The sequence below is a fragment of the Thermobia domestica genome, chromosome 10, assembly GCF_964235325.1.
Source record: "Thermobia domestica chromosome 10, izTheDome1.hap1.1, whole genome shotgun sequence".
Taxonomy (NCBI): domain Eukaryota; kingdom Metazoa; phylum Arthropoda; class Insecta; order Zygentoma; family Lepismatidae; genus Thermobia; species Thermobia domestica.
Genome location: NC_137463.1, coordinates 266,652,401 through 267,112,400, shown reverse-complemented (window position 1 = coordinate 267,112,400; position 460,000 = coordinate 266,652,401). Strand labels below are relative to the sequence as shown.

At 35.2% G+C, this 460,000-nt stretch overlaps 2 protein-coding genes and 2 long non-coding RNA genes across 7 annotated transcripts in view; 1 reads left to right on the top strand and 3 right to left on the bottom strand.

The window, feature by feature from the left end:
• Window positions 1-78,056, top strand: part of ndl (serine protease nudel) — a 123,796-nt gene extending 45,740 nt beyond the window's left edge. The window contains exons 11-23 of the mRNA XM_081729538.1: window positions 3,119-3,249; window positions 5,900-7,133; window positions 10,201-10,370; window positions 22,081-22,194; window positions 24,059-24,230; window positions 27,073-27,393; window positions 29,552-29,737; window positions 34,382-34,529; window positions 37,749-37,917; window positions 39,418-39,594; window positions 40,064-40,301; window positions 46,732-46,839; window positions 77,734-78,056. Of these exons, the coding sequence (XP_081585664.1) occupies window positions 3,119-3,249; window positions 5,900-7,133; window positions 10,201-10,370; window positions 22,081-22,194; window positions 24,059-24,230; window positions 27,073-27,393; window positions 29,552-29,737; window positions 34,382-34,529; window positions 37,749-37,917; window positions 39,418-39,594; window positions 40,064-40,301; window positions 46,732-46,839; window positions 77,734-78,010 (3,445 nt within the window). The 3' untranslated portion in view covers window positions 78,011-78,056. The remainder of the gene's footprint in view (window positions 1-3,118; window positions 3,250-5,899; window positions 7,134-10,200; window positions 10,371-22,080; window positions 22,195-24,058; window positions 24,231-27,072; window positions 27,394-29,551; window positions 29,738-34,381; window positions 34,530-37,748; window positions 37,918-39,417; window positions 39,595-40,063; window positions 40,302-46,731; window positions 46,840-77,733) is intronic.
• Window positions 78,057-86,493: 8,437 nt separating this feature from the next.
• On the bottom strand, window positions 86,494-417,307 carry uif (sushi, von Willebrand factor type A, EGF and pentraxin domain-containing protein uif). 4 transcript variants are annotated; one of them, XM_081729535.1, is made up of 67 exons: window positions 416,920-417,304; window positions 328,578-328,654; window positions 301,913-301,943; window positions 237,938-238,019; window positions 207,292-207,473; window positions 204,929-205,069; window positions 203,277-203,506; window positions 202,081-202,274; window positions 199,465-199,624; window positions 198,589-198,793; window positions 196,077-196,246; window positions 194,437-194,605; window positions 193,352-193,531; window positions 192,898-193,080; window positions 191,145-191,327; window positions 190,405-190,581; window positions 189,646-189,848; window positions 188,029-188,196; window positions 185,414-185,557; window positions 184,008-184,126; window positions 182,102-182,294; window positions 181,177-181,300; window positions 178,182-178,363; window positions 176,878-177,068; window positions 175,850-175,961; window positions 175,524-175,681; window positions 173,414-173,525; window positions 173,030-173,231; window positions 170,917-171,027; window positions 168,816-169,067; window positions 166,076-166,314; window positions 164,211-164,332; window positions 163,227-163,318; window positions 161,948-162,165; window positions 160,308-160,560; window positions 158,504-158,638; window positions 155,985-156,182; window positions 154,287-154,502; window positions 152,974-153,117; window positions 152,110-152,258; window positions 151,257-151,383; window positions 150,055-150,255; window positions 147,783-148,010; window positions 145,769-145,902; window positions 143,263-143,456; window positions 142,530-142,777; window positions 142,102-142,233; window positions 139,437-139,602; window positions 137,579-137,827; window positions 135,789-135,921; window positions 133,543-133,713; window positions 131,207-131,444; window positions 129,162-129,374; window positions 127,088-127,243; window positions 124,362-124,482; window positions 122,478-122,543; window positions 120,579-120,769; window positions 118,860-119,033; window positions 116,519-116,670; window positions 115,856-116,042; window positions 113,844-113,968; window positions 109,902-110,052; window positions 109,003-109,201; window positions 105,156-105,358; window positions 100,404-100,517; window positions 92,812-92,870; window positions 86,494-90,797 (listed from the first exon to the last, which is right to left on the bottom strand). In XM_081729535.1, exons 2-66 carry the CDS (start codon window positions 328,641-328,643, stop codon window positions 92,845-92,847), a joined length of 10,689 nt encoding a protein of 3,562 aa, XP_081585661.1. In that variant the 5' UTR covers window positions 328,644-328,654; window positions 416,920-417,304; the 3' UTR covers window positions 86,494-90,797; window positions 92,812-92,844. The 4 variants fall into 4 exon arrangements, with proteins under 4 accessions (XP_081585661.1, XP_081585660.1, XP_081585663.1 ...); XM_081729534.1 differs by lacking the exon at window positions 92,812-92,870 and having other exon boundaries at window positions 416,920-417,303; XM_081729537.1 differs by lacking the exons at window positions 92,812-92,870; window positions 100,404-100,517 and having other exon boundaries at window positions 416,920-417,307.
• On the bottom strand, window positions 95,777-100,396 carry LOC145663196 (uncharacterized). Its single transcript, XR_014127161.1, has 2 exons — window positions 97,469-100,396; window positions 95,777-95,841 (listed from the first exon to the last, which is right to left on the bottom strand). It is a non-coding gene; the product is annotated as an uncharacterized LOC145663196 (long non-coding RNA).
• Window positions 371,732-378,249, bottom strand: LOC145663194 (uncharacterized). Its single transcript, XR_014127160.1, has 2 exons — window positions 373,966-378,249; window positions 371,732-373,933 (listed from the first exon to the last, which is right to left on the bottom strand). It is a non-coding gene; the product is annotated as an uncharacterized LOC145663194 (long non-coding RNA).
• Window positions 417,308-460,000: the final 42,693 nt, after the last annotated feature.

The window sequence follows — 460,000 nt, the reverse complement described above, 5'->3', positions numbered from 1 at the left end:
GGTGGAAAGACTACAAGGTGGATGCAATGCAGTGCTACATTCTTGTCGCTCTGGCGCATGACGTCATCTCGGTCGCAGACGTGGCCAGCGAGAGTCAGATGAACTTTTTAACAAGCGCTTGCTCGCTGGTATCTTACACGCAAACTTCTCTTCTATTTATAGTGATCTTAAACAAAGTAGATATTTTAGTACAAAGAATCATTCTATAAACGTAATGTAATCAATGCTTAAGCTAAGTGAATTCAAAGGAAGATATTTACAATAGCAAAAGAAACAGCAATATCAGTTCATATTAAACAACTTTGAAGCTTGAACAAGCCAATATTACTCACTACATTTTCTGCTTTTTCTTTCTTTTCTTTTCTTTCTTTCTTTCTTTCTTTTCTTTTTTAAATATCTGAAGTAATACATTCGAGTACAAGGATCTTATAAAATAGAGGATCTATCCTTACAACAAAATCTTGAAGCCATGCCTCACAGTTTCGCCACCCCTACTCTGCCCACTTCGTCCAATAGGATCGCAATGTTTTGAGCCAACAATCATGGCGGAAACGAAAGTAGCTAATCAGACGATGGTAGAAACGAGAGTAGCCAATCAGACGTGCCGATGCTCGGTTGCTTTCTGTCTTCACCGATTTAATAGGATGAAGATACATATGGGCAGATCCTCTATTTATAACATCCTTGCTCGAGTATGTATAGGCCTGAATAATCTATAACACAGATATTTTTATAAAAAGGCCTTGTGTCCATCTTAAACACAAATTAAACATAACTTTCTTACAAGGCTGTCTATATTCTTTATTATAAATTAACGAGAAATGTAACAGTTTCGGAAGTATATCACTTCCTTCTTCAGACTACTACTCCAACTGAAATCATAGATAACTTTTAGCAAGCGCTTGTTAAAAGTTATAGTGATCTATGATTTCAGTTGGAGTAGTAGTCTGAAGAAGGAAGTGATATACTTCCGAAACTGTAACATTTATCGTTAATTTATAATAAAGAATATAGACAGCCTTGTAAGAAAGTTATGTTTAATTTGTGTCTATAACACAGTGTGTCGTTAATGCATTTTATAATATATATATTTATGTATGTTCAAGTATATTTTCGTAACACATTGATCGGTTTTGATTTACTATTATTATTATTTTGCTTGAAAGAGAATTCTTTACTGATGACCCCATATAAATTTTGAGAATATCTCAAGGGAGAATTCATGGTTTTCATAAACAGAAATGCACGTACGTATATTTTCGTTATGCTTGGACAGTTTCTTTTTAAGACGTTGCTCCCACGTAAGTTTCGTCAGAATCTCAGGGGAGGTTAAAAACTTTATTGAGCAGGGACGCACGTATTTAATATTTTAAACATCGTTTTTATTTTTGATTTATATAAAAATCATCTTATTGAAACCGCTGATCGCTTATTTATAGAATTTGTATTTGAACAAAAGGTTTGGTGAAACTGACAGTTCTCTGAATATTAGTGTCAAAATTTATGTCATAACAAACTGTATTATTAAACATTTGTACGAAATAAAACGTTACATATACTATTGTGTTCTAAAATATATAGAAATAAATATGTATATACAAAGCACCTCAAACAAAGAAATTGCAATTTTACTATTTCAAGCAAGAAACAAAGTACTAGACGTCAGTGAAGACGATGTAGGGGTGTAACAGCTAGACTAGAAAACACATAAACCATAAAATTACACAATTTTCTTAATTTCCTTGATAAGTTTTCTCTTTTCTGTCCCGTGGACTAAAGAAGACAAAAGATAAATGCAAGTGAATGATTATGTGGAATTTGGTGGAATGAGAATGCGGGAGTACCCCGAGAAACTCACGATGTTGTCCACCAGAAACTCACTTGACCGAGAAGCGGGCAGTATCCCTTGCACCAGAGGTGAGCCTTCTGCCACTGAGCCACCGTGCTTTCTTGATTGGTTGAGAATCTACCATATTTTTAAATTTACTGCAGTCATTCTTAATTTTATAATTCTGGAGGGGGGCCCTAAATATGTATATGTAATTATCCAAAGTTATGATTAAAATGAACAAAAATTTCAAAATTTGAGTGTAAAAATGTCCCGACAATGTCGCCCTGACATGGTAGGTGGATACTTTATTCTCTTGATCAAATATATTGTTATATGATCTTTGTAACCGTTAATCGTTATTACGAACCTTCCATTCGTTAGTTAATTTGAAGCCCAATGTCCCGTTTTAGCATCGAGGCTACAGGGAAGCAGACCTCCAGAATGAAATGGGACCTAAACTACTGTAACGCGTTCAATGCTCTCCATATGCGTAACTCGAGGGAGGTAAGCCTCCTAGATCATCGTGCCTCCCTTCTCGAGTTCCATGCCTGTCTCTGTGGGGAAAATTTTGTCTCAATAGCTTATGTATAAGGAAATGATGATAGAAATGATCACCTCTGTCGGTTCCCCTCCCTCATGATTTCGAATCCGGGTCTTACCTCAAAGTTCGTCTTTTTAAATCATACTGTTGGATTTTTGTATGCAGAATCAACACAAGCTACTGTAGCCCTATATACTATTATTACATACTATTAATACTAAAAAGAAAGTACGTAAATAAATCGCTTTTTTATAATTTCATTTGCCATTGCATTTATTTATTACTTTTATGTAAAATTACCATATTTTAGGTTTATTTTGTCCTGTCGCCTGCAAGCTAAAATCCATTTCTGGAGACATTCCCCCTCTTTTTGAGGAAATCTAAAGTATTTTATATTAGTTCCCTTAGTTTTTCTGTAATAATTACTACAGCCGTACATTGCACAATTAGGCATTCTCGATATCATTTAAAAGACACAAAGTAACAAAGAATTTCCACTTGTCACTTAAAGCCGCGCCGTTTCCCGTTGTCTCTTACAAACTAGATGACGTCACAGCCACGACAGCGCTCCAGGCGACATGCGCATGCAACCACCTTGTAGTCTTTCCACCATGCTGTCAACTATGAATGTAGAAAAAATCATTTTTTAAAAAAATATTTCGTGTTTAAATTCATTTCAATAGAAAAGTATGTATTATGTACTGCACTGAGTTTCATTTCCATAATGAAATCTATCTATCTTTCAGGAGTGCAGTTGATTCCGATCGTTGGTATGTTGGTGGTATTGTTAGCCATGGCGAAGGTTGTGGACGAGTAGATGAACCTGGAGTCTACACTAAAGTTAGCCTTTTCATCCACTGGATTGAAGAAAACACAGGTTGTCTTTTAATTCTAGTATAAATTTGCAGTACACAATGTAATTTTGTTAGGATTGCCATTGGTCACGGAATCGAGATTGCGCCCCGGCGCACAGTAGTCGGAAACTTGGAAAAAACGGACAAAAATAATTTATTCAGAAGCAACGGAAGTTAACGGATGTGTCTCTATCGTTCTATACGTAATTGTCCTTTCTAAATCGATTGCAACTACTGCGAAAGTGATTCGAAGAACCCGTACTGCAATAAGTGCAGTTACATATATATACAGGGTGGTCCAAAAGTGGGAAACCTCTCGCATAAATGTCAAATACTGCAAAATATAACCAAAGGAACAATACACGGGATTAATAAAGGTGAGGAGAAATTGGGGAGGACATAGAACAATCAAAGCCGCCATCTTGAAATCCTACATACAGTTTATAAATTGAAAACATAACATGTTGACGCCTTATGTGAATAGGACATCGCTAGCTAGTACGGAGTTATAACAGCGTTAATATGCATCCAAGAAGCAGTTACAGGTTCAATGTGCTCTCCCTCTAATTGTATATGCAGCTAATAAAAAGACGGTGTAAAACAAATATGTTTTTGGCCTTAGGATACAAAATTAAAGTTTGCAGTTTTGCACTCGCACCATCTTCGAAGAAATACTAATGCTTACTGGTATGTAATTTAGTTTAGGATCAAGTTGTTTCGGTAAGATTTAAAAGATTCAGTACAGTATTTTGATGGTCAGCATGCGATCGTCATATGTTCGAGAGTAGTTCAGAGAGGACAAATGGCGGAGTTACGAGAGAGCCAAAGTTTGTGTTGCCCTTGATGCTTCTTGTGTTCCATAGAGGATTCTTGTAATAATTTTCTTTATAGCATATATTACGTTAAATATATTAAACTTCATCCACTGCTATCTTTCACTGCATTAACCACGCTCTGCTACCCAAAATGGTGTAAAAGTAATATACAGCAGCTCCTCATGACTGATAATTTATCACTGCAAAATGTATGAGGCTTTCACTACAACTTTGATTCAGGGACGAAGAACAATCCAAATTACGCAAAGATAATATGCCTTTTTTCCTTCGTAGAGCTCAGATAGCGGACCTCGATTGCTACCACAACATTACTCATCACGCATTTCCAGTTAGATGGGGCTGAGTCCTTCAGCTGCACTTGGCTGCAGCTATGTCCAATGCTTAACCTATGTACTACTCCTGGTCAACTCAATACATCTTATTTTGCAGATCAGCAAGGATAAGCTTAGACTGCAGAGCTACTAACATCAGCGCATATGCAACTTTTCGGTAACACTAACAAAGCTATCATATAAATGTCATGACAATGGATAACAAATAAAACTCTTCACTAAACACACAGTATTTGAGTCCAATGTACTATTCAACCGCTTTCATCGACCTCAAAAACGATATAAATGGTTAAAACATATCGTATTGTTTGGTTCATTTTTTACTGATTTTTCGGCATTTTATTTGTTCAGGTTTACATGCATTTTATGGACAGCGAAAATATTCCTATGTCCTCAAACTCCAGGTTTGGAAGCAGGAGAGATACTTATAATCAAATATCAATACTGATTTCATAGGCGGTGAAGTTGACAAAGTCAACTTTTGACCGCTTTTTCCCAGTTTCCGACCACTGTGCGGCGTCCCGAAAATATTTCTCTGGATGTTTAAATGTCCCGGATTTCAGCGAAGAAGAAATGAAGGGAATATTATAGTTCGCTCTTTCACAGGATTAGGTCTATAGTTATTCTCTTCTAAGTATGGCAATTGTAAAGTTGGAAAAAAAAAACTTGAATACATAAAACATGGATTTAATTAAGTTTGTATTTAACTACTTTGACATTAAACAAAGCATTCATTTCATCGAGCCAGGGACAAAAAGTTTCACTGCTCAGTCTTAGTTACCTTCAGTACTCTCTTTCAATCGGCATAATCCCTGACCGATATTTTTGGTAATTTTCCGCTGACCATTCAAGAAGAGTTATTGAGTTGTTAGTTTGTTAAAAAATAATATAAATAAAGTAAAAATTCAACGAAACAAGTTCTGTGAAGATAACAAACGCTACCAGAACATATTGCCAATGAATTAACCATTCTAGAAAACAAGGATACAACAACACGAACAGATAAAATGTGTGAAAGGAAACATCATACTTTGAATGAGCTAAAACACTCTGAAAGCCACGAAACATAACAGATTCTGAGAAATTAAAAAAAAAAAAAAAAACTGGGGGGAGGGGGTAAATCATCTGCTTACGTTTGCTTAACTAATGAGGAGAAGGTCTACTAAAATAACTAAAAATGTAATTATGTAATAAAACGACTCTATCTAATGGAAAAAAAGTAAATTAGTATATAACATTTCTTTTCATTTTAAGCAGTTCAAAGGTTCTCGTAATTTAGTAGCGTCCCGGATTTTCAATTTTGAAATGTGGTAACCCTAAATTTTATATAAAACCTCTTCATCTCCTCTTCTAGCCAAGTCGGCATAACCGTGGTACGTAAAACTTAATTTCATTTCACTTAATTTATCGTATTTTCAAAATCTTCACGAAAGAATTTTTGACAAATCATTTATAGAATGCATTTCAATTTGAAGTAGTAAATCTATTGTTTTTTCTCTTCGCAGATGATTCGAAGCTGAACGCCAGGATGCAGCCTCAACTTAAATGTCCAGGAGTAGAATGTGTGATGAGCGGAGGTCGATGTGTAGCCAAGAAACATGTCTGTGATGGTGTGGTACATTGTCTACATGCAGAGGACGAAATTGAGTGTTCAACGTCTTCTCACAATACACACAAAGGTTCTCACCACGGTCGAAGCTTCCATCCACATTCCTTCTTAGACTCTTTTGAAGTCTTCCATCCAAGCCAGTTACAAGATGATGATGTGATAGTCGAGAAAAAAATAATACACCATCATAAGCATGTAGATTTGTTTCACCACGCTCACAATGCGCACCAATTCTTCAGAAGCCATGATGAAAGTGAAGTGACTAATCATAGCAACATCGCAGATCCTAAAGGAAATGCTTCTTCTTCTCAAACAAATGTCCAGACAGAAACACGCAGAGACTACGAGATGGTAGCACTGGTACCTTTGGTGGTAGACGTCAGTGAAATAGATTATCACAACAGTACAAGCGGTGGCTCCAGCACAACACACATTCCTAATGATAGTCCACACACCCACGGGACGCAAACCACTACGTTTGGACCTCTAAATGATGCTCAGGCTTTGCCAGAAAACAAGACCGACGTAGAAAATAAACCATTACCTGTAAAGAACACAACTATACCTGGAACTGTTGTGCACGATAAAGGTAAGCCATTACCTGGAAAGAACACGTCTATACCTGAAACTGTTGTGAATGATGAAGGTAAACCATCACCTGTGAAGAATACATCCATAACTGAAACCACCCTTCCAGATAAACCATTACCTTCACATGAGATAACTATAGATAAAAAATCAAATAAGACCTTTGTCCTTGATAATCCACGACAAGGAAACCAATCAGTAAATGAACAAAAGCCTGTGGAAAAACTCCCAACAATTGAACTTCATGACAAACTAACGAAAAATATCTCATCAGAGGCAAGCGAATCTACTTCTTCGCCGGAAGACCGTGTAGATAAGGGTTCAAAAGTCATCACTAGCCACAAGCAGGCACCGTTGAAGCAATCTTCCAGTGATTTACACTCCTCGGGAACAGCCAATCAACCTACACACAGCAAAGGAATTTCTGAAGATCATTCCAATGAAATAGAATGTCCTTTAGGGAGAGCTGCCGCCAGCACCAACGATTCCAAGCATCCAATGCACCATACGAATAGTACAAGAGGAAAATTTGTTTGTACTTGGTAAGTTTCTGAACTTCCAAACTATCTTTTTTTATCTTTGTGCCGATAGATACTAGAGTAAAAATTATAAATATATCGAAAAAATATTTCTTGTGTAGACTGTGTCCCAACATTCTACCCATATTATTAAGTATTCTGCCTTTCGACATGTCCTAGGACCATTGAAGGTTTATTATTTATTTATTTAGTTAGTTAGTTAATTAATTTTAGATTTAGGCCTGGAAATATTTCTTCCATTTTTCTCAATCTTCAGTTTCCTCTTTTAACTCCCAATATTTTCTTCTATTTTTCAAATCATCGATCGGTTGTGTTCTTCCTGTTCCTTGCTTTTCTTCCATCTTTCCTTCTATGGTGGTATGAAAAAGACAACTTCGTAAAATGTGTCCAATCTAATTGGCCTTCGAAGGAAGGATGGTGGCTAGAAGTGTCCTCTTTTCTCCTATCCGTTTTAAAATGTCTTAGTTTGTTATTCTTTCTGTCCATTTTATCTTCTCCATCTTTCTCCAACACCACATTTCAAAGCTGTCTAGATATTTCTTGTCTACGATCCGTAATGTTCAAATCTCTGAACCATACAGTCCAATACTCTATACCCAATAGGTATGTAGCCTTGACCAAGTTCTTCCTTAGTCCAGTATTAAGTCAAGTTAGCTTCATACGTATCTAACACTCATTAAAATAAAATAAAACCAGTGCCACATTTCCCATTAGGCCAACTTGGCCCGTGTCTAGAGCGCAAAATTTAAAAATTAAATAATACCTTTTGGATTTTCTAATGTGAAAAAAATAAAAAAAAAAAAAAAAAAAAGAGCAAATAGAAAATTTCTATATTCGATAGAAACGCCGTGCACTTCGAATCTATGCAGAAATAAATACGTAATAGTATAAGAAATCTAAAAATAATTCAGAGCATATTTCCCATTTGTTACTTTTTGTTACGTATTGTAGCCGTAGCATCTAGTGAGTGGTATTTAACTGTAATAAATTGTTAATTCACTAATTAAGTAATATTTAGTTAAGTTTTATTTTTAAGTTAGAGATGAAGGGGTAGAGAAACACGTAATCATTAGGGGTGTCGAGATCCTAAATGCGACACTGAATAAAACTGTAATCAAAAATGTCTTTCTTGTTTATGAAGGAATAATTACAATCCTTTCATGTTGTGTACTATAAAATGTTGATTTGTATTGTTTTTAGTCTTTATAGATAATTTAAAGCGAAGTCTATGTTTGTACTTTTGTGTAAGCGATTAAGAATGTCTTCATTAATTACTAATTGCAGAAGGAAAGTAAGTTGAATGTTGAAAGCGTCGGATGTGTTATAAAAGCTTGTTAATTGTGCAAATAAGTATGTGACTGAAATACATTCTAAATCTATATTATAATTGAAAGTGTCTATGTTTGTGACTTAACTCTTGAACCACCCAACCGATCTCGATCCAATTTTCAACAGAGATGAAATTCGGGCCTGGGATGGGTTTTATCATTTCACTTTGACGGTGCAACTTAAAAGAGGGGACGGGGGAAGATATATATATAAAAATGATCGAAAATTACCAATATAAGTGTTGAATCCATAGTTTTCGAGGTCGCTGAGATGAACAATGACACTTCTGATACCGTTCCCCGCAACATAGGGGAAGAGGGAAATATATTTTAAAAATATCGAAAATGGCCGATATTAATGCCAAATCCATAGTTTTTGGGATCGCTGTAATGACCAGTGACATTTCCTATGCCATTTAAATCCAAATTCAATCACGGAACATGAGAAAGAGGAGGAAGAGAAATATAAAAATGATCGAAAATGGCCGATACCCAAGAGCGCTTTAGTAATAGTAAAAAAGTGACTAACGGAACACATTGTTATTTATTGTTAATTTAACCTAACAAAGCGGGCAATTAACGCTTGTCTGCTATAAATTTCAATTAAAATTAATTTGTACTATTCATTATAGATAATAAATGGAAAAAAAACATTTTCTCACACTAATTTTTCTGTATATACGAATTCAATGATATACAAAGTGAGAAAAATCACCAGACAGAGTCGAACCCAGATCTCCAGCTCACCGTGCCAATGTCTTAACCATTAAGCTATCTAGTTTGCTCTCTGAAGTAAATTTTTGTTTACGTCCCATGATTAAAGAAGAATGTAGGAGCAAATGGGAGAACTCAAAGGAAACTCAAGGGTACGATATTGGCCACTACAAACTCACATGGTCTTGAATCGAACCAGGGACCCCTTGCGCTTGAGGTAAGCGATTACGACTGAGCCACAGTACTCTCTTTGCTACTTTAACTCACATACATTGTCGATTCTGATCCATCCGTGCATTTTTCACTTTTTGTATTATATATACCTAGTGTTTAGTATCATTAAATAATTTGCATCTTTAAGAAAAGGTTTCCTATTGAATTATAAAATTAGACCGTTCGGTTCAACTTGAACAAAAAGATTTATTAACAGCTAACAGATTTCTATTTTACAAAGATTTAACAAGTTTTATATAGTATTATAAAATATCCCCTCCTGGGATACCAATTTCTCTACCGTATTCACAGCTCAAACGAATACCGTGTGGAAAAGATAGAATTTGGAACAAACTTACTTCTTTCTTCTTCCAGGAGAACTGCTCCTGTAGTTCCAGAGTACGTTCCGCAAGATGTTTGACAATGATGATTGAATGAATAATTGCCCCTGCTGCTTCTACCCACCTTATTTATTTAAAAGTTTATCTTCCGTTTCAAATTTTATTTTTATGGTCAATTACCAAAGATTAAGTGTTAGCATGCAGGGTTATGATTGGTTCTGTTTGGTTTTGTTCTAGTTTTTTATCATTATACTTTAATGTTTTCTTTAAACACATTCTGCAAGATATAGATTCATAAACTCATTTTAATTAGCAGAGTTCCTGCTATTAGTAAAAATGTTTCTTAATTTATTACTTTAACAACAAACTACTTCGTTTTTGTTTTTTGTTTTTTCTGACGTGTTTCTAACACTAGGTATAGTATATATTACTTTCGTGCTTATCTTTAATAATTTTCTCTCGTATGCGTTGAAGGTTAGTGCAAGAAATTCCTGCTCATCGTCGCTGTGATCGAGTAGTGGACTGTGAGGATGCTTCAGATGAGTCCAATTGCACATGTCGAGACTATTTACTCAGCTCCGACCCAAAAGCTGTCTGCGATGGCCATGTTGACTGTGCTGACCGCAGTGACGAAAAAGATTGCAGTAAGTTTTTTTTTTTTTTCTTTTTTCACCTAGTTCATTTTGATTGACTTAAAATTGTGTTTCCAAGAATTTGTTGCTTCACAGTATTGGACACTAAGGTCTCTGGATTTGCATTGCCTATTTCGTCTTAGTTGTGTTATTTTTGCTGTAGAGTTCTCCTATATTTGTGCTACTGTAGTGCCCTTTTGTAACACTGAATAAATATGTAGCATTGTAATTTCTCGTTTAACATGTAGATTTGAAATATTTAATAAGCTGACTTAATACTATGTGGAAAACTATAACTTTGGGTTGGGTTGACAACACTGTTAATCTGGTGGTATTGAGTATTGCAGGGTATATCAATATCCTTCTGTAGATATTTGCATGGTACGAAATTTCAGTAGTTTTTATCTATTAGTTTAAAAGTTCTAACCCTTCAGATAAATTATTCACCCTGTATATACTATATTTCTTAGGAAGAAATTGCTTATTCTCCTTAAAATGATGTATTTATGATTTATTTTAAATTATCGTTGTTTTCCTTTATTTTTGTAACATGACGGAAATAGTTTGTGGTAGTTGTAATTACAAGTTATTACCAGAATTACAAGATTTTAAGCAGTGTTGGAAACTTAAATATATTTATCATATCTCCGGAACGGTTTGAGATACCAAACTGCTGGAAACTGAATTATGATCTGTAAATAAATTGAAAATCCTCTACATTATTGGATGTGATGCTTATTTAAGCAGTTGTGTGAAATAAAACCTTTTGAAAAAGTAAGATTTTTCAATCTTGTAACTTCGTTTCATTTTTTTTATTTCTATTTTTCACGAGCATTTTTGTTTTATATATATAAACATAAAAATGGTCGTAAAATAGATAAAAAAATTGAAACGAAGTTACAAGATATAATGTAATTTCACATTTCGTAACTATTTTCCAAGGTAGTGGAATGATAATGATAGTGAACGAAATAATGTAATGAGGAAAGTGGGAGAAAACATGAGAACTCTGAGAGAACCCACGTACACTATTTGCCCACCACAAAGCTCAATTGGCGCGAGCTGAGATCGAATCGGGGACCCTATATATCAGATGTGAGCTCTCTTTTACAAAGCTGCCAGGGTCCGGAGGCCAATGTATTCAAAAATGTCAAATCATGATCGCAGTATTGGATCCCAAACTAGGTATCTTGCTTCGTCTCATTTGGATTATTACTCTGTTAGTTTGTAAGACAATTACGAATGTAGTATTAAAAGTTTTCGTTTAACATGTATATTAGAAATCTATATTATAAAATTGAAAATAACTATGTTTGTGACTCTTAATCTCTTGAACCACCCGACCGATTTTGGATCCAACTTTTAACGTAGACGGGGTTCTGGCCTGGGAGTGTTTTTATCTATTCATTTTGACGGTAGAACTTAAGGGAATGGGAGGGGAGGGATATATAATATAAAACGTAAGAGCTCTTGAACCACCCAATGGATCTCGATCAAATTTTCAACATAAATAGGGTTCGGGTCGGGGATGGTTTTTATAATTTCACTTTAACAGTGCAATGTAGAGGAGGGAGAGACATTTAAAAATGATCGAAAATGACTGATATTAGTGTTGAATCTATAGTTTTCGGGGTCACTGAGACGAACAGTGATACTTCGGATGCCGTTTAAATCCATGCCACTGAAAACGTAACTAGCATATTTCACAGATACCAAACACATGAGATAGGGAATTGTGCATTTAATGTATTATTATTATTATTATTATTATTATTATTATTATTATTATTATTATTATTATTATTATTTTAACCCAGTGAAGCTGGTAATAGATGCTAGGATGTAATAATGAGAAATAATGGTATTTTAATAAATACAACTTTATATTGGGCTGGCTTCACTGTTAGTCTTGTGGCATTGCTGAGTATAGCAAAGAATCTCCCCCTGTCGATACTTGCATTGTATCGTCATCCGCAAAAAAAAGTTCGCATATACTGTAACTTCCACATTTTCATTAATAACTCGCTCTTCTGACTATATTATCGCTTCTTTGTGCTTTCCTTAACAAAGCAGTGTAATAATGTATAATTATTTATTATTTTAGAGAAAAAATAAAGCAAAATAAGAAAATTATAAGCAAAAAACCTTTAATCTTATGAAACCTTAGTGTGTCAAATAATTACACGAAGAATATCCCGTGGGAAAAAAGAGGGAAAATGACACAGGTATTAGGAAACACTCACTAACATGTGAAGCTATTGAACAGAAACATGAACTGAAGAGTCAACTACGTATTTCTGCGTTTAATATGCAATTCACACTTCATGCACAGTTCCAATATGCAAAATCAGTCAATATCTTCAGTTGAAATTACTGATATAGGGAGAAAATGACTATTTAAAACTTCAGGTGTGAACGTGCGCTTGGAGCGATATATGAGCATTATTACAACATATTTTTTCATGAATTGTCTCGGTGGTCAAGCGCGTTTAGTAGTGTTCTTGAAAGTCTAGCATCGGAGGGCGGCAGTTCGAATCTGTCTCCCGGCAGTTTTGATTTTTTTCAACATATGGAAACATTTCTTGAAATATAAAGTTCTGCTTTGAAGTGCTTGAAAAAAAAAAAAAAAATCAGATGAACTATCACGTTTCAAAGCCTGTTACATTTGTTCACCCTGTCATCATTTATATACGAAGACGCTAAAATGAGGAACGTTAACATTGTTATAATGGGAACAACTTTCTGATTTGAATACCAACCTTAAATCACACGTCCAAAATGAAAATTATTCATGTTCTGATACCTATTGTAATATACAGGTGTGTATATATAGAGAAAGAAAGAGAGAGAGAGAAAGTATAAGAGAGAGATAGAAAACAATATATGCTGTTATTTTAATTACAACGTAAAAAGTTATTGCAATTCATAATCTGGATTTTTACAAAGCGATTTCAACGCTTGAAGCGACTTAATATTCATAAAGCATCTTTTTCTTGAAGTGTCGCAAATAGTCCGATGCTTTGTGCCAAAGAAATAAATGCATGTTTTTAACAGGATAGTATCGTCTACCTTTTGCTTCAATTGATGGTATAAAATAATGTTGAGTTGATTTTAACATCCCTTTCAGCATCGAGGCTATATGAGACGTTTACCTACTGATTAGCGTGAAATCCGAACCACATGAGCTCACACCGGGAATCGAACCGGGTCTCTTACGTCAAAGGTGCGTATGCTAACCGCTTAGCTACGAAGGAACTCGGTATGAAACTAGAATAGCACACATTACCCCATATTATTTCACCGAAAGATTTCTGTTTTATGATCAGTTAAAATAGTATTTCTGGACACCGTAGCGAAAAATGTATTTGCTTTTTCAAGTAGTGTACGAAAAATATAAAGGATAAACACAGTAGAAACGAAACCAAGAAATGAATTCAAAGTAAAGTGCTTTGCCTCTCTCGAATAAATCACTCAATGTATTACAAGTGCATATCTCGTGCATTTCCAGTATAATTATTAAAACGCGCTGGCTTTATAACTTGGCTGTGTGGTCTAGTGGCTGGCATGTGTGTCTGTGGTGTACAGGGTACTGGGTTTGATTCCCGGTGGGAGAACTTTTGGAATTTTAAATGTTCTCGACGTGTCTGTGTTTGTATTCCTATCATTCAAGGTTACTGTAAAACGTGTATAACCGAGTAGGAAATATACAGAAATTACTGATAAGGGGAAAGTAGACTTTGGTAAGTGAACTTCGGGGCCGCCTTTCGCGACGTAAATTAAGAAGAAATTAAGTGGGTTTAGCGAGGCGCTTGAAATTACAGTAATGATTGACGGTTCGGTTCCCAGTCCGGTTTTCTTTCAATATAAGGATATTTTATTTTTTCTAAATACAACGCTACATTTTTAACATTTGAATTAGTTATAAAAACAAAATCAGATAAACTGTCAGCTTTCAAACCTCTGTCACTTTTATTCACCATCTGTTTGTATACGAAGATGACGCTATGGAAATGCTAGCACTACCAAAGTTCAAATAGATTTTTAAGTTAATATCAAATTGAAAACACACTCCCAAAATGAGAATATATGTTTCTGCTTTATATGTATAGTTCAATTATACCAAACAAAATCCGCTATCCCCATTCCCTTTGGCGGTAGGGGTAACTTTAAAATTTTAAAGTAGGACCCCCATTTCTTATTGGACATTTCGATTCTCCAGAGAAAACTGACTGATTTCACCCAGAATTGAAAACAATTCCTTCACGGATGGCACTTTAATCGATACGGGAAAAGGAGGGGCAGCAAAACGTTATGAAAATTTTTTTGTCAGATCCGTGCTCTGTGGTCATACAGTTAGCATACTGGACTGCACAGTCAGAGATCCTGATTTCAATTCCTAGTAACCCTAGGGGAACACCAAATGAGTACATAACAAGTAGTGACTATTTTCATGAATATATGCATCATATAAAAATCGCTTAAAGTTTGATACTAAGATATTATTATTATTATTATTATTATTATTATTATTATTATTATTATTATTATTATTATTATTATTATTATTATTATTATTATTATTATGTTACATATTACTTGAGCTTATAATTAGGAAGACCTAGGCGCAGATGGGAGGACAATATTAAGATGGATCTAGCAGAAATAGGAATACAAAGTAGAAACTGGATCCAGTTAGCTAAGGATAGAAGTCAGTGGAGAGCTTTTGTGAATGCGGCATTGAACCTCCGGGCTCCATAGGCCATAGAATTAGTTAGTTAGTTAGGAGGCCAATTACTTGAGATGCAAACTATAGTTGCAATTTTTTGAAGGAATGTTGCCTAACTGGAAAGTAGAACTTTACATATTGTTTTGTCTGTGAAACATATGCTTGTTTAGCTTTATTTGAAAGTGTTAATTTTGCCAAAAATATTGAACGTTGGAAAACCGCAATAGCATTTCCTTATACGGGCCAAAAAAAAAGAGAGCTGATATTTCTAATGGAGGCAATCGTAATAAAAACGGATAGGAGATAAACATAAATCGAAAATGTTATGTTGAAAACATTTTCATTGATTTTGTCTTCTGCCTCAGGCACTGACAAGGTCAGACAAATATTGTCTATTACGTTTAAAGGAAAGTTGAACAGAATACCACAGATCTTATCACTCAGTAATCAGTTGTGAAGTGCTCCCTTGTAGTCAAACAAGCATGTCCAGAAGGCTCCAGGCAGTCATCGATGTAGAAGGTCATTGGACCTCCTATTAGACATTTATATATAAACAGCCCTTTTCAGGGCTACGTATTCCCTTCCATTCTTTTTATTTTTTTTAAATGCCAATGAAAATGTATCTACGTCACTTTCACCGTCACTTTCAATGAAAATGAAAAAAAAAACATAATAGCAATGGACAAGACTCGATCGTGCGAACTTGTGTGTTGTAATCTCTCACTTATCCCCTGAGCTACGAAGTAACACGTAGATTTTTTTTTTGAAAAATATATTAGTAGTTCATAACAACACACTCTCTTTTTATGTAATTCATGTGCCCCTTGCTGCTATCGATGGCGTGAAAACAAAATGCTACACATTACCCCATATCATTTCACCAGTAGATTGCTGTTTTCTGATCAGTTAAAACAGGATTCCTGGATATCTAAGCGAAAAATGTATTTCTTTTTCATGTATTCTACGAAAAACCTAAAGAGTAAACAAAATCGAGACAAGCAACTTTCTCGAACAAACCACTCAATGTATCAGTGTCATTGCAAACAACGTCTCGCTGAGGTAATGAATAACAACATGTAGTAAAGATCATGGGGTCTTCAGATCAAATACAGCTTGTCATATGGTTTTGTTTTCTTCAGCACAATAGAATTTTTAAAAAAATTATCCAGTCATGTGAGAAAAACAAATTTTGCAGAAATATAACATTTCGTTTTGAGAGGCGTATTAGCACGAAGAAATAGTTTTATTTCTTGCAATCCAAACCGTGAAGAATGAGCTAATGAATTGCGTTTATGGGTCTTTCGATAAGCACCATCCAGTGTGTTGTCGTCGGCAACGTTACGTTTTTTTCTCGTTTTCGCGCATCACATTCTGTTTTTCAATGACTTCTAATGCTAAATTTTAATCCGCTGTTACTTCGTTCGTCGTTTTCACTTCCACCTACAATATTAGATTTAGGCATAGCTGACTATCCTCTAATTTGTATCGAAGTTTTGTCAAGTTTCTAGTGAACGTCAGCTAACCATTTTCTTCCAAGTACTAAATGTATTCAAATATTTATATCAAACGGCTGATTTGATTTCCCGTGATGATCGGACAGACAAACACGACGTCACTTTTACATATTGACCGCCTTATTTGGAACTTGCCCCATTTCCCCCTCAAAAGTGGATTTTTAAGGACAACGGAAGATGGGCTCACATATTTTAAAATAAGGTGTTTATATCCATCTGTTCCTCTTACGACATATGTGTTAATGAATCCGACTGGACAAATGCTAAATACCGTATATTTAAAAGATAATTTCAAGTGCTTCATCCGTTTTGCTGTGAAGACCAGACAATCTCGATGTCATCATTCTTAAATATTGAGCAAAACCGATACAAATTGCCCCTCTTCTCCATTTAGTACCGAAATTTCTAAACACGGTCGGACACGTGCACACTCGTTTTAAATAAGGAATTTATGTATCATATTTCATCTCACAAACGTGAGAGATTCTATTTTTGGCATACATTTTAACCCCCTCTCTTCTGTTTGGATACGCATTTCAATAAAAATGGCGTGACAACAACCCAGTCCGAGGTAGGTGTTAACTATGTTAATAAAATTCATTTCAAACGGTTCAGCCATTTTTCGTTATGATAATACGATAATTCATTTCGTTATGATAATACACAATTCATATAACGTGTTTTTAATTTATATACTATGCAAATATAGGTTAATAGTATTGTTCTGTCTTGTTATTTATTTATTTAAGTTATTTATTGATATAAAATTGAGGTGTTACGTTTAATGTTTAACAATACCTAGCATTTACCATGTTATCAACCGTGAAGTAGCGAATTTTGTGTCTAATACTTATATTATATTCAATTTAATGTGTCACGCTAGTAGCAAATTACGCATAAATGCGAAAACATTGTTCACTTTCAGTTCTCAAGAGAATTTCTTTCCTGTCTTTCTATTATTTTGTCAATAGCTTACAAAACACTGGCATCAGACTTTTGCAATTATATTTTTTAACGTTTTTCCCACAAACTCCCCTGAAAATTTAACCTGAATCGACCCTTACGGGGAATCGAACCCGAGACTACAAGAACCAAAAACACTCGCGCTAGCCACTAGACTTTTTTATTTTTATTCCACGTTAATTAGTAAGCCCACGTTTCATATAGCCTCGCTGTTGAAAGTGTTACGTGAATATAGACTAGACAAAAATTAATTATTGGTGTCCATTTCAGGATCACTCAGTATTATGTTTTTAAGTGTTAGAGTGTTACAAAATCCAACACTTTTCAGTGCCTTATTAAACAACTTATTTTAAAAAAAAGTCTTGAATGTGTATTCACGGATAAAATAAGAATAAAAATCACTATTAGAAACAAACTTTTGCAGTAAAAGGAAAAGCAGAAACTATTTGTGTAATGAAAATGTATATCTTTGTCAAAATATTTGTGACTTGGTGTAATCTATATTCACGTAACATTCCTCCACTAAAAACATGCTACCGAGTGATCCTGAAATGGACACCAGTAAAAAATTTTGGTCTAGTCTATATTCACATAACAAAAGGAACAAGAAACTAAAAATCAACTCAACACTACTTTTATACCACCAATAGCAGCAAGGGGCAGACGATACTATTCCGAAAAAATGCATTTATTCCTTTGACCCGCATTGCAAAGCATCGGACAATTTGCAACATCAATTACAAAAGCTTGAAGAGAAAGAATCTTTATGGACAATAAGTTTCTTACATACAATATTCAATTATAAAATGCCTACTACTTATCTTTCTTATTTAATTTATGGGGCGCGATGGTTCACTGGTAGAGCGCTTACCTTTGGCGCATGCGGTCTCTGGTTTTATTCCGTCCAAGTAAGCTTGTGGTGGACAACATTATGTCCGTGACTTTTCTCACAGCATTTCCTTTTCCTTCCACTTTCTCATTCCACCAATTCTTATATCATTTTTCTTACTTTAATTATCTTCTCCCTTAGCCTAAAATAGCAGGATTCTAGAACACTGGTCCGTATACCAATTGAGTGGGGATGAAGAAAGCAATCAACCTGGTTAACCTGCCTTCACTCGCTATCGCTTGCTCGACATTACTATATGAATTGTGTATTGAGATTTGATAAAGGAAAGAACCAAACTGGTTACTAATCCAAATTCTCCTCTATGTGAGGACCAGCAATCTAGAACCTTCCCGCCTAAAGGGCGTAATAGTGGGATGTTAAATATTTCATTTCATTTTATAATTTAATTTAGCTCTTCCACATAATATTTTATCTAATATAATAACAAAATATTATCAAGTGCTCGCAAAGCTGGGAGCGATCTCGGACTCTACCGTAATGTGCGGTAATCTTATTAAATATGTTTCACTACTAGATCAGTTGTTGAATGTTTCATAATGCTATATTAAATTCCATAAACATTCAAGCGAAATAAGTAAAATTGATGAGATTGACAATTTAAACCGCACAGTATTGCAAAGCTGGCGGTGTAAATATTTACTCCATTACGCAAACTCTGTTTCAAATACAACCATTATTATACAGTTCATTTTCATAAACTTGTTCTTATAGCAACTATATCATTTCCTATTTAAATTCAATTTATAGATAATTTTGTGTTACATATCAGCTGATACTCATGCTATAAACTATACAATAAGTTAACATTCGATGTAAATAAATAAGAAATGTATAATGTTACAGATTCTGGAATTGCAATTTAATTCATTTTTAAACTGTATACATTTTATATATGATTGTTTAATTTACTTTATAAAAATCCAGATTATGATTTACACTAACTGTTTTAATTAAAAATACAAGCTTATACAGGGTGCGGGGAGAGTCCCGGAACGGTCCAATATCTCGCGAAATATACAGATCAGCAAAACAAAAATAACACGTGTTAAACAGTTTTGAAAAATCTATCCAATGATACCAAACGCAACCCTCCATTCCCACACGTGGGGTAACTTTAAAATTTTAAATGGAAATCCCCATATTTTGTTGCACATTTGGATTCTTGAGAATAAGTAACAGTGATTTGACCCAAAATTGAAAACAGTGCCTTCACGGATAGCACTTGAATCGACACATAAAAAATGGAGGCGGCAAATCTTTATGAAAATGTGGCCTCTCAGTGTCGAGCTCTGGGCCATGCGGTTAGCGTACGGGACTGCGGCACGAAAGGACGTGAGTTCGATTCCCACGCAGAGTAAAATTTTTATGTGATTTTTTTACCCACATAACGAATTCATACATTTTAACTTCCATAAAATAATGCATTTGTCCATATTTATTAATTTGCAAGAAAATACAAATGGTGACAAAAATGGCTTATTTTTGTTGTAAATAACCCTACTACTAAGAACTACTTCATAAAGCTACTTTGCAAAACAATTATCGATATTGTGTTCCATGTAACTTCATCTTCGCACACACTGTTTTCACTTCCATAAAATAATGCATTTGTCCATATTTATTAATTTGCAAGAAAATACAAATGGTGACAAAAATGGCTTATTTTTGTTGTAAATAACCCTACTACTAAGAACTACTTCATAAAGCTACTTTGCAAAACAATTATCGATATTGTATTCCATGTAACTTCATCTTCGCACACACTGTTTTCAATTTTTGATCAAATCACTATCACTTTTTCTGGAGAATCCACATATGAAATAAGAAATAGGGGTTCCCATTTAAAATTTTAAAGTTATCCCCCGTAGTCCCCAAGGAGGTAGGGATAGGTGATTGCGTTTTCTGTCATTGGATAGCTTCTTTAAAACTATTTAACATGTGTTATTTTTGTTTTGGTGATATTTATACTTCGCGAGATATTGGACCGTTCCGGGAATTTTTCCGCACCCTGTATACAGTATTTTATCTCTCTCTTTCGCACTCTCACTCTCTATATTACAACTGAGTGTTGCAATAGGTATCAAGAACATGAATAATTTTCATTTTGGACGTATGGTTTAAGGTTGGTATTCAGATCACAAATCTGTTCTCATTATAACGGATGTGGTATTAACGTTAATAAGGATCGTTAACGTTCCACATTTTAGTGTCTTCGTATATAGCCTAATTGATGAACATAGTGAATAAATGTGACTGAGCTTTGAAAAGTGATTGTTCATCTGGTCTTGTGTTTTTAAGCACTTCAAACTAGACATTTATATTTTAAAAAATATTTCACTATATTGAAAAAAAAAAAGCGTTCCGCACTCAGGCTCGAACTGCCAACCTTCGGTTCTAGAATTTCAACAGCATTGCTAAACCCGCTTGGCCACGCAGACATGTTATGAAATAACGCGTTCTGATATTAGAAATAGACTCGCTCCAAGCGCAGGTTTACACTTGGAGTTTTAAGTAGCCATTTTCTGTTTTTTTTCAGTAATTTCAACTGAAGATATTGATTGATTTCCCATATTGGAACTTCACGTCAAGTGTGAATTGTATGTTCATCTCAAAAATACATCATTTTCTGTTCCTTCAATTTTACGTATTTGTGAGTGCTCCTAATACCTGTGCACTGTATGGAGTGAATTTCCCTCGGGATATTCTTCGCGTAATATCTGACAGACTAAAGTTTCATAACAATCACAGTTTTTTGCTTATAATTTTCTTATTTTGCTTTATTTTTTCACAAAAATCATAAATAATTATTCATTACTACACTGCTTTGTTAAGGAAAGCACAAAGAAGCGATAATATATTAAGAAAACTGAGCTATTAATGAAAATGTGGAAGTTACAGTATATGCGAACTTTTTTTTGCGGATGACGATACAGGCCGCAGCACAAAACCTGCAACATGAGCATGTAAGTTTATTGTGAAACGACGAAGTCTTTTGCTCATAAATAAGTGTGAAGGGGAGGACCCGGAGGTTTCTTCTGGCGTGATTTGTGCCACTTAGACGTTATGCTGATTTCCTGGGCTGTTAGGCGTAGTTTCACAATAAACTTACATGCTCATGTTGCAGGTTTTTTGCTACGGGCTGTACAAAATTTGACATACATTAGTTGAATAGTTACAAGAGATTTTCAACATAAATTGTCCACCCAATATATATATATCATATTAGCGTGGGATCTTACAATTCAACATTTTAATCAAATTACATCTGTTTGAATGCATTTTATAAAACCTCATTGTAAATTGTCACTTTCTCTTATAATGAAGCACATACAGTACGTACCTGAGCTACATTTTCTGTAGTCATCAAATACTTGAAAAGGTATTTCACAATCTCACTTGGATACGAAACACTCATTAAATCTTTACCTAGCCATTGTCGAAGTAGCAATACTTCGTTTGTTTGATATAACTGGAAATGATAGAAAAATCCAATTAGATGGCCGACACGATCGATTGCAAATCCTCTCATTTCTAACGAGTATGTCTAAAATATCCTTCACTTTATGATCAATGATGATTTTGTTTTAAGAGATACTGTTGTATTTTCAGGGATATGTGCGTCGAACGAATTCTACTGTCGCCTAAGTAAACAATGTATTCCAGGATGGAAGAAGTGTAACCACGAAGTTGATTGTTTGCTGAGAGAAGACGAAAGCAACTGTTGTAAGTAATTGTTTCTGCGATTTCAGTAACATAAGAACATACACGCACATTGAAAATGTTCTGGGATAAATAAATAAACACTTGTTTGTAAAATTGTGATAATCTATTAAGTTAACTTTTATTAATTTCTTAGTAATTCCTTTATAAACATTTCATCTATACTACAAAGCATACATTATCGTGCAGGAAATAATATTTAAATATACAGTGTGTTTCAAAACAACACCGACAACGTTTGGAAGGTGATTCCTGACAAAGATAAGACAAAAAGAATAGAACAAACTGGGTACACAGATGCTTCCTTCCGGAGTTATAGGCTACCAAAAACATGAAAAACTGAAATGAACTTTAAAGGTCCATAGCGCCAAAATTATGGAACCTACCGTAGTCGGGTCAAGACTTCACGTAGGAACTTATATGTGTTCTATCCAAATAATAATAATAATAATAATAATAATAATAATAATAATAATAATAATAATAATAATAATAATAATAATAATAATAATAATAATAATAATAAATGTTTCGGAATCCTGCGATACTCACGCAATAATTTTTATAGAGGGAGTTTGGCTACGGGCATATAATTTAAAGTACTTACCGACTACCTCTATAAAAATTGTTGTGTGAGTACCTTAGAATTCTGAACATGTATTTTTGGACAGTGCATATATTAGTTTCTAAGTGAAGGCTTGACCCGACTACGGTAAGTCCCATAGTATTGAAGTATGGATCTTCAAAGTTAAGTTTTTATATTTTCGGCAGCGTATAACTCCGAAAGGAAGCATTTGTGCACCCAGTTTGTTCTATACTTTTTGTATTATCTTGGTGTCAGGAATCACCTCTCAAACGTTGTCAGTGTTGTTTTGAAACACCCTGTATGAAAGTGTATAGATATATATTTTACTGAAAATGTTTGAAAATTATTTAAACAAAAGCTAACATTAAAAATCGTGAAACTAAAACCTAACTTTCAGATGATTAAGTTAATGACAATTTTATTTCTTTCAGTAAATAAAGGGTATTGATTATCAATTGCTATAATAAGAAAGTTTATTGTCAAAATTTTAGATGATTTCATATTACTTAAAAAGCATTTAATGCCTTATCACGTAACATGCGTAGTTTGTTACTCGTAAAGGAGTAACCTTGTGGCATTAAATTTTCTCCGTGTATTAGTCTGAGTGGTTGAACAACTAAGGAGAGTAATAAATTTTAGTCAAAGAGCCTATCCAGTTTGCCATAAGGACCAAACCGTGGCACGTGATCAGGTCAAAAATCACGTTCCGTGCTAAATTGAGTCTGCAGATTCGAAATCCAGATGTAATATATTTCAACCACTTAACCTCCTCGTCGGGAGCCCCAGGTAATTCGCAGAAGAAACATATACTTTATTATTATTGATTTTATTCAAACAGCTTGACATTTCACAATGTTGTATCCATGTTTATCTTACGTGCTATCTATCGTTTTTAAGCTTTCATTATGCCTTTGCAATAAGCTTTCAATTAGCCATCTCCTTATTATAGTTTTTCGGATATCTGGACGACTTCATTCTTTTCATTAATTTTCCATTGACTTTAACGTTCATGTTTCGTGCTCTTTTTGACTGTTTCATCCATTTTAGGACAATTTGCTTTTGGAATATAGAATCTACATAGTCTCTTCGACATTTCAGCTTAATTTCAACCAAAGTCTGTTCATATCATTGCAACCGGATAGGCTCTTAGATATTGATGTACGTATTAGGCTGGAAATACTGACGTGTGCGGAAAATAAACTTTCTGTAAAATATATCTTTAAAACTAATAATTCTGTTCTGTGAGATTTACAATAACTTGTGGAATACTATGTTTCTTAGATGCTCTAACTGATGGCAAAGTGCTGAAGCTGGATGCCGAAGGAAATCCAGAAATCCGTACGAAAGGTATTGTCACTTTTAACAGTGATGGCGACTGGAGACCTTTGTGTGGACTGCATGAAAGCAGAGGACCTAAAATAGCAACTGATGTATGCAAGTATCTAGGTTTCAGGTAAGTCGTCTGATAATTAGAAGTAAATTGACGCATTTTTATTAAAACTGAAAAAAAAAAAAATAAGTATTTAAAATCAGTAAAAATGAAATTGTGTGCTCGCCACGAGAAGCTTTTCCTGAATTGTTCCGACGGTTTTCGCTACTGTGTTTATCAACAGGATTAGGTCTCACATGAGCTCTTTGATTTACTTCTTTCAAAAGAAATCGTACACTTTAGTGATATGCTTCTGGTCACAGAAGCGTAGACTGCCTTCCAAAAATTAAGTTCGAGAAAATGACCCCAGGTCCTTACTAATTCCCGTTAAAATCTGGCTGTTTTTCTACATTTTTGTTACAGTTAGGTGTGGAAATTGAATGAGAATATTATTGTATACTTATGATAATTTTGTTGAAAAAACAATTTTCTTTAAACTCAAATTTGATACATTACTTATATCATTACTTCTCCTTGTCGAATCTTAGGTCAAAATCTATGTTTTCCATTACAAATATTTAAGAGAGAGCAAGTAACGCAAACGTTTTATTTGTTAGTGTCTGATGAAGATAACTTAAAGTTGTCGAAAGAGTTTTACACTGTAATTCAGTTTTAATAAATAAGTGTGTATGTATTCTGGTCAGAAGTGCTAATTATTCCTTTAGTGAGTTCCAGAGTCGTGATGGGTAGAGTTACCTCTAATCCTATATTATTTCCTCTTTTCCTTTAGTCTATTTTCGTAAGCCTCTGCTCCTATATTATCCATCCTTTCATTTCCCTTTTCTTTTAAGTCTTTAATCCTTTGTTGTTTATATATATATATATATAGATAGATAGATAGATAGATAGATAGATAAAATATAATATACTTCATTCTCAGCTCAACTGTTTCCAACCCTATGCTTTATGTGGTTACTGCTTGTTGCTCTCATTCTCCGTAAACCATATGAACAGACAATAAGCAGATGAATTCGTAGTAACATGAGACCAAAAACATAGATCGTGGAGTCGATGGTTTTGTAGATAAACCACTTGTGGGTCTATGGCTATTCGCACTCTACCAAAACCTCTCTGCCTGCTCACCTTTGTTCTTCCTGTTCCTATATGTCACTGCTCTTAAGTCTAAAAGTTTACTCCGACGTTATACATTAATCAATTGAAAATGGCAGTCTTATGTTTTAAACCTAGAATTGCTCGATTCTCTTACGCATTTATTAAACCTACGAAAGGGTCATACTTTTTTCTAAATTCATTCGTACCACGCTAATTTCAGAAGTGGGGACTCTGGATAAAAGTTAGCTGAGCATCATAGACTTATATATACCAAAAATTCTCAGTTAAAAGAATGGACTTCAAAATGAAGCATTAATATCCAAAAATATTAGTTCAAAAACATCACAGAGTAGTGAATAACAAGTATTATTTTGAATATACAACTATTTAAAAATAGCAGTTTGTTGTAAGACATTTATTACTATATACTTTTGTCGCTTATTTTGTTTACCCTCTAGATCAGTGATATTCAACCATTTTTTTCGCCGCGTACTCTAACGATACTTTTCCATTCAAGCGTGTAGTTCAAGATTTAAGCAACCCTTAATTCAAATTGTACGTAACTATAGCAAAACTAAATTATAGGCTGTATTAGATATTAATTACATAATTCAGTTTTACTACGGAAAGGAAAATCGTACTACAAATTTAATAGAGCTATGTTATAATTGGTATGAAATAAATATGTTAGGAACTCAGATGTTTCTGAATTAGTGAGATGAATGAGCTTGTTTCTTCCACACTAACTCATCGACTTGTAGTAGAACGTAGCCTATTTTAACTCTTTCGCTGCGAAAGTAGACTTTAGTTGATCTGAGAATTTTTGCCTTTCTCTGCGGAAGTCGACTTTAGTCCACCACATCTATTTTTGTTCATACTTCGCTTCGACAGCTGGTTTCAGTCGCTCATTGTATATGAAACATGTGATAGTCATAATGCGTATGATTGTGCTGCCAACTGGCGGCAATTTCTTGGAAATCTTTAGTTAAACACGAATGAATATAAAAGCTTTGCGTCATTCTATTGTGATATCTTTGAGGCTATCTCAGTACAGCAGAAAAAATGCCGGATAACAGTAAGACAATTAGTGACAATCAGATCGTTTTTCCTAGATTCTGACTTGCAAACGAAACGTTTTAGCGCTAATGTTACACCACAATATTGTATAATTTTGCACTTTGTCAATTTCAGACATACACAACATGTTATTTTCTTATGTGTCATGTAATATAAATCATTTATTAGAAAATAAAATGAATAAATTTGACATGTTTAGCCGTTTATATAATTTATGTATTTGTAATAGATATTTTGGTGCCTTTAAGCCATATTTCACGATCTTTTTTTTTTTTTTTTTGTGTGTGTGTGTGTGTGTGTGTGTGTGTGTGTGTGTGTGTGTGTGTGTGTGTGTGTGTGTGTGTGTGTGTGTGTGTGTGTGCGCGCTTAATTGTCCCTTTTCCAGGGAACATCCCAAAATTTAATTCCGCAGCGAAAGGGTTAGATTTTATGAACCCCTAAGAATTCGTAGCGTACGCTTGGGGGAACGTATTGTAGATTGAATACTATTGCTCTAGATTATTTATTCTCTTTAGCACATTTCGTTTCTCAATGTACCAAGTGTACAACTTGATGACAATACAAGAAACAAGTAACTTTTGAAACCAAATTTAGAGATCTTAAACATATAAAAAGTTTTAAATTGTTCATTATTTTAGGTAAATACACATAATACTAATATAATCGTAAGGTATCACTGTTTCTGTTGTAATATGATAGTGCAAAAACATGTCTACATCAAATTTCCTAATTTCAGTGGCTATGACAACTTCACCCAAGTGGACATTCCTGATGAAAGTGTTCGTGTGCTGAAGCCTCATCAGACGTTAAATGAGAGCAACGAGGTATCGTCTCGGGAAATTCGTGGCTGCAGTGCGATGCGTGTTCAGTGTTCGTCCTCTCATTTGAGCTCCCGAGCAGCCGAAGAGATTGACTTTGGAACCAAGGATATGGCTGTGCGTCACACACTTTGGCCGTGGCACGGTACACTCTACAGCAATGGCAAATTTTTATGTGACGTTGCTCTGTTAACCGAGAAGTGGTGCTTGGCGCCCGCTAAATGCCTAAGTAATTCCAGGTAGGTAGTTCATGTTCAAAATTAAAAATTAAGATAATGGCATAAAGTGGTAGCTAATTGTTAACTAAGGTAGGCACCTTAGTTACGTACGCTTACCAGGCCCGCAGCTAAGTTCTAAATTAATTGAAAATAATTTTAATGACCTTGTCCATATATATAAATTACAGTTTTTAGTTCGTTATTTTTTTAACCGCCAAAATTAATTTCAAAAACAATTTTGGATGGAATCTGTTGCTTTAATAAAAATAGTCTTGCTTCAAATTGTTTTAATTTCCAATATTAACAATTTTAAGACATTTACTTGAATTTATATCAAATGTGTAGTGAAAACAAAGGAATCGTGATGGATTGGAAAATGAATCACCAGAAAATAGCTAAAAGATAATCACATATACTATAAAGTACACTGTAAGTACTTTCGCTAAAAATTTCATCAGATAAGGAGAAAAATAGTAAAGAGAAAAGAAAATGTCAGAGAAAACGCTTTGAACCTTTCAGTTCGGCGCCATAGAATATTCCATCCTCTCCATTTGATGAAGCAATTTATCGAAAGACTTTATGGTCCAGTTTCTTAATTGTGTGATAATCTTTTCAATATTTTGTGGCAAGTAATTAATTGTGCCTAAAACATTACGTAAAACTAGACGTATGCGTCTACCGCCCGGACAGAAGTAGTGGACTCTCTACAACACCCTGTATCATTCTGCATCATGTCGGAACGATTGATATCAGCTATTGTAGATTGCAAGTACATCATCCCCTGTGCAGGTTGCCATCAATACCAGTGCATAAAAGACAGCGTGTGGAGTGGTGTTGCACTCGGGCAGCATTGAACCCTCATGAATGATAACGAATCTTGTTCGGTGACGAGTCTCGATTTTGTATTAGAACAGATGACCATTGTATGTGGATGCGCCGGGGCCAGAGGTCACATTCAGTCAATATTATGGAATGGCACATTGGCGTTACTCCTGGTATCAACATATGGGAAGCCAACGCGTATAACTTCAAGCATCTGCATCCCCATGTGTCACCCCCTTCTGCCAGAGCACGGTTTTAGAATCTTTCAACAAAACAACACTCGGCCATACACGGCATGTGTATCTATGGACCATCTATGTCATGTTAAGGTTTTTTAAACCAGCTCGAACGTTAACTCCGCGCCATTGCCGATGTGCAAGATTTTGAGGAGCAACTATGAATTGACTTGCTTCACGCAATCATACGATGACTTTACGATTCACTTCTAAGCCACATCAACTCATGTATCTATACTCGAGGGGTGCTGCAACATACTAATATGTAACATGTATTACGTTTATACAACCAAGCCCGTTGTCAGATTGATCTGATATTGTAATCATTACAATAAAATTGTATGGACTTGCAAACACGAGAAGTTTCATTTCATTTTCTCCATTTCTTGATTTATTTTATTTATTTATTTTTTTATTTTATTTTATTTATTTATTTTTTTTGTCAGTAAATTATATTATATATATATATATATATATATATATATATGCATATTAGCTCTAGGAACACCAAAGTATTTTGGCTTCCATTAAAAACTAATGGCTGTAGGTTTCAGAGGTCCCCGCTTGGTGTTTCTAGGGTTAATAATATATATATGCGACGATCCTCCCGCGTTGTGGTTTATCATGATCGACCGGAGCCGTTTTGTTGTGCATTGGTCCCTTCACTTATCCACTGGCTCTAATATTGGGCTACATGACATCGGAATGTCCCACATGTCTGGCAATTGCATGAAATGCCAGCCGGTTCACGATGCGGCTCCTTTCGAACGCCGTCAAATGCTGGTACTGACGAAGCGTTGTCTGTGCCCATTTTTTCTCTGGTTGACTAAAGGTATTAGGTGTTTTCTATTTTGCTCTATTTTCTCTTATTAGATTAGATTAGTTAAGCAAAACCCTCAGTTTATCGTATTAGTGTTTTTGTGTGAATAGATCTCAATAAAACTAAGTAAACATATTATTTTACTATAATTATAATAGATAAAATCTTTTTGTTTTAAATATGTCAAATAGTGGAAGCATAACATATATTGTTAGAGCAATTGAAGTAGCATCTTACAACAATAGTTGAGTAATTATGAAAAATTTGCTTGTCTTTTGATAATTTCCGATATTTTCTCCAGTCTCTCGAATACCTACCTAACGGTGTTACTAGGAACATCGAGAACTGATGTGATTAATACTGCTTTCGAACAACGCCTGCGTGTTGATTCCATAGTACCACTACCCAAAACGTCAGCAGTTGTTCTTCATTTGGAGAGAAGTGTGAATGTCAGTCAACATGTTAGGCCCCTGGGCATTCCATTTGGGTAAGTGATGTTATATTGATTGTTCTGCAATTATAGTTAGTTTGACGAAGATTTGTGTTATTTTGGTAAATTGTTGGTATTTCTGGCTAAAATACAACATAAATATTTCGCTTATCACGAGAGTCAATAGTCATAAAAGTCTCGAAGTTATTTTTGATATTAAACTAGCCTTTACTGAACATATAAACGCTATCACTAAACAATCGATGCGTCTTCTAAGACTTTCTATAGATTAACAGAGATACGGAACCTCTTTTTTTAACGTTCTACAAGGCAATAATTTCTCCTAAAATGGAATATTGTTCATCTATCTGGACAATGCCAGCTTCTACAAATCTATCCCGGCTAAATTCAGTTCTAAATATCTTGGCAATAGTACGTTTAAGAGCACCTCACATCTGTGCGATGACAAAGCACGAACTGTTACTTACACTAAATATTCAACTACCTGACACTCGTCATAAAATCTCATCTCAAATGACTCTACGAACTCGCACATGGCCAGTTCAGATCCGAAATATTACTCTCAGAATTGTATTTCCGAATTCCATTCAAACAAACACGTAACACATATCATTTTCATATAGTACGACCTAGACTGTCAATACTTCAACCTCTTTGTTCTACAGGCTTCCTAAGTTATACAATGATATATATATATAACATACACCCGTAGATTTATTTAATTCTGAAAGTGCATATAATTCTGCACTACGACGTCATTTTAATGGATAAATTCGATTTACCTATTCTCAACCTTTTTTTGCTATTACTTATATGTATTTCTTCTTCTTCTTCTTGTTCTTCTTGGCATTGGAGACGCGGGTTCGATTCCCGGCGGGAGCTCATGTGGTTCGGATTCCACGTTAATTAATCAGTAGATCCACGTCTCATATAGCCTCGCTGGTGAAAGGGACGTTAAAACTCAATCAACTCAACTTCTTCTTCTTCTTCTTCTTCTTCTTCTTCTTCTTATTATTATTATTATTATTATTATTATTATTATTATTATTATTATTATTATTATTATTATTATTATTATTATTATTATCTCGTAGATTTGCTAGATATTCCAGTGGAAATTTGCGTTGAGCTATATCTGAAGTAATGTTCATAAATAAACATTTTAAATAAATAAATAAATGGTAAGCAGCTAAATCTTTTTGTATTTCTTTTTTCTTTTCTTTTTTTTTCATTATAAGTATTGTTAATAGAACATTGATGTTGGTGGTGATGTATTACTGTTCTCAATTAATCTGTTAATTATGGCGTAAGAATTGCACACTTTAATACCATTTATTAATCATAATCTTTTCCTCCCTCTTTACTTTCCACTATACTTATATCACCTTCCTAATAAGAAATTTCCTTTTAAAGTAATCCTCTAACCATTTTTTTTATTATCTTCTTTTAAACAATTTCTAATATTGCTTGTCTTTTATTAATATTTCCTCGTTGGATTTTGATTCAAATCAGTCAATTTTTTAATTCTTCTCTATATTCGAATAATTGTATTCTTTTAATGATTGAATGTATGAATAAGATTATTGAGTATGAAGTATTTATTATTTGATCGTTCTCGCTGCATAAACAATACAAAGTAAAAGACCCGGTATCGTCACATAAAATACAAAATATGATATAATGACTTACCTATGTCTGCAGAACTAACTGGCTCTGTAGAATACACTGAAGGTTTCTTCCTTCTTGACCTAACACTCGTCAAAACACACCATTAAGTCCATAAATACTAAATATAAAAGGCCTTATGCAGAATCGTTCTGCTACGTGATTAGTGCCATGCTAAAGAGTTCGGTTAACATGTTTTCTGCAGTAGTTAGCCCTTTTAGTATGACGTTAATCATACGTCAAAACGACTCTGCATAAGGCCCAAAATATTTTAGCTTAAAGAACGGGACTACCGCTCCACGACCACACTAGACAACAGACAGTCTCTTGGCGTGTTTATTATCCTCCACTTAAAAAAAAAAAAAAAAAAAAAAAAAAAAAAAAAACAGAATATTGCGTTTATGAAAAAATTTATGGTGAAATTTACAATTCTGCAAATTAACTGATTACATAATTTAAAATAAGAATATATACAAAGGCCATATATCTGTGACATTCGATTTTGCTTCTTATTTCTCATTGCTCTTCTGCAATATCAACGTTTCTTTTCGTACAGTATAAGATTCCAGACAAAATCTTTGATTATTCTTTATTTAATGCCCACAAAATACTATTTTCCTCTTCATACATTCTTCTTTCGTCATTTTTATTCCTGGTTCAATTTTCTATCATTTTAGATGTACAACCTCATAGATGTATAGTTAGTGGATTTGCCTTCAGCAAGGGCCAACCTGGTTCAATTCTCGATGGAAGTTCATATGATTTGGGTCCACGAGAGAGAGCGAGAGAGAGAGAGAGAGAGAGAGAGAGAGAGAGAGAGAGAGAGAGAGAGAGAGAGAGAGAATTAGTTGCTAAACAGCAAATCAACCAAAGAATATTTTAGATCTTCACTAATAATGCTAAAACGAGTCAGTTTTCAACTCGTTTTCCATCTAACTAAATATTGGATAGTTCCTTTCTCTTTACTCAATTTCTGTTGTTACTAAAACAATGAATCAAAAGTATACTCATTATTATGGAATCACACAACTTTGACTTTACAGAAAGTTTCACTGAGTTTAAGGCTTACAGAAACAGGAATACACAATTCTTGCTATATTTTAGCTCTATAACGGTGCCACCTTAAAATCCCAGATATTTTTTTTTTTTGCTGTTGTTGTTTGTTTTTTCTTCAATACCATTAGGAAATTCTTTCGATGTTTTTTTTTTTTTTATTTGTACCATAGTTTTTCACGTCGGATTGCCTGTTTGCTTTTTCTTGCCTTTGCTTCTCATTTCGCTCTCTTCCAGTTTCTCTCATTTCATCAATATTACTCCTCATTCCTAGCTTATGCTTAATCTTTCATTTCAATTCATTGTTAATTCTTTCATTTATTTTGTTTTCTGGTTATTTCAATTCATTGTTAATTCTTTCATTTATTTTGTTTTCTGGTTATTTCATTTCCCCACCTGCGTCTTTAACTTTCTTCTTTTAGTATTTTCTACCCTTTCATGTTGTTGTGCATTCAATCTCTTTATGGGGTTTGCCTTTGACAAATACTAGGTACAAAGATACAACATAATGTTTTATTGTTTCTCTGACTTTTAATTTTTCAGGGCTTAGAAGATATTAGCGATGTGGGGTATTTATAAAAAAAATAATTTGTAAGTATTAGCGTTAATATTAACTACATTAAAGCGGAAATGTCTCTTCTTTATCCTTAAGAAGCATAATATGACAACAAGTCTTATGATTTCTACCGTGGTCAAATGAAATCTAACCATGTTAGAGAGACATTTTAATGTAAAACTTCATACAAACAGGAACTCGCTATATTTTCTACAAGATAATAGCATCTCAACATAAGATCAACTTCATAAGGGGAGACAATTATGAACCTATTGATGACATATGTACTCACTTCATAAAACTAGGTTTACCTTGTGAACAGTATTTAAACATAATATCAATTTGAATATATAAAATTAATTACTAATATGTGTTATTTTCCCTCCTTGTTATCTAAACCAATAATACAATTACGTATTGCAAGGTTGTCGATTCGTAATTGTAGCAACTCAAATTCCAATTTTTATCAAATGAAGTTTTTGTGCTAATATTTCTCAAAGACATGATGATTAATCGAAGAAGTCTTTGTTCATAAACCTTGTCACCAATTTGCACTATCGCTGTAAAAACTTTAGGCATTGTTTGAACTTATTTTCTAGTTATAAGCGGACAACGAAATTTAAAGTTGAATTCATAACTGCTGATTTATATTATTCGTCCGGACGTAGCATTCTTGAAGACTACGACAGTCAACTAAGCAAGTGTTGCTCTCCGTGATGAACACGCTACATGTTTCAACAGAGAAGTTGCGCTAAGTATAGATAGTTGCACTTAAACACAATATTTTCTCTGATATTTTACGTGTCTGAACGAATAATATAAAGGAAACCTATGAGTTTCTCTTAGCGGACTTCCCTCTTTCTTATCTCTGTCTTTCTTTTTCTTCTTTTGTTTTCTTTTTTCCTCTTTCTTTCTCTCGCTCACTGTACGTATGTATGTATGTATGTATGTAAAACAAAGGCAGAACGTTTACTTAATAATAATGTTTTCCATTTTACTTGTGATGGCATAGTGATTCAGCGCGATGCTAATAATATTCACTTATTTTCTCGGAGTTTCTATATTTTCTTCCCGAAGTTTAACATTTCAGTTCACCCATAATCACTTTTTGATCATCTTTTCCCCTTAGTGTACATATGTCCGTGTGGCTTTATACTAAAGATTACATTTTCATTAAATATAAACTACTTATTTGCTGAGCAAAACTATATATTTTCATTAAAATTCAACACGTGTTACAGTTTCACCAACTAACTCTTTGGCTTCATCAGACACTATATGTGTTGAATTTTAATGAAAATATATAGTTTTGCTCAGCAAATAATTAGTTTATATTTAATTATAACAAAGCAAAGCTTCTACTTATGGAAAACTTACATTTCCATGTTTTTATGTTTTCCTTGTAGATCTGAAACGTTCAATAAGGAATCAATGTGCATGACAATGAGAAGAAACAACGACAGCAAATACGTACCTATAAAATTAGATTTACTTGGTTCTTGCAAACCTGGGAAACTTTACTTTGAAAGGACAGATCGTGTTCCAGACTGTAAGGTAAGTTTTTTTTTCTACATTTTATGTAAATTACATGTAGAAATTGAAATTTTATAATCATAAAAACAACTGTTTTACATTGATACAAACCCTTAAAAATAAATCGCTAGAAAAGCGTAAACTCTTGGTTTCAAAATTATCAAACTCTTTTAGTAAATTGAAGTGGTTATCTATAAAGTAGTAATCATTTAATCCACTCATCTCCAACGGACTGTTCTTGACGTCATGGCTTGTTTCCTTCTTTCTCAATAAATCCTGCATTCAGTATACAGAGCAGACAGAGCAATTTGACTTGCCGAAGCAGTGGTGCTACGCACACAATAACTTCAATGGTGGAGTCGATTGTCTAGAACGTACACCACTCGTGTATAATGATTAACGCTCGGATTTCTGTGACATGTCATATTTTTATCCTGGCATCTTTTAGCATATCTAATTAAATGGAAACACATTTCTGAGTTTTGTGAACACGAAAATCTCCTTTTTGTTAGTCACATAAAGGCATATTGGAAGAAAATTATATTTTTAGTTCATATTTGGATCCGAAGTGATATAAAGACATACTAAGTTATCCACCTTGCTTCTATGAATATTGTGCAACTTATACAGGGTGGCCCAAAAGTAGGTATACAGTCCCGTCAAGTATTTTATATCATTTCTTATTGTTATCAAACGAATAGACCTAGTTTCTTTATTATTTGTTATTAATGTCTTTATACTTATAACTTAAGCCCGGAACAGTCGAAGCAAATAAATCCATAAACTAGAATCGATGTAGGGGTGTACACCTACTTTTGGGCCACCCTGTACATGTATCGAGCTTAGAGTAATGATAGCACAGTTTCATAAATGTATTAATCAGGTGAGTAACATTTTATTCTATATTAAAATAGAAAATAAATTGGCGTAAATATGTGACGTAATTATTAGTGCCGAATATAGTACGATATATATATATATATATATATATATATATATATATATATATATATATATATATAATATGAAAACAGCTCGTAAAAATCTTGCTTCCAGTCGAGCCCTTTACACTTAAAAACTAAGTTTATTTTATACTATGTAAGATTCTACTACCTGTAGCACTCTCATGCGACCGTCCTGTGTCGTTGTGATTCATTAATGTCAAAAGCATACCGGGTAGTGGCGGCGATTAGAAGGGGGCATTTGTCCCTACTTTTTTACCTTGACGCCATTACTTAACCACATGCTCCCTTATTAATGGTTTTTTTTTTTAATTTTCCTATCAATTTTAATTAATTTATTTTTAATTTTTTTAAAAAAGGCGAATGTTCTTCTAAATAGGTGATTTTCAATGTAAAATGGTGGATTTTTTCCAATCGCACGAGCTGTTTAGGCTCCGCATTGGTAAGGCACCCTTTGTTAAGTAGAAAAGCAATGTTTCTAGTTCAGCATACTGTTTGAACGGAACCTAAGACCACGGATAAGTGACTCTGTGAACATGCCCACTGTTTTGTGAGAACCTGGAACACCTTGAATTTTGTTTCCCAACAATGTTGTATTGTTGATATAGTGAGTGTCCAAGCAAACAGCCTGCTGAACTGGCAACATTGCTTTTTCATTTAACATAGAGTTCCTTACCAGTGTGAAGTCCAAACGGCTGGTGCGATCGGAAAACTTTCACTATTTTAGATTGAAAACTACTTTCTTCCAACAATCTTTCTCTTCCCATTTTTCATACCTTTATTAATAACAGAGTTGGCCTATGATCCTGAACTTTTCATACATGCAGTATAGGAAATATGTGATGGTAACGAGTGATGCTAGACTGAAGCTTGATTTTTTTTTTAATTTGGTAAGTTCTCCATTATATTGTATTTTCATAGTATGTGTATAAAACTTGAGATAGTATTACACACTGAGTGCACACTGAATTGCGACCACCCTTCTACACAAAAAGTTGTGACTAGTGGCCGAGCTGATAACATGGCGAGTTCGACTGGAAGTATTGAAGAGAAAGGACGCCCTAGACTACATATTGGCAGACAGCACACTGTTATAATGGGAGGTTGGCAGGATTTATCTGCATTCCAAACCGGCATGATTGTGGGTCAATAATCCAGACAGCAACACTTGTCGGATTTGCCGGTTCCAGTGTAGTGAAGGTGTACAAAGAATGGCAAGAACATGAGGTAATGGCCTCCAAGAAACGGGACTGCAGGGACATACGGAAGGTGACACTGCGAGCGTCGCGTCAAACGGCTCATGACAAACAAACTATCAGTGTCCGGGACTTACGTAACCAATACAATAGTGAATGAACAACACCCATATCCCACCCAACTATACGGCGTATACTGACACGTATGAAGTTCCACAGCAGACGACCCACTTATCATCCACTCCTCACAACTCGTCACGCTTGGGCACAGGAGCATGCTAATTGGACCGCGGATGATCGGAAAAGAATGTATTGGTCCGATGAATCAGTCTGTGCTACACAACTCGGACGGGCGCGTGCGTGTTTTTCGCCAAGCTATGAATCCTCGTGAATGGTGCGTACTGTACAGACAGGTGCGGGGTGGCTGTATCGTTTGGGGATGCGCCTGTTAGCATGGTCTGGAACCGTTGGTGTGCATGAACCACAATGTGATATCGGTTGTGTATCTACAGGTTTTACGAGATCACGGACACCCTACAGTGCAACACTTCTACCCACACGGAAACGGAATTTTCTAGGACGACAATGCACGGTGGCACCAAGCCAGGATTGTACTTGCTTGGGTTGAGGACCATTCCACGGAGCTGTAGCATATGAATTGGTCTCGTAACTCACCAGATCTTAGTCCTTTAGGATGGGATGTTGTTGAACGAGCTCTTCGAACCATGACTGACACCTGTGGGCTCATTATGTGTGCCATTAGGAATATATGGTGTCCGATCCTCGTGGAAACATATCAGCAACTTTCAGAATCTATGCCTTGCCTTGTGGAGGCCATCCTTCGAGCAAAAGGTGGACCAACCAAGTATTAGATAGGTGGTTGTAATTCAGTGAACACTCAGTGTATTTAGCCAATACAGTGTTTGTTCCTGAACTACCATGACACACAGTTCTGTATGAGAGAACACAATTATTATTATTATTATTATTATTATTATTATTATTATTATTATTATTATTATTATTATTATTATTATTATTATTATTATTATTATTATTATTATTTGCGTCTGTTTATTTAGGACTCGGAATCCCAGTCTGTCTGGCAAGGAGTTGTGGTTTGCGATTTTAAGCGCTCGTGGATTCCTGTGGCAACATTCCAAGAACCTCGAGGATATGAATGCGGCTTCAACGATGCTGTCAAATGCCAAACTCTTGTCAACTCATTTAGCAGCATGAAAAGTATATTAGGTAAAGTAGTGTAGTTTATAGGTATATAGTCATATAAATATTTGTTATTTATTTATTTATTTATTCACAAAGTTTCATACAGCACTAGGCCAATTAACTGAAACTGTACAACATAAAGACAAAAAGAAAAACAACAACAACAAAAACATAAAAGAATAAAATATAGAGAAAAGGTTCAACTCTCAATATGCAAAGTTCTCATCAATTGAGTTCTAAAGTTTCTCTTAGAGGTAACGTTACATCCTGTTGACAATGTATTATAATCGTGCTCTAGCCTGTAAAACAAGGAGCGCTTTACAATCGATAACCTAGGTGTCTCGTAAGTAAGCAAGTTGAGAGTGCGAGTTTGCTGCTGAGGAACACGGAAGTTAATCTGCGATAGTAAGAATTCATAATCAATTTTGCCGTTGATGATCTTATACAAGTAAAGTAAATCAACTCCGCAGCGTCGTTTGTCAGGGGAACGTAAGATCATTGAAGACATTAGTTCTTGTTTCGAATAATTACGTAACTCGAGAATTCTAAATCTAACTATTGCAAAAAAGAAGTTTAATACAGAGTCAATGCGAGATAGATTGCCAGGTACTGCCATATTCCATACAGGTAAACAATATCAATGATCGGGGGAAAAAAAAAGAGCCTTATAAAACATTGTAAGGGCAGGAAGACTTTATATTTCCGAAGATCTATAGAGTAGACCAAGTAGTTTCATAGCTCTGAATGAGATCCAACTGATATGATCCGCAAATGCATATATATATATATATATATATATATATATATATATATATATATATATATATATATATATATATATATATATATATATATGTCGAAGCACATTCTTTAAGGAAATAGAGATTGTAGTACATTTATTGGGATTTAGACAGATTCCAGGTAGAGCACCAATTACATAACATATCTATGTCAGCTTGTAGTGAAGCGTAGTCTACAGTGTTAACAACTCTGAAGAGTTTACACTCATAAGCGAAAAGCAATATATTTCAAGAAGAGGTCGAGAAGATGCTAGGTAAATCGTCCATATATAACAAAAGCGGACCCAGCACGCTCCCTTGAGGCACTCCGGATAAGACGGGACTAAACGGAGACACAGATCCAGGCGGAGTGACAAGTTGTTCTCTCCCTGAGAAATAACAATCTAGGAAAGAGATGAACGTACCATGAATGTTATATCTATTAAGAGTGTTTGTAAAGAAGCAACTTGGTATTTATGGTGTCAAATGCCTTTGATATGTCAAAAGTTATAGTCTAGTTAAGACTAAAAAGAAATTTTATCATGTGTGTAATAATCATTTTCATTGTTTTAGGATAGTCCAATGAGTAAACTGTCAAAAACTAGGTGGCGTAATTGGACAGATCTATATTAAAGAAACAACTGCAGTGTTAAATTATTTCCTGTTTGTCAAGTTTTCTGTCCTTATAATTATGGTTTCTTCTTAATGCTCCGTAACATCATCTTCTATTACTGTGTTTTGATAGACCGGCCAGTAGAAGCTGTTCCTGCTCCACCATGTAAAGGCCACCGCTGCCCTCTTGGACGCTGTTTAGACCAGAAGTCTTTGTGCGACGGGGTTCAGGATTGCAAAGACGGAAGTGACGAACCGCTTGAATGTCATGAAAGAACCACGTGCCAAGTTGCTGGCGATAAATCCTGTGGTAAGAAAGTTATTTACTAGTGAGTTATTGTTTCAAGGGAAAATAGACATGGGAAGATTATTTATTTTCTAAAAGGTATAATTTTACTAATAAAAGTATAGAACTGTTTTACAAGTGCACATACAAATTACAAATATCAGTACTTATAAGTCCTATTGCATGAGTGTTGTTTTAATATTCTTTTTTGACTTATAGAAAGCCTTTGACAGATAATCTAAATATGCGAAACTATCAACTATAGGAACTGAAGTGTCCGTCTGTCTCACTATCGACATGTATCAGTGCGAAAATGGTAAGAAATAATGGGAAAATATTTTGATGGAGATTCAGCTTCCCTAGAGTAAATTCCATCTCTGCTGGTTTCAGTAGTGACTCTCCATAATTTGCAAGTCGATCATGGTTTCATAATGTAAAAGAAACGTCACTTGATCTTAAGTCTACACTATTAATCTCTGATTTCTTGTTTCAGTGTGTAGTAAATCTCAACTGACTTGTAAGAACAAGCAATGTGTGCCTCTGACATCCTTTTGCGATGGGAAAGACGATTGTGGTGACGGAACGGATGAACCCAAGAACTGTAGTTGCGTGGCCTATTTGCAGTTGACGTCACCGCATCGTGTCTGTGATAGAAACAGAAACTGCTTTGATAAATCGGATGAGAGTTCCGGCCTCTGCGGTTGCAAAGACACAGACTTCAAATGTTCTCGGTAAATAAGATCTTAATATATTTATTTTGGTTTCTTTTCTTTGTGATATAAACATTCTTATTTTCTGTTTAAGATATTGAAATAGGCGTTGCATGCTGGTGGAGTCAGTACCTACTTTTTTTCTTTCTCTTTCTACAAATATGTCGCTTAGTAATTGAATTAATTCACTCATACTTCTGACATTGCTTGTGATTCTTCTTTTCTCTTGCATATGAATAATATAAATTCTAAGGTTTTGTTGTTGTTTAGTGGTAGGTGTGTTAAATGAACAGTCTTTCCTTGTATCACGATTTTTTAAAATCAATTAGACTGTTTCAATGTTAGGTGGCACTTTTATCGAAGCCATCTAAAAGTTTCTAAACTGGAAGCAATATGTTAAGGTTCTTTCCCTCTTGTAAAATTTTCTGACAGAAAAATAGATAACCTAGTGCTTCACTCAGATAGTTTCAGTGTTCTATGGCACTTTTATCGCAGACATTTAAAAATTGCTAAACTGAACACTATGTCCAGGTTTCTTCCTTCTTTCCTGTAAAACCCTGAGAGAAAAATAGATGACCTCACTTCTCAAACTTATTTTTTAAAAAAATGCTTCTTGGCAAATGTGTTTTGCGCAATTGATAGGATTATAACTAATTTTAATTGTTTGTCCTTGCTCTGAGAGAATGAAATGTAGTTCCAGATAATTTTGACACCTTCTATAACCGGTAGGGTTCGGTTCTCTTAATTGTATCTGTTCAGGGAGCCATCTCTATAACAGTAAGGTTCATTTCTCTTAATTCTCCCAGTTCAGCCGCCATTTTATATAACAGTCCTAGGTTAGTTCCGGTTCGGAGAGCTACTTTATATAACCGAAACAGATATTTCGATTATATAAAATAGTACTCTGAACCGGAACGAATCTAGAACTGTTATACTTCTTGAAGATATGATGCACAGTTTAAATGCTAAGCACTGAATTTAGATATCTGTCCATCCTGTGCGTGGAAATGGGAATGAATTTCTAAATAACTGTAATTTACTTTTTTTGCTAGTTATAGCTAGTATTTTAAACATGACAACGACATGAAATTTATGTTTTACAGATGTAATCGATAAAAGTGTCAGCAAATACTGAGACTGTTTGATTGAAGCGCAAAAACTCGTGATAAAAGTTCGTGTACTGTGACTGTTTATATTTGAGTTACGTATCATGTAGCAATAATTAGGTGTACTATAGCTTTTACTTTAGGTTATTTTTGAGTCATTTGATAGTTACGCCTTTGGCTTAAGAACCTGGAACACTAAAAATAATACAAATTTTACCATTTTTCTTTTGCTTGTTTTTCATAAATGAAAGGAGGCAATGAAATGCAACTTATTAAATCATAGATAATGCTATTCTACAACAGAAAATATGAACCTGAAGAATTTTCAGTGCTGCTATCCATATAAATTACAGTTGAGACAATCCAAATGAAATCGACCAATTTCCAGATCAAAGGTTGCTGACAATTTATATATATATACACCTTAGATTGTACCACATTCAAGGAGTTGAAAACGGGTATTCATTTATTTTTTGGCTGCGCAGGTTCTGTCATAGCGGCCATTTTGTATAGGCGCCGGAGCGTATCTTGAACTTTTCAGAGGCTTTTAAACGTTGTAACTTTTTAGGTTTTAAAGATAATGAGTTCAAACCAAAACCATATGAAAGATAATGGAATGGACATTATTTTGTGTTCTGTGCACATTTAGACGTACTTTAGAACGTTGAAAAAAAAGCTCTGAACCTTGAGGTTGGAAACCTAGAAATATCAATTTTGGAACGTACAGTTTGAAACGAAATAAACGAGACTCACCTTCAATTTTTTTTCTACGTAGAAACTAGATAATAGACAACGTCCCAAACAAGTTTCAGATCTGAGAACCATATACTTGATTTTCTGGAAATTTTTAAACATTGCGAATTTTAAAAAATTGCGTATTTTCACCATCAAATATCTCAGGAAGGACGCAAGTGAAAAATCTCAAATTTGCACAAATTAGACAATAGGTTTTCAGTAACATGTGGGTAAAATTCCATCACTAAGACTTGAGTAGTTTCTGAGTTATAAGTTGTTGCAATAATGTGAAATTCGCGATTTCAACAGCTAAAGAGATGTACAGGTTTAGTGTTGATAGTATCTCAGGCATACAATTTATCTATGTTTCATCAGAAGAAGTAAAGTCAAACAGCAAGAAATTGGAGATTTGCTACTTGTAAAAGAATTATTAATACCGGATCATATCATAGATTTGTACCTCTGACGAAAGCACAGATCAGATGTTATGAATACTTACAATCAGATGAATTTACTGATTCAGTACTTCAGTACATAGCATGTTGTCATTTGCACCTAATGATACCGTAGCCTGTATTTACGACGAGAAATGGTGGATTGGAAGAATTGAAGATATCAGCCAGGAAAATAATAATCTTTTCGTTCACTTTTTCCATCCCCATGGCCCAAGAACCTTTTCTAAACTATCTACAAATGACAAGGTGTGGGTGCCAATCACTAAGGTTCTCCGGAAACTCACACCCACAGAGTTTACGACTCCTACAGGTCATACTTTCAATATCAGTGCCAAAATCTGTACACAAATTAGTCAACTGTTTACTTCACTGATGTCTTAACAGCAGCAATATAGGCAGAAAAGAAATAGCAGACGCGTTTTGTTATTTTGTACAAAATATGATTCATAAATTGTGCACACTTTACCCATTTAACATTACTGTCGTGTTATTTTGACTTTTGTTACAAAGTTTATATCCACTCCTAATGGCGCTTTATGATATTAAGTCCCAGTGAAGAAGAAACTTAGAAACTACTCAAGCAACTACTCTGTGATGCAATTTTACCCGCTTATTTCTGGACAACTATTGTCTATTTGCAAATTTCAGATTTTTCATTTGTGTCCTTCCTGAGATATTTGATGGTGAAAATACACGATTTTTGAATATTTGCAATGTTTAAAAATTTCCAAAAAATGAAGTATATGGTTCTCAGATCTGAAACTTGTTTGGGACGTTGTCTATTACCTAGTCTCTATGTGTACAAAAAATGAAGGTAAGTCTCATTTATTTCGTTTCAAAATGTACATCAGGGTGGTTCAGTTTTCCAGAAGTATTTATTCTAATTAAAACACATCTTCAATTTGTGCCACTTCCTAAAAAGAGTTCACATACTAAATTTTGTCTTCCTAGTCCAAAATTTAGGGGTCCTCCAAAAAATTATTTTCTTCAAAGTAATTTTGAAACGTCTTATATGCAGATATACAACACTTTAATACGAAACAAATAACTACATGAGTACAACTTTCTACGTTATCTGGATACATCCATTTGTTTCCTCCAATTTTAAGGGAAATAATTATGCCCGTACAAAAATAGAAATGCAAAAATCTATATTAAATGAGTCTGCAATGCAGATAGCATCTAAGGATAAGCATGTCGCATTTGTAACATTTCACTTCAAACAAACAGAACAGATGACATATCTTTACGATACTTTGCAACCAACTTTAGAAGGTACTGTTTCTTGGATTTATCCTTTGTTAGGCAATTGTTAGCATTAATAGCAAGAGCCATCGCACGCTCAGGAATGTCGTTGACAATTGCCATGCCCTTGAGAGCTTTCTTAAATTCCTGGTCTATGTAGCATCATCGTACCATGTTGACGAGTCTATCGCGAGAAAAATAATACATTTCTCTTGGCTATTTGAAAGCATCGCATTGATGATCCTTCTCGTTTTCTCGGTGGTGCATTCGTGGAAGATTGTCAGGTTCTTCCTCTCCAACTATTGAATCCTTTCCCTTCTCGTGTGTCCAACTTATTCACCATCTTCCTTTTGTCCTGGTAAGAGACTCATTCGTCAAGAAAGGTAAGTCCCACTAACTCCTCCGAGAGATGTCTCTGAAGAGCATTTAAAGCCACTTTGTCAGTGACTCGATTTGGAAGACCAGCTTCAAGGTTCTTCATGAAGTCAAAATCATTTTCGGAGCGTGAGCAGTGATTGGTACTAGATGCTAGTATAAACAATACAAACGATTGACGAAGAAACTGACGTTTGTAACTGCCTTAAGTTCATTCGCAGCTAGTGTCAGCTGCTTCCGGAAGAGAAAAATCATTATCACATAAATAACCTTTGCCATTCACCTGGCATGATGGAAAGCGTAAGGGGTATTAATGCGAACTCCCCCTTCAGGCTATTCACCCAAGAAGGCATACGAAAAAACCAGAAATCATTTGTAATCGTCACGCGGATGTGCAGATGCTCGGGATTTCAGTTCTGTTAGGTCCCCTGATTCCGATAATCTTTCCCCCAGATCCGGATCATCGATTGCAGAACTCCAATAACCGTGGTCCAAAGAGTGTCATTGCTCCTTGAACCGAGTAAACATGGAGATATTCCGCCCTGCCGAAGGACCATATTTGAACTTGAAGACGTCGAACAGAATGGCTTCGACGACAGGCCATCCATAGGAGCTCCTTATCCAACATCTGCTGAATTTGATGCTAGTATTCGATGCTGTTGCGTCGAAGAAAAGTCTTTTAATCTGATCCTACTAGCTACATTTTAGGATTGCCGATCTACAGGCTTCGGCTTCAACTATACCTGTGCTGTTAAGGATTTGCGGCATACCAATCAGAACTTCTATGCCGTTTCCAGTTACAACCGAAGCAAACCTACGGACACTGCTACAATGGTGAGGATCAATGTGTGGCAGTATCTTTGTATCCCAGTGAAGTAGAAGTGTAATAGCCGGAGCTGTGGCAGCACCAGGTATTACAGACAAAGCCCTCTTTCCTACTTCTCATCTGCTCTTCCTTCGGTGGCGTCGAATGGAACTTGAGAGAGTCTTTCCTCCAATGTTTAGAGCTGTCGATTTTGCCACAGTTCCAATAGTTAACCATTGCCTTACTGTCGGATGTATTAAAGCAATTTAGTACTGAAGTTATTTCCGGGGTCAAAAGTGTATGAGGAGAATTTCCATGTGTATTTCTTCTTTTTGTCTGACTTGGAACCACATATTGAGGATCATCAGGATCTTCTGTATCCGACGACGAAGAAGAAAGATCAACCTTTGTAGAATCCAGAACGCTACATATCTTCTCACTTTCCCTCTGACCATATATTTCATGAAATATACATAATACTTTCAAAGATCAACTAAAGTAAACGTTTTGGGGAAGTTCTAAATTATGCTTATTCCAGTTTATATTTGGCACACATGTTCTCAATATCAAATGGAAGTAAGGCACAGTGTGTCTCGTTATGTACCTGTAACTTTTTTAAAACCCATTGATGATGAACCACCCTAATGTACAATCCAAAATGGCCATTTCTAGGTTTCCAATCTCAATATTCAGAGCTTTTTGTTTCCGACGTTCTAAAGTACGTCTAAATGTGCACAGAACACAAAATGTTGTCCATTCCATTATCTTTCATTTGGTTTTGGTTTGAACTCATTATCTTTAAAATCTAAAATGTCACAGCGTTTAGTGGAAGCCTCTGAAAAGTTCAAGATACGCTCAGGCGCCTATACAAAATGGCCTCTACGACAAAACTTGTGCGGCTAAAAAAAATAAATGAATACCAGTTTTCAACTCCCTGAATGTGATACAAACTTCAGTAAAAAATTAATAAAAAACTAAATTTTGTCAGCAACCATCATTGGTCGATTTAATTTTGATTACCCCTTGCTAGAATAACATTTCCCCCCAAAATCTAAGTTAAGGCAGCGATTAGAGTGACAAGCTCAACTGTATTTGATTACGTATTATGTTGTTCTGGTATCCTGTGAACTACTTTTTGAATAACATTATTATTTAATTTTAATAATTGTATGTTAAAACTATTTTGTTTATTACAAACTAAATACAACTATTATTTAAAAGGTAGTTCACAGGATTCCTAATCAAATGCAGTTGAGTTAGTTCCTTTAGTCGCTGACTTAACTTTAGATACGTGTTTTCTGTTGTAAAATAACATTATCTATGATTGTGGTAAGTTACATTTCATTATCTCCTTTCACTTATGAAAAACAAGCAAAAGAAAAATGGTAAATACTATTTCTCTTAAACTATTTCAACGAAATTAGCAGACAGCCTACATAGGTCACCCAATATCTTCAGGGCAATTTGAATCCAATCGGTCACTCACGGATTAACCCTGTGGTGTAAGGTTATAATGGTACACGGTGAGAGCTACTTCTAATGGAATTTAGGACACTGAGTTAAAAAGTGTTACTACAGAAATAAGTATTAATTGTACTTGCGTCATTAGAGGCAGCAATAAAGTATTAATTGTTACTGCTTTGAATAAGAAAAAGTAAACTATTTGTAGCCATGTGGTTAAAATATCGGTCATAGATATTTTATTGCATAAAATGTATTGATGATTTCAGGTCAGGTCACTGTCTTCCAATGGATTTTGTTTGTGATGGTGATAAAGATTGTCCTGATGGCGAGGACGAAGAGCAATGTGTTGCGCTTAGCAGCCACGGAAATCCAAAGTAAGTTCATAGTTTGCATGTAAACGTTTCCGTTTTTGACACCATTCTTAGAATATCTCTACTTACGAAGTCATGTCTCACTTTTTTTCCCCACGTAAGTATTTCCATGATCAGCGTATGGACTTGATTTCTGAATGAATGTTATATCTACAAATTAAGGGGTTTCACAAACTTCACGCGGATACTTGAACTCAGGGGCGTAAATAAGGCCCCGCAGACCCCGCATTGCGGGGGGCCAAGCCATCACGATGGGGGTCCCCAAATCGTGATGTAGGGCGTAGAGGAGGGGCCCCATTCCACGTTGTCTGCGGGGTGGCCCCCAAGCTCTTAGTTACGCCACTGCTTGAACTGTTGTCACTCACTGAATACGAAATACGACAATATTGGAAAATAAAAACCTTGTTACATACACACTACTTGAACCTAATATTATAAAATTTTGTTAGTTATTAGGTAGCATTTCATTTTGAAATACTCCTGTCCACATTTCACTTGGGCTTTTTTAAAGAACTTTTTTGTTCTTTCGTTTTATTCTGCTTTGTATTTTCAATGATCTAAGTAAAATGTTCTCAAACTTGTACGCAATAGATCATAGAAAGCGTTATAAATATATTAGTAACGGTGGGAAACCACCTTTCGTACAGTTTGAACAATGTATAAATGTTAGAATTAGGCCACAGGCTTCAATGACAGACGAGAGGGCATGGTGGCTCAATGGTAGAGTGCTTCCTTTTGGTGCGTAAAGTCCCTCGTTCGATCCTTAGCCAAGTAAGTTTGTGGTGGACAACATGTGCTCGTGGGTTTTCTCGGTGTTCTTGTCTCCTTCCACTTTCTCATTCCACCAATTCTTCTATCACTCATTCACTTGCATTAATCATTGTCTCCCTTATCCTAAAGGACATAATTGTGGTACGTTAAACTCAAAGATTTAATTTTACTTAATTTCATTTTCAATGGCAGACGAAATACTTGGTTCAATCCCAGTGGAAACCGCTATCAAATGGCATTATTTCCAATACCTCTATCGTACGGCAACTATTGACAAATTGCGTTCCTTGGAGATCGAAGAAATAGGTGTTCCTCCGGACAGTAACTTAGCATCATCGCTTCCCAATTATTACAAAATCGCTTATCCAAGAACAATATGATTCAAAATATATTTTTCGTTCCACTTATCTCTCATTAGCTTTAATGCTATTATTTACTTGCATTAGGTGGTAACACTGAATATTTTCAGAATTATTCTTTACTTGATTTTACTTATTGACATGGAGCTTGTTCCGTCTCAGAGGAAGATAATTTTGGGGTTTTACAACAGTCATTAGAAGGGTAATTTGGGATGCTATTAGCCACAGCAACTACCACTTTATTTCAATGTTTTTGTCTATCGCGCTTTTCTTTTGTTTACCCTCTCTTTTCCAGTCCTTGACTCCTAGAACATTGCCGTAAAACTGAGAACTCACTTCCAGAACTTATATATCACTCTTCCAAGGCTTCGGAACGGTCCTTCTTGCATATGGTTGTAACGAATGTATAGTTTGCGTTCAAACAAAACAATCTTTTTCTCCTTGAAGATCAAAATCTACGGATGACTTTATCTAAAAGAACAGTTCAATTTATTTCAATCTCCTGGAAACTGTGGCTCTCTGTCCTTTTGGAACTGTTGATTTGTTGGCAGCCTATGTAGTCGTAATGCCCTTTTCACAGTATTACTGCTGATAAGAAAAATTATTTTAATTTATAATTGTATCCTAATAAATAGTAATCCAAAGCTGGGATGTCTGGGGAGTATAGAAGATGCATTAATATTCACTGTTCATCAGTCTGGACAAGTAGTTATAAACTGGAACAGTGATAAAGTTCAAAGTTAATGTGGATATATAATAATCCATCACTTGAGTATTTATGAGAACATAAATGGTACTAGGAGTAATACTGCAGAATTTTCGAAACATCCAGTAGCGTATTTAGAGTTATTTTTAGAAGCGGAGCAGTGAGGGAGAGGGGGATTCATGTTTAACAATTTGACACCCGCACCCCACACACGGTATATAGATAGATAGATAGATAGATAGATAGTTGTGTATAGGATGTGTATAGGTATATATAATTAATTCTGGTTGAGGATTTCCTAAGGTATGCAGCTTCATATATAGTCAGTTTTCTTTCTTTCTTGAAGTGTAAAATCTGATATGATCGTTGGCTTTTAATTCATTTAAACAAACTGAAAATACTTTTCAGCAGAAAAAGAAAATTATATATAATACTTTTGACAAAGTGAATAGTCTCAAATATTTCGGATCAATATTAACAGACCAAAATCATATCCAAGACGAAATTAAATGTCGACTAAACGCAAGAAATTCGTGTTATTAAGTTCAAAATCTTTTGTTGTCGCGAATTCAGTCGAGGAATTTGAAGCTTAAAATATATAAAACGATAACTATGCCTGTTGTGTTGTGTGGCTGCGAAACATGGTCGCTTACTCTGAGGGATAAACGCCGACTGAAAGTATTTGAGAATAAAATCCTGAAACGAATATTCGGGCCCAAGAGGAAGGAGAATGGAGAATGGCGGACGAAGAGCTGCATTATTTATACGGTTTACCAAACATTGATAGTCATCAAGTCTAGAAGGCTCAGGTAGGCAGATCATGTAGCTCAGAATGGAAGAAAGTAGGAACGCTAAAACTGAAAAAAGGGCCCGTTGCCATAGGAACAAACGTTTCCATAACAACGAATCCCGTCACGGCTCGTCAATCTAAAACTGATTGAGGAAAAAAAAAGAATTTGCAACAAATGTGATGCATGGAATAAGTCGTGAGTGGGAACCCTTCACCCCTGGTGGGGATATTCATGAAGCTATCAGCTTATGTCTAATTATATTGGAATATATTACCCATTTCTTAATTTCGAACATACTAGGTTCGATCGAAACGAGAAAACTTTTTATCGGACTTCTAAAGAAAAATAAAATAAAATAAGTAAATACATGACCGTGTTTATTACATATAGAATTCCCAATCACGACCCCCTTTTCAGTTTTATTAAAAATAGAAGAAGAAGATGAAGAAAGGAAAAGGAAGATAGAAGAGAAAAGAGGTAAAGTAAGAAGGTGATAAAGAGGAAACTGTTACTGGATATTTTGAGAAATATGGTAAAGGGAAAGTGAATAATTATCGAATTGGGATCATTTCCAATAGCTATTGGGTGAATGTTTGGTATTAAGGTGATCAAAGGTAGACACATGTTAACCCATACATCCCCGACCTAGATCCATTTAACCCCAACTACCGAATTATCCCAATCTAGCTCTGAGATAGATGAGAAAGTTTAATTTTACCGTTTATTCAATATTTCCAGAAGTTCTAGACTAATATCCAATATTTGAAAAATGAACGACGAAGTTGATGGCATGTTAGAATCGACCACAGAGGAAAAAAAAAAATCAGAGTATCACATATTTGTCGAAGATTTTGACTTTCACAGTTCTCCCATGATGATCATTCGTTCAGGCTACTTCGGTCCTTTTTACTTCCTTCATAGAGCCAACTTAAATTAAGTTAGTATTGACATTCAATGACTTTAATTGCCAACTACCATTAATTATAATAAGTCACACATATATGTCAAAATAATTGGTGCACTTAATACTAAACCTACATTTCACTCACACACACATTCATACAGGACAATGTATACTTCGGGTTGTATTTACTTGAATTAAACTAACCTAACTACATTTCTATAGACATTTATTACATTTCAATAAAAGAAAACTTAGTTTGACATAACAGGAAAAATTTTATACATGAAAAGAATGTTTCATAAGCATGCACAGAAATCCACTACTTTCAACAAGATCAAATAACACATTTCTCTTTCTAGATATATTAAAAGTTGGATTACATGAAAAAAAATTCGACAAAAGACGAAAGACAAAAATAAAGAAAAAAAATTCAAAGGTCAATATATTTAAGATTCAGTGCAATGAATACATATCATTGCGGGAAAAAGAAAGAAAAAAAATATAATTGGTTAATCATTCTTTAAAAAAAAAAAACACTTTAGTAACATTTTATTGAGTCTCTGTCCCAAGAGGAGACATTTCGACAATTTTATGAGTCTTTGTTCTCACGTCGATAATAACTCCTTTTTTTTTTTAACTCTCTTTACGCACTGTGATTTGTGTCCATGAGAGTATTTAATCGTTTTTGTTTTAACTATAGACAAATAGTTGCTTCATATCACATATATATTTAAATTTCTCATTTCGTCACTTGACGCACTTGATATAAAATTTCAAAGTTTATCAAGATTTAAAATATCGAGTCCAGTCCCAAACATTGGGAACATATTTCCATATTCCTGTATTCACATTAAATTATTAACCAAATTTCAGTTCATTGAATTTAAGATCACTAATTTTTTCCTAGTATAGATCGTGTAGTCAAAAGATTCTAGTCTCTGTATAGTTAGGTTTCCGATCGTAGAGGAAGGATTTGTTTCATGGTTTACTGATAGAAGGATTCGTTGGTGGGGCACACTGTTTCGTAGCTTACTGATTTCACTATGATCTCGCAAATTAAATTTGGATAAGGATTAGGGTTATTCTTACTTTTCTTACGACCTGCTACTTGTTTTATTTACATGCAGTATTTAACATGATATTCAACTTTAATAGTTACAAACATCAATAACAACTCAACAAAATGTAATTTATTACAATTTACGCGGTAATACTATATATCACAAAGAGTTGGTTAATATCGGGTGTCAAAAATCTATGGCAACCTAACCAAACCAGGGTAAATACCGAGCCCTTCACATACATACTCGCATATATATATATATATTCATATTACTCAATATAATAAATTTCATTTTAATATCCATTGTAGTATTTCGTCGACATTTAATATCTACATAACCTTTTTATATTCGATAAGTATTCATATTTTATTGGCTCAAAAACAAAACAAAAACCCTGACTATCAAAATTCACTTTTTTTTTTCTCATAAGGTTGCAACATTGTACTTTATATGTAAACCCGATAATCAATAATCATTCTCAATTTACTAAAGATCCGCGTATAAAGAAATAGTTGGTGTTATTTAATAAGTTGACATAAGAGGTGGAAATACAACAAATAGAGCAGGCACGTAACTTTTAAAACTATGTAAGTACATATATAGATGTATATACAAAAAAAATCAATGTTATTCGAAACTAGTGGGCCCAAACTATTAATACATACACACTATATGACCAATCAATAGAAAGAAAAACCAGAAATCAGTCGTCAATGGGTATAATTTGTACGATCAATGAATAACAAATGTTTCTGGGAATCTGAAAGCATAGTGTACCTTCTCGTCAGTTTCTCTCGTGGTGGATTAAATATCGCGAAAATGGTCCTGAGATGTGCTGCAATACCTCCACGAATTGCATCCCTCGATGTCTCAGTTAGTACATACGATCGAAATAAGTGATATGAATATTGTATGTTTTCATGAGTTTCAGAAACCGGGGGGGGGGGGGGAGGTTGAAAAATTTGAAAAAAAAAAAACTCGAAGTAATGAAGACAGAGAGAGAGATAGAGAAGAAGGAAGACGAAGAATAGGGGCGCCAAAGACTTAAGTGGGAAATAACTAACGCTACAAAGATAAAAGTCGAATTTCGCTCTCAACAAAATCCATAGCCAAAATATTCTTAACATGCCAAAAGGGTGGTCTACTCAAATACGTAGACTCAAGGAGCGCCCTGCTGCCAAGGATGCAAGTTCTGTGTCCATCAGATCCCAATCCCACAAGAGTTTGGTTGTAAGATTGAAATCCGATCCCCGTATCCGGCCCAAACCAGCAGGGTCCCGAAAATCCTCCGGAAGGTTAGAGACGGCGTTAATTTAGAATTTCAAAAGAGAAAAAAAAAATCATCCGACCTCTTGGAAACTAGAAGATTCCAGAATAGTAATGAAATTAGAGTAATAGCTAAGATATCCCTAATTAGAGTTTGCCAAAATAAAAAAAATTAAATAAACTGGATTTTGAATCGGTGATTTCAATAACCAAACATCACCGATGGCTACCCTGCGCAGACATGCCACCGTCTGGGACGTCGTTAATTTCCCTCATCTAATTAAACTAAGAAAAGACATGAAAATACTTAAGGGGACTAGGGGTCGACGTCCGGGTACGCTAATGACATAAACATTAATTTAGTAGCAGTTGATTTAATCGGATAGTCCGAACTGAGCTATACGAACACTGCACAATAAATAAACAAGGTAAGCAACGAAAAAAAAAATCTCGGAGAGGCAATGAATGTTAAAGGTACAAATGACCGAAACCTGTACTTTTCGATGATCACAGGATATAGCAGTTGGTTTTCTTAATTATCATTTCTGTCACCCTTTAGAAGTAATTCCCACATGATGCTACCCTATCTATTGAAAGGCTTAAGATCCGGGGCTGTTATTATGAGGTACTTAAATGCGAAGTAACACACAATTCCCAACTACAATTTACTATTCAAGTAGCAAACTCGGTTGGATGAATGTACTGGTGTAGAAGTCAAAACGCGAGAGATTTTTTTTTTTTTAGTAAACATATTCATATTTTCACTACATATCATACACTAGGCCTATCCATTTAAATATAGGTGTCATCATCTCATTCATATTTTATATCATATTATTAATATATCATTACATTCATTCATTATCTACTAATTTTCGCGCGAAGTAATATTTTACAGACACCCTATTTCATACATTTTACACGCAGGCCATACACATATTTACATTACACAGTAATAAATATATATAATTATCACAATCTATCACGCTCAAACTACTACACGATAACATTCATCGAACCACGTACTCTTTGTTTCGAAGCACCCAAATTGTATTTACTTCGCAGGTAAAAAAAAAAAAATCATACGTGTATTCACTGAAAGTTAAATTGTCAACGATGATTTTATTTCTGATATGCCGACAAAACTAAAGCAACAATGGAATTTTCTACAGCCACGGGAAAAGAGAATTCAACACTACATCTTGAAACAAACAGCAACAGCATATGGGCCCCACTTCTATTAAGAAAATAGGTATTCTTTATTTTAATGGATATCTCAGTTACTACTGGACCCAGCAAGCTGAAATTTTCAGCACAGTAAGATCCCATGCTATCCCATATGAATGCATACTCATCCGAACCGAAAACCACGTCCACGGGATGCAATTCAGAAACAAATGGCCAAAATCAAACAACTCAAATCACCAAGTCATGCGACGTCGCAATGTCAACAAACAACCAACTACCGAAAACAGACACCATGGCGCTGTAGTGGAGGCATAATCCACCGTGTACCGAAACACATACTTGCACTCATCAATCAGAAATTCAATATTCACTCCGGCCCAGTATACCTCGAGTCAGACACATGGCACCAAATTAACGCACACCTACACACTGTCCTAACCGAAAACTCACACACTCACACAAAACCACCAACTACACACACCACTGTTAGCACCATACATAAAGACAACTAACTAAACCAAACATGCACCATTCAATTACATGCATGTTGACGAAAAATACTCCTTTGTTGGTATATACAGTCGGCTCTATTTAATTTAGGGGGGCAAAATGAGAAAGGTAACCCTAGGTCCAATTGACCTGACCAATTGGTTACATAATTATTACTAAAGATTGATGCCCTGGGGGCACCTTAACGAGGTTTATTAAGGGACCCTTCCCCTGAAAGGGGAAAAGGCCCTAAAATAAATAATAACTAACCCATTCCCCCGCTAGAATTGGTTCAATTTGGAAAAGGGGATAGGAGCCCTTTTACGCTAGCTTAAGCTGCCATTCTGAGAGTTAACATTGCAAAACCTACTACATACAGACACTTAATAAAAAAAAATCACATTTAAAATATACACTATAGAATATACGAAAACAGGTCGTATTTTCCCTAATCCCTAATTGAATTTGAAATAAAAAAAAAAAGTAAAGTCACTCTTTCACTCTGTCTATTCTAGTTGGGCAGCAAACATGGCTTCCTAGTAAACAGAACTGGATGTTTCACTAACTTATTGTTTCTTTACGAAAAATGTAGATTTTTTCCCTTTTTTTGGGGCTCCTACACAGCCTTCAATGTTCAACTATGAAATTAAATCAGATTTTTACCTGAATTCTATTAAAATCCTAGTCCTTTTACCGCAGATATGTAGGCGAAATTATAAGCTGCGCCTCGTAAGGTGTCTTCGATTATTCTGATAACATTGCGCCGAAAACGCCAGAGGTAGGAGAATTCCTCCAATCAGAACGAAAACTTTAGCCGCGGAAATTACAAAACAAATAGAAATTTGGCAAATCCAGATATAACCGGATCTGAAAGTGACTATGGACTAGTGAGAGGGGGTGAGGGAAAAGATTAGGTACCTGGCCAAAATCTACATTGGTCTGAAATTAAGAAAATTTATATCCAATGACGGAACTATGTTTCGGTATGACGTCAGAATGATAAACCTTGTAACTTTTCAACTTATATATCCGAAAATGGGATTTACACTTAATCAAAATATAAATAAATATATTATACAGTGGGAATATGGTTACTAATGAAACCTTTCGATTCATTATATTTAATTCGAAGTAAAGAGAGTAAATAAATTGTGTAACTAAACCGAAATTGAATAAAAAAAATTACTAGGTACAGGGTGCGTAAAAAAAAAGTTGCCATTACTTTCAACTGTAATGGTACATTACAGTTTTCCCCGGCCCATTAACAAAATTTTGTTAGAATAACAAAATTTTGCTAATTGGGAATACTAACTACTGATGCTTGTTAAGTTAACACACTCATTCATCCCATTCAAACGTTACCAGTCTCACTAGGACAGTATATTATATCTACTTGGGGTATTGCGCGAGTAATTCACTACGTTTATCTTCTGTACAATTGAAAATCTTTAAATTTCGAAAATTGTGAGTTCCGATACTTTTTTTTTCAGTAGTGTTCATATAGCAATAGAACGGACAGAAGTTCTAACTGAGAAATCGATAGAAACAATTCGTAAGGCTTCAGCCGTCGACTAGTATATCTGATGACATTAGGCCGCAGTTTCCCGTCTATCGCTCCCATTTAATATTGTTCTAGGCTCACCGTTACTACGCACTTGCGAAGGGACTGAATTCTGGGGTCGATTTACATTATTGTTACTATTATTGTTATTATTCTGACTATTACCGTTCTCCCTTCTTCCGTACGTCCTGTTAAAATTCCTCCTGGTGTTATCGCCCCTATCCGGGTTCGATTCCATGTTGGTACGGTCATAAGGACGATAACTCCGGCGATCGTTGAACATGGGCCGATTCCTAAATAGTCGCCGGCCATTATTGTTGTTTTCTGAGCCGTACCCACTAGGATAACGAGATCCAGCTTGGGTATAACTCAGGAAATCTGTCTGGCAACTTGCCGTTACCTTCGTCTTCGTCGGTTTTAGAATCTTTGCCTGTCGGGCGAAGTATCGTTTTGGTGGACCACCAACTTCCTTGCCGCACAAGGCAGCTAAACGTGAGGTGACTTCTCGCACCGTTTGGCACAAGTGGGACGCTATGGCCCGGGACTCATCGGGTGGAAGAGCGTTAACTATAATATCTACCAGTTCGGCCTGAGAGGGATGTTCAGCTATCTGATAATATAGTTCAATGATCTTCCAAGCATAGTCCAAGAGGGACCCATACTTGGAGCGATCATACCGGAGTGATTGTAAGTTTCTCTTTTGGAGCCGCTCGATGTGCTCATTACAATACTCTTCTTTGAAAAGAATCAAAAAATCACTGAACGTCCGGATTTGGTATTTAACAGAGGCAAACCATGCGCCCGAAGCGGCGATCAAACATTTTTCAACTATCTGTAGGCGTTCCCCATCAGTAAGTTTGTACATGTCTAGATATTGCTGCAGTCTCCGCAGGAAAACTCGAGGTAACCCGTTAGCAATGTTCCCATCGAAAGTGGGAAAACGTTCAATATCCCGGAGGGAAACTTTAGAGCTCATACTATACGGGGCAGGAAAAGAATCTATTGGAATCAACGCGTTATCCTGAGCGGTTGGGGTTGTCACCGGATTTGCCACCGACGGAGTGGTCACTGAACTGAACGCTCCCATATGACCAAGAGAGGTTTTATAATTAGTGTTGACCATGTAAGGTTCGAACTTAGGACCCACCACGGCAGTAACCGACGGTCCGGCACATCTCCTTTCCCCTCCTGGCAGCACGCTGTAAGATTGTACCATTCCAAAGGTAGAGTGAGCATTTACGCTAGTGACTGTTGTAGTCACAACACTCGACTGCATCGGTACATCGAAATTACTCAACCATGATTTCGAGGTTGGCTGATGCGGGGGGGCAATACATTGCTGTGTCCCGTGCATCAGGCAACACTTGACTCTTTCCCGGTTGGACGTTACTTGTTTCTGGGAAAATTTTCCCTGGAGAATCGCCATCAGGAAAAGGATAGGAGATATCAGACTTGACGATTTCCAATTTAGTAATATTCCCCTTAAGACTGTCTACTTCGGTTTGAATTTGACCAATCCTTTGATCAACCGACTCTAGTTTGGTTTCTATTGATAGGTTAGATATTACAACATTTAATTTACTTATTTCAGCCTGCTGCTGTTCAACCTTTTGTTCGATGTCACCAAATCTTTTGTTTGCACTCTCAAACCTTACATCTATTTCATTTAATTTTTTATTTGTTTCGTCTCTGAGCTGCTCGGTAGACTGTTGGGCCTGGTATCTAACCTGCTCTAGTTCAGTAAACGATTGCTCTTTCAATTTGCTAATCGAAGAAGCAAAGTCTAAACAGATCTGGTCAAATTTATTGTTTAATACCTCGAATCGAGCATCGGTCTCTCGTTTCGAGGTATCAAACTTTTCATTTATTTCACGTCTCATTTCTGCATTCTCACGCCTCAGATCTGCACTATTCTGATCTAACTTCTGATTTATCTCACGCCTCATTTCTGCATTCTCACGTCTCAGATCTGCACCATTCTGTTCTATTTTAACTTCCATGTTAGTGAATTTTTCGTTCATATTAGAAAATTTTTCATGCATCATTTCCATCATCTGGCGAATTAATGCAGACGTGTCAGACCCTCCAGATGACATTCCTTCCTTCGGGTTTGCCGTCTGATCCCGAGAATCACTGTGATTTCCATTCTTTTCCTCATCGTCGAGGTCAGATATCTCCGCTGGAGATATTTGGCCTCGGTCCTTTTCACAATCCTCACAGTATTTTATTATTTCGCCGGTTTGAACCTTTTCTGCATTTTCAGCAGTATCATCCAAATTGGAGCAAGCAAAATGGATCCATTTTAGTCCACAACCGGTGCATCTTATTAATCTCCGCGGGGCGCGAGATTTTTTCTCTTTTTCATCTAATGTGCATTGAGTGCACGTGACTTCACATTCGCCCTGTGACACAACAACCTTTTTTGTTGCCATAGCTTTGACACACTATACAAAAGACAAGATATATATCAAAAATACACATATACTATAAAATACTTATTCGCTATCCAGACAAGTATTATTCATGAATTAAAGGACTCCCATTCTCTTTCCTTCCTTGAAACCCTTCTAGCGTTTAGTTCTAATTTAGAAAAAAAATTTTGACACTCCTTCTCTTTTTCCCCCTTAGAAAAGGAAACAAAAATGACAAAGTAGCCAACGACTCTACTTGTCCCACTTGACTATAAAATTTCTCTTATTAATTTCAATGTTGTAATCAATTCAACATGCCTTCAACCTCACTCTTTGACATTCTTAAAAAAAAATTCAGATCTATCGGTCGCCATTTAAACTGAGATCTGTTGCCATGGAAACAAACGTTGCCATGACAAACCATTCTTGTCGCGGTTCACCAATTCAAACTGATTGGCATGATAACTTGTATTATTCAATAAGCATTTTCAGATCCGTTACCACAGCAAACATGCGTTACCATGGCAACAATCTTGTCACGTGTCGCCACTCTATAACTGAAAAAAGGGAGGGCCGTTGCCATAGAAACCACCGTTTCCATAACAACGAATCCCGTCACGGCTCGTCAATCTAAAACTGATTGAGGAAAAAAAAAGAATTTGCAACAAATGTGATGCATGGAATAAGTCGTGAGTGGGAACCCTTCACCCCTGGTGGGGATATTCATGAAGCTATCAGCTTATGTCTAATTATATTGGAATATATTACCCATTTCTTAATTTCGAACATACTAGGTTCGATCGAAACGAGAAAACTTTTTATCGGACTTCTAAAGAAAAATAAAATAAAATAAGTAAATACATGACCGTGTTTATTACATATAGAATTCCCAATCACGACCCCCTTTTCAGTTTTATTAAAAATAGAAGAAGAAGATGAAGAAAGGAAAAGGAAGATAGAAGAGAAAAGAGGTAAAGTAAGAAGGTGATAAAGAGGAAACTGTTACTGGATATTTTGAGAAATATGGTAAAGGGAAAGTGAATAATTATCGAATTGGGATCATTTCCAATAGCTATTGGGTGAATGTTTGGTATTAAGGTGATCAAAGGTAGACACATGTTAACCCATACATCCCCGACCTAGATCCATTTAACCCCAACTACCGAATTATCCCAATCTAGCTCTGAGATAGACGAGAAAGTTTAATTTTACCGTTTATTCAATATTTCCAGAAGTTCTAGACTAATATCCAATATTTGAAAAATGAACGACGAAGTTGATGGCATGTTAGAATCGACCACAGAGGAAAAAAAAAATCAGAGTATCACATATTTGTCGAAGATTTTGACTTTCACAGTTCTCCCATGATGATCATTCGTTCAGGCTACTTCGGTCCTTTTTACTTCCTTCATAGAGCCAACTTAAATTAAGTTAGTATTGACATTCAATGACTTTAATTGCCAACTACCATTAATTATAATAAGTCACACATATATGTCAAAATAATTGGTGCACTTAATACTAAACCTACATTTCACTCACACACACATTCATACAGGACAATGTATACTTCGGGTTGTATTTACTTGAATTAAACTAACCTAACTACATTTCTATAGACATTTATTACATTTCAATAAAAGAAAACTTAGTTTGACATAACAGGAAAAATTTTATACATGAAAAGAATGTTTCATAAGCATGCACAGAAATCCACTACTTTCAACAAGATCAAATAACACATTTCTCTTTCTAGATATATTAAAAGTTGGATTACATGAAAAAAAATTCGACAAAAGACGAAAGACAAAAATAAAGAAAAAAAAATTCAAAGGTCAATATATTTAAGATTCAGTGCAATGAATACATATCATTGCGGGAAAAAGAAAGAAAAAAAATATAATTGGTTAATCATTCTTTAAAAAAAAACACTTTAGTAACATTTTATTGAGTCTCTGTCCCAAGAGGAGACATTTCGACAATTTTATGAGTCTTTGTTCTCACGTCGATAATAACTCCTTTTTTTTTAACTCTCTTTACGCACTGTGATTTGTGTCCATGAGAGTATTTAATCGTTTTTGTTTTAACTATAGACAAATAGTTGCTTCATATCACATATATATTTAAATTTCTCATTTCGTCACTTGACGCACTTGATATAAAATTTCAAAGTTTATCAAGATTTAAAATATCGAGTCCAGTCCCAAACATTGGGAACATATTTCCATATTCCTGTATTCACATTAAATTATTAACCAAATTTCAGTTCATTGAATTTAAGATCACTAATTTTTTCCTAGTATAGATCGTGTAGTCAAAAGATTCTAGTCTCTGTATAGTTAGGTTTCCGATCGTAGAGGAAGGATTTGTTTCATGGTTTACTGATAGAAGGATTCGTTGGTGGGGCACACTGTTTCGTAGCTTACTGATTTCACTATGATCTCGCAAATTAAATTTGGATAAGGATTAGGGTTATTCTTACTTTTCTTACGACCTGCTACTTGTTTTATTTACATGCAGTATTTAACATGATATTCAACTTTAATAGTTACAAACATCAATAACAACTCAACAAAATGTAATTTATTACAATTTACGCGGTAATACTATATATCACAAAGAGTTGGTTAATATCGGGTGTCAAAAATCTATGGCAACCTAACCAAACCAGGGTAAATACCGAGCCCTTCACATACATACTCGCATATATATATATATTCATATTACTCAATATAATAAATTTCATTTTAATATCCATTGTAGTATTTCGTCGACATTTAATATCTACATAACGTTTTTATATTCGATAAGTATTCATATTTTATTGGCTCAAAAACAAAACAAAAACCCTGACTATCAAAATTCACTTTTTTTTTCTCATAAGGTTGCAACATTGTACTTTATATGTAAACCCGATAATCAATAATCATTCTCAATTTACTAAAGATCCGCGTATAAAGAAATAGTTGGTGTTATTTAATAAGTTGACATAAGAGGTGGAAATACAACAAATAGAGCAGGCACGTAACTTTTAAAACTATGTAAGTACATATATAGATGTATATACAAAAAAAATCAATGTTATTCGAAACTAGTGGGCCCAAACTATTAATACATACACACTATATGACCAATCAATAGAAAGAAAAACCAGAAATCAGTCGTCAATGGGTATAATTTGTACGATCAATGAATAACAAATGTTTCTAGGAATCTGAAAGCATAGTGTACCTTCTCGTCAGTTTCTCTCGTGGTGGATTAAATATCGCGAAAATGGTCCTGAGATGTGCTGCAATACCTCCACGAATTGCATCCCTCGATGTCTCAGTTAGTACATACGATCGAAATAAGTGATATGAATATTGTATGTTTTCATGAGTTTCAGAAACCGGGGGGGGGGAGGTTGAAAAATTTGAAAAAAAAAATCTCGAAGTAATGAAGACAGAGAGAGAGATAGAGAAGAAGGAAGACGAAGAATAGGGGCGCCAAAGACTTAAGTGGGAAATAACTAACGCTACAAAGATAAAAGTCGAATTTCGCTCTCAACAAAATCCATAGCCAAAATATTCTTAACATGCCAAAAGGGTGGTCTACTCAAATACGTAGACTCAAGGAGCGCCCTGCTGCCAAGGATGCAAGTTCTGTGTCCATCAGATCCCAATCCCACAAGAGTTTGGTTGTAAGATTGAAATCCGATCCCCGTATCCGGCCCAAACCAGCAGGGTCCCGAAAATCCTCCGGAAGGTTAGAGACGGCGTTAATTTAGAATTTCAAAAGAGAAAAAAAAATCATCCGACCTCTTGGAAACTAGAAGATTCCAGAATAGTAATGAAATTAGAGTAATAGCTAAGATATCCCTAATTAGAGTTTGCCAAAATAAAAAAAATTAAATAAACTGGATTTTGAATCGGTGATTTCAATAACCAAACATCACCGATGGCTACCCTGCGCAGACATGCCACCGTCTGGGACGTCGTTAATTTCCCTCATCTAATTAAACTAAGAAAAGACATGAAAATACTTAAGGGGACTAGGGGTCGACGTCCGGGTACGCTAATGACATAAACATTAATTTAGTAGCAGTTGATTTAATCGGATAGTCCGAACTGAGCTATACGAACACTGCACAATAAATAAACAAGGTAAGCAACGAAAAAAAAAAATCTCGGAGAGGCAATGAATGTTAAAGGTACAAATGACCGAAACCTGTACTTTTCGATGATCACAGGATATAGCAGTTGGTTTTCTTAATTATCATTTCTGTCACCCTTTAGAAGTAATTCCCACATGATGCTACCCTATCTATTGAAAGGCTTAAGATCCGGGGCTGTTATTATGAGGTACTTAAATGCGAAGTAACACACAATTCCCAACTACAATTTACTATTCAAGTAGCAAACTCGGTTGGATGAATGTACTGGTGTAGAAGTCAAAACGCGAGAGATTTTTTTTTTTAGTAAACATATTCATATTTTTACTACATATCATACACTAGGCCTATCCATTTAAATATAGGTGTCATCATCTCATTCATATTTTATATCATATTATTAATATATCATTACATTCATTCATTATCTACTAATTTTCGCGCGAAGTAATATTTTACAGACACCCTATTTCATACATTTTACACGCAGGCCATACACATATTTACATTACACAGTAATAAATATATATAATTATCACAATCTATCACGCTCAAACTACTACACGATAACATTCATCGAACCACGTACTCTTTGTTTCGAAGCACCCAAATTGTATTTACTTCGCAGGTAAAAAAAATCATACGTGTATTCACTGAAAGTTAAATTGTCAACGATGATTTTATTTCTGATATGCCGACAAAACTAAAGCAACAATGGAATTTTCTACAGCCACGGGAAAAGAGAATTCAACACTACATCTTGAAACAAACAGCAACAGCATATGGGCCCCACTTCTATTAAGAAAATAGGTATTCTTTATTTTAATGGATATCTCAGTTACTACTGGACCCAGCAAGCTGAAATTTTCAGCACAGTAAGATCCCATGCTATCCCATATGAATGCATACTCATCCGAACCGAAAACCACGTCCACGGGATGCAATTCAGAAACAAATGGCCAAAATCAAACAACTCAAATCACCAAGTCATGCGACGTCGCAATGTCAACAAACAACCAACTACCGAAAACAGACACCATGGCGCTGTAGTGGAGGCATAATCCACCGTGTACCGAAACACATACTTGCACTCATCAATCAGAAATTCAATATTCACTCCGGCCCAGTATACCTCGAGTCAGACACATGGCACCAAATTAACGCACACCTACACACTGTCCTAACCGAAAACTCACACACTCACACAAAACCACCAACTACACACACCACTGTTAGCACCATACATAAAGACAACTAACTAAACCAAACATGCACCATTCAATTACATGCATGTTGACGAAAAATACTCCTTTGTTGGTATATACAGTCGGCTCTATTTAATTTAGGGGGGCAAAATGAGAAAGGTAACCCTAGGTCCAATTGACCTGACCAATTGGTTACATAATTATTACTAAAGATTGATGCCCTGGGGGCACCTTAACGAGGTTTATTAAGGGACCCTTCCCCTGAAAGGGGAAAAGGCCCTAAAATAAATAATAACTAACCCATTCCCCCGCTAGAATTGGTTCAATTTGGAAAAGGGGATAGGAGCCCTTTTACGCTAGCTTAAGCTGCCATTCTGAGAGTTAACATTGCAAAACCTACTACATACAGACACTTAATAAAAAAAAATCACATTTAAAATATACACTATAGAATATACGAAAACAGGTCGTATTTTCCCTAATCCCTAATTGAATTTGAAATAAAAAAAAAAGTAAAGTCACTCTTTCACTCTGTCTATTCTAGTTGGGCAGCAAACATGGCTTCCTAGTAAACAGAACTGGATGTTTCACTAACTTATTGTTTCTTTACGAAAAATGTAGATTTTTTCCCTTTTTTTGGGGCTCCTACACAGCCTTCAATGTTCAACTATGAAATTAAATCAGATTTTTACCTGAATTCTATTAAAATCCTAGTCCTTTTACCGCAGATATGTAGGCGAAATTATAAGCTGCGCCTCGTAAGGTGTCTTCGATTATTCTGATAACATTGCGCCGAAAACGCCAGAGGTAGGAGAATTCCTCCAATCAGAACGAAAACTTTAGCCGCGGAAATTACAAAACAAATAGAAATTTGGCAAATCCAGATATAACCGGATCTGAAAGTGACTATGGACTAGTGAGAGGGGGTGAGGGAAAAGATTAGGTACCTGGCCAAAATCTACATTGGTCTGAAATTAAGAAAATTTATATCCAATGACGGAACTATGTTTCGGTATGACGTCAGAATGATAAACCTTGTAACTTTTCAACTTATATATCCGAAAATGGGATTTACACTTAATCAAAATATAAATAAATATATTATACAGTGGGAATATGGTTACTAATGAAACCTTTCGATTCATTATATTTAATTCGAAGTAAAGAGAGTAAATAAATTGTGTAACTAAACCGAAATTGAATAAAAAAAATTACTAGGTACAGGGTGCGTAAAAAAAAAGTTGCCATTACTTTCAACTGTAATGGTACATTACAGTTTTCCCCGGCCCATTAACAAAATTTTGTTAGAATAACAAAATTTTGCTAATTGGGAATACTAACTACTGATGCTTGTTAAGTTAACACACTCATTCATCCCATTCAAACGTTACCAGTCTCACTAGGACAGTATATTATATCTACTTGGGGTATTGCGCGAGTAATTCACTACGTTTATCTTCTGTACAATTGAAAATCTTTAAATTTCGAAAATTGTGAGTTCCGATACTTTTTTTTTTCAGTAGTGTTCATATAGCAATAGAACGGACAGAAGTTCTAACTGAGAAATCGATAGAAACAATTCGTAAGGCTTCAGCCGTCGACTAGTATATCTGATGACATTAGGCCGCAGTTTCCCGTCTATCGCTCCCATTTAATATTGTTCTAGGCTCACCGTTACTACGCACTTGCGAAGGGACTGAATTCTGGGGTCGATTTACATTATTGTTACTATTATTGTTATTATTCTGACTATTACCGTTCTCCCTTCTTCCGTACGTCCTGTTAAAATTCCTCCTGGTGTTATCGCCCCTATCCGGGTTCGATTCCATGTTGGTACGGTCATAAGGACGATAACTCCGGCGATCGTTGAACATGGGCCGATTCCTAAATAGTCGCCGGCCATTATTGTTGTTTTCTGAGCCGTACCCACTAGGATAACGAGATCCAGCTTGGGTATAACTCAGGAAATCTGTCTGGCAACTTGCCGTTACCTTCGTCTTCGTCGGTTTTAGAATCTTTGCCTGTCGGGCGAAGTATCGTTTTGGTGGACCACCAACTTCCTTGCCGCACAAGGCAGCTAAACGTGAGGTGACTTCTCGCACCGTTTGGCACAAGTGGGACGCTATGGCCCGGGACTCATCGGGTGGAAGAGCGTTAACTATAATATCTACCAGTTCGGCCTGAGAGGGATGTTCAGCTATCTGATAATATAGTTCAATGATCTTCCAAGCATAGTCCAAGAGGGACCCATACTTGGAGCGATCATACCGGAGTGATTGTAAGTTTCTCTTTTGGAGCCGCTCGATGTGCTCATTACAATACTCTTCTTTGAAAAGAATCAAAAAATCACTGAACGTCCGGATTTGGTATTTAACAGAGGCAAACCATGCGCCCGAAGCGGCGATCAAACATTTTTCAACTATCTGTAGGCGTTCCCCATCAGTAAGTTTGTACATGTCTAGATATTGCTGCAGTCTCCGCAGGAAAACTCGAGGTAACCCGTTAGCAATGTTCCCATCGAAAGTGGGAAAACGTTCAATATCCCGGAGGGAAACTTTAGAGCTCATACTATACGGGGCAGGAAAAGAATCTATTGGAATCAACGCGTTATCCTGAGCGGTTGGGGTTGTCACCGGATTTGCCACCGACGGAGTGGTCACTGAACTGAACGCTCCCATATGACCAAGAGAGGTTTTATAATTAGTGTTGACCATGTAAGGTTCGAACTTAGGACCCACCACGGCAGTAACCGACGGTCCGGCACATCTCCTTTCCCCTCCTGGCAGCACGCTGTAAGATTGTACCATTCCAAAGGTAGAGTGAGCATTTACGCTAGTGACTGTTGTAGTCACAACACTCGACTGCATCGGTACATCGAAATTACTCAACCATGATTTCGAGGTTGGCTGATGCGGGGGGGCAATACATTGCTGTGTCCCGTGCATCAGGCAACACTTGACTCTTTCCCGGTTGGACGTTACTTGTTTCTGGGAAAATTTTCCCTGGAGAATCGCCATCAGGAAAAGGATAGGAGATATCAGACTTGACGATTTCCAATTTAGTAATATTCCCCTTAAGACTGTCTACTTCGGTTTGAATTTGACCAATCCTTTGATCAACCGACTCTAGTTTGGTTTCTATTGATAGGTTAGATATTACAACATTTAATTTACTTATTTCAGCCTGCTGCTGTTCAACCTTTTGTTCGATGTCACCAAATCTTTTGTTTGCACTCTCAAACCTTACATCTATTTCATTTAATTTTTTATTTGTTTCGTCTCTGAGCTGCTCGGTAGACTGTTGGGCCTGGTATCTAACCTGCTCTAGTTCAGTAAACGATTGCTCTTTCAATTTGCTAATCGAAGAAGCAAAGTCTAAACAGATCTGGTCAAATTTATTGTTTAATACCTCGAATCGAGCATCGGTCTCTCGTTTCGAGGTATCAAACTTTTCATTTATTTCACGTCTCATTTCTGCATTCTCACGCCTCAGATCTGCACTATTCTGATCTAACTTCTGATTTATCTCACGCCTCATTTCTGCATTCTCACGTCTCAGATCTGCACCATTCTGTTCTATTTTAACTTCCATGTTAGTGAATTTTTCGTTCATATTAGAAAATTTTTCATGCATCATTTCCATCATCTGGCGAATTAATGCAGACGTGTCAGACCCTCCAGATGACATTCCTTCCTTCGGGTTTGCCGTCTGATCCCGAGAATCACTGTGATTTCCATTCTTTTCCTCATCGTCGAGGTCAGATATCTCCGCTGGAGATATTTGGCCTCGGTCCTTTTCACAATCCTCACAGTATTTTATTATTTCGCCGGTTTGAACCTTTTCTGCATTTTCAGCAGTATCATCCAAATTGGAGCAAGCAAAATGGATCCATTTTAGTCCACAACCGGTGCATCTTATTAATCTCCGCGGGGCGCGAGATTTTTTCTCTTTTTCATCTAATGTGCATTGAGTGCACGTGACTTCACATTCGCCCTGTGACACAACAACCTTTTTTGTTGCCATAGCTTTGACACACTATACAAAAGACAAGATATATATCAAAAATACACATATACTATAAAATACTTATTCGCTATCCAGACAAGTATTATTCATGAATTAAAGGACTCCCATTCTCTTTCCTTCCTTGAAACCCTTCTAGCGTTTAGTTCTAATTTAGAAAAAAAAATTTGACACTCCTTCTCTTTTTCCCCCTTAGAAAAGGAAACAAAAATGACAAAGTAGCCAACGACTCTACTTGTCCCACTTGACTATAAAATTTCTCTTATTAATTTCAATGTTGTAATCAATTCAACATGCCTTCAACCTCACTCTTTGACATTCTTAAAAAAAAATTCAGATCTATCGGTCGCCATTTAAACTGAGATCTGTTGCCATGGAAACAAACGTTGCCATGACAAACCATTCTTGTCGCGGTTCACCAATTCAAACTGATTGGCATGATAACTTGTATTATTCAATAAGCATTTTCAGATCCGTTACCACAGCAAACATGCGTTACCATGGCAACAATCTTGTCACGTGTCGCCACTCTATAACTGAAAAAAGGGAGGGCCGTTGCCATAGAAACCACCGTTTCCATAACAACGAATCCCGTCACGGCTCGTCAATCTAAAACTGATTGAGGAAAAAAAAAGAATTTGCAACAAATGTGATGCATGGAATAAGTCGTGAGTGGGAACCCTTCACCCCTGGTGGGGATATTCATGAAGCTATCAGCTTATGTCTAATTATATTGGAATATATTACCCATTTCTTAATTTCGAACATACTAGGTTCGATCGAAACGAGAAAACTTTTTATCGGACTTCTAAAGAAAAATAAAATAAAATAAGTAAATACATGACCGTGTTTATTACATATAGAATTCCCAATCACGACCCCCTTTTCAGTTTTATTAAAAATAGAAGAAGAAGATGAAGAAAGGAAAAGGAAGATAGAAGAGAAAAGAGGTAAAGTAAGAAGGTGATAAAGAGGAAACTGTTACTGGATATTTTGAGAAATATGGTAAAGGGAAAGTGAATAATTATCGAATTGGGATCATTTCCAATAGCTATTGGGTGAATGTTTGGTATTAAGGTGATCAAAGGTAGACACATGTTAACCCATACATCCCCGACCTAGATCCATTTAACCCCAACTACCGAATTATCCCAATCTAGCTCTGAGATAGACGAGAAAGTTTAATTTTACCGTTTATTCAATATTTCCAGAAGTTCTAGACTAATATCCAATATTTGAAAAATGAACGACGAAGTTGATGGCATGTTAGAATCGACCACAGAGGAGAAAAAAAAATCAGAGTATCACATATTTGTCGAAGATTTTGACTTTCACAGTTCTCCCATGATGATCATTCGTTCAGGCTACTTCGGTCCTTTTTACTTCCTTCATAGAGCCAACTTAAATTAAGTTAGTATTGACATTCAATGACTTTAATTGCCAACTACCATTAATTATAATAAGTCACACATATATGTCAAAATAATTGGTGCACTTAATACTAAACCTACATTTCACTCACACACACATTCATACAGGACAATGTATACTTCGGGTTGTATTTACTTGAATTAAACTAACCTAACTACATTTCTATAGACATTTATTACATTTCAATAAAAGAAAACTTAGTTTGACATAACAGGAAAAATTTTATACATGAAAAGAATGTTTCATAAGCATGCACAGAAATCCACTACTTTCAACAAGATCAAATAACACATTTCTCTTTCTAGATATATTAAAAGTTGGATTACATGAAAAAAAATTCGACAAAAGACGAAAGACAAAAATAAAGAAAAAAAATTCAAAGGTCAATATATTTAAGATTCAGTGCAATGAATACATATCATTGCGGGAAAAAGAAAGAAAAAAAATATAATTGGTTAATCATTCTTTAAAAAAAAAACACTTTAGTAACATTTTATTGAGTCTCTGTCCCAAGAGGAGACATTTCGACAATTTTATGAGTCTTTGTTCTCACGTCGATAATAACTCCTTTTTTTTTAACTCTCTTTACGCACTGTGATTTGTGTCCATGAGAGTATTTAATCGTTTTTGTTTTAACTATAGACAAATAGTTGCTTCATATCACATATATATTTAAATTTCTCATTTCGTCACTTGACGCACTTGATATAAAATTTCAAAGTTTATCAAGATTTAAAATATCGAGTCCAGTCCCAAACATTGGGAACATATTTCCATATTCCAGTATTCACATTAAATTATTAACCAAATTTCAGTTCATTGAATTTAAGATCACTAATTTTTTCCTAGTATAGATCGTGTAGTCAAAAGATTCTAGTCTCTGTATAGTTAGGTTTCCGATCGTAGAGGAAGGATTTGTTTCATGGTTTACTGATAGAAGGATTCGTTGGTGGGGCACACTGTTTCGTAGCTTACTGATTTCACTATGATCTCGCAAATTAAATTTGGATAAGGATTAGGGTTATTCTTACTTTTCTTACGACCTGCTACTTGTTTTATTTACATGCAGTATTTAACATGATATTCAACTTTAATAGTTACAAACATCAATAACAACTCAACAAAATGTAATTTATTACAATTTACGCGGTAATACTATATATCACAAAGAGTTGGTTAATATCGGGTGTCAAAAATCTATGGCAACCTAACCAAACCAGGGTAAATACCGAGCCCTTCACATACATACTCGCATATATATATATATTCATATTACTCAATATAATAAATTTCATTTTAATATCCATTGTAGTATTTCGTCGACATTTAATATCTACATAACCTTTTTATATTCGATAAGTATTCATATTTTATTGGCTCAAAAACAAAACAAAAACCCTGACTATCAAAATTCACTTTTTTTTTTCTCATAAGGTTGCAACATTGTACTTTATATGTAAACCCGATAATCAATAATCATTCTCAATTTACTAAAGATCCGCGTATAAAGAAATAGTTGGTGTTATTTAATAAGTTGACATAAGAGGTGGAAATACAACAAATAGAGCAGGCACGTAACTTTTAAAACTATGTAAGTACATATATAGATGTATATACAAAAGAAATCAATGTTATTCGAAACTAGTGGGCCCAAACTATTAATACATACACACTATATGACCAATCAATAGAAAGAAAAACCAGAAATCAGTCGTCAATGGGTATAATTTGTACGATCAATGAATAACAAATGTTTCTAGGAATCTGAAAGCATAGTGTACCTTCTCGTCAGTTTCTCTCGTGGTGGATTAAATATCGCGAAAATGGTCCTGAGATGTGCTGCAATACCTCCACGAATTGCATCCCTCGATGTCTCAGTTAGTACATACGATCGAAATAAGTGATATGAATATTGTATGTTTTCATGAGTTTCAGAAACCGGGGGGGGGGGAGGTTGAAAAATTTGAAAAAAAAATCTCGAAGTAATGAAGACAGAGAGAGAGATAGAGAAGAAGGAAGACGAAGAATAGGGGCGCCAAAGACTTAAGTGGGAAATAACTAACGCTACAAAGATAAAAGTCGAATTTCGCTCTCAACAAAATCCATAGCCAAAATATTCTTAACATGCCAAAAGGGTGGTCTACTCAAATACGTAGACTCAAGGAGCGCCCTGCTGCCAAGGATGCAAGTTCTGTGTCCATCAGATCCCAATCCCACAAGAGTTTGGTTGTAAGATTGAAATCCGATCCCCGTATCCGGCCCAAACCAGCAGGGTCCCGAAAATCCTCCGGAAGGTTAGAGACGGCGTTAATTTAGAATTTCAAAAGAGAAAAAAAAATCATCCGACCTCTTGGAAACTAGAAGATTCCAGAATAGTAATGAAATTAGAGTAATAGCTAAGATATCCCTAATTAGAGTTTGCCAAAATAAAAAAAATTAAATAAACTGGATTTTGAATCGGTGATTTCAATAACCAAACATCACCGATGGCTACCCTGCGCAGACATGCCACCGTCTGGGACGTCGTTAATTTCCCTCATCTAATTAAACTAAGAAAAGACATGAAAATACTTAAGGGGACTAGGGGTCGACGTCCGGGTACGCTAATGACATAAACATTAATTTAGTAGCAGTTGATTTAATCGGATAGTCCGAACTGAGCTATACGAACACTGCACAATAAATAAACAAGGTAAGCAACGAAAAAAAAAAATCTCGGAGAGGCAATGAATGTTAAAGGTACAAATGACCGAAACCTGTACTTTTCGATGATCACAGGATATAGCAGTTGGTTTTCTTAATTATCATTTCTGTCACCCTTTAGAAGTAATTCCCACATGATGCTACCCTATCTATTGAAAGGCTTAAGATCCGGGGCTGTTATTATGAGGTACTTAAATGCGAAGTAACACACAATTCCCAACTACAATTTACTATTCAAGTAGCAAACTCGGTTGGATGAATGTACTGGTGTAGAAGTCAAAACGCGAGAGATTTTTTTTTTTAGTAAACATATTCATATTTTTACTACATATCATACACTAGGCCTATCCATTTAAATATAGGTGTCATCATCTCATTCATATTTTATATCATATTATTAATATATCATTACATTCATTCATTATCTACTAATTTTCGCGCGAAGTAATATTTTACAGACACCCTATTTCATACATTTTACACGCAGGCCATACACATATTTACATTACACAGTAATAAATATATATAATTATCACAATCTATCACGCTCAAACTACTACACGATAACATTCATCGAACCACGTACTCTTTGTTTCGAAGCACCCAAATTGTATTTACTTCGCAGGTAAAAAAAAATCATACGTGTATTCACTGAAAGTTAAATTGTCAACGATGATTTTATTTCTGATATGCCGACAAAACTAAAGCAACAATGGAATTTTCTACAGCCACGGGAAAAGAGAATTCAACACTACATCTTGAAACAAACAGCAACAGCATATGGGCCCCACTTCTATTAAGAAAATAGGTATTCTTTATTTTAATGGATATCTCACAAGTAAACCTTACGTTTGGGTAAATCGAGTTGCTGACTGAGACACATATGAGAAAGTACTACTAAATGTGGTCAGTATTTCAGTGAAATTGTAGGTGCGAAGCTCCAGGGGTTTAGGAGATACAGCTACCAGAACATCACATGGAAGTACAGAATAGTCTTCATACAGTTGGAGGTAAAAGCTCTATAAGACCTCTTGTAACGACAAAAGGTGAATAACAAATATATGGGTACATATTAGGACTAGGGGGAAGTCATATAGTAGGGGTATACCTGACGGCGGCCATCTTGAAATCCGCCATTTTGAATTAAGGTTAAGTTTTTAAAATAGGAATAGGGTCATGTGATACATGATTTAAGGCGTAAATTTAATCAGAAGAACAATGGTGACGTTAATTTTGATTTACGCGCAATTGGTAAAAAGTTACAGGGAAATTAAATATTGTTGTAGCATATGTGTTAGTCCTTTACCCCACCTTGTAAATTTTGTGTTAATGATAATAATTAAATAAAAAGCAGGTGGATAAATATTAGGTCTATGGTAAGAGTTGCCTTGATAGCGGCCATGTTCAAATCCGCCATTTTGAATCAGACAAAAGTTTTAAACAAAACGCATTACATTGACACCTTATTAATAGCAAATTTTACCATAAATCCAACGGTATTACCATTTTTGCTTTATCATTAACCAGCACAAAATAAAATGGATCGCTCCTTACGACTACTGCTTTGACGGAATTGTTAACGACAAATGTGTCAAGTGTAACTCGATTGCCTTTGTCAGGTGTGTTCACTGTAAGCAGAGCATTTGTGCAAGTCATGCACTCTTTTCTGAACTACATATTGATTGTAATAATTTATTACTTTTCCGGAAGAAAGACCCAAGTTCAATTATGACTAAATTCCACTTTGGTCATTTTTCCTTAAATTAGCAACTTGTTTATGCGATAACAAATGCTGGTTAATGATAAAGCAAAAATGGTTATACCGTTGGATTTATGGTAAAATTTGCTATTAATAAGCTGTCAATGGTATGCGTTTTGTTTAAAACTTTTGTCTGATTCAAAATGGCGGATTTAAACATGGCCGCTATCAAGGCAACTCTTACCATAGACCTAACATTTATCCACCTGCTTTATATTTAATTATTATCATTAACACAAAATTTACAAGGTGGGGTAAAGGACTAACACATATGCTGCAACAATATTTAATTTCCCTGTAACTTTTTACCAATTGCGCGTAAATCAAAATTAACGTCACCATTGTTCTTCTGATTAAATTTACGCCTTAAATCATGTATCACATGACCCTATTCCTATTTTAAAAACTTAACCTTAATTCAAAATGGCGGATTTCAAGATGGTCGCCGTCAGGTATACCCTTACTATATGACTTCCCCCTAGTCCTAATATGTACCCATATATTTGTTATTCACCTTTTGTCGTTACAAGAGGTCTTATAGAGCTTTTACCTACAACTGTATGAAGACTATTCTGTACTTCCATGTGATGTTCTGGTAGCTGTATCTCCTAAACCCCTAGAGCTTCGCACCTACAACTTCACTGAAATTCTGACCACATTTAGTACTACTTTATCATATGTGTCTTAGTCAGCAACTCGATTCACCCAAACGTAAGGTTTACTTGTCAGTTACTACTGGACCCAGCAAGCTGAAATTTTCAGCACAGTAAGATCCCATGCTATCCCATATGAATGCATACTCATCCGAACCGAAAACCACGTCCACGGGATGCAATTCAGAAACAAATGGCCAAAATCAAACAACTCAAATCACCAAGTCATGCGACGTCGCAATGTCAACAAACAACCAACTACCGAAAACAGACACCATGGCGCTGTAGTGGAGGCATAATCCACCGTGTACCGAAACACATACTTGCACTCATCAATCAGAAATTCAATATTCACTCCGGCCCAGTATACCTCGAGTCAGACACATGGCACCAAATTAACGCACACCTACACACTGTCCTAACCGAAAACTCACACACTCACACAAAACCACCAACTACACACACCACTGTTAGCACCATACATAAAGACAACTAACTAAACCAAACATGCACCATTCAATTACATGCATGTTGACGAAAAATACTCCTTTGTTGGTATATACAGTCGGCTCTATTTAATTTAGGGGGGCAAAATGAGAAAGGTAACCCTAGGTCCAATTGACCTGACCAATTGGTTACATAATTATTACTAAAGATTGATGCCCTGGGGGCACCTTAACGAGGTTTATTAAGGGACCCTTCCCCTGAAAGGGGAAAAGGCCCTAAAATAAATAATAACTAACCCATTCCCCCGCTAGAATTGGTTCAATTTGGAAAAGGGGATAGGAGCCCTTTTACGCTAGCTTAAGCTGCCATTCTGAGAGTTAACATTGCAAAACCTACTACATACAGACACTTAATAAAAAAAAATCACATTTAAAATATACACTATAGAATATACGAAAACAGGTCGTATTTTCCCTAATCCCTAATTGAATTTGAAATAAAAAAAAAAGTAAAGTCACTCTTTCACTCTGTCTATTCTAGTTGGGCAGCAAACATGGCTTCCTAGTAAACAGAACTGGATGTTTCACTAACTTATTGTTTCTTTACGAAAAATGTAGATTTTTTCCCTTTTTTTGGGGCTCCTACACAGCCTTCAATGTTCAACTATGAAATTAAATCAGATTTTTACCTGAATTCTATTAAAATCCTAGTCCTTTTACCGCAGATATGTAGGCGAAATTATAAGCTGCGCCTCGTAAGGTGTCTTCGATTATTCTGATAACATTGCGCCGAAAACGCCAGAGGTAGGAGAATTCCTCCAATCAGAACGAAAACTTTAGCCGCGGAAATTACAAAACAAATAGAAATTTGGCAAATCCAGATATAACCGGATCTGAAAGTGACTATGGACTAGTGAGAGGGGGTGAGGGAAAAGATTAGGTACCTGGCCAAAATCTACATTGGTCTGAAATTAAGAAAATTTATATCCAATGACGGAACTATGTTTCGGTATGACGTCAGAATGATAAACCTTGTAACTTTTCAACTTATATATCCGAAAATGGGATTTACACTTAATCAAAATATAAATAAATATATTATACAGTGGGAATATGGTTACTAATGAAACCTTTCGATTCATTATATTTAATTCGAAGTAAAGAGAGTAAATAAATTGTGTAACTAAACCGAAATTGAATAAAAAAAATTACTAGGTACAGGGTGCGTAAAAAAAAAAAGTTGCCATTACTTTCAACTGTAATGGTACATTACAACGCTTTCAAAGTTTTGACTGGAAATCCAATCGAAAAACGTCCATTAGAAAGACCTAGGCGCAGATGGGAGGATAATATTAAGATTAATCTCGCAGAAATAGGAATACGAAGTAGAAACTAAATCCAGTGGGCTAAGGACGGTAGTCAATAGAGAGCTTTTGTGAATCCGGCATTGAACCTCCGGGTTTCATAGTTCATAGTGAGTGAATGAGTTATAAAAGAATCACATTTTTTAAAAAACTTTTCACGATTGTGCTCAGAGGGTAACGCAGACGGCGGTGATGATGTTCCAGCATATCTAACAGAGAGAAAGAAAATGTTAGTGGAAGGATCCTAGAGTATTGCTAGATCACATCACATTACTAAATCTGGTAAAATCCACACCAGTCTTGAATTTGATTTGTTCTTGTATTAAAAATATCGTCTAATGTATGACTGGAGAACAGTCTGCCCGCAACTTAACACTGTTCCAATTTTAAACAACACAGTTTCTCAAATAATGTCTGAAGACATTGAATCACAGCAATAAATGAAATTAAAAAAAAAAAAAAAAGTATGTTTGAAGTTGACGAGAGCACAAATGTTACAAATGTTGAAGGGCGGTGTATCATTCACAGACTCATAGACTTCCATTTAGACAAATTTGAAGTGTTCACTTACCTATGATATTCCGCTCTTCCACCACCTGTCGTGTTCTGTGTGATGATCACTTTGACAATTGCCCGATTGCGCATCTTCCACTGGAGAAGACTTTTACATATGTACAAGAGATATTTTATTCCATTTCTGTTAGGACTCTTTCCAGCAGCAGAAATCTGTGTGCATCTTACACAACAAAGACGGTATCTCAGATGACCAGAGGCACGGTAGCGACTTCTTACTGGGATGTCGGTGAAAGGAATCCTAGTCCTAGCTGTCATCCGTATGTAGAATTCCAGCAATAACTTATAAGCGTTGTTCTGATGCAGTTCTACTCTGTTAGTGTTCTCTCTATACAATGTGGGAATTTCGTTCTATATATCAGTCAAAACATGAGCAATATTGATTTTCACATTGTTGGCAACATGATCTAGCTATTTCTCCTGTAACAAAATCTAGTCACAACCATGAAATCGAGTAGGTAACGTACGGTGCAGAAACTAATTTGCATAATCCTCTTACATCGGTACTACTGTACGAAATTGCTCGAACCTTTCTGCAATCGGTTGTATACATCTACACCTCGTCTATGGTAACTAGAAATCACCAACCTCTACCACCAGGTGGCGCTCGTACAGCTTTCTGCGCATGAGCTTATGGGTCACCTTGAGACGTAGCATTTTCTGAACGGTATGGTGAATCGGTCGCATGAAACCGGTTGCCATAACAGAATGGATTCTTCTACACCGTCTGTGTCTTTAATTTGGCATAACACCAGTGGTGTCAGCTTCACTGGAATCCGTTATGGATGTGAGTTAGTTTGTGATACTCAGTTCGGCGAGTGTGGCGGTCCATATTGTCGCACTATGTGATTCACAGTGGAACGTAATACAGCATATCCGTGCTTTTGCACTGTTTAGATATGCTGGAACAACTGAAGGGTGTATCGGAAGTGCTACAATGTCAAAATTGATTCACCATTAAACATCTATTAGATTTACTCCATTGTAATTCTATATTTAATGTTAATTCTACACATTGTAAACATCATATTTACAGTATGTTACATTGCTTTGATTCATTTTTTTCTTTTAATTTCGTAGGGGTGGTGACTTGTGGATAAGAGTTTATGGTCAGTGGCAATTGTATTGTTACGGAGACACCGTGAAGCATTCTGACCTCCAAGACATCTGCCATCTTCTGGGATTCTCTGGAGTTGCCAACAAAGAAACGAAACATGTGACGAACGTTGAACAGTTTGTGTTGGACGATTTTAGCCATCTTCGACTGGGAACTCATAACATTACAGTACGTCCTGACCGACCATTAGCTCAACCGATACATTCAAATTGCACGTCCATTCATCTTACTTGTATATAATATTTAAAGATAATGTACATATTTTCAATAAATTAATATCAATAGTAATTCCATGTTTTTCTAACTTCTGTTTAAAACTTCTTTGACAAATTGAGTTTGTTTTTGTTTAAGGTATTTGAAGACTGGAAAAGAAATTCGTCTAACTTTGTTTCGATTTATTGAGTCACATTTTAGGAAACCACAGATAAAAGATGATTGAACTTGTCTCAATAATAATAATAATAATAATAATAATAATAATAATAATAATAATAATAATCTCTCTAAAATAATACAACAATGTTGCTAAAAGCATTTACCAGTTTTTGGCACATAACATGGAATTAATTAACGATACCAAGCCACGCTACAAATACCAGCCAAATCCAGTACTTGAAAACGACAAATACAAACTACTGGGGTCGAGATATAAGAACAGATGTAACGGTTCCTGCAAACAGACCCGATATCGCTGTTATCAATAAAATTGACCAAGAAGTAATCCTCATAGATGTAGCATTACCATTATTTCATAGCTTACGTACAACATTCAGTACAGAAATAACCTGGCAGAAGAAATCAAGAAGCTATGGAAATGTCAGTTACAGTAAGACCAATCTTCTCAACTACAATAATTATCCCTAAAAGTACTGTGACGCAATCACTGGATTTTTTTTCATTTCCCGTATAGCGACCTTTTATGTCAACGTTTCGGCCTCACTGTTTGCATGGCACCTCAGATTGCCTTATTATACACCATACAGCTCTATAGCAGTATCTCATTCTTTATATAATGAAATGAAGCACGGTTCACTATGCAACCTATTCTGCCTCATTCCTTTTACACCTATCACCTTACTCTCCATTCACATAATAATTTGGTTCGTGCGTAGCGAATAAATAAATAAATAAATAAAGCTGATACATGCTCCATCTGAAAATTTTCGAGAGAAAAGAAATTGGAACACAACTAGATTGCATTTGAGAAAACAAATTGCTTAAGGTGATCTGGTACCCCTAGCAACCTTGAAAGTTAGCCCATTTAAAAAGCATAGCAAAGTTTTTCACTATTTTCTTCTTTATTATTAAAGTTACAAACGTCAAAATTTGAATAAACCTAGAGGAGACACATATCTATGCCTTGTGTGTTTTAGATTTTGAAAAAAACACAGTAAGGAAACTTCTATCTTTAACTTTGAAAACATGACAACAGTAAGACCTGAACTCCCTGCGACGGTACAATTTTTCCTTTCCGCCCGAGTCGAGCGGCAAGTTCAGTTCTCTGCCTCGCTCAAGTTGTTCCAATCAGGTGACTCATAAACAGCGGTACAACCAAAACCTTCTTTTCCCATCTCTCTCCCTCTCTTTTTTCTTTCTTTTCATTCTGCGAATTCCTGGAAGGGTAGTTGTCACTTGTCAGCTTACCATTTCCGCAAAATAACATAGCACAGATGTCAGTTTGTGATCTTTGGGAAAGGTTATAGAAAAAAATACTATTGGAATCAATCTAGGACAAAATTACCCTTTGAAAGCGAGATCAAAACCCTCTCTTTAGAAATAATTGAAAGATACTTACATGAATAATTTTTTAGGGAAATATAATCAAGTGAAATGCCATGTGGACAAAATTCCTGGGCCCTGCTTTTTTAAAAATCACTTTCGTTCTTTGTTGCCTGTCCACATGGCCACTTCTATACTATTTAGACCTAGAACTTTTTAAATTTTTTCATGCACATATGTCCGGTGATAATACAATATTTTATAAATTACCGTATACTCATGTGTAATGTCTACATCTCCCTTTTCCTGGAAATGGAGAAGGAAAAAATATAGATCCATATTATGTTCACACTAGCATTTCCTAATTTTAGATTTTTTTCTAATAAATGAATTTCGCAAGGCGCCTGAACGCTGTGGGATTGTATCATGTGCATAAGTACACCCCCGATCAAATTCGTGTGAAATATCTTGTGCAAACTTTCATTGTGAGTTCGAACAGAAGAGAACCAAGTTTGATAAAGCTGGGTAACGGCTCACGCAACATTTTATGTTATTGTAAGTAAATGATGTTGGCAGTGTTGGGTAAGTTACTTGTAAAAATGTAACGCGTTACAAGTTACTTTACTTTCTCTTAAAATGTAACGCGTTAGTATCGCGTTACTTGCCCCACAAAAGTAACTGTTACTTTACTTCGAAAGTAATGCGTTACTTTTAGGTCCGAAACTTTAAATATGTGAAAAATTCAACTTTCCGTACTACTATTACTACTGCTATAATAATAATAATAATAATAATAATAATAATAATAATAATAATAATAATAATAATAATAATAATAATAATAATTAATAATAATAATTAATAATAATAATTAATAATAATACTTATTATTATTAATTATTATTATTATTATTATTATTATTATTATTATTATTATTATTATTATTATTATTATTATTATTATTATTATTATTGCACGTTCTGAATCGCTTTATGTAAATGCAAGGACAAATTTTTACTTGATATATGATCATTTTCATATAATGGAACATTGATAAAAATGCCATACTGCGTTACTCGTAGGGATGGGCACGAGCCTGTTCGAGCGAGTTTTCTTTGAAACTCGATTCGACTAGAAACAGATATCTTTGAACTCGACCCGAGAACTCGTCTCGAAAAATTTCCTCCTATTCGACTCAAAATGGGGTCGAGTTTCGATTCGAGTCGAGCCAAATCCGGTGTGTAGTTTCGAGTACATTCTTTAAGTATATTACATAGACAATATAATTATTATCAATGAAACTGCTAATACGACTACTTTTATTATTATTATTAATTATAACAACACTGTATATAAACATGAAAGATAGGCGGTTTTTATTTGAATACTAAAAAGCTAGTTGATTGCCAACCTCGGTAGTCGTGAAGTCTAAGAGTCAAGGGCATTGTTCACGAGCTTCTGAATTTGGCTTGAAGGTCTAGGTTGAGTATTCGGGCTCCAGCCAAACACTGTTAAAAGTTATAGGGCACTGGCCAAATATCTTCAAAACTGCTCGATCTGGGTTTAGAATTGTCAGCGACTCGAGCAGCTCGGCTCACAGCTCATTCACTATCGACCTGAACCGAGAAGTGAGCCGAGCCAACAGCTCACCCAAACGACTAGGGTAGAGCCCTCGGTTCAGTTGAGCCGAACCGAGCAAATGGCTTATCCCTACCAAGCCAGCTCGAGCCGATGTTTCACCCCAATCGAGCCAGCTCGAGTCATCTTCTCAGTTGAGCCGAGACGAGCTGAGCTTGTTATAAAAACTCTCTTGTGGTCTCGCTATCGAGACGAGATGAGATGCGAGCAGTGTCCCCTCTCGTGAGCAACACTAAAAGTATTCCATATTACTGTTTAGCTTACATTTCTCATGGCCTTCGCTTTCCAGTGTAATCAGGCCATGATTTCAAGACGAGTTAAAACGAACGAAACTCGACTGGACTTTAAACTCGACGCGAAAAACTGAATCGGCTCGGAACTCGACTCGAGAATATTACCTTTGACTTGACTCGAAACTCGACTTGAATTCGAGTCAAGTCGAGTTTTAGCTTGACTCGTGCTCATCCCTATGCGTTAGAAAAAATGGTTGCTTATTATTATTCTGCTAAACTAATTATATAATAATAACAGTGTTGTTATGTAAAATTAAAAATACAGAATATAGACAAGCATTACACTACAACTAATAAAAGGAGAGCACATGAACTAGGGGTGAATCAAAACTTGCCAGTAACTCTAAAATCGATTATAATCAACGGGACTCTAGGATAAGCAAACTGATCTGAAAGAACTCCCTGTCAGCAAACTATTTTCTAGTAATAAAGTTAGGCTTGCTCATCATAACACAGTTTATTCATATTAACCCTTATCGTTAATTATGGCATCCTAGTTGTTGACAAATATTTTCCGCCAGGGCACTTCAGACACTTTACTTTTAAATTCTGTCCACCATCATCCTCAGCTCTTAAGGAAAAAAATATTTTTTTCAGCTGTTCGAACGGTAAAATATTTTCGTTCTCCATCTTATAAAAACAACACCAATCAAAGTAAAATAGACTACCGATATCATTGCACTCCTAGTTCACTCACTCAATATATTGATTTGGAGCTGTCAAAATCTACGACAGAACCTTCCAGGTACACGTGATTTCCATAAGGCTGTCCTCATCTTCCAAAAAGAGCAAGTGGCACTACGAACTTATCTGTTTCTCTGTGTGTTGGTGACTATCGGTCACTGACATACGTAGTTTATGCTCGATTGTTTCATTCTGAGAAATTCACTTACAGGAAAGAAACGTTTGTTTCCGAAAAAAATATACATATATTGTAGTTACTCATCAGAAATGTAACGCGAAAAAAGTAACGCAAACTAGGTACGTTACTTAAAAATTTGTAACGCGTTACCGTTACAGTTACTTTGGAAAAAATGTTACGCGTTACTAGGAAACGTTACTTAAAAAGTAACGCGTTACAAGCAACGCGTTACTTGCGTTACGTTACTTCCCAAGACTGGATGTTGGCTTATTTTAAAATTGAGCATGATTTAGTAGTAAATTTATTTTGCATTATACAAATTTGTTTAAATTATGTAATACCTGTGAAAACCTTGTTGACCAGGCTCGCAACCAGCCTCTGAAGTTTGGGGGGTATAAATATGATAGGGGGCAATCGTAACAATTCTAGGTCTCCGTATTAATGTCATACTGATGCATTGTGGTTTGAGGGGCTAAAAAATTTAGGAAGGGAGAGGGCCCCCTAATCCCCGCCGTAGTTGCACAACTATGTAAGTATATTCCTCAGTACTTTATTTCGCAAATATATAATATATATATATATATATATATATATATATATATATATATATATATATATTCACTACGTTATATAAAAATTGGATAACTGGACGGGTGTGTGCGAATTGAATATTTTTTCCAGGGCGGATGAATTTCACTCATATGCGCACCAAGCCATCACACACGTAAGAGAGGGGAAAAGTTATTCCTGCCTGGGATGAAAATTTTCTCTTGCAGGGGGATAAAGATTTCTCAGAGGAGAAATCCCTGGGATCCCCTCGTCAATTAGCACACTAGGACGGGCCTCCCCCAAGTTATAAGGAAATCGACGCAAAAGGCTGTAAGATGACATTTTTCATAGCTTTTCTTTCCACATGACATATTTTCGACTCCAGACGACACAGGAACGGATCCAGGATGGATTCCTGAGGGATGGGGTAGTGGTGAGTTGTAACACTACTACTTAGGGTTACTTTTGTTTTATTATGTACAGACTTGAACTTTTGCAACACTGATGCTTGTGCCATTGGAGGTGGCGAGCGACCCTTCCCTCAGGATCTGCCTACAAGTCTCTATACCATCCCTACAGGATAAAATAAGATACGCAAGAATGTTATCCACTTATGTTTGAAGGCATACGCGTAGCCAGAAATATTCGTTGGTCGGGTATAGAGCCCCTAATAATAAATAATAATAATAATAATAATAATAATAATAATAATAATAATAATAATAATAATGATAATATCCGTTTTGTATTGTGTTTCGTAGAACAGAGTAGACTTCTTCCTCTGACACTGTCCGTCTCCATATAAACATGTCCCATCCCCCACTTCTTTAGATTCCAAATCAGTCTCAGTCTCGGTGGTCCGTCTCTCTGTTTATTGTTAATTTCACTAGAATGCATTTCTTTATAGTCTTCAATCTTTGCATAAAATTAAGTCTTCACATAAAAGATGTGTGATGTAGTGTGCGACGCAATACTTCCCTCTGGGAAATCCTGGAAATGTACGTATTGCAATCGGGGATCTCACCTTAGTCTTCCGTTTAATCAGTAAGTACGCTGGGAGTTTTATCCTCCCCTCCTACTGTCACTCATGAAGTGATTATCCGTCGATATTCACATTTCAAGCAACCCCGACTCGAAGGACAGGCAGAAAGACGACCGCTAGACGCGGACAGGGAGGTTCACACAGGAGTCAATAGACATTTCAACAAAAGGAGACAACAACTCAAAATTTGAGTGGGAGGGTTACATCAGCGTTGGCAAGTTTTTAAAGTCAAACATGGAAGCTTTTTTACTATGTTTTTTTCAAAATCTAAAACACACAAGGCATAGATATGTGTCTCCTCTAGGTTTGTTCAAATTTTGACGTTTGTAACTTTAATGATAAAGAAGAAAATAGTGAAAAACTTTGCTATGCTTTTTAAATGGGCTACCTTTCAAGGTTGCTAGGGGTACCAGATCACCTTAAAGAAGAACTCTTCACATATTTATGTTAAATGTACCCCACTGATACAAGGCTTTTAAAAATGTAAGTGAACAGGGTGTTTTGAACACGACTGCATAATCATGTATCAGTATTTGCATGAAGGGATACTTCAAGAAGAACGCAGTTTTTTTTTTTTTTCCTAAATGGAAGTATATAATTTAATCGAAAATTCCATACTATCAAGTACAAACACTGCAGCTAAATAAGAATAATGGCAGATGTGATGTGAAATACTTTTTTTTTTTTTTAATTGGTGGTGGAGGCTGTTTATTACACATTGTTATATTTTTCTACAGTGTTATATGCTAAATAAGGTTTCACCAATTTATAGCAAGAAATTGCAACTGAACCGGGTCTCTGGCTTATTTGTAATCTGTCGAAAAAAAAAAAAAATCAATAAGATAATTTTCTGTTTATATTTTTGGGATATTTTTGTCGCTTTTGTTTATACTTTCATTCAGGTTTTTCTAAAATTTGAATTTATTTATTTTTTTTTTTAATTTTATTTGTCTGCGAAAATTTAACGATATATTTTAACACTAAACAAAAGAAGAGGAAAGGAAATTCTTAATTTTACATTCTTCATAATTTAACAAGATAGAGGACAATGTTTCCATCCATGTTAGATCGAAATCAGCTTTGAGAATTGTTTTATTATTATTATTATTATTATTAGGATCATGTTAGTGTAAAATTATACTGCTAGTACGTACGTGTTTCTGCCACTCCACACAATAACTCTTGAATGAAAGCAAATTTTTCAACAAAAGTACCTTACTGAATTCTCTATATCTGTGTGCGTGTGTGTGTGTGTTTATGAGTGAGTGTATTTGCGATTTTTTCAATTTTGAACCCTCCATTCGATGGAACATCAAAAACTATCTGAGAAAGTGATGGCGTCTTTCGCGTCACTCTTACCGTTCCTCAGATATTAGCCCAAAATGTTCGGATTTCGGGAGATTTAAGGAGCCATATCTCAGGAACCGTAAGTCATAGAAAGATGTTTTGCAAATTTTTCAATTTCGATCCCTCCATTTTGAGCATGTCTCTTCGTCAAACAACATATCGTAGAACGTTTTAACAGAACACTTAAACAAAACACGTGGAAAAAAATTGAGTTCTCAAGGAAATTATAAATGAGTAGATATATTACAGGAATTATTTAATGAGTATAATAATAAAGTGCAAAGAGAAATTGGTATAAAATCTGTAGAAGTTAATTCTTTTCAAGTTCGTTCTGGCAATGCTCTCGAGGCATTATCAATTGGTTATTTATTTTTAATTTATTTAGTTTTGTCGGAAAATTCAAAAATAGATTTTAACAGTAAAGAAAGGAAAAGGACAAGAAATTATTGACGTTACAATCTTGATAATTTTAACAAGATAGAGAACAATGTTTCCATCTATGTTGGATCGAAATCAACTTTGAGAATTATTATTTTTATGGTCAGTATTATTATTATTAGGATTACGGTGGTATAAAATTGTATTGCTAGTATGTACGTATCTCCGCCACTCCACACTATAACTTCTGAATAAAGATTTTTTTTTCCAATAGGTAACTAGCGAAATTATCTCTGTGAGTTCGTTAATGGAGTGAATCCGCTAACATCTTCAGGGATAACGGTGGTTATCAATATTCCATCATCTTCTATTGAAACAAAGGTTGATAATTTTAGAATACTAGAAGTTACACATCACACCGTTAGATGACAGTGAACATCTTCCAGCGGTTGCAATCTACCGGACGAAGCTAAATTTCACATGATCCTCTTTATTACTGTCTTTAGTAAAATTTATTATTTATTTTTGAAAGGAATTTCAATTACTTCAAGAAGCTTCTGACATAAAGTAACATTAATAAAGTGACGGATAGGAGGGGCCGCGGTGGCTCACTGATAGACCATTCACCTCTGGTGTATGGTGCCCCTGGTTCGATCCCAGCTCGCGCCAAGTGAACTTTCTGGTGGACAAATACCGTGTGCGTGAGTTTTTTCTCCCGTTTTAGTTCCACTTTCTTCATTCCACCTATTTATTCATGTCTCATCATCACCGTATCCTTTACCTTAGCCGGCATAACCGTGGGATGTAAAATTTAGAGGACAGAATCCATTAAGATTCAATAACTGTAGATGAGGAAAACGTCTTGAGTACAATATAATCATAACAACCTCAGCGTATTGTTAAAATATTTTTATTATTGTCTGATGCATAGAAAAAGATCATGACAAAAGTACTTCTATTCTTATAATTATTCACACACAATTCATTCAAGTAAGTACATATAAAGTCTTTGTAACAACGCATAAATATACAATTTTTAATTAAAAAAGGCACATTACACAGAATAATAGAAAGGCACTCAACTCAAGTTCGCAAGTTCTGTCAGATTTTCTAACTCGTGCAGATTTATTTTACCAACATTGCTTCCAAATTCACTTTTTAGTGTATTTATAACTCATTTTAACATTTAAAAACACTCATTCTTATTTTTTTCATTGAACGTTTGCTTTTCTTAATTTTTGTTTCAAGTAATCGGAAAGTTAAGCATGAAATGAACAAATTCTTACCGGTCAAGTAATTGCGAAATAAAGTTCCTATAAATTTATGTTTCAGTTTTATGTTGTTGAAAATATGGTTGTGTATATACAATACATGTATTTTGAGCTCGAAAACTACAGGAAACATCTGACACACCTGCAAACCTTGTCATTTATCTTAAATGTGTACAGAAGACTTCCAAATGACGATTGTAACAAGATGTAATAATAATAAATACTCTAGGAAATAACATGTACAAAGTATGAGCTAAATTTCTGTCAATGATTTATTTATATCATGACGTATTGAGTAGTTTTCCTTCGGTTTTCCCAGTAAAATCCAGTCAAGCATATTTTATGTGTGTACTTAAGTGGAAGTAATATATAGGGTGATTCAAAGAAACTGGAAATTTTGAAAGTTGTGTTGGCAACAGTGGGCATTTGGTAACACTGAATAACATATGCCAACCTGTGAACGACAACCTGCCATTTAGTTATCATGAATGCTCGGAGTGGTGTGTACATTTTCGCGATCAAAGTGTTTTACAAGAACAATAACATTGTGGAGGGGGCACGTAGAGAATTCCGCCATCATTTTAATTTTGGACGCCACGGGCACAAGACAATCCTATGGAGCCACACCAGCGTCCATTGCACAGCAACAAAGTTACTGTGTGCGGGGTGCTATATCATCATACAGTGTGATTGGCTCTTATTGTTTTGAGGACGAAAATGGCTGTGCGATTAAACTTTTGTTGTGCAACAACTACAGACATTTCCACACATTATTGACACAGCCTTACAACAAGATCAACAAGATGGATCAACGTCCCACACAACACGAATATCGAAGGTTGCTGTCTGTCAATTGTTTAAAGAACGTGTAATTTCGAAAAATGATGACATTCAATTTTCTTGATCTGTCAGCTTGATTTCTTTTTGTGTATTCTAAAATGGCATTACTTTTACTATTAAATGAGATAAAAAATTTTAAAAAATATTTTCATGAAATTATTTAGTTTTCAAAATTTGCTTTTTTTTTTTTTTAAATCACACTTTATGATAACTTGGCATAATATTAATACTTATTTAGTACTATAGCCATCTGACAAAATTCTGATTACATTGTTAGTACATTCGACATACAAGTCTCTATAGCAATTCAGTCGTATGTTTTACTGTACACTCTGGCCCATGATGTTCCTTCAAGCAATTTCATGTAAAGTAATGGGAAATTATTCAGAGTCCTTCTTACTTCTGATTAGCATCATACTAAGGGTTTGACTAACACGTGATTCTGAATAGATTTATGAAGCCTTATCGGAGATTTAATTTAGAAGCAAGTACCAAAGTAACATCTAGTTCATCAAAGACTACGAAATTTGGCTCATACTTTATACTAAATGAAGGTCGTATGTGAAACTTAAAAAAAGTTTTCACATTAAGTACTTCTATTTGAAAGATTACAGAGAATAATTAATAACTCTTTTATAAGTTTTGTTGTTTGATTTTCATTCAAATTTGGTTTACGTTTAGTAAAATAGTCGAAACATTTTATATAACTGTAATAACTTTAATATATTAAATAATCGTTTAGAAAAATAAACATTCATAGAGTACATAATTATTTGGAAGTTACAGAGTATTTTATATATAGTATTCTCAGTGCTTAAAAAGCTCTTAATGTACACACCTGTACTTGATTTAAGTAGTTTAATCAAACGAATAAATCCATATATTCTCCCACAGTAATTTCTAGTAAATTTATTTTGATTTACAATACCACAATGAATTTACTATTAAACATACATGCATGGGCAGCGCAAACAAGGAGCTCGACCCTTAACTTTGATTGTCCTGGATTGTTTTCCTTAATGCTTACGTAGTTTTCACAAATAAAATTAATCAGTTATTAGTAAAAGCTAATGATTAAGAGGGTAATACTTTTTTTTTTGAAAGCAATGTTATAAATAGCCTTGTGCGTACTAATGAATTTAATATACATACCTAGGTACATTCATATATATATAATATTGCAAGAGCTGTATATTATGGAAACAGACGATAAAGTATTGCTCCTTAATTTTGTATAATTATATATTTTCGCAATTTATTTTCATTAACCACTAGAAATTTATTTTCATTGTTTCGCAGGAAAGAAATGCGAAACGTTATCGTTCTTAGCATATTTGTTATACATTAATTGGAAAACTATGGAACAGATTCCATAACGGTTTGCGTCAACGCAATGCAAAGTTGCGTTTTAATTTGCGATGACAGGCATTGTAGTTATAACTGATTTTCACATGTTTTTCGTTGCGATACGTTCCGCAGTGCCGTATCGTGGAAAATCAACGCCCGGAGCGAGAGTATACGACGGCACCTCCAGCAATTCGGGTGTAAATAGACGGGTGAGGCGCTTTTAGCAAGTGTCTAGGGACACAAAAAGAATAAATGTGACCCTGGTCAAATTAAATATTAGATTGAAAAATACTACTGCTGATCTAAAATATTCCAAGTATTTTTTTTTCTGTTCTTTTCTTTTCTCGTCCCGTATTTTGCGCCCCCTTACTTCGGCGCCCGGAGCCGTTACCCCGCTCACCCCTCCTACCTCACAGCACGGCACTGACGCTCCGTGACTTTTGCGGAAGCTATTACGAAATAAAGCTGAATGTTATAACAATTTTAACCGAGTAACTTGGAAAATTACTTTTCTCAATCATAATATGAGGCTTCCCCAGGACTTAGTGTTGCCTTTGTATACATTCAGAATCGTAGAAGTACAGTGTGTATATATAATATTTTAAAAAAGTAACCTACAATTAAATAACTAGCTCGCATGAATTAAACTACTCAAATAAGTACAATCTATTGTCCTTTTCTTAATTCTTTCTTCATTTACATCCTTTGTACAGTTAACACCATAATATAAACAATATACTATTGCATATGGCTCTTCTAAAAAAAAAAAAAAAAAAAAAAAAAAAAAGGAAAATACACTCAATTACTTTTATACAATATATGAGAGAGTAAATTCTTGTTTCTAAATAAAAATAGTGTTAGTCATTCGTAACTCTTACACACAAATTACACACAGTTTACACTCATACTTACATACATACATACATAATTAAATCTTATGAACATACAAAAAAAGGGCATAACCTTTCCTATTAGGAAAGATTTCCTCTGGAATGTAAGTAGATAATATAACACACTTACAAATGTCGACAACATTTTTTATATATATATTTGTTTTCCTAATAAGAAAACAAATCTAGTCCTTTGCCACACACAGCAGCAGCAGTATTATGATTATTTTATTGTTTATGTAAAAAAAAAACTGCTGTCATGATTTTTTTTTTTAAATGGAAAAATCACTTAATGACTCCAACACAAAATGTCAGCACTTCAGAAAACCTGAAACAAAATTACTATAATAACATAAAAGAGTAGGACAGCACACAATACAACGTCTTCTTTCAAACCCTTTTCCGAACTCCATGTATTTGATCCCCACATTTTTTTTCATTTTTTATAGATATATATTTACTTTTTTCACAATACACAAGCAAATGTCCCCCAAACGACTCTCACAGAATATTAAATACGAAGAAAAAATAGAAAGCAAACATTCCCCAATAAGAAACACAATATTATACATATTTAGTTTTGGCTGTATAATGTCTTTCATGTCCCTACTCATTTCGTTGATTTTATTAATGGAAGAGAATGTCTCTGGTGATTTTATTCGTATTTCGGGGCATTCTTCCGTATAGTTGAACATTATTGCACCACACTTTAGAAAAAAAAAAAAAATCCTTCCCCTTTTGAGCATTTATCGGTGACCAGAAGAAAATTACACTTCCTTTGACATCTTGGCAAAATAAAACAAAAAGTTAAAATCAACTCACTGGCCTTCGCTGTCACTGTCACTCTTATCTGTTAAAAAACAACAAATAAAAGAAAAAAGAATTAGATTTGAGTTCAAAACTATTAAAAACAACATTTACATGGTAAATAGGAATTCTTAAACATTGTCGACAATAAGCCGAACAACTTTATTTTTTCAAAAAATCTTTTAAAAAAGTGGTTACATGTACATCTCAATTAAAACATCCTATAATTCTGACAACGAGTTCCATTACACTGACAAAATAATCTACGTAGGTCAGTCAGAAAGTTAGTTGCACTCGCTCGTAAATATTTTCGGTCAAAGGCTATTTTGATGAAACTGTGTGGTAACACTGCAGACATATAGCTGTATCGTGTGACGTAGCGGCTTTCACGAGGCAAGTAGAGATGTAATCAGTCGTAAACATGTGTCGACAGCTGCAAATGGCGTCCAAATTCAATTTTAAATGGTTCAATTGTTTTACTAACTTTCGCCGTTGTACGAATACAGAATGGCATAATTAAAATACAGAAATTGCCAGCAGAATTTTCGAAAACACTTGGACACTTCTTCGCTTATTTTTAATGATAAATACATATACTTTTTGCTTTATTTTGACTTGTAGAATTGTTAGTCCGTGAGCGTCATTTTTAGAACACCCGATATATACATACAATCTATCAAACCTATCAAAAATGCATTTTATATATTTTTTATTGATTGATGCCTAGTTTTCTATATAAAATAATAATAAGTATTGTTTATCACTGTACATTGTAAGTTACCATTCCATTACTTGAGAATAAACGGAAATTTGGCAAATCCATCAATTTCTTTTTGAGGAAAACCTACAAATGTGCTCAATTCAAGTGTGAAAGTTCATTCCCCTTACGCATGGGCGACATCCACTGATATCTTTTAAATAGCAATATGCATGTGACATATTGTTTAATACATCTTGCTTGCTATCTTCTTTCCAATTATTTTTTAATAATTAAAATATAGTTTTATAATAATTAATACTTTGTTGTTACTTTTAACTAAAAAAATTGTCGCCTAACATTTTTGGAGGATGGAAATCATCGTGTATAGGAAATGTTCCTACTCAATTATTTCAGAATTCATCAATCTTTTAAGCTAGGTTGTCATACTGCAAGAATCCTGTAGCTGTCATTAAAAAAATCTTGCAACCCTACAATATTTCTCCATGTAAGCATAATCTTGAAAGGGACAAGCAACATTTTTTTCGTCTTGCAAGGAGTTAAACGATGTTCAACTTTCTGTGTCGTCTTGCTTGCTACCTACTATCGCCCTCTCACTGACATAAAGAAAGAAAGAAAAAGAAAAACAGTTTCGCCACTTTCGGACGGGGAGGAGAAGCGCGCCAAAATACACGTTTTTAATGAGGAGCTTCACTATCTGTCCACTAGAGTTCAGTGCTGCATGGGTAGAGATATCTTTCTTGTTTTCAGAAAAGAGGCCGCGGTGGCTCAGTGGTAGAACGTTCACCTTTATTGCATGGGATCTCTGGTTCGATTCTAGCTCGCGCCAAGAGAACTTTGGGTGGACAAACACCGTGTACGTGGTTTTCTCGGGGTTCTCCCCTTCCTCCCACTTTATTCTTTCCACCATTTCATTTTTTCTCATCATCACCGTCTCCTTTAACCTAGCTGGCACAACCGTGGGACGTAAAGATTTTATTTTTTACTTTCAGAAAATTGTAGTGTGTAAACGGTAAATAGAAAGATGGAGCTGCAAGATTTTTTTAAATGACAGCTACAAGATTCTTGCATGGCAACCTAGCTTTAGGATTGAATTTAACATTTGTATGTCACTCTCAAAAAATTAAATTGATGTATCTGAGGATTTCTTACAATATTAAGGGGTTATCCAAGAAATTGGTTAGAAATAATTACTTCCCTGCACAATAAATTTCCACTCCCCCAAATTTTAGTAGTTATTATTATTATTATTATTATTTGAAATTGGGTTAATGCTTTGTGACTTTTATGAAGGGAATGAAAATACCGTTTAAACAATATGTCAAATGATTCATATTACCATTTAAGAGTTTTGAGTGATGTGCCACTCTGCTCAAGCTCTAGATGTAAGTTCATCATCTGTAAAAATAAATTAATAATAATATCTCAGCGTTCTTCACAAATAAATTGAAACTGAAGAAACAAGTAGAATCTTTTATATGAGACATTTTATCTATTGAAAATTAACTTTCAAAAACATATACTTGTTTTAATAAGAAACATTTTGTGTTTCTAAGGAACATATATATAGGGTGTTTCAAAACAACACCGACAACGTTTGGGAGGTGATTCCTGACACCAAGATAAAACAAAAAGTATAGGTCAACCTGGGTGTCTTTCGGAGTTATAGGCTGCCGAAAACATGAAGAAATGAACTTTAAAGAGCGTAGGGTAGTAGTCGTACCAAGACTTCACTTAGAACGTAATATGTATCCTATCCAAAAATACATGTTTCATAATCCTACAGACATATTAGTTCCTAAGTGAAGTCTTGATCCGACTACGGTAGGTCCAATATTCCTGGAGTTATGAACCATTAAAGTTCATTTTTTCCTGTTTTCGGCTGCCTATAACTACGAAAGGAAACATTTGTGCACACAGGTTGGTCTATACTTTTTGTCTTATCTTGATGTCAGGAATCACCTCCCAAACGTTGTCGGTGTTGTTTTGAAACACCCTGGAGAAATATATGAGAACGTTAATGTATATTATCGTCGCGTGAGAACCAGAGGAACGTAACTCCATTTTCGTAGGTTTACAGGCGAGAGAACAAAAACATTATTTTCTTGAAATGATGTGTTTTTAATAAGATGGTAATTTAGCTACATTCCAACATATGATCGACACGGAGAACAGATGGCGTTCCGTTCCTTTTACATCAAGTGGGACTTTCAAAATTATGTCCAAACATGAAGAGAACGAAAACCGCACTTTTGAAGTTACGTTTCTCTGGTTATCATGTGACGTTATAATGTGTGTATGTTTAAATAATTTAACTAACGTTTTGTTCCTTTCAGAAAGTTGTGTATTTGTCTGAAATACCTGCAATATTACTAGGTGAAAATATCCTCAACTAAATATAGTTGTTTTATTTACATATTCCTTTTCTCCTAATTATTGAGTTACAAGTTTACCTCAAAATATAGCGTAAAAATACAAATTTCAGAGAGAATAAAAGGTAAGTTTTGAATTATTTAATAAGTACTCCTTACGGTCACTAATCGAGGAAAATTATTTACTTTTCCCCTTAGCTTCACATTAGAAGATGAACTTTGCTAAAACATATTTAATATAAGCGTGTTCCAATAAGAACGCAAGATGTAATTTTTTAACAAAAGGTCAAGTTGTCACGAAATTGCTAGTATTTTATCCTTAGAATAAATAGTGTTGTGGAACATGTCTGATATATGCCCTCAATATTCTGCAGTATATTCTTGTCCTTTTTGTACAAAGTTTGATTATACAACGTTTTTCAAAAAGAATGACCTGATTTTGAACGGTAATAATTACGGAACAAGGGATGTGCCGGCAAAGAAATTAGTGTTGTTTGAATGGGCGTAGCCTAGAGTTTCAGAAAACCGCCATTAGAAGTCATTCAATGCGTCTTCTCAGTTTGCTGACAGTCAGAAGTAAGATGGCGTCCGTTCAACAGAAGGCGTTTTGTGTACTGCAGTTTGCAAAGACTGAGTAAATGATTTCGGTCAGCGTGATTTTCGTCGGCGTTTTGGGATTGATCCACCTGCACCCAAAAACATTCGTCGTTGGTTTACCTCGTGATATAGAAGAAGTGAAGAATAGAATAACAGCCGCCATAACCGCTGTCACGCAGATACTTTGTGTAAAGTTTATGATGAATTTAGCTACCGTCTAGGTGTTGTTCATGCTGCTGGTGGTGAACACATCAAGCATTTGTAATAGCGTAGCTAAAACTTGAAGATTTTGTGAGTATTTTGCAATTTATCCCATTCTTGTAGTGTGTTTTTATCAATACATTGGACTTTTAAAATCAGGTCATTCTTTTTAAAACACCCTGTATTTTCACATGATTATGATACAATTCCTGCAATTGAATGTCCTTTAGCTAAGGAATCGTTGTTACTTTGTTGCGTAGGGAACCTTAAAGAAAGAAGATTCTAGATGTTTGATCGCACCATGTTTGTGATCTATTGTGGCGTCCACACAATTTGTGTACTGTTTCCACAAAACTTTCTTCACTTATTTATTTAACAGTAACGACATGTTTGTTCTTGGAGTGGTTTATGATCGTTGTGTATGACGTTGTCTATGACAAACCAACTGCGTAAAGACTATAACAAAAATAACTAGTAATTAGAACCTTGCACTTTTATTAAAACACACTTATGAATTAAAACATCCAGAATTTCACCGACACTGACACTCAAACAATGTAATAATGACATTTTGGACAAGAATATTTTCAAGTAATATGGTATTTGTTAGTAGCCCATGCAAAAATGGAAACAAGAGGAAAGAAAAATCAATTGCATAAAAAAGAGAATCAAATTTTGGATATATTCGAAGCAGGTTCAGTAGCGAACAGAGTTAAACTGTCGTAAAACTCAGAATCATTTCAGTGGTTTATTAATAGTGAAACACAATAATAAATTTAGAAAATCACGAGCACACGCGATTTTTATAAAAATCATTACAAACGAAAAAATCAAAGATTTAATTTGAAACTGTAAAGCGCAAAATATTATTGGAAAAGTCATTTTAGAAAATTTCTTGAAGCGGGACCTATAATAACGGATTGAGTTCTTGCTCCAAACTCCAAACCAAGTTGCAGCTCTAGGCCTATGTGCATATGCAAAGTAAAATTTCGCAGAAGATATTAATATCCTCTGAGGAATTGTAAATTTAACCTAATAATTCTGAGCACTTGTATTTAGCAACTGCTAGAGTGAATTATGATCAGCGGCATGTTGTCTGTAAAAATTTTACTGTAGTTCACTTTTTTTCTCTCTCCTCGCTCTAGGGAACATTTGTTGAGAAATGTGTTCCTATATTCTATCCTAATCAAACCGAAAAACTATATTTATTTATTTATTTATTGAACAAATTCCCAGATACAGCATAACTTTGCCATTTTACACAGGGACATGCTAACAAAAGAAAGAAAAAAAACAAGACAACAATAACAACAACATAGAAAAAAAAGAGTGTAAAAGTAAAACTATTCCGTCAAAGCTCGTTTAATTGCTCTTTCAAACACTGGGTAGCTCGAAAAAATGTCCACATCAGTTGTTACTTGATTATAACAGTTTGGTATTCTATAATTGAGTTGATTTTGAGTTTATCGTCCCGTTCAGCAGCGAGGCTATATGAGACGTGGACCTACTGATTAACGTGGAATCCGAACCACATGAGCTCCCGCCGGGAATCGAACCCGGGTCTCCCGCGCCAAAGGCGCGTATGCTAACCGCTTAGCCACGGAGGAGCTCTGGTATTCTATAAAAAAGAGACCTCTGTATAACAGCCAACCTAGGACGGGAAAGATGGAATAGGTGGGTATTCCGGGTGATGCGGGAAGGGACACGTAAGGATAGTTCCTGAAGTAATATTTCCGATCTTAAGCTTCCATTAACTATTTTCTGTAGATATTTCAGGTCAGAGATAATTCTGCGTACTTCAGGAGTCTGAATATTAAGATGTCGCAAGAGCTCCTTCTTAGATAATATTCGAAGTGCAGGAACACGAAAACGGACTATAGCGATGAAGAAATTGAGAACAGAATCAAGTCTGGAGAGATGTGTAGGTGCTGCCATGGCCCATATGGGAGAGCAGTATTCGATCTTGGGCGCTATTAAAGTCTTATAAAAAGTTGCTAATGAAGAAACAGTGCGTAGTTCGGTGAATCGATAAAGAAGTCCCAACATGCGCATTGAATTCTTTAGTATTGAGGAGATGTGGTCAGAGAAGGTGAGTTTTGAATCAAAGATGACACCAAGATCGTTATGACTAGCAGAATGTGTGACAGGGGAATCGTTGATGTGGTATGTGGAGGGAACAGGAGACTTTTTCAAAGTAATAGTAATACTGTCACATTTCTTACTGTTGAGTTTCAAGTGCCACATTTCACACCAGCCTGTAAGGTAATTTATGTCTTCCTGTAGAGCAATTGTGTCATGGAGACACGATATTTCTCTGTATAACTTACAATCGTCAGCAAAAAGGAGAAGGCCACTAGGTTGAGCTGATAAGTGCGTGTAGAGATCATCCATATACAGGACAAACAGCAGAGGCCCAAGTACACTCCCCTGAGGCACCCCTGAGATCACGGGTTGGGGGTTAGAAGTCGCCCCTGAAATAACAACTCTCTGTTTACGGTCCTTCAAGTAGCTTGTGATTAGAGAGAGAAATTTGCCATGTACATTAAATCTATTGGAGAGTTTATGAAGAAGATGAATGTGACTGACAGAATCAAAGGCCTTCGAGAGATCAAAGTAGATAACATCTAATTGAGTATTGTTATTCATACATTTGACTGCACAGGAAAGAAGAGTACTTAAGTTTGAGAGACTTGAGCTTTTCGGTAGAAAGCCGTGCTGAGAACTATGGATGTAAGGTGAGGTGAATTTAAGTAGCCTGTCTTTGATTATTTTTTCACAGATAATTGATATTACAGAAAGAAGAGATATTGGCCTATAGGAGGATACATATGTTTATCTGTACTCTTTCTGGTTCTTTTTTCTATTAATAAGATTATATATGCTCAATAGGTTCCTTTCTCATAGTCATCCAAAGCCTTTTCCAATTTACTTTGACTTAGTTGTAGGTCTAAATGTAAGACACAGGTAGTTTCCTCCTATTCACGTTCTACACGCCATAAATGCACTACGTGCTAGGGTAGGCCGAAAAAAATGTAGAGTTGTTTTTTCAAGTCGTAATATCGCGGAAAAGCTGCAAATTAGGGAAACTAAAGTGTTTTTTTTTTTTTTTAAAAAAAACTTTTCAATTCTTACGGCTGTCAATTATTACAACTAATCCGTTGCGTGAGCGGAATAACTTGATCGATTTGAATATTTTTTTTTAAATCATCGGTTTGAGGAAGATTCAATTCGAGCTATTAAATTTAAATATTGACAAATTAAGTAAGATACGAAGTATCATAGAAATGTGAATTTTCCCAAATTCGGCAAACTTTAGAGCACATATGCGACTGGAAGATATAAACCAATTTTCTGTCTTTTTAAATTCTTTTTTAGTTTACGTAATTCGCAACTTTTCCGCGGTATGACGACTTGAAAAGAGAACTTTACATTTTTCGTCCCACCTTACTAGGTGCCCCTTATCCACGTTGTCTCGATGAATGGTCAATCGTCCCGAAAACCTAAGCTCACGAAGCCAAATGCAAGTGTTAAATGATTTCGGTACGTCACATAACATGTATTATATAACAAGGTAAGAATTAATGTTCTTGACCCAGCAGACAAATTAGGAAAATATCCCTGGCCTGTACGAATCTTACATTAATTTTCACATAATAGAACGCAAATCGAAAGAAACAACTGAAATTTCAATTTTTTTGACTTTATACTTGGTTCTTCATAATTGATACTTGATAAAAAGCCGCTGCATAAATATTGACGGTAATTCCGAAAAAATGACCATTTTCGTAAGTTTTGATTTAGCGGTTTATTATTATTATTATGAAAGTTCTTGTAATATATATTTTTTAACATAAAACGATCTAAAACACATAATTTAGATTTTCCTGCAATTAGTTTTTAGCCTATCCATTTGGGCTGCTACAGCCCTAAATGTTGAAATTCATGTTCAGTGTAAAATATTACTGCTAGATCTTTATTAAAAGTACCTGGTATTTCTTACAGGTCACTCTGTAATTCTTTTGATTTTCGAAATCCTGAACTAGTAGGCAATGGTGTTAGCAAACTAGTTCAACTCGAATTAAAATCCATTTCATTTCATTTTTAATTCACTTACGATTTATTGGAGAAGATCCGACAACGAACGCTCGTTTCGAAGAACAAAGGAGAAAATAAGCAAAACTTTTTTTGTTTAACTGAGGCTTCCCAGTACCTGTCACGACAGGAAATCGAGAATCTTTTCTCTACTTCTTCATAGTGGGTTTATAGGTTAACTAATGATATGACATGTTGCTCTCACGATGCTGAAAACTCAATGGGAAACCGAAGTCGTTACTGTGCGGGCAAACGGGTTCTTAGCTGTTCGGGCTTCTCGAAACCACTTTTATATTTTATTAAGATCATGCCAGCAGGCTTTATAAGATCGTAATATTAATGTGTACGTCTGTCCGTTATTCCACGAACTCTTGAATGAAAGAGAATATCTGAATTTTGTTTTTGCAATAGATAGTCTCGACCGAATTCGCTAATGGACTCAATCCATGAGCATCTTCACGGATAACAGCGAATTAAACTATGGCTATCCATATCCCATACATGGAAATACGAGGTTTATTCAATAAATAATCGGAAAAGTATAAAAAAATACAAAACTTCGACAAAATTTGTACTTCTTTGTTATTGTATCGTAGAACTACTTTTAGATGAGCCTGGCACGCCTGCCTCACGAACGGGATCTTGCAATCAGTGAAACAAGATGGCGGTATCCTTTCAGGTTTTGTACCAACGTGGAGCAGCGGAGTGTTATTAGATTTCTGTTAGCTTAAAAATTTTGAAACCAATCCAAATTTACCATTGGATGGCAGTGCAATATAGTAGAAAGTTGTTTGAATCGAACACAAGTGCAAGAGTGGGCAGATGTTTTTCAAACGGGATGTAACAGGTGTTGAAGATTCGCCACGCCCAGGACATTCTGTCTGTGTAGTCATGGAGAACAACATTTGAGAGTTGAAACGGCAAAACAGGCGTATTACGGTGATCATACACTTGTATTCGACTCAATTTTCACTACATTGCACTGCCATCTGACGGTGAATTTCGATTGGTTTCAAGCCTTCAGCTAATAGAAGTCTAACGACACTCTGCTGCTCTACGTTAGAACAAACTTGCAAGGGTGCCGCCATCTTGTTTCACTGATTCCCAGCATCGCGTTCGCAAGGTCGGCGTGCTACGCCCATTTGATAATAAATCTAAGACACCACCAAAAAATAACAAAGAAGCACAAACTTTGTCTATGTTTTGTAATTTTTTAAACAACTTTTACGGTTATGTATTGAATGGCTCTTGTATGTGGTTTCGTGCAACCCCTTTTACTGTCTTTAGCAGAGTTCATGTATGTTTAACAACGACGTATACATAAAAAAGTTAGCGTTTTTTTAAATTCGTTATTGCTATTCACTATAAAACTCTCCACTGAAAAGTAACAAAGATTATTTATTTTACATTGCGTCCTGGCCTATGTAAGTTTCTGTACAACCAACTTACTCCGTTATGTTAGTGAAATGAAGAATTTGATATTTATGAAACGCATGCAGTTGAATGTTAGTGTTAGCCAGTTAATGCCAGACAGAAGAAGAGAAAGCTTCAGGGTGCTACGATAATCTCACATGAAAAGAGAATAATGGTATTTTTTTTTCCCGCCAAAGCAATTTTTCCCATAATGTCTGTAGAGGGAGTTAATTGTCTTTGAGGCGGATAAACCAACCTTTCTTCCCTGGATAAGCATGTCGCTTTAACCGATCATAGAGGTCCTCCTTGTTTCCATAAATGCTGGCGTTTGACCGCGCTAAACTGTTCATCTTTCCGTTGTGTAGACTCTCTGAAATGGACAATCATACAGTGTGTACACAAATAGCCTATTTACACTAAAAACTCTGTAATGTATAAGTATCTATGTATTTTCTTTCATAATGAACTCCATTCAGTGACAGCTCGTAAGGTAAGTAAGTTAATCATTAAAAAAAATAGACTTTTATTGCTTCTAAATAAGGAAAGAAAAACTTATTTAATATTCTAATTCTTGAAGGCAAGAATTCGTACATTAAGAGGTCCCATCACGGCGAAATTAAAATACCGCTAATTTTACAGTAATTATGTGATATCTTCAAATAGATAAAAGATAATCCAAAAGTTGAACAAAAGCTCATTAGAAAATATTATTTTACATGAGATACCTTTATCACAATTCACTTATCTGCTTTTGTTTCCAGCCGTTTAGAAAATTGGCATTTATTTTCGCATTTATGAATGGCTGCAAACGGAAAGCTGCTAGGTAACTCATGATAATGGTACCTCATGCAAAATAATATTGTCTAGCGCGCTCTTGTTCCAAATTTCGATTATATTATATCTATTTGAAAATATCATATATTACTGTAAAATTAACGGTATTTTAATTTCGCAGTAATTAAGCCTCTTAAGCAAGTTTTCTTCCGTTAGTTTTAAGCTATAAAGGTTTATTTTTTACCGATGTGACTTGCTTCACGATTCGCTACTGATTTGTGTTTTTTTTTTTTCCTTTTCTGTCATACTTTTCCGAATTTCGACAGCTTACTTTGAATGATTTGTGTTTTTTTTTTCCTTTTCTGTCATACTTTTCCGAATTTCGACAGCTTACTTTGAATTATTCATCGGCAACTTACTTTAACTATTAAACTTATTATTACTTGCGTTTATTTCGTAAAAGAGGAAAATTATGAAACTGTTGTTTATTTCCTTCATACATTTGGGTAGTCTTTTCTTTCGTCGGATAATGAACAATGACTTTACTTATATTTTATTTACTGCTCCGTAGAAACTATATTATATGCAGAGATATGCATGTTGTAAAAAGATTATACAATATTCCTTCGCTTTCAATTTGGCAACATATGTGGTTGTAGGTGCCACCATGAAACACTTTATATATATACATATATTTTTTTTCTTCTATTATATTCTTTTCTCTCTACTTCTTCCTCCCCTTCCCCTGTCTGATGGAACGTTAAGCGAAAAATTGTGGTGAATATTTTGAGACAAGTAATTTTTATATATGTGTATGTACGTTTAATATGTTAGTATAGAGTGTTAATATAAAAGTTTAAAGCGAAATACATTACATATTTATATCGACATTTTTTTATATGTTCCTTTTACCTTACAAGGAAATGATAGATCTTTCACATAATATATTGTACAATCAGCGACAAAAGTTGTTTCCGTTTAGGTAAATTTATTTTGGAAATAACGATGATATGGCCGGAATGTACGGAAAATTCCATTCTTTTTAATTTACTGAAAACTGTACTCAAATTGCCCTTCCATTCTGAAGTTATTTACGAAACTAATTTCATCAAAAGTAAAGATTTTTTGTCGCTGACTACATTTTATTGAATGAACATAAATGCAACTATTCACTTGTTAACAATTTCAAAGCTATCAATAAGGTAAGTATCTGCATTTTGCACACTATTTCTTGGCGTGATCATATTTTCCATCATATATTATATAAAAAATTCATCACATTAAAGATTGTGCCAAGTTGTGTCCAATTTTCAGGTTATATACCAGATATAATGCAAATTTACCAACACAACATATTTGCTATTTCCGTTCATCATTGCTAGTTAAAAAAAGTAAAAATAAAATAAAAAGCAATATGGGGAATGATAATATCGCCAGTATCACCTCCGTACAAAATTTATTCATCCTATCTCCATTCTCAAAGAATTACTGGAGTGGTAACCTTCACATTAAAACAGTGAAACACATTAGCAACTCATGAGAAGCCATATTGGTCTGCCTGCATCAAAAGTATTCTTAGTGCTTTAACAGAATTAAATTATTTTAAGAAACCAAGATGACAGAATCCTACAAATGTAATCTCTATAATCAAATGTTAATGCTTTATTTTAGAAAACTTGCAGACAGACAAGAACTTCTCTATTTTATATATATATATCTATATATGTCTATATCTATATATATAAACCCTATATAATTATCTGATCAACAGTATAATGAAGAACTATTAACACGTGACTAACAAAAAAATATTTCTTAATATTTGATCCAGTGTAAGATCAATAGAAATTTTTTCCAGCTTTTAAACAATTTCAAACATTCGTACTCAAAAAATTCGATTCAATATATGATGGAAAAAATATGATCATGGTATAAGTATAGGGTTCCAAGTGTAAATAATTGCATTTATTTTGAGCCAATCTGCTTAAGAAGCCTAATCACTGCGAAATTAAAATACCGCTAATTTTACAGTAATTATGTGATATCTTCAAATAGATAAAAGATAATCGAAAAGTGGAACAAGAGCTCGCTAGACAATATTATTTTACATGAGATACCGTTATCCAGGGGCGGATCCAGGGGGGCGATTGGGGCGATCGCCCCCTTCCCTCCAGAAGAAGAAACTTTCTTATTTTTTATATATAAATAAAAAACATCATAAAGTTTGGAGCCCTTAAAAGTAACAGTATGACAATCCACCGCCCCCCCCCCCAGAATTCGGTCCTGGATCCGCCCCTGCCGTTATCACAACTCATTTATCTGCTTTCGATTTACAGCCATTTAGATATTCGGCATTTATTTTCACGTTCGGTATTTATTTATAAATGGCTGTAAATGGAAAGTTACTAGGTGACTCGTGATAATGGTATCACATGTAAAATAATATTGTCTAGCAAGTTCTTGTTTCACTTTTCCATTACCTTTTATCTATTTGAAGATATGATATAGTTACTATAAAATTAGCGGTATTTTAATTTCGCCTTGATGAGGCCTGTTAACACACTGTTGCATTTTTTGGTTTACAAAATATGTTAAAATTATATGTAATATATAAATCGGAAAGGAATAATTTTTTATGTACATTTGTGTATCATGTATCATTAAAAACAGAAAGAAAAGTATGCCTACATGGTATATTAAAATAGTGTCACCGTTGAATTTTAAATTATATGCTCATAAGCTAATTTGCTTATTTTAAGAAACAATATGATTATATGATTGAAATTGTTGGACAAAAGGTTATAGTCTTCTGTAAGGCAGAATAAAAATTATACAGGGTGATTGAAAAAACGGGAAATTTTAAAAATTAAATTATTTCATGAAATCATTTTTTAAAATTATTTATTTCATTTAATAGTAAAAATAATGCCATTTTAGAATACATACACGGTACAATTTTAGTAATTTGTGGCCGAAATCGGAACTATTTTTGGCCAATATCTCAGGAACGGTAAGTCAGAGAAAGATGATATTGGTGTTGATCAATACCTAAGAGGATGGTGATCATTTTGGTACCAAACAGAAACCGGTGGCCACCAGTATTAAAATTGTACTAAAATGGCATTATTTTTACTATTAAATGAGAGAAATAATTTTTAGAAAAGGTTTTCATGAAATTATTAATTTCCAAAATTTCCTTTTTTTTAAAACACCCTGTACAGTGTATGGTGTAATCTTTTAGAGAGAAATTTTAATTTTATACTATTAATTACTATACAACTATAAGGTATTACTATAAGGTATTTAAAAATGTTAAAGATAATTTAGCATCAAGAATAGTTTAAACAAAAGAACATCGAAATAAATTGATTAAACTCAGGTAGTAATAAATTATTTAGCATTATTTCCCCATTTTAAATATTATTTACATACAATATACTGTTTCCAAATTAAATTTGAGTGTATATATATTTTTACATATGTGACACCTAAAGCCCGGAATTAATGACAAAATTATACAAATGATATATATTACAATTTTCGTCATATTTTCAGGAAGAAGCAATTTAAATTTTAAAAACTAACAGCAAAATAAAACATTTCGTCTCTTAGGCTCTATATTTTTTCTTCGATTAGTAAATCAATTTTAGGCTATTATAGTTTTTTTAAAAAAAATATTTTAATCATATTTTCTTTCAAAAGCCCTTGCTTGTTTGTTTATTTTGTCATTTTATCTGTCACTTTTCGGTTTTTATTTCATAATTTTGCCAGACATTTTGGGCTTTTAATTTTGCCATTAATTTCGGGCTCTAGTCATGTCACTTACTTTAGTGCAATATTAACACTATATATATATATATGTAAGTGAAATACTAAGGTAATTCGTGTTGGAATACAATATATATCTATGATTATTGAATTATCATGCATTATTGCTTTGTGAAATTGCAATTACGTTAATTTAGAAGTTAGTATTTGATCCCTTGTACATGTTGAAATAAATTGTTAATTATATAGTAAATAGTATATGCACTAACGAACCCAACTTCCTAGAAAACAACATAATAAAGATATATTAATTTGTGTTGGTTCATTATAAACGAATCTCCCATGATATTTTGATTTCTTTAACTGCAGTTACTGCTTGGAGAAGCCGTTGTAAGTTAAAGTAACAAAGGAAGAGGTGCAAGGAAACAGGGGGTGTGATTAATTTGAATACAAAAGAGCTACTTACCTTTCATGTAGGTTTCGTTGTAGAAGTTCGGCATCTCCCAGCCGTCTTCTTCGTCATCGTAATAATGCGCGTACGTAGAGTGGTGAGATGGTGCTATAGACTCCGCGTACGGCGCAGGAGCTCCATAGTAGAAGTTCACTTGAGAACCATTCTGTTCACTGGCCTGAGTTAAGATTTTCTTTGGTTCTTTCTTGCGAGCAGATCTTTAAGGAAAGGAATAAAAAAGATTTATTATTGACGTGGGAGACACAACGTTAAGTCATTTCACACACAAAATATATAATTCACCAAGTCATATAACTTTTAAAATCTATGATTTTTTATTGCAAAGTTGCATTATTGTGATCTACAGAAACAATGTTTATATATCTATATCTATATCTAAATATATCTATATCTATATCTATCTATCTATATCTATATCTATCTATATATATATATATATATATATATATATATATATATATATATATCAAGAAATTTACAAAATAATTAAATCAAACATCGTAATATAACTTAAGAGAAAACAGAATGGAAAAAAGTAGGAAAATTTTGAGGCTACAAGAAGAAAGGGGCGCTATACTTTTTTTGACATTAATATTAAGCTCATTCTCTGTGAAATATGTAGACAGGGTGTTTCAAAACAACATCGACAATGTTTTGGAGGTGATTCCTGACAACAAGATAAGACAAAAAATATAGACCAACCTAGCTGCGCAAATGCTTTCTTTCGGAGCTATAGACTACCAAAACTTTAAAAAAAATGAACTTGAAAGGTCCATGGTTCCAAAACTATGGGACCTACCGTAGTCGGGTAAAGAGTTCACTTAGGAACTAGTATGTGCCCTATCCAAATATCCATGTTTGGGAATCCTATGGTACTTCCGTGACAATTTTTATAGAGGTTGTTGGTGATTATTTCAATTATATGCCCGTAGCCAGACTCCCTCTATAAAAAAATGTTGCGTGAGTACCTTAGGATTCTGAAACATGTATTTTTTGGATAGAGCACATACTAGTTCCTAAGTGAAGTCTTGGCCCGACTATGGTAGGTCTCATAGTTTTAGAGCTATGGATCTTAAAGTTAATTTTTTCATGTTTTCGGCAGCCTATAACTCCAAAAGGAAACATCTGTGCACCTAGGTTGGTCTATACTTTTTGTCTTATCTTGGTGTCAGGAAATACCTCCCAAACGTTGTCGGTGTTGTTTTGAAACACCCTGTAGTTAAACCTTATTACACAACATTAATCATTCTTAGTATAGAAGCAATTTTCTTTGGCTAAATGTGATACTATCTTCGTAAAAATTAGAAAATAGACCATAAAGACGGATCTTGGGAGCTTTTGGATAAAACCGGGATTCAAATAACAAATGCATGTACCAAATTCCCCTTCTTCCAGCAACAAGTGACTTATGTATAAAGCAAGAAAAATGAACTTTTAAAACAAATGAATGTCACACGAGAGGGAAGAATAGACATTTTGTGTTTATGCAAATATTGTATTTCTTTCTTTATTTTTTTAAATCATCACTCTATTCATTAACTTGATCCCATATTATCCACCTCCCTTGTGTATTTACCTATGATCTTTCTGGTACTAACAAGGTCAGCAGAAGGAGCAAATGAAAATATTTTAGTTACAAGAAAGAGCTTCCGAGTTGAGAATTATTAAGATATGAAAGATTTCAATATTGAGCTCTCTAAAACTGCGTGAGTTGCTCTCTCGATTTTTTTCTTCGTTAAAACCAAATCAAATCACATGGCGTAACAACCCATTTGAGAACCTCAGCCGCTCCAACGCCATCTGTCAGCAACCGGCTGAACTACGTCGCTCTGTCACTAACCGGCATATCGGGAGCTCTCTAGACCTTGTTGCGGTCACGTCTTTCATTCACATGACTCCCTAGTTTGCCTCACGACGAAAATTGGGAAGCACCGGTCTGGAATCGAACCTGGGACCACGTGGAAGTGAATCCAACGCTCTAAAACTAGACTACTATGTTCTCCCAAATTGGTCGAAACACAAGAAGTTATTTGCTGGGCTATTCTCGATTAGTACTGTAAACTATAGAAAGCGATCCTAAAATTGTATATGACATTTTACATCAGTTTTCCTATGTTTAGAGAAAAAAAGTAGAAAACAAGGACAAATTGATTCATTGATAGCATAATGACTATTTGTACAGTCAGCGACAATTTTTTTTTCCGTTTGGGAAAATTTATTTTAAGTAAACGGTGAAAAGTAGACAGTTTCAACGAAATTCAAAGCTGGAACGTACATAAAATCACATTCTTTTTAATTTACTGAAAACTGTACTCAAATTGTCCTTCCACTCCGAAAATATTCACGAAACTACTTGCATCAAACGGAAATAACTTTTGTCATTGACTATACCAGTCATAAAAATTAGTAAGTGACATACACTAACATGATCAAATGATTGTATGATCCAAACTAACAACTGATTGAAAACATAAATTAAATAAAACAAACATTAAAATAAAATCATAATTTAAATAGAAATCCTAACTATATATAAAACTACATGAACTGACATAAAATAACGGCTTCTTCAGGTTGACGTGAGAAGTTGAAATTTGACATGATTGTAGCTTTCCGAAACTAACTCATCCGAAAATTGCCAAAAGTGAGTATTTTTTAACTTTTATAGGGTCGAAAGGGGGATGAAGAAATTCTCTGTTATTTAAACGGACTTTTTTTTTTACCTATAATCTCATATTTTAGGTACTTGGAATTGGAATAAAAACTTGAAATTTGGTATGTTTGTGCGTTTCCGTTAGCGTTACGTAAGCCAATCACAAAAAAAAAAAAAGTCCAACTTTAGAGTGGTTTTATGGGGAACTGAAAATTTTTCTCATGTTATTGATATGGGACACTTTTTACAGGCGAAAATTATTGAGAACTTCTTGTAGGGCTACAATGGTTAAATTTTGCATGATTGTAGCTTCCCAGAATTAAGCCACAGAACAAATGCCAAAAGCGAATATTTTTAATATTTAGGGGGTCTAAAGGGGCGATGAAGAAATTTCCCATGTTATTTAAATGGCCCTTTTTTGGATCTATAACCTCATATTTTAGGTACTTGGAATTGGAATAAAAACATGATATTCGGTAGGGTTGTACGTTTTCATTAGCGTTACCTAACTAAATCACCAAAATTAAAAATTTCTAACTTTGGAGTGGTTTTATGTCGAACTGAAAAATCTTCCCCATATTATTTATATGGGACACCTTCTACACTCCAAAATGTTTAGGCACTTCGAGCAGGATTAGAATGATGAAATTTGGCATGGTTGTAACATCAAGGGACTAACACACAAGAAAATTGCCAAAAGTGAATATATTTAGTTTGTAAGGGGTCTAAAGGGGGGTGAAGAAACATCCATTTTATTTAAATGAGCGTTTCCTTGGGGTACAAAATCTTATCTTTTTAGATAGTTGAAAAAGGACAAGAAACTTGAAACTCGGTCGAGTTTTGGGTTTAAAAATTGCTAGGCCGTAGGCCGAGCAAAAGCGGGGATTTTGGGACAAAGATCGCAGCTGACCGAATTCAGGAAATATTAATAGCAAATGCACAAAATTCACTCTTGATGCAAAGGCTGATACATAAAAGATATGAGGCCGTAGGCCGAGCAAACAGGAGTGTCTGGGGGCGGAGCCCTCAGCAAGTCAAAATATAAAATCGCATTGAAATGTAAAAAGAAAAGAATAAATTATATGAAATACGAGATACAGTCTATAAAATTAATAAACAGGATAAAATTATCGACATCAAGACTACAGAGAATAGAATAGAATAGAATGAATGTAGATAACTTCTAACCTGACACAAATCATCCAAACAAGCAGGACGATGAGAATAATAAATATAACAGCGCCAGCGATTCCTCCGGCAATGTAAGCAAATTCTGACTTATCAGTGCAGTGTTTCCCTGTAAAGCTTCCGATGCAACGACACGTGGGTTGCCCTCGGCTGTCCTTCACACAAACACCCTCGTTCTCACAATAGTTCTCACATACATCTACGAAAAAAGAAAGTATTAAAAATATTAAATTTTATTTTACACTTGACATATATTAATTTAAAGGAATACATAAGCAAGTTGACAACTAAGTTTAATTCAAACAAATTAAGAAAAAATAGTAATTTTATTCACAGTCAACATGTTTCTACTACATTAATTTACACATTATTACCTCATTACCTAAAATTGTGCGAGACATTATTATGCATTGACTGTGTAAGACAGTAGTGATACATTTAGGCCATCACTACGAACATATTGGTTTGCGTCAATGCAAAGCAAATTTGTGTTTTCCATTCACGATAATCGGTGTCGTAGATTAATTTTCTGGATTTGCGATATCATAACAATAACGCACAATTTGCGTTTTGCTATTATCTATCTTCCGATTTTTTTCTTCCGTACTGTATACGTAGATCAGCTGTAGTTTAAGCAGTTACTTTGATATTGTGCGTTCTTGAAAAAGGACTAAAGCAAATAACATAGAAACATTGTTAAAGGAAACAACGTTCTTCAAATCCGTATTTGACGGATTATATCAACAGATTAAATACCAGGAAAGTATTCACCAAGACGGGAATCTCAGTGTACATAAAAAATATTAGTGGTTGTTAATCAGTATAACATATATTTATGTTCAAAATCACCAAAGTAGAAAAAAAAAATGCAAGCAACCAACCATATTGCAAAACCTTACCTGTACAAACTTTGCCTGTTCCATTATAACCAGGTTTACATTCACACTTGAAGTCGCTGGTTTCTGGAATAAGCAGACAATATGCGTTGGGATCGCAATGCATGTCGGGACCATTCATCTCACATGGATTGCTGCAGTCTTCTTTGGCAGTCTAAAAATGAATTTGGAAAATATTCAACAAATGAACAACTAGACAATTTACTTCTGTGTCTACTATATTTCAGACGTATATACACTACGGTTCATTGGAAACCAAATCTATAAATCATTTTATAATTTCCAGGTCTGTCTGCAATATTTCTTGGTATTACTAGGTGATTGCTAAAGTGTTTTACTATGTTATATAGCCAAACATATCCTAAACAGAAACCTGTGTTGAACGGAAATATTTAATGGCTCTGTGAATACTTCTATATAATTCTCATATAACTGAAGTTGTGCCACATGGTATCTACAAAACCCTATTAAATGAACTAATTACTAGATTCAAGTATTTTCTTAAAGACCACTAATCTGGGCACGCAGTTCATGACCTCATAATTGATCGGTACCCGAATTTATCATGATGTCCACATTCTGGAAAGTCAGGGAAAGAAAAATGTATCAGGAAAAGTCAGGAAAATGACAGGTTGGTCAGGAAAAGTCAGGGAAAAATCGATTTAGGACAGGGGAAAATAAACAAAAATCTCATTGTTGAGAATTTACAAGAAGAATCTCTGATGAGTCAACGGATCATATATGATTTTGTGATAAGAATAAGTGGATCGTCAGGATTAAGAATTACAAGAGGTATTCAATGATAACTTCAAGGAGACAATAACAGATGTATTTAGAAAAGAAAAGAGAAATGAATGCCGGAGAAAAGAAAAGGAGAGAGAAACGGAAGATTCAACAACTACAGGAGCTGGAGGAAGGAGAGACAAAAATTAAAGTACGGAGACAACAAGAGGATAGTCGGATGTGTGAGAAGAAGACTATGCTAGAAAGGATTAAAACAAGTTGTCAAATGGGTTACATTTAACAACTGCACCTGCAAAGGTATGTGTTACATAATGTTTTCTTTTGTCATCAGTAAAATCATATATGAATTGTTTATTGCTATAACCAATATTATAATGCTGTGTAATTGGTATTATAATGTGTAAGCATATAATGTATATGTTTTTTTCTTATCTTACTCTGTATACTGCATACTTTCGTTTGTAACTTTACATTTGGTGTAACATGTAATCAATACCGGCCTAATGCACAAAGGTGCCGATTTCTCTGTAAATTGGGGGGGGGGGGGAGGGCATTCAGATGCAGACGGTGTATATATGAGGATTTTAAGACAAATTGCATTCAAATTATACCAAATATTGTATATACACAAATACAATGAGGGGGCCCACATGAGGTTTTTGGGGGGCTGACCCCCCAGGATCGGCGCCCTTGCTAATGCATATATTTGTAAATTTACATTCTTTTGGATTAAAGAAAATTGAAAAAAAAAAAAAGAAACAGAAACGGAAGAGAACAAGGCCTGCTATGGGGAAGATGGAAGCTAGAGTTTCTTTCTTTTTTCTTATTTTTAAATTATTCAATGGTCAGGGAAATCTGGAACTTTCGTCATTGAAAGTTAGGGATTTTTTCGTCAAATTGTGTGGACACCCTGTTGTACATTATACGAAAGATCTTGAAAACAAATATCAGCACCTCTAATAACATTTTGTAAATAATATTTGTACAATTTAAAACAATTCTCAAATTGTTAGTTAAGTAGTTTACCAAAAAATAAGAAAAAATGATGAGAAAAGATTTAGTAAATAACCTTAACGAAAAGTGGGGAGTTTAATTCAGCCTGAAAGTTACTCTAAATAATTTCTGGTTGTCTATTTATTCCCTAAATTGCGTACGTGCCAAGACCTGATTCGATTTTCGACGGAAGCTCATATTATTTGAATCCCACATTTAGCTGTAAGTTTACGTCTCATACAGCCTCGCTGCTGAAAGACGCTAAACTCAAGTTAAAATCAAAATTCCCTGAACTACAGGAATTCTTTTTGGACAGTGACCATGCTCTTTCATTAAGTATATATCATATTGCAGTTACTAATATTATTCTGTAAGAATCGGTGCTAATGACTTATTAGTGAAGTTGTACTTTGTAGATTTGATATAGTGAATACGTTAAATAATAATAAAAAAAGTTAATACATAAGAAAGTAGAAATAAGTGGAAGTGAATAATTACAGCCAGGATCGTATTTATGTATTCTATGCCCAAAGAACAATTTTTAACTCCTCCTCCCATCCACCTCTTTTGAGTCCGCTTACATGAGCCGCCACAAACGGAGCAGGGCATACAGAACCAAAATGCATGTATTACGTTAGCAGTCAATAAGCAATAGCTTCAGCTCTTTCCTCAGCCAATAGCGTCGTGACCAGAAAACTTGGTAGCGCTGTGTGGTATCAACATTGTTTTCAGTAATGATCTCCCTTAAATTTCTCCTTCGCAGACAGCCTTTACTTTTTTCGCATTCCTTACGTCAATCTCGATTTTTGTAACATGCCTAATTACAGCACACACACTATTATACTAAGGCTGTTTTAGTTCGTAGTTAAGATGAAAAGTAAATCAATATTTTAAAGTTTCATGTAGCCCACATTAATCTGAAATCTGCCTATAAAACTAATAAACTAATGTACTCTATGATTTCTTTTACAAAAAAAAAAAAAAAAAAATTTAAAGATTTTCCTCTATATTACATATATTATATTACATTTCCTTTGTTTGTTTATTTAGATTGTTTACACAGCATTGATACTTTAATACAGGGTTAGCATAAATGATTCATTCGTTTCGAAAAGGATATATTTGCACAAGTATTACACTTACACGCATGAAAGATATATGAAAAGAACCACAAACACGCCAAGTTTGTATTGTGTATTCGAGGTGGCAACACGAGGGGGGGGGCATAAGACGAGGCCCTCTCATTGGCACATCCCGCATCGCTGAATTGGGCGTTCTCCTGGCTTACCAGATCTCCTGATCAGACGCGTCATTTAGGGGGAGCAGGAAGGGGCAATTCTCCCCCCTGAGTTTGAGATGTATATAGATTTTATCAAGTAGTAAATCAGTGAAAAACGCGAAATTTTACTTATATCAAAGGGTCTTGCTCCCCCTCCCCCAAAGCAAAATCTGAAATGACGCTACTGCTCCTGATTTAACGCCCTGAGACTTCTTCCTGTGGGGATACGTTAAAGACCGTGTTTACGTACCCCCACTACCGTAATCCTTGGTCGAGCTCAAAGAACCCCCATCAATGCTGCAGTGCAGACAATTGACAGGACTACGCTACAAATGTATGGAATGAGCTCGAGTATCATCTGGACGTGTGTCGTGTCACCAAAGAGGAACATATTGAACATTTGTAGAGGGTGCATAAAATTGGAGAGTTTGTGGTTCTTGCCATATATCTTTCATGTGTGTACGTCTAATATACTTTTGAAAATATAGCCATCTCAAAATGAATGAATCATTCATGCTAACCCTGTATTTCATATGAGATCCTACCTCAAGATGTAAGTTAAATAAGGATATAAATAAAAACAAACAAAGAAACATAATGTTTACATTATATCCTAATTTACTGATCTACGTCATGCTCCCGTATCGTGTTTCTCAATAGTACATAGGCTTATTCAATCTTATAAAGGAAGTTGATCACATATTCGTAAAATAGAATAAACCTACATATTATCGTGGAAGTATCTATTCAAAATATGTAGTTACTCCAAGATTTATAGTGATTACAGAAACATGGCGTAGGCCACGAAATTAAAATATAATGTGATGTAATGTGGAATGTATACTTTGAATTCATAAATTTGACTAAGCAATTCAGTTTCTTTCTTTAGTACTACCACAACATATAGAAAAGAAATTAGTGATACTTACGGATCCAGTTCCCTTTGTACTTGTATTGGGTGGACAAGTGATGCAAGTAGTTTGTTGAGCATTTGGTTGGTAAGTTCCCTTCTTGCAAGCTATACAGCTGTTCTGAGTACCGTTCAAATAAGTGCCTGCAGTTACCAAGAGTAAGATAATGTAAGTTGACAGTAATAAGATAAGAAATACGTACAGTTTTTAGAAACAAAATTGGTTTACAGAATGTTGTTCTTATTCCTAGTTATAATCAGGAGTGGATCCAGGAGAGGCGATCGGGGCAATCACCCCCCCCCCCCCCAGAAGAGTAAAACTTTCTTATTTTATATATATAAATAAAACCCATTCCAAAGCTTGGGGCCGTTAAAAGTAACAGTATGACAATCCACCGCCCCCCCCCCCTCCCAGAAGTCGGTCCTGGATCCGCCCCTGGTTATAACTATGTACAAGACCAAGTGTGTAACTAGCGATTATAAAATATGAAATATTTAATTCATCTAATGTCATCAATAACCCTTATAAATTTTAGTGCCCTCCCGATAACTACTGCTGCCTTATACATTTTAGTGCCTATTTTTAGGAACTAAAGTAGTGTCTTCATTATTATATTAAAAAGTACCAACAAAGCTTCCTACTTTGTTTTCTGTTTTTGTTAGTTTGTTTCTCCAAGCCTGGGGGCATTGTAGAACACGTTACGTATGGTTTCACGCCTTTCTGCATTGTGACATAGGGTGTGATGACGTCATAACTTTAAAAAAAAAAATTGTTATGAATATTTTTATTACTTTTTGGAGGGCTTACTTTTGTACCTAGAAGATTGAAATTTTGGACAAACATTCAGTGCACCCCTTAGTATTTTTTTAAAGTTTTTTTCAGATATCTGTTAAAACAGGGTGGTACAGAGGGGTAAAAAGGTAAAAAAAAAAGATATTTTTAACAAAAAATCCTTTTTTCGCGATTTTCCCGCCTCAGATATATGATGGAGACATGTGAATGGTACCATTTGAAAGTCTGTCCTATTCTGAAGAGAATGATATATGAACCATGACCCTAGGATAAATAGGGATGTTTCAGGAAATTTTTATATTACATCCGGGTCTTTTGGGGTAATGTTGGACATTGTGGGGCTCATTGGTAAATATTTTTTCCCGCCCTTACTATTCAAGATAGAAGTTTTGAAATTTTGTACACAATTTAGTACACACCTTACTACTTAGTAGTTGATTTTGAGATCTGTGTTGTCCAGAGGGGCTCAAAATTTGAAAAAAGAATCAGAAAAAAAAATCCCAATTTCTACTTCCCGCCTCAGGGACATGATACGGAAATGTGAATGGTACCGTTTGAAAGGCTGCTCTATTCTGAAGAAAATGAGGTAAAACTATGATCCTAGGATAAACAGGAATGATGCTATAGCTGCTTGACTGAAAGTCTTATAAGGGAAACTTTATAAGGGATAATCATGTAAATCTGATAAAAGTTGTTTCGACAACTACCGGTGACTTCATCGGTTCAAAACAGTTTCGAGCTATATGTAATAACCTCCTACTTCATGTTTAGTATATTTCCATTCATTGTGAATCTGTTGATTTGTTAGATCCTAGGATATTTAGAAGATATGATATAATATATTTACAATGGAGAAATACACTAAAAATATATTAGGAGGACGACACACTTCTAAGCTCAAAGATATTTTGGTCACATGAAGGCAAGAGCAATTGTTGAAATCTTTGTCAGATTTACATAATTATTGCATATGTTAGGCGAGTTAAACATTTCCTTTCTTTTGATATATGTACAACAATTATTTACTGTTAACAAATAAAATGATTGTTACAAATAAATGTTATTTCACCTAAGAAGTGCACTTAACGTAGAAAATTTAGTTATTGTAATGACAGATTTTTATATAAATATGTTTCTTTTCAAACTTATGAGTTAGTACTACCTTTTATTGTAGATATATATTGTATTTTGGAGATGAATTCGTTATTGGAATTTGAATATAAGCTGCACTAACTCACCTGGTGGACACACTGGCAAGGAGCATTCCTCAATAGCAGCAGCTCCGAGTTTCGGTGTAGTTCTTCCAATTGGACATGCCTGGCAAGCTGCGTGAACACCCTGGGCTCTGTAAGTACCTCGTGGACAAGGTTCACATCTGCCTTCGACGCCAAGCTGCATGCCTGAGGCGCATTCGTCACGACATTCCTATACAAATAAGTAATAAATATGAAAATTTAATTCTGAATTTGTAACAATGAGAAGATTAATTGCATTTTTCATCGTAAGTAGTCTAATTTTAAAGAGATTTTCAGGAAGTAACAACTTAAAAATATAAGTATAGTGAAGGATGTCTTAAGTTGGCCATCCTAGAAAGTAGTCAACTTATAGTCAACTAACACATCATTAACAGTATATGGCTGTACCTACATGCCTGTACACATTTATAGCCAAATTAAACTAGCAGCCAACATTACAGATTTTACTATCACAAAGTCTGTGACCATTCATCAGGTAATAGGCACTTTCGAATGGATCGTTAACATCTAAAGAAATAAATCTCTTTTTACTTTAAAAGGGCAATAATTCAGTTGCAAAAACATTATAATCTTTAAGCGCATAGTGCAATTATAGTAGATGCAATGTAAATATACATTATTATATAATGTATAAGCAAGACATACTTCTGACGAAACTGCTTCAGTTGTTCTGGTAGTCTTTCCGAGGCCACAGAGCAAACATGAAAAGCTTCCTTCGTTAGGTTGATAGAAGCCATGTCCACAGCTACGGCACAAACCAGCCTCGTGGTCAAAGTATTTTCCAGACGGACAGCGTTCTAAAGACAGAAATATCATTAAAATTTTTCATCCCTTCCTGTCAGTTCATCAGAAACTCTAAATTATTAACCTGTACTTTATCTATAAGAATATGTCTGCAAATTGATAACAATGTCAATTAATTATTTCATCTATTCGTATTATATGTATAATTTTAGAAAAATGGTCTAATTTTATTTTCATTTATTGTAAAATCAAATTGTAGATACATATACTGGGATTTGAATGCTATACCATTACACCTCATAAATACCTTTTTGAGACTTATTATATATTCTATTATTAACACAGAAAAAAATCCATTGTTTTTACATATTTACCAAAACTTTCAAATGTGTTTCTTCGTTCCAAAATTATTTTGAATTAATTGTAGTCTCTTTCACGAGTTTTCATCTGGAAATTTCATTTCATTCACAGATCAATCAATTACACGTTTAAATTATATTTAAAATTCTGATTTCTATTTCTTTACACAAATATATTTAACCATATATGAATTTCATAGTAATAAAGGGTCTATGCGGTTTGTCATAAGGATCAGGCTGTGTCACGTAATCAGGTCAAAAGTCATGTTGCGTCCTAAATCGAGTCTAGAGATTCGAAATCCAGATGTGAGATATTTCAAGTATGTAACCTCCACGTGGAGCGCCCTGGGTAATTCGAAGAAGATGAATATACTTTAACATTATTGTTGATTTTACTTAAACAACTTGACTTTTGACAATGTTCTATCCATATTTACCTTACGTGCTATACATCGTTTTTACACTCTTTATTATATCTTTGCAATAAGCTTTCAATTAGCCATCTCCTTTTTATAATTTTTGAGATATCTGGACGACTTCATTCTCTTTTTGATTGATTTCCATTGACTTTAATGTTCATGTTTCATAACTTTTTACAAGGTTCCATCTATTTTAGGACAATTTCTTTCTTGAATGTAGAATCTACATAATCTGTTCTATATTTAAACTGAATTTCAGCTATCGCCCTCTTTTAGGTTTTGAGATAAGTGGAGAAATTATTTGTTTTCCATTGATTTTCCATTGACATTAATGTTAAAGTTTCGAGCTTTTTTGACTATGTTCTACCCATTTTAGAACAATTGCTCTTGAAATATGGAATCTATGTAGCCCCTTCTATATTTGAGCTGAATTTCAGCCATCTCCCCAAAGTCTGTTCGCATCATTGCCACCAGATAAGTCCTTTTTGAAATTACGAACCTATATTTTTGTAACTTCAAATATGTCTTTGTAAAACGAACTGAGAGTGTACATTAATATAACTCTTCTAACTTATGTCCTATATTCGTAGAAATTATTTCTTCAATATGTCAACCAAATGTAAGCCTTATTTGCGAAGTAAGGGCGTAGAGAGTATAGTGAAGAATTAATTTATACAAACAGATGATAAAGTTAAGAGTGATTTCACTATTTTATCTTGTTATATATACTTAATGACAAAACTAATAACAAGAAATGAATAACAGTGTATTCTATTCTAGCCTATCCTACTGCAACCTTTCACATAGTAAGTCTTTACAAGTCATTTATTATCAAGTCACTCGGCAAATAATAATTCCACGTATATAAACCAGATCAGGGACGTACGAAAAAGGTGTGCCCGGATCCCTCCCTCCAAAATCCCAACTTTTCTGTAAATTTAGTCTAATTTTATTGGTAACTTCACAAATTTTAATATAATTTATCCTCATATTGAATTTTAATCCCCTCCCCCCACGAAATAAATTTGTTCGTACGTTCCTGAATCAGATTACTATTTTATTCTTCCACTTTCGATATTCTCGTCAATGTTTAATCCTTTTCTTGACTCCCATTGTTTTAAACAACAATTCAAAGTTTCAATTTCAAATTATCTTCTCATTCATGGTTCTTGAGAGCCTCATTTCTATGCATCACTTTTATTCGTCTCCATTATTACCGTCACCCATATTTGTGAGGTAAAGATTACTATTAATTAAACCATAAATTAAGCAAAAACTTAAAAAAAAAAAATCTGTTGAGATATTTTATAGTAGTCTACCACATGGTTATACTCTCACAACTTGAAATTTACCACTAGCAAAAGTTTTCACTATAATAATAACTATAATAATGATGTTTGGTTGAATCAAAGATTTCTACTCTAGTTTCAGATTCCATCATGTACTGGTTATGAAGATGCCTACCTTTGCAATCGCTGGCACTTCGGGCTCCTGGGGCGACTGTGACACCTTGTCTGCCAGCAATCACAGGGCAAGGAGTACACTGAAGTTGACCTGTTTCGCTTTGATAGGTTCCTAATGGACATGGGACACAGGTACGAGTTTCTCGGTCAAAGTATGTTCCCACTGCACAGGGCACTGTTGAACAACAAAAGAAAAGCTTTAATATTCCAACATACCTTCTATATATATATATCTTAATTTTATATCTAAATAAATATTAAAATTATTAATTACATCTATGGTAAAACTTCTCATGGTACGTTTGTTTCCTTCAAGAATGTTTATCACACAGAAATATCCAAGATAGAGGGCGCTTGGGTTTACTAAATTACGAAATGCATAGTGTTTTCTTTGAGTTCTGAAAAAAAAAAATGTATGCAAGAGCGATGGTGTCCAGTACTGTACAATGAAACTTGTCTATAATGACGACACTTAATCTAACAAAAGATATTCAACTCCAAGTCGACAAACCAAAAAGTAATAACAAAAATATGGTCATGTCTTCATGATGCTTCAGTTAGAAATCAAATGAATAAGTGGACTTTTATGTGATTGTACTGTACCTAAAACAGTACCCAGGTTAACGCAGTAAGCTAGAGTTTTAAAGCATCATGTAAAAAAGAATGCCAAATGAGAGATTCTTATTCAATTGAAAATCAAATTAAAGGTTGGGAACTGAAAAATGAAATTTAGAACTTTTACAATCTCCATGGCAGAACAAAAGTACTTTGGTACTGAATCTTGGGCAATTAAAAATACAACTAAGTACTCAAAATTTTATTCAGAAATGAAAACTACTAACGGTAAAATAAAATAAAATATAATAGATGGTTATAGTAATAATTTACAAAGTGATTCAAAGAAACGGGAAATTTTAAAAGTTGTGTTGGCAACAGTAGGCGTTTAGTAACACTGAATAACGACGTCATACTGTCAATGACACCCTGCCATTTAGTTGTCATGAATGCTTGGAATGGTCCGCAACGTGCTTTCGCGATTAAAGCGTTTTACAAGAATAATGACAGTGTGAAGGAGGCACGTAGAGAATTCCGCCGTCATTTTAATTTAGGACGTCATGATCATGTTCTTTTAGCACATACAATTAAAACATGGATACGTAATTTCCAGCAAACTGCTTTGGTAGTGATAAAGAAAGCTCCAGACCGTGTGTGAACCGTTCGTGCACCACACAATATCCAAGCTGTTCGAGATGCTATCATAAGAAGTCCATCCGTCGTCACTCAGCATCTTTACAGTTGCATAGTTCAAGTATTCGAAGAATGTTAATACAGGACTTGCAATGCCATCCATACAAATTGCAGATCGTCCAGGAACTGAAATCCAAAAACCACGTTATGCGACGACAATTTTGTGAATTAATGCTTCAAGAGCTCACCTGCAAGATGTCATCTTAAAGAAATAAATTGTACTCTATGTATTCGAAAATGACATTATTTTTACTATTTCCTGAGATAAATATTAAAAAAAAATCATGAAATTATTTAATTTTCAAAATTTTCTCGCTTCTGTGAATCACCCTGTGTTATTATCCGCCTTGTATCCAAAATTTGAATAATAATATGTGCGCACATAATATCAGAGGCTTTTATATAAATTTTAATAACTGAAACCTAAATAAACGTTTCTTTATTGCTTAATATAAGGTTTGAGAATACCTACCGCAATCTGGTGCAACTACGACTTGTCCTACAGGACAAGCGTAGTCTGATTGAAGCTGTAAGGACGCTGGATCAGGAACAGTGTTTGGTAGAATATCATGGACGTCAAATTCGTCTTGTTCTAAGATCAACTGCTCCAATAGACGCTGCACCTTCGATCGTTCGTTGGTGTTCAAATTGATGACAGGATCACTGTAAAAAATGAAATAGTTTTGTTAGTTAAGCATTTTAAAATGATTTAAGGAATCTTCGAAAATTGTCGTGTTTTGTAGTGCACTGAAGGAACTTTTCAGGATGCAAAAGTTTAAGATAAAATTCTTAATAGTTCTTCTATTTATACACGCGAAAATGTTTGAAGTGCTTTGTAATTTGTGAACTACAGCAATTATAAAATTATTATACTTTAATAAAATAATTATAAATAGACACACAACAGAAATGCGGTATTTTTTTTTTTTTTCATTAACACTTAAGAAGCTTTGGAAGACGTAGAGAAATGCAAAACGACAAAATAAAAGTTTGAAGAAAATGAAAGCTAATTTTTTATACTGCATAAGCTTTATGGAAATTAGTCCAACTCATTTGAGTATTATACTCAATAAGTCTAAATTTTATGTTTTATCTTATTTTTGTTGAAAATGACGAAAGATTTGCATCTTTCTAACTAGGAATGAGTCCAAAGTTGAACCTTGAATCTGGGGATAACCTATATATTTCCTGAAAAGGTTTGTCGAGTTTTCAGTCCCTTGCCCAGAAGTGACCCCACTCCTTCAGGGTTGGAAATATATGGAACAACTTCACCTATATGTCCTATATGTCAAAGTGCTCTGCATGTCTAGTAGATTAAGAATATAACATGCACTACCCAATTATATCCTATATCAAGGTAATCAAACCAAAAAATGATTATTTCACTATAAATATCCTATATTAGTGGACCTGTAAAGTTGAGAAAAGCATATTCATAATATCCAGTCAACAGTAAGTCATTTGCCAGGTCTTGACCTTTGTTCTTAAGGTATGATGGCCACGTAACTCTCACTGCCTCACGATCGCTCTAAGGCGTGATAGTGAGGTTCACTAATATATATGATATTTATAGTGATATAACCAATTTTATGATTTATTACCTTGATATAGGATATAATTGGTAGTGCATATTATATTCTTAATCTACTAGTCGTGTGGAGCACTTATATATAGGACATAGAGATCATATTTCCAATCCTGAAGAGGTGTTGTCACTTCCGGACAAGGAATTAAAACCTGTTTTGAATTTGCTCCACAAACCCTTTCAGGAAATATATAGATTATCTCCAGATTCAAGGTTCAACTTGGACTCATTCCTAGTAAGTTTGAATCGAAAAAGTGTTAAATCAACTCTATAAGAAACAAACCTGGCAAGTAAAGTCCGGGTTACGCTGTTCCATTTAGACAAACGCTATAGTTTCGTAATATCTCATTTTGTGACGAATGAATTATGAAACTAGTAAAATTCCTTTAAATAATTCTTGAAATATATTATTTTTTAATTGTCTCTAGCCGGAGGTGGTTAACACTCATTCAGATTAATTAAGAATTTTAAAGAACTATTATGAATGTAATACACTGGGATTACCATTTTTTTAATTACTCTTTCGAATTTCAGGTAAATTATTGATTGACTTTTACCATAATTTATTATCCAAATTTATAACTTTATGATTTTACTTATAACAAAAAATAAATAAATTATATATTTTATTTTCTTTACAGAAGGAAGATTTAAAGTTGGTAATTATGTTATCGTATTTCCAATAGATTTTTATTTATTATGGTTGAAATGGCAAGTGCAACTGTTCTGATTCTTTGTAGGTTAATTACGTGAATGCGAAACGGAAGGAAGCGATGGAATGCTTACTTGACAGCGGGGAATGAAATCTCCACACTATAGGTGTCTTGAGCTTGTCTTCTTTCTCTAGAGAGCCTAAAGGAAAGTAATACTAGTTGCAGATTACAAGGATAACACGACTACATCACATGACTCTTTCGTCATGAGAACAGACATGAAGAACTTCAAAGCAAAGTGCAAGCAATGTTTCACATGCAAAGTTCTAGTTAGAAAAATGTCACTCTCATATTTCCTAACATGAATAATGTACTAATAGGATGTAATAGTTTATTCTTCTCGTTTGGAAAAAATGAAATGAAATCTTTGAGTTTTACGTCCCACGGTTATGCCGGTTAGGCTAAAGGAGACGGTGATAATGAGTAATGAATGAAATGGTGGAATGAAGAAAGTGGGAGGAAACGGGAGAACCCCGAGAAAACCCACGCACACGGTGTTTGTCCACCACAAAGTTCACTTGGCGGGGGCTGGGATCGTACCCGGGACCCCAACCACCAAAGGTGAACGCTCTTCCACTGAGCCACCGCGGCCCCCTCTTCTCGTTTGGGTATTAGCTTTTAGATCTACAGAGTGTTTAAAAACAACACCGACAACGTTTGGGAGGCGATTCCTGACACCAAGATAAGACAAAAAGTATAGATTAACCTGAGCGCAGAAATACGTCATTTCGGAGTTCTAGGCTTCCGAAAACATTAAAAAAAAAAAAAAAAAACTTTAGAGGTCCATAGCTCCAATACTATGGAATATACCGTAGTCGGGTCAGGACTTCACTTAGGAACTAGTATGTGCCCTATCCAAATATCCAAGTTTCAGAACCCCGCGGTACTTCCGCAACAATTTTTATAGAGGTAATTGGAGAGTACTTCAAATTATATGCCCGTAGCCAAACTCTCTATTTGCTTCGTGAGTACCTTACGATTCTGAACCATGTATTTTTGGATAGCGCACATATTAGTTTCTAAATGAAGTGTTGACCCGACTACGGTAGGTAATATAGTATTGTAGTTATGGACCTTTAAAGTTAATTTTTTCATGTTTTCGGCACCCTATTACTCCGAAATGACGGATTTCTGCACCCAGGTTAGTCTATAGTTTTTGTCTTATCTTGCTGTCAGGAATTACCTCCCAAACGTTGTCGGTGTTGTTTTGGAACACCCTGTATAAGCAATTGAGACTGTAACCTCGGAGTCGCAACCCTTCAGAAGTTCCGTCACTCAACATTCGAAACAGGCACAAGCGGGAATCGAACCCAAATCTTACCATGTTTCCATTATATGCATCCTTTATATCAATAATTTTGGTTTTTATGTTTCATATCCGTAATTTATTATTAAAAGTCAATGTTATGATCAAATGAATACAGTTTTCCTTTGCATATAATTTTTTCCAATATTTTAGCATTCACAATCTAAAGCTAAGGTGGTTTTACGGTATTTTTATAAGTTCTATCCGAACAAGTATGAAGAAAATATTTAATAAAATCAAGCAATAGATACGTTAGATCCTATCTAAAGAATAGAGGATTCGGAAACTATTCAACACAAAATAAAACTAAGTTCTATAACGTATAGACTGATCATAACTGGAACATCTACAAAGGATTGATTAATAATTTTTATGGAAATGGGGTGACATCTTTCTATTAAAATTTGCATGCATATAGTTCACTATAGAGTTTATCTATGCTACATTAAGCTGTCTATCAAGAATCTATATTAGAAAAGTAACAAGATTACTATAAAATGTAAATTTCTATTTCGTGCATAGAAACAAGCTTTCTATGATTTGATTTAAAGAAACAGATACTGAGAAAAATATGCTTAGTTTTTTTCTACTAGAAGCAAACATAGTAAAGAACAAGCGAAATTTCTATGTATATAAATCTAATGTACTTACTTTTGAGCAGGGAATGATACACCAACAACGTAAGTTCCTCCATTTTCAGCTTGTCGTTTGACTGGTCGAGATCTATGATCACACTTCACATCAATGTTCAAATCTTTACATTCTCGAGTACCTACAGAATAATGTATTGTTGATTAGAACAAACAAATTACGATGTCGGCATACTTATATTAATTTTAATAATGTTACGTGAATAATCAAGTAAGCTGCGTTCCTGTGAAAGAATTGAGGTTTTCTTTTGATTTGTTAATCTTTCTGTATTTTTAGTATAAATACTACCATGACCCTCTGCCATTTCAGAGTAATAGATTAAATATAAAGCGCTCGAAAAAGATAAGTTTGATTTAAATCATCGTTATATTTAAAGAAATAGTTGAAATAATTTCTTTTTATTTTAGAACCCAAAGCATTCTAACGTAGTTGTGAGTTACGCTTACTTAACGATGATATGAATGTGTTACAATGTTTGAAATTAGACATTGCTGTGCTGAGGTCTGAAAGGAATTATACACAACTGTATAAGAGAGTAATATTGTTCCAATCACTTCATAGCAATACAGTTCACCTCAAAGCTTCCTACCAACACATTTGGTAGGCTTTTCGTAGATCAATGGTTGGCATGGCTAGGAATTGAGAATTCCACCAATAAGGTTGAAAAAGACATTGGCCCAACGTGTTTTAAAGTGTATGCCGCCCAATGAACCATTTGCCGTAACTTACCCAACAGTTTCGACTTCGCACTCCCATCGCAATTACACTTTCTTTGTAGGGGCTATTGAATTAGTTGGCAAATGCTCAGCAAACTCGCAAATCACAATGTTGGGCCAACATTGACAGTAGTCTAGTCAACCGTTTCCCAATGTTTGGCCTATTGTCTCTGTTGTTAAGGAACAGCAGGTATAAATAAATAGTCTACTTTTCATTTATAAGAAGGTCCTTACCACTATTGGACTGATTCCCTCAATTGCTCCTCTAAAATTTTGTTTTCAACCTTACATAGTTATTGAGTGCTGACAATATTCTTTAGCACCTTTCTCTTTCTCTCTCTCTCTTCTTTCCATTCGAATGACGATCTGTCCTCGAATTGACATCTAAGTGACTCTAATTAGCATTCAGAATATATTCGTCACTTTTGCAAGTATTTTTATTTTGATAAATTGCTTAATCCTTTGTTTACATTAACATGCTTTGTACAAAATGGCTTCTTCAATATACAAATTCCATAGTAGCATTTCACGATTACTACAAATTATTAATATTAGAGTAAACTGAAAATTATGATAAGTTAAAAATGTAATATAAAGATAAACGAAATAAAGCAATATTTTTTTTCTCTTGCTCAATAGCAGATAATCAAACAGAAAGAAAAGAGAGAGAGCGTAAGTGATATTTAAAAAAAAACTTACAGCTCCCGTTTTAAAATTTATTTCCTTGCTTCTGTAGGTTCAAAATATGGCGTCATCAATTAAAATGTGTGAAAATGTATTATGTTAGGTTCAACATGACGCGATAATCAAGTATTAAATCGAATAAACCATAAGAAATTATATTTAACTAAGGCTACTTGGAAAGAATGTCTTTACAATCACTCAATCCCTAACTATACTTAAAACAATATTTTCTACATAATTATCATAAAATAAATGAATTATCTTTATATGCAACCTATTTCGTTCATTACAAATACACCATAATAATAATAATAATAATAATAATAATAATAATAATAATAATAATAATAATAATAATAATAATAATAATAATAATAATAATAATAATAATAATAATAAAGCATCTTTACTCGTCTTCTATCAATCGAAGTACTTGGAATTAATCGCAAGCATTGAAATAATATATAGACCTGGAGGTGCCCTTCCCTATGTCGCAGTGTTGATTCGAGCGAACTCTCGATTGTAGCGCTCGATTCGAGATATCCCTTCCCAAGATGGCATATTCCGCAATTTTGACAGTGTAAATGCAATGCATATATCTATTCACGCAATATTACTACAAGTACACAATCACGTTTTATTATTTATTTAAACCTTAAAGGAAAGAAAATAACACCTTTGAAATATTATGAAATTCCAAAGAAAGTTTATTTCATTCGCCATAAATTTCTCTTCAGAACACAGATAATCAACAAATAACACAAATATACATTATCATTGAGCTTTACGTGAAAATGTCTCTCTTTCCCTACACAATATGGCGGATCGATTCGATATATGCGAGTTCGATACCATCAAAGATCTCGCATTAGGGCGCCTCTAGGTCTACATATTATCTCAATGATCGTAAGTCATTCGTTATCAATCAACATAATTTCAAATACTTAACAAGATACAGAATAAATGAACTTCTCTTAGGTAATATCTATACACCATAATTGATATTTAAATTATGTTTTAGTAACATTCTTTGGAAGCCTTTACTTACAGCTACTAGTCATTTGTTTTCTTCTCAATGATAAGATCTATTTAGCGAGTTTTACGATCTTAATGATATAAAGTTGCGAGACTAAGTACGGTAGATTCCCTTATTGCTTCAAACGTTTTTTTTAAGAAATGATTTTAGAACTCCTTCTTAGCAATGTGATCAGTTTCATCCAACATATTAAGACTATGGTATCACCTTCAATCAATCAAAAAAAAATAATAATAATAATAATAATAATAATAATAATAATAATAATAATAATAATAAAAGCTTCTTACCTTCGACAGAATAAGAGCAGAAGTTCCAGTCCCTGTTGAGAGAGTTGATGGCATTGCGAACCTTCTGTCGGAGCACTCCTTGACCAGCTTCATTACAAAGCACGGATGTTGGGAAAAGCATATTGATTTTGAACACTCGCTGAGCAGGTTTGGCACCTACAAAATTTAAGAACAACATCAGAACATATTATCCACCAATAAGAATTATTTACGAGTTTGTGGTTTTCTTCCTTTCTCTTTCAGTCTTACAATATGAGCAACTGAGTTCGATCCTTAATCTTATATATAAAAGAGAACGCACAAATCCTTTGTTCCCTCATCACGCTAATACGGCTGAACCAATTTCTTTCATTTTTGGGGGGTTATTAGGATTTGGACCCTAGATGGTTTTTATCATATCACTTTAATTTTCAATTACCAGTGTCTTGAGATAATTGACCATTCAAGTGTCCATAACGTACAAATCCTTTGTTAGTTCATCATAGGTAAAAATAAACGTATTTATATGCAACCCGCATGACCGTGTCACTCGGCGGGTTAACATAAATGACAGGCGATATAATGTTAACATTTACTGCAATCTACTATGGTTTTTATCATATCACTTGAAAGCGAAAAAGTAAAAATTATCTAATTAACAAGGTTTATTGCGTTCCGGGGTGACCCCAGCGAAGCGGGGTGAACGCTGCTAGTTATTAATATTTAAGATATTTTACAATACATAGGACTGTTTTATTTCTTCAAGCTAACTTAAATCCAAGTTTCAATTATACTTCTTCGATCAAAAACATAATATTAATAATCATCACTAGATCACATTTTTTGTAGAAATTAAATTACAACGAGATGACATAGTGGATCAGTGGTAGAGCCTTTATCTCTGGTGCGTGGGGTCCCTGGTTCTATCCCCAACCAAGCAAATTTGTGTTGGATAACACTGTGTCCGTGGGTTTTGTCCTAGTATTCCTTTCCTCCCACTTTCTCATTTCACCATTTCTTCCATTATCGTTCACTTGTTTTCATTGTTGTCTTCCTTAGCCTAAAGATAATTAGTCGCGAGACGTTAAACTAAAAGATTTCATTTTTAAATTACAACTCAACATCATCGTAATATCGTTAATTTATATATGCACAGGATGTTTCAAAACAATACCGACACGTTTGGGAGTCGATTCCTGACATCAAGATAAGACAAAATGTATAGACCAACCTGGGTGTACAAATGCTTCCTTTCGGAGTTATAGACTGCCGAAAACATGAAAAAATCAACTTTAAAGGTCCATAGCTCCAAAACTATGGGACCTATCGTGGTTGGCTCAAGACTTCACTTAGGAACTAATATGTGTCCTATCCAAATATCCATGTTTCAGAATCCTGTGGTACTTGCGCAACAACTTTTATAAAGGGAGCTTGGCTACAGGCATATAATTTGAAGTACTCACAACTCCCTCTATAAAGATTGTTGCGCAAGTACCACAGGATTCTGAAACATGGATATTTGGATAGGACACATATTAGTTCCTAAGTGAAGTCTTGAGCCAACCACGATAGGTCCCATAGTTTTGGAGCTATGGACCTTTAAAGTTGATTTTTTCATGTTTTCGGCAGTCTATAACTCCGAAAAGAAGCATTTGTGCACCTAGGTAGGTCTATGGTTTCTGTCTTAACTTGTTGTCAGGAATCACCTCCCAAACGTTTTTAATCTAAACTGATTCTATGTAAACCCAATATAATATTTCTAAGTCCTTTTAGATTGCATACCTGGTTGAATCTAAATATCTAATGTGCCTATGCTGCTATATTTTGAAGTTTGTATATGTATTTTTTTTATTCCAATTTCTGTTACCAAAAAATGTAGCAATACTAAAATTGGTTCATATGTAGCAAAATTAAGAAAATAGCAAATATTAGATGGATGACTTTTTCTGGTAATTTACAAAGTATGGCAATATAAATAGAAACCAACCACAGTATTTTAAAGGACAAGAGAAATTATAGTTATAATCATTTGAAACAAATACAAATATTGTATTTTAAACATTAAACATAAATATAAAAGTATCCTAATACTTACTGGAGCAAGCAGGATAGACAAGCGGCAATGCAGGATTGGTTGTTGGTCTCCAGAATCCTTCAGCGCCGCAAGTGTAGAATCGAGGAACTGGCTGTGAGAATTTAAGTCCTGGGTTACAAGCAATTTCACACACCTTAAACTGTCCTCCTGAACCCCAATCTCGACACGTCTGAGTGCCTCCAACTGGATCAGACAATTCAGGGCAGAAGTCAGCTGAAAAAAGAAAACACGATTTAACCACAGATGCACAATTTTCAAATTATACATATATTTAATCCGAAACTATAATCGTTATTTAAAATCATATTCGAAATCGAAAACTAAAAATCGAATACTAAATACGATAGTAAGATAGAAATAGATTAGATAGATCAAAAATTATTCTCTCTTTTTTCGTATGTTAAATAAATTATAAATGATGAAACCTCATAATGGAAACTGATCACTGAAGCGAGCGTAAGTGAGCTTCTATAATTCTATTCAATGTGCATTTGGATGTCTTTCGGTTCATATCTCTGTTTCAAGGTAACTTTCGTAAATTCTTCCTATTTTAATGAAATTTGGCGTGTGTTTCTTCCTGACTTGAGAAATATGCCTGTTGTTTGGAGTTGAATTGTATAGAGAAGCAGGAAGCAAAAGCAGTAAACAACCATCACAAGTTCAAAGTTTACCTATATTTATAATATGATAAGATTTTTTAAAATTTGTACGATTACTTTGTTTTAAAAAAATGATTTTGATTAAATGTAACATATATTTGGCTTTAAGTTTTTTTCCAATCACCACAATGCTTCGGGATGAAATTCGATGAAGAGCAAAGAGTGAACTTGTACGCCATACTAAAAGATTTGTTCCACGGTAAATTTAGTAAAAAATATCCGATTTTCATCAACACAGACGTGTTTACTTTGAGATAAGAATTATCGCTATTGCTTGAAATTGGTCAGAGGGACTCGGGATTGAATTCATCATCAATGTTAAGAAACTTGTTAAACGTGAAAAAAAAATTAAACCTAAACTCAGTTGAACGGTTCATAGGGAACCAGTGTTCACCAGTCTTTTGGAGTGATGCATGGTCGGCATATCGGCTCTCTTCTCCGTTAATTCCAGCTTTCTCTCTTTGAAGCAGCTGTCTAATGCCAACACCATCTAATGAGCAGGAATAGTCACTCATTTTTTTTCTAATCGGATCCCCCACTGGCTGGCCTTCACTTATCTCACAAGAAGAGATATTGGAATATAATTTCCTGTTAAACGAAGACTTTCTTTTTCAAAGCAAATGGCTTTTTATCATAATTATGTTTTTATTTTCTTAAGCTTAAGAATTAAACCTATTGGTTTAGGACTGAAATCAATCAAGGATAAGATTATGAAATCTACAAACGTGTCTATATATATATATATAAATCGGGTTTGATTCCCGATAGGGACACTCAGTCGAAAAAGTGTAAAAAGCTTTTTCAGGTCAGCCATTCTGAGCGAAGTTTTGCTCATTCACACCAGTCAAATGCCGGGATGGTACCCAACATATAGGTCCCAGACCGCTTCCTTCCTTCCCTTTCCCTAATAGTGGATCGCTTAGGGGCGATATCCCTCATACGTGGCGGGCTAACATGGCCATAGATGCCAAAAGCCCAGAAATCTAATTTCTAATCCTAATGTAATATAATATTTTACTCACTTCTACAGTGCATTGCACCATCAGTATTTTAAAAATTGCATTTCAATTATCATTTGGTATATTTTGGTATCATTTGATATTAGAAAGCAGGAACACTCTCAAAGTTTTCACTGGAATTTCAATCGTAAAACATCTATTAGGAAGACCTAGGCGCAGATGGGACGACAATATTAACATGGATCTCACAGAAATAGGAATACAAATTAGAAACTGGATTCAGTTTGCTCAGAACAGAAGTCAACGGAAAGCTTTTGTGAACGTGGCATTCAAGCTGTGAGTTCCATAGGCTATAGACTGAGTTAGTTCTGGTATATTTTAGAATCCAATGTCAATTGTTGTACGAGAAACCAAACCAAATACTTACACAGAACGTAGACTCGGAAGTTGCAAATGGCTGAGTTGCCCGCCTCATCATAAGCTACATAAGCAATCTCGTAATTTCCCCAAAGAAGCGTTTGTCCTGGGCGATGGCCGTTCTTCTCTTGCACTCGAACAACCCGAACGTTGTCTGCAAACAATGGTTCATCCCACGTCACTTGCGCAGTGCCATTCTTTGCAATGATCCACATATCACCCGGACAGTATTCCACTCGAGGAGGTACCTGTAAATATATGGATGGATATATTTATAATTTTGTTAGATATTATAATTTTCTGGACATATTCTACAGTAAAGAAAGCTCAAAAAATGGTATCAGTCATACGCATGAAATATTAAGCCCTAGCATAACTAATAATTTAGGAAATCGCTTCAGAATGAAAACACTGGTACACGATAATCAAAGTAAAAGATATGTACGAGAGCTGTTTCTAATAAGAATAAATAAATAAATAAATAAATAAATAATAATAATAATAATAATAATGTAAGGAAAGCCATATAATATTATATAATATATTATTATTTTTCTTTCTTTCTTTCATGTTGTGGCTTTCTTTCATGTTCAAGCATGTCACATAAAAGTCCACTTGTCACATAAATCAATTAACCCAGAAATCCTTAGCGTATAAACATATATTAAGAGGCCTAATCACTGCGAAATTAAAATACCGCTAATTTTACAGTAATTGTGTGATATCTTCAAATAGATAATAAGATAATCGAAATGTGGAACAAAAGCGCGCTAGACAATATTATTTTGGATGAGGTACCGTTATGATGAGTCACCTAGTAGCTTTCCGCTTGTAGCCATTTATAAACGCGAAAATAAATGTCGATTTTCTAAATGGCTTTAAAATCAGAAGCAGATGAGTTGTGATAACGGTATCTCATATAAAATAATATTGTCTAGTAAGCTCTTGTTCTACATTTCGATTATCTTTTTACCTATTTGAAGATATCACATTTATTACTGCAAAATTAGCAGTATTTTCATTTCACCGTGATGGAGCCTCTTAAAATAATTTAATTGTACAGATTTACTAAGTACGAAACTCTTTGATTTTACTTAAATCTAAATGCAATACAAGTAGTATATTCTAATAAAAATAAATCAGTAAACTAAATGAAGTATTATAATGACAATATTTATTGATTGAAACATTTTCCATTGCACAAACTTTGCTTTCGACAGATTTAAATCTAATTTAAACAGTTAGTCGAGCAAAACAATACAAAATTTTTGTACAATAAACGCATTGTTTTACTCAGCAAGTAGTTTAAATCAGATTATTGATTGAGTTATTACACTTACTTTCAAATAACACTTTATTGATCAATTACCATAGAGAAATTTTGTAATACAGTGAAACTTCTGAACAACGGACAACCATGGGACATGACTTTGTGTCCGTTACTGAGAGGTTACAGAGATGTAATTTCTCACTACGGTAATTGTATGCAGTAGCATACAGAAAACACATTATGTATGAACGTAAATACGTAAAATTCAATATGAAAATACTCTATTTAGTACGTATTTGAGTTACTGGGAGGGATGAAGGAGAAATTCATATCTGTTAAATAATATTATTGCTGGGGGATGTCTTAATATATTCATAACTACAAAAGATAATGCCTGGTATGGTAATTTTCTTAAGTACATGTCATCACACTGTAAGCATTTTTCATTTATTTCAAATTCTCAGAACGTTCTCAAAAGAGGCATTAGGAACCAACTAACCAGCTAAACTCTTTTGTTTAGCGAAAAATGCATGCTTTTTCTTCTACAAGGGTAATTAAAGTCTTTAGAAAATGTCCACTGAGAATCCTCAGTGCGGTTTCAGATGAAACATGTATGTGTGTGTGTGTTTGTGTTTGTGTATCGCAAAACGGAGAATAAATCTGTCCGTTATGAAGACGTTATTGAAATGTTTGGGGAAAAAAGGACTGTTCGCGTCCGTATCTGAGAGTGTCCGTAAAAGGAAGGGTTTTGTTCCGTAAGAGAACATGTGTTTTTGCCGGGACAAAAAAATCTGTCCGTATTATAGAGGTGTCCGTTAAGGGAGGTTTCACTGTAGTACATTATTCAATAGACAATGTAGGGCAATCTGTAATACTAAGTTAGCAAAGCTAATACTTCGCATACATAAATAACCAATACGAATAAGCTTGCTAAAAAAAAGTTAATTTCTCCTCATTAAAATGTTTATAGTATTGCATTATAAACGTAAAAACTGTTGTCAAAGTGTTATAAATTATTGTTAAAAATTATTCACATCTATGGTCTTCTGTTTATTATATTACTAAATCTCACGCACCTTATCCACTTGAAGCTGTTCACACCTACTTCCACCATAGCCTGGTGGGCATATTCTCTGGCCGCAGTTCGAAGGCACTATTCTCTCAACGCCACCGACGGTATCTTCATAGCCAGCCCATGTGAGAATAAGACCTCGGAAGAGCACAGGCTCAGTACGACAATCTCTTACCTAAAAAACAATATATTATATTAGCAAAATATTACAAGAAGCTTATTAATACTCACGAATATTTAATTTAACAAGTAAATTCACAAAAAAAAAAAAAAAAAAAAAAAATCTATACGTGAGAGTCTCATAGTAAACTAGCAGAATACCCGTTCTTCATACGGGGAGAATACATGTCATTTTGGACATAAAGGGTTGAATTTGGATTTAAACGGCATCAAAATGTCACTGTTCGTCTCAGTGACCCGAAAAAACAATGGATTCGACACTAATAACGGTCATTTTCGATCATTTTAAAATATCTCCTCTGAGTTGAACCGTCAAAGTGAAATCATAAAAAACACCTCAGGCCCGAACCTCATCTATGTTGAAAATTTCATCGAGATCGGTCGGGTTCAAGGGTTATTAAGCCACAAACGTAGTCACTTTCATTTTTAAGTATTTTTATATATATATGCCCCTTTCCTTCCCTATGTTGCACCGTCAGAGTGAAATAATAATAACCATCCCAGACCCGAACCTCATCTGTGTTGAAAATTTGATCGAAATCGGTCGGGTGGTTCAAGAGGCAGAAGTCACAAACATAGTGAGTTTTATTTATATATAATTCCACTTTCTCCCTTTTGATATTATACCATAAATAATTATTTTCATTTTAAAAAAGAAAAACTCATCCTTCTGTTGTATTGTATTGTATTTTTCATCTTTTGTTTTTCATATATTGAATATAAGAATATATACTACACATATGATTCGGATATGTCACAATATCAAAACAAGCTTCGCTACTTATACTAGGATTAAAATGAGAAACGTATTGACATTTGGAGGGGCATATATTGCTCTGTTGCCATTCCGTGAGTAATTAGCTGAAGCATCCTTTGTATTCCCCCATTTCGGCTGACCCCTTCCTTGAGAAACCCTCCACTCGTAACTAGCACCAAGACATTTTTGATTGGCTTCTCTCTCAGTGATTTTAGTAATCCTATAATGTAGCTCCCCATCTCAACATAAATTTTCACATGGGTTTGAATTATTAATTTTTCTAATTTTGATCCGAGTATAGTATAAATATACAGTATGCTACACCTATATAATGATTAACAATATTTTCTTATGTTTACGCACAAGTTTTCTAATTAACTTTTTAAATTTTCTGCAGTTTTCACTGATTTAATTTTGCTCGGTAATTTGTTGTATATTCTAATTACCAAATATATTGAGGCTTGTTCATATAATATGTTATGAACTAGCATATGGAGACTTTTTTTTTTTTTTGTTGTTGTGTTATAAATGTTGATACAACATGTAAATATGTTTGTTGTACACTGTGTTTCAAACAACACCGACGTTCGAGAGGTGATTCCTGACACCAAGATAAGACAAAAAGTATAGACCAACCTGGGTGCACAAATGCTTCTTTTCGGAGTTATAGCTGCTGAAAATATAATAAAATGAACCTTAACGGTCCATACATGCAAACCTGTGGGATCTACTGTACTCGGGTCAAGACTTCACTTAGAAACTAGTATGTGCCCTATCCAAATATCCAAGTTTCAGAATCCTGTGGTACTTCCGCAACAATTTTTATGGAGGTAGTTGATCAGTACTTCAAATTATATGCCAGTAGCCAAACTCTCTCTACAAAAATTGCTTCGTGAGTAACTTAGGATTCTAAAACATGGATTTTTGGATAGCTCACATATTAGTTCCTAAGTGAAGTGTTGACCCGACTATGGTAGGTCCCATAGATTTGGAGCTATGAACCTTTAAAGTCCATTTTATCATATTTTCAACGGTCTATAACTCCCAAAAGAAGCATTTGTGGGCCCAGGTTGGTCTATACTTTTTATCTTATCTTGGTGTCAGGAATCACCTCTCGAACGTTGTTGGTCTTATTTTGAAACACCCTGTATATAATAAATGTGTTGTTTGTATGAGTGTTAATAAATATTAACAGAACTATCGTTTTAAAAATAATTAAGAAATGTAAGAAAAAATACAAGGACAAATAAATTGAGTTAAACATACATATTCGATTCGATGTGAGAAACAAATTACTGCTTCCGTTTACTCACCTGTTTCTGTATCTCGTTGGTGACATCGAGAGCTCTCCCCCATACTTGCACCTTTGTCAAATGACCCTGGAATCCAGACTCCGTGTACGATTTAAGGTTTTCACTGACTGGTTTTCCAAGAGTTACCCAGCCGCTGAAAACGAAAGAAAAGTAACGCATTAATACATGATATTTCACGAAATACAGCTTGTGTTTAAAAATTGAATTTTATGTGGACATAATTTCTACAAAAATTTCAAAATAACATTTTGTCTCTGTACTTTTTTTCTTTAATGTACTGCTATCATGTTAATTATTTTACTAAGCTTTTTGGTTTTTACTATTATTATTATTATCTATATGCCTAAAATGTCTTTAATAGTTCATATAATTACAAGTGCCATTGTTTGTTATCAATCTAGTTCGGTAGAAATTAACTTTATTTTCCGAAGCATTACTAACTTTCCAAAAACATTGATATTTATTTCAAATAATATGAACTTCTTAACATAGTGGATATCCGTGTCTGAAATATCCATTTTTCCTGATAACTTATGGACAGGGCTTGAAAAGTCCACTCGCCTGCTCCCCAGTAGCGAGTACTTTTTTTTACATTTGGTGAATACAGTCCGATCAATCAAACACATATTTTATTCCACAGAATAAATAAATATATAAAAGATATGTTTAATGTGTCGCAAAGTGATTTTGTTTATTTGTATAACCACTGTGACCGCAAAATGGTCTCGCTAGTACTTGCAAGCAAGATTTTTCAAGTCCTGGGTACGTATGGAAGTATGTCAATTTTCCCTATATTATAAATATCGTACAACATAGGCGCCCGAAGAAAATTTTCTATAGGGAGCGGCATCTCCATGGTTGCTTTGTTACGTCTGGTATTTAATATACGTGATTTGATATATTACGTATACATTTTCGTGAGCAAGGGGGGGGGGGATCCTGCTCCCCTTCTAGTGCCCATGTCGTACAATATAATTATGTATATTACCCAAGTCTACATTTTGCATTATCTCAGATAGATCTGTTATTTACTATCTGCTTCATAATTTTCAAGAGGTGTCCTATGATTAACATTCCGAACGCAAAACAAATCTATTAGATAAATTATCTTTATAATAAGTTAGGCATCATAAAAATAAATTGTTATATACATATATATATATTTAAATAGTTCAGTTATACTGTGTCATATAAATTATCGAAATTTCTTATAACGGCAATTATTAATTCAAAGCGATTAATACTTCCCTTATTAAACGAGCTTTGAATTATCTGAAATATGATGCCATTCATTCTGTAATTGTGATTGTGGGTGGGGAATAACCGTGGGGACATAAAACTCAAAGATTTCCTTTCATTTCATTTTCCCTTTAATGTAACAGCTAATAATTATTGTGTGTAGTTCATTCCCATTATTTTATCCTCTCTGTCTTTCCCTTATCTATGTTTTGGCAACGCTGACAGCATAATCAGCGAAAATCCAACGATTACTGATTTTTGAAACCATTAACAGCACAGAAAGGAGCAAAGTCAATACCTTTTTAGTTTATTTATCTACCTATGTACAGAAAGACCCAGTATTGCAAAATTTAATTTTGGAACTATAAAACAAACTATATAGAATTGGCAATTGTATCGGGAACTAGACAAACGCAAAATAACAAACAAATAATACACTAAAGTATTACATATGCATATGATTTTCGACAGCTGATTTTTAAAAATTACTATCATTGTTGAATCACTGATTGTGGGTGCAATATTTTCTTTACAAAATTAGTTGCACTTACTAATTAGGCAGCTTCCTTCCTCCACCGTATCCTTCCACTTTGCTGGCAATTAATCCCTCCGTGATGAGGATCAAATCTCCTGTCTGACCGTTCCACACAACGGCCACATGGTGCCACTGGCCATCGTTAATAGTTGCATATTCTCTGAAGCTCAAAAACACATCCTGGATGTCCTCAAACAGCGACACTTGCACTCCACTGCTATGGGCTTGGAGTAAGACGCGGCGGCCAACTGGTACGTGAGGTGACCTGAAACATTTGTCATTACAGTAGAATCATCAATATTCAAGTACAGACATATTCATTTTACAACGTTGTAAATTATCTAAAATTTTATTTTGTATATTAAGATTTGCAAAACCATTTCAATGAAACTGAATGTTTAGAAACAAATTTAATAGATTTAAGCACTGATCCAACATAATTGTCATTAACGTGTCACCACTATACATTCTTAACCCGAAATTATTTTTCAAATTTTCAAGATTTCAGCACGATCGTTAGAATATCGTTATCACCTATCATAAACTTGCAATATCTTCTTCTTCTTCTTCTTCTTCTTCTTCTTATTATTATTATTATTATTATTATTATTAGTAGTAGTAGTAGTAGTAGTAGTAGTAATAGTAGTAGTAGTAGTAGTAGTAGTAGTAGTAGTAGTAGTAGTAGTAATAGTGGTGGTGGTGGTGGTGGTGGTGTCGATTATTCGCTTCGCTGAGTTGAAATAAAAACTTGAAATGCACAACTCCTTATCTTATCTCCGAAAACTATGAATTCGATACTAATATCAGTCATTTTCTACCATTTTTATAAATCTTCCCCAAGTTGCGGAGCTGAATTTGAATTAAACGGCATCGGAAGTGTCACTGTACATCTCAGCGACCACGAGAACTATGGATTCGGCGTTAATATCAATCATTTTCGATCATTTTTAAATGTCTCCCCCCCCCCTAAGCTTCACTATCAAAGTGAAATGATTAAAGAAAAAAAAATCTTTCAAGGGCCGAACCTCGTCTATGTTGAAAATTTTATCGAGATCGATCGGGTGGTTCAAGAGTTATTAAGTCATAAACATACTCACTTTCCTCTTTATATATATTGATTCTTATATGTCCCCCTTCTTCCTCTCCCCTACGTTGTATCGTCATTAAGTTTTATTTATTTTTATATATATCCCCCTCCTCCACTTCTCTTAAATTCTACAGTCAAAATGAAAAGACAAAAACTATCCCAGGTCCAAACTTCATCTATGTTGAAAATCTGATCGAAATCGGTCAGCAGTTCAAGAGTTACGAAGTCGCAAACATAGTCACTTTCAATTTTATATAATAGATTATTACTTTAAAGTTAGATTATTACTTTAAAATTAGAAGATTTTATGTAATAGATGTTTTATGTAATAGATTATTACTTTAAAGTTAGAAGATTTTATGTAATAGATATTTTATGTTATAGATTATTACTTTAAAGTTAGAAGATTTTATGTAATAGATTATTACTTTTAAAATAAGTTATCCAACCAGTAGCTCACTTTTGATACTTTGTCCCACAATAGATTTGTTATATAAACAAGTTTTATTATTATTATTTCTTATTCCTTACATTCCTTAGTGGATTGCAAAATGCACTACCTAAAATCCTGCCTGCTCTAAGGAATTTTCTCTCATCTTCGCAATTTAGCATAAAATGCTTCAGTACTGCAAGATTGTTTTAGTGGTTTTCCTCAGCGCGCTACGAAATTAGTAAAACATTTTGTGTCAATTATTGAAAGTATCCAATTAATTATTCTGGAATATTGTAATGGTATTGGACAGTTAACTATCATAGTGGTGAAAAATAACGTAACTATCATACTTACGTTACACTATAAAGGGTGAAGAAAATGCCTCCTTCATCCTTTTGTGTAAACTGCACCCACATGGCCACCGTCATACTCTGCTTTCCACCAATGTAGAATGGAACGACAAGTGAAGCACTGCTGCGCGTTGGATCAGTGAAGTACAGGTCATAATCTACCTGAATGGCTGTAAGAAAAGTGCAATGTTTTTATCTCTAACCAATAAAAGATCTGAATCACAATATTAGAGCCAAAATTTAGTCATTAACAGTATAATTAAAATTGATTTTCTATCTATTGTTAATCTAGAAAGTTATGTAAATCGTTTAAAGATTCAAAAAATAATTGATCGTCGAAGTCTTTTACGATTATGCTGCCTGCTTTGTCAAAACATACTTAAAAAGTAAGTAACAGCGTCACGTGTACGTAACGTGAAAGAGTTTAATTTGTATGACCAAATATTTTCTCAATATTTTAACCGGAAATGGTATAATTTCTACCACTTCCGGTTTTGGTAGAGAGCTTAGGATAAAGATAAAATGTACTCTTGAGACGCTTAATTAATTGCACGAAATTGCTTGTCCCTATCGATCACCATTTCTACTCTATAGCGATCAATATAAAACCTAAAATGATTGATTTCTAACACTTCAGGTTTGAATACAAGGTTAAGAATGAAAATGCTATTTATTCTTAGAATGCTGAATCGGTTAAAAAAAAAAAAAAAAAAAAAACTCGCTATCTCTTAAGGTTTTTGTTGGATATAGATCAATATTAAAACCGGAAGTTGTAGTAGATTTATATCATTTCCGGTTTTAGTATAGAGCTAAGAATCGAGATAAAGTGTACTCCCGAGACGCTTAATCAGTTGCAGAGAACTGATTCTCGCTATCTATTATAGTTTTTGTCCTATAGTGATTAATATAAAAACCGAACATGGTTTATTTCTACCACTTCCGGTTTGAATATAACCTCCATTAACAAATCTGATTGCTAACTTTTGACTTTCTATATTCTGGCCACATTGATGATGACCCATGACCCATAAAGTAACTCTTGAGATAATCGCTCTAGTTATCTGTTACAAAAACACAAAATTCAAAATTTCGCTTTCGTTCAACAGTTGTCGTGTATACTAACGGACGGATGGACGTACTGAAAATTACAATCTTATAAACCCGACTGTGATTCAGCTCGCGCCAAGTGAACTTTGTGATGGACAGACACCGTGTGCGTGGATTTTTTCGGGGTTCTCCCGTTTCCTCCCAATTTTTTCATTCCACCATTTCATTTATTACTCATCATCATCGTCTTCTTTAGCCTACCCGGAATAACCGTGGGGACATAAAACTCAAAGATTTCCTTTCATTTCATTTTCCCACTAATGTAACAGCTAATAATTATGTGTGTAGTTCATTCCCATTATTTTATCCTCTCTAACTCTTTCCCTTATCTATGTTTTGGCAACGCTGACAGCATAATCAGCGAAAATACGACAATTACTGATTTTTGAAACAATCCATTAACAGCGCAGAAAGAAGCAAAGTCAATACCTTTTCAGTTTATTTATCTACTTATGTACAGAAATTTAATTTTAAAACTATAAACAAACTATATAGAATTGGCAATTGTAATGGGAACTATACAAACGTAAAATAACAAACAAATAATACACTAAAGTATTACATATGCATATGATTTTCGACAGCTGATTTTTAAAAATTACTATCATTGTTGAATCACTGAACCATAGTAACTCTATATTAATAAAAACAAATTAATTGAACAGAATATATACTGAACACTTGTATGTGCTAGAAAGCTAATTAAAAAATGTAAATGAACAGAACGCGTCATGATTTGCTAGAAAGCTAATAAAAGATCTAAATGATCATAACGCATCATTATTAGTTGTATATAATAGAAGGCTAATACAAGGTCTAAAGGAAGAGAACACACAGTGAACACCTGTATATGCTAGAAAGCTAATAAAAGAGTTAATGAAGAGAACGCACAGTGAACACCTGTATATGCTAGAAAGCTAATAAAAGAGTTAATGAAGAGAACGCACAGTGAACACCTGTATATGCTAGAAAGCTAATATAAGATCTAAATGAAGAGAATGTACAGGTAATACTTATATATGCCAGAAAACTAATAAAAGATGTAAGGGAAAGCTTACAGTAAACACTTGTATATGCCAGAAAACTAATAAAAGATCTAAGTGAAAGCGTACAGTAAACACTTGTATATGCTAGAAAACTAATAAAAGATCTAAGTGAAAGGTACAGTAAACACTTGTATATGCCAGAAAACTAATAAAAGATCTAAGTGAAAGGTACAGTAAACACTTGTATATGCCAGAAAACTAATAAAAGATGTAAATAAACAGAACGCATAATGATTGTGTATGCTAGATAGCTAATACAAGATCCAAACGAACAGAATGCATAATGATTACTTGTATGTGTTAGAAAGCTAATTAAAGATTTAAATGAAAAGAACGCGCAGTGAACACCTAGAAAGCCAATAACATATCTAAATGACCAGAACATACAGTGAACATTTATGTTTTCTAGGAAACTTTTAGTACTGAAACAACAAAAGGAATATATTCGTTCTACTTTCATTAGTTCAGCACTATTACTAATAAAGTATTATTGTTATGTTAATTGGAACAACTTACTCTTTCTACAGTCCTCTCCTGTGAGATTAAACGGACACTGACAATAGAATTTACTGGTAAGGTCAATGCATGTAGCTGAAGGAGGACACGAGTTCTCTTTGCAGTCTACAATGTCTTCTTCACAATGCTTGCCTGAAAATGAAAAAATATAGTTTTCTCTTTCTATCTCTGTATTTTTGTAAAACAATCAATTACAGTGAATATTGTAATTTTATATTTTTCACATTGTATCGTTTGTACTTCTTCATAACAACATTATATCTTTTGCTTTATGTGTATGTAGTTTCAAACTTTTCTCTCCTAAAGATTAATTTAACCGTCTTGTACGAATTTTTGTATCCAAAAGAAAGTATGAAAAAAGTATAGAATTTGAATTTTTTAGACCTCTACCACTTGGTTGGTAAATAACAGATTAAATTTGAACTTACCTGTAAATCCTTCAGGACAAACACAGGTATAGCCTGCTCCATTGTCAATACAAGTAGCTCCATTCTTGCAGGCACCAACGGCGCATGCGTCATATTCATATTGGCACCCAACTCCTGTGTAATCTTCCGAGCATGTGCAATTCAAACCTGATCCAAAGTCCTGACAAGTGCCTCCATGCATACAAGGATTTCCAATGCAGCGCTCAGGAGCTGTCTCACATTGCTTACCGTCAGTTCCCGAAGGACATCTGTATGAAATTAAGTACACATGATGTATTTATTATATTTGTCATTCATGGGAGATAAATATACCGAGTATTTTTCGTGAAGGTAAGTATTAGCTTTAATTAAGTAGTAAAGTGGTTGGTAATAATCGAAACTAAAATAATACTTTAACAAATTTTGAACGAAAGTGTGTAAATTCTTTAATTTTACGATTTTTAAATTCACTTGAGCATGGTATGACAGGATTAGATAATAAAAGTATATACTTAGTTCTATTTTTGTAAAACTCCCTTACACGTACTAGTATACTTAGCTCTAGTTTTGAAAAAGAAGAAGAAGAAGAAGTACAAAAATATGTTTCCCAATGTAGTTAGGATCAAGAAGTGGCGAAAACATTGAACCAAGTTCCTTGAAAATAGCTATGGTTAAGGTTCTTGACATTTATTTAACATTAATAAGACAAGAACTCATTGTTCGTAACATTACTCTAGTACTTAAAGTTACTTACACACAGAAGTAATCCTGGAAGAGATTGATACACGTGGCGTCATTCTGACATGGATGCTCTTGACATGTGCCAATGTCACTCTCACAGCGCTCTCCTGTCCATCCAGGTGGACACACACAACGGAAGTTGCCAACGTCATCCCGACATGTGCCACCGTTCATACATGGCTCTGAGGCACAATCGTTGATATTCACCTACAAAGAAACATTAACGTTTTATTTCATTTTCTCTTTATTTTGTTAATATTTTCTGCAAGAATTATAATAACTGCTCTCTATCTTTCAGTGAATTTAAGGTCTGTTGGACACAAAAGCATTTACCATACAATTTATCGTAGCAAAAATCCTATTATCATTACCTTATCGTATAAAATATCAAATACTGTAACATTTTTCATGACATGGGATCAGTCCTCGGTCAAGTAAGTTTGTGATGGAAAACATTGCGTCAGTGGGTTTTCTCGGGATATTCCCGTTTCCCCCCCCCCTACATTCTTCCATTATCTTTCATTTGCCTTAATCATCCGTCTCCCTTAACCTAACGGGCATGATCGTGGGACGTTAAACTGAAAGATTTATCTTCTATATACGTGACGCTAATCAGAAAGTTCCGCTTTTTTTGGTTCAGAGGAATATCATAGTCTTTTATATGACACATCTGCCAAAAGAAATCACACGATAAATGCTTACATTTCAAGTAGAGATAATTGTGATTTGCAATGTCTTAAATATGACATGCTAAAGGAATGTTACAAACACTGTTTGTTAGAGAAAAACTGCTCAAAACTCTCAATTCAGTTGAAATAGTAGAGCAAGTTGTAATAGGGGAAATATGTCTTTTCATTCAATGTACAACAAATTTATTATATACTAAATAAAAGGAATTTAATGCAATTTATTTTGATACAGGTCGTTGTGTCTTATGGGTTTACTATAAAAGGTTTTGTTCTTAATCGAGATAATACAAAAGAAGTAACCTTTACTCTCAATCATTGTAGTGATAAAGAATACTATGATGAAAATGAGGTTAAATTTCTTGGTATATGCATACACAGCCAACTAACTTGGGAAAAACATGTCAAATATATATGTACAAAGCTCTCTCTCGAGTGCTCTTTTTGTTAAGGAAACTAAAAGATACAATTCCCTTGAGTATATAAGAAATTTATGTTTTGTATTTTTTTCATAGCATAATTTGATATGGGATTTTGCATTGAGGTAACAGTATTTAAGCACACGATGTCCTAGTTTTGCAAAAGAAAGCTATCAGGATTATTGTTGGAACACGTGATAAAGAACGTTGTAAACCACTATTTACCAGGCTTAAGATAATGACTATAGTTAATCTATATACTTATCAAGTGATATTTTACACTAAGCAAATCCTTGCAAATATGACACTTAGGGACGAAGTACATACATATAATACTAGATGGTGTAAGAAAATTGATGTACTCTTTACTAGATTATCGAAGCTCAGTTTTAGGACCGAAGCTGTTTAATAAATTAACAACCTCCATACAGCAGCTGCTGTTAAAGGTTTATAAGAGAAAGTTATAGCAAATCCATTTTATTCGATTGAAGACTTCAGTGAATGTGAAGAATCTGTGTCGTAATTACCAGAGTCACTCTATTTCAAATATTAATAGACTATTAACCAGCAACTGATTATTTTTCTTGCAACTGATTATTTTATGATATATATACAGGGTGGTAGGTAACTCCACCAACAAACTTTGGGAGGTGATTCCTTATATGAAAGAAAAGAAAAAAGTTCTAATAAACATGGGACGAAAAACGTCTCCTTTCAGAGTTATGAGCCGCCGAAAATTCGAAAATTCACGTTTCGAAACGCTCTTCCTTAGAAACTACAGGACCGATCCCAAGCGGTTTAAGGAATTACAAAGGAACTAGTATGGAAACTATCTAAATATCCATGTTTTACCATCCTCCGTTATCAGCGAAACGAACTGTAAAAAGGAAATTGAGGTATAGGGATACTCCTTTAAGTACTAATAACGCGTTCGTTTCGCCGATAACGGAGGATGGTAAAACATGGATATTTAGATAGTTTGCATACTAGTTCCTGTGTAATTCCTTAAACCGCTTGTTATAGGTCCTATTGTTTCTAAGGCAGGGCGTTGCGAAACATGATTTTTCGAGTTTTTGGCGGTTCACAACTCTGAAATGAGACTTTTTTCGACCTATGTTTATAAGAACTTTTTTTCTATCATTTCATATAAGGAATCACCTCCGAAAGTTTGTCGGTGGAGTTACCTACCACTCTGTATATATATATATATAATTTGGACGTTGTCTATAGCTTGTAAAACTCAATGACAATTAAATATTCTATTCTATTTATTTTATATGCATACACAAGTATTGTTTCTTGTTGATAAATGACTAATGAATTCAAATCAAAAACAATTCGAGAATCTAATGTTGAAAAAAAAGTAAGAATTAAAAATAGTTCTCGGTTACGAATAATATTTACTATTACTTACTTCACAATAAGTTCCAGAATAACCTTCCCTACATTGACAGACGAACTTGTTGTCCATATCAATACACTTCTCTGTTCCCTCAGGACTGCAAGGATCACTCAAACATTCATCAATTTCAGCCTCACATTGAAGACCTGCGTAAAATAAAACATATATTATTTCTAACAGAAGTTACGAATTATAGCTAAATCTAGAATATAGGTAAATTTGCAAGCACATTCCAATCTCAAAAAAAAAAAAAAAAAAAAAAAATATATATATATATATATATACAAAAGTACTTGTGCTAAAAGGATAGTTGATACATCTCTTAAAAGTGGAATATCAATGAATCTAAATTGAGAACAAATAGAATCTATTTACTAGCTTCTTCTGACAGTTAAATATATATCCTGCATGTTCCATATACATGGAAAACAATGCACATGGAATGTATATGTTTCAGCATTTATTAATGAACCTGCTTCGTCACAGGCTTTGCACAATTTAAAAGAACACGGTTATTATTTATTTATTTCGTTCAGTGTACCAAATACATGTGTAAATTGTACCTTGGTATGCATCATATCAGAAAACATTAACCAGTATTATGTTTACAAATAGTTAATTGATTACAATATATAAAAGTCTATTTACTTGAATGACAATAAATAAATAAATAAAACTAGGTACGCATTAATTGCAAATTTGGAGAGAAGTAATCGACCTTTATTGATTATTCATAGTTTTTTTTTTTTTTTTTTTTTGCATCAATTGTTTCGTGAACGAACATGACATGCAAATAGTTGAGTTTGGCATATCAGCGGAAAGCATAATGACTTTGAAAAATTGTGTTCGCAGAGTTAAACTAAAAGAGCTTCGCTCAATTTCTAACGCTGAAAATTCTGTTTTCTATTGTTTACAATGAGAATTCAAGTGCCAAATGCTTTTTCGAGGTTAAGTCTATAAGCATCCCGTTTTCCGGTGATTATTCCTCAATGGTATTACGATCGGTATATGCGACTTCCTCACGCGCTCTCGAATCACAATGTCAAATTTGGTTCAGAACAGTTCAGGAATCTCGAAGAAGTATCCGGGCAAACGAACACTTAAGTCGAAGCTATTCTTTGTGTTCTTCATTAAGGAACTCATTATCAGAATAAAATACATTTGATAGTTTTTTTTCTGCTGTTTTGACTCTAATAACATCTTGATTCAGTTTAATGGTTTGTGGTAATGAAAGTGTTACAACTACCTAACCTTATAGGTAAAAGGCGCCCAAATGTAATGTAACATAATGTAAAAGGCGCCCAAATTTTTGGGTCTTCAACAAGATGGAAAATGAAATTAAAGTTTGGGTAAAATCAGAACATATATGAATTTTCGCACTAACACCACCTACTTGACTTTTAAGGTAAGTGGATGTTGTTAGAGCCTTTTTGTTTCAAGTGTACCCTCAGAAAATATGTGAAACGTACTTCGGCCCCACCCCCGAAGCCCTCTTATGGAGGAAACCCTATCTTTGCTTAGGGGAAAGAAGTGAATGACCTCGGCTGTGTTGTAATTTTTTTATTCAGTCCTTTGGTCTTGACGAGTGAAGATTGCAGGCTAACTTAGAACAGCTAACAAGACAATGAACAGCGAAGTCCGTAAAATCATTGACTGTGGTAACGTTTCCAGTTCCAACAATTGAAAGATCTCGACCACAGAAACTTGTCTCCCCTCTTTCGAGGAAGGTACGGGAAACCATACATCGACAGCAGAACCAGTAGAGGCACACTTGAAATAGACTAGTGCCTAATCCTCGCCGTTATTTTCCATTTCTGACATCATTTTTCAACTTGTTAAAGATCTGTAAACTAGGCACGAAGCCTATTGAGTTTTTACATTTCATATTAAAGCTTTGGTATTTATTTATATTATTACGTATTCCGTATATAGCAATACGAACTTAATTTCTGTGCACTCGTTTTAGAGATAACGACCAACGTCCTGGTACATTTTTGTTTCAATGATTCTAAAACAAAACACTTACCAACAAATCCTGGTCGACATCTGCACATGAATCCATCCAACATGTCAATGCAAGACCCACCATTCTGACAAGGCCCAGATGCACAGTCATCCACTGTGTGCTGACAGCGTTTTCCTGTGTAGCCTGGTTCACAGGTACACTTGTATCCATTCACTTCGTCCTCACACTGGCCTCCGTTCTCACATGGGGAACTGTTGCATTCATTGATATTGTTCTCACAGGAAGCACCTACAAGAAACAAACAAGTTAATACAATAAAGTATACGAAGAAAAGATTTATTTTTATTTTTAATAAACTTTTGGTTTAGATTATAAAGAGTAATACAACTTCATCATGGTTATTAATTGAAATATATTTAATCAATTATGGAGTTTTAATCAATTATAAATTAATGAGAGTTTTTTAATCAATTATTTAATCAATTTAATCAATTATTTTTAATCATTTAACTCAATCAATTGGAGTTTTTTTAACTAATTATAAATAAATACCAACATATAAATTTCATTTCAGTACATAATAAGACATCCGTGTTTTACTACTACTACTACTACTACTACTACTACTACTACTACTACTACTACTACTACTAATAATAATAATAATAATAATAATAATAATAATAATAATAATAATAATAATAATAATATGTGCAGCTATTCCATTTAGCCATTTCAGTTACTACTTTTCTCTGGTATTATTTAACCGTAACATAGATAAGATTAAATAATACCAAAGTAGAGAAATTCATTAATTCTTTGATTTACTGGTAAGAATTCTGTACAGATAAATATCTAAAAAAATAATATACATAGAATACAAGAACACGGCTGGGCGAAAAAGAGGTGGTAATGACGAAGAAATTAAAGTACTTCGGATCAATTCTGCAGGAAAATGCAGGAACAGAAGATGTTAACAGCAGAATTAACAGTGGTTGGACAAAATGGAGAGAAACGGCAAGAGTATTGTATGACTGTAGGGTACCAATACTCCTTAAAGCAGGGATGCAAATAACCAACAAAATTTTACTAGCCCAAGAAAAAAAGCTACTAGCCCATATCCTACAATACAAATCATTTACTAGGGCCGCGGTGGCTCAGTGGTAGAGCGTTCATCTCTGGTGCTTGGGGTCCCGGGTTCAAACCCTGCTCCCGCCAAGTGAACTTTGTGGTGAACAAACACCGTGTGCGTGGGTTTTCTCGGGGTTCTCTCGTTTCCTCCCACTTTCTTCATTCCACCATTTCATTCATCTCTCATCATAACCGTGGGACGTAAAACTCAAAAATTACATTACATTACATTACAAATCATTTACTTACCTTCAGTATTTAATAGTGATATTAAAAGCTCGACCGCACCAACGAACAACTCGTCCCGGGCGAATGGTTATTTGCATCCTTGTCTTAAAGGAAAAGTTTCAAAACAGTAGTAAGACCTGCCATATTATACAAAGCGGGATTTTTGGATGAAGAAGAAGACAGAGGAACAAATGTTGCATGTTGCGGAGGTGATGCTGCTGCGGTGGATGTGTGGAATGACGCGGAAAAACACAATTAAGAATGAAGTAATTCGGGGAACAGTAAACGTGAGACCAGTAGCAGAAAAACTGCAAGAAAGTAGACTGAGATGGTTTGACCATGTAAGAAGATCTTTGGAATACGTAGTTCACCAAGTAGATGCTATAGAACTGAGTGGGGATGGAACCCGAGGCCGGTCAAAGAAGAAGTGGAGAGATTGTATCAAACAATATGGTGCAGTGTAGTGCCACAGCGGATATGACTCAAGATAGAAACAGTTGGAGGACGACGATCCGAAAAGCCAACGTCAGTTAACTGGAATAAGGCTTAGAAGAAGAAGAAGAAGAAGAAGATATATGATTGTTTTTGTTTTCTGTCCGGCATTAAAGTTGACCAACTGTACTTATCTGATATTATAGTGCCTACCACCTTACTACACAATTCACGTAATCTTCTCTCAAGTTTATCTTCAAACAAATGAACAATGTAAATGCAGAAAATTAAGTTTTAATGCTTCTTATTAAGAATGAGATCAACAAAACGGCTGTTCAATTAGCAGTTACAATAGAAATATTTGAATAATAACATGTTCAAGAATAAGGACATTATTATTAGTAATTAAGAATGATTAGAATTACATTATTAATTTAGAATAAGAATAATAAAGATTCCGCTAAAATTTTGAGAACTTCAGATCGTTCTAATAACTTATTATTATCATGTTATGCACTTACTGAAGAAATCATATATTTACCTGTCCATCCCGGATAGCATATACATTGATGTGAAAACAGTCTGTCAACACACATGCCGTGCATACATGGATTATCTGCGCACAAATCAATCTTTTCTTGACATCGTTTCCCTGTGAATCCTGGTGGACAAGCACAACTGAAATCTGCTACAAGGTCTGTGCAGTTAGCTCCCAGAAGGCAAGGTCGTTCTGCGCAATCGTCTGTACATAAAAAAGAAATAACAAATTAAATTATAGATATAAAGAAAAATATAATTAATTTGATTATGGTGTGCTAACTGAAATATGAAAGTATGATTGGCGTGTTATTTCTAATTTTGGCTTGCATGTTGTCAAGTTTTAAATTGTTTCATACAACTAATTTTCATAGATTAATACAAAATAAGTTTAAATAGATACAGATCAAGAAGTATAACATAATATTCTTAAATCACCATGCTCATTTACGATCTACAATGGCCACAGATCATGTACTCAGTACAATATATTTCCATTATTTTACTTATTAAATAAACGATATTCATGTGTTACAAAATCATTCTTTGGAATACGCTTCCTTGTTTTCGTAAAAACAGTTTTCGTTTTTACTTAGTTTGCTATAACTGAGAATATTTTCATCCACTTAAATTTTTAGAGATAAATTATTATATATAATACATGTTACACAAGTATGGATAATGATAAAATACGTAGTTTCTTTAATATTTTTTATGCAATACATTTCGCTTACAACGTCAAAGCATAGCTAAAAAATATTAGGTATGTTCAAACTTTACATGAATGGGTCCGGATTAATATATTAACTATCATATATTGAGAATTAATAGCCATGAAAATCGAAAATAAAGGACAACTAATGAAATTTATGGCTTCCCTAATTTTGGAATCTGATTATGATTGCAACTTAAATATCAATTTCAATTAAGGTTTAAAAGATATATATCTATATCTATCTATCTATCTATCTATCTATCTATCTATCTATCTATCTATCTATCTATATATATATATATATATATATATATATATATATATATATATATAGAGAGAGAGAGAGAGAGAGAGAGAGAGAGATAGAGATAGATATATATGTAATGTAAAATTGTTTTAAAAGGGAAAAACTGACAATCTTTCTAACTACAGACATAGTACATGTGGTTTTAATTTCAGTGATGAAAAACAGCTATGTATTTGAAACTTACCAGAGTTGATTTCACATCGCTGTCCCTCCCAACCAGGTAAACATTCGCACTTAAATCTTCCTTGCTGGAGAGCTACGCACGTTCCACCATTATCACAAGGATTACCATTCGCTGTACAAGGATTGATCTTTAAAAAATAAAAAAAGAAAGGTAACTTCACTGTATTTTGGAAATAACTTTTTTCTGACTTTTACTAATTACTTTTTAGGTATAATATATTTAGTATAAACATTCTTTAGTGGATGTACAAAGATTATTTTAATCCAGATACATTTAGATCTTGTAGATTTTGCTGTTTTCAATATTGGATTTATAGATTTAAAAATTGCCATATATATTCAATAGTCTCTTTCGAAATTTACTATTTCTCTAAAAATAGATTGTCAATTGTAGTTAATAACATCAGAATTAAGTTCATAATAAAAAATACCTGACTGCTTAATTTAATATTTTACGAGTTATAAAAATTTAAATTTCCCTTTCGTAGAATTTCAGACAAATTAAATGTAAAAGTATTTTAGTTAAAATAGTTAATTAATGATTTTTTATTTGATTTACTCATTATTATTTCACTTCATTTAATCTACATCATTATCTTTATCTTTTAATTTCTAACAATCCTGAAGTTGTTGAGAGAAATACAGTACAAAATAAACTCATTTCACAACTTTGGAACGAGGTAAGTTGAAACACGAAAAATGATGTTCGCATAATTTTGCAACTTTTGTGTATCAAGTACAAATTAAATCTTTTTGTACATGGTATTTGACATAAGTAACAGTTTGTTCTTCAAATAATTATTTTTATTTATTTTCACTTAAAATAAAACAACATTTTCACATCAAATACTTACGGTAATATCACAATCAAGTCCAGTGTATCCCGATCGACACAGACAAGTGTAGTTGTTAATTCCAGGCTCATCTTTGCACATCGCTCGTTCAGGGCATGTGTCATTCCTGCAATCTGACCTCTCTTCCTGACAATTCAATCCAGAGTAGCCTGAAACATACATTTATATATCCATCAGAACACAATAAGTGTCGGCCATATTTATAAGCTAGAACTAATTTTATATATTAATGGAAGGAACTAATATGTTATAGATCTAATTTAGTTTTCGCCAACGGCGCAACCTACAGATGTGTTATTTCATTTGCTTCAGCGTGAATACTCAGTAAATCGGTTTGCGCTCCAGTTGATTAGCATGTTCCAACATCTCAAAACACGCTCATGTGCAATGGCTGTCTAACTCACCGCCATACTATATAATCTAATCTAATCTAAACACAGTGGTATGCCCCGCCCATTCCACTCCGAGGATTAAATTGTTACATCTTGTAGATTGCATAATAAACAGTTGTTGTATATATTTTTACAAACAAGACATATATAGAAATAATTTGCTTACAATTTTTTTGTTAGTACAGAATTTCTAGCTACTTCATAAAGATTTTAATTTAAAGAAATTTTCTCCCTATAATACTGCTATTTAAAAAACAAACAAATAACTAAGCAGCTGTTAGTGCTTTCGACTTTCACGTCAAGTTTAATTTCTAGGTGTCTTGTAAACTTGTATCTCCGCATACAATAAATATTTATTTACAGCTTCACAGTCTGAAACTGCATTAACTATTCACACACACACATTATGATAATGAATGAAAATTTAATTTATTTCTTTATTAAACAGCGGGTAAAATAAATTACATCTTACCTGGTGGACATTCACATCTATAGCCCTGAGGAAGGTCTATACATGTTGCACCGTTATAGCAAGGCTGGGAAGAACATTCATCGATATCAACTTCACAATGACGACCAGAAAATCCAGCCGGGCAGAAACAATGAATATCATGACCTGAAAGAAATAATTACATTTAGATTGTAGTCAGATGATAAAATTCATTACATGATAACTTGTATCAAGGATAGAACTATTGTTGTATATCGGTTACATCTTGAAACAAGCCTAAACACCACAAATATATACTCACAAATCTATACTGTATTTATAAGTAACAAAAGAATGTGGCTTGTTTCATATTAGGATGTCAAAGGTTGTAGCAAGGAGTTAACAATAAATAGAAATTACTTTTAAAAGGCAGTAATAACACTAATAAAATTCTCAAAATAGTGATACTCGTAAAGTATCAAGAAAGCAATCATTGGTAGCGAAAGGCCACAAGACTTATGAAAGTAGTAGCTAGAAAAAACAGTCGATTCCCAAAACATTTCTTTTGTAAGTTTTGCTTGAGTACTTTGACCAAAGAATCGTAACATATACTATTTGAATATTTCTATAAAATATTAAAATACTTGTCTCAAAATCCATCATCGAAATTTTAGAATGTTTATAGTTAAAAAAGAAATAGTCGAAACTCTTGGGCATAGAAATTTGAAATTTTGTAAATCTCTTTGTACCCTAAATTCCAGATAAGACAAGATTTAGCGAGATGCGATTCCTAAAAGGAGAAAAGAGTCTTCAATTAGTTTTTTTTTTTACTTTTTATTTATTTATTTTTTTTTTCTGTATCTCTTTGTATTAAACGTAAATCCTTGAGATTTTGTATAAATATTCTCCATATAATCCTAGGTTCAGGAAGAGATAGTTTTAGAAAATGTGACCTCTAAGGAAGAAAATAGGAAGTGGGGGGAGAGTGCATATGAAAATTCTATGAATTATGTGTAGCACTCAACAAGCATTTAGAAACCAATATCTTTCAAGTATTATTTATAAACATTATCTTTTCAGTACAAAGAATGGGCATTCTGCTTATCTACAATAAACCCAGTTGGAAAAGTAAAAACGGAAGTCAGAATTGAGCGAATCTGAAAATAGGTATTGGAAAAGAAATTAATATATTTTGGAAAGGGCAAGTCAGAATAATTTAAGGTAATACTTCATGAAACATATGTGTTTGGAAATCCATGCTAAACTTATAGCAATGTGTAGCAAAATGAGACCCATAGGAAAAATGAGACTTATAGTGTATATATATACTTAGAGTGTAACAAAATAAGACGTACCCATAGGAACACAAAGTCCTCCATGTTGGCAAGCGTTCTCTGTACACTGAACTGGAACACATTCCTCACGACCCATGGCAGCAATGGAATTTGTCTGCATCTCTGTTGGACACTCGAAACAGCTTGCTTGACCTGCTTGTGGTTGGAAGAAATTCTTCGGGCATGGAGCACACGGCGCCAGACCAGTGTCAGAGTAAGATCCAGGGGAACATTTGGCTGGAAAATATATTGCAATCATGATTCAATTACATCTAAAATATCAAAAATATCGATAAGAATATTCATAAAATATCTACAGCGTTGTGCTTTACTATCAAGAGTAACTACTACGAAACAAGCTAACTCAGCAGTTTCAGGACAGTTATTACATGGAACTAAATCTAGATTTCTTCATTGATAATCTATCACTGTATTTATATAGTTACTCGGCTAAGATACAGGATTAACGAAAGTTTTTTCGTAGTTATGTGCAGACTTTAGGAACTAGAAATTTACTAAGTCGAAGGGGTAAATTTACTTCTACATATCATAACTTGTAAAACACAATCTAGTTTGCTGCATCTTATCTGATACCATCATAAATAGTATGATCTGTCTAGAATATAAGTAATATATTTTAATCAATCTACAATATATTTTAATCAGTAATCAATAATATACACAGAAATTAAGAAACAATTTGAACTTGCATGTTCAAATCTTGTTTTAAATTGTGAGACGCAGAATTGTAATAATAATAGGAAATAATAAATATATTTTAACAATTTTACGTATATAAATTAAAAGTTAATGAGGCAATCGAATCAGTTAATGCAAAAAGGGCTTCAGTCAAACAAACTTAGTTTTGGGAAAAATAAGAAAAACATTGTAGTTTTGAAACTATAAAATCAAAATGAACCAATTTTTTTCATATAGATATAAATTACATTAATTGAATACTGTATAGGAAAACCATTTTTATGCTCATTGCCATGGTAAAAATAAATGGTTTCCGGTGTGGATTGAAGCCCTTCTTGCATGTAAATTATAGACGAAGCCCTGCATGAAAGTAATTTTGTTTAGTTATTAATTTGTTGCTCTTTTTTAACACAAAACTGTGTTAAGACATTTTTTTCCCAAGTTCCAGACGTTGCAGGTCTACCAACCGAATAGAACGAAATCAATAGCTATTGCCACTAAAATATAAAACAAATATAATTCTCCATATACAAAGAGCTTCAGTCGCTGACTCAAGCCCATGTCGCCTAGAATAATCGAAGTTGACATCTGTTTATAAAATGTTGAACCAATGAAACTGAAGCTGTTTATGCATAGAAATGTAGATAACTTATACCCAATAGGAAAGAAAATCCGATGTTAACTCAACTTCGCCATCTTGGTGACTCAAGCCCTTTGGTGACTGCGTGAACGAATTCAATTAGTTTATACTGCTATAATGAATCTGAAATATTGGCCAAAACGTCAAACCAACTGTAATATTTCTAAAAAATTTACATGTATATTTTGACTTCTTCATTGTGTACTTTCATATTATTTTATTTTCATAGTCTTACATTTCTAGAAAATACAGTCCCAAGTTTATCTTCATCTTTCTCATTGCTTTACTACATTATTAATTAAATATTTCTGCAATTATTTTCTTTTATGTATTTTAGCTTAAATATTTTCCTCCCATGAAAGAAGTAATCTTTTCCGTACCTCTACAATATTCGATTCCTGGTGCTGCAGGCTGGTAAGTAAATGTGTTTGCAGGACAGGCTTGACAGTCTTTGAATCCGCCTGTAGGAGGCTCTCCTGTGTAGCTGTTGCGTGGGCACTCCAAGCAGGGCACTAATCCGGTTGGAGAATACGTTCCAAATCCACATACTGGAACGCAATCTTGAACACTCTTGGAACCTTCAAGAAAAAATTTGCGAATCAGACATGTATTGGAATTTCTCTGTGTCGCATAGGAATTTGATGTTATTTTGCTGTTTAGATTAGTGTTTTTCTTTTTCTTATCTTGTTACATTAACCTTTGTAAAATATTTTACAATCTATTTTAATTTGTTTTGTTTTATCTTCAATAATAAATGTACCATAATACTGTCGAAATTATAAAGTGAAGCTTTTCTTTATCCTATAGAATTGTATGTAACATATTCTATTTCCTTAATAATTAAACTGGCCGTCTTATGTCTGTATATTTATTCAGTGAAATGTTTCAAAAACTTCATGTTTCTAATCTTAAACGATTTCGAGATACTGCATCTTATTTTAATAATTGCAAACCACACTTTTTCTTTCTTCACGCCTTTCCTCTTCTCTTGTCAAGGAAATATCTAAAAATGCTGAAACATGTCTTTCATTATTTTAAACTAGCTGAAATACTCGTTTTTGGCATGGGATGGATAAATTTTATGTAGTATATAATATTTAAAATAAAGAAATGACTAAAATAAACAAACAAATAAATAAATAAATAAATACAAAAGGAAGAGCAACTCCTTTGGCAATGTTTCTGTCAGATCCTGAGTCAGCTATTATATCCCTTTTTTTCTGTAAACTTGGGCTTAAAAGTCATCAGGACTGTCACCAATCAGCTTGGTGATCACAGAAAATATCGATTCTACACGAATATTATTTTGGATATGTTACTTTCACTCCATCCCCCGATAATAATGGGGGCTTAAGTTAGATATGAACGGTATCGAAGGGTCACTATTCATCTTAGTGACCCTGAAAACTAACATCGGTCACTTGGACACGTTATTTTTCATTCCCCCTAATGGTGATGGGGACTAAAATTAGATATGAACGTCGTCGAGATTGTCACTATTCATCTAAGCGAATCCGAAAACTATGGATTTGACACTAATACCAGGGTATTTATTCTCTTGTTTTGTCCATACATTTTGATTCTCAGCCAATCTCCGCAAGCCAAAAATCGAAAAACCGGGTTAAGAAATAAGTAAAATCAATAAATAAAGAGAGTAACGCCTTTGGCGTTGCCCCTGTCGCTATGATTGAAATAAAAAATAACGAAAAGCAATGCCTTAGACATTGTTCCTGTCAATATGCGTGAAATTAATACTTAAGAAAGAGCAACAACTGAACCGCTGCCCCTATTAATTTCCTGACCAGTTGATATGTTTCTTCTTGCCTAAATTTATATCATCGGGACTGCCACGAACCAAATTAACGATCCCGAAAACTATGGATTCGACACCAATATGGTAACTTTAAACATGCTATTCCCTATGCACTTTTCCTGTAACCATGGATACTAAACGGAGTCATAAGTATCATTATTCATCTCAGTAACCCCGAAAACTATGGATTTAATAGTGATTTACGTCAGGAACTCCCTCGTGGTGCGGGAAAGTCTGGTTCGATTCTTGATGGCACCTCACGTGGTATAGATTTCCGTTAACCTGTAGGTTCTAATCTCATATAACCTTGCTGCTGAAAGGGTTGCTAAACTCCAATCCACCACTATTATTATCCATTGTCCAGGGTATTTATCCTCTCCCTTTATGCATACATTTTGACTCCTCCAATCTCTACCCAGCCGAAAATCAAAGAAACGGCTTCGTACGCGATTAGATATGGTAAAGATTTATCTGTGTACAAAGTTTGGCGGCTCTAGGTGACTCCTTTCTATGCGAAAAAGTGATGACAGAAACACACACATTACTTATATATAATTAGAGGTACTGTATATGTAAAAAAAAAAAATACGCTGTTAATAAAAGATTGTATTTATTTATTGCCGTTTGTGTTCTTCGAAGTAACAAATTGTACTTATTGATTGCCGTATGTGTTCTCGTCAGTAACAAATTGTATTTATTTATTTATTGCTGTTTGTGTTCTCCTAAATAACAGATTGTATTTATTTATTTATTGGCGTTTTGTATTTATTTATTACCGTTTGTATTCTCGCAAGTAACAGATTGTATTTATTCATTGCCATTTGTGTTCTCCTAAGTAACATATTGTATTTATTGCCGTTTGTGTTCTCCTAACCGGTAACACAGATGCTTCTTACAGTTACACACATTATACTTGTAAATTTAACCTTAATTTAAATATCTGAAAAGATAAATTTTAGTCATAAAATAAGTATGTGTACTTGAGACGCAACATTTTTACATCAGTAAAACTTATTCAATTGAAACTGCAAATAATATATGCTCTACAAATATACACTTAATGAAATGACATAATTAATGAATTACCTTCTTCCCTTGTGTATGTTCCTAATGGACATCTGATACAAGATCCTTGTCGGTCTCTGTTTTGATAGAATCCTTTGGCACATGGAGTACATGTCTTTTGTTTCTCACCAGCAAATGTTCCCGCAGGGCAGTGTACTGGAAATACAAACATTAGGTAAAACTTGTTCAGAAGCAACACTTTTATATTAATTTAAACCTACTATTAAAGTCATATAGATGCAACACCAATTAACTATTTTCTTTTTTCAAATTTTACGTAAAGTAAAATGCATAGTAGTGTTTAAACTTTTCTATTATTTGTAGCCAAGCTTCTTCAATTCAAAATCAATATAAGACCAATAAAAGTTCTCCAATTGTTATATCTTTATTATATTTTTAAATTTATTTTTGGAACTGATATAAGTATCGCTACTAATGTTGAAGAATTGTACTCTATCAAAGAACGTCAAGCATCTAACTTAGACAACATAAATAGATTACTTATTGTACTACGAATGTTCTAAATAATAATAATAATAATAATAATAATAATAATAATAATAATAATAATAATAATAATAATAATAATAATAATAATAATAATAATAATAATAATAAGAAGAAGAAGAAGAAGAAGAAGAAGAAGAAGAAGTCACCTTTTGTTTGAAAAAAACATTGCAAATTTCATTAAGAACTTTGAAAAATGTACCAAAGAAAGATTGAGAGAAGAATTTTAGAAGGAAATTCTTACTATAGTAATTGTCTTTGTTGGCTGTTCTATATGTGGGTGTACTATCAGAGCTCATGCATAAGAATATTTTTGACAACGAGTGAAGTTGTGCCTGAACGAAGGAGAAACCAATAATGTGGAAATTGGAAGAGGAGTCAGACAAGTCAATCCAATTATTGAACATTTACAGTGAATATTTTATGAAGGGAGCATTAATGGGAATTGGGGATTTCAAGATTGGAGAGCAGATCATTAACAAGATCAGGTATGCAGATGATACGGTTATTATAGCTAGAACCGAAGGACTACAGGACATGATTGACGAACCAGTTGACACTGGAAAACTATAACGAATGGAAATCAACATCGAAAAATCGAAGGTCACGAGAATATCCCGTGGGAACGCACAATCATGGGACAGAGTAGAACAAAGAGAATTTGCATAGGTAGATGATTTCAAGTATCTGAGAAGTATTTTGACGAGAGACGCTTACTGCACCACAGAAATCAGGTCAAAAATTGCCATAGCCAAAGAAGCACTCAACAAGGAATCACTCTTAACTAGCAGGCTCAATATTGGATTTAGGAAAAAGTTGTTCAAGTGCTAGATATGAAGCATTGGGTTGTATGGTTCAGAACCTTAGGCATTAAAGATGTTAAAGAAGAAATATTTAGAGAGCTTTGAAATGTGGTGTTGGAAGAAAATGGAGAAGGTAAAATGGACAAAGAGAGCAACAAAAGAAGATTTTTAAACTAGATAGGAGAGAAGAGGACACTTTTAGCCACCATCCTTCGTAGGAAGGCCAATTAGATTGGACACATTTTGCAAAGAAATTGTTTTCTTCATGCGTCATAAAAGGAAAGATGGAAGGAAAGCGAGGAATAGGAAGAAGATTTAAACAACTGATCGATGATTTAAAAAATAGAAGAAAATGTTAGGAGTTAAAAAAAAAAAGGAAGCTGAAGATCGAGAGGCGTGGAAGAAACATTTTCATTCAGTCTAAAATTGAAAGAAAAAAAATCATTAGTCCCAGGATCTGCCGGAAGACAGAATACTTAATAATAATAATGAAATAGATCACTTAAGATACTTACAACATCTTGGAACATCATTGGTGTCCATATTAAGAACTTCTCCCACATTGCAGGTGAATCCTCGTGAAATCTTTGACTTGAGAGCTCTCAGTGGAGGACATTGGTTTCCTATGGCACTGATATTGAGCAAAGGCTCAATGACGGCGCTGGCATATGGCACAGAAAGATCAAAGATGAGGTTCAGAGTAGAACCACAGAGGTCGTACAACTGAGGTTGCCTCACAGCAGGAACAACAACAAGAACGAAGTCAGTCTGGAGGAAGGAAAAGTAATTAAATACATCATACATATTTAAAACATTAAAATATGAAACATGTGTTCATTTTGTTCTGTATAAAGGATATAGCGCATTAAAAACAGGATGTTTCAAAAAGAATGATCTCATTTTAAAAGTCCATATGTATTGATAAAAACATACTACAAAAATGGGATAAATTGCAAAATACTCAAAAAATCTTCAAGTTTTAGCTATGCTATTACAAATGCCCTATATGTCCACCAGCAGCAGCACGAACAACATCTAGATGATAGTTTGTTTCCACCATTCCATCGGAAGTGCGAGACCGACCTGGACTCTTACCATTGCACAAGCATCCCGTCTCTTTAAATTGGCGATACCAACAACGAATGGTTTTGGGGTGCAAGCGGATCAATGCCAAAACGCCGAGGAAAATCACGCTGGACCGAAATCACTGACTCAGTCTTTGGAAACTGCAGCACACAAAACGCCTTCTGTTGAGCAGACGCCATCTTACTTCTCATTACAATCTGTGAAGACGCATTGACTGACCTCTAATGGCAATTTTCGAAAACTCTACGCCATGCACATCCAAACAACACTCATTTCCTTGCCGGCATATCCCATGTTCCGTAATTATTAACGTCCAAAATCAGGCCATTCTTTTTGAAACACGGTGTATAAAACTGAATATTTTAATAGTTTTACTTCATAGAAATTCTCTTTATCATTTGAAGAACATATTTGTAATTTTTAAGACTTACTTGTAACTTATAAACCCTAAATTACACTCTTATTGCTTATTTTCAGATTCCACAATTCAGTAAACTAATAATAAATATTATTTGAATTATCCAATAAAAATATAGTAAATATTCCCTTTATCTTGTTGAAGTTTAAGCCAAGAAAGAGTCTCGGATTCTGTTATTCTTTCTATAGAAAAGTCCTCAAATAAACTCTCCACAATTCAGTAAACTAATAATAAATATTATCTGAATTATCCAATAAAAATATAGTAAATATTCCCTTTATCTTGTTGAAGTTTAAGCCAAGAAAGAGTCTCGGATTCTGTTATTCTTTCTATAGAAAAGTCCTCAAATAAACTCTCCACAATTCAGTAAACTAATAATAAATATTATCTGAATTATCCAATAAAAATATAGTAAATATTCCCTTTATCTTGTTGAAGTTTAAGCCAAGAAAGAGTCTCGGATTCTGTTATTCTTTCTATAGAAAAGTCCTCAAATAAACTCTCCACAATTCAGTAAACTAATAATAAATATTATCTGAATTATCCAATAAAAATATAGTAAATATTCCCTTTATCTTGTTGAAGTTTAAGCCAAGAAAAAGTCTCGGATTCTGTTATTCTTTCTATAGAAAAGTCCTTAAATAAACTCACCTGTACAACATTCTCTTCTAACAGTTCAGGCCTTGTATCGTAGAAAGAGACATTCATATTGACATTAACAGCTGAACATCGCTGAGTAAGGACGTTGTTAAGACTGCCATAATATTGAGCTAAAAGGTCTTCGTATTGAGGCAGACACAAAGGAGCTACAGCGCCATTTGCTCTGTACATCACAGTAGCCACCACGTGGTAGTCAGCTTGCTGGGTATCTATTAAATAAAGTAATAAAAGGGTTACGATGTTATTACAGTAAACACAGAATAAACAACTAGCAAAAAATTAATACCAAGTTAGAAGATAGCTGGTCAAGCTAAGAGTTTTAAATTATGGGTTTTATTTTTTGATGAACGAAAGTAGTATTTTTTTTTTCCTAAATATAGTAAAACTTCGATGTTATGACCACTGATTTTTTAGAATAGTGTTCAAGTAATGTAATTGCCAAATTTAACCAAACCTCATCTATATACGTCAAGATTGGCCAGATTTTACATTTTAATTAGATTTTAAATGCAACAAAATGTATCAAACTAGTTATTCTCTTGAAGTGTTTCCTTTGAATATCTCCATATTGTACTAATTAAGTAAAATAAGAAGTAAAAATTAGTTTCAAATTAACCGAAGAGTCAACATTTAATATCCTTGGATACTTTAAAAAAAACTCCATCGCCAATTATGTACACAAGATTGATGATATAGACCTGATGGCAATTTAAGAATGTATATTAAGAATATTTTGTTTATTCTTTCCGAGTATGTAAATTTCACAATCACAATTCATAATATAATATCGTCTTAGATTTGTAGGTGAGCTGTTTTGGTTAGAATTGGTAAAATAATAATATAAAACAAAATACGACAAAAATATGGTTACTGCAAATAGAGGCTTCTAAAATGCAACTAAAAGTGAAATCTTTAATAGCAAAACAGGATTCTTCAATTTTAATTATAAGAAAAAAATCCGCAGATGAGATGACCTGTTGATATTAGAATGTAAGGATTGAGGTTTTTATGCATTCAAGTGGGGTAAGTGAAATAATTCCTATATAAATATAGTGTATATTTATTTATCAGAAAACAATTATCTGAAGTATCTATGTACTTAACACAAGAAAATATCAAATGTCAAATAAATCAAGGAATTTAATTCTTTCATAAACACGATAAAAGTTTATCATTAGTATTTCTCCATCTTATCTGAATTTTAGTATTTGACTACTACAGAACGATTATTAAATATAAATAAATAAATAAATAAAAATATAGATTTTACCTTCAGAAACACAATCTGGTACTACAGAAGATGGAGACCACGAACTCTTCTCTTCACAGTTAAATGTCTTGACCACGTCACCATCAGTAAATCTAGAACAGTAAATGGAGCCTTTTAGTTGATATTTTTAATTTATTTGTTTCAGGAAATACCTGTTAAATTTTATGGAAGACTTAAATGAATTGATTTACCAAATAACATTCATTAATGGATTGCGTTATAGTAGAGTATATGAAGTTCAAGTAACTGTGGTAAAACTTTAAAATATTATGATGTTGCATAATCTTTAAGTAGAATTTGTAGTTGGTTAGGAAAGTACTAACGGTAGTCTCAAATTTTAACCATATTACTACAAATCCGATATTGTGTCTTGTTAAATTGATATATTGATGAAATGTACTGGTAAAAATAATATTTGATCTATACAATAGACTCCCGAGTATCCAGGTCGCGACTATCCTGCCTCTGTACTATCCGGCCTAGTTTCTTTTATCATAATTAAATGAGGAAGGCAAGGCGTTGCATTGGCAACATTGCCAAGGCATTGGAAGTAGAGGTTTGCTACGATCCTCCTACGTGTCGTGTGAAAAATACAAGTTGTAACAGGAAAAGAGTAGCGTTCTGCTCCGGCCCTCAATACCGTACGCTTGCCGCTGTTCCTGATTATAATCGTACAGTACTGTAAATTGTTCTTGGGATTTGATTTTTTTTTAAGTGTACTACAATGAAGATTTGAAAATGAGTTATAAACAAAGAAATAAGTTGTATTGACTATGGAGGAGACTAATCATAGAAATCCGGCCTATTCGGCTTTTTTTTTTTTTTTTTATCCGGCCTGCCCTTCCGCCACATCAGACTGGATACTTGTAAGTCTACTGTATATATATTCATCTTCAGAATACTATTTCCTTTTATCATCTTCAAGTATTGTTAAATATAACGGTTCGACAAGCTTAAATATATTTCAAATAAAGATTTCAATACCTATATCCTTGGTTACAAGTTGCGATGCATTGTAGTCCCTTTTCTCCGTTTAGGCAATTAAGCGCTCCATTAGCAGGCGGCTTCAGCTCCCAGTCTACACAAGGAGTTGCTTGAACTGCGACCTAGAACGAAGTAAAATTGAATTAAAAATTATTGAAAATATATTTAATTCCTTTCACTTTTTATCATTACAATTGTAAAATGTATGCATTTCTGCAAAATGATGATTTTTAAATAATACGTTCAGAATTCATATATATTCAGTATTGCTCTACAAAACTTGTAATAGAGTGATATGAAGCCCACTTCACTGGAATAGCATACGAATATGAAACACTGTTATGTCGAGTATTTTACGTACTGCTAGAGCAGTGTTTTATCTGTAACTATTAACAGCACGTAGTTCTACCACATCGAATAGGTAGTTCATCTGATCCGTGAATCAGTGTGGTGCTGGTGGTGTAGGTGACACCCACTACAGGCATCTGGAAATGAGTAGCAGACGTTATATTATAACTACAATTGAATAATTGGAAGATTAAAATTGGGCTAGTCTCACAAGGATGTTGCCGAAGTATTAAATATGTATAAAAATCTTGCTTCTGAGATATAATAGCCATTCCAGATGGTCCTACTGTTACTATGCAGAAGGCCATGTGAGGCGATATCAGCAACAGAAGTTTCTGTCTCTCATTGCAAGACATAGCCAATAATCGTACTAGCAAATTATCTCTTCCATGGTACAGAGCGGCGTGTTAACCTTAAAGCTTTTCGCAGACTGCTAAAAATCCCAGGAAGCTGATATTAAGTGTGCGTTGACGATTCGTCGATGTGCATGGCGTCACGAACATGATGGATGGGGAGAGAACCAATGGCAGCGAGTGATATTCAGGTGAATCTCACTTCAGACTATCATCTGATTCTGATTTAGAGCGGCAATTCATGATTAGATATGGTGGGAGTCAGAAATGTGATATTATGCTAACTTACTCGTTCAGAGATCCCGTCATGATGTGGACTGGTGTTACGATGAATGGGAAAACAGTTCTTCACGTTGGTGAACGAGAAACTTTGACAGCACAGCGAAATTCTGCGGCTTCCAATTTCTGATGAGCTTGTTCTAGAGCTCCTGCGCAAGCGAGTCCCACAGCGCGCATATTTCGTGTCTGCGTTTCTAGAAACAGAATACATTATTTGTATTAAGTAGCATGCTCGCCGGCCATCAATTTTATCGAGCATGCTCGGGATGCTCTTAGACAAACAATTGCACATCGAACCTACCACACAAATCTCTCATGACCTGGGAAGAGTGGTCTGTATCCATCAAGAGTCTATTACCAGGCTTATCTACGCATGAAGATCAGATACACTGTATCTGTTCGAGGTCGTTACAGGCCGTATTGAAAGTCTTAGCGCACTCAAACATCAGTTCATTCTGGTAGTTTCTACTGATTCTCAGATTTGTGACACTCTTTGTATCATACATGAATGCACAGCGAAATGGTTACCAAAAAATCAGTTAACACAGACTAAAAATGAAACGATAAGCTATTTCGCTAAAATATTTCATTAGATAGGGATGAGGAAGAAGTAGAGAGAAAAAATTAAAGACCGGAGAAAAAAAGCTGTAAAGCGTTCTAGCGGGCGTCATTATGGAATGTAGAGTTAAGTTAAGTGGTCACATGATAGTGTTATCAGCTGAAAGCAAATGCAGGTTATTAGAAGAAGGTAGAACTAATGGGAAGGGTACGTCGGTATGACTGTACCAGAGCGAGGAAATATTAGATAACGAAAACGATTTGTTCATACATAAGTGTACCTTTAAATGTATGATTTATGTCTATATGTTCTGATGGAAATCTTACCTGGAAGTGGCATGTTGCCTGATTTCCATATTTATCTGCTGCAACTACTGTAACATTTTCGAAACCTCCAATCGGGATAAGCGCCTTCTCTGGGATGAAAGTTACTTTGACATCCCCTGATGCATCAGACACATTCACTCGGCGACGAGTTTCATTGAAATGAACTTGATAACTGTCTTGACGATCAACCAGTTCGATTACGTAGCTCTGAGGGCAACTCAATAATGGTGGGGTGTCATCTAGAAACAATAAACAATTTTCATTATCAATTATCTTAAAATAAATCAAAAAATATTTTGGTACAGCAGAATTTATATATCTCGTGTCTTTTTTAAGCATTTTTATTGCTTACAACACATCGTCACATAACAAACAACATTTCTGATTACTTACCTGTTTCTCTGTGCTAATTTCAAGATATTCATATTCCCTCTCATACAGGAGGAGACATACGGACATCTTAAAATTAGCAAAGAGAAACGAACACGTAATAATCTGAAATACCGCTTCTTATGTGATGACATTAATGACTAGTTCAAAGTATAGTATTTAAAAAGTGAATTAACAATATAATGTTACAAAAGATCTCGTTGAACTGGGAAATTTATGATTGGCTTAGGAAATCTTTAACTAAAAATGATGTAAAAAGGCTTTACCGTATCAATTCTCACAGGAAACTAAATTTGTCATTTCATATATATATAATATGAAACAAATTCATGAAATATATATTCACGAAATATTTGTTTCTAATTTAGAAATCAAGAATTATGTTTCAACTTACTACCTTATTAAGTATTTTTTAAATTAAATCCAACGGATACAATCCAACGGATACAATTCAACGGATACAATTAAATCCAACGGAGAGTATTTTTACGCTCTTAAGCTTACCCGCAGAGAACTTGGAGTTTCTTCAGTTAAATATAATTACTTATCGTGTGTATGTAACACATTATAATATTTCAAAGTTATTCACTTACTAACGTTCCTCGAACAATTTTACTTCGAATATTTCGAGTGTTACACTTAGATGTTTATTCTCAGGGACACACAATGCCTTAAGTACTTTTTCATAATAAGATCTTTACATGGTTTTTAGTATCAACAGTGGTAATTGCAGAACATTACGGAAACTTTGTCGATGCTTATAGTCACTTGTCGTCCCAATATATTGTATGTTACTCTTTTTATTATACTATATACAAGAATATACAGGGTATTAACGAACTATACCAACAAATTGTAAGAGATGATTTCTGACATCAAAATAAGAACAAACGAAATATGGGCTTGCGAGGAAAGCGCATAGTTTCTGAACTAGGGCCGTCCAAAAACGTGCAAAACTTAAGTTGCAGTATTGCGTTATTTCAAATACGAGGAACCGTGGTTCATATCGGCGTAAAGAAGTCCATATATGTTATCCGGAAATGCATATTTCAGCAATGTGTAATGGCTGTACAAGCGATTCTCCATAGCGCATAATTCTTAGACATGCTCCCAGAAGGATTCACAGACAGTCGAATTTAAAGATGGATCCACTGTAGGCAAACGAAAGCCTTGAAAGCAATGAGGACATAACGAGTCGGTAGTAAGTTGGATATGTTAGAGACTGCCATCTCCATGGTTCTTCATGTTCGGAAGATCACCTACTGCGATGTGATTTTTTAATAGTACAATTCATGCCTTCTTCACGTATAAACATGAAAAAATACATTACGGCACACGTTTTTCACTACACGAGGAACCATGGATCTGGCAGCTTGTAACATTTCTGACTTCTCGTCGACATATTAGGTGTCACTGCTGTCAAAGTTTATGTTTCGACTACATTGAACCCACCTTTAAATCCGAGTATATCTGGGAATCCTGTTGGAAGCATGTCTGAGAATTATGCCCTGAGAGTAAATCCTTTGAACCAATTGCACATTGCAAATATATGCATTTTTGGATAATGTATGTATGATTTCATTTACACCGATATGAACCACCACTCCACGGTTCCTCATGTTCGAGATAACGCATGTTGCAATTTAAGATCTCCAACTTTTGAAAAGCATTAGCTCTCAAACTATTCACTTTTCCCTACAGATCTATATGAACTTTTCTTTCTAAAAGTTTATTTTAATGTGAGAATCATTTTTACAGTTAGTCAATGTAGTTCATTAACACCCTGTATATGCTCTAAGATTAGTACTCTAACCTCCCTACTAATACTCTTATATATACAGGTTTTTCAGCAAATAGATTCTTAATTTAGAACGTAGTCCTACTCATCTAAACAGTTATTTACATTGAAGTGTGCTCAATGTATTCGATTTTTAGTATCTACATTCAAATCTCAAAATTTTAATTTATGTATTCGAAACGTATTGTATGTATCTAAAAAATGTATGTGTATAATAAAGTATTAAAACAATTTTTTGTTTTTGCTAACATAATTGGTAATGATACCCCGACAATAAAATTTCGAGTGTAACACTCGAAAAATTGGAAGAAAAATTGTTTGAGAAATATTAGGTGAATAATTTTGAATTACATAATTTGAACTTGTCATTTTATTCTTGAGCCTCCTTAACAACTCATTAAATTTGCTCTTATTTGTCCAATTCTGAATATACTATAAAAGAAATATAAATATCTACTGTAAAACTTCAAGAGAATCTTGTTGATGCTAGACATTTCACAAGAAATCAACAAATTTTAATTTATTTCTACTGTTTTAATCATAATAGCTTACCTGGCACTGTAATGTTTATTTCGCATATGGCCACATTCCCGTCGTAGTCAAACGCCACGTATTTGACGACCATGTCTTCGAACACTTGGATGGGAGTTCGGAAGCTCGGTGGTTTCACCTCTAACCTTGCAATGCTTCCACTGTTATCAATGGCCACTGGTTCAGTGAAATTCACAGGCTCCAATCCATTTGGTCCTTTCTGAACAATAATTGGTTGCTGAGGGCAATTCTGAAACACAGGAGGCTCGTTGTCTGCAAAGAAGAATGAATCATATAAATAACATGGAACAATAATCAATTCATATTGTGTGCTTCTGTTCATAATATTTACACGTTTATATCCTACTATTTTAATTTTCGTACGCTGAATTAAACTGATTGTAGTTGTTTTGATATCTAAGTCTGACTGCAGCACACACACAAGTACTTTACTTCTTCCATAATCTCAGGGGTGTCTCAGGGGAGTGTACTTGAGCCCCTACAATTTGTTCTGTATATGGATGATCTCTACTCACACTTATCAGATCATCCTAGTGGCCTTCTGATTTTTGCTGACAATTGTAAGTTATACAGAGAAATATCGTACCTCCATGACACGATTACCCTACAGGAAGACAAATTACCTTGCAGGCTGATGTATAATGTAGCACTTAAAATTTAACAGCAAGCGTGATAATGTGACAGTAAATGTGACAAAACAATAAATGTGACAGTATTACCATTACTCTGAAAAAGTCTCCTGTTCCATCCACCTACCATATCAATGATTCCCCTATTACACATTCTGCTAGTCATAATGATCTTGATGTCATCTTTGATTCGAAACTCACATTCTCTGACCACACCCCAATTCTTAAGAATTCAATGCGCATGTTGGGGTTTTTTTTACCGATTTACTGACTACGCACTGAGACATCATTAGCAACTGTCTATAAAACTCTAATAGCGCCCAAGATCGAATACTGTTCTTCCATATGGGCCATAGCAGCACTTACACATCTGTCCAGACCTGATTCTATTCTCAATTTCTTTGTTGTTATAGTACATTTTCGTGTTCCTGCACTTCGAATATTATCTAAGGAGGAACTCTTGCGATATCTTAATATCCAGACTCCGGGAGCACACAGAAATAACTCTGACCTGAAATTTCTTCATGAAATAGTTAACGGAAACTTAAGATCGGAAACATTACTTCAGGAATTATCCTTACCGTCCCCCTTCTCGCATAACCCGCAATACCCACCTACTCAATTTTGCTCGCTCTATGTTGGCAATTATACAGACGCCTCTTTTTTACAGAATACCGAACTGTTATAATCAAGTAACAACTGATGTGGACATTTTTTTCGAGTTACCCAGTGTTTGAAAGAGCAATTAAACAAATCTTGGCGAAATAATATTACTTTTACACTCTTTGTTGACACTGTTGTTCTTGTTGTTCTTGTTTTGTTTTTTTTTCTTTTGTTAAAATTTCCCTGTGTAAAATGGCAAAGTTGTGCTGTATCTGGGAATTTGTTCAATAAATAAATAAATAAATGTAAATAATAAGCAGAAATACATTTTAACTTCTATTGTTTGACCAGTGGCGGTTCTTGAGGGAAGTCACATCGGTAAAAATTAAAATTTTATCAACTACAAATTAAGGGAAGAAAGTTTCAAACAGATTCAGAAAGCTATATACAATAATTTATACATTACAAAAACTTTCTTCCCTTCGCTCGAGCAATAAAATTTAATTTATTCAACTGTGATTTTTCTCAAGAACTTCCAGTGTGTTTCAGGGGCGGATCCAGGGGGAAAAGGGCAATCGGGGCGATCACCTCTCCCCCAGAAGAGGAAACTTTCTTATTTTATGTATATAAATAAAAACCCATCCCAGAGTTTGAAGCTCTTAAAAGTAGCTCTAAGTAGGAGTATGACAACCCACCGCCCCCCCCCCCAGAAGTCGGTCCTGGATCCGCCCCTGCCTAAAAGTAGCTTTAAGTAGCAGTATTACTACCCCCCCCCCCCAGAAGTCCGTCCTGGATCTTCCCCTAGTGTGTTTGAAGATAACGATGTATCAAATAAATTACATCATAGAATGGAAAACTCTGATACTCACCTACACACGGTGAATATCCATAGTCGTAACCTAACAATGGTTCTTCTACAGGCTCTTCACAACCCATTAACTCAAACTTCAAACAGGCATTCTCCATATAACTGACAATTCCTGAAAAAAACAATGGAGACTGTTCTCAATACATTACTTTTAGAAACAGAATATTCTAAATTATCACAAGCAACATTCTACAACTAGCTACCTATAAACATGCAATTTCTTGGTTAAGATAAGAACAGTGAAATAATAGTTTTCCTAAAAAATAAAGTAGAAACATGAATCTACAAATCCCTAGTATGGTATCGCTTTATTAGAAAGATGTTTCAAATATATGAATATAAAGTTAATACAATAATATACCATTAGGAACATTCAGTAAACAAATTCTTCATTTTTAAGTGCAAAGCGGAAAATGAACTTACTAAATTACTATTTTCTTTTAATTAGTGAGTTCTTTAAATGATAAGGATATATAGTAGTCAGTGTTTCAGAAATTTTTCTTGAAAAGAAATTTTGACCCGTTTACAATTCTTTTTCACAAAAAAAGAGTAAGTTTTGTTCTTCGTTCATTAGAAATTAACAATTCTTTCCTTTAACATCCTTTCAACTTTCAATTTTTTTCAGGGTTATATGTACATAACAAAATGCACTATAACTAAACTCACGTTTGATTCACAAATACAATATAAGAAGCTTCTCAGCATTACAAAATGTTTTACATTATAGTTAAAGAACTATTCAAATATAAACCTATTCAGAAGTTAACTCATGTATTATACTGAATTAAAAAAAAAAAATAATAATAATAATAATAAAATAGAAATACTCAGAAAATTCTGGTCATTCGTTTTCTTTTAAAACTTTTCTACATATCATAGTAGGTATGATGCTTTAATTCCTAGTATACCATGGCTTACGATAATTCCCTAAATTTCCCTAGTTCATAACAACTCCCAAAATTTTTCTGATTCATGGTAACTGTAATTTCCCTGACATACATACGTAACTATTCCCTCTCAAAAAACTTTTTCAGATTTGTCTTTTAATATCCCTCTCCTCTTGAGTATGACCTTAATTAAAATCTGTTCTTATTTTATAAATTATACACTTTTTATGAAAATGTTTATTTCCTAATCGACTTTAAATGTTTCTCCTATTTTTATTTCTGCCTGTCAAAGAATTTTGATCCATTGTGGAGAATCATGGATGTAATTTTATCCTAAGTCGTTCTAAGGTTTAGTCAATGTAATTATTATTACTATTATATTTTTTTCAATAATCTGCCATACAAGAAACAAAACGAGATCTGATTTGCAGTAAAATTCAGAACAATCCGAAAGTAAATAGATCACTAAATAACTAGAATTCATATATATATATATATATATATATATATATATATATATATAAGGAACATATCGTAACAGGACGATATTATCATATATAATAATACTGTATGATACATTACTTCTCAACTCTACAAAATTCCATTACTAAAGGTATTTTTAACATTAGTTAATTTCACAGTGTTTCACCTTGATATTTCTGATTCTGAATATTCCTTTTACAAAACATTTACTTTTGCTTCTGCTTTCGAAACCAGTACGTTAACAACCAGGCAGACGGACAATACGTCTCTATTGAATAGGAACTTTTAATCAATGGTGTTGATTCGAAAGTTTTGCTTGATGCTAAATTGTTGGTAAAAAAAATTTATTCTGATCTCTTCAATTATCTTAAATCTATTTTTAAGAATACATTTGATTCTTTAAACTTAGAATAAATTACTTTTTTTAACTTATGCACCTGATTAATCCTAAATTCGGCGTAACAATTTATTTTTATATTTGTACTTATATATGCATGTGTAAAAATGATAATTTGTATATATATACATATGAAGTTTATTAGTGTTTTCTTATTCTAGTTTGATTTCATTAATTCCTCCCTTGTTGCTAACTTTTGTTAGTAACTATTTTCACTGAAGATATGGAGCACGTATCTCAGTAAAAAATACAAAAGCACGTTTTTGCTCCACTTCGGAGATTATTTAAGCACTTAACCATGCAGAGAAAGTACGCAAATTGTGAAAGTGAAGTATTAAAATTCATACCTAAAATTACGAAACGAGCTTGAACATATTTTGGCAAAGTAATCATAGCTAATTCTCCATAGTTTCCAGGGTCTCTCATGGTTAGATTAAAATTAGGGAAATACACAACATAATTCTCTGTCTCGGCCTGTTTGTAGAAGAAGCGGATTTCTGTCGGACGACCAACAATATCATTCGTCACCACGCCTTTCACTAAAATGGCCTACGTAAAAAGAAAGAAAGAAAAATCATTAAATATAGTTTTAAAACAATATGAATAAGGTTTTCTGTAATTGTACTATAATGTGTAATTAAACCTTTAACTCATAAACCCAGACAAGTATTATTTGAAAAGAACTATAAAAGGTAATGTTTACGAAAATTGATTGATATTTTAACACTTACCTTTACTCGATACACTTGACCAAGATCCACACTAACATATGTAAAGGCTTCTTGTTTACCACACCAACCGGTCACTGAGTTAAGTCGAACATTTTTCGCTTCATAATTTGGCCTACAATCAAATTATGCATTATCAGTATTCATGGGAGTAAAAACTTACTTGTAATAAATTACCGCTAGTTATAATGAGAAATAATTAACTTAAAATATAATTCTATTAATATTTAACCTATTATCCTATAAATTAATGTTAAAAATGCCAGAAATTTCTTCATTTTCTAAATGTAATGTCTGTATTTATAAAATGTGATATGTTTTGGATTTGATTTTAGGTTAGCGACCATTTCAGCACAGAGGCTATACTCGTATGGACTACAGCCAAACGTGGGGTCCGAACCGATCCCACGTTCCAAACCACGTGAGCTCCACAGTAAAATCTAACACAAGTCTCCCGTACCAAAGTGGCGTACGCTATCCACGTAACCATGAGGGAGTTCAAAATGTACTATGTACAAATATTTTAAAATATTCATTTATATTATGCACAAGTATTGTAATATGAACTCTAGTGTTTGGTCATTCTTATCTTTTATTATTGTGAGTTTATGACAAGTCTTACACCAATAACCTTTGTACATGGTTTATTGAATCTAAATAAAATTTTATAGAATCTATAAAAATATATTAGAAATATGCGCATAAATAGAATTTTAATTAAGGAAATCCTGCAAAAGTATGGTTGATATGATAAATATTCTGCCGAATAGACATGAATGAAGTACTTGTCTATGTTCTCTAATAGTTTACAGCACAACTTTTAAAGAAACGAAATTATATAATACGTTCAAAAAATCGTTGCGCAGTGGATTATAGGAAGGCGATGTACATAGAAATAGTTCACTGAAGTAAATGTTGAAAATAGTATATCTTAGCTTAAAGGGGCAGGTCAATTATCCTACACATTTTTGCAAGCACTCAAATTAAAGATTAATGATCGATAAATTGTATATACCCTATATGTGATAGCGTTCCTCAGTACTTTAATAGTTTTAGGTCGATCGTAATACTGTTCAACAAGTACTGTTGAACCACTTTTCAATGAGTACATGTTCTCTATACTTGTCCTCCGCACGGAAATACGTTTTCAACAAAAAAGAAAGAAGAAAAAAAAGAAACACTTGTTTCTCCATTGTTTACATTGTAACACACCTGTATTACTCGATACTCTACAGAACTCTGACCGACCTTCTTTGAGCAAAACAATTGGTTACAACCTAACACGAACCATCTTTATTGTGCACTATATGTCTCTATCGAGTTGAAAGTTATAGTCTAGCTTTGGTCCTGTATATTTCAGACATTTGCTTAACATAACATACACATATACAAGGAGAAAAGTGAATGCAGAACAACTTTTTAAACGTACTAGAACAGCTAATTAGTTTACGACACCTGGGTAGTGTTATTAGTGACGATATGACGTGCGAACGTGAAATAAAAGCTAGGAATGACGAAAAAACCTTTAGGACCAAGAAAAGTATGTTTTGTGGGACCTTCAATAAAGAGTTGTGAAAAAGACTCTTAAAATGCTTCGTGTGGAGTAATGTACTGTATAGGTCAGAAACATGGATATTACGCAAAAATGATGAAAAACGACTGGGAGCTTTGGAAATGTAGGTGTGGAGAAGAATGGAGATAATTAGCTGGGCCGAATGGAAAATGAATGAGAGAAGTTAAAAATGATGAAGGAGAAAAGAATAATTTTAGATATTATTGAGAAGAAGAGAAACTGGTTGGGACATTGGCGAAGAAGGAACTGTATCATGAGGAACGTGCTAGAGGGCACGGTGGAAGGAAAGAGAGAGAAGGACGAAAGAGACCACAATTAATAGACGATATTAAAACAGAAAAGTCGTACGTGAAGACGAAGACCTTAGAGAAAGACCGTGGAGCATGGAAGCTTCTCAGTTGCGGCAAGTGACCTACCAATAAAGGCAGAACACCTATGATGATGATGTATTAATTAAAGAATTTAAACATTTATTTTAAGATAACTATATATATTACGGCATATATATAAATCAGTAGCCTCTCATTGTCCTAAACGTACCTCTCAGACGTAGCATTGATTGCAGAATCTGGGATTCTTCCAGAGGCAAGTCCCAATGGTTTCACAACTTTGCATTCTGGTTCACGCACACAAGTGATTGGGCGAGGATTGATCAAAATGTATCCAGTTCTTTTACATCCAAATTCTACTTCAGCACCCTGAAATCCAAAAATCGTAAGAATATTAAAATACTGGAAACAAATCTTATACATCTGCTACTCAAGAAATATAATAAAGTAAATTCAATATAATTGTAAACATTAGTAAGCTTTTTTAAATATCTCTAAAACCAGTAAAAAAATAAAAATGACAAATCATGTATGTACCTGTTCATAGCTTCGTGCTACTTGGAAACCATCTGGTGGTCTTCCAGGATCTTCGCAGACAGGGCCTTCACATCGTAAGTCCCCGAAATCCCACACGCCGTTGGCTTGACACCTGAAAAATAAATATAAGTTACTAACATTGAAATGAAAAGTAATGTTTCACATGCTTCTATTATTTATATTAGTATTATCTAATTTGTTGTCTCTTGTAAGATTTCCCGATGTTCATTGTGCTCTGATATGAATTTGAATGATGACTGAATTTGAAATTTAAAAAAAAAAAAAGAAAGAAACACAAAATAATTGTTTTAAAATGTCTATCAAATTCTTAATTTAACATAAAGATTCGCTTTTCTTGTAATATTCACTAAAAGTGTTCACTTGAATGAAATTAGCTTCGCTCCTATTAACAATATTCAGTTATGCTCGTAAAATAAAAGATTAGGTTCGAAATTCAAAAAACGGTTTGTCACATTAGAATAGATAACATTTAAAAATATGTAAACTGATAGTATGTCTGATACAAACCATTGAAGAGAAAATGCATAAATCATGTAACTTAAATGCTAAAAAGGGAAAAGATATTCTAAACTGTACACAAAGAAAAAACAATAAATACAATCTATATAATGCATTGCCTATGCGATTAAAAAGAAGCTATTGAAAACATATCGGCATGTCGAATATAATTACAATCTCCAATGTTTGTAAGATGAAAATAGGAGAATCACCATATTAAACAATATTTAACCTTTGCAATCATTAATTTATACACTTTTGCTACTAGTTGCCATTAGAAACAAATATAACTGTAATACAGGGATGCAAATAACCACTTGCCCACTCGCCCAGGGCGAGTGGTTCATCGATGTGGGCGAGTTTTTAATATCACTATTAAAATACCGAAGGTAAGTAAATGATTTCTATTGTGAAATGTGGGCTAGTAGCTTTTTTCTTGAGCTAGGAAAATTTTGTTGCTTATTTGCATCCTTGCTGTAATATATAAAGAAGTATTTTTTAAATCTTACCTGACTACATTATCATGATGGTTTGTTTGTCCAGCCAACTTGAAAGTATCTTGGCAGCCAAAGAAGAAGGAAGATTGGTATTTTGTATCGATGTAATTCCCGTACTCAGCACCAGGAGTATCAGGAGGGATACCGCAATCAATCCTGGGACATCCAGGTTGAGAACCAGATAACCAGTAATCAGGGAAGCCCTGAAACAAGTAAATGCTGATATTAGCGACAAATTTAAGAAATAATGCAGACTATGAATTTAAATGTGTATTTATTATTAAGTTATTTTAAATATATGTTAATTTAAATATGCGTAATTTTAATACTCACATAAAAAGTGTATTTTTTATCAATAACACTTTTAAAATTATGAATCTCCTATTTTGTTTCTCGGTTGAAAAATCTTCAATCAATTGACAATAATTTATTCATCCCATAATAGTTTATTTTGTTTTTTTTAACACATTCTTCAAATGATGACGGTGTCTCTACTAAAATTTTAAAATGAAATTTCTTAACCTTTTCTTTACCAAACTATAAAAATTCCTAACATTCAAAAACCAATAACAGTACCTATATTCTTTAGCACTTATCCTTATCTTATCTGTAATTTCAAAGGCTGTTCCCTGGAGCGATAAAGACTTGGTGTCTTCTCACATCACTTTCAGTATATTTACTGTATATAATCTGTTTTGTTCGGTAACTAACCAACAACAAACACTCACAAATCCAATAATCCTAAAATTACATATCTAAATACGTTATGTACCTGTATTGACAAACCCATAGCAATCCTTTTAAAATGTCACACTGATTGTAAACAGTTCTACTGATGAATCCTCCCTCTCTTCTAGGGTGGCTAATATTGTTTTACCCTTTCTTGAGCGTTTTCGATCTCCTTCTGAAGTGCTTCAACTTCCTCTTCGGTCTGTTGTATAAAATAACAATTTCCTTTTCTTTTCCTTCAACTCTTTAAGGTATTCTGCTTCCGTCTTGATTTTGTTTTGCCTCTTATGTTCCTCATTGAAATTTTGGTGCATGCGATAGAAGCATGCTTTGCTTGCGATTTGGCAGCGCCTAAAGCCCATCATAGACATTTTTGGTGATGAATATTGACGTTTTATAGAACAAAATATTTAAGTCTCTACTTATATTTGTATAGATTAAAAAAAATCGTGACCCAAAAGCTAAATTTCGTGACTTTTTCTTGACTTTGATGACCGTTTTCTGATTTCGTGACTTTTTCCGGACTTTCGTGACCGATAGACACCCTGGATGAGTATAATTATAGCATAAAATAAGTTTCTACGTACCGGCTTGGGATCATAGACGCACTGTCTGAAACTTGATGATGCTGTCTTTCTCAATAAACGGCCAGTGTTACCGCAATTCAGCGTCACATTTTCTCTAAATGGAACAAGCACACTATCTTGATCAGGTCTTATAACTGACAGTCCTTCAGATGGATCATCTTGAAGCGAAACACACTGAGCATCTGCAACAGGTAAAAATATTCATGGATTGTAAATTTAGGAATATTTGATTAAAGAAAACATGTTTTACATTATGAACGTTAGAATCAGTAAGCTTTGAAACAAATATTCACTTATTTCCTATAAGTAGTGATGAAAACTGGATTTTTTTCAGAAACTTTTCCTTCTTTAGCGGAAGATATCTTATTAAGAGTTAATATTTATAAAATGACTAAGCAAGTGAACTTCTTACTTATATTTAACTCACTCAATAATAAAGATCCAATTTTCAAATATGTTACTATATTGAAATCTATGGTGTGCTTGGTTATGTAAAGGGCATCGAAAATGATGGTTTTCACTTTGTTGGAGAAATTTCCGTTTTTTCCCCTACACGTTAGAGACAATTTGTTTCATCTAGAGAACTAAAATATGGAATTTAGTACCAAATCTCAGACAATATAATACACACAGTATATGAAATGAAATCTTTGAGTTTTACGTCCCACGGCTAGGATAAAGGAGATGGTGATGATGAAAAATGAATAAAATGGTGGAATAGAGAAAGTGAGAGGAAACGGGAGAACCCTGAGAAAACCCACGAATATGGCGTTTGTCCACCACAAAGCTCACTTGGCGCGAGCTGGGATCGAATCAAGGACCCCCGCACCAGAGGTGAACACTCTACCACTGAGCCACCGTGGCCCTGCCATGCTATATATGAAACACGGGTATTAAGCCTACCTTTGATAATAAATATGGATTATTTTTTAGAAAAAAAGTCCAAATTGAAGTTTTAAGAAGAATTCTTCAAAGAAATTGATCGTATCACGTAAGTCATGTCAAAGAATTTTGTATCATCTGTTGTTGATTAACCACAAAGCCGAAGGCCTAAATAAATTTAAAATTTCTTTTTATCTGAAAATTTTCATGTATTTTTTATCTAAAATTTTCCAGAAAGTCGTAATTAGATGTGTCTTACGGATCATAAAGTTTATATCAATTGATCTTTATATAGTAATATGATAAAATCACAAAAATAATGAACATGAAGCAATATTGTACTACAAGTATTGTATTACAAGTATTGTGTTTAAAAATAAATGTATTACAATGTCTTGAATGAATATGGGAAAACAATAATGTTTCCAGAAAAATAAATATTTTCATGAAGTTTCACCTTAAATAATTCAAAGAATTATGTACAGTTCGTTATTTCTAATAGACAGTATGACCTCAGAAAAAAAAAATAATGTACAAAAAAGAAAAATAATAATAATAATATTCGGATCACTTCCCATAAAGTAATAATTACAATTCAAAATATTAGATTTGGTAGCGGAAGTTGTTTCCTCTGGAAAGCATTTAAACACATTATCAATTTCTTTTGCAGCTCATCATCCATTTGTGAAAAAGAGTTTGCAGCGACTGCACGAAATATTTGTAGAAATTTCGACCAAATAAAAAAAGAATGACTTCCATTATGAGGTGAAGTAAGTATTTATATTATCTTCAGTTGTTTAAATAATTAATATAAAAACTACTAAAGAAAACTGTAAAATAACAAGAGATTAAAAGGATTAATGATTAATAACTATATGTATTAATGATTTTTAAGAGCTAACACACATGATGATGTCTGAGCCTATCAAATAATAATTTGCTGCTTTTTAAATAAAGCTAATGAAAGTTACTGAAACAAAATTAAATCTTTAGGTTAATACTTTGGTTACTCAATATAAACACAAATGAATAATTAAGAAAGGATCATAAAATGATAATTTGAGAAAGAAAGGGAAAAGCTTAAGAAAGCCCACAGACATGGTGTTTGTTGTCTATCACAAGCTCAGATGGCCTCGGATGGGAGTAGGAACCTTTCAAATCTGAGGTGTGCGCTCTACCACTGAGCCTTAAAGATTGTTTTTTGCAATATCATCAATCGTTACACAGAAACGTATAAATGTGTAGTTTATATGTGAACAGGTTCGAGACAATTGTTACACTTACGAGCAGAATTCGAAGTGGAAAAAAGTAGATTCGGTATGTTTTATTACGATTTTGACTCGACATACCGGTCATCTAAATGTTGAAATACGTGAGGGTGTTTTGTCTAAAATATTGCATTTCTATTTATATAATGACTCAAAACCATTGGAGATCGTCTCTGTAGTTACGAGGGTGGGGGTTGGGGGCATGGAGAGACTTTGATCCTCTGACAACTTTCAAAAAAAAAAAAAAAAATCCTTTTATGTTGTACTATACAGAATTATACACGAAAATGCTCAAAACCGAGTTTTTATATGAACAATTTCGTACAAGAAAACTCTCGGACACCCCGCACTCGACTAAGGGGTATTCCAAACCCCCGGAAGACCCGCCCACAGCAGACAATCCCCAAATCCACCCATGCACAAAACACCCATGATATTTATATGCATTAAGACAAAACAGACACACATACATAAGAAAGAAACTATTAAATATGTCACATCAAAATATACACTAGATGAACTTCTTTGAAGACACCTCATTTTAGGAACAAAAGGTCGGAAAAATATAACAAAAATGTCGGTGTCGTCTACTTAGAAATTATTTCTACATGAGAAATAAAATCTTTTTAAGTGCAAAACTATTCGTCAATTACTGTGTGTAAAAATGGATTTATTAAAAGGTATTTAGCATCTACTCTCCAGTAACAGAATGCCTTGATCACTGAAAAACCAGAGGCAGTATGGCATACCACCACATACCGTTTCACTTCAACCACTGCTTACGTGAGAATTCACTTCATGTCGTAAGTGAAAACATACCAAATAAAATCACAATAAATACTTACATTGACATTCTGGCATAGACCCATTCCACATGCCACCAGAGGTACACAGAAGAGATGACGTTCCTACCATGACGTAGCCAAAATTACACTGGAAACTTACAAGATCACCAAAGTGATATTGTTCCTGGAGAGTAAAGAAGCAAATTAATATACAGAAAATCATGTTAAATCATTATAAAAATTTAAAAGAGACAGGTTACAAGTAGATACTATTAGTACCAAGAATCTCGACAATTCATTTTGTAACACTTTTCATTTTTTGGATGCTGTACATCAATACTATTTATCTAAAATATTTTCCAAGTTAGCACCTTTAGTGAAACTGAACACAATGAATAAATTAAAATAATTTGCAAAAGAACCTTTACAATTCCATTGGCATTTGTCACAAAGAAAAATGGGACATATTCTGAAGGAACTACTAAATATATTGAAATTAACTTATGAGAAACAGTGATGCACTGTGAATAAGAATTACAGGGGTAATTTTCAAAACATCCAAGTACTCACTCAGAAATATGGATTTTACCTTATTTGAAACAATCCAAAATTCATATCTCCAAACAAATATCTGAATTTTCTGAAAAGTTGTCTAAAACTCTTACTCACTGCGTATCGGTTTCTCATAAATTAATTAACTTCAATATATATACTTTTTTTTAGAAAATGTTCCACCAATTTAAATATTAGTTAAACGTGTGATTATACTCTACTGTATCTAAGACAACTCTAAATCCTTTCTTTAAAATATTCTTATTTCAGTGCGAGTTTTGTTTATTTATGAAAATTGTAAAGATATCTTACACAACGTAACTAAATGTTCAGTAAATAAGTTTGTTTCAGCTTAATGATATCTTGAAGTAATATAGATCTCCTTAGTTATAAAGAATATTTTTTCTTTTCAATTCTGATAGTACGTACTAACCTTTGTAGAAAGTATGACACCATTCTCTGGAGCTTGAAGCTTAGGACACATGACTGGGACGCACGTTTTGTTTCTCTGGAAAATATCGCCGTCTCTTTCTCCACTTTCGGAGGATTCAACAGCAAACCCTGCTGTTCCGTTTCTCTTGAACAATTCATAACCAACATTACATACACACGAGAAGTTGCCAGGACTGGAAATTAAAAGATAAAGTAAAAATTGTTAATCGCAAAAGTACACACTAACAATACATAATAATAGAATATATAGACCCCTAGGTTCATTTGAAGTTTTATTTTCCTTGCATTCCAGAGCAGATGAAATGTTGCAGAGAAACAAATGTTGAATATGTCAACATTATACAAAAATTACATCGTTACTAAACATTTCTATGTTGTCCTTTTAATGACAACTAATACATACAACATGTATCATAACTCTCGCCTGTTTCCGAACTTAAAAACAAGAAGAAGAAACATGTAATTAAATACTAAACGTCACTAAATTTTGGGGTAATAAGAGTACAGACCACCGTCGTAGGTGTAGTTGCATTTTTTCTCCATTAGGGCACTACGAATAGTACTATCGCATTACGACATACACAGGTGAACAGTTTTGTGTATTTGAATTTGCCTAAAATTGATCTAAAGTTTTTGGACGATGGCGTTTCCGTTGAAAATAATAATAATAATAATAATAATAATAATAATAATAATAATAATAATAATAATAATAATAATAATAATAATAATAATAATAATAATAATAATAATAATAACGCAAGCTAAAACAATTCTTACAGATCGAAAAAAAATGAAATCAAATTTTTAAGTTTTACGTTCCATGCTCATGCCGGCTAGGCTTAATGAGACAGTGATGGTGAGAAATGATTGAAATAAAGAAAGTGGAAGGAAACGGAAGAAATCCACACACGGTGTTCGCCCACCACAAGGGATCGAACCATGGACCCCGTGCACCAGAGGTGAACGCTCTACCACTGAACCACAGCGGTCTCTTCTTGTAGATCGAGTAGTTGGATTGAGCCACATGTGAAATTGTTTTTTAATACTGGCCACCGCAAATGATTAATTTCAACATTTTTTTTTTCGTAGCGTTACATCAAAAGTCTCCTGTACAAATGTTCTATGCCTCATGACTTACCAGAGGCTCAATAAAGTATCGTAGCTACAGTAGATACCATTGAATAACATATGTTACAAAAGATGCAGGACGAACTAAATTACAGGTCTGACGTCTAACGCGTCTGCAAGGAAGGACATATCAACCATCTTAATGTTTCATAAAAATCTGGTAAGTATGTGCTTTTAATCATGCATTCTGTTCTGTCCATTTTGATTATTTTGTCACAATATCTAGAACCATGAAGGAAATTATAATAGGTGCTGTTCAATTATAACTAATAAAATAGAATAGAATAGAATAGAGAAGTAGAAAAATACAATATGTACAATGTTAGAAATAATCAATATCTTATATGAAGTATAGAAATCGAGCACTTTTATAGGTAACATTGTTTTTATTTTATTATTTTTCTTTATGCAAACTCCATAAATCATTCTTTATTAGCGTGGAATTTACTTACTAAAAAAACTTTTTTTAATGGGCTTTTAAGTACTGTTATTCCTCGAAGCAGAAACTAACGTTATAGTATAAACTAATAATTACTATTACACACACAGTACTGCAGTGTTAAAGCTTTTAAAGTATTTTCAATTAATGCCGAACGTCCACCAATGAACTAAAAACACTATAATCAAGAACTGATTTAATTTAATAGACAACTGTTAGAACTATTATAATATTATATTCGTTTAAAGGAGTTACAATATCCAATGGATACATTACTTTAAAAAAAAAAAAGAAAAAGAAATTAATCATTACGTACCTGTTAATACATTTTTGATCACAACCTCCATTATTTCTCGCACATTCATTGATATCACTACATTCCAACCTTGTACAACCCATCACTTCTAACCTTAAGCATGGTGCACCAACGAAGTCCTAAAGAATAAAATTGTGAACGGTAAAATAACATAAGGCTTCAATGTCGTAAGTACCAAAAAATGAAAACAAAAATAAATCTATCGTAATCGTCTAATAAATCTGGATAATAGTGTATGTGTTCTTTGGGTAATAAAACAAAAGAATTATGAAGTTTTGTTTATATATATATATGTTATCTTATAAAATAATCTAATACAGAACAACTATAATACTGCTCTGATATAGTACAGTGCAATATGTTGGCCAAAGTTGAATTCACAGAAACTGTTTCTTTTATAAAGACGGCTAATCTCAAAACAATAACTACTTGGTCGATATTACATCTCAAGTTAAATTCATCCAAATTAAGCACACGAACAAATTAAAAGATTCAGAAAATCATTATCAATCTCTCTCTCTCTCTCTCTATATATATATATATATATATATATATATATGGCGCTTACAGACTACAAAGCACTATTGTACAAGTCAAAATAAAGCTAGAAATATGTATAACTGTATACCTTTAGGGCCCTTGTCTGGAGACTAAAATTGCACTATGTAGCAACATCGCAGATAAAGAACTACTGAGATGATATGAAGGGATAATTTGGATAAGGGCGTATCGACCTATTTCCAGTAAAATGAGATATACATATTTTCTGCAAGTTTGAGCATGTTCGCATGGGTCTAAGTGGTGTTAAGGTAATATCTTTGCTCCGTAGCGAACGCCTGTCTCCAAAAATAGTGTGTGAATACGTTGGTTAATTGGATAAGGGCGTTTGTTTTTCTGCTCTCCTGTAAAATTGAAGAATTGCTAGTTACGCCCTTATCCAAATTTACCCCTCAATATCAATCCATCAAATAGTTACATGGATTCTTTCCAGATGACAGTTAAAATCAACAGACATTGACACTAGCACCACACCACCACTTATTACCACTTAGTAGTAACAATCGATGTAACTACTTAATAGATTCGTGGAACAACGCTAATGATTTCAAGTTATTCTGCAACGTTGCCACATAGTGAAATTTTCATTCCTCATAGCGGCTGAAGATGGTCCCGGAGGAAATAACATTACGTAGCATTTTCACTTTATTTTTATGTACAGAACGGCGCTCTGTTGTCCGTGGACGCCATTTTTAGAACACCAAATATATATTACAGATAAATTATAGTACTATAAAAATATTTATAAATACATTTGCACTAAAATCTTTCATCACTATTAGGAACTTTATTTGAGTACATGTAATGAAAGCATATGTAATGAAAAAAAGTATAATTTTATTTCTTACCTGTATCCTAAATCGTACGTATTGAGCCTCTATCGGAATGGGAAGGTTCAACACGGAGAGAGTTGGCTCTAGGATACGGAATTCCACTGGAGTGCCATCTGGGTTCGTGTAGTCCTTGAATACGTCTGTTAAGTCATCGGTGTACTTTAATAAAAGAAATAGATAAGGAAGGATTAATAGTAGAACAGTAAACATTTAATGGAAAATTAAATGTATTCAGTATATGAATCGGTAAGTGGAAGAACAGCACAAGTCCATATAAGTGGACTATTAGTATTCGAAGGGGAAAAAAAATAATTCTTGTGCAAGGAAAGATTAACTTGTAACAACACAATTCTGTTCTTATTTTTTGTGCTTCCCAATTAGTGCCTCATCTTTCTACGAAATTTAGTAACTCTAGTCAGTCCTTTTTAGGCATGGAATGTATCAGCAATGTTTCTTCACGTACTTGTGAGTAACATATTCCAATGGGTACAAACAGTTTCAAAATAATGTGATCGATTTCCAAATAATAACTGTCATTCAATGTAGTGACATGTATATGGATTAATTGTTTGATATGGTGATGCTAATATTAGAGCCTAGATGCTAAAATTACTTTATTAGTGCCAATAAGAATTTTACTTTTTGAAATATTTCGCAAATTCCAATGGAAATAAATACTGTGAGTGTTATGTATTCATAAGCGTCTCTTTGTCCATAACACAAGAGATGCCAAGCCTAGACGGGCGGGCATTCTACGCCATGACGTGGTAGACCTAAAATCACGATACCTTTTGTGAAGTCTACATTCTGCGTAGAGTGTAACAATTATGTAGTAACTTTTTCTTAGTTCCAAAACAATATGTCATGAATATTTCAGTAATGAAATGATGTTATGCTGTGCTACATAAAAAGTTCGTTTTTATATTGCCTAATAACTTACACTGTTTTACCAATCCGTAGAAATGCGTTGTTCTAGGTATTCAACATTTTTTTTGATGTTAAGAATAATGGCTCTTTTTGGACCAATATTATTCTTCCATTCACCAATTCATGTATAGTTATAAATAGTTAATTTACTGAGGATAAATGTTATGATAATCATCTCGTATTTTGTAAGTACATTATATCATTAAACTTTGGAATTTTTAAATTTGGATTGAAGCTAGTTGATACAGATTTTCTCAAATGCACTTTCATCATGAACATTAGAACTAAGTAGTTTTCTGAAACAGGTCTGATACCGGTTTCTCCCTTCCTCTTCTTCGGTAACATTCTACATTGATTGGAAGTATTTGTAGTTTATATTGTTTATTTTTTCCTTGTGTACACTCTTAAAGAAAAGCGTATTGTTACAAAGTGAAACGCTAATGTTTTTTAATAAAAATGCGTAGCTCATACTTAATACTAGTTAGAGATTATTGTTAATTAGACTCTTGTTATTTATGGCAGAGCGTATACAGTAAATGACTGATTTAATAAAAGAATGAAATTAATAAACATTTATAAAGGACTTACTTATGTAAATTACTTTGTAAGTATATTGTAAGTGAACGTAAGGTAGGGACTTCGGAATAGACCTCTATAATGATAGTTATTATGCTAGATTCTGACAAGATGAAACCGGACTGTCATGGAACTGAAATATAATCTGACGAAGGACTGACTATACAAATGTGTGTTTGTATAATTGTATGATTGAATGATAAGAGTATGACTAATGTATGATTTTGATTCTCTTTTGTTTTTACTTTTTAGAAAAGAATAATAAAGTAAGCACAAGAGAATGTACTTTTGTATGAAGTAAAGATTTACAAACACAAAAGAAAACTAAAGTAAACTATACTCTTGGATTCTGAAACTATTAAAGAATGAAGATTTATTTATGTAATTTCAACTTCTTTATCTAATAATGAAGAAAGAACACAGGACTAAGATGTAAACAATGCTGACACGTGTGCTGCTTATGTCATAGACTTATTTTGACATAATTTAGGGAATATCCGACAATATATAAATTTTGCTCTCATAACTATTTGTTTTATTTTCAATTTAAAAAAATAACTGTATTGTAGCCTAATCTAACTATTTAATAAATCGTTGTTTAAGAAACAAAGGTACGTAACTCCAAGAATGGGATTTTTGTTTCCTTGGATTATATACATAATTCTGAAAGCCCCACTTGGTGTCATTTATTGTTATTAAATCACATTGTCATGCCTTGACTGCTATTCAATACTGTTTTTACCATCTTCTTTGAAACAACATTTGCTTTAAAAAAATACTTTTTTCTCTCTATATAAACCAACGAAACTGGAGTTGCGTTACTCTGGTTCTCATACGAGAAATGAAGGCTATTCCTTGAGACATTCTGGTTTCAGTATAATTTGTAGTGACAAATACATACTTTAATTTTAGAGCTCTAAGTTTACAACATAATCTTTTGTAAATTAAAGTAAAAATTATTTTAAGAGTAGAATACAGTAATGAATTTTGATCTACTCTCTAAAAAAAAAAATTATAGATTGTATAACGATAGATGTCGTAATAAAAACCCCCGTTACCTTTTATCTTAAAAATACTGTACAAATATTCTCCTGAAAGATTCATTGTTCATACGTGGAACTGCTTACCTGAATTCGAACGGCTGAAGTAAACGCAAGGTTTCCATCTGCTCTGGCAACACTCTGTGTTCTGAATCCTCGAATTATAGTTGGCGCTCTCATATCTAACATCACCCAGTTCACACCTGGCTCAAAGCTATCACCACACCAGCCGTTAATACTGTTCAATCGAACCATCTGAAAATAAATAATAAGTTAATAATACTCTCTATTACTAAGAAATCTGAAGCTCTCAGAAATAAAACTTTTTTCATTATATTGTATCTAATCCAATGAAAATAAAGCAAATATAAAATAGCTGTGCTGACCCATTTTACTTTAAAGTGTTATTAGCTACAACAGTTATACTTTGCTTTATATTATCATCAGGGCCGTGCCGTGGGGGGGGGGCGAGCGGGGCGACGGCACCGGGCGCCGAAGGAAGTGGGGCGAAAAATTCGAAAGAAAAAAGGGAAAAAGGTACGAAAAATGGTTTGGAATATATGTATGGGGGCGCCGTCGTATACTCTCGCCGCGGGCGCTGATTTTCCACGGCACGGCCCTGATTATCCTCTTAGTATACCAAAACCTCTTTTTTTTTCTTCTCCTCTATTTGTATCATAGTTTTAAAAATTAAAAAAGAAAAAAAAACGTCCGATCAAAACTCTATGCAGCTTAACCTAATCTGTATGAGTAACATGTGTTCCCCATTTTAGACGCTTTATTATCCGTATGATATTCGGTGATTTGCAGCTATTGTGAATTTTAGTGTTATCTAACTTTATAAATTCACAATTTTTCATCTCTTTTCAAGTCAAACTTATTTCTCAAAACTTTGCGAAAATCTTGAGCCTCCAGCCATCAGTGATCGACTTTAATAATAATAATAATAATAATAATAATAATAATAATAATAATAATAATAATAATAATAATAATAATAATAATAATAATAATAATAATAATAATAATAATAATAATAATAATAATAATCATCATCATCATCATCATCCATTGATTAGCAGAAGGAAGTTTTCACTAATAAAAAAAAAATCTTTCTAACAGTTTTCTGCATTGAAATGATTCAGAACTTTCTTTTTTAAAATTTAAACCAGTCGGTGAGCAAAATAATATTTTTCTTAAAAATTAATAAGATGTAACAGTTTTGCCAACTATCTACTTTGGCTTCCTTAGACACTATTTGAAGCTCAGCGAGTAGTTTAAGTTGGAATCAGTAAGAAGCAAATCTAGTACAAATGGAGAATTTGTATTGTTTAAAATTAATATTTTCGTAGACAGTAGTTGTTTGCGATTTTCATGAAGTATACACAGTGCAAATAGAAACAACCTAATACTTGACATAAAATATAAATAAGTTCACCATCACAACATCAGATTTCTCTTAATACTCCTAAAATTTATGTCCTAAAGTTATTACAGCCATCATCTATAATCCTTTTATATTTACTAACAATTACGGACAATTTCTCTTGAATGCCTTTTTTTATGATTATTATTTAGTTATGGTAACTAGTTCTACCTGATTACGACTTTGTTTAACAAAGTTTTAGCCGATAACTTTTAAAATGATAATAATAATAACAACAAATCAAATTAATTGAAAAACAATAAAACTTATCCAATCACCTCTTTCCTGTATCCACGCTCTGTTCCTGAGACTTTTATGGAGTCATCTGGTATTCCTCCAGTACTCAAACCAAGGTCTCCAACAGGTCGACATTCCAAGTTTGGAGCAAAACCTGGTCGACATCGACAGTGAAAGGAGCCCGGAGTGTTGATGCAGTCAGTAGAGGCTAAGTCACATTGAGAAGTTGCACATTCGTTCACATCTAGGAAAGAGACAAAAGTTTATACATACAAATATAAATGGGCTTTATATATATATGTATGTATATAAATGTGTTTACTAATTGATTTTATTAAATCTTTACAAATATTCTCATTTATATTTAAATGTGTCAATAAGCGATACCTGCACAATGAGCAGCTGGCAATGTTTTTATTTTTTTCTTACTCTCTTTAACTCCTTGAATTAATAAAAATATTTACCATGACTCTTTGTTCTCTATTGAAGATTAGTGCATAGTATGATCTACATAAGAATCGATCTATGTAAGAAACCTTTTCTATATATAAATTGTATTTCAAGAAAATAATACGTGCAGAAAGAGTGATACTGTTCCAGTGAAGTGTACAAACAAGTTTTTCATTCATTTATGAATTTCTAGACTCAAATCAAATTTAAAATATATTTTGGTTCGAGTAAAAATGTAAGAAATAATAATAATAATAATAATAATAATAATAATAATAATAATAATAATAATAATAATAATAATAATAATAATAATAATAATAATAATAATAATAATAATAAAGCCTTACCTTCACAGGTGGGTAAATTCTCGAATTCTTGATTGGGACCACATTTTATGATATTCGTTCCTGTCAATTTGTAACCTTTCTGGCATTGGACGCGAGCCTCATCACCGAAATAATATTCCCTTGTTATGTCAGTGACGAATCCATTTTCAATTTTCGGGAAATCGTGACATCTTACTCCTACAGGAAAAGAAAACAGAAGTTACAATACATTTATTATTTTAAAAGAATTTACTAAATATAATACATAATTAATCTTGTAAGGAACGTTATATACCTTCATTGTTTGTTTCAACTTAAACTAAAACAGACTTTTTTTTTTTTTTTTTTGTTACGAAGAGTAACTTGATTAGTTGTACTCCGAGTTCTTTGGAATTGTTCCCATATGTTAAACAACACACTACCAGACTTCTCTAGTATTCTCTAGTTTTTCTTTTCCACGTTTAGAAAATAAGCCTTTTAGTTTCGGAAATTGAGTGTCTGTACTTAGTTTCTTCACTGTTTTTGTTTACAAGTTCACCAAGTAAGGATCTCCTGTTTTTAATATATATATATATATCCAAGCTTATTTTCGATATAATTTAAAGTTTTTTTTCTTATAACTTTGATATTTAAAAAAGAAAAATAGCTAATAGTTTTTGCTATTTCTAAAAAGCTAATAATGAATTAAATTAAGAGTTAAAAAAAAAACTTTTGGAGATACTTTCCTTGTAATAGTATGTGAAAAAACTGATAAAACTTACTTGAGCACGTTGGAACATCGCCGGACCAGGTACCGTTGCTCATGCACAGAATCACTGGATGACCACTTCGATAATATCCTGGTTCACACTCAAAACGAACAATAGTACCGTAACTTCTTCCACCTCCGTTCAAAACTGTTTGGTTGGCATGTGGTGTTTCTGGCAGTGGTGCACACTGAGATGCTGTTTAGAGAAACAAATGAATAATGAAACATTTTTACCTATAACGAAGCGAAGAAAAACATTTACAAGTTAATAAGTTTATTGAAATTCATAAGTATCTATACTTTCGCATTTAATTTGCCAATGTGGCTATACCTGATCTTATTATAAATACTTAAATATTGCATTTGTATCTGACCTTTCCACAAATGTGGTAGGTTTTTTTTTCTTCTTTAGAAATTTGAAAAAGTAGTTTTGTCTATTTTGTTCTTACGTTTTTGACTTTTTTCATTGCATTGAAGTCTTGATAAATCTTACGTATCATTGGATGTGGCCTGTATATGGAATACAGATAAATAAACTTCTATTTTGCTCTATTCTCACCTTATGCTCTCTGCGAATTAGATTCAAAACAAAACAAAACAAAAGGATAATCCAATCTGAAATAGTAGTATGTAAGCATCGGAATTTTCCCTTACTTCTGCATTCTAGTGAAAGTTTCGTACCCATCTATTACGACCAAAATGATTCCTAAAGACTATAGTTGCAATTATTTATTGTTAAAAAGGAGCTATCTTGAAGCCTATAATATACTTGTTTCATTCTTGATAAATATATTGCTAACTTGAGGACCTCATAACAGAAAAATAACATAATATAATTGGATAATATGCCTTTTCTTGTACATTTAAGTGGATTACAAATCAATTCCATTAGTTCAATGAATTTGCTATTGTAAATAAAAATTTTTTAGCATATGGTAAATAAGGAACCAACTGACTTTTTCTCACATCACATCCTTTATAGGTGCGAATTTACGGCTGAGCACCTACCTGAAGCGTGAAAATATTTGACAGGTCGGAAAATGGAGTTTAACTCACTGGGATTGTAAACTGGAGATTCATGTTCAATTCTCGACCCAGTCAAACATCTCTACTCTTTGAAAATTTCACTTTATGCGTGATGGCTTCCATTGATTTATGCGAATAAATTTGTATCACTTTAAACTCTGGTTCACGACAATATCTATACACGGCAAATTAATAAGTTGTGTCATTCACTCTGTATGCATGTTAAATATACATGTTAATGATCTTTGCAAGACAAACAATATGAATAGGTCTAAATTTTTGAAGAAACCATGTTAAATGTGTTTAATATCATCTGGAATATGATATCGCTATCTGGAATCTTTTCATAAATTTGTCACAGATTGGATTTGTCATTTTTTGTACAATCGATGATAGTAAGAAAAGAAAAAGGAATTCGTTACACAAGCAAGCAAGCAACAGAAAAAAAGGGAAAGGAAAAAGAAAGAAAAGAAAAGAAGAAAGAAATAAAGAAAGAAAAGAAAAGAAAGGAAGAAAAAGAAAGGAAAGAAAGAATGAAGGAAGGAAAGAAAAAGAAAGGAAAGAAAGAAAGAAGGAAGAAAAGAAAAAGAATGAATGAATGAATGAAAGAAAAGAAAAGAAAGAAAGAAAATTGATGCTTCCAATAAACGCTTTACTAGAAATTAAAAGTTATCAATATGTAAATGTAAATGTAATTACTGTTGGAAGAAAAAAAATACTCGTAACAGAATGAACTCTACCTAAGCAAGTAGGCAGTCTCTCCCAACGGCCATCAGCTGTACATGAAACAGATTCCAAAGGTTTTCCAGATGGAAAAGCAAACCCTGCGTAACACTGATACATTGCTTGGCCTCTGTAGGTAACGTTCGTTGATCCAATAGAGAATCCATTATCGATCTGAGGTACAGGACCACAATACACCTCTGAAAGAGAAAATTAGAGTATAAGAGCTTTAGGAAATATAATTAACAACATTGTTTATTTTCATTTCTAGTGTAATTTGCTAGTTTTATTAAAAATTGTAATAGAAACTGGGTTTCTATTCAGATCTGTGAAGAATATTTTAAGTAAAACAATGAGACAATATTTTACTGATATTTGAAATTTCAATAATTCAACCATACTTCAATAAAAGCAATAAAAGCAAAAGTAATAATTACGAGTCATTTAGAACAAAGAGAATAAACTATGTACCTTGGCAACGAGGGATGTAGGTTACCGACCAGTTTCCTCCTGGAAGACAGTGCGTAGAGATACGTGATCGGCCAGTAGCAAACTCTTGGCCGATAGGGCATGTAAAGGTTATGACTGTTCCGAAAGCAGTGTCTCGACTAGAAGCTAATGCACCTTCACCAGGTGTCAGCACAGGACAATCTAAGAAACGAGAAAAAAAGTCAGACGGTAACATAACACTAAACAAATTAATACTCTATTTAATTTAAGTGTAGGAAACGTTGGAAAGAACACATATAAGAATAAGTTTTTTCTCATTACCTATTAATGAAAGAAATTTTTAATTTACTAATGTAGGGTGATTCAAAAAACGGGAAATTTTGAAAATTAAATAATTTCATGGAAACAATTTTTTTTTAAAAAATGTCTAATTTAATAGTAAAAATAATGCCATTTTACAATACATATTGGTTTGGCCAGTGGTCACCGGTTACTATTTACTACCAAAATGATCACCATTCTTTTAAGTATTGATCAACACCAATATGATCTCTCTATGACGTAAGATATGGCTCCTTAAATATTCCGAAATCGGAACTTTTCTGGCCAATATCTCGGGAACGATAAGTCGTAAAGAGATGATATTGGTGTTGTTCAATATCTAAGAAAATAGTGCCCATTTTGATACCAAATAGTAACCGGTGGCCACTGGCCAAATCAGTGGCCAATTAGCCAGTGGCCACCAGTTACTAAAATTGTAATGTATGTATTCTAAAATTGCATTATTTTCACTATTAAATTAGATAAATATTTTTTTTTTAAATTTGTTTCCATGAAATTATTTAATTTTCAAAATTTCCCGTTTTTATGAATCACCTTCCTTAGAATTTTCCTTATAATTTTTAACAATAATGACAGTCATTCTTTTAAGCTTTGAATTTATAACTTCATTAGGGCTAACAAAATCTTAGGTTACAAAGAATTGTACTATTCAGGTATCTTCGTATGATGAAATGAAATCCTCTGTACGAGTCACATCATTGGAAAAACTAAACTTCAGTTAGAATGTTAACAGTCATATCTCTAAAACATTTTCTTCCAGTTACCTGCAGAGAAAGTTGCCTTCCATCCTCTTCCATTGTGCAAAGCGTCAGTAACGAATCGAACCAGCATTTCTCCGCTAGAAGCAGTCAAAGTTATTCTAGGTAAGCTGTTAGAACTAAAGCCATTTCCTGGATGCAGTCTTAAGCCACTTGTGGTGGAACCATCGTATACCTAGAACACCATTAGCATATTTAAGAATGAGATATTCTTTTTCTAATTTCCAATTGTTAAAATTGCTCACGCCATTTATACATTCAAAATATTGTATTGTTCTTAGTTTTGTTGTTATATTTTAATATTGTCATCATTTTTATTTAATGCCTAAAAGTGTAATATACCATGCAATTACAATATCTTAGCAAAATGCTTAATACAAAAAACAGTTTAAAGGGTTGTCAGTGACTCTCATACTTGTAAAACCTTTACAAATTTTCACAAGTAAAACTTCAACAATTATATTGTTGTGGCTTATAATTTAAAAATTATTTCACCGTTGTCTTCGTCGGAACACTTATCAGCGACGGAGTACGAAATTTTAGGTGCTACAATCGGTAAATTAATGACAGGGAGGCTCCTACTTGTAAATAATTAATTTTCTAAACTAGTTCCAGGCTGTAATTCTTGTTCCATTTTAACCTACCATCTTGTTCTATTTTAACCTACTATATTGTTCTATTTTAACCTACCATCTTGTTCTATTTTAACTTACCATCTTGTTCTTCCTAATTATTCAAGTTCTATCAGTGTTTTCAGATCATAAAGCAAATTATAATATACGGACTATAAAATTGTATGTAGCTAAATAAATAATAACTCTACATTTTTTATTCGAAAACAGAATTATATTTCATTTCATAGTATGTAATATGTTTCATGGTCTGATAACTCATAAAAATTTAATAATGAAAAAGTAATATAGTTGTTTCAACCATAACGAAGATTACAATCTAGAAGTCTAACTATTGTAAAATATTAATTACAGGTTTCTTGGTTGGATTGTAATTTAGCGTCTCTTTCAGCTTCGAGGCTTTATGAGACATCACCGAAAATTTAACGTGGGATACAAAGCACAAGAAATATCGCGGTAAATCGAACCGGGTCCAGCGGTGCCCACAAGGGGGGGCTATGACGCAAATTGCGTCATTGAAATATTAAGGGGGGAAACCAAATAAATATGTTTGAGGGGGTGTAAAAATTAATCGAAAAGATTTTTTTTTTCATGGAAGAACACCTACGGATAGACAATCGAGGGGGGGTGCGTCATGGACATGAGGGGGGTGGGCACCACTGACCGGGTCTACCCCACGCAAGACTAACTATATAGCCACGGGAAATCTCTGATTAAAAGATTCAGTCATTATTTATTAATTTACCACCTATAGCACCGAAAATGTCCTGAAGAGAACACTGAGATGGTTGTCGAAATTATAAACCCAACCAAAAATATTGGAAACTACAAAGTCAGCTTAACTTTATTTTATATAGTACATGTTTTTTCCTCTTACGTCTTGTGTGTGTGTGTGTGTGTGTGTGTGTGTTATAACATGTGATACTGATATACCTCATAAGGAACTTTAACCTAACATGAACAAAATTATTCATGGAATTAGTATCTGACAAATGTCCCGTTACGTAAATTTACCTGCACATAATCTGATTGGTGAATATCAAACTGGTCGAATTTCAAGGACAAAGGTCCACCACCAGGCTTTCGTATCCTGTACAAGCACTCTTGATTACTTGGGTAATCAGCAAGATCAAAGGCAGGAGATGTAAAAGTGCCATTTGCAGCTGTAATCGTGGCTCTGCAACCTACAATGAAAAACCTTGGTAAGTATAGAAATACAATAGTTTGCACCTATGAAGAAAGAAAAAAAAGTTTAATTAAGAAATTTGTAAGAAATGAAAACAAAGAGTCATAATTAGAGACCGGATGTTAGGCAAAATGCCTATTCTTTAATATTAAAGATATGATCAATAATAACGTTTTAAAGTTTATATGGGGGGTTATAGTTTCGATTTAAGGCAATTTTATTTTGTCTATTTTGCCTATTTCGATCTTTACTGCCTAAATAATTGTTTTAGTGCCTAATATTGCCTATTCTATGCATTTTCTTCAAAATAAGCCTTCATTGGGAAAATATATAATTTATGTAACATAATACTAGAGACCGGATGTTAGGCAAAATGCCTATTCTTTAAAGATATGATCAAAATTAACGTTTTAAAGTTTATATGGGGGTTATAGTTTCGATTTAAGGGAATTTTATTTTACCTATTTTGCCTATTTCGACCTTTACTGTCTAAATAATTGCTTTACTGTGTAATATTGCCTATTCTATGCATTTTCTTCAAAATAAGCCTTCATTGGGAAAATATATAATTTATATAACATAATACACACATTTTTACGTATATTATGTGTTTGTAAACACAAGCATGTGGTACGTTGCAATATATAGCTATACAAGATGAACTTCAAAGATGTGCACATACTTCGGGAGGTGATTCCTGACATGAAAAGAAGACAAAAGTCCTCTTGAATGTCACGAATCACTTCCCGAAGTATGTGCACATCTTTCAGGTTCACCCAGTATGTGGAATGCATAACATGCCTCGTTTATGTATATACAGTAAAAGAAGATATTCTTTAACAAACAAGTATATTTCTATATTCTTTGAACCTTATCTATGACTTCAATCTATTTTTTAATGGTATTGAGTATTTATTTTTTTATTTCGAGTTATATTTTAGTGCCTATTTTACTGCCTATTTTTTAAATTTTAAGTGCCTATCTGCCTGTCTATTTTCCAGGTTTTTAGTGCCTAAACATCCGGTCTCTAGTCATAATTATATAACTAAAAGAAAAAAAATGTAACGCACTTCATCGAATACAAACGAAAAAATGGACTATTTCCCTCAACACTAAACTGTAATATTAAAATTATTCTGAGCCAATTCTTTTAATGCAATCTATTCTATTTATTGATAATAATTTATTTCGTTTTAATCGTGTTAATTGTGTTTAATTAATTTTGATTATGTTTAAGTTTCTAGTTAAAACTAAAATAAATCACCTTCATAGTTACAAACAAGGAAATACATTTAGTTTTTATTAGCCTTTCTTTGACTATTTAATGAACTAAAAGTTACATTTTATGATTTTTCAATAGATAAAACAGAAGTTGAAGAAGTATAAGAAATATGGATGTTTTCTTCAAGAATATACAAATTGAAAAACAAATAAAATGAACTTGTAGAAATTTTCAATATTTTTAAAAATGGTTATCAAACAGTGGCAAAAAAGAAAGGTAAGTAAATAGTAAATCATTGTTTTCAAATTATCATCTTATCTTATGTTATGAGGAAAGGTTACATGACAAACTAACATCGGAAAATATCTTCTACACAAATAAAAATGAAAGTGATTACGAAGTTTATGACTTAATAACACTTGAACCATCCGACCGATTTCGATCAAATTTTCACCATAGATAAGATTCGGGCCTAGAATGGTTTTTATCATTTCATTTTGACGGTGCAACTTAGGGAAGGAGGAGGGGATATATATATATATATATATATATATATATATATATATATATATATATAATGATCTAAAATGATCGGTATTAGTGTCAAATTCATAATTTTTGGAGTCGCTTAGATCAACGGTAACACTTTCAATGCCGTCTAAATCAAAATTTAGCCCCGTAACTTGGGGAAGGAGAAAAAAAAATATATATAAATGATCCAAAATGACCAATACTAGTGTCGAATTCATAGTTTTCGGTGTCGCTGAGGCAAACAGTAACACTTTTGATGCCGTTTAAATCCAAACAGTCCCCATTAGTACTCCTAAGGTGCCCTTTATGTTCAAAATGAAACGCATTTTCCCGTGCGAAGAACGGGCATTCTGTTATTTTAAATAAATATATAAAAACGGCAAGGAGGAGCAAAATTTTTGAAATAATTGTTCTGGAACAAAAATAGAAAAAATAGTAGATACAGATAACAAAAAAATCAGAAAGCAGTATTTAGATTAACATAGTATGCTAATCTAGCTGAAGACAAAAGGTACAAGACGACCCCAAACTCTCTGCTTTTCTTCCTAACATCCAATAAACTATAATACTAGTCCAATAATGCTTACCTTGGGAGTATTTGATTCTAAAGCCTCGTCTAGAATCTCCTAAACTCGTTTTGAAATAAAGGTAGAGTTTGTTTCCTGTGGACATCACAAGCTTTGGATTATCTTCAGCTGATCCAGTCAGTTGAGCAATTGGTAAGTCTTTTGGAGAGTCGCCGTTCCTTATCAAAATGTAGTCGCGTTTTTCTTCAAGGTCTAAATCTTCAATCTACAACCAAACAACATTACATAAGGTTTTGTTTTCAATACAAAATATTTATGGGTCCATGTTTTGTAACATGCAACTTTAACATTTATTTTCAAATGTTAAATTTTCAAAGTTTTTATTATAATTTAAATTAAAAAGGATTAAGTGACATGAAATAAAGATCTATAATATATAGATTTGTTGTACTGTTTAGGTAATGTTACACAATTTTTGTTCTTTAAAAATATAATGTATGTATGTACGCATATGTTTATTGAATATAATGTAAATCATCACTGAAATAAATGCTTATGAGTAAGAATAAACCTTTGGGACTAAACAAATAGATCTAATTTTATTATTTATTTCCTAACATTGCTTCCATTTTTATTACATATCAGCTGTTCTAACTACTGAAAAATATTATTGTTATTTTGTTCCTTTTTTATGTTTTTAAGGATTTATATTTTATTATATACTTATTTAGAGCTATGCAACATACCGTTTTCTGGGATTAATTCTTATTAATGATACAAAATTGCATTGTATATCCCACTTTTTCTATATTCATAACTGTTCGTGATGGATCTTTATAATTACATGTGTGACAAAATTTCTAAATATGTCTTAATCTTAGAAGTCATAACATCATCATAAAAAGTACTTCATGAATTATTGCAATTTCCTCTTACCTCCAAAGTCATTATCCTTCCAATCTGAGCAGTGATGATGTAGAGACATTCTAGTCCTCCAGGGTAATTTTGTGGGTAACTAGGCGAGGTTAATACTTGAGGCTGAGGTGTTGCTCGTAGAATTCCTCCACATGTCTGAGGCTCAGTTTTCCATGATGCTCTTTGGAAGAAAGAAAAAAAAAAAAAAAACAACAATTTTTTCATTCATTGCTGTACAATTTTACTATAGAAATGCAATTACCAATGTTATGTGTATGTTATTCTGATAGTGGTAGATCCACTATCCACGGGACATCAATTGAAAATGATTTAAAGCAGAGAACTTGATTAATTATCTGAATTTGAAACTTGGAAACACCATTTTATATGAGAAATGGAACCAGATTGTAGTTAGATCAAACTGCCCCCGAATAAAGTTGATAAACTCTAAATTAAGAAGGCATGCAAATCAAAAAGCTTTGTACAATTTTACTATCACAATCATATTTATTACTTTCTTTATCTAGCTACGAGTCTCAATTATCAAATATAAAATACATTAAAAAGTATATGGTTTTATTATATCATTTTATTACTATTATTATTACTATTACTACTATTATTATTACTATTATTATTACTATTATTATATCAATTTATTACTATTATACAGGGTGTAACAAAAGTTTGTCATAATATTTTGGAAATAGAATCTTCACATCAAAATAAGAAAAAAAGTTCATATGGACCTGTGGTCGGAAGTACATAGTTTCGTAGTTACAGGGAGCCGAAAACGCGAAAAAAAGAACTTTAAAGATCCATAGTTTCACTACCATAGAACCGACCGCAGTCTGATCAAGACATCACTAAGAAACTAATACGTGAACTATCCAAATATCCACCTTTCAGAACCTCCGGTACTTGCACAATCATTTTTAGAGAGGCTGTTTGGGAGTACTTGCCCCACCTACCTCTAAAAATTGGTGTGCAAGTACTCAAGCATTCTTAAACATGGATATTTGAATAGTTCACATATCAGTTCCCCAGTGATATCTTGACCGGACTACGATAGCTCTCATAATAATGAAGCTATGAACTTTTAAAGTTCACTCCTTTCACGTTTTCGGTACCCTATAACTCCGAAACTATCCGCTTTTGAGCAGGGTCCATATGAACTTTGTTTTTCTTATTTTGAAGTGTGAGGAATCTGATTCCAAAATATTGTCACACTTTTTGTAATATCCTGTATAAGTTACTTGTTTGAAATATTTAAAATACATTGCATTAGTCTGAAAAATTTACCAGAAGTAAAGACCCAGGAAGATGCGTGGCTATTCTTGAAGAAGTTTTTAAAAACATATTGCTTGGAGGAAATCTTTTGAAATTTGCACTTCTGTCACATAAAAAGAAGTTGAATACGTACTTGCTTTCTCTAATTATTGCTTACTAATTATTAGAGACCGGATGTTTAGGCACTAAAAACCTAGAAAATAAGCAGGCAAATAGGCACTAAAAATTTAAAAAATAGGCAGTAAAATAGGCACTAAAATGTAGCTCGAAATAATGAAGATAAATACTCAATACTATTAAAAAATAGATTCAAGTCATAAATAATGCTCAAAGAATATAGAAACATACTTCTTTGTCAATATCTTCTTTTATTGTATATATAAAAACGAAGCTTGTTATGGAATCCATATATACTGGGTGAACCCGGAAGATGTGCACATACTTCGGGAGGTGATTAGTAACATCAAAAGAATACAAAAAGTCCTCTTGCATGTTATGGAATTCCGCGTCGTATACGAGTGACAGGGGGGCCAACTTGGAATCGAAAATCGAATCCTGACAATTGGAGCGAGACATAAAAGTGTGCACGTACTTTGGGAGGTGATTCCTGACATTCAAGAGGACTTTTTGTCTTCTTTTCACGTCACAAATCACTTCCCAACTATGTGCACATCTATCTGTTCCGCTCCAATTGTCAGGATTCGATTTTCGGTTCCAAGTTGGCACCCCTGTCACTCGTACACGACGCAGAATTCCGCATGCAAAAGGACTTTTTGTCTTCTTTTCATGTCACGAATCACCTCCCAATGTATGTGTACATCTGTCTGTTCCATTCCAATTGTCAAGATTCTATTTACGATTCCAAGTTGGCATCGCTATCACTCACACTAGACACGGAATTCGACAAACTACAAGAGAACTTTTTTGTCTTTTTTTGATAGCATTAATCACCTCGGATGTGCACATTTTTGAAGTTCACCCTGTGTATATATTGTAACGTACCACGTGCTTGTGTTTACAAACACCTAATATACGTATATATGTGTGTATTATTTATGTTATATAAATTATATATTTTCCCAATGAAGGCTCATTTTGAAGAAAATGCCTAAAATAGGCAACATTAAGCACTAAAGCAATTATTTAGGCAGTAAAGGTCGAAATAGGCAAAATAGGAAAAATAAAATTGGCTTAAATCGAAGGTATAACCCCCTATATAAACTTTAAAATGTTATTTTTGATCATATCTTTAATGTTACAGAATAGGCATTTTGCCTAACATCCGGTCTCTACTAATTATAAATCATAAAATAACAGAAAACAATATATATATATATATTTCCTTACCTGAAACCTTTCCTTTCGACGGATCCATCTGTGCTGAATTTGATGATCATGAAATTGGAAGCTGATACATAAAGTTTGTTGCTGAGATCTTGCTTTCCGGACAGTGTTGCCAAATTAACAGCTTTGTCTTCCGTTCGTCCACCAACCAATATTTGTACCGTGTCAAACGTCTTTTCAGTTTCAAATTCTGAAAACTATAGAGGGGAATAAAGTAAGTACTTAGTGAAAAGTCTAGTTTTGTTCTTTTATAAATAACATTAAATTATGTACCGGTAACGAAATTATAAATTTAATTGGCGGGTGGGTGTGTAAAGTGCGCTAAGTCAAAAATTCGTGTTTTAGAGAAATTGCATTTGAAAGTTCATGCATAAATCCAAAATCAGATTTTGGGAAAGTGATTAGCTGCTGTAGCTCTTCATGTTTAATAGAACTGTTTTTTAGATTTATGTCTGAAATCCAAAACCAGATTTTTGGATTTATATTTGAACTTTCAAATGCAACTTGTGTAAAACACTAACTTTTGACTTAACGCACTTTACACACCCACCCGCCAATTTATTTCTAATTATTTTAAATAAAAGTAAGGATAGGAATGACGAAAGAAGCCTTTAGGAGGAAGAGAAAGTCCATTTTGTGGGACCTTGAATAAAGAGTTGAGAAAAAGACTCATAAAGTGCTTCGTGTGGAGTATTCTACTATATGGGGCAGGAATATGAAGATTATGCAAAAATGATGAAAACCGACTGGAAGCTTTCGAAATGTGGGTGTAGAGAAGAATGGAGAGAATTAGCTGAGTTGAGCGGAAAACGAATGAGAGAGTCTTAGAAATAGTGGGGAAGAAAAGAACAATTTTAGATATTATTATTAAGAGGATGAAGAGAAACTGGTTCGGACATTGGCTAATAAGGAACTGTATCATGAGGGACGTTTTAGAGGGTATGATGACAGGAAAGAGAGGGAGAGAGCGAAGGAGACTAGAATTAATGGACGGTATCAAAACAGAAAAATTGAAAAATGTGAAAACGAAGACATTAGTGGAAGACCGTGGAGCATGGAAGCTTCTCAGTTGCAGCAAGTGACCTGCCAATACTGGCAGAAAACCTATGATGATGATTTGATTATTTTATGTGTAAAAGTAAGGATTATAATAGCAAACACTAACATCTTTCAAAGTAAAAATATATTAATCATTGTACCTGAAGGACAATGTTGTGTCCCTGAGGTCCCTCGAGCGTCCATTTACAGTCTGCCAAAGGATTGTACTTATGAGGGTAATTAGGAGATTCCACAACGTCACCGCTGCTGGCCATGTAGTAGTGGCAGTTCCCTGGGCAGTCCAGTTCATCAGACATATCACCGCAGTCATCTTGTTTATCACAACGAAACGCAGAGTTGATACACTTCCCATTCGAACAATGGAACGACCCTGCACCAGAAAAACAGAAAATTCATTAACAAACAACTTAAAAACAAGAGTATTTATTGTTTACTTACACATTTAAATTCAGAAAACGTTTATTCTAAGGAGTAATACTCTGCATCTTGCTTGATAGTATTAGACAGTTTAATAATGTTAGAAATGAATTTGCCAATAGGATACAAATATTTTAACTTTTACAGAAGATTTTATGAAGTTCAAATAGTTAGAAGAAAGGCTGGTCAGCTATAAGGTTTTATCAAAACTTCCAACATATTGTTATTCGCTATGCGTTCAGTCTTTTTTAATAGTCATTGAATCTAGTACATAACTTGTTAACATAGATTTGATTACTACTCCTGTTCCTCGTTTGAGTCAAATTGACACAAACAAAACATAGTAGACGCGTGATTAGTGCCACACTAAAGAGTTCGACTAACATGTTTCCTGTAGTAGTCAGGCCTTTAGTATCACGCTAATCATACGTCAAAACGACTTTGCATAAGGCACAGTATGTTTAGAATTCTGAGGTTTTTTACTGCCTACATCATATTCTTAACATAACAGTTTTGTAACATTCTAGGATATTCTTTAACGCCATTATTAGATACAAAGGTGAGAAGAAACATGATACAAAGTTTTAATATGGGAATGATTTATTTTTCAGTATGCAGATTTTTATGTTAAACAAAATATGTATCGTGTAATTACAATATATTATACATATTATGTCTTATGTGAAGCACATAAAAGTGGCATAAAGAAATAATTATTTTAAAACAATATTAACACGCATTGTCACTTGCAGAGGTTCACTATTAAATATGAGGACAAGTTCTTTTGAAGTGACGTGATAGTATTGGAATAGAATAATAAATAGTTATGGTGTTGGAATAGAATAATAAATAGTTGTAAAAATTATCATGACCAATAATTACCTTATAAAGTTATCTAATCTAGCTCCAGATCTGGATTTAGGTTCGATGAGCTCCTAAGCTATTGAAGGTAATCGAGTTGTTCTTTGTCAATTGACATTTTAGGGAGCAAGCTAGTAGGAGAGGCCCCGTTACTTACATTATAGAAACACACTGTTGCTGAATATAGATTTTACTTTACTTATTTTTAACCTTATTTTTTAAAATATACAACCAATCTTTCTTTTAAATTTTTGAGGCCCCCAAGCGAGTGGGACCCTAAGCTATAGCTTGTTTAGCTTATACCTAAATCCGGCAGTGTGTAGCTCAATTATTATAATTTATAAAACTATTCTTTTTTGAATCATATTTCTCAAGATTTTATTATATTCCATTATTTATTTATTTGATTTTTTTCACTTTGTTAAATTGAATTAAATGATAAAATTTAAAGAAAATAACTGTAATAATGAAGCATGAAATTTATGATATCCTACGCAAACTGAAGCAGTCTTACCTCTTGGACACGCTGAAGCTCGACACAAGAATGGTAGTAAACTCTCACAGGTGGTGAGCTGCCATGATTGAATATCGTCTGTAATGGATGCTTCTACACATTCACCTTCCGTTGGATCCGGTTGCTTTAGCGCCCAGAATCCTACAACAGAAAATATTATATTAGAACCTTGAAGGAAAATATTTCGAACATCAAAGACTTTTCATCTCTGTACACAACATTGGATAGGCTCTCTAATTGCTAGAGAATAATCTATGGTCCTGACTTGAGAACTACTTCAATAACATTAAAATTTTATGTTGTTTGTGGTCTTAGTGGCAGTTTTGGGTAAGTTACTTTTAAAGTATAACTATTACCATTACGTTTCTTTTAAGATGTAACTTGTTACCGTATGTTACTTCGTTATTTTTCAAATGTAACCCCTGTCAGTTACGTTACTTTTAAACTATAACCGTTACCATTGTGTTATTTCATAACTTTTCATATGTAGCACGGTACCATAACCATACTTCACTATATTCAAAATGTAATTTGTTAACGCTATGTTACTTCAACGAAAAAAGCAACATGTTGCTGTATCGTTACCTCACACAAAATATCAGGCTGAAGTCATTAAGAGTTTAACGCGTATAGTTACTATTACTTCTTCGGGGACTTATTCTTAGATATTTTCTTCAGCTTTCCGAAGAATTCCTGGAAATTGAAAAATATTTTGTGACTACATAAAGGCAGCATTTCACTTTCTTTGTTTGATTTACGCTGTCGCCTGTTATGTGAGAGTAACTTATTATAATTATTATTACTAGTAATAGGAAGATGATTTAATTCTTTTATCATACTTAATAACCTCACTCTGTTGTACAGGGACTGGTACTGGGGTCTTCTCTCACACAGTGTAGTCTCTCAAAAACAAATAAATAAAATAAATAAATCTCAATTTGACTAAACAACTTAAAAAATAAAATGCATCCACCATGAAAACTAGTCGTGAATTGATAAAGAATGCTTTGAAACAACAAGAATTTTATAGTTAATATTTCTCAACGAACAGTAAATGTATTATTTCAGGAACAGTGAATGTCAATTACAGCTAACTCTAAATTAAATACCAGGACCGGATTAAAGAAGGGGGGTATTAGGAGGTTATAACCCCGGGCCTCCAGGTGGATTCTGATCAAAATCTCAACTGGCTATCTAAAAAGAATCATGAAGATACAATCATCATCATAAAATAAAATATGACTAAAAATATGGAACATATTCCCTTAACTCTTCTACTGTACTTTCACAGAAATGTATTAGATGAAGTCAGCAGGGACCACATATATTTTTTTCTCTAGTCCCGGCTTCCAGATGGGTTAATCCAGCCCTGTTAAATACACAACCTTTTCGAAATTCATTCATGAAAAACGTCTCATAAATTATTATTTTTTCTTCTTTCAAAGGAAATATTGTTTGGAGTTCCAACTTGAAAAAGCAACGTTGAAGGTAACGTAAACATAACGAAGTTTCTTCATTACATTAGCTCGTTATAATATTTGAAAATGTTATTTTCCGAAATTGTATACCTGTGAAATGCTATTTTTTAAGATTACTCACTTGTATAAGCATTATTCTAAATACTATAAATCATTTCAATAGTCCCCACCTGGAATATACATATCGGGTGTTCTATAAAAAATGGCGCCCACGAACCACAGAGCACTATTCTATAAGTCATAATAAAGCAAAAAATATATATATTTGTATACCTTTCGGGTCTTCAGCTGGAGACATGAATTGCACTACGTGAGAACATCGCAAATAAAGAACCATAGAATAGATCTACTAATTTATCGAATAGTTGCATCGATGGCAGCTAAAGTCGATATAGATTGAAACTAGCATTACTTATTAGTGTAGCAATCGATTTAACTGCCTGATGTGTTTGTAGAGTGATTCTAATGGCTCCAAGTTAATCTGCAACGTTGCCACATTGTAAAATTTTGATTTCTCATAGCAGCTGAAGGAGACCCCGGAGGGCAAACCATCATATAACATTTTCGCTTTATTTTGGCCTGTAAAATAGTGCACTGTGGTTCGTGGGCGCCATTTTTAGGATACCGGATATATATATATATATATATATATATATATATATATATATATATATATATATATATATATATATATATATAAGAGAAGAAAAGGAATGTCTAAATAAGCTTAATGTTGACCAGTTTATTGAAAGGAAATACTTGCCAGTTGCTATGTTAAATAGCTTGTAGTAAGCATAGCACCTAACTGCAACATGCACGTTCATACTACTCTAATTAAATTACGAATCAATTCACTAGTACAAAACAACTTGTTAATCTTTTTACCTGCGTACTGTGAGACAAGTACTCCAGCGGCTGACTCAAGCGTGTTCGTTCGGAGATCATCGAGAGAAGCGAGGCCCAGCCAGTAATCGGGTCGCTCACCAGGAGCTAACGTTCTACCCGCTAAATTCGCTGAATAATTATTTTCTGCGTACGATTCTACTAACACTAAATCGCTGCCATACCTGAAAGAAACAAAAAATATAAATAATTATAACGATGTAAAGTGAAAACACATTAGTTACAAACAATAACTAAGTAATGTTAATAATTTTAACTGGTAGGATAGATAGAGGTGAACCCTGAGAAGTTATAAAAATATTTGTTGGCCCTTTCGGTGTGTGACCAACGTATTCACGTGCCGATGTACCGATGTGATCCTGTAGGTATGAAACTTTTGATGCAATCTCAAGGTGACTATCAATCCTGCTTTTGACAGGAAAATTTGTGTCTCCGGGCGCTATTTGTAAACAACGTTCGTAGTTTTTCTATTTTTTCCATCTTTATAGTTACTAAAATATTAATATTCTTAATTTAAAAACTTGCTCACAAACTATAACTGATACAAATAAACAATGTTCTATAGTTGAGAAGGTCTTGGTAGTCCTTGTTCTGGCATTTGTAAATTCGTTGCTTTGAATTCCAAAAGATGCTTCTTTCATGATTAGATTTCCTTACTTTTTAGTTGTATTTGATAATTGTTGAAGTTATTTTAAATAATTATATTAATATTAACCATTAACAAGATGATTTATCCTAGAATTAGATGAGAAAAATATCTAACACTTTTAAAAAAAATACTAAAACAAACACACATTTTACATATACGACCTTTCATCATCTTCGATGACCATTTTCTTCAAAACTTCCTTGTAATCTCTGAAGAACATCGTGTAAAGAAGCTTTTTAATTTGATGGTAGAACATTATAGTTCACAGTGTAGTGATATTTGACGTAGATATTTCGTATATTAAAGTAAAGACATTTCTTTTACTGTAACATGCGAAAAATGAACGTCAAAACTTACATTGTATTTCAGTTTATTTTAAAATGCATTGGAAGAATAATTGTCTTAGAGCACTGAATTGACTCAGTATAGCAAATGAATTACATGGAATTAAAAAATAAAATTAATAAAAACTTCAGTTTTTTTCTGTTACCTAAGCTTTAAGAGTACTGGTATCATAATAAAATATTCATTCTAATACTTTAAAAAAAAGTTCACAGTAACAGCTATGAAGGTATTTAAAGAGACGGGAATAATTCCATATCGTCTACACAATGCCATAAGATATATAAAATAAATAGTGATTCTATCTGCTGTTTGTATACACTGTTATTATTATTATTATTATTATTATTATTATTATTATTATTATTATTATTATTATTATTATTATTATTATTATTATTATTATTATTTATTTACATTTTTCAATGTTTACAATAATTATAATAATTAAAAAATTCATTTTAATAGTTGATTATTTGTTTTTAGATTACAATTATTAGTAGTGTATCATAAAAAAATATGAAAAAAAATCACAAAATTTGTAAAAATTCTAAATATATATATGTACACACACACACTTAACTCATACTATCATCCACACCATTTTGTAATCTGGCAGAATATTTATGGTAAGCTTCTCAACTAAAAAATTAAAAAAACAAGGAAAAGAAAGGGAAAAACCCTGATAGATTACACAAACGTTACAATTTTCCGAGGTGTTACAAATAGGTCTCGAGAACCTACTGAGATTCACGGATGTTGCAGAGATGTGAAGTGAAAACGAAAAGAACACTATCAAATCACAAAATAATAACTGGACTGAATGATGGGCCTGAAGAGACAGATTATATTGACGCTTCTTTAAATAATTCAAATCTTTTACACTTTTATTCAAGACAGACTGATCTTCATTTCAGACAGAAAAATGATATTTTTCCGTACAGAAAAATAGCGAACGTATCCACTTTCTCTCAGAGTAAGATGTTTTGCACACTACACTTTCAACATTTTCATAATTTTTTGCATTAAATTTTAAAAAAATTCGTATATAGGACAGAAACAAAGAGATAGTGATGTCACGTCCAGATGTGGTTAAACGAAGTAAACCAGTATTACGAAAAAAAATACTTCAAGGTTTCTGGAAAAAAGAATAATAAAACGATTGGGAGATGTTTTTTTTTTTTTTCAAATATCAATTTTAGATTTTTGAATAGATGTAGCGATGTACATGTAACGAATGAAAAGATTTTCTTTTAACGATTCTCTCTGCAAGCATGTTTTTTTCCAATCATACACACTGAATAATAGTGTTTAATGAAGTAGATACAGTAGAGCTCCGGAAACTTGGCCTAATGTGAACCGAAGGGTAGCCGAGTTTGTAAAAATACAGGGTTATCGGGAATGGGGTTGAAAAAGAATAAATACGAGTGTTTCCTTAGAAAATACAGTATGTATTGGTGGCTTGAGAATACAACAGAGAATAAACTGCCCAATTGTCCTTAAACAAAGGAAATGTACGTACTTTATGAAGGCATAGAACGTTTACTAGAACTATACATGAAAGTGAAAATTAATGAATACACACTATACAGTAATTTACCTGATAAGACAGACCTCAGAAAAAATATTTGAATTCGTCTATGCGCGTTTTTTTTTTTCCGTCCTGCCAGGGTGTGCTCGCGTTATCTGGACTACCAGGTTATGAAGTGTCGAGTTTTAGGAACTCGACTGTATTTTTTCTTTCTTTCTTTCTTTTTTTCTTTTCTTTTCTTTTTTTTTACAAAAAAAGAAAGAAGCTATTTATTAATTTTGCTTTCTATTGACAGCAATAGAACCAAGGTTTGATTATTTCTTACTGTTGAAAACATGTTTTACAACTCGAAAACATTGGTTATTTAGTTAGTTTGTAATTTTGTTCACAAATTATAAGTAGTTGACAATTATGTTCAAAAATTATAATACTTTCGTTTAATTCTCTGAAATATTTTGACAGAATGTCAAGGGATAGAAAACAGCACAATTAACGGGTATTCAACTAATTATCTCTTTTAAGCGTTTAATGGACGAAACGTTTAATAGATTATTTTTTGGGGAAAATGTTTTGAGAAAGGATAAATTTTTGGCATTTATTCCGAAGTTGATTGTCCACCTGGTTTTCGACAAAAAGCACAATAACAGCTACGACAATTTAAAAATCAATTTTTAGGAGCGCTTTAAAAGTATATAACAGTAAGGTAGGGTAGAGTAGAATAAGATATGGATAAATAGGGTAGAGTAGGTTAGATTCGAGTTAGCTTAGAATTAGGGAAGTTTGGACTCACTTTGTTAAAATATTAGAGTGTAATTTCTCATCTCTGCGTAAGGATACCAACTGAGCGTCTCTGTACATCTGCAGCGATGTTCAGAATACAAATGCTCGTTACTTTTTCACAATCCAACCTTGCGCGAAATAGTTCTTTCCGCTTGCCAAATACGTCCATGTTTATAATCACTTAAACAGAAAAATAAACAACCTTTCGCTCTTCTTACAAATTATCAAGAACACAAACCAGCAAATTATCCGTTTCTTCCCGATAATTTTTCAAAATTTGCTACATACGGACGACCAACTTTGGAATTTAACCGAAATTTTCTATTTGTTCCCTTAGTTAACTTATGGACGTTTAAATTATTTATACGAAAAATCTTGCAAGTCCCAAGCCTTATTCTTAACTTCCTTTATCAATGTCTCGTTTTCTGCCATGATTGCAACGTAAGACTATATAATCTAATGAGTGATGTAGGTCAGACAGAAGTAATTTTATTCTTGATAAAACGAGTTAGTTATTATACGCTTATTTATTTAAATTGAACAAAAAAAAAATAATAATAAATGTGTTATCTGATACACGATTTCATGTGCATATGCAAGCTAAGTTCTCATGCATGTGAACTCAAATAGTTCATTGGGACTTCGAATGCAACAGCAAGTATAAACTCTTGCCACACATTCCAGCAGCAGCTAAAATAGCAATCACTATTGACTTTATAACAAAGCAAAAAAGAGTGACATTCAAAAGCGAGATGACATTGTGTTGTACATTTCACATTAATTGTGATAAAACGGCTGAGCAAACCCGTCATTAGCCTGTATGTCTACAGATAGAGTTAGGAACAATAAGAATTTTGTTGCAGGTCTAATATAGCAGAAGCTTCCCACGGGAGCTGATCCACAAGAAGCCATGCAAAGTGTCTGAGCACAAATACGTAACACGCGATTTTAATTGTGGCAGATGCGTGAACGAGGCGCATTCTACTTCCCATGCGTTGGTTGTAGCACCACTTCATTTGTGGTAACGGAACTCTGTTACCTTGAACTTTCGCAGGACGGTCAACCAATCCATGCAGCCTTAAGAATACACCAAAATATCACAAATACTGTCATCGTAACCTAAATAAATGTACTCAACACAAATTGGAGGTCGTAGGCTATCCACCACTTATTAGGAATTGATGTGTTTTGCATGGGCGTCACTTGCAGATTTAACAAGGGGTCAAATAAATTATCTCTATCTTATCTGAACTTAGCTTGCATATGAATGTTGATACCAATATTACCATGACATAATCGCGTGGGAGAATTATTTTAAAGGCCACCACGGCCCCATGAGGAACTGTGGAATTGACAATCCTTACACTTTTGACTTCCCTCCGACGCAGTCCCAAGGTGACCAGACGTCCCGTTTTAGCCGGGACAGTCCCTTTTCTCTAACCGTTGTCCCGTTTCTTTCTGATTCTCGAACGGGACGCTTAAATGTCCCGTTTTTAAGTAAAAATGACCTAAGTGTCCCGTAATTATTATTCAAAATATAAATCGTAAATGGAAATTCTACTCTCTTCCGTACCAACACTCGTTGCCAAGGTTGAGCCGTGTCTAGAACTTCTGAATTTTAAAATGGAAATTGAATATTCGTGGTTCAAGTGGGAATTCTGAGTGTTCAACTAGTTAAAAGAATTGTTGGGTAGAACTTGAAATCGGGAACCATTATTTGTTGTGTGGTACACGTAAAGTTAGAAACGGTGTGTTATCACTCTTATTTGTGTATTTTGTAAATTGAGAACACTGCTGAGTCCCAAAATGGAATCTGAAAGTCAGATATCCCCCCCCCCCCCCCGGTAGCCGATTCGTATGCGTCCCGTTTTCGCAAGTGAAAATTCTGGTCACCTTGCGCAGTCCGTGTTCACTGCTATCATCTCTCAAGGATTGTTTTCTGCCTACTGTGTGGGGGGAGTGAGGTACGAAGACTCAATGGCAGAGCGCTTACCTCTGGTTCGTAGGGTCCCTGGTTTGATCTCCGGCAAGCAAGCTTGTGGTGGACAACATCGTGTTCATGGGTTTTCTCGGGGTACTCCCGTTTCCTCTCACTTTTTCATTCCACCAATTCTTCCATCATCTTACTTGCCTTAATTATCGTCTCCCTTAGCCTAAAAGGGTATATTTGTGAAACGTTAAACTGGAATATTTCTTTTCATCTTTACTTTTGCCTACTGTAGACCCACCTTGTCTGAGCATTTCGAATTCCATTGGAAGGATGTTTCGGAACTATGCCCTGGGAAAAATCCCTTGCGCACCTATTATATATTGCTGAAAAATGAATTTTTGGATGGCATATGTTTGACTTACTTTACGTTGATGTACGTCACTCAATGCTCGTTTTCGAAATAGCATGTGTTGCAATATATTTTTGCCACCTTTGGACAGCCCTAGCTCTGACACCACACACTTCTCCTACATCTAGACATGAACTTTTTTTAAAAAAAAATTTTTTGGTGTGAAAAATCTCCTTTTAGAGTTCGCCGATGTAGTTTATTAACACCCTGTATAGATTATCTTGAGATAAGTTTGAGCACAAAACAAAAACTTGCAGGGAAAGGAATTGGTCTGGTTTGTTTTGTAGCAACTTGACCGGACCCCGTTCAAATAACATTATGTAGAAAACTGTAATCTGTTTATCTATTTAGAAGCAATCACCATTTGAGTTATGGAAAGCAAGACAGATCAGCCATAGTTGCTCTGTAAGACGGATTGAAAGTTCCGGTTAACTCATTCTTTATGACTCAACCAAAGTCCCGCATTCTTCTGTCAGCCATATCCAATTTCATTCATGAAATTTATTTTTCAAATTCCACTAGCACGTCATTGATATTGAAAACGTTTTTCTTCGTTTCTTTTTAATCTAAATTCACCAGCAAATACGTTAACATGAGTCTTCTGAGCATAGTTTATTTTTCTGAATATATATTTTAAAATAAAAAAAATGTTATTTGATTGCATTTTGTGTCTAGTTTGGAGAGAAAACATTGTAAAAACATTTTTAGTACGTGTTCTCTGGCTATCAGCCAGATGAAGATATTGACATCCGATATTTCGACTGCAGACATCGCATTCATCTTCAGGGATTGTAATGAAGACCAGAGACGTGAAGAGACTGGAGATATATAGTGATTATTTAGGGATAGAGCTATGAACAGAGGTTTGTGATTCACCTAATCAGAAGCCAGCATTTCCCTCAGCCAATTACAAGCCCCCATTCATAGCTCTGCCCCTAAGTAGTCATTATATATACATGCTCACGTCTCCGATCTCTCCATTACAATCGCTGATGAATGCGATGTCTGCTTTCGAAACGTCGGATGCCAATACCTTCATCTGACTGATAGACAGAGAACACGTACTAAAATCACGTCGCCAGGAAAAAATCAACTCCTTCTTCGTTGTAAATACATTTTAATAAATCTTCTATTCATATTTTTGTTTATATTTATTTTATATCATCAAAGTATAAATGGTCAGAGAATGTGAAATTTTACTCTCAAATACATAAATTAAACAATTATATTTTTTATGTGTTCTTTATAAATGAATAAATGATATTGTGGTTCCCGAAATTTCAGTTACTTTTCGTAATCCATTCTGTCTTATATGTAATAAGTAGTATTTTTGAGTTTACTATACTTGAACTTGACGCGAATAATATAATACATTACGTATCGAATAAAAGTATGATAAGCTCATAATATACAATCAGCAACAGACAATGGCAGTACGTAATCATACCAGAAGAAGGTAGTAAGTACTTTTGTGTTCTATAATGTAATACCGGTACCTATATTCTATGGGCTCCCATGGTATTACGCAGCAAAGGCCGAGTGTAGTTCGGTTAAGGACTAGAACCATCTTGAACATCAGCGCAAGATGATTGCGAAATCATTTCAAAGTATTGACATCACAAATGGTATTACAAATACTCGACTGCATATTTCAACTGCAAGGTTTGTGACTTTGCATTCGTTTGAAGTATTCGATTCTTTAGAGAATCAGGTGGTGTTAATGCATAATCGAGTGAACCATTCGATTCTTTAGAGAATCGGGTGGTGAACCATTTGATTCTTTATTGAATTGGGTGGTGCTAATGCGTAATTGAGTGAACCATTCAATTCTTTATAGAATATTAGATGGTGCTAATGCGTAATTTAGTGAACGACTCGATTCTTTATTGAATATCGGGTGGTGCTAATGCGTACTTGAGTGAATAATTCGTTCTTTAGAGAATCGGGTGGTGTTAATGCATAATCGAGTGAACCATTCGATTCTTTACAGAATCGGGTGGTGAACAATTCGATTCTTTATTGAATTGCGTGGTGCTAATGCGTAATTTAGTGAACCATTCAATTCTTTATAGAATATTAGACGGTGCTAATGCGTAATTTAGTGAACCACTCGATTCTTTATTGAATATCGGGTGATGCTAATGCGTAATTGAGTGAACAATTCATTCTTTAGAAAATCGGGTGTTGCTAATGCATAATGGAGTGAGCCATTCGATTCTTTAGAAAATCGGATGGTGCTAATGCATAATCGAGGTGATGTTAACTAATCCTAAGAGAGTATTTAGATCAGGGAAATTTCCATGTTGCTCATTTAAATATTTTTTTTTTTACAAATGTAACTCAGTACCTTAGTATGTTCCCATCGGAATGTGATCAATGAAATAAAATGTCAAATATACAGCTTTCATCACTTTTTCTCTTCAGATTTATTTTCCATTTATTTGGAACCCAGCTGTCGATATGCATCTCTCAGTCGCTATTTGAAGAACAGAATTTTATTATGTAAAATGACAAATCAGTAACTTTATAACTTTCACATATTACAATTATTTTGCGAACGAGATACGTAGATTGTACTAATGACACAGAATTTGTCGTGTATCCTTCATATTTCAATAACTCTTTTCTCAATCACGCTAAAGAAATGGTAAGTTTCGGTCCAAATCTTCTGTGCAGAAGTCATAATAAATCCTATAAAAATGATAATGGCGAGTTCATTTCCAAGTATTTTTCGCATACTCTGCATATTATAGTTCTTGCGGAGACGAATGCGTGTTTAATGAGTATTACATAATCAAAAATCGTATTAATGATAATTTATTACAGAGAATAAGATTTAAAGCATCTATAATCTACAAAACGTCAGTAACTTTTAATTATCTGAGGAAACCGTTAGAAAGATTTTATTTCTTTTAAAAAACACGAATATTTAATGCATTTATTTATTGTTTTCAAGAAGAAAAAAAAACATAGTTGGAAAACATGATCACCTACTTATAGAAATGTACAACTACAAGGGAGAGACATTAAGAGCCCATATTATGTGATAAATGCAATAAATAATTCTGAAATAACGACAAGGATATGAATTAGAGAACTGAAATTTAAATAGTCGTGAAAAGTCGTTTGATTTTTCTTTCCAAATCTGATCTCTAATTTCTTTTTTTAAAATAATTTTATTACTTTTTCTAAGATGGACCTTGAAGTACTATCTAAGCAGTATTATTTTTACATTTTTACTATACCCCATTAATTAGTTTACAGCTTCATCCATAACTAACACGCTTATATAATAGGTCAATGAATACCATTATGCCAAGTTTGATCCTGATCGGATGATTTTGGTGTGTTGTTGTTGTTTACGAAAAATATGGTTAAAAATTTGATTGTCCATTATTCGGGAACCAAAAGTCTGCACAACATAATATTCCAAACGCTTTATCTCATAAAGCAGGTGAAGTTCTATCACCAAACCAAGTCTGATGTTGATTGGATGACTTTGGTGTATGTTTTTCAGTTTTCGAGAATATGACTGAAAACTTGGTCGTCTATGACTCGGGAATCGAAGCCCTGCACAACATATGTCACACTCGTTTATGAAGTGTCGAAGTCTATCACCATGGTAAGTGACCAGCCGGCGGTAGCAGAGTACAAATGATAATGAAGATTAAATGTCTACTGATGTTAAATGATGTTATATATATATATATATATATATATATATATATATATATATATATATATATATATATATATATATATATATATATATATATATTAACAGTGACACATACTCCTAACAGCGACGCGCTGCTTTTAATTTCTCTGTGTAGCTTTCTACCTGTAGCCAATAGTACTGAGTAAACTAGTCAGCGTTTTGGGGATATCTCAATTCTTTCCCAATTCTCCGTGTAAGCCTATGACGTCATATTTTTCAACAATGAAGAACGTACTCACAATACCTGGTATCACTAATTAGTATTTCTTTTAATACTACATAATTAGACTACGCGAACAAAGTTTTAGGATTATTCTATGATTTCCATACAATAGTGTCATTTCAGGTTTGTCAGAAAATAGAATAGAATAGAATAGTTTTATTGTCGTTAAACAACATTTGTTGCAATAGACAACGTCAAGAGAGTATACAAAATATATACATTGAATATATAGGTACATAACTAGTCACTTTTTATTTTTTAATTCTTTCTCAAATTCTAAAACGCTATACGCAGCTGTTTCAATGAGCCAAGATTTACAGTGTTTCTCGAAGTTTCTATTACACATACCACGAATTTCTGTAGGTAGAAGATTATACATCTTCATCGCAGTGTATTTATAACTCTTTTGTGTTTTACTTAACCTGAAATATGGAAAAGGAAAAAAATGAAATCTTTAAGTTTTACGTCCCACGGTTATGCCGGTTAGGCTAAAGGGGACGGTGATAATGAGAAATGAGTGAAATGAAGAAAGTGGGAGGAAACGGGAGAACCCCGAGAAAACCCACGAGCACGGTGTTTGTCCACCACAAAGTCCACACGGCGCGAGCTGGGATCGAACCAGGGACCCCAAGCACCGGAGGTGAACGCTCTACCACTGAGCCACCGCGCCCCCTGTCAGAAAAGGAGTAGCTAGACAGGGCAAGATTGTCCACCGACATAAAAAGTTCTCGTTTTGTATTAGCATTTTAGTGTACAATCAGTGGTGTATTTACGATTTTGTTTCGGGGGGGGGGCTTTGCTAACTTTCGGGGGGCTTTGCCTGAAAATGTGAAAATTCTGCAAGATATTTCATATACTTTACTATAGTAAGTAAGATTTCGGGGGCTTAAGCCCCCCTAAATACGCCACTGTGTACAATTTATTGAAACGCATGCGTTTCTTAAACTCACGGGGTAGAGGGAATTGCCCTTCAGAAATGACACCTCTGCTTCCAAGAGAGTCTGAAAAATATCTTAAAAATGGAGTTGGGAGTACTGAGCATCCTTGCTTGATCCTATCTCCTTTCGCTTCTATTGTCTTCACAACGAAATATTACGTAACAAGACAATCTATAATATTATTTAAACACACACAAAAAAACTAGCCACTTTATTTGTTTAAATTATTAACGTCTTCAAGAAGCCCTCACTGGTTGTTGAAAAAAAAGAAGATTTTAATGTCAGCGACAAATACAAAGTAAAAGAAACGGCTAAGAAATGTATTTTCTTAATTTGTTTTTAAAATTAACGGTATTTAACACCCACCCACTTTGTCACGTTCGTCACGAGGAGATGTGACTCATAGAACACCCTGACTTCCGGTTGGTTTCTTCACTTTGTTGATTGCCGCTACGCTGTCATTCCCATTAATAGAATAAAACGCCCACCTCTTTGTACTTCTGTTTTCATAGCATGTACAGCGAATTTTTATTTCTGGTATCTGTATGTCAATTATATTCATTTTTTTCTTTAAATAAAACAATCCTCATTTCAAGACTTCAATCTCTATTAATATCTTTATCCTGTTTCCTTTTAATTCTCCTCAACTGTTTATTTGTTTATGACTTGGTTTACGTGGTGAAGTGAAAGGTCTTGAATACCACCGCCAGTTCCATTTTCAAAGAACTTAAAAATTTCGTTACTGAATTTTATATGTCTGTATGTGTGTGTTATTTGCATTTTTTTTTTCAATTTTAAGTCCTTCATTCGATAAAGCATCAAAAACTATTTGAGAAAGCGATGGAATTTTTCACGTCACTCTTACCGTTCCCAAGATATTGAAAAAAAAAAAAAAAAAGGCCGATTCCCGAAGATTTAACGAGCCATATCTCGAGAACCGTAATTTATAGAGAGATGATATTGGTGTTGACCAATACTTAAGGGGATGGTGAACAGTTTGGTATCAAAGAGTAACCGATGGTCAGTGTCCAACTGGTCACTGGTTTGGCCAGTGGCTATCAGTTAATACCGGTATCAAAATGTTTACATCATCCTCTTAGGTGTTGATCAACACCAATATCATCTCTCTATGACTTACCGTTCCCGAGATATTGGCCAAAAAATTGTTCCGATTTCGGGAGATTAAAGGAGCCATATCTCGGGAACCGTAAGTCATAGAGAGATGATACTTCGCGAATTTTTGCGAGAAAGAACAGAAGGTGGGTATAAAAAGATTTATTTTTACATGTAGGTGCAATGACAGATATCATTCCCGCTCCATCTCTCCATTCTTTTTAAGTTCGTTCTGGCAATACTCTCAGATCATTCTCAATTTTTTTTTTTTTTATCTCATTGATTTCTATGAAGAATTATTTTTCTGTTTTCTTTGAAATAAACTAAAATTTTTGTTATGGAATTATACTGATTATTTTTACATAAATTCCACTTAAATTTCCCTTACTTTTTCAAAATCCCTATGCATAACATATAATTGTAATAACAATGGGACTTCGATGACTCGAAGCTGGAGAGAATAGACAACAATTCGAGTTATCGATTTTTTCGAGTTATCAAGGTGATCGCAACAAAAATTCGAGATATAGAGGTTCCTTGTTCCTCATTAAAATTGACTACATAACCTCTATAGCCCCAAGTTTTATTCGTTCAACCTTTTGAACTAGAAGTTGTGAAAGTTCCTTAAATTAAATAAGATGATTAGTTAAAATGAAATACTGTGCATGTATTGTTTTGGAGGGAGCTTTCATGTGTAAACATGAGTAAAACATAATCACAGTACACATTAGCAACAATGACAGGACTAGCAACAATGACAATAGGGATAGCTTCGAGTAATCGACGTAATATATATGAATAGAATTTGAATTGTAGAGATAAACTTCGTCTTGTGGAAATTCGCAGATGCCAGCCATTTTTAAATATGATTACGAAACCGTTTAAATTCGACTTATCGAGGTTGTAATTTTTAAACATTCGACAGAGAGTATTTTAACATCGAGAGTTATGGATAGTTAAAGAGAATGTTAAAAAAATTCGAGTTAAAGATTTCATTTTCATTTTCAGTATGTTAACAACTCACCCGCCTCCGAAATATCATACGTCCCTGTGCGCAAACTTTCTGATGCCTACATCGCAGTTCTTTACACAAACAAGTATTAAATATGTACTTATTAGCAACCGCAACTTAACAAATGAAATAAACCTATCAATAAAATATTTTGGATTTAATATCACGTCGTTAGCTTTTGCTATGCATAAGCCAAGAACATAAAGCTGTGTCTCATCGCTGGCTACGATAGGCCTAACCAAAGACAATCATCCTAACGACTTAAGAGCCTGCCTTACTAAAAATAATACAAAATTTATCATTTTTCTTTTGCTTGTTTATTCATAATGAAATGCAAGTCACCACAATCATAGATAATGTTATTCTACAACAGAAAATATGAACCTGAATAATGTTTAGTGTTGCCATCCATAGAAATTACAGTGTTGCCAAAACAATTTCCCTAAAATCTAAGTTAAGGCAGCGAGTAGAGGAACAAACTAAACTGCATTTGGTTACGTACCATATTGTTTTGGCTTCCTGTGAACTACTTTTTAAATAATAGTTATATTTAGTTTGTAATAAAGAAAATAGTTTTAACATACAATTATTAAAACTAAATAATAATGTTAATTAAAAAGTAGTTCACAAGAAACCAAAACAACATGATACGTAATCAAATGCAGTTGAGATCGTTCCTCTACTCGCTGCCTTAACTTGGATTTTAAGGAAATTGTTTTTCTGGCAACACTGTAATTTTTATGGATGGCAACACTGAAAATCCTTCAGGTTCATATTTTCTGTTATAGAATAGCATTATCTATGATTGTGGTAACTTGCATCTCATTATCTGCTTTCACTGATGAATAATCAAGCAAAAGAAAAATGGTAAATTTTGTATTATTTTTAGTAAGGCAGGTTCTTAAATTCTGTTTATATTGATATGATGTTTAAGTTTTCTCTTCTCCCACTTTCGAAGATAATTGACAATATTGTGGATCGAATAACTGAGAGGTTCAAAGATCAAACGCATTTCCTGCTTTACCTTTGAGAATCTCTCTTCCGGTGAGTTTTCTCTGTAGACAAATCGTCACCAAACAGCCAGACCTAGAACACGGAAATTCTTATGAAGAACGCATACGCATACGCATGTTTTCTGTGAATCCGGAATGTGAAGATGAAAGTGTGTCAGTGAGGATCCATCGACGTAATCCTTTAGCTGCTATCTCAGCTGAACATCTGCGGCATCCATAAATCGTGACTGAGCCCCTTTATCCCACTTTCTGATTAAACAGAGGCCTTTGAGAACCCATTCTTTATTCTCCTTCACGCATGTCTGCTCGGCAAACAGAGCCTTCTCCCGCAAAACCATTCAAACACGCTCAGGAATTCAGATGCTCTTTCTTTCTTTTCTGTCGACTTGCATTTTTTTTTTTTTTTTGTTTTGTTCTGTACAGTCATCAACAAAAGTATTACGCTATTGTTGATTGACTGCATATGAAGCTGGGATTGTTCGACCACGTATAAAACCAAAAATCATTGGCATCCAGAGAATAAAGTAAAGATTAAATCACAGGGAAAAATGAAAAAAAAAAGTCAGGTGGAAGCAAGGGCGCCAATTTTCTGTAAATTTGGGGGGCCCACCCAGATGCAGAAGGCGTATATGAGGATTTTAAGACAAATTGCATTCAAAGTATACCAAATATTGTATATTCATAAATATAATCCGACGGGACCCACATGAGGTTTGGGGGGCTCGGTCCCCCTAGGACCCCCCAGGATCGACGCCCTTGGGTGGAAGTAGAGGTTTGGTCCTGTAATCCAGAAGTAAGACTATACGAAAGGCGAAAGAGCGTGGTCAGAAGTGGCCTCTCTGAAGATTGATCTTGCATCAGGCGCTCACCCAGGAATTTTTATTGGGAGGGCTTCAACATTTTGGGGGGTCCAATACTAAAGCCATTACGTCTATATAGTGTTGAACGAGTATTATTCCACACCCGAAAAGACAATATGTAACAGTAAACTATTCCCACCTATATTTTCAGAAAAAAGAAATAAAACTAGATTGAAAAAATATATGATTGTTTTAAAAGTTGTATGTCCTACGATTATGCAGGCTAGTCTAAAGGAGATTATGAGAAATGAAGGAAATGGTGGAATGAACAAAGTGGGAGGAAACGGGAGAATTCTGAGAAAACCCACGCACGTGGAGTTTGTCCACCACATAGTTTACTTGCCGCGAGCTAGGATGGAACCAAGGACCCCATGCGCCATGCTTATTCTGTAGAAAATACGAAAATTCAATTTAAGGGTCGTTCAAAAGCTTGTGGTCCCTAATCTAAAAACTAATTGGGCCACAAAAATTTTCTTGTTGCCCTTATATCTGGAGAACAACATATAGTGTAGCCAAACCCAAACTATCACTTAACTCAGTATGATGTGATTATTCCGTAGAAAATACGAAAACTCAATTTAGGAGACGTTCAAAAATTTTCTGGCCCTTGATTCAATTGGATCAAAATATCCAATATATTTTAACAAAAAAATTCTTGTAGGCCTTATATCTGGAAAACTACATATAGTTATGTCAAGCACAAACTATCAGTTAACTCAGTATGATGTGCTTATTCCGTAGAAAATACGAAAACTCGATTTAGGGACCGCTCTAAAAATTTGTGGCCCCTGATCCAAAAACTAATTATTGGCGAAGATCGGAATCTTTTGATCCATTCTTTGGTTTCCTAAAATTCTTGTTAACCTATAGTATTTTAAAATTGATGCTCACATTTTGATGACAATTGAGTTGCTTAACAATCCATTGTTAGTCATTAATATGGGCGTTGTCCGTGTAATTCCGATCTCTTGTTTTCTTCATTTTCCGGTTTTACCTTCCAGAGTTCCGTGTACGGATGACATTTTTTGTCAAAAGTATAAGGCGATTGAATTCTTCCACGCATTTCCTTGATAACTTTTTATTTTTCTCTCTTGTTGTAATGTAAGTGTTGTCGCAATGTCATTACCCAGAATTCATTTCCTTCTTCTCCTTCGATTGGCCATTCCTTGCCACGCTACGACGGTTGCACCGTTGCTTTGATGGTCACAATCTTTGTTGCATACGTAAGGCATGTCTTCCGCTAGGAGCTTTGGATTTTTTTTTCCTTCTGCAAAAGGTCTTATCATGCACTAAATGCAATGCCACAGATATACCGTTTACGGTTTAACTTCTTTAAAGTTTAAACCACAATATTATAGGTCATCCATCATCTATCACCCGCAAAGACACATAAACTTCAGGGGTGACCACAAGAAACAGCGTTTCTCATTGAAATTTACAGGGATGTGGTATATATATAAAGGTGAATGTTTCATGTTTGTAATCTGATGACAAATGATATTGAAAACAACTATAAAAAGTAGATATCTCTGGCATCTTAACCTAATTGCTCGTATAATATCCTGTGTATATTTGAATCTATATACAGAGTGTTTCAAAACAACACCGACAGCGTTTGGGAGGTGACTCCTAACACCAAGATAAGACAAAAAGTATACACCATCCTGGGTGCACAAACGCTTCCTTTCGGAGTTATAGGCTGCCGAAAACACGAAAAAATGAACTTTAAAGGTTCATAGCTCCAAAACTATGGGACCTAGCATAGTCGATAGGGACTAATATGCGCCCTATCCAAATATCCATGTTTCAAAATCCTGCGGTACTTCCGCAACAATTTTTTATAGAGGTAGTTGGTGAGTACTTTAAATTATATGCCCGTAGCGAAACTCCCTAATAAAAATTGCTGTGTGAGTACCTTAGGATACTAAAACATGTATTTTTGGATAGCGCACATATTAGTTCCTAAGTGAAGTCTTGACCCGACTACGGTAGGTCCCATAGTATTGGAGCTATGGACCTTTAAAGTTCATTTTTTCATATATTCGGCAGCTTATAACTCCGAAATGACGGATTTCTTCACCCCGGTTGGTCTATACCTTTTTGTCTTGTCTTGATGTCAGTAATCACCTCCCAAACGTTGTCGCTGTTGTTTTGAAACACCCTGTATATCTAAAAATGAAAGTGATTATGTTTATGACTTAATAACTCTTGAGCCACCACACCGATCTCGATCAAATTTGCTATATATATGAGGTTCGGACCTGGAATGGTTTTTATCATTTCATTTTGACGGTGCAACTTACGATAGGGATATATATATATATATATATATATATAAGAATGATTGATTTAGTGTCGAATTCATAGTTTTCGGGCTGGCTGAGACGAATAGTGACACTTCTGATCTCGTTTGAATCCAAATTCCGCACGGCAACTTAGGGGAAAGAAAGGAAGGAGATACATATAAATTATCGAAAATGACAAATATAAGTGTCCAATCCATGGTTTTTGGAGTCGCTGTGATCAACAGTGAACTTCCGATGCCGTCTGAATCTAAATTCAGCCACGCAACATATTAATATTATCTATTTTGCTGTTTCTTGTAAGATTTCCCGCTGTTCATTGTACTCTGGTATCAACTCAAGTGCTAACTGAATTTGTCATAAAATGATGGAATATAATACAATTGTTTTCAAATGACCATCAAATTCTTAATTTAACATAAGATTTCCTTTTCATGTAATCTAGATATTAAAATTCTAGATTTATGTGTTTGTGGTAAAGAAAAGTTTATATGCTTGTGGCCAATCCTTTCGGCAGAGAGTTCTCGGGAACCATAGGCTCTAGAAAGATGCCGTTTTCACTGATCGACTGCAAATTTTGTGTAGATTGTTCAGTTCTAATTGAATATTTAAAAATCGTGACCGTTATTTCTTTGTTACATTTTCAGAAATACATTGGAAGTGTTGATTTTTTTTACAAAAAAGTAAAGCATCATATCCTTGGAGTTATACATTCCAACACCACGTATTTGTATGCAGAGGTTGTATATCTCTCAGGCGTTTGTTTCATGATCAAGTGATAATGAAAAACAAAGGATAACCATTTCTTCAGTCTAAGATGAATCTTTATTGTTCGGGGTGTTTTACCCAATGAACTCCATATATAATTGGCATTATAGTTATAATAATTTTATGTGTGTGTAATGATTTGCTTATTACATACTGCATGCAAGAAGAAAGAAAACACTGACCATGCATGAATTAGAAACTCCTACAGGAAGTAGGTTCAAATTATGCAATCATATGTGAATAGTACGTTGTGTAAAAAGTGCAGGTTGAACTTGAAATAATTATTCTTACAAATAAAACTGGTTCCCATTTGAAGAAAGTTTGAGAAACGCTGTTAGGCCCACATACGGCTATATAATTAGCTGGTAACGTAAGATAAGGTAGGAGGTAGATGTATAAGATGTAAGGTAATTTAACGTTTGGAAAAAGAATACCCGAAAGTTCTGGTTACATGTGTTCTGTGTGACAGGCATTATCCACAGTGATTATGCTAGCTCAATGAATTACAGTTAAAAGATACTGAAAAAAAAAGTAATGACACAAATACCGAAATAACATTATGAGCTTATGCCTGAAAAATAAGTTGATTATGTCACACAATAATGCAAAGAAAGGGGAAAATAAAACGTATGTTTCGTGCGACTGTTGTCATATCACAAAGGGACAGAATGTATAAAATCGCATTTACCACGCGAACTGTATGTAGCACACACATTTTAAAGAGGTGTTGTTATGTGAGGACGTAATATATGAGGTTGCTCTACGTACGCTATATGTGTCCGCCATCGAGTATGCTGAGTTCTTGTAGATGGAGATGGAACAAGAAAAAAAATCAGGTGGAATTCTCCCCGCAGGAAGACCAACGTGTTGGAAAGGTTCATGATCCCGTTATATGGAGAAGAATGTCGTTGGTTAGTTCCACTTTGCAACAGACTCATTCACGAAGTCAGTCAGTCACTGGCTGCTTCGAACAAAATCACTGGGATTATGATTTGTGTGAAGGCGGGATATTCTAGGGTTCTTCCGTCTGCTTTGGTCTGTAGTTATAGCAGCAACACCGGAAACAAAAGTTTAAAAAAATAAAATAAAAAAAGTTCGCTATTGTTTGCTTCATGTTCATGGGTTGAAAGATGAAGAACCATATTTATGGAAGAAAACCATGGATAACAACAACGTATTATATCTTTCTTTTTTTTTGTAAGCCTCAAATTAAAAGGAAGACAAAAGAAAAGAACGCAACATAGGCTACATTTTTTAACGAGAATTTTGCGGACAACAGATTATATAATCGCAACCTTAAGTGGATCAGCTAATATGAATTAATAACTAAGATTTAACATGGTCCATAAACAATTTGCATTATATATCTTTCTACGACATTAAGTTGTATGGAAAAATGTGACAATAGCTAAGGCGCGGATCCATACCACACGCCACTACGTCTATATAGTATTGAATGGGTATTATTCAGCACCCGAAAACACAATAAGTAATTACAAAGTACTTCGAGCTATACTTTGAGAAAAAGTGATAGAACTAGATTGATTTTATAAGAGAAAGAGCACAGATGAAGTGTAAGATCAAATATTCACGCTACATCAATCATTTCCCTGTTAAACAAGTAGAGTTTTATTAAGTAAGTATACAAATGTATGTTGAGTTAGGACGTTTCGGGGGGGGGGGGGATCCGGACCCGGTGGACCCTCTTCCCTGTGAGTGCGTCTCTGAAATAGTTCAAGTTACCAATTGATCCTTAAGAGTCTTCATCCCGGCGAAATTAAAATACCGCTAATTTTACAATAATTATGTGATATCTTCAAATAGATAAAAGATAATCGAACTGTGGAACAAGAGCGCCCTAGACAATATTATTTTATATAAGAAACCGTTATCACGACTCACTTATCTGCTTTCGATTTAGAGCCATTTTGAAAATCGGCATTTATTTTCGCGTTTCTTAACAGCTGAAAACGGAAAGCCACTAGGTGACCTGTGATAACGGTACCTCACGCAAAATAATATTGTCTAGGGCGCTCTTGTTCCATATTTCAATTATCTTTTATCTATTTGAAGATATCACATAATTACTGTAAAATTAGCAGTATTTTAATTTCGCCGGGATGAAGACTCTTAATGGTGGTATTAAACTTATATTTGGTTATATCGATTCTACAACACTAAAGCATTTAGCGGGAAAAAATCTTGTCTAAGTCAGTGGTAAAGCGTCTACCTCTGGTGTGTGGGATCCCTGGTTCGATCTCCGATTAAGTAACTTTGTGATGGACAATATCTCCCAGTACTCCCGTTTCCACCCAGATTCACATTTCACCAATTCTTCCATCATCATTCACTTGCCTTAATCCTCGCCTCCCTTAACCTACAAGGCCATAATCGTGGGACGTTAAACTCAAAGATTTCATTTCATTTTTTACAGTCACTTGTCAGCTTTTATTATACGTAAATACGTGATAAAAATGTTACAATTATACATGATATATCATCTTCTGATTACATTTAGTTTATTATTTATCACCTTAGATATTGCATGTGTGACTGCAATACGTATTTCTATTTCTATGCCAGGGTTGTAGTCGAGGGTACACGGCGGTACACTCCGTATACCCTCTGCTTAATCTATGTCATTAGAGTGTACCTTCTGCTTCAAAGTGTATAGTTTCGTTTATATTTATTTATTTAATCGGGCCATGACTCCAATGTTAAACTGGCTCTATCATCATTTTCCTCTCACATTCTTAGCAGGTGTTCAAATGTTAAACTGACTATATTATCATTTTCCTCTTACATTCTTAGCAGGTGTTCAAATGTTAAACTGACTATATTATCATTTTCCTCTTATATTCTTAGCAGGTGTTCAAATGTTAAACTGACTCTATCATCATTTTCCTCTTACATTCTTAGCAGGTGTTCAAATATTAAACTGACTATATTATCATTTTCCTCTTACATTCTTAGCAGGTGTTCAACTGTTAAACTGACTATATCATCATTTTCCTCTTACATTCTTAGCAGGTGTTCAAATGTATGAGTTTGAAAAAAAAATCCGGCGCGATTTTTTCTGTTCCTTCTCGGGCTGAGTTCGTTCTTTAGAGAATCGGATGGTGTTAATGCGTACTTGAATGAACCATTCGATTCTTTATAGAATATCGGGTGGTGCTAATGCGTACTTGAGTGAATAATTCGTTGTTTAGAGAATCAGGTGGTGTTAATGCGTACTTGAGTGAACCATTCGATTCTTTATAGAATGTCGGGTGGTGTTATTGCGTACTTGAGTGAACCATTCGATTCTTTAGAGAATCGGGTGGTGGACAATTCGATTCTTTAGAGAATCGGGTGGTGAACGATTCGATTCTTTATTGAATTGGGTAGCGCTAATGCGTAATTTAGTGAGCCATTCAATTCTTTATAGAATATTAGGTGGTGCTAATGCGTAATTTAGTGAACTACCCAATTGTTTATAGAATATCGGGTGATGCTAATGCGTAATTGAGTGAACAATTCATTATTTAGGGAATCGGGTGTTGCTAATGCATAATGGAGTGAGCCATTCGATTCTTCAGAGAATCGGATGGTACTAATGCATAATCGAGGTGATGTTAACTAATCCTAAGAAAGTATTTAGATCAGGGAAATTTCCAAGTTGCTAATTTAAATAAATTTTAAAAAAATGTAACTCAGCATCTTAGTATGTTCCCATCGGAATGTGATCAATGAAATAAAATGTCAAATATAGAGCTTTCATCACTTTTTCTCTTCAGTTTTATTTTCCATTTATTTGGAACCCAGCTGTCGATATGCATCTCTCAGTCGCTATTTGAAGAACAGAATTTTATTATGTAAAATGACAAATCAGTAACTTTATAACTTTCACATATTACAATTATTTTACGAACGAGATATGTAGATTGTACTAATGACACAGAATTTGTCGTGTATCCTGTTAAATGTTCCTTCTCGGGCTGAGTTGGTTCCTTCTCCATACCTACACCTATTTATGTTATTAATGCTGTGATTTATGTAAGGAGTGACATCAAGAAAATAGCATGAAATGCTTTAAACTATAAAACCGTAACATATTCTTTATATTGAAATAATTAATAGATATAATTGACATCGTTCATTAAAAAATGTCTTCAATGTCTCATATGACAATGATACATGATCTTTTTTAATCAGTGTGTACCCTCTGAAAATTCTAGGACCACAGCACTGTTCTATGCCAATACATTATATATATCAAAATAGATGCAGTTATGTTGAAGTTATGTGTGAACATTCCAATATTATATATATAAACTAATCGAACTAAGAACTTTTTTTAAAGTAGGTTTAAAAAAACTTTGTATCTATGAGAAATTAGACAAACCGTATCTCCCTATTCTTTTATTATAAAAGCTTTTCCATTATTATTATTATTTCATGTATAATAGCAGTGAAATAATTAGAAATTTCTGCCTTGACAAGCAACAATGCTTTCCACTTAATATCTAACTCTTTTGAGTAAATTTTTCTGAGAAAACTTGTAATGGAGGCGCTCGTACCGTGAATCCTGTCGTTACAACATAAATCTTAAGAGTTATTAACGGTATTTTGTGTTCTTATTTCTTCGTAACATTGCATGGACTTCCACGGCACCTCATTAAAAGAGATCTATTATTTTCAACGGATGACTCATATTCATCCATGTAACAACAGGAAAAAGGGTTCAGAAAGACCATATCCTGTCTCAAAGGTCTAAATCAACCAAAGTGTTCTAATGTATTGGAATAAAAATTCTTTATGAAGTTTTACTTTTGATTGTTTTTATTTATTTATTTTCTACATTGAAGGGTAATGATAACTGATATCAAAAATTGAACCAAGGGAAACATACACCAAAGATTAAAGAACTATGTACTATATATTCAAGGTTAGCGCGGCAAGTAGTGAGAGATACTACAATCAGAAGGACTGGGACCTGAATCTCCGAGTGTGACAGTTCGTGTGCGATGCTACTTAAACATTCAGTTTCTCATAAATTAGCTTTGATCTTTTACAGATTGTGGATCGCTTGCGAAGTGGACAGCTTTTTGAGCGTCGCATTGTCGTCAAAATAAAGACTGTCACGCGATAAAGGTTTGTGTTAAACTTGAAACATTCACAGCCGAGACGTTTGCTATGGGAACAATGCTTTATTGGGAAAAGCAAGTGTTTCTCTGGCACAGCGCTGAGTGTTCTAGACCAAAAAATGTTCGATTGATCAAATCGAAGATAAAATCGATGCTCATTGTCTTTCTTACTCCAAAGGTGTTGTCCATAAAGAATTCTTGCCATCCATACTGAATCGCGCGCCCCCAACCGCAGATCGCAACATCTTTGCTCTTTATCCGACAATAGTTGTGAGAGAATTTATGGCGAAACAAACCGTTGCAAGCTCCCCGATCTCCTTATAACTCGGATTTAACTCAGTCGACTCCTGAGCCTACAAGCCCTATTGGGATCCGAAATGTAATGGTTCTGATTTCATAAAATTTATTTATTTTAGGATAAACTTACATACATACCCTTAGAACTCCGTGGGCATTAAGGCTGTGTCCAACACTCGGAATGCTATGGGATTTCCTTATATAATAACATGGCATATTTCTTTCCAAAATATTATGAAAACTATTTATTTTATACATTTCAAAATTCGTCCAAATGCTTGTTAGTATCAATATTGCATGTTCACTTTTACTTTTTTCTTGCTAGGGTAATATTAGAGCGCGCTAATTACAAATTAATTTTCTTCCATTTAAATGCTGTTTAAGATATTAGCTGCTATTTGCAACAATGCAGAACAGCAGATAGAAAACTAACTAAGTAGGTTTCTTTCATTCTCTTTCCCCCTCTGGTCACGTGCGTGAACTTCGGGTTGTCCCCGTAGATAAAGAAGCCGATGGAATGCAGATTGACAGCAGATAAGAGCAAGGTCTGTTTTCTTTCTCCCTTCATAGATCGTAAAGATTTCATTGATTCTACGTAAACATCTCCGCGAATAGTTACCTGCAGAGGCATATTGGAGCTGACGTACGACAGTTTCAGAAAATCTGTCTATGTTGCTTTCAAGTGAGGGAAGTGTTCATCTTATAAAAGTAGTTTTGGCACGGCATATTAAAGATATCAGCAATAGTACCTAGAAATGAATTTTACTATTATTCTAGTCAGGAGCGTCATTTAGGGAGAGCAGGAGGGAGCAATTGCCCCCCCCCCCAACAGTTTGAGGAATGCATATACTTTAATCGATTATCTTTAATATACTAGTACAAAACCTGAAAGTCTTATGTTGGTCTCTTGCCCCCACCCCCAAACAAAGTCTGAAATGACGCTCTTGATTCTAGTATTTCTACTTCATGATATTTGATAGCTTGTGAAAAAAACATTACAAGACAAGTAGTTTTGATAAATAGAACGCTGCTGTGTTAGACACAAACAATTACAAAGTTGTAAGCGTTCCACTGTCGTCTTATCTCGCCTGGAGAAAGATCTCTTTGAAATCACTCATCGCGGCAAGTTGTACATTTTTAACAATTCCAAAAAGTGTCCTTTCTGGAAACCAAAAGAAGTCAGACTGAGTTAAATACAAACTATAAGGAGGTTGAGGAGCTTGCCAGGGAATTTAGGACAGAATGGCAGGAGGACAAAATGGCAGGAAATAAAGGCAGGAGGACAAAATGGCAGCGGACGAAATGGCAGGAGGACGAAATGGCAGCGGACAAAATGGCAGGAGGACGAAATGGCAGAAGGACAGAATGGCAGGAAGTTAATTTGGCAAAAATTATAACTCCTAGGGCACGTATTTTTAGGTTTTACCTATTGTGTTTGTTAGTAGGTAACGGTTCTCGATTTATTCATTTCTACCTCAAATGTCCAAAGCATATAAATTGAACCAAGAGCGTAAAAGAGGGTAAATATCAGATATCCATTTCTTAACTTTTTTCTTAAATTTATTTCTTTTTAACCATCTTCCAATTGATATCTTGGTTTTATAATAATTCTAAGTAGTACAACTTTTATTTATGACGAAAGAATTTTCCCGTGGACTCCCTCTAAATTTCTCTCAGGGTCTAGCTATCATGTGACAAAGAATTAAATCTACTAACTGCTTTCGCACACAATATAATTTTGAAACTTGGGAGCCTAGTGGTATCTTTGTGTCTGTAGTATGTAATAATGCTGATACGTTATTCTCTTGAACATCTTAATGGTATTTGTCGTTTGACTTCAGAAGACTGAGTTTAGCCTGCAAGTACAAGTTGCCTATAGTTAAAACATATCAGATGTACGATCTTGTTTAATAAAACCTGCCCCTCCCCCTCCTCTATCTGAAAAGCCCTATATTGTTATTCACATATGAAATTCAAAGACAAAGGCAATCATCTTTATCCAGTCATATTTTTATTTCAAGTGTAAGTATTAATATGTGCTACGCATGGTTGCAAGAGGCTGTTTTTTTTTTTTTTTTTTTTTTAATGCTGAAGTTAGGTACCTAATATTGGAACTAATTTTCTTCATGAATTGATGTAAGAAGCGGCCGCGTGATTTTCGACCAATTATTTCATCACTGGTATCTATGAGCAATGAGATAACAACAGTGGAAGACAAACTTCGTTCTTCTCAAACTTGATACTTTGAAAAACTTATGAAAGTAGTTTCGTTGTCCAAATACATATTCAATCAAATCAGTTTCAGAAGTAGCATTAATCTTATAATAACGTAATGGCTGTAAGAGTTACCCTGGAAATGTATTTTGTATGTTTTCTTTTTTCGTAATTCAGAGATTTTTTCCTGAATTTCGCTGGAGTTATGAGGAACCTTAAATTATCAGGCATTCCACTTTAATCGCTCCCCTTTTACCCCCAATGTGATATTGGGTATATTTACAACTTAGTGCAGCTTAAAAGAACTATGATCGTGCATATTTGATTTCTAACTTGCTTGCTTATAGCGTTGCCCTCAAGACGAGATGAGAATTCAGGGTTTCTCGTCTCATGTCATAAATGTTTATAAAAGTCCTGTCTCGAATCAAAATTTTCTCGTCTTGTTTTGTAAATTTATGTACAAAATGTGTCCTGATTTCCGTCTTAGATTCATGTAGAATTTATCAGAATTCTTCCAGGTTACGACGAGTCCACGGAAGATTGACACAACGACACTTAAATCATATTTATTAATGAAGTAAATTGTGTAATGACTTGCGTATCTTTAAACGTTGATAAATGCTTTTTCTTGTGTTCATACTATTACCTTATCAAATTGCATATGACATATATAATTAATCATATGCAGGGCCGGCGCGAGGGGGGGTCGAGCCGTGCCATCGCCCAGGGCGGCAAGTCTGATGGGCGGCAAAATTTGAAAAAAGAAAAGAATACATGGGCGGCAAAAATTGAGAAAGAATATAATAAAGAGGCGGCATGTGAAAGTACCGCCCAGGGCGGCAAAACTTCTAGTGCCGGCCCTGTCATATGACATATATACAATTAATCATATCCTATATTTTGAAAACCTATGTCTACCGAAAGTTCTAGTGTTTCTTGTGAGTACTCTACAATTTGTTTCCTCCGATGATTTTTGCCCCGAGCTTTCCTTGAATTTGTCCCTATGCATATTTTATAGACTTAAAAATACTAGAGACAGTCACCAGAAAATAATGAGTACACATCCTACATATCCTCTCGTCAAAAACTTCGGAACGAGTCGAATCGACCAATTTTAATTCGTTTTCTTTGCCACAGAAAGTATCTGATCCTTTGTACAATACCGAGGTTAGTTTATTCGCAAGTTAATATGGAGGATGTATGTATTTTTCCTTTTTCCTTTTTTTTTTTTTTTTTTTTTTTTGCTTGTTACTTAAAATGTTTTGCAAATAACTTCAATAACTTTTGAAACTGTTTGAAACTGTTTGTCTTCACTTGAGCATATACAGATCACAGTGAGAAATAAAGATAAAAGCTGCTTCCTTCTAGTAATACCCGAAAAGATCTTAAATAATATATATAAAAAAGAAAACGACTAAAATTAATTTATTTCATTAAGACACTGCTGGTATGAATAGAAAGCTTGCAATAGTAAGGTGTTTGTAGATGACTGTCAATTAGAATTGAAATATTATACCCTATTAGCAGTTCGAATTTTGGGGCATAATGAATAAATCGAAAATTTATGTTGAAATCTTCATTTATCAAGCAAGAAACAAAATAGTTTAAAACCCGACAATTCAAATTAACTTCCTGCCATTCTGTCCTCCTGCCATTTCGTCCGCCTGCCATTTTGTCCGCCTGCCATTTCGTCCCCTGCCATTTCGTCCGCCTGCCATTTCGTCCTCTGCCATTTTGTCCGCCTGACATTATTTCCTGCCATTATGTCCTCTGCCATTTTGTCCTCCTGCCATTCTGTCCGTTCCCCTTGCCAGGGTTTGTTTCACCACAAACTATCTCACTGCTGATGTCGGTAAAGAGCCCATGTGTTGCGATCTCCGGATGGGGGCCCGAGATCGGATAGCACTAACTTCTTTGGAGTCAAGAAAGACAATAAGCATCGATTGTAACTTCAAATCGAGCGTTCTTTGGTCGAGAAAAAAAATCAGCGCTGTGCAGAGAAACACTTGTTTTTCCAATAAAGCATCCTTCCCATAGGTTTTCTGTATCATAGCAAGCGTCTCCGTTGTTAATGTTTCAAGTTTAACACAAACCTTTATCGCGTATAACTACTAGAACTGAACACTTTAGTTTGACCATGATGCGACGCTAAAAAAATGTCCACTTTGCAGTGAACCACAATCTGTAAAATTTCAGAGCTGACTAATGAGAAACTGAACGTTTAAGGTTAGTGTAAAGGGACAAGTTTTGCCGATAGATGTCACTACAGTCTTCGTATCTCTCTCATGTATTTTTACCTTTCATGAAAACTCACGATTTCTCTTACAAATTTCAACCTAGAAACTTCAAATTTTTAGAGAAGGAAGATCATAACATATCGAAGACAAGAATCCATGCCGATTTTTTATTTAGAATTTTCTTTATTGTTGAAATGGCTTGATTGTTGAAATGGATATCCAAACGCTTAAAAATATAACTGTTTCAAGAATGAAGAAAATTCTAAATAAAAAGTCGGTACGGATTGTTGCCTTCGATAAGTTATGAAGTTCCTTCCCTAAAAATTTGGGGTCTCTAGGTTGAAATCTGTAAAAGAAATCGTGAATTTTCGTGAAAGGTAAAAAAAAAAAAAAAAAAAAAATGAGAAAGATACGGACTGTAATGACATCTATCGACGAAACTTGTCCCTTTCAACCATCCTTAAGTAGCATCCACACACAAACCGTGACCCTCGGAGACCCCGGCTCCCGGCCTTTCCGATTGGAGTCTCACAACTTTCCAGGCAAACCTTAAGGTTGGTTTAAAGGGACAAGATTTGCCGATAGATGGCACTACAGTCTTCGTATCTCTCCCATATATTTTTTACCTTTCACGAATATTCACGATTTCTCTTACAAATTTTAACCTAGAGACTTCAAATTTTTAGAAAAGGAACTTCATAATCTATCGAAGACAATAATCCGTGCCGATTTTTTTATTTAGAATTTTGTTCATTGTTGAAATTGCTTGATTGTTGAAATGGATATCTAAATCTTTAACAATGAAACTGTTTCAACGATAAAGAAAATTCTAAATAAAAAATCGGCACGGATTGTTGCCTTCGATAGGTTATGAAGTTCTTTCTCTAAAAGTTTGAACTCTCTAGGTTGAAATTTGTAAAAGAAATTGTAAATTTTCGTGAAAGGTAAAAAATACATGGGAGAGATACGAAGATTGTAGTAACATCTATCGGCAAAACTTGTCCCTTTACACTAACCTTAACACTAACACTAAACTTTACACTAACACTGTACAGGTTTTTTTTTTAACTTCCCGTTTCTCGTAGTGTTCACTTCTCTGTTCTATACATTCCAATACACAACATTGCGCTCTGAACAAAATTGAAAAACAAAAGTAGAACAGTATTTTTGGAATGGACTTTATAGAAACACATATAGATATACATGAAAACCAAAACATCTCTAAGCCATTCGCTGATCTTATCACTTTCTTGTTTCATAAATACAAAAATATACCCTTTCGTGTCTAGGTATATTTATTTCTCTTCTGGCATTATTATTAAAAGAAAAAATACATTGTTTACGAAACAAACTTTTCCACATTTCAGTCATGCAAAGAGCAAAATTAGAGACGAAAAACCCGAAGGTTTGTGACCGCTAGGAGGCACCAGCGTCGATTATTTTAACCACAACTACTACAAGACAGGAAGAAAAGGAAATGAATCAATTTTATTACATTGTCATGCAGGTTGAAATATATAAAGAAAGAAAGAAAGGTTTTCCTTGGTTATGGATCTTGTATTCGTGCATAAGACCACCTGTTATTCCTAACAAGCAACTCTTTGCAGATGAAATCTACGACCGATAACAAAAGAAAATCAGCGCAGGAAACAGACCAATTACTATAAAATAACAAACTTTGTCTTCATTATTTGATTGACAATCAGACTTTTTGTTGTTGTAAACATTATTTTCTGATTTGTATTTATTTTTTGGCCCAATTTTGTTTTATCTTCTCAACGTTTCATCACAAATAATAAAATTTCGAAATATAAATATTTAAACGTGACCTCAGGACAAAAATAATCTGTTGTGTTGTGTATGGACGTTCCTGTCAGGAACTTGATTGTTTATTTAAAAAAAACAATAAGTAATGTTGCTAACCGTGAATATTGCTCCATAAAACAGTTTATTTTTATAGCATTTTGCTGAAAACAATTTTCCGTTCGACATTACTATAGTCAATGCGTCAAATATGTTGCAAATTGCGAAATTTGCTGCTGAAATGATCTATCTCACATTTGACAGATTTTTCAGTGCTTGTATTATTCGATAAATAAAATAAAACGTTTATTTAACGTTCTGTTATATGTATGTATATTCCGTGTGGCCCCGGGTTGCGTAGTCGCTAACGCTTTCGCCTTTGGTGCGAGCGGTTCGGGGGTTCGATTCCCGGTGGGGACTGTCAGTCGAAATAATGTAACAGATTTTCCAGATCAGCCATTCTGAGTGAGGTTTGTCATTCACACCAGGCAAATGCCGTGATAGTACTTAGCATAATGTTTCCATGCCGCTTCCCCATTCCTTTGTTCCTCTCCAATTCTCGGGCAGTGTGATCGCCGAGGGACGTCACCCCTCATATGTCTGACGGGCTAATATCTCCATAGATGCCGAAAACCCAGAAATTTAATCCATGTTGCTTATAACTCCGTACGCTAAAGAAGAAGGTTGATGAATAAAAACAAATGGTAAAGAAGAATTGGTGGAATTGGTGGAACATTACAAAACATCTGAAAAATCTACAACTCCTACAACGGGCGCCAAAATTAGGAATTCCTCGCATCAAGGTCAGTAGCAGTACCATCTTAACAACATTATGGGCCCCTAGGCAAACCAGAGTGTATATCACAAGGTAGAGTTTGGTTTGTCATTGTCATAACGTAAACATTTTTTGTAAACCAGACTGATAACAATATATATGGATGCCTTACATATATGCAAACCTCACAAGTCTGTCGCTAGAAGTGTTGCCTAGTGGACAGGAGGTTTAGATACTCCCTTGCACAGCAATACATATACACGGGAAACTGATTTTTGATTGTGATTTTAGGGTTAACTGGATGGGAAACCTCCATCAACGAAATTAATATTTCTAGCTTTTTATCTTGTACAGTCTTTCCAAAATTGAGAGTCATTCACTGAGTCTCTTGGACGACAGATTCAATATAAAAAGGAGTGTTTGTTTAACGAAACTTCTTAAAAATCAAAGATAAAACTAAACATTAAAGCCATAAGGGGCCAGGTTACTAATGTATTTTCAATTAGTTGCTCTTTATTAATAAAGTAGTAATGGTTAGCCATACTCAATGACTAGGAGAAGTAGTAATGAAAAACAAAGTGCCTTACCTCCTGCAGAGTTCTGCAGCTTTTTCCCACGAATGCCTAGTACTAAAGAATCGGTAACAGTGTAGTCCGCGTAGTTCCCATCCTGAAAAGAAAATTTTAAAAAATAGTTAATTTAAGATTTATTCTATAATCTGTTTAATAACTTTATTCCTTAACATAAAATGGAATGAACTTTCCGTGTAGAATAAAGAACATAAACAATAAAAATGAGCTCATTCGTAGCTAAGCGGTTAGCGTACGCGCCTTTGGAGACCCGGGTTCGATTCCCGGCGGGAGCTCATGTGCTTCGGATATTACGTTAATCAGTAGGTCCCGTCTCATATAGCCTCACTGCTGAAAGGGATGTTAAACTCTAGATCAACTCAACAAACAATACTATGTACGGTAAATGACAATGCAAGAATTGTTGGAATAAAAATGCAAAGAAACTGGGAATCCCGAGGAAAGTTGAAGAAATGATTATCACCACGAACTAACATAGTCTGTGGTAGAGCTGGAAACCCTTCATACTAAATTCCAGCGTTTCTACTATAACACGATCCGATTAAAACAATACGAACTTGAATCTTATTTCTTTGTGTGGTGATAAAATTTTAAGTTCTTTAAGGTATAGACTTAGTTACGTATGAAACCACCGTTGTTCAACTTCAAAAACATAATAAATAAAAAGGTGTGAACGCACTTCACCCATATCTTTTAGCATATACAAGTCCTAAGTGTTTAAAATTTGTCTCTTTTTCATGCGAAATCGTATGATAACAAAACATGTTAACTTTCTGTCCTCTCCACATGGCTCCCTGAATATTGGGACCCAAAGATTGACTATAACGAATAAACATTTTTTAACATTTTCATCATAGATAACAGTTAGTCAAAAAAAGAAGAAAGAAAGAAAGAAAGAAAAGGAAAAGGAAAAATGCTACAATTGATGAATCACAGGAGACGTTGAAATCTTAGGTAGTTTTCCTTTCAAAAAGAAAAAAATATAACTGTTTAACTACTTTCATCTTATCCCTAGAAAAGTCACTATAGCAGAATGACTGGAATTCTGTTCTTTGGGCGTGGAAGACTCGAGTTTGATTCCAGGCGGAAGGTCGTGTATTTCGGATTCAGTAGGTCCTCTCCCATACAGCCTCGCTGCTGAAAGGCACGTTAAACTCTAAATCAACTCGAATTCTGTCCGGTTGTTGATATCTATGTGATATTGTGTGGTCAGATATACAGGGTGTTTAGTATTGATTTCTCATAAACTGTCTATAACCCTTTAGCCTTAGAGAAGTAACAGTGGTATAATAACTCGAATTCTGTCTGATTGTTAATGTTTATTCATGCAGTATGTGGCCAGATAGTGTAGGAAACGAAAGTGTAGCTTTCAGGCTTTTCCTGTAATTTGTAAACAATCTTGTAGGCTAATCTAAGAATCACATGAACCTTGTAAAAAGAAGAAAGTAAGTTGTTAATGAACAAGGAACTCTGATTTTAACTGTAACAGACAAAGACAATACTTTTTTTTCAATGACTTTATGGCCTTGAACAACGATCAGCCGTCCCTTTACGTTTGTTGTTGAATAATGCGATTCTGTTGGATAACAGCGTTTACTTTATGGCATTTTCTAATGAACATCTCTCGTGATCAGCTGTTGCTGAGGGTGTCTCTATCCGACTACAATGCAAGGACCACAGGAAGTCTTCAATGGAATTTTCAGGGTTTTTCGTGGCCTTTTCCATGACAAATGTCTTCAGCTACCAAGGTGACTGGGTCATCTGAACTGGATTGGAAAACAATCGTTTACAGCTTCCAATTGCGTGAGACAATTCACTCCTACGTTCTTTTCCTTTCCTCTGTCCCCTCCGAAACTATTTGTTTTCTGGGCTTATAACACTCACGACAGCAGATCAATGAATTGGTTAAGGGTCTTCCATCACCTTTTCTTCCTCTTTTTTTTTAATACTCAATAAAACAAACTGTATTATAATTTTCGAAAGTAGGTCATTTTATCCTTACAAAATGCTATAAAGATTGCGGTAAAAGCTCTACTATTGACAATAGATGGCATTTATGTCCTATATTTTCAATTTATTTTGTAGGATGTGATAATATTTGCAATTCATTCTACTCGAACACACTTTTATACTGTATGCAACAGTTTCACATCATCCTAAAGTAAGTTAAACTACACAGCAAGCTGGTTTGTGTATAGTTGAGAAACAGAATTCGTATTCAAAAGAGAGTGACAATGATGCAGATATTATCTTCAGGTGTGATTATATATAAGTAGATCAGTATTTTTAACTCTATTTTTCGGTTTCTGCGTTTCGTGTCTGGCAACTCTGTATAAGCTAAAGTTAATCGAGTTTTAACAGTCCTAAGCTTCGATTACTACAAAAGAACAGAATATATATTATCGACGAGAAGACGCTGCATAGAGCAATGTATTATTTTGTTGGACATATAGAAATATTGCTGGACCCAGACATTTCGAATAAGTTTTAAAAATAATTACACCCTGTAGGCAACCAAATTCACTCTGTTGTAAGTGTGGTTGCATAACAATTCAGGCGTATTCTATTTACTGTAAGATTACGTGGTTACACTTAACACAAGATGCTTTAACGATATGATTTACGATGCAAGTCATAATGCTTTATGTGAATAAAGGCGCATTCACGCAGTATCCAGCAAATCAGGACCCCACCCCAGAAAAAAATACTAACTAGACATACATTTGCATACTTTCTTAGTACAGGAAAAGCACACTTGTTTAGATGAAAAAATGATCAATGTACCCCATTTAGCATTTAGCCTGTACTCTTTCTTTTCTTATAAAAAAAAACAATCTAACTCCGTCATTTCTTTCTGAGAACATAGATGACAGTACTTAACAATTACTTATAATTTTTTTCGGGTTTAGAATAACACCGTTTCAATACCATATGGACGTAGTATCCTGTAGTATTGAGACTCCCAAATTTGGACCCTTCCTAACAAACATTTCTGGGTGTCCAGGAACATTACAAATACGTACTTAATATGGGGACTGCAGTGTCTGAGTGATGAAGTACTCGCTTCTGGTGTATGGAGTATGTGGTTCGATCACAGCTCCTGCCAAGTAAGTTTTATGATGGACCAACACCGTGTGTGTGTGTTTTCTCGGCAGTGGCGAATCTAGAGGTTAAAAATTGGAAGGGCCAGCCAGACTCCAGAGTATAATAGGTATATCATTAATTTATTATTAACTTTGGAAAATATATTATAAATAATAGATTCAATCAATTTTATCACATAAAAAACTGGGGGCCTATGCCCCCCAGTCATGACCTAGATCCGCCAAAAGAACAGAAATGTATTTTTATCTCGCGATTCTTCTATTTCTTCATTCCATTATTTCTTTCACTATCATCAAAACCGTCTTCCTTAACCTTGGAGCATAATAGTGAAATCTTTTATTAGAAATTTAATTTCATGTACTTAATAAGTACTGAAATTACCTAGGAAATTTAAGAAAGAATGCAATTTTAAATTCTTTATTCCATAAAACACATTTTAACTTCATTACTTTATTAAACTTGAAATGTACAAATACAATTATTTTATTAAGGAAAAATAACTACTACCGTTCCTACAATATCAACATTGACAATGTAAAATGGTCTTCGCCTCTGAAATATTTTGCCGAAAAGACCAAAAGATGTCACGGAAAATAATTGTTTACCGAATTCCATTTGAAATTGAACCTGATGTCACACACATCGAACGATGTAGAAGAAACGCTAAAAACAAATAAGTGAAATCTCTAGTTTTATAACTCAAGGTACGTCATTTAAGTTAAAGAAAATATACGATCGATGAAAGTGAACGATCATAACCCATATAGCACACGACGTCCCTAGGACGTCCCATTTTGATCTCAATTATCCCATATAGATTCCGGGATTATCGGGACAATTAATAGACATCCCATGGACGTCCTGCATGGAATATCCTAAAGGATTTCCTCATAGGATGTCAACAGGATGTTCCGGATGGGACAAGAGATCCTAGGGAAATCCCATTCCTGACATATCTAGGACCACATTACCCCACGATTTACCAGTGGACATCCCTTTGAGGTCCCGTTGAATATCCGTTTTCCGGGATATAGCGGACATCTGGATATCCCGCGGAGGTTCTATGCATGTTCCGGAAGCAAATTCGGATGATCCCGGGATGTCCCGTTGTCCATTGCGGATCAGTCTAGGACATCCCGTGAACTTCTGTGTGCTATGTGGGAAGATAATTGGTAGAATGGGAACGTTGGAGGAAAGAAAAATTCCAAGAAATCCCAAACACGATATTAATCTGGGATTGAACCTAAGACCTGTGGCACCAGAGGTGAGTGTCCTGTCACTGATGCGCCACACCATAGGAAGTATGAAGTTTCCCGCAACAGATTAGCAGAAGACACAGTAGTTCAGTGGAAGATCGATTATCTCTGGTGCGTGGGGTTCCTGATTCGATACCCGGCTAAGTAAGTTTGTGATGAGCAACATCGTGTCCGTGGGTTTTCTCGGGTACTTCCATTTGCTTCTACTTTCTCATTCCACCAATTCTTCCATCACCATACACTTGCCTTAATCATTGTCTCCTTTAGCCTAACGGGCATAATAATGAGACGTTAAACTCAATTAGCACAATGGCTGCCAGCTAAAAGAGGCAGGGTATTTATGCTTTATAATTATAATCAAGAATTCATTTGATGAGATTGAAGGAAAATCGTGGAAAAGGTAGTCAGAATGATGGCTACAAGATTCGAAACCAAGACCTCTTGATTACCAAGCGAGAGCGTCATCCATTTTCCTTTGCATGTACGCATTGCAATGACAATCATAATGTTTCCGGAGCTTCTTTAAAAATCCGAAAAAAAAAATGAAATGAAATCTTTGAGTTTTACGTCCCACGCTTATGCCGGCTAGGCTAAAAGAGACGGTGATGATGAGTGATGAATGAAATGGTGGAATCAAGGAAGTGGGAGGAAAGGAGAGAACCCTGAGAAAACTCACGCACACGGTGTTTGTCCACCACAAAGTCTACTGTTCACGAGCTGGGATAGAACTAGAGACCCCACACACCAGAGGTGAACCCTCTACCACTGATCCCTCGCGGCCGCCTTTACAAGTCATAATTCCAATTATAGCAATATTTTGTCATCACCTATTTCTTTAGGTGGTCTTCTTATTGGCAGTACTCTGCAACGACCGATTGACACACAGAAATTACGAAATTCGTGGCTGAATGCATAATAAATATAGGTCCCAACAGTAACAATATTTAACATATTTAACCAGAAAAATGTACAAAACTGCCTTCTCGTGAAAATAGCGGTTTATTTCCATTTTGTAATGATAATTGATACTCACTTTTCAGTTGTATAATAAGCACGCAATAAAACAGAGAATTTCTTGTAGAAACACAATTCAGTGTGTCTAACGGCACTTCTTTTGCCTTCCGGTACTGAAGAAAATTCATAGAAATTTTTTTGTATGTATTTTATGTATAGGCTGTGTTCTTTCTCATACGGGATTATTTATTTATTTATTGAACAAATTCCCAGATACAGCATAACTTTGCCATTTTACACAGGGAAATGTTAAACAGGGAAAGAAAACGAAAAAAACAGTGCAAAAGTAATATTATTTCACAGAAACTTATTTAATTGCTCTTTCAAACACCGGGTAGCTCGAAAAAATGTCCACATCGGTTGTTAAATGATTATAACAGTTCAGTATTCTGAAAAAAAAATTAAAAAAAACTTCTGTATAATTGCCAACCTAGGGCGGGCAACATAGTATTCCGGGTTATGCGAGGAAAGACATCTGACTTCGAGGAATTTTCACAGAAACGGTTCGGAGTTGAAGATTTGCACTAACGTGCAGCACATGTACTGTGGGGGCCCACTGTTTGAAGTTCTCGTGATAAGTTAGTGACCCCCGGGGGCCAAGAAGCAAGGGTCAACTCAAAACTTTCAAATGGAAAAGTATGTCAAATTGGATGGTATTCGAGAAGCTCGTATCAAACAACGACGGGCAATTTCAAGCCATATCGATATATCGAAGAGGTTATGAATGATGACAGGTCAAGTTCAATCTAGAAGCTAGAAGGCTTAAGAGGGCCCATCACGGCGAAATTAAACTACCGCTAATTTTACAGTAATTATGTGATATCTTCAAATAGATAAAAGATAATCGAAAAGTGGAACAAGAGCTTACTGGATAATATTATTTTACATGAGATACCATTATCACGACTCACTTATCTGCTTTCGATTTCCAGTTATTTAGAAAATCGGAATTTATTTTCGCGTTTCTAAATGGCTGGAAACGGAAAGCCACTAGGTGACTCGTGATAACGGTACCTCATGCAAAATAATATTGTCTAGCGATCTCTTATTCCATATTTCGATTATCTTTTATCTATTTGAAGATATCACATAATTAAAATGAAATCTTTAAGTTTTACGTCCCACGATTATGCCGGTTAGGCTAAAGAAGACGATGAAGATGAGAAATTAATGAAATGGTAGAATGAAGAAAGTGGGAGGAAACGGGAGAACCCTGAGAAAACCCACGATCACGGTGTTTGTCTACCACAAGGTCCACACGACGCGAGCTGGGATCGAACCAGGGACCCCAAGCACGAAGATGAATGCTCTACCACTGAGCCACCACGCCCCCATCACACAATTACTGTAAAATTAGCGGCATTTTAATTTCGCAGTGATTAGGCCTCTTAAAGGTTTAAACATCGGAAACTTCCTTTGCGTACACCACTGGACATCTTCGACGCATAACTTGTTTCTAAAAGGAATAACAGAAATGAAAAAAAGAAAATGTCTTGAAACAGGCCTCAACGTTTGTGGATGATTACAGAGCTGTCTCTATCTTTAAAAAAATGGAAAAGTCCAAAATGGCCGAAGATAAAAGATCAAGATCCGTGGGTGGAATTCGTAATCATTTCTGTTCTGTTCTTTCTTTTCTTAGCTGAAAGCGTCTGTCAACTAACAAATAACCATATTCTACAACAAATGGAGCCAAGCAAACATTTTTGCAACTACACATGGCCTTGAACTTAGACAAAGAGAACCGCTTAACGGACAAAGCATGGAAAGTTTTTTTTTTTTTTTTTTTATTTTACAACTTTTGTCTCGAATAGAGAAAAAGAGGATGACATTTTATAGTGGGTTTTGTAGAAGACAATACAACAAAATTTCTTTCAAAGAATTGCGAAACTTTTTTTTTTTTTAACAATTAGTATTCCATTGTTCTGTTCCAAGGTAGTTGTACTCACAGAGGCTTCTTCGTTGTTTACCATTTGATTTATTACCTGAGTTTGGCATTCGTTGATCATCCTTTTAAGCTACAGAAGGTTAACAAACCACTAAAAGCCATATCTCCTCGAGTATTCCCTTTGACTAGGGTCTTTCAATGCAATAGCAGTGTATACAGTTGCATCTATTGTGTTTACATAACATTTCATGTGAAAGTGTGGTTATTTGTGGACAGGAATTTAATAATATTCCGCGTGCGACCTCAAGTTTTAGATAGCCTTTAGGTTTACACAACGGATTTGTAAGTAGCCCTTAAAATGTGTACGTGTACAGTGCATTCTTTAATATTACAATGTTGACAGTACTAACAAAACTGATGTATAACGTTAAGAAAATGTGCCGTTACTTGTAAGATATTTTATAATTTTGATTTCTTGCAATTCGCTAAGTTTATCCCAAGCCAGTAGCCAGCCCAAAAATGTAGGGGGGGGGGGGCAATCCAACCATATTATAGTTCACCACCGTATTATAGTTCATTCGCAAGCCTACCGTGAAAATGTTAGGGGCCAGTAAAATTTAGGGGGCGCCCCCTAGACTCCCCTTGGATAGGGCCTGGTTTACCCCCGCCATTTTGAATGTTAGAGAGTAACAAAGACATTGAACGGATATCGTAGTGTAGTGGTTATAGCGTTGGGCTCATGTTCGATTCCAGGCCCGGCTGGTGCTTTCTAATTTTTGGCGTCCACCCTGCGTCGTGAGGCAAACTGGGGAGCTATGTGAATAAAAGACGTGACGATCACCGGGTGTAGAAAGCTCCTTATACGCCTGTTAGGGACAAGGAGATGCAGCGCGCTAGACTTAGTTTAGCCGGTCGCTAACAGATGGCATTGGAGCGGGTCAAGCCCATAAGGCTTTTATGCCAGTGGTTAGTTTTAACAAAGACAATGAAGAATAATTTTTAAAAAATGTAGAAATTGAGCCAGGTAGTATCTACTAAACTCTATTGAATAAAGATAGTGAGACAGGTTGTATCTACAAAACTCTATTGAATAAAGTTAGTGAGCCAGGAAGTAGCTACACAACTCTATTGAATAAAGTTAGTGAGCCAGGTAGTATCCACAAAACTCTATTGAATAACGTTAGTGAGCCAGGTAGTATCTACAAAACTCTATTGAATAACGTTAGTGAGCCAGGTAGTATCTACAAAACTCTATTGAATAAAGTTAGTAAGCCAGGAAGTAGCTACACAACTCTATTGAATAAAGTTAGTGAGCCAGGTAGTATCTACAAAACTCTATTGAATAAAGGTAGTGAGCCAGGTAGTATCTACAAAACTCTATTGAATAAAGGTAGTGAGCCAGGTAGTACCTATAAAACTACATACTTAAGTTAGTAAGCCAGGTAGTATCTACAAAATGCTATTAAACAAATAACTGTTTTAAAATATTCTGTATAGACTAGAGATTTGGGTGGACAGTGTATGATATCAAAAATGTTAGGCTAAAACAATTTATTAGTCTGAATAATATCACTTTCCAGTGACTACCTGACATACTTCAAACATTTTATATGCTGTATATATTCTTCACTGTCTTCTAGTTCTTCACTAAAGGTCAGAATAGTAGGGGAGGATAAGGGTATTCCATTCTTATGGCTCTCTTTCACACTGCAGGTACTAAAATGAGAAAGCTTTTTTAGAAGGAATGTGATCCCAATCGAAAAGCAGTAACCGAGCATCCCTTTTGGGCGTATCCAAATTACCATTTTTTCGGAAAGGTGTTAGCTACCGCCCTAGAAACGGCGGGAGATATGGCGCGTTCAATGCTCAAGGGAATCAAATCCTCTTTCCGTCATCATGCTGCAAATATTTCATCTTTAAAATCTGTACCTGAAGCTCCTTTCCGTTCAGAACTTAAAAGAGTCATGTTCACACATTGTAAATAAATTTATAATGTTAAAAAAAAGTTAGGTTTCTCATCTACTTACATGTGCAAAGACGAATCTCTGTCCTTACTGTTTTTTTTTTCTTTTTTAATAAATTAGGACACGTTGTTTACTTCAAAAAACTTTTTTTTGTAAGTTTTCAAGTGAAAATTAAAATCAATAACCTTAAAAAAAAAGAGAGAGAGAGAAGGGCTTCCGACTATATAAAAAGAAAGCTTCAGCACTTTTTCTTCAGGTTGATGCTAGGCTTATTAGAGCCTCTTTGACGAATGTTGAAAGTTAGCCTCACCTTTGAGATTTTTTATTTATTATTATTATTATTATTATTATTATTATTATTATTATTATTATTATTATTATTATTATTATTATTATTATTATTATTATTATTTTAACTTCTCTGCCTTGTAAGGATCGGTCTCAGTAGTGATCGAAGACAGAGAATAAGAGATTTCTCTGAAAATAGAGTGGTGGCTATAGAATCTTTTCTATTTCTTATTACGTTAGAAAATAATTAGGGACTTTCTTCAGTGATGGCTAGAGCAACGGATAAGTTATTTCCTTGGGTAACACTGGTGACCAAGATACTTGAATTGAATTTGGAATTTTAGTTTAGCCAGGAATAAGCTTGAGTGTTAGCTTACTGGAATCAGTGATTCCCATTTCTTCCAGATAGGAGAGAAGTAGGATTTTTTCATATATAAATAATAAACCTCAGAATCAGATAATTCTTTTTGAAGGTACTTTTAGATTTTTTTCTTAGGACAGAGAAGTCAGACTGATGCTGTTCTTACAAATAGAGAAACCATCTTTTGGGTCACTGGTGGTATAGACAATCAGGTTATTATTGCATTTTTGCGGGGGGAGGACGGAAAGTTGTAGTAGGGCTATCCTGATAGAGATGAGTGTCGAAGAAAACTATAACGAAGTGATGAATCAGTGGAGTCCAGACTGAAGGAAATTGTAGGAGTCTGTTGGGATGAATGTCGAACAGCAGTAGGGATGCGCACGAGACAAGATTTGAGGCTGTCTCGTCTCGAAAATGTGCTGTAAAAGTAATGTCTCGACTCGAAAAACGTATATTTTTCTATTGGAAGAGCTGTGTCTCGACTCGAATTTTCTCACGAAAATTCTGTCTCGACTCGACTCGTGTGCATCCCTAATGAAACAAACATAAGGAATCGGGCAGAGAAGAGAAAGAGCTTCGGATTTTTTAAATGGAATTTCGTCGAATAACCTTTTTTTTTAAATAAAAAAAAAAACTCTTGAATAAAAATTACCCTTATTGAGAATAAGCCAAACCTTTAATTTTTAAATGATATTTTCTTATTTGTTTGTGGCTTAGTCTAGACTAGTCGAACTAATTAGAGAGAGGAGTTAACCACAACAAGCGTTCCGTACAAACTTTATCTCTTTTCCTCATAGTCACGGTCGTAGTTCGGAGTACCGGCAATTCCCGGCTTTCATAGCCTTGGTTTTGTATAACGACTCGTAACAGAAAACTCAACTCAATAAATTCTCACTATACTAACCTCCAAAGTGCACGGATCCATCTGAAACGTAGCAAGTTATTTCCTACATTTACATAAAAATTTTAAAAGAACTTGAACAAGTTACTTCATACAGGAAAAACACAAATTAGAAAAAGAGAAATAAAAGCAATCTAAGATTATCTTTTTCTTTAAACGTTCTCGGTTCGTCGTGTTGAAAAGTGATTCGACTCACGCACATTCCTTACATTGAATATTTTGGTTCTAACAAGATGCATACAATCCTTTCAAACACATAGTCAGTCAATACCTTTCGAATGCCAATATTAACAAATTTTGCCTTTTCCTCTCACAGTTGAGCATAGTATATCATTTTGTTGGCGTGTTTACGATTGCAAAATAATAAAAAGAAATTAACAGCACGCGTTCTTTGTTGATTTCTTCTTCTATCCTGAAGGACAACTGGACACGATAACTTTTTTTATTGACCGTTTATTAGCAATCAATTGCTTTTGCCCTTAAGTTAGATTTTGCTTTGAGACGTACATTTTTAGGGGGGGAGGGTGTTACGATCATTTCCACTGCAACAATATGATGCAACACTCACACTTCATAATGTTCACAAATAGTACATTAATTTATTTGTCAACACAACAGGCATTAGACCAATTATAGACCAATTTATTAAAAAATAAATTTACAATAATTTCTTAAACATAGAGCTCATATTACATATGTCAATTTGTTTGTGTTCGATACATATTTTTTTTTTTTTATATATAAGAAAATCATATTCTCCATATTGGAGACATCAATAATATGTTGGTCCTTGCTTTTTTTTTGGCAGTAGAAGAGGCAGAGTTACATTCCGGTAGCCAGCCCAAAAATTCAGGCCCGGCTGAAGTTAGGAGGGACCCGATCCAACCATATTATAGTTCATTTGCAAGCCTACCGTAAAAATTTTAGGTTAGACCCGGCCTCCCTAGACCCTCTGGATACGGGCCTGCAGAGTTATCAGCACGAGTTTTAAGTGTCGAGACATGAAAATCAGATTCGTACAATTAAACTCGTTTTGTACTATTTTATGGGGAAAATTGAGATCTATCACGTTTCGCCGTTGTTCAAATATAGGGATATAGAAGTTGTCTAATAATGTTAGATAGTTTTCGTACGATGGATAGATTTCAGTTCTCTTGTATACCAAGTATTTGATAAATTTAGATTGGACTTTTTTCAGTTGGTGTCAGTACTGTTGTTGCGATGGTTCCAGATCTTAGCAGCATATTCCAGTTTTGATCGGATATAGGAATAATACATGACATATTGACCAAGAAATATAACTGTTGAGTAAACAGTAATGTATTTTCCGTGTTTTTTTGAAAGAAGTTGGTTATCCCCAGTAAGTTTTAGTGAAAACGCGTCGCAAAACAAACACGTTTGCTTTTCCCTGTTATTCTGTTTTTAATTCTTGAAGAGGAAACAGAGGTTGTTTTTACTGTCGGACCCAATCTGATTAACGAATTTTCATAAAACGTGAATCCAAAGGTACACTCATGTCCAAAATGATTGTCGCATATCTATAACTGTCTTCTTGTAAGAATATAATTTGATAATGATTTTACAGGGTACTTTTAATACTGATACTATGTGTATAATCGGGAAATATACATTTGTGGTAAATTTCATAGGAAAAGAATTACAAATACGAAAATTAGAATGAGTAAAACAAAATGTTGCTAAATGGACAAGAAAACTTCATTTTCATTTTATTGTTCTTATTTACTGCTCTTTTAACATGAAATTTTCCACATACATGTCTTTTTCGATTATACATATAGTAACATTATAAGAAATTCCGGGCGAATTCGTTATCACGTTATATTCCTACAACAACATATTTATAGACATGCGACAATAATTTTGGACATGAGTGTATATATTTTCATCAGGTTTATTTTAACCTCTCGCAAGGGCATGAGTAGTCCTGCTCACAAAACGAGATGAGACGAGACAAGAATTTCACGAATCTCGAGTGCAACAGTAGTTCATCGAAGTGTTATGTAGATCTCAAACACTGTTTCAGTAATACATTATTCATAGTATAAAAACTATATATCGATAAAGTGATTATACGAACACAATGCCAGGGCGTTTACAGTGTACGTTTAAAGATACACAAGCCATTTTACACTAATAAATGATTTAAATGTTGTTATCTCACACCCTTTGTGGGCCTCTCGTGACATGAAAGGAATTCTAATTAACTTCTAGATCAAATTAAGAAAAAAAATCAGAGCATAAATTTTGAATATAAATTTAGAAAACATAACACGAGAAAAGCTTTTGCGAGAATCATCACGAGACGAGACAAATACGAGAAAAACCTTAATTTGTCGTCTAGTCTCATTTTCTGCTTAACACTGTGCACAATGTTGAGGCTGCAAGACCAGAAGTGTCACAAGCGTGTTGTAATTGAGAATTTAAAAAAAAAAATGAAATGAAATCTTTAAGTTTTACGTCCCACGATTTTGCCGGTTAGGCTAAAGGAGTATATATATATTCGACATTCAAATAAAATAAAAGCAGGCATAAATAAGGAATGGAAGAATAATTGCTAACAGAATAACAGAAAAATATAATAATTTGAATAAAATTGTAACAATTGCATTAAATAAATTTATGAAATAATTGCGAAAAAATAATTAAGTCAGCAGGAAATATATTTCGATAGTCGAACCAAAGGAAGGGGTAGAAAACCTACTACCTATCAACGGCATCATATCTAGTGTTACTGTCTGCTTTTCTACGCCATCCAAGATAGTACACCTTATTTGTATAGTATGTCGTCCAGTTGTATAAATGTTCAGTGTTGTCCTTTGTGTTAGAGAAGAAACACCTCATCTAGTTCTTTTGCATGTGGTAAGGTGCCAAGAACCGACGACACGTTGCCACGTTGGATAGCAATAGATATGCGTTGAATTAGGAAAGATGTTGAATATCTCCAGTAACGATAGAAATGCGTCTGCCTATTTTTCTAATAAAATCAAGGCTTGCATATATATAATCGAAAATGACCGATATTATGACGAATCCATAGTTTTCGGGGTTGCTGAGATGAACAGCGACACTTCCGATGCCGTCTAAATTCAAATTCAGCCCCGCAACTTCTGGGAGATGGAGGGGGGAGATATATAAAATGATCGAAAATGACAAATATCAGAGAACGTTTCAGTAATAGTAAAAATTGCCTGACTAACGGAACGTATTACTAATTTTTGTTATTTTAACCTAGCGAAGCGAGTAACTGACGATAGTTACTCATATACAGACACAGAATCAGTCAATGATATTGCATTAGTTTCATTTTGTAGGAAAAAAAAATTTTTTTTAAAACCAACTTTTATATCATCAGCTTAAACATACCGTTAACAAGACTCGAACTTCGATTCATTTAATGAACTGACAATTAGTAAAATTTGCACCCTTGACCAAGTTGATTTGATATGTCAAGATCTAAAACAGATTATAAATAATTATATGAATTCATAATACTGTATGTATTTTTTTTATAAAATGCATTGCTAATGTTAAGTTCTGTTACTTACTGCAGACCTAACGGATTTAGAATTCTGGATTTCAGTGACATGGCAGGATATCACCTGATTCCAGCCATACGTGAAGTTCCTTTAATATCTGATAACGGGACAATGTTAATTTTACTCCTCTTAGAAAGGACACTGTTATTAATAGCTATTGCACCCAGCCGTATGAGAATTAGGTTCGATGTACTAAATATAATAAAAGTGTGTGCGAAGTAATCTTTACTTTATATCCTTTTTAGTATATGTTTGTGATACATTAATGCTGTTCCTTAGATTGAATATTTTTCGTAAAATTACAATTTTCTGGCAAACGTGATACAGTGTGATGGTTATTTAAAAGGAAATACAACAGTTCTTTGTTGTAATTATAAACCGTCCTTGCAATATCAATCATTGTCATTTTAAGTAGTTGTTGCATCTGAACGTTCTTCCCGCTCTGCACTATACCTTGAAAACGTGCTTAATTAAAAGTCCTAACTGTTTAAATTTAACGATTTATTTTTAATTCTTCCATCTACTATCCCAAAGCCCATACATTTTTTTTTATTGAATTATTAAAGGATTTCTCTATACACAACGATCCTACATGTGGCGACATCTATCAGCGTTAGGCAAGCAATTGATAGCGTATGTAGCAACATTACTAGATCGATCGTTCACTATTAAAAATTAGCATGACGCACAGACATTTACTGTTTACTGTCCCTATATTTCTACAATCAACATTACAAATCTTCCAGGGAGGTTGCATAAGCTTTCAGGATAGTATTATGCTGAGACACGTATTTCTCTTTTATAGTTAAGATAATACATTATAATTTAACAAGGCTATACATGCAATTACAGCACTATTAAAATGATAATATGAATGCTCAAAACTAAAATGATAAAAATAAGTTTACTGTTGAATGGGATAACAGTACAGTGGTTCATAGAATATTCTGATTAGTAAAAGTGACCCTCACTTTAAAAAGAGATTAGCAAAAGAATAACGTTTTATTTTTACCCATCCTTATCTATTTTTACTTATTTGCAGGAAAGAACTTCCAAACATGATTTTTTCACACTGTGATGCGAACATGGAGATACGGGAATAACTTTGAAAGTGGTTTTCCGAAATTGTTTTAGATGAAATGTACTGAAGGATTTTCTTCAAAAGAAAAACGAAAGGAAAACAATAAAAAAATGGACAAAGTTAATAAAAACAAAGTGATTGCAGCATTGTAAAGCACCATGCAATCAACTATCGTAATATGCAAATGTGTTCCAGTGCTTGGAGCTAAAGTATCCCAAAATGGTCGAACGTTTCGCGCTAACTTCGTTCCGCGATCGACTTTTGAATGAAGGAAAAAGGAAAGAAAAAAAGACGTTTGTGTATTTATATAAAAGTTACTTGACCTGGTCATGAGTCACGGATTTATCTCAAATCACGCAAACTGAAGAAAAAGAAGAGGATTGTAATAGTCTGTGAAAAGGCCTTTCGCTATTAACCGCTGGGGATAGCCTTGTCTTTCCTCTTCCAATGATCAATTTGATCGGAAGATTTCGTGAAGAGAACAGGAAAAAAAAATGTTCATGAGATGATGACGAAGCTACTACCGGAAACCTCCCCTCCTCCTTTCCCCCGTTACAGCTCTTGTTAAAGAGTCTTTGAAGCAGAGAACACGTCTTTTTAAAGCAAAATTAAACTTGATGGTTTCGCTTTTTACACTAATCACGCGTACCAGAGAGAGAGAGAGAGAGAGAGAGACTACCCTTAAAAAAAAAAAAAAAAAAAAAAAAAAAGCACACGAAAATCAACTCGTTTTAAATTGTCATTATCCATCTTTCAATGTGAACGGTTACGAAAGTTTCTGTTTTACCTCATACTGTAAACTTAATTGTCTGTTATATTTTTTGTAAATTTCGTGTTATAAATAGGCTTAACAGTTCTAATAAAATAGGGCGAAGTCTAGTTTTGAGGCGCGAGATTTATGAATATTAAAAATTTTTTTATCACTCCGTTCCCTTACCGAAAACCATTGTTACTCACAACACGAAAAATTTATCATTTTACCCTCTTCGGACGCCGAGTGTCGTATACGACACACAAAATTATCATTATTTGTCCTGATAGAGCGAGAACATGGCACATACGACACGCATATTTTACTTCTCTTCCTTTTCGCCAGAGTGGGCGCTGCATTTGATAGAAGCTTGACAATTGAACAACGCTTTTGACTGGTCCTAAGTAATGTGTTTGGAGGGAAGAAAATATCGTAGAAACTGAAAAAGGTCACGATTATATAACTATTCTACTTCTCTTCCTTTGACGCGTTATTTTTTTGTAATGCATGTTAATTTATCTTGTTAAAGCGTTGGGGTTAAGTATGCACTTGATTATTTTGCTCTTCTATTGTATGGTTGAAAATAGAGACCTTGTGTTTCATCATGTATCGTATGCGACACTGTGAAACCAATCGCTACAAAATATGATTATTCATAATCTAGAGATATCTCATGTTTTCAATATCTTCACTTAGGTTTTATGAACATGTGACCGTGTTTTAGGTATTGGATATTGTTGTTGTATTGCATAAATACATTAAGTGTGTAATACACATAGACGCACGTAGTGGGCAGGCAAAGGAGACAGATCACTACAAAAACATCGTTTCTTACTTTTTATTTTTAGAGTTACAATGTGTCCTATATGACACATATAACTGTCACTACTCTGTGCAATAAAAAAAAAAAGTTATTTCTCTTACTCTGCGCATGTATGGAGCGAAAGCATTACGAAAATATAAAATTTACAAGACAAAACTATTTTGTTCTACTAATGACACTGAAGAGATTATCTCGATTCCCGTCTCGTTTCGGGAAAAAAAAAAAGAAAAAAGACGAGACTGTTTTACTGTTTTATAGTCATATACAGAAATTAACTTGATCAAGTAATTGCACTAAAACACAATGAAGAGCAATTATCAACGCTTAAATATACACAAGACGTTGGCCAATATACTCCAATAATAAATATGGTTCAAATGTTTATACATATTGTGTATGTGTGTGTGTGTGTTTGTACAGGCAGTGAATTTCAACTTTTTGACAATTTTCTATTTTTCGATCTAATAGTTGGTCACACAGAGAACTATATACTGGAAAAAGTTGACAATGATTTTAAAAAGTCCCTATTTAGCACCATTGTTTTCAATTATTTAAAATTTAATTCATAAGGTTGAAATTCTTGACCACGAGCTTTCACATCGAGAAGGACCTCAAACAAGAAGGCTGTAGCCATTATTATTCAACTTTGTTCCGGAGTACACTATAAGAAAACTCAAAAGATAGCAACCAGGGCCTAGAGTTGAATGGTGTTCACCAGGTTATGGTGAATGCTAAATGATGTAAATATAATAGACGATAATAGGAAAATAATTGAAAGAAATGTAGAGGTCTTATTAAACGCTTGCAGGGACATGGGTTTAGAAGTAAATGCAGAGAAAATTAAATACATGGAAGTGCATCGGAATCGTAATACGGCAAATTATGGATACGTTAAAATATCAAATAGTACTCTTTTATAAAGTGGATACTTTCAAATATCTAGGATCAATATTACCAGACGAAAATCATATTCAGGAAGAAATTAAATGCAGACTAAAAGCAGGGAATTCGTGTTATTGCTTAGTTCAAAATCTTTTGTCGTCACGAATTATGTGGAGGAATTTGACGCTTAAAACATATAAAATGATAATCATGCCTATTGTACTACATGGCTGCGAAAAGTGGTCGCTTACTCTGAGGAAAGAACGTATACTGAAAGTCATGGGCGGCGATTAGGGGGGGCAAAGGGGGGCAGTTGCCCCCCCCCACTTTTTTGAAATGACTCACTAATGTATATAGTTTCCTTTAAAAATATAAAGTTTTGTATGTATTATTGGTTCATAGAATAAAAACGGTGCCATAAAATATTTGCCGTTCCGTGAGTACGTATTGGTTGTCTTTCCATGGAGTTAAGAAAGCTACAGGGATTGCGTTTTAATTACCACGAAAAGTGGCCCAAAAATTAACCTATTAGAGCGCCACAATTCGAGCGTACTTTTATTTCTTCTTACAAGAACTGGATATTTTAGTCAGCCGCTTTGGAACTAATTGAGATAACCTTTTTTTTTTTAAAAAAAAAAAAAGTCCTTCACAAGTTATTCTTTAATTGCACAAAAATCGACGGTTCCTAAAGTGTCTTTTCTTCTTTCTAATAGTAGGGAATATTTTGATTTGATTTTTTTTTTAGTTTAACATCCCGTTCAGTAGCGAGGCTATATAAAACGTGGGCCTAATGATTAACGTGGAATCCGAACCTTATTAGCTCCCGCCGAGAATCGGACCTGAGTATCCCACGTCAAAGTCGCGTGCGCTAACCGCTTAGTCACGAAGGAGCTCAGTAAGGAATATTAACTAAAAAGAGAGTAATAAGAAACAACTTCTACCTTTACCATTGTTTTACAGTATAATATACGAGTTTAGGGGTGCACATATACAATAAGTTTATTGAATTCAACTTAATTCTAGGTTTTAGGATTATTTTGTATAACTGAAATGTAGAGTGACTCTAACGTAAGTATTGTTGAGTTTTGATGTATTCCAAGAAAGTGAAAATTGTACCTAATGACAACGAATATGTTTCGGGAAGCTGCAAAAGTATTTCTTTAAATGTCGTAGCATGCTTGTAGTACTCACTGTCTCTCTAAGAGCATAATAACACATAACTGCATGCATGGAATTAAAAAGTATAAGTTGTTCATTAACTCCCAGTTTCAATACAAGTTTTGCAAAACAAGCCTCATTATTCATTACTATGATTATTTGAATAATATTATCCTTTCTATTTATTTGTTTTGCAAATTTGTTATTAAATAGGCCCCTAATCTGATTATACATTTTTCCAGACAGAACTTTAAGATGCTCATGAACAAGGTATCAAATCTCTTCTTACACTTTCGTTGTTTAAGACTACAAGGGGCTAGTATCTACTTGCGTTGCTCTTACCAATTTACTTAATAAAATATGAAACACGATACACGGTATTTTAACTGAAAAAGACAGTATCCTAATAGTTATACAACCTTTCGTCAAACAAAGTGTTACAAGAAACTAGGAAAATTAACATTGATATACAAATATTCAGATCATGTCTTGCCCCCCCACTTTTAACGTCCAACCGCCGCCACTGCTGAAAGTATTTGTGAATAAAATCCTGAGACAAATATTCGGACCCAAGAGGAACAGGAATGGGGAGTGACGGAAACTTCATAACGATGAACTGCATAATGTATACCGATTACCAAATATTGTTAGGGTCATCAAGTCTAGGAGGCTCAGTTGGGCAAATAATAATAATAATAATAATAATAATAATAATAATAATAATAATAATAATAATAATAATAATAATAATAATAATAATAAATATAGGACCGGCCATGATATAGGAATTTTATTCGTAGCTTTCCTATCATCTCGAAAGAAATTAATGGAAATAGTTTGCCAGTTCCGTTCGTAATTCTGAGATCAACTGATCAAACAGAGAAAATATTGGTCTTTATTTATTCAAAGCAGATAAAAAGAAATCTTAAGCGAAGCAGAAATAAAGTCAAGGCCGAAGGTAAACCCTTTCATACGGATAGAAACCAGCTTTTTCTCACTCTACTGTGTAAGCCTTGCGACGTGAATTTAAGATTTGTATCCCTTGAACTTAACGGTTGATAGCCAGTTCAATCATGGCCAACACAACTGCAGCCCAAAGGAAATGGTGAAAGGTCTATTGTTAGCATTGACTATGACATTTCATAACAATTACACAACGGGATTCAAGGAAACCAAACGTTGAAGCTGATCAGATGGATGGTTATTATTCTACTGAACATTTAATTGTGTCTTTGCTCGAGTAGTCTCCGATGAAACAACAAATCTGCATAATTCTTGCAACATTAGAAATTATTCGCTTGCTACTTGTAAATGCTATGGAATTAGTCAATAGTATGAAAGGTAGAACAGAACAAAAATGAAATAAAATATTTCAGTTTAAGGTTAGTTTAAAGGGACAAGTTAAGCCGATAGATGTCACTACAGTCTTCGTATCTCTCCAGTGTATTTTTTTTTTTTTTAAATCTTTCACGTAAGTTCACGATTTCTCTTACAAATTTCAACCTAGAGATTTCAAATTTTCAGAGAAGGAACTTCATAAGTTATCGAAGGCAACAATCCGTGTCGATTTTTTTATTTAGAATTTTCTTCATTGTTGAAATGGCTTGATTGTTGGAATGGATATTCACATCTTTAATAATGGAACTTTCAACAATGAAGAAAATTCTAAATAAAAAATCGGCACGGATTGTTGCCTTTGATAGGTTATGAAGTTCCTTCTCTAAAAATTTGAATTCTCTAGGCTGAAATTTGTTAAAAAAAAAAAAAAAGTAAATTTTCGTGAAAGGTAAAAAAAATACATTATGGAAATACGAAGACTGTAGTGACATCTATCGCCAAATCTTGTCCCTTTAAATCACCCTTAACGTCCGATGTTATGCCCTTTAGACTAAGGGCATAGGATAATTAAGGCAAGTGCATGATTATAGAAGAATCGGTGGAATGAGCATGTGGGAGTTCACCACAAACTCACTTGATCGGGGATCAAACCAGGGACCCCACACATCAGAGGTAAACACTCTACCCCTGAGCCACCGTACCCCAAGGTGGAAGAGAATATGTAAAACAATGTTATTATATGGAAGTTTCTTTTTGGTTAAAATCCAGAACCGAAACAATCGACGGAGCAACGCACTGGGAACTACGAACGAATAGTCCCCCATACCTGCTGTTTGAAAGCTCAGAGTCAGGCCCGTATCCAGGGGGGTCTAGTGGGACCTCCCCCCCACATTTTTTGGCTGGCTACTAGCCTGCAGAGATTATTGCTTATTACTGAATATTAAAATTACCATGCTATTTATATTGTGTATGTGAGATTTGTACATTATAAAATAACATATAAGTAGCAAGCTTGTTTTGAATCACCCTTAGGGATGCGCACGAGACAAGATTTGAGGCTGTCTCGTCTCGAAAATGTGCTGTAAAAGTCATGTCTCGACTCGAAAAATGTATATTTCTCAATTGGAAGAGCTGTGTCTCGACTCGAATTTTGTCAGGAAAATTCTGTCTACTCGTCTCGTGCGCATCCCTTATCACCCTCACCTATTGTTAAAATACAGCTAATGTTGAAGAAAGTAAAATAAATAAATAAATAAATATTTAAATGGTTGAAACAGTTCGTTGTACAATACAAAATACCCATTTTAGGTTGGGCTGGGATCATGGGCGCCCGAAGGGGGACATGGCCTTCCCGGCTCACGAAAACGACTTAAATTTCTTAAGATTTTCTTAATACAAATAAAAAAAAATACCAAACGTAATCTAGCAACCAGGGAGATGCCCCCTAGAAAATTTTCTTCGGACGCCTATGGCTGGAATGGCTGGGACTAAACCTCTGTATAATTCAATTTGAAGTCGCTGGTTTTTATCTTTTAAATAATCATCTCTGGCCAGTCTGGAAAGTTTTTTTTTTTTTTTTCATTTTGGTGTCAGGAACAACGTAGCACATCACCAAAACCATCTCGAATAATTCCTATATATTTTTTCCAGTATATTAGACCTTCGCCCGCAGAGGGTGTATATCTCCTTTCTTATACAAAAGGATAGAAAATTCGGAGAGGGAGCAAAATATTACTCCCCTATTTGGGAATATTAGCTACTTTGCACTATCAATATCCTGAGATCAAATTATTGGTCTAACAAATGGATTTAAAAAAAAAAAAAAAAACTTTTGTCGCCTCGTCTCGATGAAATAACACACAAACACAAAATTATATCTTCTGCTCAGGGGGGGAGGGGCTCGCGCCTACCGCGCCCTCTTCTGAATCCGTCAATCCGCGTGCTAGCCACTCTACTAGATAAGCGGGAAGGGAGCCTACTTACTATATTTGTATTAGGTGTATGATAGTAAGAAAGCTTCCGTTTATATTAAAACAAAAAACATTGGCTCTTATGAAGAAAATACCGCGTACTGTTACAATGTTTGTAGATATTCTTCCGTCGGATGCTGCACGTAGGAAGTCAAAAGCGCTTGTGGTAATTGGTACTTTGGAGGCACTGATTTTAAATTCCACTTCCACTCACTAGATGTTTGACATAACGGTGGAACGAAGAAAAATCAACAACTTGGTATTTACTCGTTGCGAAAACGTGTGTTTGCTCTGTTGCGGTTCTCCTGAAAATAAGAAGGACTGGTTCTGCAAATAGCATATTAGTTACGGTTCCTTCATCTTTTTTTTTCTCTCTTTCTTTAAAGCTGAAGCTCATCACTTATTTCAAAACGGGTAATTTGTAATTGTGCATTCCCCATTTCGCGATGCAATGCAGTTTTAAATCACTTACAGGCTTTATAACACATAATGAAATAGATTATCTGTTAAGTCAACATTTGAACGCTTGGCTAAACCCGAAACGGGATTTCCTAATTGCCAATGACAAGGACTGCTGTATAGTCCATAACGAGACTGCATATTTGACCCAGCCTACGCGGTGTTCTGTATTCAAATTCCGCTTACATTGGTTATTTTTTTCCTGATCTTCTTAGGAACAGTCACTAGGAGAGTGATATATTCGTTTGAAATGTTTGAGACATAAACCAACGAAAAGTCTTCAACTAATATTTGTATATTACTAGATGTACTGTGCATGCTTCTGTCACGCTGAGAAAAATGAGTGATACGTTAGACATGATAAAATATTAATTACAGGGTGACAAGAAATAACCCGTACGAATGTTTGTTACCATACATTTATTAAACCGAAAGAATTTAGCCAAACAACACGTAATACCAATACGTTCAGATGGTTTCGAAGTGGTCGCCCTTGGTGGCGATACAGAGTTCTAAGCGTGCTTTGAAATGTTCGGCGATAGGCCGCAGGTCCTCGGGAGATAATCGATTTCACTCACAACGCGACGAAAGGATTGCTTCAGCGACTCCAAACTTCTGTGGCGTCTAGTGCATGCCCTGAACTCCAAAATCGACCATACATAGGGATGAGTACCAGATGAGACGAGACAAAAATTTCCGGACAAAATTCGAGAAGAGACACGGCTCTTCCAATAGAGAAATATACATTATTCGAGTCGAGACATCACTTTTTCAGCACCTTTTTGATACGAGACAGACTCAAATCTTGTCTCGTGGCATCCCTAACCATACACCGCAATCCATAGGATTGAAGTCCGGCGAGTAGGTTGACCATTCCGCAGACGAGATGAATGTGGAAGTGAGTTGGATGTGACCATTAATGGCAAGCGATACATCAATACTCTGCATTTTTGCAGCAGGAGATGAACACCTAGTTGTGTGCTTTACTAACAAGAGAAATTATTCTCCTTCACGATAACGCTAGGCTCCTCATTGACAAAAGCACACTATTAGGAGGTTCTGGTTCATCAAGACTACAGCCCCGATCAACTTCCAGCTAGCTGCAGAAGACAAAATAGCATTGCCTTCCACACATACTTCATAGTCACGAGAAAACATCATGAGAGTCATCTACTGTCTAATATACAGTCAATAGACACCAATAGTAGAAACTATTGGTTTGTATTTCTTTCTTTTCTAGCCTTCCTTAGAGATATCCAAACTTACGACTACGTGTAAGAACGATTTGGCCGGGACAGTCCTTTCTTTTCAACCCTGTCCCGACTTTTTCAGACTGCAGTCCGGACGCAAGAATGTCCCGAATTTTTAAACATTCATTGAAACACGTTAAGTGCTCTTCTATTAACACAAGTCCCGGAATAATTTTATGGTGATTGGTGCCTCAAATATTTCCAACTAAATAATAAAATACGGGAAATTAGTAGCGACCAATATAGCGGGAATAGCGACCAATATAGACTTATTTACTTATGGATTCCGGCGGGAGCGCATGTGGTTCGGATTCCACGTTAATCAGTAGGTCCACGTCTCATATAGCCTTGCTGCTGAATGGGACGTTAAACTCAAAATCAGCTCAACTTACTTATGGATTGAAAGAAGATAGATGTACAAAATTTAGATTTTGGACTCACCAAGCGATTTTCAATATGTCCCGATTTCATGCTGTGAAAATACAATAGCTTTAGCTAGAAGTGCATAGCGAACTAGGATCTGAGTTCGAGTGTGCGGAAGCCCCAATGAAGTTAGTAAGATCGAGTTCTTCAGCGAGTAACGTTGCCCACAAGAGTACATTTGGAGATGTCTCGTCTCGAAAAGATGCCGAGGAAATACTGTCTCGTCTCGAAAAGTGTATACGTTTCTATATGGAGAGCTGTCTCGTATCTTGTTACCGAAGTTCTGTCTCGTCTCGTCACATAGACAACAGTGATAGAGACTGAGTGTTAAGTCTGAGCTAGCACGGACCTCGAGTTTAGACCCTTCGAAGATAGTGAGCCTGGATGAACTAGAACTGCTAAACTCCATCTTTTCGGGCATCCGGAGACTCATTTACGTAGCTAACGGTGATAGAATAAAACGTCAGTAGCTTGTGACAACTGATTCAAGACAAAGTTCACACGAAGAGGTAATCAAGCAGAAAAAGAGTGACCGATCACCATGACATCACGAAGAGTTTTCTGCTGTCAAAACGAAAGAGACCAACTTCTTTCTCAGCTTCCATCGCTGATTAGAGTGTCTTAAACACACCGCTCTCACCCCAGTAGAAAGGTTCAAGAAGAAAGTCGAACTAACACTTCGTATAATCAGCGATCACAGCTGTGCCACTTGCCTCCGTTGCAGAAATTCAGAATTGCAGCGTCAAATATTCTGAAACCCAATTTTCCGTACAGCATTGGGGTTTCAGACAGCTTCCAAAGAAGGAAGGAGGCAATTGTTTCTGGCACCTTATTTTATAGAATTTGTAAAAGTACTACGAAATAGGGTAGTGGCACCTCCCCTTCTTTGGAATTAAATTTAATACTATACTGCGGCGAAGAAGTAGCTATTATACAGATTTAACTCAACGTAAATGAAGACTTAAAGCCATTCCAACAGAATTATTACACCCAAAAACTTACGGTATGTTGTGGAACCAGTACAATAAAACTCCTTGTTATTACACGCAAATGTATAATGATACACAGGGTAAAACAGCAATATTGCATGCATCTGAAGATAATATTCTTAGTTACAAATCCTAAGACTTGCAATTAGAAACATAAATTTGAGCGGTAGGTTTCTAGCCCAGTATTAGAAGAGGTCAACGCTAAAATCGAAAATAGTTTGTGAATATCATCTCATTAAGGAATTGATTCCTAACTCTTGACCTTCTGTATCTTGCCCAAAATTGATGATGTTCCATTAAGTATAGTTCTTCAGATTCTTTATCTAGCTACGGACGGACACACATTTTCATCTCCTCCTGGACGCACGGACACGCATTTTTTTATCTCCTGAAAGAACCGACACATATATTTATCTCCCACACGGATGGACACACATTTGTTATCTCCTGGACGGACGGATACACATTTTTATCTCCCGGACGGACGGACGTATACACATTTGTTATCTCTTGGACGGACGGACACACATTTTCATTTCCCGGACGCACATCTACTGAAAGAACGGACACACGTTTATCTTCCGGAACACACATTTTTATATCCTGAAAGAACGGACACATGTCTATCTCCCGCACGGACGTACACACATTTGTTATCTTCTGGACGGACGGACACACATTTGCATCTCCCAGACACACGGACACACATTTTTTTATCTCCTGAAAGAACGAATACCTGTATATCTCCCGCACGAACACATATTTTTTATCTCCTGAAATAACGGACATATGTTTTTCTCCCGCACGGACAGACACACATTTATCTCCCGGACGGATGGACACACATTTTTATCTTCCGAACGGACGGACGGAAACACATTTGTTATCTCTGGGATGAACACAGACTTTTGTTCCTCGGACGGATGTTACATATTTTTTTTATCTCCCGGACGGACGGGCGGACACATTTTAGTCCCCCAGACGAATGGATACAAATTTGTTATCTCCTCGACGGACAAGCACACATTGTTTCCCGGACAGACGGACATACTTTTTTGTCGCCCAGAAGGACAGGTACATAGGGTAAATATATAAAGACATTTTAGTAAATCGAACTTCTTAAGACGTGATAGGAAGTACTTTAGCATCTAATTTTGACAAGAAAGTTAAACGTCATCCACTGAATCGATAGGAGTTCTTCAACAAACAGACCGAAATAATTATTAGATAGCGTATAGTATTCCTTAATGATGATACGTAAATGAGAGATTAGTACGGATCTTCTCTCACTTGTTTCCGGAACAATTCATTTTATTCATCCTGTGTGTCCATTTTGTGTGCTCTATTAGTTAGGGAAGAATCAACTGCCAACTGCAATCTTTTTTATTCTTTTTCTCCCCATTCAAATGAAACCATTTCATTGTAACTATTGCTGACTCTTCTTAACCAGCAAAATTCTTCTTCAGCCGAATCAGCGTTTCTCTCTTATCCAAACAGCCATCTTTCTGTATTGAATACATTAAAGTATATGCATTCTCCGTTCATCTCAATTGCCAATGTATCTGCTTTTTAAAAAAAAAAAAAAAAAAAAAAATCTTTTATAGCGTTCAGTGTCGTTTTTCACCTTTCCTTGTCTCGTAGCCGAACAACTTTCACTGGAGAAATTCAGTATTTATCCATTTCCTGTGTCCAGGCTAATTCTCCTCGCCAGGATGGTTTCTTTCTTTCTTTTTCCTTTTCTTATTTTTTTTTTTTTTTTTTTGCTTTGTTTCAAAATAAACAACAGAAAAAAGTCTCACAAAACAAACTTCCCCTCTCGCGCGTTACATTTCGAAAAACCACGTAATACAAAAATGTAAGTGTTATTTTATAATTTTGTTTGAAGAAAACATTGCTAAAGGGAAGTGCATTGCATGATGTCGCAATAAACTTAACTCTTTTTAGTTTTGTCTGGTTTTATTGCATCTAGTACGTAACACAAAAGCTGTTGTCAAGTGTTTCCTGAGGTGGTTAGGTGTACTTATTTCCCAATTGGGGGTCCCGGGATCAAATCCGGTAGCCATATATTCTAGCTGATTTTATCCAGATTTTTTGTCAGTTTCACAAGAAGGCTTCCTAGTGCCTTTGAATATAAGCCCTGATCAACTTCCTACCAGTCTCTTTCGTATTATTTTGATTGTAAATATTTCATTGTTATGTGTTGTTGTTGTTGTTTGTAAATTGACCTGTCTGGCTGTATTTGAAAATGGTTTAACCCCTTTAAACTATATATACTATTTTTAGTATATTGGATAGTGTCTTCATTATTCGGTTAAAAGAGAACCAATAAAGCTTTTCATTTTTTTTTCAAGCACGGAGGCATTGTAGAACACGTTATATATATATATATATATATATATATATATATATATATATATATATATATATATATATATATATATATATATATATATATATATATATATATATATATATATATATATATACGTATGGTTTCAACCTTTCTGCGTCGAGACATAGGTTACGATGACGTCATAACTTTTTTAAAAAATGTTTTTTGTTATGCCTATTTTATTATTTTTTACTGGGCTTACTTTTACACCTAGAAGATTGAAATTTTGCATACACATTTAGTGCACCCTTTCGTATTTTTCGATTTTTTTTAGATATCTGCGTTGAAACAGGAGGGATGAAGAGGGCAAAAAAGTTAAAAAAAAAAGACGATATTTTTAACAAAAATCCCTTTTTCCCGCGATTTTCCAGCGTTAGATACAAGATGGGGACATGTGAATGGTACTGTTTGAAGCGCTGTTCTATTCTGAAGTGAATGATGTACGAACCATGATCCTAGGATAAATAGGAATGTCTCAGGAAATTTTTATATTACATCCGGGTCTTTTTGAGTAATCTAGGGCTCATTGGTAAATATTTTTTCCCGTCCTTATTATTCAAGATAGAAGCTTGACATTTTGTACACACATTTAGTACAACGTTTAGTATTTTCAGTTGATTTTGAGGTCTGTGCATTAATACAGGGAGACCTAGAGGGGCTCAAAATTTGAAAATAAAAAATTTTAAAATCCCAATTTCTCTCAACATTTCCCGCCTCAGGGACACGATAGGGAAATGTGAATAACACTGTTTGAAAGGCTATTCTATTCTGAAGAGAATGAGGTACCAATTATGATCCTAGTATCAATAGTGATGATGCTGTAGTTGCTTGACTGAAAGTCTAAAATTTACTCCCCAAAAAATCATAATTTAAAAGGGTTAATAAATAAAATATACTGGCAACTGATTCAATAGCTTCGAAAGCGACAAGTGTTATTGAAAGCTAAGATTAGGGAAACTAAGAACAATATAACTATACTCAAACCAATGAATGATGTTCAATTAAAAACCTTCGATTCAATGGTAGTAGTTGTTCTCCTTCGAGGTTGAGTGACTAACACGCTTGCTTCTCGTATGCGTGGCTCCGAGTTCGAATCCCGATCGAGCTACTCGCTTCGAATACAAATTTAAGTTGTGATTCAGATTTCCTTTAGGTCTCATCTTATAACCTCGACATGAGCGCCGATTCTGGTGGTCAAGGGAGCCCGGGTCCCCAAAGTTTTCTTGAGTCCTCCAGAACCTGGATGTTATTGCTTACAGGGATAAAAGTGAGGGGGAACGCTCCCCCACTTCCAAAATTATCAATGGCGTCCCTTCACTTCCTAAAAAATACGATGGGCAAAACTAGGGACTAGAGATGGCGTGACGTCATCCATTTCCCTACCGTTTCAGATCCGCTTTAACCCCTGATTGCTTAGATCTTTGATTCGTTACATGTCAATGTAAGACACATACCTAAATGGGATATCTCCTCCCAGAGTTATGCAGAAATCGGTGCCTCTGAACCCCAATACTGAAAAAGAATGTTAAAACTCGAAATCAATCAACCCATTGCGGTAGCCGAGCCCCTTCCGTAACGCCACTGGCTACTAAACCTTGTTTATATTGTTCGAGTTAAAAATTATGTAAGCCTTGCATAAAGTCATATGTTCCCATACATAAGCAACGCTGTAGGAGATAAATTGATTAGTCCCACTGATCCTGCTTGAGAAGAAAAGGGCTGCGGGTAACCAATACAGGTTCCAGAGCGACCACAGCCACGCAAAGAGATTCCAGCTACTGGAAGCATATAACGGAGGTCATTGATTCTACGAATAAAATATCAGACACACATTTAAGATATTACTATATATACACACACAGACATTCAGAGGTAAACTCATTGCCACAAGCAGAGAAAATTATGTTCATTCCATTCGGAAGAGATAACTATCACATTCCAGCAAATCAGGAATACGGTTACAAAGTTAACTGTCTTTCTTCAATTCTTTTCTTCTGGCTTTCTAGTAATCATCATTACCATCATCTTCTATATTATTGCAGGTTATAAATTTGTTAACTGCTTAGTTCAAAAAACAATTCCCATTCCTGTGTTCAACTTAATGAGGTAGCCATGATATCTTCTAACTGTTTAGTGTGGACTATTTCAGCTTCTTATTTCGATCTTTACAGTACGGTGCAAATAAGAACAAATACATTCTCTGTCTTTTGTTTCAACTAACTCCACAAATATATTGTTAACTATTTAATGACTTTTAAAATGGCAAAATTTCGTTTCTCTCTCATGAAATTGTTGAATTACTTTGTAAATATTATTTCTTAGTTTTTAATTATTATTTAATAAAAACTTCAGCGAATTTTGGGTACGTAAGACAGCAATACGTTTCTCGCCCATAAAACAAAACTGACACGGTCAATTGCACTGGGGTTTCGAAATTTGGATTCTGTGTAACAAAATACATCAAAATACATCGAATCCATCCCCTGGGGTACACTGCACAGAACTCTTATTTATTTATTTGTATGGCTGTGTTACGTGTATCCTCCCTATCTAAAATCGCTGAAGTTTTTCGCTCCTAAAATGAAAAATTGACACAATCGATCATCCTGGAGTTTTGAAATTTGGTTTCTGTAGGGGTCTATACCAAAATACATCGAATTATACCCTGGGGTTTGGTACACAGAACTTTTATTTTATGTACGCGCGCGCGCGTGCGTGCGTGTGTGTGTGTGTGTGTGTGTGTGTGTGTGTTTGTTTGTTATCTACCCATCATTTTATTTCACTTTTTTCCTTGTGAGCTTTCCTCATTGGTCTTGACTAGAGAGTGCCCTTTGGTACTAATGGTCCCGGGTTCTACCCCTGGTGTGAAAATATTAAAGTTTGAATGAATTACCCATATGAAATTGAAGATCCATGCATCATATGAGACTGAATGCATTACCCATATGAATCTCATATAGCCACGCTTCTGAAAAATGAATTTTTAACAAACAATAATTTTCTTCGTTCTAAAGGCTTCGTGTGGCCTTTCTATCCTTGCTTTAACATCCCATTCACATCTCGCATCTTCATATATAATCTTAGACATAGACATCGTGTCGGACGATTATTTCCTTGAAGAAGAAATAATAATAAGAAAAAAAATCTTGTGGTGGTCGACCGTGAGAGAATGACAACTCTCGGAAGCTGTTGGTCAGGGCGGAGACTCCATGGTAGAACCTTTCATTACATTTGGGTCAATAACCCCCGAAACAAGATTCCTCGCTTATAACTTATTTCTTCTTCTTTTTAAAAAACCTTTTACTTTATCATTTTCCTCGTTTTTTTCTTCTTTTTATATTCCGACGTGTTTCCTAAACATGCGTGATCGCTAATTGGCGTCAACAGAATTTATTTCTTCTTTTTGCTGAAGCTGACGTGCGTAGCCCTCTAAGATGAAACCTTCTTTGTAACTAAGTTCTTTTCGTTCTTGCGAAACAAAAACAGATTTTACTAGTGCTAACCACTGGTGTAAATCCCGGAGGGGATGAGGGGGACATGTTCCTCCAATCTTGGAACTGGAGGGACTGTCCCCCCCAATAATCCGATGTGAAATGTGATCTTTGGAGAGAAATGTGATGATTTGTTTCCGATAACCACAAAGAAATTAATGTCCCCCAGAATAAGACTCAAATGTGTCCGCCTCTTCCCCTGATCTTCCACAGCATTGTTTTTCAACTTCATAAATATTTTGAATCGCTAAAAAAAAAAAAAAAAAAGCTTACCCCCCCCCCCCCAATGTTGAGGACAGATTTGCGCCGCTGGTACTAACATATTTAGGCTTATCTCTAATGAAATAATTATTTCAGAGATAAACACTCTAAGTAATAACGATTGATGCCTTGTATCATAAAGAATAGCTTTTTAGTAACAAATCCACAAAATACTGTTCTTATTTCTAAAAGATTTATGCAAAGGTAATTGTATTGTTAGCCCTGTAGGCCTATAGGACAAAAAAGTGTGAATTGGAAAAGAGCGCCTAAAAAGGACTGATTCGAAACTGAGTATAGGGAAAATGAGAGAAGATTAGGAAGAGAGAGAGAAAAGGAAGTGGTGTAAAGGCTAATTCACACATGATGTGCCGTTCCCTGGTCCACAAAGTTTATTTTCGGGCCTTAACATTGAAAATTCATTGGATCGTCTTTTCTAAAGCTCGGTTTCCATGCTGCAAGAATCTTGTAGCTGTCATCTAAAAAAAATCTTGCAACTTTACAATATTTCTCCATGTAAACATAAACTTGAAAGGGACATGCAACTTTTTTTTTTTTAATTTTGCAAGGAATCAAACCATGTGCAACTTTCTAGGTTGTCTTCCCTCCTACCTGCTATCGCCCCTCGCTATAAAGAAAAAAAAAAAACATTTCGTCGCTTCCGAAATAACGGATTCTTTTGGACGGGGAGGAGAAGCGCGGCAAAATAATGTGAAGATTCACTATTTGTCCACTAGAGTGCAGTGCTGCATGGGTGGAGATATCTTTCTTGCTTCTAGAAAGTTGTATTGTGTAAACAGTAAATAGAAAGATGGGGTTGCAAGATTTTTTAATGACAGCTATAAGATTCCTGTAGCATGGCAATCTAGCTTAATTCACACATGACGTGCCTGCCTGTGCTGTTCCCATTCAGTCCCCCAACAGGCCGCCTCGAAGAGAAACCACTCCGGTCGTGAGTCGACGACCGCGATGCTTCGTCTTTCTTCGGAATACTCGAACCGGCAGAAGTTTAGCCCTCCTTGCAATCCATCTTGGGAAATGGTGTACAAAGCAATACCAGGACGACACGGCATGGGATATGTAAATGGTCGCGGCCGTGGCACGGACGGAGAATGGCACCCTATGTGTGAATCAGCCTTTAGAAAGGGCAGCGTGGTGCCTTCAAATATAGGCCATGACTGCCTTCTTCATTCTTCCTAGGGGCATGGTGGTTAAGTGGTAGCTGCTCACCTCTGCTGCGACAGATCCCTGGTTTAATTCCAAGTCAGTAAGTTTGTGGTACACAACATCGTGTCTGTGTTTTGGGGTTCTGTTTCCTCCTCCACTCTCATTCCACTAATTATCTCATAATAATTCACTTCCATTAACCACTCGTTTCCTATAACCTAAGTACACATTCCTGGGACGTAACACTGGAAGATTTTACTTTATTTTTATTTTCACACTTCCTTTCCCACCAATTCTTGTTCTAATAAAAAAACTGGCCTCGCAGGTTGTATCTGGTAGTTTCGTTAGCTAAATAAAAAAAGGCCGTCTATATTAACAATGGTTCTATTGGAAAGTAGATAACTAACTTAGGTAGGCTGCCAACTCACAGAGTGATAAGTAATATACGAGAGGAAAAAATCAGGTTCTATTAGAGTTCAAGTTACTCCGATTTGGTGGCCAGCTTAGAGAGAGAAGGCCAAGCTAACAGATTTCGTAGGGCCTAGTATTATTTTTTTATGTATTTCTTTCTTTTCTGTATGAAATAAAATTATGGATGGCCATTGTCCAAAATGTATCATGCATGGCTTGTTCAAAAAACTATCCAACATAATAATACACTAGACTCTCGCTAATCCGGCCATTCCTGGCACATATGGGTGCCGGATTATTGAGTGACAGTATATAAAGCATACGTACAGCATACGTAAAGAATACGTACAGTATATAAAGCATTCTTTAACTAAGCATTGTTGCGCATGCGCACGATAATTCATTGTCCACGTGTTTTTGGTTGGATGTGAGCTGGATTAGCGAGAGTCTAGTGTAATAATAATAATAATAATAATAATAATAATAATAATAATAATAATAATAATAATAATAATAATAATAATAATAATAATAATATTGCTTAAACAATTTAGTTAGAGAGGTGTGGTTTAATGCACATATGCTCATGCTCATTCGTATTTTTTTTTTTTCAGCCTCCAGAAGCAACCAGTGCCAGTTTCCCGCAGATCGGCGATGAGTGAAGAGGTGTAAGTGAGCGGTGTTGGAATTTCGTTTTTGACAAAAGAACTAGAAAACTAAAACAACATTGCTCCACTACATTTTATGTCAAGCTTAGAGAGTTCCAATTAGAAACGATCCCCAAAATAAAACAGGCGTTCGGAGATGATACCATTGTCAGTCTCTCTACTTTTCTGACATGGCTTCATGGATCGCAGACTTAAGCCCAGCGGACAAAAGACCACCAGAGCTTTCGTCTAAGCGGACAAATCATATAAATGAAAGAAACAGAAAAATATTGGAATAGTGATCTATATTTTTCGAATAGATTTGAAAATTACTAAATTTACGTAAATCACACCGTGTAGGTTAAGAATATGGTAACCGCTTTCAAATTAATTTTTAATAGCTATTTTTACTCTCAATATCTTAACTCAATGTATGCGAGTTTCTGCATCTTTCTTGGGTCTCTAGACTGGGCCTAATGACTTTCGGGGAATAGCCACGAGCAGAAATTACTTTTGGCAATCATGTAAACAGTTTGACAAATAGATGATCATGTAATAATTTCTATGTATAATGATAGAAAAAGTGTCTGATGTAAGGGTATACTACAATGTTGTTTGTAACGTATTAAAATGTTAAAGGGTGATTGGTATTCATGATGAATATGTCGTTATTTCGTTGATAAGTTTATGAATTCTTGTCTACCACCTTTATCGACGGAACTATCCGAGTACGGGGCATGGATTATGGAAGTACTGGAAGAAACGGGAGCAGTAGTTACCAGGTATGTAATTGGTGCAGATTAAGAATAGGGAAAACACAAATACCTATGTCTTACTTGTATATTAGTATGTGCATACGCCTTTTTCTGCAAATTGTTTGTGTCCTTTTGGAGATTTCGAACGTTTTTTAAAATACTTCTGAATGGGCCTCGGTCCCTTCAAATCATAGATGTTCATTTTACTTCGACCTCACTCACCCTCGCCCTCGCGAATGGAATTGTCCATCGCCCTCGCGCGCCCTCACCATCGCTGTCGAAACTTGTCCTCGCCCTCGCGCACCCTCGCCCTCGCCGTCGAAGCTTGTCCTCGCCCTCGCGCACCCTCGCCCTCGAGGCCAAAACTTGTCCTCGCCCTCGCGCACCCTCACCCTCGCCATCGAAGCTTGTCCTCGCCCTCGCGCATCCTCACCCTCGCCATCGAAGCTTCTCCTCGCCCTCGCACACCCTCTCCCTTTTCGTCGAAGCTTGTCCTCGCCCTCGCGCACCCTCACCCTCGCCATCGAAGCTTGTCCTCGCCCTCGCGCACCCTCGCCCTCGCGATAGGAGTTGTCCATTATCCTCGCTCGCCCTCGTCTTTCGTGCTCAAAATTTTTCCTCGCCCTCGCGCACCCTCGCCCTCATATCATTGAGGGCGAGGGTAATTGAGGGTGAGGAGACCTCGAGAGGGCCTCCTTCGTGAGGATCAGAGCATCAATTATTCAACCTATTTGAATTATTTCCTTATCATCAGTGGCGGATCCAGGGGGGCGATCGGGGCGATCGCTCCCCCCCCCCCAGAAGAGGAGTCTTCTAGCCAACCTGGAACGAAAGAGATTCAGCCCACTGAAGATTCTTTACGAATATCATTTCAATGTGAATTTCGAACAAGCTTACTTTCATGCTTACGTTACGTCAAACAACTAACATATAAGGTGGAAATTATTCAACTTTTTTCATAAGATGTAATCCAGCTGACTAATTAAAATTTTATAAGCTTTATATGTTATATGTTGATTGATTAAATGTTGCACCTGATAATATGTAGTCGTTACTGCTTGTTACATATTATTAGCGTGTGTAATGGTTGTATGGGGGAGAGGAGTATTTAAACGCTAATATTCTAAAGTGAAATATTTACATAAAAATTAGGATAATTAAACATTTTCAATAACTCCCTCTTAGACTTCGACTCTGGTTATAGGTCAATTACCGGTGATTACTGAAAGTTAATGATATTGAAATATACAAAGGAAGTTAGTATAGTGTCTAGCAAGCATGTCTGCTTTGCAGCAAGTCTCAGGTTCGATTCCCTTGAGTGAAGTTTGAACGCATTATGGTGGTTCGGATCCTACCATAAACTATAGATTCACGTACCATTTAGCATCGGCATCGGTGATGAATTATAAAGGGACATTAACTCTAATATGTCAGAATACAGACAGATCGACTGATTCCCAGATATTCATAAGTAAAACTTATATTTTCCAAAACAGCAAATTACGTTAGTAGAGTGCTATTTTTTTCTAAATATAGATCATGAACGCTTTGAAATTATGTTTATTCTGTTGTGTGAGAACGTTTTTCTATAGTTAGAATTGAGGACATCTTCGAAAGTTCCCATTCTGGAGGATGAACATTAAGAATCATGAAATTATAGGTGTAAACCTGAATGCAGTTTTACCCACTTATCTCAATAGTAATCTATGTAAATGTAAGGTCACTTGACAGGTCCAAATGTAAGGTCACTTGACCAAAGGCTTAGATAATATCCCCACAACCTCCACGATGCGGGGCCACCAACTCCAGGGATGTAAAATATATAGAAAATGTTTAGAAAGTAGAGGCGAATAACTAGGGGCTGCAGCGGGCAGGGGCTGTGTTGCAATAATAGACTATCAAAAACTTCCTGCTCAAGTCCTAAAATTTCACACGGCGTACACCATAGTCTTAAAATTTTCACAGAGTATACGCTAGTCTTAAAAATTTCACAGGTTGTATATGCTAGTTTTGAATATAGTACTACACGCCTTGAAGCAGAAAGTATGCGCAAATGACAAAGATTGAGCAATACACCTTCGTATACTCTCGACTACACCCCTGAATATATGCTTTTATTTTCTTAGTTTGCTTACATACGTGTGAACGCGACCACCCAAGCCCCTTGTTACGACGCCCATGATTAGATGAACCATAGCCAAATACTTCAGGTAGTTTTGCTTCTATATTTCTAAGTTTTCCTATGCTTTGCTGACTAAATATCAGTTGTCAGGGAGCTTTAAAACTTGCGATATAGAACCAAATCATTCTATTTTAATATCCTATTTAGCGAAAAAAAAAAATAATAAAAACGTCGATAATGAAGGGTAACAGATCACACAAAGAAGCCTACTGGACGCCCAAAATAGTCTCCCTTTTCAAGACTGTGCGCTGCATATTCTTACACTATATTAAAAACGCTTTCAAAGATACCAATCTTAAAATAAATAAATAAATAAATTAATTAATTAAAAAAATAAATCTTTAGTTTAACATCCAACGGTTATGCCATCGATGGCTAAAGGAGACAGATGGAATTGCAAGTGAATGATGATAAAAGAATAGGTGGAATGAGAAAACGGGAGGAAACGGGAAAATCCCGAGTCCCTCGCTCCTGCAGTAACACTTGGTTCTCACCCTCGTTCACCCTCGCCCTCTTCGTCGAAGCTTTTCCTCGCCCTCGCGCACCCTCACCTCCGCCATCGAAGCTTGTCCTCGCCCTCGCGCACCCTCGCCCTCTTCGTTGAAGCTTTTCCTCGCCCTCGCGCACCCTCACCCTCGCCATCGAAGCTTGTCCTCGCCCTCGCGCACCCTCGCCCTCTTCGTCGAAGCTTTTCCTCGCCCTCGCGCACCCTCACCCTCGCCATCGAAGCTTGTCCTCGCCCTCGCGCACCCTCGCCCTCGCTGCCGAAACTTGTCCTCGCCCTCGCGCACCCTCACCCTCTTCGTCGAAGCTTTTCCTCGCCCTCGCGCAGCCTCACCCTCGCCATCGAAGCTTGTCCTCGCCCTCGCGCACCCTCGCCCTCGCGGAACTGTGGGCGAGGGAACTTGAGGGTGAGGATGCCCTCGAGAGGGCCACCCTCGCGAGGGTGAACATCTCTGCTTCAAATAGTTTTTCCGCAGAAACGAAAAACAATACGTATTTCTTTTACATCTAGTATCTGCATGCATAATTTTTATTATGGATGGCTATCCCAATCATTTGTCTTTAATTTGTATGTTTGGTCAGCTTACACGAAAGGCCTTATGGTCTTTTGTCCGCTTATACGAAATCTCTTGTGGGCTTTTGTCCGCTTACACGAAATCTCTTGTGGGCTTTTGTCCGCTTACACGAAAGCTCTTGTGGGCTTTTGTCCGCTTACACGAAAGCTCTTGTGGGCTTTTGTCCGCTTACACGAAAGCTCTTGTGGGTTTTTGTCCGCTTACACGAAAGCTCTTGTGGGCTTTCGTCAGCTTACACGAAAGCTCTGGTGGGCTTTTGTCCTACACCCGGCTTCATGGACTGACTTTTTCCCAAGCTAGAAACAGCCTTGAAATTAATTAAACAATTCAGACAGAGAAGACATCATGCAGATGAGATGGAACATCTGTTTGCGAACCGAAGAAAATGTTTGAGCGATACTTCCAAAACGAGAAGAACTTTTGGGAAGAGCACGTGACAGCCCAAGAGGACTACTTCGAAACAGACTAATGTAAGACTGTAGTATCTGAATACACAGTTTTATTATTACCATGAATAAAAGTCGGTTACTTTTTGAACAAACTTCGTACACATTTATATTGAAAGAAGTAAGTAATAAAAATACGATTTGGTGCAGAAAGCAGCTATGAAACAATCCTTAAAGAAATGAGAAAAGTAAGTTTGTATCAATTATTCTTTTGATCTAACAATAAAAGGATGTAAAGACTCTCAATAAACTAATGATTCCTACCTATTTTGTATCAATCAATGAAAGAACACAAGACTAAGAGAAATAACAGGTACTTGGACAGTGGTAAACAGACTGCAAGTACTTGATAGAATTATCCAACAGATGGCACGAATGTAAAACTAACTACGTCAATCATATATTATTAGCTATTCTGAAAAACTCTTATAATCTTCAATTTAGTAAAGATGCTTTTAAAACAATTAGGTTTTCAGAAATAAACCCATTTTTTTTTCAACTTATAGCTATAATCAGCACTCGTTATTATTTTGCTTGTGCAATAATGCCATCTATACGACAATTCTATAAATTATTTGAAGTTTATGCCTCGCTGTCAGAACAGTTGTTTACCTGTATTATTTGTGGTACAAAGAATATACAGAGATGTCCAAACTATTGAGACTGGCTCTCGGGTTCAATAAATGAGGGCCCGCACGTATGAGCACGAGTTTATATATATATATATATATATATATATATATATATATATATATATATATATATATATATATATATATATATATATATAAGTGAATAGCCTTATGAACACGAGTTCTATAAGTGAATAGAGTAAACCCACAAGTGAGTTCACGCCAAATGAAGTTAACGAGCAAGCACAAGCCTCATTACGGACAGCGATTTCGAGTATGGGAGAGTGCGAACGTGAGATATCATAACCTTAAGCCACGTTTCCACTTTTACACGAATCTTGTAGCTGTCATAAAAAAGACCTTGAAACCCGATTCTTTCTATCTACTGTTTAGATTTTACAGCTTCTTGTAAGCAAGAAAGGTATCACCACCCATGCAGCACTGCAGTCTAGTGGACAAACAATTAACCTCCTCATTAAAAACGTGTATTTTGGCGCACTCCCCCTCCCTGTCCAAAAAAATCCGTTGTTTCGGAAGCGGTGAAACTGGTTTTTCCTTTATGTCAGCGGGAGGGCGATAGCAGGTAGCAAGGAAGACGTCCCAGAAAGTTGGACACTGTTCGACTCCTTGCAGGATGGAAAAAATGTTTTATGACCCTTTCAAGACTGTGTACACGGTGAAATATGGTAGGGTTTCAAGATTTTTTTTTATGACAGCTAACGTGGCAACCATCTTTATTAAGATCAAGGTGTATGCATAATTTCATCAAAGGGGTTCAATAATTTATGCATTAATATAGTAAATCCTTAGTTTTCCATTATATCTTGCTCAAGAGAGGGTTTAAACCCCGAATTTTCCCCTCGTGTGAACCACTGATTAAGAGAATCCATTGAGAATTGCGAGCAAGGTTACAAAATGGCAATCTTTGAATTACAAAGTAGCCTAGCCACATTACTTCTTTCTTATCTTTCTTCAGATCCAATTTTTGTCTGTAATATTCTTTCTTCAAAATGTTTGCATCATAATGATTTCGCTGTCATTGTCCCTGGAGGGCGTGTCTAAAAGAAAGAGACGCCAGACCAAACCCTGTCTCTCCTCCATGAAATTCCTCACACAGAACACAATATCCTTCCTCAACGGGTTGTGCCTTGTTTCAAATATTTCTGATGATTACCTTCATCCCGCGAGGCACAACGCTTCTCCGAAGAGCATTTGTTTCGTACAAACATTATCTGCCGCACTATTTCGTTGAAAACGCTATCTTTACATCTTTTCTTGTGATTTAAATTTTAGTTTTTCCTTCTTCTTTCTTTAGCACTGTTCAGTCATCCAACGCATGTATCAATGACTTATCGTTGGTGGTTCCGGGCAGTGATGCCAACTGAAACATTATAAAATCCCATCTCAAGAGGCAGAAATTCCCATTTTGTTTTAGAATTTCCCAGGATATACCAATTACAAAATTAATAAATTTAAAAAAAGCATAAGAAATGAAACGATTGTATATCACACATTTTCTTCAATCTATGAATACAATACTCGTAAATTTCGATCTTCTACGCTTATCAAATACTTGATGAATAACTATTTTTTTCTTAATTGAAGGAAACCGTTGAAAATGTTGAAGAAAAGTATATTTCTTTTGAAGAAAAGAAAGGAAGTTAACATACTCAACAAAATACAGAATTAAAGAAGGAAGCATTTTCTTAATTTTAGAAGAATCAAACAATCAACGAAAAGTACGAGCGAGAGAAAATAAACGGTTGGAAAAGTTAAAAAAAAAAAAAAAAAAAAAAAAAACATTACTATTCTTGCTTTGTAAAAAGGAGATTTCGTGTTCTATATAGAAGTCGGCCATCTTAACTGAAATTCTTGCGAAGTTTTTTCTTTACCAGGCGAATGCTGCTCAGTACCTTAAAATTCAATCCCTGTCCGACTTATTTTTAATGTTGTTGATTGTTGTGTGTTGATATTCAGATTGTACTTGATGTTCGTGATAATAATAATAATAATAATAATAATAATAATAATAATAATAATAATAATAATAATAATAATAAGAAGAAGAAGAAGAAGAAGAAGAAGAAGAAGAAGAATTTTAGGAATGATCCAAGAATGCATGAAAAGATTGTGATCTCGGCCAATAATTAGTTTTTGGATCAAGGGCCACAAAATTTTTGAACGGCCCCTAAATCAAGTTTTTATATTTTCTACGGAATAAAGACATCATACTGAATTAAGTTATAGTTTGAGTTTGGCTACACTATAGTTCTCCAAATATAAGACGTACAAGATTTTTTTTTTTTTTTTTTTTTTTGATTGAATGAAATATATTGGATCTTGAACCAGGGACCACAACATTTTCGAAGGCCCCTAAATCGAGTTTTCGTATTTTTTTTTACGAAATAAGGACATCATACTGAGTTAAGTGATACTTTGAGTTTGGCTACACTGTATGTAATTCTAGAAAATTTTTGATTGAAATGTATTGGATCATTTGATCCAATAATAATAATATGTAATATGAAAACAATAACAGTGTTGCTTAGTTTATTTTAAAATACTTCATCTTGGAGATACTTATCTGCTTATACGAAACGACTCCATGATCAATCTTCTTGTGTTAAGACATTCTCCAAAGGAATTTTGCGCTTGGAGTATATCACTTCCTACATTTTTCCTCGCTTCAATGTTTTATATAATTTAGTGAAAGAGTAATCTTTCATTCCGTAATTTCCACAACGAATGAGAAATGTGTCCATGGAGTGAGGCGAACCCTAGAATAGCGTCTGAAGATGAAAGGGAAATGTGTCCATTGTGGTGTTACGTAACAAGCCCTTTAAAATAAAGAATCCAAGTGAAAGTGGGCTTCCACCAACCATCTCTCTCTCCGATGGAACAAGCGATTGACACGATTCTTGTGGCAATGAACGAGTTTTATGCATTTCCATTCTTTCTAACACCTCAACAAATATCTAAATAACACAGGCGCATCAACGTGCTTTGTATTTATTAGGTTTTTTGGTATCGAATATTTTTTACTGTAATGCTATTTCTTTACTTTTTTTTATTGTAATGCTATTTCTTATTCGAAAAGTAAAGAGCACACATTACCACTGCTTCAGCCATCAATAGATTATCTATTGTTTATTGAGTATCTATTCTAAAAGAGTACTCCTATGAACCAACAATTAAGTGTTAACAGAGAAGAATGTTGTTGGACAACTATTGTAAATGAAATGAAATAGTATGTCAGTTTAACGTCCCACGATTATGCCCTGTAGGCTAAGGGAGACGATGATTGAAGGATTGAAACAGGAAATGATGATGGAAGATTTGGTAGAATGAGAAAATGGGAGGAAACGGGAGTAGCCTGAGAAAACCCACGGGCACGATGTTGTCCACCACAAGCTTACGTGGCCGGGGAGCTCCTTGGCGTGGGAGACCCTGGTTCGATTCCCGGCGGAAGCTCAGGTGGTTCGGATTCCACGTTCATCAGTAGGTCCACGTCTCATATAGCCTCGCTGCTCAACGGGACGTTAAACTCAACATCAACTCAACGTGGCCGGGGATCGAACCAGGGACCTATGCACCAGAAATAAGCTCTCCACCAAGAGCCACCGTGCTCATTACCAAAACAAAGAGATTAGCGACGAACCTATTTGTTGTCCTAAAATAATTATAACTCTATGCTAGTCACAATGGTTAAAGTCTTCGCTAATCTCACCAATAGAAAAACTAGGATTTGCAACCAAACTTTCGCTCTATAGTGTAGATTAAAATCGCGCTTAATTAAAAGATCCAATTGTTTAAATTTAACAAGTTATTTATTTATTTATTTATGGGTTCGTCCATCAACCACCCCACACGCTGAACAACATTTTTTATTCAAAGGCTTTACTATACACTGCAATCCAGCATATAGCGACATCTGTTAGCGTCAGGCAGGCAAGTTATAATGCACGTAGCGACATCTACCTGCGTTAATATCTACTATTAGAAATTAGCGTTACGCGCCCCTTGTGTTCTACAACCAACATTACAAATCTCTTTAAAAGGTTGTATAACACTCAAGGATATCGTGACACATACATACTGGCAATTTCCCATTTACAATTAGGATAAGTGATTTAGTTTAAAAAATTAAAACATCAAAAATATTTCTAAAAAATAATAATCGAAAGTTATCTGAAATATTTTATATTGTAGGTAACGTAATAAAATTCATAAAACATCAGTACTAGGAAAGAAAAAGACAACAGTAACGTAATTCCCAAACACTCTGGGATTCTCCACTCCTCTTCTAGTGAGATTATATTCATTAAAAATAATAATAATGAAAAAGAACTCGGGAAAGCGTAGTGATGTACCTTACAATTTATTATTATTATTATTATTATTATTATTATTATTATTATTATTATTATTATTATTATTATTATTATTATTATTATCATTATCATTATTATTATTATTATTAAAAACTGAAACAAGCTATTTCCTCAGCATCTCAAATAGTGAGAACTTTCCTTCTCTTTCGACGTTTTTTGGTCCACTAGAAGTATATTTTAGCCATTGTTGACCACATTATTATATTTTTTAAGACAACAATACTGAAAAAAAGTTCATTACGTAACCGGCTGTATTTCTTCGTAGAATTCTATTTTCTTTTCTGCTTGTAGGTTATGTAGTCAGGAGCATGTAGACACGGCGTCTGCAATTTCCGAAGACCAAACCAACAACTCCCAAGCAGCCACAGCCAACGAGGTAACAACCTAAAAAACTTTCACTAAAAGAAATAATAAGGCAAGAAAAATCTATCGTCTCGTCTTGGGTTGCGTAGCATATCCACCACTGACGGCGAGGAGCGACAAAACTCGACGCTCCGTTCTTCCTGTCAAACCGGTAGCATGGACAGAGAAAGCTGACAGCTAACCACAATTTGGTTTCCTTTTTAAGTTAATGCACAGACAAGTAGCATTATGTTACATGTGTTTCCGTAAAACAGTAAAGAAAATTACAATTAAATTTACTTTAGGCTTTGACGAAAATTGATAAGATTATGGTTAAAATGTATAATTGGAAATGAAAAGGGAAGATATGAAATGCAAAATTTTACTTACAATCCCCTTCGCTCAGATTTACTTCATGCATGCATAATGCTAATTACTATAATTAAACTATTTAGCCTATAAACAAGAATTTTAGGAACCCCCTCCAAAAAAATGGATCAAAAGATTGTGATCTTGGACAATAATTAATTTTTGGATCAGGGGCCACAAAATTTTTGAACGGACCCTAAATGGAGTTTTCGTATTTTCTACGGAATAAGCACATCATACTGTGTTAACTGATAGTTTGTGTTTGGCATAACTATATGTCGTTCTCGAGATATAAGGCCTACAAGAAAATTTTTGTTAAAATATATTGGATATTTTGATCCAATTGGATCAAGGGCGAGAAAATTTTTGAACGTCTCCTAAATCGAGTTTTCTTATTTTCTACGAACTAAGCACATCATACTGAGTTAAGTGACAGTTTCGGTTTGGCTACACTATATGTAGTTCTCCAGATATAAGGCCTACAAGATTTTTTTTTTTTTAATGGAAGTATATTGGATCTTTTGATCCAATACCAATAAAAATACATTTTGAGTGCATTAAAATATCGTATCGAATACCGACCTTATCCGAGGGACGGATCCAGGGGAGGTAATCGCCCCTTTCTTAAAGAGGAAACTTTCTTATTTTATATAAATAAATCCCATCCTAGAGTTTGGAGCTCTTAAAAATAGCTCTAAGTAGCAGTATTACAGCCCCCACCCCCCCAGAAGTCCGCCCTGAACCCGCCCCTGTCTTATCCTCTTGAGAAAATCACACAAAAGAAGTGTTTTTAAAAATATATACGTTTGGACCGGGCTATCTAAGCTGAAATATATATTTTTACCTTCACTCCTATTCCCAGTTAGCGAGTTGGGCCCGGTTCAGGGTGAAACTTGATATCCTTACCGGCAACTGTAACAACGGGTCCCTTTGAATTGTTTTATGCATTATGGTTCCCCAGTTGTTCCTGTGAGGTTTTCTTTCCTCGAGACCCTTTTCTGTAGGAAGGGCTGGGCCTCTCCTTCTGAGGTCTACGAACGAGTACCATCATTAAAGCAAAGCAAGTGAGACTATTAAATCGTCTCGATTTCAACAGACATATTACACATACGATTATCACAATTATATGTTACTCATCGTTGTTTCGCCGTCGCTTCAGTGGCTCTTTCCCTATTCTATATTCAACGGCCTAGCCTAAGCTGGCTATCTGCATGCAAGATATAGTGTATTGTACGACGCAGAATGGGGCCGCGGTGGCTCAGTGGTAGAGCGTTCACCTCTGGTGCTTGGCGTCCCGGGTTCGATCCCAGCCTCCGCCAAGTGAACTTTGTGGTGGACAAACACCGTGTGCGTGGGTTTTCTCGGGGTTCTCCCGTTTCCTCCCACTTTCTTCATTCCACCATTTCATTCATTACTCATTATCACCGTCTCCTTTAGCCTCACCGGCATAACCGTGGGACGTAAAACTCAAAGATTTCATTTCATTTTCACGACGCAAAATGAATTAATCGTTTAAATATTTAAATAAAATATACCTTTCTTAACATTACTTCATTTTAACAGTGGGGTAGGTGCTCAAAACAACTTTGCTAATAATCTGAAATGTTATATTCTATAAATATCGTACAACAATTAAGAATTAGAATTAGGAATTAGATTTCTAGGCTTTTGGCATCTTTGGCCATGTTAGCCCGTCACGTATGAGCAGTGGTGTACTTACGGTTTTGTTTCGGGGGGCTTTGCTAACTTTCGGGGCAACGTTGTCTTAAAATGTGAAAATTCTGCAAGATATTTCATAAACTTTACTATAGTAAGTAAAATTTCGGGAGGGGGCTTGAGCCCGGAAGCCCCCCTAAATACGCCATTGCGTCACACTATTAGGAGAAAGGGAAGGAAGGAAGTAGCCTGGGACCTATGTTAAGTACTATCCCGGCATTTGCTTGAAGTGAATGAGGAAAACCCAGGAAAACTTTACTCAAGATGCTTGGTCTGCAAAAGTTTCACACTTTTTCGACCGAATGTCGTTACCGGGGATCGAACACGGAACCGCTCGCACACACAATGAATAACAGAATAATTAAAGTGTTCACTAATAAGTAATATGAGCTATAAACAGCTGGTGAGGAGATCCTATGTCCGAAGGCTCATTGGTACTCTGCCGATTGTTATGGTTCTGTTTATCAGTAGGAAAGGAAATCTCCGAAGAAAAGGAATTACTCGCCGTGGGAACTTGGTTAAATAATATGTCTTGTAGCATACACCTGAAGGCTAAAATGCCTAAAGAGTACCTATAGGGGTTTTGTATTCTCTATACGTTAAAAACAGAATTCTTTGTCTTACTTTCAAAATTCATTTTGTTGCATAAAATGACATGCTATGAGTGCATTCTAGAGGGAGAAAGTACAACTTCCTCTTAAAATTCTTCACCTTTATATAATCGGCTGCTTCCTCTATAAGATTACTACGCTCGCCTTCGGCCCCGGAGACCCAGTCCCGATTCCCGGGGGGGGGGGGGGGTCATGGGGTTCGACTCCTACTACAGTGTAGGTCCACGATTCATCTACTTTGGGCGCTAAAGAAAACGTTAAACTACAAATTAGCCAGCTAAAAATTGATTCATTACAGGAGTGTCTGAATGTGTACATGCGAAGTGTTTATATAGTATAGCGACTAGGGCTCTAAACGTTCTCTCTTACCCGGATATTGTTTCCCTTTTCGGACGCTGAAAAGGTCCGGGCGGATGTTTAGGAAAATAGGAAAATATCCTATTTTGAGTGGTAGAGACAACTGCTTGGGGTTTTATCAGGCCCGCAACCAGCCACAGAGGTTTGGGGGGCCATGAATAGCATAGGAGGGCCAAGTGATTAAAAATTCTCTTACAATGTGTAAAGTGTGTTTTTTGTATTAATAATAGCATTTTGTATTGAAGTGTGGATGAGCCATGAAAAGTTTAGGGGGCCAGGCCCCCCTAGACTCTCTCTAGTTGCGGGCTTGAGTTTCATACTTTTAACTTTGTTAGAAACGGGGTCTCCATAGCCTCTTAAAATTCAATAGAAAAGAATGGGTTCATTGTATATATTTCGACAGCGAAGCTAGGAAACACACTGCCTTTATGTTCTTTCTTACTGCTAACTTCTGTATCAATCCTCGATGCCAATTTATTTTCTTTTCCAACTGGAGCTACCAACTACATCTAATGCAACAACAGGACATGGTTTATGAAATACACAGGGAGAGAGGACGGAGATGTTTTACTAATCGCATTAAAACAAGTACTAGCCTGAACAAGTGTTTTAGGTACGAGAGGTAGAGAAAAACGTTACACAATGAGGGAAATTCCAACCATCTCCCTACTACAATTCGAACATTATAATGAATTAAACAGTATCAAAATAAATAATAACCCGAGATTCCTTACTGAAGAAATTTATTACGTTTGAATATTGGCCAATTAATGTACTAACCCAACCGTAATTTTCGTCTGCAAATGATAAAAGAATAATTAGACCTTTTTTTTTTTTTTTTTGTACGTGACCAAAAAAGTTCTTACTTTCATATACACACTGGCTTACCCAAGAAGAGTTTCAACCTTTAAACCTCCTTAAGCAAGATATTATGGAAGAATAAAAATTTATTAAAATAATAATCCTGAAAGGATATAAAAGTGAGTGTTTGAGTCCCGCTTCCTTTACGATCTGCGTACGCCACTGACCACAGTAGCATCACACCAGCCTTTCAGGTTTCTGAGGAGGCCTTCACTGAGTGCATGTATCTGGATGAATTTGAACCCTTAAGAGTCTTCATCCCGGCGAAATTAAAACACCGCTAATTTTACAGTAATTATGTGGTACCTTCAAATAGATAAAAGATAATCGAAATGTGGAACAAGAGCGCCCTAGACAATATCATTTTACATGAGATATCGTTATCACGACTCACTTATCTGCTTTCGATTTCTGGCCATTTTGAAAATCGGCATTTATTTTCGCGTTTCTAAACGGTTGGAAACGGAAAGCCACTAGGTGACTAGTGATAACGGTATCTCTCACAAAATAATATTGTCTAGGGCGCTCTTGTTTAGCATTTCAATTATCTTTTATCTATTTGAAGATACCACATAATTACTGTAAAATTAGCGGTATTTTAATTTCGCCGGAATGAGATCTCTTAACTCCCTTGATGAAGTTCTGCGTACGCCACTGCATATGTATATATAAATCCAAATTTCTTTACACAATGAGAGCGGGCATGGAATGTGGACTGTGTAATATTTGCGCGCGAAAATCAGAGACTAGTTGGCAGTTTGAGAAGTTGTCAGTCTGGCAGAAAGAATAGCAAGATGCCAGATAACCTGGATGTCATAATGAAGACCACAGCACTGTCCCCTAGAATTCATCAATGTCTGACAAGAGCACTGCTGGATGCCCCAAAGCTTCTGTAATTTGAATAACAGAGTTCGACGGTAACATCTCTCGAGCGCAACGATCGGTTCACGCGGTCTCTCTCATCAACAGAGACGCGCTGAACAACACAAAGCCCGCCCCCTACCCCTGCCCCACGTGAGAATTTCTACACTGCCCCAAGGTGGTGCTTCTCGTCCTTCAAGACGGACGTTCAACCTGTCTTCCAGCGTCGCCCAGTGTCGATCTCCTCCCTCCCCCATCCCCTTTTGTCTTCTGTCCAGAGATTCCTATTCCTACATGTCTTCAAAAAATAACAAGCAATAGACAATTGCACGTATGTGCATTGCTCGGTTGGGGGCCAACAAATAGTTTTCGGAATGAGCGTTGAGAGGCTACAAATGGGGACATCAAGCTAACGCAAAACAACAAAGAATTGCATTTATCAAAAATGAACATACGAAGGAAAAAACAACTATATGACCTATTTGTGGTAAAGACTGAAATAAAATGAGTTTCTGTATTAACGTCCCACGTTATGCCCTGGTAAGCAAAGGAGGCGGATAAGTCAAGTGAGTACTTATGAAATGAATTTTTTTAGTTTAACGTCCCACGTTTATGCTCTTTAGGCTAAGGGAGACGATGACTAAGGCAAATAAATTATGATTGAAGAATTGGTGGAATGAGACTGTGGGAGGAAACGGAGAGGGTACAAGCTTTGGACGGGGCTCTAATACTAGAAACCACTATGTCTATGTAGTATTGAATGGGTATTATTCTGTACCCGAAAAGACGATAAGTAATTGTAAAATACTTCCACTTATATTTTCAGAAAAAAACTAGTAGACCTAGATTGTTTTTATAAAAGAAAGAACACAGATGAAATGTAAGCTCGAATGTTCATGCTACATCAATCATTTCTCTCTTAAACGAGTATAGTTTTATTGACAAAGTGAGCAAATGTATGTTCAGTTAGGATTTTTTTTTTTGGGGGGGGGGGGTCCAGACATGCTCGACCGCCGTGGGTGCGCCCCTACATACTTGACACAGCTCTCTTTGTTTCAATCAAGATCGTTCCTATCTTTTGACCTCATAATCCAGGGGCGTAAATAAGGGCCCCGCAGACACCGCATTGTGGAGGCCCTAGTCATCAAGGGGCCTCAAATCGTGAAATGAGACGTACAGAAGGGGCCCCACTCCACGTTGTCTGCGGGGAGGCACCCAAGACTTTAGTTACGCCTCTGTCATAATCATAAAGATATTAGGAAAATATATGTAGAAAAACTATTACAGTACTTCAGTGACATTTTCCAGATGATGGCCTCTGATTTATTTCTATAATACAAAGAACGTTATTGATTCTTTATTAATATGTGATGATCTCTTAGCTACCGGAATCAGCGATTGTTGATTTATGCTGTTCAGATGAAGGAAAACGCAGCCCACATAGAGGAAACGGGAAATGACTGAATGCAACAAAGGCGAAAAGTACGCTTCCAGCATGCAGATATGTATCAATATAATTTAGAAAGTTATTCTTACTATAAATAAAAAAAATGTCTGTTGTATCTCACTGACCTTGCGCAGAATAATTGCCTTCAGTTCTGGATTCTGCAAAAGCACTGTCTGATCTAAGTGCATGAGTGGTCCACCGAACATGGAACCAAGGATAACTGGTTTCTAATGACAATAAATGGATTCCATGCACAAAATATGTAAAATAAATTCTACGTCGAAAGTTGGTGGCTCTTAATTTGTATTATCGAGTTGCAAAGTGAGATTACAGGAAGCGTTTCTTTAAGATATCGTCACCACTAGACACATGGATGTAGTTATTATTGATTTTGTACGCGGTACAACACATCTTATTACATTTGTAACTTCTGTTTACTTATTTACTTATTCAGCTGAAAACAAAACAGACGAGAATATCTTTACACTGTAAGTGGATATACTCGCTGAAAAAAATATGGAATAAAATTTTTAGTTTTACGTCCTACGATTAGGTTAAAGGAAATAGATTATGAATGAAAGTAAATGGGCATGAAATAATTAGTGGAATGAGAAGGTGGGAGGAAACTGCAGAACTCCAAGAAAACTCACGGACAAAGATGTTGTCCACCAAACTCGCATGGCCGGAGATCAGGGATGCACCCGCGTGGGGTACACTAAGTCCAGATCTCTATATATCAGATCTATATATATGATCAAAAATAACCGGTATTAGTGTCGAATTCATAGTTTTCGGAGTCGCTGAAATGAACAGTGACGCTTCCGATGCCGTTTAAATTCAAATTCAGCCCCATTAGTACTCCTTAGAGAACTGATGACATGTAAAAGTAATGACCGATATTAGTGTTGAATTTGTACTTTATGAGGCCCATAAGTTGATTCGTGACAATTTTGATGCCCTTTATGTTCAAAATGAAACGTATTCTCTACGTGCAAAGAACGGACATTCTCTAAATATATATATGGGGCGTTTTATTTACCCATATCTTTTTCAGTTGAAGAAAACTGATGGCTTAAGTTGTTGAATATCCTATTTTGGAGATCTCCGTAGAAGTCCTCTGAATAAATAACACACATTTTTATTGACCCTTATTCCCTGTCAAGTGCCTGCTCTTGTATTGTACTTAACCATTAGACCTTTACATGACTTTCCATTTACAATAAATATGTCACACTTACAGGAGTGGCTTACATGTTTGTTGTACGAAGGACAAATATTATGTCAATGGAATGGAAGAATACGTTAGGATTAAAGTCACTTCGATGGGAAGAGTTTATTAACCGAGATGAAGACAAGCTGTCTTACTTCAAGGTTTCAATGACATTTGTCGCTTTAAAATGGTTAATAATTTGGCTACAAAATGTTGGTGTAATAAATTAAATAGGAATAACGGGTGACCAAATGGTGGACAAGAGGTGGTGAACGCTTCCTCTGGCACCGATAAATATTTTACTTAGAATAGATTGAAAGAAAAGTACATGAGTTAAACAACTAGATTTACTTTATTACTCTTCTTTATATGTTCATTCTATATTACTGTTTCTATTTCAGAGTATAAACAACTAGGGGTGTCACGTGTACGCCACGTTAAGGAGGTTGGTTTGTTTGGTGTGCATATTTTGGTAATACATTTTAACTACTCCTGGTTTCATCTTTCAGTTTAATGTCCCACGTCATACCATTAAAGCTAAAAAACATGATTAAGGCAAGTGCATGATTATGGAACAATTAGTGGAATGAGAATGTATGAGGAAACTCACGGACACGATCGCAAACTTACTTGGCGGGGATTGAACAAGGGCTACTACGCACCATAGATAAACGCTCTACCACTGAACCACCGTGACCGCTGCCAAGGGCGCCGATTTCTCTGTAACTTTAAGGAAGGCTCATTCAGATGTATGTTTGGTTCAGATGGTTGTGTACAAGGGTCTAAGAAGGCATAAATGATTATTTTAGGACAGATTGAATTCAAATTATGCCAAATATTGCATAGTCATAAAAATAAATACAGGGTGTTTCAAAACAACACCGACAACGTTTGGGAGGTGATTCCTGACACCAAAATAAGACAAAAAGTATAGACCAACTTGGGTGCACAAAAGCTTCCTTTCGGAGTTATAGGCTGCCGAAAACATGCAAAAATGAACTTCTAAAGGTCCATAGCTCCAAAACTATGGAACCTACCGTAGTCGGGTTAAGAGTTCACTTAGGAACTAGTATGTGCCCTATACAAATATCCAAGTTTCAGAATCCTGCAGTACTTCCGCAACAAGATTTATGGACGCAGTTCGTGAGTACTTCAAATTATATGCCCGTAGCTAAACTCCCTCTATAAAAATTGGTTTGTAAGTATTTTAGGATTCTGAAACATGTAGTTTTGGTTAGCGCACATACTAGTTCCTAAGTGAAATTTAACCCGACTACGGTAGGTCTCATAGTTTTGGAGCTATGGTCCTTTAAAGTTATTATTATTTTTTTTTAACGTTTTCGGCAGCCTATAACTCCGAAAGGAAGCATTTGTGCACCCAAGTTGGTTTATACTTTTTGTCTTATTTTGGTGTTAGGAATCACCTCCCAAACATTGTCGGTGTTGTTTTGAAACACCCTGTATAATAATAAATATATATGGGGATCAACATCAGCAGTAGGGGCTAAGGATCGGTGGCTCTTGCCCCATACCACCGATTTTAGTTTAGAGCTTAGAGTGGAGATGGTGTGTGCTTTTGTTAACCTTAATTGATTGCAGAAATTCCCTTCTTGCAATGTCTTAACGTTTTACTCTATAGTGATCAACGTTGAAACCGGAAATGATTGATTTCTGCCTCTTCCGGTTTGAATACTGGGTTAAGAAAGAAAAGGGTACGTATCCTTAGAACGCTCAATCGATTCCTCCCAAAAAACAGCTTTACGATTAACATTCTTATCCTTTTTGCTCTACGTAGATCGACATCGAAACCGGAAGTTGTAGTTGATTTATCTCACTTCCGGTTTTAATACAAAGTTAAACATGCAGATTAAGCGTATGCTTGGGACACTTAATGGGTTACAGGCTTCTTGTTATCTGTTACAAGAACTCTATAGTGATCAACTTTCGAAACTGGAAATTATTCCATTTCTACCAGTTCAGGTTTTGATATCATGTACTCCAATTTCCAATGAACTTAAATTGAAACGTTTGACTCTCTACTTCTTGGCCAAAGACGGTGGCAATCTTCAAATAGAATTTGAAATGTTTTGTCTCACAGATGGATGGATGCACGGACAGAGTAAATATACGGTAATATATAAAGCTAATCAAAATTAACCACTGACGTGACAGCCCTTATAGGTCTGAGCCGCTCCGACGTCATCAGTTAGTTACCAACTGGGCTATGTCTAGCGTATAACGACGAACTCATGCTCAGCGCGCTGTGTCACCCTGTCTCCAAGACCTAGTGGCCGTTACGTCTTTTATTAACGTTTGTCTCTCCAGTTTGTCTCACGACGCTGGGTTGACGCCGAAAATTGGGGAGCTCCAGCCGAGAATCGAACCCGGTACCACGCGGTGAGTCCAACGCTTTATTAGACTATGGTGTTTCTATGTTATATAAAGAAGTAAACTAGACTCCTTAGAAACAACATTTAAAAAAATCTTAAGAGTCTTCATCCCGGCGAAATTAAAATACCGCTAAATTTACAGTAATTATGTGATATCTTCAAATAGATAAAAGATGATTGAAATCTGGAACAAGAGCGTCCTAGACAATATTATTTTGCGTGAGGTACCGTTATCACAAGCTACCTATTGGCTTTCCGTTTTCAGCCGTTTAGAAACGCGAAAATAAATGCCGATTTTCAAAATTGATCGAAATCGAAAGCAGATAAGTGAGTTGTGATAACGGTTTCTCATCTAAAATAATATCGTCTACGGCGCTCTTGTTCCACATTTAGATTATCTTTTATCTATTTGAAGACATCACTTAATTACTGTAAAATTAGCGGTATTTTAATTTCGCCGGGATGAAGACTCTTAAGACTACAACCACGTAGATGATGTCGTTAATTTGGACTGAAGTGCCCTACTAGGGTTGAATCTTACAAATTGCTAAAACTGAATGAGGAAGTTGGTGCTGTAGATAAGACTTTTTACACTATACTTTAATCCAATTTTATATCGACACTTAGTTACTTTCAAAAAGGAAGATCAGAATTTTAATCGCCTTAATAAGAGAAATTATTTGATATCTTCTTTCACCCAAAGTAAATACGAAAAGCCCAATCATAAGAAGGACTATGACCCCCAAGTAGGAAACAAATGGTTAATGGTAAAAATATTTTGTTAGATGGCGCTGCCTGCAGCACTGGGTTGTCCTAGATTCTTGTTCATCCAGCTCCTGTGCTTACTTTACACAATTCATTCTTCAGCCCAACGCATATTTCTTTGAGGTAAGCGCATAAACACCAAAACCGGTTTCTTTCCCTCCTCCACTATACACCGGGATGAAGACTCTTAAGACTACAACCACGTAGATGATGTCGTTAATTTGGACCATTGTCGTTTTATTAATGTTATTATTATTAGTAGTAGTAGTACTATATAAAAAGAAAGGGTTGCAATCTATCTCATAAAAGAGATACAGTTTACATTTAGTCTTACTGAGATTCAATGGGCGATGAGATTGATCTCAGTTGGATGATGTAATGACGTATTTATATGTTATTTCCAGCTATCTAAATCAGGAGTTCACTACCATCTGGCCCTCTGATTTGCTCACGACAGTAGGAAATACTTGAAAAAGAACCTAAGAACACAAACATCAAAGCAATGTGCACTATACAATCGACTGTGAGAGAGACCTGCAAACTAAGCTAAAAATCCAGTGGCGTACACCAGGGGCGGATCCAGGACGGACTTCTGGGGGGGGGGGCGGTGGGTTCTAATACTGCTACTTAGAGCTACTTTTAAGAGCTCAAAACTCTGGGATGGGTTTTATTTATATGTGTAAAATAAGAAAGTTTCCTCTTCTGGAGGGGGGCGATTGCCCCCCCTGGATCCACCACTGGTGTACACATAATTACATCAAGGGGAGCTTTCAAGAACCCAAGTTCATATCAATTTGGGACACTCGCATTTTTTAATTCACAAGCGATTGAAACTTGAATCCTAATATGGTAAATGTATTCGTTTCTCATAATATGTTGTATAAGGACAGAGGAAGTTAAAAACTCCATAACTGCCTTTTGAGTACACCACTGTAAAACCAATACTATATATATTTTTCACTTTGATTCTGAGCAACTGTGACAAAGCTTACTTTTTTTCGACCATCCATTGTTAGTTCGCAGTGTCAACTACCACTATAACTGTGGAACTGTTTTAATAAGCTACTAATTTTGGTTCCTACTGTAGAGAATCCAGATGCACAAGACTTTTTGAAGAACCATATACAAGCTTTAACTGTTTAATAGAATTGTGATACAGATGGTACTATTGTTAACCCAACTACATACATTTATGAAGCAGAGAAGTTGCTATTATTATTTTGGAATTTGTAAGTATTCCTCTAAAAATAATAAAGCAATTAAATATTCAGTTTATAGCCATAACTGTGGGCGAAATCCCTTTACATTAATGCCATCTGTACGATAATTCTATGAACTATTTGAAGCCTGTGTCTCCTCGTCCAGACAATCGTTGTCCATCTGGGTTATTTATACAATTGTTAACTGGGAGTAAAATAATGCTTCGAAATTGGTAAGCGTCGAGTTCAAATCCAGTGAGTGACTGTCCTTCTTGACTGAGGGTTTTCTTCATCAGCCGAATGTCGGGATGGTCCTTGAAATGTTAGCAACAACTTCCTTCCTCTTGCTTTCCCATTATTATTATTATTATTATTATTATTATTATTATTATTATTATTATTATTATTATTATTATTATTATTATTACTATTGCTAATTTATTTGTTGAAGTTTAAGTGTCCCTTTTCAGCATCGGGGGTATATGAGGCATGGACATACGGTTTAAAGTAGAATCTGATTCATCGTAATGCGTTCAATGCTCTTCCACTGGGAATTGAACCTGGGATCATATACAAAAAAAAAAGTCCATGCGGTAGCCAATAGACTAGAGGAGGGGGTGTACTTGTTGCTGATTGAATGTACATTGCAGACTATACCAAGAAGATTGTTAAATGATTAAATAAAATAAGAATTTAATTTTTAAATGGTTCAAATTGTTTTATATTTTTGTTGCTATTCAAACTAAACTCAAACATTTCGTTTTAAAATAAAGAAACAACTACCTGATTGTACAAACTACTCAATCTTAAACCGTGATGAGTTAGCAACTCTTTCTGTAGTAATCATGTAGGATAGCCACACTCTCTAGTTTAGATTGTGATGTCCATATCCAGCAAATGAATTATATTTAAATAAGAATATTTACTGCCACTTTAAACCCTTCTTATGGTCCGTCTGAAAAGAAAAAGGTCAGAGTTCAAAAAGAAGACATCGCTACAGGCAATAAAAGTATATTGTATTAATATTTTTTTTTATCTGCCTACATTTCAGGCCTAAATGTGATTTCTTCCTATAACGTCTTTCTACACGAAAGACGTTAAATGAAGCTGCTGGTAAATTGATGACCTCTTGTATGACTGAATACCTAACTAAATAAGCCTTTCACTTCTGAATTAAAAATAATAATAATCATGACTGGTATTTCTCTTATACAAGACTTCATTCATAACTCTAGAATATTAAAAAAAATATTTTGAGCCTATTAATGCCTAACTGGTCTATTGAGAAATAGACGTATTCAGAAATATTTGATTTGGGAGGAGACGAACATGTCACAAGTTAAATAATAATAATATATTGTCTATTGTGTTTCGTAGAATGCATGTTCCGTTCTTTTTCTGTCATTGTCCTTCTCCACATAAACATGCCTTCTCCTTTCCTTCGTCTTCAGATTACAATGTCCCGGCAACCCATCTGCTCATTACTCGTCCATTTCACTGGAATGCGTCAGTTTGATTGTAATGTTTCTTCTTTACATAAAAAATAATAAAGTATTTGGACTTTTGAGAACCCACACACCATCTTACTTCCATTTTGAAAAAGCTGGAAATGTATGTATTGTAATCGGGGACCTCACCTCTGTCTCCCGTATACGTAATGCAATTATGATTTGGTGCCTCAAGCAATTGACCACGGTGAAATAAGCTGTTACAAAAATTTAAAATATAAGATTTGAATATGTATATTTATTATGGTTGTTTTTATATAATTTTTATTGATTGATGTACATGTTATATATATATGTTTGTGTGTGTGTAGATATGTGAATATCTGTGTGTATGAGTATTTATATGTTTATTCATTTAATTTTTATATATACTCAATTATGTAAGTTAATTAATTGTTAGTTTAAATTAGCGTCGTCAAGATCGTCATTTTGTGTTATTCGAAACAATAGTAAACCTCTTTATAGGAATTTTCAAATAAGTATATTTGAAAGGGGTTGGCTGCTGCCAGAAGCCAATCAGAAGCAAGATGTCTCAGCGGTTTTTTGTATATAAGATTGTGTATTACTCCTGTATCTCATAGTGTCTGATGAAGCCAAAAAATTAGTTGGCGAAACTGTCACAAGTATTTAATTTTTTAAATGTAAATATATTGTTTTGCTCAGCAAATAATAAGTTTGTATTTAATTGTCCATAGATTTTCTTCAAGCGTCGATTGAGTTTAAGCAATTAAATCACTAGAAATGACATTCGACGATCTTTAATTTCAATGAAATTCTGTTTGGCCTTCTTGGATACTCCAGTCCAGGCATGTCAAACTTGCGGCCCTCGGTTCACTCCAAGAAAATAATAATAATAATAATAAAATGTATAAAATTTATAGTGTGAACAACTTTTGTCACTTATGAAAAGGAACAGTGAGGTCTAGGTTAATAGACATTCATCTGACCTCTGTTATGGAAATCGATAATGCAAGCAGCATGTCTTCAGACATTCGAAACTTAATTGCAGAAAAAATATATCAGGTGTTGGGAAGGAAACAAAGGTCAATTGAACGAAGACTTATCCAGAAATGCTCTGGCTCTCGAGAGCAATCAGCCTAGAGCTCAAGAACTGAGTGCGAGCTCGTATGAGCATCAATCCCACAAGTGAGTAGCCAGCCAGATCTGAAGTATGAGCGAATACGATCATATAAGAGTCTTATCGAGAAGAGCAACCCGAGCCATTAGAGAACCAAATAAGGTTACGAGCACGAAATCCAGCTAGTGCAAGTCTAGCGAGGCTAAGCTTGAATGAATTCGAGTTTCAGTTAGCGTAATCTTCATTGAGCTTAATAATCGCGAGCTTCATTGATGTTCATGAGATTGAGTTCGTACGAGTTCGAGTGAGCAACGATTGCAAAACGAACATTCCTGTGGAGATTGTCCGTTCTTCTCCAAACTGTCCGTATTGTTGATAGCGTTGCCAGGTGACGAGATTTAGGGTTGTCTCATCTGGAAAAAGGGCTGTGAAAGTTCTGTCTCGTCTCTGTTTGTATCTGTACTGCGCATGTCGTGGGTAAAGCCTACTCTACGATATCTTTAACAAGTCTATAGAAATATATATCTGCTTCTTTTATATAAATCTAGATAGACTCATACAGATAAAATTTCACGGTCACTTTAAAACTGGGCATTCGATATATCCATTGGAACTTCTGTGAGTTTGAAGTCCATCGGGAAAGACTCCCACGGCTGGGAACTTGTGACTGTGTATTTTCCACATGAAGAGTGTCCGTCTGTTTGTTCTGTTCTCACGATGTGGCTCTTCTCTTTCGATTGTCCTTGGATATCGCCACACAACTGGGTTAACGAACATCACTCACTCACTCACTCACTGATAGACGGAGGGATATTTCATACTCTCTCTCCACACGAAACGCAATGGAAAACGGTCAAGGATCCACTATTATTAAAACATGGCACATGCACTTTAACACTTAAAAAAAAAAAAAAAAGTTATTAATTATGTTGCATTTACGTATTCACAACAGTAATTACCAATTCAATTTATAAGATAGATGCTCTAGGCATATAATAACATTTTCCCCCATGTTTCAACATACTATTTTACTTTCGACGAAAATATGGTGATAATGAAAAAGTCAAATTCGAAATTTCAATGGATTGATGCATTTCATGACCCAGTAGGGAACGCAGGAATTTATTTCGGGAAGGGTCCAAACTTAATATGAGAGTATTTTATATTAAAATTTCTAAAATTGCCCCTGAAATTAGGCTAAAGTTACACAAAAGTCAAAATTTCGGGGGGGAGGGTCCAGATCCCCAGGATCCACCCCCTGCGTACGTCCCTGTCATGGCCTATATATACTTAAAAAAATAATAAAAATAAAAAGCTTTTGGACTCGATAAATGGAGAAACACCCTATCTTTTACCATACTAATTCCTTTAATGATGCAAATTGAATAGCATACAAAGGACTGGAGGGTCTCAGGTTCGATTCTGATCCAGTCATGCACTTTTGAAACTACGTATTTAATATAGGCTATATTTATTCTATCTATAAATATTCTACGATGCAACTATTATACTGAAATCATTATTACTGAAATCACTGTTATATGTGTCTCCTCGTAAAGAAATAAAGTTTTCATTTAGTAACAGTGAATCGGATTCAGTTCCCCGTAAGAATGTAAGTCGTTAAGAATCCCACACTGAGAAAAAAAAAATGTAGTTGGCGTACTTAAAAAGATAGGTTACATGCGTAATTCCTGTAGTTTTTGGCCTTAACGTACAGCAGACGTATAACTGAAAACGCATGTTTTATAATACTTTCTGTATAAGTGTTCCATCTATACGTACTTTGCGTATGAAACAATGTAGGCTGTCAGGATCTCACATACAAATGGACGTATGTAACATATAGCTGACGAAAGTAACATAAGTATATGCATGTGATATACTGGAAACTGCTAGATGTCAGATATCCTACAACGGCATGATGTAACATCTAAGGGAAGTGCCTATGTAGCATACGGATAACGTATGATCCGTACTGATTTCTATAGTAAGCAAGAGGATACTGTATATTTATACAATATACCGCTGTCCGGAGAACGGAATTTTCTCTGTGCACGTCAAACTGTAGGTGAAAATTTCATATAGCCTAATCATGTTGCTGCAAAGTAATTTTAAAGTCCAAGCAATCGAACTTTATTTATTTATTAATAAATTAACTATAATTTAGTATATTCGCTGGGCTAACACTTTTTCCTCTCAGATAATGAAAAATTTCTACTTATTAAGAAAGTGCTTAAATGATCTGTACACGTGGTAACGTATGATTATACTTTATTTTTTAATTTGTAGATACATAATGATGTCACAATTAGCGTTATTAATAACGGTTCATGTAATAAAAATATCTCTTCCTAACTGTTTAAGAACTGTCCATTGCCTCCGGTACAATCCACTAACAAATAACGATACTCTTCATTAGCTGTGCACTGCACAAGAAATCATGATGAAAATGAAAGAAACAGGTTAGTACATCTGTGATTTAGAGAAAGAAACATAGTTTTAAAAAAAACTATTAGACCAGAGAAAAGGTTATAATATCTTAATAAGAAGAGAAATAAAGAGGACAAGGAACAGGTGCGTACCCAGAAATTTTTGTTGGGAGGGGGTCAACACTACAAACAACTACGTAGTCTATGTAGTATTGAATAAATATTACTCTGCACTCGCAAAGACGATAAGTAATTGTAAAATACTTCCATATATATTGTCAGGGGAAAAAATATAAACTAGATTCTCTTTATAAGGGAAAGAAAACAAGAAATAAAATCTTTAAGTTCTACGTCCCACGATTATGCCGGCTAAGCTAAAGAAGACGGTGATGATGAGAAATGAATGAAATTGTGGAATGAAGAAAGTGGAAGAACCTCGATAAAATCCACGCACATGGTGTTGGTCCACCACAAAGCTCACTTGGCGCAAGCTGGGATCGAACCAAGGACTCCACGCACCAGGGGAGAACGCTCTATCACCGCGCCAAGTGGTAAGTGGTAAGTAAGAGACAGAGCTCATCTCTGATGTCAAGAGTCCCTAGCTCGACTCCAGTGCGCGCGAGTTTATGGTAGATATTATAATGTCCGTTTGTTTTCTCGAAGTTTTCCCGTCTCCTCTCTCATTCTCATCCTACCACTATTTCATGATAATCACTTTTGTGTATCATCCTTTTTTAACCTAAAAGGTATAATTGTGGAACATTCAACTGAAGATTCCATTTCATGTTTCTTTTCAATCGAATCGCTTAATAAATATAGACAAGATACCGTGACTATTCTTTTATGCATGTCAGAAATAGAAAAAAGAAAAAAACAAAAGAAGATTGTGAAACAATGATTATGCACTTAAAGAATTAAAAATGATCACAGTTTAAGGATTAATGGAGAAATGACGTCATCTAATAATAATGACTGACTACCTAGGCTGAGAAATGAACAGTTAATGATGTCATCATGGCGAGGGTGGACAGAGAAACTGACGGAACTGAAAACCCGTGGGAGCAAGGACAGTCATCAATATCCTCAACAAATTGCTCGTGCTTCTAACCTAGAGGAGGGGAGAGTCACTCAATGTCTGATGATGATGATGACGATGGTGATGTGAGCGCAGGGTTTAAGCAACAGCTTCCGTCTCTTAGAACAACACAGGTTCAAGGAAAACATTGCAGTTTATTTTATTTTTCTGTTGATGAAGACCTACGCCTTAAAGAGGATTATTTTTGTTTTTTCTGGAGTCACCCAAGCAACGCATCATGCACACGAATACTTTATCTAATTGCTTCCGCAATGCGTTTCTTCGCTGTTTGCAACTTCTGTATAAAGCACATGTTCTCTTAATTCTTCTTCATTTGCACCAGAAAGAGAAATGATTTTTTTAAAAAAAAATGAAGTGAAAGCAGGAAGGAAAAGGGGGGAGAAATTAGCATCTATTTGTTAGCTTTAAATAAAGAAAACGCGTGTTCTTTTACTTATCTACAACTACGTCATGTTAAAATGATCTTTACTTCAGCCTAATATTATTTTTATGCAAAAGAACGTAGCAAAAAACATATTATATTACAAAGGCGTTTTCTTATGTAGGAGAAATATGTGGTGCACGAAAAAAAAAAAAAACGTAAAGACACGTCCACAAGACTCAGCATGGAACGGTCTTTAAGAAGAATATTTTGGAGGGAAATACTCTTAAGAAATCGTGAAAATGCAGAGACTATTTTTTGAGTTGGGTGTTTAGTGACTCAGAATGGAAATGTGGTGGTTGAGAAAAAGTTTGGTGTCTCAGAGAGGAGGAGAGGGTTGGAAGTAGAGGGTGGGTTCTTAGTGACTTAGAGAGTGTCCTCAGTAGCTCAGATGAGTTTGTTGGCCCATAGGGAGCACTCAATGGCTCAGATAGATACATGGTTTCTCAGAGAACGTGCTTAGTAGATCAGAAAAAAAGCTTAGTTGTTCAGAGAGAGTGCACAGTGGCTCAGAGAGGGTGCCTAGTATGATAGCAGAGCTTGTTGGCTCATAAAGAATGCTTAGAGTTCAGATAGAAGCTTGGTGATTTAGAGAGAGTGCTGAGTTGCGAAAATAAGGAGTTTGCTGGTTCATAGAGGGTGCTTAGTAGCATTCCCAGTTTTTGAGAGAAGGTGTTTAGAGGCTCAGAGAGGAAGGTTAGTGACTCAGATAAATACTTGGTTGTTCAGAGAGTTCTTAGTGGCTCAGGGAAAAAGGTTTGAGAGGAGCTTAGTGTTTCATAGGAGGAAAAGCTCAATGGCTCAGAGAGAGTACTTAGTAGCTCAGAGAGGAATGCTTAATGATTCAGAAACGAACTTTCTGTTTCCTGAGAAACATGGTGGCTTAGAAAAGAAGCTTTAAAGTTGGTTTAAAGGGACAATTTTTGCCGATAAATGTCACTACAGTCTTCGTCTCTCTCTCATGTATTTTTTACCTTTCACGAAAATTCAGGATTTCTCTTACAAATTTCAACCTAGAGACTTCAAATTTTTATAGAAGGACCTTCGTAGCCTATCGAAGGTAACATTCCGTGCCGATTTTTTTATTTATAATTTTCTTACTGACACACAATCATAGTCAACGTCTTGCGAATAAAATCAGAAAAATAAACACACTGCTGAACAAGACTGCACTTATTTAATATAAAAACACATTTACACGTGACGTTTCGATCTTCTAGCCAAGATCCTCATCAGACGTTTTTTATAATTTTCTTCATTGTTGAAATGAATATTCAAACCTTTAACAATATAACTGTTTCAACAATAAAGAAAATTCTAAATAGAAAATCGGCACGAAAGTATTGTCTTCGATAGGTTATGAAGTTTCTTCTCTAAAAGTTTGAAGTCTCTACTTTGAAATTTGTAAGAGAAATCGTGAATTTTCGTGAGAGATACGAAGACTATGGTGACATCTATCGGCAAAAATTGTCTCTTTAAACCAACCTTAAGTTCGGCTGAGGAGCTTGATAGAACACACAGAGGGAGAGAGAGCTCAATGCTCTGCAGAGAAGCTGAGTAATGAATGTTTTGACTTAAAAAAAATGTATAGTAATTCAATTGTCAGAAACATGGTATTTCTATGGCACGTTGGTTTCGAATTTACTATTTAAAACTTTTAGAAAGACCTAGTGTAAAAAAACGACGAACACTTTCTCCCTTAGGCTTTGGCTAGATTAGGTTAACATATGACCTAGTACTTCAAACTGCATTATTTAGTAAATTTTTAACTAATCTCTATGCACCATGTGTTTGTCCTGTCTTCTTACAATAATGAATCAACTTAACTAGAAAGCGAATGAATGTAAGAACTGTAATGTTATTATGTAATGTAATATTTGCAAAATGTAATGTTATTTTTGTAACTTCTTAGAGGTAAAGTTGTACCGTACGTAAGCTAAAGTATGATCTTGGCAATAGAAATATACTAAAACTACTAATGATTAACGTAAAAAGAGTAGACTTACCGTTTGGGCACGAAAAAAGCGTAGTAGTTTCCTGTAAATATATTTAAAATAAATATATTAGATGAGATATTTTAAACCACAATACAACAAATAACAAAACAATAAAATAATTTAGTAGCTGTTATATGCTATACTCGTTAACAAGTTACAAATTTCTTAAAATGTCTTAAATTTACGTTTATCTGTAAGCAAAATTACATTCTTATCATCAGTATGATCTTTTCATCCACACTTGCGAAACAAATTAAATATCTTAATTACAATTTTATCTTTCCTTTTATCTCTAGTTACCCACAGTAAGTCACATATTGACATATTAATTTCAAATTTACTATTCAACGTCGTAGTAAACACTAGCAGAATGTCCGTTCTTCGTTCGGACGGAATAAAAAATAAAAAAATAAGAAAATATTTGAAAAGCTTTATACATTTTTTCTGATTTCAATACATGCAGAATACTTACGTAATAATAATAATAATAATAATAATAATAATAATAATAATAATAATAATAATAATAATAATAATAATAATAATAATAATAATAATAATAATAAATATTCTGCATTTTGGCAGGTTCTGGGACTAATGAGTTTCTTTCTTTTTTCCTTTTAAAAAAAATAGATTTGGGCCTGGAAATGCTTTTCCCATGTTTCTCGAACTTCAGTTTCCTCTTTTAATTCCCAATATTTTCTTCTATTTTTTAAATCTTCGATCACTTGTGTTCTTCTTCTACCTATTCCTCGCTTTCCTTCCATCTTTCCTTCTATGGTGGTATGAAGACAATTTCTTCGCAACATAGTGTCCAATCCAATTGGCCCTCCTACTAAGGATAGTGGCTAGAAGTGTTCTCTTCTTTCCTTTCCGCTTCAAAACATCATTTGTTACTTTCTCTGTCCATGTTATCTTCTCCAGCTTCCTCCAACACCATATTTCGAAGCTCCCTAAATACCTCTTCCATGTCCAAGTCTCTCTGAACCATATAGTCCAATACTCCATATATAGCACTTGACCAATTTCTTCCTTAGTTCTCGGGGCGCGGTGAGTCCGTGGTAGAGCGTTCACCTCCGGTGCTTAGGGTCCCTGTTTCGATCCCAGCTCGCGCCGTGTGGACTTTGTGGTGCACAAACACCGTGCTCGTGGATTTTCTCGGAGTTCTCCCGTTTCCTCCCACTTTCTTCATTCTACCATTTCATTCATTTATCATCATCACCGTCTCCTTTAGCCTAACCAGCATAATCGTGGGACGTAAAACTTAAATATTTTTTTTTCCTTAGTTCAATATTAAGTTTGTTAGTTGAGAGTGATCTTTTCTTTCTGAATACTTCTTTGGCTATGGCAATTCTTGACCTGATCTGTCTGGTGCAGTAAGCGGAAATAGTACACCCTATAAACTAGTAGTTTGTATCTATTGTTTCATTTCTCCGAACAATGACAGATATTTCTAAGTGACGTATATTCTACTTGTAATATTAGTATTTCTCTATGTAGGTTTTTATAAAGTACAAAATGCTACTGAGTAAACTAGTCAATACTCATCAGTAGCGTAGCCAAGAATGTGTGTTTGGGGGGGGGGTGACAAGTGCTGTTATAGGTACATATAGAGTAATTACAAACAAATAATATATAAACATAAAAATATATAAAAAGAATTACAGACATCAAAGTACCAAAGTACATTGTCGGACCTCTTTGGGGGGGCGGCCCCTCTACCCCCCTTCCCTACGCCACTCATGAAATGATCCACATTCTTGCTTAACTGGACACCTAACGCTATGGTGTAATAATTTATTTGAAATCCTGTTCTTCAGCGATGGGGGACACAACCTATTTCACTAAACAGAATGTTGTAAATACTAAACAATTACAGAGAAACTTTAGATATTCTTTATTCCTCGGAATCTTTTGAATAAGTAAAAAAATGTGGAACTGATAAGCATCTGCAAATTTTATCTAATAATAAACTAAAATATGTATAAAATACATAAATGTTGCGCAAGAACCCTTCCAAAGGAAGAAATCTGGGCGAACTGTAGGATGACCCCAAAAAATAAGATTCTGAAAACAATGCCAGGTGTGTCATCGCCATACAAAGGACTCCTCAAATCTCAAAAACAAATGAAGGAGTGTTCCGTTATGAATGGTGTCCTCTGTATGGCCATGTTTTCCCTAAAAGGCTCTGAGTCATAAAGAATGTGGGACACAGACAGAAAACATGATTTGCCATATTCACAAGAAGAGAATAAACATTTATTTACTTACTTCCTCCCATTGGTATTACAAGTTACATTATTCTAAGACAAATACACAATAAACTTATTGGTCATTTTCTGTTCAATATAATCTACACGTAAAAAAGAGAAAATTTGCTTATGGCTACACTTTAAAATCATGGCTGCAAGATTTCCTTGTATTTTTTTATTCAGCAGAGTGCTTTAAGTGCAATAACAAATTAGAAAAGATCAAGGGACAAATGAAACTTTTAAGATTTATGGTGGGAAATGCGAGTTACTCTTTTAACAAAGTTTTTATTGTTATAAACATCGTAGAAATTGCAAGTAAAAATTTATTAGAGCATAATTCTTTACGTCATACTATATGGATATAAAGTTACGTAGAAATAGAGAATTGCTCAGTTTAGTTCAATCATACGGAAAGCACTTATGAAATCTATTCTAACTTAAGAGGAAAAAGACGACAGGGTTGCTTGATAACACTCAGAATAATTTGTTGTAGATGTAATTTTATTGAGAACTTTGGCAGTTTAGTCCAATCATTACTTAAATGTTTAAAGATATGACATCATTTAGACCATTAGTTGAAATTTTATATTGTAACTCATAAAATTCATGACTCTATCCTATGTGAGACGGGACTTACCGATTAACGTGGAATCCGAACCACATGAGCACCCACCGTGAATCGAACCCGGGTCTCCCACACCAAAGGCGCGTATGCTAACCGCTTAGGCACGAAGGAGCTCGAATCTGTGCATAGTACTCACCAATATAAGTTCAACACTGGTTTGAATCGAATCTAAAACCCCAGGCTCCAGATGTATTCGCTTTCCTATAATTCGAAGCATACTTTGCTTTCAGATCTGTTCAAGTTATTCAAGATTAATATTCAAGCTTTAGTGTAAGAGATGCGAAACAAACTAGTTTTTTTGATATCAGGAGTCCAATACTACATTAACAAGAATTATAAATTTGTAAACAAATAAAATGATCCAGATATTCTTTCCTATATGAGGGACCACGCACTCAATATCTGCCAAAATTTATTTCTGAATCAACCAAACCTGTCAAAATCCTTGCTACATTAAACTATAAGTGAACGTTCGTGTAAATAGCTTCTACAGAATGGAAGAGATAGGGAACCAGTGTCAGAGAATGCAGCTCTGGAGCCCTTTGTTCGATTCCAGCCCTCCCAGCTGGTCTAGTGGCAAGTAAACGCGCCTTTGGTATATGGGGTCCCGGTTTCGGCTCATTGTAGGACATTGAAATTTGAATACATTACGGTGGTTCGGATTCCATCTTAAACTAGGGGTACACGGTGGCTCAGTGGTTAAGCGCTTACCTCTGGTACGTGGAGTTCTTGGTTCGATCCTCGTCGAAGTAAGTTTATGGTGAGCAACATCGTGCTCCTGGGTTTTCTGTGTTACTCCCGTTTCCTCCCACAATTTCCCATTATCACTCACTTGCCTTAATCACCCGTCTCCCTTAGCTTAAAGGACATAACTGTAGGACGTTAAACTGAGAGACTTCCTTTTTTTCTGCCTTAAATTGTAGAGGTCCACGTCTCTCGTCTCACATAAGTACGTGTGCTCGGTGATGAAAAGGAAATCTAATTTTGAATAAATAAATAGATATATGTTGAATCCCGTAAATGTTTGTGTCCATTGAGTTCTCTTGGTTTCCATCATTTTCTCCTAGTACCTTCATCCCGTCAGTTCTACCTTGGTTCTCTACTTTGAGGTCATATTTGTGAGCCGTAATCTTGGCCAGCAAGGCAAACCCAGCTGATGTTAACTTAGTTTTTTCTCTGAAATACAGGCATTGCTAGGGTTGCCAGACGTCCTGGTTTTCCGGGATAGTCCCGGTTTTCAGTGAAATTATCAACTGTCCCGAAAAAGGCTTTCGGGACGCCTGTTTGTCCCGATTTTCGTTCTTCAGACTGAAAAAAAAATCAACCTACAAGAACTAGTATGTCTCACTAAAAACGGAGGGTTTATGTAGCCAAATGATTTCAAACAAACAACAAGGAGTTTGAAAATCACAACCATTCTTTGTCCTATGGGGTTGTTTCGTTTTCAGAGGGAAGAAAAAGAGATCTTTAATAAGTATTCAAGAGGAGCATATTTTATGACAATAATTTCTCGAATATCACTTTCAATAGAAATAAACGTCTTTTTCTCGGTGACGGGCTTTAACTACTAGTTATTTTATACTTCAAATGTTTTTGTTCTAAATGCTAAATTTATAGCGTTATTGTAGTGTTTCTGACTCAGGTGATGACGCAACAAAGAAAACAATATCTCTTCAATCATAAAAGATAGGGTGTGTTGTAATTGGCGGAATATTTAGGATCCGTTAAACACAACAATTCGGAATAAGGGATGCCTATATTACCTGTTCACATTCTTTATACATTTCTTGTGTGTCTTCATTTATGTTAACGGTGTATAGAATAAACTGGAAAATTGTGAGTAATAATCTGGAAAAGACGGACACTTAAGGGTCTTCATCCCGGCGAAATTAAAATACCGCTAATTTTACAGTAATTATGTGATATCTTCAAATAGATAAAAGATAATCGAAATGTGGAACAAGAGCGCCCTAGATAATATTATTTTACATGAGAAACCGTTATCACCACTCACTTATCTGCTTTCAATTTTGAGCCATTTTGAAAATCGGCATTTATTTTCGCGTTTCTAAACAGCTGAAAACGGAAAGCCACTAGGTGACTTGTGATAACGGTACCTCACGCAAAATAATATTGTCTAGGGCGCTCTTGTTCCATATTTCAATTATCTTTTATCTATTTGAAGATATCACATAATTACTGTAAAATTAGCGGTATTTTAATTTCGACGGGATGAAGACTCTTAATTGATTCTGACCAGATGAGTAGGACCCCTCACCTTACATGTAGCCTGAGATTGGTGTCCCGGTTTCTCGTTTACAAAATATGGCAACCCTAGACATTGCGTTCTTTACTTTTTTTATCAATTCTTCTCACTTACACATCCTCTATCTATCTTCCCAGAATATTTATGGTTAACTTCCTTTCCTCTCACGGAGATTTTAAGCTTCTTTTATTTGAAGACGTCTTCCCCTATTCAACGTAGAATGAACTTTCCCAATTCATTTCTCGATAGCCTGAAGGCCCTCTTCTCTACAGACAGCGTGTCCGACATCTTCCGAAAGGTTGTTTGCTGTTGTCTAATTCATGTCTGGCCTCCTTGGGTCCATTCAAACAGACGAACAGGTTAAAATAGGGACACCTCACACGTACACATCCGCTTCTTCTTTACAAACACTAGTTTAGCACATTCAAGATCTGACTCTTTACGTAGGAGATTAGCTATTAAAACCATATTTTAAGATGGTCATTCTGAATTGAATTCATTTAGTACTTGTTCATAATTACCGAGGACTATAAAAAATTATATTAGAATAAGAACTAAAGACTGGATGTTAGGCAAAACACGTATTCTTAATGTTATAGGTATAATAATAAGAAAAATATACGTACGAAAGTTAATTAGTGAGATGTTTACTCCAGGCCCGCAACTAGAGGGGGGATAGGGGGTCCTGGCCCCCCTAAACTTTTCGTGGCCCCTCCAGACCTCAACACAAAAAACAAAATTTAGATATGTGCAAGAGAATGTTTAATGACTTGGATCCCCTAACATATCCCCGTGTGGACTTTGTGGTGGACAAACACTGTGCTCGTGGGTTTTCTCGGGGTTCTCCCGTTTCCTCCCACTTTCTTCATTCCACCATTTCACTCATCTCTCATCATCACCGTCTCCTTTAGCCTAACCGACATAACCGTGGGACGTAACACTTAAAGATTTTTTTCCACCTAACATATCCATGCCCCCTTCCCAAACCTCTGTGGCTGGCTGCGGGCCTGGTTTGCTCCAATTCCAGCAAGATTTATTTTGTTTATTTCAGTCTCTATTGTTTATATTATTGCTTGCAGTGGCGGATCCAGGGGGCGATCATGGCAATTGCCCCCCCCCAAAAGAAGAAACTTTCTTATATATATATATATATATATATATATATATATATATATATATATATATATATATATATATATATATATATATATCTCCAGAGTTTGGAGCTCTTAAAAGTAGCTCTAAGTAGCAGTATTAAACCACCCCCAGAAGTCCGTCCTGGATCCGCCCCTGTCTTGCTGAAATGCCAAATATTGTTTATTCTCTGCAATTTTAGGGGGGCACGGTGGTAAAGCACTTACCCCTGATTCTTGGGGTCACTGGTTCGATTCCCGGCAAGGAAGTATGTTTGTGGTGGACAACATCATACTCATGGGTTCTCTCGGGTACTCCCGTCTCCTCCCACTTTATCATTCCACCAATTCTTTAATTATTATTCACTTGACTTAATTATCGTCTCCCTTAACCTAAAGAGAATAATCATGAGACGTTACGCTGAAATATTTCATTTTCTCTACATTTTCTTCAAAATCAAGTCTTTGCTGAGATAACTACATACATAACTAGTTTCAAGAAAAGTGTTTGTCTGTTGCAAGAAGTGTAAAAATTTAATTCATGGTTGCATAAAGTCTACTCCATTAAGTAAAGAAAGTGTCACCGTGAGAAATGTGTCCAAGTTATTTTTTTTTTTAAATGAAATGAAACCTTTCAGTTAACATTCCACGTTAATGCCCTTTACGCTAAGGGAGATGGATGAATTAGATGGAAGAATTGGTGGAATGAAATTGGGAGGAAAGTGTACCCCGGGAGTACCCCGAGAAAGCCCACAAGCACGGTGTTTGTCCACCACTAACTTGGCCGGGGATTGAACCAGGTACCCCACATACCGGAAGTAAACGCTCTACCACTGAGCTACCGTGCCCTTCAAGTTGTTTTGGAATACAAGAGCTTGTAGACATTGGAAACAATATTAAACAAATGCTCAAAGATTAAAAGAAATACCAAAGTGAATTTGAACTACAAGATCTTGCGTGCTTTCAGTATACCCTGATCACGTCCGTGAATAAAAGTGGAAAGGTTAGTGGAAAATGAATATTCCACAATAGTTTATATTTGGAACAGGAAAAAACTGGTTATCAGGAATACGGTTGCTTATATATATAAAATATATTCGTTGTGTTTGGTTTTTCATTTCAAAAAATACCAAAAACGTAATATGGATATTTGCTTATACAGAACAACAGTCTCTGACTATTTCAATTTTTCCTTTATTTTTGAAATATTCTAGTTTTTCCACTCACTGATTCAACTGACACGCAGGGGCCGCGACGGCTCAGTGGTAAAAGTGTTCATCTCTGGTGCATGGGTTCCTTGGTTCGATCCCAGCTCACGCCAAGTGAGCTCTGTGGTGGATAAACAACGTGAGCGTGGGTTTCCTCGGGGTCCTCTCGTTTCCTCCCACTTCCTTCATTCCACCATTTACTTCATTTCTCATCATCACCGTCTCCTTTAGCCTAAAAGATTTTATTTCAATTGACATACACACACACACACCTATACACATACAAAAGACTGATGTCCTACGCAAACATCAGTCCGTTCCGTCAATGTTCCGTCACAATGAATCATTAATGATTCATTGTGACGGACTGCCAAAATGTATTAAAAGTATTAAAATAAAATATTTTAAATAATGTATCTATTATTTTAAAAGTGGCCAATAATTTCTTTATTAGGGCTGCTGTGTATAAAGTGTTTTTAAAAATTTGCACTGCTGATGTCATAAAGTTTTTATGTACATGGAAAGGAATTTCGTGTTTCTTTCCCTCAAAAGACTTTATTCTCTTTCCAAAGTAACCACCAAGCATGTTTCTAGATTATTACACCATTATTTACTGTAATTTCATTTTTTGAATGCCATTGATACTATTCTATTATTTCGACTTAGATTTTAGTGCCACATTTACTGACTATTTTGCATGCATTTAGTGAATAAACATCTAATCTCTAATAAATAACAAGTAGGAGTGTTGTGTGTACACCACGTCAAGGAGTTTGGTTTTTAGCATGACATTTCCTCAATTAATATTGAATCCTGGAAACGATAGTAGATTTCTGCCACTTCCGGTTTCAGCAGAGACATTGAATATAATCTTTGAATGTTTAATTGACTGCAAGAAACAGCTTCTCATAATCTATTACCGCTTTAGTCTAAGGTAATCCAAGTTAAAACCGGAAATGGTTGAATTGTATCACTTCCGACTTGAATAACACACCATCAATGAATTCAACTTTTTACCCTCTATTATTATCTTGACCAAAATTGATGGTGACCTATCAATGATTCCAGTGTTTCTTTCAGAAACAATGTTCCGGGGGGGGGGGGGGCACGCTTAGTATTCCGGGGGGCACTACGGATGCTATTCTATTTATTATTATATTATAGACATATCATTTTTGTCTGCTCCGGAGGGGCACTCTCAGAGCTCCGGGGAGAGCAGTGCCTCCCCAAAAAAAACAGGTCTGGTAGAAACACGGAATGGTTCTCGATTTTTTTTTTTTTTTTTTTTTTTTTGTTCTGACGAATGGACACAAAAGATAGAGATCGTAAATATAAATGGCGTTCAAAAAGTTTTGTAGAATTAGCCATAACTTTTTAAATAGTTGCACTAGGACCATGAAATTTTGTGTGCGTATGCTACAGTCTCCTTTATGCTGAAGTTGTATATCAATTTTTCTTCTTCTATTTTACAGATACGCCCACAACAGAGAAGGAAGTAGACAGCCACTCTCACCAACGGTTGGTCAATGAGTTCCTGTACAAGACCTGCAATTAGTCAGCCATCTCCAATCGACACAAATTGCTTCGTGCATATAGGGATGAGACATTGGAAAAAAATGAAATGAAATCTTTGAGTTTTACGTCCCACGGTTATGCCGGTTAGGCTAAAGGAGACGGTGATGATGAGTAATGAATGAAATGATGGAATGAAGAAAGTGGGAGGAAACAGGAGAACCCCGAGAAAGCCCACGCACACGGTGTTTGTCCACCACAAAGTTCACTTGGCGGATGAGACATTGGACCTCAGTAATGGACCCAATAATGGACCGAAAGGGAAAGGAATGAAGACATACTAAAGTAGCTAATGAAGGATCATGAAGATAATAGGCAAAAGAAAAAAACATGCTTGGATATCTTTTTCGGCACTCTGATTGGACCAACGCGTTGATAGAGGGAGAGGCAGAAGGAAAACCAGGAAAAGGAAGATCAAGGATAGAATATTTAGATGCAGTTACGAAGAAGAGGCCTTATCGAAATATAAAACAGCTCTCCTAAGGGAGAGAAAAGTTTTAAAATTTCCATGTTGCTCATTAATAATGGTTGAGGTGAACAAGAACGGTCCAAAGGTTCCACTGTGGTGATTCCAGTCTGCTGGACCAACACAGTACGGTAGACCATCAACAACAACATTACCAAAGACCACATTGACAGCTTATTGAAGAGACTGGGATATCTGTAGATAGTATTCTAACATTAATACAGTCTTTAGGTTACAGAAATTTTTAGGATTTAGGATTTAGATTTCTGGGCTTTCGGCATCTAAGCCCATTTATCCCGTCACGTTTGAGGGATGAAGTCCCTCAGCGAGCACACTATTCGAGGAAAGGGAAGGAAGAAAGGATTGGGGAAGGAAGGAAGCGGCCTGGGATCTATAAGTTAGGTACCACCCCGGCATTTGCCTGGTGTGAATGAGGAAAACCCAGGAAAGCGTCATTCATTGTGGCTGGCCTGAAAAAGGCGTTTTACACTTTTTCCACTGAGTGCCCCCACCGGGAATTGAACCCAGGACCGCTTGCACCGAAGGCGAGAGCGTTAGCCATTACGTTACGCGGGGACACAACAAAAATTTTGTGCTCTTTGGGTGTCACACCTACTCAAAACTGAACAGAAACAAAACTACTCTGCCAATGACACACAGCAGAAAATCAGAAGTACGGACTGGGAAGTAGTTGCTCAACCTCCTTGTAGTAGACTAGGGCCCCGTTCGATTTCTTTATGCTTGGTCGTCTGAAGGCGTATTTTCATAGTATACAGTTTGCAAGTGACCATGAACTCATTCTGAGTGTGAAACAGTGGTGTAATAGTCAGTGTCCTGAATGTATACAAACTTCCATGGTCCTAGTGCAACTATACCCTGGCCGGTGAACGATGATTTCTGACAGCTTTGCACAAGGCTTCACCGAGAGAGAAGACAGCAGGTCAACCAATCTTAGGCTCAGAACCTGTCGCGTCTCCATGGTAACCACTGCATATTGCCAAACTTTCACTCACCCCCTCTCACCCTCAACGAGGAAGCAGACGATTCTCTCCTTCCGCGAGAAGCACATGGCAACACCGCACTCCTCAGTTGTCTTCGCGAGCTGAGCTGTCAGAAATCATCATTCACCGGCCAGGGTATACTAAAGTTACGGCGCATTGTGCAAAACTTTTTGAACGTCGTTAGTATGTAAAGGAGTTTTGATAACTTAAACTAGTTAATAAACTGACATTAACTCTTTATTTTTTTAAACTATGAATCGTAAAAAAATGTGTTTACTTAGTTATCATAATGAACTGCCAACCAACGAACTTTCGGATACATATCTTGATTTGTACGAAGCTAAGTAAATCTGATTTCTTAATATCATGAATTGCCTTCTATCTTCGGAAGAACATGCTCATCAAAAGCTTATAAATTAGAACTTTATTTATATATATATATATATATATATATATATATATATATATATATATATATATATATATATATATATATATATATATATATTATCAGATAATCTTCAACCGTATCTTCTACTTCATAAATTATTACGACTTCCTATTCTGGGAAAAGAAAAGTTTATAATAATAAAAACTATATGAACGATAAAAAATTAAGCATTCTATTACTTCATATCTCCGGTTGATAACTTTCATTTTCCCTGCAGGGTCACTTTCTCAAAAGCTTCAAAAGCTATCAAGATAATCATTAAAGAAAAGTATCACTTCCACTTTTCTAACAGAAAAAGTTTCTCTTGCATATGGAAATATTTTTTGAATGAAAAATTCATGCTTTACGCCCGGAGGCTGAAGTAATGTCCGACCGTGTGAACAACGCTTCAGGATGCTGTGTCTTTACACATGATTATGGTTGGTTACACCTGTACGTTTGCTATTCCCAGAGACAGTTCATTAATATGATAAATAACTTTAGGATGTTTCATGTTACTTACATTTTTTGTTTGTTTTTCTTTAAAGAGAGGTCTTCATATAGGTTCATCTACTAAAACCTTAATTATAATTGATCAACGGGGCGTATGAAATGTAAAGAAGAAGATTATTAATGGAAAATATATTCTTAATAGTTGTTATAAGGTTAGAACATCTTAGAACATTATCATTCATCAAGTTCAGCACAACATACCCCCATTAAGAATTATTAAAAATACTTTTCTTATTCCTAAGGAACATCTCTCTTCTTCAGCTTTGAATTAAATGGAGATATGATAATAATGAGAAAAGAAACAAGAATTACAATAATATAAATTATTAGACATCTATCTATCTATCTAAATAAATAAATAAATAAATAAATAAAAATGAAAGTGACAAGATTTGTGACTTAATAACTCTTGAACATCATCGATCTCGATCAAATTTTCAGCATAGATGAGGTTCTGACCTGGAACGGTTTTTATAATTGCATTTTGACGGTGCAACTTAGGGGAGGGGAAATATATATGTAAAAATGATGGGAAATGACTTATGTTAGTGCCGAATCCATAGTTTTCGGGGATTGTCGAGATAAACAGTGACACTTCCGATGCCGTTTAAATCCAAATATAGCCCCGTAACTTGGAAAGGGAGAGGGGAATATATATATATATATATATATATATATATATATATATATATACAGTAGCGTGTGTCAATTGTTTTTTGTTTAGGAGGGCTTAGTGTTGGGGAGCATATATATACTGTATGTTGTAGCGTTTGTTGAGCCACAATGTTTAGTTTTAATAATAATATAATATAATATAATATAATATAATATAATATAATATAATATAATAATAATAATAATAATAATAATAATAATAATACCTAATCTTTCTCTGAAGTGCCAGTTTCTTTAGATATTTCTTCGTTGTTTCTCGGTTGCTGTTTTTGGACATTTTGTTCGCCAGAATTAGCACACAGTGTTTTTTTTCTTCGTTCTAGCCACTTTTCTACAGCGTTTTTCGAGTCTGTCTCTGAATTAATACATTGTTTAGATGTTTTCCCGTTGTTGTTGTTGTTGTTTTTGTTTTTTTGGAGGGAGGAATTGTTTGTACATTTTTCTTACCGAAATTAACACAGCTATCTTTTTTTCCATTTTTCCCACAATTATAAAACGTTTTCCGACATTTTGCAATTGCAAAGTAAGCGTTGGCAAACACAGCTTGTCTAGGGACTCTTTAGTAACATGTTTTGTTTTCAAATAGAGTACATGAAAGGCAATTGCTTTTCACCAATATCAAAGTACATTGTTGGAACCCTTTGGGGGGGCAGCCCCCTAGACCCATCCCTTCCCTACGCCACTGTATAATATATATATATATATATATATATATATATATATATATATATATATATATATAAATGATAGAAAATGACTGATATTAGCTTTCGGGATCGCTGAGATGAACAGTGACACTTCTGATGCCGTTTAAATCCAAATTAATTCCACAATAGTAATATGTAAGTTTTAAGACAAAAAACATCGTCAATAAGCGAGCACTTCAATAATGGTAAGAAGTGACTAAGGAAACATTACTAATTTTTCTTATTTTAATATAGCGAAGAGGGTAATTCACACTAATACTTCATAAAAAAGAAAGCTTACTTCTCCTTGAACTTTTTTCAAAGCTTGAATTGAAGGAAATAAGTCTATTACACTAATTAACCTTTCATTGAATTTTCCATTTTAAATTGTGTGTAGTCATTCAAAGTAAACAAAAGAATATTTTTTAAGAAGATTGGTTTGCGAGAACTTTTTTTAATGTTTATCATGTCTTAAGGGATCACTCACGGGAAGTGTCCACTGGGACCAGACTCTCCCTCAAACTTCCTAACTCAACATGCAGTTGTGCACTTTTTCAATAAAGCTATTGTTGTTTACAGGGAAATGATTAATGTAGCAACATTTCATCTGCACTCCTTCTCTTATAAAAACAATTTAGCCCTATCATTTTTTCTGAAAATATACGTGGAAGTATTTTACAATTCCTTATCGACTTTTCGGGTACTACAGAATAATACCCGTTTAATACGTTAAAGGAGACGCGTAATGGAGGGGAAGATATTTTTGACTAAGTGACTCTGTCTCTCGTGTAAAGGGTCTTTCAAATTAAATTAAATGAAATCTTTAAGTTTTACGTCTCACTCTTATGCCGGCTAAGCTAAAGGAGAGGTGATGATGAGAAACGAATGAAATTCTGGAGTGAAGAAAGTGGGAGGAAACGGGAGAACCCCGAGAAAACCCACACAGATGGTGTTTGTCCACCACAAAGTTCACTTGGCGCGAGCTGGTACCGAATCAGGGATCCCATACATCAGAGGAGAACGCTCTACTACTGACTGAAGGTTCCCTGGTTCGATCTTAGAACGTGTAAGTTTGCAGTGAACAACGTTGTTACTATTTCTTCAATAATCAATGATTCCCATCAATTACCTGTCTATTTTAGCCTAATTAAAAGAAAAAAAAAACTATTGTAATTCTAGAGCCTAAAGACTTTGGTCGGCTAAATGATACACATTCAACTGGGTGATTTGCAGTAAGTACATTGATTGACGTATACAGAGGTTTATCAAGGTAGGAGTTCAAGATCTCTAGTTCATTTAATTCCAGGTGTTTGTATGTCTTAATATGATAAATGTTTATTTTTGCAAAACATCTTTCTCAATGGGGGAGGGAGTGTTAGCACCCTAAAGTCACTGAGCACATCAACTCCGAAGATCACTGGCATTTAATTAAAATAGCTTTAGAATTCTTCCATGACTCTATGTCGATGCAGTTATGAAAAACTTCTGTGATAGAGGGAATTTAAATGCCCAACGCATACACACGAAATGGACACGAATAGCAGTAGATACACTCATGTCCAAAATGATAGTCGCATATCTATAACTGTCTTCATGTAAGAAATTATTTGATAATGACTTTGCAGAGTACTTTTAATACTGATACTATGTGTATAAACAGAAAATGTATATTTGTGGTAAATTTCATAGAAAAAGAATTATAAATAGAAAAATTACAATGAGTAAAACAAAATGTTGCTAAATGAATAAGAAAGTTTTATTTTCGCTTTATTGTTCTTATTTACTGTTCTTTTGACATGAAATTTGCCACATACATGTCTTTGCCGATTGTACACACACTAATATTATAAGAAATACCAGTCGAATTCGTTATCAAATTATATTGCTAGAACAACATACTTTTAGACATGCGACAATAATTTTGGACATGAGTGTACATAAAAGATTTGAATTATAGAAAACGTTTCAGAAGAGAGTTAGATCCAAGAATCTATGTTTCTACTCGTGAGTGTTTATAAACTATATTCAACCTCAATTCGTCCTCAAACTTATGGCTACTTAACAACAGTTCAACCTCATGACTATTGGTATCTCAACCTTACGTATAATTTTACAGACAGTTAAATAGTATATTTGATGTCCACCCATAAAATAAAATGTCCGGCGGCGAGATTTATTGATCGTGGAAATCTGGTTGGAGAGGAAGGAACTCTTAATTTATGAGGGAGGGAGGGGAGAAACTGAAAGTGATTGACCGAAGTGACGTCATTGTCGTAAAGAAAATCAAATAGAAAATTGAGGAAGAGACTGAAGATGAGACTCGTAAAAGAATATTTGTCTACAACTTTCATTCTTTCGTTTTGTCAACGGAAATATTTTCGCAGAGAAAACAAATGGAAGCTGCATTCCATTCTGTAATTACACTCACACTTTCATAAGAATGAACAGGGAAGCTTTAAAATCCTTTTTTGTTTTCTTTTCATTTCTCTAGACGACCAGAGGCGACGCTACTAGGAGAAAAATGGTACAACTTCCTTTTCGAGTTTTAGTTTATCTGGCTGTTGCCTTCTAAATGTGAATTATAATTTTCATAACCTGAACCTATTAGCCCTCCCCGCTGGCCCAGTGATCCCTTTGGTGAACAGGGTCCCAATCGGAGAGCTTTAAAATTTGAACATATTTCGGTGGATTCGGATTGCACTTTCAACTGTAGGTCCATGTCTCATACAGCTTTGGTGCTGAAGGAACTCTGGACTGCAATTCAATAACAACAATCCAGATGTATGACACTTTAACATGGACTACTGTACTCCTAAGCCGCAGAAGAATATTTAGACTTTATGTTATCAATGTTTACTTATCATGAAGTGCAAAAAAATGCTCCACTAATCTTCCGAAGTAATGAGAAGAAACAAAACTTAAGAGATAACCGAATGTTAGTCCCAAAATTTTAGAAGACAAATATATACTAAGTGATCACCTTTTCCATACAGAAACTGCAGCAATATTCAGTCGATGTCTTCACTCTATGATTTACAAGTAGTAGTGCCACGTGGGGGAGGCGCACCTACGAGGGGGTCCAACGGGTCCCGACTCCCCTTCCAAAACTTCCTAACCCAACATACATTTGTACAAAATGAAATGAAATCTTTAAGTTTTACGTCCCACGGTTATGCCTTTTAGGCTAAAAGAGACGGAGATATTTAATTACATTTGCAAAAGAACTCTTCTCTCTATCAAAGAATTTCCATTCTGATCAATTCGAAACCGATCTGCGAAGATAAGCGTACAATAACATCAGCCACCATCTAATAGAGAAAACTAGTCCATAGACGGATTAACAGCAGACGAGTGAACTAATTTCCGTCAACGCAATTGTATTATAAAATGTGCTACTGTGTCAAAAAATAATTTACACGAATGAAGAAGAAAGAAAGAGGCGAAAAAAAGTAAAAAGTAAGTGCTAATAACACATACACAAGCTAAATAACACATTCTCTTTCTCCGTCATCCATTATGGCTTCTCGTAGTCCCTTAACCACAAAGGCCAGTTGCTCTAATGTGAAGGCGTTGTTCTTTTGTTTGAATTCTTTTATTAAGTTCTCTTAATACAAAACACAAGGTCACCGATGTACACGACCTTCTGCCTTTGCAATTTACAATGCAAAAAGAATGACATTTCTTCTAAGAAGGTAAAGACAAATTGCTATTTTCATTATACGGTTAAAATAATGGCAGAAAAAAGATCTTATGAACATAGTAGTTTTTATTATATTATCCTTGATATATTATTATTAATAAAATTGTATTTTGTTATTTCCTTTTATTATACAAAGGAAATAAAGGATGGATAAAAATGGATAACATAGGCTGAGTGAAGAGTAAAGGGAACGATGAAACAAATGTTAGCAACAATCGACGAACACTACTGCCAGATATTTTTAACAGTGCTCATTAATTTTTCCCCCAATTTACTTTATTAGGTTACTTTTCTGTTTGTTTGTTAGATACCATACCAAAGTGAAATAAGAAGAGCCTGTGCTATTCTGGAACTTCTGTCTTTTTCACTTCTTCCGTCCGAGGATATTAAGACTTCTTAAATAGGGGAACGTCTTAATATCTTGGATTTTCTTTCCCTCTAGCCATAAGCTTGTTTCTTTCTGTCCTGCTCTTGTGCATTTTATCCCTTTGGTTAAAGTGATAAAAGGCACAAGAGCAAGGCAGGAAGGAACAAACGTATGGCTAGAGGGAAAGAAAATCCAAGATATTAAGACGTTCCCCTATTTAAGAAGTCTTAATATCCTCGGACGGAAGAAGTGAAAAAGACAGAAGTTCCATAATAGCGCAGGCTAAAGAAGCATTAAATAGGAAAAGAGGACTGCTACCATCAAGAAATGTGTCGTTGGACATTCGACAACGATTTATTAAGACCCTCGTATGGAGCGTGGCGCTTTATGGATCAGAGACGTGGACATTGAGAAAAGCTGAAATATCCAAGTTGGAAGCATTTGCAATGTGATGTTGGCGCGAAATGCTGTACATATCATGGACCGAAAGGAAAAGAAATGAAGACGTACTAAAGGAAGCTAATGAAGGACGACAGATCATGAAGATAACAGGAAAAAGAAAAAAAACATGCTTGGCTATCTTATTCAGTACTCCGATTGGATCACCGTGCTCATAGAGGCAAAAGCAGAAGGAAAACCAGAAAGAGGAAGACCAAGGGTAGAATATTTAGATGCAGTTACGAAGAAGAGACCTTATCCAAGTATAAACAGCTCTCCCAACAGAGAGAAAAGTTTTAAAATTTCCATGTTGCCCACCAACCTATGGTTCAAGTGAACAAGAAGTTACTCTGCAAAGGGGCTAGAATTTCTCAATAGCGTCGCCTCTCGATCGTCAACCTAACGTTTCAGACAACTCCACTGCACGACACTAGGACGATTGAAGCACTGTGCGAAGGTATTCGTTGGAGATAATAAAGTGATATTTTCAGTTGCCCACCAACCTATGGTTTAGGTGAACCAGAAGAAGTTTGTTAGAATCTAATTCTGTAACGTAAATATCACGCACCTGCATACTAACTAATGCTTTCAAATTTTGTAGAGGTTTGTAAACCCGAGACCAGAGTCAATTGAAGCTTCACAGATGGCAACTGGCCATGTAATGATATAAGAACATATCCGTAGGTAAATAAACAGAATTGCAGAGAGTATATTTTATAAAGAACAAAGTAATTCAAATATAATAATTGGTTACTGGCTTAGTGATACACACATAATGCTTTCTGATTAGAAATACACTTACCTTAATAAGTAATATGTGTGTAAAAGAAAAATGAAATCTTTAAGTTTTTCGTTCCACGGTTATGCTGGGTAGGGTAAAGAAGACGGTGATAATGAGAAATGAATGAGATAGTTGAATGAAGAAAGTGGGAAGGAACGGGAGAACCCCAAGAAAACCCACGCACACGGTGTTTGTCCACCACAAAGCTCACCTGGCGTGAGCTGAGGTCGGACCCAGGATCCTATGCACCAAAAGTGAATGGTCTACTACATTAAAAAAAAAAAAAAAAAAAAAAACTTTTTAAAAAGTTAACTGATTCAAGGAACGTGCCTCATTAACTTTCTTATTTACTTATTACTAGTTTCTATTGAATTTTACTCGCTTTTTACTTGTTTAACTCGCTTTACCGGTAACTTAAAACGACAGGGACTCGAACACAGAAACATCGATGACAATTAAAATTCCAAAGGCTCTCCCACCGGGAAACGAACCCAGGACTTCGTACACTAAAGGTGTACGTGCTAGCCACTAGACCAAAGAGAGGGGCTCCACTGAGACCGCGGATTCCATGTGCATAAAGGAGTGTGTGTGTCACAGTTAGGAAAATATGAACAATAAAAGACACAATTTAACAGTATGTTTTAGATATACAGTACACATAAATAAATAAATAAATAAATAAATAAAAATTTCTTTCAGCAACAATTATTATTGGTAACGAACAATACAATTTAGTGCCTTAAAGATTTGTTTTTTTGAATTGTCGAAACCTACACATGAGAATGTATCCTCAGCCACGGGCGTCTCTGGCGGGGGGACTCGTATTCAAAATATTCAATATTTTATCTTAATTTAATTTATTTACTAACGACAGAATAACATATAAATAATAATATTTATTTTCAATATAATATTCAGGCTGTGAAATGATTATAACAGAGTTCTTGATATGCCTTAGGGTGTTCGTGAAGGTAAGCAGAAAGGTACCAAATGGAATCGAAGATAATAAACAGGTTAGGGTAGATAGTACTATTTAAATCACTTTCTTTGACGTCCCCCCCAATTCTACATACCAGAGACGCCAGTGTCCTCAACCATGATAATTTCTTCAGATAGGTGTAATCTATCCATTGATACGAGCTTCGTCGTGGCTAAGGGGTTGGTGTACTCACCTTTGGAGTGCGAGACCCGGGTTCCATTTAAGTAGGGAGCTCATGTGGTTCGCATTACACGTTAAGCTGTAGATCCACGCCTCATATAGCCTCGTTGCTGAAAGGGACGCTAAACTGAAAATCTGTCCACTGAAATATAACTTACATTTGGACATTGCTTTACTTAAAAGCATTGCTTACCGAGCGAAGTAGCTCAAGCGGTAGAGCATTGGCTTCTCATTCGGGAAGTCGTGGGTTCGATTCCCGCTGCCGAGCATCCTGACTGAAGTTTTCCAGGGTTTTCTTCAGTCCTATCAGGCGAATGCCGGGATGGTACCTACTAAACAGCCCTGGTCGATACCTTCCCAATCCTTTCCATTGTTATTGCTGTTGTTGGATATCCAGTGTAAAATGGCCTCTGAGCTGTATCTGGTGATTGTTAAATAAATAAATAAATAAAATAATTACATAAAACAGAAGTTAAAGTTTTAGAGTGATAACTTTAGGCTGCACCTTATCAATCATATTGCTTACTTTCGTCTCGCTTGTCATATTGAAGAGCACAATGAGAGCATATTTTGAGGATCAGTTTATGTCTCAATAAGAGGCCTGTTCTCGTGCAGCCTCAGTTGTTTAGACTTACAAAGGAAAACTCGTTTCCCTTCATTTATTTTATTTTATTTATTTAACAATCACCAGATACAGCTCTGAGGCCATTTTACACTGTATACACAACAACACCAATAACAATGGAAAGGATTAGGGAAGGTATCGGCCAGAGTCTGTTTAGTAGATACCATCCCGACATTTGCCTGGTAGGAGTGAGGGAAACCCTGGAAAACCTCAGTCAGGATGGTCGGCAGCGGGATTCGAACCCACGACAACTCCTGAATGCGAAGTCAACGCTCTACCACTTGAGCTACTTCTCAAAAACTACGCATAAGTTTTTTTTTTTTCATTCATGAGTTATCATTTTTGTTTAGCTGAATAAGATCTTTCGATTGGTAGATGCCTCATCTTGGAACTTTTATTTCGTTAAATGTTAGTAATATTGCAAAAAATCCGCTTCATTGGTTACAATAGCCCACACGAAGTATTCAATAAACCAGGAAAATATTTCTTTCCTTTTATTCCACGTTCCCACTTCATGTCGTCATTAATGAATCTAGTTAAAAGAACAGAAAACTAGTCGCCTGTTCTACTTTCTCTCCTCGTACGTCTATTGTTGCTGTAGACAGAGATTCTAGACAGAAACCAGCGTCATGTCAGTTCCTACGTAAACGCATTTCAATTAAAAACAAATTGCCATATGCTCAAGAAACAGCAGTTCATATACTTGTAATTATATGCACAAGGACAGACGATGAAAGCCAGGACTGATTTGAAATTTAATCTGTTGCCTACATTAAGGAACAAGTGTATAATTTTCTTACTTTATATAGACACACACACACACACACACACAAAACTCGTATACTTCTTTGGTTTGATTTGAATTTAGCGTCGCTTTCATAATGCAACTACATAAGACGTGTACCTACAGCTTAACGTTAAATCCGAATAACATAACCTCCTGCCGGGAATCGAACTCGGGTCTCTTGTACCACAAGCGCGTACGCTAACTATATAGCCAAGATGGACATTAATACTCGTATAATATTAACTACAGTGCTGCCAAAATGTCTTGAACCATGGCAAAAATGCGAACTAAAGCCCACACCCTCGACACCCCCACGCACTGAGCCAATAAGAGTGCAGTTGTTGCTAAGCGAGAGAGCCTTAGCGAAAGAGAGTGGAATTCCTTCAGCCGATAGCAGAGCTTGGGAGGAGAGACTAGGTATCAAGTCAATGTGGTATATCTCTAACCACTGACATGACAGCCCTTTATGGACCTGAGACGCTCCAACGCCATCTGTTTCTTTAAGCGACCGGTTGAACTAGCGACAAACACGATGTCAGTGTGCTGTGTCGTGTCGCCCTGTCTCTAAAAGGAGTATTAAGAGATTTCTAGGCAGGGGCGTCATTTCAGCCTTTGCTTGAGGGGTACAAGAGCACCACCGACATATGACTTTTACGTTTATTACTAGTACATTAGTAGACAATCGATTAAAGTATATGTATTCTTCAAACTCTTCGGGGGAAATTGCCCCTCCTGCCCCCCTAAATGACACTCCTGTTTCTACGTCGTCACGTCCTTTATTCACTTGACTCCCCAGTTTGCAGTTTGCCTCACGATGCTCGGTGCACGCCCAAAAATTGGAAAGCGCCGGTAGAGAATCAAACCCGGGACCACTTTGACATGAGTTAAAGAGTCTTCATCCCGGCGAAGTTAAAATACCACTAATTATACCGTGAAAACCGAACCGTTTTTGAAGAGAAAACCGGTATCGGTGAAAAGCCGAAATGTTGGTTTTCGGTTTTCCTAGAAACCGATTTCTGGTTTTATAAAAACCGGTTTTGCCCATCCCTAATTTGAAGATAACACAAAATTACTATAAAATTAGCGGTATTTTAATTTCGCCGGGATGAACTCAGAAATTTTGTTTACCAAAACTTCCAGTACATATTTACTCTGTCTGTCCGTACGCCCGTTCGAAAACACAAAATATCAAGGACTACCTGATGGAGGACCAGAAATTTCGGCCAGGATATAGAGTCAAAATTCAGGAATCGAGTTCATTAGACGAGGATATCCACTCACGAGAAGTGGTAGGAATCAATCACTTCGGGATTTAATGTTGGCCAATATAGAGCAAAAGTTCGAACACATAACGAGAAATGATTTTCTGCAAATGATTAAGCATCCAAAGAACCTACCTTATCTCTCCATCTTTAACTATCTACAGTGAAACCTGTCTATGTTGGCCACCATCGGTTCCATCGAAAAGTGGCCAACTTAGACAGGTGGCCAACTTACAGAAAATAAGTGTGATTTGTGTATTTTTAGAATAGGATTTCTAGTATTACTTGATTGTAAAATTTTAATAAGCAGTGGCACGACAGCTACTTATAAATAATGTATATAGAGTAATCATAAAAATATACAGTACTAGAAAATATTACTATAGTATGCAAGAGCGCCGATTTCTCTGTAAATTTTGAGGGGGGATTTAGATGCAAAAGGTATATATATGAAGATTTTAAGACAAATTGCACTCAAATTATACCAAATATTGTATACTCATAAATAAAATAGGGGCCACATGAGCTTTGGGGGGGGGGAAGTCCCCTCGGTCCCCCAGGATCGGCGCTCTTGATAGTATGTTTAATATATATGCATACCTTTCTCTTCCTGAAAACTAGTCTGGTACATTGGATTATTCGAATTGAAAACACAATAACACAAATAACCATGAAATAGAAGTGTATGTACGCAGTTTATTAAAATTGATATTATAGCACACTGAGTTATTCAGATTGAAAACAAGAAAAGCTAAGTTATAAATTGAGAAATTCATATGCAATTTACATGACTTCTTTTCAGTTGTTACTGAATGGTGGTTCATTCTAGACATATTTGCTTTATTCTTTTTGGCAGATATGCACATTCTAATATTGTAGTTAACTACCTTTTGTTAATGAAGTAATAAAAGTGTTTCCCTCGGAGCAAAAGATGTTTTGAGAAAATCTTGAGGGAATTCATATCTCAAAACCTCCGCTACCTTTTGACATCCAGTCAGGTGCCAATAAATAACAATTGAGCTTTAACCTTCAGAATTTTCCGGAATTACTAAAGTTTCCCACTGATGAAAGGAGCCGATATAGCTAATGGTTTTACCAAAACAGGCAGGGTAAACAAATACTTATGACCATTTCCTGAATTCCTGCACGTGCTTTTTCTTAGTCACATCTTCCTTCACAACCCTTTTATGAGGGTAGTGTTCTGGCCATTGACCTCCAAGAACAAATCGTGCGAATCTATGCCTCTTTGTGTCTAGTCACAAATACAGAACATCTGCCTCTCATATGGGAATTCGAAAGAGTTAAGAAAAATAACAAAATTGTATTTTTCGTGGCCAAGATACGCAGGTAAATTTATCATTATCATCATAGGGTAAACATTGCTTCAGTGTGGCCAACTTCCAAGATAGACAGGTGGCCAACTTACAGAGTAATAAGTAACGAATGTCTTATGGGAAAATGCAGGTTCAAGACGAACTAGGCCAAGATAAGCAGGTGGCCAACTTAGAGAGGTGGCCAAGTTAACAGGTTTCACTGTACTAAAACCGGAAGTAATAGAAATCCACTGCAACTTCCGGTTTCAATATTGACATACAAAACAGCAAAAAACGATAAGAGACAGCTACAACCGTTTTTTGGTATCAGTTTAGCGTTCTAAAAATATGTACTATCTTTCTTTATAAACTCTTTATTCAAACCGGAAGTGGTATAAATAAACCAGTCCCGGTTTGAACGTTGATCGACATAAAGTAAAAATGGCAGTAGCTAGTGAGAAGCTTTTTTGTGCTATCATTTAACCGTCTCAAGAGTATATTCAATCTCAATTCTAATCTCTCTACTAAAACCGGAAGTGGTAGAAATATATTACCAATTCCGGTTTCAATAATAATTGGAAATATACCACGCCTTACAACCAAACTGCTTCATGTGATGTACACGTAACACCGTTACTCGTTTTATTTATACATTTGGTGATTGATACCAAGATAATCAAAATATGTATTCCTAATGTTACTATGGTCAGTCAGACCGCTGAATCGCTGCTTATGGATCAACCGCTTTGATTTGTTAAACCATTGATACTATTTCTCTATCATTACTATCGTCAAATAAAAGCAATGAGAGGAATGGCGAAAGAAGCCTTTAGGAGGATGAAAATACTATTTTGTGGGAATTTGAATAAAGAGTTGAGAAAAAGACAAAAAATGCTTCGTGTGGAGTATTGTACTGTATGGTTCAGAAACATGGACATTACGCAATAATGATGAAAAACGACTGAAAGCTTTGGAAATGTGGGTGTGAAGAAGAATGGGGGGAATTAGCTGGATCGGGCGGAAAACGAATAAGAAAGTGTTACAAATTGCACAGAAGAAAAGAACAATTTTAGATATTATTGAGAAGAGGTAGAGAAATTGGTTGGGACATTGGCTAAGAAGGGACTATATACATCATGGGGACGTGCTAGAGAGTATGATGACAGGAAAGAGAGGGAGGGGGCGAAGGAGACTACAACTGATGGACGATATAAAAACAGGAAAATCGCACGTGAAGACGAAGAGGATGGCAGAAGACCGTGTAGCATGGATTCTTGTCAGTTACGGCAAATGATCTGCCAATACTTGCAGGATACCTATGATTATTATTATTAGTATGGTGATCATCAGATTGGAATCTAACGCGAATCGATTAAGAGCATTGACACAACAGATAGCAGCGAAACGTTTCGGGATTCTCTAACTTTGCAAAAAGGAAACTAAACAAATTCAAAAAGAAGAGAGTACCCACTGAATCAAACGATGGCAATTCAATTTAATTGACATTGATTTCTATGCTGCTGTGATCATTTAATGAATCAATTTGAGATATTTAAAAATGGAAAGCAAAAATGCTATTCAAGACTAATGATACAAGACTATTAACTTTTAAAGCAAACGATAGACTTTAAACAAACATTCTATCTTCTCTATTTCTATCTATACTTTAAGTAACTAACTAACTCTATAGCCTATAGAACCCGGAGGTTGAATGCCGCGTTCACAAAAGCTCTCCACTGACTTCTATCCATAGCCAATTGGATCTAGTTTCTACTTTGTATTCCTATCTCTGCGAGATCCATCTTAATATTGTCCTCCCATCTGCGCCTAGGTCTTCCTAATGGTCGTTTTTCGATTGGTCTTGTAGTTAAGACGTTGAAAGCGTTCCTACTTTCTTCCATTCTGGCTACATCTATGCTTTAACATAATATAATATCTGCTTGTAATAGTCCGCAAATCGCACATCAATAAAAATCAATTTTCTCAATTTAAGGATTTAAAGCCCTGTGGCACCTGTTATTTCACATTCAATTCGTGTATCTACTTCAAAAACATGGCAACGTCTTAAGAATTTAAAAGCTACTCTGTTAGATTAGGTCATTCTATAGTGATAGAAGGAATTTATAGCCGAAGAAAAAACTTGTTTAGTTGCCTCACCTTCGCCGACAAGATTCTTAGAACAATACAAAGAATCGAGGTTGCCAGGCTTCAAGTTTTTAAGTTGACTAAACTATCATACATTCTGATCTTGATTCATGCATTGTAATAGTTCAAAATTAATAATATTGAGTTAATTGTGTTAAATAACTAGTAAATAAAGAAAAAGACCATAAATAAGATATTTTGTTTCTTTATTAGTGTGAATTAAGTAACAAGATCAGCCATTTTAGACTGGACATTACCCTCTTTGTTTCCATCCTATACAGACTAAAAAAACACAGATCCCTTTTAATGATGTCAGCCAACCTAAATATTTGTAAAATGAATGTCTCCATGTTACAAACACGCCGGCTAAGTACTGTGTATGTTACGAAGCAACTATATCTTGTGGCAAAATGACGTCATCATAAGAGGAATTGTTCACTGACAATATTGATGATGCCTGCATTGCAATTTTAAAACATGATTGCACAGGATAACATTTACTTACTCACGTATGACTAACTCAAACTTTCCCATTTCATTTCTGCAGCATTAAAATATTTTATAGCCAGAATTGAAATGTTTCAGCTTTATGTAAATGTGATAGTTCTAAAACCACCACACTAAATCAGAACAAATTATTTTTCCTTGTATAGCTATAATATAGAGGATAAAGCATTCTCTATATGCATGGCTATCTAAACTGTTAACTTATGAACATACTTGGTTTGATTTCTGGCAGAAATCCAGACTGAATGAGACAATACTTTAGTTAAAGTAAGTGCAAGGTTTCTAAAGTTACATATTTCGTTTCAAACAATATTGCTGTTAGGAAAAGAAATATAACACAATACATATATTTAACATTAATTTTCATGCAATCATATTTTATGACTGCTATCTTAACTTCAATTCTTATTCTTTAAAAATTTCTTTCTTTCGGAAATTTAGAGCTACCTCGTTGTCAAGTGGTTAGCGTACGCTCCTTTGGCGTACGAGACCCGGGCTCGATTCCCGGCGAGAGCTCGTGTGGTGCAATCCCACGTTCAGCTGTAGATCCAAGTCCCCATATATTCTCGATGCTGAATACAACGCTAAACTGAAAATGAAATCTTCCGGAAATCTAAATAAATTGTACATTTTACTCTTTCAGTATAATGTTTATAGGTCAGCACAAATATACTGTACATGGAAGTGAGTCCATGACGATACTGCATCTACCAATAATAGAACGATTGTTTACTTATCAAATGGTATTGCTGTTATAACTTACCTGAGTAAACGTAGAAGAGAAGCCTGATAAGGCGACCAAAGTGGTCACCAAAGAACGAATTAGCATCGCTATTGGATCTGGAAGAGTAAGAAAGAAAAACTTAATCAAATGTCATTACACTGAAAATCATACAATTTAAACTAAAAATTACATAAATTCATCTTCATTAACAAGCAATGAAAGTCACTTTGTTTGTGACAATAAATCTTGAACCACCTATCCGATCTCGATCAAATTTTCAACATAAATGAAGTTCGGATTTGGGATGCTTTTAATTATTTCACTTTCACGGTGCAACTTAGGGGAGATTTTTAAAATAATCGAAAATGACCTACACTAGTATCGAATCCATGGTTTTTCGGGGACGCTGAGACGAACAGAGACGCCGATGCCGTTTATATCCAAATTCAGCCCCGCAACTTGGAAGTTGCGATATATATAAGGAAGTTGTGCATTTAAAATTTTATTTTAGCCCAGCGAAGCGTGTAATCAACGTTAGTACTGTATATTGTTCATTTAAGAACAGCTCCAAGAGTTTTTTTTTTTTTTTTTTTAACTTTTTTTACTAGTGGTTAGTAATTGTAGATACAACCAGAAACAAGATTATAATACTGACGGTTAACATATTCCATAATTCCATGGCAGCTTGAAATGAAACTTCATGATTATACACCGTGGCTAAGGAAGATTCTAATGATAATTAATGAAATAATGGAATGAAGAAAGTGGGAGGAAATGGGAGAACCGTGAGAAAACCTACACACACGCTGTTTGTCACCACAAAGTTCATTTGGCGTGAGCTGGAATCGAATTCGAGACAGCTAGTGAATTTTACATTCTCTATGCTAAGTACTATACTACGTCCTCCATTACTATTAATAATAATAATAATAATAATAATAATAATAATAATAATAATAATAATAATAATAATAATAATAATAATAATAATAATTAATCAGCTTGTCTGACAGTGAATCATGAATAAATAACAGCACGAGACAATGTTCATAATTAAAATTAATAATAAAAAATAGCACGAATAAAAAAGTTCGTGGCTTATGAAATATAATACCGAATTGCAGAAAGGTAGACGGTATATTGAGTTTCTTTGATAATTTTCAATATAGCACAGAAGATTACAGCATATTATACACACGTATTTATAACGATTTAATTGGGCATACGATCCGAAAGCTTTTCATTTTAAATATTTCAAATTTAAATGCTTTAAATATCTATAAGGAAACATAAAAAAAAAAGTAGATAATTTGAGTGCTTTACCAGGTAGCACTAATTCTGACCCATATTCTATTACACAAAACAGGAAAAAAATAAGTAGAAACCCATGTTCATAGCTTTCCTTGAGAAAATCCATTTATATTGGTCAGTCAGTCAGTGCTAGAATTTATATGGCTTTTCACGTTTTATCGAGAAAAAAAAAACAACTTTTTATTAAATTTACCTTTAAGATTTCCCTAGCTTAGGAAAATTTCTTTCAAACTACAAGCACTGGTAAAAATATGTACTGATAACGCCTAGCTATTATGCAACTCATCTTACAGCAGTGTTTGGTTGTGTTGTATAACACATAGGGCACGGGTCTCAAATAGAACACTTGAGATATGTAACAGAAACCGGTAGTACGGTCCCGCAATCTAGCTGTTTAGGAGGCGAGATAAAATAGTGAGGAATAGCCTAGTTCCATAACATCGGCTTGCATAAGGATACAGAACACAGAAACTCATTTCAGACAAATGTTAACGACTGCTATTTGTTGGAAGTTCAGTGTTAATGCACTCGTTGGCAAGAGACAAATATAGGTTTGCACCATCCGTCAGCGGTCTTTTGTTTCTCTAAAAGCAGTTTCTCGTACGTATTATTATCCACAATTTTTATTGTATAGATAATCCTCATTTAGAACTCCTTTAAAACACAGAAAAATTAATCGAACTGTAACAGGGCAAATGCATTACAAAAAACATTAAAAAATATTTTTAAACGGTGTTTTAAAATTGAAGATATTCAATTCTATGTAATTAAAATTATTTTCAAACATTATTTCATAATTTTCCCAGGATGTCTAAAGTAACCTTCTCTGAAGTTTATCAACCTTCCAGACATTTCAAATAAGAACGCAGACTGAAAGTATTGGAGAACAAAATCCTGAGACATATATTCGGACCGAAGAGGAACAAGAATAGTGAATGACGGAAATTTCATAAGAGGAACTACATAATTTATACCATATACCATTGTTATGGTCATCAAGTCTAGGAAGCTCAGATAGGCAGGTCATGTAGCCAGAATGGAAGAAAGTAGGAACGCTTTCAAAATCTTAACTGGAAGACCGATCGGAAAACGACCATTAGGGAGACCTAGGCGTAGACAGGAGGACAATATGAATATGGATCTCGCAGAAATAGGAATACAAAGTAGAAACTGGATCCAGTTGGCTAAGGATAGAAGTCAGTGGAAAGCTTTTGTGAATGTGACATTGAATCTCCGGGTTCCATAGGCCATAGAGTTAGTTTGTTACTTGGGAAAAAGTAAGGATTGTAGAGATTTTTTTTTTTTTAATTGTGAGTCAGGAACAGTCTTATGTTCATTGGAGAAATTGTCTTGAAAAAATCCCTCGCTGTGTAAAGCTGAACTAGATCATAAATTTAGATTAATAATGAAGTTCTTCATATTAGTACAGGGCACAAAATTACCGGTCACCAGGTCGCCTTTGGCGACTACAAATTTAGAGCTGGCGACCAGTGTTTAATAGGAATGGTTTCTTCCTAAACTCCGTTTAAGACTTTGATCCGAAAACTGCAATCGACAATTGGTACTTCAGTGCACAGAGATAGCGTTACACAAACGTGAAGTCTTAAGGTAAGATATTTCTTAACAAGTATATGAATTGTCCAACTCAAAATTGATTATCCTGAATCTAATTGTCTAGTTTTTAAATTTTATGCCCTGGTGTGATCTTTTTTTGTTAAACCAATGGCCACGGATGGGAGGGGGGTTCATAATTTTACGTGAGAGATACTGGTGACCATCATTTTTGGATTGGCGAGTGCGCCTGATTTTGAAATTTTACGCCCTGTATTAGTAAGATTCACCTTCTGATACAATTCCTGTGCAAGACTTCAAAAAATCCATGAATGCTTTCCGGGTACAAAACAATTCTGAATATATGAGAGAATTTAGACTTTTCATGGTATATAGAATGTGTCCATAGGTCGTATAATCGCTCTGGATTGATCACATAAATCTTGAGTTTCCTTATAAAGGCAACTATTGAAAGAGGAGCGAATGTTGCATAATGGGAATTTAAGAACCAATGAACTCTCACCTCGACCATTTAAAAGGATAAACAAGAACAAAACTGAAACGACATTAAAAATCTTGTTCATTTTTTTTTTCGTGGCGTATTTCCGGTTTACAAAGATTGCATTCCACTTAATCCTCTTTCCCAGCTGTTGTGTTTGCGATGATTATTACAAGCAGTTATCGCTCCTCCCCGCTCTCCTCCCATAACATAACAACAACGTATTTACGTGGCGTTCATTGACGCAGCGAACTGGTTCTTCTCCGCTCGTCCGAGTAACGGTACCGGGTCACACAGGACGCACTTGATGCTCCCTCAACCACATACAAAGCTTAACAAAAATATAAAACCAGTCACATACCTCAAACATTGAGAGAAAGAAGAAAAAACTAATATTCATTCCTTTAATCGAGCTGAGAGAAAAATTTTTCGTGTTAGTTTCTGTAAGATAAATATTCATGTAAGACAGCATTTTCAAAATTCCTTTTTTTTTTTTTTTTTTTTTTTGTCAGCAGTTTTTTGTAAGTATAATTATGTTAAGTGATTTAAATAGATCTTAGATCTTGTCTAAAGGGTTTTATCCTCTTGAATACACGGCCTTGCAAGGAAACACTAATGGACTTATTAATCTGATAGCGCTCACATTTAAAGAAGTTATTCCTGTACATTGAGAATAGTATGTACACTTACATTCAAAAGTTCATGCTCATTACACACATATTCTGCTAATCATTTAAAATTCATTTACTATTCTTCCAATAGTTGACCCTCTTTTTCAGGCAGGAATACTTCTGACTCTAGCTTGGAAATATAAGTAACTTAAATTAAGATAATGTATCTGACGAAAGAAAACACTTAAATTAATGATCTGTATTACGGTTTCGGCAATATATTATTATTTTCATCAGACACCTTATCTAGTAATGACTTCAAAAATGTTCCAAATTACAAAATTTGTAAAATTAAGATCAAATGATCTGGTTGCCAGGGTCTTTCTCTTCCAATCTAACGCCTAGAAATCACGTATTTCTCACCTTCAGTTGTCCCTAGGATTTTTTTTTTTTAATGACAGGATTCTCTGATCAAACTGAGGAAAAAGCTCTGAAATGTTGATCGAAAAGTGAATGAGAACTGGGTACCTCTCAATTGCAAAGTAAAACGCTAATTACTGAACCTCTCAGCTAATGATGATGATGATATTCTCATAAATGAGCTCATAGGGACTTCGAAAGAAATCTTACGGTAGAAGGAGATGTGTGTGGTTGCAATCTCACGTTATGTTTCTTTTCTTCTTGTCCTTTTTTAAAGTTAATTTATACCAGAGCGTAATGGAATAAAAGATTAAAAAAATACAGATAGCTATAGTGATGAGTGAAATTTCATTGTTTGGAAGAACATTACATAACATGAAGAGCAACATCAAAGACATGTGAGAAATTGAAACATGATGTCTAAAAATCGGCGGGATGCATGCCATGCAGATACAATAAAAAAAGAGACATTAAAGAAACAAAATCTAATGAATTACCAAAAAATAATTAGATAGATTACTAAAAAATAACTTTTGAAAGAACATCTTTGCACATTTTCAGATAAAAAAAAGAGAGAGAGAGAGACGGAAACACATACACATTGTATTTTTTGGTCTATTTTTCTGTTTGGAAAGAACAAATATCCATATGTAAATATGTAAAACGATAATCATGCCTATTGTTCTGTATGGTTGCGAAACATGATCACTTACTCTGAGGGAAGAACATAGACTGAAAGTATTTGAGAACAAGATCCTGAGACGAATATTCGGACCCAAGAGGAACGGGTATGGCGGAAACTTCATAACGAGGAAATACATAATTTACACCGTTTACCAAACATTATTAGGGTCATCATGTCTAAGAGACTCTGGTGGGCAGTTCATGTAGCCAGGATGGAAAAAAGTAGGATCGCTTTCAAAGTCTTAACTGGAAGACTAATCGGAAAACGACCATTAGGAAGACCTAGGAACAAATGGGAGGACAATACTGTATTAAGATAGACCTCGCAGAAATAGGAATACAAAATGGAAACTGGATCCAATTGGCTAAGAATAGAAGTCAGTGGAGAGCTTTTGTGAACGCGGAATTGAACCTCTGGGTTCCATAGGCCATAGAGTTAGTTAGTTAGTTAATGAATAAATATCTTGCTCATGCTGGAATGATTTTTTCCACAATAGATCTCAGTTTTTAATATTTATTTATTGATTTATTATTAGGTTTTTCTTAAGATGCGTGAGTATTTAAATAGAACATACGATAGTGTGACTAATCTTTAATATTAATTTTTCTCGGTGAAAAAACAAGCAGAGGTGAAGAAACTTCCGCATGCTGTTTGCCGAAACATACTTTAAGATTGAGTGAGATTGAGCGGCCAAAAATCTTTTCAGGATGAGAAGTTTTCCTGTGGCAGGATCTCAGTCTTAGTTCATTGGCACGACCTCTATGAGTCATACAAATTCTCTTAGACAGAAAGCGTTTCATATACAAAACGATGATCTTTCTAAGTACGTTGATGTGTGTTTTAAGATAGTGTGTGTTACGTCATTACCTTTCCCCTTACTCGAAGTAGGATACCCCAATGCTATTAATTACATTCAACTGCATCCACATCACAAGCAATATGTTAATTACCAACAGGTCTCTGACTCACACTATCGTCACGGCTGATCCCGTTAACGGACATTATTGAGATATTACTTTACATGCCTTCAAAGGGTCTCATAGTCAGACGCAATTTCAATTTTTATCCTGGATATAAAACAAATATGTTTTGTCTAAATAATGCTTAGGTTCCAATGAATAATCATACATTAACAAGCTGCAATATAGATTTGCGAAATAGTAATCGAGATTCACAATGCCTCTATATTTGTTACCACAACTTAAAGTTCAAATATGGAGGAAAGTGGAACGTGAGTGTTATGCGAAACAAAATAATTATTTGCCGTAGTTTTAAAATTACATCTTTCAAAGCTGCTGAAGCGTGAAGGCAAATTCCAGCTTGACTGTTTATGAAGTGCCAAGCGGTACATCTATAGTTGAAGGTAAATGCAGAAGTCTTCTATCACTGGATTTTCAGAGTGGTTACACTTTGTACCAAGAATCTGCTGGATGTCGTACTTATCTAAGAACATGTTGCGGGCGCAATTGGAAAGTTAATTTGGATGAAGGCTCATATACTAAGTTTGATATTTTACAGAAGAGATTTCTTTCTTTTATTTCGCCTCATCTTTTACAGGTTTTTTTCTCTTACTTGATTTGTATAGACATAAGCTATCCTTATGGTGTTCTATACTTTGATAGGTTTCCTATGGACAATAGTTCATATCCAAACATAGTCACCATAAAATACATTTTTAAAAAAATACTATATAAGTCTTATCCAAATCAGTCCTTCAATTTTTTGTACAAACCCCGTACACCTACAGACTTCTGAGACATAATTGTGAAACGTTACGATTAAACGTAGTTATTCTATGTTCCAACGTTGTATTCATGTTGGCTTTCCGGTTCCCTTCATCTCGCGCCATGAGGATATTTGGGGAGCTGCCTAAGAGAATCAGATCAACAAGTTCAGTTACAAGGTCAATGAAGCGTAATTATAATCGACGGTTGGTCGGTGCATCATAACAAGGCCTACCACCTTCTGTTGGTACATTATAATCCAAGTACCTTCTCGGACAGCCGAAAGGTCTTTTCCTACTAGCTTCTCAATCAACATTACTAACTCATTGTAACCACGTTCTCTGCCGATTTTAGAGATGATGGTCCAATTCTTTGTATATATTTGATGCTGCATAGGTCTATAAGTGGAGTTCCATGTTATGTAATCATCTTATAAACATTGAAATTTCAATCAGCAATATAGCTATCTGTATACTTTAATCTTTAATTCCATTACCATGTTGGTCTAAACGTAGCTTTAAAAACTAGAAAGAAAAGGAAAGAAACAAAAATATATTTTTTGAATTTTACGTCTCATATTCTTCTCATTAGGCTGAAAGAAACTACGAGATGCGAACAGAGATGACAATATTGCATCGATTACACTCGGACTCACTAATCTCAATAACGTTGGGACTCACTAATCCCCCCTGAGGCTCGAACTCACCATTCTTAATGTGACTCGCGCTCGCTAATCTCAATGGGAGGCTCACGAATTTCGGTATCTGTGGATATGAATGTTGGTACTGAAATAAAGGGTGCAAAGAATAATATATTAACACCTATGCCCTGAATGGGATTTAAATCTGCGACAGACGCAAATACCTTCGATTGAATCTGTTTTGTATTTGATGCACCAAAAATCAATCATACCCTAAAAGACATTCATCACTACTGTGCCCAATCCCCCCATACGTTTCAATATAATATATAGACATCTAACAAAATACTAAAACTTCTCTATGTAATTATGTAATAGTTAGAACCACTTAGTAAAATTGTCGAAATCTGCTTAGTAAAATAATGTTTTCGAAGATCATCCCCAAAACATTGACTATAGGGGAGCCAGCAAGAGAAGCTCTCTGGCAGCTCTGAGCGACATTTCGACTAGTCACGTGTCAAGGCTTTTTCGGTGCATCTATAATGGCAGTTTCCTTAAGAGGCCTTATCACAGGGAAATTAAAATACCGCTAATTTTACAGTAATTATGTGATATCTTCAAATAGATAAAAGATAATCGAAATGTGGAACAAGAGCGTCCTAGACAATATTATTTTACATGAGATACCGTTATCACGATTCACTTATCAGCCTTCGATTTCGAGCCATTTTGAAAATCGGCATTTATTTTCGCGTTTCTAAACGGCAGAAAACGGAAAGCCACTAGGTGACTTGTGATAACGGTATCTCACGCAAAATAATATTGTCTAGGGCACTCTTGTTCCACATTTCAATTATCTTTTATCTATTTGAAGATATCACATGATTACTGTAAAATTAGCGGTATTTTAATTTCGCCAGGATGAGGCTTCTTAATGGTGTAAAACAGAGTGACCGTGGTTGGTAATAGTAGCACCAAAGTAGGGACCGCATTTTTCCTCCGTACGTTTTAAGAAACTTCAGGGACATCTTCTGATCGCTCCCCTATAGTTTATTGATAGAAAATAGAAAATTACTTGAGAAATTATTCTTTAATTTCTGCAATGTCGTGAAAAAAGTTTTAAAATAGGGGGAAAGCTCATGAGTGTTAGATTTATTAATACTTCAGGACAATCTGCCAACTGTTTCTTGACTATGAATCCATGGATTGGGCTGTAAGTCCTGGCAGAAGAATACCTCACTTGGCAAAAGAAATGTTCTCTCAGTTGGCAAAAAAGCACGTATTATTGTGATTTCCCACGAATGTCTAGAAGAGGACATCGCTTAGTATTGTGGGAGGAATGGATGCACGCACGCCATGGCATTCCAACAATAATAATTTGGCCTGATCACCTCGCTCCATTTTCCTTCAGGGCCCTTTCACTCCAACAAGACCTTTGCGATTATTATTACCAATAAGCAACGGATCACTTCCTCAATTCACCCAGCGGATAATATGAGAATCTCTTGGCGTATTCTTATATATATAAAAAAGCTGTTCTCTCGTTCCCCTCTCTATTCTAGGAAAAGCATAACTTCTTTACGAGAAACAATAGGTCCCATTTGCATTTTTGTTCCAATTCTGAAGGACGAGAAATTAGCAAGTACTTAGACCATTTTTAACTCAAGAAATTACCGGTAACTTCAACACGTCGTTCTTAATTCTTGATTGAAACAAGTTAAAAGAAGGCGAAATTGTCTTCGACCTTTCTTTGAAACTGAACATTTACTACAACAAAATATACAGTTTCTCACAAAGAGTATGTCACACAAGATTGGTAAAGAATTATGGTTTTAATAACTTATTCACTGAAAACAATGAGATAGCACAGATTTCAAGTACGCAATTGGAGTGCAGAAACTCATCCATCATCTTTCATGATCACCGTTCATTACCATCAATTTTCAATTTTAAATTACTACGTTACAAAGCAGTTATTAATGACAGTTCGTAAGACAGTGGTGTTACTTACATCATTTTACAACCGGTTCAATGATTAATATTTTACAACCGGCTCTATAATAATCAGTATAGTAAATTGACTTAGTGCTAATATTATTAATATATGACTGTTATTTTCCGGTGATTTTCAAAAATAGTACTAGAGAATTACGTTTACCCCTAAGTGCTGGCTCTAGGGGGTAAAAAAACATTTTTATAACCTGTTTCGAGAACCTGAGAAATTTTAACAACCGGTTGGGACAAACCAGCTGAATGACCCAACTGGACATAGGTAACTGGGGCCTAGATCTGCATCTGAAGATATTAAACCTCCATTGAGGTGGTGAAAGGAGGAGCAATATAGGACCTATTTTATAGGGAAAAGGCATATTGGGAACTAATTTAATTTAATAACCTTGACTGTTAGGTTAGGTTATAATAAAACAGACATTTCTCAGTTATCAGCTAACATTAAAATTAATTCAGACTTATTGCAAGTAATATAATATTATGTTAATCTTACGGTTTGGAAGATTTGTCTTAAGGTAAGTATACTTAAATGAAGGTAAGCAACTCGTATATGCCAATAAATGATATCTCCATTATTAAAATGGGAACTGACAGTATTCGAAACAACTAACGTCAAAAGTTGGATGCTGAAAAACTTTGTCTAAAAATAAATTGAATCAATAACCAGAAGATTATTTTCCATTTAAGGTTAGTATAAAGGGACAAGTTTTGCCGATAGATGTCACTACAGTCTTCGAATCTCCCCTATGTATTTTTTACCTTTCACGAAAATTTACAATTTCGCTTACAAAATTCAACCTAGAGACTTCAAATTTTGAGAGAAGGAACTTGAAAACCTATTAAAGGGAACAATCTGTGTCGATTTTTTATTTAGAATTTTCTTCATTGTTGAAACAGTTCCATTGTTAAAGGTTTGGATATCCATTTCAATAATCAAGCCATTTCAACAATGAAGAAAATTTTAAATAAAAAAATCGGCACGGATTATTGCTTTCGATAGATTATGAAGTTCCTTTTCTAAAAATTTGAAGTCTGTAGGTTGAAATTTGTAAGAGAAATCGTGAATTTTCGCGAAAGGTAAAAAATACGTGGGAGAGATGGGAAGACTGTAGTGTCATCTATCGGCAAAACATGCCCCTTTAAACCAACCTTAATCTACTTCCGGTTTCAATATAAAAATAAAGGTGGAGATAAAATCCTGTTGTTGGGACGCTAAATCTATTTTTTTAAAATTATTATTTCATCGCTTCTGGTTCAAACAAATCATTATTGCAACCGGAAGTGGTTAAATTTACCACTTCTGGGTTCAAAAGAAGAGTAAAGGGCAACAATGGACTTTATTTTTTCGATGGTGAATCGATACGAAAATATTTCTCGTTATCTCTGGCCGGTTTTGCTCTTTAAAACAATCCTTGAGATGCCCCATTAAAAGTATGAATCTACCGCGGCTAATTATTTGCGTATTTGAAAAATTTACGTCCCGAGTAAACATCAATCAAAACAGCCTTGTAACAGATTCTTTGCAGTTAATTTAATTATATCTTCAGCGTCAGTTATGCCTAAGAAAATGAATTCATTCATTCATTCATTGCAGTGACTATAGTTGGGAAGCAGAAGGCATTCCACCCTTGAGTGTCACTAACCACCGCGAAGAAATTATCTCCAGCCAGCGCATCGCATCGCAGACAGTAGAAGTACTGAAGTGCGACGCCATTCGCTGTTTTGTTCTAAAACGTTGACCCAGTAACCGTTGCGTAATCTTTTCTTTCTTGTGACGACAAACAAAAGAGAGATGATCCATGTCCTTTGACTTGTTATCACCTTCAGCCGTGTTAGTGTGTTAATCACACTCCTCTCTCAGGGGATGAGAACAGCGGTTACGCAACGTGATCCCGAAACACATAAAAGAGGAGCAGCATCCGACAAGCAATACAAATCATGCTGTTACGCGCAAAGATGACAAAAGAATCATTTCCATGCGTCACCTTTATGTATATATCCCGGTCACCTTTATACATAAATCGGTTTCTGGAGTACCTCAAAGTTCACTCTTGGGACCTACCATAATTTTTCACGTATCAATATTATATTTTGTTTAAGAAACCCAAATTTAAGTAATTTGACAGGGTTTGCATATTTATAAAACATTACTGAAGAAGAAAAATATTATTAGCTATATTTAAAAGGACAGGTCGTAGTACAGCTTTTATCTCGATAATGTAGAGGCATCAGTTTGATCCAAGATTGAAATGTATGAATTGTTATACTACGAGTGTGATTTTTTTTTTCAGAATTTAGTTTTCTATTGCCTTACAGGAAAACAACCTGTTTATTGACTAGTTGATCATATTTGGTTTGGTCCAGTATTTGCTCCTAAGAAAGACAAGACACGTTTTGGGGTTTGAGTTTTTATGTATTACATCCTTATACAACATTGATTGCACAGTCACAAACACAAAGTTCTATGCACCGTGTCCCAGGGTATGGATTCAATGTATTTTGTTACACAGAATCCAAATTTCGAAACCCTGGGACGATTGACCGTGTCAATTTTGTTTTATGGGCAAAAAATGTGTGTCCTCCCTGTTCAAAATCGATCAAGTTTTTCGCCCATAAAATGTTGATATGGTCAATCTTCCTGGAGTTTTGATATTTGAATTCTGTGGGGAAAAAAATACATCGAATCTATTCCTTGGGGGCCCAGTGCGCAGAACTGTCTGTGTGTGTGTGTGTGGCTGTGTAATTAACGTGGGTTCCTTGCAGGGACGTACGCAGGGAGTGTGTCCTGGCGTCCGGAGCCCCCCCAAATTCCGACTTTTGTGTAAATTTAGCCTAATTTTACGGGCAATTTTAGGAATTTTAATATAAAATACCCTCATGAGTTTGGACCCCTCCCGAAACAAATTCCTGCGTACGCTACTGGTTCCATGCCACGACCAGGGCGTGAATCTGTTGTAGTTTTAAGATTGACAGACCATCATATGAGAACAATTCTAATTCTATAGGCCGTTCTCCACCGCAGTATATTCCCTCCAAGAAATTGAAGTACAGTAGCACACCATCAATTATGGAGTAACATGTTCAAATAAGGCTACATGCTCTTACTTTAGCAAACTTGATTATGGTGTTTCTATTTGTATTCTAAAACTGATTCTCGGCTTGGAATCGGTTACAAAGACTTCATTAACATCGTTAAACACAAGTTTATTACAAATGTTTATAGAAATAGTAACAATAAACTAAGATATGTATGTATGTTTAAACAAACAAAAATTTGTTAGATGCAGTTACATGATTAATTGCAAACATAATACGCATAAATTTGCATTGGGTTAAATATCAAAGTATCCATCATAATAGGAACGTATGTTTGTAACAATTACGTTTAAAAAATAATCTTTACAGGATGCTCATTTCACAAGTTCACTAAGAAAATTAAGTAAATATTTATTGAAATAAGGTTAGATAAATATTTTAAAACTATTTGGTTCAATATAGAGGTAATCGCACTATTATTTTCGCTGATATTGGCTTCAATATCTTTTATTAAGAATTCTTCATCTTTGTTATGGTCCAATTGAGAAATATATGCATTTCATATAAGGAATATAATAACACTAGATTAAATGAAGACACTAAATTAAAGATACAAAGGTGTTTGTGTGATGTAGATGCACAATGACTTTTTGTTCCACGGATACATTCGGAATATGGTTTCTTCTACACAAGTCTAAGCATATGCAGCTAAATTCATTACACGACCACGTTAGAAAAGAGACCAACTTCATAGTTTTTTTTTTTTTTTATGTGTGTTACTTAAGATAGTGTGAGACTGATATATAATTAAGAGTTGCTTCATACTTGAATTCCTTTTCTGGAACACAAGATGGAACAAGGCAATCCTGTATGTTATATTATATCTTGAACTTAGAAGAAATTTAAATGCCTGTATTACACAGCAACCCACTTCATATGTAAATCTGCTACAGACATTTGAATAATCGCCTTAGTTTGCGCCTACAGTGATTGGCTACGTAACTCCAAATTACTTTCTACGCACATTAAAATTCTTAACAACGTAAAATATTTGAACCTGAGAATAAAAACGCGAAACACAGACTGAATCATGATCAAACGTTTGTGATTCTTGAAGAAGAAAGTGGGAATACTAATATTGACACATACTCGATTCAACATATGGAAGATTACAAGAAGAATTAAAAAAAATAACTTTTACTTAGACAAACACACATATGTCAGGCAAATATAGGTCAAAAATGTGGAGAACTTTAGCGAAACAAGTGTCCATAAACAGAAGCCACTGAATACTGAGACTTTTTTTTTTTAATCAGTATAGTACACAGCATGGAATGTTTCAGAGGCGTTATTTAGAGGGTAAAAAGGAGCACATACCCTCTTTGATCAATAGTACAGTAACATACTAATGAATAGAAACCGGCTTTAATATTAAAAATATGACTTAAAAGTTTACATGAAGATTATAGTTTCAATTTAAGCTGATTTTATTTTGCCTATTTCGGCCATTCCTGCCTAAATAATTGCTTTAGTGCCTAATGTTGCCTGTTCTATGCATTTTCTTCAAAATAAGACTTTATTGGGGGGAAATATATAATTTAGTATTTCAAGAAAGGATTCTGCCTCTTCTGAGAAATATAACTGTTGTTCGTAGTGATAAGATGTCGTAAAACTTTGGACTGCTATGTGCACTGATACAGTGCTGTAAAACTTTGGACTGTTGTGTGTACTGATGTATATAAAATTTGGACTGTTTTGTGTAGTATTAAAGTGCCATAGAGAATGTATTTATCAAATATACATGGAATACATGTCAAACTTTGTTTTTATACGAGGTATATATAGTAAAAAAAAGATATTAGCAAACAGGTATGTTTCTATATTCTTTGAACATTATCTATGATGACTTAATTTTTTAATTGTATCTTCATTATTTCGACTTACATTTTACTGCCTATTTTTTAAATTTTAAGTGCCTATTTGTCTGCCTATTTTCCAGGTTTTTAATGCCTAAATATCCGGTCTCTACTAATGAATAACAACTTCGCTTATATTGCTAGAATATCTTACCCCTACTCAAGGTATAAACTGAAATAATATTTCTTGAATTTTTATCTATCTTGTCGCATCCAACCGTAACATTTTTTTTTTTTAAGTTGAACATGAAAAAATAATAAACTATAATATCGCATTTGAAATATACAACTAAACTGTGTGAGTTTTTCTAATTTGTTTTGTGACATGCCCTTTTAATTTTTTTTAAAAAAAGTGTTACAAATAGCATACTATGTTTAAATAAATCGAAAAAATTAGGTTGCTCTGCTGAAATTGTTCACAGTCACGTTACAACCTGGTTTTATGTTCCTTTTGAGGCCATTTGCACCGACTGTGATGCGACTGGTGTCATTCTCGATTAAAAATCGATGTTTTATATCTATTCAATAGATCAATCACAGGTGTTATTTCCTGAAGATATTTTTCGCTTTCATTTTTCTGTTTTGTATTGTTGCCATTTATCAGAAGAAAGTCATGCTGTGTTCTTTCAAGATTCGCCCATTAGTTATTATGATGAAGTGCAAGATTCATGAATCAAGTGATTCAAATAGAGAAACTAAATATCTAAAAGAAATTGATCTTAGAAAGAAAATTGACAAATATTTTAAATTTGTCAATAACTAGGTTAATGTGTCTTCTACTGCACAAATGATGATTTTCTCATTTGTATGAAGTGACAACATCATATCTCGAAGTAACAATGTCACTAAAATATTTTATTCCCATTCAGTGTTATTAAACCTGCTGTGTAATTTGATGTATCACTTTTTGTTCATTCTGTCTCTATGAACGATCAATAGAAGCAGAATGCTCTCTTTCAACATACACCCAGGCTTACTTTTGACCAGTGGCGTATTTACGATTGTGTTTCGGGGGGGAGGCTTTGCTAACTTTCAGGGGGGGCTTTACCTGAAAATGTGAAAATTCTGCAATATATTTCATACACTTTACTATAGTAAGTAAGAATTCGGGGAAGGGGGCTTAAGCCCGGAAGCCCCCCTAAATACGCCACTGATTTTGACTTACGCTGTGTACTATTCTCAAGAAATAGAAATGACTCTAACGCATCAAAAATACAATATGAAATCATGAAACCTTCAATAAACGTAATCATATTAATTGTACTTCCATTACTCTTTATTCCTGTGCTTCCTTTGTGCAGTCACTTCAACCACTTTTTTTAAACATTGGTCACAACAATCAATCCATAGACCCATTTGCAGTACAATAAGTATGTTCTCCAGAATGTCTTCCAGACACAACCAGTGATGCTAGGTCCTCAAGTTATCCATCAGAAGTGCTCAAAAATTCCATTTTAAAGATAAATTTTCCCTAATTTTCGTTTACTATAGTAAAAAGGGAATTTTTGAGCACTCCTGAGGGAAATTTTAACTTGAGGACCTAGCATCACTGGTTGTGTGTGGAAAACATTCTCATAATTCATAGATATGAAATATGGATATTTATGGATTATTACACATTATTATACTGTGCTCATATCTCCACATCATACATGAGTGCTTTTGATCTCCTGTTATTACTTCAATGTTTTCTTGTATGACTTCCTCAAGCCAGACCGCAGAAGGTTTGTAGAAAAAACAAGTTTGTCACTTTGTGTGTGGGATTCTGGAAAGAATGCCACCGTCTTGCGTCATATTGCCGCAGTGCGTAGCAACATACATTTGTTAAAAAGATAAATTTCCTTACATCTTATCTCATATTCGTAAAATCTCCCTTTTCCCTCCTTAAGAAAATTCTTTGTTAAATTTCCCTATGTCGCGGGATATTTTCCTTAAACTAGCATTACTGCACACAACTCCTTTCTTCTAAAGTTTGTGGCTTTTAAATGTTCAAATTCTCAGCACTAGGCCTAGTAGACTATATTGCTAAGTTTGTTATGGCACGAGAATTGCCGCATTGCCTGTTGAAGTTGATATTTTGAAACTATAAAATCGTTTTAAATAAATATTGATACTGGCGACCAGATATGTTCTGGATGTTATGTACAATAAGAATCATAAATATCTAAGTAAATATAAATTGTTAAGGATATTAATTGTTTTAAAATATGAAAATTGTAAGAAATATGAGTTTAAAACTGTAGTACTTATTCTGCCGCCATTTTGATTCCGGTGTCCTTCACATATCTACAATTATACTTCAATTGCACAATGGCATCTTCTTGTTTTTTAATCTTAATTGAGATTTTGAATCCTCAAGTACAGAGCTAGATTACAGTCACCTATATCACTGAATTTTATCATCAACAATTGTTTTGTAACAGAGTAACTGTAATGTAAAAATTGATGAGAACGATGGATGGTGATGAAAGATGGCGGATGAATCTTCCAGAGATATTTATTGTTATTAATTCATTTCAGCCTCTTTCGCGGAACTTTCTTCATAAAACACGGACCTTCGATGTTTGTTACCTTTATCTTGAAGTTATGACTGAGTTTTAAGTTGACGAAGTAGTACATCTTGTCTTTAGGATGAATGAAGTTGCTCCATAGAGGAACATTTTATTATTTATATTATTATTTTGTTTCTCTTTGCTGATTGGATCGATCCTTTTTTATGATTATTTTTTGCCTATTGGTCCATCCAGAAAGTAAAATAAATTAGTGCTATTCCTTTAGGGATGCGCACGAGACGAGTCGAGACAGGATTTTCCTGACAATATTCGAGTCGAGACACGGGTCTTCTAATAGAGAAATATACATTTTTCGAGTCGAGACATCACTTTTACAGCACATTTTCGAGACGAGACATCCACAAATCTTGTCTCGTGCGCATCCCTATATTCCTTGTTTATTGTTTCAAGAAAAATTAACATGCACAGACTTGAAACATAGGGCAACTACTAATTCATCCGTATGATATGGATGCGTTAGCAGTTCTTACCATTCTGAACATTTATTCCCATCAAAACCCTTGCCAAGAATCCGACTGTTAAAAGAAATAAGAATGTTTTCTGACGTAGAAATATTGATCAATGGAAATTGAACGTCTGTGTAATGAAGCTAGAATTACTTATCTCTTGTACCCACAAAGTACTTCTATTTTTCTCTACAACAGCTTTCTAGTTTCCAGCTGTTCCTAGATCATTTAAAACAACGAGGGAGAGAAACTGGCTAGTCTACTACTCTTCTAATGATTTAACGGTCACGCCCAATTACGTAGGTAAATGGGCTAGATCCTGTGTACGGGTAGAGTACTATAACAGGACTAAATAGTGTTTTGATACAACAGCAGCCTCCAATTCGTGTGTTCTTCCTATGCTGGAATCAGTATGTAAAATAATAATTTTCTCTTCGAAAATGAATCAAATAAAATATTTCAAAAGTAGTTTATTACGAAGCACCAAAAACATTCCTGACATCGCTGCTGAATCATTTTTGACACTTTCAAGGTACTTGTTGACACCTGATATTGCTCCAGATAAAAACAATCAATCATGAAATTTAATGAGACAGGTTTCGGAATCTATATTTCTCTAGCGTCCTTGGACAATTGTTTACCTACACATTAGAAAAATTGTTGCATCGCCCACAAATTAACATGGTATCTTTGTTTCAATAAGATCCAAACAAATTAGTACGCAATGAAAAAGGAAGAAAGAAAAAAACCGAAATAGTGAAAGTTTAGTTGCACTTGAATATATTTGCACAAAATTTCAAATGGAATCTTGTTCTGCAATGAATTGACACTGAACGGAGAAAATGAGGCCAACATATGTCACGTTTATTAGCTTAACACCGGGTTTTGTGCAGAAACAACTCTTACACGTTTGTTGAGCAATGTTCAACTATGGTACTTAAACAAATTGTGATCGGTTGGATATAAGGTTGTAGTTTGTGTAAGAAAGTATAGTTGATTATTGCTTATGTGGTACCACTGATCATACAATAATAAAAGCTGTGTCCTTACGAACACACAAGGCATAAACTGTGAACAATAACAAAACTAAAATTTTATGTATATATGTATTGTTTATTGTAACTATGTAAATTGAAATGAAATCTTTAAGTTTTATGTCCCACGCTGATACCGGTTAGGCTAAAGGAGACGGTGATAATGAGAAATGAATGAAATGAAGAAAGTGGGAGGAAACGGGAGAACCCCGAGAAAACCCACGAGCACGATGTTTGTCTACCATAAAGTACAGACGGCGCGAACTGGGATCGAACCAGGGACTCCAAGCACCGGAGGTGAACGCTCTACCACTGAGCCACCGCTGTTTCTGATTATTCTGATGTTTCTATAGATACTTATTGTTTTATGAAATGAAATCTTTCACTGATGTTTCTATAGATACTTATTGTTTTATGAAATGAAATCTTTCAGTTTAACGTCCCACGATTACACCCTATAGGATGACGAGGGAAAGTGAATGATGATGGAAGAATCAGTGGAGTAAGATTGTAGGAGGAAACGGGAGCATCTCGATAAAAACCTACGGACAGATGTTGTCCACCACAAACTTGATTGGCCGGGGATCGAAGTAGGGACTCTACACTCTACAAATGTGCCACCGTGCCCACCTTTATTGTTTTATAAGGGAAAAAATACATAGCCACACAAAAAATAGAAGTTCTGTACAGTGGACACCAGGGTATGAATTCAATGTATTTTGGTATACAGAATCCAAATTTTGAAACTCCAAGACGATCGACCATGTCATTTTTTAAAAAATGGGCGAAAATCTTCAGCGAATTTTGGTACGTAAAACAACACATACGTTTTTTCGTCCATAAAAGAAAATTGACACCATCAATCGTCCTGGGGTTTCGAAATTTGGATTCTGTATACCAAAATACATTGAATCCATACTCTGGGGCCTGGTGCAAAGAACTTTTATTTGTGTGTGTGTGTGTGTGGCTGTGTTATCAATCGTAATCAAATTAAATATTCTTTTAAAAATAATAGGTATAAAGGAAGATTTTGTGAATCACTACATCGAAAGGTTTATCGAATATTTTCTGTGAAGCATTAAACTATATGTGAAGCAGAAACGTGGAGATGACGAATCGTGACCAAAATGATTAGTTTAGAAATGCATTTATGGAGAAGAATAGACAAAATGAGATTTAAAAACAATGGTGGGCCGCGATGGTTCAGTGGTAGAGTGTTTACCTCTGGTGCTTGGGGTCCCGGGTTCGATCCCAGCCCCCGCCAAGTGAACTTTGTGGTGGACAAACACCGTGTTCGTGGGTTTTCTCGGGGTTCTCCCGTTTCCTCCATCTTTCTTCATTCCACCATTTCATTCATTATTTTCATCATCATAACCGTCTCCTTTAGCCTAACCGGCATAATCGTGGGACGTAAAACTCAAAAGATTCCATTTCATAAAAACAATGGATAAGTTTTCATGATAAGGAGGAACAGAACAATATTCAATCTAAATAAGAAAAAAGAGAAATTTGCTAGGACCTAATTCTATTACGTGATATATTATGTATGTTGGAAGGTCACAGGGGAGGGGATGAAATTATAACAGTTAATGGACGATATATATTACATTATTTCATTATGGCAACAAACACGCCGTCCATAATCATGTCACAGAAGCTATCAGACATAGTGCTTTCTTATTCTTTTCTTAGGCATGTGTCGATACAGATAGCACTTGGAACACCAAAAAAAAAAATTCACATTCCTACAGATAAAATATTAATCAATATCAATTAACAAGAAATGTTTTACTTAGTCATGTCAGTACGTTTTACAATGTCTATTGAATATATACTTTGTCAGTATCTACGGTGTCTCAAGAAGAATATTTACTGAAGTGGACCCTTACATAGTATTGATCAGGAGACACTCAGGCTTGTAGCAAAACTTCCTTTGGATTTCGTTTGAATTTCTATGGGATGTACTTATTATGGGGAGAATATCCATGCCCAAATGTTCAAAAGTCGACCTGTGATTACTTCGCATGGACAAAAATCCAACAGAAAGTCCAGATAGATACATAAGTGGGCATTTGAATTTCCACAGAAAGTCTACTCAACACCCACTGGGAAAATTAGGCGTCCCGTAGACATCTGTTTTTCCAGGAGTGTCTCTGTGCTATGTGGCTATATTCTCAGAATACGCCACTGATTTTACCACTATTACACAGACATTTATCCTGGCTGGAAGCACAGTCAGCAGAAGAGACCTTTGTGGATAAGTTCAGAGCAAGTAGACCAAATTTCGTGTACTTCTCTTTGGCGAAATTCTTTATACTGAGTCCAAAACTAGTCATGTCGATATCACCATACCAATAGAAAGGTAAACTTAAAGGATGGCCCTATTCAGGATTCAAGACAAGCCATATGAGGCCATTGATGGGGTATGGTTTTAAACTTACTGCAATTCGACACAAACACGAGATCAGGGGCGTACGTAAAGGGAGAGTTTTGGGGTTTTAAGATTCCTTGAACAAAATAGTATGAAAAGCTATTTCTTTTTATCTAAAGTATTAAGCTAAACTTATTATAAAATCCTGAAACGATATGAACTTGGAAGTTTGAACCCATATTGTAGAAGGTCTGAGTACACCACTGCAAGAGGTGATGCCGCCAACACTATGCTCTGGCCTCAACAAAATAGTATGAAAAGCTATTTCTTTTTATCTAAAGTATTAAGCTAAACTTATTATAAAATCCTGAAACGATATGAACTTGGAAGTTTGAACCCATATTGTAGAAGGTCTGAGTACACCACTGCAAGAGGTGATGCCGCCAACACTATGCTCTGGCCTCAACTACGCCCCAGGTTTCCCCAGGTACGCTTTGCAAAGAGTGGGTGATCTCCTGAATCACATTGAAAAGGAGTTAGAACGAAACATAATTTCCGCCTCCATTGGAATGGAACCTGGGTCACCCAGGGTAGATGATTCACCAACCAGCACCGCAGCTCTACGAATCAGAACTTATTGATCAAATAACATGAAGGAAAAATGAGACTATACTTTTACTGAAGATTGTACCCAGAACGATTAAACTATTGAATCAATGCATTTTAAAATAATATTCCTCGTGCCCTTGTAACTACTATATTGCCATGTTCCTCTCTGGAGCATATTTATTAGTTCGGAAGCTGCTCCAGATGCGCATATCTCTTTCCTTTGTTGGGAGATGTTGTAATAGAACTCAACCGTGACCCACAACTGCATGGCAATAAAATAATACACATGCTCACACACACAACTACAATGTTAAGCGTAAGACGATTGTTATTATGAGTTGATGCAAGGTGGAGGAGTGGGAGTCACAGAAATTAACTCACACGCACGCACTCACAAGAGTTTCAAAAAAAAAAAAAAAGAGAGAACGAACATCTCATCATTACACTTCTTTCCATCGGTTGCAAAATTGCCTTTTCTTTTAAAAACTTAATGAAAAATTATTGCTCCTTCTTAGAATTAATATAATAAATGGTGAGATTTTTCTTTGACTGTCACCAGATACTCAAAAAGGATTTATGGAGTCTCAAGTAGAACGCGTTTTTAATAGTTTTATTTATGTACATTCTTAGAGTTAAAAAAAAAAGTGTAACATTCACTAGGTTCACTACAACTAAATGATAGATACTTACACTATTAACAAAAATGTAAAACAATATCTCCTTTGAGAGCACTATCGTGGTCATGTGATTGGTGTACGAACTTTCGAAGGGACAACACGGTGGCTCAGTGGTAGAACGCTTGTCTTCGGTGCGTGAGGTCCCTGGATCGAACCCAACCAAGTAAGTTTGGGGTGGACAAACTAGTGTCCGTGTATTTTCTCGGGTACTCCCTCTTCTCCCACTTTCTCATTCCACCAATTCTTCCACCTTGATTCACTTGCCTCAATCATCGTCTCCCTTAGCCTAACGAGCGTAAACGTGGGACGTTAAACTGAAATATTTCATTTAGTTTCATTGAATCTTCAAATGAAGGACGAAGAAAAACCTCTACATAAATATTATTTAATTCCCTTCTATCTCTTTGTAGCTTTTTATTTGTTTGTGTTTATTCTCATCTAGTCCTTTTATCCATTTATCTTGTAATTTCTAATATCCTGAAATGAGTGACTGAAGTCTAATACAATGCGACCCCGATAACTCGAACCTGAAAGGAATAGATAAAAATTCGAATTATCGAGTTTTTTCAAGTAATCAAGATTCGAGTTATCAAGGTAGAGACAACAAAAATTTGAGATATCGATGTTTCGCACTTCTCATGAAAATTGATTATATAACCTCTATAACTCGAAGTGTTATTCATTCAACCTCTATAACTCCAAGTTATGAAAGTTCTTTACATTAGATAAGGTGACAAGTAAAAATAAAACACGAGACGTAAGTAAAACACAATTATAGTACACATTAATAACAATGACAGGACTAACAACAATGACAATTACGTAAAAGCATAGAGTTATTGCTTCGAGTTATCGAAGTCCCATCAAGAGAAATTCGACTCATACAGGTAATCATCGATTTGTAGTGGTTCGCAGATACGAAAGTTTGAGTTATCGAGGCTTTTAAGTATAATTACAAAACCCTTAAAATTCGACTTATCGAGGTTGTAATTATTAAGCATTCGATTTACAGGTATTAACATTTACTCTTATGAAGAGTTCAAAGCAATGTAAAATAATTCGAATTATCAAGTAATTCGAGTTATCGAGTTCCAACTTCAGCTCATCGAAACAAAAATTTCTCTAGAGAACAGCGACAACAGCACCTTCGAATTCGATCAGGAGAAATTACACTATTGAAATTGAAATTACAATAGATTTTTAAAGCAGGGGGCGCTCCGGAAATATAACCTAGGGCGCCCAAATTGTTAATCCGACTCTGTGTTTCCGGTTTTCTAGGCAGGAATTACCTACATCTCTAAGGTAAACCATCAATAAGTAATTCCCTAAATAAATAAAGTACCTTACGTTCCTGCAACATCAAAAATTCTGTAGTCTACCCCGGGAATAAAACCCAGTAACCATTAAGCTACATGAGAGCATAATATATAACGTTGTAATGAATGTCATAAATATTCTGTTATATAATCACGTGATAATTGCTCTCGAGTCAAATAAATTCAATTTGCAAAAACTATAACAGCAGCTCTGATATTGGTAATTATGTTGTACGTGTGTGAAAGAAGCTCACATGTGTATGTATGTATGCATGTGTGAGATAAAACGAAAGGGATTCAGTAAGCGAGTGCACCCAAACAGATGAAAGTCTTGCAGAAACACCGCCCGCCCTTGCGATAATCAGTGCATGAAGAACATCTCTTTCTTCTTTCTCGGCTTCCTTCCGTTCGGATCAGTTTCTATCCGATACGGAAATAATTAAGATTTCTACAGAGAAAACATTTACATCGTTTCGTTTATTCTTAAGATTCAAAATATATGCTTTGTATTCACTGAGTATAATTCGGTCTAAATGTAGTTTACACACAAAAGAGAAAAAATCCAATATGACTGAAACGCTACGCAAGAATATCCATAATACATTGTAGATCTCTTAAGTGTATTATAAAATTGAGATGTACGAATCAGACATTTTTAAAGCATCCTTATATGTATGTACGTAAGAGTTTTTAGTTACAAGACTGCACGGATATTATTATTTTTATTGTTAATAATAATAATAATAATAAGAAGAAGAAGACCCTGAAAGGTATGCAACTTTTTAACCATTATGAAACTGAGGACTAGCGTATCTTTATTTTTAGAAATAAAACTATATATATATATATATATATATATATATGTGTGTGTGTGTGTGTGTGTGTGTGTGCTGTGGTTGTTTATTAATTATTCCAGAATAAACTAATCTCATATATTGTCTCTGAAAAATTGTTAAAACTGTAGCCCTTAAGCTGGTTTAGTGGGTAACGCGTGAGCATTTGGTGTGCGTGGTACCGGCTTCGTTTGCCAATGCGGGAGTCCTAGAATTTCAAAGCATTACGTGGTCCGGATTCCATGTCTCATCTAGCCTTGATGGTGAGGAGGGACGCTAAACTTCGTCAAACAACAATACTAAAATTATGTACCCCACTGGGAGTCGAACCCTGAAACGCACGCATCAAAGGCACTCATCCAAGACATTAGAGCGCCCCTGAAAGGAAAAAAAAAAAAAACAGTTCTACTTATAGCCTTTAACTTAACTGGTATAAAGAATAGTTGTAGTAGTTGACAAACGAAAACCCGTATGATTATTGATGCAAGTACGTAGAAGGCCAATCGAAATAACTTTGATTCCGGATGGTAAATACATTAAGAGTTAAAGTATCCATAGATCCTTCTCGTTATCAATGCTCCATTTAATCTCTTCCTAATCTTACAGATCTGTTAATGTCTTCCGTGAAAGTAATTAAAAGAATATAAAAAAAAAAAAAAAAAGGAAAGGAGATTCTGTTGAGAGGTTCCATAACAGTGTCAGATTTAAAATTACAACATTCAATGTTTATTACCCAGCAGGAAAGTGAAAACAGAGGAAACAGCAAAAGAAGAATCACTCTCATTTATCGAATCCTAATGCATAATTTGCAGTGGCGGATCTAGTAGGTACAAACTGGGGGGACAGATAGAACCCAGACTATGATAAGTATTTCATGAGTGTAACATAAACTTTTAAAAATATATAAATAACAGTTTAAATTATTTTTGTCACTCAAAAAACTGGAGGCTCATGTGCCTCCGTTTCCGGGCAAAATCCGCCACTGATAATTTGAATCAATAAGAATAACAAAAATGGACGATTTGGATCTCATCCATTATTGACCAATTACTGTATTTATATTTATTAACAAAATTGTAATCTCCTATGTGCAGAAAAGAAAATTGCTTTAGTGTGCACAGAGAAAAATCCGTTCTCCGGACAGCGGTATATTGTACAAATATACGGTATCCTCTTGCTCACTATAGAAATCAGTACGGAGCACACGTTATCCGTATGCTACATAGGCACTGCTCTTAGATGTTACATCATGCCGTTGCAGGATGTCTGACATCTAACAGTTTTCCGTATATCACATGCATATACTTATGTTACCTTCGTCACCTATATATTATATACGTCCCTTTGTATGTAAGATCCTGACCGTCTACACTGTTTCATATGGAAAGTACGTATAGATGGAACACTTATACAGAAAGTATTATAAAACATGCGTTTTCAGTTATACGTCTGCTGTACGTTGTCCAAAAACTACAGGAATTACGCATGTAACCTATCTTTTTAAGTACGCCACCTACAGTTTTTTTTCCTCAGTGTAATAAAGATTAATTCAACAAGAATTTTAGGACTAATCCAAAGGAAATGGATCAAAAGGTTGCGACAATGGTGTATTTACGATTTTGTTTCGGGGGGCCTTTGCTAACTTTTTGGGGGCCTTGCCTGAAAATGTGAAAATTCTGCAAGATATTTCATATACTTTACTATAGTAAATAAGATTTCGGGGGGCTTAAACCCGGAATCCCCCCTCTAAATACGCCACTGGATTGCGATCTTAGCTAATAATTAGTTTTTGGATCAGAAGCCGCACAATTTTTGAACGGTCCCTATTTTCTACAGAATAAGCACATCATACTGAGTTAAGTGATAGTTTGGGTTTGACCACACTATATGCACTTCTCCAGATATAAGGCCTACAAGAATATTTTTGATTTAAATATATTGGATCTTTTGATACAAAAATTCCAAGAGAAAATTTGTCCCAATTTGACTATCACTAAATACGCTTCAAATGTAAAAAACATAGAAAGTGTTTCAAACTGAATAATTTGGCTTTAGATTAATGACTACTGCTTCGTATCGTAAGTAAATTTTCTTCAGTTTTGCGTTGAAATCTTGAATACTGCTTTTATTTTAAGTTACTCGTAATTTTCTATCCATTTGCGAGCACTATTTCAAATATGTAATTATCTACAGAGTTCAAAGTATTCTTTTATAATTTAAGTAAATGTGCTACAGATTTGCGAAAATTTAGAAGTTTTTGATCATTCTTTGTCAACAGTACTTTAACATAGAGCCAGGGCCGTATTAGGGGGGGCTTAGGAAACTGTAGCTCCGTGCCTCCAGGCAGACAGGGCCCTCCACTCTGATCAAAATCTAAACTAGATATCTGAAAAGAATCATAAATATACAACCAAAGAATCATAAAAATTTGAAACAAATTCCCTTAACTTTCCTACTGTTCTTTTCACAGAAATGTAGTTGGAGAAATCAGCAGGGGCCATATAGTTTTTCCAGCCCCGGGCCCCCAGAGTTAATGCAGCCCTACATGGAATATTAACCTACAGGGTATTGCAAAAGATTGGGCCCATGATCAGTTCATAATACGCTTTAATATACAAGGTATTCCAAAACAAGCGACAACGCTTGCGAGGTAATTCCTAACACCAAAATAAGACAAAAAGATAGACCAACTTGGGTGTAGAAATGCTTCCTTTCGGAGCTATGACCAGCCGAAAATTTTTCGAAAAAAAAAATATTAAAAAACAGCCATAACTCGATAACAAAATGGATCGAACGAAGTAAAGTAAAGAAGCTCATAGACAATTGGCAAAAACGTGTTATGGTGGCAAGGTATAGTAACTATTCAAGAAACAGAAACTTCAACTCATATCTGATAAAATGTAAACATTAACATCTGATTTTGATTTGGGATTTGTGCTGAATTTTCCATTTTCGACAAATTTTTGGCTGGCCATAACACCGAAAGAAAGCATTTCTACACACAGGTTGGTCTACACGTTTTGTCTTATCCTGGACTCAGGAATCACATCCTGAATGTTGTCTGTGTGTTTTGTAACAACACCCTGTATATAAACATATTTGATTTATTATATACCGATGATTAACTTATTTTTCCATTTCAGAACTAAAGAATTCGAATTGGCATCTACTTTTCTATATAGAGATTATTATTATTATTATTATTATTATTATTATTATTATTATTATTATTATTATTATTATTATTATGTATAAAAGCTCTCACACCTGCCGGTACAGAAATACTTGTTGTTGCTGCATGTTGAAGTCAGTTATTTATAGTTGGTGCTGCAGACCATAAAATACTACCACCGAGGTGTGTGGTCACTGCATCGACTACAAATATATTTGAAAACGAAGTGAAACTTTTAATTCAAATTTCCGCGGTCATGCTCAGTAGGCTTAAGAAGATGGACAAGCAATTAAAGTGAATGATTATGAAAAAATGGCGGAATAAAGGTGTAGGAGGAAACGAGGGAGCCCCGAGAAAATCTACGGACTCGATATTGCCCAACACTAGACTTGTCAGATTTCTGAAGCTCCAAACCGGACATTCTTAATGCCAAAATTTTATCAAAAGTTCTCGTGATAAATTCTCAACTTAAAGAGACACATGCACAATGGAAATATATAGCTCACATTTTTCAAAATTGTAATTTATTCTTAACACCACCCAGAATTCAAATAAACTTACGCTATATAAATATTAATATGCACAAAGACAGTACTTTGATTTGTAGTACCAAAAACAAAAAATAAATAAATAAATAAAAATAATAATGCAGAAATCAGTCGGCGATATTAAAATCTCAAAATTTGCTCCTTAGTAGTAAAATTTGCTGTTCCAATTTTTCAAGTAATTTAATTTCTTTCAAGATTCGTTTTCGTATATATATATATATATATATATATATATATATATATATATATATATATATATATATATATATATAATGAGAGAGAGAGAGAGAGAAATAGCAAGAAAAAAATTTAAGAACTAACTAGATTAAATACAACACGACGACTCGATATACGATCATAGATGCCAACTTATAGAACTTTAAAAGGTTGCCAGATCGTAGACCTAAAATATCACTACGACACAATAAAAAGAAAAAAAATACTAGAAGTTGTTAAATAACTTTGCGACTAGAAACTAAATTTCTTCGTCTGACCGAAACAAAACACCAAACGGTCGGGATGTCTGGATGACCCCTCAAAATTGGATCTGTCCCGGTCAAACCGGAACGTCTAGCAAACTTATCCAACACAAACTCGCATGGCCTAGGGTCAAATCAGAGCTCCGTTGTAACAGAAGTGAGCGCATGTGATCGCGCCATTACTTTTGGGTTATTTGACCCACAGTTTTCTGCACATTTACTGAGTTAACTTTTCTTTAAATGAATTTATGGTCGCGGAGCTGTTACGTAGAACCAAACCCGGAACCAGGCAAACTATACAGTCACGATGAGATCGTACTAAAGTATGATACAAGACAGAATATGAACAATATATGGAGGCACGTTTCGTTCTAAATTTGTTTTGTGGTCAGTCTGTACAAGGTCAGCGCTTTCCCTGTCTAATTGAAAACCCAGACAACTTCATAAACTTTCTGTATTCACCATACTCTCTACGTCTACTTCCATTCTCTCCCTTTCTTTTTTTTAAATATATACAAAGAAGTGTGTGCATGAAACATGTAAGCAGTGGTCATAAGTGTTGCCTGCAAAGCGAGTAGATTAACGGGAAAAGAATGTAGAAAAAAGAAATGAATTGTATTCTTTTGAAATGAAAGAAAAAAAGATCATGACAGGGTGTGTCCCTCACTTTGAGGGCACCCACCCACCTTTTGGATTGTATGTCCTCATTCACGTCATCATGAGTGACGCACAGGATTCCTGCTTCTAGGTCTCTTTTTCCTTCCTTCAGATTTTTTTCCAGATTCTCTGTGCATTATGTATGGGAGCGGCTTTCCACAGAACAAGATCATAATATTCAAAGGTTTACCTTGGATTTTGTTCTCTTTCCCTGCTGAGCGAACAAGCTACTCCATTTTCTTTGGAGTTGCTCTTCAAGTCTAGTAGTGTGTTAATAATGTTCAATCTCAAAATAAAATTAAGTCGTGCGAAATATTTTATTTATTTCTTATTAAGAAATACATCAGGTATGACGTCACTTTTGATTTACAATATTAACCAGTTAAGAATGCTCCAAGAACATTACCAGAACGAATTTTTCAAAAAATAATTTTTTTATTAACTTCTACAGGCTTTATACCAATTGTTCTATGTACTTTATTATTATACTCATTAAACAATTCTTGTAATATACACTATATATATATATATACAGGGGCGGATCCAGGATGGGAGAGGCTAAACCATATTTTGCCGTTTTATCCAGTGTAAAGCAGGATCGAAGTCCATTTTATCCAGTGTACACCTGAGCGTCAAGGGGGGCTATAGCCCCTATAGCCCCCTTGGATTCGCCACTATATATATATATCCATTTATAATTTCCTTATACTACATTTTTTCCACATGTTTTATTTAAAGGTTCAGCTAAAACGTTCTAGCATATGTTGTTTTATGAAGACACATGCTCAAAATGGAGGGCTCAAAATTGAAAAATATCATCTCTCTATGACTTACAGTTCCCGGGATATAGCTCCTTAAATCTACCGAAATCAGAACTTTTGGGGCCATTAATATCTGAGGAACGATAAAAGTGACACGAAACAATTCCATCAGTTTCTCAAATAGTTTTTGATGCTCTATCGAATGGAGGGCCAAGATCGAAAAATTCGCAAATAACAGACACACACACAGAGAGAGAGAGAAAGAGAGAGAGAGAGAGAGACAGAAATCAGTAACGAACTTTTTAAGTCAACAAAGTTTTCAGAAACAAAGGAAAACAAGAATTTATTGTATATTTAATAGCAGTGATGATCCGCTAAACAACACAAGAAGGGAGAAGCTAGTTACACACGCTTAGTGTGTTATGTTGGAGGTTTTTTTTTTTTTTTTTTTTGTCAAAAAGTGGGCCAAATTAAGAACAGCCGAGAATTGAGGCTACCAGTACTCTTTTATACGCTGAAATATATTACCTGCCAACGTCTTTATGGGCACGCCATTCTCCTTTCGTATGATTTAAAATTCTGTCCGGTAAGCAGGTGCTTTTTCTTTCTTTCTTTCTTTCTTTTCTTTTTTTGCTTCCTTTCTTTATTTTCGAAGCATTTACGTGCTTTACTAGTGAATTTAAATTACCTCCGTAGAGGAAAACGGGCAAAATTATGACAAACGAAAAATTGCCTGGACATTTCGAATTTATCAAACTGAAATTTTAAAAAGAATGTCAACTACAGCTGTTTATCTAGCTGTGTGGTGAAATAAGGGGTTTCTACTACATTCTACTTTTTTTTTTTTCTTGTTTAACAAGTGGGCACACAGCACACGTGAAACACAGCGCAAGTGTGCACATGGAAAATCCATACAACAATCACTAGAGACACAATTTCTTTGGTGACACGAGAAAACGCGAAATGTATTAGTTTTTTATAAAAATGTTGTGTATCTAAAATATATATTTTTTTCACTATTTGTTAGGCCATATAACGCTCGCGATTAAACGCGAAATTTTGTCGAGTTAACGAAATTTGCAACAAGTGTCGATATTCCACGAAATTTACGCAAGTTACAATTTTTCGATGTTTTTACGAATTATTCATTACAATTATTTCTCCTTTCTTTATATTTGACCGTTAGTAAACGCTTAGTGAACTTACAGGTTTTTTGTTTGTACGCACTGATTTTGTTTAGCGCGAAAATGTGTGAAAATCACATGATATGTACTTGCATTCATAGATCCTTCATGGACACATGGCTAGAACTCGTTTTGGCGTGCGAGGGCGCGGTGGCTCAGTGGTAGAGCGTTCACCTCTGGTGCTTGGGGTCACGGGTTCAAACCCTGCTCCCGCCAAGTGAACTTTGTGGTGGACAAACACCGTGCTCGTGGGTTTTCTCGGGGTTCTCCCGTTTCCTCCCACTTTCTTCATTCCACCATTTCACTCATCTCTCATTATCACCGTCTCCTTTAGCCTAACCGGCATAACCGTGGGACGTAAAACTTAAAGCTTTTTTCGTTTTGGCGTGCGTGATCGCAAGCTCAAACCCTGCTGGGAGCTTAAGCCTAGATTACAAACCCAAGTAGTAGTTCGAAGCCCGCTTTAAACAGTAGGCCCCATCCTATATAGCCACGTTGCTGACAAAGGACATCAAAATCTAATGAAACAAATCAATCAAAATGTATTTCAATTCAAACGTTTTGATTACGGTTGTATTTTCATCATTGCCCAACTCACATTATTTCAGCGTTCTGCATCTCACAAATTATCACAACAGAATTTTTCATGCTGCAAATAGTACTTTTAAAATTTTGTTCCTTGTACTTCATGTGGTGGGCCAGTTAGCTAAAACCTTACAAATTTCATACATGAGTTCATCTCATTATAATTGATGAGTGGAGATTAAGGGTCTTCACTACAGCGAAATTAAACTACCACTAATTTTAGAGTTTTTCTGTAATATCTTCCAAAGAAATAAAAATATTCGAAAAGCAGAAACGTAGTGAACTAGACAATACGTTTTTGCATGTGATACCTTTACCGCAATTCACCTATCTGCTTTTGGTATGCAGCTATTTACAGAACCCGCAAAAAATGCTAAATCTATCTATACCTGCAAATCGAAAGCAGATAGATGAGTTGTGATAACGGCATCACATACAAAATCGTATTGTCTAGTTCACTACGTTTCTGCTTTTCGAATATTTTTATTTGTTTTGAAGATATTACAGAAAAACTCTAAAATTAGCGGTAGTTTAATTTCGCTGTAGTGAAGACCCTTAAGGTCAAATGTAATTGTCAAGGAAAATAGTGTTCTTATATCGAATTTTTATTCAGCCATTTTATCCCACTTTACACATATTTCTATAACGAAATTACGAATTCTTATTCACCACAAAATCGTGTCTCTAATAATCACTAATCATGCTCCCGTGTAGCGTAGTCGGTAACGCTCTTGTCTTCAGTTAGAGTGGTCTCGGGTTCGATTCCTCGGTCGAAAAAGTGTGAAAAGCTTTTTTCGGCCAGCCATCCTGAATGAGGTTTTTCTGGGTTTTCGCCATTCACACCGGACAAATGCCGGGGTGGTACCTAACATATAGGTCCCTGGCCACTTCCTTTCTTCCCCAATCCTTTCTTCCTTCCCTTTCCCCGGATAGTATTATCGCCAAGGGACGCCATCCCAGGCCGGTAGCCAGCCCAAAAATGTAGGGGGGGGAGCTGCTGAAGTTAGGGAGGCGATCCAATCATATTATAGTTCATTTGCAAGTCCACCGTGAAAATATTAGGAGACCAGCAAAAATTTATGGGGGCCCGGCCCCCTAGATCCCCCTCGATACGAGTCTGCGCCATCCCTCATACGTGACGGGCTAACATGGCCATAGATGCCGAAAGCCCGGAAATTTAAATCCTAAATTCTAATAATCAGTAATCGTACAAATATAGCAGGTCCCAAGTCAGAAATGGTCTTAGCTCCCTTAGTAAGAACTTACACTTTGTACTACAATAAAATCCAAGTTCTAATAAGCACATATAGGATAAATGTATCGTTTATTCCTCACAATCCGGAGATTACGAGCTCCAATTCAGTGGCCAATCATATTGATTGAAATTTATTCAGGGTTTTCCTTCAGTTTAACTAAGTGAAATTCGAAGAAGTATCTTTAAATACATGCATAGGCGCAGATACGTTGAGGGAAGTGCATCAGGTCCAGATCTCCAACCAAACCTTCCTAACTCAATATACATTTGTACACTTTCTCAATAAAACTATAGGCCTACTTGTTTAACAGGGAAATGATTGATGTGGCATGAACATTTGATCCTACACTTCACAATGTACTCTTTCTCTTATAAAAACAATCTAGTTTTATAGTTTTTCCTGAAAATATAGATGGAAGTATTTTACAATTACTTAACGTCTATTCGGGAACAGAATCATACCCTTTCAATACTACATAGACGTAGTGGCTTATAGTGTTGGACCCCTCTCAACAAAAATTTCTGAGTGCACGCCTGGAACAGATCATGAGTCTAACAGCACACTCATTCAACCTTACACTTCCATCGTGATTTGATAGTCACGACTCACTTGTCTGCTTTCGATTTCGAGCCATTTTGAAAATCGGCATTTATTTTCGCGTTTCTAAATAGCTGAAAACATAAAGCCACTAGGTGACTTGTGATAACGGTACCTCACGCAAAATAATATTGTCTAGGGCGCTCTTGTTCCATATTTCAATTATCTTTTATCTACTAGAAAATATCACATAATTACTGTAAAATTAGTGGTATTTTAATTTCGCAGGGATGAAGACTCTTAATTCGACATCACAGATACTCTGAGTCACGTTATTATTTCGGCAACCTCATTCGACTTCATACTCACATAATCAACTCAACATTATACTCACAGGGCTAATAGTGGTCTGGTCTCTTGTAAATAGTTGAAAAGTGACCAAGAGCACACGAAAAAGTGACCAAAAAGAGACCAAAATCTCATCATGCCCCTTTTTTCTTTGTCAATTTCTCCATCACCTCTCTCTTTGTTTGTTGTTTTGTTTCATCTTTTCTTCTTTACTTCTTTTTGAGCTTCCTCCTTTCTTAGGTTTTCTATGTATGCTTTGTAGTTACGGTAGGCAGACTTAGCAGATGTAAGAAGCTTCTGAATAAGTGGAACCACTTCTGGCCTATTTCCGAATTTCTTCATCCCTATAACTTAGCATTGAGAGTTCACAAAACCATGAAATATTCAAATTCATCACCTACTCTTAAGAACATATAAGAAGCATAACACAAGACGAACCTGATGAACCACACAAACAACACACACAACGTTGAGCGGAGCATTAACTATTACGAGAGAAAACTAAAAGACTATTATGATAGAAGAAAGAATAAACAGAGAAGAGTTCCCAACCCCACCTTGAGAGCTTAAGTATCCACCACTGTGCATTAGAGAGAAGAAAAGCTAATGTGAGAATAAAGCTGACTGTTTCACATGTGGCAGCAAGTACTGAAACTTTCAAAAGAGTAATGAGTAACAAGTTTCTGCCTTTTTCCATTTATTTTTATATTTTTCTTAGAAAACTGCCAATGCAAAACATAAATCACCTGAAAAAGTTACTTTACCTCCCAAAAAAGTAACTTTTAGTGACAAATTTGAAGAAAAAAAGTAACTTTTAGTGACCAACTTGAAAAAAGTAACTTTTAGTTTTAAAAAAATGACTCGTTATGAGGCCTGTACTCACCCTTCCCCACTAGTCTAGTGGCTACTGTGTGCATCTTTGATGTATATGGTACTAGGGGTTCGATTCCCGGCGGGAGAGTATTAGAAAGTTTGAACGCATTACGATTTAATTTTATTCAATTTTCAGTTTTGCGTCTCTTTCAGCAGTGAGGCTATATAAGACGTGGACCTACAGTTTAATGTGGAATTCTAACAACATGACTACCACCGGGATATGAACCCAGGTGGTCTCCCACGCCAAAGGTGAATACACAAACAGCTTAGCCACGATGGAGCTCTTTACGGAGTTCGGATCCCATTTTAAATTGTAGGTGCACGTTTCCTATAGCCTCTGTGCTGAAAAGAGACAATAAACAGGCAATACCAACATCACACTCACTTGATCTCACGATTATATTAAGAACGTTATATCAGGCTTATATTTCGATATCACACTCACTTGAACTCACTCACACTCACTCACGAATTGGAAGATGAATTGGAAGATGAATTGGAACTTACACATCATGAATTTGAACTCACACTCACTCAACCTCACTCTCACTCGTTGAGGATGAGGTAATCTGAATGTGAGGTCCATACTCGTGAACGGCGACCTCATAAGTTCAGGTATCTTTGGCATCGGCAAAGAACCTTACTTCCACGTAGCCCTTTAGTTTCCCTTGTGGTCTTTACATCTTACGTCTTTAAGAAATTAAAGAAACGGTAAAACAACAGCAAAAATTTAGAAACAAACCCAAAACAATATCTAATGTAGAACCAGACGACCCCAAATACTTTAAAAGAAAGCCATAATAGTCAATTTTAACATTTCTTCAAATAAATTTGTGTCATCTGTGTATCTTTCGAAGAGGAATGCTAAATGATCACAGCAAATGGATAAACAGATGCTCTACTTTCATTAGATAAATATTGTATAAAAGAAGAAAGGTAGTTCCGCCATAATTGGAGCTTCTCCAGTGTACCGTTATATAGTGCACGACACAATCTACAGCTGCGACTTTTCACTCATCTTTATGCAAATTGTTGAAAAATCTCGTAGATTCTGTGAATATCTTGGAAAAGGTCGTTGGCATACAATTTCCTGGGAAGGTTTCGTTCGTGGCTGTGATAGCATTGGACAGCAGCGTTTCAGACAACGGTACTCAAAACCTAATAGCAGTCACAGCGACCAACCTCGTTATGTCTTGTGCACAACTACACATGTTTTAAGGTGCGTGTTAATGGGTTAGGATCCTGGAGATATTATTTCCAACCTCCCTGTTAGTACAACAATGAGAAATTTCTCAGCAGTGCAATTTTTTCTTGCCATTATTATATACACTATATAGAAAAATGAAAAATATGAAGTTATATCTAATGGATTTAGTATTAGTATACGTTTTAGAGATATTTTACCAGTATTTTCAAACTTTCCTGACACAAATCTGTCGTTTTAAATAAAGATATTTAATCACTAAATGTGAATACTCACGCACGCCAGAAATATTGTATATTAACATTCAGTAACTCTATTATTAGCAAAATTTGATTTAAGGTTACCGAGAAAAAAACGAAACGATCCTGTAACGAAATAAAGCCATTCCAACAGCAACAAATACAATCTTCGAGACAAGATATCAAATGTTACGACACCTTTACGGAAATAGTCTAAACTCTTGTCTTCTAGGAATCTCTACTTATTTGACTTCGGTGTGCGTAATCTCAGTATTGATGGAAGGGAAATACTGTGCTTGATCAAATTCTTACTTTGGCCAAGAGAGCCGATCCTTGGGGGGCCGAGCCCCCCCAAAAAACTCATGTAGGCCCCCGCCTTGTATTTATGAATATACAATATTTGGCATAATTTGAATGCAATTTTTCTTAAAATCCTCATATTTATGCCTTCTACATCTGAATGTGCTCCTCCAAATTTACAAAGAAATCGGCGCCCTTGACTTTGGTCTTTCTTCTAGTTTCCTTGGTCTTCCAATATACAACTTGCTTAACAGCTTAAAGCTTGTTAAATTGGCCACCTGCTAATTCGGCCAAACAACTGTGAAATCTTGACGATACAAAATATATGTTACTACCAATTTGCATATTGACTTCTTTCCGTGGACCCACTTCGTAGTCATGGTTTCACATACTGTATATGACGCCAAAGTAAATAGATGGCCAATTTAACTTATATTTCTTTTACTATAATATCAGGATTCATTTTCAGCTAAAGTAGCAGTAAAGAAATCGTGATTCATTGCCTCTAGACGCTTGCCTTTGAATCGTTGCTCTGCCCTGACGTCCGATTCGATTTGTCCTGGCCTGGGTTTGATTCTCGGCATACACAGAGTTCTTGTTACTCTACAGAATAATATTTTAGAGCCTATAAGCGAGAATAATTTAATCAAGCGGATGTAGGTTGGTGCGTAGTGTTATTGCTTTGGAATTAGGAGGTACTGGCTTCAAACTGTGCTACCAGTCATGCTGGTTAGAGAATTTCTTTATTTTACCAGATGAATGCCGAGATTACCTTTAATAATAGGCCTATATGGTTTTCCTTCCACTCCTTTCCCAATAAATTGATTTTTGTGGTCTTCACCTAGAAGTTTGTTAAAGAAATAGATAATTTAAATGAAGATTTCAAATAATGTTATGAGTATGAAAAAGAAGATGGATCTCGCAGAAGTAGGAATACAAAGTAGAAACTCGATCCAGTTGTCTAAGGATAGAAGTCAGTGGAGATATTTTGTGAACGCGGCATTGAACCTCCGGGTTCCATAGACCATAGAGTGAGTTAGTTAAAGATATACCACATTGACTTGATACCTAGTCTTCCATTCCAAGCTCTGCTATCGGGTGAAGGAATTCCTCTCTCTTTCGCTAGGGCTTTCTCGCTTAGCAACAGCTGAACCTTTTGAATTACTGACAACACAGTCGGATTCTGAAAACACATGGAAAATATCTAGAGATAAAGGAAGAAGCAAAGGAATTAAATTAAATCTAGTTTTACATTCCACATGTATGCCCTTAGGCTAAATTGAGATTATGGGAGGAAACGATAGAGCCAACAGGAAACCAACTAATCCGATGTTGTCTACCACAAACTTCTTTAGCCTCAAATCGAACTAGAGACCTCTCGCATCAAAGGTGAGCATTCTAGTAGAAAACGCAAAGGATGAAAGATTTTAAAATGTTCTGACCTTAAATAAACTATCATCTAGTTGACGTCACGTTCAGCAGCGAGTCTACATGAGTTGTGGACCTTTTGACCTGTTGGGAATGCAAACCATATGAGGTCCCACCGGGAACCGCACCCGGATTTCTCACGTCAAAGGCGCGTGCGCTAACCACTTGACCACAAAGGAGCTCTCCAATCTAGGAATTTGGGTAGTGGGACGAAGAGGAAATCCGACGGAAATTTCACTTTGAAAATTGAATTTAAAATCCTCTGACTTAAGGTAAAAAATGTAAGATTTTTTTTTTTTTTTGTCATGGCTGGTAGTTTGTCAATAAATGTAATAATCGCCATTTGAAATAAATGAAATACTTGCATATCGAGAAATTTATACGCCCAACAGAAGTGCCAGCAAACGCGAGCAGTATTTTCCATCATTTACGTCAAACGAAAGTTGAAATTAGGCCAGGGCCATTGGTCTCCCTATTTTTCACTCCGAAGACAGTGGTAATATAATGCATACTCCATTAAAGATATTTATTAAAAAAAAAAAAAAAAAAAAAAAAAAAAAACAAGCCACGCAACCTTCGCTGCTGTTTCACAATATTTCTCTAAAATACCAGTGTAACTGGCAGAGCGTTCTCACCTGTTTGGTAAACATCAGACCTCTCGCAAAATAAAATAAATGGTCAACAATTCTGATTATAGAAGAAACGCCATATCTCAAGTAAAAATTATGAAAAACTGGGCGGAGAAAAGGATGTAAGAACTTTTTTTTAGGTAACACTATCCGGTCAACGCAGCGCAGCCCGCTGACTTCTATGAACAACTGTAAGTCTTTGCGGTGGAACGACCTTGGACCCAGGAAAATGAAGATGCACCGGTGTGAATATTGCAGCTAAGAAAATGGAAATAGGAACAGATACAAACAGAAAGAAGATAAAAAAATCACACGAATGAAAGAAATAAAGACAATGGGAATGAGAGCGAAGCAAATTGGACATGGATTTTTTTTCTACTCTTGAATGATACAGCGAAAAACACGTTGACCATTGATACCTACGCGTTATTTCATTCTCGAAAGAACAAAGATCCAGTTTTTCGCTCGTACAGAAAAACAAAACAAGACCTACATAATTAAAACATCTTTCCAATTGATTTTCTCTTCTTCAATTATGAACCAAATGTTAGATACAGCAGGAATAAAAAAAACATCTAAAGACGTTAACAGAATGTGAATTGATGCAAAATATTTGGTTAGAAATAGGTCAGAGATTATATACGTATATTTAATAGTGATTTCTATATGTACACACTTTGCAGAGTAAAATAAGCCATTTAGTTTCGATTTTACAAGTCTGGATGAAATTAAATAGCACCATGAAGTAAATTCTGAAATTGTATTGAAGCAAACAGTGTAGCTATCCAATAAAAATTGGATAACACAAAATAGTTATCAAATCCGTTTTACATATTTCAATGTTTTAGTTAATAGTAACATGGTATCTATTGAGAAAAGGATAGGAACATGTGTAGCTCCAGCTCCGTTACTAAAGTAGCTCCTTCAATTTGCTAGCACGAGCACACTCGAAATTCGACGATTAGCAAGAAGTGGGCTGAGCCAAACCGAGTACATTAACGTTCGTAACTTGTTTCACCGACGAATTTTAGGACAGGGCGAATATATTCGAATTCATCAAATATAATAATAATCATCATCATCATAGGTATTCTGTCATTATTGGCAGGTCATTTGTCACAATTGACAAGCTTCCATGCTCCACGGTCTTCCGCTAACCTCTTCGTTTTCGCGTATGAATTTTCTGTTTTGATATCGTCCATTAATGGTAGTCTTCTTCGCCCTCTCCTTCTCTCTCCTGCCACCAGACCCTCTAGCACGTCCCTCATGATACAGTCCCTTCTTAGCCAATGTCCCAACCAGTTTCTCTTCTTCTTCATAATATCTAATATTACTTTTGTCTCCTCCACCATTTCTAACATGCTCTCATTCGTTTTCTGCTCGATCCAGCTAATTCTCTCCATTCTTCTTCACACTCACATTTCGAAAGCCTCCAGTCATTTGTAATCATTTTTATGTAATGTCATGTTTCTGACACCATACAGTACCATACTCCACACGATACATTTTATGTGTTTTTTTTTCTCAACTCCATATTCAAAGTCCCATAAAATATTATTTTCTTCCTTCTTAAAGGCTTCTTTCGCCATTCCTATCCTTGGTTTTATTTCATCTTCACACTTCATATCATCACTAACAATACTACCCAGGTATTGAAAAGTAAACACCTGTTCTATTTTCTCCCCTCCTACTTCTATGTTTGACACCGATCGCTTAGACACGGTTTAATTTGTTTCTCCCTCTTCATACATATGCATATACATTAAAATTCAACTGCAACTTCATCTACAAATCTAGACTCATCTGGAAGTGTCTCAATATCTTCATGTAGTATTAAAAAAAAAGAAAAAGAAAAGAAAAAGAAAAACAATTGTCTTTTGAGATTTATTTCATATGGCATTAAAACATTACTGTGAATTTTTACAACATACTCAATAAATGTTGACGAACCAGAATTCATTATCCCAAGCTATAAACTAATAACGCACAAGACATGCAAGAAAGCGTTTGTAACAGTCCCGTGGGATGTAGGCTAATGAAATACCGACGCATCTGGTCCAGCCAGCTTCCATTTACATTGTATGCGTCCCCTCCCTTCAAAAAAAGAGAAGAAAGAAAAGTGAAATGTTCACGGGCACACTCCATACTCTCTTTGGGATGCTTCAACAGGTGACGTTGTGTGCACTTCCATCTTAATCAACAAAATGGCTGTCGGTCTTCTCTTCTCACGCTTTTCCCTCCTTTTTTTTAATTTGTTGATTGTTGCCAGATGCAACAATGGGAATCTCTTCCCACTGCCATCAATGATAAGTGAGTAAGCTTTTCAAACAGACAGAGATTAGATTACTTAAATAATTTCTACTTAAAAGCAAATCATATCAATTAATACTTCGTTGAAGATAACGAAGCAAAGCTTTGTAAAAAAAAAAAAAAAAAAAAAAAAAAAAACCTGCAAAGTAGGTGACCTTGTTGTAGAGTTTCTTTTTGATTCATCTGAATTCTTTTAATTTTGATTATACATTTTTCACAATTCTTACTTTTTCATACTGAATGTTATATATATACTGGTACACCTATGAAAGCTACTTCTTGGGCCGTTTTATTGATAATAGTGACGTCGGGTATGTTTGGAGATATCGTTACATCCATTCTAATTTCTCGAGTTTGTATTTATAATTTTCAAGTACTGGACTCAGTGGCGGATATAACCTGGGGCCGGGGAGCCTAATCCCCCCAGTTTTTAGTTGACAAAAATAATTTAACTTATTATTTATATATTTTTGACAATGTATAGTAAAGTCATGATATACTTATCGTAGTCTGGGGTCTGGGTGCCCCCCTCCCCAGTTTTCAATTTCTAGATCCGCCTCTGACTGGATTTGGCTGGTATTTGTAGTATGGCTTAGTACCAGTGGTTAGTTACACATTATGTACCAAAAACTGGTGAATACTCTTTGCTACATTGTTGTGTCTTTTCAGATAGTCTGCGGATCCATTATACGGCATGAGCCTGTAATGTGTTCATCCTGATGTGTCTCCGCATTTTCTGAATTTTTTATCCGGTATTTCTTGTTTCAGTATGTATTTACAGTAGTTTCGGGTTGGTATCACTTGATCCTGGATGGCCATCATAAATTCTACTATTTCAGAAAAGACTTACTATTTATTATTATCAGAGGCGGTGTAGCGCCGCAAGAACCCGTCAGGGGTTCGAGCTCAAGCGGAACCACCGGTAGGATTTTTCTAATAACAATCTGATCTTGATAAGGTTACACCCGTCCTTGCGTGAAAGGCAAAAGGCTCGTCAAACAGTCGCTTCCTCAATATTACAAAATATTACGAGGTTCTTGAGACAGTATCAAAGTAATAAACTCAATTAATACGAATAAATAATAATTCTCTGATCACACCGATAGCAGTGGTCTGGACAGGGAGTGGTGTGATTTATGATATTAAGTCTGAGACGACGGTCTCAGTACGAGAAGGGTCGTTCAAGCCAAGAGTGGCACAATAATTCCATAACCCGACAGAGGTTACATTACAATATCACCGAGAGATACTTAGTACTTAACTGTCCGTCGGGATGTTCACTTAGACATCTTAATAGTTAATGAGATACATAGAAGAATATCTATAATTATCGTCTGGCCACACAAGTGGCTAAAAGAATCACTTACAGGTTAGTACATCAAACAGAGAGAGGGAGGCGCAATAACTCCTTAACCCGGCAGGGGTTATATTGCAATTTTACAGAAAGATATTTAGTGTTAAACTGTCCGCCGTGATGTCTACTCAGATACATTATTAGTTAAAGAAATACATAATAATATCTATAATTTAGGTATGGCCACGCAAGTGACTAATAGAAACACTTCTAAATTTATAAATCAAAAGAGAGAGGGAGGTCAAACACATCCCGCTATAAATGATGACATCACGAGGGGCGGACTAAACAACAAAGTAAAAGTGCGCCTCGTTAGTATTGACAGGGTTCAAGCAAATGGGCAGTTACAGCAGTTAGGTTAGTTGAACGACCAAACGATTAGAACCAAGGATCATTTTAATTCTATCAAGTGATTTACTAGGGCTTAAGAATATCCATTTATATACTAAATATTAAGCCGATTGAGGAAGCGACTCCCCTTGGTTAAATGAATTACTACATTACAAAGAACATATTGAAAAGCCGCAAGGATAGGAAGTCGGTTCGTTGAGATGAACAAACGAGTAAGGAACACATGATTTACACTAAGAGGCACTTTCCTACCAAAGCCCTCTTACACTATGCACTGGCGACACACAACACTACTGCAAATCAAATTACACATTCTAATCACAGATGACGCAATTAACTCCTTCACTACATTAATCTCTTGGAGTTGGCAAACTAGTAGCGGTAGTTGATAGCCCGAGCGGATTGGCTGAAAAGATGTTACTCTTACCTGTGGATGGTTCAGAGAGGAGGTCGGCATCTGGCATCTCTGTCGGGACAGGATCTTGACTTACCAGGCTCATTGGTAGTCCCTTGAAAGGGGGACGGAGGTCCCCAGGAACAGACAGAACTAGGATCTAGAATATCAGTAGATTTACTCTCACGACGATCCACTGTAAGGTGTCTTACCACTTAATCGCAGTGCGTGATCTTAGCGGAGGCGTCTCTCAATAGAATAGAGAGATAGAGGATTTTATATGGTCTGTTATAGTAATAATAATATGGAAGCAGTATGATTATGTTGCGAGTTATTTATTATGAAAGAGTTCAGTTTATTTACAGACCATAATATCAAACATTAAATTGGATCACTATAATTTACTAAGCAAGATTCAGTTACAGGTTTCTACATATCCACAATTTGTACACACAGGTGTGACGACGTCCAGGAAACAGTTCAACGAAATTAGGGCGAAGTAGTTAATTTAGTCTATGGAAGAATTTAAGTCTTGAGTAAGGGTAAATGGCTCTCTGGAGAGCTAAGAAAGAAACAGTACTTACTCACAATACACAATATCAATTCCAAGAAGTTGGCGTGGAAACGGTCAGCACGCCTGATAGTAGACGCAGCACAGTTTGGCTTTTTATAACTTCCTAGACATGAACTTCACTGTACGGCACTAGGTAACATTATTAAGTTACCACTAAAGTAATGAGAGGCTCTCTCTTTCTCTCTACAAAGAGTGCAGAGGACGGCCCCCCCCCCTGAGGGGAGAGAGAGAAGCACGGACTATGTGCTCTTCGGATGTTCGGCGGTAATTGACCAACCGAAAGATCATCCTCGAGGTTTTATGTGTCAATCTAAGATGACTCAATGTTACCACAGATTGTGCAATCGTTTAGAAAAATTTCTTTAGAATCTGGTTGGATGTAAATGATGTAATGGTTCGGAACACTTGGTAAATTCTGATTGGCTAGAGGTGATATCATACTACTTATGATAGGCGCGCGACATTTCTGATATCGTATAGAGTTTCCAGAACGCACACACCTTCACAAGAAAAGAAAAAAAAATACAGATATGGGTTCCAACTAAAACCAGTTAAAATTACACAACATTATACAAGGAAAGGGTGACACAAGTCCCTTACTAATAATCGGTTCAAGGGTCAATCTAGCAGCTGCGAAAGTATGAAGTCAGCGCTAAATATAGAATAAGGAGTCATATCAGAACTAAGACTCTAAGAGGGTTTGGTAACATTAATATCAGAGAAGTTGTTTTAAAGGGGAAAAGAGAGAGAAAAAAAAAGAATAATCTTATCGTCTCGTAGTTGGTTGGGAAGGGTGTCTGGAGCAGAATGCGACAGACATCTATTTCTGAATACCTCTCGGCTTCCAAGAGTTTTTAAGAAATAAAGTTGTTCCTCTAGATTAGTAAGTGAAGAAATTTGAGAATAGATCTGGGTGATACTCACATAGCAATTGATTTACACAAGTTCTCGTAGGTTATACAAGGGAGAACTTTGTCGTGGAGTACAGGGTGTTTGCAAAAACACCGCAAAAAGTTTGGTCGAAATTTTAGCCACGACATTCGACGCCCCTTGGGAAAGAAATTTTGTACTTAATGTTAGAGTGAAGTTAACAAAATTTCGTTACAGAGTCATATTTGGATTGGAAATGAAGAAAAATTTAAGTGAGTTGGAAACACTGTTAACTACTATTAAACTATCTGCAGGGTTGGCAACACTACCTTGAAATAATCAGTAATGTAAAAATAGTAAGAAATTGTTGAAAGGGGTTTGCAACACTGCTAAATACGAAATTACATAAGATTAGGATCATGATTACAACTTCGAGAAAAACACTTACGTAACTAATACATAGATAGATATGATGATAGAAATAACTTTTAAAACACTTATCTAAGCTAAAGTATATATACAAATTTATACTAGGTAAAAGATGTATAAAAGGTCAGAGTGAACTCATAATATCACACTGACGATACACATATTATCAATATCAACTAAAATTTAAACTATATGTATATATATATATGTGTAGTTGGACCCATCAATTACAAACACATACACAATAAAATTTATCATTAGTAACTACCTCAAACGACAATTATACATATATTAAAATGGCTACAATAATATAGTATCAATATAGCAATTTTACAAGATTAATATCGGTTACGATTATTATATACACTCACTATCTACAACAATTATTTAGATATAAAATCTCGATTGTGAGTGAATCACAAATTTCAGAAGTTACTACATGACTCTACAAATGGTTATATACGTATAATACAAAGAATTCCCTAGTTGGTACGATTTGTTCCTACATATTTACAAACTAAGTCTTGTCTATAAAGATATACAAAGATTAACAAGGCCAATACAACATGATTTCATATAACTACATTATACCTATTAAAACATTATAGCGAGGGATAACACAAAAGACCTCAATTATATACAGTACACCTGTAAAGATATATATATATATTTTTTTTTACACAGTTTTTATAGTTATTATTATGATACGAGTTCCTATATATACAAATGATATACACGTATGTAAAGAAAATAGATGACCCATACTAAATTAATATAATAAGATATTAAACCCAAGGAACACGCGATTATGCTATACAAATCAATTATAACTACATATGGAATATATATAGATAATAAATATTTACACGTATATATATATTTTTTTTTTTACTAACTCTACAATCATTCACGATAGTTGTATTTTTAACCTATCTGGACATTCAAGGAACTGCACATTTCCTAAACGGAATTTCCACTAGGTATATATATAGAATTACTAAATTTAAAAAAGATTTAAGTGACTTCTGTATGATTAAAAGTACAAGAATCAATTACCTAAAAATTCTAGAGATTATAAACACTACACAGAATCGCAAGATTACCGTATACAGAAGATAACTACATTAGTTAATGAAGGATTTATTTCATTTTTTTTTTACTATTATTATATGTAAATTTTCTTTTTATCTACGTTTTGTTTTTCGATACTTTAATTAAAATTTACACATTATCACAGACTCCAAAATTGTCAAAACAAACCATTAATTATACGATAAGAAAGGGAGCCAGTTTGTTTTTTTTTTTTTTTTTTTATGTCCCTCTAGTCTTTACTCAAAATTAGGTCACTGGGACTCCCTGAGGTCGAAGGTTATCCACTACCGGAGGGTAGTTGAGAATTGACACTCAGATGTTTTCTTTTTTTTTTTTTTTACTACTACACTCCACGCTGAGGTCAGGGTGGTGTGAAAAAAAGAAATTATACTACAGCCCTGTCTGGTAAGGGTCTGGTTTTTCTTTTAAACAAAGAACGGCCAAAAGAAGAATTTCTACGTTTTCATACAAGCTTTCGAATGAAATGAAGGCTGATTTCTTTTAGCGCGAAAGGGATAACTAGAACATATATATATATTTTTAAACACTTTATAACATTCATCCCTTAAACAATTAGAATTCAGTACGGGACAGCGTATGAATGTTTCAAAATGAACCCTTTTTAAATAACATTTATATGGAACACGACTCAATACAGGGTGTTCATAAACTAGATGGCAATTCTACAGTTACGTCTAAAAAATACCTAAATTACAACATGACGCAAACGACCAATACACAAGATCAATTATTCTCTAAACTTTCAACATTTTCATTTAGCAATATGCCAATTAATGCGTGGTTCAATATTATTGTTTAGTGACTATTGTCACGCAGTTGAACGAACGCTTAATTAAATCAATCAAGTAAATCATCTCAATTTATAGAATGAACTGCTACAAATAATTAATCGATAAAAGAGGTAAAGTTACAATATAGAACTTTAAATCAACATATATTTAATTGTACTATTCGCACAGAGGTACTTCGCTTTTACGTCATTCTATTAACAAAGGAACCAATATAACTGAAGTACTGACGTTTAGAAGTGAATAAATTTAAATATAACTTCAGGCAACTATCTTGTTGCCTTACTATGATAACAACTACCTTTTACAGTAAAATATTGATACCCTTCAATTGGTAGATCTTAATTTCAACCTGGATATTCACCAAAAATTCATATTAATTATATCATATAGAAGATATCAAAATACAATTATCATATACATTATAACGTATAATATATCAAATGCCATTATCATAATTATTAGAATGTATATTCACGTTAGAATATTATTACAATTACAGCTTAACAAGTCTATTCCTAGTAAATACAATAGTCAATATATCCAAATGATAAAAATAGAATGTGCCACAACCTTATAGAAATACAATCGAACGGGAATAGACTATAATTACTTAAATACATTTAAGAACAATTAATACAATTCAACGAGAATTCCTTACAGGAGACATGATGTCGACTCTTAGATACAAATTAAGTTGGCACTCGGACGGCAGGAGGCAAGAGAGGTATAATAAGAATTACTTTTAGCCTATCATCTAATATTAACTCATATGACCCTGGGACTTACATTTACTTCGCATTTATTCATAACTTTAACTTTGAGGAATTTAACCGCGTATTTAAATTTTAGAGACCTTTTGGGATATCTAGATGCACAAAAGAACGATTTATCATTTCAAATAGGAGACAAGAAAGAGTTTATATGCAATTACACAATTACAAAATGATCAACAATGCACTTATTTTCTAAACAGGGCGGCTGTATCTGACATTTAGGCCCGATAAGGATTTCATTCTAGAAAATAACTCGATTCCTGGACTTGCAAAAACATTTCTTTTACTCATGATATTATAACATCACTAAGTTACTCGGAAGCTAGAAAACATAACAATACTTGATACATCGGACAAGTGAATTTAATTATCTCTTCGGACAACCTTAGGTTTTTTAAGGACTCGTGTCTGGACTCATTAGGGAGCAAGAGTGCTCAAAAAGGATTAGGTCTACACAAACGCACCTTTGATTAGATTAGGCACTCGCGAGCAAGAACATTTATGACCATTAAAATACAACATTAGCTTCCAAACATATCATTACCATCTCGAAAAGCACATAATTAAAACTTTAACACCATAGGGTGTCTTTCGAACGAAACACTGGGCTTCCTTCCGAAAGAACCAAACATTCTCTGGTCGTTCGTTAGTAAACAGAACGATAATAAACAGCTTCGGGACCTAGGGGGTCCATGTCGACCTGGGATGTAATAGGAGGGTCCCGTACCTTTAAGGGGGTAAGCCTTCTCAAAGATCCGGCTTAACATCCTTACAATTACGCGGACGCACCATTATACAATAAGGTCGATATAACAGAGGATCCACATCAGAGATTGCGCGATTCTCAGCTAATACAAGCGATAGAAACAAGCGGCAATTTTCTGAAACGACCAATTTACGCTTTGGGGCTGATAATTATAGTTAATTATCACGTTTGATGGAATTGGTACAATAAGATCGATTCAACGGAGTATAATCATCAGAGATTGCGCGGTTCTCAGCTAATACAAGCGATAGAAACAGGCGGCAATTCTCTGGACGACCAATGTACGCTTTGGGGCTGATAATTATAGTTAATTATCACGTTTGATGGAATTGGTACTCCTTTTAGGAAAGGGAATTGACACATCCTAACCTAATCTATACTCCATGAATTATTACTGGAACAAGGGAGAGGTATGATCACCGTCTCAATATTTTCCGACAGGGTGTCTCCCAACGACACGTTCCAAAATTAGATAGCTCGCTAAAATTTACAAAATAATTACACAACTCGAGGCATTAGCACTCGGCAAGGAATAGCAAAATTAATAACAATACTACAGAGCACGGTTTTACGTCCTGAACAAATGAAATTATTAACACAATGACTACGGTCGAATTTGTCGTGACCGGAAGGTAATAAATTTATAGATAATGCAACTTCTGACATAATGAATAAGAAAAGATTCATTGACTAATAATGTCTACTAATAAATTATTTAAACGTCTCCTTAATTAATAACAATAGCTAAGCACAAACGGAATTATTAGGATTAATCTTTCTACTACATTAAGTTCACGTATTTCTTCCTTAATAAAACAGCCTTACACTGGCAATTAAAATTTACAAGAGCTTTATTAAAATTACAAAACTTTGATGCCATGGACTTCAAAAGCAATAACGCATATCCTAATACTTTACGCTCTTATCATTCAATCAAAATACAAGGGATCTCGCGGTTTTTGAATACAGGGTACTATACTTCGGGGGTGTCCCACATTAGTGTTGTCTTTATTCAAACACGACTTAAAATAATAAAATAACGAGTTAGGATTAATATTACAACAACTTATTAAGAATGGTCTCTACTTAAAACAAATTACTAACTGAATTTATTGCCCTTTTAAACTTTCAATCTTGGTATACTTAATCCTCTCATAATTAACAAAAAGCACGTCCATTCATAAACAATAAAATTAAATTGGCCTCCAAGAAAAATTAAAAATAATTTGAAAACTTCAAAATCACAATAATGAATCTCATTATGAACTTTTACTGAGAAACGAAACATATTAAGGCTTTAGTTCGTATAGTTCGTGTAAGGAATCTCTTTAGCACCTAACATAATATTTAATTTACCACTAACGCTGAGAAGCCAGTCGGGGAAAGATCAAGAATTTACCCACAATCAAAGAACTAACAACGCGTGAGTATAAGGACTCACAGAATGAAAATTTCAAAATAAATTTCAAAATTTCAATGATGTTTGTTTTGACTGACTTGTACATTAATTACACAAGCAGAATTTGAGTACTTGGAGTTCCTACACCAGCCTTACGACTGATGATTCTTGAAATGAATCTCGCGAAAATCCATTGCAAGAATCGAACTCAGAATACGTTGAGAAGCTTTGAATACAGAACGGAATAGCTTTCATCTCGATAGGTGAAGAAGAAAGTCTCCGTCCCGCATTTGGCGCCATAAACCTTCTCAAGGTATTGTGTTGATATTTTCTCCCTACAGTTTTTTGAATACTAAGGCAGTACACAACCGAGGAATGCTAACCAACACATTTCCTTTTTCTCGCTTTTTCTTTTCACAAAATATATAGATATATATATTTTTTTTTGTTTTGCCCAGCTGGGGAAACTAACAGAGAACAGATGTTTTCTCTCTGTGTTGAAGAAAAAGGAACGAACTATTCTTTTGATATATGGACTGTTTCTTTTTCCTTCCCTCATTGACTTCTCTAGAACAAGCAAAATGATAGCTAAACTTTCAGGGTAGAAGGGGGCATTTGCCCAACGCAACACATCAACACAAAATGTTTACATTTAGATTTAAATTTCGAGCAACTTAATAGGAAACCTGTCATTTCAATTAACACAATTTAAACATTAAATTATACGTTACTCATCTAGAATATAGATGTGACCCTAAGCAAACAATATAACACAATGAAAGTAATAATATAAATAACTCCTGCTTTGTCATTTACAAACGCAACATAAGATGATATAAAACAATACCAATTAACACATTTTTAGATGACGAGCTAATAATCGAATCTCACTGCTGAGCACCATTTATGTAGCGCCGCAAGAACCCGTCAGGGGTTCGAGCTCAAGCGGAACCACCGGTAGGATTTTTCTAATAACAATCTGATCTTGATAAGGTTACACCCGTCCTTGCGTGAAAGGCAAAAGGCTCGTCAAACAGTCGCTTCCTCAATATTACAAAATATTACGAGGTTCTTGAGACAGTATCAAAGTAATAAACTCAATTAATACGAATAAATAATAATTCTCTGATCACACCGATAGCAGTGGTCTGGACAGGGAGTGGTGTGATTTATGATATTAAGTCTGAGACGACGGTCTCAGTACGAGAAGGGTCGTTCAAGCCAAGAGTGGCACAATAATTCCATAACCCGACAGAGGTTACATTACAATATCACCGAGAGATACTTAGTACTTAACTGTCCGTCGGGATGTTCACTTAGACATCTTAATAGTTAATGAGATACATAGAAGAATATCTATAATTATCGTCTGGCCACACAAGTGGCTAAAAGAATCACTTACAGGTTAGTACATCAAACAGAGAGAGGGAGGCGCAATAACTCCTTAACCCGGCAGGGGTTATATTGCAATTTTACAGAAAGATATTTAGTGTTAAACTGTCCGCCGTGATGTCTACTCAGATACATTATTAGTTAAAGAAATACATAATAATATCTATAATTTAGGTATGGCCACGCAAGTGACTAATAGAAACACTTCTAAATTTATAAATCAAAAGAGAGAGGGAGGTCAAACACATCCCGCTATAAATGATGACATCACGAGGGGCGGACTAAACAACAAAGTAAAAGTGCGCCTCGTTAGTATTGACAGGGTTCAAGCAAATGGGCAGTTACAGCAGTTAGGTTAGTTGAACGACCAAACGATTAGAACCAAGGATCATTTTAATTCTATCAAGTGATTTACTAGGGCTTAAGAATATCCATTTATATACTAAATATTAAGCCGATTGAGGAAGCGACTCCCCTTGGTTAAATGAATTACTACATTACAAAGAACATATTGAAAAGCCGCAAGGATAGGAAGTCGGTTCGTTGAGATGAACAAACGAGTAAGGAACACATGATTTACACTAAGAGGCACTTTCCTACCAAAGCCCTCTTACACTATGCACTGGCGACACACAACACTACTGCAAATCAAATTACACATTCTAATCACAGATGACGCAATTAACTCCTTCACTACATTAATCTCTTGGAGTTGGCAAACTAGTAGCGGTAGTTGATAGCCCGAGCGGATTGGCTGAAAAGATGTTACTCTTACCTGTGGATGGTTCAGAGAGGAGGTCGGCATCTGGCATCTCTGTCGGGACAGGATCTTGACTTACCAGGCTCATTGGTAGTCCCTTGAAAGGGGGACGGAGGTCCCCAGGAACAGACAGAACTAGGATCTAGAATATCAGTAGATTTACTCTCACGACGATCCACTGTAAGGTGTCTTACCACTTAATCGCAGTGCGTGATCTTAGCGGAGGCGTCTCTCAATAGAATAGAGAGATAGAGGATTTTATATGGTCTGTTATAGTAATAATAATATGGAAGCAGTATGATTATGTTGCGAGTTATTTATTATGAAAGAGTTCAGTTTATTTACAGACCATAATATCAAACATTAAATTGGATCACTATAATTTACTAAGCAAGATTCAGTTACAGGTTTCTACATATCCACAATTTGTACACACAGGTGTGACGACGTCCAGGAAACAGTTCAACGAAATTAGGGCGAAGTAGTTAATTTAGTCTATGGAAGAATTTAAGTCTTGAGTAAGGGTAAATGGCTCTCTGGAGAGCTAAGAAAGAAACAGTACTTACTCACAATACACAATATCAATTCCAAGAAGTTGGCGTGGAAACGGTCAGCACGCCTGATAGTAGACGCAGCACAGTTTGGCTTTTTATAACTTCCTAGACATGAACTTCACTGTACGGCACTAGGTAACATTATTAAGTTACCACTAAAGTAATGAGAGGCTCTCTCTTTCTCTCTACAAAGAGTGCAGAGGACGGCCCCCCCCCCTGAGGGGAGAGAGAGAAGCACGGACTATGTGCTCTTCGGATGTTCGGCGGTAATTGACCAACCGAAAGATCATCCTCGAGGTTTTATGTGTCAATCTAAGATGACTCAATGTTACCACAGATTGTGCAATCGTTTAGAAAAATTTCTTTAGAATCTGGTTGGATGTAAATGATGTAATGGTTCGGAACACTTGGTAAATTCTGATTGGCTAGAGGTGATATCATACTACTTATGATAGGCGCGCGACATTTCTGATATCGTATAGAGTTTCCAGAACGCACACACCTTCACAAGAAAAGAAAAAAAAATACAGATATGGGTTCCAACTAAAACCAGTTAAAATTACACAACATTATACAAGGAAAGGGTGACACAAGTCCCTTACTAATAATCGGTTCAAGGGTCAATCTAGCAGCTGCGAAAGTATGAAGTCAGCGCTAAATATAGAATAAGGAGTCATATCAGAACTAAGACTCTAAGAGGGTTTGGTAACATTAATATCAGAGAAGTTGTTTTAAAGGGGAAAAGAGAGAGAAAAAAAAAAGAATAATCTTATCGTCTCGTAGTTGGTTGGGAAGGGTGTCTGGAGCAGAATGCGACAGACATCTATTTCTGAATACCTCTCGGCTTCCAAGAGTTTTTAAGAAATAAAGTTGTTCCTCTAGATTAGTAAGTGAAGAAATTTGAGAATAGATCTGGGTGATACTCACATAGCAATTGATTTACACAAGTTCTCGTAGGTTATACAAGGGAGAACTTTGTCGTGGAGTACAGGGTGTTTGCAAAAACACCGCAAAAAGTTTGGTCGAAATTTTAGCCACGACAGCGGCTTTAGGATTTTAATTTTGAGTAGGCCCGCTCCCTAGCTTATGGATACATATACACATTTGATTGATTAATGACAGTAAGAAAATACTTTTACAGTAGTAGTTGATGCTATTTGTTAAGTAATTATCTACCATTAATATAAATAGTGGAAAATATACTTACTTTTTATTGTATCTTTTAGCGTTTATATATTTTTTAAAATTTTTGGATAGGCCCGTGCCTACCTGGCCTAACCACTAAAGCCGGTACTAATTATTATTATTATTATTATTATTATTATTATTATTATTATTATTATTATTATTATTATTATTATTATTATTATTATTATTATTATTATTATTATTACAATATTCGTGCATTTTTTAAGTGTTTTCGACATTATTTTGTCTCTTCGTATAAAGACAAGAAAAAGTTCGGTGGCACAATTCTGTTACACGAAAATCGAGCGATGATAAGTCCTTACACGAAACGGAAACACTACAAAACAAGGTTTCTGTTTGCTACGTAAGAATATGGAGCACAAGATTCAAAATACCGTAAATACAACAACAGAGTTCCTGTATTGATTGAAATAGTAACTCATCTCCATTTTGACGGAACATGTATGTAATACACTGCTTGAGATAAAGCTCTCTGTAGCCTGTGTATCAATAAGTCACGTACACTACAACTAGTACCGTTTTTTCCTTTCGTACAAAAGAAACTAGGCTACATGGCCCTCGACTTCCTGTTAGCGAACAGGCTATAAACATTGCCTTTGTTTTATCGGAAAGAGCCTTTCGAATGAGGAATTGTTCCATCGGAGGAAGCTCTCGTCTCGCTGGACCCAAAGACTGTTAATCATTTGAAGTGAATTACTTTGCGGTACTTTCAGGAGAGATCTCCAAGGATGGCTGCCTCGTTGACTGACAGACACATAAAAACCTATCCACCTACTTTCTTATACATACACAACAACATATGGGTCTAACCAACAGAAACAGTAACCTACAAAAATAACAAATGAACAAACATTTGTCTTTTTTTCTTTTCCTTTGCTATCTTTTTTTTTATATTTTTATGTAAAATAAATGCAGTTTGATTACACGTAAAAAGAAAACAAATAGGCATATGTACACATCGGGATGAAAAAGTAATACATCTACCCTCTCATTGTTGATGTCAACCGGCTCGGCTCGACTCAAGTGAGCCATCGGCTCGAGCCGGCTTGGTTGCAATGAGCCACCGGTTCGGTTCGACTCGCTTCGAGTGAGCCATCGCGTCGGTCGGGTGAGCTGTTGGCTCGGCTCACTTCTCGGTTCGGCCCGGTGGTGACTGAGCCATGAGCCGAGCCGCTCGACCCGTTGACAGCACTACCTCTAATAAGAACGCACTCAAAAATTTTTGAGAGCACAGGTTATGAGAGTGTATCGTAGCATTTAAAAATGAAATGAAATCTTTCAGTTTTACGTCACACGCTTATGCCGTATAGGCTAAAGGAGACGGCGATGACGAGAAATAAGTAAATTGGTGGAATGCATAAAGTGGTAGGAAACGGGAGGACCCCAAGAAAATCCACGCAAACGGTGTTTATCCACCACAAAGTCCACTTGGTGCGAGCAGGGATCGAACTAGGGATCTCACTTACCAGAGGTGGACGCTCTACCACTGAGCTACGTGGCCCTTGTTTCTCGTATTAGTCGTAATATTTTTTTTTTATTTTTGTATATTACTTAAAGGATAAAGTCTGCAGGCATATTATAAGTCTGTACATACTCAATGAGGAGGCGCTAAGTAAATAAGAAGCATTAGAAGACAACAATTTTAACTAATGGCACTTCTCGACTTTACATGTGCCAAATAGAGTATCTGTGACAAAGCTCCAAAAATTTAAAAAAAAAAAATATAGAAGATAATAGCAGAGTATTTTTTACGAAAAATGTGAGTTTCAATGTCGTATCAAAATGATGCCGTATTCTTAATCTGAACGCACTTTTATATAGTATAAAATCAATAATTCTATTTCTAATAATGTAAGAAATGACAATTAGTTCCAATGACGCAAAATATTCTTTCTAGAATCTAATGAACTAGTGAAAGTAGAAAAAAGTAAAAAGCGGTATCATCTGGAAGGTCAAACTCACTGATCATCAAATAGTTTATTTCCTGTAAATCATTTCCGATACTTTTGTTTGTTTTTGATTGTTTACGAGTGAAAACTCTTGGAAAAGCCAGTGATTGCCCGGCACAAAACAAGTTTACAAACATGCTGAGTAACTTCAGCCATCAGGAAGTAAACAGAAATTACGTCAGTCCCGCTGTGTAGTTAAAGTTAAGTTAGATAAATGTTGTACTTGAAAATATCTTTCCACAAACTAGGAGTCTTCTTTATATAGATAATTAGCTGAAATGCCCGTTCTTCGCACGGGGAGAATAGGTTTATGGTGAATTTGGACTTAAACGACATGAGGAGTAGAGTGTTATTTACAGGTATCTTAGTAACCCTGAAAAATACAGATTGGACCCTAATATCGATCGTTTTCCATTACTTTACATATCAAGTTCACTCCACCCCACGCTAATAGGGGATGAATTTGGACTTAAATGTTATCGGGTGTACCATTATTCATCTCAGCTACTACGAAAGCTAAAGATTGGATACTAATGTCGGTCGTTTTCGACTATTTTTATATGTCATCTTCTCACCCCTTCTACTCTCTTGCCGAAAATATGGTCAGAAAACTTCACTCTTTCTACTCTCTTGCCGAAAATATGGTCAGAAAACTTCACTCCTTCTACTCTCTTGCCGAAAATATGGTCAGAAAACTAAGTTTGGTAAGGGCGCACTAATGTACCGAGAATAATCAAAATCAGTGCAACAGTCTACTAGAAGGAATTAGCGAGCAAACATCATTGCATTATTTTTTATTCATACATATTATGTTTTAAAAGTCAGGTAGATATTGGAATTAGCGAAGTGTATTTATTCTGGAAGCTGCATTTGGTATAATATTACGTAGCACTTGGTTTTGTTCAACAGAAGAATAATTCTAATTTGTTAAAAAAAAAAAAAAAAGAGGGACCCTACATTTTATTTAACTTACAGATGAAATCTATAGGGCAACTAAATTTGTTAATGCATGATACACTAATAGTGAAACACTTGTAATCAGGCCAGAAACCAACCACAGAGGTTTGGGGGGGAGGGGGCATGGATATGTTAGACGGGACCAAGTCTTAAACATTATCTTACAAATATCTAAATTGTGCTTTTTGTATTGAAGTCTGGAGGGGCCACGAAAAGTTTAGGGTGGCAGGTCCCCCTAGCCCCCTCTAGTTGTGGACCTGCTTGTAATTACCAACAACCCCTCGGTGAATGGCTATTGTAAAGCTTAGGGCAATAAACCGTATCACTGTCGAAACAGTTTTGGCATTACAGACATATTCTGACAGAGGTTACGCGTGCAATGCTCGCTACATACCAGCCATATTGACCTAATTTTATTTTTGTCAATCGGTTTTTATGTAAAATAAATAAATAAATAAAACAAACAGAAATATCTATCAAGAACAATGTATATTGTACATGATTCGACCGTACTCATTCAATTGGGGGGGGGGTGCACGGTGGCTCAATGGTGCATGGAAAGTGGGATCCCTGGTTTGATCCCTGTCCACGTAAGATTGTGGTGGACAAAATCGTGTCCGTGCGTTTTTTTGGGGTGCTCCCGTTTCCTCCCACTTTTCATTCCACCAATTGTTCCATTATCATTCTCTTGCTTAAATCATCCACCTGCCTTAGCCTCAAGGGCATAATGGTGGGATGTTAAACTGATAGATTTCATTTTGATTTCTTTCTCCCAATTCGGACTAAACCGCTCATGAACAGGGCCGGATTTAGGGATGTGTGCGAAGGTGCACGTGCACCCCTCTTCGTTGTAAATATATACTACTTAAGTGGGAAGCTAGCAGTGAGTTTTGCAAAATCAATAGTTTAAGTCAATTTTCTGAAGGTTGAAGGAAAAGAATTCATCGAGAGCAGACACTTAGCATTTCCAAAGGAATTCCTCTTTCATATCACAGATGCCTAAAGGCATTTTAAAAAACTCAAATTTAATTCAAATGTACTGGTAGTTATTGGTGCACCCCCCTAAGAGAATCCTGGATCCGGCCCTGCTCATGGGGGATGTAGAGGGCTCTCCAGTCACTCATCTTTACCCTGTGGTCACCTCTTTTCCTTCAGAGTTTCCCAGATACCCATTTTACTGGGGCTGGGGTTCATGACAGTTGACGGTACGTGACCCACTAGTTATGGCGGAACAATTATGAAGAGGAAGTAAACAATATGCAACATAAACATTCGGATTTTTATTGATGAGCCAACAAGCAAAATCATGTTGTTCCCACACAGTTCCTATTGAACTGTAATCCATATCAAAGACCTTTTGAAACAAGAAATGACCTGAGGTCTTTGTCCCCTGTCGTCGATCACCCAACCCAAGTCACCGCCTGTTTCCTTATTTTGTCATCGCCTATTCTCCAATCATTGCCTACTGAAGAAGACGGAGACGTGACAACTAAGTGACTACCGGGATTATTGAACGCACGGTGCGTGTCTGCATGCGGGCGGAAGATGATGGCAAAAGCATAACCAAATCTATGCAGACAATGCAGTAGAGAATAACGGAATTGACAACAACTTCAACCAGCACTGCCTTGTCCTTGGAATTCCTATTTGGTAGTCAGGATATCTTATTCAGCATATTGATTAAACACAAATCATTTGTTAAAATTATTACATTCCGTATCACCACACCAACGATTAAGTTTAGACATGTGAAAACATTACTTCCCGAAAAAGAACATTTTTCTTATTTAATTTTGACTTTTCAGTATTTAGTCAAGGCCACCTGTATTATAGTAACTGATACAATTAAATCAATCTACCGCGCCTCAATTTTTGGAGTTCTATAAGCCAGTAAATATTACAGTAAAATTCAAAACTTCTAGAAGAAAAAGTTGCGATGCTGTACATTCAGATCACTTTGTTAACCCTAGTGACAGCTAAAATTCAAAATATGCTCAAAGACGTATTATTTGACGTATTTCCATTAACAAAATCGTCATATGATAATTACATTTTGTGATTATGTTGACGATCAACTCGATCCAAATTCAACAAAATATTTACTTATTTCATCAACGATATTTTTCAGTTGAATGGACACCAGTGAGACTTGCTCCTTTGTCAAACATAATACGATAATCATGCATGTTGTTCTACGAGGTTGCGAAACATGGTCGCAGCCTTTTACTCTTAGGGAAGGATGCTGACTGAAAGTATTTGAGAACAAAATCCTAGGTCAAGTATTCGGACCCAAGAGGAACGGGAATGGTGGAAACTTCATAACGAGGAACTAGATAATTTATACGGTTTACCAAACATTGTTAGGGTCATCAAATCTAGGAGGCTTAGGTGGACAGGTCATGTAGCCAGGATGGAAGTAAGCAAGAACATTTGATCATCATGTGCAGGTCATGTCTTGATTTTATTTGTATTTATCTGTTAATAATTTACATTTGGAAAAAAAAATCTCTGTAAATATTGAGCTATGTGTACAAGTTCGAACTCATAGAAATTTTCGTTACGTAAGTTTTGTAAGATATAATCTAAGTGTTATTCAATATATAACGAAGACATATACAGGGCCATGTCTACTATATGTGTAACACGTGCATTTGCACAGGGAGGAGGGGGCACAAAATCTATCATAACTATATTATTTAAAATAAATATTTCTTGTTGGAAATATACTTCATGATCATGGTAGTTAAATTTACTAAGCTGACCTTATATTTGAATACTACATTCATAAATCATGTTTAGGTCGCATTAGTTTAAGGTCACATGGACAGTGCTAAAGCAAATGGTCAAACAAATCCCAGCATGGATTGCTTGATTGTTGTCAAATACAAGAACTCAATTCTCGAACAGTAGCGAACAACTGTTCCAGTTAGTTAGTTTCACAGTTTTGATATGGAAACTTGTCTTGTGTTTGTCACAAGTTCCTTATCATTGATGGTGGAAACGAGTTTTTTTTTAATAGTAGAAGGAAAATCAAGAAAATATAAAGATTAAAGAAAGATAGTTGCATTGGAATTGCAAACTGATATATTGAGATTGAAGCTCGATATTGAATTCTGTAAAAAGGATTATAATTTTTCCTCTGCACGTGTGTTTGCTTTATCTTTCACTAACATAATAGATTGTCATTTAAAGAAAAACACAGACATAACGAGATTGTATTTGTATGGTGGTGTAGCATACTTAAAATAGCGGCTTTTAAAATTTGATATTTCTGTCTAATGTGAGGGGGCGGCAAATGCCATTGCACGGGGCAAAAAATTTCCTAGGGCCGGCTCTGGGTAGATATACGTAGATATAGTGCATAGGTAAAGAATACCAAACCGATTCACATATGAAATAATAAGCTTAGCGTAATTAAAAGTAATTACGAAATCTGCTTTCATGTCATTATTGACTATGACACAAAGGTGTTCAAAAAGTAACCAATTCCATACATTTTTAAAAATACCATAATTATTTGACTTTCTTTGTGTTCTTTTTCTTTTAAAGTTAAAAGTATTGAATAGTTTATTATGTATAATTTTGAAGAAAACATATTTAGGTTTTATGAAGTCTAAATGTGAGCATGTATCCTTACACGAAACTTGTTTAAATGAGTCTCAAACCACAACAACTTATTATAAAGAAAACATTGCACTAATTTGAAATATGCAAATGGTTTTACATTAAGGTTTTCCTGTTAGACCAGCTGTAATTCCCACAGTTTTGTTAACATGTTTCTCTATGACTTTGGCAGTCCGCATGCAATTAAAGTGTAAAGGATTATTTACTGTACACTATAACATTTTTGGTGAAAACATTGTATAGTGAAATCCAATTCAAAATTACTAACGCAATTTTGAAAAAAAAATAGTGAAAGGTAGCACAGACATAGTTTTGTGCTGTCATGCTACATTAGAAATTGTGTGTAAAGGTTGTTTTTTTTTAATGTAAAACTACGGAAAGCATTTGAGATACAGCATCTAAGGAAATGATACCAACTCCAACTAAATCAGTATGAAAATGCATGCGGTTTACAATCACCCAAAAACCGGTGCAACACGACACCATCACGAGATTGGCATAAACCACGAGGTGCTCTACCAGCGCTTAGCGTGAGAATGTAGCAACCCATGGTGGAGAAGAAAAGACACCGTATAATATGATAATAAAAGTAAATTTATGTTCTGTGGCTTATGAATGTTTTTCCCTCGACCACGGAAGTCTTCTCATACAAACACATTGAGAACAACAATCATTGCATAACTTTAAAAAAAGTAAAGTTTGTCCTAGGTATGAATATAAGACATGTGTTCATAAAGTTTTCTTTTGATAAGAAGTTAAAATATTTCAACAGATTGCTTGCTTTACATCCGGAAGAGAAATCTTTCGTAGCCATTGCACACACAATGTCAACACTACCTTTCTAAATGCATTATTAACAGAGACCTTTTTAATTTGACTTGTTTTCTCGTTGTACTACATCTATGAGTAGTTTTCGAAGGTGGTACATCTTGTAAAACATATCTCATTATTTGAGTAACACGACACTTTCCCGGACACTCTTTCACCTGTCTGTTTTTCTCGTTATTTCCTCAAGCACAGTAATGAATCTCTTTGTGGCAAAGTGATAATGTCCGTGCTTTCTGTAGAAGTCAACCCTGGTTGAGTACTCGGTGGGGTTACTTGCTTCGGATAAAACATCTCAAAATGTAGTGCTTACTTTGAGGAGCAGATCCCATCTCAAACGGCCTTGGTAAGGAATATGGATGAACACTTTCCCATTAATCATTCAATAATTAATGAAATATAGTAAATTCGTTAAGCTGGCCACACAGTATCTTCTTATGTCTTCTCAGATTTTATTTTTCAATATATCAATAATTTAATCAAAATTCATTTTAATGTCACCAACACGTTTTGGGGGCACGGTAGCTCAGCGGCATAGCGCTTTCCTCTGGTGCAAGGGGTCCCTGGATCGAATCCCGGCCAAGTGAATTTTTTTGGTGGACTACATCGTGTCCGTGGGTTTTCTCGGGGTATTCTTGATTCCTCTCACTTTGTCATCCTACCAATTCTTCCGTCATCATTCACTTGCCTTTACGATTGTCTCTCTTAGTCTAAAAGGGGATAATCGTGAGACGTTAAACTGAAATAGGCCTATTTCATTTCATTTTGCCAACACATTTTGTAACTATATATTAGAATCGTTGAGCGTGAAATATTAAATATTGTACGTATTTCATTTAATGTACGAAAATCATCAACGAAAAAGCCCAAATCAAAATTTAATGAAGTGTTCTTTAATAAAGTATTTGATACCAGGTGTATCAAAAGTCCGGGGTCACAGGTCTACTTTATTATGCATAAAGACACAAAAGGATGGAAATGAAGGAAAGTTGTTGGAAATAAGATTTTAAATATAAAACGATAGGTTTTTCCAATCGTCTTATTCGTTTTCTTCTCCGCCCTGGCAGTGGCGGATCTAGCTCGAGGCCGGTGGCCTGCTCACCCTCCCCCCAGTTTTTTGACTGGCAAAAATAATTTAAGCTATTATTTGTATATTTTTTGAAAGTTTATAGTAAACTCATGATATACCTATAAAAATCTGGGTTCTGACTGCCTCCCCTCAAGCTTTTGCCTCCTAGATCCGACACTGCGCCCTGGAAAGCTAAATAAATAAATAAATAAATAAAAATAAAATAAAATAAAACGAAAAGTGACGGTTCAACAGTTTGTTCTCTTGGCCCCACACCATACCAACAATAAAGTATTGTTGGAAAACTGATTCGAAATCTTCTAGATTCCCTCACACAAAAATGTGGACGTTCTCTGTGCCATTTTTGCCTGTTCTTTCGTTCCGTACAAACAACCTGCTCAACTAGAAAAGATGCTTTTCGTTAATTTTGCAGTACCCTGTAGTACACTAATGTTGATTTTCCCACATGACGCAAAGGTCCACAAGCGCCAAATTAAAATTAATTACAATATTTTCACGTCCGGTGAGCAATGTAAGCGAGCGAAGGCATTCGGGGTCGTTGACATCATCGAAAAGATTAGTTATGCCGTTAGTGTTTCAAGGTTAGCTTCGGTAGAAAACGAGGAAGGCGGACTGGCGAGTTGTCTTCTCTCGGCCGGTGAGTGAGCAGAGCCCCCGACACCAAAGAGCTACGCAAACATTCCATGCAGGAAGTACTTTTTCATCTACCTGTTTATTACGCACCACAAATGGAGAAATTTAGCTTGTTAAGAAAACCACAGATGTTAACTTCTTTCGATGAAATGTTTGCATTTTGCCCAGTGGCGCCATCTGGTCTATGTACTTAGTTGTTGCATGTATTGCTGGATAATTTCTTGCCTTAGGTACTGCAATTTTCATGATGCTTTAAAAGATATGTTTAATTTTTTCTTCCTTCAATATTTGTAAGGTAAAATTATTGGTTTGCGAACAGCAAAGGACAATATCCGAATGCACCAATCACTACCTGTTCCGAAAAAAAAATCTTCTATGAATTTCAACTATCATTATCTTTTTCATACCTTCGAAGTAATTTTTGTGGTTTCATCTGGAGGATTTCAATATGAAGAAGATATTATTTAATGATGTAGAATTAAAGTTGTAAGCTAAACTCTCTGTGGGCTATGGCCGATCAGATTACTTTTTACTCGTTAATGTGAAGTCAGTACATATGCTCCCATTGCAGTTATTTCTGGCTGTCAAGACCAAAGCTCGGTATCTCTTAAGCTCTGAAATTGCTTCACGAAGCCGAGTAAATCATGTACTGTACCTGGAATCGAACAAGGATCCGAAAGTACGCTAGGGATACACATTACTAAAGTACTTGGTACAAAATGGTATGTATGAGCATTATATAAAAAAAGTCATATTAATGGCATTTTAGATACAAGATGCTTTCAAAGGTACAGAAGATGAGATATACATACATTAACGTCGAAGCCGAGACAAGTGCGTTACCACTGGGATTCAACAGGGATACAGACAAGCTACATACAGCTCACAGATGACGAGAAGAACCCTAGCAGAAGTAGTGTGACGTAGGTATGGGCTCGACCACTTTTCGCACGGGGGTTTCAAATGACACCACGGAATAGCACACAGATAACTGCCCAGAGTAGCAGGCGACATCTAAGTATAGACCACACCTCAAAAACCGAAAATGGACTTGACCCTGTCGTTGATATTTCCCCGCTAACGCTGTTTTAGGGTTCTCGTCATCTGTGAGCTGTACAGAATGCTTTTTGATTGGATTGATTGACTAACCGACTGACATATTTACGTCCTTTGTCAAAAATGAGCGTGTATAGGACAAGACGTACAGCTTAAGGTGAGATCACAACCATTGTAATGCGGTCCAAGCTCTCCCACCAGGGTTCGAACTCGGGACCAAAGTACAAGTAGTAGCTACCAGACCAAAGTTTACAAAATGTTACCACAATAGTAAGAATTTAGTTAAAATTTGACGTAAAGAATATGCATCATCAGAACTACACTAAGAGCTTAATGGTTATTTTGCGCTGATATTCTGCATACATATTTATTTATTCGTATGTTTATTGTGCTAAAGAATACGGATGATTAGTTATAGTGAATAATTATGACAGAGTTGGTGGAATGCAGATGAAATTATTGGAGATTATCAGTTTGGATTTAGGTGAAATCGATCAACTATCGACCAGATATGTACAGTCCGCAGAAATAAAAAACCTGCAACATGATCATGTAAGTTTATTGTGAAACGACGAAGTCTTTTGTTCCAAAATAAGTGTACAGGGGAAGATGGCGAGGTTTCTCCTGGCGTGATTCGTGCCACTTAGACGTTATGTTGATTCCCTGCGCTGTTAGGTGTAGTTTCACGATAAACTTACATGCTCATGTTGCAGGGTTTTTTTTTACTGCGGACTGTACCATTCGTCAAATACTTAAAAAGAAATGGGAATACAATAATTCAGTACATCAATTATTAATTGATAACAAAAACAATTATGACTGTTAGGTGGGAAACATTGTACAACACTCTTACTGAATTTAGAACACCGAAAATGCTAGTTAGATTAATCTTAGCGTAATTAAATGAGTCCCAAAGTAAAGTTTGAGTAGAAAATTCTTATCCAAGAGCTTTCACGTCGAGAATGGCCTGAAATAAGGAGTTGCGTTGTCTCTTTTATTATTCAATTTTGTTCTATAAATCTAGAATACGCAGTAAGAAAAATGAGGGATAGCAACGAGGCACTCACCAGGTTATGGCTTATGCTGATGATGTAAATCTGGTAGGGAATGATATAAAAACAACAAAAAGAAATGCAGGGATCTTATTAAACGCCTATACGGACATGAGTTTAGAAGTAAATACAGAGAAAACCGAATACAGGAAGCACGATTTTAATTTTTGGGACGATCCAGAAGTCGCATGGTGCTATATCTGGAGAGTACAGCGAATAAAGACAAGCAGGAACATTTTTTCGGCCAAAAACTCGCGAATCAAAAGCAAGGTGTCGCACGGTGCGTTTTCCTTAGCGAAGATGGAAGCCATTTGCCCATTTAATCAGCGGTTAAAATGCTTTTCACGAACCCATACAAGATGTTTGGTTCTTCGAAAAGCTCTCGAATAGTCATTTGCCTGTTTCAACAAATCATTTACGCCGATTTTGCACGCTTTCATCTGTTTTCGACGTCGAAGGACGCCTTGATCGTTGCTTGTTTTCAACCGACTCCTTGACGCTTTTGAATCGCACATAACACTTGTAAGCAATCTTTAATGCCACTGCTTCATCGTCATACACTGATTTTGACATTTCTTGAGCTTCTTTGACATTTTTTTCTCCAACTTAGAACTAAACTTAATGTTAGCGCGCGACAGACACGTAACACCACACTCTTTTGCCTCTGGAAGCCAACTAACACGTCACAAATCTTTCAAAATCGACACTGACTCTGCCAAAGGTTTAGGCTACCGGGCTTATTAGTTGAAATGGATACAACATCCATAGATGAGATTGTGCAACTACATTCCCCGTACTTTTTGATCATATCTTGTAGAATTTGTATTAATTGGAATCGAAAACTGAATTTTTGGAAGGTTGTATCTTCCTTAAGGGTCTTCACTACAGCGAAATTACAGTACCGCTAATTTTAGAGTTTTTCTGTAATATCTTCAAACCAAATAAAAATATTCGAAAAGCAGAAACGTAGTGAACTAGACAATATGATATTGCATGTGAAACCTTTACCACAATTCACCTATCTGCTTTTGGTATGTGCTGGTACCGTTATCACCTATCGCTATTTACAAAACCCGCAAAAAAATGCTAAATCTATCTACAGTTGCAAATCGAAAGCAAATACTGCATGTAGATGAATTGTGATAACGGTATCATATGCAAAATCGTATTGTCTAGTTCACTACATTTCTGCTTTTCGAATATTTTTATTTGTTTTGAAGATATTACAGAAAAACTCTAAAATTAACGGTAGTTTAATTTTGCTGTAGCGAAGACCCTTAACAGCGGACGTGACACAATTACTTGACTCGCTTACTGGAAGTATATTTTCTGATATAATAAATAAGATTATTCCTCATCGAAGATCTAATGTTACTTGAATGGTCCTTGGTAAGTTCCTTCTTCATTTGAAAAAGTCGAAAAGCCCTACACCTAAATAAAATCTTAATCCAACATTCAAGAAACGTTATTTTGTAGTTATCTATCTATCTATCTATCTATCTATCTATCTATCTATCTATCTATATATATATATATATATATATATATATATATATATATATATATAGTTCCACTCCATGTTAAAAACTAATCCTTTTTTTTTTCTGTTGCTGTTTTACCCGAAGTGTTGCCAGCTGCTAAACTGTATCAAGAAATAGCCCTTGTACCCTGCATCGTAGCAAAGGTTGACGTTCACAGCTGCAAGGAAGACTTTATTAAAAGGAACGCGTGACAACCAGAAAGAACTCGTGCATAAAACAATGCAGGCAGCTATTGTTTAAGATTTAAAATTTAAATACTCTTCTCATAATAACAATTGCATAGCGTTACACGTATATTGCATGAGCACTAACTACTTAATTTGTCTTTAGGTATAAACTTGTACTATATTGAAGAAAATTAACCTCTCTTTGGAAAATAGTCTACATGTATAGATCCTATGCTTTATTCTAATTCTTTGGTACAGTATTTTCTTTGAGATCACCAACTCTAACTGGGAAATGAGCTTTTTGAGGCGTTGTTGATTTCTATGCAGGAAATGTTGATTAGTGGTGGGCACAAAAACCGGTTTTTCGGTCTTCGGTTTTTAGAAAAAACGAAACTGGTTATTGAAAATTTTCAAAAAACAGGTTCGGTTCTCCACCGGATCCGGTTTCGCTTTTCTTCAAAACCGGTTCCGTTTTTTTTTTTTTTTTCAAAATTTGTTCAATTTCTGACCAAAATAGTGTTTCGTTGTTCTCCGGAAACCGATTCCGCAGTTTCCGCAGAAATAGTTTGTATTTTCCAATAGTTTTCATCGGAATCAGTTTCGGCGAAAACCGAACCGGGTTTGAAGAAAACCGAAACCGGTTCTGGAGAAAACCGAAATGTTGGTTTTTCGGGTTTCACTTTTTCTAGAAACCGGTTTCCGTTTTTTAAATAAAAACCGGTTTTGCCCATCCCTAATGTGGATACGGTTCAGTGACAAATCTAGCATGGGGGTAAGACCACCCTAGTTTTTCAGTAACAAAAATAATTTAAGCTATTATTTATATAATTTTGAAAGTTTATAGTAAACTCACCTATCATAGTTTATATCTATCATAGTCTGGATCCTGGCTGGCCCCCAGTTTTTACATTCTAGATCCGTTTCATGTAATTGGATCACACGTTAGATTGTAAGATTAGGATAAGGAATTATACGTCTGGGTTTCGGCATCTATGACCATTTTAGCCCGTTACGTAATCACACTATTCAGGGAAGTGGGGAAAGAAGGAAGTGTCTTGGGATCTTTAGGTTAGGGCCATCCCAGCATTTGTCTGGAGTGAATGGGAAAAACCCCGGGGAAACACTCATTTAGGATGGCTGATCTGAAAAGGCTTTTACACCTTTCCGACCGAGTATCTCCACCGGGAATCGAACCCCGGACCGCTCGCACACGTTAGATTGTAGGTGCCATATTTTATATATAAGTTTAAAAAAGAAATATTTAGAAAGCTTCGAAATGTGGTGTTGGAGGAAGATGGAGAAGATAAAATGGACAGAGAGATAGAGTAAGAAACGAAGATATTTTAAAACGGATAAGAGAGAAGAGGACACTTCTAGCCAGCATCCTTCGTAGGAAAGCCAATTGAATTGGACACATCTTGGAAAGAAATTGTCTTCTTCGTAGCGCCATAGAAGGAAAGATGGAAGGAAGGCCAGGAATAGGAAGAAGAAGAACACAATTGATCGATAATTTGAAAAATAGAAGAAAATATTGGGAGTTAAAAGAGGAAGCTGAAGATCGAAAACATGGAAGAAGTTTCCAGCCCCAAATCTAAAATTGAAAATAATAATAATGGCGAAAGTGCAAAACCTCGTTTCTCCACTATTTATGGAATTTTAGATTTTGGTTGCATTCGATTCCCCACATCTGGATCTACGTGCGGGCAAGAGCTCGTAAACGAAAACCCAATATATATATATATATATAAAAAAAAAAAAAAAACGTGAAAAACTAACTTTTAAAACCTCGTATCGCATATAAGATAATGTAAAAGCGAAACGTTTTTATTGCTCTCCTGAAAAATTTGATTTTGATTAGTTACGAGGTTTTGCACTTTCGCCGTTAGCTTGCAATGCACAACCGTGAAAGAATTTAATGAAAAAATACAATTTCATTTCGAATAGAATATGTCACTTTTATAAAGAACATATTAGAGAAGGTAAAATACGGAAATGTTAGCCTGAAAATTCCGGAAAATATATGTTGGATGACTGGGAAATAAGCCTACAAGTTCCCGATTATAACGCAACAATTGCACTACACCTGCTACTGCCTTGCCAATTTTGCATTAAATACTATAAATTAATTAATATCTCATTTATCTGGGTGGTGTGGAAAGAAATTAACTTTGGTGTAGCCGTTTAACATGCTAATCTGGTGACCGAGTTTTAAAAAAAATGAAAAAGAAAAACAAGAGCTGAGATAAAGGAAACCATGGTTCACTTGCTCAATCTCTTCCTTAAGACAAGAATTAATAATAAAACTGTTAATTATTTTCTTTCTTTCATTAACTTCGTTAAAGATCTCGAAGCCAACTAGCGTCTATAGAGCTCGGACCGTGCTTACCTGAGAGCCGGCTCATTTCTTTCGCAGCGGAATATTTCGTCACACTTCAGTTCAGATACGAATACGGAAATAATTTAGTAGCCCAAGTTTCCGTACAGACAGAGCAACGTATGCTTGAGAGATCATATCGCTGGATATGTAACAGTCGCACACATTGTAGATACAACGCCCAGCAAGATGCTTCCCGGAATGCCACAAGCATTTCATACACGTCTATTTTCCCTTCTATTAATTATGTCCTAGGCTATTTTTTTAATATACTGAGTGTATGTGCATTTGCTGCAACATTACAAATTTATAAACTCATTCTTACAACCAGAAGCAAGATTTCTATGTAGAAATGATAAGACAGGTGGAGTAAACCTTATAACAAGTTTGTAGTTAGGAATTCTGCTGTCAACGATTTGTTCATTGAACATTCTAATCAAAGGCACTAACAGATGACTATATTATTATTAGTAGTAGTATTACAACTAGAACTAATACCAGAGAGGTTTATCAAACACTTATATCTTCAAACCAGATATGATTTTACCCTTTATAGTGAACGAACAGTGGGAAAAAAAAAAGAGTTTTAGGACATGACTTAATGAGAAATAGATATGTGTTACGTGATCATACACCAGCACAACACTAAAAATAAATTGTCTATCACTATTTAGTACAAAATTTTAAACTGAAAGTTTCTAATCTTAGAAGAGGACAAGGAATTGTTTATACAGAGCGTTCAAAAAGTCTCTATACACCTGAATCGTGTGCAAGCATGTTTGGAGGCTCATGGGGGACATTTCCAACATTTGCTGTGTAAATGTGTGTTAAAATGTGTGTGTATATGCTACGCCCTGTACATAGTGCTTTTATGCCATAAAATATAATAAATTTTGAGTAAAATAATTTTCTCATTGCTTTGAATATGTGACAATTCAGGTGTATAGAAACTTTTTGAACGTTCTGTATTAACATGTATAGCTGCCGCAGAGGGAAGTCACAGTGGTTCCAGTTCCAGTTACTGTACCTCCCTTACGGGGGATTTATATGAAGGAAGTCCCGGCCTTAGAGCCCTGCGGACTGCTTCACTAATGTTGTTTTAAATGAAAAATGTTTGAAATAAGATTATGTATTATGATGGCTCGTGCCAAAATGGCCGAAATAGCCTGTTTTAATTATAATTGTTTTTCACACTGTTAATGTGATAAGGAAGGATAAGCGGCGCATGTATATACATATTGAAATTGAATAACAGTATATTAAAATTGTAGCAAATAACAAAATTGTCAAAAATATTGAAATGTAAATAGTAAAAATTGAATAAAAACTCAGAACAAAGCTCCCCAATACTTATTGTTTACAGCGCCATCTCTTACAGTGGTTAAAACCAGTTTTATCGAATGTCACTAAGGGAATAAATGTTATCTAATGTATTAATTGTTGAATAAAACAATAAGCACACTTAGAGAGTTTTCTTCTAGTTTCGCTCGAGAAAACTCTAAATTTTACCGGGAGTGACTTTCCTCACGAACAGCCTACGAGTATAGCTGTTTTAGGTAAGGTGCAAAGAAGCAATAAGGAAAACACAAAATGTTATCTTAATTGCATTTGAACGTATTTAAATAAAAGCATCGTATGTGTTATTAAATAGTAGAGCTCAAGTTGAAAATTATGATTAGACGTAATTGGAAACTAGCAAGGAATCGGACATTTTTGTCCTCTTCTGTATTACCAAACAAAATTTCTAAAATGCAAGGAAATCAGATTTGTGCTTTTGAACTGTTTTGTTCTCAAATCAGTGCTATACCTTTCCTTACCTTGTCAGAGAATAATAATAATAATAATAATAATAATAATAATAATAATAATAATAATAATAATAATAATAATAACTGTATGGCCTATGGAATCCGGAGGTTCAATGCTGTGTTTACAAAAGCTCTCGACTGACTTCTATTCTTAGCCAATTGGATCCAATTTCTACTTTGTATTCCTATTTCTGAGAGATTCATCTTAATATTGTCCTCCCATTTGCGCTAGATCTTCCTAATGGCCAATTTCCGGTTGGACTTCCAGTTAAGACTTTCAAGGCGTTCCTAATTTTCTCCATTTTGGTTACATAAGCCTCCTAGATTTGATGATCCTAACAATGTTTGGTAAATGGTATAAGTTTGCAGTTCCTCGTTTTGAAGTTTCCGCCATTCCCCATTCCCGTTCCTTTTGGGTCCGAGTATACGTCTCAGTATCTTGTTCTCAGATACTTTCAGTCTATGTTCTTCCCTCAGAGTAAGCTACAATATTTCGCAACCATACAGCACAACAGGCATGATTATCGTTTTATATATTGTAAACTTCATATTCCTCGACAGAATTCGCGATCACACGAGATTCTGAACTGAATAATAACACGAATTCCCTGTCTGTGAATAATAATAATAGTAATAATTTGAAATTAAATCAATAATTATGTATATTATCCCAAGAAGAGGCTCTTTCTTAGACCACAAACCAGTTCTTCTAGATTTTACCCTTCCTTGTGCAAAGTAACTTTCTAGAGTTTAGGGATGCGCACGAGACGAGTCGAGACAGGATTTTCCTGACAAAATGCGACAGGATTTTCCTTCCAATATAGAAATATACATTTTTCGAGTCGAGACATCACTTTTACAGCACGTTTTCGAGACGAGACAGCCACAAATCTTGTCTCGTGCGCATCCCTACTAGAGTTGCCCTTGCCGTGCAGAAGTCTCAAAAAGTTAAAAATTACAACGAAGAGATATCTCACGAAAAGTTCCAACAAGAACTAGAACTTGAGCTGAAAACATGGATAACTTTTGAATCACCCTGTGTGCTATACGGTTACTTTATTACAAAATAGCTTAAACACGAGAAAAAAGCCTGGGAATTTTTCCATTCTCCCTGTGCTTTAGGCGTGGGAGGAAATCCACAGAAGTTCAAACACAAGTGTTAGTTTCCCTCAGCACCACCTCTTCTAACTTTGAGACACGAAAAACATTCCACGCAGAATATGCTGGTATGTATTCACACTAGAAATCAACACAAGATGCATTGCAAGGCCCTCGTTACATTTTAATGACAATATACTGGTAACAACTGATTAGTTTTGTAAGAGCATGTGTTGTGAGGGAAATGACCCTCATACTTACCATATAAACTATGTAATGTATTTCTGCATACTTTCGTATAAGCTGCAGAGATCAGTTTTACGTCAGGCTCGTGCTAACTATCTTTATTGGATCTAGCGCTCACACGAGGGGCGGATCCAGGGGGCGATCGGCCCCCACCAGTCGAGGAAACTTTCTTATTTTATATATAAATAAAAACCCATTCCAGAGTTTGGAGCTCTTAAAAATAGATCTAAGTAGCAGTATTACCCCCCCCCCCTCCAGAAGTCCGTCCTAGATCCGCCCCTGGCTCTCACGCGCTTAATCATCGGGCTTCAACCCGGTCTAGCACGAGCTTCTATTCACGATTTTTGGGCATATGTGACCGTAAAACATGTTAAGTTGGGTCTCTCTCAAACCTGGTCATCTGGCTATTAGCTATACCGTATAACGTTTTGCTGCCATGTAAACATAGATGCATGCAATTAGAGTGAAACTTAACGTAATTGGCCATAACTTATTTCACGAAAAATGGGAAACTTAAAGTAACAAAAGAGTTTTCTGGATTGAGTACAGCACGTTCCCGTCAGTGACTTTTAACGAATCATAATGATTCGAACGATTCATATTAGTTCATAATGAATCGGAATCGCGTGTTATAAAGATTTAAGATGTAAATCTTGTGGTAAGGAAGCTTTAGTATAAGTAGTAGTAGTAGTAGTAGTAGCGGTAGTAGTAGTAGTAGTAGTAGTTGTTGTTGTTGTTGTTGTTGTTGTGACTACTAGTTCCGGTGACAAAGAACTGGGGGGAGCGGGCTATACACAGGCCAGTTTTCCTATTTGCAAAGAGGCTCCAGAATACTAATTAAATTAAGTAGGCAACCAAAAAAAAAAAAAAAAAAAGAGAGAGAAATTGCAAATTTAAAAGGCTTGATATAGTAGTCCATACATTGACTATTTTTACAGTAAATACTATTGAGTTGCCAACATTAAATTTTCCACAAGCTCAATTTGACTATACTTATGTGAAACTACGTATAATTATCAGCGAGAATGGGTACCAATATCCATGACATAGCAGGTATTGGTTACTGTTTAGCAATCGGAAGGTCCTGACAATTGGAATCTAGCAGCCGGCCCACCCTGGTTAAAGTTTCTCCGAGATTTTTCCTCACTTCCACTAATTGAATGCTGGCATGATTTCTTAAAATATAGGCACTCACCAACTTCTTCTTTTCATTATTGTTGCTGTAATTGCTAATATAGTTGAACTCAGTTCTAATGACACTCAAGGAACCTTAAAATAGTGTCGTAACCGATGAGTGTAATGTCAGTATAAGGCATCAAATTTTAGGAATGATCACGCATTTGACCACTCGATCAATCCAAAATTAGAGATACGAGTCCGACGGCGTTATATACGAATCAGATGCTTTTATGAATGTTGTACTAGGCACGGCACGCCACCTCAGGTGTCTTATGAGAAATTAGTTGTTCCTCCTGAATATCTGACGCAATAGATGAAGTAGAGCTCCTTCGTGGCTAAGAGGTTATCGTACGCGCCTATGGCGTGGGAGATCCGGGTTCGATTTCCGGTGGGAGCTCATGTGGTTCGGATTCCACGTTAATCAGTAGGTCCACGTCTCATATAGCATCGCTGCTGAACGGGTCATTAAACTCAAGATCAAATCAACTCAATAGACGTTGTGTTGCTATAACTAAACTCAATTGTAATTCGACTGTAAATCGCTTCGCGGGTAATTTCTGGAACTTCGTTAAATAAATAAGTAAACAGGAATTTCAGGAATAATCCCTAGAAATGGATCAAAAGATTGCGATCTCGGCCAAGAATTTTAGGAATGATCAAAAAATGCATCAAAATGATTCTTTAGCCAATAATTACTTTTTTTTTTTTGGATCAGGGGCCCCAAAATTTTTGAACGGCCCGTAAACCGAGTTTTCGTATTTTCTACGGAATAAGCACATCATACTGAGTTAAGTGATAGTTTGGGTTTGGCTACACTACATGTAGGTCTCCAGAAATGAGGCCTACAAGAGAATTTTTGATTGAAATATATTGGATATTTTGATACAATAAAATAGATATTGTACTTTCTACCATTATGGGGCTAATTGAATTTAAATATATATGCTGAAGAAATTGCACTATAATTTATATTACAAATTATATCATTAAAAATGAAAAAAGAACTTATGCACAATTATAGAGACAAGTACATTAAATGTATAAATATAAAGCTTAATGTAAATTTTATTATAAAATTAATCTTAAATTCATGAATTTATAAATAAGTTTTACAAATTTATAGGGCTATAAATTTATCTGTGTAGCATAATGCTAATGATCCATCAAACTTGCATTGATAAATTGTTTATTTTACATTTATAATTAACAATTGTGTTTATTATAACATCAAGAATAAACGCTTTTTCCCATTTTGGTTATGTACATCAATATTGATTACTAGTTAATAGCGCTGAAGAAATATTAACTTAGTACAGAAGAATCCAAGAAATATAGAAGGGAGCAGTTTGGCATCTGTATAGATATGGCTCATTGACATTATGCAGAACTATTGTCTTAGAAGATAAAAAAAAAAAAAAAAAAAAAAGAGAATCGTGCCTCTATTGTTTTCAATTAGAAATGGAAAGTTAATAGATACAGCAAATGCAGAAGAACGTCTTCATTAAGCACTGAGTAACGAAAGAAAGGAAAACCGTATTTTGTTCCTATTTTATCTCATAATTAACTGCTTTCGTTTTATTATAATAATCAGCATAATCACTGGTGACGTAATAGGAAGTGTTTTATTTACACACCTGAATTGTTAACAAGAATGCGTCCATCAACACCATGTGGAGATATGGTCGCGTGCAGTCCAATGACTTCAAACATCCATGTTGATATTCTACACATGGCGTTTCTCAGTTCTTCTTTTACAGAGACATATATTTAATCATTATAGAGCTTCTTTGTGGCTATATAGTAAGTGTACGCGTGAGACCTGGGCTCGATTCCCGGCGGGAGTTCATGTAGTTTGAATCTCATGCTAAGCTGTCGGTCAATACATCATATATATAGCCTCACTGCTGACAGGAATGCTAAACTTTTAAAAAAAATCCAATCCAATCTAACATTTTTCCTTGTTATATGTATAATTGTATGGGAAACACGTTTCTGACACATTAATCTGCATAAGACCATGAGTTGATACTCTAAAATGTTTAATAAACACATTTAGAAGTATTGTATCTACTCGAATGCAAGTACGGGGCCTCAATGGTAGAACGCTTACCTCTGGTGTGTGGGGGTCAGTGGTTCTATCCCCAGCCAAGTAAGTTTGTGGTGGACAACATCGTGGCTGTGAGTTTACTCGGGATACTCCTGTTTCCTCCCACTTTCCCATTTCACCAATTCTTCCATCATCATTCACTTGCCTTAATCATCCGTCTCCCTTAAACTAACGGGTATAACCGTGGGACGTTAAACTGAAATATTTCATTTCATTTCTATTTCGAATACAAGCACCTTTTCATTTTCAAAATTTGGGGCTAAAATTCGTGAGGAAACCCTTATAATAGTGTAATATGTTTTTATACAAACTGTAGAAATAGCTGTAGATGAGTTTTACTTATTTTTTCTCAAGGCTATTTTATTGTTTTTTTTTTTTTCCAAGTTCGTATTTCATTTGTACGATAAATGTAACACTACATGTAAGTTTGAGCATATTTTTCAGAATGGGTGGAGATATTAGCGGTAACTCTTTATCAACTTGGCACAAGTCACTGGTTTTACAGCCAACGATAAGTCATTAGTTTGGAAGTTGCGTGTATTTAAAATATGAATATATAAACTCATGTCCAAAATTATTGTCGCGTGTCTATAAATATGTTGTTGTAGGAATATAATTTGATAACGAATTCGCCCGGTATTTGTTATAATGTTAGTATGTGTATAATTGATAAAGACATGTATGTGGCAAATTTCATGTCAAAAGAGCAGTAAATAAGAACAATAAAACGAAAATAAAACTTTCTTGCCCATTTAGCAACATTTTGATTTACTCACTCTATTTTTCATTTATTATAACTTTTTTATTACAAAATTTACCACAAATATACATTTCCCGATTATACACATAGTATCAGTATTAAAAGTACCCTGTAAAATCATTATCAAATTATATTCTTATGCGACAATCATTTTGGACATGAGTGTACATGTGACGATTTGAGCTTGTCCGGTTTTTGGTATCACCCTTCAACAGTCGTTCTTTCAGAAAAAAATGCTCCGGGGGGCACACAGTATTCCGGAGGGGCACTGCTGGTACTTTTCTATTTATTATTATATTCTAGACGTATTATTTTGGTCTCCTCCGGGGGGCACTCTCAGAGCTCCGGGCGGGCAGTCCCCCCCAAAATATGTCTGGAAAACACTGCCCTTCAATATTGAGAGTTTATAAAAAATAGTTATATATATATATATACAATACCATCGACGTATAAGATTGTGAAAATATTAACATCATAGTGCATGAATTACGATATTTTTGTTTCTGAGTGCATTAATCAAGCTACTTACAAATTCTTCAGCGCTTAAAATACCAACAATATGGTAATATTTGAAATTAATACATATTAAACAACCTTGTGATTTGTTTATTTCCGGATTTTCGGCACGAGGTTAGTTAATGAATGGAAGCAGATCACAAACCATTAAGTACAGCCTAATGGACGTGTTACAGAATACGGTTTACAGTCATGAAAATACTTTAATAATACAATATTCCATAGTTTATGGCCGAAAATTACTATTTACATTATGCTTTGTTATTTCAGTAGTAGCTATTACGGATGAAATATCAACAAAGAATTTTAATTATGTGGAATCGTGAAGCATTGTCACTGCAGAGTGTTCTGAATTTATGTTCTCCGTTGCGCACTGCCAATGGAACCAATTTTCCTTCTATCGGAAGTTTCTTCTATAATTATATCATCAATTCTATTTTCGTTATCATTTTGAGAATGTGCTCACTGGGCGCCTGAAGGGAAGGGCAGGGTGGGGTCCGAGACCCCTGACTCACGAAAATGTATTAAATTTCTTACGATTTTCTTAATACAAATAAATAATACCAAATGTAATATGGCAATCAGGGAGATGAGCCCCCCTAGAAATTATTTTTCGGGCGCCCATGAATGTGCGTATTCAAATTATTATTAAAATGTTCATTTTTATGATACATCTTAATATTGGAATTAAACGTTCTGAATTTAAGGCCCACCACAACGGTCAGGTGAAGTGTTGCCAGCACATCGGATTCTATTGTCATCACCGCCTATGGCGTGGGAGACCCGGGTTCGATTCCCGGATGGAGCTCATGTGGTTCGGATCCCACGTTAATCAGTAGGTCCACGTCTCATATAGCATCGCTGGTGAACGGGACGTTAAACTCAAAAAATCAATCAATCAATCTATTGTCATCACTTTTGATGTTCTTCAGGGAGTTTGCTACTCTTTACTAGAGACTATTTCAACTGTGCCCTTGCTGGCGCTGTTGTCGATGTGCGATTTTCAGTACCTCCCTCAAAGAGGAGGGACATGTTGCTGCGGTCGAAATCTTTTAATGTTGGATGCGGAAGCGTTGCCACAATTAATTATTTCACGGACTTCACTGTGCTCTGACTTGTTAGCCACTTTAAGTAGCCTTACAATCTTCACTCGTCAAGACAAAACGACTGAATGACAAATTGGCAACACAGCTGAGATCATTCATTTGTTTTCCCTAAGCAAAGGGAGGGTTTCCTCCATTAGAGGGTGGCTTCACTGTGGTCTGTCTTATTAGCCAGTCTAAGTAGCCTATGATCTTCACTCGTCAAGACCAAACGAGTGAATGACAAATTGGCAACACAGCTGAGGTCATTCACTTCTTTTCCCTAAGCAAAGGGAGGATTTCCTCCATTAGAGGGCGGCTTCACTGTGGTCTGTCTTATTAGCCACTCTAAGTAGCCTATGATATTCACTCGTCAAGATCAAATGACTGAATGACAAATTGGCAACACGGCTGAGGTCATTCACTTCTTTTCCCTAAGCAAAGGGAGGGTTTCCTCCATTAGAGGGCGGCTTCGCTGTGGTCTGTCTTATTAGCCACTCTAAGTAGCCTATGATCTTCACTCGTTAAGATCAAACGACTGAATGACAAATTGGCAACACAGCTGAGGTCATTCACTTCTTTTCCCTAAGCAAAGGGAGGATTTCCTCCATTAGAGGGCGGCTTCGCTGTGGTCTGTCTTATTAGCCACTCTAAGTAGCCTATGATCTTCACTCGTCAAGACCAAACGAGTGAATGACAAATTGGCAACACAGCTGAGGTCATTCACTTCTTTTCCCTAAGCAAAGGGAGGATTTCCTCCATTAGAGGGCGGCTTCGCTGTGGTCTGTCTTATTAGCCACTCTAAGTAGCCTATGATCTTCACTCGTCAAGACCAAACGAGTGAATGACAAATTGGCAACACAGCTGAGGTCATTCACTTCTTTTCCCTAAGCAAAGGGAGGATTTCCTCCATTAGAGGGCGGCTTCGCTGTGGTCTGTCTTATTAGCCACTCTAAGTAGCCTATGATCTTCAATCGTTAAGATCAAACGACTGAATGACAAATTGGCAACACAGCTGAGGTCATTCACTTCTTTTCCCTAAGCAAAGGGAGGATTTCCTCCATTAGAGGGCGGCTTCGCTGTGGTCTGTATTATTAGCCACTCTAAGTAGCCTATGATCTTCACTCGTTAAGATCAAACGACTGAATGACAAATTGGCAACACAGCTGAGGTCATTCACTTCTTTTCCCTAAGCAAAGGGAGGGTTTCCTCCATTAGAGGGCGGCTTCGCTGTGGTCTGTCTTATTAGCCACTCTAAGTAGCCTATGATCTTCACTCGTTAAGATCAAACGAGTGAATGACAAATTGGCAACACAGCTGAGGTCATTCACTTCTTTTCCCTAAGCAAAGGGAGGATTTCCTCCATTAGAGGGCGGCTTCGCTGTGGTCTGTCTTATTAGCCACTCTAAGTAGCCTATGATCTTCACTCGTCAAGATCAAATGACTGAATGACAAATTGGCAACACAGCTGAGGTCATTCACTTCTTTTCCCTAAGCAAAGGGAGGATTTCCTCCATTAGAGGGCGGCTTCGCTGTGGTCTGTCTTATTAGCCACTCTAAGTAGCCTATGATCTTCACTCGTCAAGACCAAACGAGTGAATAACAAATTGGCAACACAGCTGAGGTCATTCACTTCTTTTCCCTAAGCAAAGGGAGGATTTCCTCCATTAGAGGGCGGCTTCGCTGTGGTCTGTCTTATTAGCCACTCTAAGTAGCCTATGATCTTCACTCGTCAAGACCAAACGAGTGAATGACAAATTGGCAACACAGCTGAGGTCATTCACTTCTTTTCCCTAAGCAAAGGGAGGATTTCCTCCATTAGAGAGCGGCTTCGCAGTGGTCTGTCTTATTAGCCACTCTAAGTAGCCTATGATATTCACTCGTCAAGACCAAACGAGTGAATGACAAATTGGCAACACAGCTGAGATCATTCATTTGTTTTCCCTAAGCAAAGGGAGGGTTTCCTCCATTAGAGGGCGGCTTCGCTGTGGTCTGTCTTATTAGCCACTCTAAGTAGCCTATGATATTCACTCGTCAAGACCAAACGACTGAATGACAAATTGGCAACACAGCTGAGGTCATTCACTTCTTTCCCCTAAGCAAAGGGAGGATTTCCTCCATTAGAGGGCGCCTTCGCTGTGGTCTGTCTTATTAGCCATTCTAAGTAGCCTATGATATTCACTCGTCAAGACCAAACGACTGAATGACAAATTGGCAACACAGCTGAGGTCATTCACTTCTTTCCCCTAAGCAAAGGGAGGATTTCCTCCATTAGAGGGCGGCTTCGCTGTGGTCTGTCTTATTAGCCACTCTAAGTAGCCTATGATATTCACTCGTCAAGACCAAACGACTGAATGACAAATTGGCAACACTGTCGAGGTCATTCACTTCTTTCCCCTAAGCAAAGGGAGGATTTCCTCCATTAGAGGGCGGCTTCGCTGTGGTCTGTCTTATTAGCCACTCTAAGTAGCCTATGATATTCACTCGTCAAGACCAAACGACTGAATGACAAATTGGCAACACAGCTGAGGTCATTCACTTCTTTCCCCTAAGCAAAGGGAGGATTTCCTCCATTAGAGGGCGGCTTCGCTGTGGTCTGTCTTATTAGCCACTCTAAGTAGCCTATGATCTTCACTCGTCAAGACCAAACGAGTGAATAACAAATTGGCAACACAGCTGAGGTCATTCACTTCTTTTCCCTAAGCAAAGGGAGGATTTCCTCCATTAGAGGGCGGCTTCGCTGTGGTCTGTCTTATTAGCCACTCTAAGTAGCCTATGATCTTCACTCGTCAAGACCAAACGAGTGAATGACAAATTGGCAACACAGCTGAGGTCATTCACTTCTTTTCCCTAAGCAAAGGGAGGATTTCCTCCATTAGAGAGCGGCTTCGCTGTGGTCTGTCTTATTAGCCACTCTAAGTAGCCTATGATATTCACTCGTCAAGACCAAACGAGTGAATGACAAATTGGCAACACAGCTGAGATCATTCATTTGTTTTCCCTAAGCAAAGGGAGGGTTTCCTCCATTAGAGGGCGGCTTCGCTGTGGTCTGTCTTATTAGCCACTCTAAGTAGCCTATGATATTCACTCGTCAAGACCAAACGACTGAATGACAAATTGGCAACACAGCTGAGGTCATTCACTTCTTTTTCCTAAGCAAAGGGAGGATTTCCTCCATTAGAGGGCGGCTTCGCTGTGGTCTGTCTTATTAGCCACTCTAAGTAGCCTATGATCTTCACTCGTCAAGACCAAACGAGTGAATGACAAATTGGCAACACAGCTGAGGTCATTCACTTCTTTCCCCTAAGCAAAGGGAGGATTTCCTCCATTAGAGGGCGGCTTCGCTGTGGTCTGTCTTATTAGCCACTCTAAGTAGCCTATGATATTCACTCGTCAAGACCAAACGACTGAATGACAAATTGGCAACACAGCTGAGGTCATTCACTTCTTTCCCCTAAGCAAAGGGAGGATTTCCTCCATTAGAGGGCGGCTTCGCTGTGGTCTGTCTTATTAGCCACTCTAAGTAGCCTATGATATTCACTCGTCAAGATCAAATGACTGAATGACAAATTGGCAACACAGCTGAGGTCATTCACTTCTTTTCCCTAAGCAAAGGGAGGATTTCCTCCATTAGAGGGCGGCTTCACTGTGGTCTGTCTTATTAGCCACTCTAAGTAGCCTATGATATTCACTCGTCAAGATCAAATGACTGAATGACAAATTGGCAACACGGCTGAGGTCATTCACTTCTTTTCCCTAAGCAAAGGGAGGGTTTCCTCCATTAGAGGGCGGCTTCACTGTGGTCTGTCTTATTAGCCACTCTAAGTAGCCTATGATCTTCACTCGTCAAGACCAAACGAGTGAATGACAAATTGGCAACACAGCCGAGGTCATTCACTTCTTTCCCTTAAGCAAAGGAAAATTTCCTCCAAGAGAAGGTGGAGCGGGTGGGGTCGAAGTATATTCTGGTAAGTAGTCTACAATCTTCACTCGTCAAGACCAAACGACTGAATGACAAATTGGCAACACCGCGGAGGTCATTCACTTCTTTTCCCTAAGCAAAGGGAGGCCGAAGTATAGTTTGCAGATTTTCCGAGGGCATAGGTGGAATAGACAGGTTCTAGCTTCTTAATGACTTCATGATGCTAACACTGAAAAACTTCTGTGTCCCATCCGCGATGGCTCAGTGGTAGAGCGTTTACCTCTGGTGCTTGGGGCCCTGGGTTCGATCCCAGCCCCCGCCAAGTGAACTTTGTGGTGGACAAACACCGTGTGCGTGGGTTTTCTCGGGGTTCTCCCGTTTCCTCCCACTTTCTTCATTCCACCATTTCATTCATTTCTCATAATCACCGTCTCCTTTAGCCTGACCGGCATAACCGTGGGACGTAAAACTCAAAGATTTCATTTCACTTCATTTCTGTGTCCCAACTAAGAATCAACCCCGTGACTACGCGTAACAAACTCAAACTCCCTAAATATCCGATTGTGCCAATATGTGAGCACTTTATGCTATAATTACTACACTATTTATACTATTATATAGTAGATATCCATCGTTAGAAATTGAAAATTGGGCTTACTTTTTCAAAAAAAAAAAAAATCTTTTCTGTCGATGCATAATATGGAATAGAATTTGATTCATCTCTCACGTAAGAAATCGTGGCTATGATACAAGTTTCCCCTGTTAGTAGATTATATAAAATCCATTAGCAAATATAACTAAAATCTTTATATGTACATATATTGCGTATGCATTTTGTACATTCTCCGCATTTGAATATTATTTTGTCATGTATATAGAACCTATTTTCTAACATCTCATTATGTCAAGAGCTGGGAGTTTTCGCACTAATATCATTTGAAGAACTAATATCTAAATATGAATAAAAGAAAAACATTAGTGTCCTCTACTGCAAATCTGTCTGCCGATATTGTATACACGATGTCTCTAAATATGCTCCATTCTTTGAACTCTATCATAAACATTTTGTCGTCTCCCGAAAGGTTAACTCTTTGTATGAGCGTTCAAATCACCAGTTTTAAAAAAGTCGTTTTCATATATGTATTACTGTAGCAGATACATCTTTGGGTACTCAGAAACAAAGCTAACGAAAACAGTTCACTGTACTGGGAAATTCAATTGACATAAATCTAGATTTAAACTAATTTTTTTTGGGGGGGGGGGGAAAGGAGGGGCTAAAATTCAAACGCAAGCAGGTAGATTATTGAAAGATTTATAAAACAAGCAATAATCTAAAACTTGTAAACATATAAATACAAAAATATAAGCATGTATTATTGTTAGTGTCATATAGTAGCTAATAGGGTGATATGTTTGCTTTCAGAGACGTGGTCCTTAGTTCGATTAGTGCAGTGATCAAGTTACGACTATCCTACAAGACTTTGTGGTCTAAAAGTAAGAAGGAATTATTGTGATGAAGAAAAAGTATACAATCAATAAGAGTTTATATTGGCTTAAGCTATTGGGATCATTTTACAAACGACAATTTCTTAATTAATTTGAATTATCGTTGAATAAGGAAAAAGCATGGCGTAGTGTGATTTCCTACTTAGGAAAACAGCTTTTTCACAACCTCCATGGATGCTACACTCCTGGAAAGTAAAATAAGAAATATTGCTTCCGAATACTGTAGGAAAATACCGCTATGAGTAAGGTTCAACGCTCTACCACCTAGCCACTGCTAATCATCGAATTATGAAAGAACCGATAGTGTTGACTAATTATACAGTACTGCTCTCTTTTGATCTGTTTACTTTTAAATTTCATTACTTTATTCTAGTATAACTGCAGTAACGTGATAGGTTTACCATGCAAGATGTCCTGGGTTCATTCCACTGGGGACGGAATTTACTATCTCGTTTTACCCTCATCCAAATGCAGCTCCCTCATCGGTTTGCCAGGCTTCTGTCAAAAATGTTGTTTAGGGAAAGATGATCGGACCATAATGCTAACCAGATTACCCCTCTAAGTGGCAGTGTAATGGAAGTGTAAACCTTCACAAGTATTTGCGAATAAAAACCTGAGACAAATATTCGGACCTAAGAGGAACAGGAATGAGGAATGGTGGGAACATCATAACAAGGAACTGCATAGTTTATGTTTATACCGTTTACCAAACACTGTTATAGGGTCAAGTCTAGGAAGCTCAGGTGGGCAGAATGGAAGAAAGTAGTAACGGTTTCAGTTTTAACTGGAAATCCAATCGGAAAACGACCACTAGGAAGACCTAGTGCAGCTGAGAGGACAATATTAAGATGGATCTAGCAGAAATAGGAATACAAAGTAGAAAGTGAATCCAATTTGCTCAGGGCAGAAGTCAATGGAGAGTTTTTGTGAACGCGGCATTGAACCTCCGGGTTCCATAGACCATAGAGTTAGTTAGTTAGTAGGTTACGTTGGCCTGTCTGAATTCGGGCCATAAATTTATTCTTCTATCATTGCATAAGTCTATGTCATGTATTCGTTATTTTTTTAAAAAAAAGTCCCTGTCCATTAATAACAGTAAATCTAAATGTACACAATATTTTTTGTAAATTCTATTACACTAATCGTCGCATCTTCCTGTTATTTCCTCTATATCTAAACGTTATTGACAACCATGAAGAAAGAGGTTATATTTATTTATTCAAAAGTTCAAAAAAAAAAAAAAAAGTTAAGAGAACAGTTATGCCACAGTCATGAATTATATTATGTAATTATCTCATTATGCATATATGTCTTTTGTTCTGAAAGAATATGTAGTATGCATCTGAAACGACTTGTGGAAATTGGGACGTAAGAATTAAAATAAAAGATATGTGACCTCCAGTGCATTAACTATTGTTTAGTATCGTTATAGCTAAGTAAGTAATATTGGCAGTTGTTATGGCAAGTAGAACGAATAAAATATATTATGATTTTTTTTACTTACTTACTGGTTATTCGGAAATGAATGATAGGATATTATAAGCTATTATATCATATGCATATAAGTATTGTGATTTTATTATGTGTATAGGCATGTTCATCAAACTCATAAATCTCAGCTTCTTGTTGAAATGAAATCTTTCAGTTTAAGACTCCCTGTCACTGCGAAATTAAAATACCGCTAATTTTACAGTAATTATGTGATATCTTCAAATAGATAAAAGATAATCGAAAAGTGGATCAAGACCTCCCTAGACGATGTTATTTTGCATGAGGTACCGTTATCACTAGTCACCTAGTAGCTTTCCGTTTGCAGTTATTTAGAAACGCGAAAATAAACGTCGATTTTCTAAATGTCTGGAAATCGAAAGCAGATAAATGAGTCATGATAACGGTATCTCAAGCAGAATGATATTGTCTAGGGAGGTCTTGTTCCACTTTTCGATTATCTTTTATCTATTTGAAGATATCACATAATTACTGTAAAATTAGCGGTATTTTAAATTCGCAGTGATGAGGCCTCTTAACGCCCTACGATTATGCACGCCCGTTAGGATAAGGGAGACGATGATTAAGGCAAATGAATGGTGATGGAAGAATTTCGTGGAATGAGAATGTGGGAGTAAATAAAAGAACCCCGAGAAAACCCATGGACATGGTCCTGTGCACTACAAACTTACTTGGACGGAGATCGAACCGAAGACTCCACGTACTAGAGGTAAGTGCTTTACCATTGAACCACCGTGCTCTCCCTCAGGTTCTTGCTATGGCTAATCCAATATGTTTCTTAGTAACAAAGGAGAATATGGGGATCAGAAATCATCTTTTCCAAAAGTTTATGTTGGATAAAGTGGAACTTTCAAGTCTTTTTTAAGAGTCTTCATCCCGGCAAAATTAAAATACCGCTAATTTTACAGTAATTATGTGATATCATCAAATAGATAAAAGATAATTGAAATATGGAACAAGAGCGCCCTAGACAATATTATTTTACATGAGAAACCGTTATCATGACTCACTTATCTGCTTTCGATTTCAAGCCATTTTGAAAATCGGCATTTATTTTCGCGTTTCTAAACAGCTGAAAACGGAAAGCCGCTAGGTGACTTATGATAACGATACCTCCCGCAAAATAATATTGTCTAGAGCGCTCTTGTTCCATATTTCAATTATCTTTTATCTATTTGAAGATATCACATAATTATTGTAAAATTAGCGGTATTTTAATTTCGCCGGGATGAAGACTCTTAATAAGGGTTTTTGTTGATCTATTTAACAATTTTAAAATATGGGAACTGCCTTGCCCAGAAAATGTTGTCCGAGGGAGCAAAATCAAAATGTGAGGGACATTATTTGCTAAAGAACGTGGCCAAAACCTAGTGACATCAGAATACGAATAACTTAGGAGATCTGGGATTTTCTCTCATCAATCACATTTTGATTCCCCCCCCCCTCCAAAAAATGATGCATTCCGTCGGAGATGCTTATTTCCCTCCAAACAACGTTTCGTGATAAAAGTTTTGAGTATATTGTCAAATTTCACTATTTTTTGCCGGGTGCTTTGCCCCACTCTCCAGGAGTATACCTGGAAGAAATACTATTTACAGGGAACGAATTGCCGGTGCGTAAAGTCACATCTGTCTATTCTAAAGTGCAGAAGATATTTCGGGGGAGGGGGTAGAACAGGAATCCATTAGCTTCAAAATTTCTACAGGATCTCAAAGAAACAGTGCAGTCAGATTTTGCTTACCAGCTTTTTTCATGGGCGCTGGTTTGGTTTCCTCTGAAGGTAATCCATTAGCTTACATGGTATAGCATAGAACGTAAAGCTAAGGTAGAATTTAATTGAACACATTTCAAAAAAAGCCAAAACCAGGAAGGTCCATGCTTTATATAAAAAGAGTTTATGTAAAAGTAGCACAGAATTTAGACGATATCTTTTCTCAACACCAAGGCTTCTTGAGACGTGAAGCTAAAGCTTAATGTAAAATGGATGGGTGGATTAGTTTTACGTTTCTTTCAGCACCAAGACCAGGGGCGTAAATAAGGGCCCCGCAGACCCCGCATTGCGGGGGGCCTCAAGTCATTAGGGGGTTCCAAATCATGAAGTGGGACGTAGAAAAGGGGCCCCACTCCACGCTGTTTGCGGGGAGGTCCCCAAGCCTTTAGTTACGCCACTGACCAAGACTATGTGAGACGTAGGCCTATAGCTTAACGTAGGATTCAAACCATATGAGTTCCCACCAGGAACGAACCCTAGTCTCCAGCACTGAAGACGTGCACGAACTCGAGCTTAATCTAGTCAGAACCACTTGTGTTAAGAAGGATCGAACCCATGATCACGTTATTGTACATATTTTGCTAAGACACGGTAGTTCAGTGGTAGAGCGCTTGCCTCTGGTTCGATCCCCGGTCAAGTAAGTTTGTGGTGGACAACAACGTATCCGTAGTTTTCTTCGGGTTACTCCCGTTTCCTCCACACTATCATTCCACCAATTTTTCCATCATCATTCACTTGCCTAAATAATGTATCTCTTTCAGCCTAACGGGCATGTATAATCGTGGGACGTTAAACTGAAAGATTTCATTACATTTCGGTAAGCCCTATGTCTCTAAATAACCCAAAAATTTATTGAATAAGATTACATTAACATAAATCTGATGAAACAAGTAATTGTATCTTAAATTATACATATCATTGAAAAGTTATTTTTCTAAAGCTAGAATTAGATTTTGTGTCACGGAGAGTTCAAGCGGTTTGTAATCCAAGGGTAATTAACGGAATGGATGAGGTAAAGACTAAACTCCGGACCTCCTAATCGCATAGCAACCTGAATTCGACTGACTCTTGAGTTTTAATCCCGAATCACATTACCTTCGTAGATTTTAAAACTTATATATATATTTCAATTTCAGTTGCAATACACCGCAAATCAAGTTTTTTTTTTTTTTTTTTTCGCGTCACAGACACGGTGAACAAAAAATTAAACCTTAGACACAAAATAAACCTTTCAAGTTTCGTCTTCTGTTGCGTGTCACTCCTTCCAGCGCTACAAGACTAAGCAATCACAGAAAAGCCATTGTCTTTTACGAGAATTGAACATTGTTCAAGAGTGTCCAAGTAGTCCATTTCTACATAAAATTTTGAAAGGTTGAAGTTTACAGCAATTTCGAGACAATTCAAGCCAGGTCACTAATATTGTCTGAAGTTTTCCAAGTTCTTCCTTTTCGTCCATAAGGAAAATCCTAAACTGGAACGCGGATAACAAAAAAAGAAAGAAAGATAAAAAGAAAAAAGAAAGAAAAGAAAAGAAAAAGTCTTCCCGTGTGTGAATATGGATCTAATTGCAAAATTAGGTCAGAAATTTCCAGTTCTCGACATCCTATGATGTTTTATTTCCTCTGATAAATTTTGAACACTTTTTAATTGTTATGGAATTGATAAATGCCTCAGAACTTCACGCACTTTTAACATTTTCGACTACCTTTTCTGGATTCTGGCGCTAGCTATAGGACTTTAAGTATATACCGGCAAAATACCATGAACAAATTCTTTTCTGGTTTAGTCGCTAAATATCTTTCCCCATCTTTTTTCTTGTATATTGACTTATCAAATATGAAGGAAACAAAACAAAAAAAGGAGCTTTGAAAAGAGGCAAACTTTAGGTACTGAAGCATTGTTAATAATCTGCCCCACGCACCCACCCAAAAATACTCCTATTATTTGTTTATGCACAAAATTACAAGTAAACACTGTATGTTGTATTGTTGACATGTTATCCCATATCTTATCTCTGACGATAACATCACATGCACAAGTATTTTTTAAACATTTTTTTCTTCATTTGTGAAGCTGTGTGGAAACGAGCTGTTAACTTCACTCACCTGTGGCGGCTGAATCACTATATCCTCTGCGAACACATAAGTTCAAAGAACTTGTGAGCGTGGTTTTTCGGACAACCAAAAAGAACTGAGAATCGCTTTTAGTTCTTCGCGAAAGATCGAACTAAAAGCTCACAAAATAGAGGTTTCTTCTCATAACACACGAATTATTTTTATTTTCAGTTGTTGAGAAAAACACTCACTACACTGTTACCAAACACTCACCAACACCAGCGTCTCAAGACTGCGAAGGTATCGGGGCATTGAAGGCCAGGCAAGACAGGCCGCCGAAGAACCCACATGAGCCGCAAGGCATCAGCTGCCGTACAATAAGGTTCAATTTCTTACTCTTTTTCCTGAGAAAGTAGCTCTTACAAGTCGGAGCTTTGTTTCCCCTCGCACCTTACTTTGCTTTTCATACCTGTTCCCTGAGTACCTGTGCGCGGAGCGGCGTGGAAGGAGAGGAAAAATATCTCCCTCAAGAAGAATGTACAGCGGAAGAAGAGTTTAAGCGCCAACTGTGAATAAGGTTCAAAGTAATATCCAAAAGTATAGGAAAATGTTCTAAATACTTATTCTTTGGTTGCTAGGAAATTGGCTTCGTATTTTGGTTGAAAGAACCTGCTCAAGAAGGCAGAACTAGCTTCAGTGTTGCAAGCTTTATGAAGGGACACGGTGCTGGAACGCAAACCAAGAAGTATGTTAATGTCTGACCGAAAAAAAAAAAAAAAAATCTTGCAAAGCACTGCACACACAATCTTAGTTCTTATGATTGATGCTTGCCTTAAATTTAAAATCCAAAGACATTAGAGGAGTTTCGAGGAACAATGTGCAAGGAGAATGTCCACAGTCAGTGGAGTATGCAAGGGGGTTCGCAGTTTAAACCCTTCTTGAGCAAGACATTATTGAAAACTAAACATTTACTATATTAACATCAGGGCCGTACCGTGGGGGGCGAGCGAGGCGACGGCCCCGGGCGCCGAAGTAAGGGGGGCGAACAATTCGGGAGAAAAAAGGAAAAAAGATAGGAAAAATTGCTTGGAATATATGTATGGGGGCGCCGTCGTATACTCTCGCCCCAGGCGCTGACTTCCCACGGCACGGCCCTGATTAACATATATCGGGTGTTTCAGATAAAAGGTTCAGCTCTTATAAAAAAGAAATGGTTGGATATAAAAGAATTAAACAAAAAGTTAGATAAGAAAACAAAGCGTGCATTGTATAGAACTCTCTGTTTGTCTCACGGGCCCACTATCAGGCCCCTATCCACGGGGGGCCGCCCCCGAAATTTTTACTACCTCCCTGAAATTTTCACGATAGGTTTGCAAATTAACTATAATATGGTTGGATCGGGCCTCCCTTAACCTCTACCGTCCCCCTACATTTTTGGGATGGCTACTATCATGGGGATCCAGAGTCACCCGAAAATTTTAAATAGCAAGGTTTATAGTGTTTTACATCTTTGGAAAGACCATGAAGAAACAAAAACTAATATTGACATTATTTTAGGGAGCGGGCACCGTTTACAAAATGGCCAACCTTTAATCTTACACACTCAGATAAGACGCTGGATCCTTATAAATCACAAACAGAGATAATATGTATTTTTTTAAAAAAATATATTATTTAAAGGATATGGGAAAACAAACAATATTTGTAGAAAAACGTTTTTCGTGTGATGCAGTGCCTCACACACACAGAATCGAACACGAGTCGTGTGCTAGCCATATAGTGAGTCACAAAGCAGCTCTCTGTTGACATCAAGTGTATTTATGGCAAAAGACCAAGAGTGGATGGTACCAAACCATCAAAACATTAATTGTATGTTGTATTGAAAAGCTTCCGACATTGTAAATGTACTCGCATTGAAGTTGTTTGCACAAAGCAATCTGATTTTAGCGCCTTTGAAGGAACTTATGCATTCGAAGCTCATTTATTTACCAGTCCCTTCCCCGTTTTCTGGTAGTTCAGAAACGAAAATATAATATTATTATTTCTTTACGTAATTTTCTAGAGAACATTCAATGCTACTTAGCAAACTAATCAATGTTTCTGAGATGGTCTCCATTCTTGTTTAGTTCATTATTGAAGGCAATGAAATCACAATGGAAGACTTATTCTTTTAGAGTGTCAAATATATCGACAACTCAAACTGTTTCACGCGCGTAGCATAATTACAAATACTCTCGCCTTTGGTACAAGCGGTCCGGGGTTCGATTCCCGGTGGGGACACTCAGTCGAAAAGATGTAACATCTATTTCAGGTCAGCCGTCCTGAGTGGGTTTTTCCTGTGTTTTCCTCTTTGACACCGGGCAAATACCGGAATGGCACCCAACACAATAGTTCCAGACCGCTTTCTTCCTTCCCCATTCCTGTCTTTCTCTTAAATTAAATTCCCCGGCAGTGTGATCGCTGAGGAACATCATCCCTCATATGTGTGACCAGTCCAGTGGCGTATTTACGATTTTGTTTCGGGGAGGGCTTTGCTAACTTTGGAGGGGGGGCTTTTCCTGAAAATGTGAAAATTCTGCAAGATATTTCATATATTTTACTATAGTAAGATTTCGGGGGGGGCTTAAGCCCGGAAGCCCCCTCCTAAATACGCCACTGTGTGTGACAGTCTAATATGGCCATAGATGCCCAGAAATTTAATTTCTAATCCTAATAAAAAGCTATTATCAGAGTAATCGAAGTCTTATTTACTAAGTATTAAATAATTGCATAGAAAAATTTTAGGATTAATTTAGACTATTGTACCAAAATGTGAAAAATGTGAGCACCACACGTACCCCCATAATATAAGTGATGCTAAAAATGTATTGTCAAGGAGAAGATATCTACTTGGTGTGTGCACCAGATTTTTACAAGTTTAAAATAAGTTTATAAGTTTGTTTAATTATACTTATGCAGTATCTTTTTTCTTTTTTAAGTATTCTCTAACAACATGAAACCAAAGACATAAAACGCAATGCGTTAACTTATCTCCAAGTTACGATTTCTTTTCCAGTGTGAAATTGACGCAACTTGTGCCCAGCGAACACAATGAACAGAATACCCACTGGCAGTAGTCTTGGTTTCATTGTTTTCTCTTTCCCCGAACATCAAACAATTTTTTATCTCTGATTTGCATTATTTATTCTATTTGATTTTGACAGTTAAAGACTAAAGATGTTGAATAATGGAATATTTATGTTTTAATGATGGTTAATGGAGCTTTTGTGATGAAAAAGTCTGTCCGCTAATGCCAAAAACTCTTTGAAACAATGTGGCATCACCGCAATGAATTTTGTGCGCTCGTGGTATATTTTTTATATCACGAGCGCACGCAGTTTCTTGCTTGTGTGCTCCCGGCCAGTAGCTGATAGAGTGATGATATGGAAATAAATTGAAAAATATCGAAAAAAAAACACAATTCTTTTGATATTTTACTATCAACCAAACCATTTTGTAACGTAGCAATTAACGCCCGATCAAACATGGATAATTAAATTTAGGAATTATCTTAGCAATTTCTTGATCCTGAAAGTTCAGAGAGGAAGATACAATTCAGAATGAGCTTGGTTAGAAGCCTGAAGCATAACATATATGTTCTCATACACGATCTTGCTTTATGTATATTAGGAATATCACTTAAACATTAAATCGGGCTCAATGCTTTTAATCTTTTTAACTGCCATTTTTGCAATGAACCACACCAAAACAATTATTTTCTTTTTAATGCATTTTACGTATTGTTTTTAAAAGTACTTTGAAGTTATTATTATTATTAGTTTCTATTATAAGTCGTTTTCACATTCAATCAATTCTTGAAATCTATTATAGTTTCACAATGAGGAATAAAACTAAATCAAAAAGGTATCCTGAATATTATACTATGCCTACCAACTACAGAGCACTTTTGGTTGCATAACAGAATAGGATACATAGTACAGAACAACTAATAACTTAATTGACTGTATAGTGAAACGATAAGTTAGGACAAAATTTATGTTAAAATATTATCTTCTCGGGTTTATACACTTGTGCAGAGTTTCAGAGCTCTAGTTCAGGGAGTGGCCAAACTTTTATAGATTCAGGATTTACTTCTGGTTATGAAAATCTTTGGTGATCTACCATAGTCCATTGGCGATCTGTCGTGTTTATTTGATACTGACATTGCGATTTCATTCCTCATAATTCACTTTTACACTGAGAAAAAAAACGTATGTGGCATACGTAAAGATGTAGGTTACCTTTGTAAATCCTGTAGTTTTTGGATTTTACGTACAGCAAACGTATAACTGTAAACGCATATTTTATAATACTTTCCGTGTAAGTGTTCCATCTGTGCGTACTTTCCGTATGAAACAATATAGGTGGTCAGGATCTCAAATACAAAAGGACGTATATAACACACAGCTGACGAATTTAACATACATATATGTATGTAGTATAAGGAAGACTTTTAGATGTCACACATCATCCAACGACATGATGTAACATCTAAGAGCAGTTCCTATGTAGTATACGGATAAGTACGCTCCGTACTGATTTCTGTAGTAAGCAAGAGGATTCCGTATATTTGTACAATAAACCGCTGTCCGGAGAACGGATTTTTCTCAGCGTAGAAGGGGAATCGGAGTTATATTTCTTCTTTTGCAAAGTAGAGTAAATTCCCTTTCAAATTGCCGTTGTTTATTAGAGGAATATTAATTTCTACTTTAACATAATAAATTAGAAATAGTTTCCGTTCTTCATAGAAGTGGTATGTTTTCGTACTTTTATTCGAAATTAGTTTACCTCAATTGAAATTCACTTTAAAAAAATGGCATTTGGTGTGTAAGATTTTTTTTTAAAGAGGTAATGTAAGTCTGTAAAACTTTCGCTATCCACTCGATATTCAGCGGCAATCAATCAGTCGATGGTGATCGACTGTTTGGCCAACTCTCCTCTATTTATTATCGAAGTGTGTCAAATTTAAGTTGCAAGATTTGAACCTAACTATGAAGTAGAAATGTAACTCAATTAATTTTACAGTAAGACGAAGAATTATGTGAAAATATTCTATCATCACCATCATAGGTATTCTGCCATTATTGACAGGTCGTTTGCCACAGCTGAGAAGCGTCCATGCTCCAAGGTCTTCCGCTAAGCTTTTCGTCCTCACGTACGAGTTTTTTGTTTTAATATAATATATTAATTGTAGTCTCCTTCGCCCCTCCCTCTCTTTCTTGCCACCATACCCTCTAGCACGTTTCTCATGATGCAGTTGCTCCTTATCCAATGTCCCAACCAGTTTCTCTTCCTCTTCTTAATAATATCTAAAATTATTCTTTTCTCTTCTGCCATTTCTAAGACCCTCTCATTCATTTTCCGCTTGACCCAGCCAATTATTTCCATTCTTCTCCACAACCACATTTCGAAAGCTTGCAGTCGATTTTCATTATATTGACGTAATGTCCATGTTTCTGCCCCGTACAGTACAATACTACACACGAAGCATTTTATGAGTCTTTTTCTGAACTCTTTAGTTAATATCGAAGTAAGTGAAATTTAAGTTGCAACATTTGAATTTAACCAACAAATAGAAAAATAGTTTAATTGATTTTACAGTGAAACGATAAGGTACGTTGAAAATTATGTGAAAATATTCTATTGTAATTGGATTTACAAATCTGTACAAACTTTGAGAGGTCTAGTTGGCACGTAATACTAATCCAATGCCAGTTTAGAGAGTGGATTAACTGATCTTGTAGTCAATCTTCAGTCAAACCTATTATTCGATATTCATGTCAACAGAGTAGCTGGTGAGGCATTTAGGAACTTTGGCATTTGTGGTGAGATTAGGAAATGATTTTTCTAACACTAATATCATCAAAACACTACACATTGCCTATGTAAAGTCTAAGGTGGAATGTGCAGCAATAATATTGGGTTCTGATAGTAAGAAATATATAAACAAAATCCAAAATAGGGATGCGCACGAGACGAGTCGAGACAGGATTATCTTGACAAAATTCGAGTCGAGACACAGCTCTTCCAATACAGAGAGATACATTTTTCGAGTCGAGACATCACTTTTACAGCACATTTTCGAGACGAGACAGCCACAAATCTTGTCTCGTGCGCATCCCTAATCGAAAATATTGAAAATAAATTTCCATATTTCATTTTACCTTTTTTTCTTACATAAAATAATTCATAGTACAATAGGTTTTGAATATTTGTTATCAGAAATCAAACTTCACGTCCCACATACAGCGACAAGACCCTATAATGGCATATTCCATCTCTTATTGCAAAAGACTAATGCAATGGATGTATCGCCTGTCAGAAAAATTTGTTTATTATGTAATATGTCACAGAGACAGACACTTTTAGTTATAGACAAAATTTTCATTCTAAATAAATGAGCTGTATACCGTGCTATATATATATTTCAAAGTGTAAAACATGTATTTTGCTATCGTATTATTATGTTATTATATGTGTATTTTTAAAGTGTATTGTCATACAATGATGGAAAATAGTAATTTAGCATTTGCCTGTTCTTTTCCGGAATAAATATATGTCTGTGCGTGAAAATTTAAGTTGAAAAACTTGACTCTTAAAAATTAAAGAAATAAGTAACCTAAGAAAAAGCATTGTAAAAAGAACGAGATTTCATTTCTAAGAACCAGTATGTACAGTCTTGTTGAAAAAAAATCACCGGCCGCTCATCTCTCTTTGGAAGCCCTTGTACTCTGACCTACGTTGAAACCAAACCAAACAAACGAATGTCGACTTTCTTTGGCCAATGAAAATCTTTGTTCAGAGTCAAACTTAAGAGTTTCATACGTACAGTCGCTAGCATATGGCCTTTGAAAGCAAGACTTTTTGAACATCACTGTACAAAGAGAAGGGACAAAGTTATCTATCTATTAAAATGCTACGAAAGCTATAAAAACGCCTGAACTCCAACCTCTAACTTTGGATTTCAAACCTTTGATTTACGGTTAGTTGTGATTTCACGTTTAACAGCGACAATATTTTAAAGTATGTGTACTTTAAAAAAATATTTAAATAGACCTTTTCTTATATAGTTTAAAACTATTGTTCAAAGCCTTTGTATTTTAATAAGCCTTCTCCAAAATCAATGCAGTTGAATTGTGCTGCCATCTTTGGAGTTCTTTTAAGCTATACGTTTGTGAACGTTTATATGTTTGTGGCCAATCCTTTCGACAGTGATATCTCGGAAACTACAGGCTCTAGAAAGATCACGTTTTCACTGATCGATTTCAAATTTTGCGTAGATTGTCCAGTTCTAATTGAATATTTTAAAAACGTGGCCATTATTTCATTAAATTTGGCTTGGTTAAGTTTAGTGAAGGATATTCTGAATATATCAATATTTGGATCAACCACACAAAGCTTGTTGTAGAGGTCACATATGCTTCAAATAGGTGAGCTTTTATTCTGTTGTTTTTTAATGTTCTACAGTGAATAAGCCATCTTTTGGACGTCTTCTAACGTTGGGAACTTTAAATTTCAAAAGTTCAAGTAATTGCGACACTCGGAGTATGTTGTTTAAAATTTTATAAAGGAGGCAGAGTAACTGAACATTTCTTCTGCTGTCGAGGCAAGGGCGGATCCAGGGGGATCGGGGCGAATGCCCCCCAGAAGAGGAAACCTTCTTATATATATATATATATATATATATATATATATATATATATATATATATATATATATATATATATATATAACCCATCTCAAAGTTTGGAGCCCTTAAAAGTAGCACTATGACAACCCACCTCCAGAAGTCGGTCCTGGATCCGCCCCTGTCGAGGGATACAATGTTAAGTTGTGTAATTAAACATTGATATATTTAAAATTTAGGATATATGCCTGTTTCCTTGTATCATTACTATTTTGCGGCTATATATTTTACTAGCATGTTCCAGATTTCGGCAGCGTATTCTACTTTCGATTTAACTATTGTGTTATATATGATTTTTAATGTGTCTTATTTCTTGTAATCCCTTCCACTTCTTATGGTATACCTCAGGTTTCTGTAAGCTTCGCTCACATTTTTTTTTTTTTTTTTTTTTAAATATGGTTGGAAAATGTCAGTTTGTGTCAAAAGTGATCCCGAGATCTTTAAACTCTTCGATCCTTTTAATATTGATGTTGACAATGCAATAGTTATATTTTAGAGATGTGTCCTTACGCGAGTATGACATAAAACATTATTTACGTTAAGGTTCAGATCATTGAATTGACACCGTTTGGAAACAGCATTTACATCATTTTGGAAAGATATAATGCCAACTTAACTAGCTGGATGGTTGACGATGTGATGAAGCTGAGTGGTCAGACACGTTAAGCTGATGATCGTCAGGAGAAATTCGTCTTGGATCTCCCTTGTGGCTCCGCACGGAGCGGTAGACCCGGGTTCACTTTTTAGTCGGAGCTCATGTGGTTCGGTTCCCACATTAAGCTATCGATCCAAGTCTCATACAGCCTCACTGCCGAATGGGACACTGAACTGTAGTCTAACCAATCAAACTGAAACCTCCCATTGGTTCGCATCCAGTTAAAATGCATAAGCATTTTAATTGTCATCGATGTCTCTGTTTGTTACTTTGTTGCTCTTTTGAAGTTTAGCGTCGAGACGTAAATCTACACTTTAAGGCGGAATCCAACCATTTAATGAGTTCAAATCGATGCCAGGGACCTCTTGCACAAAAGGCGCGCGCGCTATCCACTAGGTCAGCGTGGAGGGTCCGATATTTCTGCTTTCGCGTTTCTATAGCGTTTAGTAGGAATTCAAAGAATAAATGAGAAACTGAGATATTTTCGGTAGTTTGTTTTTAATAGTAAGTATTTCCATTTCGTAACCAAGGGACGTCCTATAGGTTCGAATTGCACAGCAAGCCATCCTGAACTTATATTTTTTAGTGCCATCAGGCGAATTCTATTATATTATCTTTCAATTATGTGCCGTGGACCATATAATTTATTTTTAAACCCTTCTTATGTCATAATTAATTGGTTCAGAGTGAAATGTCTCCACCTCAAACTATTATACCCTACATTAATGAAAATGAAAATTTTGAGTTTTACGTCCCAAGGTTATACCGATTAGGCTAAAGGAGACGGTGATTATGAGAAATGAATGAAAGGGTGGAATGAAGAAAGTGGGAGGAAATGGGAGAATCCCGAGAAAACCCATGAGCACGGTGTTTGTCTACCACAAAGTTTACTTGGCGCGAACTGGGATCGAACCAGGGACCGCAAGCACCGGAGGTGAACGCTCTACCACTGAGCCACCGCGCCCCCTATACATTAATGAATTATAGGAATATTATTACGTATTATAGAAATACTACTACTAGATTAGTGTTCCCACAAGCACAATGATTCTTTTTGTCTCTCTTGGCAACATCTGATTTAACAGGCCTCTTAGTGTGCTTATTATGGACATGTGTGTTTTCTGTTGCCCTGTTGTTTTCTGTCTATGGTTTCCTAGTTTGATCCCCGATATTGGATTTATATACTAGAGAGACGGCGCCGATTTCTCTAAAACTTTTAGAGGTCCCTTTCAGGTATTTGTATTTCATTGTAAAAGGAAAAATCCAAGCTAATTAAGCCAGATTTTGTAGAGCTCAAGGAAACTTTAAGGGGCGGACCCCATGGTGCCCAGGATCAGTACCCATGATATACAGTCTTATTTCAAATTTCAATTTGAGCAGTAGAACCCGTCTAATGTAGCTACACTGCTGAAAGAGATGTTAAATTTGAATGAATCAAAAATTTTAATTTAGTACTAAATCTAATCGTGAACAAAGTTGTTAGTATGGCAACACTGCTTAACTCTCTGAATCCATTGCAAGATGAACTTGTACGTGTTGCTGAAGTCATAGCCTGGAAACCGATCCATCCAAGGCGCCACGGGATCCGTATAACGGAATTCCAGTGAGAGAACTATGCCTGATATGCGGCCAATACAGCCTTTTTGGCTCAACAAACATTTCATCATCGATTCTGCTGCCTACTTGCAATGCATCGAGTAATGAGCATATTTCTCAACTCAACAAAAAATTAAGTAGTATTTGTTTCGGCCTCCGTAGACTAAGAGGTAATGTCACAACAGAGGCCTTAGTTTCGGTGTACTATGCAAAATTCCATTCTTTAATAACTTACGGTATTATTTTTTGGGGTTATTCTACTGAATGTATTAGCACGTTTCGCTTACAAAAGAAAGCACTAAGGGTTGTGTTTGGATTGTCACCAAAATCTTCTTGCAAGCCCATCTTTCGAGGACAAAAAATATTACCATTACCTTGTGCGTATCTATATAAAGTTATCTTGTTTACCGTAAGTAACAAACACTTATTTATTGAAAACAGTAATGTCCATAAATACAATACTCGATTCGTTAATAATTTGCATGTTATCCCCCAAAATTTCTCGTTTTTTCAAAAAAGTGTATATATTAACTGTACAAAAATTTTCAATAAGTTACCTGACTTTCTAAAACTAAACAAATCATATTCTATGTTTAAATCGGATCTTCACGAGTTCTTAGTAGATAAATGTTACTACTCGGTAAATGAGTTTTTTGAAGATAATGTATAAATGTTTTTTTTTTCCTTTGTAAATTATATTATGATTGTATAAGCTTATAAAAGTCATAGTTATGTATGTATTATTTTATCTAAGTTTTTTTCTATACCATATATGTAATTATTTTGTAATTTTGACAACTGTATGCGTGCTCGAGAATACTCTCATTTGTATGCAAAACAGGCAAATAAATAAATAAATAAATAAATAAATAAATAAAGGCGGTAGCCTCCCGTTACCCTCCAAGAAATCAAAACTCTTGAGCACTCTCAGGTGCTAACGAAGGTGGATTAGTGGCGAGCGGTTAAGTACTTATTCGCACGTGCTTTGAGAATCAACACTTGCAGGTTAAAACATTGTGAATATTGAATACTCACGGATCACACAAATGTTAAAAACAAACAAGAAATATGGTAGAGAATATATGTTCTTCTAAGTGGCAACGATTACGGCATTTTTAAGGCTAAAAAGGAACTGAAAATTAGAATCACATTTCGCAGATGATGATGAAAATAGAAGTGACGCCCATTTACAATGTATTCAAATCCCTCAACTACCCTTCACTCAATAAAGATTTAAGGCCGAATTCCAAGTTCGAATCCTATTGCAATACATCCATTTTCACATGTTGTGATGTGTATCTTACTCTCATAATACAATCTGAAGCATTTAACAAGATCTTGGTTTCGAACCTAGTAAGAGCGTAGAATTTCCAGTAACGACTAGACCAGGGCTAGCCTTAGTCAATTTGCCGCCTCGTACACAGGAGCGTCATTTCAGATTTTGCTTTGGGGGGGGGGGGCAAAACCATTGATATAAGTAAACTTTTGCGTATTTCACTGATTTACTACTATTTTATTGATAAAATGTATAGAAATCTCAAACTCAGGGGAGGGCCAATTGCCCCTCCCTGCCCCCCTAAATGACGCCCCTGCTCGTACAATTGCATAATTTGTCGCCTCCCCATTTCTCCAGAAAAAGCAAATCTTGAAAGACACAAGTATGCTACGCCATCATGAACAACAAAGTGATGGAAGAGATGGGAAAGTGCACTCGCACTTAGAAAGGCGTAAACACTACAATTACAATCTCGTTGTATCTGTTTTTTTTTCTTTAGATAATAATCTATTATATTAGTGAAAGATAAAGCAAACACACATACAGAGGAAAGATGGTAATTATTTTTATACAATTCAATATCGATCTTCAATATAAATATGTCGGTTTGCAACTCCAGTGCAACTAGCTCTTTTATGTTTATTTCTTGATTTTCCATCTACATCTGTTAAAAAGAAATTAAAAAACCTTGTTTCCACCTACAGTGATAAGGAACTTGTTTGTGGCAAAGACAAGACTAGTTTTCATATCAAAACTGTGATAACTAACTAAATGGAACAGGTGTTCGAGAATTGGGTTATTGTAGAATATTTGACAACAATACAATTCATGCTGGAATTTGTTTGATCATTTGCTTTAGCACTGTCCATGTAACCTTATGCGACCCAAACATGGAGTATGAATGTAGTATTCAAACAGAAGGTGAACTGAGTAAATTTAACTACCATCATCATGAAGTTTGTTTCCAACAAGAAATATTTATTTTAATAATATAGTTATGATAGATTTTGCCTCCCAGGGCAAATGTACGTGTTGCACGTATTTTAGAGCCCGCCCTGATTGTCCAAACGATGACATACATGCGTCTAACAGTCACGAACTTTTGACGTCCTCATCCTCAAGTAGGCCCTCACCGTCATGTGCTGAAATGGGTGATGACGATCCTCAGGAGCACAAAATGACAGAGGATGCTCATCTCTGGCACAGATCCAATATCAACATTCTCCTTACATTTTAGGATTTCTTTCTCATTCATTTTAGTTTGAATAAATGTTTGAGAATTCTAAAGAAGAGCAAACAGTTTGAAAAAGAAATCTCAACTAGAACATAAGAGCTTAGATGCAATGGAAGATGCATTTTATTTTATGTTAATGTCCTTTCACATCGTGCATCATATATGTATTACAACGAACACATTAGAATAATGGAAAAGTAAGAAAGTAGTTGACATATTTTTGTCTTTGGCTTTGAAAGGAAAAATGTACGTTATCTGTATGTTCAACACTAAGACGCTCACAAAAGTTGGATTTTCTACTAAAAAAAGAAGTCCATTTAGATGCATCAGACATATCAGAATTGAAAGTTAACTTTGGCAGCGTTCTCTGCAATGAAACTTTATATTCTGCACTGCTCGAAGAAGATATTAACAATAGATTTATCGGCTGTTGTGCCACTTTTTATCCAGATAAATATTTCATGTTAGCATGGCACGTGCAACGAAATCACATATTAATTAATATTATCTTCTATGTAGCAGAATTCTATTCGTGAATTTTAAGGTACACTAACCTAAAAAAAAAAAAAAAAAAGTTTAACACAATTTCCAAAGAAGATTCGTCTTCTCATAATAGTTAGTCTAGGGCTTGTCTCAGATGTTACTGCCAAATGTCCACTACAAATTAAAATCTTTACGATACTTAGTGTATTTATTTATTTAGTCAATACAATACGCTAGACCAAGTTACGGTTAGGAAATAACTCGCTTTGGAAAATGTAAACCCACTCACTATTGAGGTATACACTCAATTGCGAAGCATTTGCTGTGAAGTCAGAGCCGGATTTAGCATTTTGGCGCCCCTAGGCCCAATATTTTTTCCGCCCCCTAGCCTGGTTAAAGTTAATTTCCTAAAAACCTTTATTAAAAATTATATCAGGCCTATATGTTAAGTTATGGCTATTTATTTTTATTTCTAGATATTTTTAATTTTTTTCTCTCGGCCGTGCCCCCTGGGAGCTTGCGCCCATAGGCCTGGGCCTAACGGACCTATTGGGAAATCTGGCCCTGTGTGAAGTACTGGATTATGTTTTCTAGAAAAAGTGATAACTAAGCATTTCCTCACATTAAAATGTAGGTTATTTAGACTACTTCGCCTAACACTCATCCAGATCCTTCTGCAATTGCAAAGCGGATCTTTATTCCTTTATACAATTTTATATCGTCCGCAAATGTCAAATATATAGAATGTTTTATTATTGTCGGCAGGTCATTAATGAACAACAAAAAGAACAGAGGTCCAAGGTTCGATCCTTGAGGTACGCCAGAATTAACTTTGTCCAATTAGGAACGGACTTGATTAAATGTCACAAATTGTTTACAGCCCTTTAAGTACGATGAAATCAACATTAAAAGGGTACCTGATAAACCAAAACCTGATAACTTTTTAAGCAATATGTTATGATCTAATTTGTCAAATATTTTAGCGAAGTCTGTATAGATGGTATTTACATTATGTTTGCTATCAAGTGAATCAGAAATCATCTTAATATTTGTAAAAATTCAAATAGAAACTTTAAATTCCAAGTTTCATGCTTAGAGTCAAGAGTTTGTGGGATACTCAATTATTTGCATAAATTATTATCCCGCTTCTGTTGACCGTTATGATATGCAGTTTTAATGAAAGTAACGTAATAGAAAAACAGTTTGAGGTAGGTAATAACTATACCCCCCCCCCCAAAAAAAATCATTTCAATCAGTTAAGGTGTTTTCCTGTGATTCGACCACAAACAAGATGAATTTCATTTATATATTATAGACTAACAGATTTCTTGTTCTTCGCATGAGTAGAACACCTTTTATTTTGAACATCAAGAGCAATCGGGGATGAATTTAGATTTGAAAGGCATCGGATGTGTCACTGTTCGTCTCAGTGACCCCATAAACTATGGATTCGACATTAATATCGATCATTTTCGATCATCCATATATACATATATATCCTCTCCTCCACCCCTAAGTTGAGTGCTGAATTTGCATTTAAACGGGATCCGAAGTGCCACTGTTCGCCTCAGAAAACCCGAAAACTATGGATTCGACACTAATATCGGTCAATTTTCGATTATTTTTTTTTTAAATATCTCCTTCGTCCCCTAAGTTGCACTTTCAAAGTGAAATGATAAAAACCATCCCAGACCCGAACCTCGTCTATGTTGAAAATTTGATCGAGATCGGTGGAATAGTTCAAGTGTTAAGTGTTAAAAGTCAAAAACATAGTCGCTTTCAATTTTATATATTGAATTAATGAAATTAGGAATATTAGAAAACTGTGTATGCTGATGTTTCCGGAAAACTTGTCGCAAGACAACCTACCCTGTCTATAGAACATGTTTCTGGGTTCTTTAAAAAAAAAAAAAAAAAAAGGCTATATCATATTTTAGGTTTAATAATGAAATATTTATTCAAAAACTATCAAATAAATTTCTAGAGCTAGTGCCCCCGCGTGGCGTAGTCGCTAACGCTCTCGCCTTCAGTGCGAGCGGTCCCGGGTTCGATTACCGGTGGGGACACTCGGTCGAAAAAGTGTTTTCCTCATTCACACCAGGCAAATGCCTACAACGGTACAATGATACATTGTATATTAATACTAGGCTTGCTGATTTTTATATTCAGAAGAAAAAGATAGAATATAAATAAAATGGAAGGATATCCCGAAAAGGAACGAAGTGTGTATTATTTGGATGTGGCTCTTATTTAATTTAAAACGTTTGGGAACCAAGGCTATACAGCGATATATTTATCATATTTTGATTATTATCGTTGCATGCCGGGGTGGTACTTAACTTATAGGTCCCAGGCCGCTTCCTTCCTTCCCCAATCCTTTCTTCCTTCCCTTTCCCCGGATTGTGTGCTCGCCGAGGGACGTCATCCCTCAAAACGTGAAGGGCTAAATGGCCTTAGATGCCGAAAGCCCAGAAATCAAAATGCTAAATCCTATAATCCTAAATTTCTAGAGCTACTTCCGAGATAACCTTTGTAGATTTCAAACTTAACTGTTTTATAGACTTAGTTCAAGAATAAAAATCTAACATAGGGAGAGAGTAAATCACAGCAATTTTGAAAAGATATACTGTTTTCACAAATAAAGAAGTATTTTACACTGAAATGAAAACCGCGTTTGAAATCCAGAAAACACATTACTCTGATAAAACTATTGATCACCTAAGTACAGACATAACAAACAGTCTCTTTATTCCCATAATTCAATGGCTTTTAACAGAATAACAAATGTACTATTAACGAATGTTTGAAGCTACAGTCAAAGAAAGAATTGCCTATTATAAAATTTTGGCATGAGAAAACCAAACAAGCCATCAAGAAATTATTACCTAGTCGATAATTAAATGTTTCCAAAACAGTATGGTGTATGAAGGCGTACATGAACAATTGGTAGTTCTTGCGTAAATCTTTTCGTGTTAAATACAAATGACAACATTCTAGATGGTCTAATTTTGACCAGATGAATAGCGACTAGAAATGAATGATACTGTTTCATCAAGTAGGTAAAGTAAAGGTGGTGTCGGGAAGATTATAATAATCAAGCATTTTCCCTAAGAGTCTTCATCCCGGCGAAATTAAAATACCGCTAATTTTAAAGTAATTATGTGATATCTTCAAGTAGATAAAAGATAATTGAAATATGGAACAAGAGCGCCCTAGACAATATTATTTTGCGTGAGGTACCGTTATCACAATCACCTAGTGGCTTTATGTTTTCAGCTGTTTAGAAACGCGAAAATAAATGCCGATTTTCAAAATGGCTCGAAATCGAAAGCAGATAAGTGAGTCGTGATAACGGTTTCTCATGTAAAATGATATTGTTCAGGGCGCTCTTGTACCACATTTCGATTATCTTCTATCTATTTGAAGATATCACATAATTAATGTAAAATTAGCGGTATTTTAATTTCGCTGGGATAATTACAACGTTTGCTTTACAATCTAACTTTGTTTTACTTAAGGAACACAATGTAGTTAAAAGTTTCATTCATCTGCTTGGTAAAACTACAAGTACTAAGCTTTACAAGATTGTAACGTTAGTATGTGCTTATGAACTTGTACGTAGGTCCGTTACACCACACAGTAATTCTTGAACGATAGAAATTTTTGAATCCTGTTTTTTTTTAATAATTTTTCCTGATTATTGAATCCTGATTTTCATGGACGTATAGGTATTGTTACTCTGTGGCAATAACTATATGGTTTCGCCTGCGGTAGGGATGCGCACGAGACGAGTCGAGACAGGATTTTCCTGACAAAATTCGAGTCGAGACACGGATCTTCCAATAGTAAAATATACATTTTTCGAGTCGAGACATCACTTTTACAGCACATTTTCGAGACGAGACAGCCACAAATCTTGTCTCGTGCGCATCCCTACCCTGCGGCATATAGAATGACAACGCCACCTAGTGTTTTTCTTCTTTCTTATTTTAAGACTGCAATCATTCATAGTTTGATGCTACAAACATCACTCACAATACATTTTTCTTCGGCGGTATAGACGTTAGGCTGGTATTATAAATATAGGTATCAAATGATAATTTATTTATCTCTTATTTTATTTTATTTTACTTTATTTTGCTTTTACATAAGCTTATAAACATTGAATTTCATAACAAGCCACATAATTTTAGTATCTAAATTACTTCATTAGCCACATCTTATATGGCTTTTAGACTCATTCTCACTAACCGTAAGTATAAACCTATCCTTCCATATCGAAATCGGTCTAGGGTGAATTAGATTATAGAATTCTTATAGTAAGGTTATTATTTATTTAAAATTGGGTTGGTACAATTGAAATGTCTGAGTTGTCACTTTCAAAATCAATGGGGTGGGGACTACAATACAGGGTGGCCCAAAATAGATATATACCCCTGCATTGATCAAGTATAACATTCTAGCTTATAGGTTTATTTGCTGCGGCAGTTCCGAGCTTAAGATATAAATAAGAAGACATTAAGAACAAATAATAAAGAAACTAAGTCTATCTGATGGATAACAATAAGAAATTATATAAAAACCAATGAGTTGATCAGTATGGGACTGTATACCTACTTTTGGGCCACATTGTACTTGGTTACTTAAAGTAGGCTCTAGCTCCAGCCACACACTTTTGTCGTTTCATTTCCCAGCCAAAGATTAGATTCCATGAAGAAGAAAGTGCTCAACTGCATGTTACACTACCCAACCTTCCCTTTCAATAAGTGATAGAGAAGCCGATGGGTGCGAGCAGTGGCGTAACTATAATGGAGCGATTGGAACAGTTGCTCCAGGGCGCACAGTAAAAGGGCGAAAAAAAAAGAATACGGAAAATTGTGCCTTATGCAAAGAACGTTTGAAAACATTTTACAAGGTACGCTATGACTATTAGCAATTAATTGACAACAGCCGATACCGGGGCGGATCCAGGAATTTTTGAGAGGGACGCAGGTCTGAAAACTAAACTTCAGACATTTTTCTATACTTGGTTCGCTAACTAAAAATGTGGATTGCAGTGCTTCATAATAGGCATTTATCTCCGCCCTTCTGGAGGCGGGATTGAGGAAAGCCATGTTGTTCAACACGAGAATCCAGGATTACCATGAACTGGAAACGCGATTATTATCATGACCGTTGACCATGCTTGTGGGCAAGTTTGCTGAGTTAACCACTTCGACGATCCACAGTAAGGGTTCTACCTCGACTGATGAAAACATGATAAGTTACCCGCCCTACCATAGAACACCAACGGCATCTTCTGTGAGTGGATTTTGAAACCGCCCTGAACGTTGATTACAATTGAATCCCATGTCCTGACAGTTTACGAATGTTGTAGCAGCTCCATTTTTTATGTGAGACGACAGTACGATGCAAGAAACATTCCATATACTCAGAGAAGCACATTTCCTAGTGACAATCTCTGTTGAGCTCCAGCTGTAATCAATGTAACAGAAAAGAGTTCAACATTTTCACCTTACAGATTCCGCAGAACGGCCAAACGACCGTGGTATTCTATATGTCTAACTCGTCTGGAATTGCATGAACACTTTTTCAAGGGTGTTCCTGAGAAGCTAATTAGAAGATGCTAATTGAGAGTGTTGGTCAGGTTCAATTTTCAAATGTTGTGTCACCGGAACGAAATTTCAGAAACCAATGGTGTATCCTGCATTCATTTGTCACTCCTGGCCAAAATGCACTGTTGATATTTCTCGCAATTAGATGTACAGAATGTCCCAGTTATCGTTTGTAAAAGAAAATTACTTGCAATTTTGTATTCGCAACTATTATACAACTGTCCAACTATTATACACTACATCTTTACTGACGAGCACCCCGGGTACGCACGACCTCAGTGTATCCATTGCTTGCATCACAGAGAGTGGTTTCACGCTAGATGTATAAAATCGAATAGTTCAGTTGCACTAACCCAATATAGGAAGCAATGCACATTTTTTTAGTAACTAATTGTTGTTAGTTTAATCCGAAACGTACTAGCAGAAATAATTAGATCTGAACTCATAGGTTGTTACACATATACTGGCCTTTAGTCCCGCAGTGCACTTGTTAACTAGTGCAGTGGTTCTCAACCTTTTTTGACTAACGGCACACTTTACTGAACGTGCAGGACACGCAACACACTTGTTTGATATTTTTAATAATAATAATAATAATAATAATAATAATAATAATAATAATAATAATAATAATAATAATAATAATAATATCTATTACAATAGTGACACGCATCAGTTTTAATAATGAGTCCATATAGCTCTGAGCTGGAGGTGTTGACTGGAACAGTCTGTCTCGATTTTAACTATTATTAAATTCTTCCTGATTTTTGAATTCTAAAATTTCACGACACATCTTAGAGGACTGCGTGACATACCAGTGTGTCGCGACACATCGGTTGAGAACTACAGAACTAGTGCGCTGTATTCAAGAAATTCTGCAGAAGTGCGGCAATGGACTAACATTAGTTCTTATTGAAACTCATGACTTAAGAAATAATACTCTATACCGATAATTATTTTATTTTCTGATTTTTTTTTCACCATGAAATTTAACTAAAGTGTATAAGTTTAAATTATTTTGCTTGATAAGATTTCCATTAACCCTTTGGGAACTTTCGGTACAGATCTGTACCATAACGTCGATCTTTGGAATTTGCTTTATAAATCTCTAGTAAAGCTTTTCACATCGTTTTTTTGCATTCATTCAAACGGGGAAGCATCAAAGAATATGTTTCATGGACATTTTATAGTCAGACGTGCGATGCCCGGGGGCAGTGCCGTAACAAACATGGACGAAGGAAAAAGAAAAGGATAAATTTTAGAGCTTTTTTTTTTAAGAAAATCCTGACACATCGCTATTAATCCTAGGATCATGGTCCATACCATGTTGTGTTTCTTAATGAAGGTGTTTCCAACGGCACCAATCAAATTTCCCTATTATGTACCAGAAGCGGGAATATTTCGCCCAAAGTGGGAAAAAGGGGATTTTTCAGGAGATTTTTCCTTTTTCAGGAATTCCTCCCCCTCTGGTACATGATAGGGACATGTGAGTGGTACCGTTTAAAACCTAACATCATTCAGAACAAAGGAAAGTACGAACCATGATCGTAGGGTAAATAGAGATTTTTCAAAACAATTCTGAATTTTTCCCCTATTACATTTTTTTTTTAGTCAAAGTGTTTAGTAAAGTAGCTACAGTGTCATCCCTATTTATCGTAGGATCGTGGTTCGTACCTCATTTGTTCGTAATGATGCAGCGTTTCGAACGGTACCGTTGAGCTGTCATGTATCTGAGGAGATAAATTTTCGAAAAAGGGAATTAAAAAAAAAATAATTTCCCGTTATTTTATACATTTTGGGCGGGAATTCCTCTCCTCATGTACATGCAAGTGGTACGATAGGAAATGCTGCTTCATTATGAACAAAATTAGGTACAAACTATAATCCTACAATAAATAGTCTTGGTGCTAGAGCTGATTTATTAAATTTCCCTCCCCGTTTTTGGGTAATGATTACTAATGTATTGTTATTCTATAAGCTCTAGCGTCAACAGTGTTCATTGTAGGATCATGGTTCTTGCCTCATTTTATTTGAAATGAAGCAACGTTTCAAACTGTACCACTCACATTGCACTAGCATGTACCTGGAGGAACAAATTCCCGAAAAAGTTATTTTTTTCTGACAAAAAATCTCTTTATCACAATTTGAGCGAGATTTTTCCACTTATGGTTCATAATAGAGAAATTTGATTGGTACAGTTGGAAACATTGTTTCATTATGAACACAATGAGATACGAACTATGATCCTACGATAGAGTCTTGACACTAGAGCTTATTGAATAACAATAGATTAGTAGTTATTAGGAAGACATGAGTCGGGAAAAAATACTAAATGAAGTTTAGCACCAAGATTATTTACTCCAGGATCACGGTTCATACCTAGTTTTGTTCAAAATGAAGCATTTTTTGGTGACATTCGCATGTCCGTGTCGTGTAGCAGAGGGGAGAAATTCGTGGGAAACGGGGACTTTTTTAAAATCCTTTTTCCCAGTTTGGGTGGGAATTGTATTACCTTAGGGAAATTTGGTACAGTGGACACTGTTTCATTCCGAACAAAACGAGGTATGAACCATGATCCTATGATAGTCTCGACGCAATAGCTGCTTGACTGAAATTCTGTTAACATTTACCTAAAAAAAGTGGAAGTCTCAGATGTTAAGAAAGCAGGAGCAACACTATAAATGCCTTCTAATCAGTGTTACTAGTAATTAGAAACCAAAAAATTCTTTTTTAAAAAGTAGGATATTATTTATTTATTTATTTATTTATTTATTTATTCGGTCACTACTTATTACTACAAACAAATCGATGAAGATCATTTATATCCACCCAGTGAAACATTTTTAGTAACTTTTACGATTAGATAGAACCTTATTAAACCGGGACCTCCGCCTTTGCTTAATGTCAATTAACAGAAATATTTCATTAAATATGTCATGGCCACTGGGCTTTAAACTAAATTAAGCAAACAGTATTTTTAGAACAACTAACGGTCCTGTATACTGATCGCATTACTTTCCCCTACTTCTGTAAAATTTTGTTCTGAATTCTTTCCCTTTATCCAAACAGAAATCAGGAAGTACAAAACCACCACATGCAGAGACCGAACGTAACATTTACGGAATCTTTGTTTTAAATAAACAATTCCACCGCAATTGCGCGTAACAACAGGCTATACCATATTGACAACAGCGCCGAGTAGCATAATCATGATACGGGTCGCTGAGCAAACCAAACATGAAATGAGATATACGCAACTTGAAAGTGTTTTGTTTTGTCATATTGCGTCCATGTGAAAACAGAACAAAATAAAAACAACAAAAAATGCTCGAGTGCAATATCGAGCACCAGAATGGAAACCTTGCAAAAACAATTAGGAGAAGAAAGAAAAAAAATATTATTATGAAGGCGTGGAATAGGCGTGGCAATGGCCTAGAACAGTTACCCATGTGGGCAACCATACGAATGCTATGTTGTCATATCTCATGGTTAATAATTTAATAAAATACGCATTAAGAAAAGTCGTAAATATTATAAAACATGTTCCCAATTTTGCCATTTTAGTTATAATTTGTTATTATGAACGAAATTCTATACTTTGCTCAAACGTTACTGCATTAGACAAAGAACAGTTTATCTTTTCTACACATGAGATAAAATTAATATTACGTAAATTTCCATCTGGCAACATTGCTTTATGCTGTCCTTCCTTGTCCAGGCCATGACAAAACAGGTCCAAGTTAACGGCACCGCGCATTCTTCTATCAAGCATTTTTTTCTTCTATTAATTCCTTTCACTGTTTTCATCTCTTGCTTCACAGAATAATAATGCATTTACTTCATCTTCCGTTACCATAAAAAGAAAAAAAAACTTTATTTCGTGAATTTAAGAAAAATCTCTCTATTCAGTCAAAAGGATCAAATTCAATGCATTAAGCCAGATGGTTTTTCTGTATTATATTATTTCTGACCAACAGAACTCGCAATGTCAGAGACGTAGATACTGAATAGAATACCTCTACGTAGATAGGTAATTCCACACCAAGGCTAACAATTCTCAATGGCGGATAAAGAAGGTAAAAACTCGGGGGGGGGGGGAGCAGCCAGAGCCCAGATCATGATAGGTATATTAGAAGTTTATTATAAACTTTCAAATTACATAAATAATACCTTAAATTATTTTTGCCATTCAGAAAACCGGGATGGGGGCCTAATGCTCTCAGCCCAGGGCTAAATCCGTCATTGACAATTCTACAGGGTGTCCGAGAAGTCCTTCCCTGATTACAGAAATTGATAACTCAGGCTAGAAATAAGATAGAAATATGAAACTGGTGTTGAATTGTTTACAAACTATAAAAGTTTTTGTCTGTGTTAGGTTTGTTCTGTTTTACCAAGTCTCAATTTTGTTTGTTTTAGGTTTGTAGTACGTAAGTAAGAAGCCCAAGAAGCCATACCAACCAACCAGGAGAAGGCACAGTGTGTCCTGTGGTACCATGAGACACGATCACCAACCACGGTGCAGAGACAGTTCCAGACAACATTTGGAAGGACTCCACCTGATGTCAAGAGCATTAAAGCCTGGTATGAGAAGTTCAAGAACACAGGGTCGGTTGCTGACCTTCCGAGGTCTGGTCGACCAAGAACCTCAGCAGACATGGTGGAGGCTGTGCGGCAGTCTTTTCTGAGAAGTCCTAAGAAATCGGTGCGCAGGGCCTCACGTGAATTACAGATGCCAAAAAGCTCTATCCATGACATTTTACGCAAACGTTTATTGTTTCGTGCTTACAAAGTGCAACGCGTTCAGCCCTTGTTGCCCGACGACGGTACACGTCGATATGACTTTGCGGTCGAAATGCTATCACGTATTGCGGACGATAATGGTTATCTCAGACGAATTGCCTTTTCCGACGAAGCGACATTCTTTGTCAGTGGAATAGTGAATCGCCATAATGTACGCATTTGGGGTTCAGAACCCCCCAGGGAGGTCAGGGAGTTCACCAGAGGCAGTCCAAAGGTGAATGTTTACTGCGCGTTATTGCACGATCGAATTATCGGGCCATTCTTCTTCGCTGAGGATACCATCACATCTGCAGTGTACCTGGATATGTTGCAGCTGTATGCTGTTCCTCAGCTGCTTCAGTATCGCCCCGATGTCGTTTTTCAGCAAGACGGTGCACCACCTCATTGGGGTTTGGACGTCCGTGCCTATCTCGATAGGACATTTCCTGGGCGATGGATTGGTCGTGATGGACCAACAGCTTGGCCTCCACGCTCTCCTGACATAACCCCATTAGACTTCTTTTTATGGGGTTATGTCAAGGATGAGGTCTACCGAACACGTGTACCAGATCTTGAAACCCTGCAGCAACGAATAACCACAGTCGTTGCATCGATCCCTCCAGTGATGTTGGCTAATGTGTGGATGGAAATTGAATATCGCCTAGATGTGCTACGTGCTACCAAGGGTGCTCATGTGAAAGTGTACTGATGTGACCAAAACTTTTATAGTTTGTAAACAATTCAACACCAGTTTCATATTTCTATCTTATTTCTAGCCTGAGTCATCAATTTCTGTAATCAGGGAAGGACTTCTCGGACACCCTGTATATAATTTATACGCATACGTGTTAATGCTTAAATACTTTAAGTTATTCAGAATTCAGAAGTTTCATGTTAAATTAAATCCGTTCAGTTTTTAGAACGTAGAAAGATGAAACAAAAGACTATGAGAATCGGTCAATAGTCTACACTAGTGTTTCTATAATTATGGAGCTAAGGTGGTTCAGTGGTAGAGCGTTCACCTCGTGTTCGATCGCTCAAGCCAAGTGAATTTGTGGTGGACAAATACCATCTTCGTGGATTTCTTCGGGGTTCTGCCGTTTCCTCCCACTTTATTCATTCCACCATTTCATTCATTTCTCATCATCAATGTCTCCTTTAGTGTAGCTGACATAACCATGGAACGTTAACTGAAAGATTTCATTTTCTCTAACTATGATTCGCAGACCACAAGTAGCCCTCGAAGCCTGTCCTTCTAGTTCGGTTAGACTGAACATTACGCCAGAAAATACACACAGACACACACACACAAAGAAGAAAGAAAGAAAAGAAAATTCAAGTAAACTCTCTACAGTGGCGTAGGCAAAAGGGGATTTTACTAATACGAAACAATATTATTAACATTTACCATATTAAGATGTATACACATATCATGGTTGTTTTGAAACGATATAATTTTCGACGCTTGAACTTTCTCCTTGATGACATTCTGTGTACGCCACTGATAGTGAATCATATACTAGTTGAGAATTTCAAACAGGTACAGATTATACAAGTGATACATTATACAATTTTAATAAAGTAAAAATTATACAACTTTTAATAGCTTATATATATGTATTGTTAAAGTATTCTTGGTAATTTTCCATTAAAATTCAAAATCAATTCAACTCAAAAACTTATGTATTAATAACAATATATAAAATTAACGTAATTCTAATTAACAACAGGGTATTTTAAAAATATAAGTATGTTGGTTACTATCTAATATATGCTCAAAACATTGATTCCCATAGATTTCTCGGTTACCGGTATGTTATTTAAGCCTATGGAGAGGGATAATTAACGAAAGTTAATAATTATGGACTAATTAAGAGAATGAGAATGTGAGAAATAACAGTAGAATCGCAAGAGATCCCAAGTGCACGTTGTTGTCCACCATAGAATATAATGGTTTTGGATCGAACCAGGAATCCCTTTCATTAGAGGTGAGAGCTATATCATTGACAACTTACCATACCATTTAACTATTTGGTGAATAATGATTTGGGCACAAGTATTTGATGAACGTAGTCCCGGATATCATTTCCAGTTGAGGCTCTGAGTTTCCGGTGTTTTGCACAGCATTGTAAATCATCCAGTTGAGGAGGAACTTGGAAATGAAATGAAATCGGCTTTGTATTTTGACGTTCTACTAGCTAAACCTGCGACAGCGCACCGCTCTAATATGAATGTGAATCTCCTTAGCACTTCTCACTATCAGTATTTCTTCCAGACCTGTTTTTTGGGTGGCACTGCTCCCCGGAGCTCTGAGAGTGCCTCCTCGGAGCAGACCAAAATAATACGTTTATAATATAATAAAAAGAATAGTATCAGCAGTGCTCTCCAGAATACTAAGTGTGCCCCCCTGGAACATTATTTCTGAAAGAACCACTGCTCACAATATCTGTGCAAGTCCCTTTACGGATTCAAGTAAAGGACAGGGGGGCGCGGTGGCTCAGTGGTAGAGCGTTCACCTCTGGTGCTTGGGGTCCCGGGTTCGATCCCAGCCCCCGCCAAGTAAACTTTGTGGTGGACAAACACCGTGCTCGTGGGTTTTCTCGGGGTTCCCCCGTTTCCTCCCACTTTCTTCATTCCACCATTTTCATTCATCTCTCATTATCACCGTTTCTTTTAGCCTCACCGGCATAACCGTGGGACGTAAAACTTAAAGATTTCATTTAATTTCAAGTAAAGGACAGGAAGAATCTCAAAGGGAGTGAATTGCTATAGACAAACATATAAATTTAGTACTTTAATAGAATGTTGGGGGGAGGGGGAGTTTGTGGTATACTTGGATAAGTGATAGATGATACCAAATACATTTTTTTTCTTATAATTTCCATATTCGAGTATGACTCATTGTGAGTCCACAAGTCATTGAAGTTGCCAGCTTGCAATAGGTTTTGTCATTGTTAAAGCAAAACGCCTGAAATGTCCATCAACCCGCTATACATAGCTCCTCTACTGGTTGCCTTTCACAAGGGTATCAACCTAGTTGCATTATTAAACTAATAGGGCCAAAACGACGCCTAAAATGTGGAATGAAAAAATAAAGACAAGTTTTTTCTTTTTGAAAATTTGAGTTAGAACTGGCAAATCTATACAAAATTTGGAATCGATTAACGAAAACGGCACGTTTCTAGCACTTCGATTTTCGAGATGTCATTGTCGAAAAGATTGGCCACAAACATATAAACTTTTCTTGACCACCAACATATAAACCTAGAATTTAAATATATAGATGTCTATGCTATATAGGCTAAAGCGGACAGATGATTGATAGAAGTTGATGATTTTGAAAGAAATTGTGGAATGAGAATGTACAAAGAAATGAGAGGACCTCTAGAAAACCCATGGATGTTATGTTCCATCACAATCTTCTACAGTCTGGGATCGAACCAGGGATTCGTGCACCAGAGACGAGAGGTATACCACTATTTATATTTTTTAAAATTTTATTTTAAAGTTCTCCTTAACCGTGGTTGACTTTTTCTATGCATTATTTTTTAATTCGTCTTATTCTGAAGTCTACGTAATCTGGTCCGAAAGGGACATGAACACAGAAAAGTTGAAGATAGAAATATTCGTGTTCTACAGTAGGACTCGAGCCCACTATTAACTACACCTTGAGACCAAAGGCCGGACATGAGCCGCGGTGTCTCAGTGGTAGAGCGTTTACTTCTGGTGCATGGGGTCCTTGGTTCGATCCCAGCTCGCACCAAGTGAACTTTGTGATGGACAAAAACCGTGTGGGTGGGTTTTCTTGGGGTTCTCCCGTTTCCTCCTACTTTCTTCATTCCAACATTTTCATTCATGTCTCATCATCTCTACCTCCTTTAGCCTAGCCACCATAACCGTGGGACGTAAAACTTTGCTATCGGAAACCAACGAACCCCCATAGCTTATTACAAAGTTTCAGAATAGGTCAATTCAACAGATTTTACTGTACAAATACCACAAAGAAGAAACGAAGGAATTCTGCTTAAATGCAAGTCTTCGAGGTCAACAGAAGAAGAAAGAGAATCAGAGAGTATGTATGCAGCTGAATGTCATTGAGTGTTGATTGTGAAATATTCCAGAGGGACATTCCTCACCCTCAAAAAGCTCATCTCACCTTCCTTCCTTTTTTCTCCAGGTTTTCAGGTGGCACAATGAACTCGACCTGGCTTCTGCAATACGACGGGAGTTTTTCCACAGATTTTCTCACCTACTCGTTTCTATGCTTTTTATATTCTCATAAGTATTAGTCAATTCGTCTTTATGACAAATGTCAGTTTCTGACTTGAGAGCTGGAAGGGGAGAGAGAATCATTATTTATCTTGTTACTTGGGAGTATCAGTAACATTAGGTTATACAATAGAATTAAATGATACAATGATATGCCACCACATAAAGTAAAGGGGATCCTAAAAGTTTATAGTAATATAAGTGACAACTGACGGGCTTCCAGTAAAACGAAGATACTTCCAGTTTTACTAAATGTTCACAAACTGGCAACAAACTGTTAACAAGAATTTCAGGTATGATTAAAAAAAAAAAAAAAAAAAAAAAAAAAAAAAAAAAGAATGAAAAGTTTGGGATCTCAGCTAATAATTAGTTTTTGAATCAGGTGCTACTTTTATTTTTTATTTTTGAATGGACCCTAAATCGAGTTTCCGTATTTTCTACGGAGTAATCACATCATACTGAGTTAAATGATATTTTGGGTTTGGCTACATTATAAGTAGTTATCCAGATATAAGGCCTACAAGAAAATTTTTGATTGAAATATACTGAATCTTTTGATCAAAAAAAAAAATCGTACTTTTAAAGTTGAATTTAGATGTTTTTGTGCGTGTTAAAAGTACATTAAAATGTCGACAACGTGCGTTGCAACACTTTTAATTTACGTGAGGAAATATGACTTTTTCTTCGAAATGAACTGAAATTTTGATTTAAATGATGCCACTTTTAAGGTGGATCACTAGGTGTTTTCGGTGCTATGCTACGTTACTTGAATAGTGTGGCATTGCCAGATAGTGTCAAGTGTTTACTGATGCCAGATAATAAAGGGAGTAATCATGGAATTCTGCTTAGATACTTACTGGAGAACTTAGTCTTCCACCCTTACCGCGATTCTGCTTCTCGAACTGCAACGCTAGAATCCAGGAATTTTCTTATGGTGACTATTACAGTAAACGTACAAATTTGGCAACAGTGCATTATGGCGTTCTGCGCAAGTTTCATCTCAAAATCTATTTCCTTAAATGTAAATTAATATTTAAATAAAATATGAAACATAACACGAAAAACGGTAAAACACTATATCTATTTGGTGATAAGATTGTTACCTTAAAATACTTTACACATACAAGTAAACATTTCATAAAAACGAGCACTTCTAGTAAGATCTTACAGCAAGTGTCATCTTGTGTGCTCATTGTAAAGCGAATTAAATATTTTCTTTTATTTGTTACATTTTTCGATATCAGGAGACACAACCAAATGAATCAGTGTCTTATGTTGTAGCTGAATTATAACTCTATCTTATAGTAAAATATTTATAATATGTAACGTTTCATTGCGCAATAGTTAAGGGAATGAGCTAAAATGTGTACTGACTTCCAGGTGGTGATCCACCTTAAGAGTAGTTACATTTTCCTTGTTTTCCTAAAAGCCACTTGCATTACAACTTAAAGTAAATTTTATTTATAAATATTTAAATAATAAATCACAGAATTTAATTTTGACCAAATGTATCTAGATATTATCTGCACATGAAAAGACACGTTTTACATTCAATGTTTTAATTAGGTCTAATAAACTAGTAGCTGCCTTACGCTCAATGTGAGCCCTGGCAACTTATCAAGATAATACTCAGATCGTGAAGGAGTCTATGCTATTTAAATTAGACCACTTTGTCAATACCCTATATAGCAACAATTTATCCTCGATATTCAAGATAGCCGCAAGTGATTTTCTACAATCGATTAACTGTCCTAAGAAAAAATCCATTGCAACTTCTGGTTTCAATATTGATCTATAGAGAACAAAGACGACCAGGGATAGCGAGTGACTGAGAAAATATACCGTCTTCTGTCTTAACTCTCTATTCAAACCGGAAGTGGCATAAATAAACCACTTCCGGTTTTAACGTTGATCGTTATAGAGTAAAGATGGTAATAAATTTCGAACAGTGGTTTTCTTCAATTCATTAAGCATCCCAAAAATATACTCAATCTTTACACTAATCTATCTACTTAAACCGGAAATAGCAGTTTCAACTACTTCAAGCTTAACGTTAGGGCCGCGATGGTTCAGTGGTAGAGCGTTCAATTCTGATACAAGGAGTCCGATTCCAGTTCACGCCAAGTGAGCTTTGTGGTGAACAAACACCATATGCGTGGGTTTCCCCGGGATTCTCCTGTTTTCTTCCACTTTGTTCATTCCACCATTTCACTCATTTTCATCAACATCGTCTCCTTTAACCTACCTGGCATAATCGTGGGACGTAAAACTTTAAAAAAAAAAAAACAAGCTAGAAAGTAAAACGGTAATTTTGTTTATTTATTTAGCAACCCAACAGGCATACGCCCAATTAGAGTGTTGAAATATTATAATTCATTTTTACAACAGTTTTTTTTTTTCAGTGTTTTACAGGACATTTTATATATCAATTTCATCATGTTTTCGACATAATTTGTTATAGAAAGAACATGTTTTCCAGATTGGTGACTTCAGCATTATGTTGGTCCTAACCTCTTTTGCAATAGAAGACATCTGTATTATTAGTTCTAGTTATAACTCAAAGTACACTCATGTCCAAAATTATTGTCGCATGTCTATAAATGTGTTGCTGTTGGAATATAATTTGGTAACGAATTCCCCCGGTATTTCTTATAATGTTAGTATGTGTATAATCGGCAAAGACATGTACGTGGCAAATTTAATGTCAAAAGAGCAGTAAATAAGAACAAAAAAACGAAAATAAAACTTTCTTGTCCATTTAGCAACATTTTGTTTTCCACTTTCTAATTTTCATATTTATAATTCTTTTCGTATGAAATTTACCACAAATATACATTTCCCGATTATACACATAGTATCAGTATTAAAAGCACCCTGCAAAATCATTATCAAATTATATTCTTACAGGAAGACAGTTATAGATATGCGACAATCATTTTGGACATGAGTGTACATGGAAGTATAATGAACGTATAAAGTTTAAACAATCGAATTTATTTTGAACTAATTTTTAGAGGAATACCATATCGCCAATATTACGCCTTTGCTCTAATGAGTAAATATTAAAATTGTCTATCAGTGTAGTATGGCTTTCAAGCAAGGGATAAATTTCAGTTATTTTGTAAATCAAATACCTAAGAAATTTAGATTGAACTCTTTCAATTTGTTGATGATATTTGTGTTGTGAGGGGTTCCAAATCATGCCAGCATACGAATAGAATAATACATTTTCAAAAATGTTGCAATATTTCTGAAGTCCTTACCACTTGTAAATACGAATTCTGATAATTTAAACGCATCATGAGTAACATTTTCGGATGTGTTGAATAAACGTTAATTTAGGGTCAAATGTAACACATAAATCTTTAACTGTATTAGGTCTACTTATAGAAGTATTACTAAGCTTACAATCATATTTAATGGTACTTTTGTTTCTGATGAATGATAATACGCTACATTTGTGTATATTTACTCCAAGTTTATTAACTGAACACCAGTTCGTAATACTCTCTAAGTCGTGTTGTAAATCAAGACAATCTTGCATAGATTTTTATCTTGGCGTAATATGTAGCAAGAAGCTGTTTTCTATAATAACTTAAGCGTCTCAAGAATATATTCCACCTCCACTCTAATTTCTCTCTACTAAAAAACCGGAAGTAGTAGAAATCTACTAAACTTCCGGTTTCAATAATAAATTCAAAAATATCACACAATTCAAACGAAACTCCTTCAAATGAAATTGGAACTTGTATTATCATTTTCTTTTGCCGGACAAAATGCAATTAGCTGGTGTAGAAGATATAAAACTCAATTTATTTAAAATATGATTCGCGAAAATCAAACTAAATAACCAGGCTAATGTCATGAAACTCAAGGTACAATCCAAAGCATAGAATTACACGTATATTCAAAAGTAATCAATATTAAACACAGTTTATAGAATAATATAACTAGTCCTGAGTACGGGGAAGAGGGGGGGAGTAACAAAAAGCTTCCTTGATTCTTTAATAAACATTTACGAAATCAAAATAAACGTTAGAGTGAGAAATTGTAAGCTGAAATGAAATTATAAGAGGTTTTAAAAGCACTGAATGCTTCCTTGTCATGGAACGTGCAGAGATTTCGTTGAATATGAAACGGTTCTTCCAGATGAAAGTATTTCGAGGATAAAGCGATTCCTCCAAATCATTATTTGCTTTGGAATAAGAAAGAAAAAAGGCCGTGTTTGTTACGAAGAAGGTAGTTCTTCCCTTCCTCACCTGTTAGGTTACTGTGACTAGGAAATGCCTGCGTACTACAAGGGTTGCCAGTGCACTACCGTTTTAATATCACACCTCCTTAAATATTTAAATTGTGAAATCTAACAGGCATTCATATGATAGGCCCCCTACATATTAGTACAGATAGCAGCATAGGTACAGATGTATCCTACGTACAGAATATTGCTGTCAATGAGTTCGAAATGAATGAGAATTAACTTAAAAGACGTCGCCAACAGCTTAGTTTTGCAGGGCATCAATTGGAGGCAAGTCTAGCCAAAGTAAACGTAATTTCTTAAGATAATATATGTAAAACTACTAATTCAAATTCAAATTACAGATGGAACCAAGTTTACAAGTACTTTTCTCATCAACTGACCTAAGCTAAAACATTTGATGAAACATATGCAACATCTTATGTACACGTATATCAGACAGTTTATCAAAATCACTCCAAATCTTTGGAGAATCTAAAATCAGCTATAGAACACGAAACTTCTGTAATTTCAGTCGATGTTGTTCACAAAGTCGTCTCAATCTTTATTGTTATTAGTAGTAAATTGCGTAAAATCTTTGAAAATGTAATATTAACGTCAGGCTATGTATTTGAAACTAAAATATAAATGAGGTCTTCATATCTTTTCTTTCAGTAGCTGTTTACAATTTAAGTTGTTGGTAGGTAGATTTTGTGTTATCCTATATTATTATTATTATTATTATTATTATTATTATTATTATTATTATTATTATTATTATTATTATTATTATTATTATTATTATTATTATTAAAGAACATCACTTTGAGAATCTACGATCAAATTTATCTTATTCTCAAAAATAACGAATTAATATTATTATTTTAATATTTTTAACGTAAATTCTACAATATGAGTAGGGGCGCGGTGGCTTAGTGGTAGAGCGTTCACCTTTGATGCTTGGGGTCATTGGTTCGGTCTCAGTTCGCGCTAAGCGGACTTTGTGGTGGACAAACACAGCGTGCGTGAGTTTTCTTAGGGTTCTCCCGTTTCCTCTCACTTTCTTCATTCCACCATTTCATTCATTTCTCATCATCATCATCTTCTTTAGCCCACACGGCATAACCGTGGGACGTAAAACTCATTTAATTTCATTTAATTTCACTCAAGACTTAACTTCTTTTCAGCAGCAAGATGAGAGTAGATGGATGGTTAACGAGGTATGGTTCAAAATTATCATTACCTTTTAATTTTTGTTTTGTGGAAGATCAAGACTTATTAAGGAAATCTACCACTTTTATGTACCCAGGGTTATGCTTTGGATGCTAAAAGAGACGGGGATGACGAGAAGGAGTGATAGTGGAATAGAGAAAATCCAACACCCCCGATGTTTGCAAAACAACAAAGAACACTTGGCATGAACTGAAATCGAACCAGGAGTCCCACACATCAGAGGTGAAGGCTCTCCTCCACTGACCTACCACGATTTGTCTGATTAAAGCTTAAACCATACTTATTATTAGGATATATTGTGTAATGACTACCCAAGTAACATTTTCATTGTCAAACGGTGTGCCAACCGTTGTCTACTTGTAGGCATCGTTGGCAAAGCTACTATCAAAATGCCAACGGCAAATTCTACAATCTATCAACCATCGATGCCAACAAACGAAAAGAAAACAGTGGTTCAAGGTAAGCGCATCGTTGTTTCGGTAGCGCATCGAAACACGATGTCCTATTTTGTTGTCACAATGCTGGCGTTCTGTAGGATAACGATCGTTGGCCAACTGTTTTTTTTTCACGTTGATGTTTTGTTGGAATTCCATTGGCCCAACCACACCATGGTTGGTAGATTGTAGGATAACGATCGTTGGCCAACTGTGATTTTCTAGTTGGAATTTCGTTGGCCAAACTCCTCCATGATTGGCACACTGTCGTCCATTGGTTGGTTGGCCAACTGTACAGAATCTTCTGTTGACCGAACGTTGCAAATAATTGTTGGCATAACGATTTTCAGTACCGCCAAACTCACCGTTGGCCAACCAACTATGGTCGATTGGCCTAACCATTTGCCAACCCAAAATGCTATTGGGTAGCGTATGTTTGAATGCTGAATACTCTGCTGAATGTTGTACGATTCTTCACTGTGTTCTTACAATCTCTTTATCTATTTATAGTTTTTACATGATGACAAATTTCTCGTCTTATCTTGATAAAGAGACGAGAACTGACATGTTTTGTCTCGTCTCGAAACTCGAATTAAAAATGTACTTCTCTTTTCGAATTCCGTATTGTTTTCGAGACGAGATGACAAATTTCTCGTCTCATCCTAAAAAAAATACTTGAATTGTCATGCTTTTTGTTTCGTCTCGAATGAAAAATGTATTTTTCGTCTCGAATCTCGTATTGTTTTTGAGACGAAATGATAAATTTCTGATTTCTGCAGACAACTTTAGTTATTTCTATAAAATTAACTTTGATTAAATTCATAATTCCATTCTAATGTTCAAGAGCACCCATCAGGGGGAGCAAGGGGGCGCTTGCCCCCCCTAGAGGAAAATGTACTTCAGAATATCGAAAATGCAATAGAATTTTTACATTAGTTACAGCAAAATTTGAAACTATTTTTGAAACGTCGCTTATACTTGCCCCCCCTTGGAAACCACAACATGGGCGCCCTTGCTAATGTTATAAACTTAAGAAAATAACCTTCTTGGGGGGGACTTCTACAGGTAAAGACAGACTAATATGCAAAATATTATTAGTGCGTGTTAGTATTAAGGTTGAGGTATTTCTACTCCATGTTGCAGGTGATGGTTTAAGGTTTACCGAAACCCTCCCAGTTTGTAGTTATATCCTAAGAAATCCAAATGAAACATTAGGAGAAAACTCAGAGACAGTAAATTATGTAAGTGCTGGTCATCCTGTTGTTGGAGTGAGTCTACTTGTGGATGTCTTACGTGAGAAGCGAAAGAAGTATCGCCTCGAGCCACAACGGGGCATTCCACAAAAGCCACGAAGGAATGCAGCAACACTAACGCTTACAAATGTCAAATGACTGTTGCCACCAGTAGAACCTTCGTATGCAATTAGTACTCTTAATATACCAGCGAGCGAAGGACCACCGAGGGTTTACAAGGATTCTGTGGGAACGATACACATCAACTAATTATTCCATTTTGCAGTACGAACAAACACCAAAGGAGATTTTCGCTCAGGAGCGGAGGATAGTGACAATATAAAATTCTTCATAGGTATTCTGCCATTATTGGTATGTTACTTTCCGCAAACTGAGAAGGTTCCCGGTCACCAACTAACCCCTTCATGTTGACGAAGAACTTTTCTGTTTTAAAACCGTCCATGAACTGTAATCTTTCACCACCTTCCTCTTTTTCTTGCCACCATACCTTCTATCACGTCCCTTATGATACAGTTCCTTCTCAGCCAATATATCAACCAATTTCGTTTCCTCTTTCTAATTACATCCAAAATTACTGTTTTCCTCTTTACTATTTCTAACTCTTTATTATTATTGCTCACGACCCAGATAAATTTCTTCATTCTTCTCGACACCCACATTTAGAAAGCTTCTAATCGTTTTCACGTAGTGTCCATGGGATTCTTTTCACTTTTATTTAAACACCCATAATAGAAATTTTTCTCCTCATAAATACTTCTCTTGTCATCTGTATCCTTTCTTTTTATTTCATGTTCACACTTTGCTTTCATTAATTATACTAGACACAAATAAAGTTAGGCTTAAACCATGGATTTTTTAAAAATCTATTTTGCTTATGTATGTAACTGCTAGGAGTATGTGTATAGTTGTTAGAAGTATATGTGTATAACTGTTAGAAGTATGTGTGTGAATTTGGTACAAGTATGTGTGTATACCTGTTAGGAGTATGTGTGTAACTCTTAGGAATATGTGTGTGTAGGTGTTCATTTTGCTCCGACCTCACTCACCCTCGCCCTCACAATGGTAGTTTGCCCTCGTTCGCCTTCGCGAAGGAAGTTGCCCATCGCTCTCGCTTGCCCTCGCCCTCGTGCTGGAAACTTGCCTTCGCCCTCGCGTATCCTCGGCCTCGCAGTGACAGTTGGCCCTCGCAAAGGGAGTTACCCATTGCCCTCGCTCGCCTTAGCTCTCGCGCATCCTCGCCCTCACAGTGGCAGTTGGTCCTCGCCCTTGTTTACCCTCGTCCTCCTGAAGGAAGTTGTCCATCGCCCTCGCACGCCCTCGCCCTCATGTTGGGAATTTGTCCTTGCCTTTGCGTCATTGTGGGAGAGGAAATTTGCAGGTGAGGATGTCCTCGTGAGGATGAATACTTCTGGTGTGTAACTGTTAGAAGTATGTATGTGTGTAACTGTATCGAAAAATAAACTTTGAACGCTACATTTTTATTTATTTTTTCAAAAACTACGCATAGGAATTTACCGTTAGGCTTGTCATTTTCTGTTCATCTATCGACTGATATATATATATATATATATATATATATATATATATAAAGTTTCAATATTATTTTAGTTAAACAGAAACAAAAGTTCTAGAATTACCGATAATTTTAAATTATGAGATCACACTATGTGCTACTATCTTGTTTGTATCATAATGAAGAGGCTGCTTCACTTTTATCTTAATAGATGGCGTGCTAATCGTATAGCATCATTTTTACGTTTACAAAAATTCGTTTTTTCTCGACTTTTCTTAAGAACTAAGCATGAGGTTTTAAATTCACTCAAGTAATTTTGTTCGCTTTAATGATAACTATCGATTGTTATACGCCCCATCTTTGGACAATTTTTCCCCCATTAAAAATTTGGAGAATTACGATTATGTTTCACCGCAAAGTCCCAAATGTATTATATCCAGAACTAGGTCTATACAAACAAACAAATTCTACAATATTAGGAGGGGAAAATAATTCTAAAAACGACCCAAAAATTCAGTTTCAAAAAAAAAAAAAAAAAAAAAAAGTAGTTTTTGAATATAACATTCTGACAGATGTTTGCGCAAAACGTACCAAAACATTATTGGACGCGCGGAATTGTGGGTACACGCATATGTATGAGTTCATAGAATAAGTATATGTATAGGAAGCAAGTAAGGTATAAGTTCATAGAGTAAGTTGGGAAAAGTGGGATACATTTCTTATACGTCTGAAGAAATCAGGGGCGGATCCAGGACGGACTTCTGGGGGGGGGCGGTAAGTTGTAATACTGCTACTTAGAGCTACTTTTAAAAGCTCCGAACTCTGGGATGGGTTTTATTTATATATAACAGAAAAGAAAAGTTTCATTTTCTTGGGGGGGGGGCAATTGCCTCCCTGGATCCGCCACTGGAAGAAATTAAAGTAAATTAAATAATTGGAGATTAATTTCAGAGCATGAGATGCTTTATTATTTTTATCACAATATTATTAATAGTTAAACTTTTTTGTGATTCCGAGGAAATACGATTGGCGTTGATAATATGCTATTGGGGTACAGTGAGACGCTTCCCTCAAACAAAATAGAGATTTGTCTCAGTATACCCTAATTGTTGTTTGATGAAAACATACTTCTCTTCTGAGTTCTTATTGTATATATTATTATAATTTTGAAGTTGCTTTGTGTTTATAAATATTGGTAGCTTTCGTTCAACCTTTATTTGATTATTAATTGCATGAGATCTACAATTCATCTAGTTGGCCTAGGCATATTCCCGTTTAACTATAAGCCTAATTGAAAGTTTGATGGATGTCGATTTAGGATATTTTGCAGTTTTAGCTTATCAGCTTTTCTTTGTAAGTTGGAATTAGCCAAAGCTTCTCGAGTAACTGTCATTATAATCTTTCCTTCCCACATACACATCTCATCATTTACAACCGTTAAATGTTGGAGTTTTAAAAAGTCATTTCAAATATTTTACAGTTATGTCGTAGTTTCTTGGATGATACAACGTCCTTTTCAAAGTTTTTTTTTTTTTCATTTATAAGGTCGCTTCCTGCGTTGGCATTGCTTATCAAAAGGCTATGATTATTGGAAATATAATGACAGTGTTTCGAAAAACTGATATTTACCCTTTTGATAGATGACAATTTCTTTCCAGGTTTGGTAGCAATGGAGACGAGTTCAAAATAAATCGATGCTTCAAGTGTAAGCAATGAACAAATGACTTCCAACAGAAGAAGAGAGCAAATTGAATCTGAGGCCTGCAATCAAACCAATTCGTCACAACATAGCCTAATATCTTCAAAAGTGCTTACCTTAGAAGAATCTCGTCCTTATCCGAAGTCTAAAAAAGATCAAAACGCGTAATTTAAGAGACAGAAAGGGAGAAATTTAATAGCAACAGAAGAAGTTATTGGCTGTGGAAAAAGAAAATCAAGGAAACAACAAAAAGGAAACGAATACAACAAGAAAAAAAAAAGACAACTTTTGAACTATGAAGTCGATCCAGATGAAGAGGAAGAATTTGTCGAATTCTCATCAGGTGAAGAAATTGAATTATTACCCGAAATTGGTCCAGATTATTTTGAAGACCACCACAGAAACATAAATGTAGATGATTATGTTCTGGTAGAATTTCACGAATATATATAGGGAAGATCCTGAAACTGAATAGTGATAATAATATTTATATACTTAGCTTTCTGCGAAAAAGTAGGAAAATGCACTGAAAATTTATTTTTCCAGTTGTTAAGAACATTGCAACTGTAATGTCTCACTTTATCTCAATAGTGGGATATAGTGAGACAAATTGTAATATTTTGTTTATAAGTAAGTAGGCCAGAAGTAATTACCATTAAACCAAAATAACCAATATTGCATGAGAGCCTACACTCCAATCTTCTGTTTAGTTTTTGTTTCATTTTTAATATCTTGTATAATACAAGAGTTAATACCTACGAAAAAATGTGTCTCACTGTACCCCACTTTCCCCTAAATGTATAGTAAGTAAGTGCATGAGTGTATGAATTGATAGAGTAAATATATATATATATATATATATATATATATATATATATATATATATATATAGAGAGAGAGAGAGAGAGAGAGAGAGATGTAGATATAGATGTAGATATAGATATAGATATAGATGTAGATATAGATATAGATATAGATATAGATGTAGATATAGATGTAGATGTAGATATAGATATAGATATAGATGTAGATATAGATATAGATATAGATATAGATATAGATATAGATATAGATATAGATATAGATGTAGATGTAGATATAGATGTAGATGTAGATATAGATATAGATATAGATATAGATATAGATATAGATATAGATGTAGATGTAGATATAGATGTAGATGTAGATATAGATATAGATACAGATATAGATATAGATGTAGATGTAGATATAGATGTAGATGTAGATATAGATATAGATATGATATAGATATAAATGTAGATGTAGATATAGATATAGATATAGATATAGATATAGATATAGATATAGATGTAGATGTAGATATAGATATAGATATAGATGTAGATGTAGATGTAGATGTAGATGTAGATATAGATATAGATATAGATGTAGATATAGATGTAGATATAGATATAGATATAGATATAGATATAGATATAGATGTAGATGTAGATATAGATATAGATATAGATGTAGATGTAGATATAGATATAGATATAGATGTAGATATAGATATAGATATAGATATAGATATAGATGTAGATATAGATATAGATATAGATGTAGATGTAGATATAGATATAGATATAGATGTAGATATAGATATAGATATAGATATAGATGTAGATATAGATATAGATATAGATATAGATATAGATATAGATATAGATGTAGATGTAGATATAGATGTAGATGTAGATATAGATATAGATACAGATATAGATATAGATGTAGATGTAGATATAGATGTAGATGTAGATATAGATATAGATATAGATATGATATAGATATAAATGTAGATGTAGATATAGATATAGATATAGATATAGATATAGATATAGATGTAGATGTAGATATAGATATAGATATAGATATAGATGTAGATGTAGATGTAGATGTAGATATAGATATAGATATAGATATAGATATAGATATAGATATAGATAGTGTGGTAAGAAAGTATTTGAACAAACTTCGGGAGCTGATTCCCGACACCGAAACTAACAAAAAGGTCCTCTGAAACTTTGGTCAGTGATGGATAGTTTCGGCGATATAAGATGCCAAAATCTGGGGAAAATGAACTTTAGAGGGCTGTAATTCAAAAACAACGCAATGTAGAGAGTGCGGTTTAGAACATGACACTCGAAGTCATACCTGCTCGATTGAAAAATGTATGTTTGAAACCTCCGCAAGATGTGTGCGAGGGATTCCCCAAAGGAACATAGGGATTACTTGCCAGGTTATAGGGTCAGAAATTCCCAGGTTATAGGGAATCAGAATTATAGGGCCAAGAAATTCAGATTATGTTGGTAAATTATTTTTTTAAAAAAATTAATGTTAATTCAGATATTTTAATAATGATCAGGCCACGGTTAAGTAAAATTACTTGTAATCTAAAACATCATCTAAGATTATTCAACTGGAATTCTCTCCAGCCCTCTGTGAGAAGACTTTTATCTTGGAAAACTGACCGAAATCTGCTACTACTTAACTTCTTATCCGTGTAGAATTCAATAACATTTCTTTATTCCTATTCCGTCCAAGAAATGCTCAAGTAATACCACAATAACTGCAATACTACAATTATCTGTTTATTTTCACACCACTTGACAATAACCGGTTAGCATCACAAATAGGTCTACAACTTCGTATGTACTTTCCAATCAATAACAGAATAAATATCTTTTCAGTCCTTCAATTCCCTGCTAACCTCATGCAATAACTGTGTTTATTAACTATCAGAAAAGTAGCCATTGAAGGGACTGAAGGGTCTCACCCCCCACTAAAATGGAAAAAGAAATCTTAATGAAATTCTTATCTTATATTGATCTAAACTGAAAACATTTAAAAAGGCTTTACAATGCAATTTTAAGGCTTAATTTTTACAAAAAGTTTCGATGGGGGTATTGTTGTACCTCCTGTGTTCAGAGGGCTTTAATATTTGTATATTCTATGCTATTACTATGTTGATGTGTATCAAGTTCAAAATAAACAAGAATATCACTCGATTTCAATCATTCATAAAGCATGTTTTCATTAAATTTTATGTTTCAACTACAAAAGCCATTTACTTTAAAAATTTTACATAATACCAACTTCTTTTTTCTAACATTATGATCTTACAGTCCATATTTAGATCTAGGAGTACAGAATAAGCTCTGTTTTTTTTTTTCATAACACACTGGGGGGTAGAAATTCTCGCCTCGGGCGCTTACAACCCACGTGATGGCCCTGTATATAGTAACTAAGTAAATGTATGAGTTCGTACGCTGAAACATCATTCGCAGACCAAGGGGAAAATTGTTCACCAAATTTGAACGTAAACCGATTTGCTCACGAATGAAGGGATTGGTGAACCGTGGGTCCACTTTATTTAGTTTTTATTTCTTGTCTATTGCGTACAATATGATACGACAAATAACAAAAATTAATTTAGAAATATATATATATATGGCGTATTCAGTACACAAGGGAACCAAATCCACTTTCGGGCATTTTCGACACATTTTATCTTTAAAATTACCTGAAGCTCTTCTTTTCCTTTCAGGACTTAAAATATTAATGTCCAGATATTGTGAATAACTCTTATAATGTAATAAATAAATAAATAAATAAATAAATAAATAAATAAAAATAAAAATAAAAGGAAAAAAGAAAAAAGAGTCTTTCCATGTACTTAAACGTTTTCTCTCTTTTTCTTAACTTCGGTAATAATTGGACTTGATTCCCTTGTGCTCTGAACATCTCATATTTAAGAAAGAAAAAAAAACTTTTTTGTTTAAATATAATCAAAAGATATTTGGTTGCTTTTCAATAAGTGTTTGCAGGGGCTCACTAACACTACCACAGTTGACCTCCGGTAGCTCAGTGACCTCGAGTGAGTTATTAGGATGCGACAAAGGCGGAACCAAAACTCTTTTTTTTTCATCTTCGTCTGCACTTACATAATGTCAAAGGACCTTGGAGACAAATGACAACAGATGTTATGCAAACAAATTTCCGGAGTCGAACCAAATAGGTCAATGTTACACGCTAAGTCTAGTTCTACTGTCACTTGTGTTCGTATTCTATTCTTATAACTTCTTTTTCTCTTTTTAAATTCATATTATCCATCTCTTGCCACTTCGATAGCAAAGCATAAATAAGTAAATTGCTGAAATAAAGTTACTAGATTATGCCTTGGCTGGTTTTCTGTGTATTATTATTAAGTATTCTGCCTTTTGGAAGGTCCTGGGATTAAAAAGGCTCTATTATTATTATTATTATTATTATTATTATTATTATTATTATTATTATTATTATTGTTATTATTATTATTATTATTATTATTATTATTATTATTATTATTATTATTATTATTATTATTATTATTATTATTATTATTATAGGTTTGGACACTGAAATGTTTCCTCCACGTTTCTCGATATTCATCTTACTCTTTTAACTCCAAATATGTTCTTCAAGGATCTTATAAAATAGTGGATCTGCCCTTACAACAAAATCTTGAAGCCATACATCAAGGTTTCGCCACCCCTATTCTGCCCACTCCGCCCAATAAGATCGCAGTGTTTTGAGCCAACAATCATGGCGGAGACGAAAGTAGCCAATCAGACGATGGCGAAAACGAGAGTAGCCAATCAGGCTTATCGATGCTCGGTTGTTTCTTGGCTTCACTAATTTAATAGGATGAAGATACATATAGGCAGATCCTCTATTTTATTACATCCTTGATTTTCTTCCACTTTTCTAATAATCGTTCAGTTGTGTTCTTCTTCTTCCTATTCTTCGCTTTCCTTCCATCCTTCCTTCTATGGCGATATGAAGAAGACAATTTCTTCACAAGATTTGTCCAATCCAATTGGTCTTCCTACGAAGAATGCTGGGTAAAAGCGTCCTCTTCTCTCCTATCCGTTTTAAAACATCTTCGTTTGTTCTTCCTCCAACACCACATGTCGAAGCTTCTCTACGTAGTATTCTATTTTAGGAGGGCATACTTACGTTTATGAATATTCACTTCTTTTAGCATGACATGCATTCTGCCTTAGAAAGTGTTTCTTAAGAGTTGAATTGCATTAATGGGTACAGATTGACTTTAAGAGGGCCGAGTGTAAG

What these genes read in the sequence shown, in the direction of transcription:
- uif (XM_081729534.1), bottom strand. Translation starts at nt 328,643, where the DNA reads ATGCTAATTCGTTCTTTGGTGACCACTTTGGTCGCCTTATCAGGCTTC. An exon ending in AGGACTTTGTGTTCCTATGG is followed by an intron (nt 153,118 to 154,286) that starts GTACGTCTTATT and finishes TATTTCTTTCAG; the next exon opens with GTCATGATATTCATTGTTTC. An exon ending in GCGATGTGAAATCAACTCTG is followed by an intron (nt 150,256 to 151,256) that starts GTAAGTTTCAAA and finishes TTTTATGTACAG; the next exon opens with ACGATTGCGCAGAACGACCT.